The 576,716-nt window shown below is 40.7% G+C and overlaps 6 protein-coding genes across 12 annotated transcripts; 2 read left to right on the top strand and 4 right to left on the bottom strand.

The window, feature by feature from the left end:
- Positions 1 to 132,582: 132,582 nt before the first annotated feature.
- On the bottom strand, positions 132,583 to 136,045 carry SPRY1 (sprouty RTK signaling antagonist 1). 2 transcript variants are annotated; one of them, XM_072119378.1, is made up of 3 exons: positions 135,899 to 136,045; positions 135,362 to 135,553; positions 132,583 to 134,547 (listed from the first exon to the last, which is right to left on the bottom strand). In XM_072119378.1, the coding sequence occupies exon 3, from the start codon at positions 134,490 to 134,492 to the stop codon at positions 133,533 to 133,535; it is 960 nt and encodes a 319-aa protein (XP_071975479.1). In that variant the 5' UTR covers positions 134,493 to 134,547; positions 135,362 to 135,553; positions 135,899 to 136,045; the 3' UTR covers positions 132,583 to 133,532. The 2 variants fall into 2 exon arrangements, with proteins under 2 accessions (XP_071975479.1, XP_071975480.1); XM_072119379.1 differs by lacking the exons at positions 135,362 to 135,553; positions 135,899 to 136,045 and adding an exon at positions 134,937 to 135,078.
- A 29,949-nt stretch (positions 136,046 to 165,994) lies between these two features.
- AFG2A (AFG2 AAA ATPase homolog A) lies at positions 165,995 to 428,677 on the bottom strand. 2 transcript variants are annotated; one of them, XM_072119374.1, is made up of 16 exons: positions 428,489 to 428,676; positions 405,423 to 405,547; positions 404,890 to 405,047; positions 395,918 to 395,979; positions 391,861 to 392,472; positions 390,948 to 391,077; positions 387,614 to 387,670; positions 383,687 to 383,810; positions 382,403 to 382,658; positions 365,483 to 365,637; positions 362,249 to 362,458; positions 351,745 to 351,798; positions 351,035 to 351,114; positions 321,220 to 321,343; positions 199,630 to 199,794; positions 165,995 to 166,531 (listed from the first exon to the last, which is right to left on the bottom strand). In XM_072119374.1, the coding sequence occupies exons 1-16, from the start codon at positions 428,595 to 428,597 to the stop codon at positions 166,355 to 166,357; spliced, it is 2,598 nt and encodes an 865-aa protein (XP_071975475.1). In that variant the 5' UTR covers positions 428,598 to 428,676; the 3' UTR covers positions 165,995 to 166,354. The 2 variants fall into 2 exon arrangements, with proteins under 2 accessions (XP_071975475.1, XP_071975476.1); XM_072119375.1 differs by lacking the exons at positions 165,995 to 166,531; positions 199,630 to 199,794 and adding an exon at positions 246,373 to 246,680 and having other exon boundaries at positions 428,489 to 428,677.
- Positions 428,678 to 428,834: 157 nt separating this feature from the next.
- NUDT6 (nudix hydrolase 6) lies at positions 428,835 to 450,582 on the top strand. The gene is made up of 5 exons (XM_072119376.1): positions 428,835 to 429,266; positions 432,207 to 432,410; positions 433,634 to 433,689; positions 446,741 to 446,795; positions 450,146 to 450,582. The coding sequence occupies exons 1-5, from the start codon at positions 429,074 to 429,076 to the stop codon at positions 450,532 to 450,534; spliced, it is 897 nt and encodes a 298-aa protein (XP_071975477.1). The 5' UTR covers positions 428,835 to 429,073; the 3' UTR covers positions 450,535 to 450,582.
- A 35-nt stretch (positions 450,583 to 450,617) lies between these two features.
- Positions 450,618 to 502,788, bottom strand: FGF2 (fibroblast growth factor 2). The gene is made up of 3 exons (XM_072119377.1): positions 502,137 to 502,788; positions 474,281 to 474,384; positions 450,618 to 451,013 (listed from the first exon to the last, which is right to left on the bottom strand). The coding sequence occupies exons 1-3, from the start codon at positions 502,312 to 502,314 to the stop codon at positions 450,828 to 450,830; spliced, it is 468 nt and encodes a 155-aa protein (XP_071975478.1). The 5' UTR covers positions 502,315 to 502,788; the 3' UTR covers positions 450,618 to 450,827.
- Positions 502,789 to 535,645: 32,857 nt separating this feature from the next.
- BBS12 (Bardet-Biedl syndrome 12) lies at positions 535,646 to 540,250 on the bottom strand. Its single transcript, XM_072119368.1, has 2 exons — positions 539,771 to 540,250; positions 535,646 to 538,167 (listed from the first exon to the last, which is right to left on the bottom strand). Exons 1-2 carry the CDS (start codon positions 539,924 to 539,926, stop codon positions 536,176 to 536,178), a joined length of 2,148 nt encoding a protein of 715 aa, XP_071975469.1. The 5' UTR covers positions 539,927 to 540,250; the 3' UTR covers positions 535,646 to 536,175.
- Positions 539,917 to 548,750, top strand: LOC140073543 (uncharacterized). Of its 5 annotated transcripts, none has more exons than XM_072119372.1 (5): positions 539,917 to 539,992; positions 543,907 to 544,056; positions 544,712 to 544,840; positions 544,918 to 545,055; positions 547,304 to 548,750. In XM_072119372.1, exons 2-5 carry the CDS (start codon positions 543,916 to 543,918, stop codon positions 547,391 to 547,393), a joined length of 498 nt encoding a protein of 165 aa, XP_071975473.1. In that variant the 5' UTR covers positions 539,917 to 539,992; positions 543,907 to 543,915; the 3' UTR covers positions 547,394 to 548,750. The 5 variants fall into 5 exon arrangements, with proteins under 5 accessions (XP_071975473.1, XP_071975474.1, XP_071975472.1 ...); XM_072119373.1 differs by lacking the exon at positions 539,917 to 539,992 and adding an exon at positions 540,020 to 540,166; XM_072119371.1 differs by lacking the exon at positions 539,917 to 539,992 and adding an exon at positions 540,023 to 540,190.
- The last annotated feature ends 27,966 nt before the right edge of the window (positions 548,751 to 576,716 follow it).

The following is a 576,716-nucleotide window of genomic DNA, read 5'->3' as shown; positions in this document are numbered from 1 at the left end:
AATTGGTCACCAACACATGCCCCCAGTATATATTTTGTCCCCACACATGCCTCCAGTATATAATTAGTCACCCACCCATCCCCCAGTATAATTTTGTCCCCCACACATGCCCCCAGTATATATTTTGTCCCCACACATGCCTTCATAGCATACCTGAGAAGGCTGGTAATTGAATGGGACCCTTGTGATAGAGTCTCTTTAAAGGGATGGTCATTTATTGCATATTACTATGCATAGGGTATGTGTGCCTAGATAAAGTTTCCCCAAAACTAACCACCAGGTATGATAAAAGCATGCAGCAATCAACTGATCAGTGAACTGATATATCTTCAAACACATAGAAAATTTTATAAAAAAATTATCATAAGGTTGTACAGCCCCAAAATGGTAGCAGTAAAAATTGCCTCTAGTGACCTCCTCTGAGCGTACACATTGTTCAGCAGCTTAGTGGATCACATATATATGTGATCTTAACCTATTAAGGTGCATGGATATTATGTGGGCTATCATATGTTTATGACCCCCTCTATGAACCCAGACTTTCATCACCCTGCCCTGCAATGACAACTGCAGGTGAAAAGGCGCTACCTATCTTTTTTACTAATAAAGATTCAATCTAAAAACAATGGGGCACATTTACTTACCTGGTCTGCGGAGTTCCCCGAAAGTGCATTGTCCGACCGAAATGTACTCTGCCGCGATTCACTAAGATCATGCACCCGATATCCTGCATGTGTCACTTCCCCGCTCAGGTCCGACAGAGTTCACCTTCTTCTTCCTGGTGCATGTAAGTGCGGCCGCGGACCCTTAGTAAATAAGCCCCAATATGTATTGTTTATCCACATCATAGGAAAAGGTTTTTGATTGATGGAGGCTCAACAGCCAGGTACCTCTTACAGACCCAAGTTAATGGGAACCTAGAGAAACATTTTCACCTAATAACAGGGTCTCATAGCCTTTCAAACTCATTTCAATAATTACCAAACTGACCGTTGCAAAAAGTATACCTGGTTCCCTGCCAGGAAACTGTATCATGTCACAGGGGCGTTGGAGTCTCTGGTGTCATCATCATCTACTCTCTCCTAGATCTTCCTCCTTCCTTCCTCCCTCCCCGCCTTCCTCATGGAGAGGTGAGCTTATAGAAATTGAAGCAAGTGGGAGGGGGATGCATGGAGAGATAGAGAAAGGAAGAAGGTCTAGAAGAGAAGAGAGCACATAATGATGATGACAGGAGCCTAGTAACAGATGCTCCTATGACTCAATGCAGTTTACTGGTAGGGAGCCAGGTATAGTTTCATATACTATTAAAAGTGAGTGGAAACAGTAATTTAATGATAAAAGCAGATTGTGAACAGTGGCGTAACTAGGAGAGGCTGGGCCCCATAGCAGATTTCTGCATGGGGCCCCCCCCTTCCCCCCAAAAAAAATAGACATATGTAGGCTACATTCACATAAACGTGTACACGCCAGGCTAGAGCCTGGCAGGCACACATCAGACGCGCTGGGGAGGTGATCGCGGCTCACCCCTCCCCTCTCCATAGAGTATAGAGCCGCATGGTCATTCTTATGGCCACAGATCTCTGTTGCGGCCATGGCTCGAAACAGTGAGTACTCGTTGTGCTCACTGTACCGAGCCGAGGCGCTATAGTTGCCTATGAGGGATGTATATCCGTCAGCAAATTGCAGCCAGATATACGTCCCCCATTCGTTCTTGTGAATTGCCCCTACACAGACATATTTCTACAATTACACAAATTTATACACTGATATATACACACCTTTATATACTTATATACACACACATAAAGTTCTACACGTGTATAGTTGCACCCATATACATACAAGTATACACACACATTTATGCACTAATACAGAGTGTATACAAACTCACAGTATATACACTGACCATATATACACATGCAGTATAAAAAGACCAAATACACACATACTGCATATACATATTGAATATACACACATACAACAAATACACACACATTCAGTATATACAGCATATACATACATACTATATGCACAGCATATACAAAAACACACATACATATATTTATATATATACACACAATAAATACAGCATTTGCATCTATGCATATATACACGCTATATGCATATATACACATATACACAGTATATTAATAAACACAGTATATACACATATACGCAATATACACATACACAGAATATACATATATATACACAATATACAAAGTATATACACAATATACACAGTATATACATATATACACACAATATACACAGTATATACATATATATACACAATATACATATATATACACAATATACACAGTATATACATATATACGCAATATACACATACACAGAATATACATATATATACACAATATACATATATATACACAATATACACAGAATATACATATATATACACAATATACAAAGTATATACACAATATACACAGTATATACATATATATATATACAATATAGACAGTATATACATATATATATATATATACAATATACACAGTATATACACAATATACACAGTATATACATATATACACAATATACACAGTATATACATATATATACACAATATACATATATATACAATATACACAGTATATACATATATATACAATATACACAGTATATACATATATATATATACAATATACACAGTATATACATATATATATATACAATATACACAGTATATACATATATATACACAATATACACAGTATATACATATATATACACAATATACACAGTATATACATATATATACAATATACACAGTATATAGATATATATACAATATACACAGTATATACATATATATACAATATACACAGTATATACATATATATACAATATACACAGTATATACATATATATATACAATATACACAGTATATACATATATATACAATATACACAGTATATACATATATACACAATATACACAGTATATACATATATATATACAATATACACAGTATATACATATATATATACAATATACACAGTATATACATATATATACACAATATACACAGTATATACATATATATACAATATACACAGTATATACATATACACACACAATATACACAGTATATACATATACACACAATATACACAGAATATACATATACAGACCGATAAATACATATGTATTTACTTACCTTTTAGGATGTGTAGGTGACCAGCCGGCCGTGGCGTCAGGCGGTTGTTCCGGCAGTGTTCGGGCAGGAGGGGGGGGGGGGTTATGGTTGTGCGCTCGGGCGGGGGAGGGGGTGCGTTCGCCGGGCGGGAAGGAGAGGGGGATGCGTTCGCTGGGGCGGGAGGGAGAGGGGGATGCGTTCGCTGGGGCGGGAGGGAGAGGGCGATGCGTTCGCTGGGGCGGGAGGGAGAGGGCGATGCGTTCGCTGGAGCAGGAGGGAGAGGGGGGGGTGTTCGCTGGGGCGGGGGGCGTGGTCATCAACTGTGCCTCGCTATGCAGGGGGTAGGCGGGCCGCGGTTACCTGTGCCGGCGGACAGGGAAGGGACTGGGCGATCCAGGAGTGGAGGGTGGGCCAGGAGAGAGGTGGGCGGTAGCCGGAACGCAGAGGGAGGGGCCCGGGGACACGATGTGCCAGGCACCTGGCAGTGCACTGCCGGACCACTTGGCAAAGCACTGACCACAGAGTCCGTGCATCCCCGGGCCCCTGAACCTCATGGGCCCCGTAGCAGCTGCTACTGCTGCTACGGCGGTAGTTACGCCACTGGGCGTGGTCATCAACTGTGCCTCGCTATGCAGGGGGTAGGCGGGCCGCGGTTACCTGTGCCGGCGGACGGGGAAGGGACTGGGCGATCCAGGAGTGGAGGGTGGGCCAGGAGAGAGGTGGGCGGTAGCCGGAACGCAGAGGGAGGGGCCCGGGGACACGATGTGCCAGGCACCTGGCAGTGCACTGCCGGACCACTTGGCAAAGCACTGACCACAGAGTCCGTGCATCCCCGGGCCCCTGAACCTCATGGGCCCCGTAGCAGCTGCTACTGCTGCTACGGCGGTAGTTACGCCACTGATTGTGAATTAGTATTAAAAAGTCAATGGGAACCTCTCTTTAAGTGAAAATAAGTAATCTTGATGAAAAGTTTAACTAGGATCTTTGGAAATGTACGATCACCACTTCATTCCGATAGGGGCACTGACCCCCCCTTCTTTTGATTAGCGAAGATTACACCCATGGGACAAAATTATAGGACAATTAGCAATGTCAGTGGAATAATCACTTTAAAAGATATGTAAGTCTATATGTGATGTTACTGGATAAGGGGATGAAGACTTTTATTTTTTCCATCAACCAATCTAAACTATCTTCATAACCCCAACAAGGAGTCATGAAACATTCATGTAAGCTGACATTTTCCAGATAATCTACTAAAACTGCAAAGCATACTGCACAAATCATATGTTCTTTCCTAGAAACATAAAGTCATATAATAACAGGGATGTTTATCTGTCCATGTAATACTTCCCATGACTAATCTTAACAAGAGCATGCTTCATGTCTTTCTTATGACATGTTTCTTTCATTGTTAAGCCAAAATAGTAAATAATTAGAAGGAAAGAGCAGCAATGAACCAAAGAATTAACATAGCTATTCAAGTTATGATGGCTGCATTCCCACTTTGAACAAGCGACATGTGACCGGCGCTGTATGATGTCTGTAGGATTTGGACCTTATATCACTTAATGATCTTGAGACAATGGGGCAGATTTACTTACCCGGTCCATTTGCGATCCAGCGGCACGTTCTCTGCGGTGGATTCAGGTCCAGCCGGGATTCATCAAGGCAGTTCCTCCGACGTCCACCAGGTGGCGCTGCTGCGCTGAAGAGCATCGGAACGCACTCAAGTTCACCGGCCTATTCCTAGTGAAGGTAAGTACAAGCTCCGCAACACTTTTTTTGTTTTAAATGCGGCAGTTTTTCCGAATCCATCGGGTTTTCGTTTGGCCACGCCCCCCGATTTCCGTCGCGTGCATGCCAGCGCCGATGTGCCACAATCCGATCGCGTGGGCCAAAATCCAGCGGCAATTCAGGGGAAATCGACGCAAATCAGAAATATTCAGGTAACACATCAGGAAACCGCGAATCGGACCCTTAGTAAATGACCCCCAATGACTGGGTAGAAATACAGTAAAATACTGATGGTAGTATCTATTAAGAATTATATATTATAGGAAAAACCAAATTGATGGAATTACCTAGAGTTGAGTATAAAGAAGAGGAAGAAGAGACTGGAATAGAGGTAGACATGCGATGACTTCTTAACTACCAAAAAAATTGAGCACGGATAAACCAGGGGCACTTACTCATAGATCCAGGCACTGTGACTATGGTAATTTTCTTATATTTGTTATCGATGTTCTCCTTCCTTCTATAATCAACTTTTATCATTGTGCTAATGAGCCTGAAGGGCTTCTCGAGGCTTTAACAGTGCCCCTGCAGCTTCACAGGGTGTTACACTGTCTCCCTCTTCTCCCTCCCTCTGTCTGATGTAATCTCACTTTTGTAGAGGAAGTTTCCGCTTGCAATGAGAGGGCGAAGTGCCTGTGAATTTGCAGAACAGAGGGGCACTGGTAACACCCTCCAGACATGTCATGCTTATTAGCATAATTTTAAAAGTTGATTTTAGAAGAAAGGATAACAAATATATTATTACCAGGTGCCTAGTTTATCCATGTCTCCCTGCTTTATTATGCTTGATTCTTATTATAGATTTCTTTTAAAACCCCAAGCCCATTGGCTCAGAGTTTTATTTTATGCACAATGAATAAGTCTACTCTGATACATACTGGGGCACATTTACTAAGGGTCCATTGGACGCATTTCCGTCGGTTTCCCGAATTTTTCCGTTCTCCGCTTAATTGCCCTGGGTTTTTGGCGTACGCAATCAGATTGTGGCGCATTGGCACAGGCTTTCATGCGACACAAATCGGGGGGCGTGGCCGTTGGACAACCCGACTGATTCGGGCAAACCGCGGAATTTAAAAATCAAATTGTGTCGCAAGATCAGCACTCACATGCACCGGGAAGAAGAATGTGAACTCCGGTGGACCTCAACGGGGAAGCGACACATGCAGGAAATTGGACGCACAATCTTCGCGGCAACTCCGAATCCTCGGCGGACATCCCGGATTGGGGGCGTCAACGGGACCGGTAAGTAAATGTTCCCCACTGGGTAATTTTAAAGCACTTACACAGATATTAAAAATTTGTAAAAAGTACCTGAATGTATTTGAATGATCAATAGATGTTTTAGCAATAGAAGTGCTTTTTTTGTCTTTGTCACCTGCTTATACATGCATATGCAGCATCTATCATTTCATGCTACAAAGGGGGTATTCTCATGTGGGCATTGTAATTTAATTCACCTGATATATGATATATATTATATATTTCTTGAATTGTATGTTATTGAAAAAATATACTTGTCCTTGGATATGGCCACCACTGATGGAGTGATTGTTCAAAGAATCAAATTGTTTCTGCATATGAAATTTCTGTGGAAATGCCAGGTTGCAGGGGTGGCTTTATACAAGGACAGCTTTATTGTTTCTAAGGGAAAACATGGCTACCTTTGTGGGAAATTATCTTCACATAGATAATTTCTTTTTAATAACATCCAATGAAGAAATGTATATAATGCAGATAAATTAAATTAAATGTGAGTATCCAGATGACAATACCCCTCTAAAGTATGGCAATATAACATCCAGTAAAATCATGATAGAGTCAGGAAATGGTCATATTAGTAGAAATACCTACTTTAGGCTGAGTGGGTAGCACTTCTGCCTTGCAGCGCTGGAGTCCTGGGTTCTAGTCCCTCCCAGGTCAACATCTGCAAAGAGTTTGTATGTTCTCTCCGTGTTTGTGTGGGTTTCCTCCGGGTACTCTAGTTTCCTCCCACACTCCAAAACATATTGGTAGGTTTTTTAGATTGTGAGCCCCATGGGGACAGGGACCAATTTGTAATGTTTTGTGCAGTGCTGGGTAATCTGTAGGTGCTATGTAAATAAAGAATTATTATTATTACGTAAGTGGTATATGTTCAACATCTGCTTTGGGGATTATTTTAGATTCTGAATTAGATCATGTTACACCAATATCCAAAATATTTAGAATTTTGGACAGAACTGCCAGATTTGATTGAAAAATTTTATATGCCCATTGTGAGGTTCCTACAACTCAATGTGCTTGCCATCTTTGTGGATATTTAGCATATAATATCACATTTGAAACCAGATCTAAAATATAGCTTCATAACAACCAAAAAGTTCTTGTATCCAAAACTCACCGTTGTCTAAATCCATAGAGATGCTGGACAGTTTGAGGACCTTGAGTTGAATGCCTTTCCTATATTTTATGGTTTACACTTGGGACACTTGTGTCACTTGGGACTTGGGACATGTGTGTAATTATTGTATGATTAGTATATTGATTCATTTATGCAGTTTCCCTATAGAGTATTGGCAATATACAGTACTTGTTTGATCTGAAATCCAGACATCTCTAAGGTTCAGATGCCATTACACCTTTGCTTGCTATAAATCTGAATGAGAACTTGTTGGCATCTGTCTCGATTTTTACATTTTGGATTTTTTGACCATTTTCCTGTTTCCTAACCATCGATTCTGTTCTGCATTGTCCTCTTGGTTCTGACCCGTATTTGACAACTCTTCTATGTCTGTATTGTCCAGTCTTTGGAACAGGTAGGAGGTGGGTTCATCTTAGGGCTTATTGTCCTTGTCTGCACTTCCAGTTCATCCAAACCATTCCCATACAGTAGTTGAGCAATTTAAGATCTATCTGTATTAGTGTTTATTTAGGTTACTTATCACCTGGTCTTATCCTTAAAATAAAAACCGAGTATGATATTTTGTTTGATTTCACTACAACATTGCTAAAGGAATTATGCAAATTTACAGTGAAACTTTCTAACAACATATAATTTTGAAATTTGTTCTCCTAATTCTACATATAGACACAAATATATTTTACTGAATATACATGTGACAAATTGTTGCAATAAAATGTAAAATTACTAGAAAATGTTATAAAATGTTTCAAATAGTAACTTGAGCATTTACTTGAAGGATGGTCATATTATCCTGTCATGTTGAACTACTTACATGAAGTATTCTTTACAAGCCACGTGTTACAGAATGCTTACTAACTGTAATATTAGATGAAATAGAGAAGAAAAAGTAAGAAAGCTCTTTCAATAAGCATAAGCAGAGTTATTGTAATATCATAAAGTGGTTTTCTTTTTGGTAAGGGAAAGGAAGTGAAACAAAACCACTGGCTGAACATATAATACAAACTGTACTTCCTCTTACATATTGAGATTTGTGGAGAAGCCAACTCTTGTGGTTGCATTCTTTGTCTACTGGCAGCTCCTAACAATCATTGTTAAACTAGGATTGAGAAAGAAAAATAGACAATTATTGTGGAATGTTTATAAATCTGGACAAATTTCCTTTATATTGCATACGAACCATAGACTTAAAGTTAGTTTTTAGAGAATTTAATCTGCTGAGCAAGAGATCATTTCAAATACATGGCGACTAATCCAAGACAAGATTACATATATACCTATTACATTGGCACGTTGTCTTGGCTTGTATTTGTTTTTATAGCTTAAGAAATATCGTTTATGTTTGCCAAACTTAAAAAAAATAAGATAATGCTGAACTGGAGTGAACCTATCCTCTAAAGTTAAAACTCCTAACAATGGGGCCAGTCGGAGGTGTGTTAGTGTGCAAATGCTGAGGTCCCAAGTTACTTTATTAAGCTTAAATGTTTTATGAACATGAATTATTGCATGCATCAATCTGTTGTATACAGCTTATTACGATGTCGATCATGAGTGGAAAAAATGTATGTCCAGGACCTATGCATATCATCAAAAGTGTTAATAATTCATCTAGGAGGATCTCAACATTTCACAGAGAAGCAGACAGCTATTACATATAGGGAGCTCATTCCACCTTGATGCTTATGTATGTATCTGCCTCATTCAGTTTAGGAGACTCTAAACCGGATCTTTTCTGAATGTCACTAAATCTTATTCATGTATAAACACAAAAAAAATGCTTTTTAACCTGTCGTTTTCCAGTTAACCAATAGAGCAACATTCAACTCACCAGCATTAGCAAAAAAAGTGTTTTGTAGACCTTTGGTGACGATGTAGAATACATTTTCAAAGCAAAACAATAATCTTGTTAAGATGTATTTGCATATTTCTATATGACAGTATCAACCATCAATAAAGTTTTACCGCACAGTGACCTAGCCCTTTTTCTTCTCTATTTTTCATATAAGCAAGCAGAATATCCTGCTATGTAACAACACTTGTGATATACAGTCATGGCCAAAAGTTTTGAGAATGACACAAATCTTTACATGATCTGTTGCCCTCTGGTTTTTCTGTGTGTTTGTCAGATGTGTTTATCACATACAGAAATATAAGTGCAATCATATTATGAGTAACAAAAGCTTTTATTGACAGTTAGAATGAGTTAATGCAGCAAGTCAATATTTGCAGTGTTGACCCTTCTTCTTCAGGACCTCTGCAATTCTCCCTGGCATGATCTCAATCAACTTCTGGACCAAATCCTGACTGTTCGTAGTCCATTCTTGCACAATCAATGCTTGCAATTTGTCACAATTTATTTGTTTTTGTTTGTCCACCCGTCTCTTGATGATTGACCACAAGTTCTTAATGGGATCTGGGGAGTTTCCAGGCCATGGACCCAAAATCTCTATGTTTTGGTCCCTGAGCCATTTAGTTATCACCTTTGCTTTATGGCAAGGTGCTCCATCATGCTGGAAAAGGCATTGTTGATCACCAAACTCCTCTTGGACTGTTGGGAGAAGTTGCTCTTGGAGGACATTCTGGTACCATTCTGTATTCATGGATGTGTTTTTAGGCAAGACTGTGAGAGAGCCGATTCCCTTGGCTGAGAAGCAACCCCACACATGAATGGTTGCAGGATGCTTTACAGTTGGCATGAGACAAGATTGGTGGTATCGCTCACCTTGTCTTCTCCGAACAAGCTGTTTTCCAGATGTTTTCGGAAAGGGGATGACTTTACCCCAGTCCTCAGTAGTCCACTCCCTGTACCTTTTGCAGAATATCAGTCTGTCCCTGTTGTTTTTCTGGAGAGAAGTGGCTTCTTTGCTGCCCTCCTTGACACCAGGCCTTGCTCCAAGAGTCTCTGCCTCACAGTGCATGCAGATGCACTCACACCTGCTTGCTGCCATTCCTGAGCAAGCTCTGCACTGCTGGTAACCCGATCCCGAAGCAGAAACACTTTTAAGAAACAGTCCTGGTGCTTGCTGGTCTTTGTTGGGCGCCCTGGAGCCTTTTTGGCAACAATGGAACCTCTCTCCTTGAATTGATGATGCGATAGATTGCTAACTGAGGTGAAATCTTTCTAGCTGTGAAAGATCCCTATTAGGCCAGTTTTGTGTAGTGCAATGATGACTGCACGTGTTTCTTTAGAGATAACCATGGTTAACAGAAGAAAAACAATGATGCCAAGCACCAGCCTCCTTTTAAAGTGTCCAGTGGCGTGATTCTTACTTAATCATGACAGATTGATCTCCAGCCCTGTCCTCATCAACACCTACATCTGTGTTAATGGAGCAATCACTGAAACTATGTTAGCGACTTCTTTTAAGGCAGGCCTGCAATGAAGTTGAAATGTGTTTTGGGGGAAAAAGTTCATTTTCTAGGCAAATATTGACTTTGTAATTAATTGCTGTTAAGCTGATCACTCTTTATTACATTCTTGAGTATATGCAAATTGCCATTATAAAACCTGATGCAGTTGACTTTGTAAAAATTAACATTTGTATCATTCTCAAAACTTTTGGCCATGACTGTAAAGGTAATTGCTGATTCTTTAAAATACTATTTGCAATAGAAGTTCTTTGTACCCTGATTTTTCGCTTCAGTAAAAGAGAGATGCACAATTAGTGATGCTGCTTTTTTTTCTTATTAGCAAATACATTAGGGGGGATTAAATAAGGTTGGTGCATTGTGCACCAGTCTAAATATTTCCCCCCACTGGTACATGACACACTGAATTTACTGGCTTCTGGAAGGAAATCTGTGCCAGTTTAGACCTGGTGTAGATTTAAGCTATAACCTGCACCAGTATTCCAGCGCAGGTTCCAGTATGTTCCCAATATTCCCATTCCCTTTGGCGTGTCTTCCTGGAGGTAAAGGCTGAGAGGAGAAGACCCGCCCACCAGCCCGGGCATTCTGCACAGAGGAGGACATCTGCATCAGTCTCCCTGATGGATTTCCTGCCTGTCCGGGACCTCCGGCTGGATATCAGGTACGTGTAATGTGTATATGTATGTGTCTTCCCTGTGTACCGTATTTTTTGGACTATAAGGCGCACCGGACTATAAGGCGCACCATCAATAAATGCCTGCTAAAATGTCTAGGTTTATATATAAGGCACACCAGATTATAAGGCGCACCTGATTATAAGGATGAGTGACCAGCAGGTGGCAAACCTGCGCACAGTTCAAGGCAGCTATTGTCTGTAAATATGATTTATATATAAGGCACACGTGACTATAAATACGAAAAATACGGTATATGTGTGTGTATACAGAGGTATAACATGTAATAGGTGTAAATATATATAGCTGTATATAGTGATTGCTGGGAGCTGTATATAATGATTGCTGGGGAAACTCTATATAGTGATTGCTGCGGGGCTGTATATAGTGATTGCTGGGGAGATGTATATAGTGATTGCTAGGGGAGCTGTATATAGTGATTGCTGGAGGGCTGTATACCGTGATTCCTGGGGAGCTGTATAGAGTGATTGCTGGGGGAGCAGTATATAATGATGTCTGGGGCTGTATATAGTGATTACTGGGAGCTGTATATAGTGATTTCTGGGGGAGATGTATATAGTGATTAATGAGGGAGCTGTATATAGTGATTACTGGGGGACCTGTATATAATGATTACTGGGGGAGCTGTATATAATGATTGCTGGGGGAGCTGTATATAGTGATTGCTGGGGGGCTGTATATAGAGATTGCTGGGAGCCTGTATATAATGATTACTGGGGGGGCTGTATATAATGATTACTGGGGGAGCTGTATATAATGATTGCTGGGGGAGCTGTATATAGTGATTGCTGGGGGGCTGTATATAGAGATTGCTGGGAGCTTGTATATAATGATTACTGGGGGAGCTGTATATAATGATTGCTGGGGGAGCTGTATATAGTGATTGCTGGGGGGCTGTATATAGAGATTTCTGGGGAGCTGTATATAGTGATTGCTGGGGAGCTGTATATAGTGAATACTGGGTGCTGTATATAGTGATTACTGAGAGCTATATATCGCGATTGCAGGGGGAGCTGTATATAGTGATTGCTGGGGGCCTGTAGATAGTGATTGCTGGGGGCCTGTATACAGTATAGTGATTACTGGGGGAGCTGTATATAGTGATTGCTGGTGGAGCTGTATATAGTGATTGCTGGGGAAGCTGTATATAGTGATTGCTGAGAGCTGTATATAGTGATTGCTGGGAGAGCTGTATACAGTGATTACTGGGAGCTATATATAGTGATTGCTGGGTAGATGTTTATAGTGATTTCTGGGGGAGCTGTATATAGTGATTGCTGGGGAGCTGTATATAGTGACTGCTGGGGAGCTGTATATAGTGACTGCTGGGGAGCTGTATATAGTGATTGCTGGGGGAGCTGTATATAATGATTGCCAGAGGAGCTGTACATAGTGATTGCTGGGGGGCTGTATATAGAGATTGCTGGGGGAGCTGTATATATTGATTGGTGGGGGAGCTGTATATATTGATTGCTGGGGGGCTGTATATAGAGATTGCTGGGGGAGCTGTATATATTGATTGCTGGGGGAGCTGTATATATTGATTGCTGGGGGAGCTGTATATAGTGATTGGGGGGGAGCTGTATATATTTATTGGTGGCCGGCTGTATACAGTGATTGCTGGGGAAGCTGTATATTGTGATTGCGGAGAGCTGTATATAGTGATTGCTGGGAGAGCTGTATACAATGATTACTGGGAGCTATATATAGTGATTGCTGGGTAGATGTTTATAGTGATTTCTGGGGGAGCTGTATATAGTGATTGCTGGGGAGCTGTATATAGTGACTGCTGGGGAGCTGTATATAGTGACTGCTGGGGAGCTGTATATAGTGATTGCTGGGGGAGCTGTATATAATGATTGCCAGAGGAGCTGTACATAGTGATTGCTGGGGGGCTGTATATAGAGATTGCTGGGGGAGCTGTATATATTGATTGCTGGGGGAGCTGTATATATTGATTGCTGGGGGAGCTGTATATAGTGATTGGTGGGGGAGCTGTATATATTTATTGGTGGCCGGCTGTATACAGTGATTGCTGGTGGTGTGTATACAGGGATTGCTGAGGGTCTGTATACAGTGATAGCTGGGAGGCTGTATACAGTGATTTCTGGGATGCTGTATATAGTGATTGATTGCTTGGGGGGGGTGTTTCTGTTCCCTGTCCGGACTACATTCAAAGGGGGCCTCCACCAGATTTTGCATCCATTTTATACTACATGGCGACCCGCTGTATGCATTTTATACTACATGGCAGTTTGCTGTATGCATTTTATACTAATTGGCGGCACACGGTATGCATTTTACACTACATGGTGGCACGCTGTATGCATTTCATTCTACATGGCGGCACACTGTATGTATTTTATACTACATGGCGGTACGCTGTATGCATTTTATACTACATGGCAGTATGCTGTATCTATTTTGTAGTACATGGCGGCACGCTATATGCATTATACACTGCATGGTGGCACGCTGTAGGCATTTTGTACTACATGGTGGCGCACTGTATGCATTTTAATCTACATGGCGGCACGCTGTATGCCTTTTTTACTACATGGCGGTATGCTGTATGCATTTTATACTACATGGCGGCACGCTGTATGCATTTTAATCTACATGGCAGCACGCTGTATGCATTTTATATTACATGGCGGTACACTGTATGCATTTTATACTACATGGTGGCACGCTGTATCTATTTTGTACTACAGAAGCAATGGGCACGCTGAGTCTGGCATCTATTCTACACCTGCACAATTAATTAATCCAATATTAAAATACACACCAGGTATTTTGAAGTAGTAACACTGCTTGATTGCTGTTCCCCCGGCAGAGAGAATTGACATACTCACACACAGAGGTACACTCATCAAACCAGTTGAATGAGTGAATGTAGTGCAGGTGAATTTTGAATTACATATCATATCCCCCAACCAGTGGTTCAGGAACCATGTGTTTATATTATTGTGATTCCCTATTCATTTCAAACTGCTATTATACCCTTATGGCAAACATGATGTCACAATACAACTGTACCCCAAAACTAGGATCAAAGTCATGCCGCTAGCAACAAACTGATCCCAAAGCTGGGCACAGAAACTTAAATTATGGCTAGACAACACTGCGCATAAACATGAACATCACAGGCCGGAATGGAGAATTATTAAGCACCTGATACAGCTAATGTTAGGGAATTCTTTCTTTTTTTAGCACTTGTCATATTGAGCCTCCTCACTTTTGGGGTGCACACAGCCTCCTTCCTCCCAAGTTCCTGTACAATTTGTGAGTATGTATTAAGAAACAACAGAAGCTGAAGCTATTTCCAGTATCTGTGACTGCAATACTTTCCCCATCTATCTGGGACTATTCAAAGTGCTTGCACTGATAGCAGGTGTTAAGTGGATAAATACTGCCTGCAAAGCAGTATTTAAAAGCATATGATGCCTGCCGGTGACATTTAAAGAGTTAACACCTCCGATTAGTGCTAGCTGCCATATAATTTAATAAGTAAGAAATAATGTATACAAAAAAAAAATTGAACTGTTGAAGGGGTATTCCCACGAACACAAGATTCTTAAATATACTTGGCATAACAAAATGACACATTCTCTAATGTTCTCATTGTCTCTGCATCACCCCTCCCCCGCTTTCCAAGACAAGCTCATACAGAGACGCTCACAGACACTGCCTGCCAGAAAGCAAAATGCGAGGAGACTAAATCCAAATGCTACAGACAGATAAGTTCTTTATAGCAGGGGAAAGAGTTGTAGCAGAGATGACTCTGTGTGTGTGTAGTTGAGATGTAGCAGTCCTGACAGTGTGTCATTGTGTGTTATATGCATGGATCTCATCATCTCTCATCGCTGATCCATCTCATCTCTCTTTTTCCACGTGTTAGACACATGTAAAATGTTCAGAAGCTGAATAAAAGTGTAGATAAATCCTGGATCCTGATAATCTAAGCACATTGTCAGCACACAGTATCTCACAGCACGAGAGGGATTATAACATGTCTGCTCTGGAATTTTACAATGACCATCACTGAGTTATAGGAGCTAAAACAGAAATAAAACTGTAAAGAATGGGGTTTAAAAATGATCTTTCTTTCATGGGAAAACCCCTTTAAGTGTTCTAAATAAATATATAGTAAGAAATTGCTGGTCTCATTGCTAGAATATTATAAACCTTGTTTGTTATTAAGACATCTTAATAGACAACATTTATTCATTTGTATATAAACATAATAACACCCTGCACAATTATTTTCTTAAACAGCCTACATAAGCGTTGCTTCTAGCCAGGCAAAAGGCACAATACCAAAGTCATTCTACATCCTCCATCAAACATTTGGAGTCATCAAACTTAATTTCCCTTTTGTGCAATAAAACCCTAAGAGGAAGCTTTCATAGGCTGTATTATGTAACAGTTCTATAAAAATAGCAGTCTAGCAACTGGAGCACTTCCTTCCGGAGGCCCAGTAACCTCCTAGGCTGAAAGCATACACTTGTTACCATGACATCCATACGAGATGACACTAGGGGGAAACCAGCAACAAAAGAGCCATTTTTTGCTTAGTAAAATGAGTCCTGGTTTTAAAAGCCAGCAGTGCTGTGAATAAAGACTGTCTAAATGAGGAAGCCATTTAGGCATTCCTTGCAGGTTCCTGGGACCTTACAACATCGCTCTTTCAGTTCAGTTTCTCTTGAAAGTGACAACGATTATTAAGTTACATTTAATTGCAATATATACGCAGGAATACACGTAATCTGAGGTGCTAATAGGTAAAAGCTGCACGGAACAATTATGCCCTGTGCACACTGCTGTTTAGTTACTAAATCAGTTTTATCATGCAAATTTGTCTTGTGCGTTTTGGCTCATGATACCGAGAGCTGTAGAAATCCTTTGGTTATACCATCCACACTTGTCTACAGATTCCTATCACTGCAGTGATGTCCTTTTGCAACATTTTAAAAATAGATTAATACTACTATAGTACTATATATGTTTATATTATAGAAAGCAAGTGAGACAAAAAAACTTACAAATAGTGTTATGTTCTCTGTCATCTTCAACAAACAGGAGAACATTCAGTTAAGTCAATCAGCAATGTTTCTGAAAAATTGGGGCTTATTTACTAAGAGTCCGCGGAATGTCAGATTTAGGAAATTTTCAAGATTTGCGCCACTGTGACAATTTAGAAGGGGGTTGTGTTGCACGCGATCGATTTTTGTCGCAATCGCACCGGCTTTCATGCAGAAATCAGGGGGCGGGCCGTTGGACGATTCAACTGATTCGGACTGAGCGTGGGATTTAACTTTAAAATTGTGTTGCAAGACACTATGCACTTACATACACCGGGAAGAAGATGGTGAATTCCGGCGGACCTGATCGGGGAAGCGACACATGCAGGAAATCGGCCACACAATCGCGCCACATTGCATTCCAGTCAGACATTCTGGATCACGGAATGCACCAGGGAGCAGTTGTCATAAATCACTCAGGAATCTTACAGGCAGTCCCCTACTTAAGGACCCCTCTGCCCCCAATGGCCTCTGGTGAAGCTCCCTGGATGCCTTACTATAGTCCTAGATTACAGGTGTCTGTAATGAAGCTTTATTGATAATCTTTGGTCCCATTACAGCAAAAAAAAATTGAAACTCCCATTGTCACTGTCTCCAAACTCCAATTGCCCAGAACTACAATTATAAAATATGCAGTTTCGACTTACATACAAATTCGACTCAAGAACAAACCTATGGACCCTATCTTGTACGTAACCCAGGGACTGCCTGTATATAAATATATATATATATATATATATATATATATATATATATATATATATAATCAACGGTACAGCCACGATATGTCTGAGATGCAGTCGGCCACATCAATTAAGGAATAGTGACCATAATTTAAAAGAAAATTATTATCATTTATTTCATTTAAAAACTGTCACTAAATAATAATTATCATCACAATAATTATGAATTATGATCTCAATTCCTTAATTGATGTGGCCGATCACATCATTGCCATGTCATAGCCTTATACTATGTTTCATGTTTTTGTTTCTTTTCCATTGGAATTTTCCTTAATACAACCTGCTTTTCATTTCAGACTATTTTTGTGGGCCTTCCAATAATACATGTTTAATGCAAGGTGTATGTGTCCTTGATGCTGCTGCCTTCATTAGCTCTTATATAAAATTTTATGAGTATTCTTTGTGTGAACTCCTTTGTTAAAGCTATTTATGGTCTCTTGTCTCTCCCCTGCCTTCTCCCGCCGATGTTGACTGTGTGTGTGATTTCATCTCCTGAACATTCTGTAATGGATTGTCTCCTCTCTATGATGCCCATGGAATCTATCAACCTATTGTCCTTTTCTTGCATTGCATTCTGATAGTTGTTGCTTTTGCTTTCCTTTCTGTAAATCGAAAGGTTACTTTACCAAACTGATGAGCATGGCAATGATTTGGGACAGATATTTTGAGGAAAGTTGTTAAGAGCCATAAATTGCTGTCCCTCCTCTGAAATTCTCACAAAGGCTGTTCTGTCACTAGGACATCATTTTCAGTAAAGACAGGTTGCAAAAGCCCATTACAGCTACATTGCAAATATGCCTTTCTGCCATCTCTAAGCATTTGCATTACAATATACAGTAATTGTGTGTTTTAACTTACTACCTATGGCTTGTCTGTGTTGCTCACTCTTCAGATCTCAACCCCCACCTTTGTGCTCCTGTACAGCTCCTCCCTACCCCACTGATGTCAGCTCATCAGGTTGTGAGCTCTGTTCCCATGAAGGAGCACAAAGGTGAAAAAAAAAACATTGAGCAGTTGATCATGCTGAACATGGCCTGAGAGACATCAATCCAGTGCAGTGACCCCACCAAAGGTCATTTTAATATAGCGTTCAAAGATCTTTTTTAGCATATTTCTGACCCCTGGTTTGGTGGGCAATTGTGGCTAAACTAAATTATAAATACACTTTTCCAAAGTGTTATATGGAAGACACCAATGATCTAGAGAGAAACTCCCTGTGGCACAGAGTGTACATAACAGTTATTTAATAGATTAGGGAGGCCTTATGTGTATTCATTTTCCATTGTTCTGCTCCTTCAAAATGGGGTATGGAATGCAAATATGTAGTATATTCCCTTCATTAGCTAATTGTCACTCACTGGAAGAGAAAAATGCAGAACCAAAAGTAAAAAGTCTGTCCTATAATGGTTACTTCTAATTAGGTGGGCATTGGTTTGCTATGTGTACAAAGGAGCATATACAGTCCAACAAAATCCTGCATAAAGAATCAGGGAAATGGGGCAGGATATATATTTATATTTATGAAGCCACTGTACAAAAAAAGTGCTACATGTACATTATGTGAAAAAATAAATGGACCATCACTTTGGTATTCTGCACACCTGCGTCTTAAAGGGAACCTGTCACCAGGGACCTCATTACATTACAACTGTGATGCAAATGTGTATTTCTGCTTTCTATAAGCATTACATTATAATTGTGTTTCATAACTTACTTTAAATCCTGACAGAATCCTCTGTGTAGTCAGTCCAGGCGTTGGACTTTGGTTTGGATGCATTTAAAAAAAATATGTGACTTGTCTGTGCTGCAAACTCCTCAGCTCTTAGCCCCAACCTTTGTGCTCCTGTACAGCGCCTCCCTCCTGCTCCTTCACAGAGCTCACAGCCTGGTGAGCTGACATCAGTGGGGAGATTTTGAGAGGAAAGACTAAGCCATGATTGTTACACATGATTGAAAAAGATGGTGGCTGAGGGATGAGAGTAGTAGGACTTGATGTATTAGACTGAAATGTCTCTTACGAGATGGGAAGGAGTGGGATGCGGCTGAGGGGAGCAAGCAGCAGGACTTCCTGTATCAAACTGAGCTATCTGCTGTGAGATAGGAACCAACATGGCTGGTTTTAGGAAGCAAAAGGGCCTGCTAGAGCATGTAGTTGAGCCTCATAAAGCACTCATAAATGAAACAGACAACAGGTTGCTGAACTCCCAGAATACATTGGGGGGAATATATTAAAACAAGTGTTTTGAATGCCATTGTTAAAATTTACCTCTCTGGTGCTCCGCTGCTTGGATCCACTAAGATTATCTGTCCTCTTAGTAGATCAGGTTTATACAAGGTCTTACCTACAGGGATTTTCCGAAAACCGTGGGAGCCATGGACACTATATTAAATTCTGTGGGCCACGGTATTCACACCCCTTCCTGCCCCACTTCAAACTGGTGGGGATGGGGAGATTTACTTGCTTTCTCTTCCATAAAGCTAAAGGTATAATACATCTCCCCCCATTGTGTAATTGCAAAAAGTTTAAATGTTATCATTTCACAGCATTTCTCCTCCGAAATCAAATCTCATTGCAGTTATGATGTGCACTATATTCCTAAATTGTAATAAAATGACAAATATTAATGATATTTCTTTGTCTTACAGAAGAAAGGCTCAGTTAATGCAAAACAGCATTAAAACAAGCATCTTCATTATCTGTAATATAATATTCTAAAATATCACTACCTTGAAATGCAAATGTTATGTTTTTACTCCTGAACATTCTTAACTTGGAAAAGTAACCAAAGTACGAAAATCCCACTTTGATGTTAAACATACACCGGTTTAGCAGTGCAAGCTTCATTGCGTGTGGCTTGCAGAGATCAGAAAACACAGTGATTAATCTTTACAGGTGACACATGTTGTATCTGTAATCTTTTCTAAGGTAACACCGTGTGTCACACCCTGGTGTACCTAGGGGCTGATTTCTTTGATGGCATATGTTATATTTTCTACAGGAAACACAATTCAGTAACATCGACTTATGAGTATCCTCTAGCAGAATTCCCTCTTTATTGGAAGGACCACACAGAAGCCATCCATACACTTAATGCGAAAATAGTAGCATATAAGAAAAATACAGAGAATAGAGGTGGCAAAAGTACATTCCTGAGGCACTAAATAATGTATTGATGTCATTTTAATGAACCTTATAATTGCTTTTTATTAAAAAATGTTATGGATGTGGAAATGGTGAAAAATAATTATCCCATTCAGGACATAAGATAATTATTTTTATTTTTTTAATAGATCAGACATTTTGTGACACAGTAATAAATTATGTGTTACTAGTATTATTTTGTCATTAGTTTTATAGTTTTATGTGTGTTCTAGGTTATATAATCATATGGTTAGGTATATACTAATTTTAATGTTTATTTAATTTTTTTAAGATTTTGACTTTCTAAAAAATGTTTACACTTAGCAAGGTCTGAATTCTCATAAAATATACTGCAATACTAATGCACTACTAAAGGACGATTACTGGTGATGATGGAAAGGAGTAATTGAGACTGTTAAATCTGAGAGCCTCTGAAAAAAATATGCCAAATATGTTTGTTATAATATGTAATTATATGTTTTGGTATCTTAAATTAGTTTCCCCGCCTCTTCTTAGTTAACAGGAAGCTTTTCTATGATGCAGCAGGAGATGCTCCTCCTCCCTATGAGGGAACAGTCTCCCCTTAGCACTCTCACTGCTTTTGAGATGACTATAAATATGACAACTTTTGTACTGTGAAAAATAAGCTCAGTTGTTAATACAGTGAGGATTTTTTTAGCACAACTTACTGGTATATGGATGTCTCTGTAAAGCTCATGGCTCCTCTTATTTTATTGCTGCCTCTTATATAATGGGTCCTGAGTTCATTATTCTAATTTACATATATTAAGCATAATTTCATCATATGTTAAACATGCTTTTGTCCTGTCTTACAATGACATTCCATGTTACTAGTGATATTAATCAGTTTTGAACCTGGAAGGCTTCAATTCTTGTAGCTGCCTTTCTACCACCAATAAATACCTATTTTCATTCTGCACAGGGAGGTGTTAAAGTTATAGGCCCACATTTATCAAAACGAGTGCACGGGACCCTTCTGTGGCACACCTGCACTAGTCTACATGCGTCACAAATTAGGGGGCGTTCCGGTGTTTAGTTGGACCGTGTGCCAGATTTAACATGCAAAATCCGAAAGAATTGTGTCACACATCCCATGTTAAAGGTGCTCCAGATTCATGAAGAACGTGCGCCAGAAATCCAGAATCTGGTGCACCCTGCACACTACATAGGCAAACTGCATTTTGTGGAGTTTGCACTGTTGTTAGTAAATGTGCCCCATAGGATATAGTAACTTTATGTTAATAAATGGGATTTGAGTTATACATTAATGAACTCTAAATAGACTCAAAATCCATTAAGAATTCTGATGCGCCGGCTCAACATGGATTAGTAAGATGTGGATTTATGTGAGAGTTAAAGGTATAGTGTGATGAAGTATTTGGGTGCAATGTACCATCAAGATACAAATGCTTTTCACCTGAAGATTGAAGATTTTTACTGCTCTGCCAATTGAAGTGGAGTTCTGCATTAAGTGACCCCATGACATAACTCTGATGGTGCCCTTGGAAATACAATAATCTGAAGCAGTTTACAGAATAAATAAATTATTATTCTTATTCTATGGTCCAGCACAATTACAATTACAGCATTACAAAGCTGAAGTAATATTTTTTATAAAACAAATCTCTCATATATGTATATATATATATATATATATATATATATATATATATATATATATATATATATATATATATATATGTATATATGTATATATATATATATATATATATATATATATATATATATATATATATATGTGTGTGTGTGTGTGTGTGTGTTCGTTTTGTTGGTACAATTCTTAGGCACATAATTTCTTTCTCCAAGCAATACATTTATACAATGGGTGATTACTATGAATGAAGAAATATTAAACATGTATTCATTATTTATTTGTTTTCATATTAGAGAATGCAAACATGTTTTAAACTGTATCATGAGGGTTTTTATTTTCCACTTTTTAAGTTTAATTAGAGGATCTTCCCATCTATGATAGGATATAGTATATTTTACCATCTCATGCTGCTGATACCAGATGTCAAAAGTATGTTATAATGGAGACCTGTTGACCGTGGCTCAGCTCAGAAGAAGACACCTTGTCAGTGCCATACATATACAACATTGAGTGTTAAATGTGTTACCTCTGTACCTTAAAGGGTCTTCTACATCAAACAAGTTAGGGCCTATCCACAGGATGGGGCCTTACTTGCTGATCAGTGGGGATCTTAGTAATGAGACCCCTACAGATCACGAAAAGAGGGGTGTCCGATGGATAGGACCTACTTTGGTGGCAAAACCCCTTTTAATCTCTGTCCCTGAGGCTGAAGGGGTTAAACAAGGATGTTGTAACTACAGTTCATAATGCAGAATCTGAAGGAAAAAGAAATATAGAGTAATGTGTACTGTATGTGTACTGGTAATTTATAACGGAATAGTGTAAAGGTTCTCTAAACCTTAAAAAAATGCCCTACACATCATAAATTCTTGCTCACTGAACTGTTGACTCTTCATTCCTAAGAGAACAATTTTCTCTGTAATAAAGTATCTTACTGTCTACACCAACCCTTCACTTCCCGTGCAAAGTCTATGGGGGACATTCAGGACACCCACATTTTCTCATAAAATACGGTTGTAGCAGGATGTAAACACTCCAGATAAGCGGGCAGTATGGAAAAGCAAGTCATCATGCTGTGCACAATTATCTGCTATCTAAAAGCATTCCATCATCACCTAGATCTGATTACTTATAAACTTATTTGCCTTTTCCTGCCCGCTACCTGAAAAGGAAAACAAATGAGGTGAGTCAAAGCTCCTGGTGCCACAGCCTTACAACAGATCCAGATCTTACCTTCTACTTCACAGTGCATAGATTATTTACTATACTCTATACCCAGGGTCCATTCATAGTAGGCAATATTTTATCTGAATCTTAAGAATGCTTATGGACAGTAATTGCAAGTCATATCAAGGATATGGTGCATCATTACATCATGTAAATTATTACACCCAAGATAAAACTGCTGTATTTGCCATATTATAGGTCACATCTGGAGAATAGGTTGCAAAAATGTCCGCGACTGTCTCATTCATTTGAAAGGTGCTTGCAAAAATCCTTTTACAATCTGTAACTTATGAATTTATAATCATAGGTATCCCTGGTGTTATACAAATCCCTCTACAGGTCATTGGTCATCCAAACTATAGCAAACATATTCCGGTACAACATTTTAATAAATTAGACAAGTGATTTAAGATGAAGGCCTCTACATAGGTCACAATAAAAAAAAAGTGGTGTGGCACGGTGTTTTGGAGTTGAATAATGTAGAATATAGATTATTCACAATAGCTTTAAATTGAGAACTATATAAATAGGAAGGCTGACAAAGAGATGTATCAGAACACACTGTGCATCATGACTTGCTGGATAGGGGGCTGTGTAGCTGCAGATCCATCAGAGTTCTTATTGATCACTGTATGTAAGGAGGATGGTTCTGTGACCTATCCTTAATCTCCTAACATGCCACACCCTACTATTAGGGGATGGAGCTGTTAAGCATGTATGGAGAGGGCTCACTGGGTGAACCCTTGTCGTACAGACACATGGTTTGCTGCATATTGCAGCAAACACCTACTGCAAACTTTGATTGTTGTCAGTGCTGGCACCATCTTGTTTTTGAACCTTGCTCCCCGTGATGTCATCTGGGATCAGCAATCAGTTACTTTGGGTCTTCGGTGTCTTTGTAATACCCGCGCTAGATGATTTCTGCAGATTCATGTGTAAAAACGCCATGTACTGCAATACGATAGTATTGCATATTAGTAAAGTATATAGCATCGTATACAGCAAGCTCTGTGCAGCGCTGCGTAATCTGTGTGCGCTATTTAAATAAAAGAATTATTTTTATTATACCCTGTTTCCCCGAAAATAAGACAGTGTCTTATATTAATTTTTGCTCCCAAAGAGGCACTAGGTCTTATTTTCAGGGGATGTCTTATTTTTCCATGAACAAAAATTGACATTTATCATTGAACAAAAAAATCTACTTTTCTAACCTTCTTATGACTCTCCAAACTGAATTTCATGCTGTATTTCTTGTGACTCCATTTCTATTTGAATCTTTGGCCCCAATCTCTAATGTTTAGTAAAAGCACTTCCCATAAATGACCCTTCTTATCCTGGGAGCTGCTGGTATCACATTTGCAGCACAACAGTCAGTGATTTACTTCCACGAATTCTTCCCCATGTCACAACCTTCTGCAACATCTAAAAGATTTACTAATACTAATGTATAGCGTGGGGGGGAGCCGCTGCAATGGTGGCCGCTAGGTCTTATTTTCAGGGGAGGCCTTATATTTCTAAGCCTGAACAAAATTGTACTAGGTCTTATTTTCAGGGGATGTCTTATTTTAGGGGAAACAGGGTAGTAGTACAGTAAATAGTATCGGGTATTAACAATAGTATTGCAGTATATTGTAGGAACAATCAGACTGTCTAGGGTTAAAGTACCCTATAGGATAATAACAATAATAATAATAATAATAATAAAAAGTAATAAAAGTAATAAAAAAAACATTAAAATTTTCAATCGACCCCTGTAATAAATAAACTGTAAAAATCACAAACATGTTAGGTATCACCGCATCCCAAAATGTCCAATCTAACAAATTATTTCGGGAGGTGAACCCCATAACAGAAAGTAGCTACCAAATGTTCATAATGCCACTTTTAAGCCAATTTAAAAAATATAACAAATTTAATAAAAAGCTTACACAGATCCACACACCAAAGTATAAAATAATTATTGGTGTCAGAAGAGGCTGAAATGATGACCGTACACTATGGGGCACATTTAATAATGGCTGTGTGCCAGTTTTCTGTCAGACCTTGCACGTTCTTTCTAGTGTAAACTGCTTACATAGGTATTTAAGAAGTGTCTGCACCACCAATGTGTTGCACATGACCCTTTTGTGGTGCAGCTGCACTATTCATCATGCGACACAAATTTCTGCAATGAAGGGGGCGTTACGGTGCTCAGTCATACCGTGACTGAGTCCGACAGAAGTGTGTTGCATGGCTCATGTTAAAGGTGCACCAAAAAAAGTGGAGTGGAGTGGTGCACTCTGTTGGAGCAGTGCTGGGAGCGCCATATTCATGCATAACAGCACCTGAAATTCTGAATCTGGCGCCCTCTGCACACTACACAGGCAAACTACACATAGTGCAGTTTGCACTAGTCTTAGTTAATGGGGCACATTTACTTACCCGTCCTGCGTGATCCCCGAAAATGCATTGTCCAACCGGAATGCACATCTGCGAAGATCGCGCGCCCGATATCCTGCATGTGTCGCTTCACCGATTTCTGTCACATGAAAGCCTGCTCCACTGCGTCAAAATCCCATCCCCTGCTAAATAGATCACAGCGCTGCAAATCTCGAAAATGTCGGTAAGTCCGACGGAAATGCAATCCGCAGACCCTTAGTAAATAATAATAATAATAAAAAGGCGTGTAAGGGCGTGTAAGGGTGTTCCTGTTGTGGATCGGATCCCCCGTGCCGCTTACCGGGGGATCCGATCCTCTTCTGGGCAGCTCCGAGGACTGGCATGTGCCCCTGAGCTGCCCGGTCTCCATGGCAGTCAGACCCCTTCCGGGTCTGACTGTAAACTGTCTGAGCATGCGCAAGCTTGCTCAGGCATTTTACACTGCTCTACAATAAAATAGTATTGTAGAGCAGTGTATTGAATTTAAACCAGTGATCAGAGCATCACTGGTTTAAGTTCAAGTATGTATAAGTAAAAATATGCAAAAACAGTTAACACTACACATTATAATAAATAAAAAATTAATACATAAAATATAAGCCCCTAAAATGTCACTTTCCCATAAAAAAACTTAATAAAGTATAAAAAACATAAAAATGCAAAAAAACCCGCATATTTGGTATTGCCGCGTCCGTAACAATCTGTATAATAAAACAGAATTGTTACTGGACCCGCACGGTAAACGCCGGAGGAAAAAAACGCAAAAAACGTTCTGAAAAAAGATCATTTTTAATTATTACCCCATGAAAAATGCTCTAAAAAGTGATTTAAAAAATGTTATGCACTCTAAAATAAGCCCACTAAAAATAACAACTGTTCTCACAAAAAATAAGCCCCTAACCAGATTTGTCAGCCAAAAAATAAAAAAGTTATGCATATAAAAAATGGTGATGCTAAAATGAATAAGATTTTCTCCAAATTAGTTTTTATTCAGTACAATTTAATAAAATACACCAAACCCCCACATATTTGGTATCCCTGCGTCCATAACAATCTGTAAAATAAAACAGAATCGTTATTAGATCCGCAAAGTGAACCCCGTAAACTAAAAAAACTCTCTCTGAAAAAAAGATGATTTTGTATTAATGCCCTTTAAAAATGCTCTAAAAAGTGATTTTAAAAAGTTACGCAATCTAAAATAAGACCACTAAAAAGAGCTACCATTCTTGCAAAAAATAAGCCTTTAAACAGATTTGTGAGGTGAAAAATAAAAAAGTTATGCATATGAAAGACGGTGATGCTAAAATGAACAACAATTTTGCCAAATTACTTTTTATTCAGTAAAAATGGGAAAAAATAAAAAATATATATAAATGAAGTATTTTCGTAATCGTGGCGACCCATAGAATAAAAATAATATACTATTTTCATGGTATGGTTAACGGCAAAAAAAAAAACACATAAAAATTTTCCTAAAAATTGATGATTTTAATTTCCTCCACCAACAAGGAGTTAATAAAATCTCCCCAATTAGCTATAGATGCCCCAAAATTATGTACCAGAAAAGTGCATCTCATGTGGCAAAAGAAATAAGCCCCTATAGGTCCTCAATAAAAAAAAGAAAAAAATTATAGCCTGTACAATGTGACATAGCAAATCTGATTTGGATGGCGCCTCTTTCCCTTCTATGCCCGGCCGTGCGCCCATATAGCAGGTCACCACCACATATGGTGTATCAGTGTACTCGGGAGAAATTGGGTATCAAACTTTGTGGAACCTTTTTTCATTTAATCCATTGTAAATGTTTAATTTTCCACCCAAAATGAGTGTACTGTGAAAAAATATTACAATTTGCAGACTGCACCTCCATTTTGTTTTAACCCCTATAAAACACGTAAAGGGTTAACAAACTTCTTAAAAGTGGTTTTTCATACGTTGAGGGATGTAGTTTCCATAATGGGGTAATTTATGAGTCTCGCTATTATTTAGGCCTCTCAGTGTCAATTAGAAGTTGAGCAGGTCCATCTAAATACGGGTTTTGGCGATTTTACAAAAAATGTGAAAAATGGCACCCAAATTCTGAGCCTCATAACATTCTAGTAAAATATGTGGAATCTTAAAAAACCATGCCAACATAAATCAAACATTTGGGAAATGTAAGTTATGAATTTATTTAGGTGCTTTGACTATCTGTATCAAAAGTAGAGAATTTAGAACGTTGAAAATAAAGAATTTTTCAAAATTTTTGCCAAATTTAGTTTTTTTTCATAACTAAACGCAAAAGATTTCATCCAAATTTTTAAACTAATTTGAAGTACAATGTGTCACGAGAAAACAATCTCAATATCCCCTGGATATCTCATAGCGTTCCCACGCTATAACCACTTCTAGTGACACAGGCCAGATTTGAAAAATGGGGCCGCGTCCTTTAGGCAAAAAGATGCTGAGTCCCGTAGGGGTTAAACACTATAAAACCTATACACATAAATATATTTGGTTTAACCATGATCCTACCAAGCCAAAGAATAAAGTAGATGTTTCATTTGCAACTGTTACAAAATAATATCTTCTTTCTTCCTGCATTAATATTTTTATATAGAGATAACCTGTGGGGTGACATGGGATGACCAGTCCTCAACCAGTCCTCAACCAGTCCTCAGGAACACTCTTGGCAAACAGATATACTGAAATCATTTGATGGCGGAGCCATAGTCATGTAATGCTTCTAGAGCTGCAAAAATTGGAATAACAATTAGTATTATTTTTCCGTATAATTCTTTTATAATTGGACTGCTTTGCATGTTGCAGTAACATGTATGCTAACTAAATGTATTTTTTCTTATGAAGCTATTATGTTATTTAAATCTAAAATACATTTCCCCTGATAGGACTTGACACGGATCCTATCCTGAGGTTTCATAAGAGGAATTAAAAAGTGGCCATGATTTGTCAGGGAGTTTATGGCTTAAATTCCAGTCCAGTGCCACAGATGTCATCTCAGAGCTGCGGCTGTTAATGATTCAGCCAGTGTTTACTCAGAGCTTTATGGGACATCAGGGAAATCTCTCAACTTCTTAATGTTTTGCGCTCATGTTTTCAGCATGTAAGGCATATGTACAGAAAGGAAATGATTTGTCCAGCTGTTGTTTTTAAGTAAAAAAAAAATTTCAAAACCTTTTACACAATAATGATGTTAATACTTAGCAACCTGGAACCCTCATCTTATGCCACAGAATTATTGGAAATTAATAGAAATTTAATAAGTCCTTCCCAATGTACAAGAAGAGGTATCAACCCGCCTGTGATAAATGCAAATTATTGACATTTTTGGCATCCCTGCAACTGTTTAAGAGTATGCATAGAGAAAGAGGTTATGACAAGAGTTGGGCGAATCGATTCTAACAAATCAGAATTCCTTTAGAATTTCAGTAAAACTTTGGTCCGGTACGAATCCGAAGTACAACATGTTACATGGTGGCAGAGATCTCTGGGAAGAAGAAAGGAACACTCTCGATCACATGTGCAGACATGTAAGCCAATCAGCGATGTCACAGCCAGGGGTGCACCTACAATGAGGCGAGTTGAGAAACACGCCTCAGGCGGCAGCGCCTCCTGGTGGACGATGGGGGCGGCATCATTCAGGTCACTCCGCCTCTCCGACCCGCCTCATGGACCCTGTCCCGCCTCTCCCCTCCGCAATAACCACCAATCCCGGCTTCCCTACCCACCTCTCCCCTCCGTGGCCCGCCTCTCTAGGCTGCCCTAACCTACTCACTTGTCCGCGGCACACCTCTCCCGTTTGCAGCCCGCCTCTCCCAGCTGCCCTACCCTGCTCACTTGTTCGCCGGCCCACCTCTACTTGGCCACCCGGCCCGCCTCAGCCATCATCGGCCCGCCACTCCTGGACGCCTGGCCCAACTCACCCGTCCATGGCCCGACTATTGCACCCCCCCCCCCGGCCCGCCTTATCTGTCTGCGTGAGTATCTACCCATTATATCTTTAGATATCTTTAGCCCCCTGTAGTAAGTCTTTGAGGACTGTCAGCAGCTGTTTGGCAGTGAAGAGGTGTGGCAGACATCCGCTGTTTAGTGCAGTAGGCAGGTAAGTAGGGATGTGGAGAGTGGCACGGGAGATTATGTTGCACTTGCAAGTGATCAGGCTGTGCATACTGAGACCATTGAGGAGAATAGCAGTAACAGGGAAACACAAATCAAACAGAAATCATCATCATCGTCGGGATAAGAGGATGTCAGCTTGCTCATCAGGCAGCAAAGCAGACAGCAAGTTGTTACCGTGAGACCGTGAGTCAGCAGGGTGGCAGCAATGCAAGGACGGGAGCCAAAACCGGCGCGGGGTACAAAACCCACTTCGCAGGTCCAAGTAAGCAGTGACACAGGGGTTCAGCGAGGCAACGGCGTTAGTAGTCACTCATTGCAGAGTGTTGCCGGTAAAATCACCCACTTGACGGTGTGGCAGTTTTAGTTAAGACAACATTGGAGCCAAGCGTGTGTTTATGTAGAATTTGCAATCAGAAAGTAAGGCGTGGCCATGGAGCTAACGTTGGCACCACCATCCAATGGCCTGGGAAAAATGTGTCTCAGATGTGGTGATCCATCCTGCCGCCGCAGCAACAGCAGAAGCACCTAGTGGCACATATGTCAGTTTAGCCAGTCAAGGCGCCAGCATCTCTGCCGAAGGGAGCTGTTTGTCTTTGACATCATCTCTAGAGATGAGCGAACACTAAAATGCTCGGGTACTCGTTATTCGAGACGAACTTTTCCCGATGCTCGAGTGCTCGTCTCGAATAACGAACCCCATTGAAGTCAATGGGAGACTCGAGCATTTTTCAAGGGGACCAAGGCTCTGCACAGGGAAGCTTGGCCAAACACCTGGGAACCTCAGAAAAGGATGGAAACACCACGGAAATGGACAGGAAACAGCAGGGGCAGCATGCATGGATGCCTCTGAGGCTGCATAATCGCACCATTATGCCAAAATTATGGGCAACAGCATGGCCATGACAGAGTGACAGAATGAAGCTAGATAGCATCTAAAACATCCAATAATTGACCCTGACACTATAGGGGACGGCATGCAGAGGCAGCGGCAGCAGGCTAGAGAGTGTCATGGCGACATACCCTAAATGGACTCAGGCTTCAAACCAATGGGTGGCAGAGAGGAACCAAAGGAGGTGAGCAAGAAGCGCTCAAATAATATCGGTACATGATAAAAGTTTGCCAGTATATTTTGTGGATTACACAGCAGGGTGGCGACAAAGTTAACATGGAAGCCATGAAAACAACCCAAAATTCTGCCTGACACAGCTCGTTTGATAAGGGGACGATGTATGGAGGCAGTGAACTAGTAGTAGATTAAAGGTGCTGCAGTTAAAACTATGTTAGTTGGATCTTGGCATGGAGCTGGCGCTCCGCTGCCAGGCGAGCTTTCGCCAATCCAAGCCCCTGTCTCTAGGCTACTCCCCAAACAGCACTTCTAAGAACCTTTTGTATAAGATCAAGTGTAGTAGCGTTCTTATAAGTTTAGGATATGCCGGGTGAGGGGAATGTAAACAGATGCGCAAGAAGCGTTGAAATAATATCCCTAAATGGTAAAAGTTTGCAAGTATATTTTGGGGATTACACAGCAGGGTGGCGACAAAGTTAACAACTTTGATGTGGAATGCCCTGTAATAGCTCTTGGGCGGTGTGCCTTTTATCGCCTAGGCTCAGCAGTTTCAGCACCGCCTGCTGTCGCTTAGCGACGGCACTGCTGCTGTGCCTAGAGCTACCGACTGATGGCGCCATGCCCACGGATGGTAATTCGGAGGAGGAGGAGGTGGAGGAGGGGTGGGAGGAGGTATAGTAGGCCTTTGAGACCTGGACCGAGGTAGGCCCCGCAATTCTCTGCGTCGGCAGTATATGACCAGCCCCAGGGTCAGACTCGGTCCCAGCCTGCACCAAGTTAAGTGTAGTAGCGTTCTTATAAGTTTGGGATATGGCGGGTGAGGGGAATGTAAACAGATGCGCAAGAAGCGCATGATGCGCATGGAGCTGGCGTTCCGCTGCCAGGCGAGCTTTCGCCAATCCAAGCCCCTGTCTCTAGGCTACTCCCCAAACAGCACTTCTAAGAACCTTTTGTATAAGATCAAGTGTAGTAGCGTTCTTATAAGTTTAGGATATGCCGGGTGAGGGGAATGTAAACAGATGCGCAAGAAGCGCTGAAATAATATCCCTAAATGGTAAAAGTTTGCAAGTATATTTTGGGGATTACACAGCAGGGTGGCGACAAAGTTAACAACTTTGATGTGGAATGCCCTGTAATAGCTCTTGGGCGGTGTGCCTTTTATCGCCTAGGCTCAGCAGTTTCAGCACCGCCTGCTGTCGCTTAGCGACGGCACTGCTGCTGTGCCTAGAGCTACCGACTGATGGCGCCATGCCCACGGATGGTAATTCGGAGGAGGAGGAGGTGGAGGAGGGGTGGGAGGAGGTATAGTAGGCCTTTGAGACCTGGACCGAGGTAGGCCCCGCAATTCTCTGCGTCGGCAGTATATGACCAGCCCCAGGGTCAGACTCGGTCCCAGCCTGCACCAAGTTAAGTGTAGTAGCGTTCTTATAAGTTTGGGATATGGCGGGTGAGGGGAATGTAAACAGATGCGCAAGAAGCGCATGATGCGCATGGAGCTGGCGTTCCGCTGCCAGGCGAGCTTTCGCCAATCCAAGCCCCTGTCTCTAGGCTACTCCCCAAACAGCACTTCTAAGAACCTTTTGTATAAGATCAAGTGTAGTAGCGTTCTTATAAGTTTAGGATATGCCGGGTGAGGGGAATGTAAACAGATGCGCAAGAAGCGCTGAAATAATATCCCTAAATGGTAAAAGTTTGCCAGTATATTTTGGGGATTACACAGCAGGGTGGCGACAAAGTTAACAACTTTGATGTGGAATCCATGAAAACAACCCAAATTTCTGCCTGACACACCTCGTTTGATAAAGGGACGATGTATGGAGGCAGCTATATGGACGACTTTTGGAGGTAGCAATGGAGACAACGTGTGGAGGCTGCTATGGAGACAATTTAATTTGGATAGTGCCTGTATGTGGCAGTCCCAAACATTTTTCAAACCAGAGGAGCAGGTAGGTGGCCCTCCAGTAAAATGGGATAGATTGAGTGCCTGTATGTGGCAGTCCCAAAAATGTTTCAAACCAGAGGAGCAGGTAGGTGGCCCTCCAGTAAAATGGAATAGATTGAGTGCCTGTATGTGGCAGTCCCAAAAATTGTTCAAACCAGAGGAGCAGGTAGGTGGCCCTGCAGTAAAATGGAATAGATTGAGTGCCTGTATGTGGCAGTCCCAAAAATTGTTCAAACCAGAGGAGCAGGTAGGTGACCCTGCAGTAAAATGGAATAGATTGAGTGCCTGTATGTGGCAGTCCCAAAAATTGTTCAAACCAGAGGAGCAGGTAGGTGGCCCTGCAGTAAAATGGAATAGATTGAGTGCCTGTATGTGGCAGTCCCAAAAATGTTTCAAACCAGAGGAGCAGGTAGGTGGCCCTCCAGTAAAATGGAATAGATTGAGTGCCTGTATGTGGCAGTCCCAAAAATTGTTCAAACCAGAGGAGCAGGTAGGTGGCCCTGCAGTAAAATGGAATAGATTGAGTGCCTGTATGTGGCAGTCCCAAAAATGTTTCAAACCAGAGGAGCAGGTAGGTGGCCCTCCAGTAAAATGGAATAGATTGAGTGCCTGTATGTGGCAGTCCCAAAAATTGTTCAAACCAGAGGAGCAGGTAGGTGGCCCTGCAGTAAAATGGAATAGATTGAGTGCCTGTATGTGGCAGTCCCAAAAATGTTTCAAACCAGAGGAGCAGGTAGGTGGCCCTCCAGTAAAATGGAATAGATTGAGTGCCTGTATGTGGCAGTCCCAAAAATTGTTCAAACCAGAGGAGCAGGTAGGTGGCCCTGCAGTAAAATGGAATAGATTGAGTGCCTGTATGTGGCAGTCCCAAAAATTGTTCAAACCAGAGGAGCAGGTAGGTGGCCCTGCAGTAAAATGGAATAGATTGAGTGCCTGTATGTGGCAGTCCCAAAAATTTTTTAAAACAGAGGACCGGGTAGGTGGCCCTCCAGAAAAATGGAATAGATTGAGTGCCTGTATGTGGCACTCACAAAAATTGTTTCAAACAGAGGACCGGGTAGGTGGCCCTCCAGAAAAATTAAATGCATAAAGTACTATAGGTAGAGCCAGTGGGCCCTGTCAAAAAATAGCCAGTTTCCTCTGCTTTACTGTACAAAGAGCAGGAGAAGGAGGAAAATGAGGAGGAGGAGGAGGAGTGGATAAATTATTCAGGTTGAGCTTCCTTCACCTGCTGGAGATTGGAAATTAGGAGAAATCCATGCTTTATTCATCTTGATAAGCGTCAGCCTGTCAGCGCTGTCAGTCGACAGGCGTGTACGCTTATCGGTGATGATGCCACCAGCTGCACTGAAAACCCGCTCGGACAAGACGCTAGCGGCAGGGCAGGCAAGAACCTCCAAGGCGTAGAGCGCCAGTTCGTGCCACATGTCCAGCTTTGAAACCCAGTAGTTGTAGGGAGCTGTGTGATCATTTAGGACGATGGTATGGTCAGCTACGTACTCCCTCACCATCTTTCTGTAAAGATCAGCCCTACTCTGCCGAGACTGGGGACAGGTGACAGTGTCTTGCTGGGGTGACATAAAGCTGGCAAAAGCCTTGTAAAGCGTACCCTTGCCAGTGCTGGACAAGCTGCCTGCTCGCCTACTCTCCCTCGCTACTTGTCCCGCAGAACTACGCACTCTGCCGCTAGCGCTGTCAGAAGGGAAATACTGTTTCAGCTTGTGCACCAGGGCCTGCTGGTATTCATGCATTCTCACACTCCTTTCCTCTCCAGGGATGAGAGTGGGAAGATTTTGCTTGTACCGTGGGTCCAGGAGAGTGAACACCCAGTAATCGGTGCTGGAATAAATTCTTTGAACGCGAGGGTCACGGGATAGGCAGCCTAGCATGAAATCTGCCATATGCGCCAGAGTACCAACGCGTAAGAATTCACTCCCCTCACTGGCCTGACTGTCCATTTCCTCCTCCTCCAACTCCTCCAACTCCTCTTCTTCTGCCCATACACGCTGAACAGTGAAGGACTCAACAATGGTCCCCTCTTGTGTCTCGCCAACATTCTCCTCCTCTTCCTCCTCATCCTCCTCCACCTCCACCTCCTCCGATATGCGCTAAGAAACAGACCTCAGGGTGCTTTGGCTATCAACAAGGGAATATTCTTCCCCCGTCTCTTGTGACGAGCGCAAAGCTTCCGACTTCATGCTGACCAGAGAGTTTTTCAACAGGCCAAGCAGCGGGATGGTGAGGCTGATGATGGCGGCATCGCCACTGACCATCTGTGTTGACTCCTCAAAGTTACTCAGCACCTGACAGATATCAGACATCCACGTCCACTCCTCATTGTAGACTTGAGGAAGCTGACTGACCTGACTACCAGTTCTGGTGGAAGTTGACATCTGGCAGTCTACAATCGCTCTGCGCTGCTGGTAAACTCTGGATAACATGGTCAGTGTTGAATTCCACCTCGTGGGCACGTCGCACAACAGTCGGTGAGCGGGCAGTTGGAGGCGGCGCTGCGCTGCCCTGAGAGTGGCAGCATCTGGGCTGGACTTCCTGAAATGCGCACAGATGCGGCGCACCTTCGTGAGCAAATCAGACAGATTGGGGTATGTCTTGAGGAAACGCTGCACTATCAGATTTAACACATGGGCCAGGCATGGCACATGTGTCAGTCTGCCGAGTTGCAGAGCCGCCACCAGGTTACGGCCGTTGTCACACACAACCATTCCCGGCTTGAGGTTCAGCGGTGCCAGCCACAGATCAGTCTGCGCCGTGATGCCCTGTAATAGCTCTTGGGCGTTGTGCCTATTGTCGCCTAGGCTCAGCAGTTTGAGCACCGCCTGCTGTCGCTTAGCGACGGCACTGCTGCTGTGCCTAGAGCTACCGACTGATGGCGCCGTGCCCACGGATGGTAGTTCGGAGGAGGAGGTGGAGGAGGGGTGGGAGGAGGAGGAGGCATAGTAGGCCTGAAACACCTGGACCGAGGTAGGCCCCGCAATCCTCGGCGTCGGCAGTATATGAGCAGCCCCAGGGTCAGACTCGGTCCCAGCCTCCACCAAGTTAACCCAATGTGCCGTCAGCGATATATAGTGGCCCTGCCCGGCAGCACTCGTCCACGTGTCCGTGGTCAGGTGGACCTTGTCAGAAACGGCGTTGGTCAGGGCACGGATGATGTTGTCTGACACGTGCTGGTGCAGGGCTGGGACGGCACATCGGGAAAAGTAGTGGCGGCTGGGGACCGAATACCGAGGGGCGGCCGCCGCCATGAGGTTGCGAAAGGCCTCGGTCTCTACTAGCCTATAGGGCAGCATCTCCAGGCTAAGCAATCTGGAGATGTGCACATTAAGGGCTTGGGCGTGCGGGTGGGTTGCACTATATTTGCGTTTCCGCTCCAGCGTCTGGGGTATGGAGAGCTGAACGCTGGTGGATGCTGTGGAGGATCGTGGAGGCGACGATGGGGTTTTTGTGGCAGGGTCCTGGGCAGGGGGCTGACTAGCAGCTGACACAGGGGAAGGAGCAGTGGTGTGCACGGCCGGAGGTGAACGGGCTTGTTGCCACTGAGTGGGGTGCTTAGCATTCATATGCCTGCGCATACTGGTGGTAGTTAAGCTAGTAGTGGTGGAACCCCTGCTGAGCCTGGTTTGGCAAATGTTGCACACCACAGTCCGTCGGTCATCCGGTGTTTCCTTAAAGAACCTCCACACTTCTGAAGATCTAGCCCTCGCCGCAAGAGCCCTCACCACGGGAGCTTCACTAGTTGACAGTGGCGCTGATGCACCAGCTCTGGCCCTGCCTCTCCGTCTGGCCCCACCACTGCCTCTTCCAACCTGTTCAGGTCGAGGACTCTCCTCCGTCTCAGAAGCACTGTGTTCACCCGGCCTCTCAACCCAGCTTGGGTCTGTCACCTCATCATCCTCCGATCCCTCAGTCTGCTCCCCCCTCGGACTTCCTGCCCTGACAACAACTTCCCCACTGTCTGACAACCGTGTCTCCTCATCGTCGGACACCTCTTTACACACTTCCACTACGTCAAGAAGGTCATCATCACCCACAGACTGTGACTGGTGGAAAACCTGGGCATCGGAAAATTGCTCAGCAGCAACCGGACAAGTGGTTTGTGACTGTGGGAAGGGTCCAGAAAACAGTTCCTCAGAGTATGCCGGTTCAAATGCCAAATTTTCCTGGGAGGGGGCAGACTGGGGGGGAGGAGGCTGAGGTGCAGGAGCTGGAGGAGTGGCGATTTCGGTGACATGGGTGGACTGCGTGGAAGACTGACTGGTGGTGGACAAATTGCTCGAAGCATTGTCAGCAATCCACGACATCACCTGTTCGCACTGTTCTGGCCTCAACAGTGCTCTACCACGAGTCCCAGTAACTTCAGACATGAACCTAGGGAGTGTAGCTCTGCGGCGTTCCCCTGCTCCCTCATCAGCAGGTGGTGTCTCACCCCGCCCAGGACCACGGCCTCTGACCCCTGCAGTAGTTGGACGCCCACGTCCCCGCCCTCGTCCTCTACCCCTAGCCCTCGGGTTAAACATTTTTAAAATGAGAGTTATAACTTTATTTTTTTTTTTACTTTTTTTTGTTTTTTTTTGTGTTTTTTTTTTTTTTTGTGTTTTTTGTTTTTTTTTGAGTTTTTAAAACCAAACAATGCTATCCTATTGCTATGGCTATTTTCTAGCCAAGTATCAAAGGAAGCACAGTACTATGCCAGATGAGATGACACTGAGTTATTGCCTAATAGAAATCCAACCCCTACTGAATTTTGCCACTTCGGCCTTTGCTATGGATATGTGCGCCACTAAGCGCAGAACACAGCGGTCGCAAGTCCCACTACAAATTGCTCAGAATTGGCAAGTACATGCACTGCAGAAACTACAGCCACCAGCAGATCAACCAGAAATCAAATATATAGAACGCTACTGTAGGCTTCAAGATCAAGAAGCTGTTTGTATTCTCCTATGGCTATTTTCTAGCCAAGTATCAAAGGAAGCACAGTACTATGCCGGATGAGATGACACTGAGTTATTGCCTAATAGAAATCCAACCCCTACTGAATTTTGCAACTTCGGCCTTTGCTATGGATATGTGCGCCACTAAGCGCAGAACACAGCGGTCGCAAGTCCCACTACAAATTGCTCAGAATTGGCAAGTACATGCACTGCAGAAACTACAGCCACCAGCAGATCAACCAGAAATCAAATATATAGAACGCTACTGTAGGCTTCAAGAAGCTGTTTGTATTCTCCTATGGCTATTTTCTAGCCAAGTATCAAAGGAAGCACAGTACTATGCCAGATGAGATGACACTGAGTTATTGCCTAATAGAAATCCAACCCCTACTGAATTTTGCCACTTCGGCCTTTGCTATGGATATGTGCGCCACTAAGCGCAGAACACAGCGGTCGCAAGTCTCACTACAAATTGCTCAGAATTGGCAAGTACATGCACTGCAGAAACTACAGCCACCAGCAGATCAACCAGAAATCAAATATATAGAACGCTACTGTAGGCTTCAAGAAGCTGTTTGTATTCTCCTATGGCTATTTTCTAGCCAAGTATCAAAGGAAGCACAGTACTATGCCAGATGAGATGACACTGAGTTATTGCCTAATAGAAATCCAACCCCTACTTAATTTTGCCACTTCAGCCTTTGCTATGGATATGTGCGCCACTAAGCGCAGAACACAGCGGTCGCAAGTCTCACTACAAATTGCTCAGAATTGGCAAGTACATGCACTGCAGAAACTACAGCCACCAGCAGATCAACCAGAAATCAAATATATAGAACGCTACTGTAGGCTTCAAGAAGCTGTTTGTATTCTCCTATGGCTATTTTCTAGCCAAGTATCAAAGGAAGCACAGTACTATGCCAGATGAGATGACACTGAGTTATTGCCTAATAGAAATCCAACCCCTACTGAATTTTGCCACTTCAGCCTTTGCTATGGATATGTGCGCCACTAAGCGCAGAACACAGCGGTCGCAAGTCTCACTACAAATTGCTCAGAATTGGCAAGTACATGCACTGCAGAAACTACAGCCACCAGCAGATCAACCAGAAATCAAATATATAGAACGCTACTGTAGGCTTCAAGAAGCTGTTTGTATTCTCCTATGGCTATTTTCTAGCCAAGTATCAAAGGAAGCACAGTACTATGCCAGATGAGATGACACTGAGTTATTGCCTAATAGAAATCCAACCCCTACTTAATTTTGCCACTTCAGCCTTTGCTATGGATATGTGCGCCACTAAGCGCAGAACACAGCGGTCGCAAGTCTCACTACAAATTGCTCAGAATTGGCAAGTACATGCACTGCAGAAACTACAGCCACCAGCAGATCAACCAGAAATCAAATATATAGAACGCTACTGTAGGCTTCAAGAAGCTGTTTGTATTCTCCTATGGCTATTTTCTAGCCAAGTATCAAAGGAAGCACAGTACTATGCCAGATGAGATGACACTGAGTTATTGCCTAATAGAAATCCAACCCCTACTGAATTTTGCCACTTCAGCCTTTGCTATGGATATGTGCGCCACTAAGCGCAGAACACAGCGGTCGCAAGTCTCACTACAAATTGCTCAGAATTGGCAAGTACATGCACTGCAGAAACTACAGCCACCAGCAGATCAACCAGAAATCAAATATATAGAACGCTACTGTAGGCTTCAAGAAGCTGTTTGTATTCTCCTATGGCTATTTTCTAGCCAAGTATCAAAGGAAGCACAGTACTATGCCAGATGAGATGACACTGAGTTATTGCCTAATAGAAATCCAACCCCTACTGAATTTTCCCACTTCGGTCTTTGCTATGGATATGTGTGCCACTAAGAGCTAAACACAACGGTAGCAAGTCCCCCTGCTAATTCCTCACAAAATGGTAAAAGATGCAAATTAAAATAAAAAAAGTAGAACGTTATTGTAGCCCTAAGAAGGGCTGTTGGGTTCTTTGAGAATCACTCCTGCCTAACAGTAAGCTAATAGAACACCCTAACGCTTTCCCTGAGCAGCAGCAGCTCTCTCCCTAGCGGCATCCAGAGACAGAATGATCCGAGCAGCGCGGCCAGCGGCTAGTCTATCCCAGGGTCACCTGATCTGGCCAGCCAACCACTGCTATCGACGTGTAAGGGTACCACGTCATGCTGGGTGGAGTGCAGAGTCTCCTGGCTTGTGATTGGCTCTGTTTCTGGCCGCCAAAAAGCAAAACGGCGGGAGCTGCCATTTTCTCGAGCGGGCGAAGTATTCGTCCGAGTAACGAGCAGTTTCGAGTACCCTAATGCTCGACCGAGCATCAAGCTCGGACGAGCATGTTCGCTCATCTCTAATCATCTCCCATTTCAGATGCTCCTGCTGCTCGCTATGCATGGCGCCAGCAGTCATTGAATGAGGGGATTGCAAAGAGACAACTGTATGCGTCCAGCCATCCTAAGGTGCAGAAGCTGAGCGTGCGCCTGTCCAAGTTGTTGGTACTGCAGTCTATCCCTTTCCAAGTCGTGTGCCGAACTGAGGTGGAGAGTTCCAAGACGAAATTTCTTTTCCAAAAAGGCAGTATCAGCCCTTCAAATATGTAGAACAGAAGGTGGGACAGTCCTTGAGCCGCTTTCTCATCCACCTAGTCAAACTCTTGCACCTGCGAAATGTCCGCCTCCTCCTTCTCCACCACCAACTCGGCCTCCACAAGTCTAAGTGCTGCGCCATCATACCACATGTGCAGGGCACATTGGTGTAACGCAGTTCTACACCTGGTTTGCCTGGGCGAACAAAGTCACACAGGGGAGGAACTGCTCCGCGTCATGCAAGAAGAAATTAATGTGTGGCTTTCCCCGCCTCGCCATTCCACTGTTTCATGTCCTGGAACAGATGCTGCAAAATCTGTCTGGTCAGGGCACTGGAGAAATGGCGACTACATCTCATAGCCACATGAGTCCAGTGGGGGCTGAACTGGAGGAGGAGAAGGACATTGGAGCACCAGCAGAGTCTGGGGAAATTAGTGGTTTTTCTACTCATGTGGCAGGAGAGGAGGAGCAGGAGCATCTGCCAAATAGTCAACATCCGCCATAGGGATGACTTTTGGCTCTCCACCCTCTTGGACCCTCACTACCGATCAAAAATGGCGTACTATAGAGAAATACTGTGCAGACAGTTGGCCGCTGCCTTTGTGCGCCATTGTCCATCATCTTTCAGGTCTGACCAGGGGATTCCTGGCAGTCATCGCTCACGTACTACGTCCACGGCTGCTGTGGGGAGATGGGGGAGTAGGAGCAGTTGCGGCTCCATCAGCAGCTTAAGTCGGGAGTCCTTAAGGAGCAGCTTAAGGAGGGTAGTCGCCACCAGCAGAAGCAGCAGGACATGGAGAAGACCCTGCACCAGCAGATGGTGGCAGTAGTGTGGCATCAGGGGGAGCCCGTAATGTGGAGAGACTGACCTTTGCCAAGATGAATCATGCATGGATCGGTCAGGATTTCAACACACCAATGCCTTATGCATCAGAATAGATCAGCCATGACGCCTCCCCCAAACGTTGAGAAACGAGACACTGTTCTGATGCTGCCACCCACCTTATGCCACATATCTGCTGCCATTTGCTCCAACTGCTTCCCACCATATTTACCAGGGACTGGAATTGTCACCCACCTCCACACTCATTGTGCCACTTTCTGACCTCCTGCTGCTGCTGCTGCCGGCATCTCCACACTCTGTCACTGTGCCACACTGTGACCTACCATGTTGCTGCCACCACCAGAATTTGTCATTGTGCCACTCTCTGGCCTCATGCCTAAACACATTAGGTATCCCTGTGTCCAAAAATGCCCTATCTATCAAAATATAATAATGTTTTTTCACTGCGTTTAACCCCGTAAAATAGTGCCCAAAGTCGAAAATGGAAAAATATTAAAAAAACAATAAAGAGTGATAAAAAGGTCACACAGTCCTAAAAATGATAGCAATGAAAACATCATCAAAATTCGCAAAATATGACACCACCCACAGCTCCATACACCAAAGTATTAAAAAGTTATTGGCACCAGAAGATGGCAAAATCAGAAAAAATATTTTTCTACAGGAGGTTTTAATTTTTGTAAATGTATGAAAACACTATAAAACCTATACTAATTTATTATCCCCATAATACAACACCCCAAAGAATAGAATGGACATATCATTTGTGGCTCACAGTGAAAGCTGCAAAATTCAAGCCCACAAGAAAATGGCGCAAATGCGTTTTTTCTCCTTTTTCACTGCACTTGGAATTTTTTCTCCCTTCCCAGTACATGGAATATTAAACACTGTCACTATGAAGTGCAATTTGTGATGCCGAAAATAAGCCATCACACAGCTCTGTACATGGAAAGTTATAGATTTTTGAAGGTGGGGAAAAAATAGAAATGAAAAAACAAAAAAAGGCCAGGTCATTAAGGGGTTAAAGGTTTTGGACTCATCCATAAAAATGCATGCTCCACATCGAGTACCACCACACTTATAAGACCCTGTGGTGTTTAACCAATTGTCAATGTGCGTAATGCGTGATTGATATAATAAAGGAGATACCATATTGTTAATTGTTTTTGCACATTTAGGGTGCAGTCACACATAATCACAATCAGCTTTGAGGTGGTTTAGGTGCAGTTTTGTTAATTAGCAGGTGAAATACATTTTTGGAACAGATTTTCCCTCCAAAATCAAATTCACGCATTCAGTTCATGTCTTTTACCTGCTAAATTAACAAAACTGCACCTAAAGCCACCTCAAAACTGATTGTGATGCAGTTGTAACTCCAACATGTTTCCAAACCCTGAGCCACAAATTTACATGGTGTGCTTAAAATAGCATTTAATTTTTCATCAGAGAATAAAACTGGCAGGTATTTCCTAATGATACACATCTTATAAAAATCAGTGCTAATTGTTGTAGAGAATATTATACAAGATTTAGAGTGGTCAGCACAACCTAGTATCTTTATGAGCCGATGCAATCACAATGTTACAGAACACACTTGTAGGGACAAGTGTGTAAGGGAAAAGTCTCTTTGGGAAGAGTCTGTGGACCCTCTGGACCACCGCAGGAGATGATGATGGGTGATGGTCTTGCTGCGACAGAGTGCCACCAGGTCGTTCCATGGGTGAGACTAGGACTGCGGTTGCAGTAGGAAGCACTACACAGTAGAGTAGGGACGCTGGAGACACTAGAGGAGCGTAAGAACGAGTGGAAGGTACAGCAGGAGGCACGGAGGCAGACTGAAGACACAGGAGCGTATGGGAACGCTGGAGACAGGAACACAGGAGCGTATTGGAACGCTGGAGACAGGAACACAGGAGCGTATGGGAACGCTAGATGGCTTTCTCTTCCACAAGAATGGCTTAGGGAAGCCTGGCATGGAAACCATAGAAGTTCCTAGGAGAAGATCTGGTGGGGAGTGAAGGGAGGTGCCGGATTATAAGGGCTGAGCCGGATTAGCCAGCGCCAATCAGGAGGCCGCTGGCCCTTTAAGGCGGGACAAGCCAGCAAACGTGCCTCCTTGCAGCGGGAGCGCGCACCTAGTTGGGGAAGCCGGCGTGCAGCCTGGATGGGACCGAGGCAGCATCAGGAACCAGGAGAGGTGAGTCTGGGCTGTGGGACGGGGACACCGCTCCACATAGGAGGGCACAGGTGTACCCACAATCCATACCGAGGATAGCGGGTACATACCAACCAAAAGAAGAAAGAAATGCACCAAAAAGGCTCTCCAACATCTATAAAAAATATAGTATTGAGTTTATTTATTTCCAGACAGAGAAAATCACACACATTTCAAAACATTTTAAAAATATTCGTAATATACATACAATACACACGGCGACCAAGATATAGGTCAACTGTGTTGCACCTCCTGTTCACTCACCCAATGATGATAATGGTTCCTCCACTAAATTTATGCTTTAAATACAAAAACATATGAAAGGACTAAAAATTTACGTGCAAAAGCAAATAACCAACAGTGATGAGTCCGTGAGAGTAAATCTCTAGTTCGTAAAAATTTTGAGAAGTCAAGAAGAGACGCCGTGATATACTGGATGTCACAAAGTGTTCTACAAGGGCGCGTACACAAAAAGGATAATAGTCACCACATAGTATGCAGAACCAATGCCCGAGTATGTCTCCAATATTGTAATACAGGTGTCCTACATCACTCCTAACAGACTGGCCGGCATACAGGCAGGAGGAGAGCCAAGAACAGGGGTGGTAGGCTCCCTATATTATGTTTTCATTTTTAAAGTTAGATTGAACACCTGATTTTTTTCCATATAGTAGAGTTTGTCTGTTTTTATTTATAGCTGTTCTACAAGCTTTCCACACTATATAAGATGAATAATCTCTGTCTAATAATCTCTATGGGGGTCGGGAAGTAAGAGTTCTCCTTATGGAGACTGCCATTTAAGGCCACCATGTAGGCGTGTGGAGTCTTATAGCCATTGATGCTCCACTAGGGGGATTCTGGGAAAATATGCAAAGTTTTCCAGGATGGGATAAGGGAAAACACGCCTCTTTTAGCTACCTTGAAAGGCAGCTCCTTTTAGATCAAGCATGACCTACAAGAGGCCTTATGGCATGATGCGGGATTAATAATCTGTATGTGACAGTTTCACATTCTTGTGTCCTTTTTGTCACTACAATTTCTGACTGCTTTAATAAATTCACCCATTGGCAGATTAGAAGAACATGACATGGATGATAACTGTCTGCGCGTAAAAGTGTATTCCCACTTATAACTTTCCTTCCTACTTATAACTTTCCTAAATGTCTTTGTTATAACTCGTCCTGTTACTGCATAATTCCCAAGAAGACTCATGTGGTCCGAATATTTTCCGTACTGACAGTAATGTAATATAACATCAATTCAATTATTTTTTTTGTATTTTGCATGCTATGGAAATAACCTGGAGCTTAAAATCATTTATTGCTGCATTTTATTTCTGGCTGCAGTTTCTATGTGTGGAATTTAACCATTGCAATGTAATATTTGCATTTCTAGTGTTTTATGCAGCATGTTGATAGGATTAATATACAGTACATTGCTGCTGTCACTGTACGTTACCACAGGTTAGCTGCCGGCAACACTTCAGCTATTCCCCGGTGTTTTTATTAAGTATGCCCATGACCCAGATGTTTTTTGTTTTTTTACAACAGATGATCGCATCAATACTATGAGGAAATTTGGGTGACACTAGGCTATAATGGTTCCATTAGCTTTTACTTATCTTTACCACTATGTCACCAGATAAAATAGCACAGCATACTACAGTCCCAGTAAATAATGTCCCCCCATAAACCCCAGTATATTAGGTGCCCCCTTAGCAATTCGACAAAATAATAAACATTTATACTCAACCTTTTTTCACTCCCGACTCTTTTCCTCTGTTTTCTTTATGGGGAGTGGTGGCATCATTGTACCATGTCTCCTGCTCTCGGAAGCTGTCCTCTTGCTGTAGCGCTCTATGCACAAGCTGACTCTGTGCTCCACTACTGTACCCACCCACATCTATCGTCGCACGAGGAGCCAAAAGAAGTAAGAATGTGGAGTGTAGCAGCTGTCTTGCTGACCGAGGGATATCTGGGGCACAGACCTAAAGATCCAGGGCCTGTGCTTACCTCTATCTGCATCCAGATAGAGGTGAATACTGTAGTAGAGAACATGCTGTCATCTCCTTCACTACAGTGAGTAGGAGACATGGTGACGTTATTACACCTTTCCTTCTACAGTGTTGGGAGCCGGAGACACAGTATAATGATGTCACCGTGTCTCGACAAGAAGAGGAGAAGCAAAAAGGAAGGCAGGTGAGTATTAGTTTTTTTATTTTAATTCTCAGTGTAGGGCCTTTGGAGGGACATAAATTGATCAAGGGGGCTTTAATTTCTGGGGGGCCATCAATTGATCAGGGGAGCATCAATTGCTGGGGAGCTCTGGGGAATATTAATTGGCGCGTTGGGGATATTCATTGATAGGGATAGGGCTGTAGGGTACATCAATTGCTGGGGGGAACATCCATTGTTGGAGGACATCAATTGCTCTGGTCTGTGGGGGACAACAATTGCTTGGGCGGCTGGGGGGAACAAAGACTGATGGTAAATATCCAGCACCTATGTGCCTGTTTCTTATGTGCCCGTTTCACTTATGTGCTCCAGCATGACCATTGTCATTTGCTGCACATCTCCACACCGTGTCCCTGAAAATGCTACAGTAACACAGTACAGTGTCCCCTTACAATGAGGACAGTGTGTATGTGTGTGTGTGGACTTATGTTACAGACCTGTGTAGGCATATGTATCAGAGCTATGTGTGTATGCAATTAGTAGTCCTGTGTGTGTGTAGTAGAGCTGTGTGAGTGTAGGTCTTTATAGCAGACCTGTGTGTGTGTGTGTTTGTATGTGTATGTAGTAGACCTGTGTGTGTGTGTGTTTATGTAGCAGCATTGTGCGTGTGTGTGAGCATGTTTACATGTAGCAGGGCTGTGTGTGTGACCAATATGGAATTTTTAATTGTGTCAAATATATATATATATTTTTCCCATTTTTTTTACTTTTGGGGGTTTCTTTCAATAGGTGCATAAAAGTCCAAAATGGTATATGGTGTGGAGTGGCACCAAGGTTAAATGGCTGCCGGTAAATGATGCAACCTCATAATAAGAGGCTCTGGCTTTGTGCACCTCGATAATTTCTACTCCTGGTGTAATTCAAGGTCTCAAAATATAATAAAAGCCATGATAAATGGTAACACATGCCTTTGGCATTAAAGAACACTCGGATGATAACTGAATAAAGTAATCAGAATATTGACATAGCCCTCTGGCAAGTTTTTTTATTAGGTTCTAGCCTTATATTCATCAACCTTCTTAACAAACTAAGAGATTGTGCAGGCAAAAGCATACTTTTTACTTTAAGTTGAGGCATATAGCATTTATTTTTATCATTTAGTGTAGTTCTTCCTTAAGGCATGGACATGGTTCTTGAATAGACATGTTTCCTTTGATATTTAAATAGTAAGTACATTCTACTTGGCAAAGCTTCTTTCCCTAATTTAGATCTTTTTTAGTTTACACAATTGTTAAATAGTCTTTAGAAATTCTTTATCCCTTTTCCTTAATATATTTTTAGGCTTCTTGCAAACAACCAAATTACAGCTATGAATAAAGTCTCAGCCCTTGCTTTGTACATACACTTTGCCCGCTTTTACTCTGAACTTTATCCAAAAGAAAAAGGATTTCAACCCCACATCATAGCCATTATTCCTGTAAGTTTTCCCTGCAAATCAAATGTTAAAAGCTGCAAGGGGCCTACAGAGAAATACACTACAAATCCAGTGCATTTTTGCAGTGGACATTTTTACTGTAGAATATCCACACCTGTTCTTCAGCAAATACTACAAAACCAGTTTGGCCCCAGCCTAAGGGTGTATTGCTGTGTCATTTAAAGGCTTTGCTTACACTGCCTTCCCTGTGTGGTCCAGCTGAAACACATTATTCTTTGAGTCAGTAGAAAAATTTCTACAAAATTGGAGTTCATGCCCTCACCACCAGATTCTTCAAAAATTTCTAGCCAACGCTCTTATCATGTCATACATTAATGCAATATTCTTCTCTTTGGTCCTTTAATACCCTATCATTAAAAGCGGCCTGTCACCAGATTTTCACTAATAAACCTAATAGCAGGTTACCATAGCTCTATAATAACTTGTGTCAACACTGTTTTAGCTGAAAAAATGCAGTGGTGGTAGTTCCTATCCCCAGAAAATCAACTTTGTAAATCTACTTGGCACCCTGTCAGCAAGCAGCAAATTTCTAGGGTGTGTGTTATTCATGCAAGGCAGTGTCCCTCATCACCCTTACTTTGGCTTCATCATCCTCTGCTATGCACTGCCAAAGGGAGGAGGGATAAGGGACATGCCAGCAGACAGAATGAGAGAAACATTGCCATGTATGACTATAACACTGGGGACTTGCTGCTCCTTCTGGCAGGGTGCCAGATAGGCTTACAAAGTTTATTTTCTGGGGATAGTAACTATGTATTTTTTAGTTAAAACAGTGTGGGCAAAAGTTAGTATAGTGCTATGGAAACCTGTCAACAGGTTTATTGGTCAAAACCTAGTAACGGGTTCCCTTTAACTCTGCTGCCTGTCGAATTCATCTCTCTGATTGCTTCTCCTCTACCTCTGCACGCTGCCAGTCTCTCGACTGGTTAACCAATAGTACAGCGAAAATATTAACCATGACCTACAAAACTGTCTATTACATTTACCCACACACATAATCTCTGTCCCTCACAGGAACTTCACTCTCTTACCATCCACTCTTCTCAAAAGCGTCACCAGGACTTCTCCTGTGCATCCCCCATACTCTAGAACTCTTTACGAAAATGGTTGAGCCTGTCCCCACTTTCCAAACCATGAAACATAATCTGAAAACCCACTTTTTTAGGATTCCCAAAAATACACAATTGGTGCTCTGCTATGCTCCCTCATCTTATGTCTCCATCTACCTTCCAATATAGATTGTGAGCCCTTCTTCCACTTGTTTCAGGTCTCTGTAGTTTGGTATTTTGCTTTTGTTATTGTGTTAATGTAATGTATGTGAACCCCTACAAAATAAGAATACAATCACAGAACTACCAAATTTATAGCAGTGTTATGCCTTATGATATTTCTATTATATATGAAATTTTACTTTGGAGTAAGGAGTCATTTTTTTGTGGAAAAAGCTGCCATTTTTAATTAAACTAATTTGAAGACTATATTAACTTTTTATTCAAATTTTTATGGGTGGCATAATTGCAGAAAAAGAGGCATTTTGGATGTTTGGACTTTTTCTGTTACGGCATTTGCCCTATGGAATAATCATTGCTATATTTTAAAATGGTATTATTTGAGTTTGCATTGACTGCCAGAACAAGTGGCAGGGTCAACAAATTGAAAAATATTCATGACAGAGCTGTGGTGGACCATGTATTACCAAAAAGGGGGATTTGAATTAATTGATATAAATAGTCCATAAAATACAGTAAATTACTTAGGAGGTACTAGTGCTGCATATAAAATAATAAGGGGGTAATGGTGCTACCTACATTAATTCGGGGCATAATAAAACACAAGTTGTGAAGCAGCACAATGATCCCAATTATCCCAATCAGGGTGTAGGCCTCAGGTACACCTGACTCCCTGGTGTGTTAAGTCAAATAAAAGCGGAAAAGCAGCATTCCTGGAAACTTCAGTGATTTTATTCACTTATGGTACAGGTATCAAGTTTCAGATCCTCAATGGAGCTATTTTCAAGCATTAATTTGGGCTATATATAATTTAAATCATTATGAAACCTTTATATAAAATAGTTAGGAGGCCCCTGGTAAAATGAAGAATATAGTATATATTAAAATGGTAAATTTTAGATAATTTGCACAGTCATATAGTGCTCCAAATATATGAAATGCTGTCATTTTAAATCCATGTAGTTGATGTATATCTTACCTTTAACTGTGTGCACATCAGGAAATTTCTAGGTAAGACTATAATCTTAGGGGAAGTAAATGAACTAATCTACAAATTAGATATAAGGTTATAGGGATAGTCTCACTTGGTTGCATACTTATGTAATAAAGCAATAAATCATCAACATGATGCTGCACTGAAAATATGATCAATAGTTATATATATATATATATATATATATATATATATAATTCTGCAATCAGTTGGAGGAGTGAACACGCACAGCAGATATAACATGAGCAAGAAGGAAAGAGACAGTAGACAAAAAGTATTTCTTCACAGCAAGGTCCTATAGCAATCTTCATTCACAACTCCAAATATGACAGGAATCAGGAAATATTACTTCAGGTTGCATGCTTCTGTCCTGGTCTATCAAATACACTGCATAGTAATAGCAAATTACTGGAAACTGCACTTTGAACTTAGCCACTGGCAGGTATCCCAGTTAAACAAAATATAAAGATTTGCTTCCTCTGTGGGGCCTCCAGCAAGGGGTGTCCCTATAGACTCTCCATAGCTAGCTGCTACAGGTTGGAATGAGGCCCCAGGTCAGGAAAACAAGCTAAGACTAGTATTATTTCCTACAGCCTTGTGTTGTTTATGAGAGGAGATCTCTTGGCATGTCTTTCTCTAGTTTGTTCAGTTATGTTACAGCAGACTGTCCACATTATTGAAGATGCTACAGCTACATTACCAAAGACTATAGAGCAGTGATGGCGAACCTTTTAGCGACCGAGTACCTAAACTGCAACCCAAACCCTCCTTATTTATCGCGAGGTGCCAACCATAAATTAAAGCAGTAAGTTATTGCTCCCTGTTCTTCAACAACTTTCAATCAGATTGGCCTCCTGAGGACAGCAACACAGCAGAAAGAAGGGCAAATTTGCATCATTTTAGCTTCTTTCCAGTGTCCCTCTGTACAGAGAATGGTAGGGCCAGCAGGAGGTCCTTCAAAGATAATTTGGCCCTGTCTACTCATTCTCCCTCTTCCTACAGTTCTAAGAAGCATGTATCAAAATACGTCTGAAAGCAGCATCTTTTGAATGGATGTAACTGCAGAAAGATTTTGTGTTCTCTGGTGTGCTGGGGCGATGGCCCAAGTGCCCACAGAAAGGGCTCTGAGTGCCGCCTCTGGCACCCGTGCCATAGGTTCGCCATCACTGCTATAGAGCCTCTAGTAACATACATGAAACTTGGTATATTATTTTCTGGATGATCATGTTTCTTGTATTTTAATCCCTTAATGACCACCGTATTTGGACTGGCAGGTTGATTAGACTGTGAGCCCCATGGGGACAGGGGCTGATTTGGCAAGCGCTGTGTAGCAACTTTCTTTTAAAGATTCATACATTTTGGTAGAAATCCACACCTGCCCCCTACCAGGCATAGGAAATAGTTGTTTGCAACTTTTTGGGAACTTTTTGCGACTTTTGCTTAAAAAATTGCAAATTCAATTCAAGACACCTGACCAGCAGAAAAGCCAAAAAGGAAAAAAAAAAAGGAAAAGCAGGCACACAAAGCCATATTTAAGATACATGTGCCCACAGAATCCATAAAATGTTTTTTTCCATCTTGGACATATGCAAAGGTTATATTTTGTAAAAATTGCCATGCAAAATAAATGGGGGGAGTGTAAACCTCATGCCGGTTTACAAAACGCCATCATTACTAAGAGGTTCCAGTGTCCTTTCTGGTGTAGATTTCAGCTACCAACTGCGCTAGTATCCGGGCACAAGCCATAGTAAATTTGTCAGTCCGTGAGGGTGGAAACAAGCAGTGCTCTAGGAATTACAATTTTTTCATGCCTTTTATGCCACAAAACTGGCGTACAAGACATGATAAATTCCGCCCATTATATTTAACATCAGGCCACTTGTAAGAACTGTCACACAATTTATTAGTTCTTAAAAGAAAGGATCAGCGAAAAAAGGATCTTCTATTTATCATAAACAGCATTACATTTACGTGCTGGAGGGAAGAATCACTTCATATGTCTCTGTTTCTGGTACCACAGTACCTACTATGCTTTTGGTTTCATACTAAAGATAAGAATCTCATCTCTCAGATAATATCATCCTTGTGGTTCTGTGAGCTACAGAAACAGAGCTAATGATAATAACAGATAAGAGAAACTAGTGCTACAAATACGGTGCATACACGTTGGTTGTGCAGAAACCAGCAGAGCAAGAATAGAAAGACTCAAGTACAGGTGAAAAATCATAAACATTTCAAGAACCATCAGCCAGGGGTCCAAACCTATAATAGGGATGACAAAATGTGGCTACATTCACACAAACGTATGCCCTCCCCTCTCCATAGCGATGCATGGCGCACGGAGCCATAACACTTGTGCTGAACCGTATCGCTCCGCGCGCCCATTGCCGGCTACAGGAGAAGTATATATATGGCCCCCTGACAGTCGTGTGAATGTAGCCTTAATCAATGATAATGGGGCCTGAAAGACTAAGAAGTTTGAGGAACAGCAGAAAAGGAGACTCACACCATCTGTCCCTTGTTGCGTGAAACTTCCCCTCCTTTTAACGATAAGTAGATATTTGTTTTCTAAGGGGGGGGGGGGGTAGTATTAACTGTCTTGATCCAGTCATGAAGGGTCAATGAGTGGGCAGACATCCAGAATCTCACCACTGTTTTCCTAGCACAATAAAGTGTTTCATTAAGGAAGGCTAACTCTGTGGTAGACTGGAACTGCTCCAAGTCCACCAGGAGGAGCCATACTTTAGTGTCATCTAGGAATGCTACACCAGTTTTGTCAAAGAGGAATTTATGGACCTTCACCCAGAATCCCTTAACAATAGAAAAGGACCATAGCAAGGTCTCAGCATACTTCTAGGAAACAGGGGCAAAACTTACTTCTAGGAAACAGGGGCAAAACTTACTAACTCTGACTGTAATCAAGTATGCCAAATGGATTACATATATTTGTGACAAATGCTCCTCTGCATGCTAGTTTAGGGATAACTAGTGTAATACTTCACTCCCCACGTGTCAGATGCACCTCACTCTCCGGTGTGAACTCGCAGGAACAAGTACTTGTTTAATTTCAGCAGGCAGCAATTCACTATACAGATGAGCAGTGAGAGCTGTATTGTACATGGGAGACATTTGCAAGGGAGATGTACTCTGCTCTTTACAGCTGAAGAATGCCTATGCTTTTATATCTTAAAGGAAACTTACCATGAGGAGTCTACCATCAGAAGTAAATCTGATGGTAGATTCCTCCTGCCTGCCTCTGCCCTAATCTGCAATTTTATAATCCTGGGACCTAAAATAACATGTTAAAAACTTTATTTGAGCAATATATAAATTAACTGTGGAGGCTTCTAGGGCATGCACTAGCCTAGCTGGGCACTGGGAGCTAAGGTTACTTCACACCCCAACAGCCTCTGCAGTTAATTTACATAAATAACTAAATTACTAAAATAAAGTTTTAAACAAGTTAGGTTACGTTCCAGGATTATTAAATTACAGATTAGAGCGTAAGCAGGCAGGAGGAATAAGGAGGAATCTTTATTTATATAGCTCCATGAAATTCCGAAGCGTTTTACAAATCTACCATCAGATCTACTTCTGATGATAGATTACTTATGGTAGTTCCCCCATGGATCAGTGAACGTGCCTATGTCTGTTCCATTAAAAAGTAAAACATGCTCCAATATGAACAGTTTTTCATGTAACATTTGGGGGCTATAGTTTTTTAGTAAATGTGAAAAATGGATGCAAAACTGGTGTAAACGTTAACAACTGTTTTTCATGGATGAGAACCAGCTTGTTTGTGTGCATCTAGCCTAGGTATAAAAACACACGTGTTCTGTCTTGACAGGCTGTAGAAGTTCTGAGGGAGCAGGGGGAGAGCAGTGTAACAGCTTGTGAAGACAGCACAGAGGGGCTCTGCTACAGCCCTTCTGGCTCATTATTTTGGCTCATAATTTTAAAAGTTGATTTTAGAAGGAAGGAGGCCATGGATAACAAATATAAGAAGATTACCACAGTCATGGTGCCTGGATCTATGAGTAAGTGCCCCTGGTTTGTCATGATGGTAAACTACTAAATAGAAAGGTATTATTTAATAGTAATGGTGTTATTTCTATTAAACAGGTTCTACTAAAGAGGTTGCAGAGATTTTATCTATAGTTTCCTCTGGTTTTTCTGATAGAGTAAATAGTAAATATAGTAAATATCGAGAAGCAGACATCTGCAGAGTTTTGCAGATATCTCTTAAAAAGGTGTAAACTGACTATCCATTGTTCATGGTACACACACAGCAAAAATCCACAAATAAAGGCACAAAACTGGGCAACATAATAACTTAGATATTTTAAAGGAAACCTAGCACCATGGATCTACCTATTAACGTAGATCTGGTGGCAGGTTCTTCTAATCTAATCTAAGCTTCGGCTATAAACTTTAAAAAGTGTTTAAACCGTGATACAGCGGTTAATAACACTAACGAAAGTAAGCACCGGCTCACCCTGGAATTTACAGCTTACCCCTACCATTTGAACTGGTAGGTTTCCTTTAATAGGTAGATCCATGGTGGTAGGTTTCCTTTAATATATTGACAAATATATGAGATATTTACTTCTAATGAACAAAACCAACATTACTGGACACTTGTTGCCATTGTGGGATCATCTCTTCATCCGCAGAAGTAGCTGTTCCTACACTGGCTCTTATTAAGAAAACAAAGGGTTTGCAGAAGGCAGATGGAAGCAAAGGTTAGACAGCTGAAAAAACAAGCCTTTATTTATGCTGCAACACAGGTGATCCAGAGGAGGAAGTACTAAATCCAAGAATCCAAATGCCTGCACTGAAGGTGGAGGAGGATATGGAGGAGGAATGTGCTGGGGAGAAGGACAGCTGGCTTTGGAATCATCAACTTATTCTTAAGGGATTTTTCTCAAAGAATCTCAGAGGCTTTTTAATGATCATTGAACTTCCTACTACAAATCTTTCCATGCTTGTTGGTATTCCAGACATGCTTTACCCTTTCACCCCATGGTGATCTTTTAATCCCTTATGTGTGTGGAGAGTTTTTCCTGCACTTAAAGTGTTAATTAAGCTTCCATATGTACTCAGTTGTTAAAAGCAACAAGAGAACTCAGAGCCTCACTTTACTACTCTTGGTAGCATGAAATAATATTATTTTAGACCTTGAGAACATGTGGCAAGTAAATTTTGATAAACTAAGAACTAAGATTCAGAAACATAAAAAAGATTTCATTTTTAAAGTGAAAACCGTGTAAACAAAAGCCTTCCAAACGGTAAGATGTGATGTTATCTGAAAACCTTCTTTATGTCGTCATCCAGGAAGATTTCAAAGCAGAATGATCAGGGTTAGACCTCAAAGGTCACCAAGACCACACTTTTTGGAGTAGACTGCAACCCAACATGGATCGATTTACGTATAGTATTATGGTATCGTATTAGACCTTACTACTTATGTTATGTGTTCATTAGTACAATGTTCACAATTTTTGTCTAATTGAGGAGAATATCCTCTATCATTTCCTCTGATAGGCCACAGGAACTTCATGTTTATACTGAGCTGTTCGACAGTATATTAAACCAAAAGTGTAGAAACAAACATTCAACACAGAAAGACAACATCCAAGGCAAGCTACATTATCACTAGAAGAAAGGCAATATCAGGGTTAGGCAGTAGGGGAAAGGTCGCACAGCAGGGATCAAGGCCAATAACTACGGCAAGATGGTCAACAGGAATCTACTGCAAACGGCCAACTAACTAAAGCAGCAACCTTGAATGTTAATGGGTATCAGATAGATCCCAAGTGTACCAAATGTCCAGTTATCATTGTCTACATTGATTGAGTGTACTATTGAGCATTTACAACTCCACACAACAGGCACAAGATCCCAGGGTAGACATACCCCCTGCACCTCCTCCACAGGGAAATTGCACAGGAGCTTAGTAGGGAAGAAGGTCAAATGATACATTGGCCCACATTTATTAACTCATCCGCGTTTTCTTTCTGACTTTGTACTAGAATCAACGTGCAAACTGTACAGTATTTATAAATTGTCCTCGCCAGTTTTGTGTTGAGGCTGCACTTTGTCCGATAAGACATTAAAAAAGGGGTGTGCTGGTGCCTAGTCGGAGTTTGCGCCATGTTTATTACTAATTTGCGCCTGCATCACAATTCTGTAGCATGAACAAAGTGCATCAAAAAAGATGGTGCACACTTACCACAATCATATGACCTTCAAGGGCTTGGGACATCCCTTACCAGCATTCAGTTTTTTTGTGAATCTCCAAAACGGTTGATATACAGATGACTCACAGAACATTTCTGCAGATTAACAGTACAGCTCAGAAAACAATTGCAGCTGATGACACATTGACCTAAAAAATGGACCATGGACCATGACTTTAGTGTAAAATGATTGCCCCAGGGAAACCATATGGTATGAGTTTGGGGGCCCATAGTTATGTCTCAGAGTTTGGTACCAACAGAGGATCCACTGGTATTTTGGTGGCCTAGTTCAACTCTGGTAATAACAATCGGACCTCCACCGTGAACTTTGCATAAGCTTGTGTAAAAATCCAGTGTAACTAGGTGGCAATACTTACACTTGTCAGCCAATACATGGGGATATGTAATGGAGATTTTTATCTTTAACTATTACTTCACTCCTTATAAATCAGGGACACTTACTCTCCAGGCACCATGACTGTGGTAATATTCTTATATTTGTTATACATGGTCTCCTTCCTTCTAAAATCAACTTTTTAAGTTATGCTAATGAGTCTGAGGGTCTCCTAGGGTGGGGGGAAGTGCTGAGAGAACGAGGGGGAGGGAATGACGATGAAACAGCCTGTGAAGCTAGAGTACAGAGGGTCTCTGGAAACCAGGCCCGGCGCCAGCATCCGGCCAGCCCGGGGAAGTGCCGGGGCCCCGGGGAGCTGGAGGGGCCCACTCGGGCCCCCGGATCAATTGTACCAGTGTTGCTATATGACACTGGTACAAATGATCACCATCTCCGAAGAAAGATGGAGGCTGTTCGTGTGCTGCTCCGGGGGAACCAGGAAAGGTGAGATTTTTTTTTTCCCGGGGGGGAGGGGGCAGTGTAGCTGGAGGGGGATCAGTGTATTCCGAAGGGAGAGGGGAGTCAATGATTCCGCAGGGGGAGGGGAGTCAGTGTATTCCGCAGGGGGAGGGGGGTCAGTGTATTCTGAAGGGGGAGGGGGGTTCACTGTGTATTCCACAGGGGGAAGAGGGATCAGTGTATTCCGCAGGGGAGGGGGGGTCAGTGTGTCCACAGGGGGAGGGAGGGGTCAGTGTGTCCGCAGGGGGAGGGGGGCAGCGTGTCCACAGGGGGAGGGGGGACAGTGTGGCCACTGTAGGGCGGGCCATGAAGGGGCCCACTAAGGCTCTGTTGCCCAGGGGTCTACTAAAACCTGGAGTCGGCCCTGCTGGGAACACCCCACAGACCCATTTTAGAATAATTTTAATAGTTGATTTTTAGAAGGAAGGAGACCATGGACTATAAATATAAGAAGATAACCACATTGAAAGTGTTTATATCTATAAGTAAGCACTAGAGATGAGCGAACATACTCGTCCGGGCTTGATGCTCGTTCGAGCATTAGCGTACTCGAAACTGCTCGTTGCTCGGACGAATACTTCGCCCGCTCGAGAAAATGGCAGCTCCCGCCGTTTTGCTTTTTGGCGGCCAGAAACAGAGCCAATCACAAGCCAGGAGACTCTGCACTCCACCCAGCATGACGTGGTACCCTTACACGTCGATAGCAGTGGTTGGCTGGCCAGATCAGGTGACCCTGGGATAGACTAGCCGCTGCCCGCGCTGCTCGGATCATTCTGTGTCTGGATGCCGCTAGGGAGAGAGCTGCTGCTGGTCAGGGAAAGCGTTAGGGTGTTCTATTAGCTTACTGTTAGGCAGGAGTGATTCTACAAGAACCCAACAGCCCTTCTTAGGGCTACAATAACGTTATACTTTTTTTTTTTTTTATTTGCAGCTAGTACAATATTGTGAGGAATTTGCAGGGGGACTTGCTACCGTTGTGTTTAGCTCTTAGTGACACACATATCCACCTCAAACACCAAAGTGGGGAAATTTATTAGGGGTTTGATTTCAATTAGGCACAGTCTGCCATTTACTTTTTATTTTACGTTTATTTTTTCATAACTCAGCGTCATCTCATCAGTGTGCTTTCATACTTGGCTAGAAAATAGCCAAAGGAGAATCCAAACGGCTTACTTACGCCTACAATAGCGTTATATATATTTTATTTCTGGTTGATCTGCTGGTGGCTGTCCTTGCTGCAGTGCATCTACTACCAAATTGTGAGGAATTTGTAGTGAGACTTGCGACCGTTGTGTTTAGCGCTTAGTGACGCACATATCCATCGCAAAGACCGAAGTGGGAACATTTATTAGGGGTTGGATTTCAATTAGGCACAGTCTGCCATTTCCTTTTTATTTTACGTTTATTTTTTCATAACTCAGCGTCATCTCATCAGTGTGCTTTCATACTTGGCTAGAAAATAGCCAAAGGAGAATCCAAACGGCTTACTTACGCCTACAATAGCGTTATATATATTTTATTTCTGGTTTATCTGCTGGTGGCTGCCCTTGCTGCAGTGCATCTACTACCAAATTGTGAGGAATTTGTAGTGAGACTTGCGACCGTTGTGTTTAGCGCTTAGTGACGCACATATCCATCGCAAAGACCGAAGTGGGAAAATTTATTAGGGGTTGGATTTCAATTAGGCACAGTCTGCATTTCCTTTTTATTTTACGTTTATTTTTTCATAACTCAGCGTCATCTCATCAGTGTGCTTTCATACTTGGCTAGAAAATAGCCAAAGGAGAATCCAAACGGCTTACTTACGCCTACAATAGCGTTATATATATTTTATTTCTGGTTGATCTGCTGGTGGCTGTCCTTGCTGCAGTGCATCTACTACCAAATTGTGAGGAATTTGTAGTGAGACTTGTCACCGAAATCAGCACTCCTCCAGCTCCTGCACCTCAGCCTCCTCCCCCACAGTCTGCCCCCTCCCAGGAAAATTTGGCATTTGAACCGGCATACTCTGAGGAACTGTTTTCTGGACCCTTCCCACAGTCACAAACCACTTGTCCGGTTGCTGCTGAGCAATTTTCCGATGCCCAGGTTTTCCACCAGTCGCAGTCTGTGGGTGATGATGACCTTCTTGACGTAGTGGAAGAAGTGTGTAAAGAGGTGTCCAACGATGAGGAGACACGGTTGTCAGACAGTGGTGAAGTTGTTGTCAGGGCAGGAAGTCCGAGGGGGGAGCAGACTGAGGGATCGGAGGATGATGAGGTGACAGACCCAAGCTGGGTTGAGAGGCCGGGTGAACACAGTGCTTCTGAGATGGAGGAGAGTCCTCGACCAGAACAGGTTGGAAGAGGCAGTGGTGGGGCCAGACGGAAAGGCAGGGCCAGAGCAGGTGCATCAGCGCCAAATGTGTCACGTAGTGAAGCTCCCGTGGCGAGGGCTCCCGCGGCGAGGGCTAGATTTTCAGAAGTCTGGAGGTTCTTTAAGGAAACACCGGATGACCGACGGACTGTGGTGTGCAACCTTTGCCAAACCAGGATCAGCAGGGGTTCCACCACTACTAGCTTAACTACCACCAGTATGCGCAGGCATATGAATGCTAAACACCCCACTCAGTGGCACCAAGCCCGTTCACCTCCGGCCGTGCACACCACTGCTCCTTCCCCTGTGTCAGCTGATAGTCAGCCCCCTGCCCAGGACCCTGACACAAAAACCCCATCGTCGCCTCCACGATCCTCCACAGCATCCACCAACGTTCAGCTCTCCATACCCCAGACGCTGGAGCGGAAATGCAAATATAGTGCAACCCACCCGCACGCCCAAGCCCTTAATGTCCACATCTCCAGATTGCTTAGCCTGGAGATGCTGCCCTATAGGCTAGTAGAGACCGAGGCCTTTCACAACCTCATGGCGGCGGCCGCCCCTCGGTATTCGGTCCCCAGCCGCCACTACTTTTCCCGATGTGCCGTCCCAGCCCTGCACCAGCACGTGTCAGACAACATCATCCGTGCCCTGACCAACGCCTTTTCTGACAAGGTCCACCTGACCACGGACACGTGGACGAGTGCTGCCGGGCAGGGCCACTATATATCGCTGACGGCACATTGGGTTAACTTGGTGGAGGCTGGGACCGAGTCTGACCCTGCGGCTGGTCATATACTGCCGACGCCGAGGATTGCGGGGCCTACCTCGGTCCAGGTCTTTCAGGCCTACTATGCCTCCTCCTCCTCCCACCCCTCCTCCACCTCCTCCTCCGAACTACCATCCGTGGGCATGGCGCCATCAGTCGCTTGCTCTAGGCACAGCAGCAGTGCCGTCGCTAAGCGACAGCAGGCGGTGCTCAAACTGCTGAGCCTAGGCGATAAAAGGCACACCGCCCAAGAACTATTACAGGGCATCACGGCGCAGACTGATCTGTGGCTGGCACCGCTGAACCTGAAGCCAGGCATGGTTGTGTGTGACAACGGCCGTAACCTGGTGGCGGCTCTGCAACTCGGCAGACTGACACATGTGCCATGCCTGGCCCATGTGTTAAATCTCATAGTTCAGCATTTCCTCAAGACATACCCCAATCTGTCTGATTTGCTCACGAAGGTGCGCCGCATCTGTGCGCATTTCAGGAAGTCCAGCACAGATGCTGCCACTCTCAGGGCAGCGCAGCGCCGCCTCCAACTGCCCGCTCATCGACTGTTGTGCGACGTGCCCACGAGGTGGAATTCAACATTAACCATGTTATCCAGAGTTTACCAGAAGCGCAGAGCGATTGTAGACTGCCAGATGTCAACTTCCACCAGAACTGGTAGTCAGGTCAGTCAGCTTCCTCAAGTCTACAATGAGGAGAGAACATGGATGTCTGATATCTGTCAGGTGCTGAGTAACTTCGAGGAGTCAACACAGATGGTCAGTGGCGATGCCGCCATCATCAGCCTCACCATCCCGCTGCTTGACCTGTTGAAAAACTCTCTGATCAGCATGAAGTCGGAAGCTTTGCACTCGTCACAAGAGACGGGGGAAGAAGATTCCCTTGTTGATAGCCAAAGCACCCTTAGGTCTGTTTCTCAGCGCATATCGGAGGAGGTGGAGGTGGAGGAGGATGAGGAGGAAGAGGAGGAGAATGTTGGCGAGACACAAGAGGGGACCATTGTTGAGTCCTTCACTGTTCAGCGTGTATGGGCAGAAGAAGAGGAGTTGGAGGAGGAGGAAATGGACAGTCAGGCCAGTGAGGGGAGTGAATTCTTACGCGTTGGTACTCTGGCGCATATGGCAGATTTCATGCTAGGCTGCCTATCCCGTGACCCTCGCGTTCAAAGAATTTATTCCAGCACCGATTACTGGGTATTCACTCTCCTGGACCCACGGTACAAGCAAAATCTTTCCACTCTCATCCCTGGAGAAGAAAAGGGGTGTGAGAATGCATGAATACCAGCAGGCCCTGGTGCACAAGCTGAAACAGTATTTCCCTTCTGACAGCGCTAGCGGCAGAGTGCGTAGTTCAGCGGGACAAGTAGCGAGGGAGAGTAGGCGAGCAGGCAGCTTGTCCAGCACTGGCAAGGGTACGCTTTACAAGGCTTTTGCCAGCTTTATGTCACCCCAGCAAGACACTGTCACCTGTCCCCAGTCTCGGCAGAGTAGGGCTGATCTTTACAGAAAGATCGTAGCTGACCATACCATCGTCCTAAATGATCACACAGCTCCCTACAACTACTGGGTTTCAAAGCTGGACATGTGGCACGAACTGGCGCTGTACGCCTTGGAGGTTCTTGCCTGCCCTGCCGCTAGCGGGTTTTCAGTGCAGCTGGTGGCATCATCACCGATAAGCGTACACGCCTGTCGACTGACAGCGCTGACAGGCTGACGCTTATTAAGATGAATAAAGCCTGGATTTCTCATAATTTCCAATCTCCACCAGGTGAAGGAAGCTCAACCTGAATAATTTTTGCACTCCTCCTCCTCCTCATTTTCCTCCTTCTCCTCCTCTTTGTACACTAAAGCAGAGGAAACTGGCTATTTTTTGACAGGGCCCACTGGCTCTAGCTATAGTACTTTATGCATTTAATTTTTCTGGAGGGCCACCTACCCGGTCCTCTGTTTTAAACAATTTTTGGGAGTGCCACATACAGGCACTCAATCTATTCAATTTTTCTGGAGGGCCACCTACCTGCTCCTCTGGTTTGAAAACTTTTTTGGACTGCCACATACAGGCACTCAATCTATTTCATTTTTCTGGAGGGCCACCTACCTGCTCCTCTGGTTTGAAAACTTTTTTGGACTGCCACATACAGGCACTATCCAAATTAAATTGTCTCCATAGCAGCCTCCACACGTTGTCTCCATTGCTACCTCCAAAAGTCGTCCATATAGCTGCCTCCATACATCGTCCCCTTATCAAACGAGGTGTGTCAGGCAGAAATTTGGGTTGTTTTCATGGATTCCACATCAAAGTTGTTAACTTTGTCGCCACCCTGCTGTGTTATCCACAAAATATACTGGCAAACTTTTACCATTTAGGGATATTATTTCAGCGCATCTGTTTACATTCCCCTCACCCGCCATATCCCAAACTTATAAGAACGCTACTACACTTAACTTGGTGCAGGCTGGGACTGAGTCTGACCCTGGGGCTGGTCATATACTTCCGACGCAGAGGATTGCGGGGCCTACCTCGGTCAAGGTCTCAAAGGCCTACTATACCTCCTCCTCCTCCCACCCCTCCTCCACCTCCTCCTCCTCCGAATTACCATCCGTTGCCATGGCGCCATCAGTCGGTAGCTCTAGGCACAGCAGCAGTGCCGTCGCTAAGCGACAGCAGGCGGTGCTCAAACTGCTGAGCCTAGGCGATAAAAGGCACACCGCCCAAGAGCTATTACAGGGCATTCCACATCAAAGTTGTTAACTTTGTCGCCACCCTGCTGTGTAATCCACAAAATATACTGGCAAACTTTTATCATTTACCAATATTATTTCAGCGCTTCTTGCGCATCTGTTTACATTCCCCTCACCCGCCATATCCCAAACTTATAAGAACGCTACTACACTTGATCTTATACAAAAGGTTCTTAGAAGTGCTGTTTGGGGAGTAGCCTAGAGACAGGGGCTTGGATTGGCGAAAGCTCGCCTGGCAGCGGAGCGCCAGCTCCATGCCAAGATCCAACTAACATAGTTTTAACTGCAGCACCTTTAATCTACTACTAGTTCACTGCCTCCATACATGGTCCCCTTATCAAACGAGCTGTGTCAGGCAGAATTTTGGGTTGTTTTCATGGCTTCCATGTTAACTTTGTCGCCACCCTGCTGTGTAATCCACAAAATATACTGGCAAACTTTTATCATGTACCGATATTATTTGAGCGCTTCTTGCTCAACTCCTTTGGTTCCTCTCTGCCACCCATTGGTTTGAAGCCTGAGTCCATTTAGGGTATGTCGCCATGCCACTCTCTAGCCTGCCGCTGCTGCCGCTGCCTCTGCATGCCGTCCCCTATAGTGTCAGGGTCAATTATTGGATGTTTTAGATGCTATCTAGCTTCATTCTGTCACTCTGTCATGGCCATGCTGTTGCCCATAATTTTGGCATAATGGTGCGATTAAGCAGCCTCAGAGGCATCCATGCATGCTGCCCCTGCTGTTTCCTGTCCATTTCCGTGGTGTTTCCATCCTTTTCTGAGGTTCCCAGGTGTTTGGCCAAGCTTCCCTGTGCAGAGCCTTGGTCCCCTTGAAAAATGCTCGAGTCTCCCATTGACTTCAATGGGGCTCGTTATTCGAGACGAGCACTCGAGCATCGGGAAAAGTTTGTCTCGAATAACGAGTACCCGAGCATTTTAGTGCTCGCTCATCTCTAGTAAGCACCTGTGGTTTATCATGCTTGACTTTTATGGCAGACTTCCTGTCAGATATACCATACAACCAAATAAAATTTCCCCTGGGGATGCATGGGGCAGCTTTAGCAAAACTTATGGGTTCCAAAACCATAAATAGTTGCCTGTATGAGAGATTTTCTTTCATCTATTTACTTGATGCATCACTAAGTAATACAGAGAATGCACAATAACTCACAAAGTGGCTCAGTGAATATTTTTTGGATGTGGAATGAGAGATTTAATAATAAAGAGCCACATCTGTGTCTCAATTACTTAGTATTCAGTGCAATGTAAAGGTCAGAAACAATGAATCCATATCTTCAGCTTTCACCATTAAATTACTTTGGCACTGTTACTTTACTTCTTTTATAGTAAGAACCATTTCATTCCTGGAGCTACACAGTGTTCTAATTATTTTGGTCAGCAGAAGATTGAACGCATTCAGTGATGGCCCTTCTCCTCTGTACATGACTTGGAAACATATCAAGCTCAAAAGCAGGAGAAGATGATGCAGGGACAGGAAGTGATGATTAGCGATGGGAGTCTTTTTTGAGAGTTTAAAGTTTGTATTGGATAATTAGAGAAAAGTCAGGAAATAATCAGCTAATAGAACCTCAATTAAGACTGTAACAAAATCCAGCCTCTAGCTACTAACTGGAGAATTTCTGACAATCTTTTTTTCCACTGAAGGGATTTCCGGATAAACAAGGAGATAGTTGAATGGCATCAGGAGCAGAGTAAATAGTTACAGAAAGAACATTTTTTTCCAAAAAAGTTCAGAATCAGAATATTGTTGTTTTGAGATGACATTGTAGAAATCCAGTTATTCTGCTAGACGAAAAAATGTCCTAGTGAACTTAGAAATCAGACCATATGGAATCCAGTAGTGGAATGCCCTATACTATTTGTGAGCCTAGAGTTGGTGGCCTTAAAGGGAACCTGTCAGCAAAAATTTACCTTATAAATAATAATAAACCACTACCACTATGCCTCCACTCAGTACTAAAATACCCAGCAGAGCCCCCACTCAGTACTAAAATGCCCAGCAGAGCCCCCACTCAGTAATAAAATGCACATCCATACACTCTGCCTGCACACATATTATGACTGCCATAAAAATACCTGGAGCCACAAGGGATATGCCTGGTATAGGTGAAGAGAAAAGCAGCGCCAGAAGTGTGTATTAGGTTTATTATTTTTATATATACACTTCAGTATAAGCCAAGTGGGTATTTTTCAGGACAAGAAATTGTGCTGAAACACTTGACTTATCCTCAAGTATATGCAGTAATTGTAGATATAAAGGTAACCAAATAACAATCAAAATAGAAGAGCCAAAAGTCTGAGCACTTCCTGACCATGAAGTTATAATCCCAAAACATTACAAAAAACACAATATTGCACTAATGTCAGAGGAGCCAATCCCAGATGGTCTAACTATGGGTGTCATACGGCTTCAAATAGTACCCATATTGCAGAGCGAAACGCTTCTGATATACAAATGTTTCTAATCTAAGTGATTAATTCTTTCTGTCAATGAATTCTGGCAGTGTGGGAGGTAGATGATCTTTCCAGTGAAAGGGTATCACTTTAAGGCTATCCAATACAGATAATTCAGATACATACCCGAGAATACAGATAATACCAGAACGAGAAACAACAATGAGAACTGTCAGTAACAGCAAATACGAGCCAATTTCAAATGAGATGTATCAGCATTAGAACCCTAGCACCTTGGACAGTTGTCATCCGCTGGATGCCAGTTTCTGACCGTGTTAAGTGGCTCTGAACCGAAAGTCTATGTGCGGCTCAACCACCCTCCCTTTATGTTTATCACATTGTATAACTTTTGTTTTTTGCTATGGGAGCTAAAAAGGCCATAAAATAACCCTTACATGTTGTTTTTTTTAAACTAAAAAAGTCACTAATGGTTTTTTTTTTCAAGATGTTTAAAGATGGGAAAAGTGTGCATGTGAAAAAGCCCTGAAAGAGAAAATGTTTTCGCATTAATTTCAGATATATTCCCACATACAGATTTTTAGAAATACATATAGAACAAAAAAAAGAGAACTTATGAGAAACAATATATCATACACACAGTACCATCCACCTTTTGTTCTGGAGCAAGAGGGACAAAAGATTTGGAATTTTATTTTCCTTAGGCTCTCTGCCCACCAATGCCCCTTAATGTTGCCCTCCCTCTCTGCTCCCCCTCACATTGTAGTCCCCCCACTGCAACCACTCACATTATGGCCTCCTTGCCTTTACCCCCTAAAATTGAAGGCCATCCTCTTTGCTCGTCGTTACATTGTAGACCCACTCTATGCACCCCCTCTATTGTGGCTCCCTCTCCTCCTTTCATAATGCAACTCATTGTGCCCCTTTTACTTGTAATTAGAAAAAAAGCAACATGAGATATTCACCTTTCCCCATTCCTCGGCAGCAGTCCTGCTTCCTCCTCCAGTCTCAAAGAGACGGCACTTAACTATATGCAGCTACCCATGATGCCTGGGCATACCCTATAATCCAGGACTGTCCCTCCAGAACTGGACTGGTTGGGAGGACAGCACACATACATCATTCTCAAAAGTATTTTCATAAAACACATATATCAGCCATGCAATACTATAATAAAACTAATGTAGCTTACATACTGCACAAATACCACATATATCTAGCAGTACTAAAGTATTAATAGAGTATTTTCTGTAACCAGCCTTGTAGATGTTTGTATGGGTACTTAGATAATCCCCTACATTAACATACTCTACAATATATAGAACATTTTATTAGTTATTTTACATCTCAGGACTTCTTATAATAATTCATTTATATTATTACTTTTAGATTTATTTCACATTTTGTTTTCACAAAAGCATCTGGTACTATTATGGGCATACATAGAATGCCAGGCACATATACAATTAATCCCAATTCCAGCTATTTGCATCACTGTAGGGCAAACTGTAGATGATCTACTCAATACACAAATGCATATATTTGTATTTGGGCCTACAGTAGTTAGCACAGTTGTCTTATGGAGCTTGTCTCTTGGAGTCAAATCTGCCTAGGAAGATGGAGTTTGTATATTCTCTATGTTTCCTCCAACACTCCACAAACTTGCTGACAGGTTAATTTCAAGTTCAGATTATGAGCCCCAATGTAAGAATACAATCTGTACAGCACTGCAAAATATGTAAGTCCTATATAAATGAGTAAAATAAATAGTCGTATCACATTTCTGTATCTAATCTTACTGTGATTGCTTGCAGAAAAAGTGTTTTTTCTCACTGGGTGTAAACTCTTTGGGGAGACTTACAACTCAATACACAATCACCTCTGGCAAGGCACAAAATTGCAGCAATTACGGTACATGCATTTTGCCTTTTAGAAGCTGATGCTTTTCCATTTCCATGCCTGTGGCATTTAGTCATTGTAATCACAAAGTAACATAACTGAGGTTAATAAGTTACTTCTAGAGGAAGTTCATTCACATAATGGCAGCAATTTCTCTGTACTAAATGCCAGTTTTGAGCTCTGAATATGATGAAAAGGAAATGGTAGCATGTGGCAGGTAAAGCTGTATTGCTTGGTAGCTAAGCCATGGAAGATGGGTGGGAAGGGGGGTGTTCTCCCATGGGGGGCCAACTGTCTAAGACTTTATAAATGGTGCCTATTACTCCAAAAAGTACTACGCCACTGAATGGCATCATGGTATAGGAAATTCTAATCGACTACTATTTAAACAAATTATGATTTCACTAAGTCAGATGGCAATAAAGTCAATGATTTCAGTAGAAAAGAATGCAATTAAAGAATTTTTTAATGTTTTTTGAAATGATGCATAATGTCCAAGGCCCTAGTACCCATAGAGCTTCTACAGACCTTGTGAAATATGAAATTTGATATTCTAGAAAGCCCCCATAGACTGAACACATGAATGCTTAGTGATGAAAATCAGAACCACTGTGACATTTGTAGAGAACAGAAAGTGATGTAGAGGGATGTACAGTAACTCTGTATAACAATGCATTTTAGACAACACCATGGAAGGTCTGGATGACAACCCCTTATGGGAATGGTAATCACTGACTTCAATAATTATTTATGGAATCCAGAATGTGTAAGAATACCTGGCAAAACTGATAGATGTATTTAATTTAATTATGATCCAGTGAAATCCTAAATCTTGGATGTATGTGATAGTGTATATATATTAGCATATTGTGGATTCAGAATCTCACAATTCCAAAATCATTGATTTACAAAAAGAGTAAAAAACCATGCCAATGATTTTTCTAATTTTTGGAATTAATTCTTGAAAAAATACAATAAAATACAAAAACCATTACTTCTTTTTTATTTTCCAATTTTCAAATGATTATTTAATAGGTTATAATAATGCACAATCAGGGCTGGATTAAGGTTGGTGGGGGCCCCTGGGCGCAAAACATGTTGGGGGCCCCCATTGAATGTAGTCCATACAGGGAACAACAATCGCTATAGACCACTCCCCAGCAATAACTATACACAGCCTCCCCAGTAATCACTATATACAGTGCCGAATATTCACTATATACAGCCCCAGACATCACTATGTACATCTCCCCCAGCAATCACTGTATACAGCTACCCCAGCAATCACTATATACAGCTCCCACAGCAATCACTGTATACAGCTCCCAGTAATCACTATATACAGCTCCCCCAGCAACCATGATATACAGCTCCCACAGTAATCACTATATACAACTATATACTGCCCCCCTATAACTATATACTGCCTTCCTATAATAACTATATACAGTCCCCCTATAAGTAAATACAGTCCCCCTATAATCACTATATACAGTCCACCTATAATCACTATATACAGTCCCCCTATAATCACTATATACATCCCCTATTATCACTATATACACCCCCTATAATAACTATATACAGTCGACCTATAATAACTATAAACACTCCCTGTAATAACAATATACAGCCTTTCTATAACTATATATAACCCCTATAATAACAATATACTGCCTCCCTATAATAATTATATACACCCCTTATAATAACAATATACAGCCTCTGTATACAAACTAACTACATACAGTCCCCCTATAACAACTATATACAGTCTATAATTATATGCAGACTCCTATTATTGCTATATACACCCCCATAATAAATATATACAATACCCCTTTAATAACTGTATACAGTTGTAGATAAAATAAAATTGTACTTACGCCGTCCTCATCTTCCCTCGTGGTGTCGGAGGAAAACAAAGATGGCGGCGCCCTACTACAGGTGGCGCTGTCACTGTCGCCGCCATTTTTGTTTACATACGATAATTTATGACAGAGCGGTGAACTTATTGTTCCCTCGCTCTGCCATAGACAAAAGGCAGGCACATCGGGGAGATTCGGCCCGGGTGGTCATGTGACTGTTGGCGATCCAGGTGGTCATGCGACCTGGGAGCCCCCTTATGATCCGGCCCTGTGCACAATCCATTTGGAGTCACACCATCTAGAGGAAACAATTTAAACTGTGCTTAATAGGAAAATACCTTCTTAATCCTTCTCATTCATGGTGAATCACAGTCCTCCAATAGCTTAGTATATTGCCTCGCAGTGAATAACGGTCAGAAACATTACATCAAAAAAGACCAGAGGTCTGCTTTGTGAGCTGTGTCCTTTGACCTTTCTTTAGACATGCTCAGTAGGTAGCATCACCACTTGTTATAAACATTGTGCCAGAAATGGGTCGCAGGCACACCCATATGCCTCTCTGTGCCCCTTTATCCAGTCTGCAGCCTCACTTACCTTACATCGCTCCAGCGTTTGTCCCTGTGCTCTGGCGTGCATCCCCGCATCCTAGTGTGCACACACAGGAGAAATCCCTACTTCTTACATCTGGGTCCTTGAAGGTCCTCTATCTTCCCCATTAGGCATCACCACAGCTTATGTTCCTCATTGTCCCTACATCTTAGTTCCCTGACAGTGTTATCCTGCTGCTGCCCCTAACAATCTCCACCAAATACTGTAAGGCTGCGTTCACACATCTGTCTTGCATTTAAACAAAACCAGGTTCTCGTTACCAATCACGTGTGTTTCACTGGAAACGCAAATGAGATCAAACCGAGGCCTGTGCTAGTGCCGCGTGTGAACACGCTCCAAGAAATGTCCCCACACAGTTACCCCCAGTAATGTGCCCTAAACAGCCCCCCAGTAATGTTCCCCACACTTCCCCCAGTAATGTCCACCAAACAGCCACCCAGTAATGTCGCCTACACAGCTACCTCCAGTTATGTCCCCATAAAGCCCCCCTGTGATGTGCTCCACAGCCCCCAAGTAATGTTTTCCACACAGCTGCATCCAGTGATGTCCCCCACACTGCCCCCAATAATGTTCACCACACAGCCCCCCAGTACTGTCCCCCCACACAGACCCCCAGTAATGTTCCCCACACAGCCCCCCAGTAAGTTATGTGCCCACATAGCCTCCCAGTAAGTAATGTGCTCACACAGCCCCCCAGTAAGTAATGTGCCCACACAGCCACACAGTAAGTAATGTGCCCACACAGCACCCCAGTAATGTGCCCACACAGGCCCCAAGAAAGTAATGTGCCCACACAGACCCCAGTAAATAATGTGCCCACACAGCCCCCTAGTAAGTAATGTGCCCACACAGCCCCCTAGTAAGTAATGTTCCCACACAGCTCCCTAGTAAGTAATGTGCCCACACAGCCCCGCAGTAAGTAATGTGCCCACACAGCCTCCAGTAAGTAATGTGCTCACACAGCCCCCAGTAAGTAATGTCCTCAGACAGACCCCCAGTAAGAAATGTGACCACACATACCCCCATGTTCTTCCCCCTTTCCTTAGTTTCTATTATGCTTCCTCCTCACCTGTCCTGAGGACACAGATTGTGATGAGAGAGGGGAGGAATGCCGAGCAGCAGGACAAATATCCTGCTGACCCAGGGAGATCTGGGGCTCCGGCCAAAAGATTTGGGGCACGAGCCCAGAATCTTTTGACCTAGCAATGCTCGGGGTAGGTCCACTACCCCTGATCCTGACACTCCCCTGCACTATAGCCCATAGTGTTTCCTAATTAAAAACAATAGCAAATCAGTTAGAGATCATATCTCACAGATAAACATTAAAGTTACAGTTTTTGTTCATAACATTAGGATTTAATGTTTCCAATTTAGAAAACCAAGAAACCTCATGTTGCAGCAATCAATTAGTTATATAATTGATATCTAGGTCAACGGCTTGAAGATACGCTAGTGAGCGCGAAATGGCCCGTCGCCGTCTGGCTCCAGTGTTTCCCCTGTATTGCACCGTCCTCTGAATAAAAGAAGTAGTTTCACATGCTCGGTGAGTGCCGCCTTCTTCTTTCACGTATGCTTACTTTGGACTGTTCTGTTCGGGCTGAGCAACACCGCTGTCGGAACCTTACAGAGACAGTAGAGTGCCTCAAAGATCCCATTTCCTAAAAAGGACACTCGTGCGTGTCTGCATTAAGTTGAGCAGTGCGGGGACTCTATGCCTCTCTTTGGATCAATTAGTTATCTGACTATCTTCCTCCAATACTAGCCATCGTAAATCTGATACTATATAGCGCTGCATAATCTGTGTGTGCTATATAAATAAAGGAATTATTATTATGATGTCTACATTGTGAAAAATGTCTATCCACCGTAGTATCACCAAATTTTCTTTTTCGTTCGTATTAGTCTTACTTTCATTGGATCTGCTTTGTTTTATATAAGATCTGATCGCAAATTGAATTCTGACTCCATACAGAAAATTTTTATGCATCTTGTGACCACTTAGCATTGTGCTACATCGCCAGATCCAGGCTCTGGTCAAGGTGGCACTTTTTTTGGAAAATCAATTGTCTGGTATTAAATTAGATAAAGCATTGTTTAAATTTCATATGAGGGATTTTTGGATGAGATTACAACTATTTTTATTATTATTTATTTATTTATTTATTTTAAGAAAAGCATTACAGAATATACGATATACATACATAAACGGTTCCTTTACATCAAATTCAGTGAGAATAGACTATTTATACAATTTTTAACCCACCCCCATCCATCCCATCCCTGGCAGTTGACGAATAACCTAGACCCAAAGAGATACATGGTATTGGACCATCCACTTTTACAGATAAATAAGAGGAGTCTTTGTAATTTTCTAATAGATACTACAAGGGCTGTTGTTCACTAGATCTATTCAGCCATAAGTCCCTCATCCCATCTCTTTTTACACCACTGTCAAACTCCTCCTGTCTCTCAGCAAAAAAGAGGATATCCACTCTATCTTCCCAGACCTTGATCTTAGGTGCCTCTCTATCCTTCCAATGGCTCAGTATCACTAATCTTGCCAGAAAGAGACCTTTTAATACACTCGCAACACACCTCAGAGAGCCAATTATACCTATTTTTGAACCCAAGATGCAAACCTGTAGACTTGGAGAGATTACAACTATAATTTACTCCGGTTTTCCAGCATACATTATAATCAATTTTGTACACAATGACCCTGCCCTTGGCACACCAACTTTCTCTGTAGGATAGTCTCAAAAATCTAAGAAACTGTTTCTCAAATGTTTTATAATATAAACTGATGTACAATACTTTATCAAGTTATTAAAATTTTACTGCAGTTCAGTCAAGCAAGATTCATTAGCGCTGAAAATCATAACTTCAACTACCATAAATGAGAGAGGTTGTCACATTCCTACATATATGGCAATACTTTTTCCAAGCTCAATTTAATTAATGCTTACGTTCATCATGGTTCACAATACTAGAGCAATACAACTATTTTATGGGTATTTAAATAATAAGTTACTGTTCAATCTGCTGATCATTCATGGTCCATTGTGCATTTACATTTAGTGTGTATATATTGAATAATAACATAATGGAAGCTTGCAGTCATTGCTTTCTGCCTTCCTTTTCTGTTGAATCACTCTAATTGTCAGCTCAAAACTGTACCACTGGTTAGGGTTCAGTGGTCATCGTGAAGCCCCTGGCACTACACGGAAAATGTCCTTGGCACCAACTCCTTGTCCGGAAACCCTAATCACACTTATGAATATTAATGTTTTAGATAATTAGTACTTCCCTGATATAAACAGCCTCTAACCATGCTTAGATGCAAATGCGTGCAAACAATGGCTGGATTCAGGGACTGTACTGTTTGCTGCATAAATTATCTCAGTATATTTCTTTCAATATCCAAACTCTTACAAAGCCTGCATTCTAATGCATCCATATAGAAACAGAGATGACATTTATTAGTTTTCCTGACTAAAAAGTTCGGCAGAGCAGGAACGCAGTTACAACAGATTTTCAAAAGAAATGGTCATATATAAATTGTTATAGATGCAATCTAGAACCCCCAACTGCTATAGATTTCCATGACGACTCATAGGATGGAGCTGAAGCTCCTAATAACCATACACCTTGCGCCAGCAGGTCAGATGATCATAAATGAGACCCATTGTCTAGCGAAAATTAAATGGGCCAGACAAATAATGAAAGTTTATCACAAAGCTTATTAGACCAGTGTCCAGATGTTTCTGTCCACTATGTACAAAAGAGCTGCAGCGGCAGTGGACGCCATGTGAAGCCACACCTAATAGCGTAGGGACCCACTACAACGAGGTCGCTGTGAAGTGGTTGGTGGGCTTATGCAATTGGAACAAAATCTAACTAAGAACCTCGAGTTTGTTTTGTAAATGCAGCCTAGCGGCAGTAGATCGTTGTGTAATGTGTGGATGTGCGGTCCAGTTATTTTTTCTCTCCTAAAGTTGGCTTAGTACTTACTATTCTATCCCCTCATTTATTTAGTTTTTTGCCTGGTACCAGCACTCCGCCCCATTCTGACCCAGGTGTTTTTAAATTAGCAGGAGACTGCATATAGTGGCCGCCTACTTCCTCTCAGCCAGTGTCTGCCGCTTCTGTGGTGCAATGCTGGTGGAGACCCAGGGCCCGGAGCCCTGATGCCTGCCAGTAAGGGTGCTGGGGGGCAACTGGGTATTGCTCCGAGATGGTGCTGTGCTGCAGCAGCAGTGGATGCCATGTACCACTACAATGAGGTGACCGTGGATTGGTTAGTGGGCTTATGCAATTTGATCAAAATGTAACTAAGAACCTTGAGTTTGTTCTGTAAATGTAGCCTAGCGGCAATACATCATTGTATTGTGTGGATGTGTGGTCCAGATATTATTTCTCTCCCAATGTTGACAAAGGGAATCCTTGCCCACTATCAAGGTTTGCAGAATGTAAAGTGTTAAACGGGTGACGCTAAAGATGATGTGGAATGTTAAAAAAGGCCAGCTGTCCCAGCTTTTTTACCAGGTATCTTATAACTATATATCATGGTTATATAAGGTAATATACACTCACCGGCCACTTTATTATGCTAGTAACTGGTTGGACCCCCTTTTGCCTTCAGAACTGCCTCAATTCTTCATGGCATAGATTCAACAAGGTGCTGGAAGCATTCCTCAGAGATTTTGGTCCACATTGACATGATGGCATCACACAGTTGCCGCAGATTTGTCGGCTGCACATCCATGATGCGAATCTCCCGTTTCACTACATCCCAAAGATGCTCTATTGGATTGAGATCTGGTGACTGTGGAGGCCATTTGAGTACAGTGAACTCATTGTCATGTTCAAGAAACCAGTCTGAGATGATTCCAGCTTTATGACATGGCGCATTATCCTGCTGAAAGTAGCCATCAGATGTTGGGTACATTGTGGTCATAAATGGATGGACATGGTCAGCAACAATACTCAGATAGGCTGTGGCGTTGCAACGATGCTCAATTGGTACCAAGGGGCCCAAAGAGTGCCAAGAAAATATTCCCCACACCATGACACCACCACCACCAGCCTGAACCGTTGATACAAGGCAGGATGGATCCATGGTTTCATGTTGTTGACGCCAAATTCTGACCCTACCATCAGAATGTCGCAGCAGAAATCGAGACTCATCAGACCAGGCAACGTTTTTCCAATCTTCTACTGTCCAATTTCGATGAGCTTGTGCAAATTGTAGCCTCAGTTTTCTGTTCTTAGCTGAAAGGAGTGGCACCCGGTGTGGTCTTATGCTGCTGTAGCCCATCTGCCTCAAAGTTAGACGTACTGTGTGTTCAGAGATCCTCTTCTGCCTACCTTGGTTGTAACGGGTGGCGATTTGAGTCACTGTTGCCTTTCTATCAGCTCGAACCAGTCTGCCCATTCTCCTCTGACCTCTGGCATCAACAAGGCATTTCCGCCCACAGAACTGCCGCTCACTGGATGTTTTTTCTTTTTCGGACCATTCTCTGTAAACCCTAGAGATGGTTGTGCATGGAAATCCCAGTTGATCAGCAGTTTCTGAAATACTCAGACCAGCCCTTCTGGCACCAACAACCATGCCACGTTCAAAGGCACTCAAATCACCTTTCTTCCCCATACTGATGCTCGGTTTGAACTGCAGGAGATTATCTTGACCATGTCTACATGCCTAAATGCACTGAGTTGCCGCCATGTGATTGGCTGATTAGAAATTAAGTGTTAACGAGCAGTTGGACAGGTGTACCTAATAAAGTGGCCGGTGAGTGTATGTTGTACAGCATTTAGGCCTTAATCCTAAAGCGAGTGAGTCTGATATAACTAACTTGCATCAAACTCGCATTATTTGCTTGCTGTAATGTCTGGCCCGAGCGGTCAGAGACCACAACTAAACTCAGAAAGGCAGTTCAGTTCCTCTCTCTGAACGTTTGGGCCGGACATTCCGGCAAACACACAATGCGAGTTTGATTTTAGTTGCATAAGACAAAAAAGTTTAGTTGCATAAGATAAAAAGTGCTTGTATCACAATCGGGCACATTTACTTACCCGGTCCTGTCGCAATCCATCGGCGTCTTCTCCGTCTAGGATTCGGGTCTCCCGGTGATTCACTAAGGTAGTGCGCCCGATGTCCACCAGGTGTCGCTGCTGCGCTGAAGTCCGCTGGAGTTCACCATCCTATCCTGGGTGCAGGTAAGCGTGTGTCAAGCGACAATTTAGATTTTTCTTAAATTCTGCGGGTTTTCTGAATCCGTCAGGGTTTCTGATGGCCACGCCCCCCTCCGTTGCATGCATGCTGGGATGCGCCACAATCCGATTGCATGCACCAAAAACCCGGGCCAATTCGGTGCAAACCGATAATTTTTGGGAATCCCAACAAAAAAAAGCGATTCGGGCCCTTAGTAAATGACCCCCAATGTGTTCATATTATCTTGATTGCTGACCAAACAGGTATACATGTCTGTGGGAAATGTTATGCTTCATCTGCAATAGTGTGTGACAGTAACTGTATACGGGAAGCAGTAAATGGTGTCCATACTGATGGTTCCAATTGAAATTTCCTGCAGCCCTTCCTGTACATCTGGAGTTGTTACCACCTGACTTCAATGCAAATGCAAATCATTTCAATAATGACCTGAAAATCATAAGTGCTCACCATATAGCAGAACACTATTATTATAAATGAATATGGTAGGTGGGTGACCATATAACTGATTTCACATCAGCCCAGGAGCTTTAAGTTACATCTCTGAAGCCCACAGGTTCCTAAATCTGAAATAATCAAAATAGACATTCACCTGAAAAATGTAGCTAATATTTCTGCATGCTGGAGCAGCCGGCAGTGAAAGGGTTGAGTGTGTACATTTATGCATAGATTACTAACGTCTGGTGTAGTTAATCTAAGAACAGTAATTTATGGAAACTATACTTAACTGCATGTCATGAAAGGGTCTTGTGATGCTAGAATTACATTATTTACAGAAAATAAGCTGCAGTATAATTATGTAGAACAATAATTGCTTCAGTCTCTGTGCATTTATATACATTTGGAATATCTGCTTGTATGTGCACATATAGTTTTAGGCTCATGTTCTCTTCTGCTTTGGGCTTTTACGAAGCTAATGCAGCCAAAAATCCATATTTTTACTGACATTGGAGGAGAAGAGATGTGTACAAGGGCCCCCGGAGCAGAACTGTATATAAACCTTTAGGGTCCAAGCTTCATAAGAGAAGGGTGTCATATAGGACTTTTTCTGAAAATATATTACTGTGCCTATCCATTATTACATATATGCCATAAATGGAAATTATTAATTAAGGTTCCTACAATGCAATCTAAAGGACAAGAATCTGATAATGCCAAAATGTATTTAAATCTCCATTTATATGTTCCAGTGACAGCTTCAGGCAAGATACAGTAGTACTGCCGGGCTCCAGAATCAGTGAGGCCCTGTTGAGGGACCATTTATATTATCCACTACATCATTTTTTATTACCATGGTGGACAATGTTTGGTTTTAAAACTGAATTGATTTGGTAAACCCCTCCTCCCATAAAATGACAATAAGGCATCACACTATCTTATGTCATAGGGTTGTGCTTGATACGCTGTAGTCAGCCCTGGTGACACTATGAAGATGAGAATGGTAATACATGGTGGTGAAATACAGCGAAACTTTTTATAGTGGCGGTTTTCAGGATTTCATTACCCTCAATATATGGCTGTCTTTTGCCATTGTATGGGTAAAATTTGCAACAAAATGTTGCCACTTTTTCGTTTTTGCGTTTCCATTTTTCACTCCCCCACCTTCAAATATCTTTAACATTCCTATTTTTCCATGTAACGAGCTGTGTGTGGGCTTGTTTTCTGCATAACAAATTGTTTTCTGCAATTCCTTGTGACGGTATTTAATATTCCATGCTCTGTAAATTCCAAATGCAGTCAAAATGCAAAATGGCAAACAAGTGGCATTTCGGACATTTGGTTGCTATTTTCTGTTAAAGGGGTATTCTCGTCTGGGCACTCACATTCAGTTTCATTAATCTGCCATATATAAACATTTCTTCAATTAGATGTTATTAAAAAAAAAATGTTCCTGTGTGAAGATAATTTCTCATAAATGTAGTCATTTTGTCCCTTAGAAACGAGATAGCTTCCTCGGATATGGCCACCACTGCTGAAGGGATTGCACAAAGAAACAAATTGTTTTTGTATATGAAATGTCCGGGAGTTACTGCAGGTCCCACAGTCGTCCTGTGGTAACGATTGCTGAATCCTGGTGGTCCGGCAGGACTCTATAGCGCATGTCTGGCCACTGCTGCCAGAGTGTGACGTGGTCGTATCCGAGGAAGCCATCTGGTTTCTAAGGGACAACATGACTACATTTATGAGAAATTATCTTCACACAGGAACATTTTTTTTATTAACATCCAATTAAAGAAATGTTTACATAAGGCAAATGAATTTAATTAAATGTAAATGCCCAGATGAGAATACCCCTTTAAGGGATTAAACAGAGGAAAAAACTGTTATTATATTTTTTATAGATCGGACATTTTGAGGGATGTGGCCATACCTAACATGTTTTAGTATGCTGACGTCATACTAGGCTCCGCACGGGAGAAGAACAATGGCGGCGCCCAGCACGATGTTAAAGAAGACAGAAGACGGCGCAGAAGCAAGAAAAGGATCCGGGAAGCCAGAAGAGGAGCCGCGATGACATCGGGGGAGCAGCGCTGCGCATCGGGGCCACCGGAGGGTGAGTAAATAAGTTTATTTTTTTTAGTCCATTTTTAATTATTTTTTACAAGTATTGATTCGTGTATAAGCCGAGGGGACGTTTTTCAGCACATTTTTTCTGCTGAAAAACTCGGCTTATACATTAGTATATACTGTACCTTTTTTTAAAAAAAAAACAGTATCCCAATATTGTTGTAGTTTATGGTTATCTTACCAAATATAATATAAGTATAACTTCTTGAAAACATAGCAATTATCAGTCAGCTTTAAAAAGGAAAAGAAAGAAGATGAGAGGTTTACTAATGTCAAGTCTTGTAAGAGGGAGGATGTAGGTTGCTGCAATAGATAATCACTACAATCCCTATGTGCGTAATCATTATCATCGTACAATGATAAAGTGAAGAAAATACTAGGGTTAAGGAGAAGAGACTGAGCAGTAAAAAATTACAAGTTGCACTAAATTGTCCCAGAATGATGTAGATTTTATGTTGTACTCCCATACGTTACATTACAATATATTGACCTTATTTTACCCCATTATTTGTAAAGTACTACAGAATATGATGGCGATAGATTTATTATGATTTTTGTAAAAGCACAGCATTTTGCTCATGATTATTGAACAATGAACCAATGTTGGACTTGAAATTTTTTTGCCCCACCAAAGGAGATCACACTGATGACCAGCAATATAGTAATATAATACATAGGGGGAGATGCATCATGGCTTCTCAGCCACTTTGGGTAGGAGTGGGCGAGGAGGGCGGGCAAGAGGCCAGAGGCTAGCAGGGAGGGGTATTCAAAACACCAGTCTTAATGAATTCCCCCTATAGACTCTACTTGCAAATAATTGGCTCTTAAGTCATTCAAAACTACTACACCCAAGGGTTTTTATCATGTCAGAATCTGGGCCCATCCTGAGAACATGGATCCCAAACTGATGGGTTATTACCTTTCCGTGTTCCCCAGCAGCAGTCCTCCTCTCTTCAATCCTCACAGCATTATAAAAGAGGACTGCTTCAGGAAAAGCAACTGCTCCAGAAAATTGGGCATTATAAGGGGATGCTGCAGGAATAGGTGCAGTATGTAGCATTGAGACCAATTTTGGGGGAGTTATACTATGTGGGCACACAAGAGCTTAAGTTTAGTTACAGGGTAAGGGCAAATCAAGCAAACTTTCATTTCCGGCAACCACCTTACTACTAGAAAAAAACTACCTTAGAAAAAAAGGATGCAGCTGATTCCTGGTTATAAAAAGTTTATGGATCACTGCTCTAAAACGATGGTGAACAATAGAGACTTGGTTTAATGGCAGTACCTTAGCTTTATCTGCCAAATAATAATAATTCCTTTATTTATATAGCGCACACAGATTACGCAGCGCTGCACGGAGCTTGCCAAATCGGTCCCTGCCCCCAATGGGGCTCACAATCTAATCAAACTACCAGTATGTTTTTGTAGTGTGGGATAGTATGGCAATGCCACCACAAGTGGGTAAGGTTTTTGATACATGTGGCTTCCACAACATAGCGACCAAGCCAAAAGTGAAATAGTAATTCAGATCTATTTTAAAGGGCTTAAAAAAATAAAGTCCTACTTACCTTCCGGTGCCCTCCGGTATCCAGCTCTTCTCCGGTGGCCATGTTTGTTTACATGGCGCCCGGACCGGAGCGACAACAGCGCTGGATACTAGAGGGCACCGGAAGGAAAGTAGGACTTTATTTTTTTTAAGTAGCGCCCTCCCGACCTCCCTGAGTTTTTTTTTAAGAACTCGGACAACCCCTTTAAATCTTTCAATCAGGAGATTATAAAATAAAGTGAAACTGTTACATGCATTCTCCTCATTTAGACAATGAATCGTGCATCAATAAACTTAATAAAGTCTGCAGAAATGCAAAATGTTAATATTTGCTGCAACAGTGTGTTTAACACATTATAGCAACAAACAATTCATACTACTGTAATACTATTTGTTTTTTAACCTGTAGGTAGTTTTCATATTAAAGACTACAGATAAAATGCATTTTACATATTTTCTTAATTTCTTGGGTGATTGAAAGCAAAAAGTTCAAGGTCCATTACCATAAATATGTTCCTAGTCATTGCCGAGGAACCTCCCTTATTTGAGCAGCAAGAACACATGAAAGAAAATGAGATAACCTCGGAAATGGAAGCCACTTATCTGCAAAGCAATTCAACAAACACAGCTATACAATACCAAGCAGAAAGATACAGATTTTTTTCTTTCAGCCCTATCTTTAAAATAATAATTTGCCAAAAATGTATAAAAACATACATTAAAATAAACAGAAGATTTGAAGACTGCATTGTCTTAAAGCGGTTCTTTTTCCTATTTCATGAGCTCACTCCTACAGCAGTGGAGATAATGTCATGTCAATTTTCTTTTCCAGCACCTTATATTGTGAAGGGAAATGACATTAAAGTAACTGTAAAGTATAAAAACTTTTGCCTAACTCTGCACTAAGTAAAAATAAGCAATTCTGTAATTGGCTTTAATTAACTATCTGCAAGTGTTTAGCTGATCTCAGGGGTTTTACTTCTTCCCCCTGGCTACTCTTCTTTTGTCATGCTTTCTGTTAACCATTGGAAACCGTATAGCTAAAGCTTCAGGCCTATGAGCAAACCACCCTGCACCCCCATTTTCCAGGCTTCCCTCTCCCCACTGTTTTTTCAATGGTCAGTCGCCTTCAATGAAAATGCTTGTGTTTTTAGCTTGATCGAGCTTGTTTGCTTTATGTCTGTGAGTCAATTGTAATTTATCATGTGCTTATGTGCAAAGCCTATGTCGTTTACAATAAAAAAAAGTTTTAGACTCAGTGAAGGTCTCACCTCTGAAACCTTCACTGAGTCTAAAACTTTTTGCTCAGCAAGTTGATACTGTTGATAGGTCACTACTTGCTAACTTGATCAATCCCAAGTTAGCAAATAGAGATCCATCCCAAGTAGCTGTATTATAGATTAAAGTAATTTATGAGATAATGTTACAGCATAAAGAAAATCACAATAAGCTCACTTGCCAGTATTTCTAAAATGCACACATGTTGTACCTGATATCCATCACATCCTGTGTAGCTCTGTTCACTTTTCCTACATCCTATGGAAGATCTAGTCCTTTATAGCAAAGGATAAATCTTAAAAAAAATATGATGTTATCTGGAGTTTTTAATGACTACAAGTAATGTATTTACCACCAAGGAATGTATTTTTTACTCAATATAATTTTCTTCTAACCTGTTTTTATTTTGTGATTTCAGATATGCAGATTCCATTGCACAAGATGGACTACCACCTTGCCCAAGCTTCTTCTTTGAAAGCCTAAAGATGAGTCTACCTGTTTGTTTACAGAGGCCAGCAGTGCTGTCTGGACCTCAGCCTCGTTTCGGTCTGAAACTAATGCTGGAGCAAGTGCATGACTGTGGTCAGGATGGGACTGGTGGCCTCAGATTGGCTGACTGACATGGAAGTAATGGCCGGCATTGCAGCTAAACGGGAGCATATAGAGAGACAAGTATGTACTGTTTATAAATATAAAAACTTTGACAGATAAAGTTCCTTACCTGGTCACACATTCCTTTAACAAACACACAGAATTATTCCACGTTCCGCATTGTGACTCAAAACATCTGAGTACACCTCTGTGAAACAATAAAGAGTTAAAACCCTATTGCATCTGCATTATGATTAGTACTGGAGCCTACCAGTCTTTATACGTAGCTAGATGTTCTGACACTAATTATATGGCTTACTAAGAAGTTCTCCATCGAAAAAAGTTGGTTGTATGTTTAGGTTTGTGCATCCAGGGCTAATTTGAATACATGAAGTGTAGCACAACCAAATTATCTAGGGCTATACTAATGCAAGAAGTAGTCTCACTTAGAGGTCAGAGATCGGCCTGATGAAAGTTGGAAAGCTCTTAGCTTCAAATGGAAACAAAAGAGAAAGAAAAAAACAATAAAAAGGCAAGACACATGATAAAATATCTCTACCTCTTTGGCACTCGTTTAAAAAGTGTCTCCAGTGTTGCGGGGACCTTTCTGGCATAAAAGTGAGTACAATTAAGTAATTAAATGGATTAAACAAAAGCATTTTATTGTGCAGCACATTGCAAGCTATTAAAATGAAGAAGTAACAGAGCCATTCACAAGCAGATGGTTTGAGTTTCCTGTGATATCCTGTACACATTTGTTTTCAATTTGTCTAAAAATAATGGAAGAAAACAGAGCGCAGGGGCCCAGTGTGATTTTAGAGGAAGGTTTGGATCTTATTTTTTTTTTAGATCTGATAAGTTTATAACCACATATGTTTGAAATCACTCGTTCACCAGAACACAAAAAGGAAGAGTTTGAAAAGACTGTCAAGCATTGCATGTTTATTTTATGTAATACCCTGCACTACAAATCCTATTCCAGGTTCACTAAATATTTAGCTACAATTGTTTTTTGGCACCCACAATCTATCACCAAATCATTGACGCAGGTCATAACCCAAGTGCTTTTATTTTCTACAAAAATAAAAGTAGAGGAATATACAAGATCGGGCGATGCTCTCAGAACAAAGAAGAGGTGCAGGAACTTAACTCACACATACCCTCTGCCCCTGCCACTTTCTGTCCATCACAGCCTCAAGCAGAGCAGCTCTGGGTATGTTTCACAAGCCCTGAACACTGCAGCAAGAACCCATTCACAGGGGCACATTTACTAAGGGCTTTGCACATTCTTTCTGGTGCAAACTGCTTGCACATGTATTTAAGAAGTGTCTGCAGCCCAAATTTAACACGCACATTAAAGATAGACCAGAAAAAAAGTGTAGCACTCTGTTGGGGCAGTTCAGGCAGTGCCTGATTCAAGAAAGGGTGCCATAAATCCCGAATCTGGTGCACCCTGCATCATACACAGGCAAGCCACACTTAATGCAGTTTGAACTATTCTTAGTAAATGTGCCCCAGAGAGTTCTGACAGATGCACTTGCTTTTTTGATAAAGGTGTGCATATCATTACAGTAGCCCATTTACCTTATGTTATTTTTTCTTCAGTTGGATGAACTTGGCAGAGCTTCCCTCTCCAAAGAAAAAAATTGAAATGTATCCCATTAAAATTGAACTGTATTGCAGTTATTTGTATATTTGTTACCTAAAGGTGTCCTTCCTACACAGAATTCCTACGGCAACATACGGGCACTAGGCTATTCGCGTCGTCAGCTTCCATAGCTCTAGTATTCTATGACAAGCAAGGCTTTGCGTCCGGTACCTGGGAGATTTACTCCCATTCTTTTCTTAACTCAGAAGTATAGAATTTAGTCCCATTTCTCACTATAGCAAGGTACTAAAATTGTGAGTTTAATATGTAGAGATACCCCTTAGATTTCTATTGTATATTCGGAATTCTAACAGCACTGTACCAATATTTATATAAAGTTATTTTTATATGAATTTATTATATTGGTACAGTATTCTTACAGTAATGATAAAAGCTTTGACTTTCTCTTTTTTAAGAGAGAAAAAGTAAAACACTGTCATATGTTATTATACTTTACTATACGTACTCACCTTAATTGTTCCAGCGAACATGTAGTGTATTTAGCGACTTGTTCATCCTGCTAAGCTGAATATGTAGGGTGCACTATTAGACCGAAAAGACAAGAAAAGGATCGCTGAACACATCACAGGTGCCACTAAACAGGGACTTACTCTGTCTTCAGGTTTGTCTGGTCTCTCTAAACATTTCCAGGAGATCAACAACTGTGATGTATCCCATCTGTCTGTCACTCCCATTGAGCGTACACCACGCCCTCGTAGTCCGGTTGCGATCCCAGTAAGCATATTGGATCCTAACCCTCCAAACTAGGTTCCCATTTGGTTTAAATTATAAAACTGATTTGATGTATCTTTATTAGTGGTTTGCAAATATATTTTCTTTATTAATTATTTTTTCTTTTCTTACATATGTCTTTGTGTTTGTGTACCAGAAGTTATCCATGTTGTTGTACCATGTGACCTTTTCATTTGTGCTTAAATACTCTGCACCACGTTCTATACACTACGACTAAGGACCCTTTGGTCCGAAACGCGTCCGTTTTTTTCTCTTATGGACGTTCTATGATGTTTTTAAGATGTAATTTTTCTAAATAAAGTGGACTTTTAACTATTTTCTTTTTGCTTTACGTTGGAAGCTGGACAAATAAACTCTTTCCTCACTACAGTATATGTTATTATATATTAATATTTAGCTCCAAATGTCTATTTGTGTTCTTAGGTTTTTGATTCAAATGGGCCAATCTCCTCTGCAATTGCAGTTATAAATGAACATGAGTCTTTTTAGAAGATACCACTCGTTCCTGAATGTGAAACACTATGTTATAATCTTTTATACTATCACCATTTATTTATATTTTTGAATAATAAAGTTATGTTTGGAGTACAATCACCTTGAAGAGAAATTCTAACTTTATCTTTCAACAAGACACCTGCAGCGCCACTCGTGGAAATGTTTGTTTTTCTTTTTTTCCTTCCAGGATCTATCTCATAAAATTGCAGTGGATTACACTTACTAACATATTTTTTATCCATGGCTGCACTCTACTTCTGGGTACATCACAGCATAGAAATGGAGTTTCTTTTTCTATGTCAGTATATGTTGGCTATCCATTCGGTGTAATTCAATAGATAAAATTACTCTGCATCAGCCATAGAAAAGGATATGGGACATAATCAGAAAAGAAATGTAAAAGTGAAGTTTTTGGGACATCAGAGCAGCTATGATTACTAAATTATTACTTTACTCCCCCTCCCCCCACTGTGCATTTGCAGTGCAGACATCCCAGCTCAAATCTGCTTCCTCTCAATTGCAAAATCACTCCCCAAACTTTTTCTGCCTTTGACTATGTTGGCTAAATTCACCATGCAATGAATGCAGTGAAAGAGACAGCATTCAGGTAAGGACAGGAAGTGGACAGTGAGAGGCCAAGGTATGAAGAGACCCTGAGCTGTCAATCAAAGGAAGAAGATGTGATTAACTGGCCGTCTAGAGAAACATGACTCTTCCATTCAGAATATGACCTGTGTCTACTCATTTGAATATCAGAAAAATGTCATTAATTTAGTTACAGTGCCTCAGTGGCAGATAATGTTAGGTAACTTTTAACCCTTTACCAGCAGGTATTACTGGAGTGAGGGGTAAAATTCTGGTGACAGGTCTTCTTTAAACATTTAGATTCTGTGCTACAGATTTTCTTACCTCTTTTTATGTTACATATTTTGGTTACCTTTGCCATTAATTTTCTAAAGATTGAATAAATTTTTTAAAAATCCAAAGAGACCTTATATTTTGTATTAGTATACATCTTTATAAACATTGCAATTCCAAAAGTCTTTACATCATCATAAATATTGAAGTATTCCCTCAATAGTCATGCCCCTCAATAGTAATACCCTTTAATAGTCAGTAGTTTTGACACAAGGCTTTTTAGATTTCTTTACTGTCTTTGAAAACTGAGTAATAAATGCCAGGGTTTTATAAACAAATAGATCGGGATTCATACTGTATAGCAAAATTTTCTTGCAGACAAAAAATTAACCGTTGATTTAGTTACAAACCAGAGAAGAAGATTTTTTAAAAAGTAAAAAATATTCCAAAGATGTCCTAAGCTTTTAGGCCAAGTGTGATGTCAATCCCAATGGTTTAACTCACCTGACAATGCATGATACACTTTTGCTTTATAAAGCTTAATGTAAGATTTACTATTCACAGAGACTATAGAGTTAAAAAAATTACAGGATATCTTAAAATAAGATTACATTAAAATATTGCATACCACTTCTAAAACCTCAGACTCCGTAAATAAGGCAGAGTAGATTACGGTATATGAATGCTAAAAAATTATTTTTGTAGCCTAAGGTACTCATATGTAATAATTTTACTTGTGTTTACAGTAAAGTATTCCCATGTGTTCTCTATTGCTGTAGTGATACATAAATACCATCAAGTAACATTTACCTATAAGGTAATGACACAATGAAACATCCCCTAACTACATAACTTACCAGTTATTACCAAAGTGCTTCCTGTAATAAGGAACTGTCATCATTTCCAATGACTGGCAATGCAGATTTATTTTAGCATTGTCTTTTAGTGGCAATAAGCATGTGGATTTCCTGTCATTTGCACCTATTTAAATTGTCTATATTCATTTGCTACAGTGAATAAGTCGCAGGCCCCTCTGAACAGGAAGGTGTACACAAGTAATTACTATGTTTCTGTATCCCTTTTCTTGTACGCCAGTCAGCAACATAAAACTTAATAGTCACACAAAGCAAAGACATCATTAGTGAGTGTGGGGTGATTGCTGGAGATTATTTTATTTGGCTGAAGGCGGGGGGAACACATTGGGTCATAAAACATCTCTTTTCCTGTATGCATTGTTTCATTTGTTTCATCATTTGCTTATTTGTTGAGGTTTTTCCCCTATTTGTCTATACGGGTTTTCAAGCAGGGTTCAGGCTACGGTCAGTCACATAATGTCAGTGTGGGTCAGTTAGGAAAATTAGGTATACCACTACACTAAAAACATAAAAAGGCAATAAGAAATCTGCTTGTATTGTGTAAGTGCACTAGACAGATAAAAGCTGTGCGGCTGTTAAGCACATTTGGTATTTTTGTGTGCTTTATGTATGTCTTTATCCACCAAGGGAAGCTTTGGGCAAAATTTTTTGCACACACAACTTTATATATATTTTAAATAGCTGTATTGTAAGAGAAAGTGAAACACTAAAATTAATAAGTAATTTCAAAAACCCCAGTGTGCTTGTGAATGTTCGATGAGCCCATAGAACGCACTGTTCAATCTATGAAAGTTACCTATTGGTAATATAAGCAGCAGGAATTATTAATAATAATATCAGAGCAATGAGGAAAGCAAGTCCCAGTCTTACCTTGTACATTAACCCCTTAAGGACTAAACTCATTTTCACCCTTAGGACCAAGCCCAATTTTTAAAATCTGCCTGTGTGACGATACGCAGTTAAAACTTTGGAACGCTTTATCTTACCGAGTTTATTTTCAGTAATTTTTTTCATGACATGTTGTACTTCACATTAATGCTATATTTTAGTTGAAATATATTGCTCTTATTTGTAAACAAAAAATTGAAATATGGTGATAATTTCGAAAAAAATTCCTATTTTTCTGATTTCTAAATGTTGTACTCATCATATAGTTAACCTGACCGCCCAATTTGGTTGCTAACTGACATTAACCACATGTCTGCTTTATGCTGACATACGGTAATTTTTTATAAGTTCTATTTATTAAAAACACCCCACCAATAGCCGTACTTTTAAAACTGCAGCCTCAAACTATTCAGAACAGTCTTTGTTAAGTGTGTTAACTCTTCAAGTATCTCACAAGAAGTAAAACAAAATGGAGGTTCTATTTGGAATTTTTACATTTTGACAATATAATGATTATTTAGTCCTAAAAGTTACACATTCATGCAGGATAAAAAGAGAAAAAACTGATTTTGTTGTGCAGCTTATTACGCGTACGACAATACCCCACATATTAATGTAAACTACTTTAGGGACCACAGCAGAACACAGGGCGGAAGGAGGCATTGAGCTTTTAGAGGGCAGATTTTGATGATGTTGTTTTCAGGTGCCATTATATATTTGAAAAGATCCTGAGCTACGAGAACAGTGAACCACCCCTCTATAAATTATCCTATTTTGGAAACTACTTCACCCAGAGAATTTATCTATGTTGATATTGAGCTTTTTACCACCACAGATGTTTTATAGAATGTAATTACATTGGCTCGTGTAAGTGAAAATATTTTTCCAAAAAACCTTTCTTTGGCCCTAAACTTTTATTTTTAGAAGGGGTTAAAGAAGTAAACACACCCCATCGTTTGTTACCCAGTTTCTCCTGAATGCATTAACCCCTTAAGGACGCAGCCTGTTTGCAGGTTAAGGCTCGCAACTTTTTTTTGAAATTTGACCTGCGTCTCTTTATATGGTTATAACTTTTGAACACTGTTACTTATCAAAGTGATTCTGAGATTGTTTTTTCCCCACATGTTGTACTTCATTTTAGTGGTAAATTTTGGCTGATACGTTTTGCGTTTATTTACAAAAAAAAGAAAAAAATGATGAATTTTTAGAAAAATTTGCCATTTTCGAAATTCAAAATCACCGCGTTTTCAGGCAGATAAATTTACCACCTAAATAACTTGCAGAATAACATTTCCCATTTGTCTACTTTACATTTTCATAATTTTTGAAATGTTTGGATAATTTATTTTGACGTCACGCGGCCTACAAATCGAATAGCGATTTTCCGTATTTTCGGAATTGACTATTTTGGGGATAAATACTGTTTGAAATCAAATTTTACATATTTAGCAACAAAACCCCCTATATAACCAACCCATTTTCAAATCTGCACCCCTCAAACTATCAGAAACAGCATTTACAAAGATTGTTAACCCCTTGAGATCTTCATAGTAATTGAATCAAAATGGCGGTGAAATTTAGAATGGTCAAATTTTGTCGGTTATACATTCATCTAGCCCTAAAATTTACACATTTCCAAAAGATAAAAGAGAAAACTCACCATAAAATTTGTTCTACAATTTCTCCTGAGTGCAGCGACCCCCCACATGTGGACATTACTTGTGTTATGGGGGCACAGCAAGGCGCAGAAGGGAAGGAGCACCCTGCAGCTGCCAGGATTTTAGTTTTCTGGTTGCCCCCTTTTGAAGGCTATAACATTTTCGCTTTTCCGTTATTTGGGCCATGTGATGGCATTTTTTTTGCAGGACGAGATGCTTTTTCCAGTGTTACCATTTTGGGGTTGGTATCACCTATTGTTGAAAATTTTGGAACTTTTTTTGAGGTCATGAGTAGAAAAGCATCAATTCTGTACTGGATTTTTTACTTTTTTTTTTTTTTGTGTTCACCGTATAGCCTAATAATCATGTTATCTTTATTCTATGGGTTGATACGATTACGGGGATACCAGACATGAATATTTTTTCTTATGTTTTACTAAATTTGCCAAATAAAAACCTAATGTGGGGAAAAATCTATCATTTTTGCATCGCCGTCTTCCAAGTGGCATAACATTGTTACGTTTTTGGCTACGAAGCTGGTTGATGGCTTGTTTTTTGCGGAACATGTTGTTCTTTGCAACAATATCATTCTGGAGTACATATGTTTTGTTGATCACTTTTTATTGCATTTTTAGTGGGATATAATAGGTAAAAATCATAATTTTTGGCGGATTTTTAACGTTTTTTTTTACGGCGTTCATCATATGGGTTCAATAGTTATTTAGTTTTATTCTATGGATTGTTACGGACGCGGTGATACTATATATGTGGGGTTTGTGTTATGATTTAGACTTTTTTGAGTGTTATATGTCTCTTTATATGTTTTGGGGCTTATGGGCATTTTTAGTGATTTATAAAGTAATTTTTTATTGAAAAACATTTTTTTTTAAATTTTTTTACATGATCCACCATGGGATATGAACAAGCAATCATCTGATTGCTTGTTCTTGATAATACTCTGCAATACTAATGTATTGCAGGGTATTATCAGTGCCAGCCTATGCAGATGCATAGGCTGACACTTTGCCTTTAAGATGACGTCACAGACGCCATCTTAAAGGTAAACCCTCCAGGCTTCTCTGGGGTCCCGATCGGACCCCAGAGGTGCCAAAACAGCGATCGCCCCCCCCCCCCCGAAAACGGTGCGGGGGGGGGGGGCGATCGTGGGGTAAAGACCCCCAGAAGGCATGTTAAATGCCGCGGTCGCGTTGACCGCGGCATTTAACGGGTTAAACACCCGCGATCGGAACCCACTCCGACCGCGGGTGTTAGCCGGGGATGTCAACGGTAGATTACCGTTGAAATCCCGCAGCTAACGATGTCGGTTCGGCTGCTATACAGCGCTGAACCGGCATCGTCTCTGCGCAGTAGCTGTACTGCGCTGAGCGCTATTCGCGGGACTCAGCGCAGTACAGCTACGGCGCAGAGCGCTAAGGGGTTAATATCCCACATATGTCTCACAAACTGCTGTATGGGCACACTGAGGGGCTTGGAAGAGAAGGGTTGGATTTTGCTGGAACAGATTTCAGGTGCTATGTCCCATTGGCTGAGCCCCTAATATAGTAGGGCATCAAGAACCTCCAAAGAGTTGACCAATTTTAAAAGCTAGCCCCCTCAAGGATTACAGTAACACTATATTTGGGGGCACAATACCCCGTTGTTCAACCTTTGTTAGCTTTTTTGGGGGGAGGGTCGCAAAAAAAAATGTATTGATAGATTTTTACTCTTTTTTTGGTGTTTTATATACCAAATAGCATAAATAACATGCTATTTATTTTTTGTGGGTCAGTACAGTTATGCTGATATCCCGTTTGTATAGCTTTTTTATGTTTGACTTAAAACAATAAAAACTCATTTGGAAAAATCCCTTGAGCGGCGTAATATTTTAATTATTTTGCTGATTGAGCTGTATTAGGGCTTATTTTTAGCGGGACGAGTTGTATTTTTTATTGGTATCATGCAGGGGTAAATGTAAATTTTTGATCACTGTTGTTTATGGTGTTTTTTGTTGGGTTTGATGCACAAAAATCACACTTTTTGCTGCATTTTTTAGTTATTTTAACACTTTTTTTGTCCCTCACTGGGACTTAAACAAGTGATCATCTGATCATCTGGTCCAACCCAGCAGGCAGTCATGTAAAGCAGCTCTGGGGTCCTTCATTGGACCCCAGGGCTGCCGTGGAGATGATTGGCACCACCACACGGCACAGGGTTGAACGATGGCAAGGAGGAGAGGTGGTCTGCGGTCATGTTTGACTGTGGTGCCTAAAGGGTTAAACAGTCGGGAACTATCGCAATCCCAGCTGCTCATGCAGGGACTTGGCTGTCACATACAGCCGGCCTTCTGCACGGATCGCACAGGATATTTAGATTTAAGCTAGATAGATCATTGGGTATCTCTCTTTTCAAATACCCTTTTTCCTCTGATTACTTTGTTTGGGGGACAGCCATCTGTAGTTGAGTTGAGTTGAATATTTTAGAATTTTTCAAATACATTTTTGTTGTATCTTAAGAAACCTGGATTTAAGGGGCAGTTCTTTCCCATTTGTGGCTTAGGTTTTGTTCTGATGCATTGTCATTTGTAAAACGTTATATAGACAAGTTACAGTATGTCTTTCCAAATCATGTTTTTTCAACTGTATTATCCATAGTTGGACTCCAATCAAGGTGTAGAAACAACTCTAAAATGTTGTAAGGCTCAGAGCTTAATTGCAAGTGTCATAGCAAAGGTCTGAATACTATCCAGTATTGAATGCAGATTGATGGGAGATTTTTGCACAAGAGTCTTTAGAATTTCTGAATATATTGTAGGCACCTATCTTGTCATATCCTGGTTGTTGTAAATCTTTTCACAGCTGAAAACTTATGTCCAATGTGAACATACCCTTACAATGAGCCACACTTCTGGCTTTACTAAGTAAGAAGGCAGGATTATAGTATAGAGTCACTGCCTTTGAGGCTTCTTTAATTGTGAGGAATTACCAATTCAGGAAATTCAAGGGGGTTCATGTCCAAGCTAGAAATGGAAGTTGTAATTCTAGACAGCAGAACAGATAGAAGATTATGGTTGTGCCACAGAGGGCTTGTAAATTTGGACTGTGGGTGAATCATACATACCACTCCTGTCTTGAAATAGAAGGAAGTTTTATTAGACAAACGTACTTGAATTTCAGGGTAAAAACTAAGCTTCCAAATGTATGGTGAAAAATCTATATAGTATTTTACGAAGAAGTATCAGTTTTATGTTAAAATGGAAGACAAGTATTTGCTCTACATTTAGGATGGTCATGAAGCATGATGGGGATCACATTAAGAAAGTGAAAATTCAGAAAGATGTCTACTTACATGCACTCCTAAAGGCTGTATAGATCAGCCAATGTAGCTGCATGGGTGTATAAAGCCACTTTGTTTTACCACATCAATCAGAGTGCTGACTGCCTTCTGCTATAATACAGAGGATTTCCGGATTTTTCCTTGGGATAGCACCCAGACTAGCACTTGCTGTGCTGCTGTTTTGGCTAGCATTGAGCCAAACATAGCCAGTTAAGCATATGTCTGATTATGTATACAAACAATCCAGCTTCATCATACTAAAATTATCCAACATTTTTTCTAAATTGTTCTATACAACTTCTCTAACTTCTAAAATGCATTTAATTATCTTCCTTAAAATCTATGTGTTCAGGATTTTTCCACTGCATGAATTGAATAAATATACCTGTACAGTTTATTATCAGCATCCAGATTTACATTTTATAACAAACATCCAGATATATTCTATATAGATTTTATATATATATATATATATATATATATACACATTACAAAGACCCACCAATAGGCTTTCTATAAGAAGCATCTCATATCAACCCTCAGGAGTGACTGTCCATCTAAATCTCTATGCTCCAATAGTCCATCTCGCTCCAAAATCTTAACATTAGAACTCTTTGCACATATATGTCATAGCATGGCGCAAAAATAGTATTCATCTCTGGAGTTACAGTTCACACAATCTTTGTGACAGATTGCTCTGTTAGACTTTCAGAAATTGGAACTTCAGTATGTGTGCTGTGCAGTGATCTCTTCAGCACTGGGGCCCTGGTCCAAGTGCAACCCAGGACAACATCTGCAAAGAGTTTGTATGTTCTCTCGGGGTTTACGTGGGTTTCCCCCGGATCCTCCCATTTCCTCCCACACTCCAAAAACATACTAGTAGATTAGATTATGAGCCCCCATGGGGACAGTAACTTGGCAAGCTCTGTGCAGAGATGCGTGCCCTATATAAATAAAGGAATTATCATAATTATTATTATCAAACCACCAGAAATACATCCACACATTCACCACAACTGAATCTTGAATCGTGAACCTTCTGTGTTAAAGAGTAATGTTAGTAACGGTCCTCTCCCCTTTTTGTTTTCATTATATACTGCAGACCACCAATGTTGTACCGATAGCTATCATATACAGTTTCAGTGATAAAGAAAGTGGCCAAGGTTGGAGAGGGTGGTTATTGCGAGGAAATTTACACTTTTTCGCTTGGTTTAAAGGAAATGGCTTGTGTCTCAATATAAAAAAAACCAAAGAACTTATAATAACTTCGGGCAGATGTATGAAGGATATTTTGCCAATCGTTATCGATAATATCAAAGTGAAATCAGTAGGCAATTATAAGTCCATAGGCATTCATATTGATAATTCATATAGATAAGAGCTCTATAAAAAGGGGAAATCAAGGGTTTTCTTTTTATGCAAATAACACTCCTTTAATGTGTGTATTAACACTAACGATTTTGCACATTGGGAGTTTAAGACAGTTGAGCGCTGAGATACATTCTTTATACAAATCACTCATATCTTTGGGGTGAACACCACTAATGTAATGTTTAACTTTAAAAACTGGGGACATAATATCATCGCTTTATATCGCAATAGAAATGATCCCAGGATTCATTATTTTCTCTCTAATCTGCTTCCAGTGATTAGCTTAAACCTTGCTCTAGAAGAAAAGAACAGCAAATGATGACACCTCTGGCAGTAAGAGGGCTAAATGGGTTAAAGTAACAGGTCTGAAGAGTATGGTAGCTGTAATCGTTCCGAGCCAAAGAGCACTGACCTTCTGTAGGAGCATAAAAGGGAAAGGAAGGTTTGAAATGTCACCAGTGATTCAGACAAAGGGAGGTCAATCCTGACATCTCCAAAGGAAATGCTAATGTGGGGAGAATGGTCTTTTGCACAGAGCATTTCCCATGACATCTCTGGATGACTAAGAATCACTTCAGTCCATACTGAGCTCTAGTGCGGTTAATAATGCTCTGATTTATGTATATGGAAAAATAATCCAAGTCTTGTTCTTATAACACACTACACATGGAGAATAATGAATGATAGGATGTTGAATTAATCATCTTCAACTATTTATATTGTTATTATTCTCTTATAGAGAATCATAAATCTAAAGTGTTATAAAACCATGAACTTGTACTGTCCACTGTATTACCGATTTAAAGAGGGCTGCATTCTCTAGGAAATAATGATTCTAGAGCTTCTTTTCTTTGAAGACTTATGCTTCTATTATTCCTCCTTTTAACCAGTGGTCCAGTGTAAGATTGTGTATACGAGAAGTATAAGAGGAACAGCTTAACATAGAGTTTTAAGAAAAGATGGTCCAACTTGTTATTTTATGGCAATAAAACAAGAATGTAAACTTACCCTGCTCTTGTTCCAGTTCCTGAAGTTATAGTCCAGTGTCTACAGAGGCCACTGATTTGGCTGAAGCAGGTTCTGTTTCCCTTGTGGCTGAACTGGAAATGGATCTGAGAGCAGGATAAATACACTCCGACTGTTCTCATTCCCTCCTCCAAAGAGCTTCTCTGTAATGACACCTCAGTGAGCGACTGTCTTGCTTGCTAGAAAGACAGAATTCAGCAGAAATTTTACAGAGAGAAGCAGATTGTCCATTTAGACCACATAAGATAAATATCTGCAAGGAAGCACAAAGAAACATACACATCTTACTTTAATGGTGCCCTACTGTGCCTAATTTTTGTTTATTTCAGAATGCACTAATATCCTTTGCTAAAATAAATGTTTTCCAGTGAATAAACACATTATTAAATAAGATACACTTGGATAATGAAAGTTATCCTTTATATACCTCATCTCCTTATACTCTAGGTTTTATTCTCATTGTCTGATGTTCAGTGTTTTATTTATATGGATAACAAAGTCTACCATCTACAAAAAATGTTAAAAAATGTTGGAAGCATGTTGACGAGCAATACACTGTGATTTCAAACATTATATCTGTTCATTATCCCATTTAAAGATATTCCCAGTTTAATCTGTATGCTAATGAGGCAGTTGGTACGTCAAGGATATAGATAGATATCAAGCAAAGATATCTTGCAGGAATACCAGTGCTTCAGGTGCTGAGGTCATTTTAGGTGCTCCAATTGCCTAATGAGCATACAGATTAAAGGGGTTATCTGGGTCTAAAATTTACTTAGGGCCGAGCTGGGGAGGGCTATTTAAAAATAAGAAACGTGTACTTACCTCCTCCAGCGCTGCTGATGGTTTGTTTACAGGGCCGCACAGGGAGCTTCCTGCCGGTCGGAAGCTCCCATCCGACACCATCTCTCAGAGCTTACAATGCTGAGAGATAGGGACGGATGGGAGGAGCCGGCCACATCACGGACCAGAAGTTCCCTGTGCGTGGCTTCTGTGCCCCTGTAAATAAACGGGGGCATGGATCAAACGGACCGTGGCGTGGGAGATCACCGGCGCTGGAGGAGGTAAGTACACCTTTATTATTTTTAAATAGCCCGCCTCAGCCCGGCCATACTCAACTTTAGATACCCGGATAACCCCTTTAAACTGTAATTTTGCTCACAAATGGCATAATGGACATGGAAGTATTTTTGAGATCATAGTGTATAGTATGTAGAATAGGATTCCAACAGATTATAATTTATAATGCTTCTGGTAAGGAATAAAAAAGCATAAAGATTTGATATCAATCACACCAAAGCTGATTGTTAACTTGATACTTGACACATGTTTTTTAATCAATGCTTTAGCTTTTAGTGGCATTGCCAAGGTCTGTACAATTAAAGAGTCTCTAAACTTTTTCTACATGTATTGATTTTAACTATTTGTCTACATATGGAATTTCAGAGATTTATTTTTATTTCCACCAAATTTACACCATTATAGTGTACTACTTGCTACTTACCTCTCTTATACTGGCTTCACACCAGGAGAACATACAAACGTCAGCCAATTGTTGTCACTAGTCAAATTTACCTTCTACAGCTGAAAGGGAACTGTGCAAACCACTGAGCCACCATTCTACCCAATGTATTACTATTCATCCTCAGGACTTACCTTCTTTAGTTTTACTTATTTAGCATTTCATTTATAATGGGTTATTTACCACTCCATCTTGTATGAAACCTAAACAAATGGGTGCCTAGTGTACCCCATAACAAAAAACTGCCAAATTGTATGACTTACCAATCTCATCTGATCAGAGCCACTAAGAGTGTTGAGAATCATTTCAAGGTCAAACTTTACTGATACTAATCTGGAAGTCAGGAATCTGACATTAGGAAGTATCAGGTATCTATTGTTGGTAATTCCAGGAAGATAAAGAACGGAATTCCACAGAAGGTTATTTTTCAGTGTCCTTGCTGTGTGCAGTGAAATTAGAGGTGTTTAACCCTTTATTGATAATGTGTTATGCTATCAACTGTGGCCTGGATCCTTACCACATACCTCATACTTACATTCATCGGTCATTTTGATAATGCCTTTAGGAGCGTTGTACATTTCAGTGATACATATAACTAATTTGTTCATCACCTATTCCTCCTTAATAAGCATGCATTTTCAAAATAAAAGTGAGGACTTTAAAGCGTAACTGACATTTGAGGCAATTTTTTATATTGTGTGTGGGGGATGTGGTGAACATTTTTCTAATACACTTTATTAACAAATTCTACTTTGTTTGTAAAAGAAAAATCAAGCTGCTCCCTCCCATAGAGATGGATATTCCAGTCTGTATAGTGTATGTCTGTAGAGCTGCATGAGCTCACATCTAATTTCCCTGTGTTCGGTTAAACAGCTCTGGGTTTCTCTATCTTTGAACATAATGGGGCTCATTCACTGAGGGTAAACTTTAGTCAGACTGTTCACGTTCTTCTAGGCTAAAACGGGTATTTAAGAAGTGTGTGCACTGCGATTGTAGCGCACGCAACCCTTCTGTGGTGCAGATGCACTGGCTTCCATGCGACACAAATTAGGGGGCGTGCCATCGGACTGATTCAGACTGAACGCTATATTTAAAGTTAAAATTGTGTCACACGCCCTATGTTAAAGATGCACCATTAAAAAGATGGTGAACTCTGTCGGACCTGAGCGGTGAAGCGTCACATTCATGATTTCTGGTGCACAATCTTAGTGAAAAGTGGCACGCAGCATTATAGACGCTTAGTGAACTTAAGTCGCAATATAAGTAAATGTGCCCCAATGCTCATAGCATACAGCAGCCAGGGAGTGATGAGAAAGGGTTAACACTTACAGCTGTTTAATAGAAAGGAGAGGAAAAAGAGACCCGTCTTCAGTCCTGTAGACAGATTTGCCACAGCAACATAGATGTAACATTGTCACCTGGGGGGCACATTGCAGTCTGTTTCTTTAAATACTAGGCAGAATTTGTTACTCAAGTATACAAGAAAAAAGTTCACAACACTTCTCCTAACACAATGTCAAAAATCATCTGAAATTATGGTTACTCTTTAAATATAGAGAGTTATGACAGTGGCTCGGTATTGGCACTTTAAGGCCTGGGCTACACTGAGAATAATCTTCAAAAGGTTAAATGTTGCAAATTTGCAAGTGACTAACTCACAGCAATTTACAGTTTCAGCACAGTGAATCGGGTCTTAAAAAATTCCACATGCTGCTTAACAAATGAAGCAATACCATATCAATTCCATTGAAAACAAGACTAATGTATAGTCAGTATTTGGGAATATTTAACCCCTTAGCTCCACACCAGTTTTCCAAGTTAATGCCCAGGCAATTTCTCTTTTTGATTTTTGTTTTTAGTAGCACAACATTTAATTTCATATTCCCTATTAATTAACTTTTATCAACCCTTTCCGTACAGTATACAGAAATCTGACGTTTTTCCAAAGAAATATTTGTTACAATAATCTTGGAATTTAAAGCGGTATTCTGGGAATATGAACATCTGATACAAAAACCCATAATGCTATAAATAAATGAATATAACAAAACGTAAGGTCATTAGTCACAAAATGCAGCTTAAATAGTTTGATTTTATGATTCGCAAAATTTTATGGCCTCTCTAAAGTTATCACCAAGATGGCCACCACTGGAAACTACAAGTCCCAAGATCCTTTAGTTCTCAGTAACTCCTCCTGCCTCTTATGCTCTGCTCCCAGTGATGATGTAACAGGTTTTCTTGCTCTGTTACCATAGTAATGATGTGTAACTGCCATCACCAAAACACTGCCCATACTGGATGCAGTGCAACCAACTGACTATAGCTAAACATAGTGGTGATCACATGACCTGCCCAGGCAGGTGCATGACATGTGAAGTGGACATGTGACCAGCGGCCATCTTCTGTCCTGTGTATGCTCTGCAACGGACCGCGCAGAGGAGATTAACGGACTGATTAAAGTGCCAGTAGCATTTTAATTCTTCATTACATTAGATGTCCATAGCATTTTCTGCTAACGGGAGAAAAATTTTAAATAACAACTAATTACACATTAGCTTATATTTTAAGGACCCATTTGTATATAAATTATGCTGATTCCTGAAATACCCCTTTAACATAAAAACTTTTCTCGGTGTAAATATGCATACAGCATAATGACCTTTAATTGCAGAATGTAATCCGTTTGGGGAAAACCTTCTAAGTCCTAACTTTTGAAATATTTTTGTTAGTGTAGCTGTTTAGGGATTTATTTTTGGACCATAAAGATATGGGGTTCATTAAAGGGAACCTACCACCCCGATTCTACCTATGAAGGTAGAAGGGGTGGTAGGTGGATGGATGGGACATGAGGAGAGCCCTTTTTTGGGCTAATCCCCACATCCCGGGTGCCTTTTAGAAAACTTTATTGCAGTTATATGCTAATTTTTTTATGCGGCCACGTTACTCCACCTACCAGGTAATCTTCGGTGCGCAGCTCCTAGGAGCTGCGCGCCCTCAACCGGGTCCCCTGCGTTCTGCGCGGCCGCGGCTCCGTGGCCGGAACTACTGTGCATGCGCAGTAGCCGGGGGACCCGGACGAGGGCGCGCAGCTACCAGGAGCTGCGCGCCGAAGATTACCTGGTAGGCGGAGTAACGTGGCTACTGGGGGGTGGAGTAGCCGCATGTCTGGCTACTCCACGCCCCAGTAGCCGCATAAAAAAATTTGCATATAACTGCAATAAAGTTTTCTAAAAGACACCTGGGACGTGAGGATTAGCCCAAAAAAGGGCTATCCTCACGTCCTATTCATCCACCTACCACCCCTTCTACCTTTATAGGTAGAATCGGGGTGGTAGGTGCCCTTTAAGCTTTTTGAGTGTGCTTAATATAATTTTGTGTGAAATGGATAATTAAAAAATGTGAATTTGGGTGTTGTCGCTTCTGTTCTTTTTTTTTTTCTGTCGTATGAGATAAATACTATTATCATTTTATTGTCTCCGACCTGGACTAATAGAAAGTTAAAAAGCCTGCTCTGGGGTCCTTGTGCCCCGGACTGCCATGGGATGTCATCGGCACCCTGCAATTACAGCTGCCAATGGATGACAGAGGGAGCCAACCACACAATCTAAAGCATTAAACACCGAGGATCGAATCTTTTAAAATTGTTTTCGAGTGTTAGTATCAGGACTGGTCTGTGATAACACAGCCTCGGCAGCAGCAGGACACTTGGTCCTTCAATCTTCTTCTGATACAGCGCCATAAAGGTGTCACATCAGAAGAAGAACCCTGAAAAGCCACTCTAAAAACCTGATCAGGCAGTTATGAACCTCTTAATGCTGAGGCCCTTTTCCATTTTTATTTTTCACCCCCCACCTGCAAAAGTGTAACTTTTTTATTTTTCCATGTAGAGAGCTGTGTGAGGGCTTGTTTTCAAATTGCGCTTCATAGTGACACTATTTTAATGATGTTTTAAATGCTTCTACTTTTAAGACTGTACTGCCTTTTGATCACCTTTTTATTGAATTTTCTATATTTTTAAAAATGTTCTGCTGTGGCACTATACAGTGTTAAACGCTTTGAAAAAAAACTTTTTTATATTTTGATATATCGGGCATTTTGGGATGCAGTGATACCTAACTTGTTTATTATTTTTACTGTTTATTTATATTTATATGACTTCTAAGAAAAGGGGGGTGATTTAAATATATATTTTTTTAATATCATTTTTTTCTTACTTTTTTATTTTTACTATTTTTCCCTAGGATTTAACGCAAGGTTGTTTGATTGATCCTACCATATACTGCCATACTAAAGTATGGCAGTATATTTGGATTTTCCACCTCATTCATTACAATGTGCGACCCAAGGCTGTCATGGCAACTGATCAACCTCCCCGATGACGTCACGGTGAACAGCAAACCTCACCACTTTTTGCAGCCGTTGGAAGATTTGCCGGTGGCGATGGACAAGTTAACACCAACCACTACTCCTAGCACTCCATTCACCCGCAGTCGACGTGTGACGTAGGTCGACTGTCACATGTCAGTAAGGAGTTAAGGGTATTTAATATGCCATAATTTCTGTAGAAATTCTGAAACAATACTTACAGAAATATTGTTATAGAAATATTTTTACAATGTATTGTTAAAAACCCTGGTGTCTTACTTAAATAATAATACATTTTGTTATAAATAGTAATTTATTTGGTGAGATTCCCAGTCAACAGTTTCTCAGACTGCGTTAAGTACACTGTGCCGAGGTAAAATCGGACACTCCTCCTGCTGATTTTTATCAATGCATTATCATCATTTTTTTTATTGTGAACTGGAGCAGTATTTATGCTTCTTTGAAGTCTGAAATATCTGTTGTATATTATTATTTTTCTTTTTTAGCATTAGTTGCTGTTTTCTATGTAAAGTGTGCCAACAGTTGTTTTGATTTATCTTTTTGGTTTCTTCTACTTAGTTATTTATCGCTTCACAATTAGTATTATGCTCAGCTTAAATCCGTTTAATTAAGCTACATTACTATGTACAACATGTAGAAGTGTGTGTGTGGTGCTGTGTGCAAAAAAAGCAAAATCTAGGAGAGGTGGAAAGTTTTGTCCCGAACCATCCATTCGTCTTAATTTTAAGTAAATGATAATATCAGAAACATTTTTGCCCAATGCATTCACTATGTACTCAACATAGCTTCTATATTTTTGTTATATAGAGAATAAACGTGCTTTTAAAAAGTAACATATTGCAGGCAGAAAGTGAAAATTATTTTGACAACTACAATATGGTGAACAATAACTTGGAGCCATTGGATCTTGTAATTAAATACACAACACAGTCATAAGGAAACAGTGCACTTGGTGCATCACAGCACAAACTCTTGCCATTGCCATGTGCTGCACTACAGACGTTAATGACAAGGCATCTGTAAAATGCTTTAAGCGCAGAAAATTTGGAAAAATCCCTCCTTGTATATTAAAATAGCAGCTGTACTGCATACAGAATGAAAACTACATTACACAAAAAGAAACAGTTTACAGATGGCTGAATAATAAAAAGCACATTTGGCATGATGGAGAAATCTTCTTCCAATATTTAACCAGTTTAAGAGCTGAGAAGGAAAAAAGGAAGAGCAGCAAGCCTTATATAACAGATTCTCCCAGCCCCCTGCTATCCCAAAGAGGCCTTTGCTGTACTAAAATTTTGCAAAGCCTTGCATTGTTCCGACACCGGATCAGCAAACACATAAAAAGCAACTGCCAGCTCAAAGGCAATGCAGTGATAGAGCCTGGTGCTATCTAATCAAGGTCAAAAGGTCACTTCCGAACAACTGGGCAATAAAAGATTATGTCTAACCTCAGAACTGAAAGGTCCAGAGGTGGCTGGATGGGGAGGGGAATGGAGGGCAAAAGAGCCCCCGCTCCCCTCCCCTCTGTGGGAGGAAGTGCATTGAATAAAGCCAGTAGACAGGAACCATCTGGCTCTGTGAGTGGTCTGCCCTTAAAGCATAGAGAAAAGCCTTCACACTGAGCTAGGAACTCTTAGCAATGACTCCAGCTCTTCCGAGCAGTCTCCTCTGTTCTGACAGCTCACAGGAATAAATACAAAAGCATAGCCCCCCCCCCACCCACCCAAAATAAAAACTAGTTAACCTTCTGATTTAATAATACTTAACTCCACATATAACATCATGTTATAGAATGTAATAATATCTAAAATGTTTATTTATTACTCATGTCATCTTATAATGATAATTATAATGATTGAAACAATTTATACTATTTGTCAAATCAAATGGCAAAAATACACGCTACAGAATATGATGGCACTGTATACAGGCAGGTTACGTACAGGATAGGTTCTGTAGGTTTGTTCTTAAGTTGAATTTGTATGTAAGTCAGAACTGTATATTTTATGATTGTAGCTCCAGGCAGAATTTTTGTTGGCCTCTGTGACAATTTGATTATAAAAATGTTGGGTTGTCATGAGAACCAGGATTAACAATAAAGAGTAATTGCAGACACCTTTGATAACTGTTATAGATGTTTATTGTAGCCTAGGGCTAAAGTACAGTAAATTACCAAAATCCAGAGGTCCGTTTGTAACTAGGGGTCGTCTGTAAGTCAGGTGTTCTTAAGTAGGGGACCGCCTGTAAATAACAATTATTATACTTGTTTTTAAGAATGAATAAATTAATGTCTTTTCATTTATTTTTTGCTTTTTTTTAATGCAGATCACATTAAATATTTGCTAAATATTCTACACTCACCGGCCACTTTATAAGTTACACCTGTCCAACTGCTCGTTAACACTTAATTTCTAATCAGCCAATAACATGGCGGCAACTCAGTGCATTTAGGCATGTAGACATGGTCAAGACAATCTCCTGCAGTTCAAACCGAGCATCAGTATGGGGAAGAAAGGTGATTTGAGTGCCTTTGAACGTGGCATGGTTGTTGGTGCCAGAAGGGCTGGTCTGAGTATTTCAGAAACTGCTGATCTACTGGGATTTTCATGCACAACCATCTCTAGGGTTTACAGAGAATGGTCCGAAAAAGAAAAAACATCCAGTGAGCGGCAGTTCTGTGGGCGGAAATGCCTTGTTGATGCCAGGGGTCAGAGGAGAATGTGCAGACTGGTTCGAGCTGATAGAAAGGCAACAGTGACTCAAATCGCCACCCGTTACAACAAGGTACAAGGTAGGCAGAAGAGCATCTCTGAACGCACAGTACGTCAAACTTTGAGGCAGATGGGCTACAGCAGCAGAAGACCACACCGGGTGGCACTCCTTTCAGCTAAGAACAGGAAACTGAGGCTACAATTTGCACAAGCTCATCGAAATTGGACAGTAGAAGATTGTCCAATTGCCTGGTCTGATGAGTCTCGATTTCTGCTGCGACTTTCGGATGGTAGGGTCAGAATCTGGCATCAACAACATGAAAGCATGGATCCATCCTGCCTTGTATCAACGGTTCAGGCTGGCGGTGGTGGTGTCATGGTGTGGGGAATATTTTCTTGGCACTTTTGGGCCCCTTGGTACCAATTGAGCATCGTTGCAACGCCACAGCCTACCTGAGTATTGTTGCTGACCATGTCCATCCTTTGTGACCACAATGTACCCAACATCTGACGGCTACTTTCAGCAGGATAATGTGCCATGTCATAAAGCTGGAATCATCTCAGACTGGTTTCTGGAACATGACAATGAGTTCACTGTACTCAAACCAGATCTCAATCCAATAGAGCATCTTTTGGATGTGGTGGAACGGGAGATTCACATCATGGATGTGCAGCCGACAAATTTGCGGCAACTGTGTGATGCCATCATGTCAATATGGACCAAAATCTCTGAGGAATGCTTCCAGCACCTTGTTGAATCTATGCCACGAAGAATTGAGGCAGTTCTGAAGGCAAAAGAGGGTCCAACCCATTACTAGCATGTTGTACCTAATAAAGTGGCCGGTGAGTATATACTTGCAATATTGAATTTTCAGAAGGACTAGACGGCATCTTTAACTCAGATTTCACATGAAAACTTTGGGTAGGTTAAAGATTGCAAATGGCAGCAAAACCTCAAACAATTAGATGTATTAAGGGGTCCCCTTAGACTTGGAAAGCAGCAAAACCAATGCTATATTTCAGCATATTTTCCTGGAAGATAATAGTATTGACAGTGCTTATCATCAAGTTTGTGTTGTAAGTTTTAAAAAGTCTGAAATGAAATATATAAAACTAATTATGTGTAGTGCACACCGTGATAGGGTTTGGGTTTAAGGGCGGGAACTAGAACAGGCCCTCTCTATCAGAGGGAAAGTAAATTGGGCAATAAAGACAAAGATGAAAAACATAAACATTTCTCATAGGGTTGTAAATACAGACTGAGTATACTGTAACTATAGCCATTTTAGTGTTATCAAAATTATTCCCAATGCTGCCCATTCCCCATTTCTTCTTCTTGGGCCAATGGGGATGTGTCAGTATGGTTGCAGCAGTCACATATCCATAATTGCAGCAGTCCCATGTCACATGTCGCTAGCCACATTGATGACCTGCTACAGTGCAGTAGTAAAATGGAAGTATCAGGAGATTGGTGACATGAATATGACTATTCTCTCCTCGTTTTTCTTGATCCCTTGGCAGCGTTTGACACTGTGGACCACTAGCTCCTCCTCAGGATGCTTCGCTCTATTGGCCTAAAGGACACTGCACTCTATTCTGTTTTCTTCTCATCTGACTGCACTTTCAGTGTCTCCTTTTCTGGATCTCTCTCTTATCATCTTCCTCTCACTGTCAGGGTTCGTCAGGGTTCAGTCCTAGGTCCTTTTTTCTTTTCCCTCTATACTGTCCCATTGAAAAAAACATCAGCAGATGGTTTTCAGTATCATCCCTAGGCTGATGATACCCAGCTATAAATGTCTACATGTTACAATACCCCTGCCTTACTTCAGAACACCAGTGACTGTCTCTCTGCTATCTCTAACAACATGGTCTCTCTCTTCTTGAAAATTAATCTTTCTAATACTAAATTTCTTGTCTTCCCACCATCACTAACCAACCCAACCATGACCTCCCCATCTTGGTAGAAGGTCCACTGTGCGGCAGTAAAGACCGAAACGTTACATGAATTTGGATTGTCATACTTTGTACACCAGTAAAATTCAGTGTTTTTGCAGCATCAAATGGAGTTCCAAGTGTTTTTTATTATTATTATACTTAACAGACTGGTATCCTACTTGGGCACCCTTTTGCACACCCAATGGAGTGACGGGCAGTACTTTACTACAGGCTTCTCTGCAGACCTATTGACCTTGGACTTTGAAAATAAGATCATGGCTGGTTCAAGCTGCAGTGTTTTTATTTAGTAAATTATTTTATTCTGTTTCCTTATAAAGAATGTCTGGACCATTATACAAGCTCTTATACCTCTTGTGTCACCTCATCCTGACAGACTGTAAGCTCTTGCGAGAAGGACCCTCATTTCTGTTCCATATGACTTGTTTGTACTCTGCAATTAAGTATTTTATTTGTATATGTTCCCTATAATTTGTAAAGATCTACGGAATATGATGGCACTTTACAAATAAAGATTATTATTATTATTATTATTATTATTAAGGGAACAACCATGGATACAGTAATGAAAGGGTTAAAAATAAAAAATACAATACTTCTTTCTTTAAACCTCTAATTTAAATATAGTGATCAGCAGATCATCCCTTATTGTTTCAAGATTACATTTTTCTATTATGTATTGAACATGTCACTGTTAGCCACATTGCATGTTCACTTGCTGCTGCTCACTTCACTAACCTTCACAAACTAATCTTCACTGTAGTACTAGTAGAAGTGTGCAGCTAACCCCTATTTTTATTGGGACTTAGTGTCATATGTTGGAAACCCCAACTAAGAAATAATTGTGTAGGTAGAGACAGGGGTGCAGGAATTACCCAAATCCCCTGTCACATACCTAACAAGCCTCACAAACCCTATTGGTTATGGACTTCTGGTCAACAATCCCTACACTGACTAAGAGTACAGGAAAGAGGACTAAACACAAAGGGACAGATAACATATAACAGACAGACAAGCAAAGACAGACAGAACTGGGTCAAAGCCAAGATGGTGGTAAAGCACAGAATCAAATAACAAGGAGAATGGTCAAATTACGAAGCAGAAGTCGGATACACAGTACAGCAAAGCGATAGAAAACAGAAATAGGGAAAGGTGTCAAGAGGCTAGTAAAATCAGCAAGGTGTAATAGAACACCTCTCTCTCTCTCTCTCTCTCTCTATATATATATATATATATATATATATATATATATATATATATATATATATAAATAGAGAGAGAGAGAGTTCCTGGATGTTGCCCCCAGCAGATGACTGGACCAACCAACACAAGTTAACGTTTTGCTGTACATGGCTAAGCTTTAGAGGAATCGGGTGTGATTCAATCAGTTCCAATACAGCACCAACCGTAGCCACAGTTCACACATACAAAACACAGAGGATAATCAACACCTTCTAAGTCGCATTCTGCAGACAGATGACAATGATGATATAGTCATATGTAGGAAAGCCAAACTAAACAGCTAGAACAATTTTTGTGATGGTCGGACTGAAAAAGTTGTTGTCCACTAGTGTTGTAGTTGCTGTACACCAGAGTTTCTCAATAATACAAAGCCATGAGACCCCTGTTTATAGCACAGTATGAGAACAGTACTAGTAATCCTTGGAAAGATTGATCTGTCGTGATGAAAAATGAGAATACATGACGATCTCAAGAGCTCTATAGTGCATTACTTTAGGCACTCCATCTACTGCTGTACATTCTCCACTAATTTTTTTCTATAAAAAATTGCTACAATAAGGATTGGAATGGATTCCATTCTACAGAACTGAAGTGTTTACCTTGTATATTTTGTGAATATACCCTTGACAAAGGCAGTGTGCCGAAACGCGCATCGGGGTGTCAGCCCTCTAGATCCACGTGTAACACTACCAGCAGGTAACAATGCAGGGACGCAACTATTGTTTGGCATATATACACTGGCCACATAAGGACTAGATTGCCTATTGATCCTTACAAGCACCATAGCTAATTTAAGGGCAAGTGTAATATAATAAATATAGACACCGGGTTGTGCAATATATTTAGCACCTAGGTGTGTTCCCTAATGGTATTTTGTTAATCTGTCAATTTGCATTTTTTGCCAATGTACTTGAACCATACCTTAAAATGGTGTGATTAACTATTAACTTACCTGACCACGTGTACTGGATGTTTTTTGTATACTGTCACTTTAGCACACACTGATCGACCTTGCTTACACTTGTTACCCCTCCCCATTTTTTAAGTAATGTTTTGTGATATTGTATGTTCTCAATAAAAAATATGAATTTGTTTTAAACAGTTTGTTTTTCAAAATCAGTTTTTTCTTGCGTATAGGTGTACTATATTTTGTGAATGCAATGGGTTCTATCTCTGATGTGATGTTGGCTCCTTATTGTATGTGTATGGCGAGCAGCTCAGAGAATCAATGCACATACGGCATACAGACATGTATCCCTCATGATTATTCCACTTTACTTACACTGTAAGGAGTGTTTTATACCCCCACAGAACAAAGAAGGCTTCATGCCAAGTATTTACAGAAAAGCATTGTATTCTACATTCTAAACGTACAAACTTTAGCCTTATCAATTAAGGATGTTCCCATTAGCTACGCAAGTCTTGTTCAAGGCCATATCTGCTGAACAGGATAAGAAGAATGTGTAGGAGGGGGCCTTCACAGAAGTAGTACAACTTACTAGATGGCATGTGGAGACAAGATGGAGAAGGCATAATCCAAAATGTATTCTATTTTCTCAAAATCTTAGGGTTTGATGACAGATACTGTATTGCATAAGATTGTGTCCATGAAAAAAACATAAAAAAATTAACCTGTAATGTTTGGCACACAACAGGTGATGACACACCTTGATTCATATTGCTTATCGAAGTGTTTTAGGTAATTAGTATGTGGTTGATATGACACATGATTTACCTCTACAGCATAACAGCAAAATACATTGCCAGGCAAGTTATTGTTGAGTTTTTTGAACTGTATAATCAAGGTTAATCAAGCAGAAAAGACAATGTCATCTTATTTTTAGCAGAGCAATACCTATTACAAAACTTTACACAACTTACCGTACATGCATGTGAAAAATACCATAAAATATAAGATTTCTATAACCAATATTCACCCCCTCCCGTTCAGCGGCGGATATATCCGCCGTTGAACGCAGTGATTTAGCGCTCAGCGGCGGATATGTCCGCTGCTGAGATGATATCAGCTTGGCTCCGAATCGGAGCCGAACCAGCATCGGCAAACACGGGGTGCTGGCTGTAACATATAGCTGGCACCGCAGTGTAACACCCACGTGTGTAACCCATTAAATGCCGCAGTCAGCGTGACCGTGGCATCTAACATGCCTCTGGGGGGTCTTTCCCCCACGATTGCCCCCCTGAACCGTTTTCGGGGGGGCGCCGATCGCTGCCATGGCAACTTTGGGGTCCAATCTGGACCCCAGTGTTGCCTGCAAGAACTGCCAGTAAGATGGTGTCTATGACAATCAGGTAATTGCTTGTTCATGTCCCAAGGTGGAAACTGTGAAAAAGTTAAAAAAAAAAAAATGTTATTCAATAAAAAAATTAAGTAATAAATCAATAAAAATGCCCATAAGCTCCATAACATATAACCCCAAAGAGACATATAACCCCCCAAAAACTCTGTATCATAACAAAAAAAACCACATATATAGTATAACCACAGCCGTAACAACCTGTAGAATAAAAGTAAATCATTATTGAACCCGTATGATGAATGCCGTTAAACAAAACTGTTGAAAACCCACCAAAAATGATCATTTTTACCTATTCAATCTTACAAAAAATGCAATAAAAACATATGTACTCCAGACTGATACTGGTGCAAATTACAACATGTCCCACAAAAAAACAAGCCATCAACCAGCTCCGTAGCCAAAAAAGTAAAAATGTTATGCCACTTGAAAGACAGCAATGCAAAAATGATAGATTTTTCCCCACATTACGGTTTTATTTGACAAATTTAGTAAAACGTAAGAAAATATATGTAAGTCTGGTATCACCATGATCGTATCGACCCATAGAATAAAGATAACATGATTATTAGGCTAAACGGTGAACACGAAAAAAAAAAAGGCAAAAATCCAGCACAGAATTAATGCTTTTCTACTCCTGCCCTCAAAAACGAGTTCCTGCATTTTCAACAATAGGTGATACCAACCCCAAAATGGCAACATTGGAAAAAGCATCTAATCCCACAAAAGAAAATGCCATCACATGGCCCCAATAAAAAAAAGCGAAAATTTTATAGCCAACAAAAGGAGGCAACGAGAAAACTAAAATCCTGGCAGCTGCAGGTCACTCCATCCCTTCAGCACCTCAACGTGCGCCCATAAAACAAGTAACATCTACATGTGGGGGTCTCTGTACTCGGGAGAAATTTCATAACAAATTGTATGGTGTGTTTTCTATTTTTATCTTTTGGAAATATGTAAATTTTAGGGCTAAATGAATGTATAACCGGCACAATTTGACTGTTCTAAATTTCACCTCCATTTCGATTCAATTACTATGAAGATCTCAAGGGGTTAACATTCTTCGTAAAAGCTATTTCTGATAGTTTAAGGGGTACATATTTGAAAATGGTTTGGTTATATAGGGAGGTTTTAATGCAAGATATGTAAAATTCCATTCAAAACTGTATTTATCCCCATAATGGTCAATTCTGAAAATAAGGAAATCGATATTCGATTTGTAAGCCGCGTGACATCAAAATTATCCAGACTTTTCAAAAATAATGAAAATGTAAAGTAGACATATGGGAAATGTTATTCAGCAATTTATTTAGGTGGTCTATCTGCCATAAAACGCTGTGATTTTGAATTTCGAAAATGGCAAATTTTATTTGTAAATAAACGCAAAACTTATCAGTCAAAATTTACCACTAAAATTAAGTACAACATGTGGGGAAAAACAATCTCAGAATCGTTTAGATAAGTGACAGTGTTCAAAAGTTATAACCATTTAAAGCGATGCTTGTCAGAATCCAAAAAATGGGACTGAGCCTTAAGCTACAAAATGGCTGCGTCCTTAAGGGGTAAAGGACAAATACAAAAAAAAAATCATAGATTGATGAAAAGTGATGTGGTCAGATACACTACAACATCAATGAGGTCACATAAAAGGGATAAGGTAAAGATGGATGAATGGTTTATCTGTTAATAGTGATGATCGGATTGGGAGAAAGTTTGCCCAAATATTGGGGGGAAATTTGGTTCAGCATGAACTTGAACCTGAACATCATTGAAAAGATTGGGGAACAAATTTTAAAATCCAAAAATGGCTATAAAATGGGGCTACTAAGGGCTAGAGGGCTTAAAATTATGGTAATAATCCATATCAGGTCTAAGAGTCAGTCATTAGCCCTGGCATCTTCCACTACTGAGCCCTCACTGCGGCCCTCCTTCTCCATCTATACATCACAGAAAGCCGCAGCAGTTGGTTTCATCATCATTGTAGATCTCTGTTGATGGTTCGCCGTTCACACATGTACTTGGGAATCTTGTCTGGGACAGGTGGATTGGTCACAGTATTCTAGCTAGGAAAGTCATCATACAGCATAAGTGACTTTTATCTGAGGCAGTTTTGCTGTCAACAGAGGTTGAGCATGGCGAAGATTATACTAGTTGAGGCAGTGTCTGCATGTAACTGAGTAAAGCCTCAACTTTGTGTGGTCAATTGAGAACTACCAGTATACACAGTATACCCTGGTTCATGCTTTTTGGAGGCAGAAACAGAACATGTCCTCTTCCTCCAGTATCAGCTCCACCAGCAGCAGCACCATGGCCAAGTCCCTGCTTGCCTCATTTGCATCTGCAGTACCCTCAGTATTCTCATCTATGAGGATAAAGGTTAAATAAGTAACAACAATGGCACTACAATCTAGTACTGGACTAGGACATAAATAAAATTAGTACTATGGCTTACACTGTAGTACTGTATAATTCAAATAGTACAAAGACTGGTAGTGTAAGTTGACACTGATGCAAAAACTTTGAAGATTGGTACTGTAAGGAAACACCGACACAAATGCTTCTAAAACTGGTAGAGTATGATAACACTGATGCAAAGACTTCTAAAATAGTAGTTTAAGGTAACACTGTTTGAAATACATTCTAAGACTGGTACTTTAACTTAACACTGTATGATGATGAAAATACAAATAGCAATAAAACTTCTCTTATAAGATATTGCTGTATGATTCTGGAACTGCAAATAGTACTAACACTCGCCATTTAAGATATTGCTGTATGATGCTGGAAATGCAACTTGTACTAATACTGGCCCTGCACTATGGCAGCCTATGAGTAGTAGCATGCAGTTCTTTGGGTGCCCAAAATGGGGCAATTATTTCAGATTTATAATACAACCAATAGATTTCTAGAAAAAACAGGGAATAGTTGATGCATAAAGCTGGAAAACATCAAAACAGTGATCAGCACTCACATACACCGGGAAGAAGAAGGTGAAATCCGGCGGACCTCAGCAGGGGAAGCGACACATGCAGGAAATTCGACGCACGATCTTAGTGAATTGCGGCAGACCCGAATCCTCTTCGGACAACGCATGACACGGATCGCGATGGGACGGGTAAGTAAATGTGCCCCATTGAGTAATATAGAGATGCCATTACCCCTGCGATACATATTCGTCTTTACTCATCTTCCATTTTTCATCTTAAAATTTGCCCTCATTGTGACCATTTGGTATATACTGAATTTCTCTTCTAGATATGAGACAAGTACATATTGTCCCAGAAGAGGGGAAAACCCTTTGAAATGGCTGATAATATGATATTTCTGTTGCTTTCTCTAAATGTTCTCTTTGTTCAGTAAATGTTTCCTCTCGTTCTAGTTTGAAGTGGATCCGAGTGTTCTGCTGGCATTTTATCTGCCTACCTCTCCAAGTAATTTCACTGAAATGACTTTGTAAAATAGAAATATCTAGCAGGAAACAATGACGTCAGAAGCTTCACCAAACAAATTGTGTTGACTGAAAGTTGCTCACGCTTTCCTTTTCTTCCTTCATTTCCCCACTCTTACCACCTCTATTTTTAGAGCTACAGACGTAAGAAGAACAGTTATGGCACTGGAAGCTTTCATAAATGTTTTTCTGGTCTGTTATGTCATAACGTTAAGTCGTAGTTATTACCAAGAGGAGAGATGATTTTATTCTGCACTACAGAACAAGCTAGGAAAACATTCAAATTTACTCATCCTACCCATTACAAAGTTGTCAACACTGTAAAATAATACGCACGTCTCTGTTGAGAACGTGCATTTCTGCACGCTGCGGGCAAACTGTATCTGGTACTATTCAACTTGACACAACAAACACTGTTACAGTAAATATGAATGTTTCAAGGGATTGTCTGTCTTAGGAAACCCATTTGCCAATTGCTTATTTAGACTTGTTTCAAAGTCAGAGTTGTTCCTGTTCAAAAGTGCTACAAGTGCTACAAAGACCCAGCAAGACCATGCATTACATGTACGGCCTAGTTATTTTAAAAATGTAGTAAATATAGTTTGTATTTTTGTAGCAAATAACAAAAACATAATCATTGTAAATCCATTTTTGTGTATCTTCTTTTCCAGAATGTAAAGTCTTATTCCAGAAACTGCACAATGGGGCAGATTTATCAAGCAGTCTGAAAGTCAGAATATTTCCAGTTGCCCATGGCAACCAATCACAGCTCAGCTTTCATTTCATCAGTGCTCATGAATATTTTAAAGGGGAGCTGTGATTGGTTGCCATGGGCAATTGGAAATATTCTGACTTTCAGACTGCTTGATAAATCTGCCCCAATATGTTTCAATGCTGGTCTAGTAACTTTATCACAACAACTTATGCGCCAGGACACTGGCGTTAAAGCCCTGAAATAATCACAAATGCTAGTTTATTGGTAGCAGTTGCAATTATTTTACTCTTTCCGCCACTTCTACGTCAAGGAGGTAGGAAGTGGTGTGAAGGGGGGGGCTGGTCAGAGAGTGGATGCAACCAGCGGTGGAGTTAGCCAGAAGGGGGCATAGTATGCTGGCGCACTTGTTGCACTTAGTGACTTTCATATGCGAAGGACCTGCCATAGAAAATAAATGCTGCACAGTACCCCGGCTGTGCTGGAGGCTTGGTGGGGCTATCATTATAAATACCCTTCATAAAGTCTAAAATGTGTGCTGTTTTTAGTATGCAACTTGTGTATTCCACCTATTGTTTTATACTTCTTCGGAAAATTCAAGCAGCTTCAACAAGAAATAGCTTGTGGGCTTCTTTTTTCTCTGGAATGAATACAATTATGGATTTATAGTAATAACTTGGATAGACCACTGATAATGAAAACATTGGTGAGAAGCTTCAATATCTTAGTCCAAGTAACCGACAAGTAAACAACTCAACTGTGAATCTGGAATCCATTTGCTATATGTTGAAATTTGTACTTATAACCCCCTTTAGGATGCATCCTTTTTGACATTTGCCCTTTATTCTTGTTGTTGTTACAAGAATACCAAATTTATATAGGTTTCATTATGCTTTAATAGATGTTTAAAATATAAAACCTTTCGTACAAAAAAAAGATGTCTTTGTTTTGCCGTATTCTAGAGCTCAGTAAGCCTACTCCACACCTTAGTAGTCTTTAAAGATAATTTGCATATAACTAAGTTTTATACTTTTAGATTTTACCAGGACATTACAAATCCAGTTTAGGGCTGAGTGTGCAAGTAGGAATCTACCATTAGACTTGTGTATGTAGCTTACTGATCGTAGATTTCCTTTAAATCTAGTTTATATTAATATTGTTAGTATATTGGAACTATTGGTGTCTTTTTCTATTGGCAAACGTCTGCGCCAGTACACAATGACAATATAACAGCAATTGGTTGCATTTTTTTGCCAGATCATTTTCTAATGAATACTTTTTGTGAACATAAGACACAATTGTCTCTGTGTAGTAGAATGTCCCTCAGATCTACAATTTCCAGTCTGACTCACTGCTGGGAAACTATTTCTATCAGTTGTAGCAGACATCTGTTGTCAGCCAGGCAGCAAAATAAATTTTCATCCTTATCTATCCATATTGAATTGTATTTCCACAACCTAAAGACTAATTTAACTCTTTTTGTGCTAAAATATTAAAAGTAACTTTGACCTGAATAGATCACTTTGCACGTGCCCCTCACCCTTAGTAGTCATGAAGAACTATGTCTAATGGTTAACATTTTATGACATGGAGAAAAGTTGATCATTTGAGATAAGTTCTGAATGAACAGGTGGTTTCTGGCGCTCGATACACAAAGTCTAAAAAAATATTTAACTGTCTTATATAAATGTCAACAAGCTATGACGGCAAGAACACGATGTGAGTGTTTAGAAACTAATACAGTAACTCTGTGAGGGTGTCCAACTTATAAAAACATAAGTAGAACTAGATGCAAATGCTCTAAAATGAAAAAGGATCAGTATGTATCCTTCTTTATCCTGCAATCCAGCATAGACTCTTAGATGGTTCTCCTGGTATAAAGCAAAAAGCAATTAGCTGCTACAGCCTATTGGTGGCCATGTGTCGCACCACTGGTTCTAGCCTAGGCTATTTTGGCCTGTGGTACTTGCAGAGCTTAATATCACAGTAACAGGAGGTTCCCCAAGAGAGGTGGGCCGCAGCTGTCATTGTTCAATATTACAGTATCTGCTCAATACACTGCAGTAATACTATCTTCCTGTAGATGATCGCTGTAACTCTGCATTGCTGCACAGCATGGGGCAGAAGCTGTTACCTGGAACTGTGCACAGCCAAATGCAGGACAGGGGGCAATGGTTGTCTAGCTCCATGCCTTGTTAGTGTAGGATGCCCCATCCACCTGACGGGGAGCTCTAAAGACTGTCTGTGTGCTTTCAAATATATCAGTGTTGTACCATCTAGTTGAAAGACATAGTACAGCAGGAAGTAAAACGCCGCCCCTATGCCCAAAAGTGTCCCTGCAAGTTGGCCGGCTCAATGGTTTCCTCCATGACTAGCCTGCTACTTGCAGGGGAATTGTTCAAAAGATGAGTATTTTTTGCAAGAGGTGGGGAAAACATGCAGTGTGCTGCACAAACATGGGAGGAAGAATTTATTAAAAATGAGGGGCAAAAGAGGAAGGGGCTACTCAGAATGAGGGTAATAGAAGGGACAGTTATTAAGAATCAGCCTAAAGAAGGACATTATTAAGAACAGGGGAAAAAGAGGGGTCATTTTCTAAAAATATAATAAGGGGTGTTTACTATGGATGGAGGAAAAAGGGACCACTCACTATGAATTTGGACAAAAGAGGTGGTACGTACCTATAAATGGGGGAAAAGGAGGGGAATTACTACATAGAGAGCAAATACTAAAAGGGTGGATGAAAAGGGCCAAAAAATGTGTGCTTACTAATATGGAGAATAAAAGGAGTTTAATAAACCTAAGTAGGAACAAATTAGTGGCCATTTAGCTAAAAAGGTAGACGGGCACTGAACTGAAGAGGGCAGAAACTGCACTGAACTTCTGATGATGGCATTAAACTTATGGGGCAGGGGTAAGCTAAGAGAGCATGATTAGGGAAAATAAAGAGGTAAGATGGATGAACCATGATAATGCCAAACATGTCTATTTTGCAAACACCACAGAAATGAGTCCTGGCTGGAAGGAGTTGTCTGGTAAGGAGAGTAATCAGAGAGGTCAGTGGTAAGTCAGTGTATTTAGCTGTAGTCTCTTTGATGATCTGTGCTATCTACCTCTGTATGGTCACTGTATTGCGATGCACCTTATTTGTCTTTTTATATAATGCAGATATGTTAAGAATTAGTGTGGTGTTATTATTCAGTCAGTATGTAATATGGTCAAGATGGAGCAGTACCAGTTGGGCCTTGCACAGCATCAACATTAATGAAATAGCTCTTTGCATGGTAGCGTTCAATTCTCGTTATATTAATATCTGTATGCAGGTAATATTTTCCCCTGGCAAAGCAGTACTATTAGTGATATTAGACAGATAGAAATAGTATTTGTTTATTATCAGTGTGATGGGGTTTTTTTTGTCTTTTTGTTGTAGCAATGGTGTGGTCATAGTTGAAGGGACCCTACCAGGACCCTGAGGACTTAGTATCTAAGTGCCCATTTTGACTTTCCAAGAACCCTGTCTCCCCAGGACTTGGGAATCATCAATAAATTGGGCAACAGATATTATGAGAAGATCATCAAAGTGGTGAGAAGATCTGGACAAGATAGATTAAGAACCTAATTGACTGCCCCTAAGTGGTCCTTGTTGCTGTCAGGGTGGACCTTTGTGTGTTGTTTTGTATGTGTCAAGTGTGTGGTTGCATGGTAGTTAGACTTGGAACCTTTTAACAAGAACTTTTGGATATATTAGAATGTTTCTTTTTACCATCTGTTGCATGTTTATTCACTTTGACTTGCATGTGATTATTCCAGTTCATGTATAATGAATCTTAGCTGCGCTCTTTGTTACCTGCATTGTGTTTTTTTGTTGTTTACAATGCAAAAATAAAAAAGAAGGTATACAATGGAGTAAAATTAGAAGAATTATTTTACACAAAGTTTCCAGTCCGATAATCGGTGGCATTCTGCAATAATTGCATGTTGACTGGCACTTGCTTAGTCAAATGAAGTGATCATAAATAAGGAAAAAAGTAATCATTAATTTACCTTATTGTTCCCATACAGTTAGACTGCATGTATTCATTTACAGCTCATCCTCTATTTACACTGGATGATGTACTACAAACAATTATTTTTATGTTAGCAGAAAAGGCTTGTGCCCAAAAGCTCATCACAATGATAAGGAATTAAGATGCACCATCAGAGCATTAGTCCGATTAAATATTTTTTTTTCAAGAGAGAGAGAAAGAGTATTGTAGCAAAAAATATAGTAATAAAAGGTGAACTCAAATTTTTGTACAGAATTGTCCATGCTATCACATAACAAATATAATAACAAGCAATCTAACCTATAAGTAAATTATGGTTTTTTTTCAGCTTTTTAATGTTAACCTTAGATGGCTTAAGGGTAAGAATGTGTACCACAAATCAGCAAGAAGAGAAAATAACTAAAGATTAACATATGAAGTCATTTACCACAACACCAGGGGAATCTCTGCCTAATGTTCCAATTTTTCAATATTTCTATGATGATATAGGTTTGATTTCATTAGAGTGATTGTGAAAAACACATGTACCTTTTCTATGAAGATTTCATCAACAGGTTTTATACATGTTTTATATCAAATAAAATAAGCAGGATAGCTGGGTGAAGCATGTGCTGCAGTACATGGGAAGGGGCAACAAGCATCTCTAATGTTGCAATGTTATTAATATACAGTAGTTTGGTGGTGAAAGTGAATCTTTGCCGAGTGCACAGGAAAGACCCCACTATGCCTTGACATTTAGATAGCAGAACTGATCAGAGCCATAGGGGGAAGCTCTAAAGCTTGAGAATACCACCAAAAAGTCAATGGAGGTATTTGTTTCCAAAGTCCTCTGTATAATTATATATGGAGGTATTTTAGGTATGTAAGAGATTTTTATCTGGGGCTCAACCCCCCCAATCGCAAGGTGACTTTCATATTAACCCTTTATGGCCAAAAATGGCTCCCCGGCACCAGGACGAGAACACAAAGATGCTATTGGCCATAATAAATTTACCAGGACATTCTCCGAAAAGATTAATAAGTTGTGCACTGTTTTCTCAGAGGCCTTGTTCACAGATATGTTTATATTATCCCAGTTAAAAAAATGTACAGAGAATGGCTCCAAAAGCTTCTTGCTCACCAAAACAAGACAAGGGGAAGAAAACAGGCCTAAGAACAACTATCTCTAATAAAATGTCAAGGAGAAGCTGGCAGGCAAGCAAACAGGTTACGTAAAAATGAAGTTTGAATCATGACATTTGGCTGGACAATGCTCGGCATGACCCCCGGCTAATACTAAAATGGCACTTGATCCAAAATGGTGTCTTGTAGAGGAATATATCACTAACAGGTATACGTCAGCAAATAAGCTATGTACTTCTCTACTCAGCTATGGCAGAATGTACCCTGCATTTACAGTATGATGCAAAATACCTCATAAACTGTTTTACAGATGATTAAGCGATATACTTGGGTTAGTTTACACTCCTAAAAATGCTTATATCAAAGTTTCCGGCTCCTCTGGCACCACTGATCATTACTAGTTATTTGATTTTTCTCCATGACTGGAGTGATCCAGGGGGGCATTAAAGTTGAAATATGGGAACACAATCATTGATGCACATAACTGGGGCAAAGGGTTGAGATGGTCAAAAAGTTAAATTCAAGTTTTTCCTACCAAATCCAATTAAATGCAAATACAATAACATCAAAAGGCAAACTGGGAGAATTACATCAGGCCACATCTGTTGGGTGCTGTAAAAGCAAATCAGAGTTGCCAAATCTTTTTAAACATTGAAGGTTATTTGTTCTTGTTGATTTAATGTATACATAATCCAAATTCAAGTTTCAGCTTTCATTTTCAGTCCAAAACTGGTGTCGATAGAAGCTATATGGATCCTGGTAGACATAGCTATTAATAGAATAAGGGGATGTGTATTATTATTTTTTTATGCATGGTTTGTCATGGTTATCAAGTGAAGAACTGATGAGGCTAACAATAGTTAGCACGCACCAAGATTTACCATCATGGCAAATCCACAGCGTATCTGTTAGATATGGTGCTCGTTTCTTTTGGAGTATAGCTGATGTGATGCAAAAAGGTTAAATCCACAGAGAAAATAAATATCACAAATTGATAGTTATACTGGAAAACCCCTGTGTGGCCTGAGTGGGGGCAAGGGAAATGTAAATGGTACTTACCTCACCCCGTTTCCGGTTCTATCTAGCTGGGCCATCTGACCACTGCTGTCAGTAAATGGCTTTAGTGGTTACAGAAGAAAGAACAGTTACTGGTGGACATCAGTGTTCTCCAACCTACGATTGCTGAGAGAGAACTGTGACATGACAGCAAAGCCTTCCAAATCAACTGCAGGGACGCCCATAAGGACACCTTAATGGCATCAATGGTTTTATTTAATTCTTTATTTTTGCAAGTTTTTCAAATAAAAACACAAAATCAGTGTGTTGGCTAATAAGGTAAGGAGCACAAGCACCCCTCTCGGTGTGGCAAACATTTTAAACAAATACAGGATGCACCACAAAGGGGGTGGGGGGAGGGGGAAAAAGGGGGCAGAGGGAGATGGATGAGCGAGAGAGAGCCACAACCCTTTCAGTATGTATGTACTATATGCCAGAGAAAAGATGCCCTGAAGAAAGGCTGTAAGATTCTCCATTATAATCCCCTCATTCATTTTTTCCAAAACAGAGAGCCACTTTGGGGGGACATATCCACACCATAGAAATGGTATGCAACCCATGCCCAGTATGAAGTGAGGATTTCCTAAGATAGGGTATAGATGCAAAGGGCAAGGGGAGATGACTTGTCTAGGAAAGAGCTTCCTTACAACGGCTATAATAGAGTCAATGGTGGGGTGCATATATACGCAGATGTGGCAGGTGTGAACCCCAGCCAGGACAAGCATGATAGTGGGACCAACAGGAAGGCCTGTTCCAAGGAAACCTATTCTTTCATTCCCCCGAGTCTTCATTAATCTACAATATGCACTAAGTGGTTAGCAGCATGGTAAGATACAAAGTCAAGGAGCCCCACGCCCCCTCCAGCTTGAGACGGAAAAGCAGAGAATGTGCAATATACACCAGTTTACCCAAATGACATCCAAGTAAATGTCAAGTATACGTTCTGTCAAATGTAGAGATGAGTATACACAAACATTTAAATCAGGAGGTTCATGTGCAAATTTAATCAGTTGCACATCATTTTCACATCATCTGGGATGCCGCTAACTTTACATTTCATTATTTCAAACCTCCTCCAAAGGGAAACAAGCAATGCTGCTAAAAGTTATGTGGGCATAACTGAGTACAGGCGGTCCCCTACTTAAGAACACTCGACTTACATACGACCCCTAGTTACAAACAGACCTCTGGATTTTGGTAAGTTACTGTACTTTAGCCTTAGGCTACAATAATCAGCTATAACAGTTATCAGAGGCGTCTGTAATGAAGCTTTAGTGTTAATCCTAATTCTGATGACAACCCAACATTTTTAAAATCTAATTGTCACAGAGACCAAAAAAGTTCTGCCTGGGATTACAATGATAAAATATACAGTTCCGACTTACATACAAATTCAACTTAAGAACAAACCTACAGACCCTATCTTGTATGTAACCCGAGGACTGCCTGTAGTCCCTTCCAGTTTTAATTGAGATGACTTCCCAGTACAATACATAGGAAATGATCACTTGTTGACCTGAGTGATCTTGTCTTCTGACACCTGTTGTACACTACAACTCTCACACAGAGAAAAATCTTTCATTTACTTTAAAGAGGATTTCCCATGAAAGAAAGTTCTCAAATTTTAATCCCCTAGTGGTGTTTATACAATAAAGATTATTTTTAACCTCCTTACTCTACAATTTTACTCGCTAAAACAGCACTTTTCTTGCTGTTTTAGCTCCTATCACTCAGCTATGGTCAGTGTAAAATTCCAGAGTGTGATTGGGGTTTCTCTAAGCAGACACTTTATGATTCCTCTAGTGCTATGAGATGATGTGTGCCGCCAATGTACTTACATTATCAGTGTACAGGGTTTAGCTAAACTTTCATTTAGCTTCTGAACAGTCTACTGGTATGTGACACATAGAAAAAGAGAGATAAGACCGATCAGAGTCACGGAATGGATATAAGACACAATGCACTACTATCTCACCTATAAAACACACAGTCAGCACTGCTATGTCACCCTATCCCCTTAGATACAGAGATTATCTTGATTGTATAGCTGCAGCTGCTGTGTTGTCTACACCTGCTGTTTATAGTGTAGAAGCAGGCTTCCGCTAGACCAGGAAGTGCCTGTGTCTGTAGTGTACTGTCTGCCTCCTGCCCCTCCCCTGCTTCTCCAATACAAGAGAGCTAGAAGAATCTGCTTACCACCATCAGGAGTTTGCGGTTAGATCCAGTGACAATAAAATTGTAAACACCAGGACTGATAGAGACAGATTGGAAATATATCTGTGAAATGCTGTATTTTTGGTAAAAACATTGAATTAGAAAATGTTTTATTTTGTTATCTTGAGTACATTTAAGAAACGTGTCTTAATGAAAATACCCATTTAAAGGGAATCCATCCCCACAATTTAACTACTAAGTTAGATTGGGCTTTGCCAACAGATTCTGCACAAACAATTGTTTTTATTTTCCAGCTGCTTCTTCCCTGCTAAAAGTTATCTTTAAAAATATGCAAATAAGGCTGAAGTGCTTTTTGGGGGGCATTAGCAGTGCGCATATTGATGGTCTCAAGCAGAACATGGGTGGTTCCAAGCTATCTACTACAGCTCAAAACCACCAATTTTACTTTGGTGATGAAAATATACTAGTGAGATGAATGGTTCTGTGCTGAAACAGACAGCCTATCATCACCCATCTAATAGCAGAGATGTGAAAATATTTACAGTGATTTTTATCCAAAAAGATTTAAGAATCACTGCTACTAGCACTGTGATTGACCCACAATTATATAGTTATATAACTTTTCAGCCTGGAAATTCTATTTGACAACTTTATTGTAGCTTTATTGCTTGGCATGCTGTTTGACCCAAGTTATCCTATGAGCTAGTGCTTCTCATATTTTAGGTAGCGTTAGTCAATTTACTCTGGGGCGGGGGAAGAGCAGTCCTTGGACCTCTTATAGGATAATGTTCACCAACATGGGCAGTTTGGGAATATTGATGCTTTTGTGGACCCAAAGCATTCTGTTCCCCATCTACAATAAATAAAAGGCTACCAAGCACAATTTAGCCTGCGACACACAACAATGAAAATGTGCTGCCTCTGTTTTTCAAATGGACGGCACCAGACTGCACTAACTTTTTCATTGATCATCTTTTATCCTAATGGATCATGCAACTGATCCTTTAATAACTAGAGCATGTCGTAGACTGAACCGGTTTTCATGGATCACTCATAGATTATAGGTTAGTTGCCCACTCAGACCTTCAATCCACTGCAGCCTTGGTGAGGTCGAACACTTACCTCCACCTTTGTTTGGTGTTACATGCTCATTGTTAAAAAAAGGAAAAAGCCAGATTAATATAGATGGAGGAAGATGAATGTGTACCTGAAGATTAGACCAATGCTCAATAATAGGGATATTAGAATATACACTGGCATGTAAGGTTTTTTTTTATTGCTAAAAGGGGATCAACTCCTAATTATCATGCTGGGTCAATTATAGCTAGCAACCTTATGATGTCCAGCTGTTTCTGTCTAGCCAGAAATATACATTACAGTACGACTGAAGAAACAAAGAAAAAAAAGAAATCCTTTAAAAGAACGAATCGTCTGAGAAACCTAAACTAAATGTGGGAGAAACTGTTGTGAATGTGAGATTTGTGTTTCCAAGTATGTCTGGCTTTAACAATGCTATGCAGGCCCTGGGGGCAGCGACAAGGTGAAGTAACCATTTGTAACATTGTGGGATTATTTATCACAGACATACTTGTCCTAGATATTCAATGCCACTTGCAAATGCTAATACAGTTATTGTATCCATAAAGTCACAGTATCTGCAGCAGAAGCAGTATATGTACTTCTAGCTTTTATCAGATCTGGAAAAAATGCAGAGCAAACATTATCTATTGTTAATTAGCTGTAAAGTAGGGCTTTAGCCACTTCCACTGTTTCTAAAGAGCTCTGGAGTGAAACCTGAATGAAGTTAGCCATTGTTTTCAATTGTGCAAGAGCTAGGAGCAAATGGGGCTCAAATAGCAGCTCTGAAAGGCAACAGGAAATTGGCATACTGCTAATCTGCAGCGAACTATTCATAGTAACAAAGGCTACATTCCTGCTAAAATATTCACCATTGGAAATCTTGGGCAGATCTGTCTTAGCAAGTAGGACAGAACAAATCCGCAAGAGGAGAAGCCTTTTAATTAGAGGGTCCCAGGAAATCGTTCTTTACGTATTTGGCATGTGACTTGCAGGAGCTAGGAATAGCCCTAAGAGCTTTTGTAATGAAAGGAAGAAGTGGATAAGAGTTGATTCCATGTAACAATTTGGTTTTCTTTGCTTATGTTTACATGAATACATACAATGAGGTTATAACATTACAATATAGAAAAGAAAGCTAAAAATGTCAATGCCGGAGCCTCAAGACTTGGGTGCATAAATGGTAGTTTTAGATTATGAAAGACTTAAAGGAAAACTACCAGTATAAGTAGATCTGATGGTAGATTCCTCCTGCCTGGATCTGCCCTAATGTGTAATTTAATAATCCTGGAACCTAACCTAACTTGTTAAAAACTTTATATTACTAATATGTAAATTAACTTCAGATGCTACTGGGGCATGGAGTAGCCTTATCTCCCAGTGCCCAGCCAGGCTAGTAGCCTCTGCGGTTAATTTACATATTACTAAAATAAAGCTTTTAACAGGTTAGGTGCCAGGATTATTAAATTACAGATTAGGGCAGAGGCAGGCAGGAGGAATCTATCATCAGATCTACTTCTGGTGGTAGATTCCTCATGGTAGGTTTCTGTTAAACCAGATGTGTATTAGTGACACATTTTCTAAACCCTTTATGTTTACAGTAAATATGAAAGGACTACAAAGTCCTATTGAAGGTGCAGCTTCTTGCCATGCATAGCCTAGCATTGAGATATATCATTACAGACCTGTTTCCCATCTCTAATGTGTCTTTACAATCAACAAAAACTGATAGAAATGTAAATGGCTTATTTACATTATTGCACACCCTGTCAGGATGAGTTTGTAGGGTAATCAATGGCAATTTCATGTCAAAGAAATTCCAATAAGAACTTTTTAGTATTCCTGGTATTGAGCTATGTGATCACCATGTTCTTCTTCAAGCAAGAATCCATTATATTTTGCAGGTTACATAAAATTTCTGCAAAAAAGATCTTCCAATATGATACAGCCCAAAATCAGCTGGACAAGGTTTGTAGGAAATAAAGGTAAAAGGCAAAGAAAACTCAAACCTTGAATGCATTCAAATATGTGGAATTAGCTGGCTAGCTCTGTCTTGTGGTTTGTTGACATTGTTAGAGGTTGGATATTAAAGGGATTTACTGGTAGACAATTTCTTATGGTTGCCACATACATATAGTCCAGATATTGAGACATAATGATAGGGTATTGTTATATTGTTATGGAATGTTGCATTGATCATAGAGGAACTTGCTGTCTTGTGCTCCCCTTTTTTTTATCTGTTTCTTACTGGTTATCAACCCTATTTTGGATGGTAAAATACTAATTGTGCTTATATTATGTATTATAAATACAATTCAATATTTTGTAGTTTGTGATGATTTGTTTTGCAGGTACTTATGCTTTTAGAGTTTCTGTTTCTATGTAGTGCCTACTTTTGGGGGTCCTGGGTTATGGGTACTACTCAGTCCAAACACTAGGATTGTGGGTACAATTTGGAATTGTAGCATTTCATTGTTTTTAAATATTTTTTGTGTATCATGTAATGTCTTTGCATACATGTTAAATAAATATAAACTTTTTTTGTACATATTTACCTGGCCTTTTTACACATTTGTCATTTTCTATTTGGGTTGGATCATGCTTCTTAGAGTGCCGTTACCTTTACAAGCCTATATATAGATTGTATGGACTTAAAGAAGTCAACCTTTAATGGCAGCTATTATGGTCACCCACACTGGGGGGGCACTGAGTCTTCCATAGAACCTGAATGGACTATAACAGTGATGGCAAACCTTTTAGAGATCGAGTGCCCAAACTGAGACCCAAAACACACTAGCTTTTCCCAAAGTGCCAACACGGCAATTTAGGCAGTAACAAACTTATTACTACCAGAATTTTGGAGCTCCAATCCGACCCTGTACACACCTTTTCTCTCTTCGGGCAGGACCAATCAGCACAGGATGGGTCACTTTAAAATAGCAGGGCACTATTTGGCCTGCTTGAGACTGCAGGAAGATGCCATGTCTGGCAAACTGTGTCTGGGAGACAGCCCGTGTGCCCACAGAGATGCCTCCGAGTGCCATCTCTGGCACCAGTGCCATAGGTTCGCCACCACTGGACTATAAGTATACATTATTATGCAGGGTACTATTTCTTCTCCTCATTACATTGCTTGCTTCCTACTCCTGTCCTGCCTTTGGCCATAATAGTTCTAACATTCTATTGAAGAAGAAAGCTCCAGTAGAAAAGCACTAACATTCTATCCAATCAAGGAAAAGCTGAAGTGCCTGTTATTTTCAAAAGACATAAAGTATATCTGGTAATCTGTATATAATAAATATTAAGATAGAATTGGGTCACCAAGAATACATGGCGGCTCAGTAGTTAGCACTACAGCCTTCAAGTCCCTCCCAGGTCAACAACTACAAAGAGTTTGTATGTTCTCTCCGTGTTTGCGTGGGTTTCCTCCGGTTTCCTCCCACAATCCAAAAACATGCTGGTAGTTTGATTAGATTGTGGGCCCATTGGGGACAGGGACTGATTTAGCAAGCTCTGTGTAGCGCTGTGTAATCTGTGTGCGCTATATAAATAACGGAATTATTATACTTCTGTCCTTGTGCCCCTTCTTTCTGAAATGACTTTTAATTTTACACACTGAACCATTTTACATACATAATGAAGGACCCTATTAGAATTTGGTACTACAAGTTGTATTATCTTTGAATTTATACTAGCCACCATGCAAATGTCCTTTGCTCCATTTATTATGATTGCTGTCTTATAAAGCCAGCACCATAAAACATATTCTATTGTTTATCTAGAAGAATGCACTGAACAGAACCCTAAACTTCAAATTGTAATCAATTTAACGTGCAGTTAGACAACACATACTGCCAATGAGCCTGGAAGAGGTAATTTATTAAGGGTTGAGTGTAGCCTTCTTATCAGGACAGAATTAATGGCTCAGGTGTTAAGGAGGTAACATTGGCTATTGATAGAGTCTCTTGAGGCTGCATTATGCTTGATACCTATATACCGTGGTGGGGGACTGCAGTGTGCCGGCTACCTATATACTGTGCAGTGTGCTGGGTCCTTATATACTGGGGGCATTGTCAGTGGGACCAGGATTTGGTCCTGGTGCTGTATTTCTGTATGTAGCTTGTTTCTAGTACTGTATGCATTGAGCTCCATACTGGTGCAGTATTTTTGTACGAAGCGTTGTTCTGGTGAAGTATATATGTAAATCGCTATTATAATAATTCATGACAGGCACAATACAATTTTTGAAAGACACTGTACATTTTAAAAAAAGGGTACATTGTACATGAATTAATTTGGGCAGAGTAATGTATAAGCTAACTTAGTGGAATGGCACTGCATATGCTATATACGTGCTTATATTTTTAATTTGTGGAGGTTTATGCTAAAAATTGGGGCACATTGTATACATTTTATCAACCTCTGGGGAACTGCAATTTTTTTGAGATACTACCTTTACAACAAATTACATAGAAACTGCCTAGTCTGGAACCAACGTCTGCCTAGCAATCCCTACAGACTGAGAAAGCAAAGTTGGAATGTGTGAACAGTGGTGTGGAACATGTTGTGAGTATATAATGGCAATCCTAATTACTGTAAGTATAAAAACACAATGAATATTGAAACCAAAAATGTTCCGACATCCAATACCACTAGGTTAATGTTCTAGTAGTGGTTTACTAGCCAAGGCGAGTTGACGTGTAGAGTTTGTGCACAGACCTTTCCATTTGAGCAGTGCCAGTTTCATTCCTATTATCTGCACGTCTAAATAAGACCACAGTTCTTCAGCTCATATTAATTTTGCTTTGTATCTGCTGTTCCGTGTCACATAAGCCTCATATGAACTCAGTGACATGAAGGCAGGCCTTTGACATAGACACTTTCTCTGCATCTGAGCTTTTCATGTTGATGCCTTCCTTCCGCCAATGTCTGAGTAGATTACAAACATATTTTCAGATAGCAGAAAACATAGTTCCATAACTGTTATGCATAAAGCCATGGGAAACAACAAGTTTTGTATGCAAACAATGCATATTATGTTATGTCATTTTAGCATTATTTATCACGGTCTTGTTGTGGAGTGTTTATTTTGTACACACCCTGATTGAGCTCAAGAAATTGCACATGCTGAGTTCTGTACCTGTAAATACAGAGTTTTTACACAGTGGTTTTTGTGTATGTGTATGTTTTAAAGGAAGCCTTAGGGTCCAAACACAAAGGGACACATTATTAAAACCCATCTTCCTTGTATATAGTGACTCATCATTATCTACCTTTCATGCCAAGCTTAGTTTATATAATTTAGTCTGATCTCATATTTGTTTATGAGATATTTTCTTCTATGTATATATGTGTATACAGACATAACTATCATTCACCAAAAGAATTGTCCACTTTCCTAACCAGCCAACATATAAACAAATAAACCAGTTATACTGAATTGTGTCCTACGATATATGCGTTTTATAAACTACATTGCCTCACTATTTCCAGTACAGCTGCAATCAGTGCAGTTTGATTTGGATCTCTACCGTCAGGTGGGTGCTGCTAGGTTTTCTGCTCCAGCCCAGGACTGCCCATCTGACACTAGAGTGTCTAATTAGTATAACTACTATAACTGCTTGCACAGGAACCCTGGATTCTACAGAAAAAAAAACTAGTAAATGTTTCTATTAGAGAGGTCTTTGTAAACATTATCTCCAATTACAGCTCCATTTTTCTGTACAGTCAGTTGCCGACTTGAGGACACCTAATTTACAGACGATCCCTAGTTACAGACTGACCTCTCGGCCCACTGTGACCTCTGGATGCGTTACCGTACTTTAATTTCCAGCTGCAATGATCAGCTGTAAGGTGTCTGTAATGAAGTTTTATTGATAATTCTTGTTCCCATGATAGGAAGGAAGACTCTATGATGCACATAATTAGCAGTTTCACATTGCACATATATTGATTGTGGTGGGAGGTGAATCTTTACTATTAAATAGTAAATTTCAGCAAAAGGGAGACGACGCACCCAATCAACTTGGGGAGTGAACACAAAAGGTCTCATATTATTTCTAGGAATGTATTTACATCTTCCACCTGTCTATTGGTTAGAGGATTTTAAGTTTGGACAAGCACTTTTTTTTGGATGCCAAAGTCTTGTGGACTCAACAACCAGATCAAAATCAAGGTGAAGGCATAAACCATGCAGACAAAGTATATGTTGCACAAATAGACTGGCTAGGCAGCAAATGGGATTAGTTATCTTTGCATAGTGATGGTCGGGTTATAGGAGTTTCCTCCTACTATCCCCTAAAACTGCATCAAGGTATGTAGGGGATAGGAGGGTCAACCAATCTACCATTTCTCTGATAGATATGCAAGCATGTCCAAATGAGGAAGGGTATTCATGAAGATCTAACATGCTGCATATAGCATGTTACCTATAGCCTTCACCAGAGGAGTCCATGGACTGAGGCAGTGTTCACATGGTGCATCTTGGATGGGTTTTCATTATAGTTTGAAACACATTGCATTTTTACATGCATGGGAAACATTTGCAATCAAATTTCTTCCAAAACAGATCAATGAGATGTGTACCCACAGTGTCATCTAGCGGATTTGACGGTGTACTAATGCCCATTGCATTCTCCAACCAGCCCTGGAGGTTTTTACCTTTTAAGATCTACGCAGGGAACTGGACTTTAGTTCTGATTTACTAGAACTTTATCACACTAAAATACTTTTATTCTTTCTTTGGTAGACAAGATAGACAGTCACGTAGGCGGGGAGCTCAGTTATCCAGTCAGGATATACCCCACCTCCTCCAGACGGCCCAGCGCAGACTACCGCCCCTCCTACCCTCTCCTCATCACTCTTTAGTGATTGACTGCGCATGTGCATTGCAGCTACCGGTACAGTGCCGCCATGCGTGTCCCTGGCTGGCTCCACAGCGGGTACTGTGTACGTGCCAGAGCAAGGACAGCCTGCTAGCACATATTCCCAGTGGTGGTGCAAATACTCATGTCCTCTGTGGTGCCAGCAGGGCACACATGGTGGCACTGTACTGGCAGGTACACCACACATGTACAAAAGTAAATCTCTAAGGATTCTGTGGTATGGATCCACGGAGCGGTGGTCTGAGGCCGAGTGTTCCGGGAAAGGTGGAGTATAGCTTGATTGGATAACTGAGCTATCCATGACTGGATATCATCTACCATAGAAGGAAAAAAGTATTTTAATCAGAAACGTTCACACGTACAGAATTAATTCAAACAGCTATTGGACACATGTATATCTATGAGTAAGGTACTTTAAGGCTTATGGAGGTGACACATCCCCTTTAAGTTTTAAATACACAAATGCAGGCAGCTATATTCTACAGCTACATCATGGACCAGCCAAATCTTAAAAAAGCTTCCACACCCCAGAAGGTTATTCAGTGACTACACTACAAAGACACAGCCATCTAGAAACTTACAGGTACAACAAAGATATAATGCTTGTGGCAGAGCACGCACAGGCACTGTTTTCATTGGGCCTGTAGCCACATGGAAATGATAACAATGCTTCAATGCTAACCCTTGTAGTACCCAGGCACTAACAGATAGTATAAACTAACTCTTTTTGCTTAGAGAGAAAAATAAAAATGGAAAAAAAATGAAGCAAATTCTATAAACACTTAGTAAACTTTTATTGGATTTTATTTTTAGGTCTGTGCTTTACATTGAGTAGCAATGTGCGCTACCGACAACTTGTGTAACTCTGCAATTATATCACTTTTTCCACATTTCTTTTTGGGGACGTCAAGTCCAGCTGTATTTTGAAACGTTGATGCAGGTTCATCATGTGCGTGTGTGTTAAAATAGAGGCTCTCATACTCCTTTCAAGCCTAACCCTCTCAACCTACTGACGCCATAGCAGAGAATTTAACAGGATGGTTATCCTTACCTCTACATTGAACACCTCTGTAGCCAATGGCTGCAAGGACACATATCCAGGCGAGTTGTAGAGCATCCCAGAAGTACAAAGCTACACATTAAGGTGATTGAGTTAATAATTGTTACTGCTTATTTGGGATGAAAGGTTTATAATAGCCTCCCCCATGTTATGCTCACCTGGTACATCAGCAGCCAGTAGCCTAATAAATCCAGGGGCCTGTGGGATCTCCATTCTGGGGGACAGTGGAGCCACTATGGACCGTAGTTTTAGGTAGGGTCTGTTTAAAGACATCATGAAACCCATCACTGTGGTCAACTCCACAGCTTTGATTATCCTCTTGGGCTCATCCTGACATTACAAATAACACTACAGTGACATCCATTACAAACCATCAATATCCATTACAACCCAACATCTATACCATGGAAAAAAAAAAAATCACTGAAATTTTCACATGATCAAAATATAAAAATATTATGAATAACAGACTAATGTACAGGACATTTATCTGCCACCATACTACCTACTAGTTAAAAGCATATAAAAATATTTGGCCTAGTTACAAAATTACAGATTTCAACTTCAAGAAAAATGAATCAGATTCAGTTTGTTGTGGGAGAATAATTAAAAAAAAAAAACAAAAAAACAACTTATTTTTGGAGGGGGTATAACGTCTGCTAAAAAGACCAAAAAAGGTAAAAAAAAAAATAGATCTTATTTCTCTAGTGCCACCTATTGGTGGTAGCTGTATATATGGTAATGATTTGGATTATGGGCAGCTAAGTCACCCATACATCTGCAGGCCACTGTTCTAGCCAAGTACTTCTACTTTTCACGTATCTTACAAAAAGAAATTCTGGAATAGAAGCAAAAACATTATAAAACCACGGCTCTGCCTTCAACTAAGCCGACATGGCTTAGAAATACCCATTTCATGCAAATCCAGCTTTCCAGCACAAGTTGTTTCTAGTACGGACAGGTCTGTCTGCTCTATGGCTGCTTACAAATCCTGCCAGAGCCTTTCCAGGACCAGGTATTTGTTCATACTAACACAGGAGAGGTACAGGGTTTTCACATTCCCAGACCCTTATTTGAAAAACTACAAAAGTTTTACATGACTTTTACACATCCAGAACGGAGCTTGTTGCCTAAACTCACATGCAACATGTGCAGAGGTTTGATCATCTCCAAACCCCTAAGAAAAGTACAAGCTTGTGAAACCTGATCTGTGCAATCACACGCCGCTCCACCCAGATCCTAGAATCAACAAATCCACAAATTGTTTTGCAGCAAAAGAACAGATTAGTGAGAGCGGCAAAAGAAAAAAAAGAGAAGTACATACATGTTCATTTCAATTTGTACATAATCATTCACCACACGGCCCACAATTACACTCAGCTCCTTCCTGTGAAGTCATAGTTGTGGCCCATTAAATCAAGCAAAACATACAAATTAAGAACTGACCGTAAGTACAACCACACTGCAATAACTTTACTACCCTAAAAAGTTATACAAATCCTCCCCTGCTACATCAATAGCTGCCATCCACCAACAAAGGGTGATCAAGGTAGAAGGTGATATGCCGTCCATAAAACAGGGACAATCCACTACAAACAGCTATGTCAACTCTTACAATCACCGGGGCAGCTGCTTCTTCCTTGAAATTCAATAGCAATGCAAAGAAAACCAGTGAAATTATAACCTTTGGGAACAATTACTGGCAACAGCCTGTGTTTTAAATCCCTGACCTCCTATATACCCCTCCTCCCACACAGGAGGCAAGATATCCTAACTTGTAAAAGGCACATGGTCTCAGGCTGTATGAAGAGTTTTTCCAATAAACCTTTTAAAAAGTACAAAACTCAAGTAAAATTCTTACAGAACTAAAGCATGCACCCCAAAAAACACGACTACTTAGGGTATATATTACCAAAAGGTGATAAAAATAAGAAATCAAATATTATTACAACACATGGCCAAGTTCCATCAAAAACAATCAATAGACGTAAGACCAAGTCCCAGAAAGCTTCACACATTCCAGCCTAACAATACCGGAGACACTCCAAGGTTACAAGTCTTCTTTACTCAAGTGCGAGCCCCCACTTTGAAAATGAGGAATTACATTTTTTCCTCTGAATGGGGAGAATACACATTCTTAACATTGCAAAAAATGCAAACACGAAAGTCATGTCCAAGTAACAGCTGTGGCCACTCACTAATGTGGTCAGAGAAGGAACGCAAAGGACAGGAGATACCTAGCTCTAGACTGAATACTTACCCAATCTCACGTAATGTGGGATTACAAAAATAGATAAATTAAATTCCTTCACGTATTATGGGTTCAGCTGACATCTCTGCACACTGCAGGTTTAAGGCAACAGGCAGAAATTTGCAGAAAATAAAGTTAAATTTAAACTTTAAAAAAAATATATATATATTTTTTTTTATCAAGATGTATCCAGGCAACTCCAATAGTTAACCACCAAATAATAAAATCTCTAAAAAATAATTCCATACACATGAAAACTACAAAACCAAAATAAATTTAAAAAAAAAAATTAAATTTAAAGTATATTTTAATTAAATAAAAAAAGTTAATTCTGAAATATACGCTACAGAGTGGAACAGACCAGAATGGTGAAGGACAAAGACTTCGGCCAAAATAAAGAGATAACAGACACATATTCATTAATAATTATATTTTCTGCATTATAGTTAACATAGGTATTTTCTTTTTGTGTCATCCTTATTTTTTCAGTAAGTATTGATACTTTGTTATATTCTGACATGTTTGAAACAGTCCTTTGAAATAAATATCATAAAATAATAGATTCACATAATAAATATTCTTTACAATAAAAAACAGACTTTTGTCTTAAAAAATAAGCAATATTCATTTTTTGTGATTTATACATAAAATATACAAAAAAAGCCAGGCTGTGGCTAAGGCAATTAAAACACAGAAGACATAAAAAACACACGCTCACACACACATACACACAAGACAGAGGAAAACAGGTCACCGCCAGGAAGCACAAAATATCAGATCCCTGGAGGAAAGAGCTTATTTTGGAAAGGCTACTGGATTTTCTGGCCCCTGAAAATAACACATTAGTAACAGGAACAAGATAAGGATGGGGCAGATTTAAATAGATGTCCTTCAAAATAGAAAAGTGTGTCTGATGCCAATGCATAAACAAGACAGGAGGGGCGAGAGTTAATGCAGTTTACACACACTGCACACTGGCATACCGAGCAGGAACATAAAAGGCAACTTGCAGGGAATGCCTAACCTGCTATCTGATACATAAAAGAGGTACAGAAAATGGACAATGATAAGCTCTTACCATTGTCACATAAGATCTTAAGAAGTCTACCCCTTGTGTGATTGCTAAAACTAGCCAATAGACAAAAAAAAAAAAAAGTAGGTTTTATCGTTCCTCAAGACAAAAATATGGTGTTAATGTGCACATGCCTAAGCCGACAACTTCTATAGGCCAATTAATGTGGAAATCTGGCAAAAATATAACATGGACAGGATTAATGGATGTACTTATGAAAACAATTGTATATATGCAGAGCCCACACACGAAATGGATCCATAAGTTGTCCAGAAAAATCCCTCGGTTTAAAGTCAGGAGGGCTTGCCTTGACCTCGTGGAACATCATCCAGTTTGCAATATACAGTATTTGAGTTCTTACAGCGGCAACCTGGGCGATTTACTCTGTCATAACAACCACGACACAGTTTAAGGCATCCCTTGGCAGGAGGGTAGCAGAGCAGGCACGGTAAGAGCAAGGACATGAGTCCCATGCACAAGTATCTAGAGCAGCAGTGTGACTGGGTGCAAGAACAAGGGTTATCCGCACAAGAGTCTCCCTCATCATCATTAGAGCAGTGGTAGAAAGCCGCTTTAACCAGACACATACAAGTGCTATATTCCACCATGCTCTCAGCAGAGCAAAGACACTGACGATTGCAAGCCAAGCAAGATGGTAAGGTCCTTGGAGCCGTGCAGTCCGAACACTTGCACTTTCCACACTGTTCACAAATAAACCGGTGCTGCGTTGAGTCCACTTTTAAAGAGCTCTTTAGGTCATCTACTACCAATGCAGATGCCTTAGGTTGCATTCGAACTACCCTGTCCGTCCTGTAGCCAGAGCTGTGTCTGGTTGGTGGAGATTGTCCCAAAAGTTCTTGTTCAGAAGAGCCACTATTTGTGCTTCCAGAACTTGCTGCACTTCCTGTGCTGGTTGACCGACTGAGCACAGGAGCCCTTGCCATGTGTATAGGTCCTGTGTGAGCCAAGTGATGGGGTCTGTGGTCATTGTTATTATTCACATTGACTGGTATGATTTCATGAGTCCTCTCCTGTTTACTGTACCGTGGAGCTGTTTTGGGCCCATGTTTCCTCACCATGGATGGGCCCTCAGTGTACTCGTTCCGGCTCCGGAGAGCTTTGATCTGATCCAGAGACAAGATAGTGGCTGGTTGAACCTCACGCTCATACTCCAACCGCTGCCTGCTGTCTAGAGAAGGCTGCTGGATGACAACTAATGAACCGCTAGTGCCATGTTGACTTTGTAGCTCCATCTGTGGTGATCTCGACTTCTGGCATTCAATGGGAACTTGGCATGCATCTGAAAATCTGCAACAGAATAGAAAAATGCATAAATATAAAACTATAGAAGGAAAATCGTGCGATACTGTAGCACAAACCTAATACTATGTCAGATCACCATCAGTCAAATCCTGGGCTACAAACCATGTAACCAAAAATGTTGCAATAAACAAATATGTAAAACAAGAGGTTAATACAAATCTGCTAAACCTACAATGAAACAAAGAAGCATCTCACAAAGTTAAAACTACCAAAATCCTTCCAAAGTGATAGCTATAGTACTGGGTGTAATGCAACCAGAAACACAATTACCATCAGCAGCAACAAAAATGAGACATATTTACAAGTATTCCCCTACCACAAGCTTATTGGGTGCCCAATACTAGTAATATATCAATACACAGCTGCTATATTACCTATAGTGTACACTACATCCACACAGGCGCACACATACACCAGCTCAGGTTTCCACAAGCAGAAAACTCTGCGTATACCCCAGGTGGCAGGAAATCCATATATCCCAGAGAGGAATCTCAATAGTTTACAGATGGGACCTAGTTCCTGTAATGATTGTCATCCAGAGCACAGTATTGGTAGGTTAAGGGAGGGTGGGGGTAGGGGGGAATCCCAGGATGAGAAGGGGGGGGGGGGGGGGGACAGAGGAAGGAAAAAGTTATGAATGAAAACAATCCCTGGCTGTGAGGAGGAGGAGGAGGTGGTGAACATGACCGCAGGGGGGCGGACTGTACACTGCGCACATCAGTCAGGCTGAGCAATGCCCTGGCACCATGTGCATTGCCCCCAGTACAGGTGAACCCTGACATGTACCCCTGACACTCACCTAGCTGCAAGCAGGATCCAGGCACAATCCCATATAGAGCAACGCTGCGGAGGATCCGGGCGGCGCGCCGGTGATTAAGCATGGATTGGAAAATCCAGTCACACTGATGATTGGGATCAATAAGTTGTATGAATGCAAGCGGCAAATGCAAAATGTCTAACGTTCCCGTCAAGTATTAACTTCTGTCAGACACTGTGAAGAAGGACAAGCAAAAGTGTCATATAAACATATCATGGCTACAGCACAGATGTATATAATAGATAATTATGACACAGATGTCATAATTGTAAGTTACATCAGAACACATGATGTGCAGTACAATACATAGGAGTACAGTATAAAGTATAGAGGAGTAACAATAAGCTATATGTACAATGTATCCTGTAGTGTAGGACTATACACACTACCTCATTAGTATAGTATAGTATACTGGCCGATATTTGTGCATAATGCCAGCATGTACTGTATGTAGACTGGTAATCCACAGAGGTGATATAGAAGACAACATGGGTCCTGCATAGGGAAGAACAAGCTTACCAGTGTGCCAGGGGCAGGCTCTGAGGGATGCCGCATGAGCAGGCTGCTGGTGCTCAGTAATATGGCGGTGAACCTGCTCTTGCAGAAGCTCTGTGTCTAATGGCCCGATGGAGGCTGTTTGAATCAAGCTACTGCTATGTGGGCGTCCCCCTGTGAGTCAGAGGGTGTTCCAAGCTGCGTGTCAGCTTGGAACACAGACGGAGGTGTGTACTTCCGGTCTATGAGGCAGAGAGCGTTCCACTGTGGAACGCATGCTGTCAGTGATCACAAGGCTGAGTGCATTGGAATGTGATGAATGGGAGAGGGGACGGTAGATGAAGAAGCAGACGGAGGAGCAGGCAGTGACAGGTATAATGGAGGATAGAAATAAAACAATGCTAGTAGATAGGAATAATGGAGACTATACATAACAGAGAGTAAGGTACTTAATAGTAAATGAGGTAGAGAAGTTAGTGGATCAATGGGGGACATATGAAGACAGGCATGCATACACATGAGAAGGGACACGCATGGATCAATGTGAGACAGTTGGCAAGTGCAAGCCATGCATAATGGGACCGGTCATGCATGAAAATAAAAAAGAAAAAATTCATAAACGGGTCAAAAGGGGAAATGCATGCATAGACAGACAGGGGTTTTGTCACCAGTGTCCTGGATGCCAGATGGATCATCTCATGTGTCATTGTTTCTGTGGAGTAAATGATACAGTGTGTAGTAAAACAACTTGACAGAAACTTTATCGAGTCCTTTGGGGGCATAACTACAGGGATAGCAGCCGCTATGGGGCCCACAGTGTCAGGGACCCCAGCATCCAGTCCGGGGCATAACTACAGGGGTAGCAGCCAGCAGGCGCTATGGGGCCCGCAGTGTCAGGAACCCCGGCATCCAGTCCGGGGCATAACTACAGGGGTAGCAGCCATAACAGGCGCTATAAGGCCCACAGTGTCAGGGACCCCAGCATCCAGTCCGGGGCATAACTACAGGGGTAGCAGCCAGCAGGCGCTAAGGGGCCCACAGTGTCAGAAACCCTGGCATCCAGTCCGGGGCATAACTTTGGGGCATAACTACAGGGGTAGCAGCCATAACAGGCGCTATAAGGCCCGCAGTGTCTGGGACCTCGGCATCCAGTCCTGGGCATAACTTTGGGGCATAACTACAGGGATAGCAGCCATAGCAGGCGCTATGGGGCCCACAGTGTCAGGGACCCCAGCATCCAGTCCTGCCACACTAAACCAACAGAGAATGTGCACTATTATATACATAGTATGCTGCACATTGTACAGTATAATATGCACATCTGTGCTAGCAGCTCTGATAAATGTAGGGAGAGGGGACAGCAGGATGGCAGGACTAGGAATCTCTTGCCTGCCAACTACTGCTGCCAGGCTGCAAGAAGTCAGTTCTGTGATCTCTGACACCCCATAGGATAAAAATACTGCCTGATATAGAGTATATACATATGTACATGAGTGTATAAATGTACATGTGCATATACTAAATGTATGTGGGCGTGTATCTGATCTGTGGGTGTGTATGATGTGTATATGCTGTATGTGTGTATACTTTATGTATGTATTATATTAAGTATGTGTGTTTCTGCTGTTTTTTATGTTGTATGATGTATGTATCTTTGGTTTGTGTGTGCTATATGTATATGCAGCATGTGAGTATATGGTGTGTTTATACATTATGTATGTGTGTATGTGGTGTGTATATACTGTGTGTCTAAGTATATGATGTGTATATATACTAAACTATATGAGTGTCTATTCAATGTGTACATACTGTATTTGTGTATTTACACTTTGTGTGTGTTTATTATGCATATGCTCTATGTATGAGTGTATAAATGTATATATGAGTACATAAACGTCTGTGCATAAGTGTAGACATGTATGTAAGTAAAAGTATATAATTGTGTGTGTATGAGAGCAGAACTTTATGTGTGTATATGACTTTATAAATGTCTGATTGTATTAACGTGTGTGTACAAATAATAATACATATATATAAGTGGAAGGGGGTACCTTGCAGAACTCCTCTATGGGGCTTAGCCTCTTCTGGTTTGAAGTGTACGTATGCATCCAGTAGGATTCATGTCTCTTTAGGATTGAGATTTGGTTTTCATCACACCTCGGGATCCCTATATGATTGTTTACCTAAAATTTTATCAAGGAAATGTGCCGGCACAGGAAGTAATGTGTTGCCTAATTATTTGGCCGATTTCTGTTTTTAGATCCACAAGTGAAAAAGATACAAGTGAAAAAGTTTTTTAACAGATATCTCTTGCTGGTGTCAGGATGAGTAAAGGTTTCATCCTTTACTGGACATTATTTTTGGGAGTATTGAGGAAAGTTTGTCTGGATATTTGCAGAACTGAAGTCAGCTTTAACTAGTTTATAATGCAAATTTGCGAGGCATTTAAAACAGGGGTTTGTGAAATTCAGGGATGTCGGGATGGCCTTTATGGAGGATCAGCCAGCATTGGCAAATGAGTTTATGAATTCTTAATGCATACAGATGATGTGAGTGTAGAAACCTAATGCATTTGTTTGTATTCTTTCTTGGTCGGGGTTGGCGGTGTTTGTATTGTGTTGGAGTATCAGTGGGATAACCTCCTTGGGAGAATCTTTCTTGCATGTCATCCATCTTGATACCATGATCATCAATTTCTTTTTCTGGCATGTAGGGTGAACTGTAACACTATCCAAACTGAATTTAGGTAGGTTCGGAATTTTTGTAAGGAGTCCAATGGACAATATATTTTTTCTACACTGAGTGGCAAATTAGAATAAATGTGTGTTTCCTCAAAGTGGGTCATGTATGTATTTGCTTAGGGGGGCGCCACATTGGACCCCATTGCTATGCCCTGTTTCTGTATGTTATAACAATATTGGTAAATAAAATAATTTTCCATTAAGTATGATTTCAGGAAAGTCAAGACAAAAGTTCATTACCACTAGAGAATAACGTCTCTGAGAGAAATGTTTTTAGCCTTTGTTATGGGCAATAGACATAAATTGGCTATTTAAGCTATTTGACTAGTAAAGCTTCAGGGTCCATCTAGTGTAGTGGACCAGGGGAGTCTAGAATAAATAATGGTGATAATGTGCAGTAAGTGTCTGCAACAGTAGAATGACCTAAGGTGATTAGGTATGGGACATGAGGCTTGTCATCCTCACAAAGATGGCTGTCAGCAAGCAATGCTGGATGTGCCTTTCCGACAGCGGAAACCAACATGGAGGGGGTGGAGGTGCAAAGTAAAATTCAATGAGATGTAAAGGTGTGATTGACAGTGGTTCCGTCCCCTAGACTCCAGGCGCAGTGTCATGAATAAGGGCATCACCCTGTATCATTCACCTGGTACATTTCCGCCTGGCGCTCTACTGCATCTGAATGAATGAATTCCTGGTAAACTGGGTTTATTAAGGGGATTGTTCTGATCTGGAAGTCAGCGCAGTCCTGCAGCTTCTGGTTGGATAACAGGAGGGTCATGTTTGGTGCAGTACAGCTGCCCAAAGCAGATGGGAGACTGCGGTGTGTATCTGGCTAGTAGCAGTGGCCGGATCTAGTGACCACGTGTAGCGGCTTGGGGCTTCACCACTGCTATTACTGCTAAAGCAAGGGGCATTATAAATGTCCATTACTAGTGTTATCAGGAGCCTGCCTGAGCACCTTCACATAACACAGAGATGTGACTGCACATGAAAATTAGAGCAGTACTCCCTAGGGAAGGAAGAGCGTGACCTGCAAGGGAGGAGGGTCCTACATTCAGCATTTACATTGACTAGCCAGCAGTGAGAGTGTTAAGTACGTCTATTCCTGTGAAGGACAACGGAAATGATCGCACACCTTCCCATGTGTGTGAATGAGCGGCTTGTTTTCCTATAGACATCCCCGCCTGGGAGCTGTAATAGCCCCCCTGCTGCTGCTCCTCAACACACAGTACAGCAGCCCGGGGCTAGGCGGAAGGAGAAGCCAGCGATCACCTGCCCTCTGCTGATTTACCATCAAGTGCCACATGCTAATTAACCCCCCATCTCCCCACAAGTAATGACCCGTGGCTCTGCCTGCACAGACCTGTATACGGCTGCTGTGGGTCACCACCAACAGAGACTGTAGAGGCAGCAGCAGTCTCTACTTTCAGCTCCTAACCAGAGGTAAACGGCAGCCATATGTTACTGTCTGCTAAGAGCCACCAGGTCCATAGGACACAGATATGAGAGGAATTCCCCTTCATGGTTTAGGATTTACCTCTGTATATTAGTTTATTCAAAGCTTTGTCCTATTTTCCACATAGAAGGTGCAGCAGACTTCAGTTTTATCACTTATCACAGAGCTCAATGACTTAATTTCCAGGACTACCTCTTGTGAATATATACATACATCTAAAAACGTCTTAGGTTTAGGCCTCTTGACGTATCCGGCAGGCACGGAAATGCCCCTCTCTAGGCCCACATAAAGGTGGCGTGCTCACTATTGTAATTGCTAATTCTTGTGCCAGAAGCAATGATGAATATCCCCCAATGTATCGCTATGAAAATTGTCATGACTTGCTTCACTTGTCTGCATTAAATGTCTTCTTTTGCAGAGGTAGAGCAGAAAACCTCTGTAGAGTCTTCAGCAAAACGTATAAGGCTGCAGTCACACGTTCCGCTAGCGTTGTGTTCATAACGCAACGCTAGTGCACAATTGGTGGGCCTTGGCCAGATCGCATATGCTGTTTTAATGCAAGACACCGGGGCCTGATTATCAATCGCAAGCGTTTCCCTGAAAAAGCATATGCGATCAGTCTGAGGCCTGCCTTTTGTACGCTAGCGCTAGGGGAACGCGTGACCGCGGCCTTAGAGAAGCAGCAAAATGCAAGAGACTTTACCAAATGCACACACTGCAGAAACAACCTGCAGAGACTAACCTGCAGTGCCAGCAGGGGAGGGTGCCATCCCGGACAGTGGAGCGTTATCTTTAAGACATCAGAGTAAGATCATTATGATGAACTGTTATGTTTTTTGATTACTATGTTTCATACATGATAAGAGTCTTTCCCATTTACATGTAAATATATGTTCCTCCACTTTTTGTGTCCGGTGACGCCCCCCTGTTCCTCTGCTTTTGCCACCACCCGGATATTTTAATGTTTAAACTTATCCCCTAGAGGTACACTAGGTTATATGTATAGCTATTAGCCATTGTCTAGGGTGCATTTACAGGGATCTAGGTACTTAGGTAATAGGAATGCAATTGATCCCATCACTCCTGTCTCAATATAGTGTCTTTATTTATTTCTTTAGAGTACATGTACATAAGAAAATCTAATGTAAATGAGACAAAAGTGAGACAAGACTTCACCAAACACCGATAGTGGCCGACATCAGACAGTGACAACTAAAAGCCACCTGACTGCTTAAGATACAAAATTTAATCTTATATGACATAAACAGCTAAAAAAAAAAACATCCAAATTTCGGACGCCACAACAGTTTTACAGCCAAAACACATTGATAAATACGTCCCTCTGTTCACAGGAAGGTCAAATGAGAGCAGCTCTACATCTCTAAGGAACTTGACAGCTGCAGGGGGTTACACAGCTGGGGGTCTTGTCTATACTGCCAGCAATAAACAGTAAACCACTAATCTCATTCCTGTACTGGACACTTCCCTACTTTCTCTTCTCAATTCATAAAACCCAGCATCCAATCTCTTGCATGACAATAGGCTTGCACAGAGCGCTGGAAGGGAAATAGTTAAGGGTGCCTTGTTTACCCTGCACATATTTGCACATGAGCTGCACTTCCACATGACACATCCTCCAGCGCTGATCATAACCAGATAACGTACTGCCTGCCTGTTTTTCACCAGTATTTCCCCTTCGAGTTCACTGATCCTGGTCAAGTTCTACCCACTGTGCAGAGCCATAAATATATGTGGTGTCCCCAGGAGGACAGAGCTCTTACTGCCGGACAGATGGCTGAGCCAGAGCCAGCTGTCTGCTCTCATTGTGAAAGAGGAAGCAGCACATCCGGCTACGTTTCAATGTGAAATCCTATTCTTAGCTAAAGAGGAAACCACAAGTGGGGTTAATCACTGCACAAGAGTTCCTGCCTCACTTCCTACAGACACATCCAGGAGCACTACTTCCTTCATGATCCATAGGCTTCACCTCATAATGACACCTGTCCATAGCCTTATGCCAGAGCTAAGCCATATACAAGCTGGTCATCACCATACTTATAAGATCTGTAACTGTCTACTGCAGGGAACCTGTTACCTTATGTGAGGGCCTATTCAGAAGATCACCCCCAACATCCGCAGTGCAGACTCACAGAAATTAATGGCGACATAACACATTAGTTTCTTCAAAGAACATAAAAATAAAAATTCCTTTATTAATATAGCGCTCATAATGCCAAGTCAGTCCCTGTCCCCAATCGGGCTCACAATGCGTTGGAGTGTGGGAGAAATCTGGGGGACCCGGAGGAAACCCACGCAAACATGGAGAGAACATACAAACTCTTTGCAGATGTTGACCTGGATGGGACTTGACCCCAAGACCCCAGCACTGCAAGGCTGTAGTGCTAATAACTGAGCCAGTGTGTTAATATAATATATAATCATACATAATCATAATAATCTTTATTTATCAAATTCTGAAGCACTTTACAAATCATGGGGGACATATACAAAAAAATTAGACATTACAGAGTAATAACATAGTTATATGGAACAATAGGAGTAAGGGCCCTGCTCACAAGAGCTTACAGTCTATGAGGATGAAGGGGTGACACAAGAGGGAACAGAATAAAAATAATTTAAGAAATAAAAAATTCTGTTGCTTGAACCAGTCATCAGCCATCATCTCATAAACAGAGTTCAAGGTAAATGGACCTACACAAAGGACCTAGGTTTTGGTGAAGAAACTAAGAATATTTTTGGTAGAGTAGTTACATCAGATGTTGGCCCACTTAGTAGACAAATGAGTATCTCTGCTAGTATAAGAAAGGGTTGTTTCCCATGCTGTAACTGTATTATGTGCAGACAAATGGATAAGGGACCATCCTTTACGCATGATGGTGTACGATATAACATTAAACATCACCTGACATGTGACAGTTCATTTGTTATATATGTCTTAATTGTATACATTGAATGTAGTATAGGGTGGGTGGTAATAATTATGTGACCATACACTGAGTGAATCATGTGTATATGCATTATATAACGAATTGTCACATCATATTTACATGATTTTTTCTTATTTCACAGAAAGAATTCATTTGAATAGATTTGAGCCATCTTGGATGCCCTTGGATGTCCCTAGGCCTCATTATATGGTTTATACACCCTATTGGAACATGTTCTCCCCACTGATGGGGTTGATCACGTCCCATATATGGGGTACTGTGTATACCCCTGAGGGAGGGGGAGGCTCAGCTGGTTGCCAAACTAACAGCACTGAATCCATGTAAAAACTCATAAAGCACCTCCAGCTATGTAATATGGACACAATGTGACTCTGTAAATTATTCAAGGAATAAAAAACTGCCACATCTTATCAGATAAGTTTCTTTATTCCAGTACAAGGAGCTTTACAGCTAAAATTATTGTTATAAGTGTTTTGCTGATCTAGGTAGACCCCAATCCATGCAATAGTAGCGCTTGACTGGGTGCCCTCATGTTTCTTCATACTTATACTCAGAATATATAATGATATGGATAGATTATGTAACAAACTTTATATGTACTGTACAGTGGTGAGCCCCAGACATCCCAGCCCAGCGCTGCCCATTAGTGTCTATATTTTTGTATCCATCTTAAAAAAAGACAGCGGGCCACATTTATCAAAACTGACGCATTGGGGCAGATTTATCAAGCTGTCTGAAAGTCAGAATATTTCCAATTGCCCATGGCAACCAATCACAGCTACCTTTAAAATATTCATGAGCACTGGTAAAATGAAAGCTGAGCTGTAATTGGTTGCCATGGGCAACTAAGAATATTCTGACTTGCTTGATAAATCTGCCCCATTGTCTTCATGAATCCGGCGCCCCCTGCACTGTTTTTTTTTTTGGTGCACTTTGTTTATGCTGCAGAATTGTTGTGCAGACAGAATTGTAGCGCATGTCAGTAATAAACATGTCACAAAACACATTGGGGATTATTCACTAAGGTGAAGGTGTGTTGAATCAATGGATAGCAGACATATTCATTTCCATAGACTATAGTTTACATGGCCCCATGTGTGACCCAAAAAACTCAAACCAGGTCTTATTCCTGCCTTAGTTATGTTTTTTCTGTGATCATGGGCGTGTGAGGAGGTCGACACATACACGGGGCTGCAGAAACACAAGTCTGTGTGTATAAGCCCATAGAAATGAATGATGACACACAGGCCGCAAAACCAGTGAATGGGAGGTGGCAACGAAAAATGTCACTAAAGGATATGTCTTCTATCCGTTTAATCCCAAAGTTTTGGCTCATGCAACTTCCTGATAAATGTTGTTTGTGCAAACAGTACAGCTTTGTTACACACATAATAATGAAAAATAAAATGTAAGCATTATGTAAAAAACACATATACAGGGTTGGTGTAAGACCTGAGAGTAGTACAAGCACGTCCACTAGGTGGTGTACCTTCTCATTGTCAGGTCTGCTCATTCTCAGGCACAAAGAATACAATAAAATGTGACAATAAGTTTGCTGCTCTAAGTTCGGGTTGTAGTCGGCCACAGACATTTAGAGGATATGTATCAGGATTCAGAAAACTGGCGTAGAAGTCCTGAAATAATGGAACCGCTAGTAATTGCGATTATCATTCCATTTACACCATCTCCACGGCAATGGGGTATGGGGGGGAATGAAGGGGGCGTGGCCAGCGGAGGAGTGGGCCGGCATAAGGCGTTTCTGCCCCGCTCCTGTGTACTCACCGCAGGTAGCAACTTAAGTAAAAATCTGCATGTTGCGTACTTTTCTATGCCAGTAATATATGCTGCATAGCCGTCTGCTGCTGGTGACTCCACACAGCCGAAAAACCTTGATGTATCCATAGTGTTGGAGATTTCATCAGATGATAAATGATATGATAATCTCCCACTTAGATTTTATGATTAGGGACATCCCGGACATAGAGAAAAACAATTGTCTGCAGATACTTTCTATGCCGCATATACCACAGGTATGGGAAATAATTATCAATATTATATTAAAAAAAAAAATTAAAGGGGTTTTCCCACAAACAAAAGTTAGGCCCTATCCACGGGTTAGGGCCTAACTTGCTGATCAATTGGGGTCTCAGTCCTGAGACCCCCACAGATCTCGAAAACAAGGGGTCCGACTGACCCCTTGTCGCTCCATAAGAATAATGGAGCAGACGGCCACGCATGATCGTTCTCCTCCATTAATCTCTATGGAGCTAGCGGAGATCGCCGAGCGCTCTGCTCAGCAATTTCCGTCAGCTCCATAGAGAGTAATGGAGCAGTACGGTCATGAGGAGCGGCCAGTTTTCTGTTGGACCCCTCGTTTTTGCAATCTGCATGGGTCTTACCACTGAGACCCCCACTGATCAGCAAGTTAGTGCCTATCCCATGGATAGGGCCTAAGTTGTCTTTGTGGGAAAACCCCTTTAAGGGTGAAGCAGGTGTTTCATTAAATGTTTATAGTAATATGGATTCCATTTACCAAGTAACCCATCAGGACAAACAAATAACTCCCCAAATCCTTCCTCCATCTGATTAACCTGTGAGCATTGGTGGGAAACTTAGGGCAGTTTTGCACACACAGACCATCTGCAGCGCTCTTAGGCCCCTTCCACACTTGCGTTGCAGATCACGTCAGAGTTTGATCAGGGTGCGATCAGGGTTTGGTCAGTGAAAAACGGACATTTTTCATCAGAGTTCAATCAGTTTTCAGTCAGAGTTTGTTCAGTGTCTCAGTTTTTCACGCGCATTTTCAATGCAATTTCAATGCGTTTTTTATGCGCAGGTAATGCGTGTGAAAAGGACTCAGGACTGAGCTCTATCTTTTCTATGGCAATAGAAAAGATAGCCCCTCTCCCCCTGTATACACACTGCCACCCTCTCCCCCTGTATAAACACTGCCCCCCCTCCTGTATACACACTGCCCCCCTCCTCCTGTATACACACTGCTACCCTCTCCCCCTGTATACACACTGCCCCCCTCTCCTTCTCCTCCTGTATACACACTGCTACCCTCTCCCCCTGTATACACACTGCCACCCTCCCCTCCTCCACCTGTATACACACTGCCACCCTCCCCTCCTCCCCCTGTATACACACTGCCACCCTCCCCTCCTCCCCCTGTATACACACTGCCACCCTCCCCTCCTCCCCCTGTATACACACTGCTACCCTCTCCCCCTGTACACACACTGCCACCCTCCCCTCCTCCCCTGTATACACACTGCTACCCTCTCCCCCTGTATACACACTGCCCCCCCTCCCCCTGTATACACACTGCCACCCTCCCCTCCTCCCCCTGTATACACAATGCCACCCTCCCCTCCTCCCCCTGTATACACAATGCCACCCTCCCCTCCTCCCCCTGTATACACACTGCCCCCCTCTCCCCCTGTATACACACTGCCCCCCTCTCCCCCTGTATACACACTGCCCCCTCCTCCTGTATACACACTGCCACCCTCTCCCCCTGTATACACACTGCCACCCTCCCCTCCTCCCCTGTATACACACTGCTACCCTCTCCCCCTGTATACACACTGCCACCCTCCCCTCCTCCCCCTGTATACACACTGCTACCCTCTCCCCCTGTATACACAATGCCACCCTCCCCTCCTCCCCCTGTATACACACTGCTACCCTCTCCCCCTGTATACACACTGCTACCCTCTCCCCCTGTATACACACTGCCCCCCTCCCCCTGTATACACACTGCCACCCTCCCCTCCTCCCCCTGTATACACACTGCTACCCTCTCCCCCTGTATACACAATGCCACCCTCCCCTCCTCCCCCTGTATACACACTGCCCCCCTCTCCCCCTGTATACACACTGCCCCCTTTCCTCCTCTTGTATACACACAGTACCCCCATGTCTCCCCCCTCACCTCACTGATGCAGCTCTCTCTGTGTGGTCAATGCTTTCCCCGGCAGGTCATGTGACCATGACGTCATCGCAGGTCCTTCAGCCACCGATGCAGCAGCTCCTGCCGGGGAAAGCAGTGAGTGACTGCAAATGTTCTCATAGCGATCTGTGTCCGGAAGACAAAGATCGCTATGAGAGACACCAGACACTGCCACAATTGATCTGGGGGCCCGAGTGGGGCCCCGGCACTTGCCCGGGTGAGCCAGGTGCTGGCGCCGGGGGCGTGCACTTATCTGGTTAACTGGTCGCGATCAGTGCAAGCACCAATTTGGGCAGTTAAAGGCAGATGTCAGCTGTGTTATGCTATAACGTACTATAACGTTGTGGTGCGTGTAAGGGGTTAGAGGAAGAATCAGGGATTCCTTGCATCATAGATTGATACTATGCAAGAATTTCCATCCTTGCAGTATGGTCAGTCAGTGTACATAGTAAGGTAATTGTGTGCGAAATTCACTTGTTCTGCTTTGCATATATTTATTTGCTAAATTCAGTATGAAAATATTGCACCTGCTCACTAATAGAAAATATACGCAAAATAATACAGGTAAACAATCCATTTACTCAGCTCCTCAGTGCACACAGTGAGGGCCAAAACTAACACAGCGCTCTCTCCCTGTACAACTGCTCTAATTAACTGGCTTTACTACAGGGTGTCATGCCAAGCGGAGCAGCATGGAATATACTTATGTATTAACCCATACAGGACCATGCCTCACCCAGGCCTCAGATTGTAAAAGCAAAATTTTCTTCCTCTACATGCTATACAGGTGGTCCCCTACTTAAGAACACATGACTTACATACGACCCCTAGTTACAAACGGACCTTTGGATGTTGGTAATACACTGTACTTTAGTCCTAGGCTACAATAAACAGCTATAACAGTTATTAAATGTGTCTCCAATGAAGCTGTATTGTTAATCCTGGTTCTCATGACAATCCAACATATTTAAAATCCAATTGTCACAGACACCAAAAACAATTTGGCTGGGGGTTACAATGATAAAGTATACAGTTCCGACTTACATACAAATTCAACTTAAGAACAAACCTACAGACCCTATCTTGTATGTAACCCGGGGACTGCCTGTATGCAGAATGTAAGTATGTGATGTATTTCTTGGTATGTAAGAAAACTTGAGTTGACTCTCACCTCTAGATGCTCATCCAGGGATACTAAATATAAGACTGGGTTATGGAAACCAGATTCCTATAAATACAGATGAATAGAAATATAATAAATGTTTGTGTCTTCCCTTCTGCCATGCAGAAATTGTGGACTTTTTGACAGAGTCTAGGCAAAAAATAAATACACTACAAGGTACCGAAAAACTGAATAATGGAAAAAAAAAATAACCAATAACTTTTATAGTATTGTGAACCTGCCCAAGATAATAGTTCTGGTTGTGCACATGTTAGTACCAGGGTAGTCTCTGCAATTGTACTGCACAATCCCACACTAGCAAGTAATCCGTTGATCGTAGACTCTTACTATGTAATCAGTACTTCTATTTTCTTGGTACTGAACTGGCAGTAATATAATACCAGACTTGTGCTTGCCTACTTGTAATTCCTGTTTGGCAGATTTCAGAGCCAGATTTTTTTTTTCTTTTCATTTTTAGTTGTATTATGTTAAAGCACAATAATATCCCAATTGTTTTCTTATTTTTATACGGAACAAGTATAAATATAGTCAAGGTCAAATACAAGTGAAATTGCTGATAACCTATTGATCATGGATTTGCCCATCATCGGTTTCTTTTTTTATAGGTCTTGTATTTATTACTTCCAAGAATTTTGCTGCGTGCCTGCATATGTTTATAGGTGCTTTAATAATCATAATTAGAAGAATCTTTAATTATATAGCGCTATCATATTCCGTAGCGCTTTGGAAAGGGACTCAATCCCTTATTATGCAGACAATGTCATTCTAGCCACACTGATATTTAAAAATTATGTATTTGTTGAAAATTTCAGCAAACAGTAATGTCTTGGTTTTACTTCAGACCTTCTTCTCACACAGATTGCAGACTAAACGTAGCGTAGTATAAAACAGCATATAGCATTAGGCACTTTATGAAGATGGAAGCGAACGTCACAACAAGAAAAGGCGCTCACAAAGGAGGATTGGCCTTGAATGATTGTTCTTGGTATCCCTTAGGACCCACATATGGTTTTCTTCCAGGTAGTGATGGATCCTCAGACAAACATAAAGATATCATACAAACTCTCTTGATTGGATTTAAACCCAGAACTCCCCTCCTCCAGAACCAGACAACATGTGCTGTATTGTGCCTCTTTATGACCTGAAGCTTCCAAAGAGACATATTAAAATCTTCAAAACCATGATAGAATATTGATACAGAAAGTATAATAGAAAATGGTATAAACTTTAAGTAAGTGCCATTAATGGCTAATGATAATCAACTGCAAGCATGATTAAAAGAGGTACCTGCCACCTTTCATTGACAACCTTCATCAATACTGGATATAGTAATACAGTATACAAATAACCTTGCCATACTGTACCAAATTATAAGAACCATGGTTCCCAAAGGACAGTTCTACACATTGTTCAAATAAAATTTCCATACAGTTATCTACATATCAAGGCCTCCATCAAAATATAATAATATACTATTAGATTTATAACTTACAGTTCTAAAACAATACTAACCTATGTCCAAATAGCAGGTTTTAGTATTCCAAGTATAATAATAACAATACTATATCTATAGCACCTGCCTATATGTGCACACCTCTGTGGATGGCTATTGACATATAAAAAAGGGGAGTGGTCCCCAGATGTCACTATTACCTGATATATTATAAAAGGGATTTAAGTGTTGATTTCTTCCAGAGTATAGCAATAGCCCACACTCCTCAGGATCAGAAGCTTTGTAACTCAGTCTCAATATACACCACGTTCTAAATTATTATGCAAATTATATTTATCTCTGATTTTCCTAAATGGTCAATTCAAATCACAGTCAGTATAATAAGTCATCATCCGTATCACAGAGCATAAATCATATCTTATTGAACAAACCTCCCAATGATAACAGTAAATTCTTCAAAATTAAAAAAAACTTCAAAATGCAAAGTTTCAAATTATTCTGCACAGCAGAGTTTCAAAACATTTTATAAGTCGTAAAGAAGTGAAAATGGTAATTTGTTGAATTTGCAGCATTAGGAAGTCACATTCAGTGAAAGTGAATTTTGGAAAGTTTCTGCTTGAATTTCTTTGCATGCTGCCAGAATACTCTCTATAGGGTTGAGGTTGGGGGAAGATGGTGGCCACACCATGAGATTCTCTCCTTTTATGCCCATAGCAGCCAAATGACACAGAGGTATCTCTGCAGCAGGAGATGGTGCATTGTCCTGCATGAAGATGGTTTGGCCTTGGAAGGCGCAATCCTTATTTTTGTACCGTGGAAGAAAGTAGTCACTCAGAAACTCTATATACTTTTCTGAGGTCATTTTCACACCTTCAGGAACCCAAAAGGGGCTATCAGCTCTCCCCCCATGGTTCTGGCCGAAAACATGACTCTGCAACCTCCTTTCTAACATTGCTGCCTTGTTAGGACATGGTGGTCATCCACCAACCATCCACTACTCCATCTGGATATCTTGCCCCACTGCTACCGTTTCTGCTTGTGAGCACGGGTTAAGGGTGGCTGAGTAGTAGGTTTATGCTCCACAGAAAGTCTTTGGAGGATCCTACACCTTGAGGTTCGTGGGACTCCAGAGGCACCAGCAGCCTCAAATATCTATCTGCTGGTTTGTAATGGCATTTTACAGCATTGCTTCAAATTCATCAAATGACCATTTTCAGTTCTTTACAATCTATAAAATGTTTTGAAACTCCTCTGTGCATAATAATTTGTAACTGTGCAGTTAGATTTAGTTTTTTAATTTTGAAAATATTCTGTTATCATTGAGAGGTTTGTTCAATAAAATTCGATTCATACTCTTAAAGGGTGATGATTTTTTATTATACTGACTGTCATTTGCATCGACCATTTAGGAATATCAGAGATAAATATAATTTGCATAATAATTTGGAACTTTGTTGTTTAACTTTGTGCTACTTTAATGATGAGGCATTTAGTAATGAGGAAAATGTATTCCACCATCTTAAGTCATGCTGTCTACTCTGCTTTTGAGTAATATCCTGTGAATGCACTCTGGAAGTATTCTAAAATTGTGCTCTTTGTTTAATAACAATAGGTGCTTAGCATTCAATAAGAGGAGCGTGACGATCAGGAAGTGGCTGCACAAGGCAGGCATATCAAATTCCAACTTCTAACAAACACAGATGAGTACAAAGGAAGAGAGCACTAATTCAAGAAGAGGAACGCCTAGCCTCCAGCTAATAACTTCACATTTTGTTCAAATAACTCCTCTCCACTCGGTTCTTAGTTCTTGCATTTTCTATTAGCAATACTAACCTTAACTTTGGTGGAAATTAGACATACAGTTTACACGGAAGCTCTATATGCAGTTTTTGTGAGTCAAACCCAGGAGTATATCCACAATGAGGTAACAAACATATGAGACTGATACTTTTCTTATAGAATGTATCTATTTTTTTGTTTGGCTCAAGCATAGCAGTGAAAACAGGAAAAAAAAATCTGTGATCAGCAGATGGGGACACTGCAGCCTCTTTATTGACTACATATAGTAGTATCACAGAAAAACATGTCTGAAATGCCTTGCGCCACATATTCCATATTGCTTTTTATAGGTAAACTAACCTTCTTAAGGTTGTCATACCTTTTAATGGCTAACTGAAATATAAGATGTTACAAGCAAGCTTTCGGGACATCTTAGGCCCCTTCATCAGACATACAAATGATAGAGAAGGTCTTCTTCCTGCTGCACGATCCTTCCCTTTGATGTCTATGGTAAGGTTTTTGTGTTGGGTTGCCAGGCACCTCAGGAGCACATGAAGCTTCACTGTCACAGGTACTTGAGTAGGAGAAGATTTGTGCCTGCTGCTACCCAACTTCACTACTATGACCAAATTGATAGTGGAACAGTTCATTATACCCCTTGAGGAAGCAATCGCGAATATTATATTTTCCGCACATGTATAGTTGTGAGGTTATGGATTATTTAAACATTGGCTGCCTGTTTTTATATTTTGACACATAAGTGCTACAGGGTCATCGTATTGTGTGAGTTGGCATTTTCATATTTACATGAATTGTACTTTTTTTGACAGGTATGGGCCATGATGTGTACTACTCTTTGAACCATCAGTGGTGTTTAGTATGTGTTTTTAAGTCCTAGTGTTTTTATATGTGCGGCACTGTGCATTGTTTTTTTATTTTTTTTTTACATTTGTATTTAAGGTATGTTCTGTAAAGTGCTACAGAATTTGATGGCAATATATAAATAAAGATTATTATTAATATAACGGGGCATGAAGGGGTGTGTATGGTGGTGGAGTGAGATGGGGGGCCCTGCGCACTACCTAGACCATGCGTATGTTCACCTTGAACGTTCACCTGGTTTTAGTGCAAGACTAAGCAGGCTAGCAGCTTGTGTAGTTTTGGTCACTAGCGCAGCCGCCTGGAGGGGCAGGGCTTCCATCATATGCCCCATTGAGTGCGTGAGACACATATATTGCACAGGTTTCACCTACAAAATCAGAAACGGCAACATGTGAAAACACTCTCAGGATTTGAAGAGTGTTTGTGTGAAGCCACTTCTGAGCAATGCATGTGACTAGTTTCTACATACAGAAGGTATCTTGAAGCTGTCAACACCAATAAAGGCTTTTGTACAGTACTTTTTTTGTACAATAGTGTGTAAGAACATCCACTATTAATGGTGAATACACAAAAAATGTAATGCTGCTGAGGATCTTTCAGTAGCGGGACTGCAACTATCTATGTATCTAGAGCTTGGCCCCATTTCGATTAGAAAATAAAGTTTTATCTTTATATAAATGAAGAACAAGTGCTTTGGTCTCTCAGAAGCACTTCTACCACATCTCTATGCTTCTTTGAGGTTCATCCTTCCTGTTGACTGCTGAAATCTCACAGATCCAATACTAACTGAGGGAATTCAGGGTACAGCAGGGAGGGGGAATCGCTGAAGGACCAGTGGGGCATGGCTATTGTGCTTTTTTTGGGGGGGGGGGTAAGCCAGAGCCCAAAGCACTTGTTTTTTAATTTCTATAAAGAAAACACTATATTACACTACACGTTATTGAGCAAAGCTCTAAATACACATATAGGTGGCCATTTGGGACTTTTTCACTCACATAGCAAAGTAAGCCATGCCAGAATATTTCATTGTCGCACCTGATAAATCTTTAAACTCCAGATGTTGATGTATAAAAAAAAAGTTGCAATTTTAGAGAAAATCATGATAAAAAGATGCGATTTTGGAGCGTATAAAGCCTGTCCCAAGATGGCTTAGGCAGAAGAAATTGACACAAACATCCTGCAAGGTAAATGACCCCATAGTTACAATCTGGCTGCTGGGAGCTACCCAGCTGCATTAATGGTGAATACACATATAATGGTAGATTTCCTTTAAATACATTTCAGCAAGCGTGCTCAATACTCATTTCTCATTATTACACATAACTTTATGGACCTCTATGGTTTGTGTGGATTGTGTGAGTTGTTTACAGACATCTGGCGAAAATATATTTGCTTAGAAAATTGGTGACATATTCAATACTTTCATCGACTGATGTTTCAGAGGTGATTTTTCGTCATTGTGTGAGATTTTAATGGCCCAAAACCGTAAGACACAACAGCTCAGCTGTCCTTTGCCCACTATAGACATTGATGACTTTTTGGACAGGGAGATTATATTATACTAACAAGGTGACTGCCTTTCTTTCGTGTCTTGTCAGAAGAGGTTTTCTTAAAGTTAATCCTCCACATTGGTACAATAGCTTTTTAAGTGGAGACCAGATGGTTATTGGAGGAAAGAAAAACTACCCTTCAAGATAATATTGAGTAAGGACAAGCAACAACTAATTAGTCCCCCCATTTCTATGTCATTAAGCTTTCTGAGAAGCACAACATGAGAGAAAATAGATCTACAAGAGGCGCGTTGTAAATCAGATTAACTCATTGCAACCAATAAGTACTTCCTGGCAAGCTAGGCTTAAACCAGATGATCATGAAATGTTCAGTAACATACATTAGTTTGGTTGTAGGGGTAAAGGTGTAAGCTTGTTTGCACAACACCTATCTCTACCATAACCTTATTTAGTCTATATTCATGTTCCCTCTAAAAGGGGTTCTATGGAAACCAAAAATTGTGCATACTGAATTCCAACAACTTTCTTTCCCTCGAGCGAGTTTGATGCATCTAACTTGCCTCAAACTCACATTGTGTGTTTTCTGGAAAATCTTGCCCGAACACTCAGCAACAGGAACCGAAGTGACAGGCTGAACGTTCCAGCAAATACATGTGAATTTGATGCAAGTTGCACGCATTAATCCCACTTGTGGGCTGTAGGCTTTACAGTTGTTGCACATGGCCCAGTTTGGTCCTACAAACTTGATCTGATATCTGTATTCATGGGTTAATCTTTTGGAAACAAAAGATTGGGCATGCTGAATTTCCACAAAATTCTGTTGTCAGTGAAGAGTTGAACGTTTCCAATGTACATTAGTATTGATGAACATGGTCCAGTTGGCACGGTTGGTCCCGCGTGCCCCCGCTCTGTGCAACCACTAGTCACCCATCCTTGCTCCTGCTTCTGGGTCCTCGGCTGTGTGCGCGTGCGTCCCTGGCTCCTTGGGCGCACACGCGCCGGCTTCAGAAGATTTAAAGGGACAGCGCACCGTTAATTAGCGCTGGCCTTACCCAGAATTCTATTTAATCCTGCCTCTGACCTCATGCTTCGTCTCTGACCTTGAACCTCTGCTGCTTGCATAGACCTATTGCCTGTCCCCGACCACAAGATTACCTGCTGACTTTGTACCTACTGTGGAAGCCCTGGTGGTGCCACGGCAAGACGAACCTGCTTTGCGGCGGGCTCTGGTGAAGACTGGGTGCCATTTAGATTCCGGTCCCAGGTGTCAGCATTAGTCATCGCCCGGAGTGGTGCAGGGGGTTCACTGCCCCCGAGCCTTGACACCAAACCTAGCCTTGACACTCAACCTAGCTGATGTCTTACCCAGTTCAGCTGCCATGGCAGATACATGTACCGAGTTTGCAGAACCAAGCCCCTATTTTCAATCTTCTTTCATCTTAGATGTTTTAGTAGCTATGTTAGTTATGAATAGAGACATATTTCTCGTTTTTTTTTTTTTTTTTTACAGTCAGAACACTTTTGAAGAAAACCAGACACAGAATGAAACAGGGCAAAAAACTATTTGATCATTGATGAATAGCCTAATTCTATATAGTAATTATGTTTTTGTCCGTTTTTGCATACATTATTATAGTGTTTATATTGCTAATGATGGAAGATGAATTGCAGATGGTAAAATCTATGCATTAGTTTTCTCTCTTTATCATGCATATGTCAGTGGATAATGTTATTACATATTAATGCAGGAAGGACATTGATGCATATCCCTTTGTTGTTAGTATAAATTCCGATATGATTGTATCTCTTTTTCTCTCTACCTTTTACATAGAATTGCCCTAGGGCCATCTAAATTATACATACATGAAGTATAGTCAGGGAAACCATGATTGTAAAAATACTGTAGCTGAAACATTGCGAAAGTTAATGTTACTTTATTACAGAGTGGTTTTGTTAAACTTGAATTATACTGTTACAGTCATGAAACACATGGGGGAAAAAGTTAAGAGCAAAATTAGCTGTTTTTTCCTTAAACCTTCCAATGAAAGCAGTCCATGCACAAAATGCTCTAGAAGCATAGAAGCTCCTTTCAGTGGCTTGTACTGAAAGGTTAAAAACGAATGAGTGACGGAAGTGAACCTGCAGTTTCCGTACACACACAAAAAGTAATGAGGCAGGTAGAAGGGAAGCTAGTGCTCGAGGTATGCTTATAAACAGAAGGCAGCCTCTGTCTGGCCTTACTCAATACCACACTGTGAATTAAACTTTCCGCACACAAGGCTTAGGCAACCTGTACCTAAACAGCTGTTACGGAACCACAATTCCCAATAGGTTGGGAGCAGCAGACGAAACAAAAACGGGAAGACCACAGATTGCCTATTCCTGGCTGTCTAACTCAGGGGAAACTACAACAGTCAAATATGATAAAAATGTAGCTCAAATCTTGTACTGAAAGAAGGGTTAAAAGCTGGCCGCCATGGCTCTTCTCTTGATACCGAATATTATTATTAACTTGAGTGATCATTTTCTGGTGTAAAGCTGAATATGAATGTATACATCCGTTGGATTTTGGAAATTTTCGGGATTTGCGCAGCTGTGTGTGACAGCTAATTAGAAGGGGATTGTGTCGCACGCGATGGATTTCGGCGCAGTGGCGCCGGCTTTCATGTGGGGTGTTTTTAGTAATGCCCTGGTTCACACAGACACCGTAAAGCATAATGTAAAACAGTTTTTAAAAAATCTCTTACTTTTATGGTTTATGAAATAGATTAAACTGTACCTGACTCCCTGCAATCTCTCAGCTTGAAGTCCTGGGGTTTGTGGTCTACACAGCTAAGTCTCTTTACCTCCCTTATGGTAATTGCTCGTCATCCTCCACATGCACATTCAAAACAAGTGTCCCTCCGCCTCCTACTCTTGCTGACAGCAGCAAGCAAAGATGGTGCTTGCGCAGTCAGCAGCTAATACGTGCCATGTGCAGAGAGCAGTGAAGATGGCAGGGAAGAGGAGGGACGTTGGCTTTGAATTTCAATGATCAGTAAGAGGAGGAGAAGGAGGAGGGAGGATGAGAGATGCTTGATTTGAATTTGCATGTGGAGGATGAACAGCAATTACCTTGAGAGGAGGGGAGCAGATTGTCCAGCTGTGTGGACCACACACCACTGGGACTTGAAGCTGAAAGCTAGCAGGGAGCCAGCTAACTTTTCATCTAATTTGTTTCATTAATTATAAAAGTTAGAGATTATTTAAAAACAATTTTACATTATGCTTTATTGTGCTGTAGGAACCTGGGCACTACTAAAATCAGCCCTCTGGTGAGAGGTTCTTTTATATGTCAAATATGTAAATATGTCAAATGTACATCATGACATTTTACTCCATAACAATAAAACTATGCCAGAATTGTATTTTTTTTAATTAAATCTATTAGAAATTAAAAAAAAGCACTAGGAAATTATATCAATGAAAATGTCAACTCATGCAAGCCCCACACTACTCATAGCTGAAAAAACTATGCAAAAGTATTCAAACATAAAATAAAACAATATATTTATATTTGGTATTGCTGTTATCATGCTGACCCATATAATAAAGGTTCTACCATTTTAGTTATGTTGTATTGTGAAGGGCTTGGAATACATTCTTACTAAAACATTTGTTACAACACAACAGAACATTGTCACATTCAAAGTTCACACATTCAAAAACTAGTCATCTGGTTTTTAACATATCAAGATAATGACAGGTTCATTTAGCCTAATAGTCAATGAACCAAACCCTTTTATATTAAAAAAAAGAGTTCTTAGTGCCAGTCAAAAAGAAAGTTTTAAAATATACACAACTCTTTTCACAAGAGACACATCCTCCGCAAGTCATGTGGGCGGAATACTCTTCTGTATTACAGAAGTAGAGTTACATTGATGGTAGTCCTTCCCCCTTACTTTACATTAAAAGACACCTGTCATCAGGTCTTTGTCACTAGTCCTGTCACCTCTACCTGTTGGAGCAGCTCACAAGGATCCCATCCCAGCCTTTATCTAGTAAATTCATACATTAATCATTGTAAAATCATCTTTTCTTTATTATGTAAATGAGGCTGGTCACAAGGTCAGAGGCAGTGATGTCACTCCTGTTCCCCTTCCCCTCTCCTCCCCCTGCTCATGTCTGTGTGTAATGTATAGTAAAGCATTGCTAGTGTGTGTGCTGACATGCTGCATCCTCCTAATACATAGAGACACAGACATCAGCTACACAAGTACCTGACATGTTCTGCTATAACATGGCTCCCTGGAGCTGTTGTATCTCTCCTACACACACACAGGCTGCAGGAGGTGTGGCCACCAGCAAGCACATGGAGCAGCCATCACATCATTATACAGGCTCACATCATTACACAGGCTGTCAGTCATGCACTGGGGGTGTGGCTGTGCCTCCCACTCATGAATAAGCTGGACAGCTTGAATATGCTAATGACTCATTGGACATTTCACAGGTCATTTGCATACAGCTTTAGGACCTCATTGCTTAGGATTACAGGCATGTAGAGGGACAATGAAGGGATAGAGGCAATGCTCTCTAATGGCAGTTTATGAAAATCTATTTAGATTAGGGGGGTTATTTTGCATGACGGGTTCTCTTTAAGAACCTACCTTAGAAATTCCAATAATAAAACTAAAAATAAAGCACATCACAGTGAGCTATTTTGTCCGGACAATATGGTTGAATCCCTTAGTGTGACAGGAGACAAATTGTAAAAGGGCACACATATGGGGAATACAGCAGTCAAACCAAAGCAAAAGGGGCCAGTTTGAAGTACCATTTTATTATGTTACTGGCCCCAGGAAGAGCCCTTGTAAGTGCAAAAGTTATTGCCAGAAAACCCCATTAAGTTTTCTTTCAAAGATCCATTTCATCTGAAAACAACACCATGGACCACTGAGCAACAGCCCAGTACTTTTCTCCTTGGGCCCGGTAAGAAGCTTCTGGCATCGTCTATTAGTCAGGAGTGGATGACACATGGAATGTGACACTTGTAGCCCATGTACTGGATACATCCGTGTGTGGTGGCTTTTGAAGCACTGACTCCAGCAGCAGACCATTTTTTGTGCATCTCCCCCAAATTTCTGAATGGCCTTTTCATAACAATCCTATCAAGGCTGTGCTTAAGTTGGTTGCTTGTGCACCTTCTTATACCACACTTTTTCCTGCCACTTAACTTTCCATTAGTATGTTTTGATACAGCACTCTGTGAGCAGCCACCTTCCACCTTTGTGGCTTCCTGCCTATGGCCATGGGTCAAGTCAGCAGTCTGTCCCATGATTGTGTCGCCTACTGAACCAAACCAGATATGTTTTGGGTTAATTATTCTAATTTTCTGAGGCAATGACTTTCGGGGGGTTTCCTTGGCTGTAAGCCATAGTCATCAACATTACATAGATAAAGACTTGAAAATATTCCCTCTGTAATGACTATGTAATATATGAGCTTCACTTTTTGAATTGAACAAAAAAAAATTACTTTTTGCTGATATTCTAATTTATTGAGAAGCACATGTTTAGGTTTCAGCAATTCTTCAATATCTACCATTTAGCATGCTAAGACAAAAACTAAGATTTCTACAGCTTTTAGAAAAGCCTTTTGTTTCTAATACACTGTCTTTTTTTTAAAGAAAACAACCCATATATCAGGATGAAAAAAACTGAAAATCCTGAAGTTTTCCTATAAAGCAAATCTTTCTTTAAAATATAATATTAACATTACTTTAGCTAAGGCTTTGGGATCAGGCAGAAGTGATGTGGAAAGTTTGCCAGTGAATGCATCACCTGTGCTCCATTTATGCTTCCTGTTTTACTGGCTGTTAATATAATATGTTATACGGGAATGCTGACAGATTTGTTGTCCCTTAGAATGTATTAGCTGTTTATCTTTTTACGTAACATTCCGCCAGGACACAAACATTTTGTGGCTATAGAGGAATTTACACAACTGTTATCAAACATCTCCATGAACATGCAATGGGAACCAGTAAGTGGAATAGCTTATCATTTACACACTATGATCAATGAGAGAAAGGAAGTAATCATATTTTTATTCCTTTTATGTTGTTCCGAGCTTTTGTCCTCCTTAAACAGACCTGGGTTTTGTAAGGCCCACGGGCCACATCAGGCACTTTAACCATCTCTGACCGACCACGTGAAATCATTAAAAAATATTAAGTTACCCTCCCCTTCATTAAATAATGATACTGTTTCTCTCATGCCTCAGTGTAATGGCGTCATCCATAAAATCAACTTTGAAGTGTCATATAAGTCAGATGTATAAGGTGTATCCACCACCTGTTGGTTAATAATAAATAATAATAATAATCTTTATTTATATAGCGCCATCAAATTACGTAGCACTTTACAAATCATGCCCACAAGAGCCCCCACTTTGTAGAGTTTGTTTGTGAATGCCTCCAATTTGTCCTATCCCACAATGCCTTTATGTTTGATGGCCACTGGTTTGTCCAGAGAGTGGGCACAGCGATGGGCACTCCTGTTGCCTGCACCTTTGCCAACTTATTTCTCGCGTTTGTCGAGGACCGCTTGGTCTACTCTCTGGGCAATCCTTTTGCCTCAAACATTAAGGCTTTCCACTGCTACGTGGATGACATTTTCATTGTATGGGAGGGCACTCGTTCGGAGTTTTTCGATTTTGTGAATTATCTCAATATTAATAATCACATGAATATGCACTTCACTGCAGTCTACGGTGAAAAAGCCCTTGAGTTTTTGGATGTTAGAGTTTTCGAGACACAGGGTGAACTGCATACCTCGGCTTTCAGGAAGGAGACAGCTACCAATTCCCTCCTCCATTTTAAGAGCTATCACCCTTTCCATACTAAGAAGGGGCTTCCCTATGCACAATTTTTACGGCTTAGACGCATCAACAGTTGTGACATGTTATTTTGCCAACAAGCTAAGGAATTAGGAGAGAGGTTGGTGGCAAGAGGCTACCCTAATGATATTATTGCTGAGGCTTATAGGAAGGTCACCCATATGTCCCAAGATGAGCTATTAGGTACTGATTCCAGGAAGAGAGCCAAACATAATGTAAGACACCACAGAGACAAAGGGGAGGAAAGTAGAGGTAAGAGATTTACCTTCTCGTTTGAATTCAGCCCATGCGAAGCAGCTATACGCCAGGCCATTACCAGAAATTGGGGGATTCTTAAACAGGATCCCCAACTTGAGGAGGTCACCTACGAACGTCCCTGCGTGGCCTTTAGACGGTGCCCCACTATACGTAATACGCTTGTACATAGCCAATTCTCCACGCATGATCAAACTTGGTTAGAGAACAGTATTCCGGTGGGCAACTTCAGACGCAGTTCATGCAGATTCTGTGACCATAATAGCCAACTTAAGGTCATCTGTCTTGGAGGGGTTACACATAGAGTAGGAACTTTTATTTCCTGTAAATCTACGTTTGTAGTATATATCATCTTTTGCCCTTGCAAATTCTATTATATTGGTAAAACTATACGCAAATTATATGTGAGGTTCAGAGAACATTGTAAGTCAGTCAGTACAGGGGAGGGGTGCCCCCGGTTAATTGAACACGTCAGGAAACAGCATGGGGGAGATCCACGGGTTTTGATGTTTGCGGGCATCGAGCATGTCAAAGTTAACCCTCTAGGGGGCGATAGGAAGAAACTCCTACTTCGACAGGAGAGTAAACATATAACTCAATTTGATGCCACTGGTGCCTTGGGGATGAACGATAGGAATGACTATAGTGTTTTTTTGTAAGTCCTCAGCTTCCCGTACCTGGTCCAGTTAGTAACTATGTATTTTCCCTCCCATTAGTTCCCCTGCCATGATATTGCTAATAGTTTACTCTTTTTGTGGATACGGCCCGATTTGGTCTTTATACGTCTCTAAGCATTTCCTTTTATGGCATATTCTGCCTGTGTTTTTAATTACGAGTATGTACTCTCTGTGTTTTAAATCACACTGTCACGTTTTTATTATTGTTGTTGCCATGACGCCGTCCACCGTCTCCGACGCATATATTGTGCGCGGCGCGAGGAGACGACGTCATTTGGCTTGATGATGCGCTAGATTAGCGCGAAACGGCCCGTCGCCAGGCCCCGCTCTGCCTATGTACACCGCAATAAAGATTTTCCTGCACGCCATTGGTGAGTGCCGCTTCATCTTCTTTTTATTGTTTTAAGTCAGATGTATAAAGTCATTTAACACTGAAGTCAAGCTCTCCCTGTCTCTGAACACCACCTCATGCACCGGACTTCAGAAGACCTGATCAATCATTTCCCTGGACGCAGGACCATCAATTATAGTGAAGTGAACGTTCTAAGGTAAGAACAGCTTGACTTCATCGTTAAACTCCCCCCTTCCTTGACTTCATAAAACCAATTTACATCTGACCTTAAAGGAGTATTCCCATGAAGACAAGTTTCTTAAATATACTCAGCATAACAAAATAACATATTCTCTAATTTACAGTTATTATAAGATATGGCATTTCACAGATTCAAGTCCAACCTGTCTCTATCCGTACAGCCCAGGAGGTGCCATGCTCAGCACCATTTTAAAGCAACATCCTTGGCTGCCAGGGTTACAGGAGGTACGAGAAAGTGTGGATAGTGATAGCTCCTGCTCTGGGAACCCTGATTCTTCCTTTTCAGGGGACCCTGGAAGGAAGCTACAATCCAAATTTCTCCACAATCTTTCTATTGTATTGGTGAACTCAGAACACCAATATGATTGAACCTTGTGATACAGCGGGGATCAATAAGTTACTGATTAAAATGTCATGCTGGCACTTTGCAACATATAAGTAGGTTTCGGTTGAAGTTTGGGCACTATGTCTCCAAAAGGTCACTGATTTAGAAGCTGCTTGGGTGCTTGACAACATACTGCTAGTTGTTTATTAGGCCAATTTCGGCTGACAGGTTCCCTTTAAGCTTATTGTCTCGGGTGGCAGCAATTTGGAGCACAATCAGCCACTAAGGATATGCTGCTTTAAAATAGTGCTAATCACACATCATTGTTCTTAACAGAATCCATTTTCCATACTCAACAGAGAAATTATAATTATTTTAACAACTAATCTTCCTGGTAGGCACTAACATTTCTTTACACCTGAAGTCAGCATTGTTGGGAGACGCTGCATGATCTATAGTTCACCTGTAGGTTCACCCCCTGCAGATGTTGACAGTGTGAATGTACTATATTAACAATGGAGTGCACAACAGTACTTACTGTCAGATTCCATATAAATGGCTCTACCATCTTCATCATGCCCCAAGGTATAATTCACACAACTTTATTTATTTTTTTTTTTATTTATTAATTTTTTTCATTTTTCCAATAATATAATACTTGGCATCTTTTCACATTCAGCCTGAATCAATATTACGATACATCATTACATAGCATCTTGCAGCTAACAGCATATCCTTAACTTCCAACAATACAAGCCATCAATTTATTAAAACAGATATCAATGTATATGATCCCCCTCTCCCTCCCCCTCCACCCTCTATCGATGCTGGGGATGTCTGCACAGTCATAATAAGGAAGCAGCGGGGTAGAGGATAGACCTCTAAAGCCTCCACTGGTTCCAGATTTGATTAAGTCTGCTGCCTTTCCTATATCGTTTCTCGTAGGCGCATTCGTACGATTTTATATGATGCACTAAATTACTCCATTCATTTACTGTTGGGGACTTGTTATCTATCCAATGTTTGACTAATACTAGTCTTGCAAGGAAGATAATCTTTAAGGCCAAGTCACTTTTTAATCTATCGTCTAAAGAGATCGGGAGCAAGCCCAAAATCCCAAACGTGGCGACACGGGGAAACGCACATTGAAGCTGATCCTCCAGATTCGTAAATATCGCCTCCCAATAGGAGTTGATCTTCGGACAATCCCAAAGAACATGTAAAATATCGGCTTGGGGATTCTTGCACCTATTACAGTTAGCATTTTCGCTTAGGCCCGCTTTAAACATTAAATACGGTGAAAAATAGATTCTATATAATATATTAAGTTGTGTACATCTATGATTTAAATTTATCGTTGATCTAACCACATTCCTATAAATGTCTCGCCATTGTGCCGCTGTGATGAAGCCGACCTGCTTTGTCCATTTCTCTTGGCTTACGTGAGTGCAATTCTGATCAATGATGGACCTTAGTCGGTGATAAATATTAGATAAGTTAAGTCGTGACAATTCTAGATCTAATAAATCTGTGAAACTACCCCCTACGTGTAACGTAAACCTATCGTGGTGTGCTTCTTTTCTAAATGCGTGTGCAATTTGATAATACCTAAAAAGATCCCTTTCCTCCAGAATACCCCTATCGCACCAAAACTGGAAGGAAGGGAGTGAACCATATTCCCCCAACTGCTCCAGAGACTTAATCCCCTTTTTTTCCCAAAACTCGATATCTTCCATTTTATATAATTCTACAAAGTTGAGATTCCCCCACAAAGGCGTAATTTAAAACCCCCCTTAATACCAAATAGCCTCCTGAGGTCTCTCCATGTATAGTCCAATAGCCTCGTCAGAGGGAATTTTTTTTCATTAAGACTCTTCAATTGACCAGACTCCAAGAGTGCAGGCAAAGACTCATATCTTCGCCCCAACCATGAGGTGATCGCGTGAAATATAGAAGTCTGTCTGTTTTCCAGAATAAACTGTGCCTGTGCCGCCAGAAAGTAATGGTAGAAGGAAGGAAGCGAAAGACCGCCCCTTTCCCTATCTAACCTTAAAGTTTCTTGTTTAATACGCACCTTCTTCCTCCCCCAGAGTAATTTATTTATAATCGCACGAATAAACCCAAACCATTTCTTGCCTATCCAACACGGGGAATTACATAATATATACAATATTTGAGGTAGCAATACACTCTTTGTGAGGACAACTCTCTCTGCACGATTTAATGGGAGCGAATTCCATGTATTGACCTTGTTTTTAATTTTTGTTAGCAAGGGGGCAAGATTTAAGGTAACATAGTCGTCGACCTTGGGCGTGATCTTTAAGCCCAAATAATCACATGAGGTTGAGACCTTCAGATCAAATTGCAGATAATTGAGGTGTGCGTCGGTGTCTAGAGGGACCAGAATCGACTTATGGGTGTTTATTTGAAAACCTGAAAATCTACCAAATTCCTGGATAGCCTTCAAGGCTTTCGGCACAGATATATCAGAGTCCTTTAGGCAGAGGAGGACATCATCAGCGTATAACATAATCTTATCCATAGGCCCGGCGAGTCCTCCCCCCTCTATCTCCCTATCTGCCCTAAGCTTAATTGCCAGAGGTTCGATAAACAACGCAAATAGCAATGGGGACAGGGGGCATCCCTGCCTAGTACCCCTAGACAATGTAAAAAAATCCGAATAATCGCCGTTCACCCTAATACAGACCCTAGGGGCCCTATAAAAGAGTCTAAGCCAATCTACAAACGTGCCACCGAGCCCAAATCTGTACAGCGCCTCCCAGAGGAAGTCCCACTCCACCCTGTCAAAGGCCTTAGAAGCGTCCAACGACAGGATGGAGCGGGACCCCCCCCGGCCCATCTGCAGGCCCGCAAACAACCGTCTAATATTGGTCTTGCTCTGGCGACCAGTAACAAAACCACATTGATCTTCATGTATAAGTAATGGCGCGTACTCCTTTAATCTATTTGACATTAATTTTGCCACCAATTTAGCATCCGCGTTGATAAGCGATATCGGTCGATAGGATTCAGCTTCCAAAGGGTCTTTATTTTTTTTATGTATCAAGACTATACTTGCCTCGTACCACGAATCAGGCAGCCTACCCTTTCTTAGAGCGAATTCCCAAATCTCCACCAAAAGAGGTAGGAGAATAGTCCCAAATCTATTATATATTTCCAGCGGCAACCCATCCAGACCCGGGGAAGAATTTCGTCTGGAGGATACAAGAGCCTCCTCAAGCTCCATACTAGTTACCGGACGCGATAACCTCTCTGCTCTCTCCGCCGAAAGAGATGGGAACACACAACTTTATTACAGTTAAAAAAAAAAAAAAAAAAATACAAACCTAACATTAAAGTTTTGTGACCAGCAAATTTTCTTGTGTTATGAACAAGTAATATGTGGAAACAGCAAAAAATAAAAAAACACCAATAAGGAAATTCCTCAGCTTGTCTTCTTCTTATTATATAACTCAATTTTGCATTTGACAAACCCCCACAGAGATAACATTTCCTTCCCATTTCTCGTTCACATTAAGAATCTGTACTTTAGGAATGTGTTGTCCTTCACTGTCTGTCAAGTCATTTCTCTCATCACCCATCTTTAAATTCACCTCCCGAGGTAACATTTCAGCAGCTCCTGTAGCAGATGGTTATACTATGTATGGATTCAGAAGGACTCATTTGAGCTTTATGTGCATTTTGCTATATGACATTGGGTAACATTTTCACAAGCCATTGATTTTTCATTAGCCATTTATTTTCAAACAATGGTTACAGACAATGATGCGTCCGTCTCATGCGCCTTCCACCTACAAAAGACTTATAAATTATGCAGTCCGCTTTTTTGTTGGTAAGACTCATAAAACTGGATAAGAGAGTCAGGAATTCTTGGTGTCACGATGGTCAAAGCTTGATCAAAATGCTTTCCCGTAATAGAATTAGCATGTATGTCCTCCTGCAAAGCCAATAAGGCAGCCTCCCGACACACAGCAGTAATCTAAAAAATATAAAAACGCTGATTATGTAGATAAAGTATGCATACATGTATATAAATGTCTACTAAAATATATAATAAATAGGACAAATTAAGAACTGTTTATTTTCCTCATACAATACATGGCTTGTACATTTCAGCAGCTAATTGTCATAGTCAACAACTGAAAGATTTTCTACGAAAAATGTGTCATAATCAGTAACGTTGATTTTTTTTTTTTGTTGATGTTCACCTGAAACTATTATTATAAGTACTGTGTCTGTAGGTTGTTATTACTGTTATGAGTTTTTGTGGTGTTTTATGTATACCAAAGTACCTAGCAATTACTTTCTGTGTAAGCTTAACCCTTAAAATGTTAGATGGGACTGGTTATGAAACAGGGGGCGTGCAAAAAGTAATGTCTGCATGGCCCACTTCATCAGGTGGAAGCCAGACATGGGACATCACAGAAATTCCTGCTGCCCATGGGTCACATGACCCATAACTCCCAAAAGTGATCAGTAAACTTTATCAGAGTAAGGGTAGACACATACCTCATCATTTGTGTCCATTTTAAGGAAACGTCGGGCAGATTGCAGATGTATCCTTATAATTGAGGGCTAGAGAGTATCTAGCTGTAAGTGCATTATACACCCTTCTGTTTCATCCGTGCTCAATAAAAGTGGAAGGAAGAGTAATGATTGGATGCTGCTATTGTTTCGGGTGTCTCCCAAGTGACATTACTGTCCTGATATGGAACGATGCAACACTGGGGACTTCAATGGATAGGTTCAGGGTATACGCTAGGAGGTTTCCTGATGTATACGCTGAATATATCCAAAATATGTAATATGAATGTAGCCTAAGTATAATATGGATGACCCTATTAGGATATTTTACTTATCCTTTTAAGGTTTTCAATAGGTGGCTAACACCTTGTACTCATTTTTATGGTCTTTTATATTTTTGATAAATAAACTCATTGTATGATATAAGGTTTGTCCCATGTTAGTCTAGTGTGTCAAATATGATCTAATTTTTTAAGATCAAGCGTCTTGATTCAACTTGGCATAGAATGTCCAGATTTTCTGGATGTCTTTCTCTTTCACAGAAGGCTCCATCTCCGCAAAATATGACGGTGCTACATAAATATTGAAATAAATATTAATAAATATTATCTCTGGATAACACATTAATCACCATTTTTCATTACTCAACTTCTCCCGTTATGGTTTTATGTGCACTTGATTTCCAGGATGTGCATCTTGGGGAGGCGGTATATTGTATAACAAATGAAGATTCCTTTATCTACTTTTATGTAATGAATTTGTCACCCAGACACAGAATCTGTCCAGCAAAAAAGGGAAAATAAACATGCAGTAACCCATTCAATTTTTAATTACATAAAGAATAGCTTCAAATGAATGAATGAATGGCACAATATGCCATACAAATGCTCCCTCTGGTTCCACTTGTGAAAAAAATCACGGTCAAAATGACAAATATACTGCCTTGCCAATGACTCATGCAGCATACGGAGTCTCCTGCCAATCAATTGTAATGATGACAGATTTGTCTGCACTGTATATTGTAAATTGTACAAAATTACTTTGGTTTTGGCTTCTTTTTTCAGATGCTGTCATGCAGATTACACTTTGACATCAAAAGTAAATTACATGCATAGCACCTATAAACCATATATGACTGAATAAACTAATCATCTCTCGATAAATAAATGCAGAAAACTAAATAAGTAAAAAGGGATTTTCTGATTTCCAGCTCCCAGGCCTTTAGACGGCGGAAGCAGGCCAAGACTGGTGTCATTCTAAAGACATAAAGACACATTGCTGTTGTGAAAAGGGCTCGCTGGATGAAAAGAGATATTGTGAGTTTTCAGTACAGCAGAGAATACAGTGATTGGTATTCACAGTGCGCCCATCTCTGTGAACCAAAGGACCAGCTGAACCCTATTTGTTTGCCCATTCAGCATATTTTTCTGTTTGTTCATTTGCTGTTGCCCTGCATATGCCATGCTGATGGAAGCCAAAGCAGTTAAGTCGCATTTTAGAGGATTTAGCAGCATGTTTAGGAAGCTTTCACAAAAACATGGGCAGCTTTAGGTGGCTTTGTCATGCAACAATATTACACTTAGTGCCATGCGGCTGGTTTTTACAGGCCCAATGAAGCTAAAAATCTACACTGAGTTCCTGTCAGTGCAGGGAAATTCTATACCATTCAATGCATTTTGTTCCTAATTCTTTCAGTGTTCGGGGTCTATGAAAGATTCCCGTCTTCCATGAATGCACTGCAACCCAGCTCTGACTCTGCCTGTCATTATAATCTACCCACAATATCAGGTGATGAGTATAGCAATTTGGTGATATCTTAAGATAAAGCACAATGGCTCTTGATGGTTTCCTTGAAGTATTGTTGTTTTCTTGTGACTTATAGTAACTTTCTGTGACTCAGTACTAAAAAAATTGTTTCTTTCATTGAAATATTGTGTTCCTTGAGTCCTGAAAAAAAGCTCATAGAACTGTATAACAATAAATACTGCAACAGAATAGAGCAGGTCACATTTAGAAAATTCAGTAAATAAACATTAAGCCAGTCTCTATATGCTGTGATATTGATTTGATTTACACCTGACTTACACCTGGAGTAATAGGGCATATCAGTCATCTCCCTTGAAAAAATTTCCAGCGAGGGTCCTTTCACTTGGGCTTAAAAAGCAGGTAATGATCAGCAACGCATGTTCATAGGCAATTCAATTCATTCAGAATAATTTCCCATTTGTTTGTGGTGTTTAACAGCAGCAATGATCATGCAGTGTATGGGGATGGACAAATCAGTCATCCCTGTTCCGTCTACATGTGCTAGTATCTCATCGTCCAGTACAAATCTTCCTAAATGCTTCATAAAAGATGCAAATAACAGATACACAAGGTTTTCTCTTTTAGCAGGTGAATGTTCGCACATTGACAAGGGCCAGTTATTAAGAATAATGTTTCTAGAACTAATAAGCCCATGTGAAAGGGACTTACAGTAATAGGTTCACAATTTACAGAACAATGTAATGCACAATATTCTAAATGAAAAACATAAATGCCTACATATTAAAATGTAACAACTATTTATACATATGGTGACAGGTGAGTTTCCTGAATGATTTAGAAAAGACGGGCTGCCCTTGTGTAAATATTGGTTTAGCTTGTAAAACGGCTACCTCGCCATATACAGGCAGTCGGCTTTCCATAAACAGGTGTTAATTGAAAATCTACCCACACGCCCATTCTGGAAAGAAGTTGATCCAGGTAGCGTGCCTCCAACATCCCAGCATTACTGCATTTTTTTTGTAACTCTCTCCAATCTTTCCATGTTGAAGCTTGTTTGTAGAGAACAACGTGGATGAAAATGAGGTGAGGAGTCTGACATTCCTTTGTGGTGATGAATATGAATGAAATACATAAGAGTGATTAGTGAGCCAGTTGTAAACACCGAGCTCTGCTACTACTCATAAACTTCCAAGACATGTCCCACATATATCCGAGAGACACAATATAGGGCACAAACTTTACTCACAATGTACAGCATTTACACAGACATATAAAAAACTTTTATATATCCTCATTACGATATAGAATCTGACATCCATATAATTCTGAGTTAATGCGGCCTCTGAATAATGTGGTGCTTCTGTGATTGCCTCATAATTATAATGAATTTAATAACCATAGAGTGTATGGTTCTTCAATCAGTAATACCTGCACAGATACAATGAGTTAAACTAAGGAATCCCACACAGAGCAATGTTTTAAGTTCACATTCAACAGGTGGGGAGGATTCAGGCCAGAGGTTCCTGTCACTGGTTCTAACTTGCCCGGAAGATTTGTTTCCTCCTTTAACATAAACCGTTTTCCAGAAATGTACAAATTATAACAAATTTTATGTCTTTCTTAGAAAGGTATGTGAGAGAAAAAAATGACTTGAATGTATTGAGGCAGAGTAGAAGACTCAGCTGAGCACTAGATGAGGAGCAGCCAGGTGAGAAATTGCATAGGAAAAATAAAGCTGTCTTTATCCTGTCAGATATTTCAAGAAAGGAGATATGTGTCCTGATAGAGAAAGACATGACCTAATAGGTCATACTGAACACGCAGTAACTTCATATGTAGAGATGCTTTTCATCTATAGGCACAGAACGCTGCACTCTACGATGTTCCGCGTTCTCACTAAACGTTTGCGTTTGTGAGGTACATTTGCTGGGACATCTACTGGGAGTACTATTTGCCTTGAATGTTTCCCACATGTCAATAATCTTCTTCACTGTAACATGTTGGAAATGGTCCTATAACACTCGCAAGATTGATTGGCTAGAAAATGACTTCTATTAGATCATTGCTGATATCTTTCCTCCTATAGAGGTGGCCACACTACCATCCCTGCCTATCATCTTAAAGGGAAACCTGTCACCAGGGATCTCGTTTTCACTAAAGATAGGTTGCAAATGCCCATTACAGCAGTATTATAAATATGCCTTTCTGCCTTTTTTGGACATTTGCATTACAATATAATTATGTTGTAACTTACCTTGCACCCTGTAGTCCCAGGGGTTGGGCTTTGGTTTGGATGCATTTCAAAAAACAACACATGAATTGTCTGTGCTGCTCACTCCTCAGCTCTCAGCCCCCACCTTTGTGCTTCTGTCCAGTTACTCCCTCCTGCTCCTTCACAGAGCTCACGGGTGAGCTTACATCAGTGGGAGGTGGAAGAGGTGTACAGGAGCAAAAAGGTGGGGGTTGAGAGCTGAGGAGTAAGCAGCACAGACAAGTCACATGTTGTTTTTTGAAATGCATCCAAACCAAAGCCCAATCCCTGGGACTACACAGACGATTCTGTCAGTGTGCAAGGTAAGTTATATCATAATGCAAATGCTTAGAGACTGACAGGTTCCCTTTTATTCCTACATAGGCATTAAGGGGGGTACATAGTTTTCACCATTTTTATCCTAGTCTCGATAGAATACCTTAAAATTTGTTAATTACCTATTGGTTTTTGTTATATATACATCCAAAAGATTCAACAATGATATACTGTTTTTTTTATCATAACTGTATTTGTACAGGTCTCCTTGAATTGGACTGAACCATTGCTTTTTGGAGTGAAACCCTGTGTTTACATTTTAATGTAACTAAAAGTTTTTTTTAAGAAAAACCTACAAGATTTCCAACCTTGCTATTTTCAGGGGTGCTGCCACTTTCACACGCACATATTCTATCTATCTATGTTTGAAAAAGGTGTTTCCTCACCCAAAAGTCGTAATGGAATAAACATACACCCCTGACCTTTCATTGGATTATCTGTCTATCTATCTATCCATACGCATATATACAACTAATTATAATTGAAAGAGTTCCCTTCAGCATTGTGGATTACAGTTTAGAACCACATTTAAATATAGGTGGACGTGCGTGCATGTATAAGTTACGACACAATCTTAATACTTCGGCCTGGTATTTGGTTATACATCTCACAGAGCTCTAGGTGCTTTTCCTATGTAAGCAACCTTGATTTCAGAGACAGGACAAAGCATAAATCATTTGAGTTTTTCAGGTCTCTGGTTGCAGCAGCACATGCCATGAAAATCAATCCTATTTTTAGATGCAAAGCTGAAGGGGAAGATTACCATTTAGGGGAATATGCCCTGGAATTGTGAAAGGAAGTAACATCTGCATGTAAAAAGGCAGCAAACAAATGTCAGCCTATACAGAAACAAGTCAGAGAGGAAATGGAGCCGCAAGCTTTGCATAAACATCCAATACCCTTTAGTTGAAGCAGCGTAATAAACGGGTGACGTGAGTGAATGGGACTTATGCAGAACATTATGGAGTGAAGTAAAGTCCATGTATATAAGCTTACTGTGAGCGGAGCTGCACCAAGACTAATCCAATATGCTGTAGATTGTACACATTACTAGTTCAGTGTTTCCTTTTTCTGAGAGGCTCTAAAGTGCTCCAGCTGGCAAATGGTTTAATGCTGTGAAAGCCGTGTCTAGCGGGCATCACATTAACAGCAAGCAGTGTTTTCTTTGACTTCCCTGAGAACAGGATACAGTAAAGAGTAAAGCTGTGTGTTTAGAAGGAAAACCCCAATCTAAAGCATCACTATGTGGATTTCAGAAGATGGGAATGAAAAATGTGTCACCTGTGGTCTGGTTCCTGACCAGTGCCCGATGCCAAGTTACACCACTGCTTAGTTTAAGTATCTTAGGGATTTCAATGTAAACTATAAATGATTGCGCATTTTTTAGGAATGTCTGAGACATCAGTTGTGGTTAAATTAATCTGAAGTTACTAATAGCATTTCATAAGCATAGAAGAAAGAGCAGAGTGGTGTGCATTGGCATTTACGCCTGTTTTCTGGTTTAGTCTGTGGAAATCATTGAATTCTGCGATTGTTTCACATGGAAAAAGAATGGATGGGCTGATTAATGTAAAGGCCAATTCTATATCTTCAGAATAGACATCCTAATAGGCCCTGATTCTAACATTGAAATGTGATCCATGGTACTTGTGTTCGTTGCAGACTACTCTGCTATTTTCTGTAGTAAGTTTTCTTGTTTCCTCAGAGGGCACACGGAAAGAATTTAGATCCTAATGGACACATTATTTAAACACGGTAATATCTCTGCTTCGGAGTTAATTTTTAATTTCCTGACCTAGTTGCAATGCTCAAACAATCTTGGCTCCTTTTCACAACATATGTGGACCTCACTGCAGGAGTGAATTCAGAGTCAGCCCAAGAGGGAACTACACAGATCAACAATCTCTGTAAAATAACACTCTGAAAAATGTTCCTGTGCTGAATGGAGTGATATATCCAAGGCTCTCTCCTGCTCAGCAGGTTCCACACATTTCTACCATCTTCATACGCCACTGCAGGATGTGCAGTCTGTGGACTGAGCTTACATAAAAAACAAATATCAGTGGTATAACAACAAAAGTGCTGTGCCGCAATATAGCAGTGTTACTTCCACACAGGGCGAAATGAATACTGGTGATAGAAAACTCACTGGGGCTCATTTACTTACCGGGCCCAGTCGCGATCCAGCGGCGTGTTCTCCGACGAGGATTCAGGTCCTGCGGGGATTCACTAAGGTCCGTGCGCCCGATGTCCACCAGGTGTCGCTACTGCGCCGAGATCCGCCGGAGTTCACCTTCTTCTCCTTGGTGCATGTAAGTGCTGATCTTGCGACACAATTTTATTTTTAAATACATCTTTGTTTTCCGAATCCGTCGGGTTTTCCGACGGCCACACCGCCGATTTCCGTTGCATGCAAGCCGGCGCAGATGCGACACATTCCGATCACGTGCGCCAAAAACCTGGGGCAAGTCAGGGACAAATGGCGCAAAACGGTAATATTCGGGGAAACCCGACGATACGGCCCCTTAGTAAATGAGCCCCACTGTGTACAATATCCATGTACTGTGAGACCACTATGTACTGAAATTACTGTGTATATTATACCCTATACTGTGACTTCACTGGGTACAATATCCCAGAACTGTGACTTCACTATGTATGTTATCTGTGGACTGACATCATTGTATGTATTATCCCCTATACTGTGTCATCACTGTGTGCATTATCCCTGTACTGTGACATCGCTGAGTACAATAGCCCCGTATTGTTATATCACTGTGTGTAATATACCCTCTACTGTGACATAACTGTGTGTATTATCAATGTACTGTGTACATTATGCCCCTTTATTGTATAGACTAAAAGTATCCAAAGCTTTCAATGTTTATAACTAATTTAGTCCTGGTAAAGTGGAGTGTTCTCTATAATAAACGGATCTTATGTTTCTCCCTGAGCCTAAGGGTACTGCCACAAAATCAATTACAGAATAGATATTGTTTTTTTTAAACCCCCCCCCCCCCCAAAAAAAAAAGCTCATAAAAGATGAACCCCCAAATATAGTGTTGCTAAAGTGGGTCTAGTTTTTAAAATGGGTCCACTCCTTGGAGGTTTTTCCTGTCCTACTATCTTAGTGGCTCAGCAAATGGGACATAGCACCTCAAATCAGTTCCAGCAAATTCCGCCCTCCAAAAGCCATAGACACTCCTTCTTGTCCTCCAAATCGCACTGTGTGCCTCTACAGTAGTTACATCACTTGTGGGAATAATAATGTGGGATATAACTGCATTCTAGAGAGACTGGGTAATATGTGTTTACTTCTTTGAATCAGAAATTTGCTTAAAAATTTGGAGAATCGCTGTTTGAACTGTAAGCCTCCTAATGTTCTCATAAAATAAAATATAAAAAATTTTGTCAAAATAAAGCAGACATATGGTTAATGCCAGTTAGAATCCAATTTGGGCAGTCAGACTAACTACCGTATTTTTCGGACTATAAGGCACATTAAAAATCCTTTGATTTTCTCAGAAATCAAAGGTGTGCCTTATAGTCCAGTGCGCCTTATATATGAACCTACTTACAGACAACAGCTGCCATGAACTCTGCACAGGTCTGCCATCTGCTGGTCATTCATCCTTATAATCAGGTGTGCCTTATATATGAAGCTAGACGTTTCAGCAGGCATATATTGATGGTGCGCCTTATACTCCGTTGCGCCTTATAGTCCGAAAAATACTGTATATGATGAGTATAACATTTAGAAATCAGAAAATCGTGAATTTTTCCAAATTTTCACCAAATTTCCATTTTTTTATTAAGAAGTACAAAAAGAATTCAAATAAAATATAGCATTAATGTGAAGTAAAACATGTCATGAAAAAACTGTCTGAAAACAAACTCTGTAAGATAAAGCGTTCCAAAGGTATAACTGCATATTGTGAGACAGGCAGAAAAATCGGGCTGTGTCCTGTGGGTGCGTTCACACGTTGCAGTTAAAACTGCACTGCAATTAGTTTTGGGTTGCTTTTAGGTGGTATTACTTATTTTAACAAGTGAAAGACATCAAATCAACAGGTGAATGACATTTGTAGAACAGCTTTCTCCTTCAAAATAAAATTCAGCCATTCAGTTCATGTCTTTCACCTGAGAAATTGACAAAATTGTGATGCAGTTTTAACTGCAATGTGTGAACGCACCCTAAGGGTGAAAATGAGTTGTATCCTTAAGGGGTTAAATTGAAATACTTGTCCTATTAATTCTGATCTGACGGGAAACAATTAACCTTGATAACACCGTGTAGCTCGGCTGTCTTTATGTACAGGCCTGAATAGTCTCCCCAGTCACGGAGCAATAGACTTTCCTTTCTGTGCCTGCGTTGCTCTATTCCAGTGTTTACTGAACTTGGATAAAACGCCCTTTAGCTCCATGTTCCATTACTGCGAGCCTCCATAAACAAGCTGATATGTGCAACCTCTGATTATATTAGCCCTAAAAGAGTTCTGAAGCAAATGAAAAATATCAACTTCCATTCCTAAAAGCACTGTTTTCAATTTTCTGAAGGAAATTAAATAATGTATAAATCAAGTGCTGGGCTGGAGCCCAGTCAGCTGAACATCACTTGGTCCTTTTAAGGCGGAAAGGAAGTGTCTGTTGCAGTGGGGACAAGCCAAGAGAAATAACAGCTAACCTCAGCTCCATGTGCAAGTCATTTGAGATAATCGGGGGAGGCTGCACACAGGTTGGAAAGAGGACCACATACCAACTGCGAGCAAGAAAACATAGTAAAACATGCTCCCTGGCCAGAGAAATGAAGCTATAAGCAGGTGACATCCCTATTAATGGGGGACCAGTCTATGACTTATATGCATCACACGACAGTATCAAATATCCAAGTCATTTATTCTTATTCTTAAAGGGTCCACACTTGCATTTATGACAGAATCGCATTGTAATTTGCACACAAAAAAGACTGGTTTAGTGGTACAACAGAAGGGTCGTGGTCTAAGCTGTACCAAAAGTGCACTAGTAGGAGGTTCATATCGCATATCGCAGAGCGCTGGAGAGGAGGAGAAGGTGACCCCTCCATAGAAAACAGCAGCACACAGCCGCAGACACGGGGAAAGATAGAACATGCTCTATCTTTACCCCGTTTACGGTGCAGATTGGTGCCACACATGTTTGGCACCGTACTGCCGCCGGGCTACCATTGCCGTCTATGGGGACCTATTTGTGGCCGCATATACCTCCCCACGGACAGCCGTCTGAGTGAGGCCTTAGACTTTGAAGCCATATTTAGGGTGTAGAGGAGGGGCCTGTCTGATCACAGATGCGTTCTACTAATAAAGCTTGTGCTTGGGAACAAGCTCCACTAGTTTTGCATATAAAAAAATGCAAAACACATCTTGCTAGTTTCCAATCACCAGCGTTTCAGTAGAAATGCATCTGCGATCGGGCAAGCCCCTTTCTTGTACCCTTTGCATTGCATTACATAAATGTATAGGGATATATAACTACTTGTAGCAATATATAAATGCAACGCTGTGTTACTACATTCTAGTATCTGTAGTCAGGGCCGGATTAAGGTTGGTGGGGGCCCTTGGGCGCAAAATCTGGTGGAGGCCCCCACGAAGTGTAGCGTACACACACGTCCTCCTGCTTCCTTTCCACTATCCCAGCAGTAACACAGCTACATACAGCCGCCTCACCCCAGTAACACAGCTACATACAGCCGCTTCATCTCCAGTAACACAGCTACATACAGCCGCTTCATCTCCAGTAACACAGCTACATACAGCCGCCTCACCCCAGTAACACAGCTACATACAGCCGCTTCATCTCCAGTAACACAGCTACATACAGCCGCTTCATCTCCAGTAACACAGCTACATACAGCCGCCTCCCCCCCAGTAACACAGCTACATACAGCCGCCTCGCCCCCAAGTAACTAAGCTACATACAGCCGCCTCATCCCCAGTAACACAGCTACATACATCCGCCTCACCCCCAGTAACACAGCTACATACATCCGCCTCACCCCCAGTAACACAGCTACATACAGCCGCCTCATCCCCAGTAACACAGCTACATACAGCGGCGACAGCACAAAACATATATATATGTATATACATAGTATATAAGTATATACATATATATACACAGTAGATGCATAAATACACAGTATATACATATATATACACAGTAGATGCATAAATACACAGTATATACATATATATACACAGTAGATGCATAAATACACAGTATATACATATAAATACACAGTAGATGCATAAATACACAATATATACATATATATACACAGTAGATGCATAAATACACAGTATATACATATATATACACAGTAGATGCATAAATACACAGTATATACATATATATACACAGTAGATGCATATATATACACAGTAGATGCATATATACACAGTATATACATATATATACACAGTAGATGCATATATACACAGTATATACATATATATACACAGTAGATGCATATATACACAGTATATACATATATATACACAGTAGATACATATATACACAGTACATGCATAAATACACAGTATATACACATATACACAGTAGATGAATATATACACAGTAGATGCATAAATACACAGTAGATGCATAAATACACAGTATATACACCGTAGATGAATATATACACTGTATATACATATATACACTGTATATACACTGTATATACACATATACACTGTAAATACACATATACACACACAGAAAAACACATATGTATATACTTACCTGTTAGGGTTGACCGGGTGCCTGTTTGTTCGGGCGGGGGGTCTTGCCAGTGCTTGTTCGCCAGGGGGGGGAAGTCGGTCGGTTGTTGCTTATTCGGCCGGGAAGGAGGGGGGGGGGGTTGGCGGGTGCATGTTTCGTGCGGGGGACCGGGGGGGGGGGGTGAGCGAGCGGAGGGGGGGGGCGGTGAGCGAGCGGAGCGGGGGTGGTGAGCGAGCTGAGCGGGGAGCAAGGGGTGGTGAGCGAGCTGAGCGGGGAGCAAGGGGTGGTGAGCGAGCGGGTGGTGGTTAGCGAGCGGGGGGTGGTGAGCGAGCTGAGCGGGGAGCAAGGGGTGGTGAGCGAGCTGAGCGGGGAGCAAGGGGTGGTGAGCGAGCGGGTGGTGGTTAGCGAGCGGGGGGTGGTGAGCGAGCTGAGCGGGGAGCAAGGGGTGGTGAGCGAGCGGAGCGGGGGGTGGTGAGCGAGAGGAGCGGGGGTTGTTGAGCGAGAGGAGAGCGAGCCGGGCAGGGAGCCGGGGGCGGTGTTTAGCCGGGATTGAGCGGAGCGGGAGCGGAGAGCGAGTGAGCGGACCAGGGGGCGGGGAGCCGGGGGCGGTGTTTAGCCGGGATTGAGCGGAGCGGGAGCGAGCGGGGTTGCTTGTCACCTGTGCCGGGGGGGGGAGTGGCGGGGGGCGGCTCCCCATGCAGCAGGATGAGTGGGCGGGCAGTTTATGCAGGGGCTGGATCGCCAGGGAGGCGCTCACCAATGCCCGAAGGCGGAGGGCGGCGTTCGGCTCATGAGGGGGGGCACGGGAGGTGCGATCTGGTGGGGGCCCCTAGGGGGGACAAGATGGTGGGGGCCCCGGGGCTAGAGCCCCGGGAGCCCCGCCTATAATCCGGCCCTGTCTGTAGTACCTAATCCTAATGTGGTTTAATTGGAGGTGAACGTCATGCAGCCCTAACTTTATCCCAACAAGTGTCTGCTCCATGTCACTTACACTGCTAGTCCACAGGAGAGCGTAACGGAAACTAAAAACGGAAGGTCATCCGTTCCTCACAGACTTTTTAGATACCGATATACTATGAAACATCAAGGACTCCTATTTAATGGTGTGAGCTGCCAGCATGTTAGATATAGCACATCTTTGGATTTGGCTATTTCCAAGAGAATCAAGACTGAATAGAAAAAGGAATTTGGAATTCATTGCATGAGATTTATGAAGAGACAACAGAATTTTCATATATTCCTTTTGTTTTGATGTAAGTTGTTAATTTTAGTCTCTTTCATGAACCCGTTGGTCTGTTTTAGCTGTTCTTTGTGCACTTCCTTTGTAATCCATTTCAGCAAGAGAAATATGAAATATGTCCCCTGGAGTGCATTTTACAGCCTATTTTCAACATCTTGAACAAAAACAAAGCCATTTATTTCAATTGTTCTCAACATAACCGATACAACTCAGATTTTTGCAGTCTCTTAAAAAGGAAACGTCCTGTTTGTTAATATATTCCAAAGATAGTTATAATGGTTCTTTATGACTTGTGGTCATCAATCCAATCAACTCTTTTTTATTACAAAAAGGAAAAATTCAAGTATAAGCTTAAAGGGATTTTCCCATGAAAGAAATGTCTCAAATTTTAATCTCCTAGTTATGTTTACTTACTAAAGATCATTTTTAACCCTTGAATGTACAATTTTACTCAGTTTTCTTGCTGTTTTAGCTCCTTTCACTCAGTAATTGTCAGTGTAAAATTCCAGAGTGTGGGTGGGAACTCTATAAGCCGACACATTATGATCCCTCTAGTGTTATGAGATAAAGTATGCTGACAATGTGCTTAGATCATCGGGTACAAGGTTTATCTACACTTTTATATAGCTTTTGAACATTCTACTAGTATCTGGCACAGAAAAAGAGTGATGAGACAGATCAGTAGATTTAGTCTGCCAGTAGAAAGTGTCTGTGAGTGCCTGTGTGAGAGCTCCTTTTGGAATGCAGGGGGAGGGGCAGGAGGTAGAGAGCGCACTGCATAGTGCAGATAGGAGAAGCTATTCATAAGAAGAATCTGCCACGTCCGACCCTAATAAGAGAAAGATTTATGATTGGATCCTGTGGATTGGATCCAAAATTGTATACACCAGGACTGATAGAGACAGGTTGGAATTATATCTGTAAAATGCTGTATTTTTGTTTTTATATTTTTGTAAATAACAGTAAATTATTTTGTTATCAGGAGTATATTTAAGAATCTTGTCTTCATGGAAATACCCCTTTAAATCAGTTTTCCTTGATACTGAGTACTTGTCCACAGATAAAAGGCCACAACTTGCGGCAACCCTGCGATCCGCTAATCTTGAAAAGAGCACTATTATTTTTTGTATAGTAGGTAATCTGCAATTACCTGCCCACTACACAGAAAACAAAGGTGTTCTCTATTTTCCATTCAGTATTTAAAATCGGTCAGCAATATGAATTGAAAAATAACTACTCGCCAATCATGGCCGCTTAACCCTTGGATGCTTCAAAGATGCCCTGACTGCTCCCGCCAAAAATTGGCAACCCTGCACCATGATCGGAGGGTGCTGATGCGTTGCCATGGCAGCCAAGGGCCTAGTGAAGGCACCCAGGGCTGCCAGAGGTAACCCTATATTAGGTCCTGCCTAATACCATAATATTCCATCAATAAATTACAAGCACTCTGAATGAACACCAACAAAAATTGCAACTTGTTTTGCAAAAAACAAGCCTTCAAGCAACAACATATGTGGAAAAATAAAAACGTATGGCTTTTAGAATTCAATGTGGAAAAAATGTGGGCTCTTCTGCCGGCCCGGCGCTCGGTTCCTTGCATGGACGCAGGCGGCGTTCGAGGAGGTCATGCCGCCTGCGTCCATGCAAGGAACCAAGCGTCCACAGCCATAAAGCAACGCAGACAAGCGGGTTGCTCTGCGCTGCACTCGGCTCTGTACTGCTTGCCTCCGCCACACAGAGGATACCAATAGTGATTGAAAAGTACAGACTGCCAGCAGAAGGTCCGTACTGCTAGTGGGTGATTTGGGTGCATGCCCGATTCACCAGCAGCTGTTTCGCTGCCTCCTTCAGGGCCCCACATCAACCGCCTGAGGCGGAATTTTCATCCTGGCAGATGCGGCCCTGTGAAAGAAGTATGTACATTCTTTTCTGACGCAAAAGCATATAAATGTGGGCCAATGTCTTACTTCCTAATCCCAAGGTAGCAGCATGGAACAGTTCTCCATAAGGACAGGGCCAGCGCTGTGGGTAGGCAAAGTGGGCAATTGTCCAGGGCCCCTTGAAAGATGAGAATGAATCTTGAATTTTGTTTCTAGGTGCTATGGATCTAGAGATATTCAGGTTTAAATATATCAGGTGCCATTTTTATATATTAAAATCACTCCAGATGACAGTTTAACAGTTAATATCTCCGTTTTGCTGACACTTAGAAATTCTTCTTTCATAGGAAAAAAGAAGTGAGGTTCTATGTGTCACAGAGCCAGAGATACAGCCCCCTGAATTCCCCCCCTCCAGATTCTTTGCATCAGGATACAGGGAGAATTAGCTGCACACAGGAGCTGCTGCACCTCACAGATAATGGAAATATTCACTTTATATGTTACTACATTTTGAGAAGGGATAATATCAACTAATATTCATGTTTTTAACCCTTCTCTATGCAGAACTATCTAAAAACTCACTTTCTCTCTTATTGCCTTTTATTTTGGGGGGAAAAATTGACTGATACGATGAACATTCGATCCTCTTCGCCTAATGTCACTACATATTAACTCCGCGACCACCAGAACATGTCCATAAAGTTTTATGAAACACCAACAACACACATGTTCTGGAATAAAGTTTTTATTTCCCACCATCCTCCATTATTTACACCGATGTTATGACGTTCTCACTGTCATTCTTATGAAGCGCGGAGGGTTCTGTTATTGTGCAGCTAATACATCGGCGACATCTAAAAGTGACTTTTATTATCTCATTAGCTTGGGTTATGGATATATATAGTTATTATTTGGGTCACCATTGTGTAAGGAACATACAGTGATAGATCTGTGTGACGCTCAGTGCAATTGTCTGCAAAATTAGTTTGGTGTCTCCTGTGGATTTAAAGTTCCCTTTGCTGCATATTTTGGTGCGTATACACAAGTGGGGTCTGTATGATCTCCTCACATCTTACTGTTTTAGGAAAATACATTTTTTTATATAAGTATTCTGGATTTGTACATATTATAGAGGAAATGTTGAATGTTAATTGCCAAATGAATCGCCTGGTTGTCTGCTTTCAAAATGATATAGGTTTTATGTCGCCTTTACTGTTTATTCGGTTTTAGCTGAAAAGCAGATATCTAGCTATTATAATTTTAGTGATATTATGTGGATTTATTTATGTGAACATATGAATATGGGACATTTGTGAACTCTACACATGTCCATCTATTACATTTAGGAGATGTGAAGGTGAATATTTTCTGTTTGCAGCACATTTTTTGCCATCAAAGTCAAATTTTAAGTATTTTTTATAAAATGTTTCAGTTTGAATCAAAATTGCATGAAGACGTCTATGTCTACAAACTCTTTAATGCAATCTTGAAAATGGGGCAAGTGTCTGCTTTCAGAAAATATCTGGTTTGCTGCGCTTTACTTAAATTCTTTTCGCTGTAATTTCAATTTTATTTTTAAACGTCAAAATTGAAAAAATTGCTCTGGTCAATAACGCAACAAAATATCCAGAAATGCCGGGCAGGGAAAGGGTTGATGCCTCTTGGTTGAATTCCCGGGTGAAGATGCTTATCATCTATCTCCTGTCTATATATCTATCTGTCTAGTTATCCATCTCCTATAATCTGACCATTTATATATCTCGCTCTTTCTCTATTTATTAATCAATCTTCTATTTCTCTTCTACTGTATTTATCTCTCATATCCATCTACTGTATATATCATCTACTTAATAGTTCTACCAGTTGACCAGCGCTGGAAGGCTGTAGTGCTAACCACTGAGCCACTGTGCTGCCCATCAATCTCCGTATCATCTATCTATCTCCTATAAAATTCTCCCATATTACAGTTTGTTTTACCATACTAAAGGAGCCTCTTACTGACTGTGACTGGTCATAAAATAGTTTTATTTTGGGGCCCCACTTTTAGTTTTGCCCAGGGCTCCACTTTGTCTAGAACCGGCCCTGCATAAGGAGAAAGGTATATTTGCATGCTGCTATTTATGAAGGTTGGCTATAGATAGATGGGGGTGGGGACATCGTTTTATCCAATCTAGTTTTCTTCATGCTAATTACTTTATATAAACTAATTTCATTGTATATTGTCCCAACAAGAAAGAGCTTACCACAGTACTGTGTTTATTTCAACATTACATATTTAGATCTTGCTGTAGAAGCCAAGTTGTGTTGTGTAGCTGTGGTACACAAATACCAGCCGAAGGGTATTCAGCCAAGAACTGAAGGAAAAGACCAACTGCAGGATGCCGCATCTCACATAATGTTAGGAGGGGGATTAGGAATATTTAATAAGGACAGGAAGAGCACAAATACACAGGGCTTGTCTGCTATTGTACAACAATCATGGTCTATTTATTGAACATAAAAAAGAAAGCTCAACAAGCAGCCAAAGCACGTCTACCCACTGATTGCTCAACAGCAGACTGATCCTTTCTATCACACCACAGACCAAAGCCCAAATGCCAAGACACAGAAAAAAATCCTCCACTTCAACTGAAAGCCAAAGCCTGAAAACACAGAAATGAGTAACATATATTGGTTTTATTGTTCTGGACAATGCGCTGGGGACAGCATCTTCCATATTAATAATAATATACTGGCTGGCTATATACTGGGGGCATGGCCTGGCAGGCTATATACTGGGGGCAGGAGGCTGGCTATATACTGGGGGCATGGGCTGGCTATATGCTGGGGACATGGCCTTGCTGGCTATATACAAGGGGCTGGCAGGCTATATACTGGGGGAAGGGGGCTGGCTACATACTGGGGACATAGGCTGGCTGGCTATATACTGGGGGCTGGCTACATACTGGGGCATGGCCTGGATGGCTATATACTGGTTGCATGGGTCAGTAGGCTATATACTTGGGGCAGGCAGGGGGCTGGCAGGCTATATGCTAGGGGTATGGGCTGGCAGGGTATACAGTGGGGGCTGGCAGGTTATATACTGGAGGCAGGGACTGGCTGGCTTTTTACTGGGGATAGGGGACTGGCTGGCTATATACTGGGGGTCAGGGGGCTACTGGCTATATACTGGGGGCAGGCAAGGAGCTGGCAGGCTATATAATGGGAGCATGGGCTGGCAGGCTATATAATGGGAGCATGGGCTGGCAGGCTATATAGTGGGGGCTGGCAGGTTATATACTGTAGGCAGGGGGCTGGCTATATACTTGAGGTAGAGGACTGGCTCACATTATACTGGGGGCAGGGGGCTGGTGGGTATACTGGGGGGAGGCTGTGACAAATGCATTTCCCTCCCTAGGCTTATACACAAGTCAATCAGTTCTTTCTGGTAAAATTAGGTACCTCAGATTATATTCGGTTTGATATTATCTAATATTATATTAGACAATATATGCTATTACCTTCATAGGGTGCATAGGAATCTACCTTTCAATAAAAAGAATAATGAGGCTTGCAGTACTCTCCTTGATGTCAACTATACTGGAAACCCAAGGGACTACAAATTTTCATCAATTTTTTTCAAAAACAGATCCTGCATAGTATTTATGGCTCCATTATTATTAAAAGCCATGTTGCCACGGTAAAGAAAAGTGGGCAAATTGGCTTTTCCTGGGCCCCAAGAAAAGTTAAGTCTGGGGACCTCCTAATGTACAGCTCCGCAGTAAATGGAAGAACAAGGAGTCTATTAGTCCCTAATTTTCCACTGCCTTCTATGCCATTGTTATGTGATGTAACACAGGTGCATGGCTTGTCATAACAAACAGCACTGATAAGGCTATTGAGTGTGATGCGTCCAGCTCATATCACATTCGTAGTGTGTGCTGGCTGGAATGTCAGGTCAAAACACTGAGCAACTGGAATTTCAGTTCAGTTCCAGGTGTCTGCATTCAGTCTGGATGTCCCAGCCGACACACTGCGAGTATGATGTGAGTTGGACACTTCACACTCACTAGCAGGGGCGTAACTACAGCAGCAGCATCCATAGCAGCTGCTATGGGGCCTGCAGCGTCAAGAGGCCCCGGCATCCGACCTAACACACTAAAGAATGGAGGATGTGCACCATTATACACAAATTATGCTGCACATCATACAGCATAATGGGGCACATTTACTAAGGCTTTGCGACAAACTTTTTTCGGACTGTGCCCGTTTTTCAATGTTAAAATGGCTTGCACAGGCATTTAAGTAGTGGGTGCATTGCGATTGCATTGTGACCCTTTTAGTGGCGTAACTGCGGTGGCTTCCATGCGACACAACTTAGCGGGCTTATTTGGAAGTAAGTGCAGGATTTAACTTACAAATTGTGTTGCAAGCCCCAGCACTAAAATACACCACTAAAAAGATGGCAGCTCAGATAAGAAATGTTGGGGGAGAGGGAGGGCACAGCAGAACAAGAATCTCTCATCTCTATTGCCTGCCATGTACTTCTCAGATGTGGTCAACAACTACTGGGACAGTAGTGAATCAGTGAATAAATGTGTGCACATAAGTGCATAAATATGTGTAAAACGGTATAAATGTGTGAGTATACAAATAAGCATATTTTCTGAGAGGATGGGGGGGTTGCTTTTCCTATTTATGTTCCTGCTCACTAGTGTGTAAGGGACCTTATCAGGGCTGTTTGTTATAATCACACAAACAATATCAATTATTTGTTTGGTAAAGCCCCTTTAAGGTACCACTTTAATGGTTAACACACCAGTGCTTATCGCTTAAAACACATTCTCTTATTCACTGTTATTCACAAAAATACAGCATTTCACAGATATAATTCCAATCTGTGTCTATCAGTCCTAGTGTTTACAATTTTGGTTGTCCTGGGATGTGACCGTAAATCTTGGTTGACTATGGTCAGATTCTTTTCAATAATACCTTCTATTGTCTGCACAGTGAACTGCTCTCTGCCTTCTGCCCCTCCGCCTCTGCATTACAAGACCAACTCAGGGACAGACAGTTCCTGCCAGCAAGCAGCAGAATTCAGAGACTTAATCTACAAGCCACATACAGATAAGAGATGGAGGCACTTAGTCTACAAGCTACATACAGATAAATGATGGAGGCATATATACAGATAAGAGATGGAGGCATATAACAGAGCTGACTCTGTGTGTATTAGGTGAGTTAGCAGAGCTGAAAGTATCATTGTGTTTTGTATCCATCTCAAGGATATCATAATCTATCATCTCTGATGTGACTGATCTCTCTTTTTCTATGTTGCAGTTATTAGTAGACTGTTCAGAAGGTAAATAAGTGTAGTTAAACCCTGTACCCTCATAATCTAAGCACATTGTCAGCACACAGCATCTTATAGATCTAGAGGACTCATGAACTTTCTCCTTAGAGGGTTCCCACCCAAACTCAGGAATCTTACACTGACCATCACTGAGTTCTAGGAGCTAAAACAGCAATAAACTGAGTAAAATTGGAAACCCCTACATTAAGGCAATGGAAAATCAATTCGGAGCAATAGACTCCTTATTCTGCCAATCAGTGTTGAGCTGTACATTAGGAGGCCTCCAGACATAACTTTGTTTGGGGTGGCATTTATCATGCCTTATACACCATTTTCTTGCTGTACAAGGGATTAAAAGTAGCAATTCCTTGTGCCCGGTCAGGAATTGTACCTTACCCCTCTTGCCATCTGCACAAGTTTTTGAAAAGTAGGCATGAAGGTGCAGGGAGAAGTGCCGAATTTAATATAGCCTGTGCCTGGTGTAAGTTATAGCTGAATTCTATGTCAAGCAGGACATGGCATAGAATTCATCTGGTTGCATGAAAGTGCCATACTCATTTTTTAGGAGAAGTAATAGCCAGGACCTATACACACTACCAAAGGTACTGTTACTTTACACTTTATAACTCCTAGGTACCAACTTGAGCACATAAAGGCCCATTTAACACTGGTTATGTGTTGATATTTATGTGGCTAAAAAGGAATATAAAAATTTCCCATGCACTTAGATTTACCAAGTTATCAATGATAGAGGTGTCGACATGTGACGTCTGAAGAGTAAAGGGCATTCATGCAGAGTCTTTCACAGTGCAAAACACACCTTTTTGTGAAAATGATGCTTCAGAAAATCGTCTATGGATGTAAATCTGCCAACACTATCCAGGCCCTTGATATATACAAATTGAGGTCACATATTGTATAGTTACTAATGTTACTTTATCAAACTGCTTCAACAGGAAAAGGGAAAATAGAAAGAATATTCATGACTTGTATGAAATGGACTGTGAGAGAATCTGCTGAAAAGTTTAGTCTTCAAGCAGCTGGCCAGACACAGATTTCTTTACATGTATCCAAGTAATGAAATAACCAAGCATGGGAGACGGGGAGTATGAACATATAGCTATGGTATTTGGATGGTTGATTAAGTAACAAAGACTAAATAAAGCCACAGGAAGGAAGCAATGAAACAGCTGGGAAAGTTGAACAGGATGAAAAGGAGTAAAGGTCTTGTGATCATGAATGACTGTTTACACAAAGCACAGTGGAGAAGCTGAAAAGGTCATTAGCGACAAGTACAAATGCAAAAGAACAGCGCAAATGGCCTTTTGTGATGTCACTCTCCTGGAGAAGGGGCCAGCCCAAACTGTAAGAGATGAGGATGCAGGTAGATGGGATTCAGTGGGATTCGCTAGACACCATGTGCTGCTCGTGAGTCACAGTCTGTCAAACAGTACTGAGCTGCACTCATAGTTATTCAAGTGTCATAGCTGACAAATTCCAGCATACTTTGTTGGCTCGGGGTCTGCACAGATGGCTTTAGAAATCTGTATTCAGGTAACTGTCATTTATACAAGATACTGATTGATGACAAGCTTACTGACGGTTTCCAATGAAACAGAATTATAAACTATAATACAAGCCGTCTCTCAGTACAATGTTAAGCAATCATAATATTGCAGCTCCCCTCTAAGAGGGGGGGGGGACTTCACACACATTCACTAATCAGCCTGTGACCAAGCACCATGCATACATAAACAGCAGCACCCATACTGGAATTGATCACATTGTTGATACTGCTATTTAGAGGGGAAGCAGCAATATCGATATGATGCAAGGAGTCCCGTCACAGGACTCTGTATGGTATGTGATCACAAACTCATCATACTAAGTGTGAAAATGTCCTAACTTGGATTAAGTTAACTTTTCACAGTCTGGCTATAAGTCTCCACAAGCAAACTCTAAGGAGAGCTCTTACAAGGTATGGACACATGGCTATAGACAGCCAACATCTAGCAAAGTATGCTATTTAATATGGGTAAAACTGGTAATGGATTCCCTTTAACAGGCATATTATAAACTAAACATTCAACAATATTTATCTAGCATCTAGGGACACGTAGATGGTTTGAATGTAAGACACTTCTGCTCACATTCCCTTTGGCAATTCTATAATATCTGATAAATAATAAAAAATGGGAATTATTCTCACCGTTAATTCGGTTTCCATTAGTCCACCATGACAGCCCCACTTGGAGGATGACCCCTTGACCTCTGTAGGAACAGGAAGCAGAGAAGTTAAATACCCACCCCCTGCATCTACACTCCAGTGACTACCAAATAACTACACCGGAAGCGGATGCAACTCATTTTATTGCATGTTTAAATCACACACAATTAATCCGTGAAGTACAGAATTTTATACATGGGTGGGAAATATATATGGGCCGTCATGGTGGACTAATGGAAACCGAATTAACGGTGAGAATAATTCCCATTTTCCATTGCGTCCCCCATGACGGCCCCACTTGGAGACATAACAAATTATATTCCAGGGAGGGACTTGTAGTACTTTTCTACCAAAAGCTAATTCATTCGTGTTTTGCAGGTCTAACCTATAGTGTTTTACGAATGTCAACTGGCTAGACCATGTAGCTGCCCTACAAATTTCATTTATGGAAGCTCCCCTTTTTTCAGCCCATGAGGTTGCCATGGCACGTGTAGAATGTGCTCTAGTTGTTTCAGGTATTGACATATTCTGGGCTGCGTAAGCATTCTTGATAACAGTCTTGATCCATCTTGCTAGATTTTGAAGCTTTTATCCCTATGTTCTTTCCGCAGAACTGCAGAAGGATGTTTGAGTCTTTCCGCCATGGTTTTGTTGCTTCCAGGTAAAAGAGAAGGATTCTCCTGACATCAAGGGAATGCCATTCTCTTTCTTTTGTTGATTTCGGGTTTCGACAAAATGTAGGCAGAATAATTTCCTGGCTTAGATGGAAACTTGAGGAAACCTTTGGGATAAAATTGTTATCAAGCGTTAATGTTACTCTGTCTTCAGATATTTTTAAGTAGGGTTCTTTGATGGACAATGCCTGAATCTCCCCCAAACGTCTGGCCGATGTTATGGCGATAAGAAAGGTCAACTTTAATGTTAATTCTCTAATATTTTTTGAGTCTAAGGGCTCAAACGGAGGACCAGTTAGATAATTTAAGACAATAGATAAATCCCAGTTTTGGACAGCTATTTTTATGGTAGGTTTAAGTCTAGAAGTAGCCTTTATAAACCTCCTTACCCATTGATGCTCTGCCAGAGGATTATCGAAAAATGCACTCAATGCGGATATCTGGACCTTCAGGGAGCTGGTTAAAACCTGCCTGGAGAAAACCTGAGAGATATTAGGAGAGTTCTGGTTAGAAATCTTAGGCCAACAAAAAGAAACAAATTTATTCCAAATGCGGGAATAGATAGCATGAGTGATAGGTTTCCGACTTGCCTTTAGGGTCGATATGACTTTGTGAGACAAGCCTTTGCTTCTTAGTAATTCCCCTTCAGGATCCAAGCTGACAACTGGAGAGCCTGGGGATTTGGGTGCAGTACTGGTCCTTGGAATAATAGGTCTGTACGAGGAGGAAGGTGAACCGGTTCTTCCAGGGCTAGCCTCCTGAGGGATGGAAACCATACCTTCTTTGGCCATAAGGGTACCACTAGAATTACTTTCCCTCTCTCTCTTTGGATTTTCTGTACCACTTTTGGAATTACTGGAACTGGTGGAAAGGCATACATTAGTGCTGCATTCCAGGGATGTCTGAAGGCATCTAGCTGGTTCATTGGTGTTGAACGTCTAGCGAAAAGAAAAATGTTGTCTTTGAATTTGCACGGGTTGCAAACAGATCTATTTCTGGGACTCCCCATTTTTGGGTTAGCTGTTTGAAAACCTCGTTGTTTAGGCACCACTCGTTGTTGTTGATATGTTTCCTGCTGAGGTAGTCCGCTATTGCATTTTCTTCTCCCTTCAGATGGACTGCGGATAGGGATAACACGTTGTCTTCTGCCCAACTGAAGATTTTCTCTGATAGGAGAAGAAGTTCGGTATTCCTGGTGCCTCCTTGGTGGCGTAGATAGGCCACTGTGGTGACGTTGTCCGAATATATTTTTACATGGCGAGATTTTAATAGATCTCCGCTGGTTTTTAGGGCCTCCCATACGGCTCTCAACTCTCGATAATTGGAAGATCGATTCTGAATGGATAGGGGCCATTCCCCTTGGGCAAGGGACCCTTCGATGTTTGCTCCCCATCCAGTCAAACTTGCGTCCGTCTGGATTGATAGCAGAGGCCATGGATGCCAGGTTACTCCTTTCTCCAGATACTCTGGATGTGTCCGCCATACTAGAGCGTCTTTGATCTCCGCAGGGATTTTTATTTTCCAGTCCAGATGAGCTGGGTTCTTGTCCCACATGGATAATACCCAATTTTGTAACCTGCGAGTATGTGCTTGACTCCACTGCACTGCTTGGATACATGCTGTCAGTTGTCCTAACAGCCTCATTACATCTCTTATGGAACAATCATGTTTCTTCCGGAATAATTCCACATTCTGAACAATTTTTAACCTTTTTTCCTGTGGGAGGAAGGACATTTGGAGTGATGAGTTCAGAGAGACGCCCAAAAATGTAGTGATCCTGCTGGGTTGCAGGTTTGACTTTTTCCAATTTATGATCCAGCCTAGCTGTCTGAGGATGGTAATTGTAAAATCCCTGTGTCGGATTAGCTCCTGTTCGGATCCTGCTACAATCAATAGATCGTCTAAATACCGGAATTAGAACTATCTTCCTTGTTCTAAAGAAGGCCACCACTTCGATAATAATTTTTGAAAACGTCCTCGGAGCTGATGATATTCCGAAGGGCAGCGCCTTGTACTGGAAATGGTGTATCCGACCTTCTGGGTTGAGGACCGCAACCCTGAGGAACTTCTGGGACGTTTTGTATATTGGTACATGATAATAGGCATCCTGTAGGTCGATCGTACACATGAATGCCCCCAGAGGAATCTGCAGTCTCCATTTTGAATTTCCTGTATAGGATATACTGATTTAGACCTTTCAGGTTGCATATCATCCTGAAAGACCCGTTGGTTTTTTTTTTATTAAGAATAATGGGGAGTAATGACCTTCTCCTATCTGCGAGACTGGAACAGGGATGATGACATCTAGGTCTAGTAATTTCTGTATTTCTGTCCACAGCTGCAGGGTAAGTTCTGGTGATGGCTGTCTGGTAAGAAAAATTTTTTTGGGAGGAAGAGACGTTATCTCCAGCCTGTAACCGTCTTCTAACAGTGTTAGAATCCAGGGGTTCCGTGTGATATCTGTCCACTGCTGGTAAAACTTTAGGAGTCTTCCCCCCACTCTGGCGTCATTTTCTGAATGATGGGCTGGTGTTGCTGGAGCTGAGGAGGAAGCCCCTTCTTCTGCCCCCTTTTGGGTAACTCCATTTCCCCTGCTTTCCTTTCCCTCTGTAAGGGAATTTCTTCTCTTTCGGGTCCCGAAAGGGCTGTTTCTTCTGACCCACTTTTGCTTCAGGAAACCCTTTTTTCCTATCAGCTGCCTTTTCGAGGATGGTGTCCAACTCGTGTCCGAAGAGGTACTCTCCTTGAAACGGAAGGCCACATAATCCTGTCCACTGTCTTAGCCAGAGCGTTCTTCTTGCTGAATTAGAAAGTGCCCCTTCCTTTGCGCTGAATCTTACACCCTCTGCTGAGGCGTCCGCGACAAAGGCAGCTGCTGACTTTAGTATAGGTGTGGTTTCTAAGAGAATTTCTCTTGGAGTACCATCCTTGATATGATTTTCTAGTTCAGACAACCAGAAAAACAGGGTACGAGACACCGATGTTGTGGCAATATTAGACTTCAGATTCCACATGGCCGATTCCCATGTTTTTTTTCAGCAGACTATCTGCTTTCCGGTCCATGGGATCCTTTAGTTGGATAGCATCTTCAAAGGGGAGATCGGTCTTTTTTGCAATCTTTGTTACTGGGATATCCACTTTTGGAAAGGAATTCCAGATTTTCGATTCCTCCTCATCAAAGGATAGACGATTTTTAAACTCTCTTGATAGAGATATTCTGTTTTCTGGATCTCTCCATTCTTCAAGGATTAGATCCTTCAGGGTTTTATTGATTGGAAAGACCCATCTGTTTTTTGCTTTAAGAATCCCAAAAATCTCGTCCTGGATCAATTTTGGCTCTTCTATTTCTTCAATCTTAAGTGTGTCTCTCATGGCCTTCAATAGAGGTTCTAGATCTTCCGACATGAACAAATATCTGGATTCCATCTTAACAGCAGATGTGGATGGAATAGAGTCTAAGTCTATTGAATCCTTAATTGAATCATCAACTGACTCAGCTTCGGACTCTGATTGGTATTCTACCCTTTGCCTTTTTGATAAAGGCTCCTGAGGCAAGAGATTAGCTAAGGATGAGGCTAATGAACATTGAACCTCCCCCTTAATAAAGGTTCTCATTTCGTCCATAAATGATATTTTCTCCTCTTTTAAGAGGCTATCAATACAGTCTTTACAGATGGCTTTCTTATAGTCATTAGATAACTTATTAAAGCACATATTGCATCGGCGGGAGGTAACTTTTCTATTTCCTGCATCTTTTGGAGGCAAATCCTTCAGATCTCTATGTTTCTCCTTCTCTTTCGGTTCCTACCAACACAGAAGGAGAATAGTATTACTATTAAATAGTAACATAAATACTTGTGTATGTTAGGATACAACCCACAGTAACACATAGACACCCCGAAACCACTCACAGGAGCTATAGGCGGGGGATCTATAGACACAGCTTCCATGGTGCAGGATTCAATACTGCCAATGGTTATATACAGCACCTATGTATACATACATATATATAAGCATGTGTCCAAATATGACATATATATATACCCATGAGGTATATGGTACATACTTGCCTTTAGCACACAGCCTCGTGAGGTAAGGCAAAAAAAGATGGCCCGGTATGTTAATCCTGGAAGATATACAGCGTTGTTTTAACCAAACTAGCCATCACAATGCATTGTACAGGGAGCGCCATTGTATAGGTACCTTACCACTGCTTAAGGATCACAAACGCTGAGTTCACCTAACGCATTAGACTGTCCGTCCCCGCTACATTTAAATCTTACCGCTCCACGCGCCTGTTTCCGGACTCTGCGCCCGATTACCTCACTTCCGGTGAGCCACCGGAAGTTGTCACTGGCGGCCGCGTCAGGCACGCCGCCGCCATTTTGTTGAAGTCCGGGTGTCGTAAACCTTGCGGGGTCGCGGACAGAGCCGGAACTACCGGCCCAAAATGCCGACAAGGGAAGGGTCATCTGCACCGATCGCTGTCCTGGACCGGAGGGGTAAGAGGATGATCCCCGCGCCACACATGCTCCCCTCTCACTGTCCCTCTTGGATGGAAGGATCGGAGGAGAGATCTTCTCTACTACCTGCCCTGTGTAGTGACAGGAAGACACTGGAGTGTAGATGCAGGGGGTGGGTATTTAACTTCTCTGCTTCCTGTCCCTACAGAGGTCAAGGGGTCATCCTCCAAGTGGGGCCGTCATGGGGGACGCAATGGAAAATAGTGCTGTGTGCTATTTCTCTTTTCTAAATAATCGACACTTCTATGATTCAAAGAAGTTGTTGAGGTGCCAATCGAGGTTGTCTTATTTGGGGCAGCACGGTGCTTAGTGGTGAGCATTACAGCCTTTCAGTGCTGGGGACCTGGGTTCAAGTCTCAGGGTCAACATCTGCAAAGGATTTGTATTGTTCTCTCCTTGTTTGCGTGGCTTTCCACCAGGTCCACCGGTTTCCTTCCACACTCCAAAACATACTGGTAGGTTGATTAGATTGTGAGCCCCATTGGGGACAGCGATTGATGGGGCAAACTCTGTGCAGCGCTGCGTAATCTGTAGGCACTATATAAATAATGGAATTATTATTATTAATGTATCCTATGCTCATTTCTTTTCTATGTGATATTAAGGGTTTTATTAGAAATATGACCTATTGTCATATTTCTAATAAAACCCTTAATATCACTTTGGATGTAGCGCGTCTCACTATTCGACCCCGCTTTTTTCCTTTTCTTCGTACATCTTTCTCTCCACACACTAAATATTGAAAGGAGAACTTGAACACCTCTGCTTTCTGAACTCTCAGTAGGAATGCATACCCATGAATTTACTAGACTGCACTGTACAATATTTTACTGCATGCACATGTTGTATGGAACAAATGGAGGAATCTGCAAAGTGTTTTAGACTGGGATGATAGAAGGTGAGAAAGTCATAAAGGGCAGAGAGACAGAAGAGACGGAACATGGAAGGATTAAACAACGTCTTCGAACAATGCAAAGATAGGATCGCAAAGGAAATATGAAGCCCCCCAGGCAAAGGAACAAATATGCAGCTGTTAATCATTTCATTACTCTTGTCACGCAACTTGTGAGTGATTTCTTTGCTGTCTGTAATCCAATGGCATGGTTTGCTCAAGTCAATCAGCTAAGGTGCATACTTGCGAGCACAAAGGAATACAATGCAGCATGAAATGTAGTAATAGTAAAAATGTAGTTTATAGCTAGAATAGGTTAAGAGGGGTGCAAAAAAAATAATGAAGAAAGTAGGTGGATTACAGTATTGAGAAATATTAGTAAAAACTTAAAGCTTCTGGGCTCCTTTGCAAAATCAGCAATATCTTTTTCAGCACCATATGGGCATTACTCTTCTGAATATTCATTGTGTTGTGTTACTTATTTTTACTTATAGTTACTTATATTTTTGTCTACAGAGGTCTGTAACTGAGGCCTGCATCGATTTCAGGCTGCAGTGAATCTTCATGTAAAACATATAGAATTAATGTGGATTCTCTTGTGGAATTAAAAGAGAGTTTATTCTCTTCCAAAAAAAGAAGTTGTTGGAAAACCGAGCACTGCAATTGACAGCAACTATCCACACTAGTCTGCACTAGGACTATGGACTGCTGCCCGCTGGAATCAGTGGAGTTAATCTATAGCTTTCTTTGTGCCTTCTGCACCAGAAATGAATGTGCTGTGGATTGTAAAGTGTCCTAAACACACTCACTGTAGGCCAATTCATGAATCCTGTAAGGCTACAAGTTACAGAATATGGGCCTTATTTTTGACAAATTCATGCACAAGTAAAATCACTCTAAAAATGATGCCTTTACTGTCTGAAGAAAAGGGGGATTATTCACCATTAGCAATGAATGATTTATTTTGTTTGTTGTACGTTTGCTTAGACAATGGAGATCTCTGCCTTGGGATCTAGTGATAGTTATTTACTCCACAAATTGTAGCAAAACAGATACACGACACGTTAACAACTTTGCCTCCACATCTATTATAGCTTTAATGACAGGATAACAAAATAACCCAATCCCCAATTCAATTATCTAAAATACAGCATTTCACAGATAAACCCTGCCCCCTGATAATTTAAGCCCATTGCCAGTTCACAGCATCTCATAGCAAGGAGGAACCATGAAGTTGTCTGCTTAGAGAGTCCTTGTCCACATTACGGAATTATACACTGACCATCACTGAGTAATATGAGGTAAAATGATACAAGTGAGTACAAATGTAAAGTAAAGGGTTTAAAATGATCTTTATTGTGTAAACGTTACTACGGGGTTATAATTGGTGAACTTTCTTTCATGGGCAAACCCCTTTAAGGAGGTTTCTTTGATGCTTTACAAGAGACAAATGTAGAACTCATCATGTACACAGGTACGCCATACAGGACCATATGCATGGATTTGCTTTACTTATGCACTATAATGTATAATATGCATCAAGATGGTTCAGTTATCACCTACATCTGAAACTAAATACAAAGCCTGTTTGGAATTTTTCTAAACAAAGAGGTAAAGTGGAATGTTTGGAGGGCAGTAGATGGGTCTCCCACACAAATAAAACATTCATTATTAAAACATGGATGGCTGGACACTCTGCACAATGCACAAACGCTACACTCATAGTGCCTTCAATCTGATGCGAGAACTGCTGATTTTGTCAGCTGCCGAGATTAATGGATTTGGAACATGCAAAACAGAAACAATGCTTTCACTGACTATGAATGGCTACCATCCAATACATTTACACTTCTACAAAGTGCAAGCAGAGAGCCATCGGACAGAAAGACACCATGTTTGTGCAATCAACACAGATTTGGGACCAATTGTAGTATTATGTAGTAATCTGCGATGTAACATTGCTGTTCCCAGCACATTCAACCGGTCAAGGCAGCACTCTGTGTTCTGAAGGATGCTGCTGTTATTAGGTTTGCCTTCAGCTAATCATAGTCTGTCAACTCATCTAAGGTTTGAGAGCCTGAGAAAACAAATTACATACAAAGACATGTAGCATAATAAAAAATCTAATAATCAGTGTATTCCGGGCCCAAAGAGGTCATCGAAATAATTGGTATTACTAATTCCTCAAATCCCAATCAGCTTGCAGTGACAGTATTTGTTTTAAGATATCCAAGTCTCCAATTTGTGTACCAATATCATGATGGCAACATTTTAGGATACATCACTGCTCTACTTTGACTATTCTGTGTGGCTGTTTCCCAAGTCTTATTCAGATCATGGTAAGTCATATGTTTTGCTTACTGTATCCATATGATTCCGTTCATCTGACCGAGGCTGCCTGGCTTCCACTATATGGTGATATGTCTTTTGTTTTATGGAATACTATACTTTGGGCAGAGCTTGTCGACGACATTGTGGTAGACCCTAATGTGGCCCATACACTCACAACATGAAAGAGAACCTGTCACCAGGAGACCCATTTTTAGGACTTCCCCAGTCCCTACAGAGCATAGTACATACTCTGCCAAAGTGTTTATGTATTAAAAATTGGTTTTACGAAAAAAAAATATGTTATATTGTACATTTTATTAGCATCTGCTGTATGACTAGGCAGTCATCCACTGGGAGGGGCTGGAAAGGAGTAGTTTCCCCCCACCCTTGGGAAACTGCTCCTCCATGTGTCCTTTTCAAATATATGAAAACACCCATCACTTGGCTTAGCGACGCCCCCTGCTCCTCTACAGCCAATCCCGAGTGTGGGGAGTTATTCATATATTTGAAAAGGTCACATGTTTCCCAAGGGTGGGGGGAAACTTCTCCTTTCCAGCCCCTCCCAGTGGACGACTGCCTAGTCACACAGAAGATGCTAATGAAAGGTACAATATAACATATCTTTTTTTCTGTAAAACCTATTTTTTATACGAAAACACTTTTGCAGTGTATGTACTATGCGCTGGGGGAGTGCTAAAAATGGCTCTCCTGGTGACAGGTTCCCTTTAAGGCCGTGGTTGGTCAGTGAATCATGGACCAAGTGCAGAGGACAAAACTCTGAGTATCACAATGATATGATGTAAGCAGTCCATTATTCCCTGAAAAACAGTAGAGCTGAAGGTACTCCTTGCATCACTATGTTGGCCGGTATCCGGTCCCCTGAACTGTGGTTAGTCTGTGAACTTTGCTCAGCGGATGGTTCATGATTCACATGCCGACCATGGTTGTGTGCTGCTGGCCTTAGGCTGAGTTCACATCTCTTTTTCATGTGTTTGCTATGCATAAAATAATCCAAATACTGATGGTGTGCAGGACTCCTTTATTTAACTTCAGTTCCCGTGGAGCTGCATCCATGGAAGGGCCCCTACATGCTTTTATTATTTATAACAGAAAAAATAAGTGAGATGTGAAAAACTCAGATGTGAGTTTGGTGAGGTTCAGCAGGATACTAATAAAGAGTAACACTAGGTAACCTGTTCTTCATTCACAGAGCTGCATTCCTGTATCTGTTGACATGCCAGTAATATTTGTAATAGGTCAGATAAGCAATAATGCAAGGAGTTATGGGTCATAAGATTAATGAATTAGACCTGACATAAATATCTCGCAGAGCATACTCTGTAAAGAGAGTAAAACTTTATGTACTACAGTCTAAAAACAAGGAATAGTAGAGCCCTTATTTCTGGCAAAACGTAGTGGAATGAACATATATTTATCATTTATCTTTCCAAATAGCTGGACACGGGCTGGCCTTGGTAAGGCAAACACCAAAGGCCTCAGAGTTATTTGGAAACCTACAGAACTGCAACTGTCTTAAACTGAAAAAGTCATGAAGAAAACATTATTTTAATATGAAATACCGTATATACTCGTGTATAAGCCGAGAATGACATGGCGGCGCCCTGCGGAAGACAGAAAAAGATAGAAGACAGAAGAGGAGCAGTGCGTACATCGGGGGAGCAGCGCGGACATCGGGGCCACCGGAGGGTGAGTATATAAGTTTATTTAATTTTTTGGGCTGGCTGTATACATAAGGGGGTAGACTGGGCTTGCTGTATACTTAAGGGGGCAGACTGGGCTGGCTGTATACATAAGGGGGCAGGCTGGGCTGGCTGTATACATAAGGGGGCAGGCTGGGCTGGCTGTATACATAAGGGGGCAGGCTGGGCTGGCTGTATATACTGGGGGCAGAATGGGCTGGCTGTATACTACTGGGGGCAGGTTGGGCTAGCTGTATACTACTGGGGGCAGGCTTGCAATATACTGGGGGCGGGGGGTCTGTGATTAATGCATTTCCCACCCTCGGCTTATACTCAAGTCAATAGGTTTTCCCAGTTTTGGTGGCAAAATTGGGGGTCTCGGCTTATACTCGGGTTGGCTTATATCGAGTATATACGGTAATTAAAAAAAGAAACAGTGGAATTGCAAACACGAATTATTTCTTATCTTCACCCATTTTAAATACAGATGAGAATATGGTCCCAATATGAAGGCTTAAATATTTTAAAAAAATAGTAAAATAAATTCACCCAACATTATTTGAAGGCAAAAATGATGTTCCAAAACTTACATGTGAATCTTTGTCAAAAGCACAGTACAGTCACTCCGGTTTATCCATACCTACCTCTGCTCCAGAATACTTTTTAGTTTGTGACACAAGATGATCTATATCAACCTCTTTATTTACAGGCATACTTTGGAAACGCAGTCTAAAGATTTCTCGCCGCGTTGCGGCATCTGGCAATGGCACAAAGATGATTCTGTCAATTCGACCTGGACGCATAAGGGCCTGAAATAGAGAAACATAGAAAATGTGTGATAAATCAAGACAGAAGAAAGCTGCTCAGAAATGTATTTGAATACCCTAAAATCAGATGAAAGTAGGTTCTATGTAAACAGCTCAGAAGTACTGATTATTCTATACTGTTGTGAAGTTCTAATAATGGACACTGATGAAGACCAGATGTCAATATATAATACATTGATATACTGTAGCAATACATTGAGTCTAGCAATGTTGCCAATGATCAGTATACTAAATAGACTATTTAGCTGTTGTTATATGCAGGCCATGACATATCAGATAACCCACTACAATTCAAACCAACTGTGGCTTCTGTGTAGTAGCTTAAAGTACAGAAAAGGAACCAAAGCCATAGCTGATCACTGCACGGCAACATTACACACAAGTAAGAAGTCAAAATGCAGTAGCATAATATATATGCAATGTGTATTCAAAATACTAGCATCAAAGTAAAGACCTTTCACTGCTTCCTGTTTATTGAAACAACAGAGAGGATGTCACATGATAGTCACCACTGTTAAACGTGTTACCATATTATGAATGCTTGTAATGACATTATAGCACTTACTGTTTTTTACTAATATCTAGACAAGTGATGGTGAACCTTTTAGAGACTGAGTGCCCAAACTATAACCAAAATCCACTTATTTACCGTGAAGTGCCAACATGGCATTTTAAGAAGTAACTTATTGCTTCCTGTTCTTCCACATCTTTCAATCGTATCAGCTCCATGAGGCCACCAATACAGTTGAAAGAAGGAGGGCACATTCAGACTCTCATTGTAGCTTCTCACCAGGGTCTCTCTGTACAGTAAGAATGCAGGGTCCAGTAGGACGACCTACAAAGATAATGCAGTTCTATCAACACCTTCCCACTTTTCCTGCAACACAGCTTTACTGTGTCGTTTTAAAATAGCGCTGATCGCAGCATCTCTTAAATTGCCTGGGTCTGCAGGAAGATTTGGTGAATTTGGTCCTGTTTGGTGAGCTCTGTCTTGGGGTCAATGGCCTGAGTGCCCACAGAAAGGGCTCTGAGTGCCACCTCGGGCACCCGTGCCATAGGTTCCCCACCACTGAATTAGATCCTTACCACTTACCAAACTAAGTGTCAGACCAAGTAAGGGTGCTGAGATGCATAGGGGAAGAATTATCATGCCTTGAATGCCAGCCTCATTTACTTCAACCTGTGTCAAAATACTGGTGCAGGTTGTAGCTGAAATTATGCCAGATCGGATCTGGCGTAGATTCAAATCCGGTGCACGACTGCTGCATGCAGCTCCTGCATCATCACAATGATAAGCATCAGATGGAACAGTATGAAACATGCTGCCACTGGACTCGTGGAAAAGCGAAAATTAGTTAGTAACAATTCACGCTTTTCTATATGATGGGCAAGTCTGGATTTGGTGAATGCCACGAGAATGTCTATTTGAATTGCGCCATCTGTTAAGTTAATGGAAGGAGGACTAATGCTATGGGGTTGTTTTAGTGGAAGGAAATATTAATGATTCATATGAAGGCATTTTAGAAAATTGTATGCTTTAACTTTGTGGGAATAGTTTGGGGAGGTCCTTTTTTGTTCCAGCATGACTGCAGCATGGAAGGACATGACTGGCCCACATAAAACCCTAACCTTAACTTGGGTGAAGCACACAGCCACGTGGAGAATGGGGCCCTGATCTGGCCACAATTTGTGAGGCCAGATCACTCCATAGGAAGCTGAGTAAGGCAGAAATAGGACCTGCTCTATCTTTTGCTACGTGACCCGTCCGGCCTTGGTCATGATGCAGCGAGACCCTCTGTGCTCACTGCACTTGGGCCGAGATCTGTCCACAATTCGTGTGGGCACATCACAGCCATCTATACGTTCGTAATCTTGAAGCCTTGCAATGAACTAGAGCAGAAATTTCAAGACACTGTAAACTGCAATAATGCATTATTTTCTCACTTGTTATTAAGTGAAAGGAAAAAAGAAATAAAAAAAACTTATTTTAACAATCCTATTCAACAACATGCATCTGTCTGATGCATTTGTCACTGCATGAACATGCAAAGAGTGATTCTGACCTTAAGAAAGTACTGGATTTCTTGCTATAAATTTAATATTAGCATGGACGATTTGTTAGATATCACAGAGAAATGTAATAAATTATAAAATGTGAGCAATTCAGAAATGTAATAGACCATGTAGAATATTTGCTATGAAGCTACATAAGCTGAATTCTTATATAATCATTGATGCCTGACCCTCAACAAAATCACGTACATTTTTCTATTGCTAAAGAAAAAACTACAAAGATGTTTCTGGCAAGAGTTGTGTTTAAGGTGCCCCTTGGGTAATATAAGTTTCCATCAATCACAAATATTGCATGCTTTCTGTGGGATGATTGCCAATGAGAGTTTTCCCAGGTTCATCGTGTCAGTGAAAGTCATGCAGAAAAATGGAAGGAAAGAGTCTTCCTTCCTGTAACACACCAATATAGCTAACACCCTTCCTGATGATGCTTTATAAAGGCTGTTGTGCTGGAAACTATTGACTATGACCTTTTATAACTCTTTTTAACTATGCAATAAATAACATAAATGCACCAAGCAACTGAAGATGTTTGTCCTTGCTCCTGACTGTTTCCACCACAGACTGTTTGCATTGGCCAAGACTGAAATCAGAGCATCCTCAGAGTGCACTCATTCCCAGGGACACCTACATATTTCTGCTATGCTAAAATTCAGAATCTGTTCTGACAGGTCTGAAAGGCTGCTGTCTCGGGTTTCAGTAAGATTCGCTCTGCTAGTATTAATACAAACAGTTTGCACTCCCTTTTACAGAGGGCTCTTCATATGCAGGCAGAAGTCAGCCTTCCGCCTTTGAACTCATTTTCTACATCGTAAAACATAGCAAAACTTTTCTGGATGCCTTTGTTAGGCTCATCTAACAGATTTTCTTCTCGGAGGTGAATGAAGATGCCCTTGGGGGTTGCTGGCATGCAAATGTATATCCTTTCCCTATGTTTCTGACATCACATGTGTAATATTGTTGAACATAAAGAACAAAGGCGCCTTAGACTACAAGGTGGTATTCAAGCAGGTAAAAGCCATTCTTGTGTACTTAGTTCAGCAAAAGTGACCTCATCACTTACTCATTCTGTACTCAGTGTACCCTTACTTAAACATGGCACCAACCCTGGAAGTGAGCACTTCTGGCATGCCAACCTCTAAAAAAAAGGGTTTTGTTCACTTCCATCAATCTGTATTTTACCTCGACACAAAGAGACCTTTCAGCACACAAACAACAACAGTTTATAACAAAATTACAGTTTATAAAACAACAGGATCATCAAAACTCAAAGAAAATATTCATCCATATGGTCCAGATATACGGTTAATGCTGGATGTGAATTCATTGATAATTCTCCCCACAACTCACTCTCCAGGTATATTGAACAAATGTCCACAGTAAATTGTACAGTAGATCTGCACACAGAGAAGCTGTATGAATATGGAATACATATAGACACAAATCCATCAGTAAATGCTCCTCTATTTTTTTTGTCTATTGTACTTTACAGGTCAGTAGTGATGAGTCTATGGTAACCTTCCGTTATATGGACCCATGACAATTTTTCTGGTTTTATCTAAAAAGAATGATAAGCCTGACATACGCAGGAAGGTATTGAATCCAAATACATCATATTATAAATGTTGGCAGAGCTAGAGGCCAGGGGCGCACCTGCCATGAGGCAAGTTGAGATTCTCGCCTCAGGCGGCGTGCTTCCTGCTACACTAGGGGGCGGCGTCGGGCATCCACCGGCCCGGCACAGGTTCCACTCCCCGCTCCAGCCCAATGTCCACACTGGTCCTCCCCCCATTCACGCTTCGATTTCGCACCCCCCCCTAGGTCCGTCACTGCCTCCGTACAACCACCCCACAACCCCCCCTCCCGTGCTCCGACATCCCCGGCAACCCCTCCCCCCCTCCTTCCACCAGAGGACAAGGCCAAAGAGAAAAGAAGAAAAAAGAGTAAAGGTAACTTCTATGTATGTATATGTGTGTGTATGTATAGATGTGTCTGTGTGTATTTGTATAGATATATATATATATATATATATATATATATATATATATATGTATGTCTGTATATTTGCTGTATATACTGTGTATATATATATATATATATATATATATATATATATATATATATATATATCTCTGTATGTATGTGTGTACATTCAGCGCGCCACCATGTAAAATATACTATATGGCGGCACGCTGTATGTATTATATGGCGGCACGCTGTATGTATTATATGGTATATGGCGGCACGCTGTATGTATTATATGGTATATGGCGGCACATTGTATGTATTGTATGGTATATGGCGGCACACTGTATGTATTATATGGTATATGGCGGCACAGTGTATGTATTATATGGTATATGGCTGCACGCTGTATGCATTATATGGTATATGGCGGCACGCTGTATGTATTATATGGTATATGGCGGCACGCTGTATGCATTATATGGTATATGGCGGCACGCTGTATGCATTATATGGTATATGGGGGCACGCTGTATGCATTATATGGTATATGGGGGCACGCTGTATTATATGGTATATGGCGGCACGCTGTATGTATTATATGGTATATGGGGGCACGCTGTATGTATTATATGGTATATGGGGGCACGCTGTATGTATTATATGGTATATGGCGGCACGCTGTATGTATTATATGGTATATGGGGGCACGCTGTATGTATTATATGGTATATGGCGGCACGCTGTATGTACTATATGGTATATGGCGGCACGCTGTATGCATTATATGGTATATGGGGGCACGCTGTATGCATTATATGGTATATGGGGGCACGCTGTATGTATTATATGGTATATGGGGGCACGCTGTATGTATTATATGGTATATGGCGGCACGCTGTATGTACTATATGGTATATGGCGGCACGCTGTATGCATTATATGGTATATGGGGGCACGCTGTATGCATTATATGGTATATGGGGGCACGCTGTATGTATTATATGGTATATGGGGGCACGCTGTATGTATTATATGGTATATGGGGGCACGCTGTATGTATTATATGGTATATGGGGGCACGCTGTATGTATTATATGGTATATGGCGGCACGCTGTATGTATTATATGGTATATGGCAGCACGCTGTATGTATTATATGGTATATGGGGGCACGCTGTATGTATTACATGGTATATGGGGGCACGCTGTATGTATTATATGGTATATGGGGGCACGCTGTATGTATTACATGGTATATGGGGGCACGCTGTATGTATTATATGGTATATGGCGGCACGCTGTATGCATTATATGGTATATGGGGGCATGCTGTATGCATTATATGGTATATGGGGGCACGCTGTATGTATTATATGGTATATGGGGGCACGCTGTATGTATTACATGGTATATGGGGGCACACTGTATGCATTATATGGTATATGGGGGCACGCTGTATGTATTATATGGTATATGGGGGCACGCTGTATGTATTACATGGTATATGGGGGCACGCTGTATGTATTATATGGTATATGGCGGCATGCTGTATGTATTACATGGTATATGGCGGCACGCTGTATGTATTATATGGTATATGGTGGCAAGCTGTATTGATTTTATATTATATGGCAGATTGTTTTATGTATATTGTTCTTTGTAGTAGCTTACTGTGTGTATTATATAGTTCATGGAGGGAAGCTTTATGTATTTTGCATTGCTTTATTTTCACATTTTTCACATTGGGTCTGCTCCTGACACTCCTTGATATTTTACATGTATAGGGGGGGGGGGGCGTTTTTCTATAGTTCGCCTCAGGCAGCAGAAAGGCTAGGTGCACCCCTGGCTAGAGGCTAATATAGGGGGGGATTTATGATACAGACCATGCCCCTCCATCCCGGTGGATACATCAAGAGACTTATACTTCTTGATGTATCTGTCAGCTGGCTGAGCAAATGGGCAAAGATATGCGAGGCCCAATCTGGCTTAGTTTTACGTAAAAACCTACTAGTAATTATTTAGTTACCGGAAGCATAATAAAAAGGATTCATAACACACTGAAGTATAGTTATCATCAAGACTTTGGAAATAATTTTCTTTTCTATTAGATTTTGATATTTTAATCTCCTTTACGTGACATTAGGCTATAGACACGTACAGTTCAGTGTGTGCATGTGTTCTAAATGGAGAGAAAGCCATTATCAAAGTCCCCTGAAAACAATAGAATTGGGCATATTAAGATCCAACCTCACAATCCTTTCTTCCACTTACGATTACCATTGCAGGAGAATGCCAAGACACTACCATACCCATAAACTGGTCAGCCGTGTGGGCCCTGTATAAAGCTTTACAACTTTACAAAATATTGTCTCTATTTTACAAGTTAATCTCAAAATAAATGTTGACTGTGGTGGTAAATAAATGTACATAATCCGAAACTCTATCAATTACTCTTAAAAAACATAAAATATTTCCCTTATGTTGAGTACTAACCACAACACTTACATTTATGCCAATACAATTGAACAATACTATTGTGGCTTATGTTACAGAGATAGAACTAATTCCTCAACAAGATTGAACCCCAGGGCTTCCCTAGTCAAAAGCATCTGCCATTTGTTAGTTTGTCAGACTGATGTTTAGCCACAATGGAAACCAAGTCCTTGCCAAGTGGTTGAGCACTAACAAGCCTCTATTGGCCAAATGTAGACAGAATATTGTGTTAAGTAAAAGGGAAATCCCCCAGCTATCTACTGGGCTCTCACACATCTGTCTATTACATTAACCCTATTCTCCTGTGCATAGCAACAATATCCCACTCTGAGTGTTCAATGAATTTTTGCATCCCACAGATGGTTCCTTAAACTTGATAATATCACAGAGGCCACTATTTTTACTGCACTATTTTCAGGGACCGGACCGCCATGTAAATGAGATTGGACAAAGTACTGCTCAGTATTCTACTCAAATATTTATATTCTACAAATAAAGTATATATTTTATGTGCTATCACTTCACCAACCACCCATCATTGGACCAATGATTTGCAACTGCCATTCCTAAGATGGAAACAAATGTATGGAAATGAATGAAGTGTTTATTCCTATATAATACTGTAGTGATCTATGGCATTTAAATATGGCAAAGAAGTGGTCGAAGCTTGTAAACAAATGCCACTATTTATGCCCATGCCTTACTATTGTGTACTTTGGCCTTTGTAAAAATGGCATATCCCAAACTTCAGCTGCAGCACCAAAGAATGCTATATACCATTGAATACGATATTAAATTACCCTGTGGGTTGTGAAAACTGTACATTTAAAAAAATTTTTATCATATGAACCATTGATGACCTCACTGTAGCAGCGTAAAACAAATTCCAAGTTATTACAGTAATCTTCACTGATGTTTAGAGGTGGCCATGAAGATTGGATAACAATTTTTGTTTTTTGAGGGTATTTTGTATATCAACTAGCCTGGCAGTCAGACAGTCACTACTGGTTTGTGCTAAGGACATCCACACACCCCTCCAACCAGTGTCATTATATGCAGAGATTGGTGTTCCACACGCCCCTTCAACCAGTGTCATTATATGCAGAGATTGGTGTTCCACACACCCCTCCAACCAGTGTCATTATATGCAGAGATTGGTGTTCCACACACCCCTTCAACCAGTGTCATTATATGCAGAGATTGGTGTTCCACACACCCCTCCAACCAGTGTCATTATATGCAGAGATTGGTGTTGGACATATTTATCACTGCAGGTTAGTGATGGCGTCTCTGACTCGCCAAAAGTGCCACTGTCCCGAAAGTGTCTGCCAGCGGCTCTAGTTATCAGAAGACCATAGAGACAGAAGGTTGAAGTTTATCACATTAAGTACAATATGGGTGACACTATTAAGGGACTATACTTACACTGGTAAACTTTGGTATTTGTGTGGCCAGGTGTGTGGGGACATAATAGCTTTCTCTGCCTTAGATTTCCCCATTCACTGTAATTGGTGGTCGTGCATTCAGGGACATCATTGATCAGATTTCTTGAAGTCCTTTGCATATTGTCTATCACATGGGAAAAGTTGTTCAAAGTCAGGGAGAGCTTGACTTCAATTTTAACTCTCTGCCTCCCTGACTTTATACATCTAACTTCAAAGTATATTTTCTGGATAATGCCACCAAGCTGGGTCAGGAAAGAAACATGATCTAGAAGCTGTTCAACTGCTTGACAACACACTGGTAGTGGTTTATTAGGCCAATTTCTGATGACAAGTTCCCTTAAAGACAGATACTTTTAAAAGCTATACGAAAGTCCGAGGTCATGCCCGAGTGTGTGGCCAGAACAAAATGTAACAATAGTCTAAGGTGGAAATGTTAATAGGTAGGTACCTCAACTTTACCAATTACTTCTGCTGTGGCCATTGTACCCTCTGACATCAAATGCATCAGTTGAAATATACCTTTTGATAACCACCACCTAAAGGACCATGGATGTAAGCCTGAGAGAAATGCTGGGTTACGAAACAGAGACAACAATGGTGATGGGTTAGATTGTAATTTGCATTGGAACCTAACAGTTTTAGTGAGTGTGAAAAAACGGGGATGATACACTTAGGGAGGTCGGTTGTGGCCCAGTTAACCAAAATTTGCTTGGTAATGCGTAAGGGTAAAGCAATTGGGACATCCAACTAGGAGCATTCTTTGATGTGGAGATTGTTGCAAATTGGGCTAGCTCCACAGCTTTGTAGTTAAGTGCAAAATTAGGTAAAGACATACCGCCTACTCGTTTATGTTTAAAAATGGTAGTTAGAGCTATACGTGTTCGCTTGTTATATAAATTTGGTGATGTTAGAATGTATAAATTTAAATGATAGGAAAGGGTATGGATAGGGCTCTGAAAAGATATAGGAAATAAGGGAGTGACACTGTTTTGATAGTATGTTCTCTGCCCAACCAGGACAAGGAGGGTTTACACCATTAAGCAAGGTCTGTTATCAGTCTAGGGCAGTGATGGCTAACCTATGACACGCGTGTCAGTGCTGACACACGTAGCCATTTTCACTGACACGCGGCTGCCTGAGAGTTAAGTTTCATCCTACATGATCAGGTGCAGTAGCCGGGAGGCTGAGAGATTGCACTGAGCTTCCAGCACTCCCCCCTCCTCCTCCTCCCCCGGGCCGGCCCCTCCCCATGTGTGAGCTGTGCCTAGTGTCTCCAGTCAGCACAGGTATCAGCACAGGGCACAGCAGTAGAGGTGACCCGGCCATACACCCAGGAGGCTCCTCTGCAGCTCCTGATAGTTGTGGTGGGGGTAGGATGGCAACACAGTCAGAGGTCACATTGCTGCTGCCTTGTGTGATGTCCCAGCAGCTGCCACCTCTACACTGACCAGCTCCAGAGCAGGGATGAGGGAGGACAACCACTCCCATCATACAGTCATCAGGGCTTGTGTGTCAGTTTTGTGACGTACAAGCCCTGAAATAATCGCAACGCCTTGCAAATTGCCAGACATTGCGATTATTTTGCTCCGCACACCTTCTCCATGCCAAGAGGGCATGAAGGAAATGCGGATAGCGGCGCCTGCGCCCTCGCTATAACCTGTGAACTTTCATGACTGAAAGTTTGCAGGTTACTAAGCAATTTCACACCTGTCTGATTGTATGGCAGTATATAGTAGGATCAATCAGACAATCCATGGTTAAAGTACCCTAGAAGTTAAATAGTATACATATTTGTTATTTAAACTATAAATATCACAAAAATATGTTTTTTGGTCAAGGTGACACACCACCCGAGTTATGCTCGTTTTTTTTGGCGAATTTTGACACACCAAGCTCAAAAGGTTGCCCATCACTGGTCTAGGGTTTGATAAAATCGATAGAAAATGCTATATGTACATTACGAGGGGGAGACAACACTCTCTAGTGTTTTAATACAGTATACTGAATTGAGACACTCTTTCTGTTGTAGGAGGCGTGCTAACATTTTATTTATCATAATGGTAGAAAGACGCCTGGGTCCATCTAAGGGATTCCTGGTAGTGAGGAGTGTCCTTAGTTGCAGCTTAGTGTCATATATACACTTTGTGAGGTGTAGGTTCGGCTGTAATTGGTTGTCAAACTCCAGCCTGTGCAGCTGACTCTCAAGGGAACTTTGCAGCTGCGTATGCTCTTTTGTTTTACTGCTAAGCGCATGATAGTCCTTGATATGAACTTTTTATGTGCTATCTAATGGCTACTAGTAGATAAATTAGCATTGGCAGTGAAATTAAAGTATGAATTTAGTTCTGTCTCTTAACTGAGCAAGGATGACAGCGTCCACCAGCAGGGACTCGTTTAGTCATTATCAGTAGAGAGTGGAAGATTTGGGCCCCAAATTTAAAAACAGTAAAAACTGAGTTGTGATCCCACCAGGAGAACGGGATATGTATAGCACAGAGCATGGAAGTCAAGGACGTGATTTCCTTGAAGATGTAGTCAATTCTGGAGTAATACTGATGCATCGGGGAGAAATATTTAGATCCCATGTGATTCTCTCCATCTATTCACTAAGTTGTGTAGCCTAAGCAAGTGTAGGAAGGCACGGCTGTCCAGGCATTACACATCTGACCGACTCACAGCAGTGCTATCTAAAGTAGAAGTAACAGGAAAATTAATGCCTCCTATAGTGGATGGACATTTGCTGGTGCAGCATACGCTGCTACATAACTCACTGGAAAAAGAAAACCCACTAAATACATTTAAAACAAAGATGTTACTGAACCCAACATTGAACAAGAAGGATAAAGAATTATACCCAGTCACAGGGCACCATGAAGGTCGAGCTGGAAGCCTATGGACCATATCAAATCCCACGTAGAACACTGGGTCCCATTTTGGTGTGACAAGAAGAGTTTTATTTCTGGGCAGATTTTAAAAATGAATATATGGCAAGCTATAGATATTTCCCCCACAAAAATATTTAGAAGCCCCTCCTAATACCCTCCCGGCAGAACGAACACATTTCAAGGTGACAGATTTGTTTTAACATAGAGTTGAGGTTTTACAGGATATTTCCTTATAATAATCAATGGAATGTTAATAGGAATATTTGAATCTAAGATACATAGAGATACAGTACAGATCCATAAGCTGGTTTTAATTAGTAGAATATCACAATTCATAGTGAATCTGGTTATTTTTGCTTACAAGACTTCTACGTTCAGACCCTGCAGCCTTAATCCCCTAGAAAGCATGATTGTAGGTTCAGCTAGCTGTCCTTCCTGGGGCCTCTTTTCTAGGGAAAACAAATTCTGTCTGCATATTGTCTTCATAAAGCATGTTCTCAGCTTATGCAGGTAACAGAGATAAATTACCAAAATTGCTCTTGGAACATGATTGCATCTGATTTAAGTCTATCCTCACATACTCCAGAGACCTAATGTTCCTAAAAAAACACAATACTGGCCCCATTTGGGATCCAACGTTGAAATATTGAATGTCTTACTAATGCACTGAATATTACTATACACTAATATAGTCTGTTCTAGGAAATGTCTTCTCAGCATTTTTCTTGGATTCTCCTTATCAGGGTCTGCCAGCAAAAAGACATTACTCTTAATGTGTGCACCACAATGAAGGCATACAGAAATTGCTTTGTTTGATCTGACAGTCTTCATGGAGTTTATTGAGAGGAGATTCCTGTTAAATCAGAGAGCTTCCAATGTTAAATTTATTCATTGGGGAGTCTTAAACTCCCTATGGAGGGTGGAATAATCACTGGCTGGTTCGCAGAAGTGCTAGTGGTATGCATACTATAAAAAAGGTTTTGGTTTCGCACAACATCCTCTTTTGAACTAACAGTACTACAGTATGGCGCTACCGTACCACATTACATATTACTATGATGCATGGAGTCCCGTCTTCTGCACTGCAGTCAGCCCGTGACACCTAGACAACGCACGTTCTGCTTTTCATGGACTGTCCATGGTCATGTGCAGCAGGCCTATGATACAGTAGTTTGTAGTTGCTCTCCAATTTGGCTTGGGGGTCCCTCAATGGAAAATCCCACTTAATCTAATATGATCTCTATAATGAAGAGGTCCCAATTAATTTGCCCACATTGCCGGAAAATAGTGTGGGGGCAACACCTCAATTCTTTATGTATATCAGTATATACATATATGAGAGCCATCATTTATCAGTAAAATCATATGAATAAACCAAGTTGCAAACCAACAAATAATATCTGATCAAGTAACTCTAGCCGATGCAAAGGCTTGTAAGGAAAGCCGGGTGATTTCTCAAAGAAAAACACAACCTTGGAATGCTTCCGCTTATGAGACATCTTGATTTCTGCAAGAACTTGTTGATAAGGTTATTTCAGGTCTGAAACTGATTTCAGCACCTACATTTGCATTGCAAGTGATCAAAACTGAGCTCATCTCTTAAAACTCCATCAGGCTGCCGATTCCTGCTAGAATCGACTTGCTTTGTATTTATCTTTGCTACTTACACTGCAAAGGTCTCAATCAGACATACATTTCATTGGGGTCATGAAGACCTCCATATATTTATATAGCAATTCCTATGTATTGGCATATTTTTATGTAGTAAGAGCTTACTACAAACTGCAGCCAAAGCATGGCCGCCATTGACTTCCATTATCCACTGCACCATTCATGGAGCCTGTCCCACAGCTCAGATGGCTAACTAATCGATATTGCTAGTGCGGCTGCTAAGCTCCTGTAAAATGGGAGGGGTCTCCAATGGGCAACAAACATTCCCCCATTTGTGGCACGTTTTAGGCACACAATTATTTGCACTTTGCCTTAGGGGTAAGTAGACATATGACATACAACATATGACAACTTATTACAGATCGAACAGGTAAATCTTCTCTCATGTCTTTACAAAGGGTTAAAAGTATAGTTTTGTTTCTAAACAGACTGCAAGAAAACATGCTAAGAATGCGCTGTGAACAAAATACTAAGTTACAGAAATTCTGCCTTGGAAAATAATAGTCACTAATAATCAACACCAATCCTACTGCAGATTACAGGACACGTGTGGCATTGTACTATGCAGAACATATGTAAAAAGCTTCTTTTTTTCTTCTTCCAACTCTCAGCAAAGTACGGCTATCCATCACTTAACAGAGATACTTCCTGTTTTCAAGCAGTTGGGAAGGCATGACTTCCAACCCAAATACTTGACTTGGCAGGCTCCACATGTGTTGATAGATGCTTTTCTAACCACTTCATTCCACCTGATTTTTTTTTTTCATACAGTTTTAGAGATAGGGCAGATGTTTGCAGGAGGGACCAAAGAGGGGAGTAGATTTTAGATCTGGAGACTTGAATGAAAATGCCATTGCGGCAACAGATGGATGACAGAGCTCACGGTATTTTGGACAGATGTTACTCGATAACCTCAAAATGACATTGCAGGGAAAAAAATTGGTCTTTATCCAAAAATATCGGCTCCTTTTTGGGAAGAAAATTCTCTGTGCAGGCTGTAACAATACCAATGTTGCATTGCTGTATTTTCTCTGTATAACTTGTTCTTTAGATTAGCACTGCCATTGCTGATTAAATTACCAGTCTAGTATTATTCAGGTATACAGGTTACATACAGGTGAGCCCATAAAATCACGCATTACGAGCAGCATTGTAAATACACTGGAGTTTTAGAAAATTGTCTTTTAAAATTATGAAAATGAGCTTCAGGGGCTCCTGTTTATGCCACAGATGCCCCTTCTGGCTCTGTCTGAGCTCAACAGCTTTCTGGCTGGGGAGAGGAGGCGGGCAGTAACGCCTTACAGAGGTGTCCATTATTACAAGAAGAAGCTTCTGTGATAGGAGGCTAATTTGCATAATGTTAAAAGATATGATGTTATATTTTTTATGATGTTACAATACTATATACATCTCATTTCACAGTTAGATCATAAACTTATATTTCACATCACAAGAATCCAACAAAGGTATGTTGATCTTCCTTTCATGTAATGACATGGTTTTGTATGTGGTGGAGGTAAAAGAGTATGTGGATATAGACTTACTATTATTTAGCTTATACTCAGACAAGCATCATTCTATTCATAGCTGAGACAAGACACTAAGGATATTTTTAAGGATATTGGAAGAAATCATAGGCCCCCTTGTCTAGTGACAAACTAAAGGATTTTTTAATAAATGCTCCTAATGACAGTTATAATGTAGTTGTTATATAGTGGCTCACTGATCTGGGAGAAAATTGTATAGTGGCAATTAAAGTAAAATTGACAAAACAGGCAATTCTTTTATTAACTTAATAACTGGATAATATACCTATCATTCTCAAATGCCAACAAAACATGTTACCAAGTTCTCTTCCAGCTAAACTAGCAGCCACTTCTTTTTATTTGTACAGTGAAAAGCTGTCAAAGAACAGTAGGGGACAGTAGGGGAATGCACACGAAAGTCCGACGCATACGTCCAACGGCAAGGAGAGGAGTAGGTTTGACCCCTTCCCTCTCCATAGAGATTCACTGCGTATAGGCTGTAACACAGGGAAAGGTAGGACATGTCCTATCCTTTTCCCGTGTACGGAGCGGTGTGGTGCCGCACGTGTATCACTCCGTGCGCCCACTGCCGTCTGTGGGAGATCTATGTACGGCCACAAGCTTGCGGCCGTACATACGTACCCCAGACGGTCGTGTGCATGGCTCTTAGAACTTAGGCAAACTGTTCTCTGAACTATTCAGACCAAGCCCATATATCAGTAGATTAGGCAGAGAAAATGTTTCAAGAACATGCCAAAATACATGTAGATATTTTGTAACTTTAAGAAAAACTATTTGACTTTCAGAATATATCCAATCTGATTTAGATAGGTGTGCCTATGTGCCAATTATCACGTGAGAACAAAAACATTGTACACTTCAAGATTTTCTGTCATTAATTTAATGGAACGGCCCTGATGTTTAGATTGCAGAAACCTTTATTTATTTACCTGTTGCGTCTATCTATTGCAAGCTACCTCATTCATTCAGACTCAATAGAACCTCCTTTGCTGTATGGTCAGACAAAATGGCAGTATGCCTGCAGGCAGACTAGAACCATAGGGTGAAGTCACAGCCTGCTCATTTCTCCTTGCCCAACTACAGCAACTGATCAGAAACCTCCAGCATGTGCAGGTGTATAAGGAATGCTGGTATTTTTAGTAATAATATTAATAATAATCTTTATTTATATAGCGCCATCATATTCCATAGCGCTTTACAAATCATAGGGGACACATACAAATATAATAAAACATGACAGAGCACAAATATTCGGATGGAACAAAAGGTGTGAGGTCCCTGCTCGCAAGAGCTTACAGTCTATGAGGAAGAGTGGGGCGACACAGGAGGTAAAAAGCTTATATAATGGTCCAGCCATTCTTTATAAGGGAATAAAACAAAATATAATATAACAAATAGAAGTACTGTTGCTTGACCCAGTCATCACCCATCATCTTATATACAAAGTCCAAGGTGAATGGAACTGCAGAGAAGCCTGTAGCTTGGTGGTTGCTGGATAACACAAGGGAGGAGGACACAGGATGGATTAGAAAAGAGAGTTAAAACTTCATGCAGTTAACGAGTTTTATAGGCTTGCCTAAACAGATGGGTTTTAAAAGCATGTTTGAAGCTTTGGAGGTTGGGTGTTAGTCTGATAGTCCGGGGCAGACCATTCCTTACAATGGGTGCAGCTCTATAGACACAAGTTGGAGCTTCAAATTAAGGTACAGATTAATTTAAGATCACTGACAGATCGAAGACCACGGGTAGGACGATAGACTGAGATCAGAGAGGAGAGGTAGGGAGGTCAAGCATTATGCAGAGCTTTGTGGATGAGGGTTATGATTTTAAACTGTATTTGAAAGGAGACTGGCAGCCAGTGCAGTGACTGGCACAAACTGGAGGCATCTGTGTAGCGTTTGGTCTGAAAGACGAGCCTGGCTGCTGCATTAAGAATAGATTGGAGAGGGGAGAGTTTGATGAGTGGAACACCGATTAGTAGGGCATTACAGTAGTCTAAACGAGGGTGAATCAGAGCAAGTTTTACAAGTTTCAAATGTGAGAGATGGGCGGATTCTAGAGATATATGTGATATGCATGTGGCAAGAGTGAGCAAGAGATTGAATGTACGGTTCAAAGGAGAGATCGGAGTCCAGCACAACCACAAGACAGCGGGCCTGCTGCTTCGAAGTTATGGCGACCCCATAGACTGAGATGGAGAGGTTAGGATAGACTCTGTTAGTGGATGGTGGAAAGACAAGAATTTCAGTCTTAGAAAGATTAAGTTTCAGAAAGAGAGAGGACATAATGGTAGAGACAGCCAAGAGACAATCACTAGTGTTCTGGATTACGGCAGGGGTGATGTTATGTCACAAAGTATATAGTTGGTTATCATCAGCATAAAGATGATTTTGGAAACCAAATCTGCTGATGGTTTTTCCAATGGGGGCAGTATAGAAGGAGAAGAGAAGAGGACCTAGGACTGAACCGTGAGGAACAGAAGAAGAGAGAGATCCTAAAAAAGGAGATGCTGAAAGTGCGGTCAGAGAGATAGGAAGAAAACCAGGAGAGTGCAGTGTCCTTTAAGCCAATGGAGCGGCTGGTGGTCCACAGTATCGAATGCTGCCAAGAGGAGAATGAGGAGAGAATAGTCACCTTTTGATTTAGCAGTGAGGAGATTATTGGAGACTTCAGTTTCAGTAGAGTGCATAGAGCGGAAAACAGATTGTAGGGAGTCAAGAAGGCAGTTAGCTGAGGGAAAACGGGAAAGTCGTACAACAAAGTAGACATATCTGGGGGGAAATGGATGAAGGAAACTTGGTTCAAGATAGCATCTGACTGTATGGTAGAAAAAGCATACTACGGTGTTTGGAGTAATTTAATTATCTAGTCATGGTGGTCATCCTACAGTGACAGTTATTGAAATGATGGCAGATATTTCAACTATCAACTTCATAACTATATAAAAACCTGCTCAGCTCCTCTTGCTTTATAACATAACGCCTACAGGGTGCACTTTCTATGAGAGGTGACATACATTATGGACCAAATGCAGCTCAGCTACTATAAGGACTTTCAGGATAAGCTGTGGGTAATGCATCTGTAGTTGCAGGTAAGTTGCTATGGGCAAGTCTGCAGTTTATATAATTCTCCCAAAAACTAATTTAAGAAATTCCTCTTCTTAAGGCAGACTTAACACAGCAAGTTCAGTATAAGAGGAGACATGTATAGTGTGTTTAAGGACTGAATGCTAAAGTCCATTTTCGTGCAAAAGTAGCAGGCTTCTAACTTTCAAGATATTATTTTTGTCTTTGTTTTCATTAAGGAAATTCTCACTTTCATGTTAACAATGAAGGAAGAGCTGTGGGGAATAAGAATAAACACGCTTATGTAATGCCTCGGAAAGGGCTGCCAAGAGCCAGGCAGTGTATAGGAGGAGGAGGGCAAGCTGTAGCAAGTTGCTGGAACCAGACCATCGAGTTGAGGAGATCCTTTTCATCACCTCCTTCCTTTCAGTGCTGAAAAAAATCTTAAGGAACAGCCAGATGCAGTTACCAAGGAAGCCCCTTGATTGCGAAACACAGGTAGCCGTGCCAAAAAATAGCAAAACAGGCTCAGGCTTTCAGAGCTAATGTATAGAGAGCGCGGCATGGAATAAGTCTGACATTATTAATGGGGAGGAAGAAGTGTGCACTTTAAATACATTTTTGGTTTTCTCCCACAACAGCTTCTGTCACGTCAAGTGAATACTAATTAGTTCTTTATAATCAGCAACTCGAGGAAACTTCAGTTGCATTTTTATGAGCCAGCCTTTCATTGATCCCAGCAGTGTACATGGACATGGGTATTTAGGAAACCAGAGACATCCATATAGGGCAGATACAACATTTGTCTTCATAGCTCTGGGTCAGGTATTTGTAACATTGTTTAATTTCATAGTAAAATGATGCTGAATATCTAATACATAGAATCTTTCACTTATATAGATTACATATGGATCACAGAATTTTTCATTCAAAAACCCCAAAATCTGGTTAATTTTCTAATAATACATAAAATTATTATATATATCATTAGAGAGATAAATTAGCAGAATGTTAAAGGCTTTAACAAAGAATCAATAGCTGATCGTGAGGGTGCAATAACCAGCCCCTATAGGAGCAGGAATCTGGACACGGAGCAGGAATCTGGACACGGAGCAGAAATCAGGACACAGAGCAGGGATCAGGACACAGAGCAGGGATCAGGACACGGAGCAGGGATCAGGACACGGAGCAGGGATCAGGACACGGAGCAGGGATCAGGACACGGAGCAGGGATCAGGACACGGAGCAGGGATCAGGACACGGAGCAGGAACCAGTAGGTTAGTTCCATGTAGTAGCAATGTCACTGTAGTCCCAGCTTCCATTAAAAATGAGTGTGAGGCCCTTGTTACGAGCAGACTATCAGTGTGTCTATGGATACCCTAATTTCTGTATACATGGACAGATTGTACGTATCATGTCTTTATTATATTGTTTGTAAAGTAAAAAAAAATGAAGTGAATGGGAGTTGCTGTAGGAACAGCTTTCAGCTGCTACAGAAAAGGAAAGGAATCAATAGTAACTCCCTGCCAACATCTGTATGGCACACGGGCCCTAATGCAAAATCCGTTACAGGGTGCCCATGTACCATAAGCAGTTGTAGTATTTGTGTATTCCCCAAGCAGAAGAGGGCTGTGTGGCCACTTAGAAGATGCACCCAGGTGCTTGTGCCCATCTCTGCATCCTCTATAACTGTACCTGTCTGTCTTTATTACCCTGGGAATGTGTTCCAATCTAGCAATTTGTTATTTTGCTCTAATGAGTCTAGTACTGGCAGAACGCAAAGCTGCTGAATTGTTACATGTCTATACATAAAACACTGTATAGGGTAAATAAAATATAAAAATGTAATGCTTTGGTAACTTTAAACAATGTGATAACCCCCCCTTGTTTCAACTCACAAGGGCTACCTGCATATCCAAGTGTTTGTTTAGTTTGTTTACTCAACTATTTCCTTTACACCTGCTTCCTTTCTTACCTGTGGGTGATTTCTGGGTATGTGCAAGCAAATAAGACGACAGGCGGGAATTTAGCAATTTAAGGGATAGAATAAACAATGCAATCACTGAATAGGTTGTGTTTTACCTTTTTCTTGATGTGCGTGTCTGGCTTACCAGATCAGTGCAGGATAGAAAAGATGTGAAAAATTGAGGTAAAGAATCACAATCCCCCTGTAGCTCATATATGTATGTGGTGGTGATATCTGTAATCTTGGACCAACACAGATTTCAAGATTGAAATGGCTCTATAGAGTTTAAAAGGACAACTACCACCAGGATGAAGGATTGTAAGCCAAGCACACTGACACGCTGGTGTCAGCTTAGCTTCTTATGTCTTTGTTTTTAAGGAAAAAAAAGGCTTTTAAAAAAATGCAAATAAGCCTGAGAGGCTCCACTGAGGTTAAAAGAGCCTGTAGCTTCTCAAGCTCATTTGCATCATTTTAAAAGCCTTCTTTGTAGAAACCAGGATATAACAAGCTAAATAAAAGCAGATCCTGCCAGAGGGGGCACACACCAGTATGTCAGTGTGCATGGTTTACAATCCTGGAAGAGGTCATTTAAGCTTTGTCACCGCTAATATAGAAATGAAATTGATTACACTCCTCAGACATCAATAACAGAAATTTCTTAGCAGGAACAAAGAGGTTTACTTTATGTACTTTAAAGAGGTTTGGAGTGGTCCCATACTACAGTGGACTTCACACGAATGATCTCTTCATACATATCTTAACATGATTTTGACTAGATTTCCCTTTAATCTAGAGTCAAACATTACATCTTCAGGATAAACACGACTGATTCTTAGTTCATATGGAAATATACGAGTTGAACAGTGATGATTTCACACTGTCTCTATCAACGCATAACAAAGTAGTTTATAGAAGCTAGGTGCAAGTCAACCAATGTCCACCCAGCATGGAGAGAATGGCCGCAACAATTCACACACATGGTTTTATAATTAATTTATGCAATAAATGTAATAATATGTTTTTTACGATTTCCAAATGATCTGATTCATTCATATACATTAACTGTAGGGGGGCACTTTGAAAATCCAGGAAGACGCACTTAGGGTACATTCATACAGCCATGTGCCCACCCGGACCGCTGTGCGCTTGAGAGGAGGAGGAGGTGACCCCTCCATTGAGAACAGCGGTGCAAGGACGCACACACGGGGGCCTTTACTATAAAAATCCAGGAAGACGCACTTAGGGTACATTCATACAGCCATGTGCCCACCCGGACCGCTGTGCGCTTGAGAGGAGGAGGAGGAGGTGACCCCTCTATTGAGAACAGCGGTCCAAGGACGCACACATGGGGGCACTTACTATAAAAATACAGGAAGACGCACTTAGGGTACATTCATACAGCCGTGTGCCTGCCCGGACCGCTGTGCACTTGAGAGGAGGAGGAGGTGACCCCTCCCCCCTCCATTGAGAACAGCGGTGCAAGGACGCACACACGGGGGCCTTTACTATAAAAATCCAGAAAGACGCACTTAGGTACATTCATACAGCCATGTGCCTGCCCGGACCGCTGTGCGCTTGAGAGGAGGAGGAGGTGACCCCTCCCCCTCCATTGAGAACAGTGGTGCAAGGACGCACACACGGGGGCACTTACTATAAAAATCCAGGAAGACGCACTTAGGGTACATTCATACAGCCATGTGCCCGCCCTGACCGCTGTGCGCTTGAGAGGAGGAGGTGACCCCTCCCCCCTCCATTGAGAACAGTGGTGCAAGGACGCACACACGGGGGCACTTACTATAAAAATACAGGAAGACGCACTTAGGGTACGTTCATACAGCCGTGTGCCTGCCCGGACCGCTGTGCACTTGAGAGGAGGAGGAGGTGACCCCTCCCCCTCCATTGAGAACAGTGGTGCAAGGACGCACACACGGGGGCACTTACTATAAAAATTCAGGAAGACGCACTTAGGGTACGTTCATACAGCCGTGTGCCTGCCCGGACCGCTGTGCACTTGAGAGGAGTTGGAGGTGACCCCTCACCCCTCCATTGAGAAGAGCGGTGCAAGGATGCACACACGGGGAAAGATAGAACATTCTCTCTCTTTTCCCCCACTTGTGTTGCACCGTACTGCTGCCGGATCACCATTGCTGTCTATGGGGGTGTATACATCCCCCCAGAGGGTCATGTGAATGTACCCTCAAAAAGGATCTTACAAAGAGAAGGCAGGTGAAAGTATAGGGCATGTAAAAACTGATCAAACTTCATCTTAAAAGGGTCTACAAGATGATCCTTGACTAAAAAAACAAAGAAATAACATATTGCGAACTGAAACACATGGAAAATATTTTTTGGTGGTATGTTATAAGATAAAATTTATATTGAGTATGCTAATGAGATTACAAATTTGTCATGGTAAAGAATAAAGAACAATTGTCATTTGGACCACACAGTAAAAAAAAGTACAAGTAAGAATATGGCGTTCACTGTGTTTCTAATTTTTTACATCTCAGGCAGTAGATTGCACAGTATATGAAATGGTGACACTAGGAAGTATGATTTGTCCTGCAGAAAACAAGCCCTTATACAGCTATGTACATGGAAAAAAAAAGTTATGGCTTTTGAAATGTGGGAAGTAAAACAGAAATGCCAAAACTGCACTGGCAAGAAGAGGTTAAGAACAATCAGGATCTGTTAGGATTCATAATAAAACAGTAATGTAGCTGCCATGGCTTCTATAGGAAAGTCAGCCATTTAACCAGCAGTCTGATCTTTGGGTTTTTGTTACCCTTTTTAACTACTTTTAACCATTTTCTGGTGTTTTTGTTTTGTATACAGACATTTGTGTTTCAATAACGAGAATTGTCTTTCCTTCATGATATAAGTCTGTTGCATTTATGGTAGGTTATCATGTGTCCAGCCATACACATGAGTATTTAGGGAGTGCACGTCCTATTTTGAGTGAACAGAGTTAACATACAAATTTGTAGGGGGTTCTTGGGTTGGTCATATAAACAGCAAACTGAGGGCATTTGCATGCAAATCATAAAGCATTTGAATTAGTTAGTAATTTGTATGCAGCAGACTTCTTGGGTTGTATTCTAAGCCTTTCAGGCAATGCTGAATGATTCTTATCCAAGATTTAACCTCATTACTAATAGGAAACATCTTGTCCAGCTTCATCCTGTCTCCAGTGAACAGGCTGGGACTTCTTAAATACAGAGAGAGAGAAAAAAAAAGATATCTTTTTTTTTTAAAACATTGTGTATGAACACAAACATGTGTTAGTGGTTTTCATGCCTGAAAAAAAATCTGTCTTCTCAGGAGAACAAGAAGAATTCCTCCACAAGGATAATTAAACAAATCATCCTGGAAAACAAGCTGGAATGAAGGAGAAGTAATAGGCGAGGGGCTGTTTAAGATGCAGATGTTGGGCTGAGGAGACAATAAGGCTTTATTTGTTTTCTTATCTGCTCCAGCTATCGCAGGCAGAGTAAGAAAGCAAGCACGCAAAATTGTCAGCAAAGGGACCCAGCTAGGGGTACCAGCGAAAACCGAGAAACATAGCAATTATTAGATCAAGTTTACTGGTCAGACAGCCAAACAGTCTTCAGGGCTTTACACTCTCTCTGAAATACAGGGCAAATAAGAGAGGAGGTGGAGCGTGCCTGCGTGTCAGCCTTGACATGTAAGCATGTGTGCATGAGGCACAAGACAATGAAGAGGTGAAGACTAGAAAAAATATAAATATAAAAAATAAAAGGAAGTAGAGGTCCACCTACATTAACAGATGGAACAGGCTGCAATGGGGCTACTGTAGTGGTAATAGGAGGGGTAGAAATGTCCTCAACATTTTGTGGGATAATGGCACGGGGTGTAAAAGATACTACAAGGGGTGAGGCTTTATTGGATCTTGTAATGTTAAATAATTTGCACAAGATATCAATTTTCAAGAAACTAGGCTATAGGTAGTGCACAGTTCCGCCGGGCGCTGCCCCTTTGTGCTCACTTGGCGTGAAGGTGGCATAAGAGTAGAAATAGGTGTAATTCCTGGCTGCATGCAGAGAATTGCACCTACTTCAGGGCTTGTATGCCAGAAAGCTGACACATAAGACTTGGTGTACCCATAGACTGGATAGGGGACCTTTAAATCTACTCTGGGTTATTATATTATTGAAATCAACCTTTTCAAAGAAAGTAGCCCCCAGTGGCAGACATTTTCAGCTTGGTACCCCCAAGGAAGGGATTTTATAAATGTTAACAATAAAATGTTCCATCCTGAAGCTCACAGATTTTGAGTCATGGATAGCACAGAACGCAGCATTTGTCATTCTATCAATGCATCATGCTCCCAAGGTATTTCCCCCTCACAATGTGTCCTGAGATTACAGCAAACAGATGGGAAGGGGGAAGTGCCAAGGAGATGTGCTTCTGCACAGAGTAACAACCTGTGAAGCCAAAACACGGAGGGGCTCTTGTAACGCCCCCTAGAGCACTCCTGATCATCTTTGATCGAAGATGATTTTAGGAGGAGGGAGACCATGGATAACAAAAATAAGAAGATTACCACAGTCACAGTGCCTGGATCTATGAGTAAGAACAGGGGACCCATTCTCAGTAAGTGAATGAGGTGAAAGTTTGAGTGTGTGTCCTGCTGCTCCATTAAATGCTATTGTAGTGTCAAAAATTGGAGTGGACAGCACTCTGGTATCTAGTCAAGAGCTGTATTTACCAATTTCCCATAGTATTGAATGAAGTAGCAGGACGCATGACAAAGCTTCATTCAATTTCCAAAAATGAGACCTCCGTTATTGTGATTGAAGGGGTCCTAGCTGTCAGATCAGATGCGTTTCACCTATCCTGTGGACAGGATATAACAATGATACTTCGTACAACTATTTGAATATAAACTGGATTTTTGGATTATAAGATTAAAGAGTAAGAGCACTAGTCCTGGTAAAAACAGGTCTGGGTCTTGTAGTCCAATGTCATTGCTAGCCTCTCCTTAACACTTCCCTGAAGATTAGGTGCATCTCCTCCACTATTAACATTGGAACTTTCGTGTAGCGTAATACGGGGAATTCATCATAACTTTCCCATACAGTCATAATGTGATCAATTCACCCAATATATTCTGTCTAGACAAAAAGTACAGACCATTCTCCATTATGAAGAGCAGATTTCTCTACATAATTGACTCATAAATTCCATCATGACACTTCAGTGACTAATTAAAGAGATAGTAATGAACTGAAATGTTTCAACACAATGATCAAGGCTAAATAACAAGTCAATCAAGTTCACTTTCACTTTCCATCCCCCTACATTCCATTGATGTATAGGAACCTCAGCCACGGCTCCTACCAATGTCTAGTATGACAATTCTTGAGTCTTTCTAGCCCTTTGCTAAAACACAATTTCATTTACAAGCCTGAGAACTAGGGCAAATCCAGGGGAAGGCATGCTTTTCATATAAAGATGTTGGTTTTTCCCCCCACCTGCTTTCTAACAACTATGTATAGATATGATGGGGGAGATTTAAAGAACAACTGTAAAGTATAACAACTTTTGCCTAACTGTGCACTAAGCTAAAATAAGCAATTCTCTTCTCTACTTTACTTCCATTAGGCATCTGCAGCTGTTTGTCTGCTAGCAAGGGTTATATCTTGTCCCTCTGGCTGTCTTTGTTTGATTGGTTGCCATGGGAATTCATATCTAGATGGTGGAAAGGAGTAGAGGGTGAGTGGATGTTGATCAGTAATCTGAGGGGTGCAGAAGAATATCAGTCCTGGCAGCATGTAAAAAACTATAGCACCTTAAGTGATGTCAATAGCATGTGTCTGATAACATGCCCCAGGTCATCCAATTATAAATATACTGCAGTATGAATGGATCATATCCTGCACACATCCGGCACAATATCTATACAGTTCAACTTCTTTGCACAGGAAAGGGGTGTTATGCAGATAGGGGGCAGCTTCCATAGAGTATAACCATGAAGTCCCGCCCACTTAAGGAAAAGCTGAGAGGACTTTAAATGAAATTATAATCCAGCTCTGCTGCTCTTGTTAGTACTCTGTCTTTCAGCCTGAAAAGCTTTCTGCTCTCTGCAGAAACAGTTTATTGCAAAGAGTAGAAAGCTCTTCACGCTGAAAGAGCACTTGCAGGCACTGCAAACCAGAATTAATAGTTCACTTTTAAAAGTGCTGCTGCTACCTACTACCCACACAATGGTGTGGTTACACATCTCCCTAGAACTGTCTAAAGTGTATTATGGCCAAAAATTATTACAAAATCCTTTTATACTGCACCAGATTTATGCCCCGGTTTTAGACACTTTGATAAATTTCCCCCCATATGCCATGTGTGGTCTAACCAGTGATTTGTATATGAAAAAAAACAAAGTCCTTATCATGAGCATCTATGCTCCTGTTAATACATCCCATAATTTTATTTTCATTGGTAGGAGCTGTAATAGGCTTTAAAGGAAATGTACTTTCAAAATAATGCATGATAAACCATGGACAGTTACTTATAGATCCAGACACATTGATCATGGTAATCTTCTTATATTTATTATCCATCGTCGTTTCTTCTAAATCAACCTTTAAAATGATGCTAATGAGTCATAAGGGCTATTGGTATGTCACAGAAGTCCTCTTGCTCTGGATTCACAGGCTGTTGTTACACTGTGCAGCAGCATGTCTCAATCTCCCTCTTTCCCTTCTCCTTTGGGACTTCCTGTGTTCTCAGCATCAGTGAGCACACAGTGGGTGGGGTGGGGGGAGTGCTCCTTCAGAATGTAGCTGCTTGTGCAGCTACAACACGCCTATAGCTTTCCTGCTTCATTAGCATTATTTTAAAAGTTGATTCTACAAAGAAGGAGGCAATAGATAACAAATATAAGAACATTACCACAGCCACACTGCCTGTTTTATCATGCTTGATTTTAATGGTAGATTTCCTTTAAAGCTACGTTTACTGTCCACCAATATCCCCAACTCTTTTTCCCCTATAGTATTACTTAGTAATTTACTATCTGAAACATAAATTGTACTTTTTGCTCTAGCTGACCAAGCAAATAACCATACATTTATTTATATAAAAAAATTTGTAATTTTTCTGCCCAAACTCCCAACTAACATAAATACCTCGATAATATTGTACTATCCTGCTCTGTGTTGATTACTTTACAGAGGTTAGTATTATCTGCAATTTTGAAGTTCTACAATTTAAACCCTCTATAAAGGTTCTTAATGAAATATAACAAAGGGAGCCCAATACTGAACCCAATGGTACCAACCTTAGAATGTAACATTAATGATAATGTTTTCTATCATTAATCCAATTTCTAACACATATACAACGGGGTCAGAGTCTGGAATGAAGCAACAGGTCAGGGCAGGTGGAACAGGAGGAGAGTTATATACGGAACTGGGGTCACAGCAGGAAATCACAAAAAGAATATATACATATCTATCAATCTATGTATTTATCTTAAAAAAACACTTGGGAAATGTATCATTAGGCGGGCTCCTTGGGACAGTCTATGTCAAATTGCCTTTGCACTGCCCTTGTTCATTTGGCGCAATAGCAAGTTGCAAAACATCATTTGCAGCACAACTTTGCCAAAACAATGCCACATAGACAAAAACAATGATATATATTACCCTCGCTGTATCTGTAAAGTAAAAAAAGACAACCCTTACACATTTTCCAGAAAATACCTGTTTCGAAACATTTGCTATGACAGCAGTCACTGTAACACGTAAATGTTTGCAGTTGTAGTAGAGAGTTTCCTGTGTGCTCCGCTGAGCCTCATGTAACACTGGATTTGATGTACTTCCTCTAAAGCCTTGCTGCTGACAGATGCCACATAGGGCAGGCCATCTCATCTATAACAGCTAACAATAGAGCTGCCTGGATGTCATACATGCATCTTACCAATACTCTGCATTGAGTATATACAGCTACTAAATAAAGGGGTTGTCCACTTTAAGCACATTCCAGAAAATAATCGATATTGTTTGTGTAAAGAAAAGTTATAAAATTTTCCAATATTCTTTATCAATTCTTTACGGTTTTCTAGATCTTTGCTTGCTGTCATGCAACAGGTCCACGGCTCGTTAGCATCACACAGCTCTGATTACACTCTGTGATATAACGAGCCGTGCACCTGTTTAACATGACATGACCATGGACTGGTGTTTATCAACAGGAAGTAAAGAATGAAGCTTCCTGTTGCGTGACAGCAAGCAGAGATTCAGAAAATTGTAAATAATTGATACAGAAAGTATATTGCAAATTTGTATAACTTTGCAGTACACAAACAATATCAATGATTTGCTGTAATGTTCTTAAAGTGTACAACCCCTTTAAGAATTGTGTTGATCAGGGGTGGGCAGTTAATTTTCCTATGGGGCCACATATGAAATTGGAATGATTTTAGGGGGCCAGATTAAATAAAACATTGAAGTGAATTAAAATATGAATGTCCTAACTGCGTCATCATTTACTGATATCAAATTTTTCAACAATCTCACACGGGCTGGTCAGAGATAGTTAGAGGGCCGGATGTTGTTTTTGGGTCGTACAATGCCCAAGTCTGGTGTAGATGGATGCAGGTCTTGCTCAAAGGTGATACTATAGAGTAAATTGTTTACTTTTGTGCCACAATTTACAGCCTCCCCCCTCTTGATATTAACTACATATAATGTTGAGTAACTTTTGTGACGCTTTGCTGAGTTACAGCATGTATTAAAGGCCATTCACATTCATCGATGCATTCATATACTGCTGGCTGATAAATGGAATCAGTAGACATACACACACACTGTAGCTGAGCAAACAAAGGCAAACCCTCTGCCGAATTCTGGGAAATGTATGTTTTCTAAATCAGACTACTTATGTGTGCCTAGTGTAAACACTGCACCTTAAAGAGGACCTGTTGCCCTAAAAACGCACTAGGATCTACTTAATAAAGTAAGCAGCTCCTAGCGCTACCCCATTTTTAGCAGTGTTAAACTGTTAGCTTTATCAGAACCCTCCAAAAAATCTAGTAAACACTGCAGCGCCATACCCTGAGAACGCCAGACCGAGCTTACAGCGGTCCGCTGCTTCTTCCCCGGCTGTGAGCTCAGTCCGGCGTTCTGAGGCTATGTCTGAGGCTATGGCGCTACAGTTTCTGCTAGTTTTATGGGAGGGTTCCGATAAAGCTAGTAGTTTAACACTGCAAAAATGGGGTAGTGCTAGGAGCTGATTACTTTAATAAGCAGCATCTAGTGCGTTTTTAAAGGGTGACAGGTCCTCTTTAAGCCTGGCAAATCAACAGAGAATACACTGAGCCAACAGTGGGCATTAGATGGGAACTGTGGGTCTTTATAATCTCCCCCTCCCAAGTATCAGGGAGACCTCATTACAATGTACAAATACCTGAACGGACAGTACAAGGATCTCTCCAAAGATCTTTTTATACCTAGGCCTGTGACCAGGACAAGGGGGCATCCTCTGCGCCTAGAGGAGAGGCGATTCTACCATCACCATAGACAAAGGTTCTTTACTGTAAGAGCAGTGAGACTGTGGAACTCTCTGCCGCAGGAGGTGGTTATGGCAGACTCTATGTACATGTTCAAGAGAGGCCTTTTTCCAGCCTTATATACTATGATACTATGAATGTGATCAGGGTTGGATTTACTCTGCGGTACTGAAGCTATCCAGTCATGGTAGGGTGCAGTCATTAAATGTCTGGGGGGTTTAACGTCTTTGACACAGGAGTACAAATCCAGCACCCTGATGCAGTGACACTCTCAGGAGGGGAGAATCTATGTGAGCAGGAGCTCAAGAGTCATTGCAAGGCAGTGTAATAGTCCTGTGACCTGGTCCCTCAAACCAAATGAGATATTTTATGCAGTATAAGCAGTGTAAAGGCACTGCACACTGGTCCCTCATACCAGATTTTATAGGGTATAATAAAAAGCCCTTTGCTCTGACTGTATACTTCTGGTGTACTAGATTTTTAGGAGCAAAAGATATTCACATTCTCCTTCCAGTAGGTAGAGATGTCACTGTCTCTAGATGCCCATGTGATGCTATACTAAGACATCATGGGATTGATAACAGACAGCACAGAATGGTGGAAATCTAACAGCCATATTCTGTTTTTATATGCCCCAATGACCTGCAAAGAGCTGCAAAATATGATGGTGCTATATCAAGATTGTTATAAGGCTCCATTCACACATCCACAAATGGTGTCTGTGAGCTAGCCTCAAAAACGACAGCTAGATCATGGCCGTCATAGATATGCATTATGCACAGATACTGTGAGCACACTGGGGCTCATATACTAAGGGTCGCAAAGCGCACTTTCTTCAGACTGTGTTCCTTTTTCGGGGATTACACGGCTTACACAGGTATTTAACAAGTGTCTGCGCTGGGTTTTTGGCACACGTGATGCTTTTTTGGAGTAGCAGCGCTGGCTTTCATGTGACACAATTTAGGGGGCATGCCGATGGACGATCCGACTGATTCAGACGGAGTGCGGGATTTGACTTTCAGATTGCACAATCTTAGTGAATCGCGGCACAGTGCATTATTGTTGGACAATGCACTTTCAGTGAACTACAGAAATGTAAGTAAATGTGCCCCACTGTGTCTCATGATGCCATGTCTCAGCCATGAAACCTCCCTGCCAAAGATAGGGCAAGTTGTGTTCCTGCCCGTATTCTCACCCTTCCCCTTCCACGTGTCCAAATCCCGACTCGGTTGGCAGCTTGGTTTCACACGTAAAAAGGAGACAAAAAGATGGTATCTGATAAGAGCACACAAGAGGCAACACAGCAGGGAAGAGTGTCTCTGCTGATAACCCACCATACCAGCACCACTATCATAATATCACTACTATCTTAACTTAAAGTTCTACAATTTTCCAATATAATTTCTGTATCAATTCTCAATTCTGTATCAGATCTCTGCTTCTTGTTACTCTCTGTGATACTAACCAGCTATGCACCTGTGTCACCACGGTCAGATTTCTGACCATTTAAAGTAAACATAGAAGCTTTTTATAGAATGACAGCAAGCAGAGATCTAGAAAACCGTGAGGAACTGATAAAGAAAGTAAATTGAAAAATTGTAAAACATTTTATCATAATAACGTTAACATTCATTTTCTGAAATGAGAATACCCCTTTAACCCCATAGCGCAATAAGACGTACCCTTACGTCTTACTGCGCATGGGGGAGTATGAAGAGGGCTCACAGGCTGAGCCCTCTTCATACTCACCGGGCATTTGCTTCATAATGAAGCAAACGCCCGTCGCTAACACCCGCGATCGGTGCTTGCACCGATCGCGGGTGTTAACCCTTTGATTGCAGCCGGCAAAGCTGCCGGCGGCATTAAAGAGCCGGCGGCGCGTGGGCGCCGCCATCTTGGCTCCGATCGTCACTCCCCGTGACGTCACCGGGGAGCGGCGATCCGTTGCCATGACAGCCTGGGATCACACAAAGATCCCAGGCTGTCATGATCGAGGCTATCTATTATAATGTGCGATCTGCACATTATAATAGATGGTATGCAAAATCCCCATATACTGCCATACTGTAGTATGGCAGTATATGGTAGGATCAATCAGACAACCTAGGGTTAAAGTACCCTAGGGAGTCTGTAAAATAGTAAAAAAAATAAATAAAAAAAAGTAAAAAAAAAAAAATTATATTAAAAAAACATAAAAATTCAAATCACCCCCCTTTCCCTAGAACTGATATAAATATAAATAAACAGTAAAAATCATAAACACAATAGGTATCGCCGTGTCCGAAAATGCCCGATCTATCAAAATATAATAACCGTTTTTCACTGCGTTAAACCCCGTAGCGGAAAATAGCTCCCGAAGTCGCAAATGGCATTTTTTTGCCATTTTGAAAAATAGAAAAAATTCTATAAAAAGTGATCAAAATGTCGAACAGTCCTAAAAATAGAAGCATTGAAAACGTCATCAGAAGTCGCAAAAAATGACACCACCCACAGCTCCATACACCAAAGTATGAAAAAGTTATTAGCGCAAGAACACGGCAAAATGAAGAATTTTTTTTCTGTACAGGTGGTTTTAATTTTTGTAAATGTATGAAAACATTATAAAAGCTATACAAATTTGGTATCCCCGTGATCGTATTGACCCAATGAATGAAATAGACATGTCATTTGGGGTGCACAGTGAAAGCTGTAAAAACCAAGCCCACAAGAAATGGCGCAAATGTGTTTTTTCATCATTTTCACTGCATTTAGAATTTTTTTCCCGCTTCCCAGTACACGGCATGGAATATTTAATACCATCACTACGAAGTGCAATTTGTTACGCAGAAAATAAGCCATCACACAGCTCTGTACATGGAAAAATAAAAAAGTTATAGATTTTTGAAGGTGGGGAGTGAAAAATAAAAACGCAAAAACGAAAAAGGGCCTGGTCCTTAAGGGGTTAATGATGATCAACGATAGGTAATCATAAATGAAACTCATTGTAAAGTTAAGGGCCTGAAAGGTAGAAATGGAAACCTGCCTACATCTTTGTAAACCAGCATCTGGAGAACCCACTGCAGACAGGTACATCAGGAGGGAATAAAAGCGTATTAATGTGCAGTCATGCCGGTTTTCTTGTTTATGTTGAATACTAACAAAAGACAACTTGTTTGAGTTTTGTGGCAGGAAATGCTCCTGCTGTTACTGATTTTGAAAACAAAGCAGAGAAAATGTTTATGCTCCATAAGTTTATGTGCTCTTCCTGAATCTATAGGCAGCTGCACAAATACAGTAATGTTTTATAACAAATCATTATGTGAGTCTTCCAGTTACACACACAGGGACTGAAATATGTGATGTAATAACTATAAAGCTGTATGCTATAGGAAATGTGAACTGTAACATGATTTTTGTGGATGCCATACTGGGCCATTAGGTGAATCATATATGATTCCCCTTCAGTGGAAACAACAAAGTTAAGCTATAAATAAGGCTGCATTCGTACAACTCGGCAGCGTACCACTCCGTACACGGGGAAAGATAGGACATGCCCAACCTTCCCCATGTTACGGCGCCGTGCGCCATGCATTACAGTGGAAAGGGGAGGGGTCACCACTTCTCCACTCCATTGCAGCTAACATATGCCTTCCCAGCTACGGTGCGGGGGGCATACGTTAGTGTGAATGTGGCCTAAATAATAAGTATAAATAAGTCTTAATTTATATAGCGCCATCATATTTTGCTGCGCCTCAGGAGAGAAAAAATATCACGGGTTATGGGGATAAAACATTTATTTAATTCTTGAAGGTTGGACTTGATGGACTTGCGTCTCCTTCCAGCCTTATATACTATGATACTATGATGATACTATGAAATCATGGGGGACATACACAGATAAAAATAAGACATTACAAAGTAATAATTTCACATGAAACAATAGTAGTAAGGGTCTTATGGGGGAGGAAGGGGTGGTCCAGCCATCCTTATAGGGGATCAGACTAAATAGATTCAATAAATTAAAAAATCATGCTGCATGACCCAGTCATCAGCTGCCATCTTATACCTGTAATGTCGTTTTTTATTTGTATTATGTCCCCTATGATTTGTAAAGCGCTATGGAATATGATGGCGCTACATAAATAGCGATTATTATTATAGAGTACAAGGTGAATAGGACTGCTGAGCAGCCTGTATCTAATTATTACAGGATAAAAAAGGGACGGTAGGCTTTAAGAGCATGTTTGAAGCTTTGGTAGCTAGGTGTTTATCTGATAATCTAGTGTAGGGTATTCCAGACAATTGGTGTAGCTCAGGAGAAGTCTTGGAGTCATGAATGAGGAGTTTAAATTAAAGATGAGAAATAATCTTAGATCATTGGAAGATTGAAGAGCACATATTGGGTGATAGACTGTGATGAGGGAGGAGTAGTAGGTAGGTGCTGCACTGTGCAGAGATTTGTGGATGAGGATTATTAGTTTGTACTGTATTCAGAAGAAGGGGGGCAACGAGTGCAGTGACCGGCACAGACTAGAGTCATCCGTGTAGCGTCTGGACTGCAAATCAAGTCTGACTGTTGCATTAAGAATAGATTGTAGAGGAGAGAGTTTAATAAGTGCAAAAGGTAGGGAGTTACAGTTATGGAGATGAGAGTGAATCAGAGCAACAATTAGGGTTTTAGAGGTTTCAATTGTAAGAATAAGGCAGATTCTGGAAATATTTTTGAGGCACAAAGGAGAAGTCAGGGTCTAGCACTACCTCAGGACGGCAGGCCTCCTGGTTTGGAGTTTTGGTTATACTACCGATGGTTATCAGGAGGTCAGGGATGACTTGGTTACTATGTGGACAAGAAGTTCAGTATTAGAAAGGTTAAGTTACCTTTCTCCCTCCCCTCTCTCTCCATCCACATTGTCTGGAAATCCAAACATTTAATTGTGTTTTACCACTAATATAATATGATGAATAATACATTTTAAAAAGTTCAGCGTGAATTTGATACTGAAAAACAAATCTTCTGATGATTGTTCAAGGGGGCAGCATAAAAGGAAAAGAGAAGAAGACCTAGGACTCAGCCCTTAGGAACCCCAACAGTAAGAGAAAGATGAGAAGAGAGAGATCCAGAAAAGGGGACACTGAAAGTGGTGTGGAAACCAGATTGTAGGGGATCAAGGCGGGAGAGATAACTGGTTGTCGAGAATAGAGCAGGCTTTCCAGAAGTTTGGAAATGAAAGGGAGATTACAGACCGGTCAATAATCTACTGGTCAGTAGTTTACAGTACTGGACAGGTCCAGTGAGGAGTTCTGTAGAAATGGGGTTATAGCAGCGTATTTTAAAGATGAGGAAAAGGCAGCAGAAGAAAGGGAAAGGTTACAAATTTTAGTGAGTTAAGAAATAACTGATGGGATGAGGAGCTATATAATTTGTCTCTAGCAATAGGAGAATAGAGATGGTTTAGTGACTTATGTGCGGTTTTATTTAGCTTCACAGATGAACAAGAATGGTTTGGGATATATTAAGTATACAAAACATTGAAGAAGTACAATGGTAAAAGAAGGGTGGAAAGAGTGGAAATTGAAGGGATATATGGATGGTAGGCAAGGAGGAAAACAAAAGGTAACAGAATTACAATTACACATTTCAAGCTATAAAAATTAGAACTAATTTTTATACGTCCAAACTTAGCTATGACTAAGGGCTCATTTATAGCCTAAAACATGTCAGATGAACTTTGTTCTTTCCACTGAAGCATGTATATTTTAAATGGATTGATATATAAAGTTTCGATTTTTAAAAATTGTCTATGGCTCACCTAAATTTGATTGCTTGGTTATCCAAGGAGAATCTTACGCTACACTGTGGATGTTGTGCACACTACCAACCTCGATTCATGAGGACTCAATAACAAGGCAGGTGAGCTGTTCCGCTTCCTATACACATTTATATACTATGGGATGCATTACCTACACCAGATATTCTCTATTCTATTGTATGAATTGAGCTAAAAAAAACAAAAATCATCTTGTATCCCCCCACCTTCTCTTGATTGCTAAATACCAATTTGGAAAGGGATGATTTCACTTTCTGGTGATAACTATTTCACTTGTTCTGCTATAAATCTAGGTGAAATCTGCATTCACTCAATAATTCCTTTGGGCGCTTTTCTTATATTTTACACTGCAGCTTGTTATAGAGCATACCACCAAACCCATGACACGCATAGTGTTACTGCAGAAATCTGCATGGCATTATCCAAAACATGTACCTGTTGTTACTGTGACCACAGAAAGCTAGGGGCAGAACAGAAACATTAGCTTCTTTCTTTTCTAATGAAAATGGTTTGCACTTTCCTCTCCAACAATAAGTCTCTTTCCATAACCTATTAATTAGCATGCTCATTACTCCAGAGGCCTTTAGTTCCAGGGAACTTGTGCTTGGGGCATGCTGGCTTAAGACACCTTTATGAAGTAGACTTTCCTGTCAGGCAGGCCTATTCAGAGAAGAGAAGATAATTAGAAGGCTTTTTTTTCCCTTAACTCAGAGCTGTGAAATGAAGTGGGATGGAGTAATCCCCCTCTTTTCAGGACCTGTATTTATGATAATCCTGTTTCACTCAGGAAAGGCCTTTTGGCAACATTATTTTGAAAGTTTTTACAAGGCGAATTGTGGGAAAAACAGGGCTAAAGACCAATTAAAAGCTTCTGGATGTTGATTGAGTGATGAAAGATGCCTTGTTGACAAAGGGGGGCACATGCCAGGAGGCTGAATGGGTATAAAAATAAAAGAGGAATAAGGAAGCTATATACAAAATTGTATACATTGCTTGACACTAATATAACTCAGCCAACTTTTCACTGAAACACAATTATTGGCATGGTTTGTACTGACATCCAGCCCAAAGCACAACAAGCCTGGGTGATGCATAACAATGAGTCAGAGAATTGCATTGGTAGCAATTAATTAAGATCCACATGTTATCAATGTAAACAGATCTTTTATAAAAGGTAAAGCTGATACACAAAATTTATCCACTCATTGACATTTAAACAGACTAGGCCCAGTGTACACATTGGGGGAGATTTATTAAGACTGGCATTTATAACTCCCTCCTCCGGTGGTCCGGCACCCAGATACACCAATTTCTGCCAGTTCCGTTCTTCAGACCAAATTGGATCTGACGGAGTCTGTTGCTGTAGTCTCCACTGTTTTTCTGGCAGACAATATAATAATAATAATTCTTTATTTATATAGCGCACACAGATTACGCAGCCCTGCATAATGCATGACAAATTGGTCCATAGTAAATGTGATGGGACGGGTGTTCACGCCCCGGTCTGCCCTGTGCGCCTTATTGTGGTGTGAAGGTTGGGGAGATACATGAGGATTCTCTGCCAGAAAACTGCCATAATAAATCTGCCCAATTGTATCCCAAGTATGAATGCTCCATTATCCATATTTGAATCATCAGATTTGATTTTCTATGTGCAACAAAACAAGTCTCATCCATTGGGCTTAAATGATCCTTTTATTGTCAGCAGTAAAAAATATAACTATAGGGATAAAGGATGTGATCATAACTGAGTCAGAGCATGCCAAAATCATCCCTCACTCCCAAATACTATAGATTTTCCATTGACATAGAGACTTCCAATAACCAATTTACAAATGACAAGCATTTTATCATAAAGTAGTTCAGTACTTTCTTATACATTCACTCTGCAGTCATAGAATTGAAATCACCTGCATGATTTAATGTAGGTTCTGGCTCCCCCTTTTTAATTTTTTCTATCCCACTTAGTAGTGTTCTAATACATGATGATTTATATACATATGTGGAATAAAGTATTATAACGCAGGACCATCTATTGCTATACAAGTCGTGCACAGTGAGAATACTTCCAGGCAGGGACAGGTGGAGAGAGCCTGCAGTAATGGCCTGGCAGTTACAGCCTCAGGTTACTTGGTGACAGCAGAATCAGGTGAGCGAGCCATCTGATACCCACTAGAAGCAGAGCCAACATGTAGGAAAGAACTGGATTACTGACACTTCCGGGTTTAAAGGAGACCTCCAGTGTGTCGGCTTCTTTCCAGGTCAGACTGGCTGCCGCCACTGATGCTGACAAGGAGAGTGAGCGTGATGATTCCGTACACAATGATGAGTGAGAGGAACAAAACAAAACAGGCTTGTGGCTAGTCAGACAAACATCCAAGCAGGCAAAACAGGCACGGCCTACATGAATATTAATTGTATTGTGTCCTCAGCTATGAAATTAACCCTATCTGACAAAGTGTTTCTTACTGGAGCAGCTTCTGGTTTCAGGTACATACTAAATTCAACTTTTATATTCAATTGAATGAATGGAAACATATGAACTACATGTTCAGCCAATGATGACATTTCATTGTAAAATACAAAATGAAAGTTATTTTAAGTGCAACATCTGCTGGGGATTGCATTCCTCCATGGGAGGGCTGATTTTAACTGACGGCGGCCTTGGCCTGACAAAGTCAAGTCACAAAGGGCTATCAGATGCACTTGTGGAGTGTTGTTACTACCCGTGGATTTTGATGAAGCAATGATAGAATTAAAGGACATCTACCACCAGGATTACTGTATGCAAATTAGCCTGAGGGCTCCAGGCTCCATGAACAACTATGAAGCCTAGAGCCCCTCAGGCTCGTTTGCATACAGTCCTTCACCCTGGTGGTAGATGCACTTCGACCCTTTAAGGACTTTTTTTTTTTTTCTACATATGAAGAGCTCTGTGATGGCTTGTTTTCTGCTTAACAAATTGCACTTCATAGTGATGGTATTTATTATTTCATGCCGTGTACTGTGAAGCAGGAAAAAAATTCAAAATGCAGTGAAATTGGCGAAAAAACGCATTTGCAGAGTATTCTTGTGGGCTTGGAATTTACGGCTTTCACTGTACGCCCCAACTGACATGTCTACTTTATTCTTTGGGCCAGTGCGATCACAGGGATACCAAATTTGTATACGTTTTATAAAACATTAAAAACATACATTATTGTACAGAGCTGTGGGTGGCATTTTTTGCGACTTTTGATGAAGTTTTCTATTCTACCATTTTTAGGACTACAGAAATAGAGAAAATAATTTCACTATGACCTGAGCTCCAAATATTCTTCTTCTCCCTCGTTATTCTATCTTAAAACATCGATGAACAGCACCAATCTTAAGTTTCTCCTGCTAAAAGTATGTCACCATTCAGACTAGCACCATCACACTCTCATCATCCTCTTTTAATTATATTGTAGCTGGAAGAAAATATGCAGGCAGACGGTGTGGTACGTTCCAATAAAGTTAAAATTTATTTCAGTTAATCACACTCACAAGAGTCCATTAAAAATGTGCATATCACAAGTTCACATAATGGGACGCTAGCTTTCCTGTCCGCCATTTTTAGGACTGTATGACCTTTCGATCACTTTTTATAGATTTTTTTTTATATTTTTCAAAATGGCAAAAAGTGCCATTTTCGACTTTGGGCGCTATTTTCCGTTACAGGGTTAAATGCAGTGAAAAAACGTTATTATATTTTGATAGATTTTCACTGTTTATTTATATTTATGTGATGTAATCGGGGAGTGGCGATCTGTCGCTATGACAGCCTCGGGTCTTCCGAAGACCCGAGGCTGACTCATATTAACCCTAACATTACAATGTGCTATATGCACATTGTAATGAGTGAGGCGAAAATCCCCATATACTATCATACTGTAGTATGGCAGTATATGATAGGATCGTACAGACAACCTAGGGTTAAAGTACCCTAGGGAGTCTGAAAAATAGTAAAAATAAAAACTAAAAATTCTGATCCCCCCTTTCCCTAGGACTTATATAAAAAACTGTAAAAATCATAAACATATTAGGTACGTCCGCATACAAAAATGCCTGACCTATCAAAATATTGTTTTGTTTTTCACTGTGTTTAACCCCGTAATGGAAAATAGCGCCCAAAGTAAAAAATCGCACTTTTGTGCCATTTTGGAAAATAAAAAAGAATCAATAAAAAGTGATCAAAAGGTAGCATAGTCCTAAAAATGATAGCAATGAAAACGTCATAAAAAGTCGCAAAAAATGAGACCACCCACAGCTCAGTACAACGAAGTATGAAAAAGTAATTAGCACCAGAAGATGGCAAAATAAAAAAAAAATTTGTACAGGAGGTTTTAATGTTTGTAAATGTATGAAAACATTATAAAACCTGTACAAATTTGGTATCCCCGTGATCGCACTGACCCTAAGAATAAATTAGACATGTCATTTTGGGCATACATTGAAAGCCATAAAATCCAAGCCCTCAAGAAAACAGCGCAAATACGTTTTTCACCATTTTCACTGTATTTGTAATTTTTTTCCCGCCTCCCAGTACACGACATGGAATATTCAATACCATCAATATGAAGTGCAATTTGTTATGCAGAAAAAAACCTGTCACAGAGCTCGTTACGTGGACAAATAAAAAAGTTATAGATTTTTGAAGGTGGGGAGTGAAACACTTCTGTAGGCTCATTTAGGTTGCATTCACACATTCAGCTTTTCTGATGTAGTTTCCGATGTCCAAACCAGGAGTGGAGTGAAAAAAAAGAGGACTACCAGCACCACTCAATGATATGTTCTCACCCATTATGATACAAACCATATTTCGACATCTGAAAAACTGAATGTACAGAAACCTAGATATGCAAAGCTAGCTACAGATGAGGTGCTCCTCCCCATAATCAGGTCATTAAAAGGTATGCAGAGACTATATCATGATGGTATGAGGTTCTATATATTATTAAAATAGTATCATAGTAAGTACCGTACATACTCGAGTACAAGCCGACCCAAGTATAAGCCGAGGCCCCTAATTTTACCACAAAAACCTGGTAAAACCTATATTTTTTTAACCGAGTATAAGCCAAGTTTGGGTTTTCAGCACATTTTTTTGTGCTGAGAAACTAGGCTTATACTCGAGTATATATGGTAAATAACCTTTGAATGCTCATACTTGGTTTGAAGACACTGTACATATCAAGGTGCTTAACCCCTTCCCGACGCGTGCCAGGTCCCGGTGCCTCCATCTTGCCGGGGAGCGGCGATCCGTCGGCATGGTAGCCTCGGGTGTTCCATGGGTGTACTGCATGGGCAGTAAAATCCACATATACTGCCATACTGCAGTATGGCAGTATATGGAGGGATCGATCAGACAACCTAGGGTTAAAATAGTAAAAGTAAAAATAAAAAAAAAAAAATTTTTTACTTTCCCTAGAACTGATATAAATATAAACAGTAAAAATCATGAACACATCAGGTATCACTGCGTCCAAAATTGTCCATTCTATCAAAATATAATAATGTTTTTTCACTGCGTTTAACCCCGTAACATGTCATTTGGGGCGCTCAGTGAAAACTGTCAAATCCAAGCCCACAAGAAAACATTTTTTTTCACGCTTTTTTCCCCAGTACATGCCATGGAATATTAAATACCGTCACTATGAAGTGCAATTTGTCACGCAGAAAATAAGCACTCACACAGCTCTGTACATGGAAAAATAAAAAAGTTATAGATTTTTGAAGGTGGTGAGTGAAAAATGGAAGTGAAAAAACTAAAAAAGGCCAAGTCGTTAAGGGGTTAAGAATGGCTGATGTGCATGTTAATGCAGCCCAGAATCCCTTGTCTTACCCATGACATACACAAGAGATTTCTAGCAGTGGTTCATCTGGTCCCACTTAGATAATCCCAAAGACTTAACACAGTACAGTAGACAGGAGTCTTTACATCATACAGTGGGTACCATGCGCACACTATGTAGTAATCATCAGCAGGGTTATCATGTAATTGAGGACTTACGACACAAAGGGAGATATGTATCTTTATTTTTGCTAGTCAAAGTCAAATTTTTGTGACTTTTGTCGTTTTTGCAACTTGTGCAATGGTGCCTTATATATCTTTGCTTTCCAGATGTTTTGTGCAACTTTTCACTTATGTAACACTTTTTTTGCTTATTTTTTAGGATTTTTTTTAACATGTAAATGTTAACAGTAATGTAATAAGGCAAATCACCTCCCCTCATCTGTTGTAATGTGTTTCATTTAAAAATGAAACGTGTGACCGCACGCCTAACATGACATGTGACTGCAGCCTCATATGTCGTCACCTCCTTGGGGTGTGACTAGAGTGCTTAAAAATGCAGGACACAGCCTCAAATACAAAATTAACAGTAGTGTCCACTCACCCTGCCTCCACTCTGCTGTCTAGGAACCTAAATGCCCCACCACATTGCCCTCTTCTCCACATCACTACCCAGCTGTTCCCGATGGCGGCGCCTTGTGGTGCGCCTGTATCTTTGCAGCCAGCCTGCTCATCCCTGGCTACCTCCTCAGGTACGCCGTGCCCTGTTCCCCATTTCTCTACAGCCTCCTAGATCTTTATTGCAGTGCCACTGCAAAGCGAACGTACATTACAGGTGTACCGCGCATGCCCCACCATTAGGAATGGTGGAGAAGAGGGCAGTGAGGTCGTTTTAAGTGAGCTACACGGCAGAGAGGAGGCGGGAGGAGCATGACTGGAGCCGAGAGTTCTCCTGCCTCCTTGACTTGATAAAGTCATGAAAGCGAGAGGAACAGAACGGGTTGTATATCTTGAGCTAAACTGAGGCAAGCTATTGTTATATCTTGCAAAGTATGAACATATCGGCCAAAAACCACATTAATACTGGTAACATATAATTAAATGCTTCACCTCTAATCTAGATATCTACATAAACAATATTATAAATGCTCAAAAGAGTTCCTGAATTATGGGAAGTGATCAAGCGGTCTTGATCCTAGTTCCCAGAAATGTCGATAGAGTTCTGTCCTTAATTTGCCCGTTACCTGTAAACACACATACAGTATAGATAGTTGTCAGAGGTGTGCAGCAAACTGGTAAGATGATACCACAATGTACGACATTCAGCTTAAGATAATCAATACCTTACCGTGAAATTTAGCCAACAGTCTATTGTGGATGACAGCATGGAACACTTCCTGTTAACTACTTTTTTGTTGTACTGTGTATTGACATTAAGAAGCAAGGTGTACATTACTTACATCCAGAGCTGACTACAAATCCATGTGTACATGTGTACAATATTTTTGTACAGCCTTGTATTATCCATCCCCAATATTACTTAATAGCTAACCCTTGGACCATGACATCAATGTGTGCACCAATATCCATGTACTCTTATTTCACCAAATTACTGATTAATGTCATTTTGGAATTTTAATCCTGTTAGTTTCCTGAGATACAATGGCTTTCCAGTGGTATAAGATTTATAAGAAAAGAGGAAAAATTTACATGAAACATTACAGAGATTGCCAGTTTCTCCCGATTCCCAGGACAATCTGAATCCAGTGAATGACTGAGCAGGTATTTCATTACGTTACATTTAGGTGGGGTGAGAACAGTAACTGCAGGGAATCAGTGACATTCTTGCTTTTACTATTCTGTTTCTATTGAAACAACCCCTTGGTTTATCCTTTCATATGTTACTATGTATTCTGCTTTTATATCACCGCTTATTAGTCCCATATTGTGATATCACTGGGAACATATTCTTTATTATTCATGTGTATTTGACAGACACACATGAAAGGCCAGAGACACATGACCATGGTTGATCTCATGGTTCATAGGACGGACTCTGTTCATCCTAATTATATATAATGTACAGAGCCCTTTTTTTCCCTGTGCCCCTGTTGAGGGGTGAATGGTGAACTGTTTGTCTGTCTGTGTGTTTGTACCTTTTCTTCTTTTTCTCCTCCTGCTGGCCAGCAAACCTCTGTCTCTGTCCACTATTGTTTCAACAGACAAACCAGTTCAGCAGTCACCACTCAGCATTACCTGATCTTACCTGTGTGTGCAAACCCTGAGCAGAGGGTGAGCTGGGGTTATATAGCCTGTACCTGATTACTGCCAGGTGATGCTGAGCTGAAGCCATGCGGTTTATGTTTGTATTTCTTACTTTGATTACTTTGTCTATATTGTAAACTCCCCTTTATTTTTATATTGTGTATTATATTGTATTGTGGTGTTATGTATATTAAGTTAGAAATGTATCTTTGTGTGATGTTTGTTAAAGGTGCAACCCAGGGGTGTATCCCTTTAAGACTCAAGGGAAATAGTTGGGTATTTAATGACACCTGTGTATACATGGATGGTCTCTAGGTCAGAGTGTCTGATCTGACCACAGGGGAGCTGCTTGTTCCAAGGTAGCTGCAAACTGACCCCTGAATTATCTGCATTTTTGTTCTGTACATTTTATTTTTGTGCAAATAAATGCAAGCCTTTTCTCTGGACCTGAAGCCTGAGTAAAGATTTCTTTTTTTAACGACCCCACATCTCAACAGCCCCACTGTGCATACAGTTGTTTATTTCCAGGGAAAATCACTGGCAAACTGTTAACATGATTACAATACGGCGCTGCTGTTCTGCGGGGAAGAAAATGCTCTTTGCAACGTATTCAACTATAACTCTTGCGCCATCCTTGAACCATGTTCGGTCCATGAAATCTGGCTAGTGAACAGGTGTGATTTACAGCGGTTGGGTGTTTCTAGTCTATTTCACTCCAAAGATAGGTGCTAGGGTGAATTCCCAGGAACGTGTCCCCGCCGTACCGTAGCATGGGGAGCACATGTCAGCGCATGGGAGAGGAAGATGGGGGTGAATGCTGCTTGCTCCATAGAGATACATGGGGCACAGCGCTGTAATACGAGGAAAGATAGGACATGTCCGTACGCCCATTGGCAGTCTATGGGGGGATGTATATACGGCCCACAACATTCGTGTGAATGCGGCCTTATACTGTTGTAATCAGTGAAAATGAATGTCTTTTCTTGTAATAAAAACGAAACATGCATACCTTCTACAATCTGCTAAGGGGCATAATCTTAAATCTTAAAACCATATCTTAAAACCGTACTAAAGTTGCTAGTTATTCAAGTTCTTTATGAAATAATGACTGGATTCCCTTGGCTGTATTCATCTACAAAAGCAGAGATTATAAAAAGGCACCTGTGAAAACAAAAGCAATGTGTACATCATGCAGATACCCCCTCACACCTTTCCAAATTCATTCCACAAAAGCAGTGCATGTTGGCCACAGGAATTCCAAACAGACCTTGAAGGGTAGCAGCTTGTTGATGAGTCCTTACTTTGATGTACAACGAGGTGGTACAGTAAGGCAGGTGTCAACCACAATTATTTGAAAGGCTTCAACTTTTGACTGGAGGTTTTATGTGTTTTGCTTGCCTTAACAATAGTGTTATTGCTAGACGATTGTGTTAAATTTGATAATAGCTTATGCAGTATGGAGTCTGTAGATGAACAATAAAATCTGCAAGACATCATTTGTGCATGTGATCATGTATTGACCACTGGCACACAAAATTGTGGCAACTTTTCCAAAATGGAAAAATTCTGGTCAAAGCTTATATACTATCTATTGTAAAAGAAATTTCTAGCCTTATTGTGCACCACTGTCCTACAATTCTGTATGCCACTGACTGACTTGATGCTCATTCTTTGGAGTTCTTCACATTAAGATTTCCTGCCACTACATGCTGCTAAAAGTCAGCTTATATATGGTACTTTCAAGTTAATTGGAGTTGAATTTCAGTCTCCTGGTCTGGTTGTAGGACCCCAGCCAAAACTGAGCCAAGGACCAGAATTCCCAGGAACGTGTCCCCGCCGTACCGTAGCATGGGGAGCACATGTCAGCGCATGGGAGATGAAGAGGGGGTGAGATCTCAGTCTATCATCCAACCCATGCTCTTCAATCTGCCAGTGATCTTAGATTATCTTCCTTAATTCGCACTTCCCATTCACATCTCCAGGACTTCTACAGAGCTGCACCAATTCTCTGGAATGCCCTACCCCGATCTATCAGGCTAATATCCAACCCCCAAAGCTTCAAATGTGCTCTTAAAACTCATCTATTTAGGCAGGTCTATCACACTCGTTAAATGCATGCAACTTTAACTCTTTTTTAACCTTCCCTGCGGTTCCACTGACTTTGGACTTTTTATATATGATGGTGGCTGATGGCTGTTTCAAGCAGTAGCATTTTTACTTTTTAAAATAATTTTTATTCCATTCCCTTACAATGCCTACAAGTAGTATGCAGATTTAGCAGGTTTGATAAGAAGCAAATAAGTTAGAACCTTTAAACTTCAAACAAGAGCAGGATTTATTAACAGATGCATAAATCCTACAAACCAAAAAGTTATGTTGCTTAGTTATATTTTAATAAATTTTAAACATAACAGTGTGGGTCAATTATTATTCAACCCCTATGTTTAATATTTGGTGGAATAACCCTTATTTGCAATTACAGCTAATAATCGTCTTTTATAAGACCTGATCAGGCCGGCACAGGTCTCTGGAGTTATCTTGGCCTACTCCTCCATGCAGATCTTCTCCAAGTTATCTAGGTTCTTTGGGTGTCTCATGTGGACTTTAATCTTGAGCTCCTTCCACAAGTTTTCAATTGGGTTAAGGTCAGGAGACTGACTAGGCCACTGCAACACCTTGATTTTTTCCCTCTTGAACCAGGCCTTGGTTTTCTTGTCCGTGTGCTTTGGGTCGTTGTCTTGTTGGAAGATGAAATGACGACGCATCTTAAGATCCTTGATGGAGAAGCGGAGGTTCTTGGCCAAAATCTCCAAGTAGGACGTGCTATCCATCTTCCCATGGATGCGGACCAAATGGCCAGGCCCCTTGGCTGAGAAACAGCCCCACAGCATGATGCTGCCACCACCATGCTTGACTGTAGGGATGGTATTCTTGGGGTCGTAAGCAGTGCCATCCAGGGGAACCAAACAGAATTCTGGTGGTTTGAGGGGTTGAATAATAATTGAACCATACTTTTATATTTAAAACTTATTAAAATTTAACTGAGCAACATAACTTTTTGGTTTGCAAGATTTATGCATCTGTTAATAAATCCTGTTCTTGTTTGAAGTTTGAAGGCTCTAACTTATTTGCTTCTTATCAATCCTGCTAAATCTGCAGGGGGTTGAATACTACTTGTAGGCACTGTATAAAGAATAGCTGGACCATTATACAAGGTCTTATATTTCTCGTGCCCCCCCTCATCCTCATAGACTGTGAACCATTGCGAGCAGGGTCCTCACTTTTATTGTTTCATATGCCTGCTGTTAGTCTGTAATGTCTTATTTTATTTGTATATGTTCTCCAAAATCTGTAAGTCCCTATGGAATTTGATGGCGCTATATAAATAAAGATTATCATTAGATAAACCTGTAACCTGATAATCTAACCACATAGTCAGCACACAGGGATCATAGCACAGTCCCTATCCACACTGACCATCACTAAGTTATAGGAGCTAAAACATACAATACAACTTTATTGATCCCTGGGGGGAAATTATTTTGTACATAGTTTTCTGGCAATTGTTACATAGTTAGACAATTACTTCGAAAGGCGTGCTCTTATATGTCGCAAGTTCCTTGGTTGCATAAAAACATAGTTACAGGACATTGTGATGCAGCACAATACAGGTTACGTGACACATAATATTATATATGGGGAATCAATTACAGTACAAAAAATATACCAGTCACAATGAAACATAGACTAGACAGACATGTATAGGGGATATTACACTAGGGGCGCCGTTACGGTGTTGACAGTGTTGTGGTGAACTAGTTATGTACTGCTGCTGCAGGTATTGGTTTTGCAGAAGAGACACTGCCTGAAGCTCCACTGTAGCCAAGTACCGGCGCTCAAAGGTGTATTCCCACGAAGGCAAGCTAGGCCTCATCCACGGGACAGGGCCCAACTTGCTGATCAGTGGGGGTCCTAGCGCCGAGATCCCCGCAGATCGCAAAAAAACATCAATAAAACTGCTTAAAATTATAAGTAAGGGGGTTAAAAATTATCTTCATTGTGTAAACATCACTAGGGGATTATAATTTGAGAACTTTCTTTCATGGGCAAACCCATTTAAGCAAGGTTTCAATAAAGGGTATGAACTCATTTTATGTTGGTGTGTGAAGCTTCCTCTGAGCTAAGAAGCCTGCAGATGTGAGCATTCCTCAAGCATACTCCTGCTGCCAGAAAGTTAGTTCTAGTTAGCTTCAGAATACTTAATTTCTTCCTCCAAGCAAAGTAGGAAGAGAAGGTTAATGTTATCCAGTCTTCTGAAATAGTCTTGGCTCAAAATCAATTCTGGAAGAAATATAAATAACAATGCACCTGACAGTTTGTTGAGGCCCGGAGGCAACAAGTCGTTTTCAGAGAAACATATCCTACCCTATGTAAAAAATGACAGGAAATGTAAAATGTATGGAACGTCTTGATAACTATGTCTATTATTTTGGCTTATACTTAGTATATGCAAAAACTAGTCACCCGCTCATAAAACAGCTTATGACATTCACCCCTCTGCAAATCACTTTCACTGTTCTTCAGATCCACTTCATAGGCACCTGCGTTACTTCTGAAAAGCAATGTTTTACCAGAAAGGGACCCTGAAGTTTAACCCCTTCCCGCCGCGGCCCTTTTTCGATTTTGCGTTTTCATTTTTCACTCCCCACATTCAAAAATCTGTAACTTTTTTATTTTTCCATGTACAGAGCTGTGTGATGACTTATTTTCTGCATAACAAGTTACACTTCAAAATGATGGTATTAAATGCAGTGAAATTGGCAAAAAACGCATTTGTGCCGTATTCTTGTGGACTTGGATTTTACGGATTTCACTGTACACCCCAAATGACATGTCTACTTTATTCTTTGGGTTGGTACGATTAAGGGGATACCAAATTTATATAGGTTTTATAATGTTTTCATACATTTAAAAAAATTAAAACCTCCTGTACAAAAATTTTTTGGGGGATTTTGCCATCTTCTGCCGCTAATAACTTTTTCATACTTTGGTGTACGGAGCTGTGGGTAGTGTATTTTTTTCCGGATTTTGATGATGTTTACAATGTTATCATTTTTAGGACTGTATGACCTTTTGATCACTTTTTATAGAATTTAAAAAAAAATTTTAAATGGCAAAAAAGACTTTGGGCGCGATTTTCCGTTACGGGGTTAAACGCAGTGAAAAAACGTTATCATATTTTGATAGATCGGGCATTTTCGGACGCGGTGATACTTAATGTGTTTATGATTTTTACTGTTTATTTATATGAATTCTAGGGAAAGGGGGGTGATTTGAATTTAGGTTTTTTTATTATAATTTTTTTATTTTAACTTTTTTTTTATTCTTATTTTTGCTATTTTTCAGACTCCCTGTACGATCCTATCATGTACTGCCATACTACAGTATGGGGATTTTACTACTCATACATTACAATGTGCTGACAGCACATTGTAATGAATGGGTTAACCCGAAGTAGCTTCGGGTCTTCGTGAGAACCGAAGCTACCATGGCGACGGATCGCCGCTCCCCGATGACGTCATGGGGAGCGACGATCCACGGAAAGATGGCGGCGCCGACATCGATCGCGGGCGTTACCGGTAAGACTTACCGGCTATGGAGAGGGTGAGCCATGTACCGGGATCCGACATGTGACGTTCTATTATGTCACATGTCGGTAAGGGGTTAACAGGTAAGCCCCCACTTAAAAGGTAAGGCCGCTTAAACATGTGTATCCTCCTGCAAACTACATACCCATAGAAAGCTATAGACACCTAGCAGTGTAAGGTGTTACGCGTGTGGCACCGAACTGTGCACGGCGGAAAGATAGATCTTTTCCCGCTATGGAGTGGGGTGGTTGCTGTCCGGTAGAGCATACATTAGGTGTGAAAGTAGCCTAAGACATATTTATGGTGTTGCATAATAATAATAATATAATAATTCCTTTATTTATATAGCGCACAAAGATTACGCAGCGCTGCACATAGCATGACAAATCGATCCCTGTCCACATGGGGCTCACAATCTAAACAACCTACCAGTATGTTTTGGAATGTGGGAGGAAACCGGAGTACCCAGAGGAAACCCACGCAAACACGGAGAAAACATACAAACTCTTTGCCGATGTTTGCAGACTACAACCCAGGACTCCGGCAGTGCAAGGCAGAAGTGCTACCCACTCAGCCACCGTGCATAATCCCTCTGCAACGTTGATTTGTCAGCCATAATGATATGAGTTAACTATGGTTTAACCCCTTACTAACTTTTTGCATTTTGCACCTTCCTGAAACGGCCTATTTTTTTTTTAATCTGACATGTGTCACTATAAGTATAAGCTTTAACATATCCAGGTGATTTTGAGAATGTTTTCTCATGCCACATTTCACTTCATGCTAGTTGAAAACTTTGGGTGATATGTTTTGCATTTATTTATGAAAAAATGGATATTTGGCAAAAATTTGAAGAAATTCTTGAGTTTCGCAATTCAAAGTTTTCTACTTTTCCAACAAATAACTTGAGAATTAACTTGAGAATTTCTTGAATGTCCGATTTATGATGACATGCTTTTTATGCATCATTTAATTTATGTAGAATGTTATAATGTAGAATGTTAGAATTTTTGGTGCAATTTTTCACATTTTTATGAAAAATGCTAAATCGCACTTTAGAGAGACCTAGTGCTGCTTTCAAGTCACTTTGAGAGGGCTAAATAATAGTAAACCCCATAAATTAACCCATTTGACAACTACACCCTCAATGTATGTAAAAGAACATTTTACACACAAGTTTGTTAACCCTTTAATGTTTTCACAGGGGTTAAAACAAAATCAGGTGCAATTTTAAAATGTAATTTTTTTGGTTAAATGAATGAATTTTTCCAAAAAATGTACACAATGGAAAAATAGCAAAAACACTCCACAAAGTTTAATACCCAACTTCTCTTGAGTACCCAATAAGTGGTGGTAACCTGCTTCATGGGCACATGACACATGGCATTGAAGAGTGGGTACACCAATCAGAGATGGGAGCATGAGAGAGCAAGTTTTTTTGTGTTTTGTTAGTGGTTGATTTCCTTTGAAAATACTTAATTGTAGTGGGTCTTTAGCTTATTGATGAGATTTTATTTACTCTTGAATGTATCGAGGAAAAGAAAATCATCAATTCTGGGTTCATATTTTTTTGTATTATTTTTTGGGCCATTTACCATACAAAGAATAATATGCTATCTTTATTTTATGGATCACTGCGATTTCATTGATCATTACATATATCTCATTTATATCGTTTTTTAAATTTGTTTTTACAATTTTACTGAAGAAAAACTAATATAGATAAAATCTCATTTGTTTTAGTATCCCCACCTTTTCGGAGGTATACGTTTAGTATTTTTTGGTGGACAGAGCTGGTTAAGGGCTTATTTCATGATCATTATTTAATGTAAGGATTTAATAAAAAATTAACATTCTTGGCAAGTTCTTTGTTTTTTCTTTTTTTTATGTCATATGCATGCTCAGAAGATTACAGACATGTCCTGCCTAAACGCAGGCTAGACTTGTTGGACCTGTTACTGCCCTTGGAGGGTCGAACCGTCCCTAGCCACTTACTGGAAGCACCTTACACTCTGCTGTCATCATTGACCATGGCGAATAAGGGGTTAACACCCAAGGTGGGCGGAATCTCCAGTCATGGAAGTCACAGGCAGGTGTTCACTGTAATATACATAATAGTATAATAGACATAATAGTACGGCATAGATCAGGATGTTACCTTGGCCTGCGCCATACTATTACGTCCAACGTCGGGAAATGGTTAAAAGAAATCTACCATCAAAATTAAGCATGATAAACCAGGGGCACTAACTCATAGATGCATTGCATGCATCTGCCCCATTTATAATAAGGTGTGTTCCTTGCTTCTGCCCACTATTTTGCCACCCTTTTTTTAGCAGGCAGATGCGATTAGATGACCTAATCATGACTGCCAACTTCAGCCAAGCATTCAGCAGCTGCAAACAGGAAAATAGAAAAAAGACCACTGCTTCTTTGTGGGGATATGTGAGTATATGGTTCTTTGGCCGTGGCCCAGGACTTCCAGGACTCGTTTTGGGCCGAGGACGGCTCGTATAAGACTAACAGATAATATATGTTGTGCTTTTCTCTTGTGTCTAATTTCTGTAAATGATATAAGAATCAGTTCCTGGCTACTGGAAACCCACAAGGTAAAGAGGACCATTTACCAACTCTCCTCTCCATCCAATTCCAATGCTTGGCATCCTTAAAAGCAATTTATAATGTTTTTTTCTAATTTGCTCTTGTAATGTTCAATTAGTTTGTCTACTGTTCCTAATAAGCATCCTCTCTCTGCTTTCCTCCTCAATGTATCCATACACAGCAGAAGTCTGTAATGAGTATCTCCTTAATATGTGCTTGCTTTCCCTGGGAAACTGAATCCTGTGCTGTGTGGTTACCGAGCTGTTTCTGTTCCCTGTTCACTCCTGAGGAAGCTGCCTATGTACATAGCAGACAAAGCTGTAAGGGTGCAGATGTCTCCTGCAAAGAATAGGGCTTCCCATGTTCCCTATTTGTCCGTCATCCTGCACTACACAATGTTCCCCTCATTCAGTGGCGTAACTACAGCCGTAGCAGCCGTAGCAGCTGCTACGGGGCCCGGGAGGTCTAGGGGCCCGTGCTCCCGAGCAGACTGTGGCACCACTTCGCTTTAGAGATCCACTACAGAGAAGAGAAAGGAGTGTGTTGCGGGTCTCCGCGGAACCTCTAGCCCCAGGCAGAGGCAGTGATGTTCCCCTTTCGGGCCGCATATATTTTACTGTGGGGAGCAGCAGAGGAGGCACAGATCCGGCAGTCCGCGCGCTGGAGTTTCTGCAGCCGCCGCTCCTCCCCAGGGTAGGGGACTCGCCGGATATGCACTGTGTTCCCGGGGCACCATTCACACAGAGGCAGTGAGGTCCGGACTGCTCCCTGCTGTCTGGTCTTGATACAGCGATGCTGAGCCGACGGGGAATGGCAGCAGCAGCAGACACCTAGTCCCGGGGACCAAGGAACAGACGGACTAGGCCAGAGGAGAAGGAAGATCCCAAGACACGATCATAGGCCGATCAGTGAGGAGGCTGCAGAGAGGATACATCTTCTGGTAAGTATATACATATTTATGTGTGTGTGTGTTTATGTATATGCTGTCTGAGTGAATATGTGTGTGTATATGATGTATGGTGTATATATACTATATGTATGTGTGTATGATGTGTATATACTGTATGTATGTCTGTATATGCTGTATATGTGTGTGTATATATGATGTATGGTGTGTACATATGATGTATGGTGTGTACATACTATATGTATGTGTGTATGATGTGTATACACTGTATGTATGTCTGTATATGCTGTAAATGTGTGTGTATATGATGTATGGTGTGTATATACTATATGTATGTGTATGATGTATATACACTGTATGTATGTCTGTGTATGCTGTATATGTGTGTGTATATGATGTATGGTGTGTATATATTATATATATGTGTGTATGGTGTGTATATACTGTATGCGTGTCTGTATATGCTGTATATGTGAGTATATATGATGTATGGCGTGTATATATTATATGTATGTGTGTATGATGTGTATACACTGTATGTATGTCTGTATGTGCTGTATATGTGTGTGTATACTATGTATGGTGTGTATATATTATATATATATATATATATATATGTGTATGATGTGTATATACTGTATGTGTGTCTGTATATGCAGTATATGCGTGTGTATATATGATGTATGGTGTGTGTATACTATATGTATGTGTGTATGTATGATGTGTATACACTGTATGTATGTCTGTATATGCTGTATATGAGTTTATATTTTAGTGTGATATGTATATATATTTTTTAAGGGGAAGGGGGGCCCCATGCAGAAATCTGCTATGGGGCCCAACCTCTCCTAGTTACGCCACTGCCCTCATTGTGCAGCTCAGGTTGCTCCAGGGACTCCTTCACTCCACTGCAGCTCCCCCAGTCCGTGTTCTCCTCTGTACCTGTACAGCTATTAGCATCAGACATTACACAGGATACATATTTCCCTATCCCATATTATCCCTGCTACTCTTTATTCCATGATCTAAAGCTGTTCCAATTGCCCCACATAATGACATCTGCTATGATGACCACTTATTAGATTCTTTTTTTAAGGGTGAAATTATTTGTTGAATACTCATGGCTGCTGAGCTCCTTCATAAATAATGGTGTTTTGCAGTAGTCTTAGCTCTAGGGCTGGGTTAGGTTTGTGGGCAACAACTTAATCAGATATTGGCAGCACCGATCGTGGTTGCCTACTGTGTAAGGCTACATTCACATGAACGTATGGGTGACGTATATACGGCCGACCTATATACATCCCCCATACACTTCTATGGGCTCACGGCCCTGTGCGGGAGCGGTGCGGCACTGTGCCACTCCGTAGCCCATAGAAAGAAAGGACATGTCCTATCCCTCTACGGAATACGGCACCGTGCGCTGTATATTCCTATGGAGAGGGGCTCCTCTCCGCAGCGCAGAGGTATGCCTGCCGTACTGTACTCATGTGAATGTAGCCTAATATATCATGTGAATTTAGCCTACATCATGTTAATGTAGCATAAAATAGCACTTACCTGCCATGTATGATGGGGACTCTAATACATCAATATGTATTTAAAACAAAGATTTAAATCAATATGTATTTAAACAAAGATTTATTAATACCAAACTATAATTTTAATGAAACACCCTCATTTCCCATTCCCAAAAGCTATATAAATAACAATGAGTAGAAATTCTTAGATTTATTCCTCTTTTGTGTTGTGTCTGACAATGCATTTGCTATTTGGACATTTAGAAACCACAGCTTTCTAAACAATGAAAGCTCCCCTACAGGTGGCCTCTTGGATAAATCCAGTGTTTGCAGAGTCCTTTCACTTGCCTTGTACAATTTGGCTGTACTGGAAGACACATAGATGAAGCCTTGGTAAGCTGCCTGGCTTTACCGTTAGCTTCAAACAGCAAATAACACAGGAAACTACCCACAGAGATCAAGGTGCATACGTCTCAATGAGTTCGGCAAACAAAGGCTTCTCCATCTGCAGGGCACTGTCACACAGAGCTGAGAATCCAGGTGCACAAGTGACAGACAGTTCTAGAGCTTCCCCATCCTGGGCAAAACAGGGGACATTATTGTGATACCAGATATGACAATTATCTGTTCACTTACAAGAACTGCTACAGTAAAGGAGATGACACAACAACAAGAGAATGTAACCAAATATACCCAACCTTAGCTTGAGGAAACATTTCACAAACAAAAGTCAGCTATTATTTCCCAAATGGTAGTGGAAATTCACTTTACTCGCTTTATATACAGTTTGGATGCAATCAGATTAAAGACGACTTGTCAATGTAACCTTCTATTCTAATAAGACTTGTCTTCTTCACAACCTACAGTATTCATTTGGCTAATTGCTTATAGCTCTTGATTATACTGTTCTGAGAAATATAGAAGAGTATAATAAAATTGATAATTGGATAAAAGTAGGTGCGGATATGTCTCTAAACTATCTGACAATATAAAGTCACTGCTTATTCCCTTGACAACTTGGTCATTGTTGTTTTTGTTTTTCCATGTAAAGAGGTGGTGAGGCTTGTTTTCTGTGTTTCAAATTGCACTTCATATTGACGGTGTTTAATATAAAAAAGGGGTTGAAATTGGTGAAAAAATATATTTGCGCCATTTTCTTGTGAGCTCGTTATTTTTAGGCTTTAACTGTACACTCCAAATTACTCACCTCCTTTACACTTTGGGTCGATAAGATCACAGGGATACCAAATTAATACAGTTTTTTATTGTGTTTTAAAATTTAAAACCTTTTCTACGAAAAAGAAATTCTTTGTTTTTCGCCATATAACTTTTGGTGGCAATAACTTTTTTATACTTTGGTGTACAGAGATGTGTCAATTGCCATTTTTTTGTAAGATGAGCTGACGTTTTCATTGTTACCATTTAGGCTGTATAACCTTTTACTTACATTTTATACGTTTTTTTATGTGTTCTGAAAAGTGGCATTTTGTACATTTGGGCACTGTTTTCTGTAATGGGGTTTAACGTCTGAAATAACCTTTTTTATAGTTTTATATTTTCAGACTTTGGGAGACAGCGATAAGTAACATGCGTAGTATTTTTTATCTTTTTTTTTTCTTTTGACCCCTGGATTACTCCTACCATATTCTACTGTATTGCAGAATGTGAAGAATTTGCTATAGATTTCTAAAAGTGTGCCACTGGCACATTAATACAAATCTGCAGCAATGACAGGTCCTAGAGTCTTAGAAACCTGTGGGTGTTTGTTGCAATATGCAGTAAACACTTGGCTTGTATGGAGTAGGCTCTGCCTACCTGGAATAACCGTTATTATATATTTTTTCAGATCGGACATTTAGAGACACGGGGATATCCAAGATGTTTATGATTTTTACTGTATATTTCAGTTTTAGAGAATAATTTTATTTTTATATATTTTTCAGAACCCTAGGTTACTTTAATTCTAGGTTGTCTGATTGATCCTACTATATATTACAATATGGCAGTATATGAAGATTTTACAGATCACCTGTGACAATGTGCTACTGGCACATTATAACAAATGCTCAGAAACTATACAGCCTCGGGTCTTATAAAAAAAACTAGGCTGTCATGGAGTCAGAACGTCTATACCCCGATGACAACTCTGGAAGAAACAATCTGAACAAAGATGGTGGTGCCCACTTGTTGCCGGCGACAATCAAAGGTTAACACCTTATTGCAGCAAACACCCACTTTCTATGAAGAGGGGTCAACCTCGGAGTCCTCTCCATACACTCTGTGCTGACAATTAAAGAATTATAGAATGGTTCTTGTTCTTTATTACAGTACACAGAATAATGGTAATTGCTGATGTTTCCACAGGTATACACTTTGGTAGTAAGTGAATAGTAACCTTTGTTGCCAAGTTTTAATAGAAGAAACTCTTGCAGTACAGAGGGATTGCTGGCCTTTATCAAAAAATGCCATGGGAACAAAGGACACTTTATAAGCATATAGTAATTATAAAACATCAGATTTACATGGTACAAAGATTCACTAATTCATAACCTTGTCAAGTGAGAACTGGGAAAATGGGCATAATAAACACCACAATATGTACTAAAGTGTGGCACAATCGACTTGTGTTTACTTTCAGATATTTGTGTAAAAACATGTTCCAATGGTGTAGATCTCTTAATTTGTATTGGAGATGGATTACTTGTCTGGTCAGATATACTTCACCTACCGTCACCTTTATAGCATTATCACACTCAACTGTAACTTGGACTAGCAGATAGGCGCAGTAGTATTACAACAAGAAAATGATCAAATATACAGAAAGAACAAGGGACTGCATTAAAAAGAATTAATTCACTTTCAAGAAGATCTGCTGGGAGGAAACCAGACACCAAATGAGGTGACCCCAGCTTCTATAATGTAAAGAAGTGGAGAATGTGAAGCACAGGAGAAAAGAACTTTGGAAGCTGACGATTATTTTCCAGTGTTTACTGTATATTGAAATGGTTGCAGTCGTAACGACAACATTATTTTGTAATTTCTTCCAGTCTCAGTATAGGTTTCATATACAGACGGTCCCCTACTTAAGAACACCTGACTTACATACGACCCCTAGTTACAAACGGACCTCTGGATGTTGGCAATTTACTGTACTTTAGTCTTAGGCTACAAAAAACAGCTATAACAGTTACCACTGGTGTCTGTAATGAAGATTTATTGTTAATCCTGGTTCTTATGACAACCCAACATTTTTAAAATCCAATTGTCACAGAGACCCAAAAAAATATTTGGCTGGGGTTACAATGATAAAGTATACAGTTCTGACTTACATACAAACTCAACTTGTACAAACCTACAGTCCCTATCTTGTATGTAACCCGGGGACTGCCTGTACTCTGGTGACATTTTGTCTATTTTATTAATTATTATTAATTTCTATCTGGATTGCTATAGCTAATGTCTTTAGTCTTTACTGTATACATTTGTTCTGTTACATAATGATGGATACAGTGGTGAGAAATCGTGTTTGTCACCTTTCTGAGTTCTTAATGTTTTTGATGTTTGTCCCCAAAAATATTTAAATATTAGAAAAACATAACACCAGTAAACCCAAAATGCAGTTTTTAAATGAAGGGAAAAAGTAATCAAATCCTACATGGCCCAGTGTGAAAAAGTAATTCTCTCTAAAGCTAATAACTTGTTAGACCTTTAGCAATTTAGCAACTGCACTACTTTGCGATAACTGCCAATGAGTCTTCTACAACGAAATACAGATCCCCATATACTGGTGGTTTAGGTTTAGGGTTCCAAAACAACCTTTTTGAAATTTTGACATAAAAAAATGTAAAAAACAAACTTAAATACTTACCTAGATCAAAGTCCAATGATGCATATCGGGCTCACATCAGAAGATCCTATGCTGGTGCCTCCCCTCATCTCTGCAGGAAGTGAAGCTGGGATAGTACACCCCGACACATTGGAGTCGAGGTGTACTACGATTTGTGACACTAAACCACCACCATAAGCACCTGTGGGTGGTTTAGTGTCCCAAATCGCTCTGACAGGTTACTTATAAGGTCAGGACTTTGACTAGTATACTGCAAAATCTTCCCAAAAGTCTTGGTGATCATCAAGATGTATTTTGTCAAAACTAACTAACTTTTTCATGGAGGCCATTTACACCCTGTCTCTTCTTTATCTTGGAGTCATGAAAACTAAACTTATCCAAGGCAATTGAGGAACGCATTTCTTTGGATGTAGATACTGGATCTCACTTTGGTTCTCTTCGGTCCCAAAGCTGAGATAGCTTTATAACTTTTTCCCATCTCATTTGTTCCTGAATTTCTGCAGATCTCCCCATGATATCTACTTGGTCTATTTTACTTTGTCAGGTAGGTTCTAATTAATTGCTTCCTTGCTTAAGAACAGTATAGTAGTAAATCAGGCCTGTGTCATGCTAGGGAAATTCAATTTAGCATCACAAAATTAGCTTTTACCTTAATAATAAAGACCTTAATTTAAAACCACATTTTGTGTTAACTTGCGCTATTTTTTTCTAATATTTAATACGTCATAATAGTTACAGTTCCACTGCTGATTGCAATATATAAAAGCAAATGATGATAGCCGCAAAACAACATAGTGGGCTAAACTTTATGCTCGGCCAAAGATCCAATACTAGTCATTGCCTGCATGCAGTACGACGTGCCTACTTGATTAGATGTTTCCCTCATCAGGGAATAAGGGCTTTCTGCTAAATAAATCAAGTGGTTTATTACTGAGCCTGTCAAAAGCGTAAGCAGAGAAGAGATTTTCCATCATCATACATGTATTAGTTTAACATAGATTTCACCCAAATTGTTGTTTGGCCTCAAAGCGGATGGAAACATACGGATTTCATATCATTACGCCACCCTTTGCATTTCCTGTAAAAGCTGAAATGCCTTTTAGCCAAGGACCACATCTGTTCTGTCTATTCTGAACAGGAACTAGAAGTACAAACTTGTCATTAGTAGCGTTGCCCTTCAAAAACAGACTGATCCATTTGTATGAGCAGCCAGCACCCAGCATCCTTTAAATATGCAAGAGTTCACCTTTTCAGTGACTATTTTATTTTATTACACTGCTCTTAAGTGGGAACATTTACTTTTATAATGTCAAATGATTTTTCAAATACATAGTGAAAGTAGAAATGAATTAGTGCTATAGTAAAGACCAGACAGCTGCAAGTAAGATCATATTTCCAGAATAGTCATTTCTAATACCAGAAGCAAATTAATATCTTAAGTGCCACCAAATTACAATATGGCAGCAATAATTCTTCCTATTGCATAATACATTTTATTAATTAGTAACTCATAGTTTTACATGTATGACCCTATGCCTAAAACCACTTCCTTATATGTTTATTCTGCAGACTGGTATTTTCCATTGCTAGGCAATCAACTTCTTTCTCCACCAAAAGCATATACTGAACATAGGGCAGCACGGTGACTCAGTGGTTAGCATTACAGCCTCGCAGCGCTGGGGACTTTGGTGCAACATCTGCAAAGAGTTTGTATGTTCTCTCCATGTTTGTGTGGGTTTCCTCTGGGGTCCTCCAGTTTCCTCCCACACTCAAAAACATACTGGTAGGTTGATTAGCTTGTGAGCCCCACTGGGGACAGGGACCGCTATCTGTGTGCGCTATATAAAGGAATTATTATTATTATTATAGCGGACAAAATCAACACTTCCGGAGACAGTAATCACTGTGTGACCATGGCTTAGTTCAGCCCCTCCTAACATCTCTGGTTGAGGGATTTCCTAGCCACTTCTTGTCCCCCAAATCATCTGGGGACAATAGAGTTGAGTTTGGAGCACTCCTTCACTGGAGGCTTGTGTAGCTGGCACGTGGGGCCCTGTCAGCAGAGGAATGTGGGTACTGCACACTTTGGACTTTGACCCACAACCTTCAGACATCCCAGAGAAGTTCAAAGTGGAGGAGCTGGTAAAATTTCTGTCCCTGGACTTGATGTCTGCATTTGGACAGTAATCACAGCCTCCATTAAAAGACCAGGTGTCCCCCATTCCTTCTTCTCTACTTTCTCCTTCCCCTTCTAGTTGAACTAAATTAAATATTTAGGCTGTTTCCCGAGTGACCCATTTTGTTTTATCCTCTACATAAGCTCCAAATGTAGACCAGTTTCACAAATATTGACAAAAAGCTGCTGAAAAAAGGTCACATTTGTCCAATTCCCCCATGACAATAGTTGTATGGTGCACAGCAAGTCTTTGTTTTAATTGATGCAGTTATGATGTGATAAAGGTGGTAACGTAATTCAATGTGATGCAGTAGCCAATCGCTGTCTAGAGCAATAATTTGCCATTGTTATGGTCATCTCCAGGGATGATCTACCACAGTTAAATGTAGAAAACCACATAACAGCTTCCCAAATCCACTATATAAGACTGTATGTTTCCTACAGACCAGGTCGTGAAACTGAGGCACTGTCTGCATGTCTTAGCCACGTCTCTGCGCACTTTAGGACAATAATATAGATTTTTTTGGGGGAGGGGACATGGGTTCACTGATATGACTAAAACATGTTAGATTGTGTGGACACATGTTGGAGAAGAAAGGTAATTTATAGCAACCGTGTAGTGTGGCTAAAGGCATCCTGAAAATTTTCTAATACAGCTAAGAAAGTGGGATTAAAAAAAAGTAAAATTAAACAGGATAACCAAAGTTTAAATTAACCACAGTTGACTCAAATACTGCAAGACATGATCGGGACAAAGACAACACATCCCAAGGTGACAACTTACCAAACAAATTATACATTTCCTTGTACGGTGTCAAAATTGCACCTAGGAGTTGCAGATAAATATTAGATTTCAGTGGTGACACAATTATTAAAGAGATTTTGGGTACATTTCAGGCTCTATTCATTATAGTTGAAAGATGAAGTTAATCTATTTTTCTGACTTTCCAATCAATAAAATCCAACAGAAACTTTAAAAAGCCCAACATGTCAAGTACAACCATTGCTGCTTTTAGTGGGTAACAAACAGAGAAATTGACCGGGGAACACATACTGAAACAAAATAGTTAAATTGGGAAGGTGAAAGGGTGTAGTTTCCTTATTGCTTTAGATTTGCTATTTACCTGTCAACCAACTGGTCTTTCTCTATAAACAAAAACCAGAGAACCAGAACACTGTTATTGGGAATTGACTACTTTTACTTACGAGTGCCAATGTTTACATCTTTTTTTGTAATTTGAGATAATATGCCATGGGATTATGCCATTTTTACTGTATATTAAGAAGTTTTACAAACATAATAGCAATAGAAAAACATGTATGTATTTAATTTCCACATCAATAAACTTAAATAGGCTATTAAAGGAGAGGAAGCAAATAAAAAAGGCAATTAGAGTCGAGAATTTCCCCATCAATGCTTCCACGAACATTTATAGTCAGTATGCTGAAGACGTTCACTTTCTCTGAGCAGTCAACAAGTGGAGTATTCACACAGTTCAACTGACTTTCAGAAAAACTGTTGACATTTCCTTGAAAATTGCTTTCTTAAGAGTTGGAAAAGCTATCACATTAGTGGGGCTATTTAAAGCAAACACCGCTCTTAAGCCAAAACAGGACAAGAGCTATAATCCCTCCTAGCTGTCTCCAGGAGCATTACCAAAAGCTTCTAGTTTCCATTCAAAGTAGGAGTCGGAGTGATTCATAAAGTGCTAATCACTAACATTACCGTCCTGGCGATGACTGACACATCTCATAGATATATTAATACACAGAGAGTGCACTGTAGACACCAACAGAATTCCCAGCTCCTGCACCGAAGCTACTTTTACTAAGCCACATAGAAACAGCACAAGAGCTACGCTTGGGACAGGTTTTAGAATTTCTGTATTTCTCTTATGACAGCAAAATATCTCCCAAAATAATACATTTTACATTTTTATAAATATAATCTATATTCTATGAAAAAGCTCATCACCATAGACCTAGATGAAACATTCCTTACCATGCGAAATCTAATGTGGAAAGGTGAATTACAGAAGTGATATGACAGCACTGCAGTCTAGGTACACTCCTTCAGTCCAGCTACAATCCTGGGATATAAATTATTTTTTTCACGCAGTCCTACTGTTACTAACAAAATTATCATTACACAACTATGCTGCTACAGTTTAGTGTTGCATGGTCGCTGCTGAATGATTTCATTTACGCAAGCAGGTAGAGATGTCAGTGTCACCTCCTGTCTCTTCCGTGCTCCTCTTAGACTGTAAATTATCTTGAGCAGGGCCCTGGCTCATATTATTACATGTGACGATATTATTACTTTGTAATGTCTTATTTTGTTTGTATATGTACCACATGGTCCATAAAGCCCTATGGAATATGATTCCGTTATGTAAATAAAGATGCATTATTATTATTATAGCGGGATGCCTGAATCAATGTAATTCTAGGAATTTTCCTTGTATTTATTATTTTCATCTATTTCAGGGCTCCATTAATTCCATGGTTCCATACATTCCAGAAAGGTTCACATGCATAGTAAAAAAAAAAAAAAAAAAAGTACACACGACACAAACTAGACTGAACTGACTGATGTTAGTAAAGGGGGCCATGCCCCCAATCTATATAGGAGGAAAATTATAGAAATTAAACTAAACATTAGCAAGATTGAAGAGTGACTACTAGGTAAACAGCAAAAATCTGAGACCTCTTCCACACACTGCACAGACAGACTGGCAAGGTGCAATAAATGTCCTAGTTGTTTACTTAGCAGTCTCAACAGAGTCTCCATATGCAATAATACTGAGGTCAATGTGGACATTGCTATCTTAAATCACAGTGGAGAGTGATGATAAAACATGTGTCTGGTATTGCAGCTGCTTTCACATAGACAGATGCGACAGCTGCTCTGAGCACTACAATGCCAACTATAGTCTGCAGGCAGCCCCTGAGCAGCTGTGGGCATGTGTAACCCGTGTCATCAAAACATTACCATTGTTTATGGCATGTTACAAAGCAAATCTTAGTGGAAAACGTTTACAGCAGAAGTAAAAACGGATATGATCACTAAAGAAGATGTCCTTTAGTTGAAAACAGAAGCTCTACCATAATTGTTTGGAGACATAGAAGACAAGTGAATCACCGAAAAACTTTCAGGAGTCTGGAATTGTTGCTTAACAACTTTTTATTGCTTCCCTACAAACAGTAATGGCTAAAAACATTCTTGCTGAAGTGAACTGGTATGGTTAAAAGGAAATCTACATTGGTAATCTTCCGTCTGGAATAGATATGTTGGTTTGGCTTTAATCTTGCAGCATGTCATTGGGCTTCCTGAAAGTCATGCTTGATGTTATGGGGTCTGCCTAACAAGGTAGCTAAAAGAGGCGTGATTTTCCATTTACCACCTTGAAAACATGTGTGCATATTTCCCAGAATCCCCTAGTGGAGTGTCAATGGCTGTAAGTCTCAACATTCCTTCAAGGTGGCCTTAAATGGCAAAGTTGCCATAAGGAGTACTCTTACTTCCTGACTCTGTATTTTATTATTAGTAAGGCCTTTAGGTTTGGAGTGACATTTTATAGACCAGACATACTGAATTTTATTTTTACCAGAACTAACATTACCACTTAATCATGGGACACATTCCTGTAAACAAGACCTTTACTCCAAAAAAATCTTCTACTGCATGTGGAGATATGGAAAAACCAAAGATGTGTCCAAGAGAGACCCAAACGTCTTCTGGCTGTTGATCATTATGAGTCATCAAAGTACAAAACCTCTGAACCCATTCTTACTTTTGATGCTTGGAGGTTTACCGCCAAGATTGAGTTGCTAATCCAGCTACCAAGTCTGTGTGAGCATGAGCAAGTCATTTCATCTCCTCTTCTTTTTGGTACCATGATGTGAGCGTCTGTCTTCTGCCTGTATGTATTCTTCTATAGAATTGCATACCATGGCAAAAGTACTTAAACATAAATACTTTTTTATCTTAAAACAAATTCCATGTCTGTTTTCAAAGAATGCTGAAAGCTAAGGCTTAGCTCATATTAAGAGTAAACCTTCCTTGGGTTACACCTCTGACCACTTAAGCCTACATGCCACATTGAGCAGAAATATTGAGAGGAAATTCTCAGCTCCACAGTGTCTAGTGTCCAGGTAGAGACAGACAGTCAGGCACCAAAACCAAGAGTCCAATTTGCTGAGGCATACTGGAGGCTGCTATGAACTAAAACCTTTGGCTTTGTTTTCAGGTTTATGATACGAGTGTAATGAGATATAAGGGCTCACAGGTATTCACCACTAGAATGCAATTATTTTATAAATCAACATCATCAATGTTTCTACCCCAAGCAGGACCTTCCCAGTGATAACTTTCAGTATTTATGGTTTTCTCTAACCATAAATTGCCACTCACTGTAACTTATAACTGTAACCTATACGTTCAAATACCGCTGGCTTTTTATAGTAGCCGTCAATTGCGAATGATAGAGATAGATTATACACATAAAAATACAATAAGACTAGTATCTAGTATTCAGTGAAGTTGAACCATACAGTCAAGGTCAATCACGACGTAAAGTACAGACTTTGCAAGATATTTTATGAAATCTTCCGTAGCCTGAGAACAGCAATATTTCTTTATCATTACATACCATTAAATGCAAGAACACTGGAAAGATGCTCCTTCTTTGTTTTGTAAAACATGGTCATATAAGAACACACAGGAGTACATCCAGTAAAAAAAAAGCTGTATTTTGAACACTATTTTTGAAAAATTGGTTAAATGTTACATTTGTGACAAATGTAAATTCATAAGCTATGCAAAACCTGTGTAAGGCCTTATGCACAAGACCATATTTCGGGGCTGTGAGTTAGCCACACAAATTGTGGGTAGCTCACTGTCCTCATTTAGGTCTATTGTGCATGGGACGGTGAGGCCTAATGGACATCAATGGGGTGAGCAGAGCTCAACCGCCAATGTGCTACGGCCAGTTATTAACGGTCTGCATACTGCACGTGTGGGCATAAGATGTAATCTGAGACAATGTACTTGTACTCGGACACTTCCATGTATGACTGTACTGTACTGGTGGGAAGTCTTCTTGAGTGGACAATATTACAAAAGCTTAGTCAAACAAGGCTCGGGAAAGAAGCAGGCTGAAGTCAGAAAGTGACAGACATGTCAATCACATCCTAGACATGCTGGGGTCAATGGGTGGAAAAACAACCTAAAAAGGTTCACAATAAGGGCAAATAATCGGACCCTCATCACTGGGCTATATGCAGTGAGGACTGTTCCAGCATTTGGTCATGGAAAGGGGAAAGGAACATTCACAGTTGACATCTCTTGATCTAGCTGAAATTATTATAAAGTTATTCCAATATGTTGGAATAAGACCTATGTGACCTATATTTGAAAAACTCAATATTTTGCCCCACAGAGTAGGATAAGTGGGACATTTAAATTATCTTAGCATATTTTATTGAATATATGTCTGGCTTACCATCCTGTTGTGTGTACTGGGGCATACATTGAACTATGACTGAAGAACGTACATTAACACAAATAGTATTCCTATGGGTCTTTTTTTTCAAAGCCCCTGAGTCATTTAAAAGTCAGATTCATGATCCTGCACGAAATATTAATGGTCTCATTTCACACTGGCGGGCATGTTTTATTTCAACAAGCTCAGGCATGCTATCATAACATAGGCTTTCTCCATAGGGGCAGGGCCTACATTTTTAGGAAAGATTAGAAAAAGAAAACAACAGCTGTCATATAAGGACACCAAACAAGTCATATACCAGCATAACATCTCTAGTCATGTTATGCCACGGTTTGTAAGAGTGAATGACACAGCTGTAAATTAAGGACCATTGTGTTCACGGGTGCTGCAGATAATCTGCAGAGCAAAAAGTTAAGGGTTTCCTCCCCTTAGCTAGTCACTAATCCCATGAGTGATGGGCAGGCTTGTATGGTGATTACCCATATATTACCCATATATTGTCATACAGATAGAGTATCACAGTAAATCATTGTTACTTCCAAGGTTAATGCAGTAGTGTTCATTTAATGGAAGGTTCTTACTTGAAGAGACAGGACTACGGCTCCCATGTTTTATCTCTATGCAAATTAGGTTCTTGGTGCAGCAGAAATGCGGTCTTGCTGCTTGAGCACCAGTTCTCATTTTTTACATTACCCCTTTACACAATATTTGACAGCCTTGAAAAAAAAAACATGTCCACACCCCAGCACGCACAGAAATTCATTTGCATAAATATAGTGAGGGATATTTATCAGGGATTCTGCACCATGTCAGTGGCGTAGAAGCACTGAAATAATCGCAAATGCCAGCTTATTGCTAACACTAGCGATAATTTTCCCTAATACACTACCTTCACGCAAGAGGGGCGTGGATGGGCCTGAGCCTCTTGATGTATCTGACTGTGACAAAGCAGCGGCGGGACTATAATGTGCCACCGCACAAGCGCTTGCAAATGATAAGTAACCCCCAGTAGCTGTATCTTCTAAATTGACAGATTGCCATAGACAGGAAATGTAGAACTAGTGGTAAAGCTATAGTATCTCCTGTGATTTCACTATAGACATGCAAATTCTGGTTGGGGTTACTGAAATAAACAGGGTCAGGAAGTATGAGTTCTCCATACGGAGAGTTTGCCTATTAAGGCCGCCTTATGGGTATGTGGAGACTTATAGTCATTGATGCTCCACTAGGGGATTCTGGAAATATGCAAATATGTTTCCAAGGTGCCAAAAGGAATCTATTCCTTCTGTAATAGATATACTGGTTTGGCTACTTTGGCTTTTTTAAGTTGGCTGCCTTTCAATGTAGGAAAAAGAGGTATTGTTTTCCTTTTCCCACCTTGGAAAACATAATTAAAATAAACCCATCAGATGCCTGTTTGTCTTAATAGCAGGTCATGAGGTTGTATGGCAGAAAAATTAGCCTGAGAACAGAAAACCTTCTTATATTTTATTCAATGTGAAAGCTCTTTGGTATATGGAAGACAGGTACAACCCTATTTTCTGATTAAAAATAGGAAAAAACAAACAAACTGATAAAATCATAATAGAAAAGGACAACTCAACAGAGGAAATTATTACTTTTTTTTTTGCATTTTGTTAAATTTAATTTTGCTACTGGGCACATTTGCTACGTTATCACCAGCCCAGCAAAGTTTCCCAGTGTTGGGCTTGTATGAGGGTTTGTTGTTGCGGAATGAGTTGTATTTTTATAAAACACACTATTTAGCGTAAAAAACATCACCTTACCATTTAACTAAAACGCAAAAAGATTTAAAGCTATGGATCAATATGATTACAAAGATATCAAATACACATAGAGAGCTAAATCTTTTCATGGAAAGAGTGACCTTTTTTTTTTTACAAAAATTTAGCTATGTTAATTTTTTGTTACGTCTGCCTTTCTAATCACTTTTTAATTAAAATGTAAAATGTATGTTATATTTTTTAATAATATTCCCTTTACAGACAAGATACTGTAGTAGAATATTATTTTAGCCAGAACAGTTACTAATGTGTGGAAAAAATGGGGATTTGTTAAATTTTTTTAATCACATTTTTTCACTTTATTAGACTTTATTTAACATTTCTATGTCCTATCTTTGGGAACTAAAATATGTGATATATGCTTGCTCATATAATAAACTGAAATACATTATTGCAGTGTACTATCTCAAAGTTTTATATTACCCAGTTTGACCTTTAATAAGCTTCCGTACTGGACAGCTGATCAACCCCCCAGCACCCTGTGATCATTTTGCGAGGGGTGCGATTGAGAAAAGTAAGGAGTGACAGAGGGAACCCTGTTTCATAGTCTAGCTCCTTGAAGGATAAAAGCTCCCCTGCACTGAGATTTCTCAGGGCACTTGCAGAAGGAGCCAGGCTATGTAATACAGCCGGCTTCCAGTTACAGGTTGCGCAAATACACAGTATCTGTGTAATTAGCAGTGTCCTGTTCAGCCGCCCCCCCTCCCATCTACTCCTCTCCATGCCTTATGCCTCCTTACTATTCAGCAGTTCATGTCATGTGACCAGAGTGACATCATCTCAGGTTCTTTAGCCTTCTAACATTAGCAAACTGTACCGCATGTATGTATGTGATGACATAAAATCACAGCTGTCTCCATAGACTTCTACTCCTCCTCATCTTCCATGCAGGTTGCTGTGATTTCATGTCATCACATACTGTTCATAGGGGTTTACTGTGGGGTTTACATTAGAGTTTGCTAACGTTTGGAGCCTTAAGGATCTGAGATGATGTCACTGTGGTGACATGAATGTAACACAAGACACTGTGTATACAATTTGACACAAGATATCCTATAACTAAATAGGTCTTTATATGTCTGTAGATGAATATTAACAGACAGTCCCTAAGTACAAGGAGGCATGACAGTGATTTGAAGAGACATTGAGCTGTCAGTCAGAATAATGAGGCGTGGTTCACTGGGAGAGAGAAGAGTCACAGCCAGCAGACATGAGACATAAGTCAGGAAAGCTAATTTGGATATCAGAAAAATGGCTGTATTTAAGGTACAGAGCCTCACTGGCAGATAATTTTAGGTGATATGGTGAAGACTTGTAACCACCACCAGGCATTGTTAGGGTGCTAAAATTCTGGTGACAGGTCTTCTTTAAGGCCAGCTGCACATGAACATGTACAGCCCATTGAAATTGACCTGCATGTTGGTACAATACCAAGGACTGCACACCAAGGACAGGTGTCTTTGCATCATACAGAAATTTGATGCAAAGACTTCCAATATGCTCCATTATGGTTCAATTTTCACGAGCTGCACACATTCGTTAAAGAGAGATCAGCTGTTTAAGCCCTGTTCCACACAGTACAAAAAGAGAATACATTATATATTAATAGCTGATAGCCTGCAATGTATCACACTATATGGACACAAAGTAAGAAAAGTTCCCGGTAGATTCCAACCTCAAAAATTGTATACTATCAAGTGCAATTCCATATTGGAAAAAACGATATATGCCCCAACAACAGGAACTCTTTTTGCTTTTAGCGGATGTATGGACCATGTGTATCAAATATGATACAAGCAAGGTCTTACATCCAAATTTTCTTATCCATTTAGAGTGTTGATACTTCCTGTACTATGTGTAGGTAATAGGTACACTTCTAGTGTGTGGTATGAAAATATGAGATCATAAACAGGAATGAATACAATTATTATTAGCTTAATTGACAGCTGCATATAATGAATCATGTGCTGAGAAAAACACAATATGCATACAATAAAATATTACTATTCCATTAAATAGTTTTATTAATTTTCAGGATACACTATTTTATTCATTCGCGCTAGACCAATATTTTTTTTTTTACATTAATAACGGAAATTTAATTTTTATAAGCTTTTTATTTCCACTAATCATATTTCTAGCTTAGCTTATTTATATTTATGAACATTAATTTTATGTTCACTACTTAATAAAAGAAAGATTTCAATTTCTAATCCATCAATGCTTCTTCGCACGTTTCAGTAATACTTTCTGGCAAGTATAACAGCTTTATAAGTAAATAAGTATACCAGCTGCGATATTTGCTACATTTCATAAAAGTATGGTTTCCATGTCTACGCTAGCTCATTAAATATGCTCATTTTAACGCTGCTCACAGTTATTATTCCATTTTATTTGGTCAAACTGTAAAATAAGAAAAAAAAACATGTGAAAATGCTGAAACTATAATTTAATGATCCCAAAAACAGAGGTCAATATGGAATATGCTATGAAAGAAGATAATGAATTAACATCTGCAACATCCCCCACCGGGGCCTAGCCCTTGAGGTGAGGCCTGGTGACAGCCGGGGCCCGCGGTACCGGAGTGGCTGGCGGTTGCGGCCTAAGCACGCAATTGTCACGGTGCTTGGTACGGGGGAACCGGAGGGCTGTCCTACAGCCTGGCAGGTCTCCAGCAGGGTGGTGTTGGCAAGAAAAGATGAGGGAGAGGCTGCTATAGCGGATCTCCCTGGGGCAACCCCTTAATGTCCCGAGTGTGAGTCTCTGGGTGATGGACAGGGTGCCGGTGATGAAGGCAGCCGTATTAGCAGGGACCAGACGGAGGCAGAAGTTGAAGAAAACAACTTACAGTTCTTTATTTGAACCGCAGGAACCGCAGCAAACGTGCCTTTAACAGGTAGATGGAGGGCTGAGATGTGAGTTGGAGGGAGCCTCAGGAGATAGTTCACCAGCCTGGATGTAGAGGGCAGGCTGGGAGGCAGCTGTGTCCTGGTAGGAAGCTTCAGCTTGTCCTGTAGGGCTTCAGGTATCACCTTTAAAGGTAAGATGATACCCCTTTTCCTCACTACACTAACTCTAGTCTTCTTGCTCCACTCTTCAGAGGCAGGGGCTAGGCTCTTCCTGCTCTGGTATGGGCTAGACAGAGATTACTCACGCACACACTCTCTAGGATTCTCCTACACTAGAATCTCTCTGAATCCTTACTAGAATAATCTAGTCTCCAGAACATTCCTGGCCAGAGATTTTATTACCTCCCTTTGGTCAGGTGGTGGCTGCTCCTCCAATCACATCTCAGCTTACAGAGCACAGGATGTAACACATATCATTGGACAACAGCGTCTGGCATTATACAAAATACTTAACTCCTGCCTTGCCAGGCAGGATTCACCACTGCAATACCGCTATGTCCTATCAGGACCATGTAGTGTAAGGTGATTACATGCAGGTGGGACGTATTCGCAAACCCTACCTCGCCATTGCATCGGCGAGGGTGTTGCATACCCCGGGGGCAATTGAAAGAGCCGCCCTCGGCTCGACTACTGATGGTTTGGGCACAGAGGGGGCTAAGGGCACTTCGAGGAAGTGCAGGCTATGTGAGGTGTAGGGACAAACCGCCCATGGTCCTGGAGACAGGCACCTGGGTTGGTGTCGGACTAAGACAAAAATATGTAGCTGTATGACAGTTGGTCGCTGACGCCATTAAACCGAACTGTACAGTAGGAAAGGTGTGGTGTCATGTCCTGTAATCCACTCCTTGCACCAAGGCCTGTATATTTGTTGTATCAACGCTTCTTCCCTGGCGGCAATTATATAGTGTATATATGCATACATTGGCATATGTGACACAATAAAACATTGTACTACATAGAGACGGTCCGACACAGCCACTCTACAACCTGAAAAGCCTATGAAAGGGTTAATGCAGACTACTGGCATATATGACAGTGTGCAAACAGGTTAATTCACATTGGCTTAGGAGCCCAATGGGTACACATCTTGAACGTTACAAACGTTACAGAGGTGGATAGGCTACTCAGGGTAGCACGGTAGTAAATGTCTCTTTTCCTGCAAAGAAAAGGCATAAAAAGTGCATGCAGAATGTCCGTACCTAAAAAGGAAGGCATTAAGTGCAAAATAATAGTCAATAGCAATAGCAACTTTTCCCTGGAGTATCTGGCAAAAGTCTCACAGAAGGTCTCTACTGACAAAGTCCATCTTCTGGGTACAGCCCTTGAGGTGGGGAAAAGTGCACTGAGAAGCAAAGGGTCTCCTCTTTTTTTGGAGAGGGACAGAGTCCTTTGAAGCAATCTCTGCTGTGGCAGAGGAAGGGTGCTATCATAGCACAGGCCAATAATCAGTTCAAGGTATGTCTCTTGACTGAGATAAATAAGGGTGAGAGTCTCAGGACAGTTTCTGGCTCTACAGGGACAATAGGAATAAATATACATATGTACAGTACCTGAAGTGGGCTACAGCCCTTCAGGGGTTACTCCGCATCTTCTTCGGTGGTAAGTACTTCGGTGTCAGAAAAGCGTACCTGCCTCCTGCTTCTGCGTGTCACCAGCTGGTACTCCTGCAGGTACGCAGGAGCTTTACCTTTTGTCTCCCTTTGAGACCTTCGAAGTTCCGGCCTGGAGAAGATAACAACCTCCTCATCGTCCTCCTCTGAGTCAAGCGCTGGAGTCGTAGTCTCAGCTGCCTCTGATGCTTCAGGGGTTGCAGACACTGGAGCCGGATCATCCTCCACAGGCAGCAGTATTGGAGACTGCGGTGGGGATGATGGTCTCTCCGAGGTACCTCTTACTGGAGTGGAAACAAAACAGAATTGAGGCACAGTCACAAGTTCCAAGAAACTGGGGGTAGGTGAACACAAGGAGGTCTGTAAGTCGGGGGTCGAAGTGAGAGGTGTAGACATAGGGGCAAAAGGACGAAGACATCTCTTCAGCCGGTTCCTATGTACCCGGAGTGATGGACGGTCTCCTCTTGAAATCTCGTAGACTTCAGGGGAGAGACTGTCCCTAACTAGGTATGGCTCACGCTCCCAACGCCCATCTAGCTTACTGGTAGGATGGTTGTTGCGCAGCCACACTCGATCTCCTGGGGCAAAAGGCTCAGCACAGGCATTACGATCAAAGTCCCTTTTTTGTTTCTCTCGGGCCTCTTCCAACCGCAGATCCACAACTTCTCTGGCATCCGCCAGGCGCCTCTGGTGTTCGTGAACCCAGTCAGTCTGGGGGAGTAAAGACTGGGAATCAGGGGACTCCATGTCCCAGGTCATATCCGCAGGGAGATGTCCGTGTCTCCCGAACATCAGATAGTACGGGGTGTACCCTGTGGAGCAATGATTGGTATTGTTGTACAGGTACACCAATTCGGGCAACAGCTTTGGCCAGTCAGCCCTTTTTGCAGGGGTCAGAGTCCTCAGCATATTGATTAGAGTCTGGTTCATCTTTTCACACAGCCCGTTGCCTTGGGGATGATAGGCTGTGGTCCTCAGCTTCTTGCAGCCATATAGAGTGCACAGCTCCTGGAAGACTTGGGACTCAAATGCTGTTCCTTGGTCTGTAAGGATCTGGTCCGGACAGCCATAGGGGAGGATGAAGCTCTTCCACAGGGCCGCTGCGGTATTCCTTGCAGACAGATCTCTGACAGGTACTGCAACCACAAATTTGGTATAGTGGTCGATGATCGTAAGAGCATAACTGTGACCGGATCTGCTGGGCTCCAACTTCACGTGGTCCAATGCCAGGATCTCCAAGGGCCGTTGGCTCACAATGGGACGGAGAGGGGCCCTTTGATTGTGTCGCTCTCCTCGAGCGATGGCGCAGGCCGGGCATTCTCGACACCAGGCTTCAATGTCGGACTTCATGTTGACCCAGAAGAATCGCCTTCGGAGGGTGGCTTCAGTCTTCTGAGCGCCAAAGTGTCCAGACTGGTCATGGTACATTTCCAGTACTATCTTGGCGTCCCTCCTGGGAATCAGAATCTGGTATATCCGATCATAAGTGATAGGGTCCAGAGTTCTTCTCTTTAGCAGACCCTGGTGCATGCTCAGAGTCTTTCTCTGGCGCCACAATTGAGACAGTTCTCCATCAGCTCTTCTGCGCCGGATTCTTTCAGGCACTCGCCCACTAGAGAGATAGTCCATTACTTCTCCTATGGCACGGCTATCAGCCTGAAGACTCATCCAGAGGTCCTTTTCCGCAGGGGGCTCGGACTCTTCTTGAGGAGTAGCTGGCTCTGCCTCTGTCGGTAGGGAGTAAACTCTCTGGGCATCTTGACGCACAAACCGGGCATAGAACGCTGGCATTTCCACATCTTCCCACTGAGCATCCGTGGAGGGTCCCTCCCACTGGTCAGGGAGACGGGACAGAGCGTCGGCGTTGTCATTGGTCTTACCAGCCCGGTACTTGATGGTAAAGCTGAAATTGGCAAGTCTGGAGGCCCACCGTTGTTCCAGTGCTCCAAGACGTGCGGTGTTCAGATGCGCCAACGGATTATTGTCTGTGAAGACAGTGAAAGATGATGCAGCTAGGTAGTCCTTGAACTTTTCGGTCACAGCCCAGACTAACGCCAGAAACTCCAACTTGAAGGAACTATAGTTCTGGTCGTTTTGCTCCGGTTCTCGGAGGGAACGGCTGGCGTAGGCTATGACCCTTTCAGTTCCGTTTTGGAGCTGGGATAATACCGCCCCTAGACCTTGCTTGCTGGCATCAGTGTATAGGGTGAAGGGCAGACTATAGTCTGGATATCCCAACACCGGAGGTTCAGTCAGCCGTTGCTTGAGCATCTGGAAGGCAGCTTCTCGTTCGGCCGTCCACTCAATGGATACTCGGGAACGTTGGCTCTCTTTTGGCAGGCCCCTTAGAAGCTCTTGCAAGGGAGCCGCCAGCTGGGCAAACTTCGGGATGAAACGCCTGTAATAACTGGCAAATCCCAGGAAGCTTTTGATGTCCCGTACGGTGGATGGGGTAGGCCAGTCGTAGACAGCTGCAATCTTCTCTGGATCTGGCTCAATTCCATGAGCGCTCACCACATGTCCCAGGTACTTGACACTAGGTTGTAGCAGGTGGCACTTGGATGGCTTGACCTTCAACCCATGTTGGGTCAGGATTTGGAAGACTTCAGCCAGATGGTGGAGGTGGTCTTCATAAGTCTTGGAGTAGATGATGATGTCGTCCAAATATAGCAGGACGGTCTCGAAGTTGCGATGACCCAAACATCTCTCCATCAGCCGTTGAAATGTGCCTGGGGCATTGCATAGCCCGAACGGCATGTTGTTGAACTCGAACAGGCCCATTGGGGTGGTGAAAGCCGTCTTCTCTCGGTCTTCTGGCGCCATGGCCACTTGCCAGTAGCCACTGGTCAGGTCCAGGGTAGAGAAGTAGGCAGCTGACCCTAGGGCTGCGAGGGATTCCTCGATTCGAGGCAGAGGATAGGCGTCCTTGTGGGTGATATTGTTGATCTTCCTATAGTCAACACAGAATCGAAGGGTTCCATCCTTCTTCTTCACAAGGACCAGCGGGGCAGCCCATGGGCTGCGACTCTCCCGGATAACGTTGGCTGTCTTCATCTCTTGTACCGGCTTCTTCACCTCTTGGTAACGGGCTGGAGGTATGGGCCGATATCGTTCCTTGATAGGAGGATGAGAGCCAGTAGGGATGGTGTGTTGGATCAGAGTAGTCTGCCCAAAATCCAGTGGGTGTTTGCTGAAGGCCTGGTGGTGCTTCATAACGACATCCAGGACACCTTGTACTTGGTCTGCAGGAGTAAAATCGTCGTCTCCAATATTGAGCTCAAGCCACCAGGATTGCTCGGCAGGCTCATCTTCAGCACCTTGCTTCACTTCCAACTGTTGAGAGGCAGACAGAGAGGTTTCCACCAAGTCTTCAGGATGGACACTGAAGAGAGTGGCTACGGCTTGGTACTTCCTCAGATCCACTGGGGAGTCTCCCACATTTAGTAATCGAATGGGTACTTGTCCTCGGGATACAGTGACTAGGCTCCTGGCGGCTAGAATGGGCAGGTCTTCATCAGCTGGTAGAGGTTCTACTATCGCCTGGTAGTCTTGACCTTGGACGCCCATGCAGGCTCGACACCATACTAACGTCTCAGTCCCAGGTTGAAGGCGGACAGGTTGGGGATCCTTGATCCGGGCTCTGCAGATTTCTCCATTAGGGCCAGCAAACTTCTGTTGCGCCGCTAGAACCTGCATAGTCTCCTGAATTACCTTCCGGGAACCGTTGGGCACTGTTGGCAGGGAGTCGTGGAGAGCCTTCAGCACTTCAGGGTAGCAGTTGCGGAGGACATTGGTACCCAGTACCAGGGAGAAGTTACCGTTTTCGGGCACACGTGTCACCACTACGCCCTGTCTGGTTAACTCAGTGTCTCCAATGGTTAGCGTGGGCTCCCAGTAGCCGCGGATGGGTACGGGTTTTCCGTTCGTAGCAATAATGTTCAAGTAAGCCTTGGGAGGCTGGACTAAGGATTCTTTTCCTCGGCATTTCTCGAAGGCAGCACTCCGGAGGGTGGTCACTTGAGAGCCGGTATCAATTAAGGCCGGTAGGGTAACTCCGTTGATGGTTACATGAACCATGGGGCGAGTCCCCACGAACCTGGGCATCCAGTTAGCATCTCGGGGACTTACAAGTTCTTCCCTTGGAGGTCATCCCTTAGCTCCAAGGGTTTGTCGTTTAACTGACGACAATCATTCTCTTCATGCCCATATTTATGGCAGTAGCTGCACCGCTGGCGGGGTTTCTTCTGACTCCAGGTGCTTAACGACTTCGCCTCTTTTGGGCGCTGCTTAGTCGGAGATTCACGAGGAGTAGCTGACCGTACCGGGTTCTCTGGAGGTTTCCTCCTCATAGCGGAGATAGTCACTTCCACCTGGGTCAACCGATCGAGGATTTTATGCAGGGTGTCCGCCAGATTAGAGACCTGTCCTGCTAAGTCAGCAACTTCCGTAGCCGCAGGAGTAGGTGATGTCGACTGCGTTGGATAGCAAGCTAGAGCAGATTCCTCCATTTCCACGGACTCAGGCTCTTTCTGCGGTCCAGTAGGCGGTCGGTCCCCTAATATGTCAATGGCAGTTTCCTTAAACTCAAGGAAGGAGGCCTGGGCATGTTGAGAAGAGATGATCTTTAGTTGACACCTTTGATTTCTATCAACAAGTCCATTAATAAATTGTTCCCTTAAGGTTTGATCAGAGGTTTCAGCGTCTTTGGGCTCAAGGCAGGTGATGGCCTTCCATGTCTCCTGTAGGGAGAGGGCAAAGTCTCGGAGGGACTCTTGGGGCTTCTGTCTTTTCCCGAAGAATTTCTGCTTCAACTCGGAGACAGTACACTTGTCAAAGGTGTTACGTAGCCTATCAAGAATCTGGACCACATTCTGACACTGTGCTCGGGGCCAAGACTTGACTTCCCGGAGAGCGGGTCCTTTCAACTGCCCGATGAGGATGCCCACTTTCTGTTCCTCTGTAAATGGGAGCAAGGCGAAGGTGGCTAACAACTTGTCCCTGAATTCAGGGAGGGTATGTGATTCTCCCTCGTAGTAGGGTAACCAGGGGGCCCCCAGATAGTAGGGCATAGTCAGAGGCATCATGGTGGGAGTCCCAGGGACACTAGCTGTAGCAGGGCTGAAGGGACTCTCTGGAGGACTTAACATGCTCCGGTACCCTGAGGAGGGACCAGGGGACGGGACTTGCGCCAGTCCCGTATCTTCGTCCTGAGCGGACATGACTGGCCTAGCTGAGGGAAGCCTTGGGGTTGCACAATGTCCGTTGCTATGGGCGATGGCTAGAATGGGACGTGGGCACTTTAAGACACAGTCACTATTCCCTGGGAGGTGAGCCAATAACCTAGCGTCGGAAACAATCTCTACCCCCCTTTAACTTCCCCAGCGGTACTCACTCAGGATCAGCCGCGGTGACAGGGCAGCTCCGGTACACGAAGGTCTCCGTTCCCGATGTCCGGCAGGCAGCAGGGCTCAGTGATGCTCCGCGGTGTTCTCCGGTTGCAGGACACGTACGCCGGACCTCCGGATGAGGCGCACACTGCTGGCAGGCTTCAGGCACGGCCTGCGCCGAAATCCAAGATGGCCGATTAACCCTCTTCGTTGCCGGCCGCACTCGCTCCAGCTCCTCCTCCACGGTAGTTCGCGCCACTCGCGCAGGGGGCGGAGCCTAGTGACGCCTCTGGAGTTCCCGCCAGTGAGGATTTGGCGGGCTGGAAATACTTGCTGCGCCACACGCCTCTGAGGTAAATGCTTCAGGCGCAGCAGCGCCGGATGTAGCAGAGCTACAGTCCTTGCAGGAATTAACCTCTTGAGTGCTGGAGCGGCGCTCGACAGCACGTGGCAGCACTATAAAGTTCAATGTAGAAACACACAAATACTTGGGCCTAAACCCGGATGGCAGCAGGGTTAGGCAGCACAGTCTTTTTCTTAATAAAGTACAGTCTTTAGTGCCAGGATAAGGCACAGAAGTATATATCCTGTGATTCGTGACGCCACTTGCAACATCCCCCACCGGGGCCTAGCCCTTGAGGTGAGGCCTGGTGACAGCCGGGGCCCGCGGTACCGGAGTGGCTGGCGGTTGCGGCCTAAGCACGCAATTGTCACGGTGCTTGGTACGGGGGAACCGGAGGGCTGTCCTACAGCCTGGCAGGTCTCCAGCAGGGTGGTGTTGGCAAGAAAAGATGAGGGAGAGGCTGCTATAGCGGATCTCCCTGGGGCAACCCCTTAATGTCCCGAGTGTGAGTCTCTGGGTGATGGACAGGGTGCCGGTGATGAAGGCAGCCGTATTAGCAGGGACCAGACGGAGGCAGAAGTTGAAGAAAACAACTTACAGTTCTTTATTTGAACCGCAGGAACCGCAGCAAACGTGCCTTTAACAGGTAGATGGAGGGCTGAGATGTGAGTTGGAGGGAGCCTCAGGAGATAGTTCACCAGCCTGGATGTAGAGGGCAGGCTGGGAGGCAGCTGTGTCCTGGTAGGAAGCTTCAGCTTGTCCTGTAGGGCTTCAGGTATCACCTTTAAAGGTAAGATGATACCCCTTTTCCTCACTACACTAACTCTAGTCTTCTTGCTCCACTCTTCAGAGGCAGGGGCTAGGCTCTTCCTGCTCTGGTATGGGCTAGACAGAGATTACTCACGCACACACTCTCTAGGATTCTCCTACACTAGAATCTCTCTGAATCCTTACTAGAATAATCTAGTCTCCAGAACATTCCTGGCCAGAGATTTTATTACCTCCCTTTGGTCAGGTGGTGGCTGCTCCTCCAATCACATCTCAGCTTACAGAGCACAGGATGTAACACATATCATTGGACAACAGCGTCTGGCATTATACAAAATACTTAACTCCTGCCTTGCCAGGCAGGATTCACCACTGCAATACCGCTATGTCCTATCAGGACCATGTAGTGTAAGGTGATTACATGCAGGTGGGACGTATTCGCAAACCCTACCTCGCCATTGCATCGGCGAGGGTGTTGCACATCTTTTACTAAGGGAAAGGATATTAGATTCTTCAGGACCAGGTCCATTTGCGTTTTTTTATTTGCTGCATCTAAAGGCCATTTTTTGTCCAGGTACAGAGCACTATGAGGGCTTGTAATCTGCAGTACAAATTGGACTTCCTGCTGGCGCCATTTAATATTTTTTGCAATATACTGGGAAGCTGAAAAAAAAAATTCACGATGACACCATGCTCGCGGTGCCGTGTACAATGCACTTCAACATGTTCGGGTTCATGGGGCATACAATTGGGGAAATACAGTAAGTGATCGGATGAAAGTAAAAGTCAACAAGGCATAATGTTCGGTTCTACATTTTTGTTGACAATGGGGCAAAAGTTCTTCAGCGAGGGTTTGTCCGTGCATCAAGGTCTCTGCAGTGTTTTGTTACACAGACGACCACAGTGGAAGGGATAGGCCTCCTTACATCATAGTGATATACTGTATGATGCAAGGAGTCCCTGCTTCCCTGCCGAATCTGTAATCATCATCACAGTCTGTAATGATGATCAAAGTTTGGCATTGCTGTCAACTGTAATCTGCCTGTGAAACAGGACAGAGGGCTCAGGTTACCACTTCAGGAGAGCTTCAGGCTCCTAAACATAATTTTATAAGATGATTTTAGAAGGAAGAAGGCAATGGATAACAAATATAAGAGGATTACCACAGTCACAGTGTCTAGATCTGTTAGTAAGTGGCCCTGGTTTATCATAGTGGGTTTTGATGGTAGATTAACTACAGTAACTACTCCAGGGAAACTTTATGCCAAGCAGTGTTGATTGGTCATGAGAGAAAGTCTTCCCTTTCAGGATTGTTTTAATATGTACTAATGAAAGAAAAAAAATGGGAAAAAACTTAAAATGAAGATTATGGTAATTTCCAAAAGTACCAACATTTTGCTCCTTTCCTAAAAGGAAAAAATTAAATTTCTAGCCTGGACATCAGCCTGTTTTGTTTATAAAGCTGATTTGCAAATCTCAAGCTTTATTTTTATTCTTTAGACTTATAGCCTGAAGGTTAGGATGGGAAGCATGTGCACAAGTCATGGGAAAATTTTTATATTGAGATCAATGCTTCCATACCCTTGAATACAATACAATAACAAAAGCACACATTCTCTAACCTGTTATGAAATACAGCAATTGACAGATATAATTCCAACCTATCTCTATCAGTCCTGGATTTTTGGTTGTCCCTGGATACCACTGTAAATCTTCTGACTATGAGGACAGATGACGTCTTTATAGAAGAGCTGGCTGTGTGTTTTATTTATTAGATAAGGGAGCAGAGCTGAGAGTGTTATTGTGTCTTACATCCATCTCATTGATCTCATCATCGCTCATCTGTATCATTTCTCTTTTTCTATGTGTCAGAAGTTAGTAGGATGTTTAGAAGCTAAATAAAAGTGTAGAAAAACCCCAAACCATCATAATCTAAACACATTGTCAGCACACAACATCTCATAGCACAGAGGAATCATGAAGTATCTGCTTAGAGAGACCCCGCCCACACTCTGGAATCTTACACTGAGTAATAGGAGCTAAAACAGCAATAAAACTCTAAAGTAAGGATGTTAGTTATTATCTTTATTGTGGAAACATCATGAGGCGATTAGATTTGATTTAATGTCCAAGGCTAGTTGGAAACAGATGAGCCCTTTTTTGACCAATTGCATCCATTTTTCATTGACACAATTTTGGCTATGAGTGACAGATTAAGACATGTTCTACTTTTTAATAGAACAGAAGTACGGTCTCTGGGCATTGATCTATTAAAAAATATTGTAATTGGTGCATATGTCCAAACAGAGGAAAGTACACGGCCAAAATTGTCTTGTGCAACAGCCCTAAATTAACATAGACATTATCTAACAGGTATTATCTAACACCTGAGCCACATGATAACCCAGTAACATGCCTCTAGAGCACTGAATCCTGGATACAAATGGTGATTCTCATATTAATAGGCTATTTACAGTGGGAAAAAAAGTTCATTATTTAATATTTCTTCTGAGATATTTAAACTCTTAAACCAAATGCACTCCACACACATGGCACAGAGCCAGGTATACACTGCAGAACCCAGTTACCTGTCGGGCCAAAAAGCTAAACAATTTTTTTTTGTATAAAAAAGTCAAAGTGTGCATCTTATGTGTATGTATTGATACCATATACACTTCAAAAATGACATTTTTGACATCTTTACAGATCATACAGCAGTGAATGTACTTTTACAATTCAACCGTAAAGTTTGCAAAGTGTTTCTCTAAGATCAGTCAGAGAACGTTAGACAGGTTTTTGTTAAAGTGAGAGGTATCAATCTTCAAGTAATGGATGTCCCAAGAAATCCCCCCAAGGTCAGACCGTGCAATGCTCATAGAAATTGTACAAAACCCAAGAGTTACATATGAGACTCCCAAGTTAAATGTGGACTTACACCAACTGTGCCATAGACCTCATGCATGCAGCAATATACAGGCGGTCCCCTACTTAAGAACACTCGACTTACACACGACCCCTAGTTACAAACGGACCTTTGGATATTGATAATTTATTGTACTTTAGTCCTAGGCTACAATAAACAGCTGTAACAGTTATCACAGGCGTCTGTAATGAAGCTTTATTGTTAATCCTGGTTCTTATGACAACCCAATATCTTTAAAATCCAATTGTCACAGAGAACAAAAAAGTTCTGGCTGGGATTACAATGATAAAATATACAGTTCCGACTTACATACAAATTCAACTTGAGAACAAACCTACAGACCCTATCTTGTATGTAACCAGGGGACTGCCTGGTAGTCAAAGTCCAGGCCACAATGATATAGGGTGGCAGGACCTTAACAGGCCGTGAACTGCTGCAAACCAGAAAAATGTAACAGATCAACTGATCACAGCGAAAAGCGTTGTTTCAAGTTATAAACACTTCTAAAACTTCTTCTGTAGATGCTCTAATCACATATTTTTTTTGTCTCCCTGCCATGTATGCTCATTGTATATTAATATGATAGATGATGGCGTGAAATGACTAAATGACTTAAAATGACTAAAATCAAATGGCCTCATAAGTACTAGCACAGTATTCTTTTGGGTCCCATCTGCCGCACTGATTATTGCCAAAAGTGGAGTGGCTCTGGTCTATGTAAATAACTAGATATATATGTATGTATATTTTTTTCATCTTTAGATTGCAGTGCATGAAGGTTGTGCTCTAAGGTTCTGTCCACTGTTGCCCTCTACTGGTAGGAGTCTTTATTTTACATCTTGATAATGACCTTGTATGCTTTCTAGCTATACACAGAATTAACTAAGAATCTAATGTCAAGGATAATGATGATCATTTCTGCCTTTATATAAAAAAAAACCCTATAATTGATTACATAATATTAGCATTTTATGTTTATAGTTGTCAGAGGCTTTTTAAATCAACAGTAAGCTGTGAACTTGCTAAATTTCTAAATGTATAGAATACAATTTTGATAATAAGCATATGCTCTTATGGATTACAAAGAGTGCAACTAAAGCCAATATGCTCACTACATTTTAGGATTTTTAAAAAATTTTTTACCTTAATATTTGCATTTATCTGAACTTTATTTAATGCCCAATTATACAGACATCCAGATACCTATTTCAGATGTGGTTGAAAGTCTTGACCTTATATTTCCAAGTAGAGATGGATGTTCTATTCATTTGTTACTACTGTTTCTATAGTTTACAACTATTAGAGCAATCAGATCATGGATGGAACATTAATATCAACAATTTATATGTGCCTGGCCAAAGATGTGACAAAGCTCATGAACTGTCCTTCTCGAAATAGCAATCATTCCATTCAGTTATTATGTCCATGGCACATTAACATTTACTTTTAATGGAAGCAATAATGATTGGAACAATAATCTACTAATTATTAACTCCTTAAAGAGGAGGACTGAAAAGGCTTTAATGACGAGGGCATTTCTTTTGTATACTAGCTTACAATTTTTTGCAAAGTGTTTTTTGTGACATATAGGGCTAGTTAAAACTTAACAGAAGCTTAAAGGAAGACTACCATTTGTTTTTATGCACCAAGTGGTTTTGCTGAAAAAAACAATTATAAAATTCAGGAGCTTGGGGAAGCTGAGTGTCTACATAAACGCAGTACACAGGAGCTTCCTGAACTGTCCAGACAGGACTAATCAACCTGAGCTGGATCACTCATACACCGCAGCTGGGGGATGGTCAGATTTTCTTTAAGGCCTTTTTTTCCTCATTTTTAGTTTTATCTGAGGTTACATTTACAAAAAAAAAATATTTTGTCATGTTTAGTATATGTATATTTTACCTTTTCAAATTAACTAAAAATGAATATTATAAATGAATTTCCGATTTTGTTTCAATCTTTTTGATATATAATATGTATAGTCTCAGACAAATAGGACCACTATTAAATATTTTTTTATTAGGAAATATTAAAGTATGTTTCTAAATATTTATTAATATGTGTGTGTTTTTACTTTGTATGTCCCCCATTAGGTCATAAAAAAACCCAGGGGGATGAGTTTTTTTCTCTTACAAAGTTATCCAATGTAACTTGGGCATCTACAGAGGGAAACAACCCTTTGTGGAAGCAGATGTCTTGGGCAGATCCCATACTGGGTCTGATCAGACCCAGCGGCTCTTCTAATCCCGACAGTGCCGACACCTGCTACACATGCATAGTGTTACTGTAGTGAAGAAAGAAGATGGTAGAAGCGTTAATAAGCTGCTTCTGCCTTCTCCCTTGAGTTTCTGGCTGGCTTTGACAGTTGGACAGCTGGTCTTGGCAATAGACACCACTGCTGACTCCGGACCTGCACCAGCCGATGTCTTTCATCAGTGGGCAGAGTGAGAGATAAAGAGGCTGTTACACTATGCAAAGTTCTTCCCCTTCCCATTGTATACTGAAACTTCCTCTGCTGGGATGAGATTAAAGCAGACAATGGGAGGGAGGAAGTGCTGAGGGAGCAGGGGAAGATACTGTAACCTGTGGAGCTACATACAGAATGGAGGGGGGACTCTGGTAATGCCCACCTGAGGTCTTCTGACTCATTAGCATAATTTTAAAGTTCATTTCAGAAGGAAGGAGGCCACAGATGACAAATAATAATAATAAATAAGATTACCACAGCCACAGTGCCTGGACCTATGAGGAGTTTATCATGCTTGATTTTGATGGTAGATTTCCTTACCATCAAAATAATAAACCATACTATTAATTGTAAGAACCTTTGTAATTAATTTCTCCAGAATGAACTAAAATTAAAAACTTAAAAGAGAAAACAGTCTGAGCCAAAGTAAAATATCCAGGAAGACCGCATAGTTAAAATGAGGCTTTGTACATGTCAAAATGAACCCCAATAGTTTACTATGGAATCTATCAGGGTCTGCAGTGGTGTTCATAATTTTGACATCCAAAAATGTCATTGGCGAATTTTTCATGACTGCTAATGGAGACTATGAATAGAGCCTCACTAATGGAAGTGTGAACACAGCACTAAGCAGGCTTCATAAAGAATCACTGAATGCGAACCTACAATTTTACATGTAAAAGCATGAATATTGTTGCAATGATTAGGAAGATAAGACAGGGAATAAAGAGAACACAGAATGAATGGTTATGGTTTCCTTCTAAGTATAATGAACTTGTCATATCTATCAAGTACAAGCAGTAACATCTGTTCAGGAGCACAACAATTATCAGCACAAACCACTGTCTGTTTACATGCACATCAAACAAAAGGGGCGACAGCTTCAGACAAACTGCAAAACAAAGTACACATTTGTAAGGGGAACATTACAAAGATAAAAATATCCCTTTGATCCAAACATTACTTCTTTCACAAGCACCACCCGCAATAAATGCTTCCTGGGTCAAACACTGATCACTGCACCTGCATTGCCCGAAATGGAATAATGTGCCAAGTTATTATTCATGAGACAGAAGTTCCTGATAAATATTATCTGAAAAGGTTTTTTTAAAAAAAAAAAAAAAAAAAATACTGTGTTTCTAAAGAAATTAGTGAAAAAAAAAATCATTTGACTGACACGCAAATGAGTGGCACAAGAAGAGATTGTTTCAGTTAGTCAAATTATCTTATCAGTCTATGGCATTTTGTTGTAGGAAGTGGATCCACATGTATTAAGAGGAGACCATTGTTTTTTGACTGTTTGAAATAGAGAGGACTCCACACATGTATCCTTCCATTTTCTTTTTTAAATAAAGGCAAAAATGCTCGTTTGTAGTTTTTTGGAACTTCTAAAATAATGAATTGATAGGACCGTGCATTCATAGACACCTCTTCTTTCACATATGGTATCTGAATGTAAAAGACATTAATGGCTTAGGATAACGGTGCAGTTTTCCAGTGGTGAAAACCTATGGCAGCGGTGCCAGAGGTGGCACTCAAAGCCTCTCTGTAGGAACACAGGGCATTGCCCACCAAAGAGTTGGCCAGACAAGACTCAAGGCATCCCAGGATGTGCCGCTACCAGCACTATTTTAAAGCTGCCTTGGACTGCATAAAGAATGAAAAGATGTGGACATGGATACCACTGAAAGCTGTGGCAGAACAGGGGACAAAAAGTCAAAATCAATGGGATACAGTTTGTGGGTAGATTTTACATATACTGTGATTTACTATTTAAAAATCCATGTTTAAATTTATTATGTGAATATACAGCAACAATTGGATTTATAAATGTCCAATTGTCACTCGGACACATAAAAAATGTGTCTGGAGCTACAATAAAAAAATATACCAGTTCTAACTTACATAAAAATTCAACTTAAGAACAAACCTAAAGAGTGTAACTCTAGATTACAGGAGTCAATGAAGATGAAATTGACACTAAATAATAAAGATACTGACCCACATTTATTAATATCTCTGTACCAGTTTTCCCTCAGTTTTGTGGTTGTGGCTGCACTGTGTCTGCCACGTCACAATGCTGTACACCTAAAGGGACGTTTTGGTGTGTATTAGCACCGGGCTGACACATTTATGTTGGCAAGTCAGACATAATTGTCACTCACGCACACATTAAACTGAGTGCACCAGAAAAAAACTCAGTATATGTGCGATGGACATGTGCAGGGTGTGCCAGATTGATGAAGACCGCACCTGCACACTATAAATCTGGGTCACTGTTTCTTACCCTACTCAAGGGTACACAGGTCTACTCTCCCAAAAAGGGGCAATTATGACTTTTACTATGATGTTATGATAAATTCAAGGTACTTTGGACAATGAAAGCAATAAAAAGCCTCATTTTGGGATCACTATTAATCCACAGTGTATAAGACATAAAAAAAACCCTTGGATGCTTCTGTCAGAAGATTGTTTTGTTGTTAGGTGAACACAAGAACAACATTGGAGTCTAGAGACCCCTCCGCTTTTTCTCCTCTAGCCTATCCATGTTGGTTAATGAAAGGGTCAGGGCTAGTTGCTAAATTTACTAGTGATTGGGATAGATATGCAGTGAAGAGGAAAAAGGTTTTCTATTTATGCTTTAATTTAACTTCTTTAGTCAAAATGCAATGACGCTGTCTCTAGTAATTTTTTTCTAAACTTTGTTGTCTGTGATGGTGTTTTATTCTATTCATTATACTTAACAGTGGTGTGTTTTCCCTTGTAAATAATAGCACCATACGTGATCCAGAGCAGTATGGGGCTGAACCATTCTCTAATTACTACTTGAGGGTCCACTATAAACTTTACAGTGGCACCGAGCCACACTTGAGTTATGACCTCCTGGCATTTAAGAGGTTTGGGATGGCTTTTATCCATGCTGGCTGCTAGTAGACACAAAGCGCTGGTGAGGATTTCATTTCACTTAGTGTCTAACATTGAGAACGCCTTTCATCATTGGCTTGTATTGCCTTCAGGTGCCCATAAATTCTTCTTTCTTTGTGTAGCACTTGTCTATCAGACAGTGTCATCAGTTTTACTGCAGGCAAGAGACAGACACACCTCTTCCTGAGACACAGACAAGAGGACAATTAACAAAGCCACTCTCCACATTATCACTCTGCATCAGCTCATCACTAACTGCTAATCACCTCCGTCTTGCTAAGGTAAACACATGGCCATTTCCATTCCCTTCTGGTTGTCCCAAGACTCAAGTGGTAGAGGGTATGATATCAGTAACATGCTGACACAACAGTGCTAAAAGCATGGACCGCTGGCACCATTATGCAAAAGAAATATACAGAATGGTCGGCTCATCTTAGGCCCAATGCATGTATGGGGATGTATATACGTCCCCATAGATAGGTACTGCGCCCCGGTGGCGGTGCAGTGCCACACACGTGCCTTCCCTTCCTCTCTCCATAGCATAAAAGGCTATAAAAACAGTGAGTGGATCACATGATTTTTCAGAAGACAACCTAAAAAGCAATTGGGTGATGTAAATACTGGTGCTCAAAAATAGAGTTGCCATAGAATATTATATCTTGGGGAAGGTTATGAATAATTTCATGTTATCACTGCAGGCCCTGATAGATTCCATAGTAATCTCCACAAAAAGATTCACAGTAGTACATTGTTACTATTTTTATACTTTACATAGACTTTCCAATAGGTGGAGTTAAACTCCGTAAATATAGCGTTAAAAAAAACCAGTATAGACTACATAAAAATGCAGACTGAATCATATTATATCAAATTAAACCAAGGTAATATAGTGTCATCTGTTGCAGGCCTCATTAAATAAAAAGATAAATTGGAAGAAGACAGCAAACATGTCTGCACTTTTTGCATAATTTATCGAAGGAAAATTTGGAACAGCCCTAAGCAGAAGACCACGCAAAGTGACTGAGGTGACTTATCAGGTTTTAGTACAAAACATAAAAAGAGGAGATAGAACAACACCAATATGAATATTTGTCAATATTTTAATAGGTGATAAGTTGTTGGAGACAACTTCCTTTCCTAAAAAATCAGCACCTATGTTAACGGGTGCACCATCACTTTAAGGGCAGCTTCATACTTGCCCATTTTGGACTGGGAACCAAGGGTTCTGCTTCTGCATAGACCAAACCCACTCCTTGAGAATCTGAGCTCTATACTGAAATATGATGCTTGGAGTTCCTGCTTCCATGATATCTAGCAGGGCAATGATTGCATTGTCTGCTCTGCAATTTAGTGGGGAAGCAGGATGAATGACTGAAATATGATGGACAAAGTCCTGTCCCCTGGAGTGGGTTCTATCCATGAAGCAGGACACTGCATGGTCTGTGGCTCATGCTGTCACAACATTGTTCTCATGGAACCAAAAATCATCCAACCTATGATGAAAAGTGTTCCGGATACATAATAAGTTGTAAGGATAAGGAAACTTTAGTTATCAATGAGTTAAGTGCTGCACATTCATAATTTGATTCATATGTTTGCTTAAGTGAAATTATCATCCTCTTTGTTTGGCTTTTTTTAATTATTATTTTAATTCTTACTTCCTGCACACTGAAGCGGTGTGTTTCTTTCCTGTGCTATGGCAAGGTTCCCAGTTTCCACTATTCCAGCTTTGTTTATATTGCTTGTGTGTTATCCATAACTACTATTTAAACACAGGACAAATCTGCCTACAGAATCCATTCAGCTTCTAGAGATAAACTCTCGCCAAATCTACCCTTTTGTTAGCCCAAAAGTATCTTAAAAGCCTCACCATTAATTCATTTTCCTTTTATTACAAAGCCATGAGGAATTAGGTCACAACTAATAAACATGTATAGGAAAACAAAGTGACAAAGGCAAATCCATCACAGAATAGCAGAATGCAACAGCCAAAAGAGGAATGAATAGGATAAATCTTTAATGGCCTCTATGTATGGCCTTTTCCTTAGAATTCCTTTGAATCCAATAAGTGTTAGATTTGGAATAGCTTGCTGTGGTGATAGCTACACCAGAGGCTCATTTAATAACCCCATACGGTAGTATCATTACAAATGTGATGATGGCCCTATGTGGATAGGTATCAATCACATTTACTGACTTCCACTTGGGAAATCAAGAAAGTGATAAACAATTCTATAAATTCTTTTTAGAAATCCATTATTTTCTCTTGGTTAAACGTTTATATCACCTGGAAATCCCCATTAGATCGAGGCAAGATGGATAAGAATGTCTGGTGGTTACCCGCAAGAAGTAAAGTAGCAAAATATTTGTTGCATGTCACCAGTTCAACTACAGTTTCCAACCTTTACACTGCAAGCAACACAAGTCACAGGGGTCTGAATAGTGTTCATCCTTAAATATGCTGTAGGCATAAGGAGCTGTTACCTCAGTTACCACATGAAAATACTGTACAATTTACTGTAAACTGATGTTTGTATTAAAGTTATCACGTGTGCATTTTTTCATAGCTAAACGGTAAAAACTCCATTGCCAGTTGGCGATGCCAAACTAGGTAGATTGGCCTGCGCAGCATGAACTGGCATACATGAACCTATCCCCAGAGGTCATACAAGTAATTTGTGATATAGCAATCTACAAATAGAAAATGCACAGCACTGCTATCAGTCTGAATCTGCCACAACAATGCTACCAGAGAGGGTTCACAAGGTGCCAACATACACTAAGGTGGTGCTCAGCTCAGCTTTGTTTAAAATTAACCATGATACCCACCGGCCGTTTCACCCCAGATGGTGCTGTCTGTATCCCTTCGGTATCAGGGTTATGCACCCCTGTGTGTTCTCTATTTGAATAAAGAAGACTTACACTTTCATGGTGAGTGCCGCTGCTTTCTTTATCTAACTTACCATATGGCATTTCCTTCACACAGAGGAAAAAATACTTTGAATACATGAAAGCACCTAGGATGGGCCCTGGTTATGCCCTTCTCCTGCAAAAATCTGCAGTAGGAACAGGTCAAATCTGTGAGGATAGTATAAAGACACCAGACTACAACCAGACTATTCCCCCCAAATACATCATTATTGTTTTATAAATGTTGTACCACTGCTATCCCCTATCCACAGCATAGGAGTTAAACATTAGATTTGCGGCAGTCTGACCACTGGGACCCCCATAATCATTAAAAGATGGGAAGTCCTGTTCTCAAGTAGTGAATGTAGTAGCAGGTCAAGCATGAGTCCTGACACTCTACTCTCTGTCTAGTGCCACAGGACACTAGGCACAAGGGTTCTCACAATCAGTAGGAGTCGGTCTGATCACATTGTTAATCACATTGTTAAGTAACAGCTTTTCACTACCCCTTTCCCTTCAAGACACCAAGGACAATGCATTTTCTGTTATTTCACCCGCTGACATTATTTTCTTTGACAAATGTAACTAAATCTTACACTAAGTCCGTGTAAAGCTCATTTAAGACTCAGAGGACATCTAACATAAAAGTAAAAAATCTTTCCTGTTTTGTTCTAAAATTTCCAGCCGTGGATTTTTTTTTGCTTAAAAAATAAACATTGCCTCTGAAAAGCCTTCAAAGGGGAGAAGACAACGCTCGGGGTAATGACTCTGCTTTATCATCACATTGTGGTTTACAGGAGATACACTTCTCTTGGATTCACACGTTATTTATTCTCGCTTAATGTGATGCCTTTTCCCTCCAAATGTAACTTTATCCTTGGTGCCTCTTAAGGACCTGGCACCCATTTCTATACACTGTTTATACTTTTAGGTTTGGTAATGATGGAACAAAGACAGAGCACAGCTAATGTGTTCAGCACTTACCACTTCAAAAGTAGGTTTGTGTTTATAATTATGACAGGCCTTTGTTTAGGAAATTACTATTTTCCTTCCAAGCTGGAGCAAGCAGTTTCCTTCAATCAACCTTTGATGAAGCGTCCCCACAATTTCGGTAACAGCCGTTTTGTGAATCTAAATAAAAGCCCTATGGGTAAATGAGTGGGCCCTATTCTTTTTGGCAGAGAACCTGTTGTTATTGATGCATGACATAGTATCCTCTGATGTATTGCATTATGCTTCTGATACTAGTAAAGAAAAAATAATAATTCATTTATGAACTGGATATCTAAATATACCCTGGAATGTCAAACTTTCTTGTAACTTTTGTTATTTACAAAAAAACGCCATTAGAACAAAGCTAATCCTCAACGGACCTGTATCTGCATTATTAGGTGTCTTTCTTATTTCTTTAAATAAGATTTTTTTGCATAATTTTTTTTTTTTTACAATCAAATACAAAATTGACCAAAACATCAGTCAGAAAGTATTAATATTGAAAAGTGGTCTGTGGTCCCCACCTGCAGAACCACTCCTTTAATGAGTCTGTCTTGCTAATTGCCTGTGAAACTTGATTGTCAATCGGTGTTGCTTCCCAAGTGGACAGTTTGATTTCACAGAAGTTTGATTTACTTGGAGTTATATTATGTTGCTTACGTGTTCCCTTTATTTTATTGAGCAGTGTATAAAATAACACCCCTAGACTTTGATAACCTCTCAGTCTATATTTGCTGACAATGAAATACAGACTGTCAGTAACAATTGGATTTTATGAAAACTCTGAGCTCTTTAAGTTACACTTTAACCCCTTAAGGACCAGGCCCCTTTTCGTTTTTGCGTCTTTATTTTTCACACCCCACCTTCAAAAATCTATAACTTTTTTATTTTTCCATGTAGAGAGCTGTGTGATGGCTTGTTTTCTGCGTAACAAATTGCACTTCATAGTGATGGCATTTAATTGTCTATGCCATATACTGGGAAGCGGGAAAAATTTCTGAATGCAGTGAAAATGGTGAAAAAACGCATTTGCTCCGTTTTCTTGTGGGCGTGGATTTTACGTCTTTCACTGTGCGCTCCAAATGACATGTCTAATTTATTCATTGGGTCAATACGATCACATGGATACCAAATTTGTATAGGTTTTATAATGTTTTCATACATTTACAGAAATTAAAACCTCCTGTACAAAAAAAAAAATTCTTCATTTTGCCATCTTCTTGCGCTAATAACTTTTTGGGTGGGTGTCATTTTTTGCGACTTTTGATGACGTTTTCAATGCTTTTATTTTTAGATTTTTACGACCTTTTGATCACTTTTTATTGAATTGTTTATATTTTTCAAAATGGCAAAAAAATGCCATTTGCGACTTTGAGCACTATTGCCCGGTACGGGGTGTGAGACACTGAAGGGGTTAACTGTGGATGGGCGGTATGTTTCCCCTAGGTTTTCCTATTATGCAATGCCTGAGTGCTGAGGTTGTGTTGTCCAGCACCTTGGACACAGGTGGTGGGAGCAGCCTAATCAGTCTGCATAAAGCCGCTGAGCAGGGCTGAGAGTGTGTTCTCCCTGAAAGGAGGCTGGAGAGCACACAGCCCTGACCTCTGTGCCTGGAGCAGCGACTTATTTTATGTACTAGTGGTGAGTTAGAGAAACTCTGTTTAGTTAGCACCCTGACGGGTAGGATTTTGTTTGTTTAATGCCTGAATGTAAAGGCTGTTTTATTTTGCTGCTGCAATAAACGCAGGCGAGACCTGTTTTGGACTGTACCTTGGTGTCACTGTCATGAACTGCATCCCAACACCCCGCTACCTCAGACTCTACTGGGCCAAATCTCCCACAGGGGTTAAACGCAGTAAAAAAAATTCTTATATTTTGATAGATCGGGCATTTTCGGACGCGGCGATACCTAATGTGTTTATGATTTTTACTGTTTATTTATATTTATATCAGTTCTAGGGAAAGGGGGGTGATTTGAATTTTTAGGTTTTTTTTAATATAATTTTTTATTTTAAATTTTTTTTAATTAAAATTTTTTACTATTTTTCAGACTCCCTAGGGTACTTTAACCCTAGGTTGTCTACTACAGTATGGCAGTATATGGGGATTTTGCACACCATCTATTTCAATGTGCAGATCGCACATTGTAATAGATGGCCTAAAACATGATAGCCTCGGATCATTGTGTGATCCGAGGCTGTCATGGCAACGGGGAGCGGCGATCGGAGCCAAGATGGCGGCACCCACGCGCTGCCGGCTCGTTAATGCCGCCGGCAGCTTTGCCGGCGGCGATGAAAGGGTTAACACCCGCGATCGGTGCTTGTACGGGTGTTAGCGACGGGTGCTTGCTTCATTGTGAAGCAAGCACCCGGCATGTATGAAGAGGGCTCAGCCCGTGAACCCTCTTCATACTACCCCATGCGCAATAAAACGTACAAGTACGTCTTATTGCGCTATGGGGTTAAAGAGAACCTACCACCACGAATCTACCTATAAAGGTAGATCGAGGCTACACAGCGCGGCTACTCCACGCCCCAGTACTCCTCCTACCCTGTTGCGTGCGGCGCGCAGTTCCTCGTAGCTGCGCGCCCTCGTCCGACAAGCCGGCTACTGCGCATGCGCAGTAGCTCCGGCCTCGGAGCTAGGACTGCTCAGCCGCCGCCCTGCGTTCTGCGCATGCGCAGAATGCCATCATGACGGACGAGGGCCGCACGCAACAGGGTAGGAGGAGTAATGTGGCTACTGGGGCGTGGAGTAACCAGGTTGTGTAGCCTCGTGCCGGCTACTCCACGCCCCAGTAGCCGCATAACGAAATTTACATATTAGGTTAATAAAGTGTACCTAAAGTTAGCGGGGCCGTGAGGATTAGCTCTAAAAAGAGCTATCCTCATGTCCCTTACATCCACCTACCACCCGATCTACCTTTATAGGTAGATTCGTGGTGGTAGGTTCCCTTAAAGTATGTATCTTCTATAGCATCCAAAGAGAGTCAATGTAACAGTGCAGCAAAGACTAATGATTTTATGTTACCTGATATTCATAAAGCACCAGCACATTCCATAGCAGTGTACATTGAATTAAATCCCTTTCTCTAGATTTGGCCTAAAGTATTGAGCATCAAAAAAGGCACAATAGACCTTACCCACCCCCAACTCTGCCTATGTTAAAAAGTGCAGAGGTCCCAGTCTGAATGACATCTACCATCAGGATGAATGATTGTAAACCAAGCACACATACATACATACTGGTGTGAGCCCACTCTGGCAGGATCTGCTCTTCTTTTAGCTTCTTATGATCTTATTTTTATGAAAAATGGTTTTAACAAACTCCATTGACATCTATTGAGCCTGGAGCCCCTCAGGATCATTTAAATAATTTTTAAAAGCTTTGTTTCGTAAAAACAAGGGCATAAGAAGCTAAAAGAAAAGCAGGTTTTGCCGGATCCTGCTATGACTCTAGACCTATGGTTTTGAGAAAGGGGTATAGTCCCGAAATGCATTAACAAGAACATTATTAATTGTATGCGTATATCCTCTGTTGTTTTTGTTCTTTTATGATCATTACCATGCATCAGAAGATATCCAGGGTCCCCTGCACCTGTATATGGTCTCACAATGGGTCTGAGGATTTCCTCCCTATATCTAATACCAGTCAGTGTACCTCTGGATAGCACATAGAAGTCCAATAAAAAACCTCCCCACACCATTACTGTCACATAGCTGTCCTGCTACTGGGTTGACTCTTAGAACCCTCCAGTTCTTCTGGGGCACTGGCCGATAGACATAGCTAACCCTCTTACCACAGCTCACATTGATGCTTCATTCCATGAGCAACTTCAGTGCAAAATCAGTATTGATTCATAACCGGACAGGTTGATTTCACAGAAGTGTGTTTGACTTGGAATTACATAGTTTTGTTTAAGTGTTCATTTTATTATTTGAGAAGTATATATTTCATTTGTAAAAAAATAAAAAAATCACTAGCCTCATTGAAGTGGACTTTCTTCTCTATTGTTTTCTTTATTGTTTTCTAAATTTGCCCCATTATTTATATGATTGGCTCCCTGGCTACATAATTTCTACACAGTTTGTCAGCAGAAATAAAGTTAACGTGTAATCTGACTAAGTTAAAGTTATCAAACCACCAGCAATTAAATTCACAAATCATAGATAAGTTATATCAAAACTATTTAATATTCAAAAAAATCTAATAAAATAATGCAATTCATCAAGTTAACTTCTATATATGGTACTTGCAGTATAAAGGTAATTTAAGAATCCTCATGAACATAAACACTAAGCATTTTACATATGATAGATGATTTCCTTTCACAAATCTAATGGGAGCGTTTGGCACTATTTTTAGTTGTCTTCAGTAGTCTCCTGTAGACCTACATTAACCTTGTTTTTTTTTCCATGTAGTTGCCTGAGGCATGCCATCCCATAACTCCAATCATGGACGAATACAAAGCCAATCATTTCACAGGAACAGTCAAATGATTTGCAGTCGCAGTGGATTGCAACTGGAAATAAAAATCTATACAATTAAAAATATAGAGGAACTGGAATTTGTAGAAACATGCATGTTGAAATTTCTATGATTTGAGTTTCTATGAATTTTCATGGAAAACATACTGTATTGTTAACTAATATTATAGAATTTTACACATCAGCATAAACACTTGTTTTACCAACCACATAATGTTCAACCGTTCAGCATTATCAAGGAGTTCCATGAAAAAGGAGACTAACTGAATGCTTGTCAGCAGTGCTGGAGTGAAGAATAGTGGTGTGCTGCCTTATCATGCCACTGTTTAATGGGGTTTGCTTTGGCTGACACTGGGGTTATATGGGCAGAGCCCTGCAAGCAAAATTAATAAAGACGCTATAGACAGGTTGTTAAGGAGGTCACACTGGTTTCGGACGCCATCTTGACTACTGTCCGCCATCTTAGATACAGCGGCCATGTTCCCTGACCATTGTCAAGTTAATGTCATGACTCAAACCTCATTTTTATGTAACCTGTTTGCTCGCCTGTCAGCTAATACCCTTTGACATTTAATGAGAAGCCAGTCTGTCCTTGATTATATTATGATTCTGGAGTCCACTTATCTTCTTCTTAGTATAAACAGTATCTGTGTACAAGGTCTCTGAGAACTGAGCACAATTAATTCACTTTTTTCCCAGAATGTGCTGATGACTAATAATTTTACAGTATAATATTCACGACTACTTTTCTGTGATATTATGCATTTGAGATATTAAACGGGAGAAGATCTTGACTTAGAGACTGACGTGTGTCTTAGTCTTTATGTTCAATCATGAAAGGGTTAATTAGGACTCACCTTACAAAAGTCAAGAACTGTTGGGGCCCTGCATAAAAAATCCCTATCACAGGTACGTACAAGATAGGTTCTTTAAATTGGTACATAAATTGAATTTGTATGTAAGGCGAAACACGTATATTTTTTTATTGTAGCTCCAGACAAAATATTTTTTGTCCCTTTGACTGTTGGATTTCTCAAATGTTGTGCTATCATGGAAACAAGGATTGTCAATAAAGCTTGATTAGAGACACCTTACAGCTGATTATTGCAGACCGGGACTATAGTAAAGCATCCAGATGGCTTCACCAAAGGTCACAGTGGGCAGAGAGAGGTCTGTCTGTAACTAGATCTGTAACTAGATATCGTCTGTAAGTCAGGTGTCCTTTAGTCGGGAACCACCTGTCTATGCCTATAGAAGAAAACGAGAATATTGGAGCAGCACTTCTGTAGGTAAATTACGGATACAAGTCTTCATTGAGAGGGCGAAAAGTCGCTTTTTTATTATGGTGGAATAAAGAAATACTTTTTAAGGAGTGCTGATTCGCTACTATATTTTTCTGGTGTTTATGTCTATATACACTCACCGGCCACTTTATTACGTACACCTGTCCAACTGCTCGTTAACACTTAATTTCTAATCAGCCAATCACATGGCGGCAACTCAGTGCATTTAGGCATGTAGACATGGTCAAGACAATCTCTTGCAGTTCAAACCGAGCATCAGTATGGGGAAGAAAGGTGATTTGAGTGCCTTTGAACGTGGCATGGTTGTTGGTGCCAGAAGGGCTGGTCTGAGTATTTCAGAAACTGCTGATCTACTGGGATTTTCACGCACAACCATCTCTAGGGTTTACAGAGAATGGTCCGAAAAAGAAAAAACATCCAGTGAGCGGCAGTTCTGTGGGCGGAAATGCCTTGTTTATGCCAGAGGTCAGAGGAGAATGGGCAGACTGGTTCGAGCTGATAGAAAGGCAACAGTGACTCAAATCGCCACCCGTTACAACCAAGGTAGGCAGAAGAGCATCTCTGAACGCACAATACGTTGAACTTTGAGGCAGATGGGCTACAGCAGCAGAAGACCACACCGGGTGCCACTCCTTTCAGCTAAGAACAGGAAACTGAGGCTACAATTTGCACAAGCTCATCGAAATTGGACAGTAGAAGATTGGAAAAACGTTGCCTGGTCTGATGAGTCTCCATTTCTGCTGCGACATTCGGATGGTAGGGTCAGAATTTGGCGTCAACAACATGAAAGCAGGGATCCATCCTGCCTTGTATCAACGGTTCAGGCTGGTGGTGTCATGGTGTGGGGAATATTTTCTTGGCACTCTTTGGGCCCCTTGGTACCAATTGAGCATCGTTGCAACGCCACAGCCTACCTGAATATTGTTGCTGACCATGTCCATCCCTTTATGACCACAATGTACCCAACATCTGATGGCTACTTTCAGCAGGATAATGCGCCATGTCATAAAGCTGGAATCATCTCAGACTGGTTTCTTGAACATGACAATGAGTTCACTGTACTCAAATGGCCTCCACAGTCACCAGATCTCAATCCAATAGAGCATCTTTGGGATGTGGTGGAACGGGAGATTCGCATCATGAATGTGCAGCCGACAAATCTGCGGCAACTGTGTGATGCCATCATGTCAATAAGGACCAAAATCTCTGAGGAATGCTTCCAGCATCTTGTTGAATCTATGCCACGAAGAATTGAGGCAGTTCTGAAGGCAAAAGGGGGTCCAACCCGTTACTAGCATGGTGTACCTAATAAAGTGGCCAGTGAGTGTATGTACATATTGGGAACCAGGATCCGGCTGCACAATTTGAAGCTGGATCATTAACCCCACAGAGGTCTTAGGCACCGTGACTTAGCTGGGTAGCCACTGTGCATTAAGGCATGTCTCTGCCATAACACGGTAGTGGCAACTCGGCTTTCCTGCATCCTGATACCTAAGGACTTTAGGTTGTACATGTTATAAATTTCTTTTAAAAATATTAATTACCTCTCTGTCCGCCCAGAAATCAAGCACTCAGTCCTTCCAGTTTCCATTTGCATGCATTTGACCTGTGCAGACATTCAGTAACGTGGCATATCATTGGACCCATAAACCTATCACAGATCTACAATGCCATAAATACATATGCATTAAAATAGAGACTGGAAAAAAACTCAGCATTAGACAGTTACAATTTGATTCTTCCAAGTTCTCCCATGGTTTACTTTTACCTTTAAAAGCTACCAAATTTAGTCAGGACTAGTTACAAAAAGCCAATTTTATCTCTCGTAGAGAAGAAATCATTCACTTTGGTAAAAAAAGCTGGTTCTCCTTCCTTCCTTAAATTAAAAAAAAAATCATTCTATAGAATAAAAACCATGTGCCTCTGTGCCCTAAGGTGTAGTAGAATGTCTGTGTACAATTACCTTGTTCCCGGTTTTAATAAATTCATTTGGATGACCGCTAAATTCTGTTTTTTGTTCTTCATGAACAAGGGACCTATTACTGATAGACTCTGAAGAGGAAGGAAGAGGGAAAGAAAACGGAAAAGCTGCCAAGCTCACAGGCTGTTCAGCTGCGCTCCCCCATGGGAGTACTCTTCACAGGCACAAGACTGTCCCTAAGTTCAGAACACAGTGCTTTTCTATTTTCTCTTGGACTTCCTCTCTCTTATTGAAATGACACACTAGAGTTTGTATTGGTGAATTGTTTTACACAAGTCTAAATGGACATTATTTCTTTTCCTAAATATACACTGAGGGTGAACAGCTAAACAGGGTAAAACATGCCCTATGCCGGAGCTTATTTTAGTTAGTGTTTTAAACCGCGGTATCGCGGTTTAAAACACTTTTTAAACTTTATAGCCGGCGCAGGCAGGTACGCGCTCGGCGCTTACCGTGCGCGCGGCTACATAGGAAGTGAATGAGAGCCGCGTGCACGGTAAGCGCCGAGCGCGTATCTGCCTGCGCCGGCTATAACGTTTAAAAAGTGTTTTAAACCGCGATACTGCGGTTTAAAACACTAACTAAAATAAGCTCCGGTATTTCCATCGGAAACCTGCCACTACAAGTGGTAGGTTTCCTTTAAATACTATGTTGGGCAAAGCTGGGGGCTACAGCTAGTAAAATATAAAGCAGGAATAGACTAGCTAGAAACCTTTCCTCAGGTGCTATGGAATAGGGCATGTTGTGCTATATAGCACACATTTGCACTTTAAGAAGGTCAGAAAGGCGGCGTGCAATACACAGGATGCCTGACTGAGGAATGTAAGTGAGTATGTAGCAGTAGTTTGTAAGTAAGCCTGTGGTGTAGACATGTACTGGTGCCACACCTTTTTACATCCTTCGATATTCATTTTCTTGAGATTTCCATAAACGGAACAATGGATTCATGCATAGCCGTATCCCTAAATACTGCAGTGATAAAACAAAGGTCGGGCAACCCCTCTTATAGAGATGAGAACAATGGTGCAATACACACCGTATGTAAAAACATTAACACCCCAATCTTTTGGAGTTATGGTCCTTTATATTATGCAGAAGACCACTGTTATTTCTGGGTGCTAGCCTCTGATTCAATGGCTAGCCAACGTCCCAATGTATTTCTGTGGGCGTATGCACACACTTGTGCTTTACACAGCCCTGTGTATGAGCCGACAAAACCCAGAGCAGGTCCCATGTTTGCAGCTGGGAAGTGGCATGGCAGAAGACCTCACACACCAATGACAACAGGCCATGAATCATCAGTACAGCCACTGCCAACCTAAATGTTTTCTGCGACTTTACTCTTCCTAAGCCTATTCTATAGAAACTGATTGCATACTCTAGCCTGCAGATGGGGAACTAGTCGGAAGCAGACAAAACCTTTAAGAGGACCAATCCCTATGAAAATTTGTGAAAGAACTGTGAAAAAGATAAGGATAAGATGGCCAGACATTTCTGTGATACATAGTACTCCAAGAGTAATCAAGCTGACAAATGGAGAGCGCAAAAAGTTATAAATTTCATAATATCAAGTGTCTGTATCTCATCCGACAGGTCTGCAAATGTAAAGTCTGGCTTCATATTTGTTCACGCAAAATGTGTTTCTTTGTACAATTCAAGAATTCCTCTTTCAAGGGTTACCATTGAGAGTGCTTATGCTGGACCTTAAGCTGTGTGAACATCAATTCTACGTATGTTTTCTTAAGTTATAATGAATACCGGGGCATATTTCTAAAAAGTTTTTAAAAGTAAGACAACAGCAAAGGTAAATAAGTCTTATGCTGTGCCAGATTTATCCAAGTGTCTGATGCTGGATGATGAATCTGGCACAGACAAGACTGTCTAATCATAATTTGTACCTATTAGTAATAGTATACTGTCTAAACCACTTGAAAAATGTGGTGCAATGCATTTAAGGGGAAACCATGATACAATAGTAAACTAGTTGATACATCTGCTCCACTATGGGGGATTTCTTGTGGTCACAGTCATTGTTTGCAAATATTTTTTCCAGGGTGGGATAAGGAAAAGATTGCCTATTTTGGCTGACTTGTAAGGTAGCCAGTTTAAGATTAGATAAGCCTAATGACATGATTCAGGATTAAAGACAAACCAATATATCTATTCCAGAAGAAACAGATTCCAAACTCTAGATAGCACTCTTTAAAAGGGTTTTCACATGTTTTCACATTTTACAGTTAAGGAAGGTGGTTATATCAGGCTGAATCTCAGGCTAGGAAGTAGCCAGAAGCATGATATAGGTATCATTGGAATTGTTGTCTCAAGCTTCTCTAAAAAGATTTTTGTCAATTAACTTTACAGTTACGCTTTGAGGCTGCACTGCAGCTGTGTGGAGACTTATAGTCATTGACGATCCGCTGAGAGATTCTGGTAAATATGCACATATGTTCTGTAGGTTGGGGTAAGGAAAACATGGCCTCTTGACTACTGTAAGATAGCCCCCTTAACATCAAGCATGGCTTGGAATAGATATACTGATTTGGCGTTCATCCCACATCATGTCATTTGGTTTCTCTAAGTCATGCTTGATGTTAAGGGGCTGCCTTGCAAGGTAGCCAAAAGGCAATATTTTACTTATCCCAAACTGGAAAATGTATTTGCATATTTTTCAGAATGCCCCCAGTGGAGAGTCAGTGGCTGTAAGTCTTCACACGACTGCTAGGACGCCTTAATTGGCAAAGTCTCCTTAAGGGGAGATCTTACTCGCCCTTTAAGCGGTAGGAAAGTAAGTGTACTTGGTTCAAAATCTGTTCTTCATAAATTAAATGTCAGTAGAGAGACTCCAGTTTAGGTTTAATGTAACACTCTGGACAGTTATTGTCTGGAGTGAGAGACTGACTACTACCACTGCTAAATTGCATTGACCAGCCAGGAACCTGTATAAAGAATGATGCACCTTCTCATGCACTCCTGGCACAAATAGCCATCATTCTTGGTTAATGTGTTGCACATGACCTTAAAAGGGGTTAGCCACCTCTCCACTATTGTTGTGCTGGCACTTGAGAGAAAAATCCTACCAGCGGCACCTTTGGTCCATCATACGTCCATAAAATGGATGTTGCTGGGTGTCACATGACTGCTTTGTCCAAAGCATGGCTCCAATGCATGATCCCCGTACCCTTGCACCAGAAATCATTCACAATAGTGCAGAGCAGGAACAATGAAGAGAGCTGAGGGCTCACCCTTCTGTCAGTGGAGTCTGCTCACGCTTGGGTTCACTCCTCTACTCTCCTTTGGTGTGCCTGTGGTTCACATGTAATAAAGACGCCTGGCACGGGTATCGTGCATCAAGAACGTGCGTTGGAAGCAGTTGCGCAAATCCCTAGCCACGTCCATTTTATGGATGAACAAAGGACCAAAAGGTGATTCTGGTAGGATATAGCACTTTTTGTAAAACTTATTAAGCACATTTGCATTTACATAATTATGGACAGTATGTGGCAGAAGTATAAAAAAAAATTAGGGGAAAGATGGCCAAACCCTTTAAGCAACACATTCACAGTAGCACTGAGTTAATTGAACTTTTATGAATATTTACCTTGGCATCCCTCATTGCATTTATAATATAATACATCCTGTTGCTTATTCATAGTGCCGAATATAAACATCTTATCGTTTCATAGTATAATTGCTTCATATTTTCTCCAATATTGAATTCCACTGACTAAACTATCTGGGTGCCAGGAGAGCTTCCGTTATCCAGGACAAGCAATGGTCATTGCTTCACCTATTGAAAACACACCTTGTTAACAAAGCATTTCAATTACTTCATATCAAGACTCGACAAACCTCTTCATAATATTTTCACCAGTTTGATCAAACACTACAAACCTGTGCACTTATACACACTCCAAGTTTCTCTGTGTGCTTTCCAATATACCACTCAGACAGTAAGCTTCCTTCTCCTCTGTGTTTGTCTTCATGCTTGGATGCACTTATCCCTGTATTGTATCATGACTCCCGGTGTTCTTATGTATCTCTTGCAAAGTACTGTGTACATATTTGGCAATATACAATAAAATATATCTAAACATATATAACATATTACTGGATTAGCTATTCAACCGAAGGTGCATTGGGAGGAAACAGGCTAACAATAAAAAATACCTACACCGCAATAACAGTGTAAGCTATGCTGAAGATGAATAACCTTGAGTGCTCACCATTAAAGGGGTTTTCAGGTTTTAACAGTGAAAAAAAAAAAGTTTCCCTATGTATAAAAATGACTGGCTAGACACTAAGAAGTTAAAGCGATATTCTCATCTGGGCTTTTACATTTAATTGATCTGTCATATGTATAAATTTCTGCAAATGTGACTTAATATTAATATTATATATGTAATTAATATTATTCTAGGTAATTTATAATATTAGTTATGAAATGCGCTGAAGCAGATTACTTCTAACTCTTATTATGTTAATTGTCTAGCATAAAAGGGATATATTTTTAATGTATAATAGATAATTCATAAAGAAAAGCTGTAATAAAGAGTAATTTATTTTAAACTATAACATTACAACAGAAGCATCAGAAGTTAGAAGCTAGTATGTACAGTGGAGTCCCTCATCAAAGACATTGGTACAATATAACAAAGATACATTATGTGGGCTGTTGATATGAAAGGCAGCCAAAGGGGCATGGCACTTCCTTATGCAGCTGTCACTTTCTTCAAAAGATTGCCAAAGGTTGGACCATTCCTGACATTAGACCACAGTGACCTTTATCCTGGTCACAAATAATTTAATTATATTACTATTTGTTACAACTCTGTGTTTTGCATATCCTCTGTTAATCGTATTACAGATTAGCGTATATACTTGTGTATAAGCCGAGTTTTTCAGCACAAAAAATGTGCTTATACACGAGTCAATAAAAAAAACCAAAACTTAATACTCACCCTCCGGTGTCCCCGATGTTCGTCGCAGCTCCCAATCCCCGTCTTCTCCTCTTCTATCTTCTCTAGCCAGCACAGTCGCACACCATGGTGTCGCTATGGCCGGCAGATCGCATGGACGTGACTCTGCCAGCTAGAGAAGAGAGAAAAAGCCGGGAGCCGCGACAAACATCAGGGACACCGGAGAGTGAGTATTAGGTTTATTTTTATTTTTTACCTGTTTGGCAAACTGCGGGGGGCAGGCTGTATACTACATGGGGCAGGCTGTATGCTATATGAGGCAGGCTGAATACTACATGGGGCTAGCTGTATAATACATGGGTCTGGCTGTATGCTACATGGGGGCAGGCTGTATGCTACATGGGGCAGGCTGTATGCTATATGAGGCAGGCTGAATACTACATGGGGCTAGCTGTATAATACATGGGTCTGGCTGTATGCTACATGGGGGCAGGCTGTATGCTACATGGGGCAGGCTGTATGCTACATGGGGCAGGCTGTATGCTACATGGGGCAGGCTGTATGCTACATGGGGCAGGCTGTAAACTACATGGGGCAGGCTGTAAACTACATGGGGGCAGGCTGTATGCTACATGGGGCAGGCTGTATGCTACATGGGGCAGGCTGTATGCTACATGGGGCAGGCTGTATGCTACATGGGGCAGGCTGTATGCTACATGGGGCAGGCTGTATGCTACATGGGGCAGGCTGTAAGCTACATGGGGGCAGGCTGTAAGCTACATGGGGGCAGGCTGTAAGCTACATGGGGGCAGGCTGTATGCTACATGGGGCAGGCTGTATGCTACATGGGGAAGGCTGTATACTACATTGGGCAGGCTGTATACTACATTGGGCAGGCTGTATACTACATGGGGAAGGCTGTATACTACATGGGGCTTGCAGTATGCTGTTTGGAGCAGGCTGTATGCTACATGGGGCAGGCTGTATACTACATGGGGCTTGCAGTATGCTGTTTGGAGCAGGCTGTATGCTACATGGGGCAGGCTGTATGCTACATGGGGCAGGCTGTATGCTACATGGGGCAGGTTGTATACTACATGGGGCTTGCAGTATGCTGTTTGGAGCAGGCTGTATGCTACATGGGGCAGGCTGTAAACTACATGGGGCAGGCTGTATGCTACATGGGGCAGGCTGTATGCTACATGGGGAAGGCTGTATACTACATGGGGAAGGCTGTATGCTACATGGGGGCAGGCTGTATGCTACATGAGGGCAGGCTGTATGCTACATGGGGGCAGGCTGTATGCTACATGGGGCAGGCTGTATGCTACATGGGGCAGGCTGTATGCTACATGGGGCAGGCTGTATACTACATGGGACAGGCGGTGTACTACATGCGGCAGGCTGTATACTACATGGGGCAGGCTGTATACTACATGGGGCAGGCTGTATACTACATGGGGCAGGCTGTATACTACATGGGGCAGGCTGTATACTACATGGGGCAGGCTGTGTACTACATGGGGCAGGCTGTGTACTACATGGGGCAGGCTGTATACTAAATGGGTCTGGCTGTATGCTACATCGGGCAGGCTGTATACTACATGGGGGCAGGCTGTATGCTAAATGGGTCTGGCTGTATGCTACATGGGGCAGGCTGTATACTACATGGGGCAGGCTGTATGCTACATGGGGAAGGCTGTATGCTACATGGGGCAGGCTGTAAACTACATGGGGGTAGGCTGTAAACTACATGGGGGCAGGCTGTAAACTACATGGGGGCAGGCTGTAAACTACATGGGGACAGGCTGTAAACTACATGGGGGCAGGCTGTATACTACATGGGGAAGGCTGTAAACTACATGGGGCAGGCTGTAAACTACATGGGGCAGGCTGTATACTACATGGGGAAGGCTGTATACTACATGGGGGGAGGCTGTATACTACATGGGGGCAGGCTGTATACTACATGGGGGCAGGCTGTATGCTACATGGGGGCAGGCTGTATGGTACATGGGGCTTGCAGTATGCTATTTGGGGCAGGCTGTATACTACATGGGGAAGGCAGTGTACTACATGGGGCAGGCAGTGTACTACATGGGGCAGGCAGTGTACTACATGGGGCAGGCAGTGTACTACATGGGGCAGGCTGTGTACTACATGGGGCAGGCTGTGTACTACATGGGGCAGGCTGTATACTATATGGGGCAGGCTGTATACTATATGGGGCAGGCTGTATACTACATGGAGGCAGGCTATATACTACATGGAGGCAGGCTGTATACTACATGGGGCCTGGCTGGCTGGCTGTATACTACACCCTCGGCCTATACTCAAGTCAATAGGTTTTCCCAGTTTTTGGTGGTAAAATTAGGGGTCTGGGCTTATACTCCGGTCAGCTTATATACGGTAATTAAAGAAAAAAACAGAATAATGTCAGGCTTTATGAATAAAAATAATCTTCACTTCATTAACAACAGAGTGCCTGACATTATACTAAGTGATCATATGGAGTAGGATCCTTTCTTGGAGCACCCACTTCAGACAGGGAGTACGACTTACGACTAATCAGTGCTAATACTCCTTTAGTTGTCAATTTATAGAGTCATAAAAACAAAATGCTACACCACAAAAGTAAGTAGATGTGTCCTCTTCAAAAAAGTAACAAACACTGGTCCATCTGGGGTAGAGCTCTTAGTCCGGCAAACATTCAGCCATCATATTTTTTATTAAACTTAACCCCTTGACGACCAGGCACTTTTGTTGTTTTTTTTCATTTCTATTTTCCACTCCCCACCTTCAAAAATCTGTAACTTTTAAAATTTTTCGATATGTCTACTTTATTCTTTGGGTCGTTGCGATTACGGGGATACCAAATTTGGTTTTATGTTTTCATACATTTACAAAAATTAAAACCACCTGTACAAAAATATTTTTTCAGATTTCTTCTGGCGCCAATAACTTTTTTATACTTTGCTGTATGGAGCCGAGGGTGGTGTCATTTTTTGCGACTTTTGATGACGTTTACATTGTTATCATTTTTAGGACTGTACAACCTTTTGATCACTTTTTATAGATTTTTTAATTTTTTTAAATATTTAATTTTTTTTATGTGCTGGTCAAACTGGGGGCTGACTGGCTACTAAATGGGGCAGGCTTGCTACTAAAGGGGGCTGGCTGGCCACTAAAGGGGGCTGACTGGCTGGCCACTGAAGGGGACTGGCTGGCTGGCCACTGAAGGGGACTGGCTGGCTGGCCACTGAAGGGGACTGGCTGGCTGGCTACTGAAGGGGACTGGCTGGCTGGCTGGCTACTGAAGGGGACTGGCTGGCTGGCTGGCTACTGAAGGGGACTGGCTGTCTGGCTACTGAAGGGGACTGGCTGTCTGGCTACTGAAGGGGACTGGCTGGCCGGCCACTGAAGGGGACTGGCTGGCTGGCTACTGAAGGGGACTGGCTGGCTGGCTACTGAAGGGGACTGGCTGGATGGCTACTGAAGGGGACTGGCTGGCTGGCTACTGAAGGAGACTGGCTGGCTGGCTACTGAAGGAGACTGGCTGGCTGGCTACTGAAGGAGACTGGCTGGCTGGCTACTGAAGGAGACTGGCTGGCTGGCTACTGAAGGGGGCTGGTTGGCTACCAAAGGGGGCTGGCTGGCTTCTTACTAAACGGCTGCAGGCTTGCTACTAAAGGGGGCCGGCTGGCTATATACTACAGGGGGCTAGCTGAATGTACACTACTGGGGACTTGCTAGCTATATACTGGAAGGCTGTGACCAATGCATATCCCACCCTTGGCCTATACTCGAGTCAATATGTTTTCCCAATTTTTGGTGGTAAAATTAGGGGCCTTGCCTTATACTCAGGTCCGCTTATACTCGAATATATAGGGTAAATTAACGTAACTGGATCTTTCAATGCAGTTTTAAAGAAAACCTGTCACCAGAAATGTCATTTGTAGCTGGTGACAGGTTCCAATATTGTTTGCTATGCCAATTTTAAAAATACCTTTGGCAGCGTTCCGAATTATTTCAGTAGTTTATATAGGTTTAATTCACATTACCTGGCTCCCTGCCAGCAGTGTGTGGTGAGTCTCGGGGGAGACTTCCTGTCATGTGCATTGAGCAGGCAGGTGAGGGAGGGGCACGGTGTGGAGTAGAGGAAGAATACAGGAGTAGACACAGGCACACACAGGCTGCAGCTGCCCCCACCACACGCAGCTGGCAGGGAGCCAGGTAATGGAAAGCAAACGTATATACTATTTCAGTATAAACAACTGAAATGATTCAGAATGCTGACAAAGGCATTTACAAAATCAGTATAGCATAGGCTATTGGAACCTGTCAACCGCTAAATATTACATTACTGCTGACAGTTTCGCTTTAAGTATCTCAGTTGTATATTCAATGTAATACTAAACTTACATAATACAGATTTTATGCAACACACTAACATTGTAAAAGACAATACTGAAAACTTCTACAGGTTTCATAGGATTGTGTGGGGCAGAGAGTATTTACAGGTTATGAGTTCAATAACATACAACCATTTTCACTAAGTAAAAATAAACTGCTAGTATAAAGAGTGCAATATGTCAGTGAATGGAGCAGATAGGGGCACTTAACAATCTGATAAAGCTTTGTATTATGTGTTCCTGCTTCCTCCCTATCCAAACGCACTCCCCCTTCCTGACTTTCTGTACTGAACTGTGTACATTCGTAACATTCTCCACAGCTTTTCGGAAATGGGTGATTATTATGATTGTAGACGTTGTTTGAAATAACACAGTGGGCTCCTCTGTGCACGCAACTACTAGAAAAGAAAGAAAAAAAAAAGCATCCCCTGACTTGTAAGGGCATGCAGTGCCACCAAGTGCCAGCCAAGCAGACAAAGCATGATATCTAAGCACCTTATAACTAAACATTTTTTTTCTTAATGTACAGCACTGGATGGCTACAACAGGGACTTTAGCTACAGAACAAGTAATGAAGAACACTTTATTTTAACGCAAAACACAACACAATCTATACACTTTATACACATCACACACATGTGGAACTCTGAAAACGTACATGTTTATAAAGGATAATTAATTGGTATTCTCATCTGCACATTCACATTTAATTAAATTCATCTGCCATATAGATAGATTTTGTCAATTGGATATTATTTTAAATAATAATGCTGGGCGAAGATAAATTCCCATAAATGTAGTCATATGGCCCCTAAGAAACTAATTGTTTTTGAATTTTGAATATAAAAAGGAAGGTAATTACTTCATATCCCACAGCCGTAATGTGTTAATGAACGTTGTATCAGGGTGGTCAGTCAGGCATCAATAGTGTAGATCTGGCCTGCAGGGTTGCCAGGATGCAGGGGTGGTCATATCCAAGGCGGATATCTTGCTTCTGAGGGACAATATGGCTTCATTTATGGGAAATTATCTTCACACAGATACATTTTTTTTAAAAACATCCAATTGAAAAAATGTATATATCTATGCCAGCTAGTTTGAGAAACCGACGCCTAACAGGTCCTCAACTGGCAGCTTCATTTAATAGTACCCGCCAAACACAGACATTGGACTGCGAAAGATTGGAAAAAAGTGTTATGGACAGATGAATCTAAGTTTGAGGTCTTTGGATAACACAGAAGAATTTTTGGGAGGTGCAGAACAACTGAAAAGATGCTGGAAGATGCCTAACTCCATCCGTCAAGCATGGTGGAGGTCATGTGAAGGAGGTCTGGAATTGCTTTGGTGCTGGTAAAGTTTGAGATTTGTACAAAGTCAAAGGGATTTTGAATAAGGAAGGCTATCATCCTGCAATGCCATGCCATGCCATATCCTGTGGACAGCGCTTGATTGGAGCCAATTTCATCCTACAAGACAATTACCCAAAGCTCACCTCCAAATTATGTATGAACTATTTAGGGAAGAAGCAGGCACCTGCTATTCTATCTATAACGGAGGGGCCAGCCCAGTCACCAGATCTCAATCCCATTGAGCTGTTGTGGGAGCAGCTTCACCAAATGGTACGCAAAAAGTGCTCATCAAGTCAATCCAACTTGTCAATGTCTGAACTATATTTTCTATTCATTTCGGAAACATATGGAAAACGTAAAACATAAAACATAAAATAGTGGTAGTATAGATTACTTATCTACATATCTACATATCAAAATAACAGAATAGTGACAAAATCCATTGCAGTCAAGAGAAATGTTAATAGATCAGTAATATTTGTGTTATTCTGTTTTTTAAAAAATAATGTGCATGAAAATAACTGGCCCTCACAGCACCATGGTCAAGTCATGCCTCATTGTCCCCAATTGTCATAATGTTGTCAGTGCAGGACAGCAGTCCCCAAGGGGAGACAAGGGGAGAAGATGCAGACAGCATAACAGATAACTGTGATTAGGAACATACTGGTCCCTGTTAGTCTTTTACACTTGCCTTTGAAAAATTGTGTAGTCCTAACAGTCTGAGGCTCCCAGCACATGTGCAGTTAACAGACCCTAAATAACAGATCTGTGGTCCATGTGTCATGAGTGTGATATCTGCTCACATGACAATGATCATAGAAAAGACTTCCCAAGCCGCAAACACAGGTAGGAATAGGACCAGCTCTGAGTTTTGAAGCTCGAGCTGTTCTATGAGCCCATAGAAATGCATTTATATGTGTGCTATCCATGAAGTCAACGGATGGCTCACAGATAAAAACAATGTTTGTGTAAATGAGGGCTTAGCATGTTCATACATCAATGCTGAATTTATGGTTTTATGCTGTAGACATGCCATATGCTTTATTAATATGTACCGTATGTTTTAATATAAAAATTGAACTAAAAATAGTAGAATTCCAGACTACTGCCATTACTACAAAATACTAAACTACAGAAATGAAAGAAATGTTTTATTTCAGGACACTTTCCCAGTAACTATGGTTCGTAGAACACACTGCAGCGTTTTATGTGGTTCGGGGTCTTGGAATAAATGAACATGGCACTATAAAAAGAATTAAACTCTGTCATTTACCAGTACATTTAGTTCTCCTAATTCGCTACATCAATGCACATTTACTAAAAGAACCACAATTTAAAAATAAATCGTATAGGAAATGCAAAAGAATTGAGGCATATAATAATCTCTATTGTAACAAATCTTAAAAACCGTATTTTTAAGCTTTAAACCCCATTTTAAAATAAATAACTGTATCCCTCTGCTAGACTATTTAGATGCTCCACATTTATATGAAAGCTCTAGACCAGTGATTCTCAAACTTCCCTGTACTGTATATTTTATAATTGGGATTAAAAAAAAATTGTCTGGAGGTACAGAGACAAATAGGTTTTCAAAATTTTTTGCTGGATTGGGAACAAGGATTATCAATAAAATTTCATTACAGACACCTTACAGCTGATCACTGCAGTCTGGGACTAAAGTAAAGAACCCAGAGAGCTGCCCCAGAGGTCACAGTGGCCAGAGAGGTCCGTCTGTAACTAGGGGATTTCTGTAAGTCAGATGTCCTTAAGTAGGGGACTGCCTGTACAAGGCTTCGATTCCCAACCTTGGACATTCTCATATTGGCAGAGCTGAAGATGATCTATAAAGTGTTGAAAATTTACATCCACCTGACTATTCTCTTGTTTGAGCCAGAAGATTCAGAAATGTCCTCTTTGTTGCCAAACATGCAAGGACATGCCAGGCTATAGGTCGATTTCTTCTGCCTTTCCCAAAATACGCCTCAATCGGCTCCACTGAAGACACATGCTTTGATTCAGAGAGGGAACAAATGCTGCAGGGCACCTCTGGACGTGGGAACATAAAAGCAGTTGTCGCTGGACAGTCAAGAGGAGCCAATTACAAGAAATTTGCCAGTTTGGTCTACATTAATCCTGGGCTCGTCGCTAGATTTAGTTTGTGCTAATTTTTGGAAAATTGTATTAACTTAACACATATCATGAAGTCCACATTAATCAGTAATTAAATGCACTAGTTCATCAGGTGACACTCACAATGAAATTGTCTGTTGGACTAAAGGAGCCTTAGTGCAGAACTGTCTTGTGCAGAACTAGACATAATTTTGTTGCTGATCTTTAGGCACTGGCAGCTTAATACAGGTACAATGTGCATGTAATTCTCTCAGAGGCCATTCACAATATCCTGTCTGGCACTGAGTCAGCCTCTGCAAGGGATGCAATGGGGAATATGACATTCCCGCAGCCATGCAGGCTTATTACCTGGACTCCTTTATGCTCGTGATTCCTGTAACAACATTTTACTGGAATGTAACATTTATGTTTTTAACTATCATATTTTTAATACTGCTCCCTTTATACTTTAAAATACTGTGGAAACCGTTATTAAAAGTCAAATTGTTATGAAAGTATTTTCATGGTTCCTGGATTTAATTTAACAAGAGAACAACTCACAATGCAAGGAAATTAAAGTATGATGGGAATAAAGTAATCTGGACAAAAATGCATTACATGTTTTCAACATTTCATAAAAACATATTTTTATAATATTCTACAGGAAATAAGGAGATTGCAAGAAGTAAACAAGCATTCATCCAATGTTCTTACAGTCTTAAAGGAAAACCACTTAATAACCACTTAATAACAAATATTCCAATTCCTAGCATTTCACACAATTCTTAGTAAAATGATATAGAGGCGGTCCCCTACTTAAGGACACCCGACTTACAGACAACCCATAGTTACAGACAGACCCTTCTGACCTCTGGTGAAGCTCTCTGGATGCTTTACTATAGTCCCAGATTGCAATAATCAGCTGTAAGGTGTCTGTAATGAAGCTTTTTTGATAATCCTTGGTCCCATTACAGCAAAAAATGTTTAAACTCCAATTATCAATGGGGCCAATTTTTTTTTTTGTCTGGATCTACAATTATAAAATATACAGTTTCGACTTACATACAAATTCAACTTAAGAACAAAACTCCGGACCCTATCTTGTACATAACCCGGGGACTGCCTGTATTCCTTTTCCCTACATTTCTAAACATATGCCATGAAACTCCTGCCCATTTTTTGTACTGCTGGCTTATAGGCACTAAGGTGGAGATTTATCAAGGCTTCTATGCCAGTTTTCTGGCCTTGAAATAAATGCAATTTCTAGCCAATGGTCGGGAATTACAGTTACATTACCCCTTAAGCTGCCTCCATGCTGAGGGGGCCGTGCCAGCTTATTGGCAGAGCCAAACATTGTGCCCTTATAACTATGGATCAGGATAAAAATAAAAGTTTACCTTCTACTTTATATGAAATTAAGCAAAAAAAAATTGAAAAAAACATTGGCAGAGATTTGTGGGAGTGTTGGTGGGATCCAACTTACGGCAATGGGGCTCCTCATGTGGATCTGTTGGGGGAAGGCCCAATGTGATACTAGTCTTTTACAACTGAATCTAATTACTTCTTGAGTTATATTTACCCTGATAACTGTTCATCTCTTATCTCATTGCTGTCCATGCATTTAAATTACCGTATGTATTTTTTTTATTTATGTATTAAGCTTGTTAATGATAATTTGATTGCTGGTTCTATTACTTACTTGTTCTTCATTTATGTTTCTTGTATGCTACACATCAGACACTAAGACAAGATCCACGCAACAATTACCAAAAATTCTAAATTACTTACAGTTCGTTCTCATTGGTTGTTCGGCAAATTTACCACTCTGTCCTTGCACTAGTTTTAATACACTTGTGCCCTTTTGCCGTTTTAGGTAATTTTTGATTCTTAGTACACCAGAAATAAAATCCAATGCTAATCTTATGGTTTTTACATGTAAAAGATGAAAAACATTCTGCTCATACACATAAAGTAGACCAATAATCACTGCAGGACACATGCAACTACTTGACATTGGGTTATTTGTCTGCACTTTTCTAACCATTTCCAAACCCTAACTCTTTCCTTTCTGATGCACATTCACAACTAAATATCTATTACTTGTGTATAATACAAAATGTTCTTTCATATAACAGCAGCTTATAATTTTGCCTTCCATTTCCCTCTAATGAAGCAGAATCATTTCCAAAATGAGGGGACTTTAAAAAGGCAAGCTCTCTTCTCCCTGCAATAAATCTCCTCCCAAAAAGTGGCAGTGTACTTCAGCTGTCAGCACCTGCTTTTATTATACCTGGGCCTGAAGGCTGGGGCCGCTGATTTACTGCTCTTCTATAAAGATCTGACAATCAAGCAGTTAAAAAAAATCACTGTTGAACACCTGGGAGATATTTATTAGCTGTACTTCAGGAAAAGCCCTCGCTGCTTCAGCACTGTAATAAGTTCCAAACAAGTAAAGCCCCCTGAACCTGATGACAGGGAAATGGAAATAAACAGGCAAAACCAGATATGTTCCATCGTACTGCAACACACATAGGCCAACTGCTTCCAGTGGCAGAAGTTAAACTACAGAAGAGGCGTCCCCCAACTACTGTATCAATAGCTCCAAAACTGAAATCCTCACTTGGCCACCTTACGCATGGCCATGTTATTCCTCTGCTTTCTACAGAGCAGCCAGGACATGAGCCCTCTACTCTAACTCATACTATGTCATTCTCTGAACCTTCTGACGGCTAAAACCACTGCTTAATACATAGCACCCACTACAGTAGAAAGAATAAATACTGGATAATGACCTGCTGTGCTCTAAAAGATGGACTGGCTATATACTTGGATTTCTATGTTTTATAATACAGGTGGTCCCCCGGGTTACGTACAAGAAAGGTTCCTTGGGTCTGTACTTAAGTTGAATTTGTATGTAATTTGAAACTGAATATTTTATAATTGTAGCTCCAGACAAAATTTTTTTTTGCTTCAGTGACAATTGGATTTTCAAAAATGTAGCTGTAATGGGGCCAAGGATTATCAAAAAAGATTCATTACAGACACCTTACAGCTGATTATTGCAGTCTGGGACTATAGGAAAGCATCCAGAGACCTTCACCAAAGATCACAGTGGGCAGAGGGGTCCGTCTTTTACTAGGAGTTGTCAATAAGTCGGGTGTCTTTAAGTAGGGGACCACCTGTATATGTTTTTAACTAATATTTTGGCCAATCCAATTGCACGTTGACTTGCAGATTACCTAAACAATTCTCATTCAGATGAGAAAGAGGATATAAAAGTTGCAATATAAGGTAGATAAACACTGGGAAATTGATTCATCTTTCTCTGCACTTATCTGTGGCAATATGAATAAAATAGTCTCACGTTTTTTTTTGTACCTTGAATAGGCACAAACAATGCTAAATGTAAATATTTTTTTTTAAAGATAATCTGTGGTTCAAAATAAGAGAAATATAATTTTTTTGTTATTAATGCAGTACATGCAAATGAGCTTGGACGTTCAGGAGCAGAGCACTCCCATTCATGTCTAATAAGCTTTGACAAGATTACAGAATAGTACATTGCCTCTCCTGCCTGTATGTTAACTGTAAGGGAAAAGTTTATGTATGTTGCTGTTTAGGATGCAATTGTTTGCCATTGACTGTTTGTATTGTAATTCTACCTGTTATAATTAAAAACAAATAAACGCAAATATGTGTGATTACAGAATAGTAAATATTAAAATTCTCAACCCTAAACAAAATGATAAAACTAGCATTTTGTAGAAGCCATTTCCCTGCCGTCTGACTGTACAGGTGCTCACAGCAATGTGAACTGCTCAGTGAGGTGTGCAAGCAGGAAAACACTGGCAAGCTGCCAGCAATGCCACCTACTGTCAGCAGGCAGGCAGTGACTAAGTAAAAAATGGTCAATGGCTGTCATTCATTAATGAGAGTTCGCATAATAAAAAATATTCAGAATAATAAACCTTAATTTATATAGCGCCACTATATTCCAGAGCGCTGTCAGAGTAAAGGACAGCAGCAAATAACTGCTAGCCACTACGTTTTCATTTCAGGCTTGCTCCACTATTTATTCATTGTTTTAAAATAAATTAACATTGGCTTTTTTAACATTTTTTAAAAATATGAATACAAAACTTCAGTGCTGCGCAGCAGTAATATTAACCACTGTGCTATAGCGTTGTATCATTACATTATGTATTAGGTATGTTTGGCATTATATTTCATTCATTTTCTTTTTCATGTAATGTAAAAATGAACTCATCACAGTCCATTAATTTTAAATTATTTTATTATTTCAATTTATAGAAATATAGGGACATTCAGACATTTCTTTTCTTATTAAGGGGAAAGTGTGAACGTCTTCACAATCAGACATTTCTGCCCCTTTTTTTTTTTTTTTAACTAGAAGTGCAGTAACTGCATTTTTAACTGTGCTAGATTTACACCATCACCATGTTAACCACATTTGATTGGATTTACAAATTTTTGCAATGCAATGCTAACTTAACTTAATTTATGGATATTAAAAGGCACTTGGATCGACACAACAGAGCTGAAGTATCAGGTATATCTAGTATACAAGTATACAAGTCTTGAACAGCCTCGAGGCCAAGTCTCTAAATAATGTTGGTGCATCTCAGTTGGGCCGGGTGAGCACATGGCAGTGTGGTGGAGAGAGGATTGGCACAGCTCACCCCTCTCCATAAGGAAAAGTGCGGCATATGCCTGTACTTACAGAGGAAGATAGAGCCTGTTCTATGTTTCCCCCCCAGTACGGAAGGTATGGTGGGCATATTGCCCTTTGAAAGGCATGGAAAGTTATGGGAAGGTATGCTACCTGTACCCAACCCGTATGCGTTGCGAATGGCCAGTTTCATAGGTTAGTGTGAAAGTGGTCTTCGACTGTGCAACATAGATTAAAGACTATGCCAACCATGATGGGACACAGTTTGTACTCATTAATGGTTAACTGTATGAAATAGTTATAACCTAAATTATAATATGTTTTTTTTTTAATTCTCCAATTTTTCTCTTCCCATACTCCCATAAAGTTTTGGGAAAAATGTGTTTATATTTAATTTTGTAATTTATATAAAAAAATATAATGAAAAAGGTTGATATTTAAATTGTGTTTTAACATATTAATTACTTTGAAGTACAGGCTTACATATATTACTATATTATCATTTAGTGTTTAGTGAACTTATATTATTTATATCAGAAAATCTGTGCGTTCCTCTCTAGATCTTGCAATTTACAATAATTGATGTCCATTCCAGGAGTTCATGGTCAACCCAATTACTGCAATTACCCCCATGGCTATATATTGACAAAAAAATAATAAAAAAAGAGCTCATACTCACCTCTCTAGCATTCCCATTCAATCATGGCACTGCCCATCACTGCCAGCTTCTGTTTGTATACAGAGGCCAGTGGTGACATCACCTGAAACTCCTTCTAAAGAAGGTGCGCATATACAAACAGTGGTCTGCTGAACAGAGCAACAGAGGATGTGAGAAGCAGCTCTTTATTATTTTCTCAGCCTCCAAAGCCATAAATAAAAAGTTTTCATAATTCTGACAGCCCCTTTAACAACTGGAATAAGATGTTAAGCATTCCCCAAATATGGTGCTCTGCATTATGGCCAAACATTTAATTGCGTGATCCCAAATGCCCATAGGCCATTTTCACAAAAATCTAGTGGTTTATTCAGGGCAAACTATATGGGTATTCCAGAACATGCACTATTGGCAGACATTAAGAAGTCACAGCAGTTTTCCAAATGCTGCAGTTCCTATTAACTGTTTACTAGGAATACAACGAATATGACAACCGCTGAGCAATTTAAAAAAATCCTGGGAAAAATGGAAGCTTTCTCCTGGCGACACTTTTGAACTAGCCATTCTTGTTCAGTCTTTTTTAACTCTATTGTTATGAACTTGAAGACTTATTATACTCATTGTGGGATGCAACTCTTGTGCAGTTTCTCTGAGCACATTCTAACTTTCAGTCAAATTGGCTGGGACATCTAACCAGAGACGGTCAACAGTTGGGACTTTTCTACCTGTGAATAAACTTTCTGGATGGCCTTTAAATTTACTGGAGATAACTACTTCCATCATTGTAGATGTCTTTCGTCCTTGGCTTACTGTTAACTTAGAAGTGCTGTATACCAGCAAACTGTCAAAAGTTTATCTGTAAGATAGTTAATCTGTAATGCCAGTCAGTGTTGAACAATCAGATTACACTAGTCTTGTGTGTAGCAGCTACCCCTCCCTCCACACTTATGGGGAATTTAAGGGAGGTTCCATCTGACCCCCAGACGCATTGTTAAAGCTCAATAACAAGCAGACATGGGGAATTGAATACAGTCAAACATAACACTACATACGCTATATTTAAGTATTTGGTGGCTAACCAATGTTCTACAAATAAAGAAATTGGGTTTTGGGAACATAAATCCCTCCCATCTAGTAGAAACATGGAGAAAGTGCACATAACATTTCTGTGCCATGCGTTCACCTGACTAAGAAGTACAGCGGCATTACAAAACTTGCGTCAGTAGGCAAAAAGAGATTCTGTCTTCCTTTAATTCACATAACCAAGAAATCGATCATAAACCTGTCATGCAAGTGTTTATTTTAATGAAGACACTCTAAGCTTACGTGATCAGAGCAAATGACAGCTACTAAGAAAATATAAACTCCCATCTGTCTGGCATTCAATGAGCCCCTTTGTGTTTTGGTGTCCTTTCTGCTGTGATTCTGTACTATGAGGAAGCCCCTGAAGCCTGATGGAACTCAGACCCCCAATCCATCTTCAGACAATGGATCTGACTGACATCACCGCCTTTCATTCATCTTCATTTGTCCAATCACATCCTGTCATTCTTATGTAAATTGGACACTTGAGGATGCATCTTTTCTACACTCTGTGATAAGGTGGAGAAAGGCTGTCAAGGGCCCCAGGGTGCCATCACAGGCAGCAGACTTGGTCTTTATTTTGTGCCTTGTGCTTTGCATCCCTGCTAATGTGCCTGAGATTTAACATCCAGCTCAATAGGAGACAAAGTAATCCCATTTTTCGACAACTCTAAGGGACTTACAATGCAGTACTCAGTGTCCTATGACACTCCTTATCTTCATTATGATGGGGCATTGAAAACTGACCCTTAAACATGAGCAAACACACCAAGAAGAATGTAGCTAAGAATACATATGAATTTAGAATACAGAAATATATAAAGATCTCTTTGAGGGAATGGGTGTTGAATTGCTATACAGTAGACCTGCTGCAAAGGGCACAATGTTTTGTATAGTAGAAATACATGATTTTTCAAATATTGTCACTGGAAAAAAAATACAAATTGTAGTCTGCGTATGCATTAATAGAGTACAGCTGTTTGTAACTTATTTGTATCTATAGGTGTTTTGTGCAGGCCGCAGAGGTTTGTTAGAGAACATAAGAAAACAAGCAGCATCATAAAAACCAAGGAATACACCAGACATATCAGGTGTTGCATGGTAAGGTCTTTAAATAATAAGACACAACAGCGTAAGCTCAGAACATCTCGCAGAGCGCTGTTTATTCCATCATATGTGAACTGATGGAGTATGGCACAACTGCTAACCTATCAACACATAGGGGGATTTATTATAGCTGGGCACATCATGCACTGGTTGTCATACCCTTTCTCCCCGGTTGGAACACAATGCATCTGATAGTGGCTTTTTAGTATTCTAATAAGGAAGAGAGTGTATCCTTGTCTTTACTCACAACCATTACTTGAGACGTTACCTGTAAATGTTGTATTTAAATATGAAGAGAACTTCAAGGTGTATGAATATTTTTGCAACCTACTGTAATAGTTTAATAGTTAACCCCTTAATGACCAAGGGTCATTGGTGCCTGAATGTCCAGGTCAATATTTTCAGTTCTGTTCTGATCCAATTTAAATGACAATATTTTTGGAACTACTTTACATAATGACTTTTTTTCTCATTTCATTTTCTCATGACATGTGAGACTTGCTAGAATAATCTTGCTAGAATAAGATTTTTTCATAGAATTAGCAGACAAATAAATAAAAATGTGAAAACATTAGCTTTTCTGGTCAATTTTCTCACTAACATATTTTTTATTAAGCTGCAAAATTGAATAAATCTTTACTAAAATATGTTATAAAAATGCATAGTGTCAATCCTTCACAATTTTTTTTTTGTGTTCAAAGACAGAGATAGAGGGTGCATATACTTTTGCATGTGCCTTCTGCAGCTCTTTCTACTTTCAGCTGATAGGCTGACGGGTGGCTCACATCTAACGGTCATACGTCTTAAACCTACAAATACAATTCTGGTGTCCCATTCAAAGGTTAATCTCCCCTTTTATATCATATCAGGAAAGTGTTTCCATGTGAAACAGAACCCGAGACACACTTAAAGTCACAGTCAGGAATTAAGTTCTATAATGAAAAACCACATTAGGCATGCATCTGCCGGCCCGGCCAGGAACCCTAAGACCTGCTGCGGGCAGAAGAGGATGCCAGGAGACAGTGCCAAAGGGTGAGTAATGACTTTTTTTTTATATACTCGAGTATAAGCCAGTGGGGCTTTTTTTAGCACAAAAATTGTGCTGAAAAACTCGGCTTATATGCGATTATATAGGGTATTTGACCCTGCAGATTTTATGAGTTTTCACATCTGCAAAGAACAGAGATTTATCCTAGGTACGCTTTATTTGAATGATTTTTGAATAATTAATTTACATAACTATTTTACATTGTATTGCATGAAAATAGTATTTGATACAATAGAAAATCTCACCCTAACATGTGGTACAGGAATCTTTGCGATTAGAGTTCAGACATTTCCTGTATTTCATAATCAAGTTTGCACTACTGTAGCTGTACAACTATGGGGCTCATTTACTAAGGGTTGCACTGCGCACTTTTGTTGGACTGTGCACCGCTTTCGTGGCGAGTCTTTTTGTGGCGCAGCGGCGCTAGCTTCAATGCGACACAAATAAGGGGGGGGGGTGTCGTTGGCTGGTCCGACTGATTCGGACAGAGCGCCGTATTTAAGTTTTAGAATCTGTTTAACCCCTTCATGACCTGGCCGTTTTTCATTTTTTCACTCCCCACCTTCAAAAATCTATAACTTTTTTATTTTTCCACGTAAAGAGCTCTGTGATGGCTTGTTTTCTGCGTAACATACTGCACTTCATAGTGATGGTAGTTAATTTTCCATGTCGTGTACTGGGAAGCGGGAAAAAAATTCCAAATACAGTGAAAATGGTGAAAAAAAAGCATTTGCAATGTTTTCTTATGGGCTTAGATTTAAAGGCTTTCACTGTGCGCCCCCAATGTCTACTTTATTCTTTGGGTCTTTGCGATCATGGGAATACCAAATTTGTATAGGTTGTATAATATTTTCATACATTTACAAAAATTAAAACCTCTTCTGGCGCTGAGAACTTTTTCATACTTCGGTGTACGGAGCTGTGGATTGTGTAATTTTTTTGAGACTTTTGATGACGTTTTCAATGCTGCCATTTTTAGGACTGTACAACCTTTTGATCACTTTTTAAAGAATTTTATATATTTTTTAAAATGGCAAAAAAAGTGCCATTTTCAACTTTGGGCGTTTTTTTTATTAAGGGGTTAAATGCAGTGAAAAACCGTTATTATATTTTGATAAATTGGGCCTTTTCAGACGCTTCGATACCTAATGTGTTTTTTATTTTTAATGTTTATTTATATTTATATCAGTTCTAGGGAAAGGGGGATGATTTGAAGTTTTAGATTTTTATACTATTTTTCAGACTCCATAGGGTACTTTAACCCTAGGTTGACTGATCAATCCTACCATATACTGCCATATTACAGTATGGCAGTATATGGGAATTCCCCTCCTCATTCATTACAATATGCAGATAGCACATTGTAATGAAAGGGTTAAAACCAGACAGCCTTCGGTCTTCTGAAGACTCGAGGCTCTCATGGCGACGGATCGGCGCTCCCCGATGACGTCATGGGAAGTGACAATCCTTGGCAACATGGTGGCGCCCATGCGTTGACGGCGGCGATCAACAACATAGCACCGATCGCGGGTGTTACCGGTAAGTCTTTGCTGCGATACGCAGCAAAGACATACCGACCATGGAGAGGGCTCAGCCCGTGAGCCCTCTCCATGCACCGGGACCAGACGCACGCCATACTACTACGGCGTGCATCGGTAAGGGGTTAAGATGCACCACAAAAAAGATGGTGAACTGCGATATGCAGCAAAGACATACCGACCATGGAGAGGGCTCAGCCCGTGAGCCCTCTCCATGCACCGGGACCCGACGAACGCCATACTACTACGGCGTGCATCGGTAAGGGGTTAAGATGCACCACAAAAAAGATGGTGAACTCTGACGGACCTGAGGGGGAAGCAACAAATTCATTATTTCAGGCGCACGATCTTAGTGAATCGGTGTATGCTGCATTATAGACGGACAATGCACTTTCAGTGAACTCATTACCAAGTAAGTAAATGTGCCCCATTGAGTTTCAACTCTCTCCAAAGACTTCTGATTGGGTTCAGGTCTAGAGCCAGGCTAGACCACTCCAGCACCTTGAAATCAATCTTACAGAGCCACTACTGGGTTGCCGGGGCTGTTTCAGGTCATTGTCAAGTTGGAAAACCCAGCCACAAACCATCTTCAATACTTTTACTAATGGAAGAAAGTTATTGGCCAAAATATTCCAATACTTGGCTCCATCCATCCTCTTTCAATATAGTGTAGTTGTTATGTCCCCTTTGCAGAAAAGCACCCTCAAAGTATGATGTTTCCAACCCAGCTTCATGGTTGTGATGGTGTTCTTAGGGTTGTACTCATCCTTTGTCTTCCTCCAAACAAGTCTCTTATTTGAAAAATTGGCAGTGCATCAAATACTTATTTTCCCTACAGTATATTTCTATCAATGCTATGACATCCTGGATATCAATCATTCAAAATGGCAGCTAAAGTTGGGTTAGAAGAATGTAATGTAAAGGGAATTGATGCAGAATAAAAAAAGTCTAGTCTTACCTTGTCAATTAAATCAGGGCGATTTGTAGCAGCCAATATCACCACATCTTTCAGTTGCTCTATTCCATCCATTTCTGTCAAAAGTTGTGCTAAAACCCGGTCAGCTACATTTCCAGCACCAGAGCTGTGAAAGAATTACATGTTATAATGTATTCAAGTAAAAATAAAAAAAAAGCTAAAATATTTATTTAAAAGGTATAGTACAAAACTCACAATAGGAAAAAAAACAGTACCAGCATCCTGTCCATAGTAACATCCAAGTATACGGGATAGCTATTAAGGTTAGGTATATTATCAGGTGCAATTATTCTACAATAATACATCTTGCATTGCACTGTATATCTTACGGAGCTTATTACAGAGCCTTTTTACAAGGAGGCTGACCGCTGTAGACCCTTTGAAGGGAGAAGATTACATCAATTTTATGCTTTTAAAGGTAAGGGGTTTAAGTGAACTTGTTATCATCAAGTAGAGTATGAGATATCATAAATCTGCCCCTTTCATCTGTTAAAAATTACCTGCAAAGTCTTATGAAAATGAGCTGAAAACATTCACTTTTTGCCCATGATGAGTTCGGCCGAGAGGATGGAAGGAAGTACCAATTTAGACACCTCGTTCTTGGGCTCTAAAGCAGCTACAACTCTGATATATCAAATATGATATTTACATATTTCAATTCTCATTAGGCTTTTGGGTCTGTGTTCCAGAAAACCACAGATATGGGAAGGTTAAAAAATATTTAGGAATTGGGTCTTTATTTGCAGTGCAGACAGAAACACAGAGACACTGAGTTTCTGTGTTTCTAGCTGCTATGGAACCCAATATGGGGAATCTGACGTGATGTTTGCCCTCCAGTCTCTCAAAGATTCATCTCTGGTAAAAAGTGACTCTCTTCAGCTCATTTGCATGTGGATTTGCAGACAATGCGGCTTTTAAGATGAAAGAAGGAATTCTACAAAGGATATTCAATTCCCAATATAAGGGGGCTGTGAATATAGTGGGGTGAGCTGCTTTTAGTTTTTTTTTAAAGTGGGGTGAGATGGATGAGAAGAAAAAGAGGATAGGCATTTTCCTGTACCCAAAGTATCATTGTTGATAGAGCGCACCTATCACCACGAATGTCATTTTAAGCTGGTGAAAGGTTCCTATAGCCTATGCTATTGTAAATATGCCTCAGCAAACTGAATCATTTCAGTGGTATTTAATAGTTTATTTTACTTGACCTGACTCCATGGCTGCTGTAATCTCACTCAGTGGGAGAATGCATCAGAACAATGTATTATGGAGAGTTACTGGTAATGCCCCCTAGAGCCCTTTCTCACTCATTAAAATAATTTTTAATGTTGATTTTACAAAGGAGGAGGTCATGGATAACACATATTAGAGAATTACCACAATAATGCCTGGATCTATGAGTAAGTGCCCATGTTGTATCATGCTAGATTTTGATGCCAGATTACCTTTAAGATTTTGGACCTGACAAGGGATAGAAAATCTATGCCACATCATAGTATAAAGATGCTATGGTCATGTAGCAAGAAAGGTCTGCATTATGTTCCACTAAAAAAATAAGGTTTTGCAGTAGAGAAACATATTAAGAATATTGTTTGTGCGGCTATTGTTTATAGTTAGCCTAACAGGAACATAGGGAACTGCAAATCCTTTGAGTTTCTTCCAGTGTTCCCTTTTTGTAATTTACATTTTTGACAGGAGGTCTGGAAAGTTTGCTGGTTGATATCCAAGAGGTTTTCATCAGCCATAAAACAGGAGAATCACAATTTAAGCAGGATGTTTTTGACATGGTGATCCAGTGTAGATAGAAGGGCAGGAAGCTAGGGCTTGTAATCCTGTCTCTTTCCACTGAAGCATGGAATGCTGAGCAGCTCTTAGCAGCCTCTGAATGACAATACATTAGAAGTTGGAGCAGGGGACATCTTTCACCGAGCGAGCACAAATCAGATTGCTCATTAACCTTTTTGGTTAGGAATATGTGAAGCGCGACAGCCTGGACTTTGACTTTGAAAATAAACTCTGTGCCCTGGCATATTTCCTGTCCAAGGGTCCATGTCAAAGTTATTTCCTTCTTACTGAGAGGGTTGTGCAGACCTATGCAAATAAACTGTAATCATAGAAAACGAATAACTTTTGCAATTTGTAAAATCTCCTCTGTGCTTCAATTTCTACTATTTTCGTAACTTTGTGTTTATTTTTTACCTCTTGTGCTGCCCATTCTTTGTCATAGACTGCAAGCTCTTGCAAGCAGGGACCCGACTCCTTTTGTTCCATATTAATGTTTGTGCTCTTTCATATTTATTGTATTTGTATATATCCTCCTATGATTTGTAAAGTGCTACGAAATATTATTATTATTATAAAGATTATTACATCCAAAGCCCCTACAAGCTTAATAGTTCTAAGAGAAAGGTGTGTTCCAATTTAGTAAGTGTATACGGATCACCCTTATATTTTACTACTTGACGAAATATATTCAGTAAAATACCTTTTTTTTCCATGTTATTTGTGATGTCACTGTCAAAACTTCAGTACAATGACAACAATTGTTGCAGTTGTCAATCAATGCCTCTTTTCACTTGCAACTTTGCACAACACATCTTACACTGTATTATTACTATACTTCACGTAACTGATCACTGTTTTAATTTATGTACTTAAAAAACACTTAAGGACACTGGAAAATTACTTTCTACAGTTACCGGATAAATCTAAATAAATACTGACAAAAAACAGATCCCAAAACTGGTGAACCTTTAAATGTTTATGAAAGAACTATTGAAAAATGTCATATCTGTGCCTGTGTCACCCTCTCTCTGTAGAGTACAGCTGAGGATGCACTTATAGTGTCAGTTTGTTTCACTCTGCCTCTTGTTAGTCTGAACACTGGTGTATTCATTTTCCAGGTAATCTTGATTCATTTACAGAATGCCCATCTGTCTCCTGCAGACTCTGCTCTGGTTCACTAATAGTTAACCTGCTGTGATTGACAGAATATCTCTCCAGTCTCATTGCCATCCTGTCTGATTTCAGAGTACTGATCCAATCACCTTAAAGGCCAGGGCTGTGGATTATCATAAGGTCTTGTGGACAGTACCCTTGGTCTGCTATAATCGTGTACTTAGTAAGTTAGCTGTGCTATTCTGTCATTATGTATTTTGGTATTTTTGACCGGTTGCCTGTATTCCCTTTTATCTGATTGCCTAGTGATTTTGTCTGTGTTGTCCTTTTGGTTTTGATCCATATTTGACTATCCCGCTCTGTTTTTGTCTTGTCTTTGTCTCCATGTTTGCATTGCCATCCATAGATAGTTTGGAGTAGAGACAGGAGACTCATTTACTATCGCAATGCTATAACAGGGCTATTCTGATTAATGAAGTGTGAATTGAATTAAAGTTTACTGTGACAATTCCCAATCCCCACATAAGTGTAACAGATCTTCCTTAAATGGTTGTGGGAATATGCTTATATATCAAATATTATAATCTGTTATTAACTATCGATTAGTGTTGTTTATGTGCGAGTCGAGTTCCAGATATATTGAAATAACACATTATTAATAGTGGTACTAATTTCAGTTCCAGCTATAACTTACAAGAGTCAGACTTTTTTGTGTTTTTAATATAAAAGAAGTCTCTCTCACACTTCCTTTTCACATTTAATTATAATTAAGTAATAAAAGCTATGTTTTAATTAGTGCTCAGATACAGACCACTTTGTACTGCCTTAGGACAGTTTTGGAAACATGTAAAATTATGTCCTGCTGAACAATTGGTCCAGGTTAGTTTTGAAGAATAACATGTTTGCACTTTGGCGCAGGTACAGAATGTTGACTAGTAGGCAGTGACAGCTGGGGAGGGGGTTTATTCTCTATAGAGACTATATCTTAACAAGGTCATGCAACAGTAAACTCATCCCCAAGCGCACCAACAATCCTAAGACAGAATGGCTGAAAAGTAAAAGAATTGAGGTGTTACTATGATCCAACCTTAAGTGGTGGAGCCTTAAGAGGGCTGTGCATAAATTAATGCTGATTAACCTCAATGAACAAATAATGTTTTCTCAATAAGTGTGACAAAACTGCTCCAGAATAATGTAAGAGACTGAAAGTCATACACAAAATTATTGCTCCTAGTTACCACCTAGTATAGTCATGGCTAGTGTTTCATGATTAAATTATATAATTTAATCAAAGCAAAGAATGTGGACTTTTAATGGGGTATTCCAGAAATAAGCATAATTCATATACAAATGGGTCCTTAGTAGTTATTTGAAATTTTGCTCCCCTTAGCAGAAAAATGCTGTTGACATGCACTGCAATGAAGAATTGGCCCTTTAATCAGTCCGTTGATATTCCCCATACTGAACAGACACAGGACAGAAGATGGTCACATGTCCACATCACATGACCTGCACCAGCCATAGTGATCATCACTATGTTTGGCTGCAGTCAGTCGGTTGCAGTGCATCCAGTATGGTCAGCATTGTAGTGCGATGTCATCTCAGTGAGGTAATGTGCAGTGATGGTAGTTACATCATTACTATGGTAACAGAGCAGGACAGTCTGTTACATCATCACTGGAAGCAAAGCATAAGAGGGAAGAGGAGATACTGAGAACTAAAGGATCATGGGACTTGTAGTTTCCAGTGGCGGCCATCTTGGTGATAACTCCACCTACTTTAGAAAACCCTTAACATTTTGTGAATCATAAAATCAAACTATTTAAGCTCCATTTTGTGACTTATGACATTGAGTTTTGTTATATTCCCGGAATACCCCTTTATTTGCATTTTGCTTGAATGCAGTTAGACTGCAATGTACATATGCCACCTGGTCTTATAGGTCTAATACAAATGAATAATATCAGTGCACAATACATACAGCACACAAAAGTCAGTCCATCCTTACATCAGCACACTTAATGTTTGTATGTGAGGACATAGAGTGGGAATATTATTATTTATCAGTATCAACACTATCGGCCAAACCAGAGGACGTGTCAGCAACCACCTATCAAAGATCGAATGGCCTATCCTGAGGTTAGACCATAAAAAGTTCTTCTTGGTTTTGGTATAATGTTAAGCCCACAAATAGGCGCCGTTGTTTACACCACAAAAAAGCTTCAGAATGTTGGCACATTTGCATGCTGTATAAGACTGCAAGCTCTTCATTCCTATTGTTTCATCTCACCACGTAATTGTCCTGTAATGTCTTATTTTGGACCTACTTCTTTTTCAAAATGATTTTACTCTTCCCATTACTTGGTAAACTTGTATCAAAGTATTCCAGGTTGTCTCTCCACGGGTGTCCAATGTCAGCAAGGTGTGTACAGAAAGGAGCCCCCCAACTGTCCCCCTCCCCCCACCTTCCTAAAACTGCTACTTGATCAACCAGATTCAAACTCCAAAAAAAACTCCCATTGCACTAACCCCCCCCCCTCCATTCTCCCCTACTTACATCACATTTATCCTCTCTTACTGCGTTATGCAATTCTTGTGCATCCTGACTTCGATGCATCGATCTGCATGTGCCGCACAGTGCAAATTGCGTGACGTGGTCAGTGAGAAGAAGAGGCAAGAGGAATAATGTGATGTAAGGAGGAGAGAATCGAGCAGGGAGGGGTGCGATTGGCGGGTCTTTTAGCTTGAATCTGGCTTTTGACGTAACGGTTTCACAAAAGTGTGTGTGGGGGGGGGGCAGCTTCTCCATGGACAAACCCTGCAGACACTGGACACCCAAGGAGAGACAGCCAGGTAAACTTTGATATAAGTTTCTCAAGTAACCAAAAATGTATGGGTTATTATAAAAAGTGATTGGAAATGTGGATGTAGGGGACACAAAACAGCGGTTCCTGGTGACAGGTTCCCTTTAATAGTGTGTGTGGAGAAAACTAGGCGCTGCTCCTCACCTGCTAAATACAATCAGTGAAACATTTGGCTTTTTTCCTGTCAAGATGGGGTGCAGAGTGTACAGTATTGAGCAAAAAAAGAACTTTTTTGATCTTACCAATTTGCTGCATTGAAACAAAGAGTGAAACATTTAAAAGGGTCTGAATACTTTTCGTACCCACTGTACAGCAGTGTATGGCCAATTTCCTGGCAGTTTTGAACCCCCACCAACCACATCTGTCCCTTTCATTGACTACAATGGGCAGAAGCTAAAACCAAATTCACACTTAACTGATAATTCGTCTACATATCTCGGTCTCTGTAGTCGGATCAGTGAACTAAAAGTGAGTAATGAATGTAACAGGCAAGGGAAAGAAGTATTTTTTTCTGTCTTAAGACATTGTAAAACTGATTTATAAGAAATCAGAATTGCCTGCCTATTTCTGGTTGATTTGGACAGGGATGATTAGGAGTATTAGTATGGACTAATTTGTACATACAAATTGCTTTGTATTTGGGTTAAGTCTGGCTGTTAGCTCACGAGCCCACACAATAGAAAGTACAGCAGTGTATAAGATGTCTTGAGACACAATCCAATGCTTTCTTACCACACGTTAAAGAGAAAAAATAACTTGCAGTACATGATATCCTCCAGCTAGCAGATAAGTGAACTATAGGGTCGTCGGCCTGCCTTACAAAGTGTCCAATGCCATGATAAATGATCATGCAGCTGCTCGATGGATATACAAATTATGTCACCCTCCTATTCCCATACATTTCCCAAAGAGAAAAAAATGACATGAACGCAAGCAAGCAAAATGCTAGGAATTTGTGACGCATGAACAGTCTGACATCCGATGTTTAGATATGTCTTTGCCGTGCCAGAAACTCGAGGCAAGCAATGCTGGATGTAAGTTTATGGAAAACAGAGCTTTTGGGCTTACTGTGATGCTGTACAAGAATGCCAGCAGATATTTAGAAGGATTCCTGTAACCACTTCTCATGGACAACTGTGTCAGTGCAGTGTACATTTAATGTAACAATGTGTCCTGCCAGATGATTTACACACTTCCTTTCCCATTCTTCTCCAAATCTTGACAGCCTTTCTGACATCTAACAGCAAAAGGATAAAACTTATTAGGATATTTCTCTGCTCTTACATACAACTTTAATCAGTACATGGTCACAGGAATAAGACAAATGATATACTCCATGGTAACAAGTTTGCAATGGCATGCCTTCTCATAACAGGTTATATTTTCTGAAACTTTTCCAGTAGTTAAACACTGAAGGTAACAAAGACACTAAAGCTAAGCTCACATCTCGTCTTATGGACAGGAAAAGGAGGGTTCAGATGTACATAAATGTTTATATAGACATATACAACTGGAGACCTCCATCTGATCAGTATTTGTCACCATACAGCTGGACATATGTACAGGATGAAATGGCAAAGTAGACAGCAATATTTCAACCTGCAGCAAAAGAACGTTCAACGTAGCCAATATCTTTGGGAGATAGATACACCTGTATGAAATCCATCCACAGTCTCTGCTGAACGTATACCATGGTTGTTCCCTTGGTGATGCAACTAAACATACACTCACCGGCCACTTTATTAGGTACACCTGTCCAACTGCTCGTTAACACTTAATTTCTAATCAGCCAATCACATGGCGGCAACTCAGTGCATTTAGGCATGTAGACATGGTCAAGACAATCTCCTGCAGTTCAAACCGAGCATCAGTATGGGGAAGAAAGGTGATTTGAGTGCCTTTGAACGTGGCATGGTTGTTGGTGCCAGAAGGGCTGGTCTGAGTATTTCAGAAACTGCTGATCTACTGGGATTTTCACGCACAACCATCTCTAGGGTTTACAGAGAATGGTCCGAAAAAAGAAAAAACATCCAGTGAGCGTCAGTTCTGTGGGCGGAAATGCCTTGTTGATGCCAGAGGTCAGAGGAGAATGGGCAGACTGGTTCGAGCTGATAGAAAGGCAACAGTGACTCAAATCGCCACCCGTTACAACCAAGGTAGGCAGAAGAGCATCTCTGAACGCACAATACGTCGAACTTTGAGGCAGATAGGCTACAGCAGCAGAAGAACACGCCGGGTGCCACTCCTTTCAGCTAAGAACAGGAAACGGAGGCTACAATTTGCACAAGCTCATCGAAATTGGACAGTAGAAGATTGGAAAAACGTTGCCTGGTCTGATGAATCTCGATTTCTGCTGCGACATTTGGATGGTAGGGTCAGAATTTGGCATCAACAACATGAAAGCATGGATCCATCCTGTCTTGTATCAACGGTTCAGGCTGGTGGTGGTGGTGTGGGGAATATTTTCTTGGCACTCTTTGGGCCCCTTGGTACCAATTGAGCATCGTTGCAACGCCACAGCCTACATGAGTATTGTTGCTGACCATGTCCATCCCTTTATGACCACAATGTACCCAACATCTGATGGCTACTTTCAGCAGGATAATGCACCATGTCATAAAGCTGGAATCATCTCAGACTGGTTTCTTGAACATGACAATGAGCTCACTGTACTCAAATGGCCTCCACAGTCACCAGATCTCAATCCAATAGAGCATCTTTGGGATGTGGTGGAACGGGAGATTCGCATCATGGATGTGCAGCCGACAAATCTGCGGCAACTGTGTGATGCCATCATGTCAATATGGACCAAAATCTCTGAGGAGCTTCCAGCACCTTGTTGAATCTATGCCACGAAGAATTGAGGCAGTTCTGAAGGCAAAAGGGGGTCCAACCCCTTACTAGCATGGTGTACCTAATAAAGTGGCCGGTGAGTGTACATGAACAGCTATGTCACATGGGAGACGCCCCAAAATATCAGCAGCTGCAAATCACTGTCTGCTGCAGATCCCCTGCTTTTGGGGAGGGGGGCCGAACTGTATCCCACTGTATAAGCATTCAGTGGAATATTGTGCTGCCCTAAGGTGGAAAAACAAGATGAACCAAGCTTAATACCGGTCAAACAGATGTCTGAACACAGCAAACAGCATCTGGAAAATCATTAAACTCATCTAATAGGGTATATCCCACATTTTAACCTAATTACACTTAAAATTGTGAGAACCTGTGAAAAATAAGGCCTTGTAGAAGTTGGTTTACTTTGAATAAAGTCATCAAATTTTAAGTAGGTTTACCCGCCTATTTGTAGACTGTATTTGTGATCTTTTATACAAACCTACACAGCGGCCTTAATGGGCAGTCTTCATAAGGAGACCTCTTACTTCCTGACCCTAGTCACAAGCCTTGCACTGGTCATTGTCCTGTTGTAGAATGAAATTGGCTCCAATCAAGCACTGTGCAAAAAAGTATGGCATGGCGTTGCAAAATGAATTGAGAGCCGTTCTCATTCAAAATCCCTTTGACCTTGTACAAATCTCTCACGTTACCTCTCCTCTGTAGGCAGTGGTAGTAATGATAATAGTTCGCTATATAGTGCACAGAGATTACGTAGCGCTACACAGATTTTTCTAAATCGGTACCTGAGGCTAGTCTAATCAAACTACTAGTATGTTTTTTGCGTGTGGGAAGAAACCCGTGCAAACACAGAGAGAACATACAGACTCTTTGCAGATGTTGACCTGGGTGGGAATTGAACCCAGGACCCCAGCACTGCAAGGCTGTAGTACTACCCACTCAGCCACCAGGATGTAGTACACACCGTTGTAGGAAATCTTCAGTTTCTTGGCAATTTGTTGCATGGAATGGCCTTCATTTCTAAGAACAGCCTGTAGAGTTTCACAAGAAAGTTCTTTTTTTTTCTGGCCATAATGCAAGTTTCATAGAACAAAAAAAAAGTGATGCTCCCGATTCTAAACAAGCTAAAAGGAAGGTCAGTTTTAAAGCTTCTCTAATCAGCGAAACTGTTTTCAGCTGTGCTTGCATACTTGAAAAAGGTTTTTTTAACCCCTTCCCGCCGCAGCCCTTTTTCGTTTATGCGTTTTCGTTTTTCACTCCCCACATTCAAAAATCTGTAACTTTTATTTTTCCATGTACAGAGCTGTGTGACGGCTTATTTTCTGCGTAACAAAATTACACTTCAAAATGGTGGTATTTAATATTCCATGCCGTGTACTGGGAAGCAAGAAAAAAAATTCCAAATTCAGTGAAATTGGAATTTGTGCCGTATTCTTGTGGGCTTGGATTTTACGGATTTCACTGTACGCCCCAAATGACAGGTCTACTTTATTCTTTGGGTCAGTACGATTACGGGGATAACACATCTATAAAGGTTTTATAATGTTTTCATACATTTAAAAAAATTAAAACCTCCTGTACAAAATTTTTGGGGGGGATTTTGCCATCTTCTGGCGCTAATAACTTTTTTATACTTTGGTGTATGGAGCTGTGAGTGGTGCCGTTTTTTGCGGATTTTTGATGACGTTTACAATGTTATTTTTAGGACTGTACGACCTTTTGATCACTTTTTATAGAATTTTTTATTTTTTTTTTTAAATGGCAAAAAAGTGCCATTTTTTACTTTGGGAGCGATTTTCCGTTAAGTTTTAAAAAAAACTTTTTTTTATTTTTATTTTTACTATTTTTAAGATTCCCTAGGGTACTTTAACCCTAGGGTGTCTGTACGATCCCATCATATACTGCCATACTACAGTATATGGGGATTTTACTCCTCATACATTACAATGTAATGAATGGGTTAACCCGAAATAGCTTTGGGTCTTCGTGAGACCAGAGGCTACCATGGCGACGGATTGCCGCTCCCCGATGACGTCACGGGGCACCGATCGCGGGTCTTACTGGTAAGCCTTTGCTGCAATATGCAGCAAAGACTTGCCGGCTGTGGAGAGGGCTTGGCCCGCGAGCCCTCTCCATACATCGGGACCCGGCATGTGACGTACTATTACATCACATGTTGGTAAGGGGTTAAACATCCATTAGCCTTCTTACAGAGCTAGAAAATACAATGCATCATATTATTTCTTTCTGCGGAGACATTTGGCAGCTCTTTTTTGCGCCTTATGTATGATCCTGTCTTGTGATACATGTTTAGTTTCTCTTATCCTTGCAGGCGCAAATATTAACTTCTTTTTGAGACTTTTTGTTGCAAATGTCTTAAATCCACATAGACACAAGTCATGTGAGGGGGTTACATGCAGGAGTGGACACTACTGTAAATTTTGGATTTGAGGCTGTGTCCTGCATTTTTAAGCACTGTAATCACACCTCAGGGAGATGATGACACATGAGGCTGTGGTCACACATGATGTTAAGGGTGCGGTCATACATAGCGTTTTGAAACACATTACAACAGCTGAGGAGAGGTGATTTGCCTAACTACATTACTGTTAACATTTGCGTTTACAAAACACATAGTAAACGTGATGATAATTTATGCATTAACGTCACATTTACATTGTATTTTTTAAACGCAAATGTTAACAGTAATGTAATTAGGCAAATCACCTCTCCTCAGCTCTTGTAAAGTGTTTCAAAATGCAATTAAACGCCAAGTGTTATCTCACCCTTAGAAGTAACCAATAAATAAATAAAAATGTAAATGCAAAAATTTATGAATTTTCAAAAAGCTGGTTACTATGCAAAACTTTTAACATTTGAACCATGTGAAATAATTAATTCATGTTAAAAATGTATAACAATGTTTAACAATTTATAGAGTGTATTTATAATTTCATTTCATTTATGCTTCATTGAAAGAAAATGTGCTATTCTTTCAAAATAAAGACATTTTTTAAGTGACCCCAAACTTTTGAGTGGTAGTGCATGATGTTTCTTTTATACTCTTTATGTGTCAAAATGCTGACACTTTTCACAGTTATTTGTGAAAATTTCAGGTGCCAAAATCCAACAGTATAACATTATATGCACAGCTTCAAAAATGCGAACAAAAATTCTAAAAGTGATGCGTATAGAAAGGTTACAGGTTAATATATAACTCCAATAGTGATTTTTTTCCCAGTTCCAAGCCTAAAATACTTAACCGGGCGCTACATTAGGAAACTAAATCAAGTTAGTATTTCCGTCTTTATAATAAAAGACTAAGCAACCACAACATATTTCAGCTATGAAGACAGATACCAAATAACCAAGTATAGTTATGTTTTCAGATTATCAAAGACTAGAAAACAAGTGACAACATTAAGTATTTACTAGCGTGCAAAGCTGCATTTTTTTATATAGTACACATACTGGGAGATACATATCACTTTTGGAGCTTTGACAAAGGCACTGAGGCACTACATTTACAATAGATTCATTTATGAAATACATTATACATTATACAGTTTTTTGCACAAAACAGTCTTACTTTCATAAGTTTTTATTGGATTTTTTTCAAAAACATATAATAGGATAGTTAACAAAGAGATCGAGACATAATCATCAGTTTACATATTATTACCATCTATGTTCACAAAATCATAATTGAGGAAATGGCAGGAAACAATTTAAGTTCCACTGTGCTGTTGTATTAGTGGAGTTCCGCTATGTATATGCAGTAGGGACCATCAGGAGGACCAAACCGACACAGTCCGCCATTGAAGGTCTCAGAAAGTCTATAAAACAAGTTGAATATAACACATCGTAACATAACAAAGTCATCCAAACATGAAATACCGAGAGATAGTTTGCTGGTGTGTGTATTTTTGTTTTAAGTATTGCAACATCGAGACCATCAGTCAGTAGTATAGTTCGACTTTTTCAGAGGGACTGCAAAATCACATGAATGCGTATATTACTTCCATGAGCAGAGGTTAAATATATTGTTGGTTGGTTAGCAAGGTGGAGAAAAGTGATAGTGCTTTGTCCATGGTTGCCAAATTTTGTTAAAAACATTAAAATTTTTCCGTTACCCTGAGCAATAGTGAGTTCGAAACTATATGTAGAGTTAATTAAAGTTACCACTTATTGGAGAATAGGGGGAGCAACCATTTTGCAGTGTCGGGCTAAACATATCCTTGCCAAGGTAAATATCGTGCAGGCCCGGGTTTGTTTGTTTTTTTAACCGGAATGCTGTTTCTATCAAGCTGTAAAAGCATTGCTTCTGGTGTCATAGGTATTGTGGAACCAGTTAAGGAGGCAATTAAATCACCGATTTCTATTCGGAATGTTCATATTACTGGACAGCTCCAAAATATATGTTATAAATGGCCCTCATTACCACATAATCTAAAACATCAATCGGAATTGGAAGGTTATGCTTTGTGTAATCTATGCAATCCTAAACTTTGTTTAATCCTATAATCCTAATCTTTTTTTTTTTTAAGTATTTTTTAATTTATTTTAACAAAACAATAAAGTTACATACAGTAATTTGTGTTAGAACCTAACAACATACTTGATTGCATAGTGATCAATGGACATATATTTTAAACACTACAACCGAGTTGATCACTTAGTCGTACATTAGGTAGATCCTTATTAATGTTCAGCTAAATTTGGGTTATCTGGAATGGGTCCGTCCAGTTATCCTTCTTTGTCGGAGTCTCTAATGCGTAGTTAGAAATGGATTTTTCCTTTTAGTCTGCTAAATTAATCCTAATCTTATGTGCGAATTCCAATATTTTCGTACACTGCAATGAAGTATAGTTCAACTTAATAGCTTGCAACCACTCCGCGCATGTAAACGACTTCTGGAGGTCTCTTTCCTACAAGCTAACTGGGTATGATTTACAAAATTCCATGGGAGAGTTTAGGATGCTATAAAATGGTTTTAAGCCTTTTATCTTATCATTATCATACAGGTTCATTAGAGAGCAAATGTGATAAGGAAAGAGTTGGGAGAGAAAATTTTTGGAGAAAGTTGTGTATTTCTAGAGGTGAAGGGATATACGTTTCTGAATTCCCTTTCAGATTGTATAATTCTCCATAGCAAGAAAGGATCCTTTCTGCTATGTCATTTGGATTGTATAATTTCCCACTTTTGCTTAGATTATATAGATAGGGGAATTAAGAACTCAAGTGTTGCTTATGCGGGAGTTTAGTCATTTACCCGCCTTGTTATCTTGGGATTAGTATTTTGTCTTTGTTCTTTTAAGGTGCAGCTGGTGTGTGAGAGGTTCTCAATGTGTCTAATCTGGTCTAGTAGCTCAGTTGTTTTGGCCAAGCATTGTTTTTTTATCTAAATGTCCAAATGTTATTAAGTTACCCCTTATGGAAGCTTTTGTGTGCATTCCAATGTGTGACTGGGTCTGGAAGATTTGGGGTGTTAAAGTAAAAATATTTTGTGAAATTAACTGTTTTGCGTGCAGTATAATATGGGTGGTTTACCAAATATGAATTAAACTCCAGAGGTAGATTGGGGGTTGGCTATTTTGTTTTTCAATGGTGAGGGTGATAGAGGCATGGTCTGACCATGTGATATCATTAATACCTGAATGGGATCCTAAGTCTAGCGTGTCTCATAATAAAAAGGTCTATTCAGGAGTATGTATTGTGAAGCCCCGAATGAAATATATAGTCTCATTCTGAGCCCTCCAGATATTAAATAAGTCCGATTTCCAGAGCAAATTTGGCAGTTTGGTTCTGGAGTGTGAGGTGCAGTCTACCGGTGGGTCTGGAATGAGATTGAAATCCCCACATAACAGGAGTCCCCCTTGTTTTTTTTTCTGGGTTATTCTTTCCTGGTGTGCATTTTGAGTGTATATATTCATGATGACCTCATTGTTGACAGTACAAATAATTAGAACATATAGACCATTTGGGCTTATGATCTCTTCCAGGAGCTGGAAAACTAGGGAGTTTTTGAAAGCAATTAATACTCCTGTTGATTTAGTTTTATATGTTTAGTGATACATGTAGTAGGAAACGGGATGTTTTATTCTTTACCATGGCTTTTTGAACCATATGGGTCTCCTGTACACATAATATGTCGCAGGTAGTATGTCTTTGCCTCCTTCCATATAAGGGATCTTTTAAAGGGTGTATTAAGACCCCCTGAATTCACTGAACATATTTCAAATACCATAGCGGATTAAGTTGATACTCTCATACTGCTCCTGGAAGGATCTTGTTCATACCTCCTAATAATAGTATCTTGATATCTATGTGGATGACGTAACAAAAAAAGATTAAAACAATATAACATAGTCACTGGGACTTAACAAAAAGGCCTTATTCAGGCTGTCAGACACTTAAATTGTCTATGATGGTATGGGGGAAAAGACCTAAAAGGTCTACAGTCACCCGAGAAAGAAATGCAAGGGTTTCTAAGAACATTGCGCTTCCGATGGTTTTGCACTTGGCCACTCATTGTCTACAGGATGAAGAAGAGGTGGTCTGTCTTTATTTAGAAGGCCATGAGCTCAGTGATATAGTTATGTAGTTCAGCATTTGACACTTGTTCAGATATGCCTCTTAGCTTGAGATTGTTGGGACAAGACCTATCTTCTAGGTCTGCCACTTTAAATTGAAGGCACTGTACTTCTTGCTCTAGATCTTGATGTGCCTCCATAACTGTGAAGATGTCGGCAAATAAATCTTGTGTCCCCATTGCTCCCCTGTACCTTCGCAGTCGTTGGGAGCTCTATGTGGTATTACGCTGTTCTGAAAGGGTCTGTCTGCCATTTCATGGTCCGTCACAACAGAGCTGCGTACTTGCTCATCGGCACCATCTTGGTTGTTTTCCCCTTATTTAGCTTCTCTTACAGGTCAGAGACAAAGAGTAGGAGAGAGAACTATGCAGCTATGAATCGCTACAGAGTTCTCTCAATAACCACACAGATGGCTTTTAATTGTGATCTGTCTGATCTGTAAACAAGTGTTCAATGGTCTTGCTCTACCAAGCTCTCGACTGTAGAGTAAAAGACACTGACATTTTGGTAAAAAGTGGACTTACATCTCAAAAAATACAGGTCTGTGTGTTATCAATGAACCAGGCTCTGAAACTGTGTATAACTGGTCTACAATCTTCTCATACAGTTGACGGATTAATTCTAGATAATATAATGAACCTTTTCGTTAGCAATGCAGAAGTCTCTGACCTGAAAGCTTCCATGGTTACAAGCAAGCCCTAATAGTCATTCTAATTGAGGATTTATGAATCAAGCACTGAATGCAAATACAAGTAAGGTACTCACTAATAAATAGTCCTGGCTTCCTTACAGCAATAGTTCTTTTCCAGGGTTACTTTCATTTGGAGTACATTCTGTAGCTTTCAGGCATTCGTTTCATTTAAACATTTCTTGGACAAAGTGACTTGGTAAATTGGTGCCAAACGTGCTGAAAAACACATTTTTCCCCTCACTTCCTGATGTAATCATTTCGAGGCCCCGGGTGTAGGAGGCCATTCCTGCCAGGGCCTAAGATTTCCATATTTCAAACTGAAAGGAATCTGGCATGCAACACTGGACATTATTTCCTTTGCACATTCTTCTCAAAGGCCAGCCAAGTTTTTTTTTTATTTCATATCAATAATATTTAAAAGAATAACAGATGGTACTTTTAACCCATTCTCTCCAGAAATAGTAGATTCTAAATAGTTATTCGAAATAGACTGAAGTACACACATAGGCAGATGGAAACAAAAACAGTATATTCTAGGTGATCTTATTGATTGTGTCCTCCTATAATGGAGACATTAGACTAAGTGACAACAAACAGGACAGTGAGTCCTAAACTCCAGCCCCCCAACAGAACTGTCAGCTTACCTCTGTGTATCCTACTGATAAAGGACAACCACAAAAACAGCCCCCCAGGTCAAATGCAGACATGAAACAAGACAAAGAGCAAAAAAAAAAAAAAAAAAAAAAAAAGAGGTAGAAAACAATCTGGATTACAGCTGAGAGCATATAAGGAACAAAATCACTAACACCAAAAGATTGTCACAAAAAAGAGCCAAGAACCGAATACCAGAAACACAGGAGTAGTGAACTACAGTAGAGTAGAAAATATAGCTAGCAAATGAATTTGACAAGCAGGGAATGAGCTGAGCCGGGGTATTTATAATGTGGAGAAACTCTGCCCCAGGTGGTAGGAGCAGGCACCCAGTCACATGCTGTTAACTCTTTCTGGTCCACAGTTTGGCTGCAGAGGACACAGGTATGGTGAATTAAATTCACAGCAAGCCAATAGAACATAATTCACACTGCCGGACGAAAGCAAACCACAGGAAAAGCCAGTGTTTCTTCAACCTATTACCGCAAATGAAGGAAGACACAGACACTGACGTAATACTCCTACTAAAAACTGTCTGAGGCTCTGTTCACTATTTTATTCCATTAGCCTTTTGTTGCTTTAAAGTAGTTATAATAGCATAGCATTCAGCAGTATGATTTTGCATGGGGTGGTTAGTTAACAATGGGGTCCATTGGGTTCCAATGAGGTGTCTGACTGCATTGATAGTTTGACCTCACAAAAAATGAACATATTAAGGATTGACAATTTCATACTGTGTAAGATTCATCAAAATATCTGGTATTGAAATTTAGGGTCTAAGACTGTTTAGTCTAACTTTGCACCTCATAATTAAGGCTTTGTTCCCACCAAAAAACAGAAAATTACTTACCGGCAATATTGTTTCCTGGACCCACGATAGCACCAACCAGATAGGCTTCGGTAAGTAATTCACGTTTTGCCCCTTCACCACGACAGCACCCACCAGAGAGAATATAATAGAAAATATCCTAGGGTGGGACAACAGAGGAAAGGACCCTTCTATCAAACGATAGCTCATGAGCAACCAACTTGTAGTGTCTGAAGAAAGTGTGCTGGGATGACCATGTAGCAGCCTAACAGATCTGAGTGACCAACACCTCTTTAAACTCTGCCCAGGATGAGGAGACTGCCCTATTGGAATGGGCCCTTAACCCCACTGAGACTGGGAGATCTGCCCGAGTATAAGCTTTGGAAACGGCTAACTTAATCCACCTTGTGATTGTACTTGGGGAAGTCTTCTTTCCCTTCTCCTTTCCTCCAAATAAAACAAAAATGCTATCTGACTTTCTCCAGTCAGACGTCCTTTCTAAGTTTGTGGAAATCTCTTTCCCTATCTGATGAGGGATTTGTGCAAAATTTTGGCAAAACAATCTCCTAAGTTCTATGAAACTTACAAGCTACTTTAGGCAAACAAGACGGATCAGTCACTAATACCACCCTATCGTCCATAACTTTGGTATAGGGACTCCTACAGGACAGGGCTGAGATCTCACCGACACTTCTGGCCGAGGTGATGGCCACCAAAAAAACGGTCTAAAGAGTTAACCACCTAAAAGAGATATCTTCTATGGGCTCAAAGGGCCCTCTCATCAGAGAGTTAAATACTAGGGAAAGATCCCAGGGAGGAACCATACTCTTCCTGACAGGGGTAATATGGGGGGGCTGCTCCCCTTTTTTATCCTTTTCTGCAGGAAATCTAGGATCTTAGACATATAAGAGTGATCCAAGTCTAAATCCGTCTCTTGACAAAATTGAGAAAAAGCTTTCCACACTCTAAAATAGATATTCAAGATGACTGGCTTCCTACTCTTCTGTAACATAACAATAACATTCTCAGAAAGCCCCTTCTTAGCTAAAATCAGCCTATCAAATTCAAAGCCGTCTAGTGTAGACGGCTGACCTGTGGGTGGAAAACTGGGCCCGAAAACAGAAGGTCGGGACTCTCTGGAAGCATCTGAACAATTACTTTAGGACCGAGAACCAGGGACTCCTGGTCCAAAGGGGGGTATAATTATGACCCTGGCCTGATCCTGTCTGATATTTTTTTAGGATCCTCGGTAGTAGCATCAAGTGGGAGGAAGCATATGCCAACCCGTGGTCCCATCTCACTGCCAGGGCATCTAGAACCCATAGCCAGTCCCTCAGATTCAAAGAGCAGAACTTCGAGACCTGACAGTTCCTGTGGTCTATCTGCGGTAGCCCCCATAACTTCACCATCATCTGCAACACCTCTCTCTTGAGGCACCATTCGCCTTGTCTCAGCTGATGGCGACTCAGGAAATATGCATTACAATTTTCCTTCCCTCTGATACTGACAGCTGAAAGAAAGATTAAGGTTTTCTTTGCTAGGAAAAAATATCGGATGTTAGGTGCATTAGAGGCTGACTCTAAGTACCTCCCTGCCAGTTTACAAAAGCTACCACTGTCACATTGTCCGACAGGACCTTTAGATCTGAACCCTGAACAAGAGACATGGCTGACTTCACCGCCTCCAGAATTGCTCTCAGCTCCCTGTAATTTTAAGAGCTGTCTTCCCACTCTGGTCCCCAGGAGCCCTGAAACAGCTGTTTCGCTAGCTGCACTCCCAAACCCCACCGACTTGCATCTGTCACTAAAGACAAAGGGCTTTTTTGCCTCCAGGACACTCCTTTCTGAAGATTCTCCTCTACTAGCCACCACTCTAGGGAGGCCTTGACCTCCTGGGAAAGGCAAATCTTTTGGTAGAGGCTGTAGACAGAGCCTTCCCAGATCTTCAACATGTGTAACTGCAGGGGTCAAGAATGGAACTGAACCCATGCTACCTTTGGTTCGGTGTTGTGAATAGGCCCACGATAGACATAACTTTCCTTATAGTGGGAAATGGGTCTTTCAGAAGGGACTTGACGACTGTTTGGATCTTTTCTATCTTCCCTACTGGGAGGAAAGATTTTTGGCAGGCAGAGTCTAGGAGAATCCCTAAGACCACCTTTGACTAAAAAAGGACTGGAGAGGACTTCTTCAGTACCATCCAGCCTAGTTAACTTAGTGCTTCTTGCACCTGAGCCAACTGCATCTACACCACCTCCTCTGTCCTTCCTAACAACAAAAAATCGTCCAGATAGGGGACGAACGTCCCTTGCTCTTTTCTGATGAAGGCCATCTCTGAAATAATTTGACTATCTGTGCCACTGCTACAATGAAAGGAAGAGCCTTGCAGATGAACAATTCCGTGCAACATCACTGCTACTGAGTCCAGGTGAATGGGAACATGATAGTAGGCATTGGCCAGGTCCACCGATGCCATAAAACATTCCCCGTGTAACAGATTTATAGTTGACCTTGGGGATTCCATCTTGAACTTTTCCCTCCCGATTTCTTGGAGCTTTTCCAACCTCCTCTTCTTTCGGCCTCTAAATGGAACTGAATTTCTTGGAAGGAAGAAAATCTTTTCTTTGGCTACTAGGAGCGGGGAAACCTTTCTTCCGGTTTGAGGTTTCCCATGAACAGCATCATCCACCTGTGGAGCACTGTCCCAACAACCATTCTCTTTCTCTGAAAAGGGATACTTTCTTTTTACCGCATTAGGGACAAACACCTTCCTCTCAGGCTTTTTTCCATTCTGCATTAATAAGGGACATAATATTCTCATGAATAGGGAACACATTCTTTCTCTTCTCCCCTAGCCCTTGAAACATTATGTCCTGGACAGAGCGTTCCTCCTTCTCATCCTCTAGCTCAATTGTCGCTTTGACCAGATTTACCAGGTGCTCAGAATCACCTACAGGGAACAGAGGCCTGCCACTTTTATCTTTCTCAAAACCAGAAGACAACTCTGCAACAGAGTCAACCTCTAAATCTGACTCATCCAACACTCTAGAGGTACTCGGAGAAGCAAGAGACCTTGCCTTCCTCCTAGAAGCTTTGATAGAATTGCGCACTTACTGCTGAATGAAGGAATGCGTCCAGCATAGCAGATTGCTCCTGGAACACTAATCGCTGGATGCAGGAGTTCTGATAAAAAGACGGTTCTCTTCACAAATTCTACAATCACGTTTCTTTGTTTTTCTAGCAGCTTTTCTACTAGGGGGTCTCTTCTCTCTACAATACAATCACATAAAAGACGATCAGAACCATTTATCAGGCCCGGTAACAGCCTTACTCAACACCCCAAAGAACACCCCCTTCCATAGCGGGGTCCATGATGGCCAAAGGCTCTCCTTCCTTCTCTGAGCTCATAGCGTAGAGATGGAGGGACAGCAAATAGGGTGGTGCACATAGGAATATAGATGCAACGTCAACAGCAGCAACTTGCTCCTGTGGAGCCCTCTGGTTGGCTGTGGGTGTAAGACACATAGCAACTGCTGTGTCCAGCATTCTCCTCAAATTTCCCACCCCCATGACGTTACAGACATGTGGGACACCATCTGGCACAGGGATGTGGCACAGCCGCATAGCAGAAGGATGTCGGAAGCCACGTGGTTGCCATTTGGAAAAGCGGTGCCCCACAGTCCTTGTCGCCGACTAGCAACCTCCTGCATATCCCCCGGGGCATCTCAGGACCCTGGTAAGCCCCTACAATGGGAGGCCGCAACCACACGGGGAGCTCCAGTGTCCGCTTTCTTTCTTCAGGCCCGATAGCTTGACTATCTCAGACTGCCAGGACCTCACCAAGGTCCTTTGGCGTGTCCTGCTGGGAAAGGAGACCTAACTGAGGAACAGAGGAGGAGGCGGCCCTTTAAAGTTTTGGGTTTCCTGTCCCAGAGGTGGGCCATGCTCTTTGGTGGGTGCTGCCATGGTGAAGGGGGAAAAATATGCCACATTTTCGCAATTGAAGTCACTCTATTTTTGCCGTACAAATCATAAAAGTGTATAAAACCCTTGATGAATTTTGGGGGCAGATGTGGTGATAGAGATATATCAAAATTAGGAGAACCAGGTGCCCCTTCCTCTACTGGTCTTAAACCCCCCCCCCCCCCCCAAAAAAAAAATAATGGCGCCATGATGGGATTTCTCTCTACTTCCATTAACGAGGTCAGCAAAAGGTGATATCCTGTATATCTGAGGTCACATGTAGAAACCCCACCTGGCAATACACATCAAAGAAATATGTGGCATAATTCATATTTCACACACATGCTTTTCCCTAACAACTCCATCCAGGTCCCTGCTGCTACTGTGTCAAATACCCCGGGATGACACCACAGCAACAGGGAGCAATTACCATTTATAGTTGAGTATAAGCCGAGGCCCTTAATTTTACCACAAATAAATGGGAAAACTTATTGACTTGAGTATAAGCCTAGGGTGAGAAATGCATTCATCACAGCTTCCCCACACAAAACAAAATGCCCAGCAACTTCCTCTAGTAATGCCTAGGCAGATTGTTCCAGTTATGTAATGCCCAGGCAGCGTCCCCCTGTAATGCAATGCCCAGCAGCCTCCCACAGTAATGTAATGCCCAGAAGCCTCCCTCACTAATGTAATGCCCCATGAGCCCCCCAGTAATGAAATGCCCTGCAGCAACCCTTCCCCAGAATTAGAGAAAAGCAGCCTCTAGTCCTTTAAAAACTTCCATCTTTTCTCTTGTGCTGTCTCAAAAAACATACAAAGCATGACGATAACTGTGTTATTATTTTGGGATTTATTTACCATATATACTCATGTATAAGCCAAGCTGGGCTTCTTCAGCACATAAACTTACATAATCAATTTTCAATGTTCTGTGTGGCTCCTATTCTCTTCTTCCCTTGTAACAGAGCGGCCAGAGGTGCGTCCATGTGCTCTGTTCATACGCAAACTATGACATCACAGTGTATCATATAAAGATTCTGAGGAATATATGGCATTGTAAAAACCTGAGTAAAAAAAAATCAAACATATACCAAAACTTCATCATGACATCAGAGTCAGGAGGGGCTGGGGGGATTTAGAACCCTACTCAGACTTAGGCTATATTCACACTGCCGTTGCCCGCCCGTACCGTACCGTAGCGGGCAACGGCAGTGTACGGGGAGAGGAGGAGGAGGTGAGCGCAGCTCACCCCCGCCCCTCTCCATAGCAACCTATGGCGCACGGCGCCGTATTACGGGAAAAGATAGGACAGGTCCTATCTTTTTCCCGGGTACGGAACGGTACGGTGCCGCACGTGTGCGGCACCGTACCGCTCCCGTAGGGTGCCGTGCGCCCATAGGAGTGTATGGGGGACGTATATCGGCCGTATATACGTCGGCCGTATATACGTCCCCCATACGTTCGTGTGAATATAGCCTTATACCTACTCATTCTGTTTTAAGCCTTTTTTTAAATCAAACTGTTTATTGTATGCATATGTTTGTTTATTTTGTGTTGCCCATTTGTATGATAACCCCTTTGTTTGTGAGCACTGTCCTTTAAGATATTAAAACTTCACTTTAATAGGAGCCTGTTGTAACAATTCCATAAAACTCTGAAGAGACGTTGACTAAATTGATTGCTCAATTAGTTCATATAATATTGTATTTGGGCATAGCCTATGCAAGGTGTCTCTTCAGCCTTATATATGATGAGGCTAAATTCACTTAGGGTTTATAGGACGGTCCAGTGCAACCCGACAGTGCTGAACCTAAGTCTGCGATACTGACAGTAGGCTTTAGCCACAAGCTTTATGTTATAAGAAGTAGGATTTTCTTAGCCTTAACCAGACCCATGGTGTGGCCTTTGGCCACAAACAAGGACCATTTGTAATCAATGTGTGAGGTCTGCTCACATGCCAACGACAGGAAAGGAGATTGCTTGAGCCGCAATTAGGACCTACTAGAATAGTACCTGCCTGTTTGAAATGGTCAGCGCATCCCTTAAGGTCTTAAAGGGAATCTGGAATGTAATTTAACACCCCAAACTGAGATGACATTTTTTTAGCTCTTTTAATCTTTTAACTTTTTGTGACAGCTCCCAGTTCTTCGTTGCCGCAATAAAACCATTTTAAAAATATGCTAATAAGTCTGAAGTTCAGGATGGATTCCAATAGAGCCTTTACTCCAGGCCATAATTTACGCCCCTCTATTGCAAGATATCACAGTCTGATGGCTACTTCTTTCCATTGTTAATGCACAATGTATAACCCAGAAGGAGCCTCCAGGGTCTATTCTTCCTGGTTTACAGTTTATAAAATGTCCTTAATCCTACATCTTCTGCACTACATTTTGTCAACTGTTCAAGTTTGATGGAGGGGTTGGTTTTCAAACACTGGCCTTTATTCTTTAGTTTCAGTGAAGTGAAGTTAATTTGGATGTGTCCAGCTTTGTGGGAACAGAGGATATAACCATTTCATTTTGTGCACGTGTGTACCAGGGTACAATACAAGGTCCATGAACTAGGCATGGTTTGATTAGTTCAATGTGAAAAAACATAAGTGGTCAACAGAGCGCTGACCTCAACCACATGGAACATTTCCCAGAACCACACCGAAATACTTCCCAGAACAGTGGAACCAGTTTCAGTTACATAGGTCGGACAAACTCCAAATTTATGAATGTAGAATGGGATGTCATAAATGCTCATGTACTAATACACCTGTGGTGGTGTATAGAAGTTAGTTAGTAACGCTACATTACACTACATAGGATATAATAGGTTCACACAAACACAAATGTGAATTGGAGCCTAACCTTACACGGGAAACAAAAATTAAAAACGCTAGGTTTGTATTTGTGCCTAACTTACTGAAGTACAAAAGCATGTGAAACAATAGGCCAAGATTAAAAGTTAGGCCCTATCCACAGTTGTATCTCATACTGCTGTATGCGATACAACTTCATTGTGCATGCGCTATTCTGTGTTTCCGGCAAGATAATTGCAGATCGGAGGTGATTGTATGAACTAAGCATCATGTTTTATCACACCAGATTTTCAGGTATTTGTTAGTGAAGGCTATATAAACAAGACAGATCATTATTTTATTAGTACCACTGAAGAAGTCACGGATGCCTGACGTAACGCGTGGGGTGTTTCTCATCCTCCTCTCCATCCTGCCTTCATTGTGCTATCCATTTTTAGATACCTATAGCTACCTGTGGTATTGTATTGCAGCCTTGACTTTTTCTTGGCTACTACCATTAGTGTACATTTTCACAGAATTTGATAAGCATCTAGCTAATCTTTGGGTTACCCATTTGTTCACAATTTTGTACATCAGATTGTTTGTGTGTGGGGAGGGATACCCTGGGTGTAGGGGCCATTGGAACCTCCCTAAAGGGGGTTGTTGTGCTGTTGTTAGCACATTTTTAATTGTTTTTATATTTTTGTATCCCATTTTTGTATTACCATTTGTGGAAAATGAATTGTGATTAAATAAAATTCTATTTATTTGGAGATATTGGTCTACTATTGCACTGCTTTGTTGTCTTTCTTTGTACATATTTAGTTCTTTCAGGATAACACAGATGAGAGGAAGAGGCAGCTGTCATGCTGCTGGGTTGTTGCCCTCTTATAGTCCTCTCCACATCTCCTGGTATCTATACCATGCTCTAGACACTGTGCGTACACACAGCTTACCTTCAAACCATAGGTCGGATTGATGTGCCACCCTGAATGAACTACACTACTCGAGCAATTCATTTGGTTGCCTCATGCTAGGGGTGAGAGCAATGACAAAAAAAGAGCCCAAAAAACAGCCAAATAGGACAAGAACAGTGAAATGGCCTGTGGTCACCACCTACAGAACCAATAATATAATATAAGGGTTGACTTGCTAATTCCTTATAATTTCTACTTGTTGTCAACCCTGTTTGCACAACAGGACAGGCTGATTTCACAGAAGTGTGACTGACTTGGGGTTAAACATGAGTCGTTTAAAAAGAATCCGTCATCAGTTCCAAAAGTGATAAACAGCAGACAGTGCCAGTTATAGGTCCTGGGAAGCTGTATGACCACACCACTGCATGTGTAGCAGAGCTCAATACTGCTCAAGTAGCAGTAAGCAGAACTCAATACTGATTGAAATTCTAACATACTAAAATATCATACTTGGTTTTTCAGTTGTAATTTCTGTTGTGTCCCTTAAATAAACTAAGCATTCTGTAGGTACAAATCATAGCAAGTAAGTTGGCTACAGCTTAAAAAATCCCTAATGTAATAAAAGTTCTGAGTAAGCAAGCAGTAACATTTAACGGAAACAGTTATAAGAAAACAACTCCTGCATTCGTCATGCACGAGATGAGCCGAATCACAAAGTGGCGAGACTAAACACTTTCATGTTATTTATAGCAAAAGTATCACATAATTACCACAGCTTTGGGAGAGACCTAGGAAAGCTTGCAAAAAGGAATCTGTAATTAAAGGATAAAATTGGCTAATTTATCTTTTTAAACAGAATGATGTGATGGGGGAAGTAATTTAAGAGGGGCACTTATATTCTGAGACTTATAGCTCTTAGGCAATTGCAGTCAAGAGAGCATGTCCAATAAATGAGAAAGCATCACTACTACCAACACGTGTTTGGGTTCACAAGTGATGGTACACATTAAGAAAGATTTTTATTTGGATACAATCAGCATATTTATCTAGAATCAGAAGATCATCCTGTTTAGGGATACACAATACTGGGAAACTGAGAACTAGGAACAAACAATCTAAAAAAAGAAAGGTATAAAAACTGGCCATTCATTTCTGGTAAACGTTGTCCATAGGACCATCACCCTGCCTCCCTGGGCATACAAGATATCTTAGTAAAGCTAGAGGTATAAGTAGTAGTCTATTGAGGTAAAAAATTGACATGACCCATTCTTGTTTTTACCAATGTGCAAGAATGTATAAAAAAATCCATAGACACTGCATTCTTGGAGAATGCTTTAGAAAGTCCAAAGCAAGCACCATGATCTTCAAAAGGAGACTACGACCTAAATGGCTCTAAACCCCATAGATGCCTCTATTAGAGCTACAAGTATAACTCCAAGGTGTCAAACAGATAAGTGAATGCATGTATCTTTTTTTATAATGGTGCAGGTTCAAACTGTGAGCACTGTAAATCACCTGTCCTCCATTTCCATTCAGGCAGAATGTCAATCTCAAGTGAAATGGCACTGGGTAGATTGAAGACCCATCTCTGGGCGTTCTCAGGAGTGTAATGCACACACTGTTGATTTTTGAATATACTGTACCCACATTTCTAGCATTTACACCACATGCACTGACACAAAAAATTTTGATTTTAACATGCCACCTGATCCATTACTCTACTTCACAATGAAAATATTTACAGTTGACAGTTGTATTTACAATCTGGCTCTAAAGTCAGTGACCATTATGACCCATGCTACCACCAATCTTTCTCCATGGAAATTGCATGGAGAAAGATTGTTTTATGTTTCCACACCTGTGTGGTCTGAGTAACACGGTCTAATGACCAATGCACTTCCTAGGATTTATAGAGACTCAGCTCTGACAAATTGCCTCTGTTATGTACATCAATTGCCAACATATAGATGCTTTCAGTTTGTTGTTAAAAAAAAGACCGGCCCAAAAATGTGCAGTAGTTGAAGTAAGAAACGTTCTTATGGTGTTCAACCGAAAATCCTCTTTAGCTGATAGAATTTCTGCTGAATAGACTTCTACCATTTCAGATAATTCCCTACAAATTGGAGCAGACTTGTTTAAGGTCTGAAAAACTAATTTGTAATGCGGGGAACCAGGAGGAATGGAAAAATGCATGGCAGAGACAAAGTAGACAGGTGTTTCCCTAAAATCCTCAGCACAATTAGCACTAAAAGTACAGGAAATTGACCTCCAGAGGCAGCAAATTGTTAGCATTTCTAATGCATTTTCAAATTCCTACTGTGCAAAATCAGCTTGTAAAACCGGGTCACTCCGTGTCTCAGTTCCTACCCCATTCGATGTCAGATGACTTTAATGAGAGCTATGCAACATATTTCACCTCCCATCTGGTTCTTATTTGACAACGAATGTATTTTGTATTTTTACCCATTTTTTGAAGCTGAAAGAACAGATGTGTCCTCTTAAAATATGACGACAGAAAAGATTTCTTTCCTCAACAAATAATTAACTTTTTATTAATCAACCCAGCAGGACCCAGCAGTCTGGGTTTCCATTACTGTTCCAAATACGAAAAGGAGGCTTTATGGAGATAAATGAGAGCAGCAAGCCCAGCTTTAAAATTCCGTTCTCGGTTCTACTAGGAAATCCTCAAGTACTTCTGACTATTCTTTGCTTTGCGTGGGTGGGAAGGAAAATAATATAATGTCAACCTCCACTGCATTTGGCAAATTCTGTAAATGCAGGGGCAAGGGTAATAAAGAGGAACCACTTACAAAGGTCAATTTGAGAAAAAAATAGCAAATGTCATATTCTCCAGCTCCATTCTTCCAGGTGGAAGTTGTGTGCAAGCCCAAATTTACAAAAGGGACAGAGCATAATACTAAAGGCTTTAAGGCATGGTGGAAGGAAAGTGTAAGAAAATGTTATGGATACTAAAATAAATAAAAGTAAACTTCAACTTTCCTTATTGGGTTCTTGTATTATTGGAATCTGATACTAAGAACATACCTAAAACCTTCTTTAAAAGCAACTGTCCCATTATATAATGGCTTTTATTACCCAACGTAAAGCAACTTAAACATGGACTCAAAAGGGATAGTTTTTTCTAGCTGTTTCTCAGCGCTGGCGGTGTGTATACGTCGGTGCTAGATGGGCTCTGTGCAGCGCTGACGTTTCTAACGGTCATTGCCAGATGATGATTTAGCACCACCTCACAAGTGTAGTAAAAAGCAGATCAGTAAGAAAATTGAGGATCTTTTCTAATTTTCACAGCTTTTACGCTTTTTTCATAAACAAATGCAAAACATATCACCAACATGTTTCAACTAACATAAAGTACAATGTTTTACAAAAAAAAAATATCAAAATCACCTGGATATGAGAAGGTGTTCCACAGTTAAAACCACATGTAGTGACACATGTCAAATTCTAAAAATAGGTCAGGAAGGTGAAAACTGGCTACAACACAAAGGGGTTCATCACCTATCACTAGATAAGCTGTTTGGCACATAGAATCCTCCTCAATCTGCTGTTTGAAGAGACAGTAGTACTTCTTTCCTTGATATTGTACATCAGACCCATTCATTAGAATAGAACTAAGCTATAGACAGGCCATTTGACCAATCGATTTGTCAAGTCTGTGAAGCTTCAAATTGAGAATTGGTGGAGCTACCAGGTGCAAGACCCTTAGCATTCTAATATTTATGACCAATCCTAAGAATAGGCAATCTAGAAATAAAGTCTGTACTACAACTTGCCTTAGTGATCACACCTTGGTTGAAAAACCAGATTTACAGACAACCCCTAGTTACAAACGTACCTCTGCATGTGGGTTATTACCTGTACTTTAGTCTCAGGCTACAATAAACAGTTGTCTAAGGTGACCAAAAAGAATTTGTCTGGAGTTACAATTAATAAAATTAATAAAAAATAAACAGTTCCGACTTACTTACAAATTCAACTTAAGAACAAACATACAGAAACATACGTACATATATATATATATATATATATATATATATATATATATATATATATATATATATATATATATATATATATACACACACACACACACACAAGAAAGAAACCAGAAATTCTATGCTTTGATCAAATATTCAGCCGTTTGGTTGTTCTAGACATCTGCAGCTTTCTAACATACTGAGGAGATGCAGTAGACTGTGACTGGAAGGAAGTTACACCAAATTACTTTCAGTTATAAGTGGGAAATTACTAAAACGTTATACATACACCCTTCTTTCTGGCTGATCTGTAGTGTTAAAACCTGTCCACAATCAAGTGGAAGCAACAATTGCACATCAGAATAGATATATTGCAGGATTTATTTTATGATCAACAAAAATAGGTTAAGATAGATATTATTTATACAACAACAATAACAGAACAGCTTGTAAATTACTAAATATTTCAATGTTTAAACCCTACTACTCCTGCCAGTGGCATAACTAGGAGAGACAGGGCCCCATAGCAGGCTTCTGAATGGGGCCCCCTTCCTGATTAAAAAATTTGCATATTTGTGTACTCACACATGCGAGTTACAATCATATATATACACACATACAGTGTAATATACAAATGTACAGCATATATACACAATTACAGCATAATACAGTATATATAAAAACACCATACACTGTATTCACATACAACACATATACATGACATATATGTTATATATGTATTATGCTGTACAAAATTTGTTTGAATGATATCAGTCCTACCTTCCTCTTTCAACAGCCAACGCATCTATTTCGTCAAAGAAGAGAATGGCTGGGGAAACTGCTCTTGCTTTCCTAAATATCTGGGGGCAAAACAATTAAATTCAACTATTAATCTATTAACACATTTCTGCGTTTTATTTTTTATCATGCAGACAAAACAAATAACAAATATCCGGATTTAACATGCAGAGTCTGTCGAATGCCCTATGTTAAAGGTGCACCACAAAAAAGTTGGTGAACTCTGTGGGGACAGCGCTTGGAAGCGAATGAATCTGGCGCACCAAGCATTATACACAGGCAGAGCACTTTTAGTGAAGTTTCCCACATTCTTAGTAAATGTTCCCCACTGATGCCATAAACTTCAATCTGAGATAAGTCTTCAGCAGACCTGTTCCATGGCAATAATGATGAAAATACAACAGATGGTGCTGGGCAGCAGAAAAGTTTATGGATATACAAGCTAAAGTGCATACAAACATGTATGGCATCTCAGTACAGATTAAAACAATCTAAAAGGAAAGTACAAGTTCTAGTCATACGTCTACAAATCAATCAAAACAGGACAAGGTATAGCTACAAGATTAGAATGCTGCTACATGAACCATACTGCCCAGCATCAGCCCCAAGGGGTGGATGACAATGAGTTCATTGGGTAAAGTAACAAACACAGTAGCATTTATTTTACCTTAAAGACTTTAAATTGAACATACCTCACGAACGGCCCTTTCTGATTCGCCAACATATTTATTCATCAGTTCTGGCCCCTAAGATGGAGGGGGAAAAAATTATTATTGGAGTTAAAAATAATAGAGGTGTGATGATCCAGGGGGAGGGAAGCCTTACACTACTCAGGGTGCGGTCACACGTTGCAGTTAAAACTGCATCGCAATTTGTTTTGGGTTGGTTTTAGGTGGTATTACTTATTTTAACAAGTGAAAGACATCAAATCAACAGGTGAATGAAATTTGTGGAACAACTTTCTCCTTCAAAATCAAATTCCCCCATTCAGTTTATGTCCTTCACCTGTGAAATTAACAAAACTGCACCTAAAACCACCTCAAAACAAATTGCAATGCAGTTTTAACTGCAACGTGTGACTGCACCCTCAAATCCCTCACTTCCAACCAGCCTGAGCGTAATTAACCTAATGGAGCTAGTTAGTGTAAACTAACAAACCAGGCGTCAGAGCTTCAAAGGATTAATGTAGCCGCGTTGTCTCTAGAGGCTTCGGCTGATTTTCCCTCCAATTTTCAAACAGGAGACAAAAAGCCATAAAAACTTTTAAACCAATAGGTTGAATAAGAACAGTTAAGGACCAGTTATGGTCCATCTCAGCCCAAAGGCAACTACATTTTTGGATTTATTATCATCAGGGAATCACAGTGGCCCAATCCCCGAGGCTCTTGGGTCCAAAGATAGCAATATCTCTGGATAGGACCATAGCAAAAGGGGTCAGGTGTAGCATCAATGTGATCCAGGGATTCATCCGGATCCAATGATACCAGAACCATGACCCTATGACTTCCCCTTGAGAAGCTACGGCTTCTCCATGGTTCTGGATGTAATACCAGGTAGGAAGGACCCATGACCCCTCCTGGTGTTGGACAGAGGTGTGTCTGCACTTGATATAATCAGTCACCTCTAAGGCCACATCGTCTTTTGTCTGGGAAACATTTTAACATTAAGAGCAGAGGAAAATCTTAAGGTGTGGACTATCAGGTTCCACTAGGCCCACACAGAAGGTAAATAACTTACTGAACTGCCGATATATGTACTGCTACCTTGTTTTTTATACTCTGTGTAACTGTATATGTCTCTATTGCATATAATGTTTTGTCTAGTGTGCCCTTAAGGCAATTGAATCTAAAATTTAATCTGTGTTGCTCTTTTATCTCGATTCACGAACCCAAACGTCTGTGTTTCTTGGATGATATGCATGCTACCTCACCCTATATAATCCCGTTATGGACAGGGTTTATAATAAAGGAGAACTGGTGGCAGGTCCTTGGGTTTCACTGAAATAAGTCTTATAGACATTCAGGGCTGTGATTTATTGTTGTGCCATATCCGGAAGTTGTGTGGACAACTTTAAATCACTTCCTACGCCTCTGAGAACCCATGTTCTGGGAGTGTCTATAAAAGGGTAACTAAGTGACCTTGTGTACCTTTTAGGGGTCCAAAAGGTCACGGTTTCCTTCACAATATTAAGATGGCCACATATCTTATGGTCAATAAGAGGATATACATTTCTATAAGCACCTAAGGATTTTGAGGATATATGTAATAGGGTTGCACCGATACCAGAATTTTTTGCGCAATATTATTGCCAGAAAAGTATTGCAATACTCGATACAATACTTTCAGGAAAAGAAAAAAAAGTATTATCTGAATGTTTAGTGTGCGGTCACATTGTATTGCATTTCTAAACGCAATGTAAACAGCCCAAGAGTCTGGGGCTCAGTCTGATTGCATTTCCTTTGAAACACATGCGATCAGTATCGGCCACCAGTGATTTGCCAGGATAAGCTTTAGTGCTGACAATGTAGTATATGTGTTGTAAAGGCTGTCCTAGAAATGTTAACGGATGTAATGTAAGGATGGCAAACAGACCCACTGTTTCCTATGGGTCTGTTCACATGTCCATTTATTTCACAGATGTGAAGACAGTGAGAAAAAAAATTGCAGCATACATTAATTTGTCTCACATGTGGACCACGTACAGCCATAGTCATTGGATGCCCAAAAACAAGGACTGCACATGCATGATATCCGTATGCAGAGTATTTTTTCTCAAATGTTGCTAGGCAACCAACTGGGCAGGGCAAGAAGTAGATTAGAAACCCATTAGCTTTTTTTGCATATGTGAAAAAAAACGTGGGTGTATGGACATGAAAAAAACAATACAATATGGTCTGAACACAGACATGTCAGCATTTTTTGCAGATGGGCAGCAGACAAGCCTTTCTTAATGACCCCTTATTTTTTGTCTTTTTATCATTTAATTTAACTGTATTACATGCTTAAAATATCATCATCATCAATACCAATCATCATCATCAATATCAGTCATCATGATCAATATCAGTCATCATCATCAATATCAATCATCAATATCAATCATTACCAATATCAATCATCAATATCAATCATCATCAATACCAACCATCATCATCAATAATATCAATCACACTTACAGTGAAGCTCTTAGTTATACAAAATCCTCCCATAGACAAGTCCATAATTGATACAGGAATGCAAAAAAGAGGGAGAGCCAAGTGGGTGCGCTTGTAATGAGATCTCCAGATATAACGGAATTCACAATATTTATTGCTTAAACATAAAAATCCAGTGGTAACGCGTTTCGGGGAAACCGCTTCGTCAGACCAAAAACTGATAAAAAAATAATAATAACAAAAATACAATGTTATTACTAAACAGTGAACAATTATGAATATAAATACATCAAAATACATATGAACAGATTGGAACAGATTATTATTATTTTATCAGTTTTTGGTCTGACGAAGGGGTTTCCCCGAAACGCATTACCACTGGATTTTTATGTTTTAAGCAATAAATATTGTGAATTCCGTTATATCTGGAAATCTCATTTCATTTTGGTTACAAGCGCACCCACTTGGCTCTCCCTCTTTTTTACATTCCTGTATAATTTACGTTACGGTGCCGTTGGTTACCGGTTCTTTGGAGAGCGTAGGAATAGCTGCAGTAACCTAGGTTTACAAATAAGGAACCTTTTCCTTCCTAATAGATAACTTTACCGCTTACTAACAAGTGGTTACCAGGTGAGCACCCACCTTCTCACCATAATCGGTACCGACCTATCTCTACGTTATTACGCGAGGCGCCGTCCTCTTCCGTTGTTGTTTTTGTTTTCTTTCCTATAGACAAGTCCATAGCCTAGTGGATAGAGGCTCCGTCTCTCTATGGCAGGTGGAGTGTGGAGGTTGTGGGTTCGAATCCCGAGCAGGGCAAAATGGATTTGATTGAATTAAATAGAGACCTTGTGTCTGGGGAATCCCTGGGAGATGTGGAGATCCATATATAGACCAATGGTGATATGTCCCTGATGATGGTGATATGTCCCTGCTCTGCCGCTTGATGATTCCAGACTGGGAAACAGAAACATTTACCGAAGCAAAGATAGGCCATCCTTATTTCAATCCTGAAATATAACTTTGAATCACATTTAATACTACAAAAAAAAAGTATAGACAAAAACAAAGAAACTAAACTAGCAGCAAAAAAAAAAAAAGATTATGTTCATGGCGTTTATTGAGCTGCGTTGAGTAAGCCAGTAGCAACAATATAATTTTGAAACATGATTGTCTAAGGAAGCTCTAGATCTCTCTATCATTCTTAATATTCAGCTTTAGGGGTATCACAACAAAGTAAAAAAATTGTGCTCCTGAGAACATAGCATCTTTAAATCTACTCCCAGTCATAAATGATTGATAAAAGTGCATTTTAAGATGACTTTAATGCCCACAAATCATTTCTTAGGACTTTTCCTAGTACAGGCAGTCCCCGGGTTACATACAAGATAGGGACTGTAGGTTTGTTCTTAAGTTGAATTTGTATGTAAGTCGAAACTGTATATTTTATCATTGTAGTTCCCGACAATTTTTTTTTTTTGCCCCAGTGACAATTGGAGTTTCAAATTTTTTTGCTGTAAGAGGACCAAGAATTATCAATAAAGCTTCATTGCAGACAATTTTAAGCTGATTATTGCAATCTGGGACTATTTTAAAGCATCCAGAGAGCTTCACCAGAGGTCACAGTGGGCAGAGGGGTCCGTCTGTAACTATGGGTTGTCTGTAAGTCGGGTGTCCTTAAGTAGGGGACCGCCTGTATATAAACTTTAATATCCTATTTTTTCTGGCTGGCTACATTGTATTAAATTTATAATTACAATAACATTTCAGAACAATGACCTCTTAGACTTTAAAAGGGTATGTAATTTATATTACCCAAGTAAGCTAACATGCCACCTACTTCTGGTCAGTGCTCCATGCTGCTGTGAGCTTCTTAACGGGAACCTGTCACCACACTAAATACCCAAGCCCACAAACAGTTCCTTCTTCTGTAATACGTACGTCCCATGTAGGTCTTTTTAGCATATTTCTAGGTTGTAACATGAAAAATGATCATCTTTTATTCTTTTGTAGGAAGCAGTCAGACAATCCCGCCTCCTGCAGTCAGGTAACCCCGCCTTATGCAGTCAGTCTTCTCTGCCCACTCCATGCATCTGGCGTCCCAGCTCTCTCTCATAAACACTATGTCATTCTCCGGCTACCTGGAGGTCTTGCGTATGCGCAATGCACCTCTGTTCTCAGAGCCGACACAATATGTACTGTGACAGTTTTATAGGCACACTACACAGGTCCTTGCACTTAGGAGGCAGGGCTTGGACGCCAAAGGCATGGAGCGGGCAGAGCAAACGGACTGCAGGAGCCGGAGTTACCTGACAGCAATGTACAAAAGAATAAAAGATTTTTCCTTGATGCTTCAGCCATCGGTACACGGGAGAGGAGGAGGGGGAGAGCACTGCTCGCCCCCGCCCCTCTCCAGAGATACATGGCACACGGTGCCGTAAAACGGGGAAAGATAGGACATGTCCTATTTTTTTTCCCCAGGTACGGAGCGGTACGGCTCCAGGCGCCATTGCTGGCCTATGGGGCACATATACACAGCAGCCATAAAAATGTCCCCCAACGGTCGTGTGAATATAGCCTTATACAGCCATGGCCATTAAGTTTTGAGAATGACACAAATATTATATTTTCACATGATCTGTTGCCCTCTGGTTTTTATGTGTGTTTGTCAGATGTTTTAATCACATACAGAAATACAAGTGCAATCATATTATGAGTAACAAAAGCTTTTATTGACAGTTAGAATGAGTTAATGCAGAAAGTCAATATTTGCAGTATTGACCCTTCTTCTTCAGGACCTCTGAAATTCTCCCTGGCAGCTCTCAATCGACTTCTGGACCAAATCCTGACTGATAGCAGTCCATTCTTGCACAATCAATGCTTGCATTTTGTCTAAATTTGTTGGTTTTTGTTTGCCCACCCGTCTCTTGATGATTGACCACAAGTTCTCAATGGGATTAAGATCTGGGGAGTTTCCAGACCATGGACCCAAAATCTCTATGTTTTGTTCACTGAGCCATTTAATTATCACCTTTGCTTTATGGCAAGGTGCACCATCTTGCTGGAAACTTTGCTCATGGAGGACATTCTGGTACCATTCTTTATTCATGGATGTGTTTTTAGGCAAGACTGTGAGAGAGCCAATTCCCTTGGCTGAGAAGCAACCACACACATGAATGGTTGAAGGATGCTTTACAGTTGGCATGAGACAAGACTGGTGGTATCGCTCACCTTGTCTTCTCCGAACAAGCGGTTTTACCTGATTTTTTTTCTGGATTGAAGTGGCTTCTTTGCTGCCCTCCTTGACACCAGGCCTTGCTCCAAGAGTCTCCGCCTAACAGTGCGTGCAGATGCACTCACACCTGCCTGCCGCCACTCCTGAGCAAGCTATGCACTGCTGGTAGCCCGATCCTGAAGATGAAACACTTTTAAGATACGGTCATGGCGCTTGCTGGTCCTTCTTGGGCGCCCTGGAGCCTTTTGGCAACAATGAATTTCTTGAATTCCTTGATGATGCGATAGATTCTTTACTGTGGTGCAATCTTTCTAGCTGCAATACTCTTCCCTGTTAGGCCAGTTTTGTGCAGTGCAATGATGACTGCACGTGTTACTTTAGAGATAACCATGGTTAACAGAAGAAACAATGATGCCAAGCACCAGCCTCCTTTTAAAGTGTCCAGTTGTGTGATTCTTACTTAATCATAACAGATTGCTCCAGTAACACAGGTGTGGGTGTTGATGAGGACAGGGCTGGAGATCAATCACTTAAACGATGTTAGCTGCTCCTTTTAAGGCAGGCCTGCAATGAAGTTGCAATTAATTGCTGTAAAGCTGATCACTCTCTATAACATTCTGGAGTATAAATTGCCATTATAAAACCTGATGCAGTAGAAAAATTAACATGTGTGTCATTCTCAAAACTTATGTCCATGACTGCAAATAATATTATTTTAAAATGTTCAAATGTTCAATTTTTCTAGTGAAAATCCTGATTGTTTTAACATGGCCCTAGAGTAAATTGTATCTATTTTAATATAACAAATTGAACAGGTCAATGGGAATCATAAACTAGCTACAATATGAGGAGTCTGACTGACAAAATTATGATGAATTTCATTGAAGGAATTCATCTTTCAATTGAAGGCCTATCTTAATACCCATTCTCATCAACTCCACTGATCAGCAGTTGGAATGGACTGTGTAAGATAAAGCTGAACTATTCTGCAGAGCTACTGCTAAATAGATAGAATGCAAGTAGACAGACTCAACTATGAATGTGACCAAAAACACAATGGCCACTATGGATAAGCTTCAAATAACCCGTGTGTAGAAGGGACTAACTACATGAAGGTCAACCATCATTACGGCACTCCACCAATCTGAGCTTTATGGATGAGCAGCCAGAAAGTCTCTCCTCTGTAAAAGACACATGAAAGCCTGCCTGGAGTTAGGTAAAAGTAACTAAAGAACTCTCAGACATGGAACAAAAAGACACATGAAAGCCTGGGATCTGATCTGAAGAAACCAATATTAAACGTTTGGGCGTCAAATCCATAAGTCATGTCTGGAAATGGTTTACCACCTGATCAATACCGTTCCCACAGTGAAGCATTGTGGTAGCAGCATTATGCTGTGGTGGTAAGACAGATAGACTGGTCAGGGTTGAGAGAAAGCTGAATGGTGCAAAATACATAGATATTTTAAATGAAAACCTAATCAAGAGTGCTCCAGACTTCAGACTGGGCCAAAGGTTTCAAATTCCAACTAACAATGAGCTTAAACACACAGCCAAAACAACACATGAGTAGTTTAAGGACAACTCTGAGAATGTCCCTGAAAGGCCCCAATGAGTCCTAACCTGAACCCTATCAAATTTTTTTTGGAGTGAGTTCAAAATTATTACCCACCTAGGGATCCTCTGAAACTTGAAAAATCTTGGGTGGATCTGCAGAAAAGAGTGGGAAAATACACCAAAGTGTGCAAACCTTGCTGCATCATATCCAAACTATTGAAGCCTTCTCTAAAACATTTGAGTGCATAATGATAAGGATTTTTATTTTAGCACAAGTCTGCAACATAACACAATGTTAAAAAGGAGAGTCATCTGAGAGTCATTCCCAATGTTTTATGTTGGTCTTGGTTTATGTTGGTTTATGTTGAAAAACCAAGACCAAGGTGGGTCAAATCTTACAATAAGTCTTTAAATTTATTGCAACATTTTGAGATCCCAGGATAGCCAATTCCTGTGTTACTCTCATGTCCAGGATTGTGCACAGTTTAGCTGCCTTTCATATCTGTAAACACCGCCAGATTGCTGCCTGTGAGCTGGCATCTTGTGAAAGATTAGCAGGTAGGGTTCATTTACTTCGGGGTGTTTGGATTTAGCTAGGTGTCGAAGAGACTTCTCCAAAGTGGACAGCACCTAATTCCTTGCCTCTTCCTTTAGTACTTACATAGTTTTGTCTTTTTATCAATGTCTCACACATTCAGAGTTTACAAAAATGTCAAAACAACATTTCATAGTCAGAAAATATTTGTGCAGCTGTTCTCTATATCTGGCATGAGACAGGAGTCTGCTTCTTATCGTTTCCGCTGTGCCGTGTTTTTACTTATTATCTTTATCAACTCCAAGTTCAAAATGCAAAAATCTGGGATATATATTATGGACACATGATCAGCCTTTCGAAAGAAACTCATTGTGTCAAGAAGAACTTCTAAAGCTTCAAAGAAAATGTATTTGGATAGTCTCACCCCAGGTCATAAAGGAAAAGTTGTTCACTTCCGAGTTCACTGTACAGCTGTTTTAATGTGGATTTAAAAGCGTTGGATTACACAACATTCAACGATATGGGCAAACATTTAATAATAGTTTTCCAAACCAAAAGCTCCCTACCATGACCAAGAGACATGGACACTGGCAGGCCAAGCTTCTCCCTGCTGTCCATATAGAACATCATGTTTACCTCGAAGTTTATGCTGTGGTGATTTCAAGTGGTTGTCAGGGAAGTATAGAGGGCCTACCAGCAAGATCGGTTTGTAATATCTGATTGACAGTGGCTGACCCGCTATATGGTGGTTGAAGTTATAACTCCAGCCATGCCAACTGAAGCATTTCCTTAGCCAAGAACATACATGGCACAAGGGACCAGGACAATGGAGTGTACAGAGCAATAGATAAAGTACAAGGAGCTAAAATATCAGTGGGCGACTAGAAAGGTACAGGGAGGAAAAAAGGTGTAAAATGATTGTTCTGGGGGGGGGGGGGCAATATGCATAAGAGGTGTATTGAGAGGACAAATTGTGTTCGGAGGAACAGGAAGGTGTAGTGGTCAGGCCTGGATGAACAGAAAAAGCAGTGTTTACGGGGGAGTGTTTCTGCAGAAAGAGTGGAGTGCTAGGATATGTAGTGCCACACAAGTGTCTGATGTAAATAATACAATAGACACTAAGGAGAGGTATCATCATAGTATCATAGTTTATATGGTTGAAAAAAGACACTTGTCCATCATGTTCAACCAAGGAAAGGAAGGGATTTACGGGAAACAATTCTATATAACATAACCATCAATGTTATTTAGGTGTAAAAAGGCATCTAGACCCTTCTTGAAGCTCTCCGTTGTCCCTGCTGTGACCAGCGCCTGAGGCAGGCTATTCCACAGATTGACAGTTCTCATAGCAAAAAAGCCCTGTTGCCTCTGGGAAACAGTGCCCCCTCTTCTATTGATTTGATTTAATCTGAAACAACTTACATGACAAGATCCTACTGGCTTTAGAGGCAGCTGATTGACATTGCATGCTGTTATTCAATTTATGATCTACTAGTACCCCCAGGTCCTTCTCAACAAGGGACTCTCCCAGATTTACTCCCCCAAGGACATATTTTGCCTGTGGTTTATTAGCCCCCAGGTGCATAACCTTACATTTATCCACATGGGGACAGTTTTGAAATCATATTTTTTTTGGCCTGGAGTGCCCCCAACCTGAGCTTGTTTCTCCCCTAGACCGATAAGCAGCAACACCCAAATTGTTATCAGTAACAGCAAGTATATTGTGTACCAATACAATATAAAAGGAAGCTCCAGGTGGAAAAGCTATTATAATCATTGGCCTGGTCAGTATAAGAGGATACCTGCAGAGAGATAAACGCAGGAGCAGATGTGAATGCAGATACAGGAGAAAGGCTTTCATCTGAGCTTTCATCTTTAACAGTGAACTCCTAACAATTACCACAGGAAGCCCATTACTGAAACATCAAGGTAAAAAGACCAACGTTGGAAAAACTACAATAGCAAAGATGTGTCAGATAACATGTTAAACAGTATAAATTATTAATAGCGTACAAAAAGCGATGGTGACATCAAATTCTCATAGACATGCTGAGATCTAGCACCTGAAGCGTTTAGTTAGTATATACAAGTAAATCTGCATCCTGTATACCGTATATTGTACAGGAATAATATTGGAGGCAATACCATTTAGCAACCAATCAAGATTCTTAAATACATGACATGTGTAATCTGTATAGGTGATCTTCCATCATTGATTTCCATTATAAAAAAATAACTTCCATCACAGAGCCCAGTTCTATGCCTCTCTGTAAAAGGCTCCTCTTCCTCACTCAGTTTCCTGCCTACTCCCAGTCACTGTTGGGCACACCTCAGCTTCCTCTTCTCGCAGATAGCAATAGAGACAGCCGGGACGTCTCCACTGCCATGTGCACATGCGCCGCATTGCCCGTCATCGACACAGGTAAGAAACCTCCAGAGCAAGTCGCATACCAGACTCACTACTTAGCAACCCTGCAACCCATGGACAAAGAGGACACAGCTGGTAGGAAGCCAGGTAAACTTTAGTTTAAAAGTTATAATTTGATCCACAAAAGGACATATTTTTTATAAAAATGGTTTGGGGATATGCTATTAATTGTCTGTGGGGTCAAGGGGGAGACAAAATAGGGTGCCTGGTAACAGGTTAACTTTAAGGTTCATAAAAAAGAGTTCTTCAAATAAGTGTGTTCATAATAAGACATATAGTCACTTACCTTCACTGTCAGGAAATTCAGACCACTTTCATTAGCTAAAGCTTTTGCAATCATGGTTTTGGAGCAGCCTGGGGGTCCATAGAGCAACACACCCTTTGGTGGTTGTATTCCCATGCGGATAAAGGCATCAGGATGCTTCAGCGGCCACTCTACTGCTTGCTTTAGTTTAAGCTTTACATTTTCTAAGCCTCCAATATCAGACCATGATACCTGAAAAAATTTTTACGATAAAAAAGCATAGCTAAGACCTAATGCAATATTGGGGTGCAAACAACAGACGTGTCATCGGTCACGTCTCAACAGAAAAAGACAGTCTATAAATTGCGGTTTGGGAGGGTCAGCTCATACATGGGGTCATGGAAACCTCTGCTGTGTGTGTGAGCCCATGGAAACACATAGGAACTTGTGATATGCATTGAAATATAAGCTAGAAACGATTTGGGGTTTTTTATCAAACACCGGCACTCAGACAGAGCAGGGTCCTGCACAGTGTTTATGTCTGCCTGGCATCTAAACACAGGAATGCCCCAAGCCGGCCCACTACCCTCCGGTCACGCCCCTTCACGTCAGGGAGGGCATGGAGGTGCGTGAACGGGAAGTGGCCGGAGGGTGATGGGCCAGCATGGAGTGTTCCTGTGTGCATTGATATTCTTTTGTAAAGAAAAGTATTTGAAGTTGTGATGGCCTCAGAATAACCCTATATTATGTCGGCACCAAACACCTCATAAAACAAAAACTATACCAAATAGAAATACTGCATACATTTCCAAACTTTATCCATTTGCCATTTCAAAATATGTAGCATAGAGAAACTATTAAACTTTGTACACTTGATTCTGTGTATCTGGAATCCAACCAATATGAAACCAATAAGTGCAGAGCTCTGGTAACGTCGAACCTTGAGACCATATGTGATCTTGTGTGATATTTTTAGCCTGGGGTTTCATGTGTCAAATAGAATATCTTGCACACTTCCACATAGGAAACTTAATCCTACTTTTACCAAAATGCAACACATTGGGATCACCTGCTTATTTAACTAGCTTCAAGAGTCTTTCCTCAACAGGAGTTTACAGGAGAGAAGTCTGCATGGATTAATTGCTCCGAAATGACTAGACACGCAACAGCATCTCCAGATGTTCTAACCGGAGAGCCAAAAGGTTTAGGTTTGCAGAGTCTTGTTACTGGAATCTGAAACTATACAGGAAAACAGAATTCAAGCCAGGGGAGGAAATTATTTTTCCCTTTTCTAATATTTTCAGCCTGATACTGCTATGGTGGGGGGCCAGGTACTATATTGTTCGCTTTTCTCATAAAGATATGCATGGCTACACATTTAAGGCAAATATATTTAATTTAACTGGGTATTAATGCAATGAGCTAGGGTGGATGACTGGCTGGCCATAGGAAAATATACAAAATATGTTATGTTCCACCTTATCCCCAATCTACAAGATTTAGGATAAGAATCTGATTGGTGGGTGGTCAAATGGTGGGACTGCTGTCGATAATGAGAAACAGACTGTCTCAGTACACTAAATGAATGAAGAGGCAGGTTCAGCAAGTGCGCCATTATTCAATATTACACCAGTACCGGAAGTTGCCTAGCATAGTGCTTGAATATCTTCAGCACTGCCTGAATTGTAAAAAATTCTAGTCACAAAGCCCAAAATTCTATTTTATTCCAATTATAATAATATCCTACTTGTTCTAATGGAGCTGCTAAACAATGGAAAGCCTGATAACAATGTGAATATAGCCTTTTAGGCTACAGAAAAAAGTTACAATTTGGATAATATATGCATTAAAGAATATTAACTACACTGCTAAAAAAAATAATGGGAACACTTAAACAACATAATATAACTGCAAGTAAATCAAACTTCTGTGAAATCAAACAGTCTACTGTGGAAAGAAGGTCTCCCATGTCTGTTTGGAGTCCAGAAGCTGGTGGCGTTACCAGGAGACAGGCCAGTTCACCAAGAGACATGGATGGGGCCATAGGAGGGCAACAGCACCCAGCAGCAGGACCGCTACCTCTGCCTTTGGGCATGGGGGAACATGAGGATCCCTGCCAGAGCCCTGCACAATGAACTCTAGCAGCCACAAATGTGCATGTGTCTGCACAAATGGTTGGAAACTGACTCCAAGAGGATGCCATGAAGGCCTGACATCCACAGATGGGGGCTTGTACTAACAGAACATCAGGTTTAGTAAATTTGCCACTGGTGCCCTGTGCTCTTCACTGATAAAAGCAGGTTCACACTGAGCACATGTGAGAGACGTGACAGAGTCTGGAGACGCCATGGAGAGCGATCTGCTGCCTGCAACATCCTTCAGCATGACCGGTCTAGCAGTGGGTCAGTAATGGTGTGGGGTGGCCTTTCTTTGTAGGGCCGCATGGCCCTCCATGTGCTCGCCAGAGATAGGTACCGAGATGAGATCCTCAGTCCCCTTGTGAGACCATATGCTGGTGCAAGATGAAGGCATTGAAGCTATAGATTAACCCGCTTGTTCCCCAGACCTGAATCGATTGAACACATCTCGGGCATTATGTCTTGCTCCATCCACCAATGTCACGTTATACCACAGACTGTCCAGGAGTTGGCAGATGCTTTAGTCCAGGTCTGGGAGGAGATCCCTAAGGAGACCATCCGCAACCTCATCAGGAGCATGCAGAGGCATAGGGAGGTCATAGAGGCACATGGAGGCCACACACAATACTAAAACAAATTTTGACTTGTTTTTAGGACATTTCATCAAAGTTGGATCAGCCTGTACTGTGTTTTTCCACTTTTGGGGGTGACTCCAAATCCAGCCCTCTGTTGGTTTAATAAATTTGATTTCCATTGATGATTTATTTGTGATTCTGTTGTCAGCACATTCAACTGTACAGAACAAAGTATTCAATGAGAATATTTCATTCATTCAGATCTAAAATGTGTTATCTGAGTGTTCCTTTTTTTTGAGCAGTGTAAAATGCAGCACAACATAGTAATTATGTAATTACTAAAAAGTTACATTTCTGACCAAGAAAGATTTGCTGTCAAGTAGGGAAATGGAAAAAAAACTATTCCAGGACTTATGGTTTAATATTCAGTACAGCTTCTATTTGTAAACAGTTTTATAATTGAAAGAAATATTGCTTTCAGATCTTGTTAGATCAGTGATTACACTCAAAAGTTACATTTGGAAACATTCACAGTCATTGCAATGAGGCCATGGTATACATACATTTGGGACATCCACTGCTACCTCCCGCATGGCACTGGGCCTGACATCATTCATCGCCTGCAGGAAATCATTCAGAGTTATTACCACAGAGCCAGCCACTTCACTGTCTGATGGGTTGCACATCTCTCCTAGTTTTCTCCTTAGAGCATTCAACCCTGCAAAGGAAGCCAATCAGTCATGAACAATGCTTCAGGAAACAGGAAAAAAGAGAAAGAAATAAAACACACATATAGAAAGATATGGCTTCTTAACAGAACTGGATATATAATGCTTAGAAAGTATCATCCTAAAGTATGGCAACATATAAATAGCTCTCTATATGTAGAAATTGGTTTCCAATTGTTCAATAATAATAATAATTCCTTTATTTATATAGCGCATACAGATTAGGCAGTGGTGCACAGAGTTTGCCAAATCAGTCACTGTCCCCAATGTGGCTCACAATTTAATTAACCTACCAGTATATTTTGGAGTGTTGGAGGAAACCGGAGGACCCCAGAGGAAACCCACACAAACATGGAGAGAACATAAAAACTCTTTGCAGATGTTGAAAACCAGTTTTCCGTCCAGACTCACAAAACACAACAATAAACGGATCATTGTCCCCTTTAAAAGTGGCCTAGTGTTTAAGGACAGTCTACCACCAGATTTCTTTTTTTTTTTTTTTTTTTTTTTTTTGAAATTTTCTTTATTTAGCTTTTCTAGTACAAACAAGTTACTGACATATAAAAAACATCCGATAGACAATTACATAACATACAGTACAAAAGGGAAATACAAAAGGAACGGAAAAACCGAATAAAAAAGGAGAAAAAGGTCCCCGCTCTACCACTCCTTGTACCGTATATTTCTATAGTACATCTACTGGCTCCAATCACCATTTTCTGGCAGAGTACTGTCTCTTATTGTACTACGTATATTGTCTGAGATCTGAATGTTTCTGAGTTTCTGAACTCTAACCAAGTTTGCCATGTTTCATTAAATCTATCCCTTGTTCCTTTTATTAGTGATGTCATTTCCTCCATACTTCTAATATCTTCTACTTTTTTAAGCCATAAAGACACTGGAGGTGTCCTTGGTTGTTTCCACATAACTGGGATACAAAGTCGGATTGCTAACAATAAATATCTCAGCAGGGACCTCTTATATTCACTTCTTGATAAGTCACTGCATTGCAGCAGAGCGAACGCTGGGTCAAGGGGGAATCTAATATGGAGTTCTTGTTGGATTATTTCACGAATTGCTTCCCAGAATGGTACTATTAGGGGCATGACCAAAATATACCACCAGATTTCTGATCTTGTGCGAGAACTCCTTCCTTGCACATTCACACTAGTGAACTTCAGGATATCCAAGGAAGGAGATATCACGTATGTGCGAGATTTGCAGACAGCGAGTTGACGACACTGGACGAAGCCTATGGGGATCGGATGCAGCGTATTGCATCCCTCCTCAAGGTGTGCTGAGAACATACATTGCTCAGCAGGAGAGGAGGACTTGGTGATGTCACTGTCCATATAAGAACAGTGACATCACTGGGAAAAAACCTAGTACATTGGCAGCAGCCAATCTCTGGCTGCTGGTGTTGTTCACTCCTCCCTCCGCATTCAGGGGTGAGAAGAGGGGTCCCCAGGCAATGTATCCCACACAGTGGGATACATCTGTGCCATACGTTGCAAGGACATGTTGGAATAGTTACATGTGTCCTTACAATGTATGGCAAATATTGTGATGTGCACCCAGCCTTACATCTCACTTCAAAGTCGATTGGATGATACCACCACACTAAACCATGAAAAAAGCATGAACTGGAAGGTGTTAAACTTCTTTACAACATACTGGCATTGGTTTCCTAGGATAATTTCCATTTAAGTGAAAATTCTACAATTATAAGTGGTTGTCTAATTTCCTTGTTTGGAGAGAGTGGCTGTTCCTTGTTTGGAGAGAGTGATGTTGATTAAATAGGATGACCCAAATTTTATTGTCATCTCCTTTGCACACCAGAAGTGTGAATCATGTGCAGAAAGAAGTTGGGTGCATTTTCCTGAGTCTACTGTGGCACAGTATCAGATATGAAGATCAGCTTTGAAATTACTATTATTATGTGTTAACCAGTTAATTGTATAGAAGTAAAATATGTTATTTGATTAAGGAATAAGTAAAAACTACAAGTCAGTGTTATACATGTATATTGGACATCACTTAAATAATCTGCTTATATGCTTTAACCCGACATAAAACCTCACCGTGCAGCATCTGGTGCCTACACAGAAAGACTGAAGAGCTATAAAAGGGCATGAACACCTGCCCTGACTCCCCAGGCTCCGCTACAGAATCACAAATATTTGCAATACAGACTTCCTGTAATGTGGCACATTCATAATGAACAGGATACGGTACAATATCAATAAAAACATTCCAGGAGGCCAGCTGGAGAAGAAAGAGAGAGCAATAGTCTTCAGGCAAAGGAAATGCTACAAATATCTTCCCTATTGTGACCGCAGATCATATTTTGTAGCTAATTATTGTAAGAAGCCCAATGGCAATGGCAGACAAGTTCCAACGCTATACACGGGCCATTGTATTCACTGAATGCAAATTAAGAACATGGCTGTAAAAGTAACCAAATTAATAAACTTTACGCAGAAATGAAATAGCAGTGTTATTGGGAGCTGTGATGCTATAAAAGTGCAATGGATAATTTGGAGCTGTCTTTGTTGGTTGTTATTCTCACATTTTGAAATACATTTTTAGGCTACATGCACATGTGTGTGTTTTTTGGGCCGTGGTCCGGTTTAGATGTTCTCAGTTAGTAATCCGCTTGCAAGCCCCATATATACAATGATCAAATTAACGGATAGAGCGGACTAAAACTTTTGTGTGTTTGGAGCCACTTTCCAAAATAGGAAATGCATGCAATGTGTGAAAATTAAAACTAATTACATCCCATTAATTGAAATAGACTGTAAACCCACCTTAAGCAGCAGAATTGTTCTGGGGGAAACACAAGTTTCCAATGTTGTTTTAGTTCATTGTTCTGCCGTTTCAATTAGTTCTAGACTACAAGTATTTGAGCAATTTGGCCTGGTCAGCCTTTCAGTAGTAAAATTTCTGATGAGTTTAGGATTACTGTGCTGTTGCTTGACTCAGTTTCGACATTGATTCATAGCTTTAGCCCTACATTTGAATCTAGAATACTTTAGTAAACTGAGGAATTCATGGTGGACTCAATGGGGGAGATTTATCAAGCTAGTTTTCTGGCATACAAGCCTTGAAATAATTGCAATTCCTTTTTATAGTCAGGAAATGCGATTAATTTCCCCGTTATGACACCTTCACGCCAAGTGGGGGTGGAGTAGAATGAAGGGGGGCGTGCCACGCAGCAAAGTGGGCTGGCGTGGGGTGTTTCTACCCAGCCTTATGCTGTATCAGCTGTGGAGGAGCAGCGGGTTTACATCATATGCTGGTGGAGGATAATAAATCACCCACATTTACTTCAAGGTCCCCAAGTTCTGTGGCTGCAAAACAACCCCAAATGATCACTCCACCACCACCTAGAGCCATTATTGGGACGAGATGTTGGTGCTGAAGTACTGTGCCAGCTTTTTATTAAATGTGGTGCTGTGCATTTTGGCCAAAATTTTTACCTTGGTCTTGTCTGTCTATAAGAAATTGAGAAATATTTCTCATATATTTTATGCAAGTTGATTGCCAGTTTGTGAATCAACCTTTGTGAGGTTGTGAGCAACCATCACAAAGAGATGTACATTCTGGTGTTTTCCTGGAGTCTGGAAATAAAACACAGGGGTGGAGAGGGGGTGTCAAGCTTGGGTGCACGAAAAAAAATGTCACTATGCGCCATGACCCCCATAACTTCTGGCTCAGACCTTTAATCGGTGAAGCAGAGCTGGGACGGGCACCACACTACAGACAAAGTGGTATGGTCCTTGCTCTGTCTATAATGTGAAACAGCTTACTGATGGGGGTGCCATGTGTTGCACCTCCACCAATTATTGAACTGTAGATGAATAACTTGTCCATGTAAAACCTCTTTAATCTATGCAATTTATCTCCTAGAGAAGCATGAAGAGTAGCTAATTTTAGCCGGGTTGACTAAATAATGACATGATGTACCGTAATATACCAGATGTTGCCCTTTCCTGCACAATGGGGTTCCTGAAAACAAGGACTGCATCTCCCTGGAGGTTGGCCCAATATGCCTGAATTTCTCTACATAGTGGGTAGCTTGAAGTACCACTGTACAACAGAATGCAGAGACGGTAATACAGTACTTTAATAGCATTGTGACTGATTCAGTTAAACCTCTAATTCTGGTGAACAGTAGCAGAGTTTCCAGGTCCAAGCACTGCCCCTATACTATGGTGGCATCCTTTTAGTTCCACTTTTGTATAGGTTCTGACATCTGAAGCAACAGCTGATCAGACTCCCACAGATTACAAATTAATGATCCATCCCCAAGATAAGTCATTGGTAGGAAAAAAAAAGCTAGATAACACCTTTAAAATGAATCCTACCCTCAAAACAAGAATGACAAACCAGGGGCACTTAAATCCATGGCTTCGTTCCATCTAAAATCAACTTTTAAAATTATGCTAGTTAGACACAAGGGCTCTGGGGGCCTGCTTTTGTATATGTTCCAACACTTAAAGGGATATTCCAACAAAGATAAGTTTCTTATATGTACTCATATAACACTTTTTCTAATTCACAAACACATTTTCTAACAAAAATACAGTATAGCACAGATATAATTCCAACCTGTCTCTATGAGTCCTGGTTGCCACAGGATCCAACCGATCTTCTAGGGTCGGGAATGGTAGATTCTTCTCATGAATAGCTTCTTTATCTATACCTCCAGTCCCTCCCCAATCCATTACAAGACCAGCCACAAAGACACTTCCTGCCGGCAAGCAGCATCAAGCAGAGACTTATTTCACAAGCTACAGATAGGATTTTTATCCAGGGGAGGGGAAGCACTTTATGTGTGTTATAGATTAGATGTAGCGGGGCTGACAGTGTCTGTATAGCTCCTATGTAACAGAGCTGAAGTGTGCCATTGCATGTTATATGCATCTCAATGATCTTATCATCTGTGATCCGTCTCATCTCACTTTATCTATGGGTCATATCCTAGTAGAGTGTTAAGAAGCTAAATAAAAGTGTAGATAAACCTGTACCCTGATAATCTAAGCACATTGTCAGTACAGAGCATCTCATAGCACTACAGGGATCATGAAGTGTCTCCATAGAGAGTCCCCGCCCACAGTCTGGAATTTTACACTGACTGAGTGATAGGAGCTAAAACTGCAATAAAATAAAAAATTAAAAAATGGAAACCGCAAGAAAATTTAAAATGTGCTTTACTGTGTAAAAATCACTAGATGTTCAAATATGAGAACTTTCATTCATGGGCAAACCCCTTTAAAAGCATGACAGAAATGCTGATAAGTGCCAGTTTCAAGACTCATAATTAGAGAAGAAGATCTCACTGACCACTTACCCGCATCCCATTAGTTAAATGTCCGAGTACTATATTCACATTGTGATCCTGAATGATCATACACTCTAAAGAAAGGGGATACGTGTACATAATGAGAAAACCCCATTAACACTGATCTACTCCAAATCACAAGAATATTATGGTTAGCGTAAATTGTGTATAAACACATATGAACTGCGTAAATCACACAAGGAGAGATGTAACCCTATTGTGTTGTTATTATTAAACCCACAGAAAAGAAGAAATTCTGATCTATTTATGTTCCTAAAATCCAGTTTCCCCTTTCCAAATCAGGGAATGAATGATCAAAGCTTTCCAAACAAAGCCTGAAGTCATTTGAGTAAAATGTGCGTGCATAAGCCACTTCTGGGGTCATCATTTAGCTGGAAATATTTTTTACATTGAGCGATAATAAAAAGCAGACAGGGAATAAGAGCGTGTATTTTCCGGTTTCCTTGTCTCTCCTCCCACATTACTCCACTACTGAAACCTGACCACACAAAACTTAATAAGACGCATCGGGCTGTACAACAAACCACAACAAACCTGCAGCAAATCTCAGATGTGCGTGCAATTGTCATTTTTTCCCAGACACACAATGCAGTGAAAATCATATGTCAACTGTAAAATCCATAATCCTACTAAATTACACATGGAAAGCTATGTGCAACCTAAATATTGTATACAGACCTAGCTGTCCCATGGCTATAGTTTTCAAAGGGACTGCATAATTCCAAAGATTATTGAGACTATAATTACAATCACATGACTTCCCCTTTAGCTTCCAACCAAGCACCAGACCAAAATGCAACAGGCCTAATATGGGAAACAAAGTTTGTATATATTGCTTTTAAGTGCTTGTATGTGGTTATTATAGTGATGTTATTTGTCATCTAGGAATTGGTTGCATGACAATCTAGCAATGAATGTATTGGCAAAAGCTGTCATCAGAAATTGGCCTTATAGACTATAACAAGTAAGCAGCTGAACACCTCCCAGATAATGTTTCTTTCATGGCCCAGCACGGTGGTATCAACCAGAAAACCAGCTTTGAAGTGAGCTGTAAATTGGTTGTATAAAGTTAAGGAGGTGAAGAGTTTAACCCTGAAGTCAAGCTCTCCCCACTTCTGAATGCCTCTTCCTCTGTAATTGACTACAGGAGATCTGATTAGTGAAGTCTTGGGATGCCTGAAACATTAACCCCCTTACCGATATTTGACGTAATAGTACTGCATCGCGGTAGTTGCGTTCCCGCACTTTGCAGTACTATTATGTCAAACTTCTGCCGCCGGCTCCTGAACGGAGCTGGCGCCTGAAGCTGCGGGTGTCGGCTATATATTATAGCTGATACCCGCCTAACACCCGCGATCGGGTGTATTACACTGTGTAAGGTGAAGATCAGTGGACCCTTGTTCAAGCTAACCTGTAAAAGTAAAGAAAAAAAGTTAAAAACATTAAATAAAAACTTTTTAATAAAAAAGAATTAATTAAATAAAGTTAAAGTCCCCTAAACACAAACATTCCCTACACATGTAATAAATTAAAAAAAAACACAAAATCGCCAAAATCCCCACATATTTGGTATCGCCGGGTCCGTAACAATCTGTACATTAACTCAGAAACATTATTGGGCCCGCTTGGTGAACGCCGTAAAAGCAAAACACGGCAAAAATGTACATTTTTTATAAAATCTCTTTACAAAAATATTCTAAAAAGTGATCAAAAAAAGTTATGTGCGCTAAAATGGTACCACTTGAAAGGACAACTCAACATGTAAAAAATAAGCCCTAAACTAGCTCTGTCAACCAAAAAATATTAAAGTTACGTCTCCGAAAAGATGGCGATGCAAAAACAAATGAGATTTTCTTCTATATTAGTTTTTTTCCAGTAAAATAAATAAAAAAACTATATAAGTGAGGTATCACCGTATTTGTAGTGATCTGTAGAATAAAGATAAGATAAGGTATTTTTAGTGTACGGTGTACGACCCCAAAAAGTTACAAAAAGAAAGGAAACCAAAATTGACAATTTTCTTTTCACCCATACATTCAAAAGTTAATTAAATCTCATCAATAAGCTAATGAACCACTAAAATGAAGTATTTGTAAAGTGCATCTCATGTCGCAAAAAATAAGCCCTTATATGTCCAAATTGCCAAAAAAATAAAGATTGTATAGCCAATAAAATTGACAATGCATCCCTTCAATGCCCTGGCGTGTGCCCATACAGCCGGTTACCACCACATATGGGGGACTGTTATACGCGGGGGGGATTGGGTATCAAATTTTGTGGAGCTTTTTGGTATTTTATCCACTGAGAATTTGTACATTTTTTGAAAAACACATTCATTTAGCCAAAAACATTTTACTTTCAAAATTGTATCCGATTCGGTCCGATCCGGGTTAACAAACTTTATAAAAGTTGTTTTATGTACGTTGAGGGGTGTAGTTTCTATAATGGGGTAATTTATGGGGTTTTACTTTTATTTAGGCCTCTCAAAGTGACTCTCAAGTGAGCAGGTCCCTCAATAATAGGATTTGGCGTTTTTTATGAAAATGTGAAAAGTTGCACCTGACGTTCAAAGCCCCATAACATCTTACAAAAATAAAAGTATGCATAAAAAAAACCATGTCCACATAAAGTAGACATTCGGTTAATGTTAGTTATTAAGTTATTTTGCGGTTATGACTATGTGTGGAAAAAGTAGAACATTTTGAAGTTCGAAAATTTTTCCAAATTTTCACCAAATATCTGATTTTCTCATAAATAAATGCAAAACATACCACCAAAATTTTTCAGCTAACATGAAGTACAAAATGTCACGAGAAAACAATTTTAAAATCACTTGGATATGTTAAAGCGTTTCAAAGTTATAACCATTTATAGTGAAAAAATGGGCCGTGTAAGGAAGGTGAAAAGTGGCTTCGGCGTTAAGGGGTTAATAACAGTGAATTGGGTGTTCTGAGGCAGGGAGAGCTTAAATACAGTGTTAAAATCTGTGCCTCTTAACTTTATACTACCAGTTTACATGTCACATTAAGGTTTATTTTGTTGATTATTCCTCCACAATGGGTCTTGAAAGAAAAATGATCTGGAAGGTGTTAAGCAGCTTGACAACATAATGGTAGTGGTTTATTAGGTCAATTTCTGTTAAAGTGTTCCCTTTAAATAGCAGAATTGTCTCAGAAAAAGATAATCTACTGACAGTGGCCTCATTTTACCAGCCCCATCGCCAATGTCAGTGGAGTATCTTATCAATCATAAATCTTTTCACACTAGATGATATCATCAATCCTGCCCCAGGGACTGCATTTTGAACCAAACATACCTTGAGAATGCTGTAGCTACACTGATGCAGAAGCATTTCTTGTTTAATCCCTGATTGAGTGGTATTGCAGGAAAAAAAATCTAAAATTATGATAATGAGGCTCTGTCGCTCCTGTGTCTGCCCATGGCTTTTCCTCTTACCCTAATTATGCACTGCTTCAGAGTATGCTGTATTCACTGTGTTGTCCCTGACAGGCAGGAGTAATCAATCGCTGCACCATCCCCCAGCTGCTGTGTATGAGTCATCCAGCTCAGGCTGATTAGTCCTGTCTGGACAGTTCATGAAGCTCCGTGTAATGTTCTTGTGAACGGCAGCCTGCATGCAACCCAGCTTTCCCAATGTCCTGAACCACTCAGATCAGTGATTACACAAGATCTGCTGTAGCTACAGAATTCTCAATGTATGTTTGGTTCATAATGCATAAAAGCAGATGGTAGATTTCCTTTAACTTTTCCATAGAAGAAATAAATTTTTGCACCATGATCTGCAGCAAAAAATTATGTTTAATTAAATTTCTGCAGATTATAAATTTATTTTACGTTGTGTCAAGACAGACAACTGTCACAACCTCTGCCAACTTGCCACCTCTGTGCTAAATTGCAGGCAACAACTAGGCGGCAGTCCCCACTCTGGGTACGTGCTCAGAACAGTAAGACAGACAAATAGCAAGGTCAGGCAAACCCTCTCAGAGCCTAGATCAGTGATGGCTAACCTATGACACGCGTGTCAGTGCTGACACACGTAGCCATTTTCACTGACACGCGGCTGCCTGAGAGTTAAGTTTCATCCTACATGATCAGGTGCAGTAGCCGGGAGGCTGAGAGATTGCACTGAGCTTCCAGCACTCCCCCCTCCTCCTCCCCCGGGCCGGCCCCTCCCCATGTGTGAGCTGTGCCTAGTGTCTCCAGTCAGCACAGGTATCAGCACAGGGCACAGCAGGAGAGGTGACCCGGCCATACACCCAGGAGGCTCCTCTGCAGCTCCTGATATTTGTGGTGGGGGCAGGATGGCAACACAGTCAGAGGTCACATTGCTGCTGCCTTGTGTGATGTCCCAGCAGCTGCCACCTCTACACTGACCAGCTCCAGAGCAGGGATGAGGGAGGACAACCACTCCCATCATACAGTGAGTAAGGTCAGTGCACTGTATGATAGAAGACAGTCATCAGGGCTTGTTTGTCAGTTTTGTGATGTACAAGCCCTGAAATAATCGCAACGCCTTGCAAATTGCCAGACATTGCGATTATTTTGCTCCGCACACCTTCTCCATGCCAAGAGGGCATGAAGGAAATGCGGATAGCGACGCCTGCGCCCTCGCTATAACCTGTGAACTTTCATGACTGAAAGTTTGCAGGTTACTAAGCAATTTCACACCTGTCTGATTGTATGGCAGTACATAGTAGGATCAATCAGACAATCCATGGTTAAAGTACCCTAGAAGTTAAATAGTATACATATTTGTTATTTAAACTATAAATATCACAAAAATGTGTTTTTTGGTCTAGGTGACACACCACCCGAGTTATGCTCGGTTTTTTTGGCGAATTTTGACACACCAAGCTCAAAAGGTTGCCCATCACTGGCCTAGATGGTGGCATGATGCAAAATTGGAAGGCAGTAGAATAGTATAAAAGCATGAGCAAAAGCAGAGAGCCAGAAAGAGGCAGCCACATAAGGGAGGAAATAAAATACATCACTATGACTCTAGACTGCTGATTGGTGCAAAGCTCCAGCACACTCATTCGACCATGTTCACACACAATCCCTGCTGAGACAGTATCAATCTGTTCTCTGCAGAGAGTATATCTTGGTGCGATACTCATCCAGGAAAAACTCACACTAATAAACTAAAACTGGCAAGAGTTCTGACAAAATGTATGTAAGGTATTGTTATAAATCCCCTTCACTGCAGTATAAATCCACAGATAACAGGCAATGTTGGAAGTTACCCTAAGACTCCATACAATATGATGGCTATAACCGCTAGGAAAAACATCATTGCCCACCAATACCTGTTCTTCACATATAATGCAAATTCATATTCTAGTTCAAGACCTTTATGTCATCTTCTAGACTCAAACTGATCTGTCCTAGCAGCAAATGCCATATAAACATCTTGATAACCGCACTACCATAGTAATAATCATTTACATGTTCCCATCTCCTTTCTTTTCTATGTATACTACATGGCATCTGGTCAGGTTATCCAAGCTATATGCCAACAGTATAAGGCTGTGGATGTATTAGGGAGATGGAACTCCAAAATGAAGCTTACTCTTGAATACCAGTGAACGTTGCAATCTTGATCATACAGATACTTACATAGCACTACTAGCTGACAAGTAAAAAATATGCAATTCAATAACCTGAACCTTTTTTTCTTTCCACAGGTCTGGATTTAATATTTGCTAGCTGCAATCACAATCTGCTCTTTCCTCTAATACTTGTCCATTTGCCCTGGGTTACCATACTGAAAGAGGATGTGGTTTTGCGGTTTGTTCATTCTCTTTCCTGGTAGCCTCGGATTTATTTGAATGTCTGTTATGTGTTATACATTTTGTAAGGAGGAATAATTCTTTTCCGAACAATTATGGTTTCCTAAAATGTAATGATCCGTGTGTTAAATATGAATGCAGCTCTTGACAACTTAGAAGAGTCCTTAGGAACTGGGACATATTTCTGGCTGTTGAAAGGCTACGTGGGAGGATGTACACACTTCTTTAAGAGGCAGGAAGTTCCACTGTCTCTGTGGCCATAATATGGGATTACCAACATTTGAAGACAACAGAATCACAAAAGTCAGGTATTTACATGTATTTCCAATAACCCAGCATGCATTGAGCAGACAAGGTACCAAATTATGAACTCTCCAGTGGCAATGTAATTCCTCTGCCAGTATTTTCACATACAACATGTTCTGGAAAGTTTTTGCCGCAAGCTTCAAAATGAAAACCAGAAGTGGACAAATATTAGTAGTCTCTTGAGTAGGACAAATTAAACAACCTACTACCCAAAATAGTAAAAACAAAAAAATAAAATGTAAAACTCCAAACTCCAAAATTTCCCCACATTAAATTGAAAAAAAAAATGTCAAAGTGTCTTGACTAATTAAAGGAAATCTACCACCAAAACCATCCATGAAAATCTAGGGAAGCTTAATCATAGATCCTGGCACTGTGACTGTGGTAATCTTCTTATATTTGTAGTACATTCCTTCTAAAATCAACTTTTAAAATTATCCCAATGACCCTAAAAAGGCTCTGGGGGAAATTACCAAAGCCATCTGTGCTGCAGCTTCACAGACTGTTACAGTGTGCAGGAGTTCTGCTCACCCACCTCCGTATCTTCCACCTGGTGGCGCCCAGAACCGTCGCTGGAGGAAGAAACTGTCCGGTTTCTGATGCAATTTATGGGCAACAAGGGATATTTTACCTGAATCTGTATCATGCCTCACGCTTGTAGTAAGAACCTGAGTGGAATGCAAGGGTCAAAAACCTTATATCTGCTCCACCCAACATTCAGCTGAATAAATTCTCCCCTAAAACTTGCTTAGGTCTCATTTAATTTTCCTACTTTCTGGTTCCTGTCTGCGAGTGTTTTCATATTACTTAGCGTAGGGAATGTTGCTTGGATTGGGGCTGTTATTTAAAGCACTCGTCAAGTAAGCTGGGAGAGTTTGGGGGGTTTAATGTTAGGGTTCAGTATCCCTTCCCATCCTGTCCTGACAATCTTTAGTACTTATGAGCAGATCTGCATTCATTCACGGTACACAACCAGAAAGTATTTCATAAGGAGCTATGCAGGAATATTCTTTTATTACATAGGCACACGAAGGCTCTGTAATATTATGTTTATTACAAATAACCTTATGTGCAATGGCACTCAAGTCCGTAAAAGGTCTTTGGCAGGTATGTTTTTTAATAATCAGCATATTAAAAAACACTCTTGTTCTTAAAGAATAAGGAATGAAAAAGCTAAATTGTCTCGGACAGCAAATACCAAAAGCCTATTCTATTTTCAAACAAGAAAGAAATGCAAGAATGCAACTGTGTTTCATTACTTTCTTGTTTAGTTCGCTGTGAAAGACAACCAAATATAAAATGAAAATGCTGCCCAATTATACTGCCACGCTCATGAAATACATTGTTAAAAAAGTATCTAAACTAGATAAGAAACGTGTTCATTCCAGTAAAATGTATGTTCACATCAATTAGATCAGAGTCAATTAAAGGCCAAGTCATTACCTTGAACCCTAAGTGAAGTCCCTCAAACCATTCCCGAATAACATTTTTATTCTATTATCCTACTGAAGGCCACTGCTATTAAGGAAGATTGTTGATGAAAAGGTGTATGTAATATTTGAGTAGATCAGGGTTGGGCAATTAATCTTCCCATGGAGCCACATGTGAAACTGGATTGTTTTTATAGAGTCAGTCTACTATACTTAACTCAGTTCTAATGAATTACCCAATGCCCCCTTTCATTAGGCCCAAATTCATAATGCCTGGTTTGGTCTCTTGGTTCTTCTTTCCTGCAGTAAGGCAATAAGGCACCCAGCGCCAGTGAAGACATTACACTGCTGGCACTGGGCACCATGCTGTACATAGTGGCAGAACGGGGAGTGTACTTCTCCCTGCTCGAGCAGTCAGCAGCAGCAGGGCACACACAGGAGCAAAAATCCTACGTCTGGCTCGTTACTTGTATGTTACATAATTACAGAAAGTTTGGTGTTATTTTTAAACACCTAGTATATGTATTTCTACCAATAAAAATCTCTGCTGTCATTGAATGCAAACATTTCTGTTTACAAGGCAGATACAGTGTCAAATCTTTTTAATGGCTTTACTTGGCTATAACAACATTGGAGGCAATGTCACAAGGAAAAGACACTAGAATGTTTCTTTAAGACACAAGGATATATAGACAAAGTCAGAAAAAACGTAGTTTAGCTTTTCGTGTTCCTGTTGCAGCCACCCCCCTCCTTCCTCTCAATGATAATAAACCTTCATATAATACAGTCCTGTCTGGATTCAATTAGACTTTCACTGTCTAGTCTTACTCTTTAAACAATGCCTTCAAACCTTTCTGGCCCCCATGATGCTATCACATCAGAGGCCCAGTGTTTTATAACAGCACGCCAAAATGGTGTGCAGATCATGCGGATATTGAAGATTAATTTTAAGCATTACAAACTAAATACTTCCTTCCACTCTAAACAAATCACATGAATCCCCTTCTTGAAGAAATCAGACTCTATTTACATTCACCCTGATGCAGCTGCGCAGGCTGCCTTAGAAGGCCACGGCCGCAATAAATCCCTATATTAGGAAACCTAGATTGCCAACCAGTGATCTCCGAAGCTTGTTCTCCGCTCGATTATTAACATTTCCTAGCGGTTTTGAAAAAAGGCTTATCTTACTCATGACATTAGAAATTCATGCACGCTTCAGGAGATTAATATCCTGCTTAGGGGCAGAGGGCCGCTGAATCAGTTCTGTAAATTAATACAGCATTGTGAAGAAGCAGATGTGAGTCCTGAAAGCTGTGTGTATCTACAATGTACCAAGCATAAGGACAGACTACAGACAACTACAGGCTCTCGGTCACGTAACTCCTAATTCTTTCCTAACATATCATAGATATGAGATCACAATAATAAACCAAAACAGGATTAACATCACAGAAAGTTCCTGTATCATTAGCGATATAATGTAAAGAAATCATCTGAAAAGAATGTATATCCTGAAGTCTGTTGTTGGTACTACACCTTTAACTATTCAAGTGAATGGCATGAAGCTGCAATGCCAAGCACAACCACTACAAAAAAAGAGAGGTCACAGTGCATGGAGATAAGGGGTGGACCCTCAACAATCTGGTATGGGTGACCTTTCACACTGGAACAGGAGCAATCCTTTCATGAGAACTGAAAGAAGCAGATTTAATTATAGAATCAAAAAATTTGAAAGGTAGATAATATATCAATGCTGTTTAAGTGCGTTGGTTAGCACCAATTACACTATTATTGACACTGCACCATTCATGTACAGCGAACTACCTTTAGTGGCTTAAAAGGTCTAGTATAACCGTATAAATCCTATTATTTGGCTTGGCTTATACCAGAAACCATATCAAGGTTTGTCCCCATTGAGGGCCCCCACCTACTGAAAAATAACTCCCCATTCCCCCTAAGCCACACCCCCTTCCATAAAAAAAATATCTAAAAAAAAGTGAAAAAAGTACAAGTCAGTTTTTACCAAATAACACCATAATACTGGACATTTGTCTTTACTTTTATCCCTCAATTTGTAAAATGCATTAGTACACAATCTTCTGACAAAGGCTATGGTTATGCAAAACTATCTCAGAATCATAGCTATCTTAGGTTTGGTCATGCTGTGCAATGCTCCTGAGCCTTGGAATACCGCAAAGGTCATCATGAAGCCCAGGCCACCATTTTACAAGCCCCAGCCACTGTTCTATTCACTTTTATTAAACTGCCAAAACTGTGATATCAAGTTTTTTTTTGCTTCCATAAGTTTTTAAAATGTTTACATTTAAAGAGCTGTAGTAATGCTTGTTTTCTGTGAGTCAAATTGTACTCCCTAGTGTCAGTATTTAATATTACATACAATGTACTGGGAAACTGGAAATAATTCCAAAAGTGCAGAAGCTGATGAAAAAAAATCCATTTGTGCCATTTTCTTGTGGGCTCTCTTTATTCACTTTGCGTTACAAATAACATCTCCCCTTTATTGCTTGGAATGGTACACGGGAATATCAAATTTATATAGGCTTTATTCTGTTTTACTAAATTAAAAAAATGGAAATCTTTTGTACAACAAAAAAACATTCTTTCTTTTGCTTTTCAGACACAAATAATTTTTCATACTTACGTGTACAGACCTGTGTAAGGTGTTGTTTTATGTTTTAATAGATTAGGCATTTTGTGGTGTGAGGTTACCAAACATGCGGCGCATGTTTTTTTATTATTTTGTTAGGAATTATTTTATTATTTTGTTTTGTTCTTGATCCTTAGATGGCTTGATCGCTCATACAATATACTGCAATACTATTTTAACTACTATTGAGTCTAATTCAGATCGCTGTATGACATGGAGTCATGGGAGTCTCAAAAAGACTACTGGATGTCATAATAACAGATTGCAGCCACAGATGATGCCATGCAGGAGGCAACAATCTACTTCGACATCCGCCACCTGCATTCAAGTGCCGGAAAATGGCTTTGCCCGAAGAACTTAAACAGTTAACATCCACATTGCCAGCTGCAATCACAGGTATGAGGTTTGGTGTTTGATGCATTATACTGCAAACACCTGCAATTTTCGCTGCTCAGTGCACACGACAGAGCTCATCGCGGATGCGGTGGGCTTACGTCAGGGTCTGTGAGAGTTTTGGTAGACATCTAGAAAGAAGGGAGGTAGTGCTGGAGAAGACGGCCATTTACATTTGAACCCCCATCACCACCCAGGACTCAGCACGGGATTCTGCCAAGTATGTTTAAATTCATGATTCTAAAGAAAAGAAATTGTTTAAAGATAACACAAAATAATTTTTGGAACTTTGTGCTTTTGGAACCTGACATCACTGAAAAATGAGCTTGGTAATGACAGGATCCCTTTAAAACATCTGCTAAAAGTGATGCTCATAGGAAAAGTTAACTGAATAGAAAAAATAAAGATCAACATTTTTTGTTTCTTGTCCTCTCCTTGTTCCTCTATTGATAGCAATAACTTTTAATTGAATCTTACATTTACTCCTTAAGGGTGTGTTCACATGTAGAGTTAACGCATGCTTTTTGAAACGTATTACGACAGCTGAGAGCAGGAGATTTGCCTGATTACATTTCTGTCAAAATTAAATTCATGTTATCAGACAATTCTCCTCTTCTCAGCTGTTTTGATGCGTTTGAAAATGCATGTGTTACTGCCACATGTGAATGCACCCTAAATGGGTTAATGATTTCTGTTCATAAATATAATGCAGCACAGGTGATAATCCTATCTGAAAGTTCATATAGTCTTATGTAGTATTACATGCCTAATATCACTCACCTGCTTCCTTGCATAGCGCTGCTAAATCTGCCCCCACATAGCCATGAGCACTATTAGCTAAATCTGATAGTTCCTCCTCTGTTAACTGATGTGGAACTTTGACAAGTATTCTCTGAAGAATGTCCAAGCGCCCCTGAGCATTGGGGACTCCAATTTCGATTTCCTTGTCAAACCTCCCAGGGCGACGTAATGCAGGGTCTAATGAATGAGGGCGATTGGTTGCACCAAGAACCAAAAGCTGACCTTGACTTTCTTCCTGTAGAAAAAAATTAAAAATAGTCAAATATTATTTTGATGATGTCTATACATAAATAAATGATAAAATTAAAGAGAACTTGTGACCAAATACAAAATACAGATGATAGTAATAATATATATATATATATATATAAAAATATACTTATATACATATAGCTAATGGGGCGGTAACCCTTTATTTGCTATAAGGGTATGTTTTGAAGGTTGCATGACAATAAAAGGTTAATGCCCAATTGTCTTGTCCAAGCTAATTCACATAACTCAAATTTTTTTTTTCACCTGTGATATCCTGCTGCTTAGGGTGGTGGCACACATGGCGCTTTGAACTAGTTTTTAGGCCGTTTTTAAGCCGCCCGTAAAAAAAAACCGCATATGGTTTTTGACCATTTTTGTCCGTTTTCCAATTATCTTAAATTAATTGAGAAAAAACTGTCAAAAACGGATGCGTTTTTTAAGGGACTGCTTAAAAACGGCGTAAAAATGGGTTCAATGGGTTCACGTGTCCACCACCCTCAGGGTGCTGTTATATGTAGTGCTTTTACTCCATTTAGAAACAGAATAAAAACACAAAGGGGGGGCATGTCGTGGCCTGATTGCATATGCCTTTCTATGAAAACGCATGTGATCGGTAACCAGAACCCGCATTTGCAATCAGGCCATGGCACGCCCCTGTGCATTTAAATCCGTTTCTAAACAGAGTCAAAGCGCTATGTGTGACAGCACCATTACACTGCCGATCACAGGTCATTCCCTACAAATTATTTTAAGGAAGAGCTGTCCAGTGTCACTTGCCATGATACTTGTCCATGCAGAACGATTGTGGCATTTATGTTATTTTGCAACAGTTTACAGAAACATCAGACACTTTAGTCACAACACATGAATACAGTGTAAGATACTGCCACTATTCCCAGCTGTTTATATATAGACTATACATAGCAGTCTGATATAAACACCTGCCAGGCCGGTGGCTAAATGAGTAAGTGTAACTCATCAGTGATTCCTGCCCCAATGTACAGGACTTACCGATCCAATCCCATCCATAAGCGTGAGTAATGATGCCACCAGCCTTTTCTCCACTTCATTCTGTGCCCCTTCTCTTTTGGGGCAAAGTGCATCAAGCTCATCAATGAATATAATGGAAGGCAGACTAGAAAGGAAACAAATGTTATAAATGAGATACCTCAACATTATAATGGGGTCTGTCAGATTTCTGTTAAGGTGACCTGATTTTGCCAGACATATACATGACTTTTCATTAGTAGAATCTGATCATCCTACGCAAATGCAAATAAAGCGATACACTGATTGACAATCTAATTTAAACTAAAAAAAATTTCTATGCTTGACTAGGACTCTGCAGAAAGCAATCGGAGCAGTCAATACTTACCATTTCAGTTCGCTACTTAAATTAGATATTTCCAAATATTAAAAGAAATAGACCATCAAAATCAAAGAAACATACTCATAGACATAGTGACTATGGTAATTCTTATATTTTTATACATTGCCTCTTTCCTTCTAAAATCGATGTAATCTCACTGCAGCAGAGGAGGTTTAAGCACACAGTGGGAAGGGGAAGTGCTCCTTGAATACTTTAACTGTCTGTGAATCTGAAGCACGGAGGGGCTCTGGTAATGCCCCCAGAATCCTGTAGACTCAAAAGCATAGTTTTAAAGTTGATAAAAAATATAAGAAGATTACTGCAGTCACAGTATCTAGAAGTAAGTATCCCTGGATTATCATGCTTGGTTTTTGTGCTAGATTTTCTTTAATTTGCAGTAAATTGCACTATACTGATCGGTGCTTTACTGTCAACCTCTAGAGCAAGAACACGAAATCTTAATGTTTGTAAGCACCTACCATGTTTCCCCAAAAATAAACTTTAGCAAAAACAGCTATATCTTTTAAACCACGGCAAATGGCCAGGAGGAGATTTATCACTGCTTCAACGCCAGTATTATGGAATACGCCACCTCCAAGAATACGCAATTACGCTTATGATCAATGTGTCTGGTGTTATTTCAAAGAGGAAAATACACTTTTGCACAAAGATGGTGTTTCTACGTGCCATAGAACGGGACATATTAATTGTTACCATTACAGTCAGGAGTGTACTATTTACATATACAGCTATATACAGCTTTATGTATATCTCCAGTTCTGTTACATCTAGAGACAGAAACCTTGTGCAATTGTCTTTAACATGACACTAGGTGCAACAGTACAAAAGTTATAACTGTTTGAATCGTGACCCCTTCCTGACAACTGAAGGCAGCATGAAGGCAGCATGGAGAAGGAGGAAGGAGCTGCAGTGAGGAATGAGCTGACCAAATGCAATGTGCTACAAGCAACTACACCGACAAGAGGGGGGTCATGAAATATTGGGGCCATTGATGGCACTAGAGCCAAAACAAATTCACAATAGAATTTAGGGTTTGGAGGGTTATGATAAATAAATATGTATAGATATAAAAAAATTTCAATTTTTTTTTTAAATAAGACAAAATTTTGTTTCTAAAAAAATATAAGACATACACTGATAACAAGCCCTAATCCATTCTGAGAAAAAAAATTATATCAGACCCTGCATTAGTCTTATTTTCAAAGTAACGCAGTATCTCTGTATACAGATGGTATTGATATACCGCCAAATTTGCAAGTTTTCTCAGGTCTGTAAAATATATCATAGGAACACTTCTAAAAATTCAAATACAGAAAATCACATTGTACAATTTTTAAATATTTCATGCTATAACATGTAAATAAATGAACTATTTGCTAACCTACCAACCGGCAAGCATTTGGCTCTGTTAGTGTGCACCCACACTTTCAGTTTTCCAGATGCTGTTTAAAGCCAAAAGCAGGTGTGGATGATAATGGGTAGAGAGGGTGCTGTCACACAGTGCGTTCTTGGTCCATTCTTGGTGTCTTTTTAAACACTAAAACACATGTGTTTTTCCTATTTACCTTGCATTTAGCTGGTTTGAATCCTGTATTAACATTTTCACAGCTGCTTAAACTTCCACAAATGAAAAAAATAGATTCAAACCAGTAAAACGCATGGTAAACATGAAAAAATGCATGCATTTTCAGTTTCTATAAAAAAAACACCAAGAATGGACCAAGAACGCACCACTTGGCATTTTTGGTCCGTTTTTAAGCATACGTTTTTAGTCCTTTTAAAAACGCAGGTGTTTTTCACCGTTATTGTCAGTTTTCCCCAATTATCTTAATAGATAAACAGGTTGTAAGCAGCCAAACGCATGGTAAACGGTCAAACAGGATGCGGACTGAAAACACATGCTTAAAACGGACCAAAAACACCACGTGTGGCATCACCCATAGAGCTGTTAGTATTACTTTAAGAAGCTCCTCCTACTTTGCACTCATTGTCTGTATTATTTGCACTTGTTTATGCTTGTTATCTGTAGAAAAGACACCTGTCTGCACACTCAATCAGACACCAAACTCTCCACCAAGGGCAAAACCAAAGAGCTGACTAAGGACACCAGGACACAATTGTGTAGCTGCACAAGGCTTGTATGGATTACAGGACAATAGGCAAACGGCTTGGCGAGCAGACAACTGTTGGCACAATTTTTAGAGAATGGAAAAAAACACAAGATGAGTGTTAATCTTCCTCAGTTTGTAGCTCCATGCAAGCTCTTACCACATTGGTTAAAGATAGTTCTTAGAAAGTCTGGAATCAGCCTAGAACTACATTGGCGAACCTGGCCATTTACCTGAAGTGAGCTAGGACCACAGTCTCAAAGATTACCATAAGAAACACACTGCGCTATCATGGATTAATATTTTGCATGGTATGCAAGATCCCCCTTCTCTAGACAGTACATGTCCAGGCCCATTTGAAGTTTGCCAATGACATGGATTCTCTGGGTGTTCCAAAAGATGTATGGGAGATCATGTGGTTAGAATAGTCCAAAATAATAACTCCACTTGCCATGTTTAGAGGAAGAAGAATGATGAATACAAATGCCAGGACACTGTCCCAACCATGAAGAATGGGGGTATAAACATCATATTTTGAGGGTGCTTTTCTGCAAAGGGGACAGGACGCCTGCACCGTACTAAAGGGAAGATGGATTTAATTGCAAAGAAAGGTTTCTGTACCAAATATTAAGCTCAGTTTTTCAAATACTTATTTCATGCAATAAATACAAATTATATAAAAATTATACAAAGTAATTTTCTGGATTTTAGTTTTTGTCTCCAACCGCTGCAGTTCACCTACGATAAAAATGACAGACCTCTTCATTATTAGTAGGTGGGATAACTTGCAAAATCGACAATGTATAACAGTACTTATTTTCTCCACCGTACATATCATGCATAGAAGAAAAGTTGCAGATTTTAAAAGCTATAGTAGAAGTAGCCAGGAATCGCAAATACCACACTGACTGAAAATAATCTAAATAACTGCTAAATGCTACAGTTGGCCAAAGTTGGTTATTAGGTGGAATGTGAAAGGAACTAATCATTATAGGTACATACTTCTAGCAGAAAACACTTTTGCTCTGGTTTATGTCAGTTTTATGTGATACAAAACTCCAAATAATCCTAAATTGTCAATGTTTCACTGACAATTATATAGTGGTGTTCTAGTTACAAAAAGGTGGTCAGCTGAGGTCAGTGCATATTAGGGTGCATGCACATGAACATGTACCCACGCGGCTACGGCCGAGCAGGTGGAGAGGAGAAGACGCAAGCACTGCTGGCTCCTCCTCTATCCATAGAGAATAGCGGAACAGACCCTTTCATTTATGCAGCCAAGGCACAGTACAATGAGCTCATGCTCACCATACAGAGCCCGGGCACCATAGACAACTATGGGGGACGTTCACGTGTATGCACCCTTACACTGTATAGTTAAAATAAACATTGTAAAATAAATTATTTAGAAAGTAAAATAGGTTCTATAAAATGAATTACCGTTGAGATGCTTCGGCAAATATCTGACGCAGTCTAGCTTCTGACTCACCATAAAATCTGCAAAGAAGAAGAAATATGAATAAAAAAAGAATGCTCCAAATTCTTTTATTCCACAATTTTACATAATATAAATACTTTATGTTTCAGTATTTATCTACAATGTGGATACTGTAGAGTAACAGCCTACAAAGTCCACAATACACCATAGGTGGACTATGGACTACTTTTTAGTGAAGTCTTTTAATCAGGAGTCATCTGTGAGTGGGGTGTTCTTAAGTTGGGTACTCGCTGTATGCATAAAACTTTAGGAACTGCCACCTGTAAAGGATCTGCCAGCAGTTTTGATCACACACAACTGTATAAAGTGTTAGGTAGCTTCCCTTGAGATCTGTGTAACCATACCTACGTATGCAGATACGGTATGTTGTTAGTAGTGACACGGCTATGAAGTTATAATCCAGGCCTGGAACTCTTTCAAGGGCTCTGAGTGGGATTTTTTGGGGCCTGAAGATAATAGGGTGCTGGTGTTTGAGTGATCAGTGGAGGTCCAAGCGGTGACCCCATCCATGACGGATCAGAAATGTATCTGACTTATATTACGGATAGCTAATAAATATGTGTTATAGAAAAGAAAAAATTTGAAGAACCTACAGACAATAAGGCGCTTTTTTTAAAAAACATGAATCATTTGAAAACAGATTTTTGTCTTACACTCAACATTTTTCTATAAAATGCTCTAATTCCCTGTTATGCTGGATATTAGGTTATTAAAAGATATTCCTGGGCGAGGATAAAAACTCCATTACAATTATTATAACAACTATTGCTAACTGTTTACAATTTAGCAACAACATGTATAGACGGTCTCCGACTTAAGGACATCTGACCTATAGACAACCTATAGTTACTAATGGACCTCTCTGCCCACTGTCAACTATGATTAAGCTTTCTGGATGCTGCTAATTTACTGAACTTTACTGGCCATTTGTAAGGTGTCTGCAATGAAGCTTTAGTGTTAATTGTTGTTCCCTTGTCAAACCAATACATTTAAAAAAAAAAACAATTGTCACAGGGAACAAGTTTTGCTAGAGTTACACTTACTAAATCTACCAATTACAATCTACCAACTTACATATAGTCCTTCCCAGATCATCTAAAATCATCTGCCACTTAGCCACTTTACCTTAATAACATTTCTGATATGCAAAGGAGTACAGAAGAGTTAAATTCTGAAGAGAAGAGTCATGTTGTCTCCAGGCTGCCGGTGAAGCAAGCCTCTTCATTTGAAGATAGCTCTGTGTCTCTTCAAATCTCAACCTGAGTAGACAGGAAATCCTCTCATTGTTCACTTCCTGTCCTTACCAGAATGCTGTCCCTCTCATTCGATGTTGAATTTAATAGTGACCACTGTGAAGGAAACTGCAGATCTTCTCACCATTTCATGCACCCCACAATCAACAGAGTTGAGCCGAAATGAATAGGACCACGAAAGAACGGGAGGAGCCAACATAGAAGAAGGCAGAAAAGGGATTTTACTGGTGGGAGGCGGTAGATTTAGGCAGGGACATCTACAATGTACTTTTCAACAAAGACACAGTGTGAGTAAAGTTAATTGTGCCTGTTCCTGATGACAGGCTCCCTTTAAAAACAAACCTACAGAACCTATCCTGTAAGCAACCCGGAGACTGCCTGGATTGCTTAACCAAACAGGGAAATATGACTACAGGCGGTCCCCTTACTTAAGGACACCCAACTTACAGACAACCCCTACTTAAAGACGGACCCCTTTGCATACTGTGACCGCTAGTGAAGCTCTCTGGATACATTACTTTGGTCCCAGGCTGCAATGATCAGCTGTTTGGTATCTGTAATGAAGTTTTATTGATAATCCTTGGTCCCATCCCAAACATTTTAGAAAATACAATTATCACAGGGACAAAATTTTTTTTTTGTCTGGATCTGAGATTATAAAATATACAGTTCAGACTTAATTCAACTTAAGTAAAAACCCAAGGAACCAATATTGTACGTAACCCGGGGACCGCCTGTATATTGTTGAAACTGGTAAACGATACGGCTGCTAATGATCAACAGCCCTACACGAGTAAATCAGGGAAATAGTTGTACATTCTGACATTCTGAGCAGTAACCAAACAGCCACAGATATGAAAAATAGCACTAGTATTACTGACTGGAGTTAAAAAAAAATAAAAAATTTTTTATTTACATGACAAACCTATTCATGACGGCAACATAACTATTCTTAAAGGGCCTGGCCACCTTGATGTTAAATAATATAAATATGCCCATTTATTTTGTTAAAGTTATCCCGGGTAATAAATACGCTCACCCAGTCTCTTCTTCCTCTCCCTCTTGTGTCCCTAGTCTTCCAGAATGGGGCCTGAGTAGGCGGATCAGCTGGACACCATCTTATCAGTGCAGTTTTTAAGAGCTGTGCCACTGCTCACTGTGCATAGACGCAGCTGTGAACACGCACAGCAGAGGACAGTCTACATAGTAGAAGTGTGCCCAGGACAGGAAGAACGCAGGAGAATTCCTTATGAAAGTGAAAATAATGTTTTTTAGACTGTGCCAAAGCCCCCCCAATAAAATTAGATTAAAGTGGCCAACCCCTTTACTGATACAAATACATGTATAACACTGCAAAAAAATGAGTGCACTGTTGGATCAATGCAAAATTCAGCGTACAGTTATGTATGTACATATGTAAATGATAAAGTAGCAGTATAACTCAGCTGACACATTCTGCATATGCAGCAGGCTCAGATCTTGAGACCACTACATAAAATCCCCAGAACTAGGATGTCTTTTTCTTATTTTTGCAGGAAGGGCTTAACATTGACTTGAAATGTCATTACTTTTCCTGTTATTCCAATTTTTTTTTAGTGTAGAAAGTGCTCTATTTTTCCGTAGGACATGAAAGAATAGTGTCTGCCTGCCATATGCAGATCCTAATTAGGATTTATTCAGATACAAATTATGATTAGTAATCAGAGTACAGAAGGGAGCATTGTTGTGCAAGAACTGGATGGATGGGACTGGCTGCCTGGGCTCTCTAACACAAGAATGCTCCCAGCAACTTATTAACACAAGACCATTCAAAAGTCTAATTTTCACATAAATCAGGCCAAACGCCCCATTCACAACACTACGCCCTTGTGTGCTATGTACTACCTAATGCACAAAGATATTCCTTGCACAGCTGAATAACAACAGATATTCAACGTTCAAGTTCACATTACTGAGTATAAGGATTTAACACTAGAACATTTCTAGATATTAAAAAGGACAAAAACATCAAAGTTCATCTTACTTGCTCATTATTTCTGGTCCATTGATAACGGAAACATGAGCACCAACTTCATTAGCGATGGCTCGTGCTATCAGGGTTTTGCCTGTTCCGGGAGGTCCATATAGTAATACTCCACGTGGAGGAGGAATTCCTTCAAGTTAAACAACAAAAAGATCAATAGACCGTTCTCTTGTGAAGATTCCTTATTATTAACAGCTGAAATGTAGTATAATGTATCCACTGCTAACATGCACTGTATTCACTTAAGGGAAATCTACCAAGCATGGTAAACCAGGGACACTTGCTCAAATATCCAGGAAACGTGACTGTGGTAATCTTCTTATATTTGTTATACATGGCCTCCTCCTTTCTAAAATCAAACTTTTAAAATTATGCTAATGAGCCAGACGGATTCTGAGAGGTGTTACCAGAGCCTCCTGATGTATCTGGCCGAGATAGGGCTGGGTTACATCATACTCCTTTTTACATCATGGCTACGTATACAGTACAGGCACATGATAAATTCAACACAATGCAATTTTAAAAATTTTGACTCACCCCAAGCCTGCATATGGCTATGATGACTAAAAATGCAAAAAGTTATGGCTTTTGAAAGGCGATTAAGAAAATATAACAAAAAGTGCTTGGACATCTTAGTCCAAAAGAGGCTGGTAACTACAATGCTGGGAGTTTGTGTATTCTCATTAGAGAAGCCGCCAGCAAAAGGACAACAAGAGTGAGAGGGATGGTAAGCAAAAAATCCCTCTAATATAAGAGCTGCAAGGGAGATTGGGAAGATGACTCGCTTAAAGGAGTTGTACGGGCAAGTTGTTTAGAAAGACAAGTCAAGGTAGTCTTTAAAACACATTTTATTTTAGATGTATTGACAGGGTATCAAATATGCAATGATTTACTCAATAATATGTCAACTTACCATAAGATTTAAACAATTCAGGCTGCTTCAACGGCAGCTCTATTGTCTCCCTGATTTCCTTCAGTTGGCTCTGTAGACCACCAATCATATGATATGTAATTCTGGTTTTTGTAGAATCTTCCGTTTTTGAAAGTCCTTTAGAACTTATACATTTGACTTGAGTTAGAGGAGAAATATAATAAAATATATCTGTATTACATCTAACGCCAGCTTTCCTATATGGAGAGACTGCAGCACTGTCATCGCTGGTAGCTGATATGAGACAGATAGGACCCTGAGAAGTGTCCTGGCAGGGCTCGCCAATGCTTTGATCGTCCATTAAAGCTTCAGAATGTGAAGAAGGAAGAGAAGATTTGCTTTCTTCACCTTTGCTTGGAGTACTGGTAACAGCTACATGTTGTCGTTCTTCAATATCTAGTAAGCTAAGCTGTAACGATAGGTCCAAAGCGCTGGAGTCCACATTGGAGTGGTCAATGGTACTGTCATGTATGTCGCTGTGACATGGTTCTTGCACACCACCATCAGGTCCTTTTATACTGGCTACTTGCAAGTTGCATGTTCTCCCATAGAAACTCAGGTTTATGAGGTTACCAGGCAAAACTATTTTCCCATCTAAATTTCACAAAAAAATAGAATTAATACAGTGATTCACAGAAAGGATATGCATAGGGGATCTTCTTGAATACAGTCTACCACCATCCCCACTGCCAATACAGTTATTCTGTTGGGGCACCTGGGGATAGGCTGTGCTCCCAAAGTACTTGCCTGTCCTCCCTGCTCACTCCAGTTCAGCACCACCCAGTGCATTATCCTTCCTTTCATTTGCGTTATCCTGACATCACAGCTCAGAATGTTAAAATCAGGGGTATGTGTGTCTCGCGTATTAGCCACACATGCCTCGAGTCTGGTATTCTCTGACAAATAGTATCCTACTACTGCCCTAGTGCAGGTTTTCAGTATTTAGTCAAGTGCAGGGAAGACCTGTTCTAATATGCAAGGGCTGGTTAATTAGTGAGCCGCACATATATTAGATTTTTTTAAAATGGGGGATTTATAGAGTTCACATGTGGCATACGTGTTTTAACACAATTGAAAACTAGGGTAGAAGTAGGGTGTAGGGTAGAAGTAGGGTGGGTGGGGTACAGGGTGGTGCAGAACACGGATGGGTGTGGGAAGGTATGCTAGAGAAGTGCTCAAGGATTGAAGCCAAATGGTGAACCAACAAACTGCTTGACAAAATGTTAAAAACTCTATTTTACCCTTTTCTGCTCTTAGATGTTTTGCTTAGCACTGGATTCGCTAAATTCTAAGCAATGTTTAACAGTCTGCTTGCTAGGAACTAAGCCTAACAATCACACCTTCCACAAGGTTTTCAGACAGCACATACATAGCAAACAATATGGTTCACCCACTAAGCAAATAGGTTTTAAATAGGTTAAGAGACATTATAAAAAAGAAATAAACAATTATAACAACATAAAGGGTTAATAGTAGGCATGTTTGATTAAAGGGAGTCTACCATCTCCACCGAGCATCTTAATATGTACTAGGATTTGTGATAATAAATTACCTTCATTATTTACCTGCATTATGCTAATGAGGCAGTTGGTGCACTCAGATGTTTCCTCAGCTCCCGGAGCACTGCTATTCCTGACTAATTCACTTACCTCTCCTCCCAGTGTCACCCTGTGCTTGTCACTAGACAATATCCTGCTTATCTGATGGATAGCGCAATGATCCCGGCTCGAATACTGAGGCTGCTGAAAATACATCGGAGTGCACGAGCTGCCAGAAATTAAGCCAACATGCACATGAACATATTTCCTGGCCGTGTACTAGCCATACCGCAACGTATGTTTTTCTTATAACGGGAGTAAACGGCATTAAGAGAACTAATAAAGTTATGTTTCCTATGACATTGTGTCAAAACATTAGTCTACTTGGGCAGGTGGTAAACTCCCTTTGAAGGGATTTTCCAGGATTAGATTATTGCTGAGCCATTATTGAGACACTGTGAACATCAACTTGTCTACCTGCACCCTAACTTCTGACAATGGGCCTAAGATTCCATATCCTTCATTAAAGCAACAACACGTAGCAAGCATGTTTTTCACTATATAAAATTAGTTATAATATATTATTCTATACATATCAACACCACTGCCACCTATTTTATATCATAATAGACAAAGGCAGAAAGTTAAGAAGTGTCTAATGCTACACCACACCGTACAACGAAAAGAGTTTATTATGTTTCTTTTCCATATTGTCACATCTTTTATGTCCTGACTGCAAAATCAGATAACATACAATATGTTGGTCAGACCTTAACCAATGTCATGGTATGTTTGCCTTACAAGGAACATCGGAAGAGCCCTTATTTTCGCAATCCTTAAATTTGTACACCTCATTAAACTTTAATGAGATCTCAAGAAGCAATGGAGCATTTTCCATATATCATGTTGTAAATTTAAGATTTATATTGTAGCAGAGTAGACTAAAGAACATCACAAATTAATTTATTTAGAACACTACAATGTCAAGCGGATGGGTGTAAACTGTACACTAAAGATGTGATGTATACTAGGCTTTCTCCATAAATTAGTATGGAATTATAAAAAGATATATTTATTAAAAGACAGCTGTTCAGCACAATATTCAGAACATCTCATTAGTCTAAAACCATTTTGTGGTTAAAAAAAACAGTAACAAAACAAAAATTATAAAGTGCAATATAGGCCATCACTTTTCTGTGGGATTTGTACCAAAGTAAAAGCTGCACCCCGGCACTAACAAACGTTTCAATCAGCTGTAGAAATGCTCTTTGAACTCTGTCAGCACGGTGCAGGACTCCGCTTGTGGCGTGACAGGCTGCGGGTTGTGCACCCCTTTTCCAGGCTTTTAGTTGATTTGAATGTATATGATTTGAACAGCAGTGTAGATTTGTACCATTAGCCATAGAGAGCAGAAGAAGAGTGAAGTAATCCGGTGATACCTTTTTGAGGCTGACTGAGTATATTTGGTGGGGAGCCTTCGAGAATACTAGTTCTCTTCGTCAGACATGATGTTTACACCATGATGATTGCATCATGTCTAACGAAGAGGACTAGTACTCTCGAAAGCTCACAGTCAAACATAATCAGCCTCAAAAAGGTATCGCTGATTCTTCACTCTTCTTATGATTTGTATATGTATTTGATCAGTAGTGAAGCTCCTCTACTAAAGGTAAAAAAAAAGCACTGAAAGAGAATTCTCCCTCTCATTTTATAACTGCTAGAGTCCTTAGAAAAACAGGTCTGCGGAGTCATAGTTGTCCATTTTAGTGGACTTGATGTCAAAGTTAGGGAAATTGAAAAGTTGGACGTTTGAATTACAGACTCCACAGCCCTGCATGTGAGTCCAAAGCAGATGTAGGGATCTTGTGATCTCCTGTTCTGTTTGGGGTCAACCATAGGAAACCACAATCACTTTAAGTAGAAGCTCCTGCACAATCTCCTAACTGGAATATTGATTTTAGTTTCTCTATATTGGTTGTGAACATCTCACCTTAAGGGTGCGGTCACACATTGCAGTTACAACTGCATCGCAATCAGCTTTGAGGTGGTTTTAGGTGCAGATTTGTCAATTTAACAGGTGAAAGACATGAACTGAACGAGTGAATGACATTTGTGGAGCAGGTTTCCCCTTCAAAATCAAATTCACTCGTTCAGTCAATGTCTTTCACCTGTTAAATTGACAAAACTGCACCTAAAACCACCTCAAAGCTGATTGCGATGCAGTTGTAACAACAACGTGTGACCGCACCCTTAAAGTTAATGAGTACAAACTAAGGACCTCACTGTAGGGGAAAATAAGCAGGCTACAGAATTTCTTAAACTGAAATGCATTATTTTTTCCAACATAAAGTATGCAATTTAATAAAATGGTCTTTATAACTTCTAATACATAGATTAAGGCATAGTACAAAGAAAACTGGTTTCAATGCCCTATATTCACAATACAAAAAAAATAATGACAGAAAATAAAATTGACACAAAAAGATACAAATAATTCTTACCCATGCGCCTTAACAGGAAAGAAGACAGCTCTTCAACATTGACAGCAATGGCATCTTTCTCCCTGTGGTGATGAATGGAAACAAGTCGGCATGGTGAATAATGGCTTCTCACATGTAATATGTGCTGGCACCGAGGCCTTCCAGATGTTACTACTTAAGGTTTATCAATCTTTGCAGTAATAAGCTTAACCCAATTTTGCATGGCGTATGTACTTGTTCAGAAGCCCTGGTAACAGGGAACCTGTGTTTCACGTAGAACAAATAATATCACATAAAGGAATTCATTCAGACAAGACCAATCCTCCTCTGTGCATCTGGAGCCAGGTAAACATACTACACTAAGAGGCATGTATGAGGGTATTACTGTATATTAATGCCTGCTGAATGATCCCCTCTCTTCACAGAACGATTTGGGTTAAAATATATGACACAAATATTTTTACTTTTGTGGATTAATGGTTATGTACATGCCAATGGAGATTAAAACTACTCTATACATCCTATATTTCTAGTGATGACTGCCCCGTTTCCCTGGAAGACTGGGTTACACAGTTTAATAAATAAAGTTGTTTAGTAATGGGATAAAAAGTCCCTTTGTAATAGAACCCTTACACTCTATTGTGTACCACTTTTCAGTTTGTAAGGCAAAAAACCATGAGTTTGAGTTAGGAACATGCGATATATAAGAAAAAGTAATACATATCTAGTGTAAAGTAAAGCTACATTCATATCTAGGCACTCTTTCTATTAAAGGGCTGGTCCAGGACTGGAGCAAATAGCTTACTTCCACCCATCTGACATTAGAGATCTAGAAATAATGGCACAGATTATTTCGGGGCGGTAATGGATACAAAATTCCAACTAGGCCAGAATCAGCTGCATTACAGTAAATTATGCAAAATGTGGCTGTTAATACAGATGGTGAAAGGTTCTCTTTAAGCGATTTGCCCAGTACATTAGTGTCAACTCCTGTTGGCCTGAATGGTGATGATACTAGGGGTCCCAAGTGCTCCATGTGAATGAAGCAGTATTGATAAATTGATATAAATGCATAGTTCATCAGTCCCAAAGAAAGAAATTAAGTGGTAGATAGGCATGAACAGCCTCTACTGACATAGGGCACCCAGGATCTCCATTCTCAGTATCTCTGGGGGCTACTAGTAGTGAAACCTCAGGGATCAAACACTTATTCCCTATACGGAGGATTTTTTAAAATAAGTTGTTGGCAAATATTTGCATGTGCCTAAAAGAAGGGATCCTCAGGCATACAAACCATACTAAAAGTGGCAATTGTGAAATATTTGGGGGTAAATTTGTTAAAGGAAATCTACCATTTGCTTTTATGTATTATGAACCAAACATACCTTGAGAGTGCTGTAGCTACACTGATACAGGCACATATCTTGTTTAATCCCTGAATTGAGTGGTTTTGCTGAAAAAACTATTTTAAAAATATGCTAATGAGGCTTTAACGCTCCTGTGGCTGGTTCTGCACTTCTCCTCTTACCCTAATTATGCACTGCTCCAGAAAATGATGTAATCACTATGTTGCCCTGACAGGCAAAAGTAATCACTGCCAGCTGCTGTGTCATCCAACTCAGGTTGATTAGTTCTGTCTGGACAGTTCAGGAAGCTCCGTGTAATGTGTTTATGAACGGCAGCCAGCATACAACCTAGCTTTCCCAAGGACCTGAATTTCATAATTGTTTTTGAGCAAAACCACTCGAATCAAGGATTAAAAAAACATATATTTCTGCATCAGTGTCGCTACAGCATTCTCAAAGTATGTTTGGGTCATAATGCATGAAAACAAATGGTAGATTTCCTTTAACCCCTTAACGAGGCGTGTTGGGTACATGAAGAGGGCTCACGGGCTGAGCACCGATCGCTGGTGTTATCCCTCCAATCGCTGCTGGCCAAGCTTGCCGAAGATCGGCACTCCCCGTGATGTCATCGCGGAGGGGTGATCCGTTGCTATGACAGCCTCGAGTCTTCCGAAGACCCGAGGCTGTCTCATTTTAACCCATTCTTTACAATGTACTAATTGCACATTGTAATGAATGAGGAAGAAAATCCCCATTTACTGCCATACTGTAGTATGGCAGCATATGATAGAATCGATCAGACAACCAAGGGTTAAAGTACCCTAGGGAGCCTGATAAACAGTTAAAATTAAAAAAAAAAAGTTTTAAAAAAATTATAATAAAAAAACATAAAAATGCAAATCACCCCACTTTCCCTAGAACTGATATAAATATAAATAAACAGTAAAAATCATAATCACATTAAGTGATTATTCGGCCGCATCCGAATGCCCGATCTATGAAAATATTGCTTAACATAGTTTAACCACGTAACGGAAAAATAGTCGAAAATGGCACTTTTTTTCTAAAAAAATATAAAAAATTGAAAAAGTTATAAGCGACAGAAGATGGCAGAATCATAAAATAAATTTTTGTACAGGAGGTTTTAATTTTTGTAAATGTATGGCAACATAATAAAACCTATACAAATTTGGTATCCCCGTGATCATACGGACCCAAAGAATAAAGTAGAAATGTCATTTGGGGCGCGCAATGAAAGTGGTAAAATCCAAGCCCACAAGAAAACAGCGCAAATACATTTTTCAACATTTTCACTGCATTTGGAATTTTTTTTCCGCTTTCCAGTACATGGCATGGAATATTAAATACCATCCCTATGAAGTACAATTTGTTACCCATAAAACAAGCTTCCACAGAGCTTTTTAAGTATAAAAATAAAAAAAAGTTATAGATTTCTGAAGGAAGGGAGTGAAAAATGGAAAAAACAAAAAAGGGGTTAAACCACCTAGTCAAAAATGACTCCACAGGTATAAACTGTATGGTGTCGTGCACTGCATGAGCTTTACAGAAAACACCTTTCATGTTTCCAAGCCATTTGTCATATTAGGAATTATAATTGTAGAAATTATCCAAATATGGATACTACCGATTTCCTTTAGGATGTTTTGTATTTGTAAATAAAGCCATTACCTTCAGACAGCTGCATTTCTTCATAAGCTTCTGGACACAAAGCTGTTTCTTCTTATATTAAACATCCTTTAAGTGAATTTTTATTGGTTTAGATGGCCATTAAGACCTGATAGACTCCCTTGGAAGGGAAACAGTCATGAAGATTTAGGTCCAACAACTACCACTTGCCTGTTTTCCATGATCCAGGATCACAATGATGCCATTATATAAAGCAGGAATTTACAGAAATAAATCTTTAAATGATGTTTGCAAATAACGAGTCTTTCCCACAAAGGCATGTGTGCTCACCATAATGTGGCTGGTCTATGGGGACCGGTATCTATCTGCAAAAGTGTCCTGATATTGGTCAACCATACGTTTGTGTGAAAAGGGCCTAAAGAGTAACAGGAGCATAGAAGAGTCAAGCTAGGGTGTCTTCTCCTGGTGTAAATTATGTCCAATATTCCAAGTACATCATCAGAAGTCTAGGTGGCAGCTGCTGAAGCTGCTGATGATATACTTGTTCTATAGGACATTACTCTAACCAAGAGGGGTCAGGCCAAAATTACTCTTCTCTGCTCCTGTGACTCCTTGGGTCAAGTGTACATAGTACTTATAGTAATTTTTCTGCGTAATTTTAAATGTCCCAGAATATACGGTAGATGGACTACTGGTGGTTGTGGGGTCTAAATAACAGGTTCACTTTCAAGGGAGTAATATATATATATATATATACACACTCACCGGCCACTTTATTAGGTACACCTGTCCAACTGCTCGTTAACACTTAATTTCTAATCAGCCAATCACATGGCGACAACTCAGTGCATTTAGGCATGTAGACATGGTCAAGACAATCTCCTGCAGTTCAAACCGAGCATCAGTATGGGGAAAAAAAGTGATTTGAGTGCCTTTGAACGTGGCATGGTTGTTGGTGCCAGAAGGGCTGGTCTGAGCATTTCAGAAACCGCTGATCTACTGGGATTTTCACGCACAACCATCTCTAGGGTTTACAGAGAATGGTCCGGAAAAAAAAAAAAAACATCCAGTGAGTGGCAGTTCTGTGGGCGGAAATGCTGTGTTGATGCCAGAGGTCAGAGGAGAATGGGCAGACTGGTTCGAGCTGATAGAAAGGCGACTCAAATCCCCACCCGTTACAACCAAGGTAGGCAGAAGAGCATCTCTGAACGAACAGTACGTCGAACTTTGAGGCAGATGGGCTACAGCAGCAGAAGACCAAACTGGGTGCCACTCCTTTCAGCTAAGAACAGGAAACTGAGGCTACAATTTGCACAAGCTCATCGAAATTGGACAGTAGAAGATTGGAAAAACGTTGCCTGGTCTGATGAGTCTCGATTTCTGCTGCGACATTCGGATGGTAGGGTCAGAATTTGGCGTCAACAACATGAAAGCATGGATCCATCCTGCCTTGTATCAACGGTTCAGGCTGGTGGTGGTGGTGTCATGGTGTGGGGAATATTTTCTTGGCACTCTTTGGGCCCCTTGGTACCAATTGAGCATCGTTGCAACGCCACAGCCTACCTGAGTATTGTTGCTGACCATGTCCATCCCTTTATGACCACAATGTACCCAACATCTGATGGCTACTTTCAGCAGGATAATGCGCCATGTCATAAAGCTGGAATCATCTCAGACTGGTTTCTTGAACATGACAATGAGTTCACTGTACTCAAATGGCCTCCACAGTCACCAGATCTCAATTCATCTTTGGGATGTGGTGGAACGGGAGATTCGCATCATGGATGTGCAGCCGACAAATCTGCGGCAACTGTGTGATGCCATCATGTCAATATGGACCAAAATCTCTGAGGAATGCTTCCAGCACCTTGTTGAATCTATGCCACGAAGAATTGAAACAGTTCTGAAGGCAAAAGGGGGTCCAACCCGTTACTAGCATGGTGTACCTAATAAAGTGGCCAGTGAGGGTTTGTATATATATATATATATATATTATGTATTAGAGCGCCATCATATTCTGAAGCATAACAGAGGAGAACACAGGATTGGTTAGTAAAGAGAGATTTGAAATATCGTGCAGTTAGCGAGTGTGATAGACCTAAAAAGATGGGTTTTCAGAGCACATTTGAACCTTTGGAGGTTGGGTATTAGTCTGAGAAGAGAATTCCAGATAATTGGTGCAGCTCAGTAGGAGTCCTACATTTGTGTGAGAGGTTTGAATTAAGGTAGATCACTGGTGGATCGAAGAGCATGGGTTGGGTGATGAACTGTGATGAGAGAGGAGAGATAGGGAGGTGCCCGCCGCTCTCCATAGAGAAACATGGTGCACGAGATGCCGTGCACCCATTGCCATCTATAGGGGACCTATATCCGACATATATACGTCGACCGTTTATATGCGCCCCCCCCCCCATATGGCTGTGTGAATGCGGCATTATACAGAGCTTTTTGGATAAGGGGGAATATTTTAAACTGTATTCGGAAGGAGACGGGCCACCAGTGCAGTGACTGGCACAAACTGGAGGCATCTGTGTAACTTTTGGTCTGAAAAACAAGCCTGGCTGCTGCATTAAGAATAAACATAGTTTTGTGTTCACAGGGTGTTGAAGCAATACAGAGACAAGACTGCAAGTGTATCACTTTCAGCTGCCGGTGGACGGTGACCCCAATAACAGGTTCCCTTCAATATCAAATAAGAAACAGACATGTGGGGAAATGCAAACTTCCTGGACAAAAGCAATTTGACATCAGATACATTAATTTATATAGTAGATATCTCTTTGCATATGTCTTTTAAGCATGCATTCTCATTTACTAGAAAACAAGTAAATTCTCAGGGCTAGTTGTGGCCAAAACATCACATCTATAGCCAGTTGGAGCAATAAACACAAATACAGCACAATTCTTTTCATTTCCTATAAAGTCTTGAATATTTAATCATAGTCAGATCACAATCAAGCATCAACCATATTGTCAAATTAACATATATTATTCAGCTAACGTGTAATACAAGTTAAATAAACAAACTTTACAAATATGCAAAAGAGAGGTGATAAATTAAACTGCAATCACTAGGTTATGAGGCTACATTAGTAAAAAAAATATATAATTTCTCCACTAGATGGTGCTACAGTGCTGTAAAAGTTGAACTCTTAGCTCTAATACACTAGCAATGGCTACAAACAGATTACTGAACAAGCCAAGTCTTCTCTTATAATGCACTTTGCTGAAATGCATTGTGGTAGATATTATTCTGTACAGTTCCTGCAGTTCGGCTTTATCAGAATCGCAGCTTTCAAAGGTGAAAAGTGGAAAGCACTTGTTTGACTAATATCATTTACAGGGTTCTCCGCTATTGCGGTCACAGGTCATATCTGCACAGGGAATTGGGTGAACATATAAAATAATGCATATTTGGTGTACTTCAGGCACATTTATACAAAAGAATAATGAATAATGTATTTAAAAAATACTAAATACAGCACTACAGTTAGTAGGTCCAGTTGCTAGGACCAGGAAGTTTGCTCTTGCAACATATATAAATTCCCTATAGAAATGATATCACTAGATGTGCTAAATAGCCATTGTTTTTAAACCACAGGCACTGTCACCCAGAGATGTTTATATTGACCATAGACAGGTCTCTATTATGACACACTGAAATTCCATTTTGGAGAACATGGAGGTTTAAAAGAAATTTACCATCAAAATCAAGGATGATTAACTCATTTATCTAGGCATTTGACTGTGATAATGTTCTTATACGTGTTAACCATGGCGTCCTTCCTTCAGAAAATTGATCTATGCTATCCCTCTGCCCATCAGTAAGCAACTAAAGCATGTGCCACCAAGATGTTAAAACTATGGTACACAGGCCATACACTGTTTCCCTGAAAATAAGACAGTGTCTTATATTAATTTTTGCTCCTAAAAAGGCACTAGGTCTTATTTTAAGGGGATGTCTTATTTTTCCATGAAGAAGAATTTACATTTAATATTGAACAAAAAAATCAACTTCTCTAACATCCTTATGACTCCCCAAACTCTGAATTTCATGCTGTATTTCTTGTGACTCCATTTCTATTAGAATCATTAGCCCCAATCTCTCATGTTTAGTAAAAGCACTTTCCATAAATGACCCTTCTTATCCTGGTAGCTGCTGGGATCACATTTGCAGCACAAGAGCCAGTGATTTATTCCATGAATTCTTCCCCATGTTACAACCTTCTGCAGCATCTAAATGATCTACTAATACTAAAGTATAGGGGAAGCTGCTGCAATGGCGGCCACTAGGTCTTATTTTCAGGGGAGGCCTTATATTTCTTAGCCTGAACAAAATTGTACTAGGTCTTATTTTAGGGGAAACAGGGTAGTAAATGCTGCAGGGCAGACAAGAGTATGCTCCTGCCTACAACATACAGTAGGTATGTCATGGCCAAGGGAGAGCAGGTTAGGGGGCACCAACAGCTTAATTTACATATGTTTAAAAGTTCTGTATTCTCCAAAATTATATTTAATGTATGTCTGGATTCAATGTGCAGGGGTTGGGGGAGGTGGTAAAACCTCTTTATAGGAAATCGACCATCAAAATTGTAAACCATGGCCACTTACTCATAGATCCAGACACTATGACTGTGGTAAACTTATTATAATTGTTATCTATGGCATCCTTCCTTCCAAAATCTACTTTGAAAATTATGCTAATGACCACAGCTATCATTCATGACCCTCGCCCTCTCTGAACCTGTGAGTGTTACCAGAGCTGCTCCATGCTCTCTGTTTAAAAGGGTTATCCGGGTTTAAAAATTTTTTTATGGCCGGGCTGGGGAGGGATAGTTAAACATAATAAACATGGACTTACCTCCTCCGGCGCCGCTGATGTCCCGTGCCGCGGTCACTTCGATCCGTGCCCCTGTAAACAAACAGGGGCACGGAAGCCGCGCACAGGGAGCTTCCGGTCCGCGTTGTGGACGGCTCCTCCCATCCGTCCCTATCTCTCAGCGTTGTAAGCGCTGGGAGATGGTGCGCATGGGAGCTTCTGTCCGGCCGGAAGCTCCCTGTGCGCCCTTGTACTGAAACCGGCGCACGGAGAAGACGGGCCGCGGCGCGGGACATCGCCAGCACCGGAGGAGGTAAGTACATGTTTATTATGTTTAAATAGCCCTCCCCAGCCCAGCCATAAAAAAAATTTTTAATGTTTCCCTGTCCCCTCTGCTGTCCCGGCACATCCCCCCTCCCTCTGCCTGATGTAAACTCACTGCAGTTCCTGCAGAGAAGGTTTCAGCAGCCAATGTAATCTGTGAATCTTCAGCATGGATGGGGCTTTGAGAACACCCCCAGCAACCTTTCAGGCTCATTAGTATAATTTTAAAAGTTGATTTTAGGAGGAAGAAGGCCATGGATAACAAATATATGAACAGTCTCACAGTCACACTGCCCGGATCTATGAGTAAGTGCCCCTGGTTTATCATGCTTGATTTTAATGGTAGATTTCCTTTAAAGGGGGTTTCAGATTACTTGTAGGCCATCTACAAGTAAATGTACTAAGATAAATAAATAACCATACTAAGTTTACTGTCCCATGATTTCCAGTGCTGTACTTTGATCTTACAGCTATGACTGCCTTGGCTGCAGTGGTGACATGCTCATATATACCATGTTAGTGTGTAGCCTTAACTGGCTACAGAGGGAACCTGGTGTAAAGGGGTAAACAGAGTGGGAGCCAGAAAAATACACACTGGATGTTAGGACCAGAGCCCAGCAACTAGAGAAAATGTGTGTATTGCTTATTTCGATCTTTTATATCAAAACTAGCACTTCGGTGCTAGTAACAGCACCCAGGAGAATGGGTAAGTATAACTTTATGTGTTTTTAGTTCCTACACGGAGTAGTACAAGTAGCCTTAAAATACAATCCCTATCACAGTACACTATAAGTAATTTCTTCTATGTACAGTCTCAGTTATGTCATAAAAGTGATCCTGTATTCATAATCTCATACCTGAGTGTGACGTGTAACTCTTCTGCTTGTAACACAGGCCCAGTCACAGGCTGGATATGAACCGAATCCCCAGGTTTCACCTTAAGATTTTGCTGAGCAGTGGAAGAAACACCAGCCTTCCCAGAAGGAAAACCACTGACTGGCCAAGCAGTACATACCTAGAGGGGCACAGCACACAAATATGATGTGTATCCAAACCAAGCCAAGAAGGCAACCTGACAGGACATGATGAAGTATGATGGATCCATGGAGGGAGACTCCACTTTACATCACAATATAAATAAAAATTAAATATCTCCGTCAGGAGAAATTAAGGGTAGTATTACATGCTATAAATGACCACGTGACAGATGGTTAGTCCTGATCCACTATAGTAAAAACCCCTCCTTGTTATTTCATACAATGATATGTTCTCTGTTTTTCACATAATTTTACAATTGGGGGTAGGAAATCAAGTAGAAACTTGCAGCAATGTAATTGAAAAAGGGGTTTACGTAATAGGACAATGCCAGATGCAATATATAAGCACATACCTCTTGTCTGCCTTCTATGCTGGTAAGTAAAACTGGTCGCCCGATGCATAAATCAGCGGATTTCATGCTGTTGATTCCAAGCTGTATAAAGGAGCTTCTGTAAGCCCTGGGTACCTTGTCGTCTTCTAAAAAAGAAGTCAGTATGGTCATCACATGTAAGTCACTGTATACAGGCGGTCCCCTACTTAAGGACACCCAACTTACAGACGACCCCTACTTAAAGAGGGAACCCGCTGCCCCCTGTGACCTCTGGTGAAGCTCTCTGGATGCTTTACTTTAGTCCCAGGCTGCAATGATCAGCTGTAAGGTGTGGAACTACAACTATAAAATCTACAGTTTTGTCTTACATAGAAATTCAACTTAAAAACAAACCTCCAGACCCTATCTTGTACGTAACCCGGGGGCTGCCTGTATATGCAATATATAGAGAAAAGGCCATTATTTAATGAATTCCACAGTTCAGATTATGTGGCTATATGGGAATAGCAGTAATAGTTAATAGTCTACTTGAAGGGGGATCCCATTCCTGCTGATAAATCCATTCATACGCAGTACAGTGCCTGAATATCGCTGTCAGTCTCAAAGACTTGCACTCCATTCATTTAGAGAACCTCTGTTCTCATGATCAGTGAGGAAATCGGTAGGGAACCAACTCTCATCAGCATGATTTCCATTATGTAGATAACACGCAAACTTGAAACACCTCCTTTAATGAGTTGAATTTTTCTATTTTTGCACTGACAGTAATATTGGAAACTTATTTTTATTTTTTCAGAACAAATGGAAAACACATGAAACACATTGGAAATACAACTAAGGCAAGGTTCACATTTCTATAGGGGTTCCAATTATTATGCCCAGAAGCAGAAAAGTTAAAGGGGTTGTCCAGAGGATAAAAAATGACTGCTTTCTTTAAAAAAACATGGCCGTTGGCCCCACTGCAGCTCAACAGAGTTGAAAGGAGCTTTTTTTGTAATACCATGCATGTCTTTAGGAGAGGGTCTCTTTTTGAGAGAATGTTTTTTCACCCCTGGGCAACCCCTTTAAATAATCAACATTCCCAAGAATAGACACCTAGTAGTCAATTGGACTTTTCTCCTAAGCTAGCCTAAGTTGGTATGTAATGAATGTAAATGTACGGGCACGAAGAAGCAAACATGCATATTTTTTTTATTTTTATTTTTCAACTACAAAAGCTTTTTTTCTCTATAATGTAGCAGTATATTGCTGCATAATATATAGCAGTGATGGCGAACCTTTTAGAGGCTGTGTGCCCAAACTGCAACCCAAAACCCTGCTTATTTATCGTGAGGTGCCAACCAAAAATTAAAGCAGTAACTTATTGCTGTCTGTTAAACAACTCTCAATCATATTGGTCTCCTGAGGACAGCAACACAGTAGAAAGATATATAAGAATGATAATTGTGGGTGTTGTAGTGTTTTGTTTACAGTTCCTAGAGCATATTCAAGTAGAGAACCAAGCAATCATATTTGATGCATAATTCGTAAATTATTTTATTGTGGCTTTTTCTGTATTAATCTGTTGTTATGACCGAGACCAAGGTTTTTTGTCAAACCGAACATGTATACCAGAAGATACGGTAAGTAACGCCTTATAATCACATCATAGTTCATATCAACAATATGATATATAGAAAGTGGTGAGACTTCCAAATGACAAGCACGGGGGGATTTGGAGGATAAAATTTGTCTGAATACTAACAATACGCAGTAGGGATGTTAGACCTCCTGCACATGAACGATGTAATAGATGTCCAAAACAACAGACCATTAACACAACACGGCACATTCAAAAACATTATTTGTTTTCATGGGCCTTAGGCCCCATGCACACGAAGAGAACGTGTAGAGAACGTATTTAAAAGGTCGTTTATACGGCAGGCATACGGCCCATGCATTGCAACAGGCAGTACAGCCATCTGTGTACATGGCTGTGTTGTTCACCGTATCATGAGTGGGACATATAAAAATATAGAGCATGTCCTATGCTTTATAGAAAGCAGCCAACGCCACTACGCGAGCGTTGTTATTGTTCTATATTGGAAAAAATACACTCAATATTTCGGTGCACAAGTAGGTTACTACACTCTCTATATAGATAGATAGATAGATAGATAGATCGATAGATAGATAGAGAATAACTTGGCACTCCTAATAGGTCAAAAATTGAGAATGTATTTAATCCAGAATAAACAGTATAGCAATCCAACAAAAATTATTATTTTGCAACTTATAAACTCAGACCTTCATCAGGCACGGATTGCAAGGTATAAGTAGAAATGGAGAGGAGATGCAGCGCTATGACCGCCAGAGCGCAGGTGGAAAGGAGGAAAAGCGGGTGCTCCCGCTGGAGAGATGAGCGCTCAGCGGGAGAAGACCGAGATGTTGCAAAATAATAATTTTTGTTGGATTGCTATACTATTCATTCTGGATTAAATAGATTCTCCTCAATTTTTGACCTATAAGGAGTGGCAAGTTATCTTTTCTCTTTTACTGTTATCATTGGGAAATCTCACCACTTTTTACATATAATATTGTCATAAAAAGGTGTGAATGACATATGTTCTGTCATGATTGAAATGTAGAATACGGAAAGTTGTAACAAAGTACTTTATCAATTTTGCATCAAATTGGAGCACTCTGATCTCTTTGTGAATGGTCCTTACGGCACAACTTTCAGGGCATATTTAAAGAAGACCCAATCCTTCTGCTCAAATACATAGTTACTAAAAGGAAGAATACAGTTTTCAGAATACTTTGTCAGAATGGTGTTTCTACCAACTGCAGCAGAATATGTGCAACCTTAAAGGTTTGACAGTGTTAGAGAAGCAGCGCAAATTTTACAGACTGACCATAAGGTTGTTACATAATGTACTGATATGTGATGCAAGGAGTCCACACACAAAGAAAAAAGTTTAGCATGGAAGATGGGTCTCCTTGGATCATATATCACGGTGATGCTCGCAGTTCTGTCCCTGGAACTGTGGTTGGTTCGCGATTCTTGGACTGACCAAGGAAGTCTGAGGCACTATAGCAGCATCTAGATAACCATTCCTATGTATTTGTTAGGCTGGTTTTACATTTTTTTTGCTGGGATCATCTAGAAAAAAAGACTTTTAAAATTAGCAGGCTGAAGTCTGGGGACAAGATGTCTGGCGCTCCGGGCTGCTAATGTGATGGGAGAGAGGTGTGACGTCACCTGGGGAACGGAGGTGGCGAGGGCATGCAAAAATTAGCAGCCTGGAGCATCTGGACATCTTGTCCCCTCACTCCAGCCTGCTAATAAAGTATTTTCTTGGTGATCCCGGCGTGTCAACATTAAAGAAGACCAACCCCGGGTATCGGAATCAAGAGTAGCACAGGAGAGTATTTGCAGTTTGTATTTTTATATACTAAGTGGTTGTTTTTCTTTAACTTACCTGCCTTCCTGATAGAAGTGGTTTGTCTGTGCTGCTCACTCCTCAGCCCCCACCTAGGTGCTGCAGTACCGCACCTCCCTCTCCCACTGATATCAACTCACTACTAGGGAGCTCTGTTCCTGTGAAGGAGCAAAAAGGTGGGGGCTGAGATCTGAGGAGTGAGCAGCACGTATTGTTTTTTTTTTTAATACATCCAAACCAAAGCCAACCCCTGGAACTACACAGAGGATTCTGTCAGGGTGCAAGGTAAGTTATAACACACAACTATATTGTTAAGCAAAATGCAGAAAGATCTATTTGAAATACAGATGTGTTGGGATTCTGCAACATGTCTTTAGTGAAAATGAGGTTCCTGGTGACAGGTTACCTTTAAACCCCACCATCTGTGTAAGCACAAAATGGTGTAGGTTATTAAGACAGGTAGGTTATTTCACACCATTAAGGGGGTTAAGGAAAAATTCTTCTGCCTCCCAGTTTTCCTCCAAACTTCTCTAAAGTCTGGACACACCTGAAAGGAAATCTACCACCAAAATTCATCATGATAAAGCAGGGGCACCAACTCACAGATCTAAGCACCATGACTGTGGTAATCTTATATTTGTTATCCATGTCCTCCTTCCTTCTAAAAATCAATTTTTAAAATTTCTGTTAGTTATGCATTTTCACTGGTTACAATGACTAGAACATGTAATCCAGCAGCAGGTTTCATAGTAACAACCAGTGAAAAGACAGCACAAGGGACTCTAGAAACAACCACCAAAGCCCCTCAGGCTCATTAGCATAAATTTAAAATACAAAATATATATTACCACAGTCACAGGGCCTGGATCTTTGAGCAAGTGTACCTGGTTTATCATGAAGGATTTCCTTTAACTCCTCCTTGTAAGGAGTAAAGTCACTGAAACACTTTTAGCTTTCCTTTATCCATCAGAGTGTGTGTGAGTATGTTTATAGTATATTTAGACCGTGATGAAGGGGGCAGAGAAGTTCCTTCTTTTTTAAAGGAGAGAAAATCTCAGCTTAAATCTAAACAACCATTGCCAGTATCTTGTCAGGCAGCTTAAAGGGAACCTGTCACAAGGAGACCCATTTTTAGCACTCCTTCAGTCCCCACAGAGCATGGTACATACACTGCCAAAGTGTTTTTGTATAAAAAAAAAAAATAGCTTTTACAGAGGGGGGAAAAAAATGTTATATATTGCCTTTCAATACCATGTGCTGTGTGACTAGCCACTCGTCACCTGGGAGTGCCTGGTAAGGAGCAGTTCCCCCACCACCCACCCTTGGGAAACTTTTCCTCCAAGTGTCCTGTTCAAATATATGAAAACCCCCATCAGCTTAGCGACGCCTGCTGCTCCTCTACAGCCAATCCCAAGTGATGGGATTATTCATATATTTGAAAAGGTGGCATCATATAGAAAAACAGCTTTGAATTGAAATGTAAAAATAGTTGTTTTAAGTGTGACACATGATGTCCATCACAGAAGAGGGGTTGACCTGAGGCGTGGTGAGCTTGACCTCAGTACTGCACTCTCTGCCTCCATAAGTTTATGCAACCAATTTACATCCCACTTCAAAGTGGATTGTCTAGATCAGGGGTAGGGAACCTATGGCTCGGGAGCCATATGTGGCTCTTCTGATGGCTACATCTGGCTCTCAGACAAATCATTGATTAATAGCGATTGGCAGTGTGTACATGTAAGACACACACAGCGATGACCACTGGATGTAGGCAGGGATGTTACCGCTGCCTGCGTCCTTTATGTGACCCAGTTCCTGCACCTGATGAAGGCTCCCACTCGGAGCCAAAACACATTGGGGCAGATTTATCAAGCAGTCTGAAAGTCAGAATATTTCCAGTTGCCCATGGCAACCATTCACAGCTCAGCTTTCATTTCACCAGTGCTCATGAATATTTTAAAGGGGAGCTGTGATTGGTTGCCATGGGCAACTGGAAATATTCTGACTTTCAGACTGCTTGATAAATCTGCCCCATTGTGCATCCAATAAATGATCGTTTAATTTTGAATGCAATCCGAAACTTTGTTGCACGAAGTGTTGAAATAGACGATATAACTACACGTGTACAAATATTTGATACTGGGGGCATGTGCCATGGTTACCAATATACTGTGGCGTATGTGCTGTAACTACCCATCTTCTTGGGAGCATGTGCTGGGGCTACCTGTCTATTTGGTTGCATGTGATGTGGCTACATATGTACTGGTGGGCATTTACTGGGGCCACCTATTTACTGGGGGCATGTGCTGTGGCTACCTAATTACTGGGGGCAAGTACTGGGGCTACCTATCTACTGGGGGGCATGTGCATATTGTATGGCTCTCACAGAATTACATTTTAAAATATGTTGTGTTCATGGCTCTCACAGCTAAAAAGGTTCCCGACCCCTGGTCTAGATGATGCCACCAAACTGGGTCATGAAAGACATGATATGGAGGGGGTTTGGATGCTTCACAACATACTGGTTGTGGTTTGTTAGGTCAATTTATGCTTACAGGTTACATTTAAAGGACATTTACCACCATGATGAAAGACTGTATGCAAATGAACCTGAGGGGCTACATGCACCATTAACAGCTATGGAACCCGGAGCCCCTCAGGCTCATTGGCATACAGTCTTCATCCTGGAGGTAGATGCCTTTTAACTAAAATATATTATAACCTACACAAACTCCAAAAAAAGTTTTTCTATAAAATATCTGCAATAAGAGTCAAAAATAAGAGCCAGACAAGGAAATAGATGCACTGGGCTTTATTCATTCAAACAATCCAACAGTAAAGATTATATATGTCCCATAAAGCAAGTGTTATTTCCAGATTAAACTAGTTGTGACACATCAATAGCTTGGATTGGTAGAGGGACATGGATTCCTTGGAAACCATATGATCTGATGCCCTACTCTGCTTGTGTATAAGGCGGGTGACACACAAGCCAACTTGCCGTTTTTTTCCTTGGGGATATACATGGACTGAACAAAGGAGAGCTGCACTTAGAATTTCAGTTCAGATGATTTGCATCCAGTCCAGTAAATCCACACCTCTCCCAGCCACACAAAACAGGTTTCAGGCAAATTTTTGAGAAACTACTGATGAGATCATAAATTATTCATATAGTCCATGTTCCTTGAGGGTACGTTTACAAATGCAAAGCATTTGCTTAATTAAATTGCTGCTAACATTTGTATTTACAAAATGCAACATGCAATGTTAAAGGGGTATTCCAGGATTCAGCATACTTCATATACAAATGGGTCCTTAACCCCTTAAGGACGCAGCCATTTTACAGCTTAAGGCTCAGCCCGATTTTTTGGATTCTGACTTGCTTCGCTTTATATGGTTATAACTTTTGAACACTGTTACTTATCAAAACGATTCTGAGATTGTTTTTTCCCCACATGTTGTACTTCATTTTAGTGGTAAATTTTGGCAGATAAGTTTTGCGTTTATTTACAAAAAAAAGAAAATATGATAAATTTTTTGAAAAATTTGCCATTTTCGAAATTCTAAATCATTGCGTTTTCAGGCAGATAGATTTACCACCTAAATAAGTTGCTGAATAACATTTCCCATTTGTCTACTTTACATTTTCATAATTTCTGAAATGTCTGGATAATTTATTTTGATGTCACGCGGCTTACAAATAGAATATCGCTTTTCCGGATTTTCAGAATTGACTATTTTGGGGATAAATACAGTTTTGAATGAAATTTTACATATTTAGCATCAAAACCCCCCTATATAATCTACCCATTTTCAAATCTGCACCCCTCAAGCTATCAGAAACAGCTTTTACGAAGATTGTTAACCCCTTGAGATCTTCATAGTAATTGAATCAAAATGGAGGTGAAATTTAGAATGGTCATACTGTTCCCTTATACGTTCATTTAGCACTAAAATTTACACATTTCCAAAATATAAAAAGAGAAAACCCACCATACAATTTGTTCTGCAATTTCTCCTGAGTACAAAGACCCCCCACATGTGGCCGTGACTTGTTTTATGGGCGCACAGCGAGACGCAGAAGGGAAGGAGAGCCCTGCAGCTGCCAGGATTTTAGTTTCCTCATTGGCCCCTTTTGAAGGCTATAAAATTTTCGCTTTTTCGTTATTGGGGCCATGTGACGGCATTTTTTTTGCGGGATGAGATGCTTTTTCCATTGTTACCATTTTGGGGTTGGTATCACCTATTGTTGAAAATTTAGGAACTTTTTTTGAGGGCAGGAGTAGAAAAGCATCAATTCTGTACTGGATTTTTGACTTTTTTTTTTTTGGTGTTCACCGTATAGACTAATAATCATGTTAGCTTTATTCTATGGGTTGATACGATTACGGGGATACCAGACATGAATATATTTTCTTACGTTTTACTAAATTTGTCAAACAAAACCCTAATGTGGGGAAAAATCTATAATTTTTGTATTGCCATCTTCCAAGTGGCATAACTTTGTTACGTTTTTGGCTACGGAGCTGGTTGATGGCTTGTTTTTTGCGGGACATGTTGTACTTTGCACCAGTATCATGTCGGAGTACATATGGTTTTTTGGTCGCATTTTATAGCATTTTTTGTGGGATTGAAAAGGTAAAAATCATAATTTTTGGAGGGTTTATAACAGTTTTTTTTTACGGCGTTTATCGTGGGGGTTCAATAATGATTTACTTTTATTCTACGGGTTGTTACGGACGCGGTGATACTATATATGTGGGGTTTGTGTTATGATTTAGACTTTTTTTTTGAGTTATATGTCTCTTTATATGTTTTGGGGGTTTGGGGCATTTTTAGTGATTTATGACTTTATTTTTTTATTGAATAACTTTTTTTTTTACTTTTTTACTTTTATACCATGGGATATGAACAAGCAATCCTCTGATTGCTTGTTCATGATAATATTCTGCAATACTCATGTATTGCAGAGTATTATCAGTGTCAGCCTATGCACTTGCATAGGCTGGCACTTTGCCAGTAAGATGACGTCACAGACGCCATCTTACTGGCAATTCTTGCTAGTAACTCTGGGGTCCAGATCGGACCCCAGAGTTACTATAGCAACGATCGGCGCCCCCCGAAAACGGTTCAGGGGGGCCGATCGTGGGGGAAAGACACCCCAGATGCTTGTTAGATGCCGCGGTCGCGCTGACCGCGGCATCTAAAGGGTTAAGCACCCGCGATCGGAGACAACTCCGATCGCGGGTGTTACACTGGGGTGCCGGCTATTAGTTACAGCCGGCACCCCGTGTTTCCCGATGCCGGTTCGGCTCTGATCCAGAGCCGAGCCGGCATAGGCGCCGTGGCGGATATATCCGCCACTGAGCGCTAAGTCACTGCGCTCCGTGGCGGATATATCCGCCGCGGAGCGTGAAGGGGTTAAAAAATATAAGCTTATATGTAATAAGTTATTTAAAATGTTGCTCCCCTTAGCAGAAAAATGCTGATGACATAGACTGCAATGAAGAAATAAAATGCTACTGGCCCTTTAATCAGTCCGTTAATTTCCTCTGCGCGGTCCGTTGCAGAGCATACACAGGAGAGAAGATGGCCGCTGGTCACATGTCCACATCACATGTCCTGCACCTGCCTGGGCAGGTCATGTGATCACCACTATGTTTGGCTGTAGTCTGTTCGTTGCACTGCATCCAGTATGGCCAGTGTTTTGGTGATCGCAGTTACACATCATTACTATGGTAACAGAGCAAGAAAACCTGTTACATCATCACTGGGAGCAGAGCATAAGAGGTAGGAGGAGTAACTGAGAACTAAAGGATCTTGGGACTTGTAGTTTCCAGTGGCGGCCATCTTGGTGATAACTGCATACTTTAGAGAGGCAATAAAATTTTGTGAATCATAAAATCTAACTATTTAAGCCTCAAATTGTGATTAATGATATTGAGTTTTGTTACATTCATTTATTTATAGCATCATGGGTTTTTGTATCAGACGTTCATATTCCCGGGATACCCCTTTAACGCAATGTTAATGCATGTGTTAAAGGTTGCGTTTTGTAAATGCAAATGTTAACAACAATTTAAATTGGCCAAAGAGCTTGACAGGTGTTGCATTGCATTTTAAAACACAAGCGTTAACGCTACATAATGCAAGAATTTAACCCCTTTAAAGAGAACCTGTCAGGCAAAATAACCCCCCTAATCCAAATATATTTTCATAAACTGCCATTAGAAAGCATTGCCTCTATCCCTTCATTGTCCCTCTACATGCCTGTAAACCTAAGCAATGAGGTCCTAAAGCTGTATGCAAATGACCTGTGAAATGCCCAATGAGTCATTAGCATATTCAAGCTGTCCAGCTTATTCATGAGTGGGCGGCACAGCCACACCCCCAGTGCATGACTGACAGCCTGTCTAATGGTGTGAGGCTGTATAATGATGTGCTTCCTGATGCTGGCGCCCCCTGCAGCGTGTGCGTGTGCGTGCGTGTGCGTGTGTGTATAGGAGAGATACAACAGCTCCAGGCAGCCATGATATAGCAGAACATGTCAGGTACTTGTGTAGCGGATGTTCGTGTCTTTGTGTATTAGGAGGATGCAGCATGTCAGCAGATGCAGCACACACACTAGCAATGCTTTACTATACATTACACACAGACATGAGGAGAGGGGAGGGGTAACAGGGGTGACATCACTGCCTCTGACCATGTGACCAGCCTCATTTACATAATAACAAATAGATAATTTTATAATGATTAATGTATGAAATAACTACATAAAGGTTGGGATGGGATCCTTGTGAGCTGTTCCAACAGGTAGTAGTGACACAGACCTGATGACAGGTGTCCTTTAAGGGCCCAGCTCATTTTTTTTTTAAACCTCCCATGTGTCACTATATGCAATTTTAACTTTACAACTTTCAACTTTACCAAGATTTAGATATTAGGTTTAATAATTCATATTTATAGGGGTTTTAAACATTCTATTTATTCAAAACATCCCACAAAGTAGCACTTTTTTAAACTGCACCCCTCAAACTATTCAAAACTGCCCTTGTTAACTATTTAAGCAATCACGAAAAAAACAAAATGGAGGTTCTATACGGAATTTTCTAATTTTGACAAAATGTTTATTAAAGAGGACATGTCACTAGAGATGAGCGAGCACTAAAATGCTCGGGTACTCGTTATTCGAGCCGAACTTTTCCCGATGCTCGAGTGCTCGTTTCGAGTAACGAGCCCCATTGAAGTCAATGGGAGACTCGAGCATTTTTCAAGGGGACCAAGGCTCTGCACAGGGAAGCTTGGCCAAACACCTGGGAACCTCAGAAAAGGATGGAAACACCACGGAAATGGACAGGAAACAGCAGGGGCAGCATGCATGGATGCCTCTGAGGCTGCTTAATCGCACCATTATGCCAAAATTATGGGCAACAGCATGGCCATGACAGAGTGACAGAATGAAGCTAGATAGCATCTAAAACATCCAATAATTGACCCTGACACTATAGGGGACGGCATGCAGAGGCAGCGGCAGCAGCGGCAGGCTAGAGAGTGGCATGGCGACATACCCTAAATGGACTCAGGCTTCAAACCAATGGGTGGCAGAGAGGAACCAAAGGAGGTGAGCAAGAAGCGCTCAAATAATATCGGTACATGATAAAAGTTTGCCAGTATATTTTGTGGATTACACAGCAGGGTGGCGACAAAGTTAACAAGTTTGATGTGGAAGCCATGAAAACAACCCAAAATTCTGCCTGACACAGCTCGTTTGATAAGGGGACCATGTATGGAGGCAGTGAACTAGTAGTAGATTAAAGGTGCTGCAGTTAAAACTATGTTAGTTGGATCTTGGCATGGAGCTGGCGCTCCGCTGCCAGGCGAGCTTTTGCCAATCCAAGCCCCTGTCTCTAGGCTACTCCCCAAACAGCACTTCTAAGAACCTTTTGTATAAGATCAAGTGTAGTAGCGTTCTTATAAGTTTGGGATATGGCGGGTGAGGGGAATGTAAACATCTGCGCAAGAAGCGCTGAAATAATATCCGTAACTGAAAAAAGTTTTCCAGTATATTTTGTGGCTTACACAGCACGGTGGCGACAAAGTTAACAAGTTTGATGCGGAATGCCCTGTAATAGCTCTTGGGCGGTGTGCCTTTTATCACCTAGGCTCAGCAGTTTGAGCACCGCCTGCTGTCGCTTAGCGACGGCACTGCTGCTGTGCCTAGAGCTACCGACTGATGGCGCCATGCCCACGGATGGTAATTCGGAGGAGGAGGAGGGGTGGGAGGAGGAGGAGGCATAGTAGGCCTGAAACACCTGGACCGAGGTAGGCCCCGCAATCCTCTGCGTCGGCAGTATATGACCAGCCCCAGGGTCAGACTCGGTCCCAGCCTGCACCAAGTTAAGTGTAGTAGCGTTCTTATAAGTTTGGAATATGGCGGGTGAGGGGAATGTAAACAGATGCGCAAGAAGCGCTGAAATAATATCCGTAAATGGTAAAAGTTTGCCAGTATATTTTGAGGATTACACAGCAGGGTGGCGACAAAGTTAACAAGTTTGTTGTGGAAGCCATGAAAACAACCCAAAATTCTGCCTGACACAGCACGTTTGATAAGGCGGCCATGTATGGAGGCAGTGAACTAGTAGTAGATTAAAGGTGCTGCAGTTAAAACTATGTTAGTTGGTTCTTGGCATGGAGCTGGCGCTCCGCTGCCAGGCGAGCTTTCGCCAATCCAAGCCCCTGTCTCTAGGCTACTCCCCAAACAGCACTTCTAAGAACCTTTTGTATAAGATCAAGTGTAGTAGCGTTCTTATAAGTTTAGGATATGGCGGGTGAGGGGAATGTAAACAGATGCGCAAGAAGCGCTGAAATAATATCCGTAAATGGTAAAAGTTTGCCAGTGTATTTTGTGGATAACACAGCAGGGTGGCGACAAAGTTAACAACTTTGATGTGGAATCCATGAAAACAACCCAAATTTCGGCCCGACACACCTCGTTTGATAAAGGGACGATGTATGGAGGCAGCTATATGGACGACTTTTGGAGGTAGCAATGGAGACAACGTGTGGAGGCTGCTATGGAGACAATTCAATTTGGATAGTGCCTGAATGTGGCAGTCCAAAAAAGTTTTCAAACCAGAGGAGCGGGTAGGTGGCCCTCCATAAAAATGGAATAGATTGAGTGCCTGTATGTGGCACTCCCAAAAATTGTTTAAAACAGAGGACCGGGTCGGTGGCCCTCCATAAAAATTAAATGCATAAAGTACTATAGCTAGAGCCAGTGGGCCCTGTCAAAAAATAGCCAGTTTCCTCTGCTTTACTGTACAAAGAGCAGGAGAAGGAGGAAAATGAGGAGGAGGAGGAGTGGATAAATTATTCAGGTTGAGCTTCCTTCACCTGGTGGAGATTGGAAATTAGGAGAAATCCAGGCTTTATTCATCTTGATAAGCGTCAGCCTGTCAGCGCTGTCAGTCGACAGGCGTGTACGTTTATCGGTGATGATGCCACCAGCTGCACTGAAAACCCGCTCGGACAAGACGCTAGCGGCAGGGCAGGCAAGAACCTCCAAGGCGTACAGCGCCAGTTCGTGCCACATGTCCAGCTTTGAAACCCAGTAGTTGTAGGGAGCTGTGTGATCATTTAGGACGATGGTATGGTCAGCTACGTACTCCCTCACCATCTTTCTGTAAAGATCAGCCCTACTCTGCCGAGACTGGGGACAGGTGACAGTGTCTTGCTGGGGTGACATAAAGCTGGCAAAAGCCTTGTAAAGCGTACCCTTGCCAGTGCTGGACAAGCTGCCTGCTCGCCTACTCTCCCTCGCTACTTGTCCTGCAGAACTACGCACTCTGCCGCTAGCGCTGTCAGAAGGGAAATACTGTTTCAGCTTGTGCACCAGGGCCTGCTGGTATTCATGCATTCTCACACTCCTTTCCTCTCCAGGGATGAGAGTGGAAAGATTTTGCTTGTACCGTGGGTCCAGGAGAGTGAACACCCAGTAATCTGTGCTGGAATAAATTCTTTGAACGCGAGGGTCACGGGATAGGCAGCCTAGCATGAAATCTGCCATATGCGCCAGAGTACCAACGCGTAAGAATTCACTCCCCTCACTGGCCTGACTGTCCATTTCCTCCTCCTCCAACTCCTCTTCTTCTGCCCATACACGCTCAACAGTGAAGGACTCAACAATGGTCCCCTCTTGTGTCTCGCCAACATTCTCCTCCTCTTCCTCCTCATCCTCCTCCACCTCCACCTCCTCCGATATGCGCTGAGAAACAGACCTAAGGGTGCTTTGGCTATCAACAAGGGAATCTTCTTCCCCCGTCTCTTGTGACGAGCGCAAAGCTTCCGACTTCATGCTGACCAGAGAGTTTTTCAACAGGCCAAGCAGCGGGATGGTGAGGCTGATGATGGCGGCATCGCCACTGACCATCTGTGTTGACTCCTCAAAGTAACTCAGCACCTGACAGATATCAGACATCCACGTCCACTCCTCATTGTAGACTTGAGGAAGCTGACTGACCTGACTACCAGTTCTGGTGGAAGTTGACATCTGGCAGTCTACAATCGCTCGGCGCTGCTGGTAAACTCTGGATAACATGGTCAGTGTTGAAATCCACCTCGTGGGCACGTCGCACAACAGTCGGTGAGCGGGCAGTTGGAGGCGGCGCTGCGCTGCCCTGAGAGTGGCAGCATCTGTGCTGGACTTCCTGAAATGCGCACAGATGCAGCGCACCTTCGTGAGCAAATCAGACAGATTGGGGTATGTCTTGAGGAAACGCTGAACTATCAGATTTAACACATGGGCCAGGCATGGCACATGTGTCAGTCTGCCGAGTTGCAGAGCCGCCACCAGGTTACGGCCGTTGTCACACACAACCATGCCTGGCTTCAGGTTCAGCGGTGCCAGCCACAGATCAGTCTGCGCCGTGATGCCCTGTAATAGTTCTTGGGCGGTGTGCCTTTTATCGCCTAGGCTCAGCAGTTTGAGCACCGCCTGCTGTCGCTTAGCGACGGCACTGCTGCTGTGCCTAGAGCTACCGACTGATGGCGCCATGCCCACGGATGGTAGTTCGGAGGAGGAGGTGGAGGAGGGGTGGGAGGAGGAGGAGGCATAGTAGGCCTGAAACACCTGGACCGAGGTAGGCCCCGCAATCCTCGGCGTCGGCAGTATATGACCAGCCGCAGGGTCAGACTCGGTCCCAGCCTCCACCAAGTTAACCCAATGTGCCGTCAGCGATATATAGTGGCCCTGCCCGGCAGCACTCGTCCACGTGTCCATGGTCAGGTGGACCTTGTCAGAAACGGCGTTGGTCAGGGCACGGATTATGTTGTCTGACACGTGCTGGTGCAGGGCTGGGACGGCACATCGGGAAAAGTAGTGGCAGCTGGGGACCGAATACCGAGGGGCGGCCGCCGCCATGAGGCTGCGAAAGGCCTCGGTCTCTACTAGCCTATAGGGCAGCATCTCCAGGCTTAGCAAACTGGAGATGTGCACATTAAGGGCTTGGGCGTGCGGGTGGGTTGCACTATATTTGCGTTTCCGCTCCAGCGTCTGGGGTATGGACAGCTGAACGCTGGTGGATGCTGTGGAGGATCGTGGAGGCGACGATGGGGTTTTTGTGGCAGGGTCCTGGGCAGGGGGCTGACTATCAGCTGACACAGGGGAAGGAGCAGTGGTGTGCACGGCCGGAGGTGAACGCGCTTGTTGCCACTGAGTGGGGTGTTTAGCATTCATATGCCTGCGCATACTGGTGGTAGTTAAGCTATTAGTGGTGGAACCCCTGCTGATCCTGGTTTGGCAAATGTGGCACACCACAGTCCGTCGGTCATCCGGTGTTTCCTTAAAGAACCTCCAGACTTCTGAAAATCTAGCCCTCGCCGCAGGAGCCCTCGCCACGGGAGCTTCACTAGTTGACACATTTGGCGCTGATGCACCAGCTCTGGCCCTGCCTCTCCGTCTGGCCCCACCACTGCCTCTTCCAACCTGTTCTGGTCGAGGACTCTCCTCCGTCTCAGAAGCACTGTGTTCACCCGGCCTCTCAACCCAACTTGGGTCTGTCACCTCATCATCCTCCGATCCCTCAGTCTGCTCCCCCCTCGGACTTCCTGCCCTGACAACAACTTCCCCACTGTCTGACAACCGTGTCTCCTCATCGTCGGACACCTCTTTACACACTTCTTCCAGTACGTCAACGAGGTCATCATCACCCACAGACTGCGACTGGTGGAAAACCTGGGCATCGGAAAATTGCTCATCAGCAACCGGACAAGTGGTTTGTGACTGTGGGAAGGGTCCAGAAAACAGTTCCTCAGAGTATGCCGGGTCAAATGGCAAATTTTGCTGGGAGGGGGCAGACTGGGGGGGAGGAGGCTGAGGTGCAGGAGCTGGAGGAGTGCCGATTTCAGTGACATGGGTGGACTGCGTGGAAGACTGACTGGTGGACAAATTGCTCGAAGCATTGTCGGCAATCCACGACATCACCTGTTCGCACTGTTCTGGCCTCAACAGTGCTCTACCACGAGTCCCAGTAACTTCAGACATGAACCTAGGGAGCGTAGCTCTGCGGCGTTCCCCTGCTCCCTCATAAGCAGGTGGTGTCTCACCCCGCCCAGGACCACGGCCTCTGACCCCTGCAGTAGTTGGACGCCCACGTCGCCGCCCTCGTCCTCTACCCCTAGCCCTCGGGTTAAACATTTTGAAAATGAGAGTTATAACTTTAATTTTTTTTTTTACTTTTTTTTGTGTTTTTTTTTTTTTTTTTTTTTTTGTTTTTTAGTTTTTAAAACCAAACGATGCTATCCTATTGCTATGGCTATTTTCTAGCCAAGTATGAAAGCACACTGCTATGCCAGATGAGATGACGCTGAGTTATGAAAAAAATCAACGTAAAATAAAAAAGGAAATGGCAGACTGTGCCTAATTGAAATACAACCCCGGGCCCTAATAAATTTTCCCACTTCGGTCTTTGCGATGGATATGTGCGTCACTAAGCGCAAAACACAGTGGTCGCAAGTCTCACTACAAATTGCTCACAATTTGCTAGTAGATGCACTGCAGCAACTACAGCCACCAGCAGATCAACCAGAAATCAAATATATATAACGCTACTGTAGGCGTAAGTAAGACGTTTGGATTCTCCTATGGCTATTTTCTAGCCAAGTATTAAAGCACACTACTATGCCAGATGAGATGACGCTGAGTTATGAAAAAAATAAACGTAAAATAAAAAAGGAAATGGCAGACTGTGCCTAATTGAAATACAACCCCGGGCCCTAATAAATTTTCCCACTTCGGTCTTTGTGATGGATATGTGCGTCACTAAGCGCAAAACACAGTGGTCGCAAGTCTTACTACAAATTGCTCACAATTTGCTAGTAGATGCACTGCAGCAACTACAGCCACCAGCAGATCAACCAGAAATCAAATATATATAACGCTACTGTAGGCGTAAGTAAGACGTTTGGATTCTCCTATGGCTATTTTCTAGCCAAGTATTAAAGCACACTACTATGCCAGATGAGATGACGCTGAGTTATGAAAAAAATAAACGTAAAATAAAAAAGGAAATGGCAGACTGTGCCTAATTGAAATACAACCCCGGGCCCTAATAAATTTTCCCACTTCGGTCTTTGCGATGGATATGTGCGTCACTAAGCGCAAAACACAGTGGTCGCAAGTCTCACTACAAATTGCTCACAATTTGCTAGTAGATGCACTGCAGCAACTACAGCCACCAGCAGATCAACCAGAAATCAAATATATATAACGCTACTGTAGGCGCAAGTAAGACGTTTGGATTCTCCTATGGCTATTTTCTAGCCAAGTATGAAAGCACACTACTATGCAAGATGAGATGACACTGAGTTATTAAAAAAATAAACGTAAAATAAAAAGAAACTGGCAGACTGTGCCTAATTGAAATCAAACCCCTAATAAATTGTCCCACTTTGGTGTTTGAGGTGGATATGTGTGTCACTAAGAGCTAAACACAACGGTAGCAAGTCCCCCTGCTAATTCCTCACAATATGGTACTAGCTGCACTACTAGTGCCAGCAAGCCCAGCCACAAGCAAATAAAAAAAAAAAAGTATAACGTTATTGTAGCCCTAAGAAGGGCTGTTGGGTTGTTGTAGAATCACTCCTGCCTAACAGTAAGCTAATAGAACACCCTAACGCAGTGGTGGCGAACCTATGGCACGGGTGCCAGGGGTGGCACTCAGAGTCCTCTCTGTGGGCACCCAGGCCATCACCCAGCACAAAGATCACCATTCATGACTCAAGACCTACTCTTGCTGTCAAAGGAATCCCAAGACGTGCCACGTTCAGCGCTGTTTTAAAGTGACTTGAAGTGCAGGAGGAGGTCTCCAGACCTGTGATTCATCCTGTTCAGGGGACCTTTGAGGGAAACTACAATAATAATCTGAATTTCTCCTTCTTTCTACTGTAATGGATGCCAATAAGTTTGAAACCTGTTAATTTAAATTGGCATTCGGCACTTAGTGAAAAATATGTGGCTTTTTCTTGTAGTTTCGGCACTCACTCCCTAAAAGGTTTGCCATCACTGCCCTAACGCTTTCCCTGACCAGCAGCAGCTCTCTCCCTAGCGGCATCCAGACAGAGAATGATCCGAGCAGCGCGGGCAGCGGCTAGTCTATCCCAGGGTCACCTGATCTGGCCAGCCAACCACTGCTATCTACGTGTAAGGGTACCACGTCATGCTGGGTGGAGTGCAGAGTCTCCTGGCTTGTGATTGGCTCTGTTTCTGGCCGCCAAAAAGCAAAACGGCGGGTGCTGCCATTTTCTCGAGCGGGCGAAATACTCGTCCGAGCAACGAGCAGTTACGAGTACGCTAATGCTCGATCGAGCATCAAGCTCGGACGAGTATGTTCGCTCATCTCTACATGTCACCCATAAAAAAGCACTAAAGTAAGCAGCTCCTAGCACTCTCAGATGCAGCATGTTACACTGCTAGCGTTATCGGAAACCTCCAATAAAGCTAGCAGACACTCCCGCACTATACAATAAGAGTGCCGTACTGCGCTCAAAGCGGGACTAGGGGGTGGTGACTGCTTCATGCAGCAGCCTATGGAGTGGACGGGGTAGTCCGAGGAAGAGGCAGCGCTTTGCCTCATGAATACCGAAGTCCCAGCGTTCCTATGTGTCTGCTAGCGTTATCAGAGGGTTCCAATAAAGCTAGCAGTGTAACACTTTAGATACTTTACTAAGCAGCTCCTAGTGCTTTTTTATGGGTGACAGGTCCTTTTTAAGCTCTAAAATGTACATGTTCTTGCAGAATTAAAGGGGTTATCCGGGTTTAAAAAATTTTTTTATGGCCGGGCTGGGGAGGGATAGTTAAACATAATAAACATGTACTTACCTCCTCCGGCGCCGCCGATGTCCCACGTCGCGGTCCCTTCGATCCGTGCCCCTGTTTGTTTACAGGGGCACGGAAGCCGCGCACAGGGAGCTTCCGGTCCGCGATGTGGACGGCTCCTCCCATCCGTCCCTATCTCTCAGCGTTGTAAGCGCTGGGAGATGGTGCGCATGGGAGCTTCCGGCCGTCCGGAAGCTCCCTGTGCGCCCTTGTACTGAAACCGGCGCACGGAGAAGACCGGCCGCGGCGCGGGACATCGGCAGCACCGGAGGAGGTAAGTCCATGTTTATTGTGTTTAAATAGCCCTCCCCAGCCCGACCATAAGAAATTTTTTAAACCCGGATAACCCCTTTAAATGAGAAAACATGTCAGATACTGTTGTGCAGTTTCTCTGGAGTCTGGCAATACCTCACAAATGGATGTAAACCACTTAATGGGCTCATAAGGGGCAGAAGGGAAGGAGCGCCATTGTGAATTTAGAGGGCAGATTTTGAGGACATGGTTTCAGGTAGCATTACGTAATTTAAAAGTTCCTGAGGTACCAGAATTGAGGGAATAAACTCACAATTACCCTATTTTAGAAACTGAACCAATCAATTTACCAAAGGGTATATTGAGCATTTTAACACCACAGATTTGTTATAGAAAGTATCAACATTGGCACATGAGAAATTTATTTTATTTTTTTTTCAAAGTGTTGCTTTGGGGTTCCTCATAGTACTCAGTTTCTGGGATGCAGTAATATCCCACACATGGTCACAAACTGCTGTAGGGGCGAACATTGCCGTTTGGAGGGGAAGGAGTGCCAATTGGCTTTTGGAGGGTAGATTTTGCCGAAACTAATTTCAGGTGCTATTTGGAACTTGCTGAGCCTATAAGATACCAGAAACTCGTTTTGGAAACTAAACCCCTCAAAGAATACAGTAACACTATTTTTGGCTGTACCCCTTTGATTATATTTTATTAACTTTTTTTTTTGCAGGAGTGCAAAAAAAAATTATTCTGATATTGATTTTTTATTTTATTTTTTGTTTATACACCATGTAGCATAGATATCATGTTATTTAAGTTCTGTGGGACAATACAATACGATCTGGCAATATCTTACAGTTAGTTTTATAATGTTTGGGCATTTAGAAGACTTTATATATATATATTTTTTTTTTTTAAGGTCCCACTCTGGGACTTGAACAAGTCACCTGATCACTTGTTTAAACTAATACACTGCCATACTGACATATGGCAGTGTACAAGGCTGACGTACAAGGCTGACATGCACCGGGTCTGTCAGACAGCCCTTGGGTCCTTCATCGGCCCAAAGGGTAGCTATGTATATGATCGGCACCCCCCGAACCTGTCACGGGGGTGACGATCATGTGCTGCAGAGGCTAGCAAGACCTTTAGTTGCAGCAATCATGTTTGACCATGGTGCCTAAAGGGTTAAACAGCTGTGATTGCGATCCCAGCTGTTGCAAGGGAGTTCAGCGACAGCAATGCAGGATCAAAATTCACATTTTTTTCAGGAACTACCTGGCAACTTAGATGTGCATTTTTGTCTTTGGGTCTGTAAGGGGTTAACTTATTTTGTGTTTTATATACTGTATGACAGATATGTTTTTTCAGATTGATTACTGTAATATCTTATCTACATAACCTTTTGTGTTTAAATATGCTGAATAAAAATGCATTTGGAGAGAAAAATAACTTGTGCATAATGTATTTTTTTTCTGATTGAGCTGTATAGGGCTTGTTTTTTGTGGGTTGAGTTGTACTTGTTATAGGAATCATTATAGGGCAAATGTGACTGATCACTTTTAATTGCGTTTTTTTGTGTGGTTGGAAGTGCAAAAAAAGAAATCTGGTAAGTTTTAAATTTTTTACGGTTTGCACTGTAAGGGTTTAATAATGATTTTATTGTACTGGTTGTTACAGATGCAGATACCCAATATGTATCATAGTAAAAAAAAAAAAAAGACAACAGTCCATCAAGTCCAACCTATACATTATATTGTGTTGATCCAGAAGAAGGCAAAAACCCTGCAAGGCTGATGCCAATTGCCCCATTCCCAACTGCTAATATTGCTGTCAGAACAACTACCTGAATCAACAGAAACTACAGTGGCTTGTGTAGAAATTTTCACTTTTTCATGTGGTTTGGGTATTTGATCCTATATGGGCATTAAAGGAAACCTACCACTTCTGATGGTATGTATTAGATGTAAACACCGGGCACCAGCTCAGGGTGAGCTGGTGCCGGAGCTTACCTTAGCTAGTGTTTTAAACCGCTATATCGCGGTTTAAACACATTTTGATTTACAGCCAAAGGTAGAGGTAGCTTCGGCGCTGCGCGCGTGACGCCTCCGGCACTTCCTATGGAGACGCATACACGGCCCCGCGCAGCGCCGAAGCTACCGCGGGGCTGTAAATCAAAATGTGTTTAAACCGCGATGTAGCGGTTTAAAACACTAGCTAAGGTAAGCTCCGGCACCAGCTCACCCTGAGCTGGTGCCCGGTGTTTACTTCTTATATCTACCATCAGAAGTGGTAGGTTTCCTTTAAGGGGAATTTTCTCTTTTGTCACACCATTTTTTTGTACTCCTCTGGGACTTTAACAAGTGATCATCAAATCACTTGTTAAAATGAATACATTGCCATACATCAGTATAGTGGTGTTTTAGAACAGTCATCTTATGCATAGGCTGGCACTGCTCAGTCCAAAACTACAGTCAGGCTTGGCAGCCCTAGGCTCCTTCATCGCACCCCAGGGATGCCATAGAGACAATCTGCACCCCCTGAACCAAGCATGGAAAGAAAAAGGGGCTGCCAATCATGCAGGGCAAGGTGGGTAAGCCCTTTAGATGCTGCTTCATGTTTAACCGCAGCACCTAAAGGGATAGACAGTCAGGATCACAACTATGGCCATAGCAGCCATTAGTGCTGTCACATACAGCAAGACTCCTGCACTGCTGTCACCACTGGCAGTCACAGTGCCGGACGAAAATGCACTTCTAGGGAAGGGAATTACTCCCTATACATTTACTTCCAAGGACAGCAGGGAGTCAATACCAGACTCAACCAGGGTTCAGACTTAATGTTTACATTGCGTTTTGAAACACAATACAACAGCTTAGGAGATGAGAGGAGCCCACCTACACTGCACCCGTGCACATAACAGGACACGCACAGGCTCGTCGCAGTGTTTCGGCAAATGTCTGTAGGAAATTAGAGGCTACGAAGCATTGTGTATGCATACTGCTTCACCGCGCACAACAGACCTGGATGGGGGCCACAAGCCGCAATATGCCGCTAGCTCACACCGGGAGCGCCGGAGGAGGCGAGTAAAGGTTTATTTTTATTTAATTTTTTAAATAGTCGGACAACCCCTTTAAAGGGAACCTACCACCACGAATCTACCGAATCTACCTATAAAGGTAGATCGGGTGGTAGGTGGATGTAAGGGACGTGAGGAGAGCTCTTTTTAGAGCTAATCCTCACGTCCCCGCTAACTTTTGGGAAACTTTATTAACCTAATATGTAAATTTAGTTATGCGGCTACTGGGGCGTGGAGTAGCCGGCACGAGGCTACACAGCGCGGCTACTCCACGCCCCAGTAGCCACATTACTCCTCCTACCCTGTTGTGTCCGGCGCGCAGCTACGAGGAGCTGGAGCTGCCCTCGTCTGAGAAGCCGGCCGACCTCGGAGCTGGGACTGCTCAGCCGGCGTTCTGCGCATGCGCAGAACGCCATCATATCGGACGAGGGCGCGCAGCTACGAGGAGCTGCGCGCCGGTCACAACAGGGTAGGAGGAGTAATGTGGCTACTGGGGCGTGGAGTAGCCGCGCTGTGTAGCCTCGTGCCGGCTACTCCACGCCCCAGTAGCCGCATAACTAAATTTACATATTAGGTTAATAAAGTTTCCCAAAAGTTAGCGGGGACGTGAGGATTAGCTCTAAAAAAGAGCTCTCCTCACGTCCCTTACATCCACCTACCACCCGATCTACCTTTATAGGTAGATTTGTGGTGGTAGGTTCTCTTTAAGCTTCTTATCCACTCTCACCTTTTACATTCCTTGTGGATGTGCCATGACTCTGATTTTGGACACCCCTTTGATCAACCTTTACTGCTGGATGGTTAAATGATATAGTGCCCTGCTCTAGTACACCCCAGTGTTACAAAGGTCACTGACAGCAGCGAACTACAACACCCAGCAAGCCCTGCGGCACCAAGCCATCAGCCGTGGTTAGAGAAGACACTGCCCCCCGGAGACTGGAGGAGTCATGGCAGCTACTACCTTTCTCTAAGAAGTCGGTAACTTTAAAGTAAGACGGCTGTCCACCCCCCGCCGCGGGCTCCGGCCCGGGAGAGGTCTTCCCTCTGCTCTTCTTCTTGCTGGCAGACATGCCGCAGCTCCACACACGTGTTATGCAGGCGCTGAGGGCTCATAGACTCACAAGATGCGTATGAAGGAGGCACATGCGCACTGATGCTCACACGCTGCTTCCGTCCACCGCAAAGCATGAAATAGATGCGATCACCCAGAACAAGTATGCGTCAGTACTACACACATTACGATACTACGTCATTTTCTAATTCCCTGCAAAACAATTGGCTTTGCGCGGATGACGTTTGCGAAACCGCTGCCGCCATGTTACACTATGGCGTGGATTGCTGTAGGCAGTATATACACACTTTTAGTGTGGAAGACGGGGCTCGTTCTGCTTCCTGCACAGTGTGTGGGCTATAAAGTAACTTTACACTGACTGTATGGCGAGGGCTCGTTCACTCAGGCGCTAAAGTCACAGGACGCGTGCCAGTAACTAACATGGCGGCCTGCCCGAAGAGTAACAGCTGATAACTTGGAGGAGTTTATGTGGAGATGTTGTGGCTGGCAGCTCGCCGGGTTTTGGGTGCTCGCACCCATTGCAGGAGGGGCTGGAGTCGTACTGTCATGTCGGACACTATGGTGGACTCTTGGCCGGTGGGAAAGGTGGACAGGTTTGGGGGAGTGAGTGTACGGCTGCAGCCAGGACACCAGAGAGACGAGGCTGCCTTCAGGAGCTGGTTACAAGGCAGGTAGCAAGCACAGGTCACTGTGGTATACTCTGGTACTTTAGAGATTCTCCTATCTGTGTGAAGTCCGCTGTGCTGCGGAGTCTCTAAACAGTTTAGGCGCTTTCACACGATACGTTGGGTCACGGTTTTTATGCGTTTTTGATGCATTCCAAAGGCTTCAGCCTTGATCACATGCTGAGGGTAGTGCAATGTAACCTCCGTATGTGATCAAGGCTGAAGCCTTTGGGATGCGTCCAAAATGCATCAAAAAACGCAATGCATCATGTGAACGTGCCCTTTCAGTAAGGACGTGTTCAAACCATGTGCTAGCATTCCAAGTGTATCAAGTGAAACTCCAACCATTTGAATCAAACACTTGCGCTCAATAAGGCAAAACGTGTGTTACTACTTAATGAATTAATGGAAGTGTTTTGATCAAAAGTTATATGCAGGTGCTGTTCACACGTTGTGATAGAATTGCATTAGGGTAAAGTTAATCCCATCTACAACTCTTTAAAGACATCTAAGGTTGATTTGGAACCCTATACCAACTACAGGTCTTCTGCAACTGTATTTTAGGTAGGGGTGGCAAACTGGGCATTTGCCCAGGGCCCCCTGCATGCGGGCATTTGTGGGCAAAGGATGTATTGCTCTTTTAATACCCCTTGGTCGAATGCCTTGGTAAAGATGCTTTTCATCTGTCTAGTTATTGATCTCCTATAATTTGTATTTTTCCCATCAGTTTTATATATCTTCTATTTATTATATTATTATCAATTGATCTTCTTCCTCTCTACTATTTATCTGTCTCTCTAAAAAAAAAGTTCAAAGCAGTGATCCTCCATGTAAATAGATTCAAAGAAATTAACTCCTTAACGCTCATGTGCGCTCTCCATACACTGAAATATGTAAAATTATTCGCGTCAGAAGATGGAGAAACAATTTTGTTTTTTGTTCACATTGTTTTAATTTGTGAAAATGTAGTAAAACTTAATAAAACCTATATAAATTTGGTATCACCGTGATCGTACTGAACCATAAATAAAGTAGATGTATCATTTAGAGCACACAGGGAAAGTGTTAAAAACTGAGTCCACAAGAAAGTGACCCAAATGCGTTTTTTCACCAATTCCACTACATTTGGATTTTTTTTCCAGCTTTCCTGTGCACGACATGGAATAATATGTCACTGAGAAGTAAAATTTATTACGCAAATAATCCCTCACACCGCACTATACATGAGAAAAATTAAACATTTTGAATGTGGGCAGAGAATAATGAGTGAAAAAAGGACACATCCTTAAGTGGTTAAGCAGCACTCCATATGGTGAATGAAACAAGTTGATTTATTCCAAGCACAAGGAATGAGGGACGAGGTAACTATTAGGCTATTAGGCTTCTTTTTTTCCTGAAAGCCTAAAAATCAAACTGGGAGCAATTTGGGACACCAAACCACTGTTCCATAAGGTGGGTGGTTTAGTGTCCCAAATCGCTCTGACTGGTTCCCTTTAAGACACAAAAGCTTGCGTTTAGGAAGTAGCAAGATGTGATTTGCAGGTGAACAAGGAAACACACGGGTTACAAATTTGTAAACTCAAGTGTTAAAGTGTAGAAGCTTCTGCGTTCAGGAGTTACTCCTCCACGATGCACTTGAACTGCATTCAGAATGCTATTTAAACGCAACGTGTGAACGCTGTCTAAGGTGTTCCAATGCAAATCCTCCATATTTGAAAGTAAAAATATTAATGCATGAAGTTTTTTCCGATCCTGTCTCCATTGAGTACATCATGTTATGACATCACACATTGTCATTTGGATAATGTTGACCTATGTTCACGCCAACGCTACTGGTGTCTGTTAGTCTATTCCTTGGTATAGAATACTGGACAACTCGGACCGATGGTAAACTGAAGACCTTCTGTTTACCATCCATTCCCATTGACTTGCTGCACATTCATCTTCTGTTACATATCTTTTATATGTACGCATTCTTTTTTGTGGATAAATATAATGGAAAGCCCTTTTGGTGAAGTTTGAAATTGGCCTTACCTCATGGAAGTTGTACTGCAGCTGTGAACCGGGCCAGAGGATTTTATTTATATATCTATCCAAAAAAAAACTGCAGCACTCCAATATTGTGAAACAATGGTGCTTATTTCACCTTCTGCAACATTTCAGCTGTATTCCCAGCTTGACAAAGGCTATTTTGGGTGAGAGTGCAGATTAGCACCCATCGCTTTTTGTTAAAACAAAGGACTGTGCTGCTGTTCTTTATCATATAACTATGTAAAACTAATTTAATATATATATTCTTTAATCCTTGGAGCTTTCTGTAGTATTGCATTCTCCATTTTTCTATGCAGGGCTGGGATTTTTGCTGTTACAACTTATTTCACTGAACACAAAACTAACTTCTTTAAAAAAAAAAAAACACATATACAAATGAACAGAGTTGGCTCAGAATATATATATTTTTTAATCTGTATTACAAGGTGGCTGTTTGCTTACCTGCACACGAAGGTGCTTGCTCCATAGAAACAACCTGCGTGCTGCTCAGATCCTAGGGACTGAGCACAGTGCTGTAGATTGGAGTCCTTAAACCATAATGATATGTAACAAGATGTCCCTGCAGGATAATGGTATCAACATTGTTACAGCTTCATTGTTATAGGATTGAAGCAGCACTGAACCGTTGGTCTCGGTGCTGCTGTGCCATCGGCATGCAGAATTCCCTGTGCTGTGTTTCACTATGATACTATGAACGCTTTTGTGTGCAGCTGGCCTTACAGATATGGAATTTTGATGAAGTACTAATAATATACACTTAGAAGTGGCTGAAGAACAAACATTCTCAACCATATTTATGTGGGATCTGATAACATTGGAGGAAAGTGTGTCCCTAAATGTATTTGTCCAACAGACTAATGGTAACCCAGTGGATTGCTTTTTCCCTTTAGATGCAATTAAAAGATGGAGTGAAGAAGGCAGGATTGCGGTGTGGATGCATGTTCCCATTATGTTGAGCGGACTGATAACCTGTGCAGCCTCAGAGGGATTTACTTTCCATCATGCTGAAAATGACACCTCCACCCTCACCCTCTGGTTAAAGGATGGTCCTAACAGGCTGCCAGGGTACGCCACACATCAAGTAGGAGTTGCAGGTTTGTTGTCTACTTTACTGTTTGAATTCTGTATGAAGTTACCACAGTTTAATAATTTTTTTTTTATAAGCCCTCAACCATATCTGTCAACATAAAAATACAGAATGTATGCCTAGAGGTTGTTGGGGGGGGGGGGGAACTATCTTCTCCAATATTGGTTTTGCTCAGTAAAATCGAGCAGCGATAATAAAAACTATATAAATGAGGCATCACCGTAGTCGTAGAAAAGAAAGAGTGTTTTTACGTAATAGTGAGCGGGAAAAAAAGTGGTAACCCTCTTAAATCTATACATTGTATCTCATCCCACAAATAATAAGTCACTTGAAAGCTGAATTTTTCATGAAAATTAAAAGTTCTAAGCCTTATAAAATGCTACAAAAATGATAGGACACAAAAAATACATGTCTTCATAAAGCAGACATCCCAGAAATACTAGTTAACAAGATTTTTTGGTAGTCTATGTGCCTGGAAAGGGGAACGTTTCACACTTTCACTTTTTTTTTTTTTTTCACAATGAAATGCAAAACTTGGCACTTAAATTTTACAACTAACATGAAGTATAGTACAATGTGTCACAAAATCACCTGAATATTTTGCATCCCAAAGTTATAACTAATTATATTGACACTTCAGATTCTAAAAATAGTCTAGTCATTAAGCTAAAATCAAGCGTCAATAAAGGGTTAAAGCTTAATTCAGACAAGCCAGAATTGTTGCAGAAGTTTTGTGCGGATTTTTAAACCTTCAGTGAAATTTCTCAAAGTAAGCCTTGTGAATGAAGCCTTATAAAATTGTAAACTTTTTTTATTGGGCAGCAGAGGGCAGCAAATCAATGGAAAAAAAAAATCAAATTAAAATCATTGATCGGCATGTTACTACATGTTCTGTCTCTGATTACAGTATTATATTTAGTTCTCATAAAATATGCCTTTGTTGAGATCTGTGTTTGGAGCCTCATTCTCAGAATCAATCACATTTAGTCTACATTCACACTAACCTGTGCTCTCCGTGTCGTAGGTGCCCCCCCCCCCCATAGTCCTTGTTCTAGAATACAAATGTTTTGGTGCAAATGCATATGCTATTGGGCCAAGCTTCTCCCCGAAGTCTTAGAAATGTGTTTCAAAGCAATTCATATGTTAAGTGTGAATGAAGCCCAAGCCTAAATACGAGCTTATATGTTGTGTTTGTTGCTTGCAGTGTTGTAATAAATGAATCCTTTCCAGGTGCTGTTTTGGATGAAGTCTCTGGGAAAGTGTTAGTTGTACAGGACAGAAATAAGGTATGTACGTAATTAAAGGGGTTGTGGCACTAACATAAATCAGTTCTGTCATTTCTGTAATATACAGCTATTAACCATTCTGCCTATTTTTTAATGTATTCAGAAGCCAGTTTCCCCATTACTTCTGTTGCGTTCTAGCTTTGCCTGTGGCTACGTCCTGCTTGGCTATCCTGTAAGTAGGACGTCCTAGGGTCCTTAATAGGTTGGTCCATGGTTGTAGGTTTCCTTTAAGATGGTAAATATGGGAAAACCTGTTGACTTGAGTATAAAAAAAGAGTCCTCACCATTACGACGCCCAATGCAGCTCCTCTCCTATCTTCATGTGGGTGGGCTCCAGGTCCGTCAATAGCTCCGTGGGCACAGTCCGCAGACCGTGCGCACTGAGCTGTTGCAGACCTGGAGCCTGCGCCCACATACATAAAGATAGAAGAGGAGCTGCCCGGGGTGTTGGAATGGTGAATAATCAGTTTATATCTTTTATATACCCGAGTATAAGGCTAGTGGGGAATTTTCAGCACAAAAATTGTGCTGAAAAACTCTGCTTATACTAGAGTATATACGGTATAACTTTTCTTTTATCCTTTTGTTTTTCTATTTTCCAACTATGATTATGGAGACTGCGATCTTTCCTGAGCTCTCACCATCATATAGTGACTTTACAGCGGCCTCATGACCATAAAAAGTAATCGCTTGGAGCCAAGATGAGGATTTTTCTAGGCATTCTGTGGGCAGATTGGAGGTGCAGATAAGCTGTGAGCTCTCTTATTGTCAGTAGTGTATATAATTATGCCACTTTCTATAGTGAAGTTATCTTCTATTGTTATCCATACTGCGGACTTTAGGGATTAGCATACCAAAATGTTTGCATGCACATGGTCCATGGATACAAAAGGTTGAATACCACTGGTTTAGCACATCATCCATAAAGGTAGCGTAGCCTGGCTATTTGCTTTGATTTCTCAATTTCTATACTCAATTATTTTGCAGGATATGTTAATCAATAGCTTATACTCCTGCTGTTGCATTTTTTTTCTTTTTTGTCAAGGCATTGTTATGCCTTTTTTATGTTTTAATTTTCCTCCATAAATCTTTTTGATCCATAAAGTTGGGGAAAAGAGGCTTAGGATGATTGCAAATTCTTTAGAACATGGCTATACTAAAGAAATGACACTCGCCCATAAAGTTGAGGTTACAAGGTTTAGGATTATTAAATTTGCTTTAGCACATACAGTGGGTATGGAAAATATTCAGACCTCTTTTTTAAATTTTTCCCTATTTGTTTAATTGCAGCCAGTGGTAAGATCAAAAAATGTTCTTCTTTTTTCTGCCCCCTATCTGGACAGAAAAAAAACAGAAATGTAGATTTTTATTTTTTTTTTTTTTTTTGCTTATTTATTAAAGAAGAAAAACTGAAATATCACATGGTCATAAGTATTCAGACCCTTTTGCTATGACACTCATATTCAACTCACTTACTGTCCATTTCCTTCTGAACCTACTTGAGATGGTTCTACTCCTTTGTCGGATGTCCAGCTGTGTTTAATGAAATTGATTGAACTTGATTAGGAAAGGCACACACCTGTCTATATAACACCTCACAGTGCATGTCAGAGCACATGACAATCATAAGGTCTAAGGAACTGCTCAAGGAGCTCAGAGACAGAATTCTGGAAAGGCACTGATCTGCAGCACAGTGGCCTCCATAATTTTAAAAAGGAAGATGATTTTTGATGACCACAAATCCTTCCGGGACCTGGCCGTCCAGCTAAACTAAGCAATCATGGGAGAGCTTTGGTGGAAGAGGTAAAAAAGAACCCTGAGATCACTGTGGCTGTGTTCCAGAGATGCCGTAGTTCCACAAAGTCAACTATCGCAGCAGTCCTGCACCAGTGTACCGACAGAAGCCTCTACTCAGGAAACCAGGCCTCTCTAAAGTACAGTAAATTACCAACATCCAGAGGTCCGTATGTAACTAGGGTTTGTCTGTAAGTCGGATGTGCTTAAGTAGGGGGCTGCTTGTACTGAAATATCCTAGGTGAAATTGCTCTGGGCTGAAGGTTCACCTTCCAAAAAGACCATGACCCTAAGCACACAGCTAAAATAACAAAGCAGTGGATTTCCATGACGGCCCACCTGGAAGATTACCCCTTGACCTCTGCTGGGACAGGAAGAAGAGAGGTTAAATGTCCCTCCCCCTGCATCCCTCTCCAGTGTTCTTCCTGTCCCTACACAGGTCAGGGGGAAGAGAGGGTCTCTCTCCTTCTCATCTCCTTAGGGGGGTGGGAGTGGAGGGGGACGCCTTGGAGGCGCGGTATCTGGTACTAAGATCCTCTCCGGGCCTTGATCGGTTTCTTTCCTGGCTGACATCGTGGAGGGGTATTAGGTGCAAATCCTGCGGTCCCTCGGTGATCTACGGCAGCACCATATGTTCCGGCTCCCGACAGTGAAACGCTGCTGCGTTCCACAAGGCCCGATGACGACTTCCGGTATTGGTTCCACAGGGCCCGATGACGACTTCCGGTCCGCGCGTCGCACCGGAAGTGACGCCGGCCTTCAAGTCATTGGCGTTCGGGAGTCAGGAGCGGTGAGTTTAAAAAAGCGGAGAGTCTGCTAGAGACCTCTCTTGCTATCAAGACGTCCGCAGGCTTCTTACCTAAGTGTGTCACAGACGCAGGTTTGTAAAATGCATCCCATGGCTGGCGTTTTTTGGCACTTGTCACCGCTCCACTTACACCTCTACCTCCTCCCTTGTCCGCAGGCAGTATGGACCCAGTCCCCCTTCCTCAGATATCTGTAAGTTAAGGGGGTCTGAAGGGTGGAATTGTGGAGGGGGGGGGCCTGTGTATATATATATATATATATATATATATATATATATATATAAATCCCCTGTACATCCTCGTGTTTTCTTCTCACACCTAGGAGAAAAAGGAAAAAGAGAAGAAAGAGGATAAAAAAGAGGAAAGGAAGGAAGATAAGTCAAAAACTAAGACTCTTCCATCCCGTAGATGCAACATGTGCTTTAACAAACTTCCAGAATCCTACCAAAAACCGTTGTGCAAAGATTGTGTGGATCTTCATGGATGAGATGAGATCTATGTTTAAGTCAGAAGTAAAAAGCACAGTTGCATCCCTCCTTTCTGAAGGAATTCCTCCAAAAAGGTTCAAACCCTCTGAACCCAATCCGGAGGAAATGGATTCAGATCTGAAAGGGCTTCCTGTTCCTACCAAGGTGGTGAGGAGGAGCAGCTAGACAGCCAGGAGCAAAAAAACGACTCTAGATTCCTCTTCCCTATGGAGAACCTGGACACCTTACTAAGGGCGGTCCGAGAAACACTGAATATTGAAGAACCGGTGGAAACAAAGTCTGTACAGGACAAGCTTTTCGGTTGTTTAAGAGCAAAAAAGAAAAGGGTGTTTCCAGTCAATAACGTACTGGAAGACCTTATCCGGGAAGAGTGGAAAGATCCAGAAAAACAGCTATCAGTAGCCAAAGACTTCAGGAATAGACTTGTTTGACGAGGGAAAATCAAAAAATTGGAATTCAATTCCGAAAGTGGACATCCAGGTTATGAAAGTGGTAAAAAAGACTGACCTCCCTTTTGAGGATGCGACTCAACTTAAAGACCCCATGGATCGCAAATCTGAGAGTGTCTTAAAGAAAACCTGGGAATCGGCAATGCTAAACCTAAAGGCAAATGTCGCAACCACGTCCGTCGCCAGAACAATGACCTGCTGGCTAAACGGGTTGGAGAACCAGATTATCAGCGGAACCTCGAGAAAAACTCATCGAGTCTCTCCCTCTCCTGAAACTAGCAACCACTTTTATTGCAGACGCATCAGGGGAATGCGTCAGATTCTCCGCCAAAGAAGGAGCACTCTCTAATGTCGCCCGTAGGACCCTCTGGCTCAAGCAGTGGTCAGGAGACTTTAGATCGAAATCAAATTTATGCGGCATACCTTTTGCTGGCGAGTTCCTATTTGGTCCAGAATTGGACACGATCCTGGAGAAAGCTGCAGATAGGAAAAAAGGCTTTCCAGAACCCAGACAGAAGAGACATTCCTTTTGCGATTCCCGTGACAAAATTCCATCCTACCGCGGGAAAGGTAAACAAAGCAGATGGAGCTACACAAAAGGGGGTAGAGGTAGAGGTTACAGTTCCTTCCAGAGTACCCAACCCTGCCTGAAAACAATGACGCCAGGGTGGGGGGAAGACTAGCTCTTTTCCCCGCTCAGTGGGAACAAAGTATAAGAAATACATGGATTCTACAAGTCATACGGAAGGGCTACAAGATCGAGTTGAACACTCCACCTCCTCAAACATTTGTGACAACAAGAACATCATCTCAGCAGATGCTTCTTCTCATGTGGGAAGAAGTCCAGTCTCTGTTACTCAAGAACGTAATATCTCCTGTACCTCCTCATCAACAGAAGAAAGGGTTCTACTCTCCCCTCTTCTTAGTTCAGAAACCGAATGGAGCCTACAGAATGATTATAAACTTAAAAAATCTAAATACAGGAGATTCAAGATGGAATCCCTAAAGGGGCAGCTCTATGCACCATAGACTTGAAAGACTCTTATTACCGCGTCCCAATCCACCCCTTCTCTCAAAGATACCTGAGATTCGCGATCTTGTCCCCAGAAAACCAGGTAAGACACTTTCAATTCAGAGCTCTACCATTCGGGATCTCCTCAGCTCCCAGACTGTTTACAAAAATTATGGCAGAGGTGGTAGCAGTTTTAAGACAAAGGAACATACTACTGATCCCTTATTTAGACAATCTCCTTCTAATCTCCAGCTCAGAGGAAGTTCTATTATCCCAGAGAGACACGACAATAGCAGTCCTAGAACACTTAGGTTGGATAATAAATTTCGAAAAATCAAATCTTCAACCAAGCACCAAGTTAAAATTTCTAGGAATTTTTCTGTAAAATCTTGTTTTACAGGTATCGATGTTCCAAAGCAGACAGAAGTGTTCAATCAGAGAGGCCATGAAACTCCTGGGCCCTCTCACGTCTTGTATAGCCGGCGTCCCCTGGGCTAAAAACCATACAAGAGACCTTCAGAATTGGATTCTTTCATCTTGGGACAAGAAATTAAACCATCTGGAGAGGAAAACCAACATTCCCCTATGGGTAAAAAATTCTCTAAACTGGTGGAATACAGTAGAAAATCTTACCAGGGGCTTAAAATGTAGCAATTGGCTAATAACCTCTATCTTGACGGACGCAAGCAAGATAGGTTGGGGAGCAAAACTTCCAGGAAAACTGGTTCATAGTCAATGGTCTCAGTCAGAAATAAACAGATCCTCAAACTACAAAGAATTGAAGGCGGTTTGGCATACCCTGACGGTCTGCTCAGAACAATTACAAGGCCAAAACCTTAAAATACTATCAGACAACACGACCACAGTCGCCTACCTCAAACGCCAAGGGGGCACACAGTTCACATCTCTCCTAAAAATATCAAAAAGGATCTTTCTTTGGGCAGAAGGAAATGTCCTCTCTGACGGCAATCCATCTGAAGGGATCAGAAAACAAAGAAACAGATTTCCTGAGCAGGTACACTCTAGATCCCCACGAGTGGTGCCTAAACAAGGAGGTATTCTCCCATTTAACTCAGAAATGGGGAATACCACAAATAAACCTATTTGCCACCAGAGAAAACAAGAAAGCAGACCACTACTTCTCCTTGCAGAAGAGCACTCCAGACTACCTTCTAGATGCCTTCTGCCACAGTTGGCATGCAAAGCTAGCCTATGCCTTCCCTCCACTTCCACTGGTTTCAAGGACTGTGCAAAAAAATAAGACCAGAAGACCTCAAGATTATGTTGTTAGTACCATTCTGGCCAAAAAGAAGCTGGTTCCCAGCACTAAAGAATATGGCATTGGAAGAACAAGTTATTCTCCCTCAAAGGAAGGATCTCCTATATCAGGGGTCGGTTCATCATCCCAATCCAGAATCATTCCATCTATCAGCCTGGATCCTGAGAAACAAATGCTGAAAGCTAAAGGTCTCTCAGAAGAAGTCATTGCAACATTGCAGGCAAGTAGAAAGCCAGTTACTTCAGCGATCTACCACAAAATCTGGAAAAGATTTGTATCCTTTTGCCATCCTGAAATCCCTAATCTGTATTCTCCTAACATACAGCAGATATTGGAGTTTCTTCAAGCAGGGTTGTCCAAAGGCCTAAAGACCAGCACGCTAAAGGTTCAAGTCTCAGCCCTCAGCGTCTTCTTTGACATCTCTCTGGCTGACCATAGGTGGGTAAGACGATTTCTTAGAGCATCCACTAGACTTAGTCCTAAATGTCCCATCAGGACTCCCCCCTGGGACTTATCAATAGTCCTGAATGGCCTTATACAAGGTCCCTTCGAGCCTCTAGAGGACGCAAGTATAAAAAATATCACCTTTAAAACCGCCTTTCTCGTTGCTATAACAGCTAGAAGGCTGGGGGAAATTCAAGCACTCTCCGTAAACGAACCCTACCTGAAAATTATGGATGATAGAATATCTTTAATGCTTGATCCAAATTTCCTGCCCAAAGTAACAACAGACTTTCACCGTAACCAGGAAATTATCCTCCCCTCCTTTTGCCAAAACCCAAAATCTTCAGGAGAAGCTAAATGGCATACTTTAGTGTAGCACTATTCTTCTCACACCTATCTTGAAATAACAACTGGCGGAAAGACTCAAACTTGTTTCTTCAGTTCCAGGGCAAGAACAGGGGGAGAAAAGCGTTGAAGATCACCATCGCCTGCTGGATTAGACAGACTATCTGGGACTGTTATACTATCCAGAGCCTAGAAGCTCCTACAAATCTTAAAGCCCACTCTACCAGGGCAGTAGCCACTTCCTGGGCAGAGCGAGCAGGAGCATCTCTGGACCAAATCTGTAAAGCCGCAACCTAGTCCAGTTCCATAACCTTTGCAAAACACTACAGACTGGACTTACATTCTGCCAAGGACTTATCATTTGGTAGAAAAGTTCTACAAACAGTAGTCCCTCCCTAAAAAAATTCCCTAAGTTATCTGGTACATCTCCAGGTGGGACGTCATGGAAAGCGAGAATTAGACTCACCGGTAATTCGTTTTCCATCTAGTCCACCATGACGGCCTGGAATTTTTTCCCAACCCTTACAAATGTTACTATGTGGTTTTGTTGTATGTGCAGTAACATGCTAATAAACCTCTTGCATCCTTTCTTGGTGTAATTATTTGGTAGAACACCAGAGAGGGATGCAGGGGGAGGGACATTTAACCTCTCTTCTTCCTGTCCCTGCAGAGGTCAAGGGGTAATCCTCCAGGTGGGCCGTCATGATGGACTAGATGGAAAACGAATTACCGGTGAGTCTAATTCTCGCTTTCCATTCCATCCCATCCCCTCATTTTGAAGCCAGAAGGCACGATGGTGTGATCACATCATGCCTGCTTTCTTCATAGCAATGGACCGTGGCGTCAGATAAGAGGACTTGGGTGGGTATCGAATTTCATTTTCACAGCACACAAGTATGGTGGCTGGAGATTCAAAAAGTGGGGAAAGATGGCAGTATAAGGAGGGCAACAGGAAGGGGCTTTATTAAACAGGGCAATTGTAAGAGCGGCTGCAGCCAAACATTTTACTTTGTGGGAGTGTTAAACTATGTCGCTACACAATGAGTTGGGATTAACCATGGCATTCGGGTGGAGTGCTTAAAATGTTTTTATTTTTTTATTTTTTTCTTCTTCCCAGGGACCATAGGGGACGCACACAGCTATCTGGACAAAGTTTTTGTGTACAGCCGGTCCCTAGTTACAAAAAGGTTGGGGACCACTGTACTATACAGTATGTTTGTAGAGAAGTTGTAGAAATAATTTTATTTCGATTTAAAGGTTTTTATTTTTTGTGGGGGATTTGGCTTTCAAGTTTATTTATGACAGATGGAAAGATGTTTGAATATTTCTAGCTATCACATTATGTGTGGGGATAAAGCATAGTAACAAATTCCCAGTCACTACAGATTTTGGTTACAATAAAAGTTGGTGAGTTTGAATGAATGTTTACCTATTTTTTTTTTTTTTTAATAGTTTCTTCTCTATTGCCCTATGGATGTTGCATCTTTTATCCAGTTTGGTAAATAATTATGTCTTTTAGCCTATAAAGGATCTAACTTCTACTATTATGTTTAACAACTCATGAACAAATGTAACTAATAAACACCATCTTTTTCACATAAAACCTTGTACATCATTAACAGAATACAATGAAGACTGCAGTGGATCAGAGATGCCTGCAGAAAATAGCATATTCTTTGTGTAATGTGTACTAAATACAATCCTCTAATGGGGCCCCTGCCCTCACTTTGGCCATTATTCCTGATGAGAAATATACTTGGCAGACAATAAAAAGAACTTTTGTCTTGGAAACTAAATTGAAGTCACAATAAGATTGAAAACTATCATCCTGTACTTTGTATTGTTAGAAATTAAACCGCTTTCTAGTTCTATATAACAAACTAGAATATGTTGCTTTTATTGCTTACTGCATACCCTTGGCCACTGTATATCCCCTAATTATCCCCTAATTAAATGTATATAACCTATAAGAGGTTGCCAAACCGCCTAGAGCATATACCAGTTCTCCCCCAAAATAGGTAGCGTCATGACTTGTCATTTCTTTTTGTTGACCATTTTAATGTCGATCATTCACTTGTTCGTTGAGTCAGGCAAGAATTGGAACTGGAGCTTGAAGGCAGATGAGTTTCTCTTAGATTTAATAAAAAACTACAGAGAAATGATGGACACCCAAATGCAAGCAATAGGTTTTTGAAGGTTCTTAATCCTGCAAAAACTCCCTGTTCACATAGAGTGGTGTCATGTCCTGGGTGTCCGTGGCCTCAGCAGTCACTAATGCAGGAAAATCCTATGTATTGTGACATTACATTGATCTATCAGTCCATGGCTACTAGTAAATACTTTTACCACAAACGCTTTAGATGATTGCCAACCCCAAGATTCTGGCAGTACCAGCCATAATTCTGGTATCTAGAGGGATTTCCTCAGAGAGCTGATCTCTTTTGATTTTATAGATCTGGCAACAACTTCCATCTCCCTTTCCAAAATACATGCACAGCAAAGCTGCTTATGTACTTGTATAGGGCAGCTTTAATGGATAACTGGAGGACAACTACTAAGACATTTTGACCAATCAGAACTGATTGTATTTATCACTATAGGCTATGAAAGTATAATTATTGATTTGTGCTGTAGGAAAAACGCATACAATATACCGTAGTTTATTGCATTAAATAGATATATTTTAATAGTTTAAAAAGTGACATGACTGAAATCGGTGCACAAAGAACAACACTAGAAATCAACTTTTGTCTTTACATATAGATCAAAACAGTCTCTTGCGTTAAATATATTTGATTAAATAAAAGCTAGTAAAAGTGACGAATATTCCTTCCCATAGCAGCGTTTGAATGGTTACCATAATATAAAGGTTCTCTACCTGAATGTACAGAAAAAATATCTTTGTTAATATTTCCAGCTGGCATATGGAATGACAGGACCCTTCCTCTGCTAAAAGCCGGTGCTAGTTACAAGCTTTGAGCTGAACAGCTGAACTTGTCTACAAGCATTCATATGACACAAATGGCTAGAGGTACATGGAAACACAGCGCATCCCCGGCATATAGACTGCTTCTCACTCCCAGGTCATTTGGTAGTACACAAACCTTGCTTATTCCTATCATTTGATCCTTTTAAACAGAATATATCTTACTTATTTAACAGTATGATTAACATAGGATGTATTATTCTCTTCTGTTAGTCCAGTCCTAGAAAATCTTACAGCTTTTTCAACCTCAATCAGTGGATAAAGTACAATATTTTGTTTCTATGAAAAAAAACGTAATTCACTAATAAACCTTAAAAGTTTACAACTAGCAGCATCGTTCTGTAAATATCTTTTACATATCTGATTTTATGCAATATAATGGGGACTGGAGGTTGTCCTTGACTCTCCTGATGGCAAGGAGGAGGCATACTAGATTTTACCATCCCAATTTTTACTTTTTGCTGATCAGAGATTAGATTCCATTGGTAAATCCATTAACCGAGCTTTGTATTTTTGCATTGTTGATGCATATGAACATATATGAATTAAATTATATTTAATTGTCTATTGAGTAGCTATCAGACTTGTGGTGTGTGTGTGTGTGTGTGTATACATACAAGATGACCACCCATAACTAAAATCAAATGTTACATGTTTTCATATAAAGAAAATTAGTGTCTTACCAGTTGTGTTGCTTATATGTGCAGTGTGGTGGTTTCATACAAAAAATCTTCTAAAATTTAGTTTTATAGTTTTAAGTCACAAAGACTGAGAGATCAAATGCTGAAGTCAATAACACTCCTTTGATGTCTCCATGTACATTGACATATATTTCTTGCTGTTCTGAAGCATACAGGGCAAACTGGGCCATGATAGCTTCATCTCGGCACTGAGTTTTTAACCTTTATGACTTTTTATAGCATTAATTTGGATATCCCTTCAAAGTTAGTATACTGGCTGATTCCAGCAACAAAATTATTGCCAAGGTGCTAATCTGCTTTACAGTGGACAGGTTTTTTTTTAATGTCTGGTGACCGGTCCCTTTTTAGGTGGGCTAATGTTTACAGAATGATAAAAGATCATCTAACATATACAGTAACATAAAATTACCACATGCCTTTTCCTTACAAACTTAAGGGATGAAATGCGAATACCCATAGATAACAAATGTAGACCTGCCTGAGCCAAGAATGTATGTGTATCAGGGATTAACTGTTCAGCTGACCAATATCTGTGTATCGCCAGCCTTACAATAAATCAGTGGTCCACTATTTATACACTGATTCCAGACAGTATACAGATTGCAGTCTTCAGTTGCCAGCAGCTTTTACCTCTGTAGTCTATTTTGGGGATTTACCGTATATACTCGAGTATAAGCCGACCCGAGTATAAGCCGAGACCCCTAATTTCAACACAAAAAACTGGGAAAACCTATTGACTCGAGTATAAGCCGAGGGTGGAAAATGCATTGGTTACAGCCTCCCAGTATATAGTCTGCCAGCCCCTGTAGCATACAGCCTGCCCAGCCCCTGTAGTAGGAAAAAAAATAACACTGTACTCATCTTTCCGACGTCCCCCATAGGTCCTCTTCTGTCTCAGACTGTCTCAGACAGAAGAGGACCTACGGGTGACGTCTGAAAGGTGAGTTTTGTCTTTATTTTTTTTAGTTGACTCGAGTATAAGCCGATTTAGGGTTTTTGAGCACAAATTTTGTGCTGAAAAACTAGGCTTATACTCGAGTATATAAGGTAGTTTTCTGACCTACAAGCCTTGAAATAATCACTTTAATGGCAATTCCAGAATGTGTACAAGGAATTTATTTCCTTTCTCACTTACGGTACCTCCCTGCTGTAAGGGGGAATAGGGAGTGGAGTGAATGCCCTGTGCACTAGCTATAGCTTGTGCCCATTCAGGCGCAGGTTATACTGCAATTCTACACCAGGCAAGACCTCAACTCTATAGAGATAATATTGGATGTATATATTCTACCTTTAATTTCACATATATAATCTTGTTTGTATACCACTACTGTACTGTATAATGACCACCGCCACATTGTTTTAATATCCAATCCAATAGTAGTGTGGTAGTCTTATAATAATCATATACAGCTATATAAATAACCATGTGTTTACTATGGCTTTACTATTTACAACTCTGTTCATGAGAATACTGCAGTACACTGAAAAAAAGACTGGCTTATTAGTTATACTTTGAATGGAATAGTTAATATTGCTCAATGTCTTTCTAGTACTTGGCCTTCTTATACAATGAAAATGGCCATAAGGTACACATTACAGTTCTCTTTACAGGCCTTTACTCTTTTATTACAGTCTATAGCAGTGATGGCGAACCTATGGCACGGGTGACAGAAGTGGCACCTGCGCCATCACCCCAACGCAGAGTTCGCCAGACAGGACTCAGGGCCTCCTGCAGTCCCCGGCAGCCCAGAGCCCTAGAAGGAAGCTACAATGATAATCCGAAACTACTTCTCCTTATTTCTCTTATTTCTACTGTATTGGTGTCCTCAGGTGCCTATACAATTTAAACATGTAACAGAGCAGGGAGTAATAAGTTACTGTTTAAATTGTCGAATCGGCACTTTGCAAAAAATACTTGGGTTTCGGTCGTAGTTTGGGCACTCGGCATTTAAAAGGTTTGCTATCATTGGTCTATAGCATGCCACTGGAGGTAGTCTATGGCTCACTGACATGAACTACTGGCAGTGCATGATAGCTGAGATTCCACAGGATGCCATGCTTTCATTTCAGTGATACTCAAAGGTCACGACACATAATAGGCCATGGCTATTCATGCATATTACTCAAACAGTGATTTCCCTATAAAGGGTATAGGGGTTCATAAGTTATCTCCTATCCAAAAGCTGATTTGGGAGAGTCTGACCACTGAGCACCACCCAGATCACTAGAACGGGATCCTATGATGATGCTATATAAATAAAAATTATCCATTCTCATATCTGTTACATTCTATAATATAGAAGTGTCAGAAATTGCAGATTATCTCTGTCACCCTCACAGACAGAATGAGAGTGCTGCAGATGGTGAATGGAGCGGCAGGACACACACTCTTTCTGCTCCACCTATTAGTAAGAACAAGACCACCATTCTCATAATGGGTGAGCATTTTATCCCCTTTCCTGTGGATAGCTCATAACTTGAAAGGTTGGTTATAAGCCGTTTAAGCTGGTCTTAAAGATATATGGGGAGAAGGAGTTTAATTGCTATATGATCTGGACTGTTTCCTGCTGGTGCCTGTAGGTCCCTGTACATGGACTAAACAAAAAAAGTAGCTGTCTATTTACTGCAGTTTACTTCTGTGTCTGGATCTCTTTGTTGTACAGATTGCATGAGGGGGACATGTGTAAAAGCTAAAATAATAAACTACAGATGAACTGAAACATAACATGTGGTGTTTATCATTTCAGACTGTAAATGCATGGAAATTTCCCGGAGGATTATCTGATCCTGGAGAAGATATCGGTAAGTAGCCTTTTCTGTGGGTCTTTTTGGGTTTTAAATGTGTATTTGATGCAGACTTTCTGCTGTAACATCTGCATCAAGTGCCAGGTCAAAAATCTGTTTGTGAGATTTATGGTACAGATTTTAACCGATTGTCCCCCCCCCCCCTTCACCCTATGTGAATTTTGGGCATGTAACTTCTTTTTTTTCACCTAGTGTATAAAGATTTGGTGACCTCCATTTGGCTTCAGTTGAGAGGTGTGCTTAATACCATAGGTCATCCTTTATTTTTCTTGAGCATCATGGTGAGCAATACAATTTCTAGTTGAGGATGGTCCTTTCTTGATCCCCAGGATGCCACTTGTCAAATGCCCCCATCCAGGTTATCTTCTCACTCCTAATTACCAGCATGGTTGTTCTTATTCCTGGTCCTCATAATGTTAGCTCTCTAAAGGTTTTCCTTCTCATGTCTGACAACCCAAATGGTTTCCACGCTCCAGTCTGGTGTACTGTACCACATTACACTTACAGGACAAAATTTATACAGGCGGTCCCCTACTTAAGAACACTCTACTTACATACGACCCCCAAGTTACAAACGGACCTCTGGATATTGGTAATTTATTGTGCTTTAGTCCTGGGCTACAATGATCAGCTGTAACAGTTATCAGAGGTGTCTGTAATGAAGCTTTATTGATAATCCTGATTCTTATGACAACCCAACATTTTTAAAATCCAATTGTCACAGAGACCAAAAAAGTTCTGGTTGGAATTACAATGATAAAATATACAGTTCCGACTTACATACAAATTCAACTTAGGAACAAACCTACAGACCCTATCTTGTATGTAACCCGGGGACTGCCTGTAATAAGGATTTTTAAAGACCGTTTTGCTTGAGTATGCCGATGGCTGCATGAAAAGTGCAGGCCCCCGATATTACAGAATTTTTAACTAGTTTGCTACATCTTTTCTACACATTTTCTAAATAAGTTAGTGTGGCGTAGGGCAGGGACGGGATTTCTTAATTTTTGCACTAGTTTTCTAACATGAAACTACAATTGACTCAAGCCCCATACTAGAGTCATTGGCAGCCAGACCATGTGACTAAGTAATAGTAATAATAGGCACTCACCGCACAAGGGAAGGGGGATTTCAAGACCAGAATGACAAACTGCATCTTAATATATTACCCTCAGTGATAATATAACCACTGTACATACAAAATGTAAGCATACCGTGGCACAAGTGTTTCTATCAAAACAATAGACACCACAACAGAACCCAGACAGACTCCATGAAAAGTGTTAGGTCCTGCTGATGCCTATTGCGTGAAGGGTGCACACTGATGGCATGGACTTGGTAACCATGACCACAGTGTAAAATACAAACACACGCGAAATATATATGTGTATACAATATATTGGAAAATTAAAATGGCAGCACTCCAATTGCTGTGCTGAAATTATTCTTTTTCCTGTTTGTGGTGAGTCCGAGTCCTAGGCCTGTGCACCTGGCTAAATATTTTTTTTTTTTTTTTTTTTTTTGCATGTGCTGCTATATTTATAATACACACACACTTCTCGAAACAAAGGCACATACATGCACGATGTGTGTTTGTACTTTATGCAATTTATGCATGCATACTTACACACGTGGCAATCTATATACATTCACATATGCACATCCTAACACGTGCAAACACACACATCACACATATACTTACACATACGCCACATACATGGATACATATGTATATACTACCATATACATATACATATCATGCACTTCAAGGAAACCTACCATCATGAATACATTTTATTGCTGATTGTAGCTTCTTTTCTGTCTACTAAGCCCTACACTGCCTTTTATCTAATTTTTTTTTCTCCTGACTAACCAAAGAAGTTTAGTCTTTAATGCAAATGAACTTCAGAGGCTAAGGCTACACCACACCCCTGTAACCTCTGAAGTCTCCCGTCCCTGCAGCGCTCCTCCGCTGGCTATTCAGCCCATTCCAACGCATGTGCTGAATCTTCCGGCTCACTGCCAAGAAGAGCCAGAAATGGCTGTGCATGCATGGTTTTTAGTAAGTCGGGGGTAAAAGTTGAGGTAAAGACAGTGTAGGGCTTAGTAGACAGAAAGGAAGCTTTCCTTTATACATGTACCAGAACAAACCTACAAACCTGCATATACTAACACACTGACACACATCATGTATATGTATGTATATGTATATAATAAATAAATATATATATATATATATATATATATATATATATATATATATATATACATGCAGTTAGTTTACACATGCATATACTAACACAGAGTTTAAGCATACATACATACACCATACTCAAGGAGATTATAAACAGATATTAACACAAGGAGGGGAGAGGACATCACAGTTTAGTGCTGCATAGACCTCTCCTTGCGTGCGTGACATGGTATACAAAACGCCTTAAGTTATACTCCCTGTCTGAAGTGGGTGCTCTAAGAAGGGATCCTACCCCATGTGATCACTTAGAATGTCAGGCAATCTGTTGTTTGAAGTGAAGATTATTTTTTTTTTTTATCTTTTTTGCGCCGCAATACAAGACACGTGTGACTGATAGACTGAGTTCTGTCAGTCAAAGTGGGTCAGAGACGTGTAGCTGCTGGTCAAGGAAGTGCCTTCCTTGAGCAAAGACTCTGCTGCTCCTGAGCGCACCTCTGTTACTCCTAACCAGCAGCTGCATGTGTTTTATTTTACATAACATGGTGTCTGTGCTGTGAGCCCCCCCCCCCCAACAGTTTGTGATCAGCAATCTGCCCACCAATATAGCAGCAGCAGGCAGATTCTGTAACCAGGTCACTGACTTGGACAGCCAAGGTCCCCAGGCTGCCTCCCATAACACCCTAATGGGGATCCCACATTGGTGATGGCATAATTTGCACCAGACTAAAAATTTTGAACTTCTGTTGCTTCTTTATCCCCAGTTTGGGGTGTCTAAAAAGAATACATTAAATAACTTGTGGTAGAAATAAATCACAAACTACACTTTTAACTTTTAGAATACAGAATGTTGTAAGGCATGACTTGTCATCTTTCCTTCACAATGCTTGTAAGTTTGTGGATTTCTTAAAGCAATTCTAACCAAAAACTTTGCTTTTTTGGTTGAGTAATGGGGTGGGAATTTTTTTTTTTACCATAATGCGTTATAGAAAACTGTTTACTGAAACAATCAGTCTTTAAGGGAGACATTTAGGAAGGTTTCTCTAAAAACTGTTTTACTGACATTCATAGAAATTCTGTTGTATAAAATATGTAGCTCATTGTCTTAAATACTGATGCATTGAGAATCCTAAAATGTTCTTTCTTTTATACCTAGGAGCTACTGCCGTTCGGGAAGTTTTTGAAGAGACCGGCATTAAGTCAGAGTTTCAGTCCCTCTTGAGCATAAGGCAGCAACATAAGCACCCTGGTGCCTTTGGAAAGTCAGATATGTATATTATATGTCGTCTGAAACCACTGTCTTACAACATCAATTTTTGCTCTCAGGAATGTTTGAGGTGTGAATGGATGGACCTCAAAGAACTTGCCTACACCAGCAACACCACTCCCATTACTAGCAGAATTGCCAAACTGCTATTTTATGGATACAGGGAGGGGTTTCATAACATTGACCTTACAGTGCGGACCTTCCCAGCTGTTTACTCTGGACTCTTTTACTCCCTGTACCATAAAGAATTACCAGCTACCTATGAAACTCCGGAATGACCTCTAGCAAGTTTCACAGTAATAGACCTCATATATTTGTCAGCTAAGACTCAGGAATGAGAAATGCCTCATTTGTCTATTAATGTGTACACAAATTTTGCTACTTATTTACACAATTTGTTAGTGTAATTACAGTATTTTTATAAGATTATATATACCATTTTATTATTAACCACTGGCATAGCAGACAATTCATTTCAATCTCTTATGATCACATTTAATATATATGTACAATGTAGCCTATTTGTAGTGTAATTCATCCTTGGCTTAAATAAAATACATATCTGGAACAATCAGCTTTTTGCAGACATGGGAAGAAATAGGATAGCCTTTTGTCCTGGTGACGTCTGTGATCCATTTTTGTACTGCCCAGTTCTCTTAAGTGCCACGTACCAATCGCTGTATTTACGAGAGCGATAAGTGTTGTAGTTGTTTGCTTCTAGGCGCTCAAAAAAGAAGCATTCATCAGTTATACATTTCTGGAAAGGGAAACGGAAAAAGGTGGACAATTAGGATACAATCAACTGTAGTTTTATTTGTTGCATAAAGAAACATTTACACAAGCATATTTATAAATGGATGCAGTTCACAGATGAAAAATGATATCTTATATTTGTTTTATCATAAACTGTTTAAATTCTGTAACGTTTAGCATCATAGTGCCAATACACTCTACTCTAACCAGTCTATATATAAAGCTAGCATACCTAATTTTCCCAATGTAAAGCTACCAAGATGTTACGACATGTCCATCTGATGGGCACTGGATATTGTATAGTGTGCCATATATGTGATAGTTTAACCCCTTAACACTGAAGCCACCTTTCACCTTCCTGACACGGCACATTTTTTCAAATCTGCCCTGTGTCACTATAAATGGTTATAACTTCGAAACGCTTTAACATATCCAAGTGATTTTAAAATTGTTTTCTCGTGACACTTTGTACTTCATGTTAGTTGAAAAATTTTGGTGTTATGTTTTGCATTTATTTATGAGAAAATCAGATATTTGGTGAAAATTTGGAAAAATTCTTGATTTTCAAAGTTCAAAATGTTCTACTTTTTCCATACATAGTCATAACCGCAAATAATTTAATAACTAACATTCACTAAATGTCTAATTTATGTGGACATGGTTTCTTATGCATACTCTTATTTTTGTAAGATGTTATGGGGCCTTTGAACGTTAGGTGCGATTTTTCACATTTTCATAAAAAACGCAAAATCCTGCTATTGAGGGACCTGCTCAGGTTTTAAATCACTTTGAGAGGCCTAAATAAAAGTAAAACCCCATAAATTACCCCATTATAGAAACTACACCCCTCAACTTACATAACACAACTTTTATGAAGTTTGTTAACCCTTTAATTGTTTTACAGGGGTTAAAACAAAATCGGATACAATTTTGAAAGTAAACTTTTTTGGCTAAATGAATGTGTTTTTCAAAAATGTACAAATTCTCAGTGGATAAAATACCAAAACGCTCCACAAAATTTGATACCCAATCCCTCCCGTGTATAACAATACCCCATATGTGGTGGTAACCTGCTGTATGGGCACACGCCAGGGCATCGAAGGGAGCTGCGCCATTCAGAGCAGATTGTGCATTATCACTTTTTATTGGCTATACAATCTTTATTTTTTTGGCAATTTGGACATTATTTTTTGCGACATGAGATGCACTTTACAAATAATTCATTTTCGTGGGTCATTAGCTTATTGATGAGATTTTATTAACTCTTGAATGTATGGGTGAAAAGAAAATTGTCAATTTTGGTTTACTTTCTTTTCGTATTTTTTGGGGGTCGTACACCGTACACTGTTTTTACGGTGTTCACCGAGCGGGTCCAATAATGTTTCTGAGTTATTGTACGGATTGTTACGGACGCGGCGATACCAAATATATGGGTTTTTTGGCGATTTTGTGTTTTTTTTCACTTTATTGCATGCGTATAGGGAATATTTGTGTTTAGGGGACTTTAACTTTATTTAATTAATTCTTTTTATTAAAAAATGATTTTATTTAATGTTTTTAACATTTTTTATTAACTTTTACAGGTTAGCTTGAACAAGTGATCCACTGATCACTTGTTCAAGCTCTTCTTCACATTACACAGTGTAATACAGATGTATTACACTGTGTAATGTAACACACTGAGCATGCTGCGCATGCTCAGTGTGTTACAGCCGGGTCCTGCCAGAAGGCACGAACCCGACTCACAGAAGAGGATCGCGCAGCCCCGGGCACCGGCAGTCCCGGGGCTGCGATCGGAGCAGCGGACCCCCCCCCCGTAAGCACCGCGGGGGGGTCCGATTCTTCTCAAATGCCCCTAGCACGCCGCGGTCAGGGGTTAACACCCGCGATCGGAGAAATTTACGATCGCGGGTGTTAGAGGCGGGTGTAGGCTATAATATATAGCCGACACCCGCAGCTTCTGCCACGGGCTCCGTTCTGGAGCCGGCGCCAGAAGCATGACGTACTATTACTGCATTTTGCGGGAACGCACCTCCCGCCATGCAGTAATAGTACGTCAAATGTCGGGAAGGGGTTAAGCGTTGAGATTATAGTATTTAGTAGGGTGATCAAATTAAATCGTTTTTATGGAGGAAAGTGTGGTAAAATCTTAGGCCAGGGTTTCCTTCATGATTTATCAGCCCTGGAGGCCCATCATTGTCCATATTGCTACGTGACAATTGTCATTATTTCACAAATGTTTTTACCATTGTATCCAAAATAAAAGTAATTGACACATTCATACAAGGGCAGACAAATCATAGAAGACCCCTGTGCAAGGACCGTATACAGGCCCTTTATTATCACATATAGATTGTTAGAAAGAAAAATGATTAGAAATTGTTGTGAAATTTATATATTATATATTCTCAGAAATTTACATATTACATAATGAACAGTAGAAAGCTGCTTTAGGGTTACCTTTTAGTGGGCACCTCTTACCTACTGGGCCCCTGTTCTCCTACACAGGATACCAAAATGTCTGTCCCTTCATTTATATTTAACTCCATAGTACTCTCTGCGGAGGGGGTATAGCAAGTCACTGGTGTAAAGGCACTTCCCACAGCTACAAGCACACTCCACTACATATTTCTCAAATGTTTTTAACTCTTATATACCCTTTAAGCAGCTTTCTGTTAAAGGTTGGCCATTTTTCAATAAATATGTTCCATTAGATGTATCTCTGCATGTACAGTCATATGAAAAAGTTTGGGCACCCCTATTAATCTTAATCAGTTTTAGTTATCAGAATTTAGGTTTTAGCAACAGCTATTTCAGTTAGAGATATCTAATAACTGAAGGACACAGTAATATTTCAGGATTGAAATGAGGTTTATTTTACTAACAATGTGCAATATGCATTAAAACAAAATTGACAGGTGCAAAGTATGGGTAGCCTTATCATTTGCTTAGTTTGAATACTCCTTACTACTTTTTACTGACTTACTGAAGAACCAAATTGGTTTGGTAACCTCCATTGAGCTTTGAACTTCATAGCCAGGTGTATCCAATCATTTAAGGTGGCCACTTAAAGTTGTTCTCCAATTTGAATCTCCTCTGAGGAGTGGAATCATGGGCTCCTCAAAACCACTCTCAAGTGATCTGAAAACAAAGATTGTTCAACATACAGTAGTTGTTCAGGGGAAGGATACAAAAAGTTGTCTCAGAGATTTAACCTGTCAGTTTCTACTGTGAGGAACACAGTAAGGAAATAGAAGACCACAGTTTTTGTTAAGCCCATAAGTGGCAGGCCAAGAAAAATATTAGAAAGGCAGAGAAGAAGAATGGTGAGAACAGTCAAGGACAATCCACAGACCACCTCCAAAGACCTCTTCTTGCTAAATCCTCCTAAAGACCATTATCTTGGTGTTACTGTGCATTGGTCATCAATATAGCCCAATTTGCACAAGGAGAAGCTGTATTGGAGAGTGATGCAAAAGATGCAGTTTCTGCAAGCACGCCACAAACAGAGTCGCCAGAGGTATTCAAAAGCACATTTGGACAAGCCAGTGTCATTTTGGAAGAAGGTCCGGTGGACCGATGAAACAAAGATTGAGTTGTTTGGTCAAACAATAAGGCATTATGCACAGCGACCAAAAAACACAGCATTCCAAGAAAAACACTTGCTACCCACTGTAAAATTTGGTGGAGGTTCCATCATGCTTTGGGGCTGTGTGGTCAATGCCGGTACCGAGAATCTTGTTAAAGTTGAGGGTCGCATGGATTCCTCTTAGTATCAGCAGATTCTTGAGAATAATGCTCAAGAATAAGTGATGAAGTTGAAGTTACACCGGGGATGGATATTTCAGCAAGACAATGATCCAAAACACTGCTACAAATCTACCCAGGCATTCATACAGAGGAACAATTACAATGTTCTGGAATGGCCATCCCAGTACCCAGACCTGAATATCATGAAACATCTGTGGGATGATTTGAAGCGGGCTGTCCATGCTCGGCGACCATCAAACTGAACTGGAATTGTTTTGTAAAGAGGAATGGTCAAAAATGCCTTCATCCAGGATCCAGGAACTCATTAAAAGCTACAGGAAGCAACTAGAGACTGTTATTTGTACAAAAGGAGGATCTACTAAATATAAATGTCATTTTTCTGTTGAGGTGCCCATACTTTTGCACCTGTCAAATATACCTCATATACGTCATTTCAATCCTGAAATATTACTGTCCATCAATTATTAGATATATCAAACTGAAATAGCTGTTGCAAAAACCCAAATTTTGATAACTAAAAATGATTACGATTAATAGGGGTGCCAAAACTTTTTCATATGACTGTATATGTACCTCTACTTTTTCCTCCTGTGAGAGTTTCAGCCTTTCCCTGTTGTCACCATGCTGCCCTCTGCACATACTGTATACAGAACTACCTGTTTCTCACTTCTTTAGTCTGTCATAATGGCATCACCCACTGTGCCTCTTTCTCTGTCTTTCTCACTGATGGACCCTGGGAGGGGAGAGCAGGCCGAGTCTGAGAATGAGCACTGATGAATAGGTGGAGATGAAGCAGAACAGACATATAAACATAGATCAACAGAGAGTTTGCAGACATCATTAAAGTAGCAGAAATACTGAATCACTTGGGAATTCCGGGTTTATTATTAAGACAGTAAAGGCACATGGGCAAGTTATGTAAAAGAGTGGCCACCCCTTTAAGTTGTGTTAATATTGATGATCTATCTTAAGCGTAGATCATATCAAATTTGTGGAAATCCCTTCCCCCCCCGGTTCCCACGTCAACGTTCCTCCATCAGTTTGAACTCAATAGTTAATCATTATTAGTTATTCTGATATTGTTCCAGTAAATGACTACTGATGAATGTTGGGGAAGAGACTGTTTTCTGTCATATAAAGTCAGTGACATTAGAGTATTTCCTGTTTCTAATAATGTTTAGAACTAATAGTAGTCTTTTGAAGTTTGTTTAAAAGTGCTATAAACATTTATTAAATGCCAGAAGACTAATGTATATTAGACAGTGATTCAACATCTTAGTTCAGATTAATAATGTTAAAGTCTATTTTTTGTTAAAGTGGGTTTGTATAAACAGTCGGTCCCATAATTTAATCTTCTTCGGGCTTTACAAACTGAACTGGCTAGCTTCCTTTGTTATCTAGAATAAAAGGGCTGGGCAAGTAATGGAATTAATTCAATAAATCTATCAGCAGGATTGAGTAAACCTGGTGGGAGATGGGTTCTCTTCCCTCATTGCTCATTGCTCTCCACTAATTTGGGGATTTCTTTAAAAGTTTCTAACTCTTCAATGCTCCACTGAACATAGACGTATATGTCACATCGACAAGAGAAAAATATAATGCCCAAATGTCAATTTATCTATACATTCCAAAAGCAGGATGCCTCTGTCTGCCAGTATATAGCTATAGATTCTCTCACATACCCATATGAAGTGTGAATGTAGCCTAAGCAATAAAACAAGCACCTTATACCCCACCATTCCCCTCCGTTTTTGTATAAAATATCCTTTCCAGCATTCCCCTTCTTGTGTTTAATCTCTGCCATTTATCTTTAAAACATCTGCTCCAAACTTGCACGTAAAGAGCTGAAAAACATCTAAGATCAGTCATTTTAGGGTAGAAAGGAGGGGCTGTAAAAAGTAATAAACATTCAGTTGCCTCTCTCTCCCCCTCCCGTTCAGCTAATGCAGTGGCCAACAGTGCCTTTACAGCAAGACTCACTAGTTGTGTGGCTGGGGTTGTGGTATCACCGCTGGCCTCTGAGAGACTGGCATAGATGGTTGGCGCAGGAGCTGAAGAGAAGCATGGAGAGAGATGAGTATATAAGTGGTTTATTATTTTTACATCTCCCAACCATATGTTTTTATATCTTTTATGATTCAACAACCCCTTTATAGAGAACCTGTCATTAGATTTCACTAATAAAATCCCCATAGCAGTATACTAACTTGTGCCCATACTGTTTTAGCTAAAAAATGCATAAGGCTCGTTCCACACTTGCGAGTGTGATGCGATGAACTTGCATCACACTCGCAATGCATGCTGCCGGGAACGCACGGCCCGAACGCTGCACAGCGGGAGTGAACTCAGCATGTCAGTTCACTCCTGTGGTGCAGCGTTTGGGCCGTGCGTTCCCGGCAGCATGCGTTGCGAGTGTGGAACGGGCCTTAGTTCTATCCCCAGAAAATGAAGCAGTGAGTCCCAAGGGCGAGGGGTGAATAGCTGACGTGATCTCCACAGTCGCCCACATTCAGTAAAGAAGGTACAGATATCCACAGATCGAATCAAAGTAATACTTTAGTTTATGGACAAAGAAACATATTAAGATTTGACAAGGAATTTTATCAAGATGTTCTTTATTATGCTGTTCAAGTTACTATAACTAGACAACAGCCCCAACTTATCATTGTCCAAAAACTGTTTCAAACATCTTTTATGGATCTTGCGTGCACAGTTGATGTTGCTGCCAGTTTTGTTTATTTACTAAATCATTATATATTTTTTTTTGTGTTAATAATCTAAAATGATTATGGACAGATTGTAAGTGTGATTCATTTGCTTTGTGCCAAGAACAAATAATTCTTTTTCTTTTTGGACATAGACAAAAACTTGTAGTTTAGATTACCTCCATTATTATTTTGTAAAGCAGAAAAAGCTAAGACCGTATTAGCAGCTTAGCATTTAGTCTACATTTATACCATTGTGATGTAAAAACACAATGGGGCAAATTTACTTACCCGGTCCTGTCGCAATCCCCGATCCTGACGGTCCGACCAAGATGAAGTCCGGCGCTATTCACGTGGCTCATGCGCCCGATTTGCTGCATCTGTCGCTTCCCCGCTGAAGTCCGCCGGAGTTCAACTTCTTATTCCCGGTGCTTGTAAGTGCGTGTCTTGCGACACAATTTGCTTTGTTAAATCCTGCGTGTTGTCCGAATCCATTCGGTGCCAATGCACCAAAATTGCGTGCGCCAAAAACCCTTTCTAAATGCGGCGCAAAACGGAAATCGTCGGGTATTCTGACAATAGTGCAGACCCTGGACCCCTAGTAAATGAGCCCCATTGGTTTTTTTCTGCACTATTAATGTCCCCACTTCTGCTCTATAGGATTATGGTAACAAAAAAGAGCAATCCAATCCAGCACCTCATGAACATAAATGTCACCCTTTCATAAAGCCCATTAGCTTCCACTGTAACTGAATAAAACATTGTATTTTTGGAAGGTTTAAAACAGAGGATCGGAACTAAGTCTTCAATATCGATGTGAACAGAGTCTTTAGGGCCACATTTCCATGTTTGCTACAAAGATAGTATTACAATGAATCTGTTAACCTGAATACTCTTGTGCTCTTAATTCTTGCAGAGCTAATTGATAATGGGTTTAAGGGCTCTTTCACATTGTTTTTTTTTACGTTGGGGGTGGGGTGGTGTGGGACAATGGGGGATGATGCAGAGGGGTCTGTGTGTTTCAGGGACAAAATCGGGAGTACTTCATGGCTGCTCCTTCACACTGGACACTAAATGGTTAAAGCAGACAGTGAAGAGGCAGACACTCGGGGGAGGACTTATCTCTGGATGATTTCCGATCTACTAAAGCAGGCCCTCCCTTGAAATCCAGAGCAAGGATTGGCTACAGGCAGAGAGTCTCCTCCCCTCCTTCTTACGCACAGAGGAGCCTGCTGCAAGGACAGAGAGGGTAGAGCCCGCCCCTAAATTAATGCGTACCACTGCGCTGCCGAATACGGACGAATATGGGCCCCTCTTTCTGGCGGGCCCAATAGAAGTTGCAACCGCAGTAGCAGTTACTCTGCAAGGCATATTTGCAAGCTACAAGGACATTTTCTTTCTTGTGTATTTTTCTGATCATCTTTTGGTCATGAAGAAACTCAGGACTCTTAATTCCATCAGTTTTTAAAAAAAATTTTTTAAGCTAAACAATCTCTGTGCATGTTAGCTGCTATGTTGGACAGAAAAAAGACTGACTCTCAAGATCAAAAAGAAAACAATCTTGGCCAAAAGTTCAGACCTTAACTAAAACACGGGTGGAACCTTAAAGGGAACCTGTCATAAGTATTTAGACCTACAAACTGCCCCCAACCTTACCATAGTAACCAGATCACATGCTTTCCTATCTCCGACTGCTCCTCGTGGACAAAGTATGGAGTTTCAGGGCACATGCTCATCCTTCCACTCCACCCATAAGTGAGAATGGGATCAAAGGTGGTAAATTAAGTGAATTTGCTTATATGGTGCCTGTCGTGACCTCAGACCTTTCATATTCTTTTCACTGATCCCTTCATGCCACACACTGGTGTCTCTTGGTCTGCCCAATTTTATTTGGAGATCCTAAAGGTATGTCCACCACGCTATTCTATATGTATGTGTCATCCTATGATCATATGCACGAAATTTCATTGTCAATCAGAAATTCTGTTCTATAGGACAGTAGAAAGACCCATCACTCAGTCCACCTCACTCTGAATCTGCCTACTTTTCCTGCCACTCCTTTCACTTCCATGGAAGTGACTCAGCCTCTAACACCAGAGTCAAGGTTGGACGACGTCACTACTGTGTAATGCATAGTAAGTCCAGAGCAATGACTAAAGTTTGTTTCCAAAGGAATTACCTTGTTTTTATGGATACACCTAATTGTGTAAACAACATTTTTTTTTACATTTACTTAGCCATTATTTGTAACAGAAAGGATGATAGATCTGTTTTTATCGACATACTAATTCCACTTTATCTATAAATTCCTGTTGCTTTTGATAGGTCAAATAAAGTCACCTTCTTGAGATTGTGATACCTTTTAATAGCTAACTGAAATATAAGATGTTACAAGCAAGCTTTCAGGACAGGTACGGTCCCTTCCTCAAGCATGGTATGACAGTCTAACTGCTGTGGCAGTGATTGGTTGCTATTCTTCCACAGGTTATTAAAATGAGCTCTAAGTTTAGATTGGTTACTATAGACACTTATTTGTGAGGTAACTTGGATAGTGATACAGAGATAAAGGGGGACATTTATCAGAAATGTCTGAGGTAAAACTGTTCCAGTTGCCCATGAAAACCAATCAGAGATCAGCTGCAACTTTATAAACAGCTGTGCATTGGTTGCCTGCCATGGGCAACTAGAGCAGTTCTGCTCTCAGACACTTCTGATAAATCTCCCCAAAGACAAAGTGACAGAGACAGAGTCAGAGGGAGATAAATACATATAAAATATTTTTGTTAACCAATTTTGTTATAGCGAAGAGCAGTTATTTACTATCTAAAGCTAGTGTAGTATAAAAAGGGGCAGCAGGGACACCCCACACAATATTCACATCTAGGATGCTGTATATCCACAATATCCAAAAATGTGTTTAAAAAATCACAAGAAATACAACTCTGCTATTAGTACAAAGTATTTACAGAAAGTATTTTCTTGTGAGTATTTTCTTATACTTGCCTAATCAAAACACCAATCTAATAATGCTACCTGAGTTTCTAGGTGCTACAGAACTGAATTTAGGAGTATCTGAAGTGACACTTTAAGCTACAGCCCATGGAAGGACAATTTATACCCTGCCTGAGGATGCTTGTAGTTTAATGGGGTAAAATCTGGTAACGTTGTCCCTTTAAAGGGGTTGTCCGAGTTTAAAAAAAAAATATATATATGTGGCCGGGGGCGTGCTGCCTAAAACAATAAAGCTGTACTTACCTTCCGGTGCCCTCCGGTCTGGGCGCCATGTAAACAAACATGGCCGCCGGAGCAGCGCTGCATTCAGCTTCCGGCCGGCCGTGGCCGTGTACGACTATCCGTCCCTATACACAGCATTGTGTATGGGGGCCGGAAGGTTGTCGGGTCCGGCCGGAAGCTGAATGCAGCACTGCACCGGCGGCCATGTTTGTTTACATGGCGCCCGGACCGGAGCGACAGCAGCACTGGATACCGGAGGGCACCAGAAGGTAAGTACAGCTTTATTGTTTTAGACAGCCCGCTCCCGGCCACATATATATTTTTTTTCAAAACTCGGACAACCCCTTTAACCCCTTCCCGACATCCCGATATTACTGCATGGCGGGAGGTGCGTTCCCGCAAAATGCAGTAATAGTACGTCATGCTTCTGGCGCCGGCTCCAGAACGGAGCCCGCGCCAGAAGCTGCGGGTGTCGGCTATATATTCTAGCCTACACCCACCTCTAACACCCGCGATCGGAGATTTCCCCGATCGCGGGTGTTAACCCCTGACAGGGGCATTTGAGAAAAATCGGACCCCCCCCCCCGCGGCGCTTACCGGGGGGTCCGCTGCTCCGATCGCAGCCCCGGGACTGCCGGTGCCCGGGGCTGCGCGATCCTCTTCTGTGAGCCGGGACCGTGCCTTCTGGCAGGACCCGGCTGTAACGCACTGAGCATGCGCAGCGTGCTCAGTGTGTTACATTACACAGTGTAATACATCTGTATTACACTGTGTAATGTGAAGAAGAGCTTGAACAAGTGATCAGTGTTCAAGCTAACCTGTAAAAGTTAATAAAAAATGTTAAAAACACTACATAACATCATTTTTTAATAAAAAGAATTAATTAAAGTTAAAGTCCAATAAACACAAATATTCCCTATACACATGCAATAAAAACACAAAATCGCCAAAAAAAACCCACATATTTGGTATCGCCGCGTCCGTAACACTCCGTACAATAAGTCAAAAACATTTTTTGACCCGCTCGGTGAACGCCGTAAAAACAAAATCCGTAAAACACGCCAAAAATGTACATTTTTCATAAAATCTCTACACAAAAATGTTCTAAAAAGTGATCAAACAAAGTTATGTGCGCCAAAATGGTACCACTGAAAAGAACAACTCAACTCGTAAAAAAGAAGCCCAAAACTAGCTCTGTCAACCAAAAAATATTAAAGTTACATCTCCGAAAAGATGGCGATGCAAAAACAAATGAGATTTCCTCTATATTAGTTTTTATCCAGTAAAATTGTAAAAATAAATGAAAAACTGTATAAATGAGGTATCACCGTAATCGTAGTGACCTATAGAATGAAGATAATATAATATTTTTAGTGAACAGTGTACGACCCCAAAAAAATACGAAAAAATTAAACCAAAATTGACAATTTTCTTTTCACCCATACATTCAAGAGTTAATAAAATCTCATCAATAAGCTAATGACCCACGAAAATGAATTATTTGTAAAGTGCATCTCATGTCGCAAAAAATAAGCCCTTATATGTCCAAATTGCCAAAAAAATAAAGATTGTATAGCCACTAAAAAGTGACAATGCATAATCTGTTCTGAATGGCGCAGCTCCCTTCGATGCCCTGGCGTGTGCCCATACAGCAGGTTACCACCACATATGGGGTATTGTTATACACGGGAGGGATTGGGTATCAAATTTTGTGGAGCGTTTTGGTATTTTATCCACTGAGAATTTGTACATTTTTTGAAAAACACATTCATTTAGCCAAAAAAGTTTACTTTCAAAATTGTATCCGATTTTGTTTTAACCCCTGTAAAACAATTTAAAGTTTTAAAACTTCATAAAAGTTGTTTTACGTACGTTGAGGGGCGTAGTTTCTATAATGGGGTAATTTATGGGGTTTTACTTTTATTTAGGCCTCTCAAAGTGATTTGAAACCTGAGCAGGTCCCTCAATAGCAGGATTTTGCGTTTTTTATGAAAATGTGAAAATCGCACCTAACGTTCAAAGGCCCATAACATCTTACAAAAATAAGAGGATGCCTAAAAAACCATGTCCACATAAATTAGACATTTAGTGAATGTTAGTTATTACATTTTTTTGCGGTTATGACTATGTATGGAAAAAGTAGAACATTTTGAAGTTCGAAAATCAAGAATTTTTCCAAATTTTCACCAAATATCTGATTTTCTCATAAATAAATGCAAAACATAACACCAAAATTTTTCAACTAACATGAAGTACAAAGTGTCACGAGAAAACAATTTTAAAATCACTTGGATATGTTAAAGCGTTTCGAAGTTATAACCATTTATAGTCACACAGGTCAGATTTGAAAAAATGGGCCGTGTCAGGAAGGTGAAAAGTGGCTTCAGCGTTAAGGGGTTAAGCTTATTTTGGACATTTAAATTGGTTAGCTACACACATCAAAGTTTATGAGGCTAAGTTCAATACCCTTAAACAGTAACCACTACTGTACTTACACTCATAAACTTTGGCCTCTTGCCAGCAGCTGCTTTTGGGACTTCAGATGGCATCTGGTGTCATTGTCCATCAAGTCAGATGGCCAATCCTATCCTACACAAATGATTATTAATTATGCCTCCTCCATGACCATGTTAATTGATGACACTGGATGGAAAGTTGTGCCAAAGACATCCCTACACCCAACCAGGGCAAAGAAACTAGCTGATATCCCCTGGTAATCAGAAGTGATATCGGTGGTCTAATGAAGCCCTTCCTTAAAAACAGAAGTACCGGATTTAGGGGGAATTTTTTTTTTTTCCATCTAAACTGGCCTCCTAGAGATTTTAGAAATTCCTGGCGAACCCCTTTAAGTATCTATGTTCACGAAAGAATGAAATCTAATGGATCCTAAAAAAATGTAATTCAAAAGTTGAAACCCAGCTGAGAAGGGGTTAAATGATGCAGTTGCAGCACATAAAGAGCCTAATGGTATAGAAATTCACTACAGTTTTGTACAGTGGGTACAGAAAGTATTCAGACCCCTTTAAATTTTTCACTCTTTGTTTCATTGCAGCTGATTGGTAAGATCAAAAAAGTTCTTTTTTTGCTCATTAATGTACATTCTGCATCCAATCTTGACAGAAAAAACAAATGTAGATATTTTTTATAATTTTTTTTAAACAAGAAAAACTTAAATATCAAATGGTCATACGTATTCAGGCACTTTACTGTGACACTCGCATATTTAACTCACATGCTATCCATTTCCTTCGGACACTCCTTGAGATGGTTCTACTACTTCACTTGAGTCTACCTGTGTATATAAGACCTCACAGCTCACAGTGCATGTCAGAGCATATGAGAATCATGAGGTCTAAGGAATTGCCCACGAAGCTCAGAGACAGTATTGTGGCGAGGCACAGATCTGACCATGATTACAAAAGAATTTCTGCAGTGCCCAAGCTTCCCAAGAGCAAAGTGGCCTCCTTAATTCTTAAATAGCAGAAGTTTTGGACGACAACAGCTTTTCCTGTACCTGGCCATCCAGCCCATTTAAGCAATCGTGAGAGAAGAGCCTTACTGAGAAAGGTAAAGAAAAACTCCAAGATCACAGGGGATGAGCTCCAGAGATGAAGTTAGGAGATTGGAGAAAGTCCCATAAAGTCAACTATCACTGCAGCTCTCCACCAGTCAAGGCTTTATGGCCTAGTGTGCCAATGGAAGCCTCTCCTCAGTGCTGGACATAGGAAAGCTGGTTACAGTTTGCAAAATATCACATAAAGGACTCCCGGACTATGAGAAATAAGATTCTCTGGTCTGAGACAAAGATTTTTTTATAACTTTTTTATGTTAATTCTAAGCAGTATGTGTGGAGAAAACCAGGCATTGCTTATCACCTGCCAAATACAATCCCAACAGTGAAACAGTGAAAATGGTGGTTGTGTTTTTTTAGCTGCAGGGACAGAACAACTGGTTGCAATTGAAGGAAAGATGAATGCAGCCAGGTACAGAGATAACATGGATGAAAACCTCTTCCAGAGTGCTCTGGACTCTGGGCCAAAGGTTCACTTTCCAACAAGACAATGGCCCTCAGCACACAGCTAATATAACAACTCTGTGACCATTCCTGACTGGCCCCGCCAGAGCCCTGCTTAAACCCAATTTGAGCATCTCTGCAAGAGTTTAAAATGGCTTCTACCAATGTACACCATCCAACCTGAGGGAACTGGAGAGAATCTGCAAGGAAGAATGGCAAAGGATCCCCAAATCCAGCTGTGAAAAACTTGTCACATTACTTCCAAGAAGACTCTTGGCTGTACTAGCTCAAAAGACTCTTCTATTCAATACTGAGCAAAGGGGCTGAATACTTATGACCATCTAATATTTCAGTTTTTATTACTTAATAAATAAGCAAAAATATCTACGTTTCTGTCAACATAGGGTGCGTAGTTTACATTAATGAGCAAAAAAACAACTTTTTTTGATCTTACCAAATGTCTGTAATGAAACCATAGGTGAACACTTTACTTGACCACCTGTTCAAGAAATCAAGCACTGCTATTACCAAGAGCATGTAACGTCAGTGCTTATCAACACCTCATTCACTAATCGCCAATGACTGATCTGTAGTTGATGACTTCTCTATGAATTTACCAGTCTTGGATAATTCCTTTAAAGGACATATATACATTTTAATGCATGTTAAAGGAAATCATTTTAGCAGTAAATGCTTTTATTAGGAAATAATTGCAAACACAGCAAGTCCTAACATCAATATATTAGTAGTTACAGGAAATGCTGGGAATTACTTCAAGTTAGCTCCCTTGAGTATTGCGCCAATACATGAGGTTGATCCACCTCTGCATTTTCAAGGCCAGAATTCAGAATTATTTCCATGACACAAGCTTATTTTTACCATCACAATACACTTTTTTTTTTTTTCAAAATAAATGAATTCTTTGTTAATGAAATTAAATCTGTAATCCATGAACCTGCCAACAAAAGTGCAATGTAGAGTGCCAGGACCTGCTAAGCCAAATATCACCATCATGTGCCATTGGGGACAGGGACTAATTTGGCAAGCTCTGTGCAGCGCTGCATAATCTGTGTGCGCTATATAAATAAAGGAATTATTATTATTATTTATGTATGGAACAACTTTAACCCCTAGGCGCACCACGATGTTATACTACGTCCCCGGGGCTACATGCTAAGCGCACCGGGACGTAGTATAACGTCCTGCTTCTGGCACCGGCTCATGAACAGAGCCGGCACCAGGAGCAGCGGCTGTCAACTAACACCCGCGATTGGAGCCGACTCAAGCATGACCGCGGCGTGTAAGGGTGTTTGCGCTATGGATCAGATCCCCCGCGCCGCTTACCCGGGGGATCCGATCCACTTCTGGGCAGCTCCGAGGACTGGCATGTGCCCCGGAGCTGCCCGGTCTTCCTTCCGGGTCTGACTGCAAACTGTCTGAGCATGTGCGAGCATGCCAGATAGATTACACTGCTCTACAATAAAATAGTATTGTAGAGCAGTGTATTGAACTTGAACCAGCAATCAGAGCATTGCTGGTTCAAGTTCAAGTATGTATAAGTAAAAAAAAAGTGAAACACTGAACACTACACATTGGAATAAATAAAAAATAAATACATAAAAATATAAGCCCCTAAAATTTCACTTTCCCATAAAAACACTTAATAAAGTATAAAAAACACAAAAAAAACCCTGCATACTTGGTATTGCCGCTTCCGTAACAATCTGTATAATAAAACAGAATCATTACTGGACCCGCACGGTAAACGCCGGAGAGAGAAAAAAAACGCAAAACGTTCAGAAAAAAGATCATTTTTAATTAATACCCTATCAAAAATGCTCTAAAAAGTGATTTAAAAAATAATATGCACTCTAAAATAAGCCCACTCAAAAGAACAACTATTCTCGCAAAAAATAAGCCCCTAACCAGATTTGTCGGCCGAAAAATAAAAAAGTTATGCATATGAAAAGATGGTGATGCTAAAATGAACAAGATTTTCTCCAAATTAGTTTTTATTCAGTACAATTGAATAAAATACACAAAACCCCCACATATTTGGTATCCCTGCGTCCGTAACAATTTGCATAATAAAACAGAATCGTTATTAGAACCGCAAAGTGAACCCTGTAAAAAAAAAAAAAAAAAAAAGCTGCAAAAAAAGATCATTTTCAATTAATACCCTATAAATAAATGCTCTAAAAAGTGATTTAAAAAATGTTATGCACTGTAAAATAAGACCACTAAAAAGAACAATCCTTCTCGCAAAAAATAAGCCCTTAAACAGATTTGTGAGGCGAAAAATAAAAAAGTTATGCATATGAAAGACGGTGATGCTAAAATTAACAACATTTTTGCCAAATTACTTATTATTCATTAAAAATGAAAAAAATATATATATATAAATGAGTTATTTTCGTAATCGTGGCGACCCATGGAATAATAATATACTATTTTTATGGTATGGTTAACGACCAAAAAAAAACATAAAAATTTTCCTAAAAATTGATGATTTTCATTTCCTCCACCAACAAAGAGTTAATAAAATCTCACCAATTAGCCTATAGATTCCCCAAAATTACCTACCAGAAAAGTGCATCTCATGTGGCAAAAGAAATAAGCCCCTATAGGTCCACATTAAAAAAAGAAAAAAATTATAGCCTGTACAATGGGACATAGCAAATCTAATCTGCATGGCACCTCCTTCCCCTCTATGCCCGGCCGTGCACCCATACAGCAGGTTACCACCACATATAGAGTATCCGTGTACTCGGGAGAGATTGGGTATCAAACTTTGTGGAGCCTTTTTTTTATTTTATCCATTGTATATGTTTAATTTTCCACCCAAAATGAGTGTATTGTGAAAAAATATTACAATTTGTAGACTGCACCTCCATTTTGTTTTAACCCCTATAAAACACCTAAAGGGTTAACAAGCTTCTTAAAAGTGGTTTTTTATACGTTGAGGGATGTAGTTTCCATAATGGGGTAATTTATGAGTCTCACTATTATTTAGGCCTCTCAGTGTCAATTAGAAGTTGAGCAGGTCCATCTAAATACGGGTTTTGGTGATTTTACAAAAAATTTGAAAAATGATACCTAAATTCTGAGCCTCATAACATTCTAGTAAAATATGTGGAATCTGAAAAAACCATGGCAACATAAAGCAGACATTTGGGAAATGTAAGTTATGAATTTATTTGGGTGCTATAACTGTCTGCATCTAAAGTAGAGAATTTAGAACATTGAAAATAAAGAATTTTTCCAAATTTTTGCCAAATTTTGTTTTTTTTTTTATAACTAAACGCAAAAGATTTCATCCAAATTTTTAAACTAATTCGAAGTACAATGTGTCACGAGAAAACAATCTCAAAATCCCCTGGATATCTCATAGCGTTCCAAAGCTATAACCACTTATAGTGACACAGGGCAGATTTGAAAAAATGGGGCCGCGTCCTTAAAGGGGTTCTCAGGAGGTGGAAAAACATGGCTGCAGTCTTCCAAAAACAGCACCACACCTGACCATGGTTACTGCCAGTGCTGCAGCTCAGCTGTATAGAAATGAATGGAGCTTAGTTGCAATACCACACACTACCCATGGTCAGGTGAGGTGCTGTTTTTGGAAGACTGCAGCCATGTTTTTCCACCTCCAGAGAACCCCTTTAAGGCCAAAAGAGTCCCCTAGGGGTTAATGGATTGGAATTAAAGATATTCCAGTTTATTCGGGCAATTATTTATTACATTGCATCTAATTTGTGATAAAAAGTGATCATCATAAAGACAGCAGTCAATGGTGGGATATTTTAGAAGCAGGAATAACTTCTAAATTTGAGATGATTTGAGAAATTTTGACAAGGGCAAACCTGTGAGGGCTAGACAATTGTATCATAGTATATAAGGCTGGAAAAAGACGCAAGTCCATCAAGTCCAACCTTTAACCCCTTAAGGACGCAGCCATTTTACAGCTTAAGGCTCAGCCCGATTTTTTTGGATTCTGACCTCCGTCTCTTTATATGGTTATAACTTTTGAACACTGTTACTTATCAAAGCGATTCCGAGATTGTTTTTTCCCCACATGTTGTACTTCATTTTAGTGGTAAATTTTGGCTGATAAGTTTTGCGTTTATTTACAAAAAAAAAGAAAATATGATAAATTTTTTGAAAAATTTGCCATTTTTGAAATTCAAAATCATTGTGTTTTCAGGCAGATAGATTTACCACCTAAATAAGTTGCTGAATAACATTTCCCATTTGTCTACTTTACATTTTCATAATTTCTGAAATGTCTGGATAATTTATTTTGATGTCACGCGGCTTACAAAAAGAATATCGCTTTTCCGGATTTTCAGAATTGACTATTTTGGGGATAAATACAGTTTTGAATGAAATTTTACATATTTAGCATCAAAACCCCCTATATAATCTACCCATTTTCAAATCTGCACCCCTCAAACTATCAGAAACCGCTTTTACGAAGATTGTTAACCCCTTGAGATCTTCATAGTAATTGAATCAAAATGGAGGTGAAATTTAGAATGGTCATATTGTTCCCTTATACGTTCATTTAGCCCTAAAATTTACACATTTCCAAAATAAAAAAAGAGAAAACCCACCATACAATTTGTTCTGCAATTTCTCCTGAGTACAAAGACCCCCCACATGTGGCCATTACTTGTTTTATGGGTACACAGCGAGACGCAGAAGGGAAGGAGGGCGCTGCAGCTGCCAGGATTTTAGTTTCCTCATTGGCCCCTTTTGAAGGCTATAAAATTTTCACTTTTGCGTTATTGGGGCCATGTGATGCCATTTTTTTTGCGCGACGAGATGCTTTTTCCATTGTTACCATTTTGGGGTTGGTATCACCTATTGTTGAAAATTTAGGAACTTTTTTTGAGGGCAGGAGTAGAAAAGCATCAATTCTGTACTGGATTTTTTACTTTTTTTTTTTTTTTTGGTGTTCACCGTATAGACTAATAATCATGTTATCTTTATTCTATGGGTCGATACGATTACGGGGATACCAGACATGAATATATTTTCTTACGTTTTACTAAATTTGTCAAACAAAACCCTAATGTGGGGAAAAATCTATCATTTATGTATTGCCGTCTTCCAAGTGGCATAACATTGTTACTTTTTTGGCTACGGAGCTGGTTGATGGCTTACCAAACAAACTGACCACAGAAGTATATAAAGGCTGCTAATTAGATAGCCACCCCCCACTATTAATTAGGCAGCACCTGTGACTATACTGTCTAGATAAGCAAGGTGAATGCCTCCCTATACCCCCCACACAATATACAGATTATGCAAGTAAAATACCTTCAGATCTACTTGGTTGCAATAAAACTCACACAAATGAATATCAGGAAATAAAAATGCACACTCGCCACCAAGCTCGCACACTCGCTTTTCTGATGCTTTTTAAAAGGTTATTTGCCACAAAAATCCACTGAGCTCCCTGCAACAAGATCTGGCTGGGTAGGTCTTGTGGTGTGTTCCTGGTATGAAACCTGTCAACAGCTATTACCCTACTAAACTAGTAGCTTTGTCAGGTAGGGTATAAAATATGTATTCTAAAATTCACTCATTTTTTTTATACGTATAAAAAAATCACCTCCAAAGTAATGAGAAAATGAGCAGAAATGTGTCATATTTTGTCTAAGATGAGTCAAGTTTAGAGGCTGCAGAGAAAGTGTCACTTCAGACTTCCCTATCTTCAGTTCTATAGCACATAGAAACATGTGATATTGGTGTCATGTATATAGACTCTCAGGGGGTGATTTAGCAGATTATCTAGTTTATAACCATAGTTCAGCTTTTATTTTAAAACCGCTGTGGGAAAATATTTTAAATACAGTTTGTGTACTGCTGTTATCTAACTGTTATAAATGATATTTTTTACTGAACTGAGTATAAATTATATCTCAGATGCCTCTGTTCATTGCTTGGACCAGCAACTGAAGCAATGGTCACATTTCTGACTCCTACCAGCAAGACATTATTCTTTACTAACATTACATAAAAATCCTGGTGAACCAATGAAACCAACCAACAAACTCTTTATTACACTATTATTGTAGCTATCTTGACTAACTGCTGTGGATATTTTTCGTATAGTATATGAAAAAGTCAAGCATGATAAACACTTATTCATAAATTCAGGCACCGTGTTTGTGGTAAGCTTCTTATATTTAATAATATAATAATCTTTATTTATATAACGCAATCAAATGCTGCAGCGCTTTACAAATCATAGGGGACATATGCAAATATAATATTACATTACAGAGTACTAACAGTCTTATAGAACAAGAGCTTACATTCTATGAGGATAAAGGGGATGACACAAAGGGTATATATCTTGGTTTATAGCTGGTGTTTGCTGGATAAGCAACAGGAGGAGGACATAGTATAGATTATTAAAGAGAGAGTTGACATTTCATGCAGTTAGTGACTGTGATAGGCTTGCCTAAAGAGATGGGTTTTAAGAGCACGTTTGAAACTTTGCAGGGTAGGCATTAGTCTGAGTCTGGGGAAGAGTGTTCTAGAGAATTGGTGCTCTTCAAGAGAAGTCCTGGAGACTTGCATGAGAGATTTAAATTAAGGTAGAAATTTGTCTAATATCACTGGCAGATTGAAAAACACGGGTTAGGTTGAGATGAGTGAAGATAGGTAGGGAACTGCAGCATTATACAGAGCTTTGTGGATGAGGGTTAATATTTTAAACTGAATACAGAAGGAAACTGGTGACCGGCACAGACTGGAGGCATTCGTGTAGCGTTTGGTCTGAAAGACGAGCCTGGCTGTTGCATTAAGAATAAATTGTAGAGGAGAGAGTTTAGCGAGTGGAAGACCGATTAGTTACAGTAGTCTTGTTGATAGTGAATCATAGCAACAATTAGCATTTTAGCTGTTTCAGTTGTCAGAAACAGACGGATTTTGAAGATGTTTCTGAGATGCATGCGGCAAGAGCAATCAAGAGATTTAATCTACGGTGAAACAGAGATGTCCAGCACAACCCCAAAACAGCGGGCCTGCTGCCTCGATGCTATAATGATCCCACAGATGTAGAGGTCAGTGTTAGGTTGGTTAGTAGATGGTGGAAAGATAAGGAGTTCAGGCTTGGAAATATTAAGTTTCAAGAAGAGGGAGGACATGATGTTAGAGACATCTTCAGCGTCTCACTCATTTCTTGGACTAGAGACCTGTCAGGCTGTGGACGAGGCCTCTTTTTCCTGGTACCCAGCACCGATACCACAGACGAGCACTAAGCCGCGCTCTGCCAGCCACTCAGGTACTTAGGGATCCAGCTGCCACCAAGCCACATAAAAGCTAGGCCCTAGTGGGAGATGTTGCAAATATAATCTTGACGGCATGATAACCCCTCTAAGTCAGGGACTATCTGTATAGGAAGATTACCACAGTCACGGTCCAACAGTCTATCATGCTTGATTTCGATTTTAGATTTCCTATTAGATTCCTATTTAGATTTCCTTTAAGGACCGAGACCCATTGAGAAAATTATTTACAAACATGACATGCCTGAGAAAAAGGTATAACGTAATGAAAATGCTTCCAGAACTGCTTTTCATTGACATTATTCATACTTCAGCAGGATTCAATGTTGTAAACCTGCAGTCTTTTTCTGCCTGAAACAAGATGACTATTATGCAGCGAATGCTGAAATGTAAGCGTCAGACTCTCGATTTAGCTTTGGGAAAATTTGCCATGTCTTGTATTTGATCACTTTATTTGCTTGTTGGCATCACTGAATCAAGTTCTGTATGAGCTATACTGTTATGTCAGTGAAGCCCCATGAATATACATGCACTGTATGTGTAAAGCCAAGGTAGAGACCTGGTGAGCAGAAACATCTATTCTAGCATAAAATGTTTAAAGGGGTATTCTGGGAATATGTAGGTCTCATACAAAAACTCATAATCCTATAAATAAATGAATACAGTACTCAATGTCAATAGATGACAAAACAGGTCTTAAATAGTTTGCTTTTATGATTCACAAAATATTATGAGGCTTACTAAAGTAGGCGTCATCTAAAACACCCTTGATCCTTCAATGCTCTGCTCCCATTGATGATGTAACAGACTGTCCTGCTCTGTGTCACGGATGCACCCGCAATCCTTGTTGCAGATCACGGGCACACCCATGCCCTCCTGGCCCGGTCTTACATCTCCATGAGCCTGCTTCTTGACTAGGCTGCATCCCCGCTTCAGCAAGACCATACCGCTTTTCGGCTCCCGCTGCTAGGGCATGTGCACGCCCTCTCTACCGGCCTTAAAGGGCCAGCGTCCTCTTGATTGGTGCTGGCTAATCTGGCTCAGCCCTTATCATTTGGCACCTCCCTTCCTTCCTCGCCGGATCTTCAGCATTCTTCATGCAATTTCCAAGGTTTCTACACCTCGCTTCCCACAGCGGTTCCTGCTGAAGAAGAAAGCCTGTTAGTGTTTCCAGACGCTTTCCTGTCTTCCAGCGTTTCCAGACACCTCTGTGTTTCCTGTGTTCCTCTAGCGTTTCCAGATGCCTACATTTTCCCAGTGTTCCTCCAGCGTTTCCAGACGCCACCCTGTTCCCTGTGTTCCTCCAGCGTTTCCATGCGCCTCTGTATTTCCTCTCTCCAGCGTTCCCAGATGCTCCAATGTTCCCAGGCGCCTGCAAGCCACCAACTCTCCTCCAAGGACCTCTCCGTTCCTGCCTGCCTGGGTCCTTTGCCAACTACTGCCTGCTTGCCTGCCGTGAGTTCCAGCTCATGCTGCCAAACCGCCTTCCTGCTGTCATCCCAGGCTCAGACTGTGTCCTACATCCCTGTCATCCCTGGCTGCCACCGTGGAACGACCTGGTGGCACCCCGCCGCAGCAAGACCATACCGCTTTTCGGCGGGTTCTGGTGAAGACCGATCCCATGTTGCAGCTAAGTACTCTCTCCATCTCCTGCGGTGGTCCAGAGGGTCCACTGGTCCACAGACTCCTCCCTCTGGACTCTTCGCATAGAGACTTTCCTCCTGGGTACTCCCAAGTACCTTCTGTCGTCTGTGTGACCATTACACTCTGTTACCATTGTAATGATGTGTAACTGCCATCACTGCACATTACCTCACTGAGATGATGTCTCACCACAACACAGACCATACTGGAAGCACTGCAACCAACCAAGTGCAGCCAAACATAATGATGATCAAATGACCTTCTCATCACATGAGGTGCAGGACAAGTGATGTGGACATATGACTTGTCTGCTCCTCAGGGAAAAATTCAATGGACTAATAAATGGGCCAGTAGCATTTTAATTCTTCATTACAGTGTATGTCAACAGCATTTTTGAATATAAATTATGCTTATTCCTGGAATACCCCTTTAAGCATTATTTTATACATTACACTACAAGGTGCATCTTTATTAGGTCATAACTGCTTATGAAAAATGTTCTTTATACCAATCTTCCTGTCAAAAGCTATCTGTGGCAGAATAGGGGCATATTTTTGTATAGGGGAGAGATTTTTGTCAAACAATTTCAGATATAAGCACTTACCAGTGCCATTAACCTGCCATCTTCTTTCATTGCAAGGTATCGGTTTGCAGTGATTCCCTTGATGGATACAACACCTCGCTCTTCTGCTTGAAGCTGCAATTTTACTACAAGCAAAACAAAATTCTGTTAAATACATTATTTACTTCACAAATATTTTCTTTATATTTAGAACAGTTTTGTTTTCTCACAGACAAAATGTACTTGTCAAAATGTTGCATTTTTAATAGAAGGAACAGTCCCAGCATTTGCTTCTGTTTGCTAAGTACCAAACAATGGAAATTTAAATAGTTGTTATGACAAATCATTTTAAAGACTAGACCTGTAAGGGGTTTCCAGGAATCTTTGAAAACCCCACGGGAGCAGTTGTAAGCAAAAAAAAAAAAGTTCAATTCATAGGAAGGGGAGTCATTTACTTAACACTACAGCATGTACAGATATGTCCTTATAGACATGAAAGTACAGTCCAGCCATGATCCCAACTCTTGTGAATTCTTTATTGAGGCATATATAGCAATACAAAAAATTCCACTCAGAAGGACGACAATCGCCTACGCGTTTCGGACAGATTACTTGTCCTTAGCCATGACTAAGGACAAGTAATCTGTCCGAAACGCGTAGGCGATTGTCGGCCTTCTGAGTGGAATTTTTGGTAAAGAATTCACAAGAGTTGGGATCATGGCTGGACTGTACTTTCATGTCTATATGTTTATTATGCCCTAGCAGAGGGCTGGCCCGTGCCGAATCCGTTCTTCTCTGGTAGGTAAGCTGGAATCCTCCTTTCATTTGCAGATATGTCCTTGCAGAGACCAAACAGTCCAGATGTATAAAGTCTGTTGGTAATCAAGAAGGAATTGTAGTTCTATGCTCGATAGATTGCTATGGTCTCCCATCACAACTCACAGGACAAGCTGATGCTAGAAGTCGGCATTTGTTGACAGGCAACTAAGGGGAACTTGTGGTGTCTCATTGTGAATTTTTAGTCTCAATTTTACAAAAGCCCTATAAGCTTTTTAATTAAGAATAATGTTATAGTAAGTTTTTTTTTTATTGTTAACTAGCATGTTTAGGTGGAATAACGATTATGAGAATTCTGGGTTCCTGCAGCATGACATTACTTAACTACAAATGCAGTTCATTTAAATAGAACCACACTTTTTTTACCACTATCCAAGTTGGCAAGACATGAACTGCACAAGAAAACATAATTAGTTCAGGGATCGTGACACTAGCTTTCCAGGGGTTAAAGAGGCCCAGATGAGTAAGTCCCCCAGCTACAACATGCTGTGGTAGTATTGTTATTCATTTGGTTCCAAGACTTGTAATTGCGTGATGCAGATCCTGCCCCCACACCACCAGCCAGCAGCCAAAGGAAACCACTAATAGTGTGTGTGTTCAGCATTACAGCAAAGAGCCTTATAAAGTGTTGTTCCGGTCATGAAAGTTGAAGACATCAGAGTGCCATGGAAAAAGTGAACTATATAAAACTTTACCAAAAAAAAAAATGCATTGACTCATCTGACCCCAATAGTAATTATCTAAACACAATTAAAAAAAATCTATAATTTCAGTAGCCAGTTTTCAGTACACACATGTTAGCTAGAGCTATGTCAGCCTCCATTATATCACATGACCTAGGAAAACTGTAGAAAGAAAAGACAGAAATGAGAAATGTGCTGAAAATGAAATATTAATAAAGATAAGATTCATTATCAGTTTATATCATGTTCATTGCATGTTTTTAATGTTGGGATCCAGGAAATTTCCAGTAGAAGCAATGGTTGTATGTAGATCATTTTTAATCTATATCAATAAAATTCAATAATCCTCAATGCATGAAACAACCCAGAAATTCCATCATTAAAAGTAAGTAGGCCATCTGACCTATAGACACAGCCAACAGACATGTCATATAAGAGAGTTCCTCCAGCTCACCTAGATCTGTGGTAACTTTATCCGCTTGCACGGATCCACCCCACTGCAGGGCAACAATATCCACGGTAAGGAAAAATATTCCGGATCCAGCTATTTGCAGAATAAGACCGCCTTTATTGTGTTCTTATGGCATCCATCAGGTGAAATACAGGTAACATGGTAAAATCATGTTACCTGTATTTCACCTGATGGATGCCATAAGAACACAATAAAGGCGGTCTTATTCTGCAAATAGCTGGATCCAGGTTGCAGGTTTTTTCCTGCTGATCGCTGCCAGTGAAGCTGCCGGCGGCTTCAGAAAGATGGTTACTTCGGGTTAACCCATTCATTGCGAATGTCAAGCTCGCCCTCACTGCCATACAATGCTGCTGTATAGGTTTTTTTCCCAATGTGTTTCTTCTGCCGTAGATATCAGCACATTGTAATGAATTCGGAGTAAAATCCCCATATACTGCCATACTGTAGTATGGCAGTATATGATAGGATCGTTCAGACAACCTAGGGTTAAGGTACCCTAGGGAGTCTGAAAAATAGTAAAAATAAAAAAGTAAAAAAAAAATTATAATAAAAAACTTAAATCACCCCCCTTTCCCTAGAACTGATATAAATATAAATAAACAGTTAAAATCATAAACACATTAGTTTTTGCGCCAGAAGACGTCAAAATCCCCCCACATTTTTTTGTACAGGAGGTTTTAATTTTTGTAAATGTATGAAAACATTATAAAACCTATACAAATTTGTTATCCCCGTAATCGCATCGACCCAAAGAATAAAGTAGACATATCATTTGGGGCATACAGTGAAATCCGTAAAATCCAAGCCCACAAGAATACGGCACAAATGCGTTTTTACTAATTTCACTGCATTTGGAAAACGAAAAAGGGCCGCTGCTTTAAGGGGTTAATGTTTGAGTGATAGTGGAACCAAAAGAATCATGAGCCAAATACATTTGTAGATATAAAATAAATGGGTAGAACTCACCGGGATGCACGGTCATCATCCAGTAAATAGGTGTATTAGTCCTGGTTGCGGATGTCAAGCTCACCCTCACTGACATACCATACTGCTGTATAGGTTTTTTTCTAATGTGTTTCTTCTGCTGTAGATACAGATTTACAGGGGCTTTGTTGATGGCTTATGTCCAAATAGTTCCACCATCAAGGTAAAGATGGGAGAGTTCCACGAAGCTTCCATTACATGTAATGCTCTAGTAATGGCAGACCTATGGCATAGGTGCTAGAGTTTGCAATCAGCACCCTCTCTGTGGGCAACCAGGACCAGGGGTGTAACTTTAGGGGGTGCAGAGGTTGCGATTGCACCTGGGCCCAAGAGGTTTAGGGGGCCCTTATGGTATCACTTTCCCATATAAGAAGACTATTTCTATAAACCATGCATTATAGTCGGGGGCCTGGCCCAGACTTTGCACTGGGGCCCATCAGCTTCTAGTTACGCCACTGACCAGGACATCACCCTGACCCTATCTCCTGCAGTCCCACAATACATGGGGTGTTTTGCGCTCAGTGCTATTTTAAAGTGACAAATCTTGGCTCTCTGAGATTACAGGAGGCGCAGGTAGGTGTGGACAGAGCTAGATTTTCATTGTTGCTTTTGCTCTGGGCCCTGCAATTCTTTCTATTCAGGAGACTCTGAAAGCTACAATAATAATCAGAATTTATCCTCTTTTTCCCTACAGTATTGATGCGTAAGGACACTAATACGATTGAAAGAATAGTTGACCACGGTGTTCCAGTTTTCCCTTGTATTTTTTTAGTTTTGCTGGTATTTATAGTTCTATAATTGTTTGAGAAAAGAAGACAGCTGGGCTCCATTAGTGTGCGATAAGACAAGAAAGTATGTGAAATGCTTTCATTACAATCTTGTGCAGGAGAAAAAGGAGAAACACCCAACCATTAGTATTTTATCATCTGTTCATTAATATAATATGCACTAGTAGTAACAGATTTGGCCCAGACTATACACAAGAACAGTAAAGGAGAGGTCCCTGAAGAGATGTTATTTGTGATAGGCCTGGATATATTTCCAGGATTTGTAATTCCGGTCAGAGATTTTAGGAAGATAAGCAATATGCTCCTTTCACCTTTGCCCCTTTCCTTTTAACAACTGTAGTTCTAACAAGTTTCTATTGATATGGAGATAGAGGCCCAACCCATACTCTACCCGTAATATTAGGATCAATTCTCCTTGTGTAATTATCTATTAAAGGATAGAGACCATTCCTTTTTTCACTACAGTAGTCAATGCCAGTCTAGTGCTATGTGTTATGTCCAATAGTTTTTGTTTCGGTTTCCTCCAGGTCTTCTGGTTTCCTCCCACACTCCAAAAATATATACTGGTAGGTTGATTAGATTGTGAGCCCCATTGGGGACTCGGACTGATTTGGCAAACTATGTGCTGCAGTGCGTAATCTGTGTGCTCTGTATAAATAAAGGAATTATTAATATTATTATTATTATTATTATTATTATACCCAATGTTTGTTCCTGCCCCCACAAAATCTTAATCACTATATGGTTAACTAGTTTACCTACTCCAGTTAATCTGTTAGGATTTGTGTTTTATAGTCCTGAGGAGTTGTTTCCAGTTGAATTTGTAAAGGTTTAATTAAAACCAGGACACTCATTGTCCCAAGAGCTGTATTTTTTGAGTATTGATGCTATTGCTACAATTGTTAGGATTTTCTGTTGGCAAAAATCCATACAGAAATAGTGTCCCTAAGATTTCAGAGCAGGTAATTGTAGCTAGTGTCTTCAATATATTTATTTTACCTAACCCCCACTCCTTGTTTTTACACAGTACAGAAAGTAATAGTAAAAATGTATTAAGCATGTATACAACAGTTATTAGTATATTAAGAGTCTTGTGCTTGAAGAGTAGAACCCATGTTTGTTGTATGACTTATTATTTTTGTTGTTCATCAAAAGACCAGTATATTAAATTTTGTCCATTTTTGTGTTTTCTAGCCCAGAAACATTGTATGGGTTTATGATCAAGTTTTAATTTCTGTTATATAGTTGAGATTTTCTAAACTTTTGTATGTCATAAAGTATTCAACATTTTACCACTTTTACCAAACTGAAGGAGAAAAGATGACATCTGCCAAGCAGGTAGCGTCCTATTAAACTCCACGCCCTTATCCCATATTATCACAGGGGTGGACTTATGGGATCAGGAGAGGCATGTTATAATTGTAGTGCACCCAGACCATCACCCACCATGTCACCAGGCACACCTCTGTATCTATTGATTAATGTAGAAGGCATGCCCTACCATTCTTTGGTGGTAGGCATCATAAAACAGACTGACTCAAAATAACATGTTAAATCACGGTGTATCCACTAATTCGCATCACAGGTGTCTACAATCTTTTAATCAGTCAATCCTGTACATAAGGCTACAGCTACTCACTGTTCTGTATATAAGGATACAGCTACTCACTGTGCTGTATATAGGGCTACAGCTACTCACTGTGCTGTATATAGGGCTACAGCTACTCACTGTGTGGTATATAGGGCTACAGCCACTCACTGTGCTGTATATAGGGTTACAGCTACGCAATGTGCCATATATAGGGCTACAGCTACTCACTCTGCTGTATATAGGGCTACAGCTACTCACTCTGCTGTTTGGTGACAAGGTGTGTACCACACTCAACATCGACCAGAGGAAACTAAGAAAATAGTTGTCTCAGGAGCTTAGTAAACGAATTACAAGCTCCAAATTACAAATAAGCATGTTAAATGTGAAGATTATAAGACCATCTACAACCAGCTTGATGTTCCTGTCACTTCAGTTGCACATATTATTCAGAAACATGATGGCAAATTGATGGCAAATCAAAGAGACAAATAATACAAAAAAAAAAACAAGAAAAACGTGAACTTCAAGGGCAAAGAACATCAGTATCATATTGCACCATCCATCGTCGTTTGAGCCAAAGTGGATTTGATGGTAAAATACCATGGAGGACACCATTGCTGAAAATAAATCATAAAAAGGCAAATGAAATTTGCAAAATGATAAGTTGTCAAGACACAAAGCTTCTGGGAGAATGGTTGTATAAGACTAAAATTTAACTATTTGGCAATGCAAAAAAAGGGAGAAATGTATTGCGTCGTGTCAGAAAACTTGGTCTCAGTCCTTGGTCATGGGTCTTGCAACAAGATAATGACCCAAAACACACAGCTAATAACACCCAAGAATGGCTTAATGGAACACATTGGACTATTCTGACGTGGCCTTCTATGACCCCTGACCTAAATCCTATTGAGCATCTTTGGAAGGAGCTGAAACATACTGTCTGGAAAATCTCAGACAACTGGAGCAGTTTGCTAATGAGGAGTGGCCTAAAATACCTGCTGAGAGGATAAGAAGTCTCATTGACCTGTTACAGAAATAATTTGATTGCAGTGATTGCCTCAAAAGGTTGTGCAACAAAATAATAAGTCAGGGGTACCATCATTTTCATTGTGTCCCACATGAGGGCACCTGGAGGTTGCACCGTGACCTTTGGTAGGGACAGGAAGTTGCGAAAAGTTTACATTTCCCTTACCTGCAGCCTCTCACCAGTGTAATTCTATATCTACCAAGGGTCAGAGTTGTGACTCTTTCCTTCCTAAGGGAAGAGGAGGGATGTGTAATAAAATCCCCTGTTTAGTTAGACACTCACAATTCTGACACTGACAAGGAATTGCTCCTATAGACTATTTCCCTACTTTGCTCAGCTCTGAAGAGAATATCACATTATTGGCTAAGGAGAGCGCCCTACTTAACTCAGTCCGCAGGGCGGTGTGGCTGTGACAATGAGAAGGATATGTCAAATCCAAGAGCAACTTATGCAATCCTTCTTTTGATATATCATAGATCCTAAGGACCAATGTAAAGGAACAGGGAAGCAAGGGTGCTGATCCTATCCTAAAGGGGTAGAGGAAGGGGCTATCTATTCTAAAACTTATCCAGCCAGAAAGAAAAACTGTGACTCCCATGTGGGGAAGGTTGGGGGTGCATCTTCTATCCTTCTTTCCACAGTAGAGGTCAATCACAAAGAATCCTTGGATCCTCAATATAATAGAATAGGGGTACAAGATAGAATTGTGCTACTCCCCCCTCGACAGTAATTTCTAATCTCCAAGCAACCATCTAGGAGAATAAATCTTCTTTTATGGGATAAAATGCAGGATCTGTTTTCAATGAAAATAATTGTTTCAGTTCCTCCAGACGTATAGCAGAAAGGTTTTTATTCTACCCTACTTCTTGTGAAGAAGCCAAATGGGGCCTTTCGTTAAATCATCAATCTGAGATAGGTAAACAAGAATGTCAAATACTGAATGTCACATACAAACATTTCAAGATGGAGACAATATGTGCACCATCGATCTAAAGGATGCATACTACCACGTCCCAATCATCTTATAGAAGTAGATTCCACAACTTCTCTTCTGATCCAAAGGGACCATACTATCCAAGTATTGTGAGATTTATTATGGATCATAAATTATCAGAAGTCGATCCTCAACCCAAACACAGAGACAAGATTTCTAGGATTTATTCTGAACTCCTACCTTCAGACAACTTTTATACCTCAGGACAAGAAGGAAATTTTTATATCCCTCATTCTTTGATTCCAGAAGAGGTCCTCAAACACCATCAGGTCCACCATGTAGCTATTAGGCCATCTTACTTTCTGTATAAATTGTGTGGCATGGAGTCAGTTCCACAGTACAGTAGTTCAAAGATGGATATTGAAAATCTGGGACAAAAACCCGGCTCATCTACATTTCAGGAAAAACATGCCTTCAGACTAAAGAAGCAAATTTGATGAAAGGCATACTATGGAATCTATTCCCATAGAAAACGATTCAAACGGATGTCAGTGAGACAGGTTGAGGAGCCACGTTTTAGAACAGATATCTTCAGCGGACTTGGTTTATCTGGATGAAGAGACAGTTCTCAAAGTTGACTGCAGTCTGGGAAAGCCTAAAAAGAGTCCCTCCTTTTGTAAACATAAGAAATGTAAAGATCTAGTTGGACAATGTAACGGCAGTGGCTAATTTACACCAACAGGAGGGAACAAGGTATTCACACCTGATGGAAGTCATTCAAAAATTTTCCACTGGGCCAAAAACAACCTGATTCCTTAATGGCAGTCTTTTTAAAGGGTTCAGAAAATCAAGTGACGTACTTCCTAAGCAGTCAAAGCCTGGATCCCCACAAGTTGCTGTACAAAAGAATACACCTCTACTTAGCTGTTTCGGCGCCCCCAGTGTCCCATGTCACCGCCCCTCAGTGCCATGCTCCTTTTTGTTCACAGGGGAACAGCATCTTGGTGGCAACAACTTCCGGCTGCCTGACACAGCTCTGGGAGAGGGGACGGGAGTACAATCTTGGGCAACACCTTTAATCTTGAACTATATCAAAGGCACAGTGGATTTTCACAGCAAGGCCAATGACAACTGTAACACCCAGTTCTATTGGACCGGGATTTTTTACAGCCATAATAAGTAAAAAAATATTGTTTGATCTGCTTAATCTTCTCATCTGAAGGTAAATCAATAAACCAGCTGGATGTGTTATGCCAGACAAAAACATTTCTTGTAAATCATTTGAGAATCACATACTTTAGCACCCGACAGACATAAACTATAAGATGTACTTGATAATATGTTGGTGGTATTCACCACAGGGAATTCAGGATCCCACAGCTGCTGAATGGTAAGCAGGCTACACATTTCACTCTCTACAGTAAAACCCCAAAAGGCCTTATGAAAACATTTTTAATTCTCCAGTGCAGGTGGCTAAGCCATGGAAAGAGATTTGCCCAGCATAATACAGAGACTAAGTGGTTAAGGCTGAGAATAAACCCACAAAGTTGTATATTTTAGGGCAACACATTAACCACTAACCAATTTAACCACAGTATGTGCAAAATATCAAAGGCACTTATAATTGTAAAGTAAAAGTCCGGCCATAGATAAATGTATGTTACCAGAGCTTATGAATACCCCCAGGAGCCTTTCAGGAAGAAGATTACCAAATCCTGGTTTATCAGGATTTTAATGGTTGATTTATAAAGGTAGATTCTTTAAAAGAAATCAAACTAAAAATACAGTAGATGTCAGAAAAGAAAACAAAAACTACAGGTCAAAAGTAAGCCCTCAAATAGCTCAATACAAAGCAGATCATTTAAACAATACTTGTTGAGCCGAATAATATGTCAACAAAAAGCAATATATAATTATGGTCTAATTTTAAGTACCGTATATACTTGAGTATAAGCCGAGTTTTTCCGCACAATTTCAGCTCCTCTTCTATCTTTATGTGCGCAGCAGGTCCGCAACAGCTCCTTGGGCAGCGCCTTTTCTTTCTTCATGCCAGCCGCTGCTGACATCACAGAGTGCTCCGGCCGGGTCATGAGCACAGTGTTGTCACGGACCTAGCGCTGGCATGAAGAAAGAAGAGTTTCTGTCCACGGAGCTGTCGCAGACCTGCAGCGCACATAAAGATAGAAGAGGAGCTGCCTGGGCTGTTGGAACGGTGAGTACTCAGTTTATTTTTTTTTACGGGCAAGCTATATGCTACAGGGGCTGGCTATATACTTCAATGTGCTGGTAGGCTATATACTTCAAGGGGCTGGCAGGCTATATACTTCAAGGGGCTGGCAGGCTATGTACTTTTAGAGACTGAGTGCCCAAACTACATCCGAAAGCCACATATTTTTCACAAAGTGCCAAATGCCAATTTAAAGTAACTTATTGCTCCCTGCTGTGTCAAAGATTCGAGCCCTGAGGACACCAATACAGTAGAATGATGGAGAAATTCATATTATTATTGTAGCTTCCCTCTATGGTCCCCTGAACAGGATGAATCGCAGGCCCTGAGAAGGGGCTTCAATAATAATCCAGCTCTGCCCACTCCTCCTTGCTCCTCCCTTACTCTTCAAGTCACTTTAAAATAGAGCTAAACATGGCCGGTTCTGGACTGCCTGTGACTGCAGGAGGTGGAGTCCTGAATGGTGACCTTTTGGGTGATGGCCTGGGTGCCCACAGAGAGGGCTCCAAGTGCCACCTCTGGCACCCGTGCCATAGGTTCGCCACCACTGATTTATGTGATGCCAAAGTTCCAGGCCTAGAAATGACTGGAGCAAAGCTCTGACAGATCAAACAGAACAGCAAGGTAGTGGTGTGAATGGCTGGAGAGCCGGTTAGTAACATCTTAAGTGTTGATGAACCAAAGAAAAAGTACAGGAGAGTGACAGGTGTGATGCAAATTATTCAAGGTAGCACCTGAACTACTGTTCACACTAGCAATGTCAGAGTGGAACATAATAACCCAATAGCGCATCCTCAGCCATATGCCAGAGAGGATGACACCAGCACAGATGTAACTCCTATAACAGCACATGAGCATAATAGAAACAGCCTAACAAAGTAAGCTACACTAATTCAGGCACAATCATCTTGTGGAAAAAACATAGTAGCTCAGTGTTTGGATGCTGTTTCTGCAGCTCAGATTCAATTCATTGAGCGTTACAAGAATAATGTTCATGTTTATGTAACATAACTCCATGTATTCCCAATCAGTACTGGCTAAGAAGGGAATACCCCTTAAAACAGAGCAAAATCTACAATATGTATTATATTTCAGGAAGACTCAATCATAAGGGTAAGCAAAAGACTTCCATTGACTAATAATATTTTCCAAATATTAATATTGAGACATGACAGTCCACCAGTAAAACCTGGGATAACTCCACATTATTCCATATGACTAGTCAGCTTCCTCAGTCCATTTCTTATTCATACATTATATGATACATTACATAGTGCAGCAGGCACGCCCATTGTCTCACCAGCAACATGCATAGTAGTCACCGACTAAACAACAGAAACTAATGATATAAAATGAAATGTGGTTTAAATAAGGAAAAGGTGTATGTACAAGAGGGTGAGTCTTATAATAATGAAGTGTAGTTTAGCACTGTCTAGTCTAATGGTCGTGCACCTTATATTAGTTGGCTTAGTCTACACAAGAGAATGCATTTGTCACAGTTCAAACAAAACCCATTTTTCTGTGCAAAAATGACTAAAACACTTAAGAAAATGTGACACAAAGCATTTTAGATAGTTTTGGCACAAATAATGTCACAGTTGTCTTGCATTTTGGAGGCAGATTTAATTAGGATACATTTACACGTATACCATCGGATTCATGCTGAAGCCAGACACAACTAATGACCTTATGGTGCACCAGATCCACCCATCTGGCACCCATAGGGATAGTATAACTGAAAAAATGCTGCATGTATTGCAACAACTTATCAAGCCTTTGATAAAACAGATAGAAATTTATGGGATCTATTCTGGCACCCGGAAGGGAAGCTGATACTGAGGAAGTGTGTAATACAATATAGGTAATATATCAATGCACCATAATATTAGCTAAATGTAAAATAAGTTTGAAAATGAGCCAAGCTTATCGCAATGCATGATGCTGCATGCTAAATATGGAGCCATTTAAAACTAGTCTGATTTTAACCTCCTACTTGGCTTAGTTCACAGCAGAAAAATGCCCCAAAATGTTGTACCATTTTTGGTGCCATTTATACCTAAATGCATGCATTTTTCTTAGTAAAACGCTTGTTGTGTTCAAATTTCTGTGTAAACTCTAACCTCCCTACTGCCCTAGATCTACCATCCATGCAGAGTTTGGTGCAGAAAATCGCATTGGAAATTGTCGCTGAGTAGAGAAAATAAAATAATGATCATGTTAATTTTTTTGTATGTCCTTGTAGATGTTTACATGTTTTTATTTTTACATTCAAATCTACAAGAGAGTGAAAATCTGCATCAAATACCCACCATGATGTGGATTTGATGCAGAGTTTTGCTTAAAAAGATGTCAGATCAGGTGAGACAAAACAGGTGAAAAAACATATGCAGAAAATCCACATAAAAAAATGCAACACGAAATAGACAACTCTGCATCAAATCTGCATAAAAACATACATATTGGGGGTCATTTACTAAGGGCCCGATTCGCGTTTTTCCGACGTGTTACCCAAATATTTCCGATTTGCGCTGATTGTACCTGAATTGCCCCCGGATTTTGGCGCACGCGATCGGATTGTGGCGCATCGGCGCCGGCATGCGCGTGCCGGAAATCGGGGGCGTGGCCGAGCGAAAACCCGACGGATTTGGAAAAACCGCCGCATTTTTTAAAAAAAATTGTGTCGCGAAAATTTCACTTACCTTCATCCAGGATAGGCCGGTGTATTTCGAGGCATTCCAGCGGACTTCAGCGCAGCAGCGCCACCTGGTGGACGGCAAAGGAACTACCATCATAAATCCCAGCCGGACCCAAATCCAGCACAGAGAACGCGCCGCTGGATCGCGAATGGGCCGGGTAAGTAAATCTGCCCCATTATATTTGGATTTTCATGCAGATGTGTGCAGGAATTAACCTATTAATGGTTAATTATTCCAATGTACAGACATGCTGAGTTCAGTTTAGCAGTTCCTCATTCAGGCTGGTAAATTCTGCACATAAATAGGGGGAACTTATAACACGCTGCGCCAATGTATGATTACAACTCCTGATCATGAGCTGGATAAAGCAGGAGGTTACAGCTGGCACCTGTGCTGGCGGACAATCCTGTCTCGCGTAGAATTTAGCTATAACATGCATTTGTTTAGACCGGAATGGGTGCAGGCTATAGCTAATGCACAGATGCTGGGCAGAAATGCCCCACCCTGGCCCACTACACTGACGGGCACTCCCCTTTAACACCCTTCTGTGCCCACTTGGCATGGAGGAGGCATAAAGGGGGGAATAATCCCCCTTATACATACAAGCCCTGATAAATGTCCATCATTGTCTGAGTTTGTACACAGTAATTTCTGATAATCAGCCTTAGTCTATTAGAATCTAATCTGTAACTTAGGATAATTGTTCTTTGTATGAATGTGACAATTAAGACATCTAATTTGATGACAATAACAATAGCAACAATTACAGTTTTTCATATGTATGGTCCCTAATACGTCTTAATTGAAGTATAAACCTTCCTAAACTTAGAGACAAGTTCAATATAATAGTTCATATGTGTGCGCTTTAGTTGTATTTTTAAACTCCCATTTACAACTATTTTATTAGCTTCCTGTTAGAATAGTCACCTAAAACAGCGGATGTGAATGTATCCACATTTTTCTCAATCATTCCAATAATTTTACCCCTCACTTTATTTTGGAACATTTTGTTCATAATTTCAAACAGAAGAAATTTGTTTAAGGAACTATTTGGATTAGATTTCATGGAAATGACCAGCAATCTTCCATAATTATGCTCTTTAAGTCATCTAAAAAAATTTCAGACTGAATTCTTACTATTTTTATCAATGGACTCATTGTCAACCATTCTGACATACTACTCAACCAACCATCTTGTTAAATGATTTTACTTATAAAGGTTAACAGCAAGGGGCAAATATATAAAAATGTAAAGCTCTTTATTTAAGGTGAAGAGGCAATATCTCAAATTTATAAAATAGTTCTGAATAATTATTCACCACTGAGTCTCTATATACAAACAGAGGCCAGCAGGGGTGGACACAAACCATCAAAAATGATGTCACCACTCATCCTCTGTTCACAAAAAATGAGGCTATTAGTGATGGGTAGTGCTGCACTGAACCAAAGCACCAAAAAGGGTCGAGTATAGCTTGTTTTTTTATATCTATGGGACCAGGGCCGCATCTGCCATGAGGCGAGATGAAAATCTCGCCTCAGGCGGCAGAATGCGGGTCCCTGTAAAGGGCGGCGAAATTTGCCGCTCTAAAGTGGGCGATTCGGGCGTCCATTAACGCCCGAATCGTCCACCAGCTAAATAAATCACGCCTGTCTCTTTAAGACACAGGCGCGATTTATATGCGGAGCGACGCAGCGCCTTTCCGCCAGCTGCGCGCTCCGTCCTAAGCAGTGACACAGGCGTCATGACGTCATGCACCTGTGTCACTGTGCGGAGCCGCGCCGAGGGAGCAGCTGCCTGCAGGTGAGTATGATTTTATTATTTTTCATGTACTTTAATTAAATGTGGGGAGGTTTCATGTTATACTGGGAGGGGGGGTACTATATAGGGCTAGAAAACGTTTAATACTGGGGGAGGGGGGGACGCTATAGATATCATATGGGGCCATAATTATTTTATACTAGGGGGGTGGGATGCTATATATATTATTTGGGGCCATAATTATTTTATACTAGGGGGGGGTGCTATATGTATTATTTGGGGCCATAATTATTTTATACTAGGGGGGTGGGATGCTATATGCATTATTTGGGGCCATAATTATTTTATACTAGGGGGGGTGCTATATGTATTATTTGGGGCCATAATTATTTTATACTAGGGGGAGGGGATGCTATATTTTATTTGGGGATTTGGGGCTATAATTATTTTATACTGGGGGGATGCTATATATATTATAATTATATGGGGCCATAATTATTTTATACTGGGGGGGATGCTATATATTATATATCAATAAGCTGGGGGCTGTATATGGGATACAGTATATTACTAAGCTGGGGGGGCTGTATATGGGGTACAGTATATTACTAAGCTGGGGGCTGTATATGGGATACAGTATATTACTAAGCTGGGGGATGTATATGTGGGGCAAGATTTTATTTAAGCTGTAGGGGATCTGTATATGGGAGCTGTATATAATTTAATTGGGTGGTGAATAACGAGGCCTTTAAATATATGAGAGCAGGGATAATGAAGGGATGTGTTATATGTGGGGAGAGTGCGGTCAGTTGTGTTGTGAGGGGTATATATTATTTAGGAGCACAGTGTTGTTATCCAGGAGACTTCATACTGTAAGTGACTGTGGTATTTTTAGGGACGCCGGGTGGAGATGCTGCACGGAGGTAAAGATATCTGCCCGTGAACTCAGCAGTGATACGTCATGGATTGGAGAACCCGGAAAAAAGTTCTACTGATGGAAGAGATTATCATGTATAAGGTACTAGATGCCACTAATGCCTCTCAGATCTTGTAGTCAGTCACACAGTGTCAGGGAGCTGTCTGTAGGGTTGTTAATTGTTAGTAAAGTTTAAGGATTTACTTAACAGGGAGCGGGGGGGGGGGGGGGCAGCATTTTAATATTCGCCTCAGGCAGCAAATATGCTAGAATCGGCCCTGTATGGGACCTACATTTTAAAAACCTGATTCCTACCAAATGTTTCCCAATGAAGCACAGTCAGTAAACTGGCTGCAGGATCCAGGAACCAAAGAAACCTGATTCATGTGTGCAGAGGCTCGACTATCCGGTCAGATCCCGTAGAAGAGCTATTGCACCGCAAATTGCTGAAATGGGTGATTCTGCCATTAACACGGTGTTAGATAACACAGAGCAGTCCAGTTTGCCATGTGTTGAGCAATAGGCTAGTTAAAGGGGTTTTTCAGTTTCAGAAAAGAAATGTCATTGAGTGTATAATTAAAAGTCATGCAATATAATATAGAACACATTCTCCAGATTAGTTTTGAATCACAAACCAAAACTTCCAAGCTAAATTGTTGCAATGAAAATGCTGGAAGCTACTGGGGGATGTTTTAAGAATGTAGAAGTCAGAAATATCTATAAAAAGTAAGGCTCCAAACATCCTTAAAACTCTAAACACAATAAAACACAGATATTGTCGACTTCTTTCTACAAACCTTCTTTCTATTCATTGTATGGAATGGATTATATTTTCTATATCTGTTTCTCATAGTTTTCTAGATCTCTGCTTGCTGTCATTCTTTAGGAATATATGTTTACTTCCATCTGTCCATGGTCATGTGATGTCACACTTTATTTACTTGCTATATCACAGAGAGTAATCACATGACCATGTACAGATTTCTATCCACTGGAAGTCAATGTAGAAGCTAACTATAGAATCTCAGCAAGCAGAGAAACCTTGAGGAACTGATATAGAAATTGTAAAAGAAAATTGTATACATTTTTATCATGCAAACAATAACATTAATTTGCGGAAACTAGACAGTCCCTTAAAAGTGCCAATGTAGAGTCCTGTGAATACCAAAAGAGATAACCACTACAAAATAACAAGTCCCTATACTATCCACGAAATGAATACCAATAATAGCATACAGGACCACAGTAATCAAGTCAAAATACATGAAACAATAAAATAAAATCTTCAATCTTTATTTCCACGAAGCAATCAAAAAGGACAAAACAATTTAAAATCATCACCTAAATTGCACAACAACAAACACACTAAAGCGGTGGTGATCAATGTATAACGTATTCGCCTCAATAGGTATAGAAATAAATCTTGAGAGCACAAGATAAATATATTTATGTATACCGGAACCCAGCACGCATCATATGCATAGGTGCCTACCAACCATAAGTAGCTCCCAGAACCACCACCGTGGTACCACCACCACCTGTATGCTATTATTGGTATTCACAATGTAGAGTCCTGTCCACTGCCAGAATCACCATTGAGAATCAACACTTGAGCAACTGAATAATGGAATAATATTGCCTCTTCTGAAGCATCACAGTGTGGGAGGTTATGGGGCACATTTACTATGGTTTGGCGACGCTTTGCAATGCATTTTTTTCAGACTGTGCACATTTTTCAATGGAAAAAAGTCTTGTACTGGTATTTAAGTAGCCGGTGCGTTGTGATTGTGTGCCGGAGGTGGACTGTCAGATGATCGGACTGATTCGGACTGAGCGCTGGATTTAACTTTCAAATTGTGTCGCAAGCCCTAGCACTTAGATGCACCACTAAAAAGATGGTGAACTCTGTTGGACCTGAGCGGGGAGGCGACACATTCCTGAATCGTGGCACGGTGCATTGGAGTCGGACAATGCCCTTTCTGTGAACTCCAGGGAATGGGTAAGTAAATGTGTCCCTATGTGTAGCTATGTCATCTACCTGGAAAGAGATAGCACCAGGATGCTTTGTGTGAATGAAGGCGAGTCATCTGAGCCCATTGGCAGTGTCATTCTGTGAAACCTTGGTTTTGGCATATGGACACATGTCACCTGCCTAAATTTGGTTGCAGATCCTTTATGCAAATAGTATTAATAGTAGTTCCCTCTTTTAGCAGGATAATACTCCCTGCAAAAATAATTGTCAGGAATGCTTTAGAAGAAAGAGCACATGGTGATATGTTGAACTTCAAACTTTAGATCTCAATCGATCTCAGTGCCAGATATCACTGCCCATTTAGTTTTAAACAATTCGTACAGGTCAGAGCTGTTTTGTTGGCATTGCATTCGCCACCACATTACAATATAGGGCACACTATTATATGTCAGGGCCGATATAAATATCACAGAGATGGGCCTTGTGTTTTAAAAATGCTTTTCTTCTAGTGCTGTAAAATAATGCGCTGAATGGACAATGTCACCATTCTTTGGTTGTACTTGCTTTATGAATGAGGATATCAGTCCGCATACGGTGGACTCAAAAGTAAGTGCTGACTTGAAGCCATAAATAAGAGCTTGTTAAGAGTAAAAACATGTGATTTCCTGATCTGCAAGGCATGTAAGTAAGGTGAGTGTTCCCAATTTTAAGTGAAACTCAAGGTAATTAGCATTGTTAATATAGAGGGGATTACTATGAATAGTGATAGCATTAGTAATTCTTAAATTAGAGTTATAAAACTAATAGTATGTAACATGTATTAATGTAGCAGCAGGTTTGTGTGAGTAGGGAAACGGTATTGGATACATTTATTCCATCAAGTAGCCAGGGTTAAAATTCCAATTCTGCACATGAAGTCCATGCACTGTACACAGGTTGTTCCCCAGTTAGCTGAGATTGGCTCTAGATATGCAGTGCACAATAATTTATTTGGTCTTTCACTACTTATATCTATTTATGTACCGTATGTGAAAAGGTAAGAATGCTCTATTTAACTGAATAACATAACAACAAAATTTTTTTAATATTCATGGATATCAAAATTTTATCTTCATTGAAAACATATGAAGCAAATTATTAATATTGCACTATGCATTTATAGAGCTATAGTGCTGTCTACCATCACTATATCAGTACAGTGTACATCATCACAGTTTTAAGGTTATTTGGGGCATTGTAAATGGCTTATTATAAAAATTGCCCTTGAATATCAGATAACTAGGGATCTCACTCTTAGCATCCCAAACAACAAATTGACAGCCATTCTACAGGAGCTTGACAGATCCCAGGGCAGTAGATTGGAATGTACCCACAACCTTTGACCTCTGAAGTTCTGTACTGATAAATATTTATTCTGGTACCATGTATATCTGTACTGGGCACATATTTTATGTCTGTGTATTGTATTGTCACTAACAACAATGGGGGTCATTTACTAAGGGCCTGATTCGCGTTTTCCCAACGTGTTACCCGAATTTTTCAGTTTTGTGCCGATTTTCCCTGTATTGCCCTGGGATTTTGGTGCACGCAATCGGATTGTGGCGCATTGGTGCTGGCATGCACGCGACGTAAATCGGGGGCGTGGCCGAACGAAAACCCAACGAATTCGGAAAAACTGCTGCATTTAAAAAAAAAATTGGTCGCACGGGCCATACTCACATGCACCACGATGAACTCCGGGGCACCTCGGCGGACTTCGGCGCAGCAGCGACACCTGGTGGACATCGGGGGCAGGACCTTCATGAATCGCCGGAAGACCCGAACGCTCGTCGGAGAAGCCGCCGCTGGAACGCGAATGGACCGGGTAAGTAAATGTGCCCCAATGTCTACAATTTCAATTTTGCACTAAAATCTGTATATGTGAATATTCCTATTCCATTTTGAGGGTTTCTAAAATCTAAAGAAGATCTCCTAAAGTTTTCTCCTTCCTCTCGATATAGATTTGTATGTGGAATGTGGTGCAACATGTTGCTTTATTGAGGTTTTTTATGGGCTTGGTCCAACTGTCTTATTTATTCAATATTCATACTGTTTGTACTGGGAAGCTATTATCAGTGTGTGTGTCCCACCAGCCACTTGGGGTGGGGGGGGAGGTAGTGATCATATTTAAAAGGTATATTATAGTGTTATTTTGGGGGGGAAAATGGTTGGATAATGATGATTTGTCAAGATATAAAATAGGTTATTATATTGCCGTAGATGTAGAATCCTGTTGTCTAATAATTTTCTAATATAAAGAAGCTACAAAAAAAAATGTGAACTGGGAACCAGTTTTCCTATTTGTACCTGTGAGACTGACTTTCAGTGTCTCCTAGTAATGAATGGAAAATCTGGTTTCCATTTCACACATAACAAACAGTGTGAATCAATGAGCCTGTCTGCTGATTATGTAACTCGGACAGGACCAAACTAACATCAAAATGGAGCTTAATAAAGCAAAATATAAGTGTTTTATATTACACTCAAGTGGAGAGGAGAGAAATATACCTTTACATTACTATTTTTGAAATCCAGATGTCAACAGCTATTATGGGCTGAATTACAGTTCATGTTCTGTGGTTACATTTATGGTACAAGCCACTTGGGACAATGTTATCCAATATTTGTATGCAACATTACTTGAGATTTAAGTGCTGTGTTTTAGCTTTGCAAGTGCCTTGATGAAGGAATATGTTTATCTTCTATGGCATGTGATCACACAGTCACACAATGTTTATAGAGCATTGGGTTCCTTGGGCCATTACCAAGGAAATTCTTGAGAAGTCTTTAACACAGACACTAACCTTTGATGATAGGCTGACTGGTGATGTCATTCTCCTCTCACCACAGACAAGAGGAAATATATATCTGTGTGTGTTTCTTATATATTTTCACGCTGCATATAATAGCTCTTAGATTTCAATTTCACAAAAGATATAATATTTATCTCATATTTACATTTGTTACTATCCATTTAAACTGCAACAAACAGCTAGTAATGAAATTAAAGAATCTGTAGGCCATGCATTTTAAAGGCTAGGACAGGTGAAAGTCTAGCCCCTCCAAGTTATGGATGAAGGGAACAGTTGGCTTTTCCCCAGGGAAGTAACATGCTAAATACTTCCACTGACAATGAATGGAAAGCTTTAGCCCCCTTTAACCCCTTATCACCGACACTAGTTTTCAGCTCAATGACCAGACTCGATTTTTCAAATCTGACATGTCTCACGATAATTGGTTATAACTTCGGAACGCTTTAACATATCCTGGTGATTTTGAGAATGTTTTCTCGTGACACATTGTACTTCATGTTAGTTATAAAATTTAAGTGATAAGTTTTGCGTTTCGTTCTGAAAAAAAGTGAAAATTTGGCAAAAGTTTGTAAAAATTCTTCATTTTTCAAGTTTGAAATGTTCTGGTTTCCAGACAGGAAGTAAAACTACCCAAAAAGTTTGATAATTAACATTTACAGAATATCTGCTTTATGTTGGGATGATATTTTATGCTTCCGGTCATTTTTCTAGGATGTTATGAGGTGCAGAACTTTAGGTGCGATTTTTCTTATTTTCATGAAAATTGCCATAACTCACATTTTGAGGGACAACTCAGCTTTCAAGTGACTTTGAGAGGCCTAAATAATAGTAAAACCTCATAAATTACCCCACTATAGAAACTTCACCCCTCAACGTATGTAAAACAACTTCTATTAAGTCCATTAACCCTTTAAGTGTTTCACATGGGTTAAAAAATATGGACCTGCGATTTAGAAACTATGGAATTTTTTTGGAAATACATTCATTTAGGCCAAAACTGACATTTTCAGAATAAATTAAATGATGAAACGCACTGCAACGCTTGATGCCCAATTCCTCCCGAGTGTACTGATACCACATACGTGGTGGTAAACTGCTGTACGGGCGCACGGCCAAGTATAGAATGAATGGAGGCGCCATTCACTGCAGATTTGTATTGTCACATTGTACGACCTATAAATTTTTATTTTTTTTGGTAATGCGATCATATGAGGGCTTATTTTTTATGGGATGAGATACAATGTATAAATAATTTATTTTGGGAGTCTAAAGCTTATTCATGAGATTTTATTAACTATTTCAAGGGGGACACAAACAGAATCATCAATTTTTATTTTGGATTGTGAGCATTTCCCCCCCCCCCCGCTCACCGTAACGTAAAAATAATATTTTATCTTTATTCTCTGGTTCACTACGATTGCGGTGATACCTCATTTATATAGTTTTTCTTATTTTGCTCAATTTTCCTGAGCAAAACCAATATTGGAGAATATCGCATTGTTTTTACTATTGACAATTTTTATTGCCATAACTTCTGTATTTTTCTGTTGTCAGATCTGGTTGAGGGCTTATTTTTTGCGAAAACAGTTGTTCTTTTCAGTCGTATCATATTAGGTACCGTAACTTTTTTTGATCACTTTTTAGAACATTTTTTGTGATGGTGTTTGATGAAAAATTGTATATTATGGGAAGTTTTTCGAGTTTTTTTTTTACGTAGTTCACCGAGCGGGTTCAATATTGATTTAGATTTATTGTACAGATTAATACGGACGCGGTGATACCAAATATGTACGTGTTTTGTGTTTTATATACTTTATTTGCATTTTATGTGTTACTGGGGAGATTATGGGACTTTTATTTTATTTATTTATTTAATTATATTATAAAAAGATTAAATTTTTTTTTTTTTTACTTTTTTACATTTTCTACTTCTTGGCTTGAATAAGCGATCATACGATCGCTTATTCAAGCCTTTACACTGCAATACACTTGTATTGCAGTGTATAGTGAAAGTAACTGAGCATGCTGCGCATGCTCAGTTACTTACAGCCGGGTCCAGGACCCGGTGAGAAGAGGAGCCGACAGCCCCGGGTCACTCGTCGGAACCCGGGGCAGCGGCAGGAGGGATCGGATCCCCCGGTAAGCACACCGGAGGGGTCCGATCCACGGGGGACACACTTGCACGCCGCGGTCATGCTTGACCGCGGCGTGCAAGGGGTTAAACACCCGGGATCGGAGTTTTTCCGATCCCGGGTGTTAGTGCCGGGTCTGGGCTGTGATATCACAGCCCGACACCGGCACCAGCGAGACCCGGTGTCCCGAAAACTTCTTCTGATGCGCCGCATTAGAAAGGCGTCGCATCAGAAGAAGTACCCTTAATGACCACCGTAAAAACCCGATAGGGCGGTCATTAAGGGGTTAACTTGCTGGTCCTCTATACCTAGCACCTATAAACCTTTACCCATTGTTACTAGGATGTTTGCCTGTCTTCATGTTGTCCCCCTTTGAATCCAAACCATTCGCTTATAGCGGATCTCAATCCCCTAGTGATGTTTACACAATAAAGATCATTTTAACCCCTTACTTTCCAATTTTACTCAGTTTTATTGCTGTTTTAGCAGTGCAAAATCAGTGCAAAATCCTAGGGTATGGGCAGGGAATTTCTAAGCAGACACTTTATGATCCATCTAATTCTGTGAGCAGACTTTCTGGTTAGATTATTAGGGTGCAGGTGTATATAAACTTTCATCCAGCTCCTGACATTGTACTAACACACTGACTCATAGAAAGAGATGAGACAGACGAGAGAAGCAAGCGATGCATGAGATGCCTATTACACAGACAGACAGAGGCTGACAGACTTTTACACTCTCTCACAGAAATGTGCCTGCCTCACCCTTCCCCCAGATAACTTATCTGCTTGTAGTTTGCAGATTCTTTCTGCTCACAATGAGTTTGCTGGCAGGAAGTGATGAGTGTCAGTAACCTCCGTGCAAGCACTGCAGGGGGGTGGGGCTAGAGTGCAGGGAGCAGAGAGACAGAAATCTCAGCTGCACGTTGTCACGCAGAAATCAAAGATGGTGCCCTCTCCCCCCCTCCCCGACCCTAGGTCATAAGTTACAGCGTCGTGTCTAGGGGCAACTGAAATTGTGTAGGCCAGGACTGATAGACAGATTGGACTTATATCTTTGAAATGCTGTATTTTTTGTAAATAACAGGGAATTACAGAATGTGTTATTTTGTTATCCTGAGTATATTTAAGAAACTTGTCTTCCTGGGAATATCCCTTTAAAGAGGACTATGGCACCATAGAAATCACTAGACAGACATGGTATTTTTTCTGAAGTCTTCAATGTGAATAAAATCCATTATATAGTTTACTATAAAAATATAATTACTTAAAATTAGTTTAGCAAATTGATAATTGAAGCTGTTATCTTTTAGATCCATTTATTACACGCTTTATAGGTTATGGCAATGTTTACATTTTCATGAGAGGAGCCCACAATGGTAGTCCTATCAAACTGGACTGAAGATCATCCTATATTAATTTTGTATTAAAACCTTAATAGAACCCATTGGGCTCGTAAAGGCAATTGTGAACAGAGCATTCCCGGTGTTTTCCCATAAATTATAGCATATCATTTACACATTTTCTGTAATATGTAAGATTATTCTTACTACTTTACTTAGTCGTTCCTTGCCATACACCTAAAAGTGCCCGGCTTTACATTATTGAGGTCAGCACGGCAGGTTTACTGATGAAGGGTTACTGTTTCAGCAAAGTGCTGACAGAACAAATAAATGTTTTATGTTTTCTTCCCTGTGGTTGGCAGTCGGTCCATTGAAACCAGCTGGCACCCCTCTTATGCCAGATGACATACATTTTTTTAATTGGATTGATCTGAGTGTTTTCATTATTAGTCACTAAAGATACATACAAGTTTTAGATATATAAACCCATTTCCACATTTGCAGTTGTGTGACCATGCACATTCTGAATGTATTAGATAGATTGTCATAGGAATACACCATAGCCCACTTTTATTAAAAAAAACAGAGCAAACTGCACATAATGTGCAAGGTGCGTCTGATTCATGAATTGTGGTGCACGGTACTCATGAATATGGTGCCCATGCTGCATATGGTGTTCATGCTGCAGAATTGTGGTGCAGATAGAATAACACTTTAATAAATGTGGGTTGATAAATCTACACTAATTTCAAGAAAATCTGCTTTTTTTGCAGAGAATTTATGTTTTTGATTTGAGTTTTGTGCTAAAATCTTTTGATGGCAAAGGTACTAGAAAACTGGCCCTGAAACCCAATGTACCAAATTTTTTGGACTATTCTCATGAATAGCTTCTCCTGTCTACTGGATGCAGTGTGATCTCTTCCCCTCACCCAGGGCTACAAGACGAGCTCACAGATAGACATTTTCTGACGGCAAGCAGCATCATGCAGACTTACTCTACAAGCTACTGTTAAGATAAGGTTTATATCCAGTGGGTAGGCACTCTCTGTGTGTTGAAGTTTAAATGTAGCAGGGCTGACAGTGTTTGTTATAGTTTAGATGTAGTAGTGTTGACAGTGTTTGTTGTAGTTCAGATGTAGCAGAGCTGAAGTGTGTCATTGTGTGTTATATGCATCTCATGGATTTCATCATCTGTAATATCTGATGTATCTCATCTCTCTTTTTCTATGTTCCAAATACTAGTAGAATGTTCACAAGCTAAATAAAAGTGTAGATAAACCTGTTGCCTGATGATCTAGGGTATCTAGGGGATCTAGGCAAATCTATTCTAACGATTCTAAATTCCTTTAGAATTTCAGGAAAACTTCGATTCATCACAAATCCGAAATATACAGTCATTCGTGGGAATGAATTTTTTTTTAAAAATTGGGGTTTTTTAACCCCTTTATTAGCAAAGTGGCTGTGAGCACAACGTGTTACATGGGGCAGAGAACTCTGGGAAGAAGAAAGGAACATGGCGGTGCTGTTCCTCACTGTATGGGGGTAGTGTTCATCACTGTATTGGGGTAGTGTTCCTCACTGTATGGCTGTATTCTTCACTGTATGCCGGCAGTGTGCCTCACTGTATGGTGGTAGTGTTCCTCACTGTATGAGGGTAGTGTCCCTCACTGTATGAGGGTAGTTCTCCTCCCTGTATGGTGGTAGTGTTCCTCACTGTATGGCGGTAGTGTCCCTCACTGTATGGTGCTAGTGTTCTCACTGTATGGTGCTAGTGTCCCTCACTATGTGGCGGTAGTTTTCCTCACTATGTAGCGGTAGTGTTCTTCATTATATGGCGGTAGTGTCCCTCACTATATGGGGTAGTGTTCCACAATGTGTTACATGGGGCAGAGAACGCTGGGAAGAAGAAAGGAACATGGCAGTGCTGTTCCTCACTGTATGGGGGTAGTGTTCCTCATTGTATGGCTGTATTCTTCGATGTATGGCGGTAGTGTTCCTCACTGTATAGAGGTAGTGTCCCTCACTGTATGGCTGCAGTGTTCCTCACTGTATGGAGGTAGCATCCCTCACTGTATGGTGGTAGTGTTCCTCACTGTATGGGGGTAGTGTTCCTCACTGTATGGGGGTAGTGTTCCTCACTGTATGGCTGTATTCTTCACTGTATGGCGGTAGTGTCCCTCACTGTATGGTGGTAGTGTCCCTCACTGTATGGTGCTAGTGTTCTCACTGTATGGCGCTAGTGTCCCTCACTATGTGGCGGTAGTGTTCCTCACAATGTGGCGGTAGTGCTCCTCACAATGTGGCGGTAGTGTTCCTCACTATGTGGCGGTAGTGTTCCTCACTATGTGGCGGTAGTGTCCCTCACTGTATGGGGGTTGTGTTCCTCACTGTATGGGGGTTGAGTCCCTCACTGTATGGCGGTAGTATTCCTCACTGTATGGCGGTAGTATTCCTCACTGTATGGGGGTAGTGTCCCTCACTATATGGGGGTAATGTTCCTCTCTGTATGGGGGTTGTGTCCCTCACTGTATGTCGGTAGTGTTCCTCACTATATGGCGGTAGGGATACCAAATTTGTATAGGTTTTATAATGTTCTCATACATTTACAAAAATTAAAACTCCCTATACATTTTGCCATCTCCTGGCGCTAACAACTTTTTCATACTTTGGTTTACGGAGCTGTGGGTGATGTCATTTTTTTCCATCGTTTGATGATGTTTTCATTACTATCATTTTAAAGACTGTACGACCTTTTGATTAATTTTTATTGAATTTTTTATATTTGCCATTTTCGTCTCTGGGCGCAATTTTCCGTTACGGGGTTAAATGCAGTGAAAAACCGTTATTAGATTTTTATAGATTGTCATTTTCAGTCGCGATGATAGCTAATGTGTTTATGATTTTTACTGTTTATTTATTTTTATATCAGTTTATATCAGTTCTATTTTTACTATTTTTCAGACTCCCTAGGGTACTTTAACCCTAGATTGTCTGATCGATCCTATCATATACTGCCATACTACAGTATGGCAGTATATGGGGATTTTCCTCTTCATTCATTAAAATGTGCTGATAACACATTGTAATGAAGGGGGTTAAACCGAGGCAGCCTCGGGTCCTCGGAAGACCCGAGGCTGTCATCACGATGGATTGCCGCTCCCTGATGACGTCACGTGGAGCAACAATCCTTGGAAAGATGGCGGCGCCCATGCATTCTGTGGGTTAACACCCACTGCGGGTGTTACCAGTAAGCCTTTACTGCAATATCTAGCAAAGACTTACCCTCTCCATGCACCCACACCTGGCATGTGACGTACTGTTACATCACATGCTGTTATTTGTTTCTATTCAATTCGGTTTTCACTAATTGGCCCATCTCTAATCTAAGCACATTGTCAGCACACAGGGATCATAAAGTGTCTGCTTAGAGAGTCCCCAACCACACACTGGAATTTAACAATGACAATCACTGATTTATAGGATTTAAAACACCAAGAAAACTGAGTAAAATTGTAAAGTAAGGGGTTAAAAATTTTCTTTAGTGTGTAAACATCACTAGAGGATTCAAATTTATTTCATAGGCAAACCCCTTTAAGGGCCCTGCAGTGATGCAGGTCATATCAGTATTACATCACCTGCAGTAATTCTCATTTTGAGATGGAGAGAGCAGGGCGAAGTCTCTGCTGACTCAGAGATTGGGTGAAGTGCTTTGATAGCACTTCACCCAATTTCCAGTACAGTGGTCAGTAGGGTCTGGCAATGCTGGATCCTCATGAACATTAGACTATAAGAAATAGGCACGGTTAAGCAAGATTTCTTCTTGATAAAAAGTTTGTCTTATAGTCAGAAAAATTTGGCAAATCTTGGGATTTGTCGGGACAATGGCTCCATTCTAAATGTATACTTTGATATGGCACTAGTGTGGACAGAGCTCATTATCAATAATGGAATGTATAATAAAACCTGCTGAACACAGGTGTGAACTTAGCCTGAGGAGTTAAGTGAGTTTTCTCCCATTTATCCTCATTGATCCTCCTAATGAAGATTGTATTCTGCCATTTCAGTGGAAACATTAGAGGTTATGATTTTTTCAGCCACAAGGTTATAGCTGTTTTTCTCTAATAAATTTTGCAAAGCGAAAACTGCACCAATGCATCTTTATAAAAGATGCCCACAAACAAAGTTAGATTCTAGGGACCCCCAGTAAATTGTAATCAGCTCTGATTTATAATCACAGGGGTTATTGTAACAATTGTGCGCCCTGGGGGGCAGAATCTTCACTTGTGTTTTTTGTTATTGCCAGATGTTTAGTAGTCAATATATGTCAATATACGAGTCTCCAAGGATAGAACGCTGCAGAATGCGTTAGTGCTATTGAAAGACAACACATTATTATTCAAATTGTTGATATATCAATCCTAATCCTCCTATTACATAGATACATAAGTAGGGGAAATGGTTGTCACCTAGCATCTGTTACTTGTGTAAAATAACAGGAGAGCTCATAAATTATGTAAAGACACAGAAACTTATATTAACCACAAACTAGCAGTTCACTTCTTTATAAAAGAACACATACTTGCGATAAATTAAATGGATTTGTAATGGTAGTAATGGTTTGGTGGTAACTCTGATATTATTTATTTCCATCATTTAAAAAAAACATGCACAAATTAAAATACTCACTATAGGAGTCACTCTTCTCCCGAGATCCATCTACTTTTCCATCAGAATTGATCCTTAGGAAAAATCCACCATTCTTACAGTAGAGTCTCTTGGGGTCTTTAAAGTTTCCTGGGGGAAATGGAGTGCTCCCCCCATCATCTGGCATTGGTGGGAGAGTGGTGATACTGCCTGCTGCCATCCCCACCTCCAGTAATAAATCTTTTCTCCTTGATCTCGACAGGGTGGCAGTGCTCCAGAAGGGGTCCTACAGGTAGAAGTGCTCTCAGATAAATGTCCTGCGTTTACCGGTTCTCCTCGGCTGGGCCTCCTCACTGTTCATTCAATTACTAGCAGCTGGAAGTAAGGCCAAGTTTAGGAGTCACTGTATCATAGATGCATGAGGAAGAGGATGTTGTATCCAGCCTTATACGTCTGCCTCCTAAAATTGTGTCATCCATTCTTCTTGATGATGAGAGCCTGGGGCACTGCGCAGGCTGCTCTTCATCCTGGTCCAACCCTCAACCATCAGTACTTGTCAAAATGTTCTTATTTATTTATATAGGTGAAGGCCTCCTCCACCTCCCTCTTTTTCTTCCTCCTACTTCTGCTGCTGCTCCTTAGTGATGTTGTGAGCACTCAGAATTTTCCCAGGAAGCTACATGAAAGCACATTGCCAGAAAGCGAATGCACTATAAGAAGCAGTATAGTGTTCCTGGGTATTTTCTTAGACAAGCTCTGCCAGTCACTTTTCAGCATTAGGCTCCCTCCCCCCAGTACTGAATTACTTTGCAGGGCAATCTTGGGAGGAGGGAGAGACAGGAGAGGAGCTGGGGGGGGGTTTATGCAACAGGAGCTTGCCAGTACTTTTATTATTCAGCTAAGTTTCAGAAGAGGAACAGCAGGCGTCACAGCACTGAAACTGCCAGTAATATCTTCTGTTTATAACTTTTCAGGCCTAAAGTCTTTTCTTTAACTTGACAAATTTTATTTAGGAAATGACAATTGTTATTGTGAATAATTGCAGATGTATTTTAAAGAATCATTAATTTACCATGATGTATAAAAGAGAACACTAGGCAAAATTTAAGAAAATAACATGTAGGGGATCACGAAAATGTTCTACCTTTTAATTTCTTATGTGCAGGAAAGTATCTTTACTGTAAATAGGGACAAAATAAAAGATATACCATACAGTATACAAAAATAGTAGGAGTTCTCCTTACGGAGAGTTTGCCAATTTAAAGGAAACCTGTCATCAGGTCTCTGCCACTAGTCCTGTCACCTCTACCTGTTGGAGCAGCTCACAAGGATCCCATCACAGCCTTTATCTAGTTATTTCATACATTATTCATTGTAAAATCATCTATTCTTTATCATGTAAATGAGGCTGGTCACATGGTCAGAGGCAGTGATGTCACTCCTGTTACCCCTCCCCTCTCCTCCCCCTGCTCATGTCTGTGTGTAATGTATAGTAAAGCATGGCTAGTGTGTGTGCTGCATCTGCTGACATGCTGCATCCTCCTAATATACAGGTGAGAGACACAGACATCAGCTACACATGAATCTGACATGTTCTGCTGTAACATGGCTGCCTGGAGCTGCTGTATCTCTCCTATATACACACACAGGCTGCAGGGGGCGTGGCCACCAGCACCAGGAGGCACATCATTATACAGCCTCACATCATTATACAGGCTGTCAGTCATGTACTGGGGGTGTGGCTGTGCCTCCCACTCATGAATAGAGTGGACAGCTTGAATATGCTAATGCTTCATTGGACATTTCACAGGTCATTTGCATACAGCTTTAGGACCTCATTGCTTAGGTTTACAGGCATGTAGAGGGACAATGAAGGGATAGAGGCAATGCTCTCTAATGGCAGTTTATGAAAATATATTTAGTTTAGGGGGGTTATTTTGCATGACGGGTTCTCTTTAAGGCTGCCTTTCAAGCGTGTGGAGATTTATAGCTATTGATGCTCCACTAGGGGATTCTGCGAAATATGCAAATACATTTTCTTAGATGGGACAAAGAAAACCATGTCTATTTTGCTACCTTGTAAGGCAGCCCCATTACCATCAAGCATGGCTTTCAGGAAGCCTAATGACATGAGTTGGGATTAAAGCCAAACCAGTATATCTATTCTAGAAGGAACAGATTCCCAAGGTAGATAGCACTGTATTGATGTGGTTGCATCTCTTCGTTACAATGTAGGAAACTGGTTAAGCTTAGTGAGAGGCTTAATAACTAGGGACGCCGTCACAGTACATTTGGGAAATAGTTCTTTCTGGAATAGATATACTGGTTTCTCCTTGAGCCAGGTAAGACTCTTCTGGCATTGTCTATTAGTCAGGAGAGACATGGAATGGGACACTTGTAGCCCATTGTCCAGGATACATCTGGTGGTGTGGTGGCTCTTGATGCACTGACTCCAGCAGCAGCCCAATCCTTGTGAATCTTCCCCAAATTTTTCAATTACCATTTCTTAACAATCCTATCAAGGTTATGGTTATCCCTTGTGCACCTTTCTATCAGACTTTTTCCTTCCACTCAGCTTTCCAGTAATACAGCACTCTTTGAACAGCCAGCTTCTTTAGCAATGATCTTTTGTGGCTTACCCTCCTTGTGGAGTGTATCAATGACTGCTTTCTGGATATCTGTCAAGTCAGCCATTTTCCTCATGATTGTGACACCAACTGAACTAGATGGAACCTTATGCTTAGGAAGCCTTTGCAGGTGTTTTGGTTTAATTATTCTAATGGCCCACATTTATCAAAATTAGTGCAGACTGTATTATGTGCAGTTTGCCTGTAGTGGGTGCAGTGTGCGACAGATCTTCAAGAATCTCCCTGCACTGCTCTGACAGAGTGCACCAATTGTTTTGGTCTTCCTTTAACATAGAGCAGGCAACACAATTCTATCAGATACTGCATGAAATGTGGCACACGGATCGACTGTGCACCGGAACAGTCAGAATTTTGTGTTACGTCGGGTATAGTGCAGACGTGACAGAAATGTGTCACAGACAATTTATAAATTCTTGTGCAAGCAGTTTGCACCGAAAAGAAACTGCAAAGTCAGACAAAAACTGGTACAGGGGCTTTAATAAATGTGGGTCAATGACTTTCATCAACTTAAAAATAAACACTTGAAAAGTTAACTTATAATATATGAGTTTTACTTTTTGAATTAAATTATTTAAAAATAACTATTTGCTGATATTCTATAATTTTTTGAGAAGTACCTGTATATGCAGTTGTATGCTTATACAAGTCATAAAGCAGAGGTATATACGAAGAAATCTCTCCAAACTATACTCGTGTCTTGGAATGCAAGGAGAGCAGCTCAGTGCAGCGACAGACAGGAGAACAATATGTCTTGCCAGCCCTAAAGTCAGAAAATCCAGGGTTAGATCCTGTTGCAACCAAAATTGTGTACACGAGGAACGATAGGGACAGGTTGGAATTGTGAAATGCTGTATTTTTGTTAAAAATTGTGAATTAGAGAATGTGTTATTTTGTTATCCTGAGTATATTTAAGAATCTTGTCTTTGTTGGAATAACCCTTTAACTCTCCTCCTCCATGACTTTATGCAAACAATTTACATTTTCACTTCAAAGTTGATTTTCTGGAAGGTGTTAATCTGCTTCACAACATACTGCTAGTGGGCTATTGGGTAAGTTTTTGGCACCAGTCTTCTGGTTTAACTAGTCTGAACACTGAGAAAACTGGAATGTGGAGTTCTGTTCAGTTGCTCAGCGTTTCTGCCTTTTTCGGAACATACTTGCAGCGAGCTTGATGGAACAAATATGCTTCTATAAAACTGGTCTTAGGGTGATTAAGATCATCATCTTTATTAATAATTAGGTTCCTGATTTGTTTGGGAATTTAAAAAGTTTATGTAACAGCTCAGCAAGCCTGTGAATATGTCAAAAATGTGTCTTACAAATGATCCTACAATTTTCCACCTAAATAGAAGGATCTTTTTCTTTACAAGATCCTGAGAGTGTGCACACATCATCTATATATCCTGAAAATGAAACCAGATCCAAAGAACTGATTGAAAAGTATTCTAAACTATACTAAGTGCAATTAGGACTTGTGTGGAATAAACTAAGAACAATAGAAAGAGTTCCTGTGGCCAAAATGTGCCTCGTACTTTATGTTCTCTTCAGGCACTTTAGACTTAAAATAATATGCCAAAAAATGGAAAAACAGAAAGTCATATGACATCATAGTATTTCCTATTTGCAGTATTTGTGCTTCTGACCATGGGTGAATAAACCTCTATCTTAGGTCCCATAGCGCTGCTTCCGTGGATGACTTCCCATGTGCAGGGAGATACAATTTGCATTTGTGTATATCTGAGGTTTATAATGTCGTAATGCACAGCTGACAATTTAATGCAGTACATACATACAGGGAAACAGATCATGCCACCTTCTGGGAACGTGCACTTCTCCATCAGGTTAGCTTTCTTTGGTTCTATTGTTTCTGCATTCTTTATTCTTTATCTATTCTGTAGCTTTTCTCATCTTAGATGAGGAATTGTAAAAAAGATGGAAATACAAGATCCCTGATGTGATTAATGATGGATTATGATGCACCGTATTTAGTATTGATACTGCTCCGGTCACTCACATTGCACAGGCCCAAAAAGCTGGTGGTTGGGAACATGTACTGTGTGTTTAATGTTGTTTACATGCAAAATATATTATCCCTTTTCCCAATCGCAAGCGTTTTAATGTAAATGTAGATGTGCTTGAATTGTGTTTCTAAATGCAATTCAAGCACAGTGTGTGAATGCAAACACCAAGAACCTAAATGTGCCCACTATCCCTACCAAACCTAGCCCCACTAACCCAAGTGGAGTCACTCTTAACCGTATAGCACTTACACCTAAACGCTTTCATTCGGCAATGAGAACTTGTGATGTTCATTCCTGATCAAATGCATTTAGGTACATCTACTATAGTGTCTGTCAAACTTTGGCTAAAACCTCTGTAAAGTCTGACCTGGTGAAGATTCATATCGCTTATCTCCATTTACAGCTTGCTACAGCTTATGGTTAAGTGCTTAAGAGCTGTTCCTTGCTAGACATTCCTCACACTTATGAATATTCAGTCTTTATACAGAGCCATTTTGCACTCCTCCTCTCTATTTTGTTTCTCCTCCCCCTCTCTCTGTGCTGTGGATCTCAGCTGATCTATATCAGTGTCCTCTGGTTCTGTAGAGGTGACCTGTAGAGGAGACCTGTTCCTGCTCCACCAATACCTTCCCTCCAACCCTTCCTTGGGCAGGGGAGGAGGGTTAATGGGGTTCCTGGGACTACTTTTTTTCACTTAAATAATTAACCACTTCGCTATTCCACCGCCCCCTTGGCTAGCCACCCTAGGCACTGTGTGCAAGGTGCCTATTCATCCCATTCAATTTAAGATTATGGTAAAACCTGGTCTTAACTCTCTACAAAGAGTTTGTATGTTCTCTCCGTGTTTGCGTAGGTTTCCTCTGGGTCTTTAGGTTTCCTCCCACGCTTCAAAACATACTGGTAGGTTGATTAGATTGTTAGCAGGGACAGGGATGAATTTGGCAAGCTCTGTGTAGCGCTGCATAATCTGTGTGCTCTATAGAAATAAAGGAATTATTATTATAACTCATATTTGAATTTCTTGTCAATTAATCTGAGCAGCATCCCTTGTCTGATATTCCTGGGGTGTCAAGCACCAAGGATTACAGAGTCAGGAGGCAAAGAAAATAGATATTAGACAATTGGCCCGACATTTCATAATGGTGTTTGGTATTGTTGGATTTGTAAATGTATGCTGGGAATATGCTGGGAATATCTTCTTCTTAGGAGACCTCTGAAAGAAGATATGGCCTAAAGAAGAAATATGTCCCCAACATGCAGCCTTGATCCAGGTATAGCCCCACCCGTCTCACATGACAAAGGGTGCAGATTAGGTGGTTATTCAAAAGAGCACAGCAGCATTCATTTATTGTCAGTTTCAAAGAGATGCAACTAGGTTTTGCAGAGCTTCGCCGGGTCCCCGGAGGATCTCTTTGCCAATCTACTTAATAAGAGGTCTGTTTTTCTTTATTTTATTCCTTTTTATTTTACTGTTTTGCCTTTATCTATGTCTGTTTATTTAATCATTTTGTAACCTATAAGCATTGTTCCTTTTGTATATTAAATTGTCATTTAATAAGTTTATTTGTTGCTATATATGTCCCATAACTCTGGAGAGGTGAATTACTGCTAATCAATGTTACCCTTTGAGCGTCTGTGTGCTAGTAGTTAGCTATAAGCACTGTATGTCCAGGTGAACTGTACAGCACCTACAAGAGTGTGTATCTGGGTTTATGTGTGCGGTCCTGTTGTAGGCATCTCGTAAGCCGTAATTGTGATTGGTGGTAGTGTATGGAATAAGTGTGTGACTGGTAAGTGGGTACATAGTGTGGTTGTGTGCCCCCTGGGCTGTGCATGTGTGGTGTGTAGGGTCAGGGACTCTGATGCATTTGGTTTCCCTGACAGAATCGGGCGCTGGGTGCGATCCAGCATAAAGACGCCATCTTGCAAAGGTGGGCAGAGCTTTATCTGCTAAATTGTGAGGTTCCCCATGATGTAATTCGAGAGTGGGAGTTCATCATACCTTACATAACAGATTCATATGGTGCTCAAGTGATCCTTTGACGTTTTAAAAAATACAAACAGAACTTATACTCACATCTCAGTTTTTATTCAGTGGTCAGCAATGCTGACCATAGCCATGCACCTCCTACATCATTAGTTTCAGGTTGTAGAAAGGTCACATTTAAGGTCAGGGCAGCAGTGACGGGTGGGGGTGTGGCTTATAGGAGTGGGGAAAGAGGCGGGTATAAGTTCTTTTTTAAGGCCCTCAACCATTAATTTAAAAAAAATGACCCTTGGACGACCCCTTTAATCAGGTCCAGCAGCTTTGTTGACATGGGGCTAGGGATTTTGGCATTTATCCATTTCAACATATCTACCATAATATACCATGTTTAACACCAATGAAAATAATAAGGTCCTGGGGTTTAAGCATTGCAATTTTTTCTATTATCCCTCTTGGAAATGTAAGTTAAAATTGACAAATGTCAACCATGACGGAGAATGGTGCTAAATTGAACTAAGCCAGTCAGATCCTTCATACACATCACCAGAATGGGGAGCAGAAGCTTCATACCACCATATGTGAGGTTCTGAAAATGGAAGTATTGACTTAATTTTTTTTGCTAGACAGTGTGTTTTTGGGAATTGGACAGCAGTTGGCTTTAACACTTCGTCAAGGACTATTCATATAACTAGGACAGTGGCAGGAATTTTTGAAACAAATGTTGCTGTATATGAGTATACAGGTGTATAAGCACACATATGTTGCGGTAGAAAGGTTTTTGGGTGACCATAGGATATGCTGCTGGGCCAAGAGGCTGCTGCCTATATGCAACATTTTTTTACTTCTCTTCAGGTGTTCATGACCACTGTACCACTTTATCTTTCATACTTCACTGATCTTACATAGCAAGTGAGCAATATGTCATGATCAATGATTACAGCAATTGCCATTTCATAGTAACCCCAATATAATCCAGACTCCGGTTAGTAACGTCTTGATGGTGACTTGGAATACAACAATAAATAATGTTAACAAGCCAACTTTTATTAACTGCCCATGTGTCCATAAAGACAGCTTGTAAATTCTTATGAAAAGTCTGGGTAAGATAATGGCTGCCTGCCAGATAGAGGTTACTTCACTAACATTGATCCATAGCAATGTCAAGGCAGCCACTAAACATAAGCTACATATAACTGGTGAACCTCCAGGAGCGAAGTGCTACTGTTTATGCTTTACATGCTGCCACAATTATGGCCTAACAGAAACAAACATAACAATTTAAAGCAGAGGTGTCAAACTCATTCTCACCAGGGGCCACATCAGCCTTTTTTACAGGGGCACAGAAGCTGCACTCGGACAGGTTCCGGCTGGGCACACCCACCTATCACCATATCCCAGGGCCAGAAACAGCTCTAGGACAGGGAATAGGTGGGCGTGCCACATTGCCAGCCATATTGCTGGATTTTTATATTTCCCAGACAAACCTTCTCAGACAAAGTTTACTTTAACCATTTAGTGTTGTGGCCTGAAAAGGCTCTAGTGACTGGGCATTTTTAGCGAATATTCGTAAGTGTCGGTTTAAGAGGATAACTTTTCTTATTTGCGTGCTACCATAAATGTTTTTGCAGTGTTTTTTTGGGACACATAGAGCTAGTTAAAAAGTAATACAATTTAAAAAAAGATTTCATTTATATTCTTATTTGGGGTTAAAAGTAGTAAAAAAGTAATTTTTTGTAATTTATAGTAAATATTTTTTTTAAAAAAATTTCAAATAAATAATAATAAATAATAAATAATTCTCTAGTTTGGCAAGGGCAAATAGGAGTGGGGATAGCGGGCACCCCTGCCTAGTACCCCTGACCATAGGGAACAGAGAGGAAATGTTAAGGTTGGTCCTAACCCTCTCTTTAGGTGTGTTATATAGGAGTTGGACCAGGGCTGTAAAGCGGGGATCTATACTCAGCCTCGGCAGGAGGGCCTACAAGTATGGCCATTCGACCGAATCAAAGGCCTTACAGTAGTCCAGAGATAATATAAACCCAGGGTCTGTTGAGCCATCCGCCTCTGCAATATTTACGTGCAATCTTTGTATGTTAAGGAAGATTTATATGAGGTCTGGATGTGTTGAGTGTGTGTCTCAAAATTCACTGTGGGCTGCCTTAACCGAATCCTGGACCACTGGAGAGAGTAGCCAAGCTGGGTGCAGACACCATAGGCGGGAGTTACTGGGAGGGCCTACACGAAGATGGAGAAGCATAGCAGAGTGATCTGAGGCACTGCATGGGCAGTAAAATAGACAGTAAATATAAGAAAGCATATCTGAGGAGACAAAATCCAGATCAATACGGGAAAAACTTTTGTGCACAGAGGAGTAATAGGGGTATTCTTTCTCTTGAGGGTGTTTACTACGCCATATGTCAGTAAGGTATAGAGATAGAAGCCATTCATTCAGATGAGAGGAGGCTGTATCTAGGCCGCTTGCGCCGTCCATGAAAGAATCAGGGACTGCGTTAAAATCACCAATACATAATACTGGACATGGGGGCATAGCTGCCAGCTTACTAGATACCAGAAGAAGAGTAGCTGAAGGGGGGGGCATATATTGAAGCTATGGTAAAGGCAAATCCCCATAAGTTACAATGCAGAATCATGTAGTGGCCAAAGTGGGCCAGTGCCACCCGAATAACCTCTTTAGGAAGAGCTTTTGATATAAGGATGGACCTTCCCCTGGTGTAGACTGATTAGGAGGAGTGGTACCCTCTAGCTACCCAATTCTGCTTTAGGGATAGGACCTTCTGGCCCATGAGGTGAGTGTTTTGTATAGATACGATATGGGGGGCCTGTTGTTTAATAACATCTAGGAATAAAGCCTGCTTGAATTTGGAATTTAGGCCCCTGATATTCCAGCTCATAATTCTTATTGGGGTCATATCAATGACACAGATAACAAAGCATTCATCTTTTCGTATGACGCAGACATAGACAAAGAAACATTGAAAAACATGACAGAACAAATTAAACTATCCCAGGAAGAGAAATAGAACCCCTTGTCTATAGGCATCTATAAGAGCCTAAGTTACAGAGGAAAACCACGCTGATCAGAGCTGTACTAAGTCTAATTAGACCCAGCAGGTCTAACCCCTTTAGACCTGGCAGACATGTGACCCCCGAGTCTATGGAGCTGGTGGTGCCTCTGCTCCTCTGTGCATCCTCTGACACCCAGACACCAGGTCTTGCTCCCGCGGCTAGCGTGGGAGCAATGGACAACTGCAGCGATGTCTTAAGACATCTAAAGTCAGCGACGGTCACGAGTTTTGTGTAGCTAGAGCTGTACAACAAAAGATATTAATAATATTAATTAATTAATATTAATATATTCAATGATTACAGCAATTGTAATTTATTAGTGTGACACCCATATCATCCAGTGTCTCAATAACCACTAAGAATACAACAACAAATAATGTTAACAAGCCAACTTTTATTAACTACTCATGTGTCCATAAAGACAGCCTGTAAATTCTGATGAGAGGTCTTGGTAAGATGAGAGGTGAGATAATGGCTGCCTGCCAGATAGAGGTTACTTTCATCCCACATTCATCCCACAGCAATAGTAGAGCAGCCACTAAACATAAACTCCATTAAATTAGTGAACCTTCTGCAGAAGTGCTACTGCTTAGGCATGACAGCCACAATGATGCCCTACCTGAAAGAAAAAGCTACGTCCAGCACAGTTACAGGGTCAAGTAATGAAAGTAATACAATACCTATAGATAAATTGGAGCACAAACAAAACTATACATTTGAAAAGGCAGGTGTGAACAAGGAGGCCTACCAACATAGCTAAGGTACACCAGTTTGGTCAGGGCAAATGGGCTCACACTCCTAATAACTATTGTGAGAATCTTGTGGAAGGATATCCAAAACTTTGACCCAATTCATACAGTTTAAGAGAAATGGTACCAAATACTATTGTAAAAATTTGACTTCACAGAAGACTGTACATTAAAAACCTTGTGGTGGTGGTCGTCACCAATACAGTCATGTCCCATATTAATAATTATATCCACAACCAGCTTCAACCTATGACAAACATCCAAAAGAAGTAACATATATGTAATAGCTATTTATACTGTAACTGACCATGCATTAAGCAGTGGACATGCAATGGGCACAGACATAATGCCCCAAGTTGGCATGCCCCTATGTGCAAAAAAACCCCCAACAAATAATCAAGATTTTAAAAACAAAGCCATACACCGTTATATTGACCAGACGGTTGTGCCTTCCCCGGCTCCATCGATGTCCTCTCCTGCTCCCGCGGCTTGGCGCACACGTCCCCGTCTCCTAGGGCGCGCGCGCGCGCGCGCCAGCTCGCTCATATTTAAAGGGCCAGCCTGGCCTTTTATAAGTTCTGCCTCTTCCTGTGACCCTTGCCGGATCTTCAAGTCTTCCACATGAAGAGAAAGATCTCCTGTGATTCTTGCGTCCCTGTGATTCCTGCTTCCCTGTTATTCCTGTGTGCCAGTCTGTTCCTGTGTGCCAGTCCGTTCCTGTGGTCCTGCGTTCCTGTGTGCCAGTCCGTCCCTGTGGTCCTGCGGTCCTGTGTGCCAGCTCCTGCGATTACTGACGTGAGTGGTGTCTCCTGTATTGCTACCTTTGCAGCCACCACGGGCTAGTAGCACCTGTGGAACGACCTGGTGGTTCCCGCTGCAGCAAGTCCATTCCGCTTTGCGACGGGCTCTGGTGAACACCGGGTTTCCACTTAGACTCCGGTACCAGGTCGGCTAGTACCACCTTCCGCGGTGGTCCAGAGGGTCCACAGACTCCCTGCCCTGACAGTAAGATCCGGCCATGGACCCCGCCAAGGAGCCACGTCAGATACTGGCTGAACTTTCCAGTGTTGTCACCCGGCAGTCGCAGCAGATTGCTGCCCAAGGAGAACTTTTAGGCCAAGTCGCTTCCACTCTCCAACAGCTGCTTGACTCTCGACCTCAGCATCAGGTCCCCGTGGCTACTCCTGCGGCAGTTCCAGCAACTACCTCTGTGGTTTCTTCTGTCATTCCAGCTAGTTCATCTGCACCTGAGCCTAGGCTGAAACTCTCTATGCCTAATAAATACGATGGCGACCCCAAACAGTGCAAAGGATTCATCACCCTGTGTTCGCTGCATATGGAGTTAATGTCTTCTCAGTTGGCCAGTAAGCACTCCAAGGTGGCGTTCATTATCAGCCTCCTCACCGGGAAGGCTCTGGCCTGGGCCACTCCTCTGTGGGACAGGAATGATCCAGTTACAGCTACCCATACCAACTTCCTGGCAGAGTTCCGGTCGGTGTTTGAGGAACCAGAACGAGCCTTTCAGCGGAAAGAGCGCTACTGAACCTACTGTAGGAACGAGGCAGCCTTCTGTGCGACTTTTAAGAAAGGACTGTCCTCTCGGGTAAAGGATGCGTTGGCTGCCCGTGACTTGTCGGCAACACTGAGTGGTCTTATCACCTTGGCCACCCGGATTGACGTGCGGCTTTTGGAACGAGCTGAAGAGTTGCGGCACAAGCGTTCTCTTGTCCGGCTTCCCCGTCTGCCTCAGTTGGCCCCGGTCTTCCAGAATCCGTTCCAGCCTCCGGTTGCCCATTCTGCAGGGGAGTCTATGCAGGTTGACAGAGCTCGACTTTCGCCTGCAGAACGATCCAGACGTTTCCAAGAAAACCTTTGTCTGTACTGTGCCAGCCCCAAACATCACATCGGGGCTTATCCAGTCTGTCCTCAACGTCCGGGAAACGCCAGCACCTAGGACTTCTGTGAGAGGCGTCCCTAGGTGTGAATTCAGCTTCTCCACGCCTGACTGTTCCCATGCTCCTCCATGTCGGTACCGATCCTCCCATGCAAGTCTCCGCATTCCTGGACTCTGGCTCCGCGGGGAACTTTGTGGATGCAGCCCTGGTCTCCCGGCACCACATTCCGGTGGTTCCCCTCAGGTCTCCGCTAGTCATTTCCTCTGTAAGCGGACAGCTTCTTTCCGATCCGGTCCGTTACCACACGGAACCCATCCATCTTCAAGTTGGAGTCCTTCACCAAGAAAGTATGGTCTTCTATGTCCTGCCTCGCTCCACATCAGCTATTCTTCTGGGTCTTCCTTGGCTCCAACTTCATGCTCCGGTCCTCAATTGGAAAACTAGTGAGATACTGGGATGGGGCCCGGAATGCCAATCTCGATGCATGGTGGCACCACTTCAGGTCCTGACCTCTTCTGCGTCTTCCACAACCCTGAAGGGTCTTCCAGCTTGTTACCGGACTTTCCTGATGTGTTCTCTAAGAAACAAGCGGAGACCTTGCCACCACATTGTCCCTATGATTGTCCAGTGGATCTCCTTCCGGGTGCTACTCCTCCCAGAGGTCGGGTCTATCTGCTTTCTGTTCCCAAGACGGCTGCCATGTCGGAATACATCAAGGAGAATCTGCAGAGAGGTTTCATACGCAAGTCCTCCTCTCCGGCCGGTGCAGGTTTCTTCTTTTTCTCCTTACGTCCCTGTATCGACTATTGAGGGCTGAACAAGATCACGGTTAAAAAACGCTACCCTCTAGCGTTGATTACGGAACTCTTTGATCGCCTACGCAGTTCCAGGGTATTCTCCAAGTTAGATCTTCGGGGTGCTTATAATCTCATCCGGATCCGCAAAGGTGATGAGTGGTAGATGGCATTTAATACTCGTGAAGGGCATTTTGAATATCTAGTAATGCCTTTTGGACTGTGTAATGCCCCTGCTGTCTTCCAGGAATTTGTTAATGACATTTTCCTGGACCACCCCTATACGTGTGTCGTGGTCTACCTGGACGACATCTTGGTTTACTCTCCAGACCTTGAATCCCACCAGACAAACGTACGTCAAATTCTTGGAAGACTTCATGCCAATCATCTCTACGCCAAACTGGAGAAATGCCAGTTTCACCAGCACAGTCTTCCATTCCTCGGGTACATAATTTCCGACAGAGGCCTTGAGATGGATCCCGCGAAACTGTCTGCTGTTCTTCAGTGGCCACGTCCAAAAGGTCTCCGAGCCAGTGAGTGGTGTCTCCTGTATTGCTACCTTGGCAGCTACCGCGGGCTAGTCGCACCAGTGGAACGACCTGGTGGTTCATTTTCCTCGTGACAGGTCTAAGTTAAAGGAGTTTTCTAGGATATGACATGTGTATGAGGATTCTGACTTTCTTATACCCTCTGATGAAGAGACCACAGCTCTCCTGCAAGCATTAGATCTTTTTAAGTGTCCATCAACTTGCACACCCTTGAATTGGACATCATATTTAAAAAACAGATACCTTCTTTTAGGAGCAGCTAAAGATTCCTCTAGGTCAGTACAATTCAGGCAGATATTGTGCAGAAATAAAATGTTCCAGAGCCCTGGAATTCTGATACATCCCCTGATTATCTGTCAGACTACATAGACCACTCACCTCTTAGGAATTAGGTTCTTTTTCTGACCTCACTTTCATCATTTCTGTTAAAAGCTCATCTTTGGGATTTGACTTACTCATTCCATCTGTGTGTTTCTAATGTCACTGACAATGAAATAATTGGGAGTAATCGTATTACATAATATTACGTCTTATTATTTGCAGTGATACTGCAGCTGGTTGCATAGGTCATATGAATAAGTTATTGTATAGTTTTCATGACTGCAGTAATTGTGCAGTGAGACCCTTATAGCTAGACATTTTATACTGTATTGTTACAGTAAGTGAAGTTCAGTTGTGTAGAATTGGCATTTGCTACATGTTGAGGAAAAGTAATTCCCATGACACAACTCTGGGCTTGCCTCTGACTGTAGGAATATTTGTACACACATCACTGACATGGCTCAAAAACTAGAAGACTAGAAAAATAGACATCAGCCTAGAATAAGAAATGTATCAGGCCCGTAAAACACTGTTTATGAGCATGGACAATAGTCCATGCATTGAGAGCTTGGTGCGGCCTGTACAACCAGGCACTTAGAGTATACTCTACTGTACTAGCCACACTGCTGTACATGTATACTGAATGATTAATTCTATGCCACATATCATTCTAGTTGGTGACCAAAAGGAAATCTACCAACTGATTTATACCATCTTTTAAAGCAGCGTCAATGACGGAACCCTCTTGCTATGTTTCCCCACTCTCAGGTCATGTCACAGGTTGCAACTACACTATGCAGCCTCTCAATTTACCACATTGTAATACTTTTAGTATTTTAGTGCCAAACTAGGTTGCCATCTTGAATTGAAGTTAGCTTCTTTAATGGGGTTGCTAGAAATTAACTAGCTTTAATTAAAGGGGTATTCCCCTTTTGGACAGAAATCTGACCATGGTCACACAGGTGCACGGCTGGTTATAGCACAGAGAGTAATCAGAACTGTGTGATATAATGAGTCGTGCACCTGTGTGACCATGGTCAGATTTCTATCAACTGGAAGAATATATAGAAGCTTTAAATAAAATGACAGCAAGCAGAGATCTATACAATCATGATAAAATTGATACAGAAAGTATATTGGAAAATTGTATAATATTTGATAATACAAACAATAAGATTAATTTTCTGTAATGGGAATACCCCTTTAAGGATTAAAACAGAGTATTGTCACATTAAGAACTGCGGAATGTGACTGCATGTGTGAAGAGGTGATGTTGATAAAAGAGGAGATGAAAACGCCTATAAGGCGGCCTTAATTGGCAAACTCTCCATAAAGAGAACTCTTCCTTCCTGACCCTTTGCCAGATCTAAACACTTTCTTGGCCTGCACACTCACCAGATTCATTTCCAGTCAGGTAAGTTTAGCTTCAGGTAAGTTTAGGTGAAATAAACTTTGTAAAGAAATTTTATATTGGAATAATTGCATTTTCAGAGAAACAGTAGCAGAACATGTGTAAAATCCATGCCCAGTCAAGAAAAGATCCTTTACACTTTAGAGACTTTGAACCAACCGGTTTCTGCACAACATCTTAGATGCACTAACAAACATTTACAAATAAGCTCTCAAAAGTAAGTTATGCAGTAGTCAAACTGTGTGTCTGATGGGTCATCTGCTCCTCTGAGGCAGAATAAGCTTTTGCATTGGGGAACAGGGTCTTGAAGTTACATCACTGGCTCATTTCCATACAGCAGAGACTTTTCTGCAATGATTATAATCAAATATAACTCTCACCCACCTAGGTGCCACGGTCAATAGCAAGTGGCATCTAAGCTATTACAGAGAATTATGCTTATACTACTTGTGGACCTGTAGTTGGGATTGACCACTAGGAACAAGGTCCTGGACTGAATTATATACATTATATACATTAACCCATTTCTTAAAGAGACCAATAGTGATGTTCATATTAAAGAGAGAGTCAACAGATCCCCCCCTATTTGTGTCTAAACTATAAACCCTCATAGACTGTAAGCTCTTGTGAGCAGGGCCCTCACTGCTTTTGTTCCAAAGGACTGTTTGTATTCTGTTATGTAGTATTTTATTTGTATATGCCCCCAATGATTTGTAAAGTGCTTTGGAATATGATGGTGCTAAATAAATAAAAGGTTATTATTATCAGGCCAGAATAGGGACGTAGAAGTAGGAGGAAAGCTACCCAGATGATTCCACTACATGTGCCAATAATTCTTCTGCCCATGGTTAGAGACCCATAAATCTGCTTACAGGTGCCTTTTAACTTGTTCCCTATCAAAGATGCCATCATTATAAACTGTCTTTATGACTTTTGAGAAGACACATTTTTCTTGTCTGCCTATAGGACCAAAATTACTTGCAGAACGGTGGAAAAAAATAGACGACTTTTTTAGTTCACTTTTTAGTGTCACTTGTTCAATTAATGTACGGATACAGTTCATCTAAAAATTTGACTCTTTGTAAATCTTGAATATTCCTTGACTTCTTCATTGCAGCAAACAGGTGTTTATTGTCACATTCAGCTGTGCTAGTGCCTGGCATATGTTTCCCCTGTGATTTACAGACAGTTGTTACAACAACTGACAGCTGGCTGTAATATATCCCTACAAAGGTCAAGAATCCAAATCTACTTACACTAGACATCTTAAGGAATTGTATCATTCCAATGTCATAGCTTACTTTTGTGCTACAATGCATATATTACAAGAGATACTAAAATACACATTCTATACTGCATTTAACTCAATATTTCAATGTAATTTCTAAATATTTTAAAGGGAACCTTTCACCACAGAACCACACTATAACCCCCAAACAGTTCCTTCTAGATAACTGTACCTTTCATGGTTCCTTTGTGTTTTCTGTACGTTTGTCCCCAAAACACTTTTTTTTCAGCCTGGTGTACAGCCAAAGAGTTTTCCAACATGAGTGCTTTGACATGAACAGGCGGCAGTGCCAAAGAATGTGTGGAAGGGTGTGTTGGGTGGCTGTCAAATAAGGCTTTGTTCACACTTGCACTGACAATACCATTAACAAAGGAAACCACAACCCTGCTGGATTTATTGTGCCACAATATCTCTTTTGATCCCCCAATTTCTAAAGAGATACACCAGGTCCCCACGCAGTACCTGTCATTGTGACAGAAACTCTGAAGCACAGAAGAGTAAAGGTAAAAAATCATATACTGTATATACCAATGAGCTCAGAGAAATTTATAATTCCCCTATGTACCAACATTGTATGTATCAGTCACCCATAAAGTATAAGCACTGGGTTTACCTCTAACCTCTGGATAAGTTATTAATACTACAAATACATGAACTCCAGCGACAGGACAAACTCAACAACATTGTTAAGAGCAATGCTTCATGCTTTATTTATGGACCATATTCTTGTGACAAAATCCAAACGGTGACCGCTTTAAAATAATCCAATGCGTTTCAAACGCAAAACGCATCCTTCATCATGGCTACTGACAAATAATGAAACTCAAACACTATAAATGCTGTGAGGTAGCGCCCCGATTTGGGCACCTGTTTTTTAGAACCCCCGGACTGGATGACACACACTTTCTATATACCATTAAAAATTCATGACCGTGTTTCTGTTAAAAAAAACACAGTCCTCTATACAGATCTTTGTACATCAATCTTTTTCTTATTTTTACTTGTACTGACTACATGTCCAAACACATTATCCTATACATTGACATCCATCGTATATTTAACTAATACATGTAGTTTGAACCAGATCTTATTAACCTTATATACAATTCATCTATTTGTCTGCTAGATACTATAGCCTGAAAACTTTCAGGCCTGAATGTTCGCAGGCTCCAAAGACACAATTTTAGAACAGGGAAGATGGGATCATTACAATATTGTTTAACACTAGTGTGGATCCCTAGATGTTGCACCTAAGAATGTGGCTATATAGCTATAATTACTATTATTAAGTGGGCAGAGGAAGCATGGCTGGTGGATGAGTGGGCTGGCGCACCAGCTACAGCCTGCGAACATAAAACCAATTGTCCTCAAAGGGAGAATCCCTTTCAGGAAAAGAAAGCCAAACTGAAAAATATATGCCAATGTTGAAAACTTTATTACATACAATACATTAAAAATTATTTAAAACCATCAAGGTGATAGCAGAGGAGGAAACAGGGCATCACCAGACAAAATGTGGAGGAAAATGGGTACATAAATAAAGAGGTATAGACTGAACTTGAGTGTGGGCGATCAGTATAATAATGTCACATGCAAGGTAAAGTACAAATGTCCAACCGACCAAATTCCCAATACAAAGCTACAACATTGTGCAAGTCTTACCCTAGTATTAGAAGTCACACTCCACTGTCCGCGCGTTTCGGCTCGATTGAGCCTTTGTCTGGGAGTGGCGTCATCCGGGTCAGGGGTTACAATTTATGCGCACTTTAGACCAATCAGGGTTATTGTAGCGATCAAGTGATCATAATTTGTGCGCATGCAAGAATGATGTCGAGCTGGCGCATTCGCATATTGGAACCCGCTCGGGGAGTAGGTGTGTACACGGCGGGCCAATCATCAGTACACAACAGTGCTTCAACACCCGAGCTGCGGTGTCAGTATAAAGAGTGGCTCTGATTCCAAAAGGCGCATTTAGGGTTATTTAGGACTATCTACCTCTATGGATCAAGAAAAGCCACATCAACTTATATAAATAACCCATCCCTATGTTAGCACTCAGTATATGCCTATAGGTTCACAACATGCCAAGCTGATATGTACAATATGAAGGGAATGAGACATAATAAAATTTAGAAGCAGTATGCATAAATTCATAAGAATTATCCTGCACAAATTTCTCTTACATAGTGAGGTGTATATGATACTGTTAACTATAGATACACATATTGCCGATAAAGTGAAAATAAATTTTTTACAAAACTGATATATTGAAAATAAAAAACATGATGCAAATAAAGTGCAATGTGCATAAAGATTGTGTTACCCAACTTTCAACTCATAGAACTTTAATAAAGTGTATAATGCTATTGTATGCAGGTACATCTATAAACAGTATAAAGTGTGTGACCTTAAACTTATCTATTGTGACAGTTATGTCAATACGGATGTAGATCTACCAACATACCTATAATAAAATATATAAGGTCCACCTTTGTAGACTAGTGAAGAACACACACGTATAATTAGTGAAAAAATTAATGATTAACAACGTGCAAGGGAGTGAGGAGGAGGATGGGGACGAAAGGTGAGGAGAGAGGGGGTGTGAAGTGGAGGAGTAAAGGTAAGAAGTGAGGAAAGGGGATGATGTAAACCAGGCGGAGTGACTCCTATAGATAATATGCATGGGATATAATGAACATCAATAATATTATTAATATTAACGGCAATGGTGTCATATCTTCTATGATAAATTTATCAGACAATACTGTCGCCTGAAGAAATTGAATTACTTGAGAAGGGTTTAACCTTTTCTCCTTCTACCAAATTCGATGCTTTCTCCGCAGTGAAAGACCTTCACCTTTTTGGGAGAACACTCGTTTTTAAGAAATGGTTTCATACCCAAGATCCGGAGGAAATTTTTGACACATCCAGGGAAGTTGAAGCAGTGAGGATTTTGGAAGAGCTGCAGGAAGGACATAATGCAGACAAAGAGATCCCCCAATGTGTCAGGCAAAAGTCCAAAAAATTCCCATGCACAGCGGTTGACCAGTTTGTAAAGGTAGTTAGGCAGGAATTCCTCAGAATCAACGAACGGGTAAGTCGTGATAACTTAACAAATTCTCAGCGACAATGCATTAATGCCCTGAAGAAAGACAAAAGGATTGTACTCACGCAATCAGATAAAGGTGGCAATGTTGTGGTTTGGCCACGTGATATGTATGAAGCTGAAGCCTATCGCCAACTAAATGACAACAAATGCTATAAACGCTTGACATTTAATCCCCTGAAAAAGTTCACAAATGAACTTAATGAAATTCTGCGTCAGGGTGTTAAGGATAAGATCATTGAACAGGACCTCTGTGAATGCTTAAAAACAACAGATCCGGTAATTCCTACCTTATACCTTCTACCGAAGGTGCATAAAAATGCAAAAATAGCACCGGGATGCACGATAATATCGGGCCGAGGTAGTTTATCCGAAAATATTAGCCGGTTCGTTGATCACTACTTGAAAAGCATGGTAGAGAACCTGCCTTCGTATACACACGATACCACCGATCTGCTATGCAAAGTGGATGGCCTGTATATAGAAGACGATTCCCTATTTGTCGCCTGCGATGTAGAATCGCTTTAAACATCCATAAGACACCAGGATGGACTCAGAGCGGCACAATATTTCCTAACTATGGAAAATCACTCTCAGGAATGTTCAGCTTTTTTGTTACAGCTACTTGAATTTATTCTTTTTCACAACTTCTTTGTGTTCAATGGGTTCTTCTAGCTACAGCTCCAGGGAACAGCTATGGGGGCGTCTTGTGCACCCTCATATGCAAATTTGTTCCTGGGGCTGTGGGAGAGGGACCTGTTGGGAGATGGTCGGGATGTCGCGATGGACCAGGTCCTTTTCTGGGCCTGTTACATCGACGACATCCTGATCATCTGGAAAGGAGATTTAATGCAACTACAAGATTTTTTTGACCGATTAAATAATAACCCCTACAACATTAAACTCACATACACTGCAGATAAAATGAGTGTTTCATTCCTCGATTTCATTTTGAAAAAAGATTCTGGAGGCTTTGTACAGACTAGCGTGTATAGAAAACAGACATCAGCTAATGCATTGTTGCATGCAACTTCCTCTCACCCTGCACAGACGATTCAGGGGATACCAGTGGGTCAATTCCTCCGTATAAAGAGGATCTGTTCTACGAATCAAGATTTTGAAATGCAGGAGAAGGATTTATGGACTCCGTTTCAACAGCGCGGGTACAGTAACAGGACGATCAAACGTGCAGACTTATGAGCCAAGAACACCCCCCGCCATGATCTACTAGTTCCACAACACAAGGAGAAGTCAACCAAACAGGTTCATCACCAATTATCACTCAGAATGGCAAACAATGCGTTCTATCCTGAATAGATACTGGCCAATCCTCCAGAGTGATTCAGTGGTTGAGCAATATATTGCACCCCACCCCACAGTAACAGCAAGGAGATCAAAAAACCTCAGGGACCTGCTAGTTAGGAGCCATTATGACTCCGGTAAAGCAAAGACAATCTTTGGAGCTAACCCCCCACCGTGGGGCTACAGACCCTGCGGCAAATGCATTGCATGCCTGAACATTGAGTCCATAGACACATTTATAAACTCAACAGGTACAAAAACCTACAAGATCACTCAGAGCATAACATGTACCACGCGAGGTGTGATCTATTATGTGACATGCCCCTGCAATAAAATATATATCGGCCTCACAAGCAGAGAAATGAAAATCCGCGTTAGAGAACATGTACGGGACATTATTGCCTCTAAAAACATCGACTATAACATTGAATGAAAACCAGTAGCAGCACATTTTAGAGACAAACATGACTCAGACCCGAAGGGCTTAAAAGTATGCGGTATAGACAGAATATTGCTAGGCATCAGAGGGGGACCGATCCAGAAAAGACTGTCTCAAACCGAAACATGGTGGATATGGACCTTAGATAAACTTTCTCCTAAGGAATTAAACGAATCATTGAGTTTTGCTCCATTTCTCTAGTTGTTCAAGCTTCCCATTCTCTCCATCTGATCCAATTTTGTATATGGTCTCTGAGCTATGCACGCTAACTTTACTGGTGTCAATCCAGTTACTGTATCGTTATAAGTTTTTTTAACTAATTATTTTCCTTCTTTTTCTTTATACTTTTTTAGTATGCGCACTTTCTGGACCATCATATATTGGGTATTTCTTGCAGCTACCTTCGAAGAAATATGGATTTAAGAACTAAATAACATTCTTTTAACCTTTAAGATCATATTTACATTTCTATCGGCGTTGAGTATCACTTCATATATTTTCTATATATGGTATTCTTTGGACCAATCGCTGTATCACTGCATATTTTACTGTATTACATATATCGATCTTCACATTGATTTGTTTTCTTGTTATTTTAACCGGTTAAGGACCGGGCCCTTTCCCGTTTTTTCATTTCCATTTTTCACTCCCCACATTCAAAAATCTATAACTTTTTTATTTTTACACGTAAAAAGCTATGTGAAAAGGCTCGTTTTTTGCGTAACAAATTGCACTTCATAGTGATGGTATTAAATATTCCATGCCATGTACTGGGAAGTGGGAAAAAAAATTCCAAATGCAGTGAAAATGGTGAAAAACCGCATTTGTGTCGTATTCTTGCGGGCTTGGATATTACGGCTTTCACTTCACGCCAGAAATGACGCATCTAATTTATTCTTTGGGTTAGTACGATTACAGGGATACCAAATTTGTATAGGTTTTATAATGTTTTCATACATTTACAAAAATTAACCCTTTCACGACCCGTGACGTAATAGCACGTCACGGGTCGGCCGCGGGTGCATGGAGAGGGCTCACGCGCTGAGCCCTCTCCATAGCCGGTAAGTCTTTGCTGCATATTGCAGCAAAGGCTTACCGGTAACACCCGCGATCGGTGCTAGCACCGATCGCGGGTGTTTTCACCTCGATCGCCGCCGGCAATGCTGCCGGGGGCTTCAAAAGCATGGCGGCGCGTGGGCGCCGCCATCTTTTCGAGGATCGCCGCTCCCCGTGACGTCATCGGGGAGCGGCGATCGGTCGCCATGGTAACCTCGGGTCTCGCGAAGACCCGAGGCTACTTTTGGTTAACCCATGCATTACAATGTGCTATCAGCACATTGTAATGTATGAGGAGTAAAATCCCCATATACTGCCATACTGTAGTATGGCAGTATATGATAGGATCGTGCAGACCCCCTAGGGTTAAAGTACCCTAGGGAGTCTGAAAAGTACTAAAAATAAAAATAAAAAAAAGTTAAAAAAAAAAAAATTATAATAAAAAACCCTAAAAACTCAAATCACCCCCCTTTCCCTAGAACTGATATAAATATAAATAAACAGTAAAAATCATAAACACATTAGGTATCGCCGCGTCCGAAAATGCCCGATCTATCAAAATATGATAACGGTTTTTCACTGCGTTTAATCCGGTAACGGAAAATCGTGCCCAAATTCGAAAATGACACTTTTTGTGTCATTTAAAAAAATTAAAAAATTCTATAAAAAGTGATCACAAGGTCGTACAGTCCTAAAATTGATAACATTGTAAACGTCATCAAAATCCGCAAAAAACGACACCACCCACAGCTCAGTACACCAAAGTATAAAAAAGTTATTAGCGCCAGAAGATGGCAAAATCCCAAAAAAAAATTTTTGTACAGGAGGTTTTAATTTTTTTAAATGTATGAAAACATTATAAAACCTATACAAATTTGGTATCCCTGTAATCGTACCGACCCAAAGAATAAAGTAGACATGTCATTTGGGGTGCACAGTGAAATCCGTAAGATCCAAGCCCACAAGAAGGCGGCACAAATGCGTTTTTTTACCAATTTCACTGCATTTGGAATTTTTTTCCCGCTTCCTAGTACACGGCATGGAATATTCAATACCATCTCTATGAAGTGCAATTTGTTACGCAGAAAATAAGCCATCACACAGCTCTGTACATGGAAAAATAAAAAAGTTATGGATTTTTGATCATGGGGAGTAAAAAATGAAAATGAAAAAACAAAAAAGGGCCAGGTCCTGAAAGGGTTAAAACCTCATGAACAAAATTTTTTTTTTTATTTTGCTGTCTTCTTGTGCTTATAACTTTTTCATACTTTGGTGTATGGAGTTGAGGGTGGTGTCATCTTTTGCAACTTTTGATGATGTTTTCAATGATATTATTTTTAGGACTGTATGACCTTTTGATCACTTTTTATAGAATTTTTAATTTTTTTTTAAATGGCAAAAAAGTGCCAGTTTTGACTTTGGACGCGATTTTCCATTACGGGGTTAAACGCAGTGAAAAAACGTTATTATATTTTGATAGATCAGGCATTTTCGGATGCGGCGATACCTAACGTGATTATGATTTTTACTGTTTATTTATATTTATATCAGTTCTAGGGAAAGGGGGGTGATTTGAATTTTTAGTTTTTTTTATTATAATTTTTTTTTTAAACTTTTTTTTAATTTTTATTTTTACTATTTTTCAGACTCCCTAGGGTACTTTAACCCTAGGTTATCTGATCGATCCTACCATATACTGCCATACTACAGTATGGCAGTATATGGGGATTTTACTCCTCATACATTACAATGTGCTGATAGCACATTGTAATGGATGGGTTAACTCGAAGTAGCTTCGGTTCTTCGTGAGACCCGAAGCTACCATGGCAACGGATCGCCGCTCCCCGATGACGTCACGGGGAGCGGCGATCCTCGGAAAGATGGCGGCGCCCATGCGCTGCCATCAATTTGGAGCCGCCGGCAGTTTTGCCGGCGGCGTTGTGCAAGAAAACACCCGCGATCGGTGCCGGCAGCGATCGCGGGTGTTACCGGTAAGCCTTTGCTGCAATATGCAGCAGAGACTTACCGGCTATGGAGAGGGCTCGGCCCGCGAGCCCTCTCCATGCATCGGAACGCGACCGCCGCCGTGAATACACGGCGGGCGGTCGCAAACCGGTTAATATGATAGCATTACCAAAGATATATACGATACAACAGTCCATTTAAATCACATAAACTTTATTATAGGAAATCATAGAAGATATAAGACACCATTGCCATTAATATTAATATTATTATTGATGTTCATTATATCCCATGCATATTATCTATAGGAGTCACTCCGCCTGGTTCACATCATCCCCTTTCCTCACTTCTTACCTTCACTCCTCCACTTCACACCCCCTCTCTCCTCACCTTTCGTCCCCCATCCTCCTCCTCACTCCCTTGCACGTTGTTAATCATGAATTTTTTCACTGTGTTCTTCACTAGTCTACAAAGGTGGACCTTATATATTTTATAATAGGTATGTTGGTAGATCTACATCCGTATTGACATAACTGTCACAATAGATAGTCACACACTTTATACTGTTTATAGATGTACCTGCATACATTAGCATTTTACACTTTATTAAAGTTATATGAGTTGAAAGTTGGGTAACACAATCTTTATGCACATTGCACTTTATTTGCATCATGTTTTTTATTTTCAATATATCAGTTTTGTAAAAAATTTATTTTCACTTTATCGGCAATATGTGTATCTATAGTTAACAGTATCATATACACCTCCCTATGTAAGAGAAATTTGTGCAGGATAATTCTTATGAATTTATGCATACTGCTTCTAAATTTTATTATGTCTTATTCCCTTCATATTGTACATATCAGCTTGGCATGTTGTGAACCTATAGGCATATACTGAGTGCTAACATAGGGATGGGTTATTTATATAAGTTGATGTGGCTTTTCTTGATCCATAGAGGTAGATAGTCCTTAAATGCGCCTTTTGGAATAAGAGCCACTATTTATACTGACACCGCAGCATGGGCGTTGAAGCACTGTTGTGTTTATCTAATTATACAAGTAGTGATGATTGGCCCGCCGTGTACACACCTACTCCCCGAGCGGGTTCCAATATGCGCATATGATTGCTACAATAACCCTGATTGGTCTAAAGTGCGCATAAATTGTAACCCCTGACCCGGATGACGCCACCCCCAGACGAAGGCTCAATCGAGCCGAAACGCGCGTCGGGGAAGGTGCCATCCCGGACAGTGGAGTGTGACTTCTAATACTAGGGTAAGACTTGCACAATGTTGTAGCTTTGTGTTGGGAATTTGGTCGGTTGGACATTTGTACTTTACCTTGCATGTGACATTATTATACTGATTGCCCACACTCAAGTTCAGTCTATACCCCTTTAGTTATGTACCCATTTTCCTCCACATTTTGTCTGGTGATGCCCTGTTTCCTCCTCTGCTATCACCTTGATGGTTTTAAATAATTTTTAATGTATTGTATGTAATAAAGTTTTCTACATTGGCATATATTTTTCAGTTTGGCTTTCTTTTCCTGAAAGGACAATTGGTTTTATGTTCGCAGGCTGTAGCTGGTGCGCCAGCCCACTCCTCCACCGGCCATGCTTCCTCTGCCCACTTAATAATAGTAATTACTGAAGGTTCACTGACTTGATATGCTTATGTGAAAATGTGAGACAGCCCCACAGACTAAAAAAGTGACCAGCTCCATGTAATACAGAAGCGTAAGAGTAAACAGATGCAGTTCCAGGCTGATCCAGAAGATGCATGGAAAAAGGTCATGAGGTCAGTTGAGACCAAATAGAACTTTGCCTCACAACAGCACACCAGGAGGGTTACCCCACCACAGGGGAAAGAAACAATGAAACAGGAACCACTAAAAAAATAACTCCTCCTCTTACAAAAGGTTTTTGTATATGAAATGTCCGAGGAGTTACTGCATGTCCCGCAGCCGTCCTGTGGTAATGATCGCTGAAACCAGGAAGTCAGGCAGGGCTCAATAGCGCATGTCTGGCCACTGCTGCCAAAATGTGAGGTGGTCGTAACCGAGGAAGCTATCTCATTTCTAAGGGACAACATGACTACATTTATGAGAAATTATCTTCACATAGGAACTTTTTTTTAATAACATCCAATTGAAGAAATGTTTATAAATGGTAGATTAATGAAACTGAATGTGAATGCCCAGACGAGAATACCCCTTTAACTCATTGACAGGGGCAAGACACCAAAGGGTTAATTCAACAGACAGTGGCCTGACTCCTACCATGCTGTCCTCTGGAGCCTCACCACACAGTAGACAGTTGAAAAGTTCAGCACATGCTGCCTCTGTCTGTGTCCAGCCTGTCTTCCTCCATGCAATTGCTTAAACTGCTGCCGGCCAACCCCTGAACAGTGGAGGCTTGCACGCCCCCTACAGGAACCCGGGCAAACGCTGCATAGGCAATGATGAAGCAGAGTGTGACTGCTCTCTGCATCATTATTATATCCTTGGGGCACACCTCCCCTGCCTCCAGTAGGCCCTGCCAGCACAAGTGGGCCCCGGCATGCCGGGTTCTGACGCTGGCCCTGACTACTGGAGTGTATGGCTGCAGCTATTGCCACTGCATTACCGAAGCGTATGAGTATACAGATGCAGTTACTGTCACTGCACTACAGGAGCGTATTAGTATACAAATGCAGTTACTGTCACTGCACTACAGGAGCATATGAGTATACACTCATCGGCCACTTTATTAGGTGCACCATGCTAGTAACGGGTTGGACCCCCTTTTGCCTTCAGAACTGCCTCAATTCTTCGTGGCATAGATTCAACAAGGTGCTGGAAGCATTCCTCAGAGATTTTGGTCCATATTGACATGATGGCATTACACAGTTGCCGCAGATTTGTCGGCTGCACATCCATGATGCGAATCTCCCGTTCCACCACATCCCAAAGATGCTCTTTTGGATTGAGATCTGGTGACTGTGGAGGCCATTTGAGTACAGTGAACTCATTGTCATGTTCAAAAAACCAGTCTGAGATGATTCCAGCTTTATGACATGGCGCATTATCCTGCTGAAAGTAGCCATCAGATGTTGGGTACATTGTGGTCATAAAGGGATGGACATGGTCAGCAACAATACTCAGGTAGGCTATGGCATTGCAACGATGTTCAATTGGTACCAAAGAGTGCCAAGAAAATATTCCCCACACCATGACACCACCACCAGCCTGAACCGTTGATACAAGGCAGGACGGATCCATGCTTTCATGTTGTTGACGCCAAATTCTGACCCTACCATCCAAATGTCGCAGCAGAAATCAAGACTCATCAGACCGGGCAACGTTTTTCCAATCTTCTACTGTCCAATTTCGATGAGCTTGTGCAAATTGTTGCCTCAGTTTCCTGTTCTTAGCTGAAAGGAGTGGCACCCAGTGTGGTCTTCTGCTGCTGTAGCCCATCTGCCTCAAAGTTTGACGTACTGTGCGTTCAGAGATGCTCTTCTTCTGGTGATTTGAGTCACTGTTGCCTTTCTATCAGCTCAAACCAGTCTGCCCATTCTTCTCTGACCTCTGGCATCAACAAGGCATTTCCGCCCACAGAACTGCCGCTCACTGGATGTTTTTTCTTTTTCGCACCATTCTCTGGAAACCCTAGAGATGGTTGTGCGTGAAAATCCCAGTAGATCAGCGGTTTCTGAAATACTCAGACCAGCCCTTCTGGCACCAACAACCATGCCGTTCAAAGGCACTCAAATCACCTTTCTTCCCCATACTGATGCTCGGTTTGAACTGCAGGAGATTGTCTTGACCATGTCTACATGCCTAAATGCACTGAGTTGCCGCCATGTGATTGGCTGATTAGAAATTAAGTGTTAACGAGCAGTTGGACAGGTGTACCTAATAAAGTGGCCGGTGAGTGTATAGTTGCAGTTATTGTCACTGCACAACAGGAGTGTATGAGTATATAGATGCAGTTGTTATCACTGCAATACAGGAGCTTAAGAGTATACAAATGCAGTTCTTCCCACTCCCCTGAAAAGGGAAATTATTTTAAATTTATAGCTGTCCCTCACAGCCTTGTCTCCCTACCTGGAAAAGGGCAATTGTAGTGGGCATGCCTGTGGTTGCTAGGGGCCAAAAACTGGTTGATGGGCTGCACAGCTATTCCAGTATATCTCAAATCTGGACCCCTAACTGAAGTCTGGGTCCATGGAACACACAAAGTATGGCACAGACCTAACTTTGCAGTTTGGGTCCGCTCACACTATTGGAGACCATCACCTTTAGTTACCTTGACCACAGATGTCAGCTGGGGTACAGATTCAGAAGGTAAGTTAATTCAAGGGGCTGGGACTCTTCCTGGTGTCCTACATCTTCCAATTCCATAGTATTATAAACTGTATGACTCAAGCTTTACTGAACTTAAATCCTTCTGTAAAAATAACACGTCAGAATTCTGTCCAGCAATATGTCTGTAATGTATATAAACAAGCAGGGTAGCACAAAGATTAGGGTATTATGCCAGATTGCCAGATATTTGTTTCAATGGGCAGAAAGAAACATGCAATCTAATAAGTTGGAGAATTTCTAAGCAGAATAGCATTAAGAGAAGGTGAATGGGTTCTAGAGAAGAAAGTTTTTTGGTCTTTGTATCTTGTCAAGACCAGATGCCTCAAGTAGTACAGATGTCAATCCTGTCCTCAGTGTATATAACATGCATTTCCCCTGCTCTCCAGGGCAATCTCCAATTTGAAGATCCAAGCTCAAGTGATCCTGGTGGCTCTAATTTGACCAAAGGGTTCCTGGCAGGTGCGGGCTGGGAATTTAAAGTGGTCCTGGAAAAAAACTGTAAAAGTGGCCCCATTCTGAGGGTGGGATCAAAACAAGTAGGTGTGGCCATGTAATGTGGGTGGAGTTACTGAACTCCACACAAACTGCTTATAGATGTTCCAAATCAATACCTCCTCCGATAAACAAGAATGTACCTACTATAATACTGCCTTTAAGTAAAATATATAGTAATACTGCATTTTATGTACAAGAATATAACTGCTATAATACTGTCCCCTATGTACTAAAATATAACTACTATAATACCACCCTCTATGTACAAGAATGTAACTACTATAATACTGCCCCCTATGTACAAGAATATAACTTCTATAATACTGCTCCTATGTACAAGAATAAACTACTATAACACTGCTCTCTATGTACAATAATATACAAGAATATAACCACTATAATACTACCCCATATGTGCAAGAATTTAGCTACTATAATACTGCCCCCTAGGTATGGGAATATAGTTCCTATAATACTGCCCCCTATGTACAGAAATATAACTATTACTAGTAGCCAGCCCCCCTCCCAGTATATAGCCAGCTAGCCCCCCCAGTATATATCCAGCCAGACCCCAGTATACAGCCAGCCAGTCCCCCCAGTATACAGCAAGTCAGCCACCCCAGTATATTGCCAGCCAGATAGCTCCCCTGTATATAGCCAGACAGCCCCTCCCCAGTATCGTCATTCTTCCGCATTTTATACAGCCAGCCAGTCCACCCTGTATACAACCCACCCACCCCAGTACAAACAAATAAAAAACATGAACTCACCCACTACTTGATCCAGTCCGGCTGGCGGTGACAACGCCATACTGACGTCGGCAAGCTGAGGAGTGTCGGAAAAGTGAGTTCATGTTATTTTATTTTTCCACCGGCCCCACTAGTCCCAGACTGCCCCAAACTAGTCAGCCCACCAGGACTTCTCCCAGTGGGTCTTATGGATAGTCCGCCACTGGTTTCCTCTGCTTCTGGAGATGCGAAAGTGGAACTTCCACTCCCTTGGTGACTCCCTGGAATCAGTTGCACATTTTATCTTTATAACTTATAAAAACGTAATACTGTATTAATTATGTTTTTAGGGATAATGATCTAAAGCAAAACCAAACGTTATATAACAGGCACCCAAAATGAAAAGGTTGTTTATGGAGACTGTGGTTTGTGGCCACCAGTGCTGTGAAGACAAGATCAACATGTGCTACATGACATCCTGCTTCCTTAGCATACTGCATCTTGCCTTAGCGGCAGAGAAAACAAACTTATTATAAGACTTTCGAAACATTATACTTTTAGAGTTTTAGTAACATTTTACAAAAATAGCAAAAGTATGAAAATAAAGAAACAAATGATGGCCTGCATTTATCATATAAATAGATGCTGAAAAGCTAGTCAGGCACTATGGTAACTTGGTAAACACAGAAAGTGTGCCATCTAGTGGCAGAACATTTTTTACATTGAATTGGGAACCTGAAATAAAACCATTCATAAATACCTTCTGGACTGGAGCCTTTTTTTACTGATATGGAGCTCCATTCTTTGTGACACCTTCACAAAACTGTAGAGGGGTTGATTCAGCATATTCTGCCCACATGCCCCATTAGAAAATCTGGATTGACCCCTTAGTGTCGCGCCCTGAAAAGGCTCTAGTGACTGGGCATTTTTAGCAAATTTTTGTATGCGCTAGTTTAAGGGCCATAACTTTTTTTTGCGTGCAACCTTAAATTTTTTTGCAGTTTTTTTCAGGACACATAGAGCTAGTTATAAAGTATTAAAAGTTTAAGAGTTTTTACTTTACTTTAAAAGACCCCTGGTGGACATTTTCACTTTTTTTTTTTATTTTACTTTATTTTTTTTCTTTTGCAAGTTTTCCCCTGCATCTATAAGAGCCCCAGTTATAGTGGAAAACAGACACCTACCTATGACTGGGGATTCTGATTAACCCCTTTAGACCCGGTGGTCAAGTGAATGCCAAGCCCATAGAGCTGGTGGCAGCACCTGCTCTGCTCCTCTATGTACCGCGCTCCTTCACTAAAGACGTCGCTGCAGACTCGGGACCTGCGCCTGCTGACGTCTAAAGTCTACGGGTGGTCCCAGATGAGTTAAACTACCATTAGCAAGTACAGTAAATTGATGGGGATTCCATTCTATGATAATGATCTGCCATAATCAGTAAGTTGTGGCTTTATAGACGCAGGTTCTTCTTACTAAAACCACAATCTATATGTCCAGAAATTTTATGCCCGGGAGTGACGGACGTTTTACTTCATGATGCCTTATGTTTTGTACCTCACTGTAAAAAGGCCATCACTCAATTACTCTGGACTTCTTTACCATCCTAAGATTCGATAACATGTAATGTTGAAAAATGTAATGAACTGCAGCTTTAGAGCCTGGAGTAATTTGCACCTGAAATGCTGTGTACCACATTATTGAAGGTTTTAGACCATTTTTAGGAAGTGTTCCGACTTGTCCGAAAAAGGGCTGTGTCCTTGGTAACTGGACAAAAAGTAGCCTGTGCGTTAGAAAATTATGTCAGTGCGCAAGAAAATGCAATATTGAGGTGCAGTAAACTAGAACAACTAATAAGAGGTGCAAAGTCTGACTCACCAGTCTTATACTGCACCAGATTAATCATCCAGCATCAGACACAGATCAGACACAATCTGGTGCAGCAGAGATCTGTGTAGTTCTACTCTGCACTGGTATAAAGACCAACACATTAATCCATCTTCACCTATATGTCATTTCTTATCCCTAAGAGCTTTATTTAAGCACTCTCCTGGTTTTTACTTTAAAACCCCCATATTGGGATACAGACTTTACTGCAGGAACACACCTTGCAGCTAATCCTTGTATTGGTGATGGGTGGACTGAACAGACAGAGCGCATAAGTGCTTGGCACCATGGGCACAAATATTTCAGCTTTAGAACAATCTTAATTCCACGGACAAAAGCAAATGACATTTCGAAGATGTTTTTTGCCCCATGTGTGTCCTTACTTAATAACCTACCACCTAAGAGAGACCTGGGCTTTATATGGCTGTGGCCCACATCCGGCCCTCTAACTTTCTCTAACCAGCTTGCGTGATCTTTATATGTCAACCGCCTGCCTTTGCACTAAAAAGAGGCATTGCAGGTATGCAGCCGATCGCGTAGGGAGAATGGTGCACCCGGCAGTCATAGTGGCAGAGAAGGGAGTACAGGCAGTCCCCGGGTTACGTACAAGATAGGTTCCATAGGTTTGTTCTTAAGTTAAATTTGTATGCAAGTCGATACTGTATATTTTATTATTGTAGTTCCAGACAATTTCTTTTTGTCCCAGTGACAATTGGAGTTTCAAAATTTTTTGCTGTAATTGGACCAAGGATTATCAATTAAGGTTCATTACAGACACCTTACAGCTCATCATTGCAGCCTGGGACTAAAGTAAAGCATCCAGAGAGCTTTACCAGAGGTCACAGGGGGCAGAGGGGTCCGTCTTTAACTGGTGGTCGTCTGTAAGTCGGGTGTCCTTAAGTAGGGGACCACCTGTAATACACTTCCTGTTCTGCCACTATGTACAGCACCACTGGGGACATTATATATTGGGGCATAATGAAGGTAGCATTACAAAACAGGGCATTATAAATGGGGCAGTAACGTAGAGAGCATTATAAAAGGGGGCATAGCGAGATAGGGTATTATAAATGTGGTTATAATAGAGCAAGCAATTTAAAAGGAAGCATGAGGAGAGGGACACTATAAATAGGATCATAATGTGAGGTGGAATTAGGTATTGGGTAGAACTGAGTTAGGTTCATTAGTCTTGGGCTCTAAAACAATTTTAATATTGATGGGAAAATTATTTGCCGACCCCTGACCTAAAGGGTCAATCAACATACCTTACAGGCAATCAGGCAAATTGAACCCCTGGTCAATTATAGCCATGGATAGTTTCTAGAGGAGTCAATTTGCGGGATTGGAACTTCGGCATCAATCTGGCAATGTATCCGGGTTGCAATCGCAAACATCGGGTCAATTCATCTCTAATTACAAGCAAGCAATCTCATTTGCAAGTTTTATTTTTTTTTTCAGGGAAGATGTGGAAAAACAACAATGCAGAAAATGTTCTCACGCTCCATAACAAAACTTTTCTAACCAGAAAGAGCCGATACAAAATGAAATTTGACATTGCAAAGGATCAAGCTATAACTGTTTACTATTTGTAAACTATTTGTTTACTCCTTAGAGCAAGCAGATGAGAAAGAAAGTGAGACAGGAGCAGGAAATAGGCATTTACATAGGCCAATAATAATAATAAAAAAATATTTACAATTGTCCAGTATGAACATGTCCGGTACTACTACTCTTTCTACTGATTAACCTTTCAGAGGATTTGCTTACAATGCATTTCCTCATGGAGGCAGGCAGCCCTGCGCAGGTTCTAAAACTAGCACAAAAGGATATCAAACCAACCTGGGGGCATAATATCCCTTTAAAGAGGCCCTTTTGGTCCCTGTAGATGTTAAAGTAGCCAGAATTTGATAATATTGCAACAAGAATAAATGACTTGTGTAAAATAATATGCATACAATACAAACAGTTTTTGTTCACTTGTTTAATTACAAAAAGGATAGAAATTTCATAGAAAAACATAATTGCCACTTGAAGATTCTCCCTCAATGATCTGTTTTTGTGTGGAACCTGTAATGATCTCTGCATCTGATTGAAGTACAGTGAGAACTAAATGCAGAGCACTGCGCCATGCCTCCACCTTTGGATTAACATCATCATAGACTGTGACCTTTCTATGGTGCATCTGAAGTTTTTCATCATCAATCAGCTCAACCTTTTTGGAGTACTCATTAAACACGTATGAAGAAGGAGAAGAGCTAGTACCAATGTTTTGGAGTTCTTTCTGTATAAAAGTCATAGCTTCAAATTCTGAAGCATATTCACCCATGTTAAAAAGAAGAGTAGAAATATACAGAATCCAGCCCTTGGCAAGACACTGATAGATAGAAGATTTGTAGTGGACCATGGAGTAGGACAACCAAGATGGCGTGCAGAAATGTGGTCCTCCGTTTACGAAGTTTCCCTCAAGCTTTCGAAGATAATGAAGACAGAAAAGTTCAACTGCACCACCACCAGGAAACACTTTTTGGTCAAGCAAAGCATTATGTAGTCTATGAGTACACGCCCAAAACTGATCCTCTATTATTTGCATTTTAGGCAGCAGTCTGCAGCTTACCAGTACAGTAACCAGATTTATGTTATGTGCATGGAAATTCACAGCAATTGTTTGACTGGATTCTGGGCTCCATTGTGGACATAATTTGGCAATCACTTCACATCCTATGCTATAGTGACTTATCTGTGTGAGGTAAGTCACTGGTTCAGCACCTGTGCAGTCACTAAATGCCTGAAGAATGTTTGGCTTTACGTGAGTAATAATAAGAGTGTTTTGGTTCAGGCATTGCATGATAAGCTGTGGACAAGCATCACCCCTCACTAGAATTAGGTTAATATTAGCTTCAACTATTCTCTGACATGCTGTACTTATCCATGTGTCTTCCCATGTTCTTCTTTCATTGACGCCAAATTGAGACACGGATTTCAAATTTGCTGATTTATTAAAGCCAAGATGTCGATATATTTCTGTGAGATCTCCATCCAAAAGTAGAATTTTCAGAGGTTTACCCTCCAAGTTGCGGACAACTGTAGCATACTCTTGTTTCAATAATGTCACATATCCAAAGGAAACACTTGAGATTACTTCAGGTACACCCCTTAAAAAGCATATATTTAGACGAGAAGCTTGGAAGAGATCTTTAGTCACAAATAATTCATGTGCAGTTTCATGTAGAAGAGTACCAGCCTTCTCCACAAGCTCCATTGCCTCCGAATTTCCATGACTTAAAGACTGTGTCAGATCTTCTAAGCTGTGGCTACTGATTTGTGAAGAGTTCTGAAAGCTGCTTGTTTTTGGCATCGAGAAGTGTCTACTTCGAGACAGTTTGCTCATGTGGCTTCCTTGACTATGTAAGTTTCCTTTACTAGGTGGGGTTGTTTGAACGTACTTTAAGGTTTTAGGACTGTGTCCCAGACATTCAAGACCAAAGTTTCCATCTCTAGAAGAAGAGAAGTTAGAACTTTTAGTCTTAGAAACATTATCACTCCCGCCGTCCACTACGGATACCCTATGAAAAGAGTTCTGCTTTGTGCCAAGTATATTATAAAGTGGAATGTGTAAAGCCTCAACGTGTTCAATACAAGAGTTGAGACCTTCTTGCATTCCTGAGACAATCAATGAAACAGGAACTCCATGGTGAAGACATTCAAGTACAGCTTTGCTCCACACGCCAACAAGGAAAAACAGTGTTGTTGTACCTGTTTTATATACTTTATGATGGGCTTGAATTGTTTCATTGAAGAGTTGTCCAACTGCACTGGATAAATCTAAACTTTCCAGAAGTCTAAATGGTGAACAAATCAAAGTGCTTTCTTGAGTATCCTGATCGTAAATGAACTTGTATGATTTCTGTGGTCCTAGGAAGGTCTTCACTGAAGATGAAATGTTGAATAATTCAATAAGTCCCAAGTGGCCTCCTAATTTAATAGCTGACATCACGGTCTAAGGTAAAGAAAACACCATCTGGTCATTTATGGCTGTAAATAGGTTTTGCACCTCAGATTTGTTACACAAGTAAGGGCATCAGTATAGCATAGAAGAAGTACATAGAAAATCATATGTTTCCCCATTACTTGCCACATGACTACAAACTACTACAAGTATGTAAAATCACAGGGAACTGTACTTTTGTAATCTGTTGTTAAAAGGCAAAAGAGTGGTGTTTCAGATATTTGGGAGCTATTTTCTGTTACAGGGGTCACCACCAGCAATAACTGTTTTTATATGTTTATAGATTTATTTATATTCATATCAGCAATAAGGAAGGGGGGAATTTAAATTTAAAGTTTACATTTTTTTTTATTATTATTTTACCTTTTTCCCAACTACTTTTTAGATACCCCAAGGCTACTTTAACCCTAAGGGGGTGGATCGCTCCTACCATATACTACAATATTACGGTATTACTTTAGTTGTAGAATTTGCTATGGATCTATAACAGTGCGTTTCTGGCACACTGTAATAAATCTATCTGAAAGTCCTGGAGCCTCATACAGATCATTGCTTCCCAATGACGGTAGTGATGATCCCATCCAAGATGGCAGTGCCTACGCAACTCAGGCAGTGAAATGGTTAACACCTGCAATCGGTACCAGCACCGATCATAGAAATCAGTAATGGGTGTTGGCAGTATAATGCAGCCAACAGCAGGGGCATAACTAGGAGAGGCTGGGCCCCATAGCAGACTTCTAAATGGGACCCCCCTAAAAAAAATTTACATATTTGTACACATTTTTACACACATACACAAACATTTATCCGCTGATATATACATTTATACACAGATCTGTCCCAGAAGGTGTTGAGAACATGTGGGAAGTACACAGCAGGAATTAGAGGTGAGCAATTCATAGTCGGTGTTGTCCTGCTGTTCCCTCCCTCTCCCCAGACATTTCTTATCTGAGCTGCTGATTCATGCTGTGTACTGTGGAAGATATGCACTGTTATATACATATTGTACTGTACATGGTGCAGCATAATATGTATATAATGTTGAACATTCTTGAGTCTCTCAGGTCAGATGCCGGGACCCCTGACACTGCGGGCAGCATAGCAGCTGCTACCGCTGTAGTTAAGCCCCTGCTCTGATATAAGATGGTGCTATGGAATTTTCTTCCAGTTTCCCAGTACATGGCATTGAATAGTAAATGGTGCCAGTAGCAACTTATCCCACTTTTATACGATTCAATGGAAAAATGATAAAGTTATGTCTTTCCTGAGGGTCTAGAAGCATCTCTATGACACACAGATGGGAGGCAGAATATGAGGCCGTGGCTGGACACTGTTTCATTAAAATGTTCAAATTTATTAAATGTATTGAAATAAAGGCGCGCTCATGGCCTCTCAGTCACACGGAGATTCATGTGCACTTTTCCAAGTTGCTGTTATCCACATTTTTTGGGATAATTTGTATCATGGAATGAATCAGACATGGAGAAGCTCAGCAGCAGCACTAGGAGAGAGTGACTACATCTTGTTTATACTTGCCCTCTGCACATATAACAACCCCCTTCGCGAACCCTACTGTTATGTGCTGCACTCTCACCCGATCACCCCTACAAGGGGACACTGTTGGTACGGTCGTCTGCAGAACAGTTACTCCGTTGTCATGAGAACCATCGCACAATTTGCTTCCGGTATTCCTGCAATAATGTTGCCTGTACGCGCTGCTGGAAACGGCGTCTTGATTGGTTATCACCATCTGATGTCATTGGTGAACCGGACCTGATTGAAATTGTCACCGCCCACCGCGAAAGTGTCCATTCAGGTGTTGTCTGGGTAACACATCGAGTCAGTGCGCATGTGCACAATTTATGGCCCGCGGTAGCGGGAACGCAGACTTCTTTTTATCATTGCGCTTGCGCACAGTGTTCTTTACTATAAACCCTTTGATCCCTCCCCAGTGAAATGTGGGAACGGCCAGAGAGCTCCAACCAATTAGGTGAAGAGGCGTGGCGTCGTCATGGTAATGCTGTAATTAGCGTCTGTTTTGGTAACGTTCTGCTGGGACGGCGGGCAGCGCGGGCGCCTGTAGTGACACCGTTGTGCCTGGGGGCGGGGCTCTTCTAGGCAGACCGCGAGGGGTTGGGCGGCTCCCGGGGGCAGTGTGTATTGGGCTGGAGAGCCGTATCCCAGTAACAGACGCGCTGTGCCAGGAGGACTGAGCTGTGCGCTCCCCGGGCGGCTCTCCAGGAAATAATGGTAGGTGCCGGAGCCCATTGTCTTCTATACGGGCCAGATATGGTGCATCTACAGGAGAAGCTGGTACAAGCACCTGCTGGACGTACTATGACTATGGCCCATTCTGCTTTATAAGGGATCACATGCACAACCTGCTGATATAACGGCCATGGACGGTGATCCATCATTGGGTGCAGCCTGGGAGATGTTCAGTCACTGCTGTCCATCTGCGCTAATATCTCTGCCCTTAAAGGGGTATTCCAGAAATAAGCATGATTAATACTCAAATGTATCATTAAACTATAATATGTAATTGTTATTTAAATTGTTTCCCCTTAGCAGAAATATGTTCGTGAACGACATGAGCCGGCTCCCGTCAGTGAGCCGATGGCTCATTGAACCTCGTCCCTAACCGTCTCACCAAGCCCTCATGTTGTGTGGTGTCGTTGACTTACTGGCCTGCGGGCTCCCTATTATATTTTGAATAGCAAGCCATTCAGGAGCCAGAAGAGCCGGCTCTTCTTAGTCACATGTCCTGCATGTCAGTGTGTTTGGTTTACAATCCTTCATTCTGGTGGTAGATTTCCTTTGAGGAGCTGCGAAGCTCAGATATCTTGGTAGACGGGACAACTCATGGAGTGAAGGTGTGTGTGAGTCAGAAGTAAAGGTGTGAGGCAGAGCTGGAGGTACAGGGGTGGCTATATGCAGTTACATGGGGCTGCAGTTAAAAAGCTGGAGGGACCTGAGGGATTTACATCGGACTGCATGTTTGGAGGCTGGGGGGACAGAATGGATGCATTTCTAAGGCACTATGTTGGAAGTATTATTTATTTTGTTGGCGGATTTAAAGGAGTTGTCTCGGCTTTGTTGATCTGTATGTTGGAGGAAAGAGTTGGTTTGTACTTGGTGGGCACATGGTAGGTCATACTGATATGGGGGGGGGGGGGGATTTATTACATGCTGGCGCATGGTATACCAGTTAAGTATGTGATACATCCAGTGTTGGGGTGATCAGCCATCTCAGTGGGGCTTATGTAATGTGCAGTGATGGCAGTTATACACACCTATAGTAGGTGAGAGAAATGTGAAGTTTATTAGTTGCCATTGCTGTGGTCACAGAGCAGGACAGTCTGTTAGATCATCACTAGGAGCAGAGCATGAGAAGGAGCAGCTGTTACTGAGGGCTCATGGGGATTGTAGTATCATGTGGCAGCCATCTTGCAGAGAACTCCACCTACTTTAGGAAGCACATACCATTTTGTGAATCACAAAAAAAACTATTTAGCTCCAATTTGTGATTTTCATTGAGTTTTGTTGCATTCATTTATTCATAGCATTATGGGATGTCCGTATTCCCAGAATACCCCTTTCAAGGGATTGTCCTTAGGTTGATGCTTTACATGGATGCTTTCATCCAAAAAACGCACCTCAACTGACAATTGGTAGTATGTGGTATTGCAGCTAAGCGTCAAACCTCCTGTCAACTCTTTTAATCTTCTGTTATTCACTACCCATTTTTACAAAAAAAAATCCATATTTATTTTTTAGCAATCTATCTGTATGTTTGGGTGACATACAATAATCTCTAATGTCACTGTTCATATATATATATATATATATATATATATATATATATATATATATATATTTCTGAGCAGGGGCTCTTTATATGCAGTATACACTGTTATTTTTTTTAGTCTGTTATTGGGTACATACTGTTTTTGATCACTTGTTCCTTGGCTCTGTTACTGTAGCTATGTAATAAGTCTGGTTCTGGTATGTTGCAAATCTGATTCTGCTAATGTATCTATGTATTAAGCCTTGTTCTGGTACATCTATGTCCAGATACAGTATCTAGTACTGTGTCTATGTCAGAGGTTTGATTCTGGCACAATATCAGCATGGCAAACTGGGTTCAGCTACTAGGGTCGGGCGTTTATTCAAATTTTGTCAGGGCGGAGCTAACAATTGAAACAGGAGCTGAACTGGAACGTTTCCTGCAGACTGTAGTAACATTAAAAATTTAAAGGGAACCTGTCACCACATTTTCACATATAGATCTGGCATAAAGTCTAAATACAGCCCTGAACACAAGGCATTGTTAATTTTTTTTTTTTTGACACAATATTTCCTATAAGTAAATAGAGCTTTATATGTCTGTAGGTGAATATTAGCAGACAGTACAAGGAGGCAGGACAGTGATTTGAAGAGACACAGAGATATCAGTCATAATAATGGGGCATGGTTCACTGGGAGAGAGAAGAGTCAAAAGCTAATTTGCAGATCATAAAATGGCTGTAATTAAGGTACAGATTCTCACTGGCAGCCTTGGAGAGAGAAGAGTCACAGCCAGCAGACAGGAGTCAGGAAAGCTAATCTGGATATAAGAAAAATGGCTGTAATTAAGGTACAGACCCTCACTGGCAGCTAATTTTAGGTGATATGGGGAGGACTTGTAACCCTTTATCAGCAGGCATTGTTAGTCAGGGTGGTAAAATTCTGGTTACATGTCTTCTTTAAGAGGGGATCACATGGAGAGACCTAGAGATAACTTGGATAGAAGTAGGAGTATTATAAAGATAGAGGAGCCACGGAGAGATGTTATCTGAAAAAAAAAGAAAAAATAGAAATTTGATAAGGTTTGAGAAAATTAAATCAAAAGTAGTAGCTGGGGACTGCCTGTATGGTTTGTCCAGTACTTTAAATTAAGTGCCTTACCTTCAGGCAGGACTCAGACTCTCTTGTGGCATATGGGAACTCCTTAGACTCCATCAATCAGATCTGAGGGCCATCAATATAAAATACTGGCGTACCCTTTAATATTGAGGTTTATTTTGGGCGCCTCTGAATGGCGACAGAAGATGTAAAATGTTTTCGTCCATTAATGGTAAAATGAGTAATATAATTGGTGAAATCCTGTAAGTGTGTCTTGTAGTATATTGTACTGTACCAGCGCAGTGATTGATGATGTTACCAGGATCTTACAACCCTCAAGGGATGAGGGTAACAAGCGCAATGTTTCCATAGCCTGTCAAGCAGTGTATGATAGTCACCCGAGGCGACTAGTGAGTCAGTATGGGATCATCATCATCTCTGCTTAACACTTCCAAGCCATTGCCTCCTCCACGATTGTTTGTGCCACCGATACGGACAACATATCCTTCTTTCAACCTACACGCTGGTCCGATGGTAATAAAATTTATACTGCTACCTGTAGAACATGAGATTTGTGGACCTAAATTTGTGTGAGCGCCCTTCTATGGTAGTCATGGCTGTGAAGGATGTTTTGAACAAATAGTAGTATTCCTACCCAGAGCTGATTTGGATTCTGCAGCCCTCTGTTGTTTAGTGCGTGGTATATGAACCCTAGAAAGTATGCGTTGGTTATAGAAGATATTGAGTGTTTTCTTTCATGTTTTACTATAAACTGACCATTTACATTTTATATAGCAAATTGTATCTGGAAGACATATTTTAATCAATTTTTCTATTGTTTATTAGGCATCTGTAATGAGAAAGCCTGGTCTTGCCCAACGTAAGAAAACTGGAGCGAAACCTGAATTAACTGAAGAACAGAAACAGGAGATCCGAGAAGCGTTTGACTTGTTTGACACAGATGGGTCTGGTACTATTGATGTTAAGGAGCTAAAGGTGGGTTCTGAACCATTCATTTGTTTCCCTGTAGTCCTTTTACCTCATATCTGCTTTACATTGTGCTTTATGTATGAGCATCAAACCGTATTATTATTTGATACTTGTATACGGTCCATCACCCCTGCCCTGATTGACTGCAGCGGGCCCATGCAAGTTACTGTCCAGTGGTTGGGGCCCTTTTTTTCAACACCCGGGAGAACACTTTTAATGGCTTGATGCTATTTTTGCTAATAGTTATAATACTTATTTTATCTTGTAATACTTGGGCTTCATTCACACTAGCATGTGGGCACATGTGGGTGCTTCCCCCTCCCCTCTCCATAGAAAATAGTTTGCTATTAGCTTGTTGCACTCACCTTACCGAGTCTTTGTGCCATAGCCGTCTATGGGGGACATATGTACGTTCCTCCGCCGGTCATGTGAATGAGCCCTTATGTAAATACTTAAGGGGCATTCCTTAACCTATTCATATCTCTTATTATGGACAATACATCTTCTGGTATGTAATAATCGTAGACGAAAACATGCCATTCTCTTTGCTACTTAGTTGAACTGCCAATAATGTCCTTGACCTTCTAAATAAACCACGGGGGGTCCTCACATTGGTGGGTGCTTGCTCTGTTCCATAATGTATGTATTTGCATTGTTACAGGTTGCCATGCGTGCTTTAGGTTTTGAGCCAAAGAAAGAAGAAATGAAAAAGATGATAGCCGACATTGATAAAGATGGTTCTGGCACCATTGACTTTGAGGATTTCTTATCTCTAATGACGCAGAAGATGGTATGTGGAAGACATTTTTCTATGTTCTGTTCTGTGCACAACTTCTTTCTACAACTTTGGTTTCTGTTTGCAACTAGAGTGAAAAAGACTCTAAAGAAGAAATCATGAAAGCTTTCCGCTTATTTGATGATGACGGCACAGGAAAGATTTCCTTTAAAAACTTAAAAAGGGTTGCCAAGGAATTGGGTGAAAACCTGACAGATGAAGAATTACAGGTATGTTGCATTGAAAGGATTTCTTCCTCTTATCAGACATCGGCAGGATATTGAGATGCGTGTCAGTGTCACGTAATAGCCTATAATGTAAATTGGATGCTTGTCATAATTGTTGTACAGTTCATACTTTCCTATTATCCCAGATTAATCGACAGTGTTTTGAAATGGTTTCAGGCATAGTTATAACTGGGGAGATAGTTACGTATATGTATGCCTTGTGACACACTGACAGAAAACTAGCTGACCTAATTGTAAATTTCTGGGGTCTTTTGAGTGCCAATGCTATTGTTGTTCAATGTATGTGGTGAAGCGCGGTGGCTTCCCTTATAGGCAGAAACCATGACGCATTTGTAGACTTACAAAACGCTCACATATCAGTATGACCACATGGTGCCCTCTTTATATCACCAGCTAATGCTACTATTTTGACGTACAATAAAAATGGGTTTGTATTTGTGGAGAAATTTTCTCAAGGCAGGATATAAGATAAAAAAAAATTAACCTATACTGCCCTTTGGGGAATCCCTGCTAGTCTCTGTACAAAAAGCTGTAGTGTGTAACAGCCTCAACTGCACATTACAAACCTAAAGGGATCATAAGCACAATTACCATGTATTTTTTTATCCTTCTGTGATTCAACATTTAAAATGTAACTTTAAAGCTAATGACAAAATTGTTTTGGCACAACTGGAGCCTTTGATACCTGTATCCTGCTGCTGGCTTCTTCCTAGCCTTTGATATCTGGTTTATTTTACTCTGGATTCAGATTCAGCTATTTCTGATGTGCACATTGGGCAAATGTGCGATTTTCCACATAGTAACTAATAAAGATGAAAATCCCCATATACTGCCATACAGTAGTATGGCAGTATATTGTAGGATCAGACAACCTGGGGTTAAAGATCTGAAAAATAGTAAAATTAAAAAAAAAACAACTAACAATTCAAACAGCGCCCACAGTTAAAAATACTGTTTTGACATTTTGAAAAATATAAAAAATTCAATACAGGCCGTATAATGCTAAAAATAGTAGTATTGAAAACGTCATCAAAAGTCCCATATAATGACACCACAGTTTTGTACACTGAAGTATGACAAAGTTGTTATCGCCAGATGTCAAAATGCTGAATTATATTTTTTTTTTTTTTTTTGTACAAGCGGTGTTAATTTTTGTAAATGTATGAAAACATTATAAAACCTATACAAATTTGGTATTCCCATAATCGTACTGACCCAAAGAATGAAGTATGTATGTCATTTGGGGCACACAGTAAAAGCTGTATAATTCAAGCCTACAAGAAAATGGTGCAAATGCATTTTTTTCACCATTTTTACCGCATTTTGGATTTTTTTCCCAGTACATGGCCTGAAATATTAAATACCAGCACTATGAAGTGCAATTGGTTACACAGAAACAAGCCCTCACACAGCTCTTTACATGAAAAAATAAAAAAAATTATAGATTCTTCAAGGTGGGGTTAAAGAGGTATTCTGGGAATACAAACGTGTGATACAAAAACATATAGGGGCACATTTACTTACCCGGTCCAGTCGCGATCCAGCGGCGGGTTCTCCGACGCTGATTCGGGTTCTGCCGGGATTCACTAAGGTCCGTGCGCCGATATTCACCAGGTGTCGCTGCTGCGCCGAGGTCCGCTGGAGTTCACCTGCTTTTTTCTGGTGTATGTGAGTGCTTGATCTTGCGACACAAATGGCTTTTTAAATTCTGCGGTTTTTCCGAATCCTTCGGGTTGTCCGGTGGCCACGTACCCGATTTCTTTCGCGCGAAAGTCAGCGCGAGTGCGCCAAAAATCGATCGTGTGCGCCACAATCCCGTGAAATACAGCGCAAAGCGGAAATATTCGGGAAAAACCCGACGGATTTGCGGCTGCGGACCCTTAGTAAATGTGCCCCATAATGCTATAAATGAATACACCAAAACTCATTGGGGGTGATTTATCTTAAGTGTCAGAGCCAATGGCAACCAATCAGAGCTCAGATTTCCCCACAGCTGTTTAGAAAATGAGCACTAAACTCTAATTGGTTTCCATGGGCAATTAGAACAGTTTTACCGGAGACGCTTCTGATAAATTTCCCCCAATGTCATTATGAGAAAAAATCAGATTCACAAAATGTTATTGTCTTTCTAAAGTGGAGTTATTTCCAAGATAGCCGCCATCTACAAGTACAAGTTCCATTATTCCTTATGTCCATGTTCTTAAAAATGTCACTATTTTGTTTTGATTAGGAAATGATTGATGAAGCCGATCGTGATGGAGATGGGGAAATTAATGAACAGGAATTCCTTAGGATCATGAGGAAGACAAGTCTTTACTAAATTGTTTCTGGCCAACATGTTAAAATGAATCTTTTATGAAGATTAAGGCTCGCAAACCATCACCAACCAGTTATCCAGGATAATGGGATCACAATGATGTCCTTATATTTCTTTGTATCGCCAAACGTCCCAGAATATAACTCTTCGAATGCTAAATACAAATTTATAGAGTCATGAAGGCTGAAAAAGAATTACGTTGAGTTGTTCCCTCCTGGGTCGTATGTTCCAACAGGAAGTATATAATCAGCTACCATCAGCAGTCTCTACCCCCCTACCCCTCCCCCTGATTTGTTTGATGTATCTGGACTAAGGGACATCCATCAAGCCAGGATGAGACATTACAACATGACCCTTCTCAGCCCTGTGAATCCTTTCAGGTCATGTAAATACAGCGTTAACATAACTTTTTCTGCATAAACCTAAATCTCCCAGAATATAGAGGGACCTCGTTGTAATCCTCACTAAGTGATTCTATATAATGGGTTAGTGACAACAGGTGGCCCTTAATCCTCAGCAAGAAGCAAGCATGATAAACCAGGGACACTTGCTCATAGACACCTACCACTGTGACTGTGGTAATCTTAGATTTTATTATACTTGACCTCCTGCCTTCTAAAATACACTTTTATAATTATGCTAAAGAGCCCCTTAGTGCTGCAGATTGACCGGCTGTTGAGCCTGCATGACATTGAACAGAACATGTCTCATCCTCCCCCCTGCTCTCTGCCTTCCTAGCAGCAGCAGGAAGTGCAGAGGGAGGGGAGACTAGATCTGCTCATTTTAACAACCAGTGAAAATGCATCACTGAGGGGCTCTGGAAACAGCCACCAGAGACCCTCAGACATATTAGCATAAATTAAAAAGTTTTATTTTAGTAGGAAGGAGGCCATGGATGACAGACATAAGATTATCACAGTGTCCCTGGTTTATCGTGGTGGGTTCTGATGGTAGATTTCCTTTAACATTGTGCAGAGATACAGGAAAGTAAACCAAAAAAAACCCTTTGAAGTGTCTTGTCCTAAGAGTTACATCTGGACTTGTTAATTTCAGAGCTTTATGTATTGAACTGCTCTAAGCCATCCTTTACATTAATTCTTGAAATGTGCCATTACTTGTCGCATGGCTTTACAACGTATCTATTAGCTGTGTGTGAACAGCTACATAGTAAAATGTGAGCATTAATATACATTTACTCCTGTCATATATAGACTAGTTATTTTTTTCCCATTGTGTCTTGACAGCTGTTCTTTTCTTTATATTGAATGAATGACTGGTGGCTCATTCATCACTCTTGGCTTTGTGTTTATGTACACTGTAGAATGGAAAATTTTGTAATAAACTTATTTTTTTTTAATGATCTCTGAGTTGTGTTTTAGCTGTTGGTTTGCATAAGAAATGGTGAATTTGGGGTTTTTTTTTGTAAGCCCCTACACTATTCACTAGGTGGTGCTCATGAGCTGCACCTTACATTTACACATGTATAAACGAATGTTTAACAACTTTAGCCAGTAATAAAGATAAATGGCAATGCCATTCTTCAATATAGGATAACCCATCATAAACCATGAGAGAAAAAACATTTGCTTCTGTTTTGGCAATGTAATAACATAATTGCTACTGAGAAGTGATTATGAAGCATCAATTCAGAAAATGGACTTGCTGTGCCACAAAACAGGGGGAAGAAACGATCTCGGCACTTATCCGCACCTTCAGAAAGCGTGGCTTGATAAAATCTTCTTTATTTTTACCCGTTATGTTTCAATAGAGCACAAATCAAAAGAGAACAACACTGGGACAAACGCGTTTTGGCTGTTACGCCTTATTCATGGTCGCTTTCTGAATGTCGTTTCTTCCCCTTGTTCTGTGATGTATCAATACCTTTGCATGGATTTGCAAGCACCTGCATGCAATCGAAGGCTACAGAGCGGCTAGAAGGGTGAGCTGGATTTGCACATAGTGCGGTATTTATTTTTTTTTATACTGTTCCACAAGGTCATCTCATGGATCTTGAAATCAACCCCAAAAAAACCCTGTACAAGAATTAGGTCTTCACTAAAAAGCACAGTAAGGCCTCTGTGGTGGCACCTAGCAATGTAACAAAGCAAAATACAATCATAGACAGGCATAGGATATTGAATAACTAATCAGATCCGCTAGGGTTAATATATACTGATCATTAAAGCCTGATAATAGCTATTCTGTTAAAATAAAAATAATTCTCTCATTTGGTGAAAACCTTAATGTGAAAAAAGTCCAAATTTCTGAATATTTTATTTTTTTTTTTCATTTATTTACCCATAAAGATTGGGGAAAAACAAAAAATTGTAATTTTCCCAAATGGTATCAAAGAAAACCATTCATCCCGTAACAAAGACAGCATCTTAGATGGACATATTAAAGGAAATACAGGTGTTGCACTATTGTAACAAATGGGTACTAAAACATTCAAAAACCTATAAAAATTATGTTAAATTATTATTTATAGAGACCCATTGAAGTGTGTGTGTAATATATATATATATATATATATATATATAATTTTTTTTTTTTTTTTTTTATCTATGCATTTAAAAGATGCATGAAGTATTTTCACATAAACCATATGAGCCCCCCTTCTTCTGATGTGTGATGTTTTCCACATATATGTGCAGCAAGCTATAGGCCAATTTAAAAGATATATGCATTTTATTTATCTTTGATTGACATAGGGCTCTTTCACATTGGTATTTTGGTTTTTCACAACTGGTTCGGTGATTTCCACGGATGCCTCAAACACTGTTTTTAATGGGTGTTTTTTGTGGGAAAAGCTGCAGGTGTAGTCTTTGATTCTGTTTCTAGGCATTGAAGTATGATGAAACCTTCTCGTGTTTAGTGCAATAAACCGGAAATTAAGAGAAATGATCCTTTAGCGAAACCTGAAGCTATCTGCAGGTGTAGCCAAATGTTAAACACGCCTCCTGAGGAAGCAATTGGCGAAACGCGTGTCGGGGCGAGGGGCGGACGGCAGCCATAGCAGCAAGGTAACAACCAGTCTAATACTGACTATAGAAAGAAATCATTTGGATTAAGAAATAGAGATGTTGATATGAGTACTGGCATATAAGGATATTAGCAACATATAATACTGGTCTGCTACAATTGGGTTGCCCGGCTCCACCTTTTCTTGGGATCATTTTACATTTTTGTAAAAACTTTGTCAATGTATGTTCTTTGTTTTAATATTAATGCAATAAAAAGTAATCCTTTTAATATATGATCTATGAGTTCCCCTTTTTGTAGGGTGTTTGATTTAAGTTAGGGGGAAGTCATCCTAGCTCTGGTTAAGGACGTATTTTGGGTTATACTACACTTCTACTGTTTTACTCTGCAGATTTTCCAAACCACAAATTCAATATTTGGGTGGGGTCCCTAAGGCTGCATTCACATGCTGAATTTGTGTTGCATTTTGAACATGGAAATGGAGAAGCTTATATTGCCAATTTTGGGATCCTTAAATCCATTTTGTCTGGGAACTGTAGCTTGACAAATAAATCTATAAAGGTACTTTATTAAAAAGTAGAACAATGCGCTGTGCTCCCTTCAATAATTTTTTTTTTGTTTAAATCCTCGCTCCCACTGTGGGCTAAAACTTCTACTGAAGTGAGATTACATAAGGAACAGGGAGGAGTAGTACTGAGGAGATAGTCCAACCAGAACCTTCCTAGCTCATTAGCATAATTTAGCAAGTTAATTTTTCAAGGAAGGTAGCCATAGATATCTAATATAAGAAGATTTTCACAGTCACAGTGCCTGGATATATGAGTAGGTGGTCCTGGTTTATCCTGATGGATTTTGATGGTATGTTCCTTTACGTCCTTTATGTCAGACATGGTAAGATTATGACTATTAACCGTTGGAGGCATCATTTCTACAGCAGCGTTAGAATTTTGCATTAGCAAGGGAGCACAACATAAAAACTTGTGACTCATCCTTTTGAAAGTTTGTCACTGAAAGCCTGAATAATCCACTTTCTATTTTATACAGGGGATCTGTGTAGGTGGACCTCTTACCAGAAATCTAACCCCCATAGCCTTTTACACATTTGCAGAATTGATGACTTAGAGGAAAATTGTCATTAGAGAGTGAACTGTTAGTGTGAATGAAGGTTATTCCAGGAGGTATTACATCTAGCTCTATTGCACACAGTGGGATGCATCGCTCCAAAACAATCACCATCATTGACGTTTATTACAGGATAATGATACGGCCATGTAACGTCAAATGTTAAATGATGCATTTTAGTACCAAATATAATTCATTACGTGTTTCTCCTCCCCTGGGTCCAAATATAATGTGCAGACAAAAACATCCTGAGGCGTGTTGCCACTTATGAGCTGTTTTTCCTGCCTCATTAAAATGCAGTTCTCCAGAGACATTGCGCTATTTGAGGACTACCACAAGCTGTCACATCTATTCTGGCTTAAGCCCCTGAGAGGAAAGTGACACATAATTGTTGACTTTTATTTTCACCATTTATTGTCAGTATTAAGCAGCAAATCGGTTTATTAATGCTCATGAATTTAAAGACCATACAGAGACCAGAATTTCTGGTGGTCAGACTTTTACAAAAAATTTCTTTAGCTGGATGGAGAACCTTGTGCAAGTCTTGATGAAGTGCATACCTAGATGTGTCCAGGTCTTCACCTGCATGCTTTGTAAACTTTCAACGCTAGGTTCACAAAATTGCCAACTATTGATGTGGAATTTCTTTATTCCAATATCCTGCATGAAGATGGCATTTCAGGTAAAAAGGTCTTAAATACTGTGTTTGCGTTTCTAGGGATTTTGGGCAAGAAATATGCAAATAGGTTTTCCAAAGTAAAGAAAAACCTGTACCTTAATGCTACCTTAAGCATGTACTGCGTGAGTGTATCTAAACCTGGCTGGGTCAGTCAAAAATCTGATTTATTTTGCAGCCACTGCTTTGTCATTTTAGTTGTGTGCTTAAGGTCATTCTTTTGTTGGAAGGTGAACCTTCGGCCCAGTCTCTGTACTTGGCCGCATTCATTTTGCATCTGATAAACACTGTTGGGGCTGTATTTGGCAGGTGATGAGCAATGCCTGGTTTACTCCACATATACCGCTTAAAATTAACACCAAAAAGTACAGCGAATCTTATTTTTTATAGTCCGTAGTCTCAAAGCCTGGGAGTCCTTTCATTTCATATTTTGAGAACTACATGCAGAATTTCCTATGTCTTGCACTAAGGCCATAAAGCCCTGACTGGTGGAGGCTGCAGTGATAGTTGACTTGGAACTTTCTCTCATCTCTCTACTGCATCTCTGGAGCTCAGCCACAGTGATCTTGGGGTTCTTCTTTACCTTTCTCATCAAGCCTCTTCTACCGCAATTGCTTAGCTTGGCTGGACTAGGCATTATGCGGCTCAAATTAGGGGGTGTTCTGGCGCTCAGTCGGACCGTTCACCAGATTCATCATGCAAAGTCCGACAGAAATGTGTTGCACGCCCTATGTTAAAGGTGCACCAAAAAAAAGTTTTGCACTCTGTCAGAGCAGTGCAGGGAGTGCCAGATTCATGAAGAACGTCCGCCAGAAATCCTAAATCTGGCACACCATGCACTATACACAGGCAAACTGCATTTAGTGCAGTTTGCCCTGTTCTTTGTAAATGTGCCCCATTGTGTTTTCTATGTGTTATCTAGTAATTTAAGAACTTCTAAACAAATTATCATCATTCTTCTTGCTCAACATATCCCAAGATGAGCAGTGATAAAAGGTTATGGTTTTGGTAAACAAAACAAACTTTTTTGTTGTAATATGAATGGCTTGATATATGTAAAATTGATAAATAACATTGCCGTAAAATATTTCAGATTTAATCAGCAAAAATGTGTGTACAAAAAATATAACAAACAATATACTATATTTCCATTGCGTCCCCCATGACGGCCCCACTTGGAGGATGACCCCTTGACCTCTGTAGGGACAGGAAGCAGAGAAGTTAAATACCCACCCCCTGCATCTACACTCCAGTGTCTTCCTGTCCCTACACAGGGCAGGTTGTAGAGAAAATCTCTCCACTGATCCTTCCATCCAAGAGGGACAGTGAGAGGGGAGCATAGCATGTGTGGCGCGGGGATCCTCCTCTTACCCCTCCGGTCCAGGACAGCGATTGGTGCATACGACCCTTCCCTTGTCTGCATTTTGGGCCGGTAGTTCCGGCTCTGTCCGCGACCCCGTGAGGTTAACGACACCTGGACTTCAACAAAATGGCGGCGGCGTGCTTGACGCGGCCGCCAGTGACAACTTCTGGTGGTGCACCGGAAGTGAGGTAATCGGGTGCAGAGTCCGGAAACAGGCGCGTGGAGCGGTAAGATTTAAATGTAGCGGGGACGCACAGTGATCTGAGATCTAATGCATTCGGTGAACTCAGCGTTTGTGATCCTTAGCTGTGGTAAGGTATCTATACAATGGCGCTCCCTGTACAATGAATTGTGATGGCTAGTTTGGTTAAAGCAACGCTGCATATCTTCCAGGCTTAACATATCGGGCCATCTTTATTGCCTTACATCACGAGGTTGTGTGCCAAAAGCAAGTATGTATCATATACCTCCTGCGTATATATATATATCAGATATTGGACACATGCTATATATGTGTGTGTATACATAGGTGCTGTGTATAACCATTGGCAGTATTGAATCCTGCACCATGGAGGCTGTGTCTATAGATCCCCCGTCTATAGCTCCTGTGAGTGGTTTCGAGGGGTCTGTGTTACTGTGGGTTGTATCCTAACATACACAAGTACTTATGTTACTATTTAATAGTAATGCTATTCTCCTTCTCTGTTGGTAGGAACCGAAAGAGAAGGAGAAACATAGAGAACCGAAGGATTTGCCTCCAAAAGATGCAGGAAAAAGAAAAGTTACCTCCCGCCGATGCAATATGTGCTTTAACAAGTTATCTAATGACTATAAGAAAGCCATCTGCAAAGACTGTATTGATAGCCTCTTAAAAGAGGAGAAAACATAATTTATGGATGAAATGAGAACCTTTATTAAGGGGCAGGTTCAATGTTCATTAGTCTCATCTTTAGCTAATCTTTTGCCTCAGGAGCCTTTATCAAAAAGGCAAAGGGTAGAATGCCAATCAGAGTCTGAAGCTGAGTCAGTTGATGATTCAGTCAAGGATTTGTTAGATTTAGACTCTATTCCATCCACATCTGCTGTTAAGATGGAATCGAGATATTTGTTCATGTCGGAAGACCTAGAACCACTATTGAAAGCCATGAGAGACACGCTTAAGATTGAAGAAATAGAAGAGCCAAAATTGATCCAGGACGAGCTTTTTGGGATTCTTAAACAAAAAAGAGACGGGTCTTTCCGATCAATAAAACCCTGAAGGATCTAATCCTTGAGGAATGGAGAGATCCAGAAAACAGAATATCTCTATCAAGAGAGTTTAAAAATCGTCTGTCCTTTGATGAGGAGGAATCAAAAATCTGGAATTCCTTTCCAAAAGTGGATATACCAGTAACAAAGATTGCAAAAAAGACCGATCTTCCCTTTGAAGATGCTATCCAACTAAAGGATCCCATGGACCGAAAAGCAGATAGTCTGCTGAAGAAAACATGGGAATCGGCCATGTGGCATCTGAAGTCTAATATCGCCACAACCTCGGTGTCTCGTACTCTGCTTTTCTGGTTGTCTGAACTAGAAAACCATATTAAGGATGGTACTCCAAGAGAAATTCTCCTAGAAACCATGCCCATACTAAAGTCAGCAGCTGTCTTTGTCGCGGACACCTCAGCAGAGGGTATAAGATTCAGCGCAAAAGAAGGGGCACTTTCCAATTCAGCAAGAAGAACGCTCTGGCTAAGACAGTGGACAGGAGATTTCAGATCCAAATTTAAATTATGTGGCCTTCCCTTTCCAGGAGAGTACCTCTTTGGACATGAGTTGGACGCCATCCTTGAAAAGGCAGCTGATAGGAAAAAAGGCTTTCCTGAAGCAAAAGTGGGTCAGAAGAAACAGCCCTTTTGGGACCCGAAAGAGAAGAAATTCCCTTACAGAGGGAAAGGAAAGCAGGGGAAATGGAGTTACCCCAAAGGTGGGAGAGGAAGGGGCTTCCTCCTTAGCTCCAGCAACACCACCCCATCATTCAGAAAATGAAGCCAGAGTGGGGGGAAGACTCTTAAAGGTTTACCAGCAATGGACAAACATCACACGGAACCCCTGGATTCTAACACTGTTAGAAGACGGTTACAGGCTGGAGATAACGTCTCTTCCTCCCCCAAAATTTTTTCTTACCAGACAGCCATCACCAGAATTTACCCTTCAGCTGTGGACAGAAATACAGAAATTACTAGACCTAGATGTCATCATTCCTGTTCCAGTCTCGCAGATAGGAGAAGGTAATTACTCTCCATTATTCTTAATAAAAAAAACCAACGGTTCTTTCAGGATGATATGCAACCTGAAAGGTCTAAATCAGTACATCCTATACAGGAAATTCAAAATGGAGACTGTAAGTTCAGCAATTACACAGATTCCTCTGGGGGCATTCATGTGTACGATCGACTTACAGGATGCCTATTATCACGTACCAATATACAAAACATCCCAGAAGTTCCTCAGAATTGCGGTTCTCAACCCAGAAGGTCGGATACACCACTTCCAGTACAAGGCACTGCCCTTCGGAATATCATCAGCTCCGAGGACGTTTTCAAAAATTATTATCGAAGTGGTGGCCTTCTTAAGAACAAGGAAGATAGTCATAATTCTGTATTTAGACGATCTGTTGATTATAGCAGGATCCGAACAGGAGCTAATCCGACACAGGGGTTTTACGATTACCATCCTCAGCCAACTAGGCTGGATCATAAATTGGAAAAAGTCAAACCTGGAACCCAGCAGGATCACTACATTTTTGGGCGTCACTCTGAACTCATCACTCCAAATGTCCTTCCTCCCACAGGAGAAAAGGTTGAAAATTGTTCAGGAAGTGGAATTATTGCAGAAGAAACATGATTGTTCCATAAGAAATGTAATGAGGCTATTAGGACAACTGACAGCATGTATCCAAGCAGTGCAGTGGAGTCAAGCCCATACTTGCAGGTTACAAAATTTGGTCTTATCCATGTGGGACAAGAACCCAGCTCATGACTGGAAAATAGAAATCCCTGCAGAGATCAAAGACGCTTTAGTATGGTGGACACATCAGGAGTACCTGGAGAAAGGGGTAACCTGGCATCCACGGCCTCTGTTATCACTCCAGATGGACGCAAGTTTGACTGGATGGGGAGCAAACATAGAGGGATCCCTTGCCCAAGGAAAATGGCCCCTATCCATTCAGAATCGATCTTCAAATTATCGAGAGTTGAGAGCTGTATGGGAAGCCCTAAAAATCAGCGGAGATCTGATAAAATCTCGCCATGTAAAAATATATTCAGACAACGTCACCACAGTGGCCTATCTACGCCACCAAGGAGGCACCAAGAATACTGAACTTCTTCTCCTATCGGAGAAAATCTTCAGTTGGGCAGAAGACAACGTATTATCTCTATCCGCAGTCCACCTGAAGGGAGAAGAAAATGCAATAGCAGACTACCTCAGCAGGAAACATATCAACAACGAGTGGTGCCTAAACAACGAGGTTTTCGAACATCTAACCCAAAAATGGGGAGTACCAGAAATAGATCTGTTTGCAACCCGTGCAAACTCAAAGACAAAATTTTTCTTCTCTCTAGTCTAGACGGTTCAACCCCAATGAACCAACTAGATGCCTTCAGACATCCCTGGAATGCAGCACTAATGTATGCTTTTCCACCAATTCCGGTAATTCCAAAAGTGGTACAGAAGATCCAAAGAGAGAGAGGAAAAGTAATTCTAGTGGTACCCTTCTGGCCAAAGAAGGTATGGTTTCCATCCCTCAGGAGGTTAGCCCTGGAAGAACCGGTTCACCTTCCTCCTCGTACAGATCTATTATTCCAAGGACCAGTACATCACCCAAATCCCCAGGCTCTCCAGTTGTCAGCTTGGATCCTGACGGGGAATTGCTAAGAATCAAAGGCATTTGAATAACCCGCATTTGGAATAAATTTGTTTCATTTTGTGGACCTAAGGTTCCTAACCAGAGCTCTCCCAATATCTCCCAGGTTTTTGATTTTCTCCAGGCAGGTTTCAACAAAGGCCTAAAAACCAGCTCCCTGAAGGTCCAGATATCCGCATTGAGTGCATTTTTTGATAGTCCTCTGGCAGAGCATCAATGGGTAAGGAAGGTTTATAAAAGCTACTTCTAGACTTAAACCTACCATAAAAATAGCTGTCCCAAACTGGGACTTATCTATTGTCTTAAATTATCTAACTGGTCCTCCATTGACTCAAAAAATATTAGAGAATTAACATTAAAGTTGACCTTTCTTATCGCCATAACATTAACGCTTGATAACAGTTTTATCCCAAAGGTTTCCTCAAGTTTCCATCTAAGCCAGGAGATTATTCTGCCTACATTTTGTCGAAATCCGAAATCAACAAAAGAAAGTGAATGGCACTCTCTTGATGTCAGGAGAATTCTTCTCTTTTACCTGGAAGCAACACAACCATGGCGAAAAGATTCAAACATCCTTCTGCAGTTCAGCGGAAAGAAGAAAGGGATAAAAGCTTCAAAATCCACTCTAGCAAGGTAAATCAAGACTGTTATTAAAAATGCTTACTCAGCCCAGAATGTCAATACCTGGGACAATTGGAGCACATTCTACACGTGCCATGGCAACCTCGTGGGCTGAGAAAAGAGGGGCCTCCATAAATGAAATTTGTAGGGCCGCTACATGGTCTAGCCAGTTGACGTTCGTAAAACACTATAGGTTAGACCTGCACGAATGAGTTAGCTTTTGGTAGAAAAGTACTACAAGCTGTTGTCCCTTCCTGAAATATAATTTGTTATGTCTCCAAGTGGGGCCGTAATTCGGTTTCCATTAGTCCACCATGACGGCCCATATATATTCCCACCCATGTATATTGTTTCTGTACTTCACGGATTAATTGTGTGCGATTTAAACATGCAATAAAATGAGTTGCATCCGCTGCCGGTGTAGTTATTTGGTAGTCACTGGAGTGTAGATGAAGGACCCACCCCCTCTACATTTAACTTCTCTGCTTCCTGTCCCTACAGAGGTCAAGGGGTCATCCTCCAAGTGGGGCCGTCATGGTGGACTAATGGAAACCGAATTAACGGTGAGAATAATTCCCATTATATATATATATATATATATATATATATATATATATATATATATATATACATAGAACAGTTCTTTAGCGGCACTGCATCAATCAAACAAAAATAGTTGATGCACGCTCCACAGGACCAGTCACGTCCCCCAGCAGCAAATGCAAAAATTTTAAAATGAACGGCACTCCAATAGTAGTGGAATAACTCAAGTGGTGTTTATTCCCAAACAGCTTTGGGAATAAACAGTTATTCCACTACTATTGGAGTGCCGTTCATTTTTAAATTATTTATATACATATACATATTTAACCTATATCAAACTTTATTAACATTAGAACACATAGACAGTAGTAAATTATTGTTTTAATTATCTGTAAATATACAGTTTGTTGCTGTTCTTATCCTTATGAGGCTTTAGTGCTTCTGGATAAGTTCATTCCCTGTGACTAAACATCCTTTCAAAGGAAAAGGAGCTTGTCAGTGCAATGTGGGACATTAAACCATCCAAGGGGCCTTATACATTAGTGAATTATTAGCTAAATTGCCCTACATAAACTTGGTCTAGGAACAGAAAAAAAACAAATAAAAACAAAGCAAAGGTGTATACCAGAACTAGGTGCAGAATCAGATTGATGCCATTCTGCTACTGGTTTTTAGCTGGTGTAATTCATCATGGCTTTAAGTTCAATTGTGGAACCTTGGTTGCATGCATATTGAAATCAATCTCAGTAAATCACGGCATAGATGCCTGGAGCTCAGTGGACTTATCTCTAGGTAAGGATAAAGGTTTTCTTTTTAGTGTGGCCTTGGAGAGTGACAATATAGACCTATTTGGGACACTCAGCCACTGGTCCATATTCCTCACAGGTTATCCTTTAAAGGGAAGCTATCACCAGGGACCTCATTTTCACTAAAGTCCGGTTACAGAAACCCATTACAGCTGCATTGCAAATATGCTTTTCTGCTTTCTGTAAGCATTTGCATTACAATACAATTGTGTGTTAGAACTTACCTTGCACCCTGACATAATCATCTGTGTAGTCCCAGGGGGTTGGCTTTGGTTTGATGCATTTCTAAAAACATGTGACTTGTCTGTGCTGCAGACTGCTCAGCTTTTGGCTCCCAACTTTGTGCTCCTGTACATCTCCTCCCTCTTGCTCCTTCACAGAGCTTACAGCCTGGTGAGATGACATCAGTGGGGAATGGAGAAGTTGTACAGGAGCACGAAGGTGGGGGCCAAGAGCAATGCATGCAAAACAAAGCCCACCCCTAGGACTACACAAAGGATGCTGTCATGGTGCAAGGTAAGTTATAACACACAATTATATTTTAATGCAAATGCTTAGAGAAGACAGGAAGGCAGATGTGCACTGCAGCTGTAATGGGCTTTTGCAACCTGTCTTTAGTGAAAATGAGGTCCCAGGTGAAAGGTTCCCTTTGAGACCATCAATAAAAAATAAATGATGGTTTGCATCATTTGAAAAATAGAAGAATAAAAGAATATAAATAGAGGTAGATAAATGACCACTTTACTTCTTGATTTTTATAATGTGTGTTTAAGTGTGGGCAGGATATTAGGTATTTTACCAATATACATCTATTAATATTTCTGCACCCCTTTATTGATATGTAAAGTGAAGCTCCCAGGGTCAGATATGTCTTTTCCCCTCATCCACTAATGCACATGTTTCTGCTGTTAATTACTCGTGCCTCTCGTGTGACACCATCTTCCTCTCTAGCGTGGAAGAGGGAGGTATCTATCGTGCCCTGTTGTCTGCCGCTCCGGGCTGTAAATTATTCACACCAAGAAGCGTGAATAATTAGCAGCCCAGAGCGTCAGACTACGCGACTGACACGATAGTTACCTCCCTCTCCAACGCTGGAGTTGGATGTGACTTCATGAGAAATGTGTAAACAACTAACAGCCCGGATCCCCAGATATCGCGCCCAATGCAATAGATACCCCCCTCTCCCATGCTGGAGTGGGAGATGCGTGAAAAATTAACAGCCTGGGACCACCATATAAGGCGCCCGGCGCTCAGTAGCTGCTGTCAAGCTTAATTAAGACTAGCGCCAGGAGTCTGGAGAAGAAGGCGATTAGCAAGTATGTTTAATTTAACTTCACTACCACGTAGTGGTAGATTTCCTTTAAAGGAAAAATTCCTTTGTTTCTCCATGTCAATATGGAATATTGAGGTATATTACACTGTCTTCCAAATTCTTATGCAAATAATATTTTCTCATATTTTCCAAAATTACCTTTATGAATTGCAGTCATTGTAATTTTCCAGTCATCAACTATTCAACTTTAATTTAAATATTTTTGAACAAACTGCCTATGATAACAGTATATTTTTTTTTAAACATAAACACTCAAAATGCATTAAGAACAAAAAAATTGTCATTTGTGACATTATAAGTTATTACAAACTGTAATAAGTAAAAAATGTATTCTAGGTGATGTTACATTTGCACATAGGACCGCTTGTTCCAAAGGAGCTTCTGAACTCTCTCGTCCATTGAATTTGTCAGTTTTTGGATGGTTTCTGCTTCAATTGTTTTGCAGAATGCCCTCCCAGAGCTGTTGTTTAGATGTGTACTGCCTCCCGCCATCATAGACACTCCTTTTGATGATGCTCCAGAGGTTCTCAATGGGGTTGATGTCAGGGGAGCATGGGGGCCACACCATAAGTTTATCCCCTTTTATGCCCAAAGCAGCCAGAGATGCAGATGTGTTTTTTGCAGCATGAGACGGTGCATTATTATGCATGAAAATGATCTTGCTGTGGAATGCACGGTTCTTCTTCTTGAATCATGGCAGGAATGGCTGTTTGAAAAACTCCACATACATCATGGAGTTCATCTTTACCCCTTTAGGGAACCTAAGGGGCCCAACAATCTCACTCCCCATGATTTCAGCTCAAAACATTGCTCCACCTCCCCCTTGTTGGTGCCGTAGCCGTGTTTGCATGGGGTGTCCACAAACCAGCCATCCTCCACTCCATCTGAACCAGCGTTGCACGGAACTCATCGGTGAGCAAAACAGTTTTGAAGTCACTCTTTGTGTATTGTTTGGCCCACTGGAGCCATTTCTGCTTGTGTGCAGTGGATAGAGGAGATCGATAGGATGGCTTACGCAAACTTCTAAAGGACCCTGCATCTTGTTGTTTGGGGGACAATGGAGACACCAGCAGCTTCAAAAACTTGTCTGCTGCTATGACAAGGCATTTTTGCATCTGCTCTTTTTACCTGACGTAATTGCCTGTTGGAAAGAGTCCTCAATTTTCTCTTATCAGCAGGCACACGTGTGTGCTGTGAATCAGCTACCTACTTCTTGATACTTCTTGATGATCATGAGGAAGTGTCTTGGCAATGTTGATTGTAGTCATGCCTTGACCTAAACACTCCACAATTTGTTGCTTCTCAGCAGCCGACAAGTCCTTTTTCTTTCCCATTTTGGGTGAAAATGTTGGCTGCTTAATAATGTGGGACATACTTCTTTAGCAGTTTTGCCTTTAATTGGACACACCTGCCAAACTAATTAGCACAGGTGTCTGCAATTGCTTTCAGTGATATAAAGAGCCCTGACACACATCACCATCAATGAGTATAACTGACAAACAAAAAGATTCTTACCTTATCACTCCTAAAAACTTTTTGAATAATAATTTGGAACACCGTGTACTGTATATCACAACAAAAGTAAATGGGCACGGTTTCTACTCTATGTTGTAGATATAGACATGAGCATAGACATAGACATGATATAGACATGAGCATAAATAATTGAATTTACTAATTTATCATCAAAAAAGGGTTGCTTTATGTATTTACGGTAAAATGGATAATAAATAAAACCCCTCACCATGCAAATGCTGTCCAGTTTCCAGAGCTGCCCTGAGAACATGTGAATACTGTGTGTAAACCCACTGTAACCACAATTGCCTACAAATACCTGGAAACTCATGTATAGAGGAAGCTTAAACAAGATCACAGTAAAGAATCTGTTTCCACTAATCTCTAAATAGTTTAACAAGATCCAATGTGCCAAAATATTTGACACATTATGGGGCACATTTACTAAAGTCCTTGCAGCAGTTTTCTGGCACTGTTTTTATTAAATGTGCCCCTATATCTCCAAGATGCTTATAACTGGATCCATATCGGTGAGGGTAATAAATGGACAACTGTGCTTAATACCTATAATGAAGAATACAAGAGTTGTAACTTTACAATATATAAAATTATTATTGATGAATTATAGAGCTACAAAAATAATTCACTGTAAAATAAAATATGACAATACATTTCATACCAGTATATTCCATTTATGCGGCATCTTTCTTAAGATAGTAGTAAGCTAAAAGGGAATATAATAGTGTGGATATTATATACGCAGCATTTAATACTAATACATCCTTATGACGGAGGTAAATCACACATTTTCCATGAGCATTTTCTGTTGACACACCATCGATCCACCGCACAAAACATTCTTCCATCCCTTTGTATGTATGCATCTTGTCTTTTTGTTTCTAAATAGGAAAGTACCTGTAATTTTGAAGTTTCATTCACTTTCAAGACCTTTGAAAGCCAAATAACTAAACATTAGTCACAGTTAAAAAATGATTAAAATCCATATATTATACAGTAAGGTTCTGGTAATTATATCGACTACATAGCGTTTATTAGAAATGCCCCATCTGTACTTTATGTTGTGTGATTATCACTTATTATCAGAAAGTATGATTCTTTTATTTATAGCATGGCTGGAGAACACGTCTACTGGTACCATGTAGGGATTGAAAAGGAAGATACAAAGGTATTATTTCACCACTTATACTGAATAATGTGTCTGCAGTAAATTTACTTTAACTACAACTGCCTGTGTATTTACGGTGGGCAGTTTGGGTCCCTAGAGCCCAACCGTAGTAGAGTTATGCCATGGGCTTTACGTGGCTACCTGAGCAATTGAGCAGTTAAATGGGTGGATCCGCTGCTGTAGGCAGCTGCAGGGGACCTGTGGGAAAAAGGATACAGATGGTCCCCTACTTAAGAACACCCGACTTACATAAGACCCCTAGTTACAAACGGACCTCTGGATACTGGTAATTATGCTCCCTCTAATCATCGTTCCTTTTTACAAATGACTAACTCTGATCGCTTAATTAAAGCCAAAGAAATTTTCTCCATGTCTGATACTACACATGAAAATAAGTCTCCAGTAAGAACTATAGCCAACGAACTTGAAAAACACATGTTGAATCAATTACGGGTGTGGTGGGATTTCACTACTCTTACGAAATACTTGGAAAACAACATGATCCCACGGGGACTTCGTCTTTACAAAACTCCCACCACTATCTACTCCGAAGATTTTACTAAAAAATGGTATAATATTCTTACTGACTGCTCTCTTAAATTAATTACCCTCATTGTTCAAAACGAAGAAACTAAACTTTCTGAACTAAATCAACATATAACACAATTGGAATTTGACATGAATCAACACCAGTCCCATCCGGATTACAACAACTTAATGTCTCGCATCGAATCTAACGTCAAAAAGTTAGAAACTACTATTACTACGACCAAGAAAAATAAATTCACAAGAGATCTACGGGACTATCAAAAGGAACAAATTTACACATGGAGAAATCAAGGAAATAGAACACCAAAGTCCATCCTAAAAAAACGTTACAATGTGAATTACCAACCACATGTAACCTTCAGTTCTTCTGATTGCGATACTTCAGACCTTAATACTGACTTTTCTGGCTATGAATCAAACGATACCACATCTAATGTTTCTTCATATAACACAGCGGAACATAAAAAGAAAGTTAACCCTTCGACTCCAAAAAAGTAAAAAAACTACAAAAAACCAAACGCATCAGACGACGAGGAGGAAGGAAACATCATCCAAAAACCATCTTATATGCCCCGACGCAAATAACTGATTCAACTGAAGAATTTAGTGTCATTAACATGTCAGCCTGCACTCTCACATCTGCACAAATATCCTTACTTTCTAAAGGCTTAAATTTCATACCTACGTCTGAATTAAAGTTGTATGATACCATTAAAGACGTCAATAAATTCATTCGACTACTGACTTTAAAAAGACATTTCTATGAAGACAAAGAAACAGATATTCTCTCATCCAATTCTTCTCCAAATGTCTTTAATATCAAAGGATCATCCACCTTTCCTTTAGAGCATTCTCTTTTGGATCACCATACCCTATTACAATTGATTGACTTACAGGAGGATACCAGTGACCCTAATTTTTCCTACATCAAGGCTTCTGAATTTATTCGATCTTCTAACCCCTATTTCTATCCTGTCAATGCCCGTGCGACTGTTATGGATTCATTTCAAATGTCTGTTGAACGCGATCTCGCAACATTATGTAACAACACCCCCCATACTACGCCTAAGAACTTAACTAAACAAGAATTTTTAGCTATCAAAGAACTCAAAAACAACCCCAATATTATCATTCGTGCCTCTGACAAGGGGGGCTCTATCGTTGTTTTGGACAAAGCATTATATTTTCGAGAAGCTCTATCCTTATTACACGATATCAATGTCTACCGAAAAGTTTCCTACAATCCTTCTAATGTCGTTAAGGATAACCTACATAAAGTCATCCTGGAAGGGGTATCTTTAGGAGTGTTCAAGAACACTAACTTACATGATCTCATACCTGATTTTCCTAACACCCCCATTTTTTACTTGCTTCCTAAAACTCATAAAGGCCCTTTTCCCCCCAGCTTCAGACCAATTGTTGCAGGCAATAATTCCTTATTGGAAAAAACAGCATCATGGGTTGATAATATTCTCCAACCTTTTGTGAAACGTACTCCGGGGTTTATAAAAGACAGTTTCGAGGTCTTAAAAAGCATGCAAACCATTAAGTGGACTGTTGAATGTACATGGGTTACGTGTGATATTTCCTCTTTGTACACTGTTATACCACATCATTTAGCCATTGAAGCAGTTTTGTTCCATTTACGGAAGTACAGTAATTTTACCGAAAATTTGATCATATATATCACTGATGTATTATATTTCCTACTTACCAATAATTTTTTTCTGTTTGACAATATGTATTTCTTCCAATGTCAAGGTTGCCCTATGGGCTCTAAGTTTTCGCCTACTTTAGCCAACCTCTATATGGCCTGGTTTGAGGAGACTCACATATTTGGTGGTAACAACCCATATCTAAAGTATATTAAATGGTACGGTCGTTATATCGACGATGGTCTTCTCATCTGGACGGGTCCACATACTGTCATCAATCAGTGCATCCAACATTTAAACTCCAACAATCTTAATCTAAATTTCACTTTTTCCTCATCCACCATGTCCATTCCCTTCCTTGATGTGGAGTTAATTGGTGATACTGTCACAGGGCAAATTCACACTAATTTATACAGAAAACCAACCGCTGGCAATACTGTATTATATGCCACATCCTGTCATCCACCCCACGTAATACAAAACTTACCCAAAGGTGAATTTATTCGAGCTAGACGCATATGCTCGAAAAACTCATTTTATGAGGAAACAGCAAATCACACGACTCTTAGACTTAAAGCCAGAGGGTACAAAACTAAATCACTGTCACACATATCCTCCGCTGTTCACAAAAAAACTAGACAGGAAATCTTGCATTCTAAGTGTAACAAATTAAGCAATAAATCTACTCCTTCCTGTCCCATCACGTTCTGTACCACTTACAATCCACATTATAATGATGTTGTCCACATCATAAAAAAACATCTTGCTATTTTACATCAAGATGACATTCTATCTAAGATTCTAGACAAAGGAGTACGGTACGTTTCTAGGAACGCACCATCCCTGGGTAAAATTGTGGCTCCCAACATGTTCATTCTTTCCCAACCCAAACCTACTTGGCTTTCTTACAAGGGCAGTACCACATGTGGCCATCCCCGATGCAATATATGCAAATATATTACCAAAACCTCTACTTTCTCATCTTGTGTCACTAAAAAATCCTTCCCTATCCATACTCACCTTAATTGCATGAGCGATCATGTTGTTTATTTAGCTTCGTGCTCTCTTTGTAATGTGCAGTATGTGGGTTGTACCATTAGATTGCTCAAAAAACGCATCGCTGAACATATCAGCTGTGCCACTAAACAACAACTTACCTTTTCTTCAGGCCTATCGGGATTGTCCAGACATTTTCTGGAAACCCACAGTGGTGATGTCTCCACTATGTCCGTCATTCCCATTGAACGTTCACCACGCCCCCGTAGAGGTGGAGACTGGACCAGACAGCTACGGTCACGTGAAGCTTTCTGGATCCTCTCCCTTCAAACAAGGTTTCCACAGGGTTTAAATTATAAGAATGATCTCATGTATCTCTATTAATTTCTTTAATCCTTGGTTTTCCCTTAATTTCTTCTTTTTTTGTCCTTTTCCTGTTATCATGCTCCGTTTATGCATCCCTACAGGCTCCGCCTAGTTGTACCATGTGACTCCTCACATACACTTAAATAGCTGTTCCATTATCCATGTGTCAGGCTACGACTAAGGGCGTTTTTTCGCTCGAAACGCGTCAGTTTTTCTCTTCTCATGGACGTCCATTGATGTTTTTAGTATGATATTTTTCTAAATAAAGTGGATTTTTATACTTATTTTTGCCTATCGTTGGAAGCTGGACTACTTTTCTCTTGTTTGCTGTTCCCTTCTGGCTCCCCAGCCCAGGTGTCCGTGCAGCCACGATTAGCCCTACATACCTGAATTTACTGGTGAGCTGAAAAAAACTTTTTTTCTTTTTCTCTATACTGGTAATTTACTGGACTTTAGCTCCAGGCTACAATAAACAGCTGTAACAGTTATCACAGGTGTCTACAATGAAGCTTTATTGTTAATCCTGGTTCTTATGACAATCCAACATTTTTAAAAACCAATTGTCACAGAGGCTGATGTTACAATTATAAAATATTCAGTTCCGACTTACATACAAATTCTACTTAAGAACAAACCTACCGAACCTATATTGTACGTAACCCGGGGACTGCCTGTAGTAATATTTAACACTTCTGTCTTTTCCTCAACTTATAGAGAGCACTGTGTAGAAAGAAGAGGCAGCAGCTACTCCCCTTTCTCTCTGCCTCCTGGTGACCATGTGATAAAACTTGTGATTACTAAACAGTGACTATTGTTACTGTATATGTGATCCATTTCAGCTGTAAATGGAATTATAAAGCAATTATATAGCAGAGTATTTAAATGTAAAAAAAAGTTTATTGTGACCTATGAGGGACATAAAGTAAAAATAAAAGTAAATAATATTAAATTAAAAAAATAAACAAAAAATTTTAATCCAAAAATGTTTTTGCACCTCAAGCAACAAAACCATAAAACAGAAATATGATATATCAAAATTTGTGACAAAATGCCACACTACAGGCGGTCCCCTACTTAAGAACACCCGACTTACAGATGACCCCTAGTTATAAATGGACCTCTGGATTTTAGTAATTAAATGTGATTTAGCCTTAGGATACAATAAACAGCTGTAACAGTTATCACAGGTGTCTGAAATTAAGCTTTATTGGTAATTTTAGTTCTTATAACAATCCAACATTTTTAAAATCCAATTGTTACAGAGACCAAAAAAATTGTTGACTGGGGTTACAATGATAAAATATACAGTTCTGACTTACAGAACATACAAATTCAACTTAAGAACAAACTGCCTGTATTATGAATTAATATCTGTTTTAGGGTAACGCTGTATTACAGTCAAAAACAAAATAGCCAAAATGTAAAATTTTTTAAAAAGCATCAGCTTTTTCTACTGAAAAACACACTGCAAAAATTGAGTCACTATCTCAAACAATGTACAAGTTAGGGCCATTAAAAGAACATGTGCAAAAACAGAAAATTGTATCTGGTCTTGATGTTACTAATTACTCTGGTCCTTAAATGGTTAAACATCAACTGTATACAGTAGATCTTAAAAGTTATAGTTACCGTATATACTCGAGTATAAGCCGACCCGAGTATAAGCCGAGACCCCTAATTTTACCACCAAAAATTGGGAAAACCCATTGACTCGAGTATAAGCCGAGGGTAGGAAATGCATTGGCCACAGACCCCCCCCCCCAGTATATAGCCAGCCTGCCCCCTATAATATACAGCCTGCCCCCTGCAGTATACAGCCAGCCCAGCTTGCCCATAGTAGTATACAGCTTGCCCCCTGTAGTATACAGCCTGCCCCCTGTAGTATACAGCTTGCCCAGAATTTAAAAAAATAATAAACTTATATACTCACCCTCCAGTGGCCCGATGCGCAGAGCTGCTTCCCCTGATGTCCGCGCGGCTCGTCTTCTGGCTTCCTGGCTCCTCTTCTGTCTTCTGTCACATCGTGCTGGGCGCTGCCATTGGAGTACTTCGTCTCCATTTTAGTCTCCTCTGTTTGCTGCACAAGAACTTGTATAAAAATTTCATGTTAATAATACACAATATAAAACCATGCAAACATTTTTAACCCCTTAGCCCTCAGGACCGTACCAGCTCCCGCAATTCCGATGCCGGTTCGGATGTGCACCAGAGCTGACCCGGGATCGGGAGTAGAGGGCTGACATCCCTGAGTAACACCTGCGGTCAGAGTGGGCTCCGAACACAGGTGTTTAACCAGTTAAATCCCACGGTCAGCGCGACCACTGCATTTAAGCTCTCTTCTGGGGGTCTCTGCCCCACGAACACCTCCACCCGCACACCATATTCGGTGGGTAGTGATCACTCGGGGGGTCACTGTAACCGGGAGAAATTGTATAACAAATTGTAAGATGGGTTTTCTCTTTTTATCTTTTGGAAATGTGTAAATTTTAGGGCTAAATGAACGTATAACAGACAAAATTTGACCTAAACTTCTGATTTTGATTCTAAATTTCACCTTCATTTTGATTTAATTACTATGAAGATCTCAAGGGGTTAACAATCTTTCTAAAAGCAGTTTCTGATAGTTGGAGGGGTGCCAATTTGAAAATAGGTTGATACATGAGGGGTTTTAATGCTAAATATTCATAATTTCATTCAAAACAGTAATTACCACCCAAAATAGTCAATCCTGAAAATATGATATTTGATTTGTAAGCAAATCAAAATAAATTATCCAGACAAGAATTCTGCAACATATGGGAAATGTAATTCAGCCACTTATTTAGGTGGTAAATTGGTCTGCCTGAAAGCGCAATGATTTTGAATTTTGAAAATGGAAATTTTAAAAAAAAAATAGCATTGAAAAATACAAATTGTACATACTAGACGTTCCTATGCTAGTAATAATTATCCTCTGTCCATCCAAAAAAAGCAAGAGAATCGCGTCACTTCCTTAAAAAAATATGTTTCTTTATTTCATCTTCTTAAAACATCAAAGGTTAGGTAGGTAAAGGGCCTACGCATTAGTCATGCCATAAAATCTTAAAAATTCATGTACACTAGGTCAATGTTCGCCCCGGTTTTTATAGATTTTTTTGAAGTATAAGTTAGTCTGCTGGATTCAGTGGAATTTGTTAGGGTTCATCATAATTGTTATCTTGCACTTAAAGTTTTGCTAGGGTCAATAAAGCCAGTGGGTGAACCTGTGGGTGAATGGAGTTTAATAAATGCTCTATAACTCTGTACTAGCAATGATCTTTAATACTTCCTTTGACAGATCAAGATTTTTTATTTTACATTAACCCCTCAAGGACACAAATCTTTTTCATTTTTTGCATTTCCATTTTTCACACCCCACATTCAAAATTCCATAACATTCTTATTTTTCCATGTACATATATAAAGGTCTGCTTTCTGCATAACAAATTATACTTCCTTGTAACGGTATTTAATATTCCATACTGTGTACTGGGAATCTGGAAATAAATCCCAAATGCTGTGAAAATAACAAAAATAAAACATACTTGCACCATTTGCTCCTGTTTTTACAGCATTCACAGTGTACTCTTAATGACTCCTGCTTTATTATTTGAATCAGTACGTTCACAGATATAGCAAATTTATATAGGTTTTATTAGGTTTTAGTAGATTTAAAAATATGTAAATATTTTGTACCAAATAAAAATTCTTCGTTATGCCATATTCTGAGGCCAATAACTTTTTTTATGGCTTTCAGAGCTGTGTAAGGTGTAATTTTTGCAAGATGAAATTAGGTTTTCATTGCTACCATTTTGGAGACTGTAAGACCTTTTGATCACTTTTTATTTGTTGCAAAATAGCAAATAGTGGGGATTCGGACATTTTGACGCTATTTTCTTTTACGGTGTTCTTGGATCCTGCCATATGCTGTAATACTACCGTTCTAGATCATGCTCAGTGACATTCCTGGGAGTCTCGCATAGACTTCTGGCTGTCATAGCCACGGATCGCCTCCCCGAATGACATCAGAGAGAGATGGGGCGGAGCGCGCAATCCATCCCTAGATGGCAGCACCCATGTGCCGCTAGCATTTGAGTGCTCCCAGTGCCTTTGCCAAGGGCATTTAAATGGTTAACACCTGTGATCATTGCTGACCTGAGTCTGTTCAAGAACTCTTGGATGGAACTTCTGAGAGATGAGGATGGCACAAGATTATCCCCCCTGGAGGAACCTAGCACTCTCCCAGGGAGAGGGCAGGTGTGCCCTATCTTGAGCTTAAAACACTATTTGGGTTTGTCTGCTGTCACAGATTCATGCTGATCATCAAATACATGGAAGGAACTTGAAACAGCTTATATATACACATAAAATTACTTTTTATATATATCTAAAACTCTTGTGTGTACTATTGTGTCTAGTGTTCTCTTAATGCAATTTAACCTGGGTTGTTGTTTTTTTATATTGATCCATGACAAAAAAAACAGTTCTGTTCTTTGTCTAATGTATATACAGGCGGTCCCCTACTTAAGAACACTCGACTTACATACGACCCCTAGTTACAAACGGACCTCTGGATATTGGTAATTTCTTGTACTTTAGTCCTAGGCTACAATAAACAGCTGTAACAGTTATCACATGTGTCTGTAATGAAACTTTATTGTTAATATTCATTCTTATGACAACCCAACATTTTTAAAATCCAATTGTCGCAGAGACCAAAAAAGTTCTGTCTGGGATTACAATGATAAAATATACAGTTCCGACTTACATACAAATTCAACTGAAGAACAAACCTACAGACCCTATCTTGTATGTAACCCGTGGGACTGCCTGTACACTATCTGGGCTATACGGGTTGTGAGTAAATGTTGTGCCACGCCAGTGGTCCCATGAGCCACTCTCATTCACTTCCTCTACCCCCCTGAACCGGGTGTCCATGGGGTCTCTGTGAAAAAGATAGTAAGCTAACCTTTTGTAACCCTTGAAGGTGTGGACAATGACAGCCAAGGTATCACCTCAGAGGATGTCTATCACCATAATATAGACATGAAAATTAACATAAATAATTGAATTTACTAATTAAATACCAATAGAGGTTTGCTTTATGTATGGTGGATATAAAATAAGAGCAAGAGTTGTCTTGAGAACCTGTGTATATTGAGTTGGAAAAGCCCATTTTGGCTGGGAGCACAATATAGTAATCTATTAAACTGGGGCCTCAATGTAGTATTTTATAAGGCTGGGGGTAAAATAGATGAATTCAATATTCTGGGAACATAATAAATATTATTTACTTATTAGGCAATATTCACAATGTGCATTCGCGTTGTTTAAGGATGTATTACAGACGCATCAGGAAGAATGCATCACCAAGCACTTGCTCATTTTGGACAAAACATATTTGCTTTGTAGCATCATGTGTTTTGCCTTCGAACATTCATAACAATAATAGAATGTAAAACACATAACTTTCTAACCTGGGCGCCCAATTTAATTAACTTAAAGGGGTATGCTCATCCGGACATTAACATAATAGAAATTAGATTGTTGTCCTTCCATATGACCACTGCTGGAGGGATTTCCCAAAGAAACAAATAGTTTTTACATATGAAATGTCTAGGAGTTATTGCATGTCCCACAGCCGTCCTGTAGTAATGAACTCTGAATCCAGGTAGGGTTAAATAGTACATGCATGGCCGCTGATTCCAGAGTGCAGGGTGGTCGTATCCAAGTTCACCTATTGGGTGAATTATAAAATTATACATGGTACATAAAAAGTATACCTAGTGGATTGTGGCTTTTGTTATTTCACATATGCAAAGTAAAGAAATAAATGACTTGTGTAAAAAAATTAATGACAAAGTGCCATAGTTTATAATAATTAACCCCATTAACGGCTTGGCCCTTTTTTTTTTTTTATTTCCATTTATCACTCCCCACCTTCAAAAATCTATAACATTTTTATTTTTACACGTAAAGAGCTCTGTGATGGCTTATTTTCTTCGTAACACATTGCACTTCATAGTGGGGGTATTTAATATGCCATGCCGTGTACTGGAATCAGGATAAAAGCAGTCAGTACAATCATGGGGATAACACATTTATATAGGTTTTATGATCTTTTCATACATACATACATACAAAAATTAAAACCTCCTGTACAATTTTTTTTTTATTTTACCATCTTCTAGCGCTAATAATTTTTTTATACTTTGGTGTACAGAGCTGTGGGTGGTGTCATTTTTTGCGACTTTTGATGGCATTCAGTGATACCATTTTTAGGACTGTACAGGCTTTTGATCACTTTTTATTGAATTTGTTATATTTTTACAAATGGCAAAAAAGTGCCATTTTCAACTTTGGGCATTATTTTCTGTTTCTGGGTTAAACGCAGTGAGAAAACGTTATTATACTTTGGGCATTTTTGGATGTGGCGAAACCTAATGTGTTTTTGATTTTTACGAATTATTTATATTTATATCAGTTCTAGGGAAGGGAGGGGGCGATTTGAAATTTTAGGTTACTTTTATTGTAATTTTTTTTTAAACTTTTTTTTATTTTTACTATTTTTCAGACTCCCAAAGGTACTTTAACCCTAGGTTGTCTGATTAATCCTATCTTATACTGCCATAGTACAGTATTGCAGTATATGGAGATTTTCCTGCTCATTCATTACAATGTGCTGATTGCACATTGTAATGAAAGGGTTAAAACGAGACAGCATTGGGTCTTCAGACCCGAGGCTGTCATGGCAACGGGGAGCAACGATCCTCGCCAAGGCCCATGTACCCCCACGTTTTTGAAACCCCAGGCAGCTTTGCCGCCAGCGATCCACGCTTAACATCTGCAATCGATGCTAGCACCGACCACGGGTGTTACCGGTAAGTCTTTGCTGCAGTATGCAGCAAAGACTTACCGGCTATGGAGAGGGCTCGGCCCGTGAGCGTCCTGCCCTTGTATCTTTCAAACTGCCAGTAATCTCAACTGTCAGTCTGGAAATCATGGAGAGACTTTTTGTGCTTGCAGCCGGCTCGTTGAGAGTGCGGCTGCACAAAGAAAGTCTTAGCGCACTTGACATCACTAGCAGTGTGAGCGCTACTTGGGTGGGACCTAGGTAAAATTAAAATACAGGGGGTGTGAATAAATTCTCAGCCCCCAGTGCCAGGAGTCTCTCTAGTGAGCGTCTTCAGTTCATTTGCATATTTTGAAATATTATATTTGCACAATGTTCTGTAGGAAAAATGAGAGAACACAATTAATAGGTAAGTTAAAGGAGTCTACCATCAGTTTATCAGATGCTATATGTCATTTAAGGTATTTTAGCTTGTCAGTCCATACTGTCTTACAGTCCCACATACAGTACGTATGAACTTTTATACAAGATACTAGTTTTTCTTTATCTTGATTTGGGCAGCATCTTATAAAACCTTCTGTTTCTGCTTATGAGATCATCACTAACATTCTGACTAAAAAGCAAAGACAATCAGGCATGATAGAAACAGGCTTTGGCCTTGTAGTGTATGCCTGCTCGATATACACATGTAGGCTTAGACTGTGATATGAGTCAATCTTGCCAAAGAAGTGAATTGTTTAAAAGAAGAAAGTATGTGACAAAAGCATTACAAAATAAAACTGATCCAATGACATGTGAACCTGCCACAAGGAATTGCAGCAAATTATTTTAAAGGTATTTATTTTTTTAATTTTTATTCACTACTGTATTCTAAATATTGTAATACTAATGGTAATTGCTTGACACTAGTACATGCATATAATAATATTATATCCGATTCTAGTCCATAATACAGCACTTAATAGATCATGTTATATCCAATGCTTTGTAAAATTAGCTTTTACTGTAGTTTCAAAGTTATATAATCAAAGTTATATTTTATATTTCTAAAAAAAAATTATATATATATATATATACACACACACACATTTGACATAATGTTATGTCAAATGTAAGTTAAGTTTAAATTGAAGATGTAAACAATTTTTCTAGATTTTCTAAATTAAATACTTTGTTTCAAACCAAATGAAGGGGACATTATTATTTTTTTTAATTTTAATAGATCTCTTATACAATAGGGTGCAAATCAAGTATATTGCAGTGTAATAGCAAAATTACTGGATTGCTATTGAGTGCTGCTATGTTTCAATATTATTAGACAATCTGCTGTCCAAGGAGCCTTTTGAGAGCTTTCAGCTGCCAGAACAGGAGAAAGTATCTCACAATCTCCTTACAGGAAAGCCAATATGTAACTAAACTAAACTCTCAAATATTTTTGTCAAAATTGATCACTATAACTAGATCTTGGTAATTGTGTGTGATTGGAGTTGAGTTAAACAACACTGTGATTTAGGTACAAACGACCTTGCCAGTTTTATTCGCCAGTAATACAAAATAAACAAAACTTCAAAATAAAGCTTAAAGGGGTATTTCCATTTCAGCAAATAATTGTATTTGTTTTTATGATTAAAAAGTTATAAAATTTACAATATCATTTCTCTATCAATTCCTCACAGATTTCTAGATCTCTGCTTGCTGTCAGTCTAGGGAATTCGTCTATGTTTGGTACCAGTGGACAGAAATCTGACCATGGTCAGACAGGTGCAACACTCTTTATTTCACAGACAGTAATCAGAAGTGTGTGGTATAATGAGCTGTGCACCTGTGTGACCATGGTCAGCTTTGTGTCCTCTAGTAGCAAACAATGAAGCTTTCCATAGAAGGACAGGAAGCAGATATCTAGGAAAACTGTAAGGAATTGATACATAAGGTATATTGGAAAATTGTATAACTTTTTATAATAAAAAGAATGACATTAATTTGCTATAATGAGAATACCCCTTTAAGCTTCTCCGGCACTTCCAAGACATAGAGATTCCCTACCTCACCAGGTGCTGGCCTCCTGCCTGGCACCACAAAAACTCACAGTATTTCAGTTCCCAACTGCCACAGCTACACTGGCCTTTGGCATGGCCTGTCTCTTCCCCAGGGTGGAGCCAATGTGGGAAGTCTGTAGAAGGTACTTATGCAGGACTTCCAGCTGAATGCCAAAGACTACTCATTACCAAAGTTCTAGAGGAAACTATGCAGCTTTTCCTGGGTGGGAAATGTCCTTTTGCAGAAATAAGTGCTGCTCCAGCAGCCACCCCATTGCTTTTATTCCCCTCCATATAAAAGCCATAGGACTTTTCATTTCCAACAACCCTACCTCCACAGTCAAAGCTCCTACATTGGGAATCAATTACATTTGGGGTCAACCATGCAGTACATGTTACAGGGATACAGTACCCTGAAATGCGTTGTGTTTTAAAGACCTTGAATAAAACTTTTAATATACTTACCTCTGAGTGCGCCATCCTTTTGTACCACAACAAACTACTCTCACATATCCTATAGAGTTTGGAAACTCTATATAGGAGATCATCCTCTGGGGGCAACACCAGCTAAAAATTTTATTTCAAAGCCTACAGTAGTGTTGTGCCTATTTGTAGCACAACCAAAAATGGTGAGCACAATCCACACCTTTATATTCAATATTACCCCGTAAGATGTCACACTACTAGTGCTTCCTCCCTGTCCTATCTTGCCATTCTTTCTACCTCAAACTTTACATAGTGAGGAAGCTTTTGCAGCTTAGGATAACTCCCCTTAGTATCCTGAGACACAACCTTTTTA

This window comes from Engystomops pustulosus, chromosome 1 (genome assembly GCF_040894005.1).
Source record: "Engystomops pustulosus chromosome 1, aEngPut4.maternal, whole genome shotgun sequence".
Taxonomy (NCBI): Eukaryota; Metazoa; Chordata; class Amphibia; order Anura; family Leptodactylidae; genus Engystomops; species Engystomops pustulosus.
This window is presented reverse-complemented; position numbering and strand designations above follow the sequence as displayed.

What these genes read in the sequence shown, in the direction of transcription:
- LOC140073543 (XM_072119369.1), top strand. Translation starts at nt 543,481, where the DNA reads ATGGGATCATCATCATCTCTGCTTAACACTTCCAAGCCATTGCCTCCT. An exon ending in TTGATGTTAAGGAGCTAAAG is followed by an intron (nt 544,057 to 544,711) that starts GTGGGTTCTGAA and finishes GCATTGTTACAG; the next exon opens with GTTGCCATGCGTGCTTTAGG. An exon ending in TGACAGATGAAGAATTACAG is followed by an intron (nt 545,056 to 547,303) that starts GTATGTTGCATT and finishes TGTTTTGATTAG; the next exon opens with GAAATGATTGATGAAGCCGA.
- SPRY1 (XM_072119378.1), bottom strand. Translation starts at nt 134,492, where the DNA reads ATGGAGCTACAAAGTCAACATGGCACTAGCGGTTCATTAGTTGTCATC.
- FGF2 (XM_072119377.1), bottom strand. Translation starts at nt 502,314, where the DNA reads ATGGCAGCAGGCAGTATCACCACTCTCCCACCAATGCCAGATGATGGG. An exon ending in GGAGAAGAGTGACTCCTATA is followed by an intron (nt 474,385 to 502,136) that starts GTGAGTATTTTA and finishes TTTTGCTTGTAG; the next exon opens with TAAAATTGCAGCTTCAAGCA. An exon ending in ATGGCAGGTTAATGGCACTG is followed by an intron (nt 451,014 to 474,280) that starts GTAAGTGCTTAT and finishes TTCCCTTTCCAG; the next exon opens with AAATGTATAACTGATGAATG.
- BBS12 (XM_072119368.1), bottom strand. Translation starts at nt 539,926, where the DNA reads ATGGTGATAACCAATCAAGACGCCGTTTCCAGCAGCGCGTACAGGCAA. An exon ending in CCCCTTGTAGGGGTGATCGG is followed by an intron (nt 538,168 to 539,770) that starts GTGAGAGTGCAG and finishes TCTTTACCTTAG; the next exon opens with ACCGTGATGTCAGCTATTAA.
- AFG2A (XM_072119374.1), bottom strand. Translation starts at nt 428,597, where the DNA reads ATGTCTGCCAGCAAGAAGAAGAGCAGAGGGAAGACCTCTCCCGGGCCG. An exon ending in GAGTTACACGTCACACTCAG is followed by an intron (nt 395,980 to 404,889) that starts GTATGAGATTAT and finishes TCATCACCACAG; the next exon opens with GGAGAAAGATGCCATTGCTG. An exon ending in TTTCCTGTTAAGGCGCATGG is followed by an intron (nt 392,473 to 395,917) that starts GTAAGAATTATT and finishes TGTGAAATTTAG; the next exon opens with ATGGGAAAATAGTTTTGCCT.
- NUDT6 (XM_072119376.1), top strand. Translation starts at nt 429,074, where the DNA reads ATGTTGTGGCTGGCAGCTCGCCGGGTTTTGGGTGCTCGCACCCATTGC. An exon ending in ACATCAAGTAGGAGTTGCAG is followed by an intron (nt 432,411 to 433,633) that starts GTTTGTTGTCTA and finishes AATCCTTTCCAG; the next exon opens with GTGCTGTTTTGGATGAAGTC. An exon ending in TGATCCTGGAGAAGATATCG is followed by an intron (nt 446,796 to 450,145) that starts GTAAGTAGCCTT and finishes TTTTATACCTAG; the next exon opens with GAGCTACTGCCGTTCGGGAA.